This window comes from Cyrtonyx montezumae, unplaced genomic scaffold, assembly GCF_038088225.1.
Source record: "Cyrtonyx montezumae isolate F1298 unplaced genomic scaffold, pur_monq_1.0 scaffold_21, whole genome shotgun sequence".
Classification (NCBI taxonomy): domain Eukaryota; kingdom Metazoa; phylum Chordata; class Aves; order Galliformes; family Odontophoridae; genus Cyrtonyx; species Cyrtonyx montezumae.
In genome coordinates this window covers 3,524,875-4,039,903 of record NW_027071948.1, presented here as the reverse complement: position 1 = coordinate 4,039,903, position 515,029 = coordinate 3,524,875, and the positions used below count along the sequence as shown (strand labels likewise).

The following is a 515,029-nucleotide window of genomic DNA, read 5'->3' as shown; positions in this document are numbered from 1 at the left end:
GTACGGCAAAAAATGAGGCGCGAGCCAAAAACGGGAGCTACGACGGAAAGTAATAAATGCACGAGGTGGGTTGCGGGAAATGAGAAAGGGTGCATGCCAGAAATCGGGGCTGCAGAGCAGGGTGGCAGGCTGCGGGACTGCGAAATTAATAACAACAATAAGTGAGGCGCGCAGTACAAAGAAATAAAGGCAGAAAAATAAGGAGCTGTGATGTGGAACAGAGGGAGCAGATAAAGCAGGACAGGCTGTGAAATATGAAGGGCTGCTGTGCAAAAATGGGGTGCGGTGCAAAAGTGGTAATGCAAAAACAAAAACGGCTGTACTGAGTACTGAGATAAGCACAACTGGAAGATTGCATTCAAAATGAAAGGTGTCGTGCAAAAAAATAATAAAGAGTGGGGGAAGCTGAAAACGCCAGCAAAGGAAACATCGGGGGATGTGCAGCGTGAGGGAGGCAGCACAGGGCCCGGGCGGCTCCCGAGGATCCGTGGCCTCGAGGTCCTCCCCGCTCCTCACCATCCAAACCTGGGAGGAGGAAAAGCCCTCACTGCAATAATCAGCAAGAGAAGTAAAAAATTAATTCTGGTGCAGGCAGACGGGGGCCCCGTGTTGCAGAGCTTTTATTGGGCTGTGGAATGACTCCAAAGTTCAGTGCTGTGTGAGCCCCGTGGGCTGGCTGCAGGACGGGCTCGGGCTGGAAGGAGCTCCCCAGATCTCACTCCTCTCAGCTGTGGGCACCGTGCTGCCAAACCTTTCCCCTGACCAAAGTGTGGGATTGAGTGGGAAGGCTGCGTAAGGATCGAGTCCAGCAGTGGCTCTGAGCTGTTCCCCAGGTCACTCCCCCTGCAAATCTCTCGATTTAATCAGCTCTCTGACGCACGTCGGCCTGAGCCTCAGCAAACCTGAGCCTTATCCCCAGCCCTGCCTGTAATCCCAGAGCGGCCCCGTGCCTCAGTTTCCCCCGTGGTGGTGGGTGTGAAGCTGCACTGCCAAATGGAGATGGACCCATTACAAATAACCAAGAACCTCTTGCATGCAAGAGTCAACACATGACCAGGCCACGTGCACACAAAGCACTGCCAACGCACTCTACCACCCATTGCTCCAAGGAAATGGGCTCAGCTCTTCATTTCAACAGGTCAGAAGCCCAAAGTGCAGGAACTACTTGTCTATAGCTTCTCTATTTTGGAGAGGAAGGAACCCCTCCTTCCCCAAACCACACCAAGTTCTCCCCTAACCAGGTACACGTGCCTCCTGTGATGGCATTTCCCACCATTTTCCTCCCTCCCTGCCACGGAAGCACCTCTGAAGGACAAGAAAAAGCCACACAGTCTCCCAGGTCCTTCAAAGAAACCTCATGCAGGGTCACTGCTGTCACACTGCAGGCAGCCTGGCTGGAAGGACATCCACAGGCAAGGAGCTGTCGCAAACAAAGCCTGCGGGCAGAAGAAACAGTTGAAATCAGTACTTAAAATGCTCTGTTGATACAAAAGCCAGCTGGAAGAGGAGCACAAAGCCTGGCCCACAATGCAGAACGAAGCTCTGGACCATTCCAGCACACTCGGTGAGCTTTGGGGGGAAGCTGTTCCCAGTTGGAACACACAGCCAGGCTTGGGCAGTGCTGCTGTAACCAGATCCCTCCAACTGATTAGAAGATAACGAAGAATGCGGATCAGAGTGTGACCTGCATCTCAGAAGGCCAAAGGGATCTCGGTAAAGGAGGTGGCAGCAACTTGTGTCATCCTGGTCACTGCACGAGGACTTGCGTGCAGCCTGCTGTCCTGTCCTGCTGACAAGTTTAGGAGCAAGCATCAAAGGTCATCTCTTGGTCCTGCAGCCGTCCTATTCAAACAGCCAAGAGCAGGAGACTCCATCCAGCTGCTCTCCATCACCCGGCACCTCTGGGCCACCAGCACACATGAGGGCAGAGCCCAGGGCTCCTCAGGGCACTGTTCAATTGCTCATCCACACAGTGAACATAGTGAGAACCTGGCAACCTGCAGGCATTGCGGCCAAACACTCAGTTAAAACATCTGCATGTTTCTTCTCACCGCTTGGAGAGGATTAACGTGCCAGGCCAGATATTAATGAGGGAGCAGGTTATAAACCCATCTCAGCTTGAACACCGTGTTCACATCAAGAAAAGCAAAGCAGGAACAGGACAGATCAAAAGAGAGCCATTAAAGGCGTGAGAAAAACAGTGCTGCCATGTAAGGAGCTAATAAAGTTAGCAGCTCTCCAGTTTGGAGGAAAAAAGGGCAGGAGGATCAGAAAACATCCTTGGGGTTCATACCAGAAGCAAAGGGAAGTGCCAGAGACAGCCTCCCATCTAGGAGCAAATGCAGATAAATAGAAAGGCACTTTACAGAGCAAGCAGACAACACCGCTCATACATTTTTAACACGTCACGTAATGTTCCTAACATTTCTAACCCAGCATCTTACCCCAAGTGGTGGAGCTCACTAAAAAATAAAACATCAGATACAGAGCAGCAACAAGAGCTGTGTTTGCTAAAACCATAGCTCCCAACAATCGGTCCTGGCTCAGTGAGGGCTCTGCTTTGTGAGCTCACAGCATCGCAGCTGGAGAGTGGGGCAGGAGGCATTACACTGCTCCCCACAGCTGGGGACACCACATGGAGCAGACCTGCACGGATTACAGCACTCGCATTCACAGCACGCAGCGATTACCCTCAGTGTCCAGTAAGCATGCAGCCTTCTTTGCTTTGTGCAGAGAAATGGTGTGTGCTCAGACGAGCTCTCAGATACTCAGGGCTCTGCTTTGTTCAAGCTGGCCAGCTCCACCAACATCTTGCCATGAGGAATTTTACTGACATGCCTTTCCTGCTCATTGACTGTATTTATTAACACGACAGTATGGCAGCTGAATATCAAATTGCAAGCCAAGCTTTTATCTCATTTTTTAAGCCAGCCTGAATTGCTGCGCTAATTTTATTGCTTACCCATTACATTTTATGCAATGGATAATTTTCCCCAAAAAGGAATTGGTGCTTTTTGATATTTGGGCTCATGTGTTGCCAAGACAGAGGATACTGTGCTGATAACGCTTTGAACACGAAGCCTGATTCTGAATCCTAAGCAACAATGCAATGTATAGGATTTGAATTAATAAAGCTTGATTTCAGTCCCTGCCTCTTACAGGGTAGTGCTCCAAGTCCTCGTGATGTGTTAACTGTCCAGAACATCCCTCTGAGTCAGTGCATCAGCTGCACCGGGATTCTATGATTTCTTTTCAAGCCTGACTCCACCGTGTTCTCATCCACACAACGCAGGGGAAGAGAGCTGCTGCAAAACCGTGCCACTGTGGCCAATGGCTTAACATCAATTACCTTCTGCAGCACAGCAAACACAGCTCAGGAACCCCTGGAATTTGGTCTACACTGAACCCAGCTGTATACGTATATAAAAGCACACTTCCGTTTTCACAGAGCGTTGCTACCCAAAAATAGCTGTTTCTTCAACAGCAGAGCACAGAGCCATTGCTAAGCCATGCAAGCAAAACACCACGTGCAGTCAGAGGACTGCAAAGGAACTCACTCGCCTACTGCACGGTACATTTTTCTGGATTGAATACCTAGTTTTTCACCCACTGATAGGGAAATAATAGAAACATTACAGTGTGAGCTTCTGCCCTGGTTCCTTTTGCCCCCAAACATCTCTGCAACCACACACTGAAGAGCTGTACCTGCTAGCTCTTTTCCCAAACAACAGGCGTTTCATCCATTACGCAGAGGGCTTCAGTCTTCCAGGCTGCAAAACAGAACATTTCAGGTGAATAAAATGAAAGGAAAAAAAAAAAGCCACCCAGCCCCACATGATGTGACTAAAGGATATAAATCTCCCAGGACTGGAGAGATCACCGTACCCTGGATGCTGCCATTTTTTTATTTTTATTTTTTTTTTACACACAGCACCTCGGTAACCTCTCCACTGAAAGCACCACATGCAGTGCCCCGGAGGAACCACAGGAATCATGCTGCAGGTGCTCCAGGACAGGGGTTTAACAGTGCAACCCTGCCAGTTGAAGGCTGCTCTTCTTCACGTTCCCCATCTGATTGTTACGCCCAGGGCAAAATAAACAGCAGGGCAGCCATCACCGACGCTTTTGTTTCACCACGCCGGTGCTGAAGTCACATCACTGCCTTCTAAGCGAAGCACTCTGAGAGCACGCTTCTGCCTTTATCTCTGTCTCACTTCAGGGAAAGGCAGAGAAGAAAAGTACTTATGCACAGAGACGTATTGTATTTGGAAATCTCTCCAGCAGCACAGCACAGGAGAACCATTTCTTGGCTAGCTTTGGCTTTCATTTTACATCACTAATAGCTCTGCAGATCTCACAATGCAGGCTTATGCTTTTTTACCTCTTTGGCATAATAGGAAAGCTTAAAAGGCTGCAGTTTCCCCCATATGGAAGAGGAGCAGAGGTTTCTATCACTTACTCGGTTTTTGTACTAGAAATTCAGGTTTTGTTTAGCTTGGAAACCTTGCTGATGTCATTCTAGCAACTCTTCAATCCAAAGCATGTGGCAGTAGAAGTACAACACTCTTAAGGAAACTCTAAGTTGTCCCAAACTGACAAAGGAAAGTAGTACAATTCCCACAGGGCATAGTGACCTGAAAAACATGAAAACAGCTCAGTTTGTTGGTCCCCTGGACCTGCAGGCCGGCAGAGGCCTCCAATCAGCACCAGGCATATCTCCAATGCATCCCTAATGAGAGAATAAAATGAACGCCCTATCCACACTCAGTCAATTCAAATACAGATGAGTCACTTGAGGAACACAAGCAATAGGAAGTCTTCGCATGCACCACGCACCAGCTTCTCCCAGCTCTCCATCTCACTATGAAATCTGGCCTGGACATCTCCTGCATACCCTCAGCTCAATGTTTGCCAGAAAAGCATAAAGTCACAGCTGTGCTCCATATCACTGAGGCAACCAGGCAATGAAATCACTGCTCAGAAAGCGCTGCTCCAGCTTAGGGTAGGGCCCCTCACACAACACTGAAGCCAATATTCTCACTGACACAGGCTAATGAAGAAGTGCCAATACCTGCTCTCCCTGAGCACAAGTGACTGCTCGGCACACTGAAGTCATGTGTGACCCAGGAGAGACCAAACCAGCTGCTTTTGGTTACCTTCTGCCACACAACAAAAGAAATTACACCCAGAAAGGAAGCACTCTCCTTCCTCCTGGCAAGCAAGCACAACTTTGAGGAATTGAGTAATAAAGCTGTGGCATCTCGTGGGAGCAAGCACACAGAAAAAAATAGTTCAAGGGGACCCTGATCTTCAGCAACACCATTCAGCAACATCGCAGTGCTCCCTCTGACGCTGTGCATTATATTTGCCTGAGCAAAATAGGAGTAATAAACAAACTATTGCGTGTAGGTCTGTTCACTGGTAGGGAAAGGGGCCCCACAGTTTTACTCCCTGGAGGCACCCACTCTCCCCACCCCTTTTGTATTTTTTTTTAACATGCCACACATCGGCACAATGCTGACAACTGCATTGTATATTTTCTGCCTATGCAGCACTTCAAGAGCACACAACTCTGGAAGGTTTTTTTTTTTTGGAATGGGAAAGGGGGAGGGAGCTGTCCTTTCCATCCCATTTTAATTGCACAGCTCACTCCTCTACATGACCACAGGGAAGGGATAAAAATAACCGATTAAAACCAGCACTGTTTCTATCATCCAAAAGGGTCAGACTAAGTCTTCTCACAAGTCAGTTGGGCTAAGAATAAAAGCTGCCACAAGCAAAGATTAAAAAGCACAGGGTTTCTTCTCTGGCACTAGAACCTCACCTGCCTTCCTCACTGTTGTTTCAGTCTATTCCTTTCTGCACCTGCCAGTACACAGATAGTGAAAAGGGAAAAGGGATGGAAGGGGACCAACAGCCAGCCCATCAGCTTTTCCACCTGCCAGCAGCAGCCCGATGGAGCCTGGTGGCACTGCTCCAGGAGCAGCAGCCCGAGCACATTCCCAGCCCTCCCAAATAAACTCATTGTTAACATCTCACACTCACTTGTGCTGCCCAGATAGCACCAGCACACGCAGCCTCCTGTAACAATAAAGATGACTAATCCACAGCCTTTTAATTTTTTTTAATAAGGCCACAAGGCAGAGCTTCTTCCAGAAACGGCAGCCTTTTCTTCTGTGAAACAGTAAGGGGTGGGAAGGGGAACCCCTGGGACCCACTTTTGCCCTCCAGAAGTAACCACAGAAACATTGTGGCTTTCTGTGGCCATGTAAGGCACATTCACAAACAAGAGTGCTGAGTCTTACCCTGCTCAGCAAGGCTGGATCCCACTGCCCAACTTGCTGCATGTTTACAATACTCACAGAGAAGCTATCTGCTGTAAAGTGGGAGTTACACAAACAATCATGCATTTCCCGGGGAGGAAAAAAAAAATAATTAACAAAAAAATTAGGGCAGAAGACAGCTTTCACCCATAACATTGCAACATTCCCCTGCACTACGTGGGTCAGGGAAGGGATGCAGGGTTGTGTAATGGAACTGGAGCATCTGCATTAGCTCAGTGGGCCCTATCCCCCGAGCAAGGTCACGTGGGCTTGCATGGAGACACATTAGCGCTCTCAGCCTGCTTTAATGCAAAGCTGTGGTCAGACCACAGCACTAAAGGAGGTCACCTGGGGACTACAAAAGAGTAAAGAATTAAAAAATATATATATATAAGCAGATGTTTACTGACAAGCAGGCAAGTCCAAGTCCTCGCTCTGCAAACAGCAAGCGGGAGCACGGAGCAGGCTGAGAAACAGCAGCCTGGTTCCCAGGACACAGACAAATATCCACATCTACAGAGAACACCGAACAGATTTAGGTTACAGCTTGTACCCGCCTCCCTCCTCCCAGCTTCGCAGCCCTGGAGCCCACCGGATCATTCACCACCGACTCCAGCTCGCCGTGATTTCTGGTGGTGGCACCATGGAAATACTTACCCACCCCACAGGCAGGGCTGTGAAAGCTTACATTTGTGAGAGTTTGCAAATGGTTTTGAAAGCCTTCCAAGGAAGGTGCTGTAGGATCGTAAATCCTTCCCATTATTAATAAAATGGAGCTATTGTTCCAGCTCTAATCAAGACTTGTCTCCAGCTGGGCAATTTAAAATGCAATTCAAAGCGCGCACACACACACACACACACACACAAACCGATAGTGAGGAAGCTGCGACACGCAGGCTGAAAATAAAAAAATCAAATCAAATAAAAATCACTGACGCAGCAAGCTGTTCTTTGGAGGGGGGATAAAAAATAATAAGGCTGCTATGTAAGATGAATTCCAAGCAGCAGCATATCGGGGTGGGGGAAAAGCTCCCTCCCACTGCATGGGAAAGGTCACTTCTGCCCTCAGCAGCGGATCAGGGCTGTGGCACAGTGCACGCAAGTGAGCCCAGCCTCATCCATCTCCATCAGGAGACATCTCTGCTTTTAATTTATTTAGCAAAAGGGGAGGAAACAAACAGGGTGGAAGAAAAGAAGGAAAAAAAAAACAACAAACTTGCGAACACCTCCCAGCACCCTCTGCAAGGATGGCGAAATGCAGCGAGGGGGACGTCCTGAACCAAGGAGGAAGGGAGAGAGAGGGAGAGAGGTGGTGCATCCTCCACATCCTCCTCCTCCTCCTCCTCCTCCTCCTCCTCCACGCCTGCCCGGCTGCGGCAAAGCTCCGCAGTGGGTGCTCCCCTCCCCCGTGCATTTCCTCTAGCTGTAGAAACTTCTGGAATCAGCAGCTGGGGAGAGGAGAGCGGAGCAACCCTGCTGCCCGCGGGGGGGGGAGGAAAAAAAAGCGAGCGAGCCGTAGAGCAGGCAATAAAAGGGAGAGGAATGCAAAGCAGCAGAGCACGCATATCGCTGCGTGTAGCACGTAGGGCAGCCTGCGGGGCTGGAAACAAAGCACAAAAGCACACAAATGGTGGTGTGTGCAGCGCTGGAGAGCGGGACGAAGGAGCTGAGCCCTCCTCCCGGAGCTGCTCTAAGCGCTGCCACTCAGTTCAGCTCATCCGTCCTCATTTCGGTGCAATGAATTCAGTGACTGCCCGATTGCGTTAGCTGCTGCTTTTTCTTTTTTTTTTTTCTTCTTTTTTTAATTATTATTTTCCTTTTTGGTTCTGTTTCACTGTTTTTTTTAATTAATTTATTTTTATTTTTTAATTATAAGAAATCCGTCCCAAACATCCCAAGGGAAATCTACACCTCTGTGGAACAAATAAAGCATTCAGGCACCAATCTCCACCATGGATTGTTAAATCTGGTTGCTTTTTGCTTGTTTTTACCTTTTTCTGCTATTTTTTTTCTCGTTTTTTATCTCCTGGGTGTGTGCATGTAATTTTTTTTTTTTCCCTCTTGCTCTTAGGACAGTAGAAAGCCAATGGAGGAAAACAAAGGTAATAAATATATAAACTCCAAGATACGTACGGGCCGAAGTGAGATAACTGTGTAATTGGATCATAGCATTCTAGGTGTGTGGCTTTGTTCTGCAATCACTCTCTGGGATAAGATATATAGAGACGTGTGGGAATAAAGAGCACCTGTACGGCCCTAAGTCTGTATTTTAAAAGGAAAAAAAAAGTATTTTAGGTATGTGGCTTTTAACAAAGGAGGGACAATGCTGCACTGTGGCGTGGATAAAGAAAGCATTACAAACAATAAAAAAAGGAACAAAATACGCGTGGTATCGCAGCCACAGCCTCTACTGAGCACTGGGATGTGACAGGACTTGTTTTTTTTTTTCTTTTTTTTAATAGTATTACCACATCTTGATCGCACCACATATATGTTTTTAATTACCAGAATGGCGGCCGTGAGGAGGCAGCTCCTTCCCTTCAGTCCTTGGCTGTTTGGGGCTTTTTTTGGTGCTGTTTTGCTGCTGTTGTTTTTTTTCTTTTCTGTTTTTGTTTTTCAATTGGGCATTTTTCACGCGGTGAGAACGATGGCTGCAACCCCTGCGGAGGAGAAAAGCGGAGCGGAGGGGGAAGAAAGAATTAGACATCAAGCTACCGAAACACCCACCTGGAAAGCGTGCGTGTGGAGGGGGCGGAAAGAACAGCACCGACCCCAAAATCTTCACGCTACGAGGGGAAAAAAAACACTTAAAAGCGGGACGGTGAGGGGGGACGGGAGGTGAACGAGAGGGCCTGAGGGCGCCGCGGGCCCTTCCCGCGCTGTCCGCCCGCCGCCATTTTGTCGCCTCAGCCCCGCTCGGCGCGGTCCCGCCGGGCGCCATTTTGTGAAGCTGCAGTACCGCGGGCGGCGCTGTTCCGCCCGGCTCCCCCTCACCCCCCTTCTCTCCCCCCTGTGAGGAAAACATCTTTTTTTTCCCCCTTATTTTTTCCCTTTTTTTTTCTTTCTTTTTTTTCCCCTCATCCTTCGCTCCGGTGATAAATCGCTGAGGTCTGTGAGCTTCCCTGACAGACAACTCCTGCCTTTTTCTTTATAAATATTGTTAAGTAAATCCACACACACGCCTATGGGCTCCAGTCAGCACCCCGCGAAATAAAAAAAATAAGCTTCTGCAAGATAGATCAGGGCAAAAAATCCTCAATTCTGCTTGGAAAAGCAGGGCTGTGATCCCCAGCGATGTGCTGTCAGAGCTCCCTCACGTCTATTTTCAGACATAGGGTGGGTTGGGCGATGGATGGACTGATTTTTTTTTCCTTACATATTTATTTGAATAACTCAGCGTGTAATTTCCAGCCTGGTAACAACGGCTTACATAACAGGCTGCATCGATTTTAAGATTTTTTTTTTTTTTGCCTGGTGTATGGAAAACACTGTATTAAAAATAACCCTTCCCCCCCCCCAATGCTGTTTATTGAGGTGATGGTCCTGGTCCTGGTCCTGCTGCGGGATCCCCTGTAAGCGTATCTCTGGATAAAAGGACAATGGCACATTGTTATTTTCATTGTCGGTTTTTTGGGGTGTTTCTTTTTTTTTCCTCATCCCGGTTGTGCCCCAAATGACGAAGCTGGAGAATTTCAGGGCTCCACTTATTTTTAACCCAGAGCAATTCGGCTGCTGCTTTCCAGCCCTCTCCCTTAACCAGAGCACGTTTCGCGAGCTGCTGCCTTTTAGGTTGTATTGGGAGCTCAGAGAAGTGCTGGAAATGGGTCCAAATGCTCTGCCGGGAAGGACAGCAATGCAGCAAGCCAGCTGGGATGTGCTTAGTTTACTCAGCTCAGTCAAAGGGGGGGGGGGGGGTGGATGAGGTGGAAAGAAAGGTTTTGTTTTTCGGTTTCCTCCAGCTCTCCTTCCGTTTTAAAAGAAAAACAAAGCGCTGCCGCCATTGATCCTTTTCCCTTCTCGACTGCTCCAGCCTCAGTTTCCCCTTCTTGCCGCAGTGCTGGCTTCTGCTCGCCGCTCCCCAGCAGCTCGAGGCGGTGATGGCAGAGGGAAGGCACGCCAGGAATCCGGCCCAGCTCTCCCTCCTCTCCGCCTGCTTTTCACATTTCTCACGGCTGATGGGGCCGTTTCCAACCCGCTTCCCTTCGCAGCCTTGCTTACACTGCACCAAAATCTTCAGATTGAGAGTGAAACCTGCAAAAGGCCTTTTTTGTTATGAAGCAAAACCTGGATCGATGGTTTAAGAATAGTACGGTGGTGCCTGTCAGCTCCTTTTAACAACCCTATGGTTGCGAGAAAGATAACCTTCGTGAGTTTTCTGTCCTACATTCTCATGTTCCTGGGAGCAGGGCACGGTATCGGATGCCTTCTCTGGGAAAGACCGGGGAAATTTTATCCCCAGGCCGCACCCAGCCCGAAGTGAAGAAATATTTGCATTTGCTTCTCCTTGGAGAGCAGCCAGCCTATGTCAGAGGGCCCTCCCGCTCGCATTGTCCTGCCAAGAGGGATTGCAAGAGAGGATGGGCTGATTGCAGCAGCCCGGGGTGTTGCGCAGGCACTGCTCCTTGCCCTTTTGCACCTCCACTGCAAGATGATGCAAGGCCACAGCGGGTTTTGTACCTCCAAGTGATCTGGGGGGGGGCTCTACAGGGCGTTTGGAGGTAGAAGACAAGCTCTGCAGTGCTGTGGGTGTGCTTTGTGTTTTTGCTGGCAGACCTGGGCATGTTGGTGTTGAGTATGGAGACGGATTTTCTTTTTCCCCTTGCAACATGGCTTAGGATGGGGTGAGGAGCCCAAGGATGGGCTCCAGCAGAGTGGGACCCCCAGGACTTGATGGGGCCGGACATATGGCACAATCCCTTGATGTCACCCAGAGGAAAGCACAGGCTCGTGCTTTCCAGGCTCAGCTACACTCCCCAGGGCCTGACTCACAATGCTTCTCCCCTCACCCACCCAGAAGGCAGCTCAGATCAGGCTTTATCAGTTTACTTCCGTATCTGTGCACCCCTGTCATCCTCCACTGCTGGAAAAAACTGCCAAATCCAACCACTTCTGCAGCCCTCGTACTGTCCAGCTGCCCTTGGTCCCGCTCCTCTCCCTGCCAGGGTCACCTCCGAGGTTTCATGTTGATAAAAACCATTCCCTGCCCATCCCTGGCCAAAAACTTGGTGCAGCCCTGCTGGGCAGTGCCCAACCCCTTCCTGCTGTCCCTGTCCAGAGGGTTCAGCAACACAACGCATCTAAACCTCGGCATCACTGCCTCCATCCTGCCTGAAAATCTCATCTCATCTGCAAAATACCGACACTGCCCTCCCCGTCCTGCAATCCTTAGCCCACTTATTTGGCTTTTCCTTTTACACCTTTCCATGCCTGGATATCCTCATGGAGTGCGAGGCTTTGGGAATGACTTCAGGCACAGGACTTCCTGGTGCAGGACGTGTCCCCACATGCACCAAAGCCACCTCTGTGTGTGACACCGTCCTGGCTCCAGGAAACACCACCTTTACAAATGGCTTACAGCCCCACGGACGGCTGCAGGTGCACATTACCAACAGAGGCACTGTAGATGGGGAGAGACAGCAGGAAATGTTTGCGGGGTTGGTGTGATTAAGCCATACGTTACCCACACATTAACCTCTTCCACTCATAAATACATGCTGGGGAGACGGCGTGACCTGGAAACTCTCATCTGCTGCTTTGGTGGTGCCTCTTTTTAATCATCTTCCTCCTTTTTTTTTCCCCATCAGGGAAGCGTTACATACTGACTCAGACGCTTTTATTTTCTCCACTGGATTTGTGGCTGTATCGATGCTTTCTGTTAAAGGGAAACCCCTCTGTGTGGAAGTGATGCGTGCAGGTGGCACCGCTCGCACTGAGCTTTTCATGTCTGCCTGCTTCCCACACCGCGCACCAAAAGGAAGTCAGAGAGCTGCTGCAGGCGGGGCAGTGTCGGATCAGATGCAAAACCTACCCCTCAACCGGCGCTGCTGCGCACGGGATTCAGGCAGAGCTTTTGCACCCGATGGAGGAAGTTGTGCTCCTGCTGCCCTCTGCCGGCCCTGGGACTCGTGTGGCACAGCAGGGAGCGCCGCGCAGCCCCATCGACCCGGGCATGCTGCAGAGCCCCTGCTCGGCATCAGCCGCACCCCATCCCAGCCGTGTTAGCCCAAGCAGCTGTGCTCAGCCTCCTGAGCTCGGTGACCACGAGCTCCTGGTGTGCCTTCGACATTTTTTTTTTTTTTACACTTGCCTTCTGTGAGTTTGGGATGCAGGAAATGGGCGGATGAAAGAAATGGCATTTTTAGCTTGGGGTTTTATGTAATGATAAGGAGAGAAATCAGTGCTGCTCTCCACATCACCGCAGAGAGGAAAGTTTAAAGGAAACCCCAGGAAAGCTTGAGAAGAAAGAAAAACACTGAAGAAATAAACCAGCCTCAAAAAAAAAGGACTAAAAATAATAATAAAAAAAGCAAACGGACCCTCAGCTCATCCACCACCGCTGCTCTTCCATGGCTTTTTCTGCTTGTGATGGCAGCTGGAAGAGGCTGAGCTGCGTGGGATGCGGTCCGGGCACATTCTGGTCCCGCTGCTCTCCATGGGTACGTCTGTTGGCACGTCCATGTCGGAGCTGCTGCTTCAGCAGGACGACTCGCTCCGCCGGCAGATGTGGCAGGCTTTGCACAGGAGCTGCTGGCCCAGCGGGTAGCACCCGTCCTCTGTCGGCTCTGGAGACAGCGGCGTCCCACAGCTCTGCAAACAACGGAGCCATGTGTAGGGCTGTCCCGCAGCCATGCTGTGTGCAGCACACTGTGCTGCTGCACCCCTGCACCTCGCCGCCAAGCCCGGGTACTTTGCAAGGTGCTGGGATGGCTCTTGGAGATTCGGGGCCGTACCTCGCAGCGGTAGCAGCTCTCGTGGAAGCTACATCCCAGGCACTCGATCTTGTAGGTGTCCTCATCAGGGATGATGGGGCGCTTGCAGGCACCGCACACCGGAGCAAATTTCCTTGGTGAGATAAAACAAGGGGTGACATGAGACGCACGGGGTGGCAGGGATCAGCTGAACGCCCCTGCTGGTGCTGCCCCACCTGTAGAAGTCAGCCACGCAGTACACCTTGCCCTGCTCATCCACTGCAAAGCTCTCAGCACCGATGGCCCGGCCACACGCAGCGCAGGCGAAGCAGCCGGGGTGGAAGCCCTTACCCAGGGCACGCACGATGCGCTCGGTGATCAGCCCCTGGCACTTGGCACATTTCTCCAGCGTGGCCTGCAGGCGGAGAGGGGACACACGAGATGCCACTGCTCCCTGAATGTCACCGCTCCCCGCTGCCCCCAGCAGCCCCGTACCTGGTAGCAGGCATCGCAGCTGGGGCGGCCGTCCCTCTGGTAGTAGCGCTGGCTGGCCAGGCGTTGCTGGCAGGTCCGGCAGGTGAAGCAGTCGGCGTGATACTGCTTCCGCATCGCCTCCACCGTTGGCTCCCGTGGGCCCACGGCTTTGTGGCAGAAGGCGCAGATGTCTGTGGAAGGGACCAGGGCAGGGAGTTGCCTTGGTGGCCCCGTTAGAGGACTGCCGCAGCCAGGTCTCGTGTGCTTACCTCGGGAACCGTCCCTCTCCTGGTGCCCGTTTGCATCCTGCCACTGCGGCTTGTCTGCTCGCCCCTGGCAAACTTGGGGTGGCCTCAGTTCAGCAGGAAAGGCAGAAGGAGCCTGGCAAGCAGAAAATGCACATTATTTTCAAACCCTTGAGGATGGGGAGAGAGAGGCACGCCCGCGGTCCTGACCTGCAGCGTGGTGGGTGCCGCAAGGTCCAGCTGCTGCAGTGCTGGAGCCAGTGCCTCCACAGAGAGGGGCTGGGGCGCTTCGGAGAGGATGAGAGCCGGTGGGGATGCAGGCCCTGCTGGGGACCGAGGGCAGGTTTCTGCAGCAACAGCCAGGCACAGTGTGCTGGGAGGGCACTGCCAGCCCCATCCCGAGCCCTCCCCCTGCAACAATGTCCCAAGAGCTTTGCAGCAATGCTCACCACCGACCAGCCCCAAAAGTAAACGCTGATAAGCCCTGAGCAATGGAGAGCAAACATCACCATTTCCTGGCACCTGGATCCATCCCGTGTCAGGTGTGGGGATTTGGGGAATGACCCTCAGAAAACACTCCCCCCATCCTGACACCCACACCCCTCCACAAAGTGTCTCCTCAGCACCAGGACCGTACTCACAGCCACTCCTCACCTCCATTGGGCAGCACCGGGGTCACCATGGGGTGACGGGTGCCCTCGGGGACACCCAGTGACACCGCTGTGTGGGGCTGCTCCCTGGGGGCCGCCTCCCTCCGTGGGGACGCCAGGGTGATGAAGATGGACGAAGTCATCCTCTTCTCCGCTTTCCTGGGCAGCATTGCAGAAATGGCAGAGGGGCTGGACATGGGCTGGGGTTTTCGTGGAGAAAAAAATAAGGCAAACAAGAAGGAGAAAGAAGAAAAACGTGCCGGTGCCGCAGCAGTGCTGTGTGCCTGTGGCCGCTGTCCTTCGGCCTCAACCCAACTCCTCTTCCCCTTCCTGGATAGGCAATAAGGAACGGGCATCCCCGCCCCACGTCACGGCAATAAACGGCCACGTGCCTGCTGGGGCGAAGGCACCCGGAGCGTGCCGGGCTGCGGGCAGCACTGCAGCCCCTGACATCCCTTACCAACCCTGGCCTTTTGCAAGTGTTGTAACCCTCTTTTTTCCTCTCTTATTGACCCCACATGGGATCAAACAGCAGGAGGAGCCCACCTTGCCTATAGAAAATGGGGCTGTGAGAGCACAGCAGCCCCTGTGCAGGCAGGATGTACCCGACCCCAGCTGACCCCGCTCGGGAAGGAAAAGGGCTGTGCTGAGCAATGGGAAAGGCAGCTGGGATCTGCTTCCTCCCTGCGGACCCCTCCCAAACAGCGCCGGGGGACCCCCAGGCATCACACCCAGCACAGCGCTGCAGAACAGCACCTGTGTGATGAGTCCCACGGTCTCATGCAGTGCTCTGTATTCAGCGTGGGGCCTGAATCCTGCTCACGGGCATCCCTGCATCCTCGGCAGTGGGGAAATCGCCGTGGGATGGGCACGCTGCTGACTTCAGCCTCTGACTCAAAGAAAAGGGAGGAAAAAAGGAGAATCCGGAGTGCCTGCGCTCCCTCCCTCCCCGCCGGCAGAACCCGAACGGGTCCCGGCGCTGCCAGCCCTCGCCCAGCACGCAAACCTTCACCTGCTCCCCGCGGAAAAGAAAGGGGAAAAAAAATTCAATGTGCAGGGCTAATGTGAACCATGTGCTCGGTGCGTTCCTCTTTGTGCCGGGGAGCCCAGCCGCCAGCGGCCCCACTGCCGCCCCACTGCTGCGGGGAAAGCTGGAGGACGGCAGCACTGGGGTCCGCACTCCGCTTTTTGTGGGGTGCCCGCACCACAGAAGGACAGTCCTTCCTGGTTTGGGGTGGCAGCGGCTGTGCTGGATTGGGGCTGTGGTATCCTGTGGGAGTCACCCCAAAATCATGGGTGCCAGAGGAGGTGGGATCACTGGGGTGGGGGCTGCTTCTGGGCACCGCTCCCCCAAACCGGGGTGGGAGGAGGCTCTCCTATACCCACCTCTCCCTCAACTGCCCCCCCCACCCCAGCCCTCAAAGGGTACTGTGGGGGATACGGCGGTGGCCCCAATGTCCCCACCCCTCCTCGGGACCCCCGTTCCCCTCCCCGGGGTGGCTCTCGGTACCCCGCCTCATCCCAGGATAGTTCTCCGCCGCCCTGATTCCCTCTTCCGCAGAGTCCCGTGTCCCGCCCTGGGGCGTCCCAGTCCCAACGGGGGACGTCCCCAACCGCACACCTGGGAGTTCTCCTGTCCCCTACCTGGGAAAAGCGTGGGGACTCTGCTCCGAAGGGCGCCGCCAGCGCAGGGCCGGCCCCGCAGCCCCACAGCCCCGCAGTGCCCGCGTCCCTGGGCCGCCCCGTCCCTTACCTGGGCAGCGCTGCGGGTCCCTCCGTGCGCTCCGCGGGCGCGCCCTGCCCGGCGCGGCGGGGGCAGCGGGGGGGAAGGGGGGCAGAGCCGCGGCATCACCGCCCCTTCCTCCCTCCCCTCCCCTCCTCCTCCTCCTCCCCCCTTCCTGCCCCACGGCCCGCCTCCCCCCTCCCCCCGCAGGCGGCCCCGTGGCCCCACCGGCTGCCCTAAACGCCCTCAGGGTGCCGCCGTGTGCTTGGGGGTGTCCCACGCACCCTTAGGTTACCCCGTGACCCTACAGAGCTCTCACACCACCAGGATACCCCATGTGTCCCCATACACCCTCAGCATCCTCCTGCAGTCCCATACATCTCTAGGTGCCCCATGCACCCCATACACTGGGGTTTGGGGGCACCCATCTGTGCCTCCATTCTCCTTCGCAGGGAGGATCCGCAGCACAACCCCCCTCCAGAAAGCTCTGCCTTGGCTGTCCCTGATCCAGACCCCAATGCAACGGGACCCCAGCTCGCTGTGCCCATGCATTTGCTGGGAGTAACACACCTTTATTTTCCATGATTTATAGAGCTGCAGAGGTCCCTGCACCTCAGTGGTGCAGCCTGACAGCCCCTGAGCCCACAGCAGGACAGGATGGTGACCCCCAGCCCAATCACAACCTTGGGGGGTCCCTCAAAAGCCAGGGGCTGTGCAAGCACCCCCATATCCAATGGGACGGGAGCCAGCACCTTCCAGGAGCCCCTTCCCATATCCCCATAGTGTCCCTCCAGCACAGCGGGGAGGACTTAGGGAGCTGCTGAGTTCCTCATCCCTTCTTACATCTCAGGATGATCTTGACGTCGCTCGATGCTGCTGGGCGAAATCCTATGGGAAACAGAGGGCAGGGAAGTGGAAAGGTGGGCGCCAGATCCTCGCCGTGACATCGGGGCTGTGCTGGGGCACTCACCTGCAGCCGGCACACTTCCAGCAGGACACCTGTGTGCAGCAGGCACCACAGCTCGCCCAGCAGTGAAAGGAAGATGTGGAGTATGTCGGTCCAGCGGCCCACGGTCAGGAGGAGGATGAAGAGGCCTCCCATGCGCACCAGCACTGTCTGGTAGGCTGACTGCCTGCCCGTGCTCGACCGCTGCTCCTCTGCGGGGACACAGTGTCAGGGCAGGCCGCATGCAGACAGCTCTGCAACCAGGCAGAGCGTGGAACTCATCCAACCTGGGAACCTCCTGGCTGAGCCATCCTCAAAACCTGGGGGTCCTGACTGACATCGCAGCTGAGTCATCTCCAGAATCCAGGAGACCCAAACGAACTCCTGGTTGGGTCATCCTCAGAGTGTTCAGGTCCCTATTGCAAAGCCACTGTGTGGGGAATTGCCCTCCTGGTTTGGATCCCCTAAGTTTTGGGAATGGCCCAATGAGTCTGAGTCACCCCTAAAACCCCTGGGGACCCTTTTTGCAAAGCCAACACGTGGAGGAATGTCATCGTGGTTGCATCATCCTGAACATCTGGGGACACGCACACGCGACCTCTGGAACGCGTCACCCCCAAAACCTGAGGGCTCCAAACGATGTCCCATTCGCAGACCCAAACCATTGGCATGTCCTCCTGTTCGGGCCATCCCCTAAGCCCAGTTTCCCCAGACATGTCCTTCCAGTCCTTCGTGGCCCCCTCACCTTGCATGTAGACGACGAGCAGTGTGTAGCAGATAGTGAGCGGCGTCCAGAAGCGGACGGCTTCCGCCGTTGAGAGGAAATCACGATTGATGAGTGCAATGGCGGCCAGGTCAGCCACGACGAAGGCGACGAGCAGCGCCTTGCGCAGCAGCCGGGGCACGCCGTGCCCTGAGGTGAGCAGCAGCATGCAGACACCGCAGTACTGCGCACGGCTGTGCAGCTCATAGAGGGTGCAGGTGTGCAGAGCCAAGCGGAGGGCGTGCACGGCCAGCAGCCCCGCCAGCCCTGCTGCCAGCAGCAGGTTGCAGGTCCCGTGGGGAGCTCCCTCCAGCAGGAAGCTGAGGCCGCAGGACAGCCCGCAGCCCAGCGAGAACTGGCACAGCAGGAGCAGCTGGATGCTGTGGGTGCCCTGCAGGAGCGGGACGGAGCCGTCAGGACAGGGTGCAAAGCAGCAAGAGGAAGAACAGCCATGTGTGTGCCAACAGCCACAACGTGCCCCGTAAGTGTAAGCAGCAAGGAGATGCACGGCTGCACCGCACTGCATGGATCACTCCACGCCACATCCCGTCCCCACTGTGGGTGTAGCAAGCAGCAAGGGGATGCAAGGGTGCAAAACCCTGCATGGTATTACCCGTGCTTGATCCCTGCAACCACTGTGATTGTTGCAAAGCTGCAAGGGGATGCACAGTTGTAAAGTGATACGCTGTTTCCTCCACAGTGAGCCCCCGAACCCCTGCAGGTTTTGCCAGCAGCAAGGAGATGCACTATTAGAAAGCAATGCATGCATTCCTCCACACTGCAGCACCCACATCCCTAGTGACTGTTGAGAATCTGCCTGGGGATGCAGCACTGCAAAGCAGCAGAGCCCTCATCCTCCCAAAGGGGATGCAGCACTGCAGCACTGTGTACCACCGCACCGCCATGCACATTTCCTCCACGCTGCATCCCCTATCCTCAGGGATGCCATGCAAGCAGCAAGAGCCCGTGCAACTCGCCCAGCGCCGTGCCTCAGTTTCCTCATCCCTGCTCACCTTGCTGAGGGAGAGGAGGGTGGAGATGGCACGCAGGGAGAACTCCAGCACCACCAGCGCGGCCACACGGGAGCCCACCAGCGCCAGGACGGCCGTCAGCAGCAGCACGTGCAGTGGCTCCAGCGCCCACCACCGCGCCGCGAGGGCCGCCCGCAGGTCCTGCCGTGCTGGGTCACTGGGGACAGCGGGGTGATGGATGGAGACCAGACACAGACCCCAAAGGGGATCCCCCAAAAATGAATATCCAAAGGGGAAACCACAAAGTGGATAACCAAAGAGTGGATATCCAGAATAGGGGATTCCCGGAGGTGGATAGCCAAAAGCAGATCCCAAAAAGTGGATGGCCAAGAGTAGGCCCCCAAAGGGGATCTCAAAAGAGGATCCCCAAAAGCACAGTCCCCAAAAGGGGATTTCCAATGTGGGTCCTCCAGGAGGGGATCCCCAAAAGTCATTCCCCCATAAGAGCCTACCCAAAAAGTGGATTCCCAAGGTAGACAATACAAAACTGGATCTCCAAATGTAGATATCCCAAAAACAGATCCCAAAAAGTGGATCCCCCAAAAAGTGCATCACCCATAACTGGATCTGAAATGCGGATAGCCAATACAGCCAACCCCAAAGCAGAGCTCTCAGTGCGGACACTCCAAAGCAGATCCCCAGGAGCAGATCTCCTAAGCAGAGCCTTCCCAAAGCAGACCTCCGAACACAGTGGATCCCAAAAGTAGATCCCATAAGCGGATCCCCCAAAACCAGACACACAGAAAGTGGATCCCCAAATCAGATCCCATGGGGATGCGAGATGGGAGCTTACTTCAGGCACTGGATGTAGAGATAAACCCTCAGCAGGCTGCAGAGCACCGAGGTGGCACAGGCCCCCACCAGCCCTGCGGGGAGAACAGCTCTGCGTCACCGTGTCCCCGACGTCCCCGACATCCCCACGTCCCCGTGGCCTCACCTCGCAGCAGCGCGTCCAGCAGCGCCCAGCCCCACGCCAGCCCCGGCCACGCGGGCAGCCAGGACCCCAGGAACAGCATCGCCACGCGGAGCAGCGCCGGGCTGGGCTCAAAGGTCTGCGGGCGGGGGCACGGGCTGGTAAATCATTGCCTGTAGCTGCACCTCTGGCCCCATAGGAGGGCACACTCGGGCGCTGTGAGGCTCAGAACACTGCGGCATCCCCACGGCTCCGCCACCACCCCTCCCAGCCCCACTGCGCCCTGGACAACCCCAAAGCTCCACCAGAATTATAAAAAATACATCCCTTTATTTGCATCCGTGGGGACCTACGGCCCCGGGGGCGGCTGCGGCCGCACCATCCTCCTGAGCTCGTCCCAGAAGAAGAGGCTGAGCACGGTGTGGGGGCCCAGGCGCAGGTAGACGGCGCCGATGCCTTTGTAGAGCCCCAGCAGCCCCTCCTTGCTGGAGATCTGCGCGAAGCAGTCCAGGAACCCGCGGTACAGCTTCCCCTGTGGAGAGACGCCCGATGCGGCCCCGCCGAGCCGGAAACGAACCCGAACCCCAACGCCGCGCACTCACCGTGCCGTCCGCCTCCACGGGCTGGTTGTAGAGCCGCGTGCTCACCACGTCGAACGGCGTCATCGTCACCGCCACGGCCACGCCGCTCACCATGCCGCCCGCCAGCACCGCCGCCCAGCTGCCCTCCCCGAACCACTGCGGGGAGCCGCGGCCGTCAGCGGTGGCACGGCACCACGGGGCCGAGCCGGGGCGCGGGGGTCACCTGGTGCTGGCAGACCCAGTCCTTGGCGGAGGCGAAGGTGGCGAGCTGCACGGCCGAGCCCACCGCCACGCGTGGCACTGCGCCCGACACCCCCCGCCACAGCCCCGCCACGCCGTGCTGCCGGTAGATGCTCCCGAAGGCGTCCGAGATGCTCTGCGGGGAGAGACGTTGGGTGAGCACACCCGTACCCTGCTCGTCCCCTCCTCCTTTCCCTCCCCCCCGGTGTAACCTCGGCGCTGTCACCCCAATGTCACCGCATCCCTGAGTGCCGTGCACGTTGTTTCCGAGCGGCCGTGCTGATATTTATAGCCTCCGCCTGATGACAGCTTTAAATACTGCAGGACAAAATGGTGTCCCCTCTCCCGGCCCCACAACCACCGCCTGTAGGGCACTGTCCCCCTCACCTCGTGGTTGTGTTGGTGGCCCACGGCCACGGCTGACAGCGTCTGGGCCTGGAGGTGGGTCTTGACCTGCAGGGACAAGTGACACCAGGTGACAAAACCCCCTCTGCTCTGCGCCCAGGGCTCAGCATCCCTTCTCAGTACCAGAAAAGCGCCTTTTGGGGCCATCTGAGCCCCCCTGCAGTTATGGGGCACCCAACTACGTTCTCCCCCGGACTCTGAGCTCCATTTTCCCCTCCTGCCCTGAGGCAAAGGGCCGCAGTGGCACCGCAGAGCTCCGCCTCTGAGCGCCCCAAGAGATGGGGAGACCCCAAAAAGGGACGGATCCCCATTTCCTTGCCGTGGCATTGGGATGGGGCGAGCAGGAGCGCTGGGGCTCAGCACGCGCGACGCGGCCGCCGTGCTCCGGGGGGCAAAGCCGAGCGGGGCCGGGGACACGCGGCACACGGAGCCGGGGTTCCCCCCCCAGCCCCGACCCGCAGCACTCACCAGGTACGCGGGGCTGCCCACGAAGGCTCCCACCGCCCCGGCCACCGCCCCGGCCACCACGGTGCCCCCGGGCCACCCGGTCCAGCCGGCGTCCAGCGCGCAGGAGTAGCAGTAGAAGCGGACGCCGTTCATCAGCCCCTGGTAAAGCAGCCCCGCCGCCAGCCCCTTCTGCAGCCCCCGCAGCCCGTCGTTGCGGCACACGGCGCCCACCGCCCGCAGCACGCCGCGGTACGGCCGCGGGTAGGTGCCGGGGGCCCGCAGCTCGCCCTGCAGCTGCAGCCGCGTCTTGACCACCTCCAGCGGGTTGGTGAGCACACAGGCCATGCAGCCGGCAGCGGCCCCCAGCACCAAATCGGCGGCCGGAGGAACCCCCCCCGCCGGGGCACCGTGCGAGCCGGGGGCCGCGGGCTGGGGGGCATAGGGGAAATCGTGCAGCGCGGCGGCGGGGAAGGGCCCGAGGGCCCCGGTGCCCACCGCCATGCAACGCAGCACCTGCACGCGCTGCCGGCGGCCCCGGGCTCCGCCTCCGTCGTCCTGCGGGCACGGGGTGGGGGGGGACCGAGCACCGCCCAGCCCGATTCCGACCCCGACTTGGGGGCGGGGTACGGAGCATAGGTCACCGCCGCGTCCCTCCCCGCGTCCCATCCAACGGCGGAGGACGGGGAGAGGGACGGAGCGGGGAGCGGCCACAAACCTGAGACGGGGGGGGGGGGACCGCAGCGGGGCTGCGTCCTGCTGCCCGCTAACGCCCTGAGCTGCCGAGCGCTCGTGGCTGTGACCCAATGCTCGACTGCAGCGCAGGGGCTCAACTTCGTCTTACTCCTCTTCCTCCAACAAACCCCAGAACCAACGCTCACACACCGAAGGAACCCCAGCCCTGCGCACACCACAGGGCCAGAGCTGAGTTACCAATGAATATTTATTTGGGGAGGAGGGGAAAGGAAGATGTATATATATATACACATTCACTCACATACATTTCCTCCCAGAGAAAGGCCCCGCATACATATATATTACATGAGATCTCTGCAGTACTGTTTAAAAGCTCAAACTGTGCCCCGCAGGGTGTGTATGGGGGGGAGCAATGGGCCCAGCCCAGGGCTGCTGCCCCCGTCCTCTGGGCACAGCGATGGGGAGCACTGGGCACAGCGGGGCAGCCGCAGCCCTCGGGCCCCTGAACACCACAGGGACTCCATCTCTCACTGCTGGCGTTTGTCCCACCCCACGCGTCCAAGCCCGGACCTTCTGCCTTCTAAAACCGTACCACTCATGGCCAGGATGTTCAAGGCTGAATTTTGGCCACATTCCCTCTTCTTTCCCCACTGTTCCACTCAGCCCCGGCTCGCTGCGCGGTTGGGCCACGTCTGGATGCGTCGTTGGCCCCAGGGATTCTCCGTGCCCGGAGGGGGCCGGGAAGGAGCAGCGCTGTACGCGGTGATTGCATCAGCAAGGAGAAAACATGCACGATGTGATTCAGTGCCCGTCTCACCACGGCCGCCACCCGCTCTGCCGTGCTGTGCCCCGTGGGTGCCCAACCCCATCCCACCCCACACCGACACGAGTGGGGTAATCCTGGCCGGGAAAGGCGCTCTGCCCCCAGCAGCTGCACAACAGCCACACGGGGACCGAGTGATGGCGGGAGGGGTGGGGGTGCCGCTGACCACAGCTGTCCATGCCCACCCCGAGGGGATCCGGGGCGTCCCGTCAGCCGTCCTCCCCCCTCGGGGCTAACACCAGGGGTCTCGCTCTGCCCGCCCCCGGCACAGGCTGTCGCTGCGCTGCCAGGCGCTGTTGATGAGGCTCTGAGCATCCTCACATTTCTTCTTGACTGCTGCATCCAGGATGGCCTTGTGCAGGAGGTCCACCTGCAACGTGTGGAGCAGTCAGGCAGAGAGGCAGCACGGCTCCTTCTCCCACTCCATCCCACACCCCATGGGTATGCGGGCACGGCCGCTTTGTGGCCGCATGCCCTTTGCAGAAAGGCAGGCTTGCCCTGCCTGCAGCCAGGGAAACACACACAGCACGTGCTCACCTGGTATTTGTTCCTCCACGCGGCATTCAGTGCTGAGAGGAACCTCTCCAGTTCTGTAGTGCAACTGAAATAGAGCACCCAGGGAGGCAGGAACTGCTTGTGGTCCTGAGCAAACTCCTGAACATAGAGAGAAGGCGGGTGTTGCTACCACGGCCCCAGCCAGCCCCGGGCTGCCTCACAGCACCTTGCTCACCAGGATGCAGTACTCCTTGTTGGCCTCCGTGGAGACAGAGGTGATGTCTGTCAGCTCCACGGTGCCCAGCGAGCGGAAGAAGCTGGTCTGGCAGTCCTCATGACAGGTGAAAGCCTTCTCATCTGTCAGCACCAGGCAGCAAGGGACACATGGTGTAGGGGCTACGCCCTGGGGGATCACCTGCACAAAGCGGGGGGGGTAAGGGGAGACAGATCCTGCAATGAAGGAGCCCCATCTCCACGTGTGCCACACGCTTCTGGTGAAGGGAACTGCCCCAAAACATCACTTTCTATCCCTTTCTTTGGGGAACATGATGGGAAGGACCACGGAGGTTGAACCCAAAGGGGCTCAGGAGGGATTTGTTCACCCGTGCTTGCAGCTCACCCCTTTGGAGACAGCCTGGCAGAAGTACTGCATCCAGTCAGCCATGTCCTCCTCGTTGTCAGCACTCAGCTCCAGGGAGGGCCGGTCTGTCAGGATCACCTGGAAGGAGTGGGGCCGGTCCGTGGTGTTGGAGCGCCGGCATCCCCCGCACTGCTCACCGCTGGGAGAGAGGGAGATGAGGATGGAGCAGCAGCGCCGTCCCGATGACAACAGCCCCTGCCCCCATGCACCCTCCCTGTGCTGTTTGTCGCCCTGTCCCTTTTTCCCAGCTGGGACTACATCCCACAGCTGCTTACCCCATGTTGATGGAGAGCAGAGGTGTGACATCCGTGCGGTCGGGGTACTGGTACAAGATCCCATTGCTGCCGATTTGGAAAGATGAGAGGCGGTCAGTGGAGCCAGCTCAGCTCTGCCAACCGCACAAACATGCCCCGGTTTGGTCACACAGCCACTCCTGCACAGCCCTCTGTGCACGCAGCCCCACAGAGCCACAACAGCAGCTCCATCTCAGCCTCACAGCTGATGAGATGCGGCCTCCTCATCTCCCACACAGCTCCTGGGCATCAAAAGCAAGCTGGCAGCAGAAGAAAACTGACCCACCTGAGCACCACGAAGCAGGTCTTCCACTGCTCCTTGCCCAGGTACGAGGTGCCTGCCTTGTAGTGCAGAATGCCATCCTTCGTGACTGCGTTTTCAGCGGAGCTGTAGCTATTGGGAGAGGGTCCCAACGTCTCATCCATGGGGTCCTCCCAGTGCACGAGGCCATAGAAACGCACCACCACATCACAGGCCTGCGAGATGGGCAGGGACATGAACAGGACGCTGTGCAGCGTGATGCTCCGCCACGCGCAGCGTCTCAACTCACCTCACACTTGGACTCCTGAGCCACAAATTTTGCAAGCGCCAGTTTCTCCATGGTGGCATCTGTGAGGATACTGGGGTACGGGGGCTCCCGGCACCCCTTGATCATGGCTGACTTCAAGGAGACCAGGAAGAACCTGAGAGAGAGACGCAGCTATGGAGGCAGCCCCTCGTCAGCTTCACCTGCCCTGATGCCCAAGGGCCCCTCCGCTGTCTGGAGGACTTTTGATGACATGAGGGGGTCTCTCACTACCATGCTGGCAGTGCAAGGTGCCAGCCCAGAGGTCCCATGTCCCAGGAGGAAAGCCTCATGGTGCCCTCACTTACTCTGTGAGAGCCACGTCTGCAGTGTCGAGCAGGAACTGCTTCCTCCGATTGGTGCACACCAGCGTCACCGTCTGCTGATCCAGCCCAACCTGTGCCACACATGACTGGGTAAGGAAGCAAGACAGAGGACAAAGGGTGGTGGAGCAGGGCTGAACCCGGCATCCTGTCCCAGGGGAAAAAGTTGGCAGGTGCTCTGCTGCCTGTGCAGAGGCACAAGCAAGACAAGTGCCAACAGAGGTGGAAGCTGAGAGGGCAACGCTTCTAACTCCCTTCATCTCAAAGATTCACAGTCCAAAACGCTCCTCATGGACAGAGAGCCCCACAGAAACATCCCACACTGCTGCAGCTGCCATCCCTGCAGCCAAAGAGGTGAGGATAACCACCCACCTGCTCCCTGCTCCCTCCCCAGACAGCACTCACCGAAATGTAGTCGAGCTCGTTATAGGAAACGGCCTCCTCCACCATGTATGGCTTCTCTGCTGCCCCTGGCACAGAGATAAAGAGCTGCACGAAGGGGAGCAAAGGAACCTGGCACAGCCCAGCAAGAGAAGCCATGTCCCAGGAATGAGGAACCACAGGGCACAGGTCATAGGAGACTTATCAACATGATCTCTGTGCTGCTATTGCCACTGCTCTTGGGAGCATGAAGGAACTGGCAAATGCGGATGAGTTATGATGCCCTAATCACTGAGCAAGACATGGACCAAGCAACCAACACTTCCCCCAGCTCCCAGACCTCCAAGGGCTACGTCCTTGCTAAACTGAGAGTTGTAGCAGCCCAGATGAGTAGGGGCTGTTGAGATACCTTTCCGGATCAGGTACACATAGCAATCTGTCAGCAGGACATAGACCAGCTGCAGGTTCCCCTCCATGTGCCCGGTGCTCATTCGGATCATCTGTGTGGAAGGAGGAGAGCCCTCAGCCCACAGCCAATGCAGACAGGGGTGCCCCTCTGCAGTGATTTGTGTGCACACCCTATGTGACTATCTTACCCTGAACAGCTGTTCCTCATTCTCCCGGAAGACGTGGATCATCAGCAGGAGCAGATGGTTGTTGTCCACCCTGCGAAGAGAGACAGAAGAGGCTGAGGGATGGACAAAGATGTGGGGCTGAGTGGGTCCAGTCACCTTCCTGAGTGGATCTGTGCATCATGAGGGCGCCTGCTGGCCCTCAAAACCTTCTCCTTATGAATCCCTGAGCACCACCTTCATTCTGGAAAAGGATGGGCTTTGCCCCACAGATGGAGGGCAGATGGAAAAGTATCACCTGCAGCTCATTGTGTTTGGAAGACACGCTCTGTGCTCGCACGGGCTCTGTGTGCTAAGCTGAGCAGACCCATCCTCACCTGAACTCTGAGGGGTGGGTGAGCTCTGAAGGGCTGCCCTGGCCTTCCTCCACACCAGAGTCCTCAGCGCTGCTCAAGGAAGGGCTGGGCTGCTCCTTCTTTGGCTCAGTGACAGCCTCAGGATTGATGGTTTCCACCCGCGCAGTCTGAGGTTCACTGCTCACTCCTTCAGACTCTTCTACTGCCCCAACTGCTTCTCCCTGTCTGCTTTCTTCTTCTTCTTCAGCAGCCTCAGGGCCACCAGAAACATGTGGCGGTTGGCCAACCCCTGGAGCGTCATGGTGGCCACCACCTGGTGCAGCAGCATTTGGACTCTCGACGGTAAAGCGGTAGAAGTCCATGGGGGCTGAAATCCCCTCGCTGAAGTCGCCAGAGGACGATCCATCTGGGGTCCCCCCTGGCGTGCCGGTCCGAAAGGACTGCCCGGGCGGCTCCCGGGGCGCGCTCCAGCCGCCAGGGTCCAGCTGCCCGTTCAGCCTGTCCATCACCTTGCTCAGCGGCTGCCCCACGCTCTCCATGGACGTGTCCTTCATTTCGGGGATGCGCAAAGCCAGCTGGCTGAGGGCAGAGCGCTCGTGTCCCGCATCCTGCCTGCCCGAGCTCGGCTCCCCAGCTGGGGCAGTGGGAGCACTGTCCCTCTGCAGGTCCCCTCTGTCACTCAGCCCGTTCACGTCGCTTTCTCCGCTGCTCTGATGCGTGCCGGGCTCGGGCACCGTGGGTGCGTTTACTGACTCCTTTGCTTTCTTCTTCTTGCCTGTTTTCTTCCTCTTGGCTAACCTGCGGGGTGAGAGGCCATCATCAACATCACTTGTCCTCGTCTGCCTGCACTTCTGCAATGCAAAGGGAGGGGTTTGGGGTCCCACCCTTTCCCGACAACCTTCCCCTGCAATTTTCCCTATAATAGGAAGCTTCTTCCAGTGCTTCCCTATAATACTGCTTCTCTTCCCACACCTGCTGGAGAGCAGGGTGCAACGTGACCCATCTCAGAGTCACCTCCTCTGCACCTCCCAGGAAAAACAGTGAGAACAAAGCTCAGGCCTGCTGGTCTGGTTGTGGGGTGTCCCCGTCCCCAGGCATGAGCAGACAGCGTTGCGCTCTCTGTCTGGGTTTAAGGCCTCCGAGGGAACCCCAAGGCTCTCCCTCTGTAAGAAGTCAAACACAGGCCAACACGTCTGCGGACACATCTCCCTCAACAGGTTTAGCCACAGCTCATCGACAGACAAGAGGAAGGAAGGAAGATCTGAGACCGAGTTGCTGCAAACCTGCCACCAGCTGGAGAAAGCTTAAATCACAAGCTTACAGCTCTGGGCTCCCTGATACAGACTGCTGGGCAAAGGAATGTAAGCCAAGCAGTTCTGCAGACCCAAGGGAGCTCTGCCCCCACCTGATGACCTCCAGTTCCATGCAGCTCTCGGACTGATCCGTTCCTTCAGGGGTGGCTTCTGCCTTCTCCTGGGAAGCTGTGTGCACCGGGGTGGTCTCAGTGGATGACAGCACGTCGGCCTTCTCCTCGTTGAAGGGGTTGTAGCGCTGCGTTGGGCTTTTCACAGAGGCTTTGCTGCCATTTGCCTCCGAGGCGGTGGAGTGAGGGCAGCTGAGTGTGTCTGTGAGATCCCCATCTGCAAAGACAAGAAAGGAAAAGCGGGGTTAGCGTCAGGCTGGGCAGCCTGCAAGGGCTGGGGCAGGTCAGGTAAAGCAAAGCTGCGTGCTGGGGGCTCAGGGCACCAGGTCGTCACCCCACTGCTTGCAGAGTGCTGGCAGAGCACTGCTGGTCCAGCTTAGCACTGGCAGCAGGACAGAGAGCGTGCAGCCCAGCATTACTCTGTGCTTGGCGCTTGCTGCAATTTAGAAAATGCCTGGAAATAACAGCTCAGTCACCCAGGAGCCCGCACCCATGTCAGGAAATAAAGGCAGCATCCCCAGGAAAGAACCAGTGGGCCGTGGGGCTGTGGTGCTCATTACCAAGATGACAGTGGCTCATGAGGCTCAGAAATGCCCAGGGGAAGCTAGGTGGAAAGTGATGCACCTGTGTGGCATCAGGCTTGTGTGGCCGAGCTGCCAGGGCTCCTTAGCTCTGCTAAGAAGTGCTGGGGGCAGAGCTCCCATCCAATCCACCTTGAGGTCAATTTTACACCAAATGGCTGCACAGCACTGTCAGAAACCTCACAGCTGGGTCCTATGCTCAGCTAGGAGGGCAGACAGAGCCCACCGGTAAAGCAGTGCCCCTTACAGCAACCCGCAGGACACACACGTGGGACTGGGAGTTTGGGGAGGGGAACACAGCATTCAGTGGGGCTGGAGAAGAGCAGGCTGTGCAGAGAGCCCACAGCACAACCAGCCCGTGTTAGTCTGCAGAGGGAAAAGGAGCAGCAGAGAGGGGCTACAACAGTCATGCTCAGTGTTATCCATCCACAAAGACAGGGTTAGAGGAAGGTGACTGCACCCTTCTCCTCCCCAACACCATTAATTCCCAAAGCTAACTACAAACCTCGTGGTAGGCAGCAAAAAGCCTTTTGAGTGACAGCCCTGTGAGACTGATCGAGGGGTGGAGGGTTTGAAGAGGAAAATGAAACCTTTGGTGACGTACCCAGGTGCTCAGAAGCACTCAGGACCCTGCTTGAGCAGCGAGATGGATCTTGGGGAGCTCGCTGGCCCTTGCCATCACTGCAGGGAGGAGAAGCCAAAGGCTTCTGCTCCACTCCAACCATGCCCAGATTGACTGGGAGGGCTGTGATAGAGTACTCGTGTGTGTGGGGTAAGAAAGAAAATGAGAGGGAGTGTGTTAGAGCCCGAGAGCCATCCACATGGGATTCGAGCAGCTTTCCCAAATGGGCAGTGCTGTCCAACACAGTCCTGACCACAGCCTCCATCCAGTTTGTAATTAAAAAGGACAGAGTGTATTTCCCCCAGGGGTAAAGCAAAGAGACTTCCTGCTCCTGGGATGTGATAAGAATCCACACAGGGACTCTGCATGTGGAGGAAAGAGAGCAAATTCCTCTGTCTGGATGCACTAGGAGATGGGAAACACTCTGCACGTGGTCTCACAGGAGACAAGATCTCTCCCTTCTGCCTACACTGAACTCCATCAACACGTGGTGTTTGCATGTTAAAGAAGTGAACAGGAGAGCATGCAGCAAGCTTCAGGTGGCAGCAATGCAGAGAGAAAAACAAAATGTTAACACATGAGGATGTCCCACCTTCCCAGTCTCTGCTGGGCATGGACTGCATTGCTGGAAAGACATCTCCAAAATCATAATCTACAAAAATGAGGGATAAAACTCAGGATTAGAAAAAACAAGTAGTGGGGAGGGAGGGGAACGGGGGACAGTGTGAAGGGCATTTAGGGATCAGAAGGGAGAGAAACAAAAACAATCTTCCACTGAAATCTGAAATGCACAAGAAAATAGTTAGGGAACTTGGATGCAAACAGAAACCAGCTTCCCTGACAGCGGTTACTGATGGATATTGGAGCTGCAGGAGCAGAGGGATGAAGGCCTCAGTATGTGAGCAGCTGGAAAGCTAAATAAATAAATCAGTGCAATAATGGTGGGTGTTGTACCAGGCTTGTGTACTGAACCAGGAAACCCCTTTGGGAAATGACTTAAGTGCTCCGTGCCTCAGTTTCCCCACCTCACTCTATCTCCCACAGATACTGTGATGTTTGACTCAGGGTTTGCAAAGCCATGAGTCTGATTAAAGGACAGACCTCATCCCGTGATCCTGAACTCCCCAACTTCACCTACATTCCCATGGTACAGAGGTGCCCCTACTGGAACGTCTGGTAAGGGGATCTGGGGTCGCTCAGGAAGGGGAAGGACTATACATAGCTCTCATACAGAGGCTCAGTGTGATGCTTCAGGGAAGGGTTCTGCTTTGTATGCCCTGGCAAACTGAAGACACCTTGCTGCTTTCTCTCTGAAACAAACCTTCTGCACTTGGACACCACAGAGGAGCCCGAGGCAGTGCTGTGCTTCAAAGCCCTTTGCTAAAATGATGCTAACACCCATCCCTGCACCTTGCTTCCAGAGCTGTTCCTCCTCAGTGTCTTTAAGGACTGCAGTGCTTGCACATAAAAGGCAACTGGCAGACCCTTGTCGCAAGGGGAACCCATCTGCAGGTGGACCTGGTCTGAATTCACTGCATCCAGTTATGACACACACTGCACCGCAACTCTAAAATCCCCTGATCCCACTTTCCTCAAACTGGCAGGAAGCAGATCAGTGTATTTGGGATCAGGAACAGCAGCAGAAGAGATGTTCCTTCAGGTGAACACGCTTCCTGCAGCGTAGGAACTGCCTGTTCCAGCCTGGAGCAAGTTTAGGAGGCAGCACATCTCAGCTGCACAGGGACAACACCCCGCGTGGCCAAGCCCCTTCTGACACAGCCAAGAGTGTGAGTCTGAGGGTATGAGTATCACAAGTTATCAGGCTGCTCAAGGTAAGATGCACAAAGAGAAAAAACGGCACCTCTGAGACCACTGTGTGCTTTTCCCTAGGACAGCAGATATGGAAAAAGACTTAGGAAACTGCTCCCTGCTTCCTCCAGCATACTTGGGTCTCTCAACTGCAAAATAAGCAGTAAGAAAAGGTCTGCAGTGTTGTGTACCTGCTCTAAGCTGGAAGCTGTGTTCAGAAACAGGCACAGCTGCCATCCCTTGAGAGCTCTCAGCAGTTCTTGCAAAAACACACACCCCGTGATGGAGATGTGGACCGAGGTAACTGGCATGGAAAGTTCTCCTCTCCCAGAGGGAGGCAAAGCGGCTGTCTGCAGCTCAGATCCCAGTGCTGCACTGCCCTCTCATTTCCACCTCCCAAGGAACGACATGGACAGGCTCACAGCCTGACTTCTGCAGCTCTGTGCTCTCTTCCATCCCATCATCTGCTGCATCATTTGGTGCCTTGTCCAGCCTAGCAGCTCAGCTGATGGCACCACGGGAACACGCAGCCCTCGGTCTCACCTGCTTCAGAAACCAGGAGGCTGCTGCCTTTCCCCTGCCCTCCCTCAACACTTACCTTCACTGGATGGAGCAATGGCACTGTCGTCCCACTCCAGGTTGGTGGAGGTGACAGAGTTGAAGGAGTTGAGAGAGAGACTGTCCGAGCCGTGCACGGAGCTGGGCAGGCGGTCCTCGAAGTCCAGCAGGTACTGAGGTTTGTAGTAATCTGGCATATACGGGGCCAGATCCAGGTAAGGAGCGTCCTGCAGAGAAGAGGAGATGGAGGGAGTCAGGCTCTGAGTCACTGCACACAGTCAAAAGCAAAGGCAAAATGATAGGACTGCCCTGGAACCTCTCCTATGTCCATTCCTGCTCCTTTCACAGGAAAGCCAATGGCTCCCTCCTCTTTCACTGCAACACAGAGTGTTGCTTCCAGTGGCTTTGTGAGCACCTCCATTCCCCTGCAGGGATGCCAACACTTCATAGCAACGTTTGAAAGTGTAACTTCCCTTTGTCCCCATCCATCTGGGAAGCTGCACATTTTCAACTGAACAAGAGAACTGCCAACACAGTGCCCTGGGCCAAGCAGTGAGATCTGTGACAGCCAGGCCCCACTCCCACCCCGTGTACCCACTGCCCTCAGTTACAACAGGCACACAGCACGCTGTCCCCTCACCAGGTCCAAGTCAAAGCGGATGAACTCCAGCCCAGACACCAGCGTTAAGAACAAGGTCAGATGATCATGACTGCAAACCAGGGCATTCCTGCACCATGGATAAAACAAAAGAGCTTTAGAGCTGTGAAAAAGAAAAGGAAACAGCCACAAGCACCCTTTGGTTTTCTTAGTTTTGGTGGTGTGTCCCTGAGATGTGCTGTAACCAGCCCCAGAGCTGCACATCTGCTGTTTGCCTCCTGTCTGAGAGCAATGGCAGAGCTCTGAAAGCACAAGAATCTTCTACACGCTGCCCCCAAATTGTGCTACATCCAAATTTCCAGGCATCCACCAGAGCTGGACCAGAGCTTCTTGGAAGGCATGAGGAGAATTAAAAGTATGTCTGAGGAATAAAAGGAGGAACAAAAGGGAATAAAAGAAGTAAATAGAAGAGATGCTTTCAGGCCCTCTAATAGGACAGCACCTCCACATCTGGGATCCCTGCATCAAACAAGCAACACTTCTGCAAATGATCAGACCTTGGCCAACTTCTTGCTCTCTCGCTGGCACTTCTTGTTTCTGACAAGGAGGGATTGCAACAAGAGCCGAAAAACCAGAACCAGTTCAGATACTCACTTGACATAGTACTTGTGCAGCAGGCTTAGGTTCTCCTGGAACAACCTCAAATAGCTCTCCAAAGAGTTTTCATTGAGGGCTAGGTACAGCCACGCTCGGCCTGAAAGCAAAGCAGCAGAGAGAATTATCTGCAGGGAGACACCTGCAAAGCAAGTCTGGAAATAATCACAAATCAGTTAAAACACATCAGATTGTTCATTCACGTTCACACAGTTTGAAGGGGACAACTTGCACCAACTGTGGGAAATGAATGGGAGGACTCATGATCTGGAGAAGGAATAAAGACTGTGTGGGAGGCAGCTGAGGGACAGACACACAGCTGAGCCCCTGCCGTGTGGTGGGGCCCTACTGGCATTTCCAGTGGGATCAGCAGCCAGGAGAGACAGAGGGAGAATCACTCCAAATCAGCAAAGGTGCAATTTGAGGTATTACACAAAGGCTGGTGCAGAGAGGTGATGGTGGAATCTGTGCTCAGCTCCACTCTCACCGGTACAAGGCTCGGGAGATGAAGGACGTTGGGAGAATCAGACACAGAGAAGGTCTCTGGGCACCATCCTGTGGCCTTGATGGTCCCAAACATCTGCTACAGACATCTCACAGCCGAGGAGAAGCAGCATCAGGCAAACAACAGCTACAGCAAGACACTGTGGGACAAGAGAGGCGATGCCTCCTGTCTGCCACAAACCCTTCCTGAGAGCACAGTACAGCAGACTGCTTTGCTTTCACAGCAGCAGCAGCACGGCTAGAGACAGGCTGCAGTATTTCTAGGGCTGTAATGCAGTTCCAACAGGACTCCCACCTCCTGGGGTTGAACACAGCGAGCTGGACTCAGCCCTGCTGACTCCCCCAGTCCCCAGCCCTCGAGCACGTGGCCACTGCCATCTTCCCAAGCTTTCAGCCACGTGCCCCACCCTGAAGTCTGCCCTCAGAGCCAGGGCAGTGTCTGCCAACACTCACTGCGTCCCAGGTTGGTGGCCACGTGTTGGAGCACTTCTATCTGTTTGATGGCTTCCCGGCGGGTGAAGTGAACAACCAGCACCCAGTAACCCGACGAAAGATCTTGCAACCTGGAGAAGAGGGGTCCAGAGAAAATGCAAGCGAGGGCTTCGTTATCCCCGTCCAAATTACCAACTAGATGTTTTCTTCATGCTGAGGAAAGCCCTTGCACTACGCTGTGCACGCGTTCACATCCAAAGCGCAGTGAAAAGGAGAAGCCAGGGGTGGGTGCAGTGCTTACCCATAGAGCAGAGCGTGGTCCAGATGCTCACAGAGCCGCTGCAGGACCTTGTCGTGGTTTCTGATGGCTGGGGTCTCATCCTCACAGGCAGCAAAGTAGCTCTGCAACTGCAATGAGAAGAGACAGGTGGATGAAACACCCCACAGAGACAGCTGGAAACGCTGGCACACTCATAGACAGCATTAAGTAGCATCCCAGGAGGAGACAGAGATGAAGACAGAGGCATGTGAACACAGGATGAAGGTTCACCCCGAGCCATCTGTGGGTGAGGCCACATCACCACCAGGCACTGTCATCTGGCTGCCACTGTCTCAGGGACCAGGACACTCTGACTCAACTCAGTTAATGTGCTCACAGCTGCAAGGTGCTGGCAAGGTCAGCTCTGAGGCTCCAGAAGTCACAGCCACACATCTTTCCAGCTCACCCAACAGCCTTCTCCTGCCCCTCGAGCTCAGAGCTCTGCTCAGGTCCACATCTCACACACGCTTGGCATCCAGGCAGGCACATGATTCACACAGGATGCAACCTCAGCCACATTTATTTGCTCTGGTTGGCAACAGTTCAGCTGATCCATGGCAACACATCCCCCATCCACACCATATTTTGGCAACCTGATGCATCTTTGCCAAACCTCACCGGTTACTCAGGCTCCACGTAACTACAGCAATACATAAATGACCAGGTTTTATACGCTGTAAAACTGAGTGTTGTGCTCATCGAGTCTGACCTGACCCCAAAAGCCAGGAACTGGTTTGTCCTCCTGAATTACTGAGGATGCATCTAGCTTCAGCACGCTCCTTGCCCGGAGATCTTTGCATCTGTGTGGAGGAAGGCAGCTCTTAGGTAAGAGGGGAGAGCCAGGCGTGTACCTACACGGAGCTGTCCCAGCCCTTACGTGGGAAAGAACTGCTGAGCTGGAAGATTTGCAACCAAATTCCTTCCTCTGATTGCACAGTGCAATGCATCCCGTCCCTGTCCCAGTAAGGAGGTGAATCCCCTGGGAAGGCAACGCGCCGTGTTGGTTTGCTTACAGAGACTTTCACTGCACCTATGTGAGTGCCAACATGTTCTAGCCCAGCAGCTTGTACTTGTTTTAGGAGGAAGCAGTCTCCAAAGATTTCTGCTATTATTAGGCAGCCCAGGCCCAAGTAGGGACACCAGTGCCCTAAAATCCCACTACTGAAGAACTGTTTTGGGATCTACTCACAGCCAGTGTTTTAAGTGCACTCCTGCAGCAAAGGACGCTCGAGGAAGAAACAAAATTCATAGCTTACCCCCCAGGTGATGGAATTATGGGGGAGCACAGAGGGTTTCACACAATCCCCTTTGGTTTGGGGGCGTGGGATCCTCTGGGACAGCAAAGCCTTTGCCACATGGAACATGAGCTGGGAACCAAAGAAATCAGTGCCTTGTCCCACCCATGCTGCTGCCTACACAGAGCTGGGGAACCCTCTGCTGTGGGTCTGGGACATCTGTCCTGGGTTTTCCTGTAGGTTGTGTGCTTGCTTGAGGAAACACAGCCGTGGGGCCTTACTGCTGACCACAGCAGTGGCTGACAAGGAGCAGCTCAGGCACTCTGTGCACACTGCTCAGAGCAGTCAGCACACAGGGAAGTCTCCAGTCTGGCTTTGCAGAGGAACTCCCCATCAGAGACAGACCTCAAGCCTGGGCAGCAAAAGAGATGAGTAAATGGAAGCACTTCTTCTTTTTCTTCCCCAAAATAGCTCATATCTTTGTTACAGACCTTCCTGCAGCCAGCTCGTGGTTTCCAACCCTCTGCAGCTCCCAGACTGACAGACCAGCTCCCACCATCACAGCTGCACTGCAGGTCCCCCTGAAAACCACTAGCAAACCCAAAGGGCTATCTCCTCTCAACACATCTGAATGGCAATTAGTACCCAGGGATTTCTGGAAGGATAGATTTCCATTGCTTAGAAAAGCTAAATGTCAGTTTTTATGGCATCACTCTGTTATATTAAGGCTTTGTGTTACCTTCAGCCTCCCTCTTGTCCCAGGAGCCAACTCCACCACCAGCACCCTTACAACAACACTGGTCTTGCTGCATTTAGGTGAGGAAAAGACAGAGCAACGTCCACCCCAAGCAGCTCTCACCCACTCTCTGCCACGTTGGGAGGCAGAGGACGGCCTCGCGTGACTGCTGTGTGTGCAGTCATGGGGCTGTGCAGCCTGGCAGTTCCTCCTGAGCTGGATTTGGGCACTGAGTCACAGCTGTGGATGAGCTGTTCCACGCAGGAGCCACAGGGAAGCACACTGAGAGGTTGCTCCAACCTGTACATGATGCCTAATACACCTCTAAATTACCACGTGTTTATATGCAGTGTTCATTCTTCTGCAAATAGCTACAAGACACAAACAAACCATTTGGAAGCAGCCTCTTCCTGGGCACCGTGTGGCGGGTGGACCTGCTTGGGAAGTGAAGAGCTGAAGCTCTGCAACCACATGTGAAGCACCCACAAAGCAGCTCCCTGACACGAGCAGGGAAATCCAGGAAGGAGACAAGCAGCGAGGTTAAAAAGCATTAACCAAGCACAACTGCAGGAGCACACATCTCAAGGGATTTCGGAGAGATGTCCTTCCTCTCTGCCCCCAAACCAGGTGAGTGCCACAATGAATGGCTGAAGCCAGCCTGGGGTGAAGGACAGCACGCAGCGCCCTGCAAACACCTCTGAGTCTCAACCCAGGGCTATTTATAAACATTCCTGTGGCCAAAATAAGTGCTGTTGGCATCCAGAAGGCATCTCCACCATCCACTCAGAGTGTCTTTCTCAGCTCAGCAGTGTGTTGTGCCAGAACTGCACTGAGCACTGCGTTCCAACCAACCAGCAGAGTAAACCTGTTAGAAACCTCCTGAGCTTCAAGGCTGGCAAGTTAAACACACTCAAAGAGCAGAAGGGTGTTTGTCCAAAGGGAGCAGAGAGCTTATCTGAATGAAGGGGGATAAAGGGAGAGTTTGTGCTCCTAATAATCGCACCTCATGCTATTGAGAAGATGGTTTTAATTGCTGTTTATCAATGACAGCTGACTGCAGACAGATGAAGGGTTTTTTTGTAGTAATATACCACACCCCATGCTGGCACGCATAAGGATACTCCTCACAACTTTATAGCCCACTAATTGAATCAGTTCTCAATGAGCATGCTGCTCTTCAGGCCCATTTGCAGAGCTTGAGCTGCAAGAAGAGATGCCAAAAAACCAGCTGGCCAGGCTCTCACTGTTTTTGCCCTGATTACCCCAACAGAAGAAGGGATCTTCAGCATTTGTCATGCCGAGGAATAGCTGTGAGCTGTAGCAGCACACTGTGCAGTCCATTCTCCAAACAGAATCACTCTTGTGGTGCTTCTTGGAAGCACCCCCACAGCCTGATAGAAATGCAGTCTCCTGCCTCTATCCATGGCTGGCCACAACCCAGCCAAGTCTTCACCTCCTCTCTGTACATCTGGCCCACAGATATCCCACTAGTAGCTTTCCAGCATCGAGTTCACGTCCCCTGTTCTGCTTGGCATTTCCCTGGCAAGACAAAAGCACTGCAAGGAAAAGCCAGCAGTGCATTGGGCAACCCCCTGCACTCTGCCAGCTCAGCTCTGACCCCAAACACTGTGCTCACTGCATGGGACACTTCAAAACCCACTTTCTCACACACAGCACAGGGACTGGCAAAGAGTTTTCTGCCAGTTCCAAGAACGCAAAACAAAAGAATGCCACAAAGCAGCAAACAGACTGCAAAAACAGCAACTGGATTGGTGCAGCCCTTCTGCCTCGATCCCTGTCCTCTCATTGCCTTCCCAGTCAGTGGAAAGACAGTTTCTCTGACCTATCAAGAAGACATCTTTCCTTGAAAGCAGGATTTTGGAGATGTGAACCTCTACAAGACCCAACACACCTCTGAAACCCATTCCAGCAGCTGTCCTTCCATCCCACTGCTCAAGGCTGGAGCTCCAGGGAGCACCAAAACCACTGACAAGTGATGGCAGCTCAGCTCCAAGGAAAGAGGCAAAGGCAAGGGATAGGACAGACAGGTAAGAAGACTGATAAATGAATGGATGGGCAAAATTATACTCACTAAGGGGAGCACAAATTCAATGGCAGATGGAGAAAGAGGACACCAAACTCCTCAGCAACTTCACCACAAATAAAACTCTGCCGAGGGCTGAATTTCAGGGCAGACATGTTGCTCTGCTGCTGTCTTCCCCAGTCAAGAAAGACCTCTGTAGAACACAACTTAAAGCCCTGAAACGTCAGCTCTGTCTGGACGTTAGGGGGCTGCATACGTGACCTGACTCAACATCTGTTACAAAAAGCTTTCAGATCAGCACCAGCCTCAGTGCTTGGCTCCCCATTCTGGACACTGCACTCCTCACCTTGGTGCTGGGACCTTCCCAATGGAAAACACTGACACACAGCACACCAACACTGCCAATGGCATTGGAGCAGCCTTGATGTGCAGAGACCAGAGCCTGAAAGAAACAAAGCTGACACCCACAGCAATGATGCTTCATCTTTAGAAACACAGAACTCTGAAGTATTTGTCCAGCTGCGTGCAGTCTGCTAAAGCTGTCACCTCCTGGGACACGTACACTTGTCAGCTGTCATTCCCAAAAGGCTTTTTTCACCAGGGCTTTCCTCCATTTGAAGTTCATTACTTCTGCAGCATTGAGCACAGAACAGGCACGGAGCTGGCTGGCAAGGCTGGAGGGAAGCTGCCAGTGGTGCAGCCTGTCAGATGCAGCCAGCAGAGCCTCTGGGATGGTACACAGCTGCTGAGGAACAGGATCCCTGTGTCAGTTGCAGGCAGACGGAAAGGTCACATGCTCAGCACAACAGAAAAACTGATTTCATAGGAGTGAAAAACGAGTTCGGTTGGTAAGCACCCCACAACAAGTGAGCACAGAGGGTTTGTGCCCTGCAACAGTGCTGCTCTCCCACATAGCTGCTGCTTACTCACACTCCGAGCATTCGGTGCTTTGAATCTCTCCACACAGACCAAGTTTTCTGGCACCAAGTTATTTGGATTACTCCTCTTGGATGGGGACATCAGAAAGCTGAATCACTCAGCAGCCGTGTCACGCTCAGAGAACTTGTGAAATTAGAGACTGACTGCCTCGGAGACATTTCCTGTTGTTCCCTATACAAAACTCATCGTCACATCCACCTAGAGGTGAGCACATTCCTTTTGTCTTTTATAGGGAAGGATGCTCTGTTTCAGCATCTCTCCAGGATGGGAGGACCAAACTATCCCCAAATCTACCTTCAGGTGATGCTGCAAAGTGGAGCTGGGGGACTGATGGCATTTCTCTGGTACAGAGCTGAAAACTGGACTGGGAGACGGGCAGAAAGGCACAGTGTTAACTCACTGGTACTGCCTGGAAGGGGAAAGCAGAAATGTTCCCAAAGTCATGCTCAAACAGAGCAGAGCCAGAGCTCCTGGCAAGAACTCCTGCAACATCAGCAAAAAATGTGCTCCACTGGATTGGCATACACCAAGGATCAGCTGTTTGTAATAACGTGTCCTTCAAAGCCAGAAGGAAAGCCTGGAAAACAGAGGAAAGCCCCAAAACCTTGCATCAAAACCTTGCATTTTGAGCTCTTTGTAATTTGAAGTGTATCTCTTGGAATTGGCAGCAGTGAGCATTAAGAACTTCGCACTCTGGCCACCCAACCACAAACAAGACAGCAGTCAGTCCCTCCTTAACCCACTGCACTGTCCAGGACAGCACGGAAATCCACTAAGAGAACACTGAACACTTACACTACCCACTTCAGTACGGACCAGGCCACCTGTGATAACAGAGCTGCCAGGAGATGGATGGCCAAGGAGAGAGAACAGATATGAAGCTACTTCTAGTCTGCCTACCACAGCACTAATTCAACAGCCGCTCTCGTCCCACTGCTACTCTCAGTAATATCTGCTAGAATAAAACCAGCACTGGAGTGGACAAGGGTCTACACTCCTTCTGGGGAGGATGCCCTGCAAGGGATGAATGCACACCTAACCAAAACTGGACTATCTCCAGCTTTGGCCTCAATAAAAAACTAATTTGTTAAAGAAAATAAAGTTTAGGCATCAAGTTCCACAGTAACTCGTGGAGCACTGCAGAGAGCAGTGAGGGAGCACTGGGTGGGAAAGGGGAAAAGAAACAGTCAGAGGACAGAAGTAGTGAGTGCCACAGTGTGACATTGTCCCCTCAGTTCATCTGAGTCTCCCACAGAGGTCAGAGAGGACAAGCTACAGATGGGAAACATCATAGCTCTGCTATGTGTGCGCTCGAGCTGAAGGAGGGACACAACTCTGCAGAGCTCAGCTCTTCCAACCCCTCCTGAAGCCACCAAGAGGGAACGCCTCTGGAGAACGCCAGGTCTCTGCCCTCCCACGTCTGAGCATCAGAAGCACCCTGGAGAAACTGAGGGCACAGCCAGGCTTCTGCTGGAAGCTGAGGCTCCAGCTGGCCTTCCTCACAGCCACGTACAGTGACCAGGTAGCTCAGCACTGCTCTGGTTTGGTCTCAATCTCTACGTGGGTTGACAACTGAGAATCCACAAACTTTTCCTTGAGACTGAAGCTGAGAGAAGAAGGCCCATCTGGGTAAAAAGCATTAGAGGGCCACACACATCACCACAAACCCATCCGAGCCCTCTGCTCCACAAACCAAACCTGCAACAACAGGGAAAGCAAGGAGCAACCTGCCTACGCAGCCAGAAAGCCTGTGAAACAAGAGGTGATACCTGGAGGACTCCCCACGCCTCGTGACACAACGCCAGCAACCAGGAGCTGCTGGAGGAAGGGAGCAGAGAATGATCAAGATGAGATCTCACCGCGTGGGAAGGGCGTAGCTGCTCCTCTCACCTACTGACTTACTGTTCCCACTGACACAGGGAAAAGAGAAACGCCAGAGACTCAAGGGCTGAAGTCAGACAAGGAACTGCTGAGAAAAGCTGCGTTGCAGACTCCCTGAGGAAGCAGAATTGCATCCCAGTGGTAGAACACAGGGGTGTGCTGGTGCTGGACTTCTGCCACGTGGCTGAGCTTGCTTTCAGTATTAACAAATCTATCAGCCAGAAGTCTCCTACACTTGCCTGAGCTTTCCCACTCTGAACTGAGCAGAAAAGCAAAGCGGTAGGACTGCAAAATCCAAAAATCCCTCTGTTTCGATGGGCCAAGACAGGAAAGCTGGCAGAGATCAGTGCAGGTCAAACCGTGTCGAAGCTGTAGCTGAGGAGCCCTCTTCAAGTATGACAACATCAAAACAGCCACCACGCTGATTTTATAGCATCTCCAAACAGGGATCCCCAGGGATTTTCTGCATGTAAATGAACAGTGTCCAACGAGTCCTGTGCGAGAACTAACATATCCCTCTGTACCTGGGGAAACTGAGGCAGTGAGGTCAGAGACACAGAGCATTACAACAGAGCCAGGCAAACATCTACTCATTTCCAGGTAGATAAAAGATTACCTTTTGGCTTTAGAGGAAGAAAAATGAGACCAGAAGACAGGCTCAGCCTACGTCTAGGAGGTGCTGTCAAGCTATCCCCTCCCTAACAAGGCTGGAAATTCACCTGCGGCTCTTACAGCAAGTCGTCGTGGGTGAATCTGTGTCAGGACATTCACAGATCTAACCCAGGAACCGGGGAAACGCTGCCCAGCCCAGAACGCCCCCTTTGCCCCAAAGCACGGGGGATCACTGAACCGAGGTTGCCTTCACCCCCTTGCCAGCCTTCCCAAACACGAACTGCAGCTGCCAGCAGGGCCAGGCCGGACCACAAGCCCCGAATTCCCAGGCGCCCTTACAAGTCACTCTTCTGACTGCACGCAGACCATCCCTGGGAAAAAGAAAAGCTCAGCGTGGCAAGGGAGCCCCAGGTGAAGCCCGGCGGGGGTCCACACGGGGGGGGGGGGGCGGTGCGAGGAGCCGTCCCGTGCCGTGCCGTGCCGTGCCGTGCCGTGCCAGCCCCAGCCCGGCCGCCCACCTTCTTCACGGAGAGCGAGATGTTCTCCAGGATGCGGTCCTTCACCTCGGCCGGCTCCATGACGCCGGTCCCGGCCGCCCGCCGCCGCCTGGTCCGCCCGGCGGAGCCCGAGGGCCGCGCCGCCCTCCGGGCCCGCTCTCCGCCCCGCCGTCCCCCGCCGGCCGGCTCCGTGCTGCCGGCTGCCCGGCCCGGCCCCGGCCCGCAGGCTGCGGGGTGCCGGCCGCCGCCGCTCAGCGCTCCATGGCCGCGCCCGGGCTCTGGCGGCGGGCGGGAGCGAGCGGAGCCGGGCCGCGCTCGTGACAGCACCGCGCTCCGCCCGGAACTGAGCTCAGCAGGAAGGGGAAGGGCCGCGCGGCGCCGCGCACGGCCGCTGAGGGGCGCGGGGTACCCGGGAGCGGCCGGCGGGGGGGGAGGGGGAGGCGCGGGAAGTGAGGAGGGGATTCCGTGCCTGGGTGATCCCGGGCCGCGGAAGCACGCTTGCAGACGCACACGCTCCGTACAGAAGCAGTTCGCGGTTGATGGTTTGCCGAGGTGAGGCTCTGGGATGCAGCGACCCTGAAAACGGCGTTATCTGCGGTACGGAATTTAGGGCTGCAGCGCTGAAAGGACGGGCGGGGGAGCCCTGCGAGCTATGCGGGTCCCTCACTGCTTACAGACACCGCGTGGCTCCAGCTTGGTGAGCTAACGAGGGGGAGAAAAAGAGAAAATATCTATTAAATCTTCTGGGTTAAAGAAATAGGACACGTTTTCAGAATGGCGTGGTACAAATAATCCCAAATCACGGCTGAGGCGCTCTGGTCAGCGCTTCCTTTACAGGACCTGCAGAGCCGCAGTAATAACGGGGGAGCGATGCTGCCTCCTGCGGCCGGCAGCTCAGCCCCAGCTGGGCAGCGCCCGGAGCCGTGCTGCTTGGGAAGGGCTCACGTTCGTCCCACACGCACCCGGGATTTAGGCCGATTTATGCCACACAAAGGGAGGTATTATTCTGCCACAGACCTACGGAGCAAATGAAACCACGACAAGAAGAGAGCTCGGCACCGAAGGGCAAGCAGATCACCCGGGTGAGGATGACAAAGTCCATCTTTATTAAAAAGATTAAAAGTTCAGAAAGTTCAGCTGGAAGCTCCCCACGAATGCTGAGCAGTACGTGGCACCAAAAACTGCATCAAAGGAAATTCTGTTTATCGATGGAAACACTGAACACTACTCTGAAGTCAGCTATTAATGAAGCAACCTCTGCTACCGAACACCTTATGCAGCGAGATGGAAGGACACGATGTTCATAAGAAGACCCAGACACAAACAAAATAATAAGAAAAGGTATGAGCTTTCCTTGTCTTATACTGTAACCACTGCAGAGAAAGACCCCCATCCTTCCCAGAGAACTCTAATACACGTGCAAAAACAAGGAGTGATATAAAACAATTTAACACAGTACAGTTAAGAGAATGACATTCAGACGTTTTATTGAGTGAGAAGAAAGGCCAGGAGGAGACACGGGAGCAGGTGGGCCCCACGTCAGTTAACCTGCTGCTGTAGGCTGATCACATTGCAGCACAGCTCGAGACCTGTATGAAGCTTAAGGACTTATAGTCAGGGAAAGCTGCACGGGACAGGAAGGAGGAAAGACTCAGCATCCTCATCACAAAGCAATCCACAGCCAGAGCCTCTCACACTCACTGTCGGCTCGGAGGTTATTTTGGTCTGCTTACACTGGGTACATCACCTGTTAGGTTAGTTCAAAGCTAAAAAGTTTTCTAATAATAACAAAGTGCACAGAAAGAACTTTTTAATTTCAAAGCTGTGATAGTGACGTTGGCTCAGCATCCCTGTGAGGTAGGCAAAAATGAGCTGTTTCCTGATACACCAGGTAGGTAAATGACTTACTCAAAGCCATGGTGAAGAAAGTATGAGCTCTTATCAGTATCCCCAAAAGCCTGGAATTACATTCTTCCACAGACAGGGAATTGTATGCAACCAGCATCTGTTAGGAAGCAGAAGCATTTTATGATTTTTCCTCAAATTCTCACCACTAAACTGCTTTGAAACTCCTCTCCTTGAGCAGTTCCACAAATGTATACACCTACTAGCAAACTCTTCCTTCCTCTCTTGGAAGGAAAAGCAGTGATCCTTCCCAGCAGCAGCAGGCACACTGTAACAGGGAGCTTTCATGATTACAAGACAGCCTGAATACCAGCACAGCTGCAGGCACTGCCTCCCTACCAGTTATTCCCCAGCTCTTTCTCTCCACCACTACAATCACAGCTATCAGACACATGATCCATGTCTTAGTTAGAGGAACTCTATGGATAAGGAGTAGAAAAAGAGAACTATTAAACTGAGAGCTACGGAAAGATGAGCCATCATAAAATGAAGCACACAGCTGTGACAAAGGATAACAACAAAGCCACGCTGGGATCAGTAAACCCATCTATCTCTGAGTGCAAAGTTAACAGATTCAACAGCTCAATCCACATCTCTAGAAAAGCTTTTACTCTGCAGAGAAGTGATGTGCGTGGGATAAGAGCCAGGCTCTGCTTTATTCCGTAGGTCTACAAAGGAATAACTGTGTTGTGTATCTCTACATAAAGCAGGTTCCAAAACACTTCTGGCTATCTCCCTCCATCCACCCAAGCTGAAATTCTGCTTTTTCGCCTCATGTTCCTAAACCAACCAAGTATTTTGCTGTATAAAGCAGCAGACAGCTGTCCACGCCTTGTCTGGTGCCCAGTCAGATCAGATACTATCACTGAACTATCAATGCTCTGTAATTTTGTCTCACGCTCCACGAATACAACACTCAATACTTTTGATTGTATGACTTAATGATGACAGATGGAGGACAACACCATGCTAAGCTTATTGCTCATGTTCAGAAGTCCTTCATATAGCAGTTAACATGCTCCCCCTTGGTTCAGAAGCAAGGCTGTGCTCCAGGCACTGACGGTGCTCACGAACAGCAGTATGAATTTCTGTGAAGCTCTTTACAACTCCTGTAAACAAACAATGCACCAAACCCTAAGTGTAGGAAATAAATACTTTTTTTTCTTCAAAACAGAGGAGAATTCAACTGCCTCCGAGTAACACATTTTTGTACAGGACGTGGCTGGATTTCTCCCAGTTACGTTTGGCATGGTTTGTTTTTCAAACTGCTGCATATGTACTGAAACAGTTCTCCAAACAGTCAAAGTATCAACAAGTGAGGTCTGGAGAAGAAAATAAAACAACACTGTGAGGTGCAGCGGGAGGAGAAGAGGTGAGGGAACTCACTTCAGAGCTCTTAACATTTAAGTGGGATTCAGTCACATGAACACCCTGTGTCTTTCTCCTTCACTTCTTACTTGGGCTTCTTTTAGGTCTCCTAATAGGACACTTGACTGTAGCACTTCAAGCCTCTAAACACAGACAGAACGACCACAAAAAACCCACATTTTTTAAACTAAAAGCTTGTTCTCCCCCTCAAATATCAATCCAAGACCCAGAATTTTGCCATCCTGTCCATTACTTCTCCCTAACTAGATGTCTGTCCTTTCAGACAGTTAAATTTAAGCAAAAGTACAAGCCATGTGTTTCTCTATGCACGGAAGGCTATTCATTGTGTGATTTACATTTACAGGTTCAGCTTTCAAAGCAGAACACATTTACTGGTTTTGGCTTCAAGCCTGTGCAGTGGGCTGGTTGCTCTCCATTTTAGCACCAACATACCACACAAAGTTTTGTATTTTCTAGACTATAAAAATCAAGCAGAGACAACAGTGAAAGAATCAGTATCCTCACACCATTCAGGGGGCTTGGAAATTAAAGCTCAACGTTTGGCTAGGAAAATAAAACCAGCAGGAATTAAAAGATAGAACTGACGAATCACGTTCTCAAGGGAGTGAAGTAATAGCACCTATGTCACTGTGATGCTAAACATTGGCAGTGTTTTCTATTTGCCATGCAGGAGCCACTGAACTCCATGACCATGGTAAGGAGTTGTAAGAGCAATCAGACTACACGTGAAGGGAGAGTTTGCATGAGACGCCATCTTCCATTAACAGAGAAAGCCCCTCAGAATTCATCAGCAGAAGGGTGACATCCTTTTAACTCTTGTCCTCAGGTCACGTTGCTTTTCCTGAATCAAAGCTGCAAAGAACTCCAAAGCTTCCAAGGAACTGACAAATGCTGTCTCTAGAGCCTGTTGTGCAAGCTAACCAAGACCAGAAATCACAACACTCACATAAAATCAACAGCTCAGGACAGACTCTCCATGCTTCACACTGTCCATATCAGGTCAACTACCCACGTAATCCCCACGTAATGTTCGTTGGCATTAATACTGAACCGTGAGGTCTGGCTCTACAGCTCGTTAAGTTTGGGCAGAGCACCAGCTGGTGCCAGTGTAATACCAAAAACATAGAAGAGCCCCAAAAGGAGATTGAGTTTGGCTGTCCGCTGAGGAATTTTGTTGAAGTTTTGACTCCGAAATTGCCTCTCCAGTGAAAACGCCATCGGGATGGTGAGCAGTGGCAAGGCCATGCTGATGGTGTAGCGTGTGGCCAACACACAGAAAATCAAGTAGGGCAAGAAGAGCAGCACGGTGTAGAGGACATAGGAGAACGCAGGGCCGATGAGGATAGCCAAGGTGACAATGCCTGCCTGCTGGTCAGACTCCATGTCTCGCGTGTTGTTGCTGTGCAGGATGGCCTCAGTGCTGAGAGCCAGTGGGACAGCGTAGAGCAGCGGTGAGACAGACAGATAACCAACCTGCACAGCATGGGCAAACATGACTGCCAGGGGCCCAAAGGTGATCAGGATCACCACATCTCCAAGGGCAACATATTTAAATCCAATTCCTGTGGCAAAACACAAGAACACAAGGAGGCATCATCAAACAACTCAAACGACAACAGAGAATGGATTACAACAAATCAGCCCTTCCCACAGAAATACTGTAAAACAGCCAACACATACTTAGCTATGGCTGAGAGGCATATTTTCTCTTTTTTCCAAAGAGAATAAAGAAAATGCAGCTCGTTAATTTCTCCAGTCTCTCATGTTTGTACCAACCCACGACAGCACTAAGAACATCCTCTTCTCAGTAAAACAAGCACATACTGTTCTGCATTCTCAGTGGAATTCTATCAAAGGGAAAACAGCAACCCATAATAAGTTCCACCAATGGAAAAGGACATGTAGTGAGCTGTACAGTTGAAGACATAATACACCACAAAAAGCTTCTTAACAGTTGTAAGGAGCATCTACAGCCATACAGAGCTAACAGTGTTGATATAAGTTATAACGATGTTGTTACACTTGCTAGTGTTCACTGGTTAATGGACCTGCCCTGCAATTTTTGTTCAGATAACAAGAAGAGCTGTGTCTGAACCAAGGAGATAAGGAAGTTTTACTGAGTCTTTGTACCAAGGAAATAGGAGATCCTGCTTGGAATCAGATGCTGAATAATTTGGGGAAACTTGCACATATAACACAAATAATGTACATTAACTAAAGATCTTTTGAGTAAGCCATGCGTGATGGGATTACCCCCATGCATTCAGCACTGCTATTACAGAGTGCCTGCTTTCTAACACTCCAACTTCAGTTTCCTGGTTGACTGCCTTACAGTATCAACATCTTAGCACTACTTTCCAGCTCAACTTGATGCACCTCTCCTCGCACCTTCCCAAAGCAGTCAATGGCAAGGCCATGTACCAGAACTCCAGGGAATGCCACCAAATATTTTTAAGGCAACTTATTAGATCACCTGGATCTCCTCTGACAAGTCAGCTCACTCTGTCACGTTCAGACTGAAAGCAAACAGGCCCCGGTGCTTACCTCCAGTATAAAGGAAGGAGCTGGAAAGCCCCCCAAAGTAAATCAGGGCCAGGTGCTCCAGCTTCAACGTCGAGACAGCGTAGAGTCCCGCCGCACAGATGCAGCCCACAGTGTACAGGAACACCCCGAACCGGACCACGTCCTGAGGCTCCAAGATCTGGTCCACCAACGTCCTGTCATCGCTCTTCTTGTGATCGATGCCTTTGGAGAAGTCGTAGTAGGTGTTCACCAGGTTGCCGGCCCCGTGCACGGCCAGCACGGCCACGGCGCTGCCCACCAGCAGCCGCGGGTCCAACGCTCCCTCGGCGCGGTATGCCAGCGCGCTGCCCAGGGCCACGGGCGTGAGGGAAGCGCTGAAGCTCCAGGGCCGCAGCGCCAGCACATAGGCCGCGCACTTCTGCCTCCAACCGCCGGCGGGGCCGCGCTCAGCCCCCGCCCCGCACTCGTTCCTGTCCCCGCCGCGAGGGCTCTCGGCGTTAATGCTGATTTTCTGCACCAGCTCCGCCGGCCCCATGCTCTCGCAGTACCTGCGAGGAGAAAGGCCGCGCGTCAGAGCGCGGAGCGCCGGGCGGGCCGCCCCGCCGCCATGGCCGCCCCCGCGGAGAGCCCCGCCCGCCCCGCAGCCCCGCGCATAGTGTTCCGCTTCCGCGCGGCCCAGCGAAAATCCGCGACGCTCCGCGGGGTCTGATGAAAGAAATGAACGCCCCGCGGGTGCCAGGGGTCGCTCCGAGGCGCCTCTCGGCCCCGCGCTTCGCGCCATTGCGGTCGCTGAGGGCAGAGTCACCGCGCCCGCCCTTGGCCCCACACGGACACATTTCAGTAACGCACCGGGCGCGGCGCGACACTGCGCCTCAGCCTTCGCGCACGCGTACAACGCGTACGGGCTCCCGTAGAGGACGGAGGCGGGTCTAACCCAGGCTTGTCACCAGCAGAGAGAGTCTCGCTCTCTATTGGTCGAGCGCGCTGCCAATCACTTGCGGTTCACCTGCTGATTGGCAGCGCGGTGACGGTCACTCCGTGTGGTTCCTCAGGAGGAGAGGCGGGGCTCGGAGCGCCCTATCCCTTTTCCTCTATTCCTATTGGCCAACTGCAGTACCTATCAAACCTGTTCCGGGAGCCCATTGGTCAGTAGCTCTCGCCGGTCCGGTAGGCGCGGGGGCGGGCGCCGGGGCCCGGAGCGGGGGAGCCGGCGGCGGCGGCGGCGATTGGGGTGGAGGAGGTGGTGGTGAGTGAGCGTTGCTCGGGAGCCTCCCTTCAGCGTCCCTTAACTCCTCGCTCCTCGGCGCGGCCCTCCCGCCTCAGAGCCCTCCAGGCCGGCGCGTCGCGCCCTGTCAGCGCTCCGGCCGCCTCAGCCCCGCGGCGGAGGCCCCGTGCCCGCCCTCAGCCCTCCTCCGTTCCCGGCTTGTGGGGCTCGGGCCTGCCGCCTCCCTCAGCCGGGATGGGGCTCCCTCAGGGTGCTCCCCTCGTCCTGAGGAGCCCCGAGGTCGTCCTCGCGCTTTGTCGTCCGTGGGTTTTGTGGCTGCGTGGGGAATACCGGGGAGGGGTGGGGGGGAATGAAGTTCTGTTTGTGTGGTGGTGCAGTGGGCCCTTGTTGTCAAGTGGTCAGGTTGGGTGTACTTGACGTGATGTTTTTAAACCTTTAAAATATTCCTTACGAGAAAAAGCCCTCGTGAGGAAGTTCTGATGTGTGTTATGTTAACAAACATCCCACTGCAGTGACTGCTGTTGCTATAAGTGGACATCTCGTCTCTAAATATCTCCTGGGGAATGTGATGCTTGCCAGGCCCAGAGTGCCGTTAGGACACTGGGATTTCTGTGGAGAAACTTGGGTGAAAATGTCCACAGAGGATTCAGACGCCGTCGTGGCGCACCCATCGGAAGGACTGTGCCTTGTTATAGGGTGACTGAGAAACTTCATCTGACCATGGTGTCTTTTTGGCTGTTGAGTGTCTTGCAGTTGGAGCACCACGAGTGCACCTGACCTACCAGAGCTTGTTTTGGTGTCAGAGGAACCGGGGGGGGGAATGGGCAATGGGAAGTGGCACAGGGTGACGTAGTGATGTGGGTTTACCACGGGACCATGGTGTCTGAGGGAAGGTACTTGTTGGCTCTATTTTTTTTTATGCTTTCCAGCACAGCATCCTTGTGTACGATGGGATGTATACTGGAAAAAAGGTGATAGGAACAGAGTTAAGAAGCTCAGAGATTTCAGTAACTGAAAGTACTAAAAATCCTGTGTCTCTTGAAGATCTTTCAGGACTTGATGCCCCGAGCCCCACCATAACACCACCATGTCAGGCACTGTGTCTATTCTCCAACAATTTGCCAATGGCTTGAAGAGTCGCAGTGAGGAAACAAGGGCGAAAGCTGCCAAGGACCTGCAGCATTATGTCACCATGGAGCTCCGTGAAGTGAGTGCTACAAAATATATATCATCTGTTTATCAGATGAGCATAGGGCACTGGCTGGGTACTCTGGGGATGGATGCTTTTGGAACATGGAAACTGATATTAGTGAGGAGTTGGGGCATAGCATGGAGCTTACCTTTGCCACAGCATTTAGGAGAGGAGAGGTGAGAGATGGGTGGTCAAGAACCAAGGTAAATAAACTCAACAGGTCAAGGACATAAGGAAGAGAAACTGTTTATAATGTATGGTTGATTTAATTTCTTTCTATTAGTGTTACCTAAGGAGCATTGGCTTTGCAGGTTTTGGAAGTAGCAGAGATAGAATGCTGAAAGCCTAAGTGAATCTTTTCCTGTTGCAGATGAGCCAGGAGGAATCTACCAGGTTTTATGATCAGCTAAACCATCACATATTTGAACTGGTATCTAGCTCTGATGCAAATGAAAGGAAGGGTGGCATTTTGGCTATAGGTGAGTAAGAGTGCTTTGTGTCTTTGATAAGTTTTCTCTTCATGAACTTGTTCAACTGGGGCAGATTTTCCAAAGGAATTAACTTCTGCAGCCAGAGCAGTCCAACTGCTTGATACGTTGGCTGTGTGCTAGCTGCTGGGCTCAGAAAATCTGTAAGTGTCAGTGTGGGAGCTGCTGAGTGCTGAGAGCAGCTGAAAACCTGGTACTTAATGGGCAGTGAGCTCTTCTGGGAGTCAAACATCAAACATGAATGAGTGCTGAGCAAATGAAAATTCTGTTCCTGAGCTCAACTGAGAACAGTTTGTGCTCTGTTTAGTGCCTGATTTAGTGGTTGGCAGCCCTGCCTGAGGCAGGGGGTTGAAACTAGATGATCTTTGAGAGCCCTTCCAACTCAAGTTATTCTGTGATTCTATTTTATATGCATCGTGGTGGGCTGACTTCTGAACTCTGTTCTGTCTAGGAGACTGATTCTTATTATTTACATTTACCTGGCTTAGTAACAGCAGTTTCCATCCAAGGGAGAGGGTCACATAGCTTTTGCTTTGATTCTGATCAGGTGCTCCATCAGTTGCTCTGGTTCTGCTTTCTGCGATCTGGAAGAGCTACCTGTATTTTAATTCTTAAGAAAATCAACTTGCGTGCTTTGCTTTCTGAATGAGCAACTTTAGCTTGTATTGTAGCAGTTACTTCTTTAACAACCAAATAGGAGTTGCCTGTGGGTTAGCTTCACAGACATAGTCATCCAATCTCAACAAGTCTGAAGACAGTGGAAGCCTCATAGCTAGAGACATCACTGTTGACAACATCTGATTTTTAAGCTGACAGTTATCACTTTAAAATTGTTTCTGTGATTTTAGTGCTGTTAAAGGAGCTGGCTTGATAACCCTGGACACTGAAGGCCTCTTTATCTGCAAAGCACATGCTACCCAGGCACTGGCAGCACAAGTTTCCACCACGCTGCCCTGCCTCTCCCCTAGCTTGGAGAGCCCATCTCTAGGGCTGACAGAAGAGAGGATTTCCGTGGTCTGTTCAGTCTTTGACTTCCCTACTGAGGTGGACCAGCTGTAGTAGTTACATGTGGGTGGATGTCTTTCTATTAGGAATAGGCCTGTGACCCCAGGGTGGATTTTTTTTTTTCTCTTTTTAAACTAAAAATGGGGAAAAATCTATGAAGCTGTTTGATGCATTTTCCTGTCTGTTTAACAAGTTTAGGCTTGAAAGAATGGTGACCCTCTCCTATTGTTAGGTTTTTTTCTTAATATTTTTTTTCCTGTGGATTTGCAGTTTAGGTAAAGGTAATAGGATTCCTTAAGGAATGGATAGGGAATATTAACTCAGTCAGGGATTAGTTGCTCTCTCCTGCACTGGTCCTAAGGGAGAACCTACAGCACTGCTCCCTTTCTCTACAGCAAGCCTCATTGGTGTTGAAGGAGGTAACGCCACCCGTATCGGCAGGTTTGCAAACTATCTGAGGAACCTTTTACCATCCAATGACCCTGTTGTAATGGAAATGGCTTCCAAGGCTATCGGGCGACTTGCAATGGCTGGTGACACCTTCACTGCTGAGTATGTGGAGTTTGAGGTGAAACGTGCTCTGGAATGGCTGGGGGCTGACAGGAATGAAGGTCGAAGACATGCAGCTGTAAGTGGTCTTTTTTTCTGACTTGGAATGGGATGGTTAGCTTTAATAGTGGTAGGAGAGGTTCTCAGGAAGCTGAGAGAAAGCTCTGGTTGGGAAGCAGTGTCTGCAAACATAAGGATCTGTGGTGCTCTCATAGCAGATGCAGTGTTTTCTCACTTCTACCTTATGAATGACTAAACAAGATTGAGATGCTGTTGTGCTATAGTCTGTAGAAGTGGACAGAGCTGTTTATGGCTCAGGCTCATGGGCACTAAGAGTCTAAATGAATGGTACTGCATTCTAGAAATGGAGGTTTGTGTATGGGTGCTAATTTTTACAGGTTTACTGTTTCTTTCCCCACCTCCAGGTTCTTGTACTGCGTGAGCTGGCAATCAGTGTGCCTACCTTCTTCTTCCAACAAGTGCAGCCATTCTTTGACAATATTTTTGTGGCTGTGTGGGATCCCAAACAGGCCATTCGAGAGGGAGCTGTTTCAGCCTTAAGAGCCTGCCTTATCCTCACCACTCAGCGGGAACCAAAAGAAATGCAGAAACCTCAGTGGTACAGAGTAAGAAAATAACTTTGTTTTGAAACAGATGTGTTAGAAGAGTTAAACATTGTCTGAACTTCAGCTTTGCTACCACTGCCACATGGATTCAAGCTTCCGAGTGTCAAAATTTGGTCAGTGCAGCTAAATATTGTGAATTCTACTTCCTTGTGGTCAAAAATGTGCTGCAGATATTGGTGAAGTTTGTACCATGGCATGGCTGGCTGGCTGTTTGATTAGTGCTCTTGAAAGTACTCTGCAGCAGATTCTACAACTTGGGGATGATTTTTAGCTAGCAATATTAATTACTATATTTCTACAGGCTTTGACTCTATTATGATCATTGAGATTTTACTTTATTTTTTTCTTTTTCCCAAGCATACATATGAAGAGGCTGAGAAAGGTTTTGATGAGACTTTAGCCAAGGAGAAAGGAATGAACCGTGATGACCGAATCCATGGTGCCTTACTGATCCTCAATGAGCTCGTGAGGATCAGCAGTATGGAGGGAGAGGTGAGCAAATGAGCAAGATGAGGACTATGACTTTTGGCTGTCAATCTGTTGATTGACAGTGGGTAGTAGCTGAGCAACCTTTGAAAATAAACCACTGTGTTGGAAATTGATCTGAATGTGGAGCTTTAATTGTCTATTTTTTTCTCTGACACTACTGAAACAAGTTTGGGCTGAGTAGGTGTCAAGCTCTGATGGAAAATACTGAATTAATTACAATAGAAAAAAATACACAAGTGCAGTCTCTTATTTCAAATTAGATATCCAGATATTTTTTGCTGAATTTAGCTTAGTTGATGTCTTCCAGCCGTTAGGATATCAGTGATACAACATGCTGCTCAGGAGATTTAGGTCACACCTGACTGGGTATCTTTTAGTCACCTATGTTTTTCTGCTTTATCCAGCGCCTTAGAGAGGAGATGGAGGAGATCACTCAGCAGCAGCTTGTGCACGATAAGTACTGCAAAGACCTGATGGGTTTTAGTACCAAACCTCGTCACATCACTCCCTTCACTAGCTTCCAGTCTCTTCAGCCCTCTCAGTCAAATGCTTTGGCTGGTCTTCTGGGTTACAATGCTCACCAAGGAATCATGGGTTTTGCAACTTCACCTGTGCCAGCAAAGTCTACATTGGTAGAGAGTCGATGCTGCAGGGATCTAATGGAAGAGAAGTTTGATCAGGTAAGTGCTCAGTCTTGCCTTTCAAAATTCACAGCACCAGTTCTTGTAGTGTAATTGATATCTATAATGGGCAGACAGTACTTCCTAATACTGAACTGGGGCATCAAAACTCAGTTATTGCATGTATTCTGGCTGTATGACTCTCTCTGTTAGAGCAGTGGTTTAATTTCTTGATTATTTGTCTTCTTGATGGGTTCTGAAGCCAAATGTCAGTTAGAATGCCTTAAGGTACTCAGGTAATAAACAGTCTTGCCTCTCTACCAATAGCCATCCTTCAGAGCCCAATCCATATCCTTTCAGGTGTGCCAGTGGGTTCTTAAGTGCAGAACCAGCAAAAATTCTTTGATCCAGATGACAGTTCTCAATCTGCTACCACGGCTGGCAGCTTTCCGTCCTGCAGCATTCACAGGTGAGGAGACAGATGGCTAAATGTTACAAGTGAAATTATACCTGAAGTTACCAGGTTCTCTTCAGTCCAGATGAGTCTGTGCAGAAATGCAGGAGTAGAAACGTGGTGCTTGGGAGATGAGCTGATAAATTCCTCCATGGAAGTGGTGGGAGGACAGACTTTTTTTCTGTGTAAATACGGCTTGACATCTGATACCAGTATGTTGCTCTGATGAAGAAAATGGATTGAAAGCTGCTCTCTGAATGCTGTAATTGATGCCCTAACAAGCAGAACCTCTTTTTTTTTTATTATTTGCATCATATTTAGGGTTGAACTGTGTTCTATTGATCACAATTAGTGTAGCACTGATACTGTCAGCAGAGCTGTCTTTCTCCATTGCATCTGCCAAAAAATCTCAAGGTAAAGTGAGAAGTAGCTGCTGCTGCAGTTCGGCTCATTTGTCAAGCAAGCTTAGGAGAATATGTGAGTTGTAAGCATGTAATCAAACTGATCCAAGTGGTTGAAAAATCGTGATTAAGTTTCCAATCAGTCGTTATAAAAACAAGGTATTTGTTTCATGTTTGTGTATATAATCTCTGGGCAGTGCCCTGGATCTCCTGTTGCAGTGTTCTCTTGTAGTTCTTTCATTTTTGTGGAGCTTATTTTTCAAAAAGAAAAAAAAGCCTTTGAGTCTTTGGGAATTATCATGTGGTTGACAGGTTTGCTGCTGCTTATACCAGCAAATTTTATATTGCAGGGTGAATCCCCTGGTTTTGTGTTTGTAAATACACAGTTGCAATTTTTTTTTTGCAACTGTATAAACCTAAAGAACCTCCAATATTTGTCTTGTTCTCTCTTGTGGGCAGCTGATCAGTACCTTCCAGACACCATGAACCATGTTCTCAGCTGTGTGAAGAAGGAGAAGGAGCGAACAGCAGCCTTCCAGGCCTTGGGTTTGCTTTCTGTGGCTGTCAGATCTGAGTTTCAAGCTTACCTGCCAAAAGTCCTTGAAATAATTAAAGCAGCTCTTCCACCAAAGGACTTTGCTCACAAGTAAGTATGCCAAGGTTAGAGGAGGGAACTGAAGAACCCATTCTTTGTATAGTTTTTGTGATGTGGGATAAAATTGTCACGTTAAAATCAGTTATTTTTGTAAGACTGATAATGGATGCGAAATGAGAAGAAATGTTTGAAAAATAGCAGCTCCTGTTAATTAACTACTACGTGATCCCTTTTCAGGAGGCAGAAGTCTGTGCAGGTTGATGCTACAGTTTTCACCTGCATCAGTATGTTGGCACGAGCCATGGGACCGAGTATCCAGCAGGACATTAAGGAGCTTCTGGAGCCTATGCTGGCCGTGGGCCTGAGGTAAATATGAGGCGCAGGAGCACATTTTAGCCACTGGGTGGCATTGTTGACCATGCAGATGAAGCTTTTGAACATGTTCAGGTTGTGAAGGAAGTTTATTTCTTTAAATGATTTTTATGGAAGAAACTAGTGAATTCGAAAGCAATCTCCTTTACTTTTCACTGCTCAAATACATTTGGCAACAGCCTGAAAAAGTTTAGAAAGCCTCTGAGAGACAGCAGGTTTCTGCCATATCACATTGGCAGGGAAGCAGAACAGTTAATATTTATGCCTAGTTTCTTTCCTATTGGAAATTTCATAACTCATGGAGTTATTAATATGGGAAGGTACAGAGGAAGCATCCAGGCAGCGTGAAGCTGTTTCAATTAATGTTATCAATTGGAGCTGAATTCAGTTGCCTTTGTGTCTAAGAGGCAAAAGTAACAAGAATCACTTAAGTTTCTATTGATGTATGCTGTCGTAATGACTGTCTGCCTGCTTCTTCCCATCAGCCCTGCTCTAACGGCTGTGCTATATGACTTGAGTCGTCAGATCCCCCAGCTGAAGAAGGATATCCAGGATGGGCTGCTTAAAATGCTCTCCCTTGTTCTAATGCACAAACCTCTGCGACATCCAGGCATGCCAAAAGGCCTTGCCCACCAACTGGCCTCCCCTAGCCTCACCAACATCCCGGAGGCCAGTGATGTGGGTAGCATCACACTTGCCCTACGTACACTGGGCAGCTTTGAGTTTGAAGGTAAGATATGGAATAAAGATGCAAAAGGCTTCCTTAAACTCCTACTGCCCTGTAAGACCTGTATAACGAAGGCGTAAACTTGTGTTAAGTTCCCATTTTCTTCATTCTAGGGCATTCTCTGACTCAGTTCGTCCGGCACTGTGCAGACCACTTTCTGAACAGTGAACACAAGGAGATCCGGATGGAAGCAGCCCGCACTTGCTCTCGCTTGCTCACGCCTTCCATCCACTTGATCAGTGGCCATGCCCATGTGGTCAGTCAGACAGCAGTGCAAGTTGTGGCTGATGTTCTCAGCAAGCTGCTTGTGGTTGGAATAACTGACCCAGGTTAGTGTGGCATTCAGTGAAAAGGGGTTTCCTACTGTATGTGGATGTAAGGTCTGAACATGCTTGTTATCAACTTAAGATGTCAGTCTTTACAAACTAAATGCTGGTAACCTGAGACAAGTTGTTTTCTGCACACAGTCTTCAGATGTTCTGCTTATGTGCAAGAGGTTAACATTGTATTGATTGGGATATCGGTGCAGTACAGAGCAGCACTGAATCTCTTGGGCTGATCTAGCTTGTTTCTCATGGGTAAAACACTGAGGTAGTATTAAATACTGGGAAAGCTCTCAGTGTGGTAGTGTGGGTTTTTTTTTTTGGTTTTTTTTTTGAGGTTGTGAAGAATTTTGAGGCCAGTTTTGAGTGATGGTAATAATAAAAGCAGGAGCTTACTGTAGTTAAAGAAAAACAAATGTGTTCTTGCAGATCCTGATATACGTTTCTGTGTGCTGGCATCTCTGGATGAGCGATTTGATGCTCACCTTGCCCAGGCAGAAAACTTGCAAGCTCTTTTTGTGGCCTTGAATGATCAAGTATTTGAAATCCGAGAGCTGGCCATCTGTACCGTGGGTCGCCTGAGCAGCATGAACCCTGCCTTTGTCATGCCATTCCTGCGCAAGATGTTAATCCAGGTAACAAAGAGAAATACCTGCAAAGTGTTTGGTAATTGAGATAAAGATGGTGCTGAAGAACTGGGCTACCTGGCTGCAGTGAACATAAGGGAGGGTGAGCGAGTGTATTAATCACCCAGCTTAGTAGGTTTCAGCAGTTCTGTCTAACTGGTGGATGTTTGGAATGAAGCTTTAGGAGTGTATTTAGTAGGAGAGCGTAGCAGTCACTATTTTGCCCCGTGTTTATCTTGCTGGAGTGCTTTCCTGCTGTATTGATGAGCTTGTTCTGCACAGCTTTTATGCACTGCTCACACAAGTGTATTTGTTTTGAAGACATATATCCCAGTTAACTGGATGGATGGGGTGCAAATGTAGAATACCATTTAAAAGTGCTGAGGTGTTTGTTTTTTCTTTTGGTGTCATTGGGTAGGAGAGATATCTGAAGAGTATTTACCTGCGTTTTGTTTTCTCATTTCTCATACTTCCATTGGGTTTTCTACAGATTCTAACAGAACTAGAACACAGTGGTGTTGGTAGGATTAAAGAGCAAAGTGCCAGGATGTTGGGTCACTTGGTTTCTAATGCTCCACGCCTCATTCGTCCATATATGGAGCCTATCCTTAAGGTACAGTCAGTCTCTCTCCCTCTCTGTCTTTTTCCGTGCACATTTTCTGATGACTTTGGAGTGAAATGATACAGCAAGTGGGTGTACAACCCCTGCCTTGATCAGAAGCTGCTTTTATTTAGCTTCACCATAGCAGTAGAAAATCAGATTGGTGTGGATATTACCCAGATTAATGCATGTATATGACAGAGTAACCTCATTTCATTCTGGATTTGCATAAAATTTGTGACACCAGGTTTTAATTTACTGTTTGAATACTCACCATGATGCAAGTTTAGCCCCTGAGGAATTTTAGGTGGAAAGGAAAGAAGAGAACACTTTGAGCACTTCATGTACAGCAAGAAGTCTTCTCAACACATTCTAATCTGTTCCTCTGTCACCTCCCAGGCACTGATTGTGAAACTGAAAGATCCTGATCCAGATCCAAACCCGGGGGTGATTAACAACGTTCTAGCTACCATAGGGGAACTTGCACAGGTAGGGAAATTGCAGATGCCTCTTTTTCATGTTTGTCAGTTGTCAAGCTTCTGACAGTGCTAGATGAAGAACTTATGTAATTTTTCAATAGGTCAGTGGGCTGGAAATGAGGAAGTGGGTGGATGAACTCTTCATTATAATTATGGACATGCTGCAGGACTCCTCCCTCCTGGCTAAAAGACAAGTAAGTGTTTGACAGTTGCACTGAATTTGCTGTTCTCTGTGACAGAAACTGTAATGAAATACCTGTGTCTCATCACAGCTGCTAGAGCAAAACTTTAAATCACTCAAATCTCTCTTGTGGAGTCACATCTGTGACTTGTGTCACAGGCTGGGAATTGCAGTGTCTCTTTTGTGACAAAGCACAGAATTTAGTTCTGAAGGTACAGAAGGAAAGGGAGAAGAAAGTGAAATAGTTTTGTTTGGAGTACATAGACTCAGTCTTGTTGCCTATTTTAGTTGTATCTCTAAGTAAGTCAATCACCAATTCTGTTGAATGGCATAATACTTTCAGTGGTCGAAAGTAATCTCTTCTGGATTTGGCCATTCCAGGTGGCTCTTTGGACACTGGGTCAGCTTGTGGCTAGCACTGGTTATGTGGTGGAACCGTACAGGAAGTACCCAACTTTACTGGAGGTGCTTCTGAACTTCCTGAAGACTGAGCAGAATCAGGGCACCCGTAGAGAGGTATGAACACAAAGCTTTCTCACAACTGTTTCTAAAAGCTTTCTGAAGAGTACTTTGAAATAGATGTCTCTGAACAAAGGCTGAAACCAAAAAGAAAAAAAAACCTGGAAGATAATTGCTGTGGCTGACATAGGTACAATAAGCAGAATCAAGAGAGTGAAAACATGGGTCAATAAAATAGCCTTCAAGAGTTGGGTGGAAAGGACTACAGGCAGTCATTTTCGTTCCAGATCTTCTTTCTTTAATCCTCAGCACCTTTCCAAGCCTGGATTCATGTGCTGGCTTTTGCCTTAGTGCTGCACTTCTGATGAATTTTATTTGCTTCTCTTTTATCAGGCCATTCGTGTGCTAGGGCTGCTGGGTGCTTTGGACCCCTACAAGCACAAGGTGAATATTGGCATGATTGATCAGTCACGAGATGCTTCTGCTGTCAGCCTCTCAGAGTCCAAATCTAGCCAGGATTCTTGTAAGTGTCTGGAGAAACATCTGTTTTCATTTCTCTTCCAAGTGAATAACTTCAATGTATGAATATACAATCAAGTTGTGGGGTTGTTGGTTTTGCTTATTTATTTTTCTTACCAGTTTGTTTCTCTTCTGAGCAAATTATTATTATATAATTTTAAGGTTCTCTTGAACTGGTACTGAGAAACATTTAATATATAGCTGGTGACACTACCTTCTTTCTCCTAGCGGACTACAGTACCAGTGAGATGCTGGTGAACATGGGAAACCTCCCTCTGGATGAATTCTATCCAGCTGTCTCTATGGTGGCCCTGATGAGGATATTCCGAGACCAGTCCTTGTCCCAGCACCACACTATGGTGGTTCAGGCCATCACCTTTATTTTCAAATCCCTTGGACTGAAGTGTGTGCAGTTCCTGCCCCAGGTCATGCCAACGTTCCTTAATGTAATAAGGGTTTGTGATGGTGCCATCCGAGAGGTGTGTATGCTCCTTCCCTCTTATTCCACTGCCTTGAAATAGGAATGCGTTTTAAGAGAATGCAGCTGGCTTTGGGCATTGCTGTGCTGTGTGTTGCTGTCTAGCATGCTGCAGAAGTGAGGTGCACCTCTGCTTTTTCTCTCCTTTGAACACTTGATGGAATATCCAGTGGGAACAAATGTTCTGTTTCTTATTGAAACAGCTGCTTCTGAGCATAATCCTTATGTGGACAATATCTCATTCTGGGTTTTTTTGTTCTTTTTTTTCATCAAGCTGTTTGTCATTTTTTTTTTTCCAGGAAAACAGCTTGTGCATCTCCCAGAGCTTTCAGTGATCTCTGCATTAATGTACTGTTGCAGTTATTAAATAGTAGAGGTAGATTCTTTAAGTTTCCAATACAGCTGTGTACTTTGGCTCATCTGTGAGGAGGAAAATTCCATTTGCTACAGTCTGCTAACATCCAGAGCAGCATGGACAGTAATTCCACAGTAGCATTTTCTCTTCCTCCCCACTTAAGTTAACAGTTTTAGAAGGAAATCAGAATTGTGATAATGGGCCTAAGGTGGTGCATCTGACCAGAGATGGCTGCTGTTTGCCAAACCTTTTTCTCAGGCTGCTGAAAATATGTTGGGTGGAAGGGGGGGTTTGTATTAGTTATGGATACTGTGTTTTATAGGTGGGATGGATGCTTCCTTAGCAGACTCCCAACCCTGCTATAAAACTGTTGTTTTCTCCCATACTGAACTACTTCTCAGTTTGGAAGGAAAAGCTCTCATGTGCTGGGTTGGCTGAACTGGACATGATTGATCTAATTACTTGAAAGCTTTTTGTAGATGTGCACACCTATTAAAAATGTTTGGGTAAAAGGACATGAAGGTGTACTAGGGAGAAGAGCTGAGGAGAGTACATGTGACACTAAAGCCTAAAGGATGCAGGTCCTTGTCGTATGTGTCCTTCATGCTTTCTCAACAACAACAAAAAAAAAAGAAAGAAGAAAAGAAGGCACAGTATAGGAGCTCAGAGTTCATTTTTGGTAAATGTAGGTGTTGGTGTTATTTCTTACTCAGTTTTCATGCCTGTTGTCTTTCTCTGAGCTCTGCCTTCACTGTATTTTGTCACCGTAGTCTTCAAATACTGCATGAAGAAATTAAATTTAATACATAATAGCTTAGATATTCCTACTTTTCTCAGGGGGGAAAAAAAGGCTGTATACATTTCAACTGTATACATCCTATGGAAAAGGAGATTTTTAAAAATAAATTTGTTGCCACAAGTGAATGTAAGACTGCTTTAGGGAAAAAGGAATTGCAAACTTGTCGTAGTATGCGTGAATAAAATTGTTTCAGTCAAAATTCTCTTCTTATATCAACCATCATTCAAAAAATAGTTACACATTTGGCAATATATGAAGGAACAAACACTCTTCCCCAGTGAATTTTCACCAGTATATCTTAGTGGGGGTGGGAAAGAGTGCAGGAGTATTTAAAAATGTGTGCCAGTTTGGCTAACAGGAAGGGGGAAAGGTTAGTCTAACTTTTTGGAAGCATCCTTCAATCTGAATTACAAAGCTCTGTCGTAGTTGAAGTCTTGGCATTTGTGCTTGCAAATTTATTCTGACACATCCTAATAAATATTCATGTGCTTGACTATATGAGCTTGGAGCTCATAACATTTTTGCTGCAAGTTTAAAAAACTAAGAAACAAAAACCAAACAGCACTGCACTGAAGCCACTAAGAATTTAGCCCTGTTTCTTGAGCACGTGTGCTATTTGTTCAGTAAATGAGCTCGTGAATTGCTTTTGAAACACAGTTCACCCAGGGTCACTATGCTGTTCAAATAGCTACCTTGATCACTATCTGCTTCTTCCTTCTAGTTCCTGTTCCAGCAGCTGGGGATGTTAGTGTCCTTTGTGAGAAGTCATATTCGGCCCTATATGGATGAAATTGTCACCCTCATGAGAGTGAGTACAATCTTCAAGACAGTCTTGTACTGTCAGTGCATCCTATGTTCAACAGCAGCTTTAACAGGAGGTGTTTGGAGCTCATAAATAGATGGCATTTCACTTCATTTTCACGTACTTTGCAAACACCTAGAGAGTAGTAGAAATCAGTCCTGGAGGATATTTTTAACAGCAGTAAACATACTGGAGGCACTGAATGTTTTAAAAACAAAACTTCTCACTTATATAACTTCATAATGGAAGTGTAGGCTCTCCGTGCAATCTTTAATTTATGTAGATGCTGTCTCCTGCAGTCTGCTTTTCTTGTAATTGGTACAGCTTAGCTGAAAGAGAGACACTTAATTTTTTTGTTTTCTTTTTCTTCCATAGGATTTCTGGGTTATGAACAACTCCATACAGAGCACAATTATCCTACTTATTGAGCAGATTGTGGTGGCTCTAGGAGGCGAGTTCAAGCTCTATCTGCCTCAGCTCATTCCTCACATGTTACGGGTCTTCATGCATGACAATAGCCAGAGTCGAATTGTCTCTGTCAAGGTGGGTGGGAAGCTACAAGCTGCTGGTTTGGTTTGGGTACTGCCAAGGCAGGTGCAGGCTGTGTGCCTTGCTCTGGAAGGACTTCCACTGCTTGTGTTGTAAGCAGATGGGGTAGATGCAATGTCAGCAGTGGCTTGGGGTGAAATACACGCAGTAGTCTGTTGAAAGCATAAGATCAAAGCAGCTTTTCTCTGGAGAATGATCTGTTTAAAATGCAGCTTTCCTGACTTTGAGTCATATTGGGTCTTTTTTTTTTTTAATTTTTTCTCTCCAGCTATTGAATGCAATCCAGCTCTTTGGAGCTAACCTGGATGACTACCTTCATTTATTACTACCTCCCATTGTAAAGCTGTTTGATGCCCCAGATGCCCCAGTGGTGGCTCGAAAGTAAGTGTTAGTGGCTTTGCAGTCCCTTTTTTTGGCTGTGGTTTCCCTGGCCATGTGTAGAATGAAATAACTCTCAATCTTCAGTGTTAAATCATTATGGAAGACTGTTCTCAGTTGGACTTTGCAGCACTGTTATTTGTGTGTAGACTATTGCTTTCTGTTCTCACCTGTCAGGTCAGTGTTCTAGTCACTGCAACTTGAAGCTGTCCTGGAAGTGATAGCTGCATTAATGGTCTCAGTGATACTTTTCCCATTACTCCTCTTGCCTAGGAGGTCTGAACACAACTCACTTATGTATTTTTTACAATCCATTTCTCCTGTTGTGCCATGAGAAATTAAAAGTCTTCCCTTCTCTCTGCTCTGTCTTTAGAGCTGCTCTGGAAACAGTGGACCGCCTGACAGAGTCTCTGGATTTTACTGATTATGCTTCACGAATTATTCATCCCATTGTGCGAACACTTGATCAGAGCCCAGAGCTACGAACAACTGCAATGGACACTCTCTCCTCTCTGGTGTTCCAGCTGGGAAAGAAGGTAATGCTCTTCTAAGGCCTGTAAGCTTATAGATGAAGGAATGGTCCAAAAGACCAAGGCTTTGAAGTTGAATATTTGTGGCATAGTGTTTTGGGGTTTTTAAATAAAACAGGCTTTCCTTCTCTTAATTGATTCTGGAATTGGGTATTACTAAAATTGGACATTCACAAATGTTTTCTTATAAGATCAGTGAAACAAAGGTGGGATTTTACTGCTCTTGGTGAGACTGAGTAATTAGTTTTTGATGTATTCCCTTGTCCAGTACCAGATTTTTATCCCGATGGTAAACAAAGTCCTGGTGCGACACAGAATTAACCATCAGCGCTATGATGTTCTTATCTGCAGAATTGTAAAGGTTAGTTGAAATTTATGTAGTTGTTTGCATAAAAGTACTTGAGGAATGTTTTCATGTTGAAATTTGATGTAGCTGGGAGACTTCAAGTTACTTGTAAGGGGAAGAACAGTTGTTGCTGTATTTATGTGTTAAGTATAGGTCTGTAAGGAGTCAGATTGATTGGGAAAATTGTTGTTAAATGGTATCAGTTAATTCCCCTAGAAAATCACTGCAAGTCGTAGATAAGAACTTAAACTTGTAGCCATTATCATTACTTTTTCTTTTGGAGGTTCTTAAATGTGAATTTCCCCTACTGTTTCCACGGTGTCAAGACCTAATACTGAGATAACAAGGTTTCATTCCCTATGGAGTAGGGCCAACATTTCAAAAACTCAATAACTGCTTTTTAATTTAGTATAGGACAAGCAGTGCATTGCTGTCCCGCATCTAGAGGTGAGATGAATAGAAAGAAAGAGTTTATTTTTAAAGTGAAGTTATTCTGCATTTTGTCCTTTCGTACTAGGAGCTATCTTAGTACAAAGTTATCTTAAATCTGAAAGGACTATCATTTGAATTCACTGCTTTATAGGCTGTAATAATCATTACTATGGAACACTGTTTGCTTCACAAATTGAGTTGTGAGATTGGCTAATCTCTATCATCCATATGATTTATAGAAAATTGCTTTATGTGTGTGGGTGTGGTCCTCATTGTGAACCATTTATTGTAGGGCTATACTCTTGCTGATGAAGAGGAGGATCCCCTGATTTATCAGCATCGGATGTTGAGAAGCAACCAGGGAGAAACCTTGGCCAGTGGTCCTGTGGAAACAGGTCCTATGAAGAAATTACACGTTAGCACCATCAATCTGCAGAAGGTAAAACTGGAGCTCTGTGCAGCATGATGGAGGAGCTATTGTCTGAACAAAGCATTTTGTTCAGTGCATCTATTCATTTGTTTACTTCTCTTTTCTGTTGCTAGCTTTGTACAAGGTCACGGTCAAGGTAGTGTTGGAGATTCCCTTTAAAATCAGAAGGTGCTAAGGGACTTAAAAGATAGAAGCAGCTGCATTGTGTGGCTGTTAAAAACTGTTGAGTAATCCTGATGCTTTCTTTTTATAGGAAGTGTCAAGAAGGCTCCCTTGGTTAAAAAGAATCATCTGTAGATTCTAGAGACATCTACTTCAGAGCCTATTTTTTTTTCTAATCAACTACTGCCCTCATATCTTACTGTTTATTATATTCTCTTCAAGCTGCTGTAGAATTTAATGGCTACATTAAGTGAAACAGTAAATGTTTGCAGCATTCAGCACAGTATCAGGACGGATAGGCTTCAAATTTCTGGACGTAAAATGTAATTCTAAATGCAGTAAGTATTGTTAAACTGATGTTTCAGCAGTGGCTTCAGCTCTTTAACGTTAAATATTTGTTGTGACAGGAATGAGCTTCTTAGAAATAAGACTGATCTTCTGCGAATTACTTGGTAGCTGTAAACGGATTTCAGAGAATTGAAAAGGGAATCTCAGAAATTTCGTTTGGAGTTGTAAAGAAGTAATGCTTCCTGTTGATGGACTGTGCTCTGTTTAGGTTGGTTGTTAAATTGTTTTGCTTTGTAACACAGGCCTGGGGAGCAGCAAGAAGAGTCTCCAAGGATGACTGGTTGGAATGGTTAAGAAGACTCAGTTTGGAGCTGCTGAAAGATTCCTCCTCACCATCCCTGCGCTCGTGCTGGGCCCTGGCTCAGGCATATAATCCTATGGCTCGGTACAGTAATCATGTCTTTTTCAGATTACTTGAAAATGCAGATGCAAGCCAGAGGTTATAAGGAAAAAGAAAGTTTCTTAAAAGCTCTTAGGTTTCATAAATAGAGTTCCTGGGACAAATCAAATAGTTGGCAACTTGATTTCATTTCCAGCCTTTGCAATTGGCAGCTCCATGATGTGCACAAAATCTTTAGTGGAATTCTGCGTATTAGTCTAGAAATAACATAAGACACTTAAAAGTGGAACTGGAGTATGAAGCACTCTCATGGGTCTGTTGCGGGTGAATAAAAATTCCATAGAGTGGAGTAAGCTGCTGTGCTTTATTGCAACCAGTATGTCTGGAGAAATGTAGGGTTTCTGTAAGCAGTTGTGCAGTTATCTCTCCATTATGATATGCACTTGTCATCTCAGTACAAAGAATCTGGCTACTGCTGTTAGGAAAGTGTTTGCCCTTGTTTAATTTTATGTTAATGTGAGCTTTGTCACCTATGCAATTGAAGGAGTGTGGTAAAAGCTCAGCCCTTCCTAGGTAGACTGAGGTAATGCTCCTTTCCTTCATACATGTTTGCAAATGCATTGCAAATCCATTTCACAGTATTCAGAGTATGAGCAGTGACAAGGGCAGTCACTGTCTTACTCATCACCGTTCCTCCTCTCCCCAAGATTTGCCACTAATGCAGTCTCCAGCTGTTGCAGTCCTCTAGTGAGTTCAGAATGTGTCTGTGCACGAACAGCGAAATGCCCGATCATTTTCACTGCATCCATGTGTAACCAAAGTCAGATGAGACCTCATCCTTTGTCACTGTTATTGCTGCTCTGAAGATTCTTTTCTAGCCTGAAGTACTTGCTAACATATGATTGTACCATTTCTTACTGCCATATTATCTCAGCCTATTATGTATTCTTAAAATGTAGGTATCAGTATTTGGTACAGTAGTTAGCTTTTATAAAAGTTGACTGCTGTGTTTTGAAGATGGACACATCTATGCTGTCTCTAGCTATCTTTCTCTGTATAAAAATCAAGCTTGCTCTCAAGTAGACTTTTTTCATGAATAATCTCCACCTCTTTTTTTTTTTTTTCCCCTCTATTCAGAGATCTCTTCAATGCTGCTTTTGTTTCATGCTGGTCTGAACTGAATGAAGACCAGCAGGATGAGTTGATCCGAAGCATTGAATTGGCCCTGACTTCTCAGGACATTGCAGAGGTCACTCAGACACTGCTGAACTTGGCAGAATTCATGGAACACAGTGACAAGGTAGACTTGTCAGGCTTTCTAACACTGGCTAGTTGACCAGTGTCTAGTGCATGGGACAGATGTAAAGAGTTCATGCATACTTTCTCACTTTATTCTTTTTTAAATTAATTTTCTTTTGATATATGTGCTCTACCCAGGGTCCACTGCCTTTGAGAGATGATAATGGCATTGTCCTCCTGGGGGAGAGAGCAGCAAAATGTCGAGCGTATGCCAAGGCCCTTCACTACAAGGAGCTGGAATTTCAGAAGGGTCCCACTCCAGCCATTCTAGAGTCTCTCATCAGGTAGGACCACAACTGTTGAGATTTTTTTTGCTCCTACATCAATTCCCAATTTAGGAAACCATTGGAATGAATATGGACAGTTCATAGAATTTCAGTATCTACCACAGGTCTCTGTGTAGGCTTAGCTTCTCTAGCTTGTAGGCGTACACTCCTGCTTGCTGAATTCTGCTACAGGATGCTACAGGAAGTTGAAAAGATGGGGATTGTTCTGATTTCCTCTCTTACCCCCTTCAAGTTCAGTATGGAGCTATTTGCCTTTAACACAGATGAAAGACTTCTATACCTACAAAGAAGGCAGAATAGCCAAAGCTCTTGACTAAGTTTCCGGTCAAATTCTACTCTTATAGTTTAGGTAGATCTTATTCTTCATATATCAAATGTACTGTATTGAGTAGGGTAGTGTACTGTCTTGAGCTTTGTCAACAAAAATGTTATCCTGGAATACATGTGCAGTTAATAACAAAGCAGAGGAAGCTACTGTGTATGTTCTGTAGCAGAGGAGTGGTCGTGTGCCCTCTCAAGAGACTTGTTTCCATTTTCATCTTGCAGTTGCTTTGCTCTGTTGTCTCAGAGTTTCCCCTTCTCTGCTTACCAGCAACAATGTTCAGTAACACATCTGGCTTCAGAACTCTGAAGGGATTGGGTTTGGTACTAAACTACCCATTTTCAAACATGAATCTGTTTCTTACCCTGGGAACATTAGTGCTACAATCTGGTATTGACAAATTGATTTTGGTTAAACAAAAACTGGCTTTATCTGTATGAAGTAATTTTTCAGTCCTCAGAATTCCTTGGAGTTTGCCTTCTTTTTCCCTTCCCCCCCATTCCGGCTTCTGTTTTATTTTTATTTTAATCCTTTGTCTTTTTATTTTTCTGATGAGAAAAAAAAAATAGAATTCAGTTTGGTCTGTTGTGCAGCTGTTTCTTTGTGCATCATAAAGCAAGTTAAGGAGCAAAGAGTTGAAATAAATCAGGGTTAAAAATGAATGACAATTTATTAGGAATCTTAAAGTTTAGAAATCTTTCAAATGCTCTTTCAAGACCACAGATAAAAGGGTTCAAACTAGAGTTCCATGCAGTTGAAATTGATAGTATTACTTGTCAAACAATTAATAGTCAGACATACATAAAGCAATTACTGAGTCGCTTCTATCTCCCTTTTCACACAAGACTGAATGATTTAAATTAGATTCAAGTCCTCTTTAAGGTGAACAAAAATAGATATTTTAAATATAACTGTCTTTTCCAACATATTCAAACAACAGTATGGCTGTGGGAGGAGTCTTTTTTTTAACGTTATTTTCAACACTGCGTTATAAAAGGGAGTAACAACATACTGATTTTCAGCATAAAATTTCCTGTTAACTTTCAGTCGGAGGATCTTCAGAACAGGTGTAAATATTTCTCAGTGTGTTGTGCTAGAGCATGATTCAGTAACTTTTGGATTCTCTGGTGTGTAGTAGTGTTTTGCTTAAGGATACAGTGGTTTCAGATGTTGGAGTGGAGTTGGTTGGTTGGCTAGGTCTTTATTTTTGCCAACTTGTTGTTTTTTTTCTTACTGCCTTATAGAACACTTTCATATCTGAACGTGAACATAATTTGGTGGTGGCCTGAAATGTTGTGCTTTAGTTTTCTCGGGCTTTATGAATAAGTATTATACAGGATATGGGATAAATCCTTCCTCCAGGGTACTGTCTGCTGCATGCAGCTGTCTGTGGGGACAGAAGCAGGAGATGGCAGTAAAACTTCAGGAGAGAACCTGCACAATATTAGCTTTTGGAGAATTGTTGGGCTTTGTTCTTCCTTCTGTGGGGCTGTAACCTGAAGAAAGATGCATCGAGAACACTTTGAATTGGTGATTCTCCATTGTTTGAGACCAATGTGTCACCTCTGTGGTTTGAATCCCTCTTGAAAGGAGTTAACAGCAATGCTTGTTCTTGACAGATGGAATGGGAACAAGCAGGCTTTCTTTTTGCAGTCCCTGCCTAACTGGTTAATACAACCCATTAGTTGCAGTGCTAGTGAAAGCACACCAGGAAGTTTTCTGGAGGTGCTGTAAGCGCAGGAGGTGTTTTGCATTTTGTTCTAACCTATTCTAACACAGTATTTATCCCTTTAGAAAGAGGAGGAGATAAGTGAGCCCTGATAACACTAGTGGCTGTATCTGGTGTGTGGTGTGCCTTAGTGATTCTGTGTGTACATACTATGCACGTTTTGCACATCCTGGATGAAGTGGACAGTTAAATGGTGGGATTAGTGTTGTCAGTTGCCCACCTTCTCCGTAGTGGCATCACGTTAGCTGTGTGATCAGATACTGATTTCCTCTATGGTTTGAAGTCTTCTGGCCGGATCTTCATCTCAACCCTTTTTAGGGAATAGGTTGATCCGTGCCACCCGTACCAGGTGATACCATCCATGTTTTTGGTGTGTTCTCCTTTGCGGTAGTAAACCCCGTTCAGGTTGGAATCTGTGCAGCAGTTGTACCAATATCCACCTTTTCAGAAAACAAATCAATAGATTCCCAGTGAGCCACTTATTTAAAATCAGGCATGTGTTGTGCTTATATCACAAAGAATTATTGCTTTGTTCTGAGGAAATTGTCCAGAATACAGTATTTAATTCTTTGAGGCTGTGACCCTGGTAGATGGTGTTACAGGTAAATTTGAGACTTAGCATAGATACTGAATACATAAATGCTTTACAGTTAAACAGACAATTTAGTCTGTTAGCTTTTCATTTTGTTGCTCATTCCTCTTGGAATATTTCTTTGCCATCTTTCTGACTGGGAGTTAGTGTAGGCAATGAATTTGGGTTCCTAGTGTGGGCATCTAAAGACCTCTTGAAGGTTTCTGAGCTCAGTAGCTAAAAATGCATTATTTTATTCAGAAGGATATCGACAATTTTTATTTACCTGTTGCATGGTTTTGAGCAGGAAATGAAAAAATAAAGAGCAAGGAGCAGTGGAGACAGTTATCTTTGTGACAGAGTCTTGTGTGCTCATGAAATGACTCGGCTGCTCAGTGGGGACAGTGTGTGTCCCCAGGGCATTTGTGTGCATTTACCTTTACGGAACTGAGCGCAGTCATCCACGCACTTGTCATTATCTTTGTCTTTCGTGCTGAAGGCTGTGTTGTTGTGGTACCTCAGGGAGTCACGTCCTGTGTTGCCAGTGTAGTTCCCCACAAACAGTCGGTAGCTGTTCAGTTCATTGCTCAGGGTGAACTGCTTGTATTGTGCATAGCGTATGTTACCTTCCCAGTCCTGCCACAAACAGTGAAGAAGAAATGATTGCTGTTAGAATGGTTACAAAAAGACTCCATGGCCTCTATTTATGGACTGTGTGTGTTGTGTGTCTTTTCTCAGTCCTTTTTTATGAGTCTTTTCTATCTCAGGAACAGGCTGACAGAACTTCTCTACTAAGGCAAAGAAACTTTCCAGAGCAAGATACCATGTTCCCAAGTCTGTGCACTGGTGTCAGACAGTATGTATGCAAACCTGGTTTGTAGCTCTCGCATCCAAGGGACTCATTCAATTGTGTGCTGCCTCGAGTTGCTTTTTTTCCTCTGAAAGAGCAACTTCTAGACATAAAGCCTTTCTGCTCACTTCTGTTTTACATTTCCCATCCCTCAGTGCAATTATGCTGACCATAAACTAACCCAAACCAGAACCAAGCCCTAAGGAGACAGAAGAAATTGGTTTTTTGGGTAATACAGTGCAAACTCACTTGTGCACAAACCAGAAGGAATTGCTGCAAAGCAGAAGACTTGGCCTCAAAATCTTTATCAGATACCTGAGTGAATATTTAAATCTGAAGTGGTAGCAGTTTGATCTGTCTGCACTGGATCGTGCAGGATTCTCTAGAGCTCACATTTCTTAAGTCATGGTCTGTATGGAGATCGAAGGTTGTAACCTTGATTTTTGCTTGCTGGAGAACATGGTTCTACTTAGTCCTTGAATCTGACACTAGGACCATCCTGCTTCCTTCTCCTCTAATTAAAGCATGCAAATTCCTTTGGGCCTTCTATAGTCATAAGAGATGGCATCTGCTTTTGAAGAACCACTCAATAATAATAGTAAAAAAATAAGCCAACAGGCTTTGGTTGCTGAAATTACCTCCAACTCTACCCTCAGAACAGTGGGACGTCGTGAAAGTCGGTAGATGTTTTCATTGCCCAGCCAAAAATCTCCCCGAATATTGCCAAATCCTTCCCTGTATTGTTTCCAGTCCCTATTGAAAGATGTCAAACCAACTTTGCGCCTCTGGATGACAGTCCAGCCACCTCCATCTGTCTCCATGTCACAGAACACCTAGAAGAGGAAGAATGCAGTACTGATCAGCAGACTTAGGAAATTTGATTTCAGCTGGAACAAGACAAGAAACAGTACTGTTCCAGGTTTTTCAAGTTGAAGAGCTTCCTGTTTTGTTTCAAAATAATTAAAACAAAGCACTGTTACCTGAATTTCTTATGTTTTGCCCTTTTTAAATGTACTTTCCTCCCAGGTTTGCCTATGTAAAGATGCTGTCTCCTAACTCAGCATGTGCTCTCTTTTTCTTTGTAGTAGATTTCTGTATTATATTTCAGGAGACACTTAATGTTTGTTGTGTACATTACATCCTTACCTCCAGATCTGGACTCCCCAGGAATTCATCAGGAGGTAGCTTGTAAACACCAGAGATACGATAGTTCCTCTGATAAAGTGATGAGCAGTCATAGACAGCATCTACTTGAATCAAAACCACGAAGTAAGACTCTGAGCAGTAAGAATAATGCCCTCCTCCCCCCAGCTCTGATTTCTTTAAAGCTGTATTTGTAGTACAAGAAATAATTAGTGAAGAAGACTTTCTACAAGTCTGTTTATGGTCTGAAGAGAGGTCTTTACTTCTTTTCACACTGCAACTGTAAAGCTTCTTATCTTTCAGCACAAACATCTATTTCCTGTCCCCTTCCGATAATAAAGCCTTATCCAGTAGAATGGGTGGGCCTGCTGCCAGGTGCTGCTTTGACTTGTGTGCTTAAACAGGTTAGCTGAGTTTGTGGGAGAGGCATGTTAGTCCTTCTTGCACTGAAGCTGTGACAGATACAGGTAGTGGTTTTTAGCTGCAGTCAGTCTCTGTAAGCCTCCTTCCTCCCTTTGCAGGAGCTGACTTGGTGCTGGTGATATGTACTGCTTCTGACAGAGCTAAACTAGCTGAAGCAAGGCTTTATCTGTTCTGACAGTTTTCAATTTAGTACAGACTCAGCGTGTCTTACCTGGCGTAGTCAGACATGTTTGAATTAAATATCTTCTGGGCTAGTTTATTGTCTGTTGTTACTTTTAATTTTTCCTATACTTTTACTATGGCTCCAGTGAATTTCATTCATGGTAAAATCTTTTAATACCTACTGTGAACAGTGAGTGGTGTGTCAGAACTGATCAACTGGAACTTTCTGCAAGCAGAATATAGTAAATAGAAGTTTTTCCTTAGCATTAAAAAACAAAGTGTGTGTATGTGTTCTTTTTCCTGAAGATGCAATCATCTGAGGTAATGGTAGTCTAAAAGAAATCTTAAGCTTGATGAAATCAATTTCTTTTTAAGATAAAAGCCAACAAAAACTGAAAGACACTCTTCTAGAAATCACTTTACAAGTAGCTGAACTACAAAATGCACCTGCATTTCACATTATAAGCCTGTGTAATTGCTGTGTGCATTGAAATCTTCCCCTAGGAAAGAGAGAATTTTGAATGATTTAAATGTGTTTTAGCTAGGCTTATATCACCACTTATGTGTTGCATCATGTGCACCTTTTGAATTTTGGAGAATTATCATTCAAATAAGTCATCAAGTCTCTTACTCTTGCTTAGAAATCATCATAAAGTTGTGGTTACAAATCTCAGTAGTGCTGGGAGAGCATTTCTAATTGCTTTACTGAATTCTGCTCCCCTGTCAGCACTGTGAACTCAAAGGATGTCTCTGCCAGAGCCATTTCCTCCCAGACCCAACTCTCTTTTTGGATTGGTACTGAAGTGCTGAGAAAGTAAGGTGTAAGACTGTATTCATCCCTGCACTAATACATTATCTGTTCAGTTTTTCCACTCTCTGGTAACAAACGTGCAGGTACTAAAATACAACTGGATCTTTGGACTTTTGACATGATGTCAAATAGTTTTGTTTTTTTTTTTTCCCTGAGGATCACCTGCGTACAGAAGTATTTTAAGCAGAAGTATTCAGTATGCATACTTGATAAGCTCATTAGTGGCACATGCTAGCGTTAAGAACTAACCATTAGTTCATTTTGTGCATTAAGACGTGCAGCTGGGAGCTTGGAAGCTCCCTCCTTACCAGCTGAAGTTTGTGTGACTGTCTGAGCTGCCTGGAGTTGCATGATGTCTATCTGGTTGTTCATTTCGGAGTACTTGCTCTCAGCATCGATGAGGCGGGACTCCATCTGCTTGGTGCTTCCTTCCAGCTCCATCACCTGCATGACCACATTCACCCAGTCGCCTTCCTGCTTCTTGCTCAGCTCCTGCAGCATTCTGCTCAGGTTGGCTACTTGCAACTTGAGCTCTTTAATTTCATCGCAGCACCCTATCATCTTGGACTGTGTGTTCCCATTGATTGTCCTCCTTTTAGGAGGCTTCTGCAGCAGTGCTGGATAGACAGCAACAGACACAGTGATAATGCAGAGCCATGCCAGATGAACAGTAGATCTTGCTTGCATTTTTGCTCACAGCAGCAGAAAAATTCCAACCGACTGCGGGTCGTCTGAATGCAGCTGGGGTATGTATGAGACTTTCTGCAAGTGCTACAGCAGAATGGTACCTAGCTTTCTTCCAATGAAGTGAGTCTTTGAAGGTGGAGCCTGAAGAATCAGCCTTTTTTTAGACCCCTCCTGTCAGAGTATGAGCTTTCTAAGTCTCTCTCAAAGCATCTTAAATACGTTTTTTCTGTTTACTTCCACCCCCTGAAGCTATGTGGAGCTTTCTGGCCCCTCCCAGTTCATCTTTGTATCAGGTATTTACAGGGTGAAATTGGAACAGGTTTCAGCCAGGAAAGGTTGGGAAGTGCAGGAGAGACTTCATCTGCCTTCAGGACAGAGCTGAGTGGGAGAGGGCTAGGAAATGAGGAAAGTTTCCAGTAATTTTTGCCTATTGGATTGTAGCCCTCTTGGTGACTAACTCTGGTACTTTAATAAGATGAGAGCCTTGGAGGTGCAGGATGTGAAAAGTCTGTTCAAACAGGATGGTTTTTTTTTTTTGAAAGTTCAAGGAAGGTAACTCCCTAGCAGATGCCCGTGGCTGCAGAATGTCATCCTAACGTTCTGTCCAGGAGTTGTGTAACTCTATGCTGCAGTATTCCATAATTTAGGGAATATGTTAACTAATTAATTTGTTTAGCATCTAATCCTCATCCTTCTGGACATTATTGTGATGGGAGTGCTTGTTTGCAGACTTCAGTGCTGTTCTTTTTAGAGATGGGATATCTAAGGTTGGTGTGCACAGAACTCTGCAAAATAGGTAAATCAAACCCTGTACTTCCGCTTGTGCATGGTGGACAAGCAAGAGGACATCAGTGCTGAAAGATGATCTAACTAAAGTTGACAAGAGATGTGTCTTGTCCAGAAAACAATCAGTCTAATTCCAGTGCTGTGGAGGCCAGTTTGCTGATAAGGCTTTAAGAGAGAAAGATGATCTATAGGTAATTAAAACATCCAGAGTTATATAAAGTGTAGGTTGAAGAATAACTTCATCTTTAGATCTTCAGGGTATAGGTCAAGCATCAGCTGGCAGAGATCCTGAGACTTCCCTTCTCCTTCTGCATCCTTTAACAGTTAAAAAGATAATTATAATTGTCTGTATAAAAGTTTCATCAGTGGTGTAACCTTTTGCTAAAGGTCTGCAGTTTTTCTTCTGGATCCTTGTGCATCAGCTTTTACTGCACAGGCAAACTGCCCCGCAGATGCCATATGTGTGGGTTATTCTCTCTCTGCCAAGCTTCTGATTGTGAAAAATAACAAAGATAAGATACAAATGAAAGGGTAAATGACCCATGTGTCTGTCCCTGGGGTAAATGTCATGAAAGTTCTTGGTGTCCAGGAAAGCAAAATAAAGCTAATCTTGCTCTTTTTACAAAGAAAATAAGAATAAACACAGCAGAGACATATTATCCCATTTAAAATTCTTTTGCTGGTCCAAAGCAGCTGCAGGATTTTGCTTAATTAAGATTAGAAAAGCTTTGCTGATCTCCCATTCTCTTTTAGAGAAATGGGAAACAACATCTAGCTGGTGCAGTTTCTCCTCTTTCTTTATGCTTTTAGCTAGATGCTTCATTTCTGTCTCTGATTTGCAGCACAGCTGGCAAGTAGCTTTTCTGCAGAACAGAAATGAGAACCCTCATCCTTCACCAGGGTGCAGATTAGGCAGATGAAGGCTTCAAAGCACTGAAGGGGCAGAACGTGTTAAAGTGGAAGAAGAGGATTTTCTGGTGCTCAGAGTTAGAGATCTCCAAACAGGCAGCACGGGTGCCTTGAGCTGCATTGTGGGTGACTACCTGTGTACTTCAGGCTGAACCCCTGCCAGGACCAGCTGGTGAGGCTGCTGTGTGGTGTTGCTGACCTCAGGTATCACCAGAGATAGACATAAGTGCAATTTGGTTGAAGCACAGAGGACACCTCTGTTGACAGAAGACCATTGGCATCAGTCATGTTGTTGTCACGGGCATTCCAGAAACCTTCCATAGCGGAATTGCTTTTATACTTCAGACCAGAAAGTGCCACTACACACGGATGAAAGCCTGACCTTTTTGTTCTGCCACTAATCCTGTCTGAGCCCTCTTCCAGCTGGAGCTTCTGTCATTCCCAGGGGCAAATTCTTCTCAGGCTGCCTGCGATGAGAAACATGTTTTTGTGGAGGCTGGAACAAAGAGCACGACAGGCCTGACTCTGGCTTCCTTACCCCAAAAAGCCACCCTGCTAACGTCCCAATCATGTTATATAGGAATCTGATCCTCTCTGCTGCTTCTCTAGCTTACAGTAACTCTTTTCTTTGTCTTGTACAGTCCAAATTCCCCCACATGTGATCTTGTGTCATGTGGGGCAGATCTGGAACAGAGTAACTCTTGTCCTTGCATTCCCTCTTGATTTAAGTTTTAGAAGTACTAGGATACAGTCAAGCTCCATGTTGCATCCAGATGTTACAAAACAGTGCAGAAAGGCTTCTGAATCCCTTTCTAAACTATTTAATTGAAAATGAGACAGCCAGAGTTTTATTTCACATTCAGCCTGTGAACTGTATATTGTACTTCTGGACATCTTTCTGTTCTGTACTTTGGTTTTCCTGAGATGATGCTACTTTGTTCTGTCATTTTGTTCTCTGTAAGGTACAACAACAAGCATTATGCAGGATTGGAAAAGAACACAAATATTCACATCTGTCATTGCTTTTGAGGAAGCATTAAAGTGGATGTAGGTGGACATCTCTGTTGGCAGAGACCTTAGCACTAATGGAATTTGAGGTTTTTTTGGAAGTTGAGTCTCTCTATGTTGCATGGAAAGTAGTAGTCTATTATCCACATTGGTGTAAGTTGTTACCAGATAAGATCAACTGTAGAAGTTGACAGTCTATAGAAAATGATTCCATGAGTTTACTTAAAATAGGACTCTAAATTCAAGTTGAATTTGGGAAAGTGGCATAGCTATGGGTGTAACTAAAGAGAAACTGGTTCCCTGATAGCTGAGTACGTCCCAGTTTTATTTTTGACTTTCCCTTGGCATTGATAGAGAAATTCAGTCTGAAATTCATTGTCCTACCTTTCTTCCATTGTATTTTGTGTTTGGAGGTACTCTGCTACATGGTAGCTCAGAAGATGAGATCTTAAATTCAAGAACATGAGGCAAATTCTTTTAACTTTCTTAAGGATGTAGATTTGAAGTGGTTGGGACAGTTAAGTAAAAACATCATTACAGTTAGCATGTGCCTTAAGATGTTGGTTTGTGTTACGTAATTAGAGAAGTATATTAATATCTCTTAATTGGAACCAGGTATCTGACCCTGGAGGGCTGGATTAAATTAGAGATGGGTGTAAATGACTGCCTTCTCTGTAAAGTTTTTCTGGCAGGTGTTTGTGAAGCTGAGAGAAGAAAAGCTGTGCCCCGTGGCTATTTATTTGGTAGCCAGTCATTGCAAAACCCTTAACACATATCTGGCAAATGCTTCAATCTAGCATTCCTGGTGCCTGCTGAGATGGCAAAGATGCTCAGGTCTCTCCTGGCAGAGCCCCGATGTCCATGCTTTGCCAAAGCCTTCTGAAGATCGCTTTTCCCTTCTAGACAGCCAGGAAGCATGGAAAAGTGTGGAACTGTTCACCTCTCTAAATCCCTAGTAAAGACAAATGAAATTGTACTATTCTGCAACTAATTATTATAAATATGTCAGATAGGAACTGGTGAAACGAGTGAGAGAACTTGGTAAGAAACAGTGTGCTTCATGGAATTGTCACAGTTTTCACTGCTTTTTCTTCCAAAGCTTTTCAACGCTTTGGTTTGATTTCTCAAGTATTTATACTTGGGAATCTGACCAATTTTAATGCCTGTGAGCAATGAGTTGCATCCTTTTTTGGAAGGGTGAGGATTGGGAGCAGTTAGTCTGGTCTGTAAGCAGTCACTCATTGCAACTGTTTATTGAAAACGGCTCTTTGCTGGCGGTTTTTTTTCTGGAGTTTGTTGAATCAGGAATTCGGGGATGCCTGAACACAAACTGTAGAATTGAGGAAATTAGCCTATAAATCCAGTTCCTTGTGCCAGAGGATTATCTGTTCTCCAAAGTTGCAATAGCTTCCACTTCTACTCCCAGAAGCAAGCTCTTAGCACTTCTGAAGGGAAAACAAGCTTGAATTAGGTGAATAAAATCTGTGAGATGGAGGCTTGATTTTAAACAGAGTTGAGGAGATGACTTTGGCTACTTTTAGATGTTACACACGAGCTGCTTTATTGCAAAAATAAGTTTGTTATCTAATGAGCTTTGAGATGCTTTCTGGAGATAGAAAATGTGTATTCTCTCCCTGATAGACTTGGGATTTCTTGAAAAATCTCTAATATTAACAAAAATAAGTGGGGATGATGGGGAAGGTTCCAGGCTCTTACTCATTCTTGAAGATTTAATGTATTTCGAGTGATAGAATTTTGCTAGATATCCTCAAAGATACTGGACTGTATAAAAGGGAATATTTCTAGTGAGCATTAGAGATTATGCCTGGGGTTTATGGAGGAGGAAATCCATCAGTAGAGTGTTTTTCCTGCTGAAGACAGTAAAGTTGTTTTCCATTCACAGTTCATGTCTGGTTTCTGTTTAAACAGCCTTCAAAATATACAAGCAATAGGGGTGCCTTTCTCTTAGATAATGCTCTTCCTTTTGTGATTCTAGCTCAGAAACAGCCTTTGCACGTTGAAGACTTGTGTTTTCATTTGATATCTTGATAATCAATCAATAGGTTCACCTGATCTTTCACAACTAATAAAGTTCACAGATTGAAGGTTTTTGTCCAGGATTTTCTTATCAGAGAATCTGTCAGAAATAAGCACTTTTTCCCCATTACTGTACCATTCCATCCCTACAAACTGTTTTTCATTAGGCTTGTCACATCTTAACATTCTCAAGTGCTACGAACAGGTTAAGGTTGGGTTATTATATATATTATTATATAACAGGAGGGTTGGATATTCTTCTGGCTCAGCTCTCTCTTATACTGATTAACAAATGGGGAAAAAAAGGTAATCTTGGATTTATGCCTTCTCTTTACAAAGCTTTCTGTGCCCATCTCTTTTCCTTATCTGGCTGCCCCATATGTCTCTGCTGAAGACTGTATGCTTGAAATGTGGAAATTAATGTTTCTGATATTGTTATTGCCATCAAACTCAATTAGCCTGTACTGCTTTATATAAGTCCAGGTGGGCCAAACTCATTCAAACTGGTGGAAATCACTTTTGCAATTGATTAATGCTCATTTTGTAGGAAAGTATAAGGATCTTACGGTTTATTTTATTTTATTGGCCTTCTTTTTCACTTTATCCCATAAAATGCAAAATCAAATAATGGGTTTTAGGTAGTGAAATGATTGCAAAGTGTATTAGAGTCTGTGTCTTGAAACAGCTTGAGAAATCTTTTGCTGTCTCCGTTTTCTCCTTCTGTAGCTTTACTTTGTGTACCAATCTGATCCGTGTAAGCAGGCAAACAATACAGATGGCTTGTGCTTCAGTTAGAAGACTTAAAGTATGTACATATGGCATTTAAAAGATTGAATTTTTAAAGATTTTACTTGAGCATTTCTCTTAAGAGAAAACACTTCACAACTTAGTATGGAAATAAATGAAATGTAGTATAAAGGCACTGTTGGAGTGCACTGTAAATGTAAAAGGCATTTGGAGAGCATTAGGAGGAAGGCAGTCATGAAGACTGTGCACTGGATAACTAATATTGACTAGAAGCTGCTGTCTGTTTCTTATAGTAAATATATTTCAGCCTTTCCTCAAAGTTTGACACATGTACCCTGTGACCAGTGGCTGTGATCAGTGGCTTATCCCAGTCCAAGGAATTACTTAGCTTTACTCACGGTGTGGATCAGATCACTTATTAAAAGAGTGATCTATGGTTAATAGTAACAACACGGTGTCATATCTATTGCTATACATTCTTTTAAATCCAGGCCTTTCTCCTTCCCCTTCTTTTCTCTCCCTCTCCTTAAACCTAACAGGTACAACTTTGAGTACTGAAACATTTAATTGTACTGTGGACAGCCAAGAAAGTACAAAACAAAAAAAAGAATAATGGAGTGCACCAGGGAGCATCAGCAAAAGTGCAGTGCTAATTGTCAAAAAAAAAAAAAGATAATGGGACAATTTGTCAGGACACGTTGACAAGAAAGATAAGTTGGAAGTAATTAACTGCCTGACATACTAGAAGTGATGTTCCTGCCAGTGGCTCTTTAAATCATCAGGATATGAAATGTGACAACCATTTATCACTTTTATGGGGCGCTGCTGTCTAGCTTTCCCTTGGGAAGCGTGGAGTAGTATGCACTTTGACTATCTTACTTTAAGAAAGGCATGGATATATTCCCAAAGCTTCCCATTTTTGGGTGCCTGTCTTTAAGAGCTGGGACGTTTCTCTGGTACATTTTTAGTCTAATTTGACCTCAAGCCATTCCTAGTTCCTCTTTCCAAAGGTGTTTTACCTGACCTTGCCAGGTATCTGCAGTGTGTCAATGAGCTTGGTTCTTTAGTTGTTAAGAGAGGGAATTTTCAGTGACTATATATATATGTGTGTATATATATATGTGTGTGTGTGTGTGTGTATAGCACTTTCAAGTGTCCCTTCTCTTTACTGTCTGTTCAGATGACTCCCTTTAATACTGTAGATTGCATTGCTTCTTATGAATCAGTGCAACTCTTATGGGGAAAAGATATGTATATATGTGCTGTCATTCTGATAACAATGAACAAGGGGCATTTCTGCAAGCTACACCTATCTATAACAACATATTCAAAGATGGTTGGAAGTGTCTCTGCATTTCTGTCATTGACCATGTTTTGATAGGTTTTGCTGTTTCCACTCCCAGTGTTAACAAGTATTAATATTGGATTGTAATCTGTGTTGTAACATGCTCAGTTGTTGTGACATCACTGGGAATAGATTGCCCTTCTTGTTTTCCAGTGCCAATAGAGAAAGAGGAGAGCAATCAACCAGAATCTGAAAATAAATAAGTCTTGTAAAATAGTAGGAGCTCCATAAAAAGTTACTTTCCGTATTAAGGAGGTGCTGAGCAAAAACACTGATAGCCACCAACCATCGTGGAGATGGAGCCGTTTCCAACTGTAAAATAAAAAATAACCATGTGAAATAAAAATGATTTAGATCACATCATTTGAGCTGGTGAGACAGGCTCAGGAGTTGTCTATTTGCTTGTGTCTCACAAAATTCAGGTACTCTTGCAAAACAAGGTGAGTGTGTTTAACTCCATGGGATGCTGTGGTGGCAGGTGTCTCTGGATTGGTCTGGAAAACAGGCAAGAGAAGAGTACTGGTATGAATTTGCCCAAGTGCAGAGGTGTTATATGAAGCTGAGTGTGGAAGTGCATGCTTCTTGTGAAGTTGGCAGCTTTGTCTGCTGTTTTAGTGATGTGGCTCGTTTCCTGGAGTATTAAAATCTTGACTCACATTTTCAAATGAGTTGGTGGTCTATTTGAGGCAGATGGGGGGGGAATATCAGCACTGTAAAGCTCTTAGTAAGTGCAGCTGGTATTCGATGGCAGGAAGGTCTTGTATACATAGAAGTGGGTAAGATGGAAAAAAACACTAGGGAGGAAGTTCTAGCTTAAGAAAATGAGATTCTGAGGAAATTAAAATGAAGAAATGAAATATGAGAGCAGGCACAGAAGTTTTCCTCAAGTCCCCTTTTGATCACTGTTAAATCTTGTTTGTATCTCTAAATTTAATGATAGCAAGAGGGAAAAGTGATAGCTGGAGAACCAAAGCAAGCAAAACCTCAGAAGAATCCTTTCCAGTGTGGTTGCCAGTGATCTTTTTTTAAAGATAAAAGTCTTTCTCTGTATGTATACTTACATAACGCATTTGTACTGACTGGGCAAGATCTGCACCTTCAGTTCCTCCAATTCATGTGTCCTTCTGTGAAACTGGTTGTGCACAACTATGCATCTATTGGATGCATTTTTGCCTGTTGTGTAAAAAGAAAGCTGACATGGATTGTCATCTTACATGAGCACTTCCAAAAGGAAATCTCAGTGTGGGAGGAAAGACTTCATATAAATTTCCAAATGGAATTCTACTTAATCAGTAGTCAGAAAATGCCTTGCAGTCTGGTTTTATTTCCAGTATGTGGTGTATGTGGTCCAACCTTTCTTAACACTGTATCCAGTAAGCTGCTTACACTGGTAAAGTGAAGCTAGCAGACTGCTGTTCAGCATTAATAATCACATACAATCATTGTTCTGTGTAACAGATCTTGAGAATATATGCAGAGAATATACGTACCCCCTACTGTAGCCATTGTGTCTCTTTGTTAGTCTAATCATTCACTTAAAAGTCTTAAAGAAAAAGGAGCGTGATCCATTGGTACTGCTAACTGACAGAACTTGATACTATCAAGGAGAAGCTCATAGCAGCCTGAGTGCTGCCAGCTGTGTTAAATGATCTTTCTCTTCCCACTTATACAGCATTAACAACAAACTGCAACAGCCAGAAGCTGCTGCTGGGGTGCTGGAATACGCCATGAAGCACTTCGGGGAGCTGGTGAGTCTTGATTCCTTATGCCTAACATTATTTTATTTTGAACTCTTGTTTTTGCTATGCATTGGGAAGAAAGGGAATAAGTTCCTGTTCTGAGCCTTGAGTGCTTGAGAGTTTTTGGGAAACTGTTCTAGGTAACAGCCTCCAGGTAAGAATTTAATATAAGGTAAGCCTCTAGCTTCTCTCATTCAGGAAGCACGTGAATCTGTCAGAGAGTTTATGGATGCCTTTGTAGAGCTTAATGTGCCTTAGGGAGATTGTTTGGTTAAAGAAAGCAACCCTCGAAGCACAGTAGACTTGCCTTTTTAGTTAGGAGCTGCTAGAAAGTGGGAACAAGTTTAAGCTCATTCAGGTTGAATTCCTCTGGTGTTAGGATTATGTGAAGTTTTGACCTAGACTGTAAAATAGGTCCTTCTGGGAGAAGTAATGACTTCAGAACATCTTTGTACCTTCTTATGAATCTTTCTGAGGATAGAGCACAACTCCTTGTTACTTAATTCTGACCTCACTTTTGAGAAGGCATGTTTTTCAATATGCAGAGTTTCCAGTGCAAAGAAATTAGGATCTGTGAGCTCTGCTTTCAGGAACTTACTTGAAATGTTGTGACTAAGCTGTGAAGGTAAAGGGCTGGTATATAAGCATCCTAAGTGGAAGACCTGGCATGCAGATTGTGGGTTATATTGACCATACCCAGCGGACTGAGAAAAGATTACATGCTGCAGCATGTGTCAAAGCATGAGCTGCCAAGGGCTGAGCAGAACAAACACTGGTAGAGATCAGTACAGAAAGGAGATCCAAGGCATTTTATTTCTTGAAAATTAGAAACAAAATCTAGGAACAGACCAAAGAGAGGTTTGTGCAGCTGATAAGGATCAACATTTGGCTTTTAAGACCTCTGCTGCAAACCATAGCCTTCTTTTGTAAGGGTTTTGGTTAGACCTGCCTGATCTACTGGAAAATGGCCTACCAGTAGCCAGACACACTGTGCCCACTATAGTTTTTTCTTTTCTTCCCTGTTAGTCTCACCAATCCTCAGCCCAGGACTGCTGTTCTAAGCTAGTATTTCAGTAGCAGGGAATTGGTGATGCATCCCTCTGGGTAAACCTGATTCATCGATTCATTTCTGTGGAGTTCAGTCAATGCTTAGAATTTGTTTTTTCATGAGCTCAAAGCTTTTTTTCTGTATCACAGACATCCAAGTGAATTTACTTCAAATCAACACAGGGCCAACTGACCGCTATAGACATAGAGCTTTCCAAGAAGGGTTGCAGTAGGTAATGTGGAATGTTGAATGCTAATGCTGATATTTTTTCTATATATATATATTTTTTTTAATCCTCCAGGAAATTCAAGCTACCTGGTATGAAAAGCTTCATGAATGGGAAGATGCTCTGGTGGCCTATGACAAGAAGATGGACACAAACAAAGATGATCCTGAGCTGATGCTAGGACGAATGCGTTGCTTGGAAGCGCTTGGAGAATGGTAAGAGGAAGGCTTGAAGACTGAAAGAAGTCCAGTTAGTTATATCAAGAAGTCTGTCCCACATTAAAATAATCTACAGCCTCTCCTTCTCTTGTTCTTTTGTATATTCTTGCTGTTTCAGAAACACAAGGTGCTCTACTTTTGAAGTCAGTGCCTGACTTTTCTGTGGGTTCTGTCACTTATGTGAAATTTTTGTTGCCATAATTTCTTCTTACCTAATAGTTCGAGCATTTCCAGAAGAGTATTTTCGTGGTAGTTGTAATCAGAAGAATATTCAAAGTGTATTGAGATGAACCATCTGATAAATTGAGGTCTGTAAAGGGGGATTTGCAGCCTGATAATTGCCATTGTTAAGAGATAGATAACCTCTCAGGAAACATTGACTGGGCAGGAATTGTCACAAACAGTCATAAAATGAGTTAATTTTGTCCCTCCTTTGTAAACTTTATTACTAAAGTATTAGATTACTTGTTGTCAGAGCTACTGTGCCCATCCAGAATGCAGTCTTCTGAATAACTGGTAGTGAAGTTGTCTGCTGCTCAGTAGTCACCTTAGTGTAAGACTATGCCAAATAAATTGCTCTCACTTTAAAATCCTTTCACCAACCCTCATGAATTACTGAATTTTTTGTTATCACTCTATTTAACACCCGGTAAACATTGCCTCTGTGAAAGATTGGGTCTTCAAACTCTGTGTTAAATGTGTGTTGTCAACAAGTAACTGATTAGAGTTGGTTTTCTTGAGAGGATGAGCTCGTAGTCACTTATAGGGTTGTTAGTTAAGTAGAGGCTTCTTTTTTTTTTTCTTCTCCCTGCTCACCTCAATTCAGAGAAGATAATGGAAGAAGACATATCCTGTGCACTGTAGTGTGGAGTTCTACCCAGGGGCATAACTGGTGCAGTTCAGGTGCCGCCTTTCTACTGAACTTTTCATGTCACTAGAGCTCTCTGCTGATGGGTCCTGACGTGAACCCATGGGATGGCACACAGTAAGGAGATTCCTCTTCCCTAAAGTCATTTTACTGTTGGAGAAGCAGAGCTGTTTGAGAAACCCAATTCTAACAGCATTTTTCTACTCCTTCTGTTTCTAGATGAGGGTGCGGCATATTGGGTGTTGTTTTTCTCAGTAGGAAAAATGAAGCCTTTTACTGGGCAGTTTTGCAGTCATCAGTTTTAGGATGATGGCAGCTCCCAGCAGAAATTCCTTTCTTCTGAAGAATCAGTGTTTGTGCAAAATATCCTTTCAGAGCCTTCTCTTTCCTCACATGTTAATAACAATTGTATAATAAAAAGATTCTGCTCTTCTCTTGGAACTAGAAATTGTGCATCTCATGATAGTCTGTAGCCATGAAAGCAACTGCTGTGCTTTGTCTCAGTCTTTTTTTCTGATATAAGAGAGAATTGTCACATCCAGGTAACATGTTTTCTTACAGCAAAGTTCTGCTCTCTGTAGTGTCTTTTGGCCTATAATATATAGCTGTTGTCTGTTTCTGCCTTTTGATGGGGCTTTCTGAGGCATTCTCACCCTTTTTTCATGTTTCTGTTTTTCCAGAAGGATCTGAAAGGCAGGTAGATGTATCAAAGAAATTGAACCTAAAATCTGAAGAATTGAATGCAAAATCTGTGACGTAGCAGATGACTGAAAGTGTTTAGAAAGGATCTGACTTTTTTGTTGTTTTCCTTGTAATATCTGTTCAAAAGAAAGTCTGAAAAAAAGCAGGGACCACTTACATGCTATCTGTGACATTACCAGTAATTAAGTATAGCTGAGAGATCCTATATTTTGTCTAAAATTAAAAGTGTTTTGTTTGTTCTTTCTACAATTCAGAAGTCCTGTTGCAAAGGTGCTGTCTGCCCTCTTGTAACTGATGTATACAGACATCATCCCCACACTGAGGGTTCCCTGGTTTGGCTGCCAATACTCCTCAGTAGCATTCAACATGATTATTTTGTGTTGTTGAAGTCTTCTTGACGTAGTATGACAGTTAATCTAGGACTGATGCTACACAGCATCATTATTTCAGTACTCTGTGCAGTGACATTTTGAAAGAACAGCCAAAATATTCTTGGCCATTTGTCTCCTGATGTGGTTATGTCTGCAAGAATCATGCTACTTCATTAGCATCTACTAGGTCTTGATTTACTGCTGTTGCTATTTGGCTTGGTTTTTCGTTTGTTGTGTTTTATTTTCTCCTGGGCCATTAAGCTGTCAGAATGACTGTCTTGCCTGTGGCATGCCATTGGTTCTGTTTGACTAACTCATCTTTCTTTTTGGGAGAGGAGAGGATGACAGTAAAGAAGGAAAGTTGGCAGCTATTTCACTGCTACGGAGTATCCAGCCTAATAAATGCTGTAACTGCAGCACCCACAGTACTTGGTTTGATTAACAGAACATTCACAGTTGATTTAAAAGACACCATATAAAAAATGCTGATGTTTCCTCTCAGCTGGAGATGAAATATCTGGAGTCCCCACTGAGATCTTGCTACAACAAGTCTTTGTAATAGGTTACAACAACACTTTTTCTAATTTAAATCTTCAAACTTGATTATGTGTTTATCTGAAGTGTTTGACAGTAAGAGCCATTTGTAAGCTGTTCATATAATATATTCCTTGTACTGAGGCTTCAAAAAAAATTCCTGATAACTTCTGCTCTTGTTTTTTAGTACCTTCAGAGTATTTTTTCTCTTGGATTTATGGACTGTAGTTCATAGATCCATTCTTAGAATAGGCAATTCTAATTGCTGAGGAACAAATGCGAACTTCTGTCTGGACTTGTGTTTCCAAAGTGTTGTGTATTCTTAAATTATTTTTGGATGATAAGATGTTTGTCATTGGATGTCTTAGTTGGCCAGGTGAGAAGAGGTGAATCCTGCTCTGCACTCCATGTAAGAAGAATTGGGCCTGTTGCTTGGCAAGACAAAATTATTGGAAGAAACTTTTCACTGATTAGAAATTGTGATTTCTTTGTAGGGGCCAACTTCACCAGCAATGCTGTGAAAAGTGGACCCAAGTCAACGATGAAACTCAAGCTAAGATGGCAAGGATGGCTGCTGCTGCTGCCTGGGGTCTAGGTGATGTATCCTTCTAGCTGTGCTTCTTTGATAGTGTATAACAGCCAACGATGTTGAAGCACAAATAGATTTAACTTCAGGGCCATAAATTATAAGAAACAGATGTATCAACACAATTTGTTTACACTGAGATAGGAAGTCAGTGTAGTTCAACACAGAAGCCCTTTGGAAAACCTGTGTTTATCTATGGTCTCTCTGTGGTGTCAAGTAACAGAGACTGCCTCATGGGTCTGAGTAGATAAGCAGTTGCTTAACTGGTCTCTTAGTTTAACACTGAACATAGCTTGGACTTGAAATGAGGTGAATAGAATTTTTTTATTTCTATCAGATCCTTATTTAGAAATGTGAACCTTGTTCCCCTTGAGTTTTGGTAGGTTATCTTGATTGAGCAGGCAGTCGCAAGTGGAATAAATCTATAGATGGTCCAAAAAATTGCTAATGCTGACAGCTAGGTATTTACTGAATAAATTACTTGCTGTCTGCCAGTCTCTGAGAAAAGTTAATCTTTTGCTCTGTGGAACACTAGCTCATTTAATGTATTGGCAGTGACATTGTACAACGTAAGAAGGATGTTAAAAATCCTCATGATGAATGTTCCTAGTCATGTAATATTAACTGAAGATCTTCTGACATCTGTCTTGAAGTAGAACTTGATTAATTGTAAAAGGTCAAGGAGAATTGGCTCAAGTGGGTATCAGTCTTCTATTCAAATGCTATAGGTAGAGGGAAGTAATAAAAGTTCCTGGTACCATACTGAATTTAGGCCTAGTCAGTTATGCCTAAGCACTGTAGCATAATTCTGATCTTATCTCACAGAGGGGGCTGTACTGATGAGGATATTTGTGTCTCTGCAGGTCAGTGGGACAGCATGGAAGAATATACCTGCATGATCCCAAGGGACACCCACGATGGTGCCTTCTACAGGGCTGTACTGGCTCTTCATCAGGACCTTTTTTCACTGGCTCAGCAGGTAACTCCTTCCTAGGCTTCCCAAAAGCTAGTTTAGCATGGACTAGGGTTACATGGCTCCACGGGAAGGCGTGCTATTTCAAAGCAGTTAGCTATAACATGTGAATTGCTCAATAATCTTTTTTTTTTCCCATTGATGTGTTAGACCTTGCTGATTGAGCTTGTTTTTTGTTTCTAGAAACACAGTAGTGAATATATCTGTACAGATTTTAGAGGTCTGGAGCTGTAGGGTGCAGAGAGCCTTAGCCATTCTTAGACTTCTTTCTTTTGTCAGTTTTCTAGATGAAGTGCAAAAGGATTATCTCAGCAAGGATTACATTCTGCAAGATACTCCTTGATAAAAGACATTAATGACATAAGACATGCATAAGAATCTCCATGAACATTGTTTGCACTTCTGCATATTGCAGCGTTTTCAGTGTAGTGCTTGTGTATCACATACCAAAATTTCTGCTCTGATTTTTCTGGCAGCAGTGATAAATCTTAAACTGAGATAAAAAAAATGGCAAGGAATGAGTCCGTAAGTAGAGCTGTATTGCTGTGCACAAAGGAGATTTACAGAGGGACTTTTCCCTGCTGTAGATGTGAAGCTTGTTTACTTTCCAAGGAAACAAGTAGCATTTCTCAGAATTCTGTGCTGACTTGCCTGCTCAGATACAGGAGTAGTTCAGTCTGCTTTGTCAAAACCCATATGTAGATTTTGAATGATATGCACAGTAGAATTATCCAGGCATTCAAAGGGGTAGAGTTTGTGATTAACCTTTAACATTTTAAACAAAAAAAACTCTTGATAAGAGATTGTGTAATGACTGGAACCAGAGGATGACTTATTTTATGCTTGAAAAGCATGCCTTAGTTGCAGTGAGAGAATTGGAATTTGCAGATCCTGTAAAATTCATAAAAACCCATTGGGTTATGTAAAACAGTGAAAACCACTTTCTGTTGTTATGTTTCAAGACAGACATTTCTTGAGTCTTTCTGTAACTGACTTTCTTGCACTGAAGTGCTTCAAGTGTCTGATATCCTCCGTGAATGTTTTCAGTGATGATCTCTACAAAAGATTAGAGATACTGCAGACTTTGATTTTGTAGAAGGACAAACTTTGCAAGCTATCCAGGTGATAAATGAGCCTCTTCCTCCTATACCTTCCACTAGGTGCTGCTTTCCTGTTGATTGTTCCTACTTATAACATCCTTTCCTGATCCTTGCTGGAGAATTTGAACAGTGCCATCTCTGTTCAGGAGGTGGAACGGATAAATATCAGTTTGAGCAATTGACTCTGGATAAAACACCCCCATCTTCACTCCAAAATCTAATTTTATTTCAGTGCATTGACAAAGCCAGAGATCTGCTAGATGCTGAGCTGACTGCCATGGCAGGCGAGAGCTACAGTCGAGCCTATGGTGTAAGTGTCTTACTCTTATTCTTCATTCTCCTCATTGCTGCTTCATAGTATCCCTAGAAATCACATACAACTTTTAAGTAGCATTAGTATCAAACATAAGATCTTTTGAAGACCTAGAAAATTACTCTTGTCAGGTAAGAAGACTGCTTAGGGTCAAATTAAACAATGAAATGAACTCTACCCCTCAAAAGAAGTAAGAATTGGCATTTACAAAGTTTGAATTGGTGTATCATCTAAATGTCAGCATAGAGCAGTCTGTCCTGTACTTGTTGGGAAGCTCATGTACTTAAGATTTGAGTGCCAAAACACTGTTTGTTAATTATAGATTTGTTCTGTAGTGATTGGGATGGAATGTGATTGTTTCCTTTAGGCTATGGTATCCTGCCAGATGCTGTCGGAGCTGGAAGAGGTTATCCAGTATAAACTTGTACCAGAACGCCGTGAGATCATCCGCCAGATATGGTGGGAAAGACTGCAGGTACATCAGTGTAAAGACCAAGGATGGCAATGCCCATGCATTGAGCCTGAGCAATGTCAGTGTGATGGCTCAGCAGATCATTCTTGTTCCAGTCCAACATCACATGTTCTTACATGGCTGTATGCTTTCTATCTCCATTGTATTTGTCCTTATTGTTTTCTAAGTTAGTCTGCCTGAGGTGTCTACAGATGTGACATTTTAGAAGGGTTATTTATGCTTGAAATGAATGTGTACAGAGAAAAGATGCTAGTAGCACCTCCAAAGCTGCTTATCTCAGTATTGGGCCTCTCCTGAAGATACTGTTTCAAGTACAAGTGGTTTGAACTTTTTACCTGTCTGGCTGCATTTTAAGGAGAAGCAAATTCTTTTACAATACTGGAAAACTAGACAGAGAATTCACATAGACGTAGAAGTTTGTTCTTATAGTACTTTGATCCCTGCAAGGGATTAAAAAGAGGGGAAAAAAAAGCATAGGGCAAAATGTTCTAATTATAGCAAATTTTTATAGACTTTATGGAGAAGGCATTTATCCCCTTCCAGAGTTCTTCACTCCTCTATATGTCTTTTTTTGAAAGACTGTTACTGCTGCATGTTTTTTTAGCTCTTTGGGAAGCTGTGACAAAGGCTTTAGTCTCTCATCTGCATTCCAGTCTGTAAGAGCTCAGGAGCATTTCACTGGGGTGGAGAAACTGTGTGTGACAGGAAGTGTAATGTCTGAATACAGCTGTTTATGGTCCTGAAAGCAGTACATGCAGTTCTTACACATTTTACAGCTTCTTTTAAATAATTTTCAAATGCCAGTTGGATGAGTTATATACTTGAGTGTCAAGGAACAAGCTTTGTCTGGCTCAATTTTGGAGAAAGATAAAAAAGAAAAAGAAATAGATGTGTTGGTATGAAGGAGCTTGCTGCCATTGGGAATTTTCTTGTTTACCTCAAAACAAAATCTGAGTTGTCTCTGGGTTAATACTAACTTCAGAGCATCAGTTACTCTGAAGTACTTGGTCACTGCAGCAAGCACTCTGCAGTTGGTCATTTCCATCCCTTCTGAAATTCTACTTTGCTGTAGCATCCTTGAACAGCTGAAATGCAGACTCATCCTGATGTGACTGATAGTGTTCTGTGCTTTTCCCTTTAGGCAAGCACGAGCTAGGCAATGCTTTCACAAGCAGCATAACAGTTGGGACTGCAGTTTTTGGCAGGATATCTGTCCAGTCGTGTCAGCTTCTAAAAGCAACATGTGCAAGGAGAAGTAAAAGAATGATAAGAAAAATGTCTTTATAGCCATTTGATTTTTTTTTTAATCATCTGTGTATAGGGTTTGTCACTGTTTAAACCAAAAACAGACCTTAAAGCTGTGTTGAGAAGGATTATAAAACATTTGACATGCTTTGGAACTGCACAAATAACTTCCATGATTTTGGATGCATTCTTCTTTAGAAGCTTTTCTCCTAGAGGAGAAGTGGAGAAGCTCTTCTCTTAGAGAGCATCACTAGACTGCAAACACTGAGCTGGCTTATTTATTTATTTTTTCTATGTTGGCCTGCTGTGAAGTATTACTCCCATCTTGGGAGAAGTTCTTTCAGATTCTGAGTTAAGACTGAAGACTCTGTGGAGTAGGTTGAATATACAACTGTACCACCTTTTCTTCTAGGGCTGTCAGCGGATTGTGGAAGACTGGCAAAGAATATTGATGGTCCGATCTCTTGTTGTGAATCCTCATGAGGACATGAGAACTTGGCTTAAGTATGCCAGCTTGTGTGGCAAGAGTGGGAGACTGGTGAGCATTATCAACCCCTACAACAGGTTTTGAGACAACTGACTTTGTCATGCTGCTTCAGCCTTCCAAACAATTAAATGGGGTGGGTCCTCTTAAGGAAGAGACTGATCAGAAATTACTGAAATGCTAGAATTGTAACCAGCATGGTAGTTAATGCTTGTAGCCAGTTAGTTTTGTGAGATGAGTACTATACCTGAGAGCACCTTGAAGCCAATTTTTTATTGCCTGCTCTACCTGGATGGTCTTATGCATGATAGGTATTTAATAATAGCAGTGGTCTTTGATAAAGCACTCTTGGTCAAATCTAGATTGTGATGTTAATATCATGAAATGTTACAATCTACTTTCAATATTCACTGCTAGATTTATTACCAGAAATGCTTGAAACAGACTTTATACTCTGTACTGGCTTCTGAAGAGGTAATTAAATGTCAGATTCCATCAAAGAAATATGTGGTTTGCAATGTGGTATTCTTATGAGTCCAGGAAGTTGTAAAAAGCCTGCTGCACCTGTGCTCTATATGGATGTTCTAGCTTTTTTCATGGCAGGCAATTCTGTGGTGAATGTGAGATGGAGGTAAGAATGAGATTGTTTTTTAACCTTTTTTTTTAATTTTATTTTAATGCTTGTTATTTCCTCCAGGCTTTGGCCCATAAGACACTTGTCCTGCTCTTGGGAGTAGATCCATCCCGACAGCTGGATCACCCACTGCCAACAGTGCATCCCCAAGTGACCTATGCATACATGAAGCACATGTGGAAGAGCGCCCGTAAGGTACAGAAGAACATTACACCCTCTGCATTTTGTTGCTGAGGTTTCATGCAGTGCCATACACTTTGGCTCTTCGTAGTCCACCCAGAACAACGTTGAGGGTGAACGTTTTATTTATTTATTTATTTAAAGAGCGACTAGTCACTTTCCTTATCATTATTTTAAAGGCAAGCTTTTGAAATTTGATTTTAAATCTCAGTAGACAGAAAAAACCTGGCCCAATTTTATTAACTACCTGGAGAGATTTGATGTTCAACCAGTGTCAGGTATCCAGGCCGTGCAGCTAAGATTAATCAGTCGTAACTCTTCTTTCCTCACCAGAATTTTACTTTGTAGGCTCAGCACTTAGCTTTTCTTCCACTGTTCTGATTGCCAGGTCTCCGTATTGTACACATGGTCAGGGCTACATGATGGAAAAAGGAAGGAGTTCTTTCATTTCCAGTTTTAGAATATCTAGAACAATTTGTACTTAGTCGCTGAGCAGAACTTTTATTACAGGCACAATTGAAAATTTCTAACTGGAAGACAGCTGAAAAGTACATAGGGTTTTGTCAGGGGAACAATTTGGCTCTGAAGAGCCTGGAATGAATGTTTGTGACATTGCAACACAGAGAGAATTTACATACTCAAATCCAATAAGCCTCAGACTGGGTAACTTAGCTTTTTTTTAATATACATTAAAGCCTCTGTTTATTCTCATATTCTGCCACATCTTTTTTTAATTTTTTCTGTCTTTGGGGTTGCCAGCACTGGAACAGAGCCACTGCTATGGGATGATGGCCATGACCTAACTATTCTTTATTTGAATTTAAAAAACAGAAGGACCTGCTGACAAGGCCTTGTTCTGTTGGCTTTGTAAAGCAGGGTAATGGCCTCTTAATTTCTTCATTAAATAACTCCAGGAATATATGGGTCTTCTCTGTCTGCCTCTCTCAGTGAAAGTGACTTTTCTCTCTTTGACCTGTGATAAAGAAATAGGTAAAAAAGATGCAGGAAGAGAATGTATTTAAACTAAACTGTTACAAGGTTATGTGGCACCCATGAGGAAAAAAAAAAGAAAGCAAAGCAGCAAAGATGAGAAAGAGACAGATGTGGATGCAGTCAGAACTTCTTGCTTGCTGAATGATTTAATGCACGTAAGCTCTGTGCATAGAGACTTTCACAGTTCTGTTTTGGAAAATATCTGGTACAACAGCACTACTCTTTTTAAGATTGTTTTCCCCTCCTACTTCTAATGAAGTATCTGGGTTATTAGCTGTGGAATGATGCTCCCATGTTAATGATGTGATACTTTAATTTTGCCTTAGGCCAGTGCCCTTTTTCATGACAACTGATTTGTGCATGCTGACATTTGAACCGGGCAAATAAGGCATTCCAACTCAGGTGATTGCTGTCTTGCTTTAAAGCAGATCATTCCTGTAGATGGAACAGAAGTAAATTGGACTCTTAATAGCACCTTCCGCAGTTTCTGACCTGAAATGACCTTGCAGATTTCAGGAACTTTAATTATTTCCACTGAAGCATGCATGCTTTTTTTTCCTAAATTTTCAGAGTTTTTTACCCCGTAATTCACCCCAAGGAATTTTCGAGAGTATTCCCCCAAAATGTTGATAGGTGCTTTAGCACTGCTGCCTCTGTAGTCTGCTGGCAAAGGAGCAACTTACATTTCTACCACTTAAGCAGCTTGAGGAGAGATTCTAGATTTTCATTTGTTGAAATAAGTTGAAGTTTAGGTTCTGTGGTATGTACTGTAGGTCTAGCCAAAGCTTGGGCTTTAGAAGGGAAGATGTAAGTTTTCCTTTTGGCAGTATTTGCTCCAATTGTCTTTTCCAACCCATTGTTAACAGACAGGCTTCTTAGGATCTGTGATCTGGTCTGCTATGGTTGTGACCCATTCAGACACAGTATGTACATTATGAACATTTGATTGTCAGGATTGCTGGACTCTCTTTGATGTATTTGTTCAATTGCAAATGAGATATTACTATTTGATTTCTAGAATCTTACTACACTTGAGCAGTAACAGGACATTCTCTGCTACTGAAGGTTTATTCTCCTGTAGTTGACCTTGCCAGTTTGCCAGATCTGGTTTCTTGCACGTCAAAGCACAAATATTAACTTATATTATTGTCAGTCATTTCTTTTACTGTATGCATGATGTGGAAGTGAGCATCAGGATGCAGTTATTTGTTCCTCAGTGTAGCCATTCAATGGCCAGATTCATAAGCAGTTAAGAGCCCTGTTTATTTATCAGGAGCTACAGATCTGGCATAAATTGATTCTAGATACATGTAAATGTTTGAAAGGCTTTCAAAGTAAAAAAAAACCTGTATTTTTTGCTTTTGTTGAAAACTTATTTCCATGTTGTCTTCCTCATGTGAAATTTTATTTAACCCCCATGGCTCTTACCACAAACATCATCCAATTACAGATCGATGCATTCCAGCACATGCAGCACTTTGTACAGACGATGCAGCAGCAGGCACAGCATGCTATTGCCACTGAGGACCAGCAGCACAAGCAGGAGCTCCACAAGCTTATGGCACGGTCAGCACCCACTCCTTGGAGACCCTCTGTAGCTATGTGGTGTTGCAGGGTTCGCACATACGACACATTTTAGATGAAACCCACCCTTTGATTGAGAGAAATGAGATTTCTCATTTAAGTGATAGAATACCCATCAGTATACATCACTGATCATCTTGTAATTTCAAGAAGTGTTCTTGTGACACGTCGGTGTAAACAAGCTCATATTTGTCCCTGGCAGCTGTCTGTGTTATTCCAGCACTGTGGCTCACTGGCAGAAGGCATTGCTCTCATCTCTGCTTTTTCAGGAGATGCAGTCAGTAGGAAAGAAACACTTCCCACATGCCTGGCACATCTGTGCTTGGCAACGTGTGCCCTTAGTATAACAGCAGTGCTTTGGGCATTGGGTGCCAAGCATGTGATGGTCTCTTAAAATATGGTTGTATTGAAAATGCGTCTCATAAGCTCTCTTTTCCTCCGAAGATCTGTGGTTACCAGATCTGTTGTTTCCTGTTTAAAGAAGAAATTGTATAGTGCTCATTAATGAAGGGCTGGTTTTATGAGAATGGAAACCTGATAACAGCATTGTCTTAGTATTTTCAGGTTGACTATCATGGAAAATTAGTAATGAGTTATTTTTCTTGAATGAGGCTTTCAGGAAAACTCAAAATATTGAAAGGACAGCTATGTAACTGTGGTATTTAGAGTCTGCTGAGAGAGCAAAGTATTAAGCTTTGCACAGAACTTCACAGCCCCACCCTACTGCAGGAAAAAATGTTGTTTTTCTTTCCTCTGGGAGGAGATGGCTTAATGGGGTTTCTGGCTTTGGGGAAGAGCATTTGCTCTGCACTTCTGCTGACTGGCTGGTGCCTGTTCTCTCCACAAGGCTAGTTTGTGTGGTGATAAATACAGCTAGTCAGCACACGTGTTACTGAGTATGTCTTTTGATGCTTTTGTTTAGCTACTTCTGAAGTGCATTTTATAACTGATAAAAATGAGAAACAAAATTTGACTCTAGCTTTGCTCCATGAAGTTTAAACCATTAGCTGGTTAGCTCCATGCTTACAAGTGTGATGTAGTTGTTTTGAACCTTACCTGTCAAATGCATATACTACATTTGTAGAAGAAGCTTACTGAGTAGGTTTAGCACATGAAACCTTTTTTTTTTTTAGACTTTAGATAAGAATTCTGCCTCTTAAACCAGCAGGTTTTGTTTTCATTCCAGATTGTGTCTGAGTCAATAATCCCTTTGCTTAACCAGGTGTTTCCTGAAACTGGGTGAGTGGCAGCTGAACCTGCAAGGCATCAATGAGAGTACCATCCCCAAAGTCTTACAGTACTACAGTGCTGCAACAGAGCATGATCGCAACTGGTACAAGGTCGGTAAGGAAAGGTTCCAGATAGTGCAGGGAGATCAGTGAATCTGATCACATCTCCCCTATCTTGTTCCCATTACACCTTCCTTAGCTCTAGCATATTATTTTTCTTCTTAAGCTTTGAAGAATTAAGGAACATGGGAATGTAATGTGATTTATTTTTTGTTCCTTTGATGTTATAACATCCAATATGGAGCTCTTGACTGGGAACTCACCATTAAGATAAGGCAATAAGAACTACAAGTGATTAGAGAAAGCAAAGTATTGTGTTGTCTGCAGGGTATTACTTCTCATCTGTAGACTTGGAAAGGTTAAATTATTACCTAATACTCAGTACAAGTTGTAGAAAGGATTCATCTTCTTCACTGTTTTTGTTGAAGACCTTCTCTCCTGTTGGCAGGCCTGGCATGCCTGGGCAGTGATGAATTTTGAAGCAGTACTTCACTACAAACATCAGAACCAGGCAAGAGATGAGAAGAAGAAATTGCGTCATGCCAGTGGAGCCAGTATCACCAGTGCCAACACTGAGGGCAGCAACAGTGAGAGTGATGCAGAGAGCACTGAGAACAGTCCCATCCCATCTCCAGTGCAGAAAAAAGTCACTGAGGTATCAATCTTCCTTATTTACATTATTTACTCTTCAGACACAGGAAAACTCGTAGTGGGAAGCAAGCTACTACGTATGCTTGGCTTGCAGACAGTGCCTATATACAGACAACAAACTGAGGTATAAAAACACTTCACAGTCCTGCCAGCCTGAAAGATCTATGTAAATACAGGTGTATATACATGTCTTCTGTCAAGCAAAAAATAAAGTCCAGGGGTGATGTGGTCTGTGGGGAGCATGAATGGAAGCCAACTATAATGTGGATTAGGTCTGTTTCCACGTAGTTCTCTCTCTTTCCCCATGCTAAGTTTAGGATTCCTGTGGATTGGTACTCCTGTGTAGAACTAATACAGCAATTTCATTCCAAAAGGATTTGTCCAAGACCCTCTTGATGTACACTGTCCCTGCTGTCCAAGGTTTCTTCCGATCCATATCTCTGTCTCGAGGAAATAACCTACAAGACACTCTCAGGTATGTAATGAAGCCCACAGTAAATGAAATCTAGCTGATGAAGTCACAGAGTTTAAGATTAGGTAGAACTTCTTTTCCTGCTCTCATTATGGCTAAACTAAGAGGATGCTTCAGTTCAAACTAATGCGTGTTAGGTTATCCTGGTTTGGTTCTGGGAAGAAGAATTTTGTTGTAAATGTAACTGAAGATATTTGACTGGAATGTTTTGTTTTGTTTCATTCCTAACGGATGTTCCTTTTTTTTTCTAGAGTCCTTACTCTGTGGTTTGATTATGGTCACTGGCCTGATGTGAATGAGGCTTTGGTTGAAGGGGTCAAGGCAATCCAAATAGATACTTGGTTGCAGGTAAGGAACACAAAGGGCTAAGACCTTGGGGATCGTGGGGGCATCTTTTACAAGTTACCCAGGATGATCCTTTGCTAAACAATTTTGTAGGTGAGTGGCAAGAGCAGTGTGCATGCATACAATTTGTAACTGACTTAACAAGAATTTTGAGTAGATACTAGAGAAGCATTCTTGCATTAATTTCTGTGTTAATATGTAGACCAGTTTATATGAATGAGACAACAAAGATTTTTAAAATTGAAGATGGTGATCAAGTATAAAACAACACTGTGCTGCTCCAATGTAATCCTGACAGTGAGTCTATTTTGAGACTACTCTGTAGACAGTCTTAAAAATGGCTTAATTTCTTGAGTGTTACACTTCCAAGACATGTCTTATTCTGTCCATATGAAGATCCTGTAATAGTTTTGCACAGAACATTTGTCATCTCACTGAGTTGTTCTGCATTTTTGGCACTGTTTGAAATTTTGCCATTTTATCCTCTGACTATCTCAAAAACGAATGATGTGTGTCCTTTAGAGACTGTGAGGTCTCTGGCAGAGGGAAGAAAACAGCCCGTGATCTGCGTGTGTGAGCTGACAGGGATGTTTATTTTACTTATCCTTACTATTAGGTTATCCCTCAGCTTATTGCAAGAATTGACACCCCTCGACCATTAGTAGGACGTCTCATCCATCAGCTCCTCACAGATATTGGACGGTACCACCCCCAGGTAAGCTTTAGCTTAGAGAAGGAATTTCCATGAACTTGTAGCCTATTAAGATATTTCTTGTATGTTCCATCTCACTGCTCTGGATACGTGCTACAGAATTCACTGCAGGTGACAGTGGGGGCATTTCTCCTGCTGCAATTCTGAGGGACTATTTCACCTCAGTCCTATTCAGATGAAAACAAAACAAAAAAAGACATAAGAGGTGGGTGAGCCATGCTGCGGGGGAAGTCCTCTTCCTCTAATAGAAAATTGGGTAGTGCAGATCATCTTCTTAAATCTAATCTCATTGTGACTGCTATGAGCCTGCTCCTGAGACGTTTTCTCAGAATTGCTTCCCACTGTATGGAAAATCACAAAATGCTAAGTATGTTTTTCTGTTCTTTGAGTTTAATACAGGCTCTTAAAGTCATTCTGCTGTTCAGAGAATTAAAGTCTTGTAAGCTTTTTGGATTGGAAGACTTTGAATAGCAAATGCCTACCACCTCTCTAGAGAATCGAGATTACATTCTCTTGTCTGACCCTAAGACTGCTGTTAATGTTCTGCTGATCTTTCAATTTTTTGCAGCTCTTCTGTGTGGTTCTAAAACATTATTTGTTGATATCTTGATATTTTGTAGGCTTTGATCTATCCTCTGACTGTGGCATCTAAATCCACCACCACTGCTCGCCACAATGCTGCAAATAAAATCTTGAAAAACATGTGTGAGCACAGTAACACGCTGGTGCAGCAGGCAATGATGGTGAGTGCTTAGTGTACCATAAGGTGTGTGATGTTTCAGATATGACAACAAAAAAATGACTGTTCAATGTTAATTTTGTTCAAATATATATATATTAATATGGAAGAGCTTAGTGGCAGCATAATCTCAAGAGAATAATATAAAATGGGCCATAACATTCAGACAGAGTTCTCATGTGTCCTTATGAATAAAGATGGAATAAATGAAGAATCTCTTTTTCCACAGATATTTTTGCTTAATGAAAAGTAGAAACAAAACTTTTCATTTAATTCAGTTGCTATGTAATTTAATTCAATTGCTCAGGCTTTTTATGAATAAATGAAAACTAATGACTTTAGGCCAACCTGCACAAATATATACCAAATTTCAAAGGCAGCAAATGCAGTGAGAAAAGCCTGAGTATCATCTTACAGAAAAAGATATAACCAAGTTGTGGGAGTTTTTGTAGCCCCTCTAGCTGACAGCAACAAATACTTCATAACCATTGCAGAAGAAAGGAGTTTTACATTTTTAAGTCAGCATACATTCATAATGGTTAGGGATTTTCTTGATTATTTTATCTTTTGAAATAGGTAAGTGAAGAGCTAATCCGAGTGGCTATCCTATGGCACGAGATGTGGCATGAAGGGTTGGAAGAAGCATCTCGTCTATATTTTGGAGAAAGAAACGTGAAGGGAATGTTTGAAGTGCTGGAACCACTTCATGCAATGATGGAGCGTGGGCCTCAGACTTTAAAAGAGACATCCTTCAATCAGGTATCAGCAAATAAACTTCTGTTTGCCCTCAAAATTAGGCAGGATTGCCTCCTGCCCAAGATGAGTTCCAAAGACTGTTGCCATCTAAGAGAAAGATTCAGACTGTTGAGATTATGTTGTTAGATGCCATTACTTTTCGCTTATTTCTGGGTCTGTGTTGCTTTTGGTGGCTGTGGTATTCCATGGGTATAGCAGAATGCCTTAGATTCTTTATCAAGTGGGTGTCTGCTGAGATCTGGAAGACATACAACTGCTTTGCAATTAACTGTTCTAACTCCAGTCTGCTTTGCTTCATGGTAACCACCAACATGGATTGTAGATGCTCTCTCAAGTCACCAAAAGAAGTTCGTTTGAGCTTATTAGCCTATTGTTAAAGGGTCTATTAATATTCAACAGAATGAATGTTTATTTATTCTGTTGCCTCCTATTGTGAAGGCTATTTGGGAATAATGTTGCTGAAAACACTCAGTGCCTGTCTCAGATCCAGGAATTTCTGGTTCACTAGTTTTGGCATGCTACAAAAAAATGTGAGGTCAACGATTTGTAATGGAATTTGAACATAGACTGTGCTGGTATTATGTGCTCTCCACCTGTTCCACTGTAGTCTGTAGAAATGTTTCTCTTGTTTTTTCACTTCCACCATAGGCCTATGGCAGAGATCTAATGGAAGCTCAGGAGTGGTGCAGGAAGTACATGAAATCAGGAAATGTTAAGGACCTAACCCAGGCGTGGGATCTCTATTACCACGTTTTCAGGCGTATCTCAAAGCAGCTGCCTCAGGTAGGGGGAGAGATACAGTTCTGTTGTGGGGCTTACAGTACATACTGTCAATACTAATCTCTGTTTAATGTTTTCTGGTTATTCGAAGCATTCAAATTCAGTATTCTAGAATTAACTGCTTTTAATTTGCTCAGAAGCTGCACAAGCTTCAAGTTTTCTACTTATGCAGCCCTTTTGGCAAGAACTGAAGTACTGACAGCTGACTGTGAACTGTTCTAGGCTCCTTGCCAGCATGAACTCTTCCGATGTTTAAGCGAGATTGAACTGAAATGCTTGAGGGGTTGTGTTTCATTTTTCTGTAGCTCACTTCTTTGGAACTACAGTACGTGTCACCAAAACTCTTAATGTGCCGGGACCTGGAATTGGCAGTGCCAGGGACGTACGATCCCAACCAACCCATCATCCGCATTCAGTCCATTGCACCCTCACTGCAGGTCATCACCTCCAAGCAGAGGCCCAGGAAACTAACGTTAATGGGTAAGAGGCAGCAGTTGACTTTGTTATTCTAGTATTTAAACAGTTGTTTTTAGTATATATCTTGTAAAACTTCTACAGCATTTCCATTCCAGTGAGGTATTTCTTAGTCTGGTCAGTCTGACTGCCAAACGTCTTGGTTCTTCTGTGTCCTTGTGTTTACTCTTCAGTGTTTGCTCAGTGAGAGTAAACTTTTCCCTATTAATCCTTTTCCAGGAAGCAACGGGCATGAGTTTGTGTTCCTTCTGAAAGGTCATGAAGACCTTCGTCAAGATGAAAGAGTGATGCAGCTTTTTGGGTTGGTCAACACACTGCTAGCAAATGACCCAACTTCTCTTCGTAAAAACCTCAGGTATGTTTTGGGGATGGTTGCTGAGTGTGCTTATGCACAAGTGACATCCAACAAATGTACATGCTCCTTTGGCACAAGCAACTGGTTTGTAATGAAATGAAGAGTATTGGAGCTAAGCTGATTTGAGCATGTGAGAGAGCACCCATTCATAGACTGAAAGGAAAAGTTCTACATTAAACTAACAACTTCCCCAGTGTGCAAGTTCTTTCTTGTATATTATTATAGTATTTCAGATAAATGCTACATCTAGATGGGCTCCTAAGGCAGTGCTCAAGCTGAGAGCAGGCTTTTTATCGAGGATGTTTTTTTTTTTAAATTATATTTATTTTTATATTCACTAAACAGCTTGGTCAGCAGTCACTTACTGAAGTTCTGTGTGCTATCTTTCAAACGTCATCATATCAAATGTGATGTGACCCATGATCTATAATTTGCACATAATACATACATTCTAAAAGCATTATTCCTGTGAAAACCACATAAGCCATCCAAATGGATGTTCCATATCTGTTTGGAGGGAAAAATAAGAAAGTTAAAATGTAGTTAAGTCATGACATACAGCATTTTGAGCTCTGACTTTCCATTTTTTCCTGTAGCATCCAGAGATATGCTGTTATTCCACTGTCCACAAATTCAGGCTTGATAGGTTGGGTCCCCCACTGTGACACACTGCATGCCCTCATCCGAGACTACAGAGAGAAGAAAAAGATCCTGCTTAACATTGAACATCGCATCATGCTGAGGGTAAAGGGCAAAAGTAGCAAATTTTTTGGTACATTCTCTTAGGACTTCAGTGTCTTAGTGAAGCACAATGGTGCACACGTTTTTCTACTTTATCTTTTTTTCTGATTTGTTGTCGGTAATAAATGCAGGAATATCAGATGAGTGTTCTAAAATACTACAAAAAGGCAAAATTGGCCGTAAATTTATTTGTTTCTCCTTTCCTATTTTAGCAGTGACCATAAGTTGTCACCATCTGGTGACTAAAATGTGTTTTGCATGAATATGATGTGCCTTATAGAAGGTGCTATGCTGCTGGCATAATAACACTGTGACTAGGGAACATGGCCAAAGTTAGACAGAATGGAGAAACAGAAGTTGGAGTTGCCTGCCAAAAAGGAACTTGTGTGCCAGCCCAGGAAGTGTTTTTCAAAACATATTTACCTCAGCAGTGTTTTAATTAAATATGGCTATGGGCTATTTTTTGGATGCTGAATAGTTTCCTATCCCATTTCACCTGTACTTGTAGTTCTCATACTATGTTTGGGAACATGCTGGCCAGTCTGCAAATAATTTTGTGCCACGTTTATCTTGAAATTATTTGTGATTGCTGTGTTTCTCATTGCTCAGTTAGGGGTTGCTGACTGTTTTTAGTTGCTTAATATCACTTCTCAATTATAGATGGCTCCAGATTATGACCACCTGACCTTAATGCAGAAGGTAGAAGTGTTTGAACATGCTGTCAATAACACAGCTGGTGATGACCTTGCCAAACTGCTGTGGTTGAAAAGTCCAAGCTCAGAGGTAAGTTCAGCACATGAACCATCTTCTCTGCAGAACATGGGGATTGGAAATTATTGATTTTGAGTGTTTTTCACAGTCCAAAATAGAGTAGCTAACATACAAATTAAAGTGTAAACTGAAGCATACAACATACCTGCCTGACTTTTTCTATTTTGTCACTGCTTGTAGGTATGGTTTGACAGAAGAACAAACTACACTCGTTCACTGGCTGTGATGTCAATGGTTGGGTACATTTTGGGTCTTGGGGACAGGTGAGTACTATCACTAAGATTGTTTCATTTTTAAATGAAAGCATGCATAGACCTCTCTGTCTGTTCATTTAATCTGTTCTTATGATAACATCTTTCAGTATGGATATTACTGAGTTGTGATGGTATCATCCTTATGGACTTAATTGTGCTGCCATTATTTTCATCACTGCAGCACGTGATTGAGTTTGTACATCTTGAGAACAAGTAGAAGTTTCTTCTGTTCTCAGAACAGAAGAACCCAAGACTGTCAAGAGCCACAAGTTCTGGTTTTGGCCTTTCAGTCATAGGATGGAGAAATATTTTCTATTCTTTCTATACAATGGAGAAGATAATGCTTTTTCTGATCTGCATTGCAGACATGTTCTGGAGAAAAGTATAGACTTTAAATGAATTAGGCAAATGGAAAAAAAAAAAGATAAAACAAATATTGTATATAGTACATGATTCTTTGTTAAAAGGGAGCATCATAACTTCCAAAATATTTTTGAAGGCAGTATCATTTAGAATTAAGGTCTGTAATGCCAAAATAGCTAAATCCTCAAATGTTTTTATACAAGAAGCTTCTATTCTTGGACTTAAGGGCTTTTATAATGAAATTTTAAACCTTTGAAAATTGGATTAAAACAGAATTGGAACAAGTCAGCACAAATAACAGTATTTTGGTTTCTGTTAGTCAAAACTGATTCTCTTCTCTTCTGGTAGTAATCCAATTTGTTACTTCGCTTCACATTATTTCATATTCATACATTATATATATTTCAGTATTTATATACTGAAAAAAAAAGGATAATACAAATAGAAGAATTTTATCCTAACTCAAAAATAGATGTTCATATCCAAGAACTGTACTGATGGCTCTGATCCAATAGGTTGTTTGTCTTCTATGATGAGATGATATCTAATTCCTGATGGGTAATTACAAAAATAATGTGATAGATGCACTGTCAGGGAAGCTGTTCTGTTCATCCTGAGATTGAAGATCTCAGACAAGCAAGCTGTCACTGGCTGTTCTCATTCATGAAGATAAATAACATTTCAGACTAGAGCTGTGACTTACTTAATGACCTGTCAATCTGCTTTTTCTCCTACTCCTTCATCAAAGACACCCTTCCAATCTGATGTTAGACAGACTGAGTGGAAAAATCCTGCATATCGACTTCGGGGACTGTTTTGAGGTAAGTCTTTACTGAAGTTTTTATTCAAATATAATGTTTCACACTCTCTGATAGATCAGAAATCTATTTATAAGTCATGAAAAACAGACCTTGGAGAGTGGTTCTGAGCAACCTGGTTGGCTCTTTTTTGGGTTTCTCTTTTACCCATGGGTGAAAATAAAATTAGTTTTATCTCTGAGGTGTGTCTTGGTGGTTAGCTAACCACTCTGGAGCAACCAAAGATGTATTAGCTATTAATATCACTTTGTGTAAAATTTTCTGGAGCAGTTTAAGCTGCTAATTGGCAACTTCTGTTACTTAGCATTAGCAGTGTAAAACTTTCCCTGTTGCCAGCTACCTAGCTTCTCCCTCAAATCTGTGGAAGCTCGGGAATATAAAGCTGGGACTTACTTTGTGTTTGGAATATAACCCTTAAGGTTGTAACAAGAAAAACAGTACTTATTAAGAGTTAATAAGTTAGCCATTCATTTACTAATTCTCCATTATTTGTTTAGGTTGCAATGACAAGAGAGAAGTTCCCTGAGAAGATTCCCTTTCGGTTGACAAGAATGCTGACCAATGCTATGGAGGTAAGTATTCCCTCTCCAATATGAAGGGAATTGTTCCTAGGGAAAATAGCACCTATTTCTAAATTATTTTCCTGTACTTCTGTTATGGTTGAACTTCACCATTCCTGCAGAAGGAGAGAAGTTACCGTTTCAACTCCATTTTCAGGTCTTTACTACATTTTTGATCTTTACTACACATTACAGTGGAAAGCAACTTTTACCTGATGGAAAAAAAGAAATTTCTTCAATTTCTCAGGCCTTCCATAATTTCCTCACTTTGAATAGGTTTTGCATCAACCACACAGAGCCAATAGCATGGTACTTAATGGGATCAACTTGATGGCAGAAGGGAGCTTAGATTGTAGGGATCATCTGTCTTGTTCTTCAAATGAACAGAGAATAACAGAAGTGAATTTTAATTCAAATCAAGAGCCATTCCCTGCTCCCTGAGAATTAGGATTGGAGTTGTGTAATGAACAAAGCAGCATGGTTGATGGCTTCTTTCCCTTCTGAAGGTAACTGGCCTTGATGGCAATTACAGAATCACCTGTCACACAGTGATGGAAGTCCTGCGCGAGCATAAGGACAGTGTCATGGCTGTGCTAGAAGCCTTTGTGTATGATCCATTACTGAACTGGAGGCTGATGGACAGTAAGTTATTCTGATAAAACAGTGACACCGAGAGAGTTGTCAATCTCACTGGGGTTTTATTTGAGCAAGAAATCCGGGAGCATAAAGCCTAATGTCTGTGTGAAGGCAGTCTGATTACACTGTTGATTTGTAAGTGCTATTTATTGCATGTGGTTCTAAGAATTGTAGTGTAAACTTACCACAGTGAATAAAATCCTTTTGCCCTTAAACAGAGACACAGAACTAAGCTACAGGCAAAATGATTTGTGTTGTCCTCACATTAGTTGTCATCAGGAGATTAAAAGCTATTTCAGGTGACATTTGGAGAAGGAGAAAGGCAGTCAAGCATATACTGTATGTGGATGGGCAAATTTGCTGTAAAACACAGAAATTCGAGTTCATCTTTCTTGGTTCTTTTATTTTCTTGCAGCAAATACAAAGGGCAATAAACGCTCACGAACAAGAACAGACTCCTACTCAGCCAGTCAGTCAGTAGGTGAGTAAAAGCTGTATATCATAAATGTTTGGAGCTTTTTTTTTTAACAGTATACATGAGGGTATTTTCAGCCTTGTTCTCAAAAGTAGGCAAAGAGTTTATAGTCACTAGCTTTGGGACTGCAAGTGTTGAGTTCAGTACATGCCTCAGGCAGCAGATGCTCGTTTACAGTTGCATTAACACCACCCTGGGTGCAAAAACTGCTGTAAACCAAATAATAATTGGCATCTGATTGTTATTCAGTTAGCCACCAAATTTTAGTGTGCAAACTTTGGCAAGCGACAGTCTGAATATTGATTCATTGCATCAGGTCCTAGCAATTGTTTGCTTTTGGACTACAGCACAGGGACAGTGTTTCATACTGAGAGTTCTACAAATGTCTTTGTTGTAGTTTTAGGTTAATTGCACATCACTTCAAATCATTTCTTGTTTATAGTTCAATATTAAATGTTTCTAAAAGCTGGATCAAACCTTTCAGTATTTTAGCAAGAGAAAGATGTTTGCTCCTGTGCTACATTTCTGGTAGCGATACAGATGTGTAATATGATATGTCACAGTCAAGTATGCTTTTCAAAGCAGCTGATTAACAGTTTTATTAATGTATCCAGAAGAATGTTACTTTTCCTGCCTTTCAGCTTCACATTTCCATTTTTGTTTTCATGTTTTTATCAAAAGAAATGTTAGATGGTATGGAACTGGGGGAGACAGCACATAAGAAAACTGGGACCACAGTGCCTGAATCCATCCATTCTTTCAGTAAGTTTCTTAGTGGATCTTATACTGATGCAGAAATTGTTCTCAGATATGGAAATTTCATAGAATGAGACACACGTTCCTCATTTATGCTGGCAAGGAACTGCATAATTACCTGTGTTCTCAGTGCCAGAAAAAGGTGAAAATAGAATGGAATTTGGGTTTGTTAGCTATCAGAATGATACTTGGGAAGGACAGATGTAACAGCAGGACAAATGCTTTTATTGTACAGACAGTGTCCTAACTCTCTGGGTTTTTCCTACTTCTCTCTTGTAGTAGGAGATGGCCTAGTGAAGCCAGAAGCTCTAAATAAGAAAGCAATTCAAATTATCAACAGAGTTCGAGATAAACTCACTGGTAAGCATGTATTTATGTATACAAAATCTGATGGGATGGATCAGCGCTATTTTTAATATTTGTATTTTGTGTTAATGCTGTAATTTAGATACAGTAAGGGGAGGGTAGTACAAGTCCCATCAGTCCTGAACTTGCCATCTAGAAGATATGGTAATGTCATGTGACTTCCCTTAATATTTCTTCATCTCTTAATTTCAAAGGTCGAGATTTCTCTCATGACGAAACTCTTGATGTACCCACACAAGTAGAACTGCTCATTAAGCAAGCTACTTCTCATGAGAATCTGTGCCAGTGCTACATTGGATGGTGAGTCTGTCATTCTGCTAACAATGCAGAATTCTTCTCTGAGAGATCTGGAATGAATAATTTGAGCAGAGAGAAGCCAACAATAACACTACTTCTTGTGTATTTAGTTATGTATAGAAACCTTACCACATGATGCATCTGATCTTGTACCTTTTGCTGACTTATGGCAGAGATCCTTTAGGCAGTCCACTGTAAGAAAGTAAGTTGTTGTCATAAGGAGTGATGGGAATTACAGAGCATTTGAACTGCAGTCAACCTGAATACCTGGAGTGTTTGAAGTGAGGCATATGTTGGTCACTGATTTCAGTTACAGTGAAGAACTACATATTTGGAAGTAAACAGAAATGATTCAGTTGCACATCTGTCATCTGAGAGAGAGGACAGTGGACTGTGCTTAAGGAAATAGGCCTTTTTAGTTTTTAAGTATTAGCTGGAGGTCACCTGTCAACTTTTCCTGTCCTGTGTTTAAAACAGTGCCTTGGTAATCTCAGTCCTTTTCAGCACTGCCTTTGTGTGAAACTGCATGCCAGTTAGCACTACCACAGCGTTTTTCTTTTCTTCAGGTGTCCGTTCTGGTAACAGAAGATTCCAAAGTGTCCACAGCCTTTTATTCTGGAGGCTTTTTCACTCCAAACTTTCTCTTCTACAAACACAAACTGAACGTTGGACTGATATACAGCCTTTGTCAAATATTTTGAGATGTAAATGAAAAGAGTTATTGTATATTAAAAGTTGGTTTAAGCCAATTTATAGCTGCTATTGGAAAAACACAAGCTGTCTGAAACACAACAGTTGATTTGGGTTTCCAGCACAGCGAAGACTGATTGTACTGCAGGTATCTATGGTTCCACTTGGGCTTTGGGGGACTGGTGAATATAGCTATATACGGGTTTTGACTTACTTTGCAATGTAACTAAGACATTTTCAGATGGATTGTTGCCCTGATGAGAGCACTGAAGCAGATCTATGAATTTAAGACCTTGAGCTGAACATAACCAGGTGCCTCTGTGCAGGTTGATGAGTGCAAACTGGCTGCAGGCTGCCAATGAAATATAATCGGCAGCTCCCAGTGTCCAGATTAAAAAAAAAGCAGTGTTGGGGAATGAGTGGGGGAATTTGATAACTGGCATAGGAGGCAAAAAGGGGAGAGCTGGTCATGACTTGAAACAGAAAATAATGGTTATTAATCATGAGAGGAGGTGAAGTTGTGAATTAAGAATAAAACATTAAAAAAATGCACAAAATACAACAGAGTAGCCATGTTTAGATGCCATGTTGTATTTGAATATTTTTGTGCCAATAAATCACACCAAAACGTAGAAACGCGGGCTGCGTTCATGTGTACTCCTCAGGCTCCTTAGGGAGAGGCGGCCGCGGGCTCCCGGGCAGCGCGGTCCTCCACGCCGTAGGGGGGCGCAAGTCGGAACGCTTCGCGCCCTCTGCCCGCACGCGCGCGCTGCCCCTTTTCCGCTCGGCCCGGGCGGGCGGGAAGCTCTCGCGAGACTTCTTGGCGTCGCGTGGCTGAGGCGACAAGATGGCTGCTGCCGTCGGCGAGGGGAAAGGCGGCGCGGCGGCGGGGAGCCCCGCGGCACAGGGCGGGAAAGGGGGCTCGGGAGGGCTGCCCGCGGAGCCGGAACGAGAGGGGAACCCCGCGGCCGCGCCGGTGCTGCCCGGCTTCGACGACGTCGACGCCTTCGTTAAGGTGCGGGGCCGGGGGAATCGGGAAGGCCGCAGTGCACTACGGCTCCCGCCGCTCTTTGCGCGGTTGGGCTGAGGCGCTCTCGTTGCCGGAGCCGCGGGGAGTGCTGGGAGCTGTGGTCCTGCCGTGGGAGGGCTGCGGGATGCGAAGGGCTGGACGCCCCGCGGTTCTTTTTCGTTAAAATAAAGCCGATGTCTGCGGTTCTGCTGATTTAATGCGGTCTTTTTAGACGTACATCCTCGGCTGAGAGCTAGGCGTGCTGCTGTTGTTGTTATGCTGCCTTCGGTGTAAGGGATCCCGATGAGATGGTGTAAACGAAACGAACGCGATCTTAGCTTAAAAAACATCCAAACAGCGCAGCGCGTTGGGATGTGTTCGACCAGGCAGGGAAAAGGCGCTCGGCACTGGGATCGCAGAGCAGTCCGGCGGTGCAGTAACGCAGTGTTCCCGCACAGCATGCCCTCGGCACCGTGGTGGCCACCACGAAGGCGTCCGCTGGGCTCCCCCAGCCCGGCGACGAGTACGACTTCTACCGCAGCTTCCCTGGGTTCCGGGCGTACTGTGAAGCACAGGGCCAGCGGCTCCTGCACTGGTAAGAAGCTGGCACAGCATCTTCTGATCCGAAGCAGAGGGCTGCAGCATTCTGTGGAATCTACAGGCTGATTGGAGATAGAAGAATGCTTTATGTCACGTGCCTGATTTTAGCTAAGCTTCAGGCAGCTTGCAATTTAAACCACGTGTTTGCATAATGCCTTTATTAATGGTTTGGGTAAAGAACTGTGGAGCGAGCAGAGACTGATGTAAAACCCACTAAGGCTCTGGGAGAGACCTGAGAAGGGCCTTTCAGTATCTAAAGGGGTATATAAGAAAGAAGGAGACAGACTGTCGCAGGATCTGTTGTGGTAGAACTAGAGGAAATAGTTTCTAACTAAAAGAGGGGAGGTTTAGAGGGGATATAATGAGAAAGTTTTTTGCATTAACAACAGTGAGGCACAGGTTGCACAGAGAGGTGGTGGTGCCCCTTCCATCCCTGGAGACACTCGAGGTCACGCTGGACGGGGCTCTGAGCACCTGACTGAGCTGTAGATGTCCTTGTTCATTGTGAGGAAGTTGGTCTGCTTGGCCTCTAAAGGTCCCTTCCAAACAGGTCTGTGATTTAGAAAGCTGATTGATTAATGAAATTAATACTATCAGTACTAACATTGAGTACTGCCTAGGTGTTTCTCACATATACTGCTCACGTGTTATTATAGGTATTACTTTTGATCTGCTTTCAAACTTCTACGATGTAGGAAGTTGAGAGGAATTGCATGGTTCAGTGTGCCTGTGTTTGAACTAATAATCGCTGTGCTGTTCTCTTGCAAGCATGAGCAGGGTGATGCAGTACCATGGCTGCCGCAGCCACATGAGAGACCACAGCAAAGTCACGGAGCTGGAAGATAAATTCGATATGCTGGTTGACTCCAATGACATCATTCTTGAAAAAGTGGTGAGCAAATTATTCCTCCACAGTACTTGTATAAAGTATTCACATACTGCAAGGTTTTTTTTGTTTTTTTTTTTGAAATAATTTCAGTATGAGTGCTTTTGCAATGATGTTTAGCACGTGCTTAACCTGATACTTATTTAAGGAGCGTTTCAGTGCTGTAGACCAGCATTCACAGTAGATAAAGCAGATGAGTTACAGTGCAAAGTGGTGAAGATAACATGTGACCTGTGAGAAATCTAAACACAGTTCAGCACAACAACCTCATAACCTGAGAATGAGTCTGTAAATTCATAGAGCCACTTCTCTTGAGGAAGATCATCCTGAGTACATAACTGAGCAGGTGTTTGGTTTTTGTCTTTTTTTTTCCCTGGAATGTAGGGTATTTTACTGGATGAAGCAGCAGGAGTGAACAAAAACCAGCAGCCCATCCTTCCTGCTGGGTTGCAGATCCCACAGACGATCGTTTCCAGCTGGAACCGCAAGGTGAGGCTGCTGCACTGTTTGCTGTGTTAGAGCTTTTTTTCCCAGCACTGGTGCTACAGTTTTCCAGTAGCTTTCAGTAGTTAAATGTTCCCTCTTTTTTTTTTTCCATGTGTTCTCATCTCCTTTTTCTCACAGTGTTGGGTCAGTGAATGAAAGAGGCTCTGAACATCTGTTAAGTCACATTGTTTTGCCTTCTTTTTAATAGGCAGGAGAATACCACAAAAGTATGAAGTCTGAGACCTTCCGATTGCTTCATGCCAAGAACATCTCTCGACCACAGCTTAAGTTTCGAGAAAAGATTGACAATTCCAACACTCCCTTTGTTCCCAAACTTTTTATCAAGCCAAATGCTTTGAAACCACTGCCTGAAGGTAAGTATTTTTTGTTGTTGCTGATGGGAATATTCAGCACAAGTCTGTCCTGACAATCCAGAAGGGGAGTTAATGACTATAAAAACAAGTAGGAGCAGATGGTGACTATTTGGATGAGATGACTCTGTGACTCTGTTGTTTATGTATGTGCAGTGTAAGATTTGGTCAGCATAGACGTCTTTTTATAGGTATACAGTAACTAACCTGTTCCCAACAGATATTCTGCTGCTTCTCTTTGCGACCATTCAGTTTCCATGATGGGAATCCCCCTGGCAGAAGGAGTTTTTGTTGATTGCTCTGTAAATCTGCTTGACTTTATAGATAACTTTTTCTAGTTAGTTAGAAAAAGAGGTACATGGTTAGACCTGGCTTTATCAAAGCTGCCTGTGAAACACCTCATCTCAGCAAGGTGTCATTCTGCTGCTGATCACCTCGAGTCTGCACTGATGTGGTTGAGCTTTAGAACATGGGAATGAGTGAGATGTTTTCTGAAGATTTTTCAATCTCTTCCCAAGCTGTTGAGCAGAGCCACCTTGTGTGTTTCTTAACAGCATCCTGTTCAGACCCACTAACCTGGTTCTCATTGGAGTTGCAGGCCCAGATCTAGCTGGCAGCAAAAGCTGTAGGTCTAAATTATCAAGTTTTTTGATAGCTTGTGACTGTGAAAGGATCCTGTGGTGGGTGGAGGGGAGAGCTTAGCAGACTGACAGCATATTATGTGTGGGACCCGGTCCAGTTGTTCCATATTGGTTGTTCAGCCCTCACAAAAAGCGGACGGGAACGAAAGGAACGCCCTGAAGACTTGGATGTCCCAGCTGCTTTGGCAGACTTCATACACCAGCAGAGGACGCAGCAAACTGAGCAAGACATGTAAGACATTAAACCAGCAGCGAGGTGCTTGGAGTGCACTGCTGAATGTGCACTTGTACGGTCCCTTTGTGCTGATGACATTTATGTATAACAGCTCTGCATGTGTTTGTCTGCACACTGTGTTGTGTGTGATTTGCTGTAGTCATCTGGAGTTATTTTAAACCTAATCCCTAACAAGAGACAAAATTACTACTCAGTGGGGAGGCTGCCGTTAGCTCTCATGTGCGCTGGTTTCATGACTGAAATTTAGTCTGTGCCTGTTTTCCTGATTTCTGTAGGTTTGCTCATCCTTACCAGTACGAACTGGAGCGTTTCTCTCCACCAGATGGAGTTCTTAAGAAGCCAGAGCCTCAGGTTGGTGCCCATATTATTGTATGGGCAGGTGCAATAAGTTTACAGCTTGAACAAATTTCAGAATTGAGAGTGGGGGTCAGGAGCAGTTGACTGAGAACTTACTGATCCTAATAATTTGCCCTGCCAGATGTACAGACCCATCAAGGAAACGCCTTGTCATTTTATCACCACACTGGATGAACTGGTCGAACTAAATGAAAAGCTTATGAACTGTAAAGAGTTTGCCCTGGACTTAGAGGTAATCAGTTTGTGTTCTGTGTTTAAAAGTTACGTGTCTGCTGTTAGAACCTAGGAAACTGCTGTATTCTTCCAGTCTGTTTTGTAGTCTTGTCTTTATCCTGCTTTTAGTACTTCCTTACGTGTGTTTAGTTCCTGGCCCTGACGTGTCAGATTCTGCCTGGAGGCCTGAAACAAACAGTGGCAATATCTTGAGTGTTTCAGTGATAGTGGTGGCTGCACACTTCATACTGAATTTGATTTTTTTAAGTTTTGCCCATGCTGTATGCCGTGTTAGTGAGTGCAGAGATGAAGCCTGCTCAGATTATCTTGGCTTTGAGAAGTTCTCTGTTCGTTTTTCTTCCTTTATTTGGAGTGTGTTTGTTTTGTACTATTATTTGCAATCAGTCCTTGTTAATGTTTCTCTTATGTTTTTCAGCACCATTCCTACCGGAGCTTCCTGGGCTTGACATGTCTGATGCAGATTTCCACTCGAACAGAAGATTTCATCATTGACACTCTGGAGTTGCGCAGTGACATGAACATTCTCAATGAGACCTTCACAGACCCTGCAATTGTGAAGGTCAGCTGGCAGAGCGGCCAGAATTCCTTGGTGGTTTTTGGTTGACTGTTTGATTTTGGTGGTTCTTGTTCTGTTTGGTTTCTTTGTTGTTGTTGTTATTTCTTGGTTTGTTTTTTGATTTTTTGGTAGTCCTACACTTAATGGTGAAGGCCAGAGCAAAAAAGTCTGATCTCAGACACACGAGTACAAATAGACCACAGCACTGACAGCCTGTAGCAGATGTTCTTCACGTTAATTTCTTTTGCTTTACAAGGTCCTGCATGGTGCTGATTCAGATGTGGAGTGGCTGCAGAAAGACTTTGGCCTGTACTTGGTGAACATGTTTGATACTCACCAAGCTGCTCGTCTTCTCAATCTTGGCAAGCACTCTTTGGACCACTTGCTGAAGCTGTACTGCAGTGTGGATGCTGACAAGCAGTACCAGTTGGCTGACTGGAGGATACGGTAAAAACTGACCCCTTAGAGGGGCTGAGCTGCAAGGTAGCACTTATCCCTGTTTGTATTGTTAGGGTAGAAGCATATTTCTAGTTGCAAACCCCATAGCTGTAGGTTACTCTCAAAGCAAACAGGCACAGCATTTACCTGTAAGTGGTTTCAGTTTCCTTAAGTGTTACATTTTTCTGTGTTTCTTCAGAAATGGATTGATTTGGAGAAGGTCTGGGAATATTGTTTAATGAAAAGCTCTGGGAAGCTCATTTCTTGGTGACAGTGCTGAACCACTGCAGTACTGTGGAGAAAGTCAGTGTTTGGTTTCTGAGGAGTCCCCACAGAAGTGCTCTGTCACCCATGGTAGATAGAGCAGTGAGCCCAGCTACGGGGATCAGCTCTGCACGCCGCAGAGATTTAGTTTGTAGGCTCTGAAGAGAGAGAGGAGTCTTGACAAATACCACAGCAGGCACTTCCGCTGTCTGGTTAAATGCACAGCAGTTGTGCTATCCATCTGAACGTGATGTCATCTGAATAAGATGAGTGCACAGCATGTTATTGTGGTTGCCCAACAGATCCTTCAGGAAGGAAACAGAAGAATTTACTGTTAGAATGTTTTAGATGCAGTTTGCAAAGGAAAAATAACTGGTGGGGGGCACCTGAAATGTATTGATGTAATTTTGGCTCTTTTGCTAGCCCTTTGCCCGAGGAAATGATTCAGTATGCCCGTGATGACACTCACTACTTGCTCTACATCTATGATAAAATGAGAGAGGCACTGTGGGAGAGAGGAAATGAGCAGCCCACTCAGCTGAAGGTTGTGTGGCAGCGCAGCAGAGACATCTGCCTGAAGGTAAAGCTTCATCTGATTGGATTACATGGATCAGAGTATGGGCTTACCAGGACATAAAGTCCTTTACCCATTTCTTCATCTTCTGCACAGATGTTTTGTTTTCCATATTTGTATGTCTGAAATTGACTGTATGAATTCATACTCTGTTGTTTGCAGCCATTTGCTTCTCTGGGCAAAGGGCCTGCATTCAGATTCCCTCTTGCCATTTTTTGAATGCTCATGCACCTTGGCCTCATCAGGTGTGCCTTTCCCCAGGGAAATGTTAAATTTCCAGTTGTACTGGACATTTCCTAGCATTTCAAACCCTTGGTGGAGTTGCCATGAGACAGTTGTGTTCTGCCTGTGGAAAGTACTGACTCCAAGATGGGTTATATCTGAGTTTATTCCCTTGCATCTGTGTGAGATTTTGTCTCAGTGAAGCAAGTCATCCGAGAGAGCACCAATCTGATAACTGATCACAAGTGTTTCTTTTTTTTCCTGTCCAGAAATACATCAAGCCGCTCTTTTCAGATGAATCCTACCTTGAACTCTACAGGAGGCAGAAAAAGCATCTCAACACACAGCAGCTAGCAGCATTTAGGTTGCTGTTTTCATGGAGAGACAAGACAGCACGTCAGGAAGATGAGAGTATAGGGTAGGAAGGCGTTTGTTACAGATACTGTCTTCAGTGTTTGTGTTCACAGCCCCGAGGGGAAGCCACTCTGTTACGTGTAGAGATTGGTGTACCACTTCAGGCTGCTTTTTACACGTAGAACAGAAGTGTCACTATGTTTGAAGTAAATTCTTACGTGTATCTAGACCAGTTCTGCTTAATTTCTTCTTAATTGATTTGTGTCCTCAAACAGTGTAAACTGGGGCAGACTTGTGCACTCTGAAGGTATTGCTAAGAGTTTTTTGCACTGTTACTTTCACATTGCCTCTTTGTGTTGTAGATATGTGTTACCAAATCATATGTTACTGAAGATAGCAGAGGAGCTGCCCAAGTAAGTTTTGCTCACCCTTGAAGAGTCTCATTTGACTTTGATACCTAGAAAGGTGTTTCCTAATGTGTAATTTCTTCTGTAGTTAGTTCCTTCCTACCAGCTGTCAGTATTGCTTTTCCATATAGTTCTTCAGTTTGCAAGAGAAACAAATGGCAGTTTTCCTCCAGAAGCCTCCACATTTCTTCTCAGAAATACATCTCTGTGATTTTATTGCATTAACACATTCCTTTACATTGCTGTCTGTCACACATCTGCCCCTGATGTTCCTACAGTACAACAGAGTAAGAGAGGACTGAATTCCTCTATAACATTTGTTGTTTTGGTTCTCAATGGGAGTTGAAAGGGGACAGATCTCTTTCTAAATCCAATGTATCCAACTTTTTTTTCCTCAAACACTTGTCACTCTCATTGTGTAATGTTATGTACCTGAGAATGGTAAAAAGGCATCTTTCAGTGCAAGTCCACTGCTGGACTCAGCTTCAGTAGAATCACAGCATTGCTCAGGTTGGAAAAGACTTTCAAGATCATCAAGTCCAACCACGAATGATGAACACTGACAAAGGAAAAAAAGGAACAATGAGTACAGACAGACCACAGAAAAGGGAGTGAACTCAGAGCTGTGTTGGTGGTTTCTCCTTACCTGCACAAATCGAGCACAGCAGAAATTTTTGTCACTGAGAGCATACTCTGACAGATTAATCTGGCTTGCCTTGTTCTGCCACAGTCAGGCCTGTGGTTATATCTGCTTGCACATCCTTTGGATGGAAATGCTTAACATTTAAGCCATAAATACAGCACACTGAATTTCTCTCATCTCTCTTTAGAGAACCCCAGGGCATCATTGCTTGCTGCAATCCAGTCCCACCACTAGTTCGCCAGCAGATTAATGAATTGCATCTCCTCATTCAGCAGGCCCGAGAGATGCCTCTCCTCAAGGTAGGGGTAGCTCGTGTCACACGAGAGCCATCACTTGCTTTCCATAAGGCAGGAGCTGGAGCTGAGTGGTGACCTGTGAGGGTGAGCTGTTTGTTGGGCAGGGTGTTACTGAGCAGGATGTGGTTGCCCATGCAGCAGCATATCTTTGTATCACATTTTACATTGACTGAAGAGGAACAACTGCACCTTGTGGAATTTGTAGGCTGTGTAAATGGATACGTAAATCTTTTTCAGCTGTGGTGAAGAAAAAAACCCAGCAACCCTAGACTTAAATCCATTAGATGAAATGCACTTTCAGCATCCAGCATGTAGGTATTAGTACAGTCTTCTTTGGTGAAACAGTACCATTTGTGAGCATGCCCATTTGCTTTCTGTGTGAGTATCCATATGCAAACACTGCAGGAAAATAAGAAAGAATGTAGTTTTATTAACCCTCTAGTTTTTAATGCATATATTGAAAACGTTGGAAAAGAAGCCATCCTAGAAGAAATAGGGCAGATGCACTTAACTGACCTTCTTTCTCTCCCATTCTAGTCGGAGATTGCTTTGACAGTCAAGAAAAGGACAACTCTCTCCAACCCTGAGGTAGCGTTTGTATAATGTTTGTTTCCTAACGTCTTATGCCTTAAACACAGGAAAAAGAACAACATAGCAGTGTCATAGCTTCCATTAAATAGTTTATTCTAGTCTGTTTTATAGATCTCTCTACTTCGTGTTGGTAAATGTCTGGTGCAAGACTCAAAACGTTACCAGCTGCTAATTGGTGTTTTACAAATCATTATAACAGCACCAAAGGTTTCATCAGCAAGCAGTCTGGATGCCAGGCATTTGCATGTGTGTCAGTCTGTAATGGTAGATCTTTGTGAAGGGAAGTCTCAGATGAGCTTGTGAGGCTGACTGCTGTATCCTCCTCCTGCTTAAAAGTGCAGCATCTCCATTAGCCACTGGGTGTTTGCTTGAACACCCTTTTGGTGCCAGATGCATTGTGCTTGGCAGGTGAGTTACATTAAAATATCCAGTCTCTGATTTTCTGTAATGTCTCTCTGCAATATCTAGAAAATATAGATCCATAGAGTACTGCACTAATGGTGTTTGCCATCTGAACCTTTCTGCAGAGGCTGGAGAACACCTTGTTTGGACCACATGACAGTTCCCGGATTCCTACGGATGATTTTCAGAATAATTCTGCTTTGGGTAAATTGGATTTATGAGCCATGACATTATGTGGTTTTGATATGGGGAAATAAGCAGCACTGAAGAAATTGTCAGTGAAATCTTATTACATGAAAAAGAAAACAGTACAATATACATGGATCTAATAAAAAATTCATCTTCTTTTCAATTTTCTTGTAGAATCTACATCTGCACCAGTCTTGGAACACGATTCTCTCTTTTCAGACAGTGAGAGGACAGTGAATATTCAGGGTGTTCAGCCAGAATCAGCATGCCTTGTTGCTACTGCCACTGTCAGCATATTCAGTGTAAGCACTGGCTGTGGTACTGCCTGTATTCGAGTATTAGAAAACATACTTAATGTGGTATAAATGTGTAGTAGCAAGAAATAGTAGGGTGGGGTGTGCATGGAAGTGCTTCTGATACCCTGTCAAGCATATGACATAACCAAGACAGTGAGGTTAGCAGGCCAACAGGTTAATTCTTTCTAGAGGGTTACTGCCAGTGCTGGAGTTTCAGATAATGACGGATAGCATGCGTGTAATGGCAGTAGCCAGAAGTGAAGATGATTCACATTAACGTTTCTTCCATCTGTTTTTTTAGGAATATGATAAAGATGAAAGAAATGAGAAGGTTTTAACAACTGCACAGAAGAAAGCTCAGCGTATAATGGAGTCCTTTGAAAATCCATTTAGAATGGTAAAACTCAAAATGGAGTAAAATCCAATATATATTTGTAGCAATGCTGATAAACCACCCTGTGCAAAGACAAGCTTGATCTAGAAACTGTTCTGCTGGAATTGAGAGATGGTCTTTGCACAGCACACACGTGTGGATGTGTTCTCAAAACACATTGAGTTGTGTCTGTAGCAAACAGACCTCTGTACTATTTTTTGTTTGTTTATCAAGCTTGAGGTTTCTTTAATTTGCATCACATTTTCATTTCTGTGGCTGAAATTAGTGAGTTGCTTTTACTCTTCTGTTGAAAAAGTATTAGAACTTTGTAACAGATATGGAGCAGCAGATTACAGGGAAGTAGTATAAAAACAACTGTTTTCTGCTGTGTGGTTGGAAGTTTTGTTTTCTTTGGTTTGGTTTAATTGTTTCTTCTTTAATGTTGTTGTTGGCTATAGACATGGTAACTTAGATTTTTTCCTAAAGATTGTCTTTCTGTAGAATGTTTCTTACATATGATCTGGATTTGGAACATTTTAATAGCACTGTAGCTATGGGCTAACAAGCACCAATGGCATGTGCTGTGTTTAAAGACAATGCTTTTTTCCTCTCTCTGCAGTATTTGCCTTCAGAACAGAATCCTGCCTACGTCTCGCAATCTGCAAAGTTTGACCCATCATCAAAAATTTATGAAGTAAGACTGATGTTAAAATTTCCCCCTAGAAAAGACACAAAGAATTCAGTTCTTTTCCCTGGAGAGCCACAGCAGAATATGTCATTTTTTCTCTTGGATTCTCTTTAGAAAAAGTATACAAACTTTAAGAAACACAGTGTCTTTCTAAATCAGTATCTCCTTGTTTGAATAGCATTAATATCCTTCAGAGAGCCACAGATGGGAGACATTCACTTTGTAGTCTGGGTCTGTCAAAGCTACAGACTACTACTGAAGTCTGTATCTACCTTTGTTCTCACTGGGCTTGTTTGTAGCTGAGAACTTGTGAAGCCCATAGTTCTACTTTACTTGGTGCAGCAGATCTTAATCTCTTTTACAATCCAATTTGGTCTTTTCTGTTCTTAATAAGGACCAGCATGTGGTAGCAAGTTTATAAACTCCCTTTTGCCATAGAACTTCAAAGAAAATGATTCCAGGCAATTTTTTCTCATTGCAGATCAGCAATCGATGGAAGCTGATGAGTCAGTCACAGGTACAGAAGGAATCCAGGGATGAAGCAAAGAAGAAAGCAGCCCAGCAGTCAGGTACTGCCCTTTTTCTCCTCAGTGTGTTTGGCTAGCGTGCTTTTCCCATTGACTGCTTCTAATCAGGGGGCTGATTTAGCCCAGCTTCATACAGTAATGTTTGTTTGCCTCTAGCTGCTCGTGACCAGGCACAGAAAGCATACAAAGAGGCAACAGAAAACATTGTGTCTGTTCGCCAGCAGGCTGTGGTATGTCACTGAACTTTGTTCTTTCAGCATTTGCCTTTTTTGACCTTTTTAACATCAGTTCAGAATGAGACCCTGTGCCCCCACTACTCTGAACCATCACCCAAACTGTTGCCCATTGGCTTTTCATGCAAAGGGTCCCTGCACTGAGGGGGGGGTGGGGGAGGGGAAGGGAGGGGAGCTGTTCAGTCCCACAGAAGAGCACAGTGCTTTCCCCCCCACCCCAAACTGTTACTGCCACAGACAGCCCCTGGCTGTCACAGCCCCAGGTCCACCACCAGCTCATCTTCATGCTGGTTCTTAATGCCTGCATGCTCCTGAACTTGTTTCCATTCTGTGGGTGCTTTTCACAGCAGGAACAAGCTAATAGGAAGAGGGAGAGGGTCATGAGTGAAACAGGAACAGAACTGCCAAAACCAGAGAAGAAACGGCCAAAACCCTCCCAGCAACCAGAGGAGCTGGAAGCACCAAAGCAGTTTACCCCCTTTGATTACAGCAAGATCAACTTCAAAGTGTTTGCGGGTAAGATCTGGATCTCAGCTAGAGTGCTGCAGGCTGTGGAAAATGTTACCAGCTGAGCCCTGAGAAGGCTGTGTGAATCTGGGTGCCAGGGCAGTACAAATGGTTAAAATGCACTCTCCTTGCAGTGGGGAAATATTAAAAGAAATTCACCTAGGGAATGAGCAGTTCAGCATCCTTTTTCTGGCTTGGAAACAAAATCCTGAAACAGTTAAGGGATTGTGGATTGTTCGCTTCTTTTCTCGGTGGAGAAAAGAAATTGATTTAATTGGGCCCAAGAATCTAGGAGTTAAAGATGTAGCTCCTCATAACACACATCTGTTCAGAAGCTTATGCCCTTCAGAGGCTGTTGTGGTTTTTAGCTTGGGAGACTGCAGTGAAACCGTATCATCAGAGAAACACCACAAAGAGTACAGTTCTTTCTGGCAATGTTTAGTGACAAGCTTCTCTCCTCTTTCCCATAGGAAGCAGCAAATCGAAGCAGTCAGCACAGTTTGATCCTGCCAGACAAGTTCACACAGGCAAGGTACAGACATGTCATGAAAGAAGTAGCAGAACTGTTGGTGATGGTGTGTACCCAGCTGGGGAATTGTTGGGAAAGGTTTTTTTTTTTTGTTGGGAAAGCAAACTCTTCCAGGATCTGCAGAATACTTTCTTGCAGCACTTGGTACTGACATGCATCTTCCAATCACAAACTCGTGCTTTGTATTACAGCCTCATCTTGTTCAGGAAGAGCTTTCCTGGGGCCCCTGCACTCCCTTGTTGTTTCTCACCTTGTTCACAGCTGCACTCTCACACTTAGGCTAATGCAAATCCCAGTACTAAATTCAAGGCACCCTCCAAAATCTCAGTATCCCTCCAGTTGCAGCTGTGGCACTGTAATCCGGATGTTGCCTGCATTCTCCACTAAGGAAAGGAATTTTTTCCTAGTTTAATTTATTGCTAATTAACTTAAACTTCTCATCACTGATTGGGAGAATGAAGAGAACGGTGGTCAGACAGTGACCAGCACAGGAGAGCTTTGTTCCACTCGTGATCGGATCACTCTGGCAGACCTGGGCTGCTATATCCTGTGCAGTGCTCACATATGGAGCTTTTTGATACATGACATCAGTGGGCATTCAAGCATGAAGTAATAGGTGCTCATCTGTAATTGGGTGCCCAGGCATTCGTTAATTTCCAAAGCTCATTTCTTGCATTTCAGTCTCTTTCCTATGTGTGCTGCCTTGTGTATTTAACTGAAGGGCAGATGGTTCCAGGAAGCCTCTTAGGTACTCACTCTAAATCATATATTAGAGGCAGAACAGGTTTATGCCTGATGGCTTCTGAATAGTTTCCTGCACAATTTGCTGTGTCACTTGAAACTTTTTTCAGAAGAAAAAAAAGCCAACAAAACAATTTAACAGTGAACAGGAGAAGGGTTTAGACCTTTAGGAATCCTTCCTAACTAGGAATTCCTATTTAGGAATACCATGGTGGGTACATGGGGTACTGCGGCTCACGGGTTGTGGTTGGACCAGCAGAACTGCATGCATTCAAGTGGATTCAGTGCACATGCGTATCCAGAAGTCATAAAACAAAGCTCACAGTGTACACAGATGGTGTTCCTTGAGGTAGGAGGGTCCTGGCAGGATGTGTATCACGTGGAACAGTCTGTATTTCTCAGCTACTTCATGTATTGTATTTTCTCTTCCATGCAGAAATTTGCTGGCGCTAACAAACTTCAGCAGCCGGCTGGAAACCGGAGCATGTCCTACCTGGCAGGGAAAACTGAGAGGTGTGTTGTCAGCCTGCTCTCATCTCGTGGGGCACTGTTTCCATTCCTGTGCCCCAGAGCCGTGGGCAGAGCTCAGCTATTGTCCTCTGCTGCTCTGGGAGTTGAAGCACGTTTAATGGGAAACAGTTGCATAACACCTACTTAGGTTCATTTCGCAGCTGGATGTCAGTTTGAAGGGAAAAAAAAGGGGAAAAGAAAGAGCTTAGTCAGGATTAAAGCAAATAAAAGACAGTTCTGGGTGGAAAGTTTGAAATATTGAGGTAAAAGTTTGTGTTAATAGATGTGGGAGTCGCTTTCTTTGGCCACAAAGATGGGCAGAGGTGGGGAGAACATTTGCCTTGTTTGGAGGGAAGACAAATAACAGTACTGCCAAATATGGATATTCTTGTTCTGAATATACTTCATGTTCAGCTTCCTAGACTCGATTCTTGTGCATTCTTTAGTCATAAAAGAGCAACGCTAAGCAGGGGCTGCACTGGAAGCAGAAAGGTTCTGCATTGTGACCCTGGCTCAATAGAATCATTGCCAGCTACTGTAGGTTGTCACTCTTGGGTGAATTTAAAGCAAGATTTAAACTCTTTCTGTCTTTTGCAGGGGTTCCAAGCACCACTGGCCAAAGAGATAGTCCTTGTTACGGGAGCTGTGGGAGCTGCTGCTGGAGGACACGACAGTCAGAAGTACTGTAACCATGGAAAGGCAAATATTGGTCACTGAGCAGTTTTCGTACAGAAATGTTTTTAAGGCCATTAAAATACTTCTTTTTTTTTTTTTTTCCAAAAGGGAAAAACATCTTAATTGCTTTGGCTTTTATTACATTCACACTGTTCTTTGTAATGATACTCACAGTGTTTCTGATTTTGAAAGTTTGTCCTCAAATGCAGTCAGGCTGAGCTTAAGTGGATATGGAGGAAGCCCTTAGCATCTCTGCAGCCAGCACAAAAGTAATTGAGAGATTCAGTAGATGTGTCTTAAACCCCAGCAGTCTCGAGGAGGAACCAAGGCCAGGCTCTGACCTTAGCCCTTGCTTACACATTGAACTACAGAACTCATCTTTTTCAAGACAAGGTAATGTGAAAAATGGGAATTTTTGTGGCAGTGTTAGTATTTTTAAGTTAAGGTTATAAAGGAGGAGGTGTGTAAGTGTTCAGGTACTTTTTAGACAAAGTAGGTAGTTACTTTTTCTCCATGATGATACAGAGTGAAAGCAGTGCTTTAATGTAGAGAGTAGAGCACAACATTGATTTGAGGAAAGGCAGAGAGGTTCTGTGATGCAGCCACATCTCAGCACAGCTGCCTTCATGTTTCACAGCTGTAACTGGGGCGAGTCACCCTAATGCCTTTGTACAAAGAGTATCAGCCTGTGGTTTGATTCAGGGGTGGCTGAGCTCATTCTGAACACAAAAGTGCAAGTTGGGAGCCCTCCTGTGAAGGGGAGAAACAACTTCAGCATCCTGGGGTACAAGCCCACAGTCAGGGCTGGTGTGACTTCATTCCTGGGTCACTGAGCAGAGGAACTTGCCCACAGAGCCCTCATCTTTGTCCCATTATTTCTGTTTGTGCCTAATGGTGCTCTGTGCCACTCTCACCTGTCTGGGCAGTGACAGAATCCCTTCTCATGGGTGAGAGGCAAGGACTGGGTGAGTAGTGGTAAATCTTCCTTTGCATTCTCAAGCCCGGGGCTGCGCTTTGTCAAACACTGAGGAGGTTTGGTGAATTGTTTGTTTTCAATCTTTTCCTGTATCTCTGTGGAACAGCTGAAGGTTTTATTCCTTCCTTTGCTCACAGAGCCTGGCTGTGTGTGGCAGTGGGTTTGGGGAGGCACACATGCAGCAGCTTCCTTAACTGCTTTAGCAAGGGCTGCCCAGCTCCCTTCTTGCAGCTGTGCTGCTTCTGACTGACAGCTGAACTAATGGAATTGAGTACATCTTTCTCAAAGCCCCAGTGGCCGCAGTGCTACTAAAATCCGTGTGGTTTAAGCCCCCTACGTGGCTTTATGCAAGGTGCAGTGTCAGCGATGCTGTATTCTGTTTCTCGCAGTGAGGGGTTTTGCTGCCGTAGGTGAGCAGCCGGCTCTGAGCTGCCACGCAGCCCTACCGCGTTTTGTAACGTTGCTGCAGGAAGGGACTGCCTTCCCAACACACGCAGCCTTTAAGTCCCCGAATCAGACCTTTCCCAAGAGCCGGGGACTCGCTCCGTACTCCCAGGACGCTTTAATTTCTACGTAACGAGAAACTCTGGGCTCTGTTACAGGCACCCAGCTTGGAGCCGCGTGCGGAACCGCTCTGCCCCCGGCTGTGCGTTCCCCCCCGCAGGCAGCGAGGCGGCAGGCCGTGCTCCCGCGGCCCGGCCCCCAGGTACGCGGTTCCCCGCGGTTCCCCCGGCGCGGGGTTGGGACGCGGGCGCGCAGCTCCGCACGTGGCCCCGCGGCGCCGGCCGCACTACCCTGCTGGCGCTGACGTCACGCCGCTCCGAGCCAATGGGCGCGCAGCGTTGGGCGGTCAGCCAATGGGAGCGCAGCGGCGCGCGCGCTTGCGGCGGGGGCGGGGCGGGGCGCGGTGGCGCGTGGGCCCCTGTGCTCGGCTCCCGCGCCGGCGGGGTCAGGCGGTGCGCGGGGCAGGGCCGGGCCGGGGGTGGGGGTACGGCGGGGACGGGGTAGGGCCGGGCCCGGCGGGGCGGCGCGGGGCGGCGGGGCCGGAGCGGGATGGAGCGCGGCGCGGCGGCGCTGATCCGCGAGGGCTGGTTCCGCGAGACGTGCCGGCTGTGGCCGGGGCAGGCCATGTCGCTGCAGGTGGAGGAGCTCCTGCACCACCAGCGCTCCCGCTACCAGGAGATCCTCGTCTTCCGCAGGTGCGGCGCGGGGCGGCGGCCGAGGGCAGCGGGGGCCCCGCGGCGCCGGGGAGCGGGGGGAAGCGCGGCCGAGGGCCCTTTCCAACCCCGCTCCTCCGCTCTGCCCAGCACTACGTACGGTAACGTCCTGGTCCTGGACGGGGTGATCCAGTGCACGGAGCGGGACGAGTTCTCCTACCAGGAGATGATCGCCAACCTGCCGCTCTGCAGCCACCCCGACCCCCGCAAGGTAAGCCGGCCCCGCGTCCCCGCCGCTTCCCAACGCCGCCTCCCCGGGGCTGTCGGTTCCGGCGCTCCCTCTCTTCCCGGTGCTTTGCCGCGGCTCGCAGCCCCCCCCGACCCGCGTACACCTCCTTCCCTCCTCTCCTGCCCCAGGTGCTCATTATCGGCGGCGGCGACGGCGGAGTGCTGCGAGAGGTGGTGAAGCACCCCACCGTGGAGTCCGTGGTGCAGTGCGAGATCGATGAGGTGCGTGGGGCACGCGGCTGCGTTGCTCTGCAGCATCCCCGGGCCGCGCTTCACCTGCTGCCCCGTGACAGCCCCGAGCGCTGACGCCACTCCTCGCCTTGCGACGTGGCAGCTGGCCGCTGCCTCCTGCCTTTCCCGTGCACGCGTATGGCTGAGGCCCTTCCAGGCCGGCGCCGGCTCTCCCGGTTCCTGAAGGGGCTGCTTTCCCCGTCCCCTGATACATAACAGCACATCCTCTGCTGGGGGAATGCTGCTCTTTGTTAAGCGTGCTGCTTGCACTGGTGGCAGGAAATAAGGAAAGGGATTTGTTTCTGTGAGGGCTGGCTCTCCTCGGGCACTTTGCTCTGATGTTATACTTTGAGAAGACCGTGTAACTTTTTAATCAAGTGAGGCTGCAGTATAAACGCTGCTATGTGAGCCTCCGTGCCTGGCTGCCACACTGCAGGCACACGTGCTTCGTTGTGAACCAGCACAGCCCAACACCAGAGCAATTCTTGTCTCGGCCGTTTATGAGAGGCTGGGGGTGCCTGACATTACTGCCTGGGGTGGGACTGCCTTCTGTAGTACGTGGTTTGTAGCAGTCACAAAGAGAAAACATTTTACATCAGGATCGATTATAACTAGAGCAGAGATGGGGGTGTTTCTCACATCTGTAAAAATCTGCTGCCGTGCTCTTATTCTTTTATCTTCTTAAACATATCTGAAGTTGATACCACCTCTGCAAGTGATGTCCTCAGGGAAAAGGAGCACCGTGCAGTCGGTCTGCAGTCAGATTCTCTTAGCTCCTCAGGGAGCTTTTGAAGCTGCAAGTTCCTCTTGTTGTGTTTGGCACAGACACAGTGTCAGTGAACCCTGAGGCCATAGGAAAGGGCTGAGTGTAGCTCGTTGGCTGAGGATGCTGACAGCTCTTGAGGATCCAGCTAGAGAAATTTGTGCTGAAGGCATGGAAGGAAATGACTCACAGCACTGGTCTTTCAGCAGCAGCTGCACAGTGGCCTGGAAAGCAGCTCCTTGTAGTCCCCTCTGACCCACTCGTGCTCTTTGTATTGCAGGATGTGATCCAGGTATCTAAGAAGTACCTCCCTGGGATGGCAGTGGGGTATTCCAGCGCTAAGCTGACCCTGCACGTTGGAGATGGTTTTGAGTTCATGAAACAGAATCAAGAAGCCTTTGATGTGATTATCACGGACTCATCTGACCCCATGGGTAAGAATCCCATCCATAAAAGGGCACTGCTTTTTATGCTTCTGCTTTTCTCTCTGGCTGCCTTCTGGAAGTAACATTGGTCTGCCCAGTTTCTTTTTTCAAGTGGAAACTATCATTGTTGTGGTAGTTTTGATTGAGAAAGGGAAGGATGAGGACCAGAAAATTGTGTTAATGAGGCTTCAAGCCAGCTGTCGTATTTCTCTCCTCAAAATTCAATTCCAGACGCTATTGCTTCTGGCAGGGAGTTGATCCTTGATTCCAGTGATCCCATGGGAAATGCAGCACCAGGCTGGCAAAGACAGCTTTGCACACGAGCCCTCTATCGAAGCACTGGCTCATGTGCTGTTGGTGGATCTGCCTAGCCCAAAAACAGAGCTGCGTTTCTGAAGGTGTGAGAATCTGGGGCACAGAAGGGAAAACTTGCTAGAGTCAACACATAGAGGCATCTATGAGTTGGAGCAGAAGTTTGATTTGAACAAAACTGGAGCAAGAAGCAGCTGCCAGCACTCTCTGGTAAAGATGCTGGGGTTGCTATTGAGGGAAGCTAAAGTCCTGGTGGGTTTGTTGTGCTCGGTGTAGGCTGAGCCCCGTTAGATACTTCCCAGATCATCTCCAGCACGTGTCATCACTGGAAAGCTGCTTGAATTGTCTCTTCGCCAGTGCAGACCTCATACAGCCTGAGCATTCGGAACACTAGGAGTCTGCTTCCTGAGCCTCCCCCTAGACATCCCTCTTTTCTCACAGGTCCTGCAGAAAGCTTATTCAAAGAATCCTACTACCAGCTGATGAAGACAGCCCTGCGAGAAGATGGGATTCTCTGCTGCCAAGGTGAGGATGCTCTCTAGGTGGAGGCTGATGCCACATCGTTGCCTCCTGAGCATGAGTCTCAAAGGGGGCTCTTCCTGGGGAGACATGATGTGGGGAGATAAGTTGATTTCAGCTGCGACACAGGGCATTAAATCCATTTTAGCTCCCACGTATGGCAGTGGTTTTGATCCATATACGTCAACTTGTTAAGTGCTGGACTGCACGTAGTATAAAACTGGCGTAGTAATCTTATCTTACCTCTGAAACTACATGAGCTGTCAGGAGTAGAGCAGGTTTGGACTTGGAGCTGCTGTTAACTTGGCACAGGTCTGTGCAGAGAGAAGGGGCAGCTCTCACTTTGCATCCTGTCTCTGCTCTCTCCCTGTAGGTGAGTGCCAGTGGCTGCACCTGGATCTCATTAAGGAGATGCGTCAGTTCTGCAAGTCTCTGTTCCCTGTTGTGGAATACGCCTATTGCACCATCCCGACATATCCCAGCGGGCAGATTGGCTTCATGCTCTGCAGCAAGAACCCAGTGAGTTTCAGGCACCCAAAGTGCCCTTTTCTGCTCCCTGGGAGTACTGCAGAGCCTGGCTCAGCTGGGGGACCTCTGGGCTTCTTCTGGTCCCAGGTCAGCCAGCTCAGGGGACCAACAGTGCAATGCAGCTTGTTCAATGAAGTGCACAGTTGGCCAGTAACATAAGGAGTTGCTTTAGGAAAAAGTATTACAGTCTTGTCTCCAGTGCAGCTAACTTGTAAGGGGGGGCGCCAGCTTCTGAGCAGAGGTCTGCTCCTTTCCCAACCTGCTGCACTGCTGCTAACCTGTAATGTAATTGTTGCAGTGTTGTGTGGGGAACAGGCAGCACTTCTGCTGCTGTGTGTAGTTTACCCTGGGGCAGCGGCAGCTTGCACTGTGCCTGACTTAGCAGAATCAGCATCTGTGTTCTGAAGAGCAGAGGCCTTGATTCTGGGATGTTTGGGCACAATCTGACAGCTCCATCTGGCACGTGGCTCGCACGCGCTCTGACCTCATAGACAGACATCAGTGAATAAGGGCCAGTCAACAAGGTGGGGCGTGGATACTCCAGCCCTTGGGGCTGGAGCTGCACAGAACCTTTGGCATAATAGAACAGAAAATCATCAGTTTTCCTGTGAGTCCCTGTGGTTCTCTGCCGTGAATAGGGCTGCCCACTGTGCAGCGCTTTGTTTCCCAAGTGCTACAGAACTACCTGGCTTCTTTATTGCAGAACACAAATTTCCGAGAGCCTGTGCAGCAACTCTCACAGCAACAAGTAGAGGAGAGGAGTCTGAAGTACTACAACTCTGACATTCACCGGGCAGCTTTCATCCTGCCAGAGTTTGCACGGAAGGTAAGTAGGGCTGTGCTCTTCCTCCTCCATCAGGGGTGAGGTATGATTTTTCTTTGACAGGGCTGGGAATATACAGAACTGAGGATTTCCTGCAGCCCTGAAGGCTTCTCCGGGCAAGTTGGAGCAGGGTGGCATTTTGTATGACATGGCAGAGGGTGAGTCAGTCTGGTAAGACTGGAGTTCAGTTTGGAACTGTTGTTTGGGTTGATGTCCCAGGTCTCAGTGGCAGATCTCTCCTACTTACTCTGCTATAAATGCCTCCGAGAGGCTGCAGAACTGCTGTTTCCCATTGGAAAGCTCCAAAGGCCTTAGATATAGAACCTGGTTGTGGTTTCTAGTGCAAACCAGAGGAGATAGGAAGGATGGTGTGGTGTAGTTCAGTCTGCCTTCTTCGAGTCCTTCACCTCCTAACTTGCAGGTTCAAGCAGAGCGCATCCGCAGTGTCCTAGGACAAGGGCACGTGTTGTGGGTGTGTTTCAGAGCCGTGTGTCTGCTGAGGACTGCTAGATCTGCCCCAGGTCTGCCCTGACACTTATTTTTTTCTTGGCTGTCGCCAGGCCCTGAGTGATGTGTGAGACTGAGAAGCTACTTCCTCCCTTCAAGTTGGACCCTGAGATCATCAGTGATGTGGGGACCTTCCTAGCAGACTACAGATTTGCTCTCCACTGTGTGGGATTGTTTAACCCCTTGCCAGCCAACATTCCTTTTGGTGTGTCATATCCCAGATAAGACTGTTGAAAAGGTCCAGTGACTTATTGCGTGAGGTCAAAGCGTTGTTTGCAGTACTGGAAATGTAAGATGTCTTCTTCCTTCCTCTCCTCCCTTTACCCGTTCTAAATTCGCCTCCACCCAACTGACAACGATATATTTATAACTGACGTGTATTTCTGTCTGGTGATCTTCTGAAACTTGGGAAGAGTCCAGGAGGTTCACTGACTCGGCCTTAAGCACAGAGAGCGGGAGCTCTGTGCACAGTTAGCTGGCTCTCTCCTGATGGAGCTCCCCGCTGCTGGGACGTTCTGACTGGTGATGGGTCTGAGCCTTCACGTCCCACTGCCCTGCTGTGCCTGTGCTGTTCTGCAGCACAGTTGGAGAAGTCACAGTGCAAACTGTTGCCATTCACAATAAGTCTCCCTCCAGCCCTGACGGAGCAGCAGTATTAAAGGTCAGCGTGCCGGGCTGGCAGCAAAGTCTTGTGGCTTTTTATTTTTATTTTTATTTTATTTTTTTCAATTGGTTGGAAATAGAAATGCTGAGGGACTGACAGGCTGACTCCTGTTCTTACCCCTGCCATCAGAATGGTTCCAAAGAATGTTTATCAATCAGGTGATAGGCGCTTTATATAAAAAAAAATAAATATAAATATATATATTAAAAAAAAACAAACCTTAGATCCATTGCCTGCTGTTAAGTACTGATGCTGGGGAGGCAGTTGTGCTGACAAATCTCATCTCAGTCTTGCTGAGGTGCCTCAGGCCTGGGTGTTTGCTGGTTGTTAGGAGGCATCATCACTTCTAATGCTGCCCCCAGAATCCCCAGATGTGTAAGCTGTTTTTACTGTGCTGTGAGATGGATCTTCCTCCATGTCTTCTGGTTTAAAGTCTCCGTGCCACCGCTGTGCAACAGGGATCTTCTCAGCCACAACCACTGTGCAATTGTCACTCCCTTGCAATCAATTAAACACTCGGCTCTGGTTAAGGTGACGTCATTGTGGGTTGGTGTGCTTCTTTGGGGAGGTGTGGGAGTGGTAACGGAGTCTAAAAGTTTGCTGTGTTTGCCAGGAGACATCAGGGGCTCTCTCTGGTTGGTGTGACCTCCTTTGTCTCTAGAGCTGACAGATGTCATAAAAATAATCTGTTGAGATTGGTCCTGTTGCTCGCTTTGTATTGTAACCTGACTGCATAATACCTCCAGCTTCTGTCATCCACTGCACTGCAGAAGTCTGTACCTTCTATTCCAGCTATTCCCTAGTCAGAGTGCTGCCTATGCTGTACCTTCCCAAGCTGTTCTCTATCTGCCCATCTCCCTGGGAGCAGAGCTTAGTTCTGTCAATCACTGGCCCCACTCAGTTGCACTGTCTTTTCCTCTGTAAGATTTGCAGGAGCTGAGTGGCTCTGAGGGCCAAAACCGTGCACTGAAGTCAAGGTGCTGAACAGCCCGAGAACAGTCACTAGGTGGCATCAGCAGAATCAAAATAATCCAGTCCTGAGGGAGATCTGGGTTGGATGAGAGAAAACTAGGAGCAGTGTTTTGCAATGGTTGGAGTTGAGCTTTGCTGTAAATGTGACCTTGCAAACAGCACAGAGGGTGCAGCCACTGTCTGCCTCCAGCAAGGGGCCTGCTTCGGTGACATCAGCAAATACCTTCCTGCTTTCTCCTTTGTGACACTTCCTACTTCTTTCCTGATCTGCCCCTTCTGCTCCTGGTTATCCGTGTAGCTTCTTTGTGGCTGCAACGGCTTGCACAAAAGCATTGCTGAGCTGCAGAGCTAAGTGGGTAATGTTTTGGTTGTGTTGCATCTAGAACATTTCAGCTGTTCTGTCTCTTAAATTGTCTGGGTGACACTTTTTTTTCCCCTTTGATTTGTCCTTGCACAGAAGGCTGTGGAGGCATTGTCATTGCTCTGCTCTTGTATTTTTATTACAAAGTACAGATCAGTGTACCAGAGGCTGACTCTAGCTACTCCTCTTTACATTGCTATGGGACCTGAGCCCCATTCAGCCCTTCATCCTTGATAGAAAACCACCTCTAGCACTTTCTCCTGGAGCTGGAATCAAGACTAGGACTGTAATCCAGGAAGACCTTAGAGCAGCTGCCAACTAGTCACAGGTTCAAGCCTTTCACCCACCCTCGGTGAGTACAATGCCCCGGAGCAAAAGAGCTCCCTCCAGCCTGTTCCTGGCTTCCACACAGCTTCTCCCTGCTGTTTCTCTGAGCTCTCTAGAAAGTTTTAAGTTTGGTGAGTGGGCAGTGGTGAGAAAAGGAAGATGAGGCTGTTTGCTGTCCACGTTGCACGTGCTCTGCATAGATAAGGTCAGGTAAACAATTTGAGTAACTTTAAATCAATATGCTTTACAGGCAGTTACTTCAGTGCCTTGTGATAGCAGACACCTCAGTGCTTGAATGAAGCACGCCTTAACAGTGCAGTAAGAGAGGGAACGTGAATTTTTGCTTCTGCAGCTGGTTCTGTCTGAGCAGCTTTGAGCAATTTAGGACTCTTCAAATCCTTTGCTAATGTGTTAAGCACTGCCACGAGGTCTGCATGCCATGTCACTGCTCGAGCAGCATTTGTTGTGGCAGTCTCCTGTCAGGTAATGGTGTCTGCAGGTGATTATCCCTTCTGTGGGTGTAACAAGGTGTGAGCTGTTATGCTGCAGGATGCTGAGGCACAAGGATGCCAGGGATTAAAAAGAGACTGGCAAAGTGGGATATGCCTAACAGGAGAAAACTAATGGGATTTCCAACACAATTGAGCACGAATGCTTGAAAGCTGGCTTTGTAGTTTCTCCAGTTGGGCAACTGAAAAGCTTGAGGAACTTTTCTGGAGTTTTAGCTGGCTTTTGCCTGAGGCCAGTCAGGCATGGCTGTTCGTAAGCAAAGAGCCACGAAAATGCTGTTTGTCCAGGCATGCTGCAGTCCTGTTCCAGTACCTCCTTAAGCTGGGAGCTGTGTGAGCAGGGACAGGCTTTGTCCCATGAACCACATGTTGCAATATCACTCAGAGCAGGTGGAGTCAGATGAGGTAACAGCCTGATGGGCTTCAGCACATCAGTTGCTTAAGCCTCTTGGCGCCTTTTGAACCACCAGGCTCCCTGCTCTGTGCTTCACTTATGAAACTAACTCAATTTTTCAGAGTTTGGAAAAGAGCTTAAAAAACTAAGAGAAATCTCTTGCCTATATCTCTTGAGCCCTTTCAGACAGTTAATTGGTATGAGTGTCTTATTCATCCTGAGTTAATGTTATCAAGGCCTGGCTGAATTATTGATGGAGCTTGGCTGGAGCAAGAGATTGCTGAAGTAGGAATGACAATTCATCTTGCATCAGAGAACAGCAGTCTCAATGAGCAAACAGTCAAAGAAGAAAAAAGGTAATATATGCCACCAAGTTCAGGGCGAGGGCAGTTTCTCTGATAAAATGGTAGGGGGGGAAAGGGGAAAGCTTGGACAAAAGCATGAAAAAGCAGCTCCGGTCTAGACAAAGTCAGATAAAATGTCATTAGAAAGTAAGATGAGAAATGTAATTACATATGGAGAAGTCCAGGTGAAGCTCTTTCCTGGTTGTGTGTAGGATGGAGTTAAATGCTTTTAAATATGCAGAAGGTGGGGAATTAGGGCCAGGGGATCTCGATCATAGAACATGTGCAGCAGATGAAGGCAGGAGGTCACTATGAGCGTGAAGGATCTCAGTGACAGGCTGTTGCTGATGGGCAGCTCCGTGGCTTGCAGCCTGCACAGCCGCACTTGGAACATGGAGGGGGCTGCCCTCTCCTTGGTACTGAACACCGCTGACAGGGAATGTGCTTAAGCAAGCTGATCCTGCTTGCCAGCAACAAGGGCAAGGTGATGTATGTGATGACCTTAGTGTGTGTTTCCCCCTTCAGCTGCAGCAGGGGAGGAATTAACCAGACCCTCACCCCACGTGGAGTGCGGCAGTTCCGTGTCGGGCTCTCCCAGCTGCGGTCCCTCTGCGGTGCTGGCAGCTCTCAGCCCTGTGCTAACGTCAGTGCCCAGCTGTTTCTGCCTGAATTCCCACAAGGCACAGAGCATATGTGCAGTCCCTCAGGAATCCCTCGCCACCGATGGGGTGAGTGTGGTGTAACAGAGGTCAGTTTGTGTGAGGCTGTAGTTATCCCACGCATCCTTAGGCTGCTCTGCAGCCCGACGTGTCTCCTGCTTGGAGCTCAGCAAAGCACTTTCAGTGGAGAACTGAAGTATTTTGAAGTAGGTGTTTCATAGCAAGTAGTTGGTTTTTTTGAAGAGGATTTTGAGTGGCAAACCTGAAGTGTTTTAACTTTACGTTGCACACTGAAATAAAAGGTTTTGAGCATACCACTGAAGCAGTGTGCCTGCCCTCCTGCAGTCCTGGTGAGGTCGATGGACAGAAAAGGCAGCACAGCTCCTCTGGCTCTGCCTCCCCAGAGAGCTGTAACAGGCTTGTAGTCATGTGTGCTCTGACAGCAGCATCCCTGCGGTATTCCCCTCCTCCTCCCTGCACCTGCTCTGCAGCTCTTATCAGAGATGAGCGGGAGCTGTAGGCTCCAGCCCACGCTCTTGGGTTTGTTAGATTAGAGCCAATGAAAGCCATAGCTGACACAGCCACCCGAATGCTTTGTGGAGTCCTTTGGGGACTGCACTGCAAGGGAATACTGCGAGCCTGGCCTGATAAATGAGCTGTGATTTCAGGCCCATGGACAAATTGGTTTCCCCTTCCAGGAAGGCTCACAACTGTCAGATGAGCGCTGCTTTATTTATTGCGTTGTCCTTTGCAACTTGAGGGCAAGCAGAAAGGCTTCCAGTGACATGAAAGCAGAGCTATTGCAACCCTTCCTTCAGCTGCATTTGAGTATCCACCTTTGGGAACCTGAGTGCTCTGGAAACCTGATGCAATTCTGCAGCGTGCTTCAAAAAAGTCTGATGGTCCAAATTCAGACCAGGCAACACATGGGTAGAAGACAGCAAATATCCAAGCCACAAAGGAAAGCAATAAGAGATGATCTAATTCCTTAATGTGGCATTTGGTGCCAGACATTGTGTTCCCTTTTGTATTCCAGTAATGCCTTTGCTGCTGTACAGATGTACTGACAAGAGGGAACGAACTCCTTCGAAGACAAAACCTCCTCTGCACATTACTTGGTCACCATTTATCACAAAAAGGTGGTGGTTGTCATAACTGTGTAAGCATATTCTGTGAGCTTTGGTGCCTACCCAGGCCTTTTCAAGCCACCTTCTATGCTGAATTTCCATCTGGATCATCATGTACCAGGCTGTGGTGGGCATGTTCACAGGCATGCTGATTTCAGAGAGATCTGCCCTCGTTGCAGGGTGTTAGCAACCCACTCATATCATGCACACTTCCAAACAGAAGAGTATCAATGAGAATCAATGAAGGACTTATAAATGAGTGAGTCAGGTAACTGAGGGAGATAAGGTGTCAAGAGGATGTCAATGGAAGGCCTTAAACCTTAACCTTAAGCTTCTTGATTGTAGAGATGTGGTGCCAGCTGTGGACCTGCTTTGATGTGTGCCTGTCCAGGGTAGAAGTGCAGGTTTTGTCTGCACTCCAAAAGCCAACCCCACGAGGAGATGCTGATCATTTTATTATTGCCCCTTTATCCCAGGGCAGACTTGCTGGTCACTGTTTGCATCCCAGAAGACCTCAAGCTGATTTGCTCTGGGTCAGCACATCATCCCTTTTCAGAGGGAAAATACTGTCATACTCATGACCTAATTCGCTCAATGAGGCAATATAAAAAAACAACCCGTTCTGAAGGCAAAGCTGTATACAGAACCACATTTATTAGAACAAGCAGTTTGGTTAGACAGCCCCCAGCATGGAGACCTGGTTGCACTGCTTTTATTGTCTGTGTAGCTTTTGGGCTGCTTAGCCCATGAGGTTTAGTCCTGCCTTGTAAGCAGCAGTGTGGGATTCACCTTCTGCCTGCCTGTCAGCCCAGCCACGTCTCACACAGGTACATGCCCTTCGTTCCTCTTGAGCAACCAAGCGTGATTTCTCCATTTGCTGTTCTCCCATCTTTCCTCTCCCAGAGCACATTGGCTGCGGGTCATTTCGCAGGTCCCCGTGATTGGTTTTACCCACTGGAGCCTGCTCCTTTGCTGCTCTCTGTCTCGAGCCCCAGACAGGCTGAGAAGTGTTTGACAGAATCCATTACGAAGGGTAATACGAAGGTTGTGATAAACTAGTGAGATGAGTTTGAGAGGAAATGGGTAATGTTTCATCTGAAACTGGTGCATGGAAGCTCCTCGTGAGGAGGGATGAGAAGCAACAGAGTTACAGTTTTCTCAGGAAAATTCATTTCTAGAAATTGCTGGCTCATTAAATCCCCACGAGTCCCTATCATTTAGAAAAAAACTTTTTTCCTCTTTGTAACTTTCAGTGAGGGGATCCAGTACTCCTTTTCAAAAATGCGTGGATGAGATGGCATCTTCTCTATGAGGAGCACCCAGGTTGGTGGTGTTGGCATTAGGAGCTGCACTGTTTGCAGGCTGAGCTCCATCATGCTCTGTCCAAGAACCCTGACAGTGATGCGTGGGGCAAGCGGGGAACAGGTCTTTCTGCCTTATTTTGTTCAGTCACAGCAACCTTTTGGGTAAGTCACTTCACTGTGCTTTTGTATGTGCTAAACTAGGATAACAGTTCACCTTTTGACTGTTGGGGTTGGTTCTGAATGGAGCTCACCCCCAGGCAAGTCCTTCTGGGGATCCTTAGCTCTGTCATTACATCTCAATGGAACAAGACATTGGATGCCACCCTACATGACAGGGGCAAAGGAAAGCAGGCAGCAGTGCTGAAATAGCACCTTCTGCTGGCCCCCAGACCGGTCTCATTCTGGGATCTCATTCTGTGGAAACAGAGCATTCTTTGCTACCAACCATAGACAAAATAAGGTCAGGATGCATGCCAGGCAGCCTGCAGTCAGTGTCACCACATCACAGGCTTCTTCCTGAAGTCCCACTGCATAGAACAGCTCCAGTGATGATCAGTTGTTCAGTAATTTGTTTTCCCTTTAATAGGCTTAAACCCAGCATCTCCAAGTCAGGATTCACTGTGTTGATCCATACTTTTGGGATTGGTTCAAGATGCATTGAAACAATACTAAAAACAAAAACCCAGTAACCACCAACTGGCTTCATTGTAGCTGTAACTACATTTGTGAGGGGTGATGTTATTGCATAGCTACAACCTGTGTCCTCACTTTACCATAAAGGGAAAGCCAGGCATCCTGGCATTCCACAGTGAGATGTATCACAGCTTGCAGAGCTCCTTGAGTCCAGAGATGTTTAGATGCAATGGCTGAGGGTCTAAGCTGCTCGTATCTAGTACTGCTGGCCAAAAACGTTACCTTCTGAGTCACCCAGCATTGGCCAGAGGTTGGTGCAAGCACAGTGGCCTGTTCTAGCCAACCTTATGTTCCCAAGCAGAATTTAGCTAACTAGAAGAGGCACAGTCGTTTCCTACAATTACTGGGGGTGAAGAAACAGCACTCTATTGGAGAATCCCAAACCCTCACTTTCTCTGCAGGTCTGGCTCATGGAAAGCCCAGAGGCACTGAAGTATCCCACTCAAGCAGCCAAGTGTTAACAACCTCTCCAAAGTCTAATTTGCCTTTGATATAGACTTAATTGTTTGCGTCACCCACTGGGCTAGGGGGAGGGCTATAAAAGGGGCTGCAGCCATTGTCTGAGGCAGAAGAGAGCCCAGAAACAGCTCCCTCTCCCAGTCTTCCTAATTCAGCACAGTAGTCTCAGCCTGTGCATCATGCAGCTGGTGGCCAGCCTGGTGTCTGTTCTGCTGCTGGTGTGGAGCGTGAGAGCCACTGCGCTGCCTGGAGAAGAGAGACTCGCATTACAGAACAGTAGGGTGAGTATAATGCACCCTGTGCAGGAGCTGGGTGGGATGGGAGCATGCAGAAGCAGGCTGAAGTTGCCAGGGGAGGAATAAAAAGAGCACCTGGGTTTTACCTGATGCAAACACTTCTACCTCTGTGTGTTCCAATACAGTACAGCTTCATGCACTGCTGAAGCAGGGGCTATTACTACAGCTTATTAGCCCGTTTATTTCGGAAAGGTACCACAGCAGACTCCAGAGGACTGCAAAAGTGAAGTCTGAGCTAAGCAAAAACTGGCAAAGAAAACGGAGTGGACTGGAGGGGGGAGAGGGAGAAAATAAGATTGCTGAAGGAGTACAGCATGAGAGAATGAAGCAGAGTACAAGGGAGGGAGAGAAAAGATACATAATTGGTAAAATGATCAAGGGAGATGATATTTTAAATAGGACTCCTGGGAAGGACAAATGTTTAAAAGATGGGTTCAGTAAGAAAGTAACAGAGGAATAATAAATGAAGTAATTATATCAGAATAAAATTGCTTTTTCCTGAGTAGTATTCACAAGGGGAGTTATACCGACATAGTTCTGCTAGAATAATTACACTCTGAACCAGCACGGGCTCTATGCAGTGGCAGAACTTATTATAGCAATATAATTATCCTACCAACTGGCAAAACTCTAATGTTATAATAGCTACAGCACTATAATAACTTTTTTTTTTTTTTTTTTTTTTGCTGGACTATTTCCCTGAGAGGCCAAAGAGGTAGGAAGCAATAGCATAACATAATCACAGGCAAGTGCTCTGTGCTGCCTGCCCTTGCCCCGTGGTTTTCTCACCTGTTTGTTCCTCGCCATCCCCAGGGTTCCTCTGAGCTGAGTTCGGTCACACAGAGCTGTGCTGCTCCAGTTCACAGCTGTATCTGTAGTGCTGCTGTTATTTCAGTTCTGGACAGGAGCTACACAGACAAGTGAAGGATTCCAGTGTTGGTTCAAAGGCACTGACTTCTTTGTGCACACCCATATCATTCTTTCTGTCTCAGTGCTGGCTCCAGCTCATCCATCAGTGTCTTGCTGCTTTAAGTGTTCTCACATCCCATTAACAGCAGAACTGGCTGTGAGAAACACACTGTGAGGTGCTAGGAATGGCTTTCTGCTGGAGATCAGGGCTTCTGCAGCTGCCTGAGATTAACCCTTCTGGGGAGAGCTCTGAACTTTCAGCTGCACATTCTCACAGTGGCAAATCCAGCACTTAAAAAGTGAACTCTTATCTGGTGGAAATGTTAGCTGCTGGGGGAAAATGAAACAAGTTGCATAGAATAGATCATTAAGGCTCTGGTAAAAATGCCTTCAAGTATTATGAATTTTCTACACAGTTTCTTCCAAAATAATGATTCCAATATCTGTCAAAATAGAATTACTCTCCACAGAGTAGTCTACAAACTAAAAAAATTGTTAGATGCTGATGAAGTGATATCTACTCAGACAAATTGTTTATACATGGAATTTCTTCATATTTAGACTACCATGAAATGCAAAACAGAGCAAAAGAAAGATGTCCACGTACTGATGTGCTGTAGTGGAAGTAGTGCAGGGAGCTGAGCATCAACCCAAAGGGGTACCACGACCCACCAGTGCTCAAATCTGCTTCCAAAGAGTCTTTGTCTCAGGGAACTCAGGAACGGCTATAAACAGAAATGTTAGCAATGGATTAGTGAAGGGGAAGAGCTGCCTCATGTCACTGACAACCACAGCTGATCATGCATAAGGAACAATCCTCTGGCAGCAGGCTGAGCTCTGCCTTCCCACCTCTGAGTTTGGAGCAGTTCATCTCCTGAGATTTTAGTATAGCTATTTCATTTCTCTTCACTAAGGAGCTGAATCCTTAGCAGATGGCTCTTAACATCACAGGGCTGTGGCTCTGCTTGGAGCAGGCTAGCTTAAAACATAGCACTTACAGCAAGGAAAGCAGCTTAGGAGGAGGAGATGAGCCAGGAAATGCTCTTCACTGAGTTCCCAAGTCTGAGTCCACCTCCCTGAGGCTTGAGATACTTCTGTACCTTCCGTGCAGGACTAGGAGTCAGAGTGGACACAAACTGACTTTTATCTGTTCTTTTACTTCAAGCATAGCATCTAATTTCCCTTTGAGTGGAAAAATGTACAGTAATTGGAGCTAAGAAATTCTTCAGAAAAATCCATAAGCGTTCTGTCAAGGGAACTCAGTATAACTGCTTCTGCCTTCGTTTATCTATCATTTGAACTGTTCACCTTGGCGAATGTGGCTGCTGACAGCCAACGCCTAACTACAACATTCCAGCAATAAGGATGGCATTTGTGAGAAGCACTGTCCAAATCCACTTCCAAGATTCTCATCTGCATGGCAAGCAGCATCTGTTCCTGTCAGGCCATCTCTCCCACCTTACTCAGTGCATTCTGTTTCTGCTAAAGGGTCACAGGGGCCAGGAATGCTCAAGCAAGAGGGAATTCCTCAGGTTTCCTTGATGTGTAGCAGAGAAACAACATAGCTCACAGCTGTTTTTACACTAAGAGTGGTGTGGCACTGCACAGGCTGCCCAGGGAGGTGGTGGTGCCCCATCCCTGCAGACACTCGAGCTCAGGCTGGAGGGGCTCTGAGCACTGATGGAGCTGTGGGTGTCCCTGCTTAGTGCAGGAGAGTTGGACCATGTAGCCTTTACAGGTCCCTCCCAACTCAAAATTTTTCTGTGATTCTTGATCCTGATGGAAATCCCTTAAGCTCCAGACCACAGACTGCTCTCTTCCCTAGGCTTGTATGGCAAAGGGATGGAGCAGTACACCATCTTTTCTCCTGCTTTCCCCCAGGGTCAGGCCACTGCAATACAGAAATACAAACTGCCCATCTCTTCTGATTAAGTTTGTTTCACTTCTGATTAAGCTTTGTTTCAGTTGTTCAGAGCGCCTCTCCTCACTCTAACCGGACCCTCTCCTCTGTTACATTGAATTCCCAGCATTTTACGGTAGGCTGTGGCCCAGTGTGCTTAGTTTAATATTGCCCTGTACCTCATGCCTTTACTCCGGCCTTCCCAAGGTGGACATTGGGCAGCCAGGATGATGAAAACAGCTTGGCATTCACTGTGATTTAATTAGTGCAGGCAGCGAGGGACTTCACTAATTTGTTCTTGGCCCTTTCTGTTACAACAATGCAGTATGCTTCCCCTTGTTCTGTTGGCTGAGCTGGACGAAGCTGAGGATGATGGTGGGGAGGGGCTGCCTGGCGGCTGTCACCATCCCTGCTCTCTGCCCACAGGAGCAGACCAAGCTGCGCAGAGACGCCCTGCTGAAGATGCTGGCAGGGCTCCTGGAGAACGCAGACATGGCCTCCCCGGACCTGGAAGAGGAAGGCAAGCTGGAGGAGGAGCGGGCAGCACTGGGGCGGCTGGCCCAGCTCTCACAGCGGGACCGCAAGGCGCCCTGTAAAAACTTCTTCTGGAAAACCTTCACCTCCTGCTAGTGCCGCCCTGCCGGGCTGCTCGCCTGCCTGTCAACACACACCCTGTCCCCTCAGCTCCTTCCCTGTCCTCCTGCACACCTGAGAATAAAGCATGGTGCCTCGGGGACTCGTGTCTGCCTCTCTGCGTGGCCCGAGGCCTCGCCTCGTGGGTGGGTGGGCGGGGCTGTGGGGCGGCGGCCATCTTGTGCGGCGGCCATTTTGGAAGAGGGCTTTGTAGCTGTGAGGGAGCCCATGGGGGAGCAGAGGGTCTCTTTCCTCAATCCGTGGGGCCTCAGCAGCTCCTTCTGCAACCTGAGCGTCCAGGTGGGTGTGTGCAGCCCTGCTTGTGCAGCAGAGGGGTTTGGGCCTGGAGGGGAGAGCCCTCCTTCCGTTCCTTGCGCCTTTGCCCATGGAGCCTCTGGCTGCAGGGATGTGGAGGGGATGGCTGGGGGACCTGGCCCCGCCCCGCCCCGCCCTCGCTCTGGCACCGCGTTATTTCCAGAGCAGCTCTCTGGATGCTCGTTGTATGTCTGGAGGAAAGTGGCCCCAATTCAGGCTCAGCCCTGCTTCTCGGTATCCCAACCACTTGTTTTAAAAACCCCATGGAGCTCCTGATGTCTTCTGCTTCTCTCCTTGTGTGTCCTTTGCTGTCCACAGAGCAGTGAGTTCTGCTGCTTTGTTAACGTTGGCTTGCTGAGGATCGGTCTGAACCTCAGTTTTAGAATTGAAAGGCATGGTGAGATCTGGAGTGTCGACATGTTGAAGTCTAGCACAGGTATTTACTTACAGGAGGCAGCTGAGGCCTTGGTCTTGCTTGTGCGCTTAGGTCTGACTTGTGGGGACACCTCTGGAAAGCAGATTCACCGTTTGCTTTAATTTTGAGGTCACGCAAAGCAGCAGGCTCCAGCTGCAAGTTACAGAGCTTGTCTGCAGGGCCTGGGTGGCCACAGCTAGAAGAAGCTGTTAGCCCTGGCTTGGTTTTGAGCCATCACATCTTGTTTATGGATGGCAGTGAGCATGAGGCCTCTTGTCTGAGCAGCAGCATTATGGGTTAATCAGCAGCCAACCTGTCTTCTTGCAGTTGAAATAACACTTCCAGCTCCCCTGTTCCTCCTGAGTAATTAACAGTGCAGTGCTCTGCACCCAGGTAGGCTGGCTTGCCTCTGCCACTTTGTTCTGTGTCAGGCTGCATTTTCACTGCCTTGTTTGCCATCAAAATTTCTAGCTGTGTCTGGCTTACAGAAGAGGCTAGAGCCCCGTGGCTTTTTTTATTTTTCATTCCATAATGAAAAATAAGATCCTTGCTGGGGGAACTCAGTGACTCAGTGTATGGGTAATGGGATATGGAGCTTTCCAGCTGTGTTGCCTGGAGCACCCAGCTGGGATGCAGGAGACCTGATTTTATGCCTTGCTTTGCTGTTAGCCTTCGTGTTTTATTATTACCACCCTTAGAATACCTCAGTTTTTCCATCTTTAACGTGTTCATGGTGGCTCTTGTCTAAAGATACATGAAAGGCAAGTGCCATGGAAGAACTAGTTGCGGCCGTTATTGTTGTTAAGACCTGTGTTGCATCGTGAGACCAAGACATTGGCACCTTGGACATATTCTTGAAGGAACTGCCTTATTATCTACCATTGAATCTTGTATGTGATAATAATAACTAAGCCCATGTGTGGTGAGGAAGAGAAACCCTGGAGCACACGGATGCAGGAGTTAGCCCTGACAGGCTGCCTGTTCAGCAAGCTGCATGTGCTGTATTAGTTAGTAGTTCCTGAAGAAGAGAGTAGTCAGGCTACTCTAGAGCTTGGAAGTCAGGTTGGAAGTTGAACTCTTCTTTCATCCCTGCAGATGGTTCCTGCTAGTGCAAACAGAGGCATGCTGGCTGAGCACCAAGCAGGAAGCCTGCACCGCCGGTGCACGTGCTGTGGATAGGGGCCAACGCCATTGAGCCAGCAGCTTCTTTCATCAGTGCTGAAATCAGTGTTTGAGTTGGATGTGATTCTGCAGTTGCTGTGGTAAGTTGGAGTGCTGAGGCTGAAGCCTTGCTGTGTCCATCCGAGGGCAGTGCCAAGTGTCAGGGAGTGCAGGGGGATGAGTCAGGAGGAGTGGGAGGGGTGTGAAGAAGAGTCATAAATGGTGTGTCACACGTGGGTAGTTTTTATGTAGACGTTTCACCAAGTCATTGTGAGTCTCGCAGTGGTGTAAGTCAAGCAGAAGGGGCACTGTTTGTTTTTTATGCAGTAGCCAACACGTTTTAAAGAACCTCTCAGAATAATTGTGCACATGCACGTGAGCTATCTCCACATTTGAAACAAAGATTGTTGAAAAAGGCGCGCGTTGTTGTCTCAGCAGGACCAGAAGGCAAACTTTTAAAGTCAGCTGTCACGTAAGCTCCCTCACCTTATTCAGCACGTGGTGCAGTGGTATTCACTGCATGTTTGTGTTGAAGAGTTTATGCATAAAGCTGCAGATGAGTGGGACCATGCTCAGCTGTGAACCTGCAGCATGTTCAGTAGCAAGGGGAGCTCTGGGTGTGCGTATCCCACTCCGTGATGAATGTGAAGGAGTCTGAGGTAGCTTATTCCTTGTTGAATACAGAGTAAATCTCATTACTGTGAGATCAAATTGTGCAAGTGTGGATAGATACTACGCAGGAACTACCCAGATATTAATTTGAGATTTATGAGCTTCCCTGGTGACTTGTTTCTATGTCCTTTTAATAGTGAAGATCATGTTTTAATACATGCTGTCAGGGGATATAGCTAGTGGGGAATCAATACTTCACTGCGTTCATTTTCATCCTGGGGAAAAGGAGAGTTTCAATCTGATCAGGCTTCACAGTCTGTCTCTGGATAGCTGACAAGTGGAGTTAAGTTTAGTGGGAGGAGAAGAGTACCACATAGTGTGGTGGTTTGTGTCTGTTGTTCTCAGGCAATGCAGAGCCTCTGAGGAACCTTTAACGTGATCATAGTTGCTGAAAACTGAGGTTAAACTGAAGACTGCAGGGAGAATGAATTGTGTGGTTGGCCGAGGTATCTTCTGTCCTGCACTGTTATCTTCTTTGGCTCTGCTTAGAGGCACTCAGTGTTGATTTGAAAAGTTGTGAGTCTGATATTCAAACAAATGAACAAATCCATTTTGTGGTTGATGGAATACACAGATGCAATACTGAGTAAACCTGGGGGAAAGCAGCCAGGTTTGTTCTAGAAAATTGAAAATGGAACCTCCCTTGCTTGTCTCAGCTCCTGCGTTCACAGTGCCCGCAGCAGCAGGCTGTGCATGGTGTGCTCCATGGGCAGTCTCTATGGTGTCCTCGTGTGAGACATGCAGCACAGGAAGCCCTGAGTGCCAGTAGCTTTTTGGTGACTTGAGAGCGTATCTTACATGAGGGATGTGGGGTAAATAACTCCCAAGGATGGTACTCCGCAAAGAGATAGTATAGGGGATGGTATATTTTAAGTAGTTCTATATAAACAGTATACAAATAATACAAAAGAGAAGATGGCTCACCTTTAGGATGACAAGGCTCACAGGGGACTCCACGTGGGAGGGATCTCCAAGAAGAGATCCTTCCCTGGTGGTGGTCAGCCCTTAAATGGGGTTTGGGAGAGGTGGAACCAGGCTCCACCCCTTCCACTCACACAGGTATATCACCTCCACCTGTGCCCCCATGGCTGACTCGGTGCTCACCTCAGGTGGCCAATCAGTGGTTCAGGCCGTGATTCAGCAGTTCCCATACAAGGGATTTTTCCTGTCTTTGCTGAGTTGGGGAGGGGGACACGAGGGGGAGCATGCTGTGGTTCTGTGGTCTGAGAGTATTGGCATTATCCTGGGACCACAATCAGAAGCCATCAGCCTGTAACCTGTGCTGCTGAGGAGCTTACCTCACACCAAGGGAGATCAGTTTAACTGCCTGCACTGTGCCTGTGAGCCCTGTCGCAGGCACGTCTGAGCTGTGTGTTCTCTGCTGACTCCAGCACCTTTGGAGCTGACTGAGCCCTCATTCTTAGATTTGTATCTCGTTTTGCAGCCTTGAGAGGGAGGTCCCTAATGAAGTCAACATCATCCTTTCAGTCTCTTTGAGACAAGTGTTTAAGAGAGAGCTCTTTGAATATGGATTCAAACCTTCCAACATGCCTGCTTTCCACTTGTTAAATTACATAGGGCTTGTAAAAAGACTCAGAGGAAATATCTGGGAGGTGAAGGAAACCTGAACAGTTAAAATCTATGTCTTCTGCATCCCCAGAGAGCATCTTGTATTCAGTGATAGGCAGGGCTGGGTGAGGGTCTGTCTGTCAGTGCTCAGAGGAGTAATAAGCTGCCCCACGAGAGAGCACGTTGTCTCTTTGGCCAGTGGCATGCAGCTGAGAATGAGGTTGGTTCTAGCTGTATCTTGGGGGCCTGGAGGACTCTTGTTTTAAACTAATTAATGTTTAATGTAAAAGCTATAAATGGTGTATCTGAGAACTTGCCTGAGGTCAAGTCTGCTGTTAAAACAGGACACTTCACCAGGTTGTGCTTGGCTGGTCTGTGTAGTCTCTTCTTGACAGAGAGGAAGGAGCCAAGGAAGTCACTTCTGCATGGAACAAAACTAGTTTGCATCTAGTTGATTTAGCTGTGCATTATTTATGTATTTGTGAGAACAAGTTGTCTGGATAGCTCTGGGTTTGCTGTCTGCATTAGCTGGTGAGCCTAGCAAGGGCAGCAGCCCAATCAGTAGGGGAAAGGAGAGATTTCTGCAGTGGTGTTCTACACAGTGCTTTTAAGTCTTCTGGTTGGGACAAGACTGCAGGGTGAAGCCCTGAGGTCAGGACACGTCCGCACGCTGTGAGCTCGGCCTCCTTGGCCTTGTGCTGCAAATCCAGTTGGAGCGAAATCAGTCCCATGGTGAGAGGTCCTCTGCCAGAAGCTTAGGTGCAGGTGTACAGACAGGGAGCTGCAGGTGCCTAGGAAACATTAATATTCCCTCCTGGAGCCCAAGGCCATGGGGAGCTAGCAGCAGTCTTTTTGCTCTGAAATGCTGGCTTGCAGGCAGCACTCATCTTTGTGAAGTGATGAATTTACCCACTGCTGGGAGCCAGCAGGCCAGAAAGTGCTTTGTGATTGCTCTTCTGAAAAGGGTAACTGAACCCAGCTCCGTGCTCGGCAGCAGCTTGGTGTGCCGTGGAGCAGAGTGAGCTTGAAGCAGAATGACTGGGAAGAGATGCCACTGGTGGCCTCTCACTGCCTTCCAGAATAAAAATGAGAATGTATTGCAAAGCAGTCCCAACAGTATGTGACTCACTGCTGTGGGAGAGGATGCAAGGTGAGGGAAGGGAATGTCCTCCATCGCTTTAACCAGGCTTACATTTTGACAGTATCCCTCACACAATCCATGGGTTTCTCTACCTTTGAAGGATCACAGCCCCAAGGAGTGCTCTGGGTGGGAGCAGTGTGCCAAGAACACCCTGTCTCTGTCCACTCCTCATATCGGCTGTGGGATCTAGGCAGGCATGGGCAGGTTAATATGTTTCTGTAAGGCTGGTCTGACAGCTGGTCAGTTCAAGCTGCAGGCCTTCATTGCTTCCAAAAGACAGGCCATAAATCAGAGCTGGCACTTGAAAGAAGGATTGTAATGAAGGCTGAAAGATTCAGGGAGAATTGCTTTCCTGAGTCCCATCCCATTTTCACACATGCACATGCAGGCACTCACCCTGTCCCTCAGAAACCCGTAACTAGACTTCACCTCTCCGGGAAGGTAGGTGACTGGTAAATAAGATGTCAAAGGCAAATTGCCCTAGCATTAAGGTGATGATTTCCAAGTTATTTGAAAGGGCTTAGCACGAGGGCAGAAACCATAAATAAGGAACACTTTGGAACATCAAAGGCAGCCTGACAGGCTGCTGGGGACTTCCCTGTGCAAGGTGCAGAGCCAGGGTGCCAGGCTGTGAGTGAGTCCTGCCTGGTCTGCGTGCAGCACGCTTTGCAGTGGCCCAGGCTGGTCACTGAGTTAGCCCAGGAGGTGTGAGAGATGTGCTTTTAAAGAGACTGCCTCTTAGCTGTAGGCTCGCAGTGGCAGCTTGCAGCAAAGGACATTGGGCCAAAGACACCCCTGCTGCAGCAGTGCCTGCATGTTGCATACTTTTACTCTGTATATTTGTTTGTTGAGTAAGTGGTACTCTGTTGGTGTCATCAGAAAGATGGGCCTGGTTTTCCCACTAGTCACATGGAAGTGTTTGACACTTCTCCAGCATTTGGACTCTGCTTATGCCATTTTCTTCTTGGAATTCAAGTATTATTAGCAAGAATAACTTGAAGAATGAGGAGTCCTGCTGGGAGATGACCCTTGATTGGCATGCCCATTGCACAGCCCCTCAGGCACGTGTTCTCACAGGTACAGATTCAGGAGGCTCCATGAGAAAACCGTTTAATTATTCGCTGTCAGTCCTGCAGGAGGCAGAAGAGCTTGCAACATACGTAGAAGAGGTGAAGTAGAAGAGGAGAGTGAAGGAGCACACGTGCCTGGCAGGGCCATCAGTGGAGGAGCAGTGCTAGAGCAGGATGTGGGTCTGTCTGCACCTCAGAGATTCAGCTAAGCTCAGTGTTTGCAACTTCCAATTCCTGTTCTGCCTGAAGAATGCAGCGGATGAGGGGGAGCAAGTTACAGTGATACAAAAATGAAAACCTCATACTCCCGAGACTTTCTTAAATGAAAATATGTATCAAAACGAAAAACCATTCAGTCCATCTGTATCCCATTACTAAGTTGGGGTTGTCATCCATTTTCATTAGACAGGGCCTGAGTGTGTGGGTGGTGACTGAGGCTCAGGCAGCTGCCCCGGACACCCGGCTAAAAAGCAGCATATGGAAAAGCCTAATGTATGTTAACAGGCTTCAGAGACCAAAATTGAAAGAGTAATGGCCCGTCTTCATCCAGTAGCCTCAATGAGACATGCTCTCAGCACCAATCTGTCAGCTGCAATTTTGGGTCATTACCGTGCTGCTAAGCAGAGGCTAACAGACAAGTCAGAGAGTAATCTGACTTCAGCAGGAATAATTCTCCCAGCTAATGCTCTGGCTCAGTTTCCTCCTTGCTAACATGCCTCAAACAGAATATCTGCCTTTCCTTCCCCGTGACTTCCTCCTTCTAGGCTTCAGGGGATCCCAGCCAAACATTTAAATTGCATGAAATGATCTTTTAATTTGCTGGCTTCTTAGTGGCTGTATTGTTCTTGTCCCTTCAGATAATCTTATGTATAGCAAGAGCTAAATAAAGCAAGCCCCCAGTGTCTGGTGGCTAGCAAAGGTCTGGCAGATAATAGGACTGGAACTGTTTAAAATGTGCTTTCCCAGCCTGTGCCCACTGTTAAGTTAGAAGGCTGTAGGCTGCCTTTGCTTGCCAGCAGGCCTGATGCCTCCAGGGCACGTCAGCAATTTCTAGTGCTTGTTTTTGTGGTTTTTTTGGTGCATACAGCTTCACGACTCAACAAGTTGTGTGATAACAGGTGTCGATATGTCCAGCAGGTCTGAGAAATTCACACATGTCATCACACTCAGCAGTAACCTCATCATCCAGGGAATATTTGTGCCAACACCTGAAAAATGCCTTTTGTGCAGTTGGGTTATAGCTCCGAAATGCAGATTTTTCTGAGGGAGTACGTACTGCTGTGCTAGTGTGAGCTCACTGCTTTGCAGTGCTTCTGTTTAAGTTGTGCGTTGTTGAAAACTGTATTTGAATGCTTTTATTTCTGTTTGCTGATTTCCTCTGTCCCGGCTTTAATCATGACTTCTGCAGAAACATGAGTGCTGTGAATTTCACTGAAAAGCGAGGAGATGGGAACCAGGTAAATGTCCCACTCACCTGAAAGCAGAAGTTAAACTTCTCAGTTCAACAACTGCAATTGCACCTCAGTCTAAATGTTTGCTGTCACCCTAAACCAAAGTGCATAGGAACAAAGGATGCTTTGCTGGTCATTGCTTTTTTGGAGATTTCTGTAAGAGAAACGAAGAAGCTGAGGAATAAAGTGTCTGCAGGACAAAACTCTTGCACTGCCTTTTACGTTTATTTTATTTGTTCTTATAGCAAAATGCAAGAGTTTTAGGGTGGAACGTGGGCAAAACTGAACTTAGATCTTCTGAGCTGAAGGATGCTGCCCTGTTTGACTGCTTCCAGTTTTTCTGGGCAGAAACAAATCTGCCATTCTTACCTGAGAAGTGAGATAGGTAAGGCTGGCATTTGCAAAAGGCAATATATCTACAGTGAGCCACACTTAACCCCTAATTTATTCTCTAAAGAGAGGAGAGTAATAGGGAACCCAGACCCTGGAAAAGGGGTTGACTTAAAATAGTTGGGAAAAGCACATTGCTCCGTTGGGGGTGGTAAGGACAAGTTTATTGCAGCTGGTTGCTTAGCGGGTAGTGGAGTGCTGTAGGCGTTTTGGTACACGTGTTCTGACTGTTGGCTCTGACATGGACTTCAATCTGTTTTCTTCAAGGCAGGAATGAGGTTGTGTATATTCAGTGAAGGGTTTAGCCAGAGGGAAGATCTGTCCATTTCAGTGTATCACTGTGGCTCTTTAGTGTCTGAGCAATGGCTCTTATTTTGTGTGTGCTTTGGACTGGCTTTATAGATAGATCAGAGGGTAATAGCCTCTGTGTTAGAAGAAAAAAATGAGGTTCTGGGCAAGAAATTGTGAAAAATGTTTCTGAGTAGACCACTAGTGAGTAGAAAATGCATTAAAATGCATATATCGACAGGAACCCGTCGGATTTAATGGATTCACTGGTCCTAATGCTGTTGACACCTATTCCTTAGAACATTTCTCAGCTTCTCCCTCTTGCTTGAAGGGGGAAGGAGCCTCAGGAATTCATGTCTTTCAATCTCAGCTAGTTTCTTTGCAGTGTTAATTACTGCGTAGAGAAAGAACAGTCGTGAAAGAAGAAGGAAGAAATTCAAGTGAGCTGAAAACAGAGGAAAACAGCCAAAGGCAGACTTTGTCCTCTCAGGTGAGAGTGGCTTGTCTGCTTTGTTCTTGGTGTGGAAGATGAAGTCTGGATGCTCCTTCTTTGAAAACAGATTCCTGCCAAGGATTTAATCTGAAACATAGTGCCAAAGCTGTGGTAGCAGTCATCTGCAGAGTCTGTGTCTGCAGACAGGCAGGGGTTCTCCAAACGACTCCTTGAACAGTCAGTAATTCCTGGGCGCTGTTCTGGGAGCCAGAAAGTCTTTGCTTTTAAGACAAGTCTGTTCAGACCGTGGTGGGTTCAGGGAAGGCTGTTGTTGAGCCTCGCTCTGCAGTAGAGAGTTCCTGAAGGAATCATCATCTTTGGTTGATTGGTTTTTGTGTCGTCTAGTAAAAAGCCTTGTTCTATTTTTCATGCTTTTCTTTGTGTGAACCCTAAGCCTGCCTTCCTGCTTTAAGACTTTCTGCTACACAAGAGGTACATGTTAGATGTGTGTTATTCACCCATCCTCTCCTTCCTGTCAGTGGTTTGCAGGCAGGTTTGCCTGAGTGAAATGCGTTGGCTGTGCCTGTAACATGTGTAGCATCTCTGCTTGGGTAGGAGACATCAGTGTGTTTTATAGCTTTGGCTCTTGCTGTATCTGAATTGTAACCACATTCTCTTCCCAACACAAACAGATGCTCCACTGAAGTCACAGACCTGGAGCCAGCCCAGCAGACATTGCAGCTCCCATGGATGTGCGTGGTGGTGAGGTGGTAGCTTTGTGAGCTGGTTACATGTTTAGGAGCCAGGCCCATGGGACAGGCAACAGGGGAAGAGTTTGACCTATGCAGCTCATACGTTGTCTTCTTCGTGGCAGAGTGGGAGGTTTCTGTAGAAGGCAGTGATGTGAGCAGCATGTCTTACCTGTGTACTGTAAGATTTCCTCCCAAGGGAATCAGTGCACTGCCCTGGCATTTGTATAGTAATGTGTGTAGATATTCAGGCACTGGAATGGCCTGCCTAGGGAGGTGGTTGAGGCACCATCCCTAGCGCTGTTCAAGAAGCGTTTAGATGAGGTGCTTAAGGACTTAATTTAGTAGTTGGGTAGAGATAGTGATAGGAGGATGGTTGGACTAGATGATCTTATAGGTCCTTTCCAACCTTATGAACTTATGAACTTATGAACTTATGATATGTGCAGGAGATGGGAAGGAGGAAAGCATACCTGAGTTGAAGAGGGAAAATATCTTGCTCTAGTGCAGGAAATATTTTGCCTGATGTTTTTACCTTGGCAAGGTTTATTTTTTTTTCCTATTTTACATCAGCAGGGCTCTTTCCCTACCTCGCTCCATGCTCTGCTTGCTCCATCTGTGTACTTGTCTTTTGATGTCAGTCACGCTATCTGATTTGTAATGAGGAAACAACGCCTTTTCCTGTGTCACATCCTTCTCCCAGTCCTCTGAACACCTCAGTGCAGAAGGATTGAATTTAGCCACGGAACAGCAAGCAGCAAAGCAAGCTCTCTGGGACTCTGCAGAGCAGCTGGCATTTGAGAAATAAGAGGCAATGGGGAACAATGTCTTTGGGGATCACCACAGTCAGATATTACGCTCATTTGCTCTCTGGGTTTCTGACTCAAAGATAGCCACTGTTATGTTAGACAAATGCACTGTCATGTCTTACAAGATTGGAAGGTCTGTGTGGGCATTTCCTCCTTTCATTATCCAGGCTTTCTTGTTGTCAGTGTTCCTGTGCTTCAAATGTGGAGGCATGTTAGATGGTCACAGCTCGGTCTGCTTATTACACCTGCATCATCTGTGGTCAGCCATCGCAGTGCTTCTGGGGGGGCTGCTGTCAGAATTCAGGAGCTGCCTCTCAAAAGCCCAGATGTGATTTTCTCCCCAGACTCAAGATGTGCAAGACTTCTGGAGGCAGTGTCTTGTTCTGCTCAGTCTGTTTAACAGTGGAGCTGCCTGAGGCCTTTCTGATCTGGTGCTTTTGGGGCTCAGTTGGCTTTACTGCTAGGAGATCTCGGAGTTGGTCCCATGGTTGTCTACCATACGAACATAGCTATGGTGGAATTTCCTAGATTCAGTGTCAAATGAAATAGCTACACCAGGACTTAACCTGGATCTCACACATCTTTGATGGAGACCCCTCTGCTTTCCAGCTTTTCCCTCTGTTCAGCTGATTCCTGCTGCTTTTGGGTTTTGCAGGGAAAAGGGAGATTGGATCTATGAACCAAAGAGGAGTCAGCCTGAAGGACACTGTGTTGGCTGAACAGCTCTTCTCTTGCTGATTTATTCATGTGTCTGGCTCAGCTGTCTGTGCTTGCTGTTGCCACAGGAGGGATTTGAAACCGCTCATTTATAGACCTCAGAGGTAACAGTAGTAAAAGCATATTCTGAGAGGTGGTACAGGGGCTGAAGGAGAGTATGGGCACACATGGGGTCATGTCATTGTTGTTTCTCATTCTGCATTCCTCCAATCCACAGAAGAATTGTTCTTCAAGGAAAAGACTTTTTCTGAACCTCAGCTCTCACGCATGCTGGTGCTTCTCCTGGAAATGACTACTTGCATTTGCACTGCCTCAGTCTTTAAGCACGGAGGAGACAGCGCAGGAAAACAGCCGGGCAGAGGCATCTGTCAATTTGGATAACACCCAGGTGTCCTAAAGTGGGTCAGTAACTTTGCAAGTCACAGACATCTGGAAACTGCAATGACATGGATGAAATCCACGCAGCCTTCAGGCTGGCTTAGGCCTGTTCAGACAAAAAGGAAATGGTTGGCAGGAGGAGCACCTGCTGGGCATGAGGTTGGCCATCCCAGTGCTCGGGATCCTGCTGTACCTGGCTAGCTGAGGCGGCCTTTTGGAGCTGGAGGAGTTCCAGGCAAAGAAACAGGATGCACAGAAACAGTGTTTTTGTTGTTTGTGTCAGGTGCTGAGGACTAAAATCACAGCAGCCTTTTCTCTCCAAAGACCACACCGGAGGAAAGCCAATATATATCAGACATTCACAGTTCTTCAGTCAAATTTCTTGCTTCAGTGCTAGGTAGCCTCTGTCTTCAGAGGCCCTATCAAATTCTGGGACTGTGGAAAACATTTCCTACCTAAGATTAGAATTTACTTTCCATGCATCTGTTACTAAACTGAGCAGGAAGCCTGATAGGAAACCCTCCTGGTAGTATTTGTCGGATTCAGGTACCAGCTCAGTTAGGAATGTTCTGATTTTTGCAAAACCTTCTTTCTTTTTCCTCTTTTGCAGAAAGTGTGAACTAGTGGATCTTGGGAAAAGCTAATCCCCTCTGAGTTTTTGTCCATTAACCATGCTTGTGGCAACTGCTGTTACTCAGTTGATTACTGCTACTGGTTGCTCCTTCACTCTTATTAAATGGCATTTTCTGATTGCAGTCTGCTAGATGGTTTCTTGGCTTTAGTTTTGCTCGTGTAATAACTCTTGCTTTCCTGCCAGCTCCAAATTCACTGCCTGGGGTAATGCTTTTTGGCTGTTTGAAAATGGATATGAAAAGGTGTCCATTTAATTACACGATATCTCAGTATAAATTGCCTGCATGCATAGCGTGGGTGTCTGTTCCCTGCTGCAAATTAGCTTTCCTGCACTCTGTCCATTTTTGCTGGGGAGAAGTAGGGTCCACATTCCTCACTGATGGCAGTGCTGGTTTTTCACCCTTGTTTCTGCTTGCCCCCATTTCCATTGGCATAGAAGTTCTATAGGAATCCTGAGTGCTGATTTTTGGTGGAATGTGTCTGTGAGCAGTGGAATTAATAAAGCTTTGTGTCCTATACTGCTGGCCCTACCAGTTGAACTCCCTGGGGTCTGTTAGGGTTTATTTGGATGTTGTAGCAGTGTGAAATTTCTCTGTGGACTTTCAAATACCTGAAAGAAATTTGAGTTATTTTTGCAGTCTTCTCCTCTAAGACTCCTTGGTTACAGGAAATTATTTTTCTCCATCCACCTGTTTTCATTACATTAACTTCCCTGAAACTGTTTCTCTTCTGTCAGATTTAGTAGAAATTGTACTAGGTTACATAGCAGATGGGAGCACAGAATACATTTTCTGTAACCAAGTGAGGTTCAAAAGACTGTATTTATGAGGTGTACCTCTTTACCTTTCTAGGATGGATAGGATAAAAAGTCACCCACACACATAAACAAGGCATGGAGCAGAACTGCATCTGCCCATCTTTGCGTGGGGCCTCATATGCTGAACATAAGCCTAGTTTTCAGTAATTGTTGTTCCCAGAACTCAGCAGGCCGGAGGCGGGTGGAAGGAAGATAAACATCAGAGTTCAACATCCAGACAAACACAGCAGAGCACACAATAAATACATCCACCCCAAAATGCAAAAACATCAGAGGAGGTTCCTGCCCCAGGGCTCTGAGCAGAGCAGGCTCAGGCAGGAGAGCAGCAGGATGAGGTGAGTGCCATCACAGCGACCTGCCCTGCTCCTCTGGCCACCTGGCTCTGGATAGGCCTGAGAAGACATGAGCATTGGTCTCATCTTGTATAGCTGTTGCTGCACCGTGACTCCACTGGTACCTCCCAATTTCTTCCATTGCCAAGTGAGAAGGGTGTCCAGGCATAAGGATTTCAGCTAGTAGTGGGATGTCTGTGATCTGGTATTGAGATCAGCACCTTGGATGTGTGGTGGTTGGGGTTGACACTCAGTGTCTGTTCATCTCTTCCTTTGCGACAGGCTGCTTCTCTTGCTAGCTGTGCTTTGCAGTGGAGCAAGCAGCAGCATTGTGCTGCAGAAAATGTATGGGAGGATCACATCTCCTGATTTCCCCAATACCTACCCAAATCACAAGGAGAGGAGATGGAATGTTACCGTCCCCAAGGGATATGCCGTCCGCATCTACTTCACCCACTTCAACCTGGAGCTGTCCTACCAGTGTGAATATGATTACGTGAAGGTATGTGTAGGGTGGGTGGATGTGTGGCCTGCTGCATTCATTAAAAACTGTGTATGTGTGATCCTGGCCGTGTGCAGGACCAACAGAACTCCTGTAAGCAGTTGCTTCTAGTGTGCTAGTGAAGTTCAGGCTCAGTTGATTTATAAATGTGTTTATGGAGGCCTGGGAGACCATGAGTGTCAAGTTCAAACATTTAAAACTTGAGGGTTTTGTGCTCAGAAGTTTCTGAAACTCCCCTCTTGTGAAGCAAAAGAGTTTGTGATGTTACCCAGAACAACGTTTAAGCTTCATTTTTCTCAAGTTGCAGTGTATGCTTTAAATTAACATGTAGTGCTTTACATGGGAATAATGGGACGCTGCTAAAGCGTAAGCAGTAGTCTTAACAAGACACTGTCAGCTTGTCTGAATGGGCGTTTGCAACACTTGCTGTCTGCTTTTGGTAGCTACTGTGAGAAACAACGTCAGGAAAAAGAGATCCTGGCTTTGGGAAGTGCTTGCATGAAGGGCAGTATCCCCACAAGGTTTGTACTCCTCATGCTCTATCCTAGGTGACCCTGTTGCTCATTTCAGCCCATCCTACCACTGCCTCATTTTGTTGTTTGGATAGACCAGGTCATGTGAGGGAGGAAGCTGTATACACTGAAAGCTTGCAAAACTGATGTATTGACAGTGCTGTACCTCTGATGGAACCAAATCAAGCAGACTTGAAACCATTCAGGAAGATCTCATTTGCATAGTTTAATACAGCAAGTTGTTCCCGTGTTCTTGATGTGGTTTCCTTTGGGCAGGACAGAATACCCATTTCTGTAGTACACACAGTTTTATCATTAGCATGGACCACACAGCCCTGTGTATCAGAACATTTTTATTACAAACACAAGATAAATGAAGAGCTCAGACTGTAATAAGTGAATCATAGAGCACATGAGTCACTAATTTAAAGAGGCCTTTTGTTATATGTTTGAATCTCTCAGTGTATGAAACCTTTTTACCACAGTTATCTCCAGTTTTCTCCTCACTTAAGGCCCTTGTACACAAAGATTTCGCTGTCACTGAAAGTATGAAGTTAACAAGAACTTTCATACAACAAGCAGTGTGTGGTGCTGGTAGCCCAGGCTGGCTTCACAGCTTTGTGGGAGGCCTCTGAAAAGAAAAGTATAGGCTTAGTTCACAGAGAATAGGGAAAGTCCCTGTGTGTCACTGTATCTGGATGAATTTCCAGAAGCACCTTTGAGAATATCCAAGTTTAGAAATGTCCTGAACCTTCTTTCACATAACCATTAAACACATGCTCTTCAATCCGTGGCAGCAAAACTCTGTGATCATCTGCTAAGTTTGTTTTGCAGCTGAGCTCCAGTGGGAAGACTTTGGCCACTCTTTGTGGACAGGATAGTACTGACACTGAGGAGGCTCCAGGCAACAAGACGTACATCTCTATTGACAACACCCTCATGGTTGTATTTCGATCTGACTACTCCAATGAGAAGGCATTCACAGGCTTTGAGGCCTTCTATGCTGCTGAAGGTGAGAGACCAGCCCCTCTTGTAGATGGAAGAGAAACAGCTGTGCTGGGTTTGGAGCTTCCATGTGCTCACACACACTGTGGCTCCCGTGTTAGGCAAGATAAGGCTGTCTGGTTGTATGGAGGTGTTGCTCAGACTGAAACAAAGCATTGTTAAAGGGTGCTGATTGCCTTATTCTGTGCTTCACCCATTAGATATCGATGAGTGCAAACAGCTGTTTGATGGTGAACCCCTCTGCAATCATCACTGTCACAACTATGTGGGGGGCTACTATTGCAGCTGTCGGGTTGGCTACGTACTGCATGAAAACAAGAGGACGTGCACAGGTGAGTTCTTGCAGGTCGAGAGATACTCTTCTATCTACAACATCCACCTAAACCTAGTCACAACACTAGCATCAAAATCAAAGCAGCCTTTTTCTCTTGTTGCTTTTAATGTTTCCTCTGGGCCTGGTGCAGCTGGAAGGAGCTGTAGGGGCTTAGGGCTGTGAGCAGAGACCGTGGTTTGCTGTGGGCTAATGGCAGCCATTAGGGCCATCAATATTGTGTTGTAGTAAAATGGTGCACTGGCAGTTTGCAGGTCCGGAAGAGAAACCAGTGGCATTTAGAGTGTGAAGGTAGCATTTTTTTTGGCTCCTCTTTAGTCAGCATGCACCTGTTTTCAGCTATTGACAGGCTGAACAGAGGAGGAAGGAGCTCATTGTCTGCTGCCCACTACAGACACTTCCAAACTTTATGGCTGCCAGTGCAGCCAGCCTTGCAGCACTGAGTGTATAATGCTATCTGGGTACTGAGGGACTGAGTGTTCTGGACCTGAGTTAGTGGATGTGTTAGAAAAACTAACAATCAGATCACCAAGTCTAATGGAGAAAGGTTTTGCTTACTGTCTCTGGGGGGACCCAGGCTGAGGAGCAGCAGTCTGCCTATCACTGACACCAGATAACAATCATCCTCTCATTATATGAAAGACAAGGCCAGGTACAAGTCTCTTGTTTGAAAGGTTATGCAGCATGAGGTTTACCCAGCTGACTCCTGCCTGGTCCCCAGTGCACAGCTGGAGAAGGCTTATTATTTGGTGGGCAGGAAAGTCTGTCTGAATCAGTGCGGTGATCAGCTCCTCAGGATTCACTTTGTCTGCAGTGAAATGTGTGCCTACACATGCTATCAGATTAATCCTCTGTGAGTGCAACTTTGCCCACTTGGAGCTGAGTCCTGTCTGACAAGAACCAGCACACAGTTCTCACAGAAATTGTCATAATAGGGAATGCAGATAGTTTGTGCTTCCCAGTGCTGAAAGTCAGACCTGGATGTAACTTACAGTGCTTAACTGATGTTTAGCTTCCCACCTTTACCCCATTACAACCCCTCTCCAGCCATGACTGTCTGGTTCTGATGCAAAATTCAGACTCTTCATGTCTTCAGTGCATTAAACAGACCTAATTCATTGTTCCTTAAAGTGGTGGCTTGTAACAGAAGTGTATGGGTGATATGGAAGAGCTGGGCTACCATGCTGCTGAGAAGTGGAGCCATACCTGGTGGGAATTACTGTGGCACAGCTGGTGTGCTGGAACTTGTTCACATTTCTGAGACCTCCAGATGCAGGTGCTGGGCTGGGCTACAAAGCAAAGGTCTCCGTGGATTGTCTTTGTAAGATGAGGGCAAAAGCTGCCCCTTTGATTTGGTCCCTCCCTGAGTGCTCTGATATTTACAGGATATTTTTTTTCCTTTATTTTCCAGCGTGAAATAATTAAGCTTCTCCTCGCTTAGGCAGAGATGGATACAGATGTGCTGGGAAAAGCTGGTTTGCCCTGCCCTGTGGCCTTCCTGTTGCAGTCTGACCAAGGGGGCTGCAGGCTTTTCTTGTTTCCTTGCCTTTCAGATCTCCTTCCTCCAGCCAATAAAGAGGCCATTGCTCATTGAAAGCGCATGGCATCCTGTGGGCATTCATTTTCTTGCATTTTCTGTGTGTCACTAGTGAAAGAGGGACGAAGATAATGGAGGCTGGTAAGAGCCTCTGGCCATATCTCCCATTGTGAATGCAATCTTATTGCTGAAATTTATCTGGTGAACAAAACCTCGGAGTTACAGGAATGTGGTAAAATGATGTGAATGTCACCAAGGCAACTTAGGAGAGAACTTGTGAAGTCAACAGCTCCCTCTCCAAAACAGATGCAGCACAAAGGCATTGTGGCACTGGTAGCTGCTGTCTCATTCCCTTTAGTTTTCGGGCAGGGGCCGTTTTCCTGCAGCACATTGGAGGAGTGTCATGCTTGGTTCTTTGTCACATTACAGTTCCCCCAACTCTGTGGAGGGAACATGATGACAATCTCAAGTAAGAGGTAAACACAGCAGAGGTGAGCAGCTGGAAGATAGGTGCTGCAGGAGGCTGATTTGGGCTGAGAGTTGTGCACGTGATCAGCAAGACTTAGTTCTCTGTGCTTAATTTTGTTCGGAAGCTGCTTTATGAGCACAGTGAATTTGTGATCAAAGCAGCTTGAGTTTTTGTCATGGTTCAGTGATACAATTTATGACCCACATTTCTTGAGATACCTAGTAAGCCAGTGACAATGGACTTGCAAATTTTGAGGGGGTCATTTTTCAGAGTGAAGCCTCTGGCAAACAGCTCACTGCAGTTCTAATAAAATATGGCCTGAGCATAATTGAGCACTCTCTAGGCATAGAGACTGAGGCGTAGAGTTGAGAAGTCAAGGGACAGTATTTCTGCTGGGAGATGTTCAGAAATTATTTGATCCTTTTTGTGCTGGCTAGTTTATGACTTTCTTCCTTGCAGATTGATGGATAAAAAGATCCTGCCCTGACAAAGCTCCCAGCAGTCACATTGAGGAGGTAATGAGAAAAGTGAGGTCCAGTCTAGGTCTTCTTATCTTCAAGCTGCATGTTTTCTTTGACTAGCACAGAGTAGCTTCTGTTGGGTCAGCTAGTTCTGGCCATTCACAAACTCAGGAGAGCTTATTGGTGATGACTACATGTTTTCCAAACCATATGGTGAACATCTCCCATCAAAATTAGGAATTTCAGTTTGAAGAAGAAAGATACAGTAGAGCACGAAGAATTACCAGAATTTTATTATTATTTTTTGCCCTTAATTTCATTGTATGTCCCTTGCTTCTTTTATTACTAGAGAAGGTAAACCACCTTTGGAACCTGTTCTGAATAGTTATACATAGTGTTTTTCTATCTCTACAGACATGTATATATGTGTATGTGTTACCAAACAATGTCCTTTTCTTGTGTTTTTATGAGGAGCTTTTGCCCAATAATATTCCTTTAAATGTACTTTAGGGAAGGAAAATTATTGGTCATTCTTGCAAATGGAAGCCAGGTGATGCTGCCTTTTAGCCTGAGCTTCATGAAGGGGAATCTAACTTTACCAACCTATGTGGCCCTTCTTTGAACAGTAGATCCCATGCATGCACAAGGAAAAATGGCTTTGTAGCTAATAGGGAAGGATTCTGATGGAGGATTAGCATTAGATTTCAGGTTTTACCTTACTAATGATTTCCTTAGGGCATTAGGGGTGTAATGATAGTACTCATTATATTGTGGTATGTGTTTTTAGGACAAGATTTCACACTGAGTCTTTTTCCACACTGAAGGACTTGATTATTTTATTCCTTTCTCTTCTGTAATTGCCTCTAGACTCCTCCTCTTGAGGCTGTATAACAGGGACAGATCCTATCAACGTGAGGAAATGTCACTTTTTAAGAGGAGTGGATTTTTTTCCACTGAGATTTCTGTGAGCTGTCAACTGCTGAAGCGACATATCAGGTAGGTTTTGGGGGTGCTGCTTAGCCTGGCCTTGCAGCAGCTGGAAGGAAGCATTACAGCAAGACCTTCAGCCTGGGAAGAGGCACTGTGAGTCAGTGGCAGTCCTGTAAGCAACACCTGCAGCTGCTCAGCAGTGTGCTGGAAAACATGCTTTGTTCTTACATATCCATCAAATGCTTCTGTAGTTTGAGGCAGAAACAGTGAATTACAGAAATGTGCATGCAAGAATAAGGTAATAACAATTAAGGAAAAAAAAACACAACGAAGCTCGCTGGTAATTCTCTGTGAGTACAGCATGAAGGAAAGGATTTAATTCCCATTGTAGCTCAGCTGATACCTGCTGGTGCAGGGCAGCGTGCTGTTAGGCTGGGTTCAGAGGCAGCCAGAACCTCTGTGTGCATTAGTCAAGCTTCCTGTGTTTCTTTGGACCTTGAGGGGCATTTCAGACAGGATTTAATAATGAGAGTGCTCAGTTTATGCAGGGTAAGCCCATGTTTGTATTGATTAGTTTACTCTGTGCCTTGATAGGTTTGGTTTGAAAACATAAGACAGTGAATTCAAAGCAGAGCACTCACAAACGATCAGTCACTGTGGTGATGGATAGGTTTATGTCAGATAAAAGCAGCTGCACATAACTGCACATAACAGAGATGATGGACAAAGAAATATTGTTCTTTATGCCCCTAATGCCATACTGAAATCACTGAGAAAGTAAAATCTGAAAGCTGCTAGTTCTGCATCAGAGTTCTTTCCTATTACCTACAAAGGTGACTCAGGCTGGTAACGATTGATTATCTTGCAGGAAATTATAGCTTGTGCTGAAACAAACACACAGGGTACCCATATGATTATGTAGTTGTGCTAAGAGTCACACAGATCTAAAACAAAAAGAGAACCCTTTTACGTGTTCCCACTTTCCAAATACCCACCTACATTCAGATGCTTCCAGCAGCAGTAAGGAGTGCTGTTGCTCAGGTGCAGGAGGAAGCAGTTTCAATGTCCAAAGTAAAAAAGCTTAGAATCCTGGCTCATGACATCCACTGGCAGTTAAAGAACACTAATGCTCATTTTCTCGTTCAAAACATAGTCCTTTTCCATTAAAATTACAACCTATAATATGGTTTACTTTAGGTGATGATTTGTAGTTAGTGACTGGATTATGTTTGTGGGGTTTTTTTAATTATAATTGTTTTTTAGGGAGGCTTGCATAGTGTATCTGAGGATACAATTCAATCAGTTTTCCTCTTAGAATTAATTCAGCATCACAGTGTTGCAAAATATTCTGGTATTATCAGCCAGTGCAGCATTCCTCATCAGTGAAAGTATTGCTCATACAGCTCTTGCAGCACATCATAAAGGCTTTGTTCCCAGCTGATCAAAGCACCACTTCACAGTGTTCAGATGCTGTCAACAAGCAGAGTTCCTCCAGGCACTTGTGGCTGTTCCTCCTTGCTTCGGCAGGGAGCATTTGTGGCTCCAGTTGTGTCTGCAAGAGGCACAGCTGGTTTTGCTCAGAGAATACAATTACATTCTAAACGTCTGGCAGCAAAGGCATTAAAAAGAAGCTTCATTCAGAGGCCTCTGGAGCTGAGGTGCTGATAGCTGTCCTAGCGCTCTGCACGCTGTGATGCAGGAGACAAGCTGCAACTTTAACACCTCAGAATGTTTCTGAGCTTCCAGCTATCACACTCATTCCTGAGCACCAGCCCTGTACCAAGCAGTGCTTTTGTTGGTGTGCTTCCCCACGCTGCTGCTGAGGTGGGAGTGCTGGATGGTGCTTGTGCTGCAGCCGTACCCCAACACAGCTCTGTGAGCTGTGACCAATGTCACATTTGGAGCCACCTTAAATTGTGGCTCTGAAACTTTCTGCAAGTGGCAAGTGTAGAAGAAATGCACAGCAGTTACCCAGCGTGGCTGGAGTGAATTAACACAAACATGATCATTTTCCATTACTTTTTCTAGCCCAGTGTCAGAACCAGCTTTTTACTCAAAGAACTGGAGAAATTGCCAGCCCTGACTATCCAGCACCTTATCCCCCACTCAGCACCTGCAGCTACAGTGTCCAGGTAGAAGATGGCTTCCTGATCACACTGGAATTTGTGGAGACCTTTAATGTTGAGACTCACCCAGAGGTGCTGTGCCCCTATGATGTACTCAGGGTAAGGTGGCTCCCTCACAGCCCTTGGGATACACCTGGCTCTTTTTCTGCATCTTCCTCCTCCTGTGTCTTGCCATGTTTGTTTTGTCTCCGTGTCTCTCCCCGCTCATTTCTTCTTCCCACCCCTTCAGTTTTGTTCTGTCCTTTCAGCACCTTTCTCCTTTGGGAAATTCACCCAAAGCACAAATGCAAACGCATGTGTGATGACCTGAAGGATTTCGGATCATCACAACCTCTGCCCATATCCCTGCGATGTCAAGGGACTCAGATAAATCTTTTCCATTCTAACTCCCTGTCTCTCCTTTGTATGCTTTGCAGGGAAGGTCCATTTGAGTTCAAGAAGTCATTGGATTAAAATTAGTTTGTTCTTTTATAAGCCTCATGGGAGAAAGTGTGAATGTAGGGGTGGGGTTTTTTGTTTTGTTTTGGTATTCTTTTTCTGCCTTCTTTTCAGATTGAAACAGCTGAAAAGCAATTTGGCCCATTCTGTGGGATGACTTTGCCTGCAAAAATTGAGACTCAGACTAATGTCATAAATATTACTTTCCTAACTGACACGTCAGGAGCACACACTGGCTGGAAGGTGAAATACACAGCAGCAGGTGGGTAGACCTCTGTTCCATTCTCAAATCCAGACTGTTCAGTTTACTTCTGAATAGCATTCAGATGGCTGTGCTTTGAAACAGTAGTTTCACCTTTGGATCTCTACCTGTTGAATGTAGCTTCCAGTCGTTTACTTCTGAGCTTTAAGAGAATTCCAGAATTTGTGCTAGCTTTACAGTTCTGGTTTTGGTATCAGATGTTATTTTAGGGAGTGCGTTTCCCACCTGACAGGAGGTGGGGGTGTGTGTTCAGGCAGCAGAAGCGCTGGGTGAGTCCTGCCAGCATGGCCTGGCTCTGTGCTGCCTGCTGATGGCAGTGTGCTGATGGCAGCTCTGATGGCACTGTGTCAGTCTCCTATTCTCAGTAGCTGTTGATCTGTACGAGTGAAATCGTGTAGAGAAAGGGCAGAAAGGTGGGTTTATTTATTCGGTTATATATATATACGTTGTTATTGGTTTTTTTTCTTTTTCTTTTTCCTTAATAGCCTTCAGCAGTAAGTAGCAGTCACTTTAAGGGGAATTTCATGTCTCACCCGTTGCAGGTTTGCCGTGCCCCAGTCCTGAAGCACCACCCCATGGCCGCATCGCACCAGTGCAAGCTCAGTACTCCATGGGCGACCGCTACGCGCTCTCTTGTGACATCGGATATGTGCTACTTGAAGTAGGTGAACCATGGTGCTGTCAGCCCTACTGGGATCCATTTCTCAGGGGTTTAACACGTTGGGTGCCTTTTCTCATTTTCTGTTTCTCACATACAACAATTCTGAGATAGATTCAGTGCACTCCATTTGTTAGCAGTCGTCCTTTTCTTGATACCCTTCTCAAGGAATTGTTTCTTTGTGTGCCTGTGTACAGGCCCATGCTCTTTGAACACTGCTGCTTGGAGATCTGCTTGGAATTGTACTGGAAGAATAAATAGTTTTATAAAAGATTTCATGAGGTGAGTGCAGTGACTGCGCTGGCACTGCGTGTTGTCACTCCTGGAGACCAGGCAGCTGTGAATGGGACTGCTGCCTACAGGAAACGCAAATCAGTCTCACGTTTCCAGATAGGGTAAGCCATCCCTCATCAGTCATTCCCTACCACACGTCAAAGAGATTGAATGTGGCAGTATAGGGATTATTTTCTTTTTCCATTCAGAAGCAGTATTTCTAGTGAAGAGATTTTAAGGAAATAAAAATTACTGGGTTTTTTCCTTTCTGAATGAGCAAATAAATGAGTAACTGGTGCTGCTTTTCTGTAATTAACCCTCTTAATCTGACATGAAATTAATATGACCTTTTATTTCTATCCATGCTTCTTGGAGAATGAAAATGTTGTGATGTCTTTTGTAGCTGAATGTCAAAAGAATGCTTCTTGGAGCAAACCCACGGCAAAGTGCATCAGTAAGTCTGCACTGTTTGTCAGCTGCAAAATTTCTGTGTCAGTATTTGCTTATACAGGACAGGTTTTGTAAAGATAATGATAGGCATGGCAATGAGAGACAGTTTCTTATGTTTGCTCACTGCTCCCTCTCTTGTCAGAGTGCATTCAGTATTTGCAAGTTGGAAGATTTGTCAATTGCTGCCGTTCTTTAAATAATCTCTAAAAGGCAGTGGTGGTTATTTATTAAAAAAAAGTGTAGTTGGGTTGACACTTTTGATACGTAATATTTCCATACATGTTTTGTACTGCTTTAGTTGTTGACTGTGGCCAGCCCGAGGACATAGACAGCGCTGCCATTACGTACCTCACGGGACCTGAAAATACGACCTACGGTGCTGCAGTTCAGTACCAGTGTGAAGCCCCCTCCTACACCATGAGGGCTGACAACAGTGGTAGGTCATGAACACTGCAGAGGGGTCAAGGAACAGCTCTTCCCAAAGCATGGTAAAAAGGCTGTCATCTTTGGGAAATACTGTCTGTGTTTTTAAGGACTTCTGTCTAAGCATATTGAAACGTTCCAGGTGGACTAAATTCATCATCAGCCACAAGCTTAACCCATTCTGCAGTTAGCAGCTTTACATGCCTGTGTGGTAGCAGAGGCTGCAGTAGCATTTGATCCTGCAGACAGCCAGAGGGGAGGTGATACACTCACCTTAACTTGAAGGAGCCCTGCCCTGTGACGATGCTCTGCAGGTGTCAGACTCATGAGAACTGTGTGCATCTCTTCTGTTCACTCGTTCCCATTTTTATCATCCCTGTGCCATGCAGGTAAATACATATGCAGTGATGATGGATTCTGGAAGAACACCAAGGGAGAAATAACACTGCCCGTGTGCGAACCAGGTAACACATGGATTGCTCAACTCATTGCAATTAGTGGCTGTGGAGGGATCATTAACAAACTGCCAGCTAGTGCTTACTGCTGTTGGTGCAGACAGCAAGGTGGAGATGCAGTGAGGAGGTTTGGCTCTGTTGGGCACTGCTCATTCCCAAACTCCAGGCTGTGGTGACATACAGTGCTTGGCTGTAACAGAGTGACTCAGCTAAACTGTTCTCTTGTTCACGTGAATGATGTAACAGCACTAAATTCTTACATTTTCTTTTAGTACTTTTTAGTCGATCAGACAAAACCTCTTCATTTTAGAATACACATTTTAAAAATCACATTGCCACCTTCAGGTTATCTGTATTTCCCAAATGGCAAGTGCTAGAATGGCTTTTGAGCAGGGATGAAGTTGGAAACCAAAAAATGTTACAATGACCACAGCGTGGCTGGCACTGCTCGAGGTTATCCCTATCAAACTTATATTTATCTTTTAAATTCTTGACTATTTTTTAATTTGTGACTATTTTTTACAAGTCTTGGTCTTAGCTGAGGCTCTGTATTGCTGCTAGCATTGGAGATAGTGCCACCAACCCAGTAGTTCAGGCTCCTTGAAGGGAGTGAAACGCTGAACCTTCAGTTTACTCCAGCTCCCTGCTGGCGGATGCAGTTTTGTGACTAACTAAACTCTCATTGCCTTTAAATTGCTTGGAATCGCTTCTGACAGGAAGATTGAATCACTCTCCACCAGTATCTCAGAGAAAAGCCACTTTTTTTTTTTTCTGTAATGCTCAAACTGCTAAATTGCACTGTAAAATTACTCAAGATCAAAGAGTGACTTTTGGGAGAAACATTTTACGATCTAAAAGCCTAATTGTTGTTCTTATCTTTTAGATTAGAATGTCCATATATTCCAATTACCTTAATTTACGTTCAGCACAAATGCATTTAGTTCTCTGTGCCCAAATTCTTCAGCAGAACAGTATCTCTTGATTACAGAACTTTTCCAAAGGCTGTATGTTGTACCGACTAATGAAAATTGTATGTTAAATCAAATATTCATTTGGAAGCAGTTCTACCATCCGGAGTATCTCAGAATTACATTTAGAATCATTAACTTAATTTTACCCATACCAGAGCAATAATTCAGTGTCCAGACCTTAAAACATTGTTATTGCTGTTTGTTGTTTTACAGTCTGTGGGATGCAGAGAAGCAGAGCTGTAGAACGTATTTATGGGGGAAGGAGAGCCAGCCCTGGACAATTTCCATGGCAAGTGATGTTAATTACAGAGCGTGGAGAATTAGGAGGTGGTTCTCTTCTGTACGACCGCTGGGTTTTAACAGCTGCTCACGTTGTAGCTGAGCAAAGAAATCCCTCAACTTTGAGGATTAAACTGGGGATTTTGAACAAATACTCAGCTCACTATGAGGAAATCCAGGCAGAAAAAATTTTTATTCACGAAGGTTACAAAAACGATCTTGTCAATTTTGACAATGATATCGCATTGATTAAACTGGAACACAAAGTCCCACTGAGTACCACTATTGCACCCATTTGTTTGCCCGGAAAAGGATTTCAGATGAAGGCCAGCGACACAGTAACGGTATCGGGTTGGGGAAGAACTGAGTCCAGGAGCTCTTCTGTGGTACTGCTGTACACTGAACTGATGGTTATCAACCAGAAAGAGTGTACAGATGCATATGCAAGTAAATCACACAATGGCAACCCCCTTGTGGTAACAGAAAACATGCTGTGTGCTGGAGCTGAGGAGGGCGGCAGGGATGCGTGCCACGGGGACAGCGGAGGGCCACTCGTGGTCTTGGATGCTCAGACCAGAAAATGGTTTGTTGTTGGGATCGTGTCCTGGGCTTTAGACTGTGCTGTGGCAGGGCAGTATGGGGTCTACACGAGAGTGACCAACTACATACCTTGGATCGAAAGCACCATTACAAATAATTCCTAGTGTAGACTTTTATTTCTAACTCGTACCAGCTCTTCCCTGCTCCTTGGATTACACTACTGGTTAGACTTTATAGACTTAGACAACACAGCACACGGAGCATTCGTGATTAGACTTAACTGTTCTTCTCTTAAAAAAACTAAACAAAAAACCCACAAGCTTGAGCATCCAATTTTCAATTTTGTTTTGACCCAGAAATTGTTAAAAGTTCGTTAAGCATGTGACTATTCTGTAAATTTAAACAAGCTTGAGACTTTTAATTACTCTTCAAAATTAAACTGTTAATAAAATGTTTTTTTTTTAATAGCTGTGTGGATTCTTGTAGGACTGCAGCATCACCAGCTGGCATTTGAGTGAACACGTCCAGAGAAAGCAAGCAGAGCAGCATCAAGGTACCTTAAACCACTCATAGTGTGTGGGTAGTAGATGAGTCCCAGTAGCACCAGCAGCCCCATACACTGGGGAGCACATACAGAGAAACCTCTCAGGCTCCCCAGCTCACTGCTTTACTGAAGTGCAGGCACAGCTGCACAGCCCTTACCTTCACTGCCTTAGTGCTGTCAGCTGCAAAAAACAACTCTGAGTATAGCTTTATAACAGAGCAAGCTTTTCACATTCCAATGTATAAAATACAAAATTTCAGTACAGTTAAGAACTAACTGGAAGTAGTTCTAGGTGTTGTGTTAACTGGTTTTTACCAAGCATGCCCAAATGCTGTGTCCTCTTAGGATTCTGTAAAGCTCCAGTTTCTTTTAGCTCAAATTCCTTCCCTAATTCAGTTATTATAGAGTGTGAAATACTGAATGTGAAATCTTAAAACAAACAAGACTGAACACTTCAATATGTAATCAATAGTATTTTATTTACTCACTTATAAACACTGGAGTATGCAAAGCAGTGAGAATATTAATAAAACTCTTCAAAAACCTTCAAGAATTTTGTTTGAGGGTCAGGAAAGTCTGAAAGTATGAGGGGATGCTCAGTACTGCCAACCCACCTCTTAAAGCCTAACCTGGACTTACAACAATTAAATAATATATATATATATAAAGCCATGCTGATGACAAAAACTTACCATAAAGTTCCTTGCAGGGCTGTCACAGTTAGTCTTTGCAGGTCCAAGAATACCATTTTTAAGTGTTACTCAGCAGAAGTAGCTGGTAATAGTGCAAGTGCTAAAATGCAAAATTCACAATGGTACAGAGTTTGGATGTTATTCTGACTTAGGTGCAGAAAAAAGACTTAAGCAGCTTTTTGCACTGGGATACGAACAAGCACAGGATGTTTGTTTGCAGCCCCTCTTCAAACCCCTTAAGGTACACACTGAGACCCAGCTCATTCGGTACTGCAGTTCAAGTGGAACACTAACAGTAGTGCAGCTGTTCAGGTGGTCTTCTATTCACAGACTCAGCTACTGAGATCTAACTCAGCTCAATTACAAACTGAGTCTGTGTCCACAGTCCAAAGTTGCACAGCTATACAGTGTGTAAAAACAGAGCTTTAGCAGGCTGCAAGTGCAAATAGCTCCAGCAGTTCCTCAAGTTCCTACCAGCAGAGGAAACAATCTCCCAGCAGTTTGCACTGACCAGTCCTGCTCTGCATTAAGCTGTTTGGCCCTTCTGCACTCGTAAATGCATTTCTGTCAGGTAAGACTTCTGTCAAAGTCAGTGTACATTTACTAATGCCTGATTCAGCTGAACTAGTTTTAAGTATGATTTGTAGTCCTCTGAGCTGGAAGTGTTGCAGAGCCCTGCTTCCCACTGGTGCACAGCCCCACAGGGGGTGCTGGGGCCGTTCATTTCCTCTCCCTCACACTTCTGATAAGAGCCCCTACTGCAGCTCCTAAAAACATATATAACTTTCCTTGGTGCAGATGCAAGGTGGAGGGAACTGCTTACCATTCTAGGTGCGGACACCCAAACTTGTGGGAACTGGATTTTAAATATCTACGTATCACTGAACAGTGCAAAAATGCAGTGGGTTAAGTGGTGCCAGGCGGCGATACGCGATGGCTCCGTTTGGCTTGCCAACTTTTAGAGCACGCTTATCTGAAACGAACTCAATTGCTGCAAAAAACAAAAACTTTACAGAAGTTCATCTCAAAAGGGTAACATTAATTAACTGCTATGAATTCTTTGCATTCAGGGCTGCAAAACAAAGACACATATTACTTAAATCAGTTTTATTTAAGAATTTCCTACAGTGACAAATCTTATAAAAAGCATCCAAACACGGAACTGCAGCAAACAGCATTCTTATGGTATCGTACACAGCAGAGCTTCCACCCACCAGAGGCACACTGAGCTCGCCAGTGATGTGCTGCGAGAGCTACTGCCAAGCACATCACAGGCTCAATGTTCTCACCGCAGACCCCACCACCTTCAGTTCACGTTGCCACACTTACAGATCATTAACAGAAAAAAAAACAACACACACCATACAGCATTCACAGCAGTTGACATAAGGGAAAAAAAATACAAATATTCTTTTCACATAAACACATTCAGCTAATTGATTAACTAGGTATAAAACCCACTTAGAGTCTTCCACGTATGGATGTCCTTTGGATGCAATAAACACTCGTACTTTATTTGCTATCATTGCTCTCTGCACACTCTCTCACCAAAGCCACAGGATCGAGAGATATCTCGCCAAGTAAAATAAAATCCCATAATGCACCACCAGGTCTCTGCATGCGCTCTCCTTTTTCTCGCACATACCAGCCCTCTCATGCCTCGGCACCACCATCAATCCCACACAAGGTTTCAAAAGTTCAAACAGCCTTCTGGTTCCATCTCACAGCCTTGCGTTCACAGCGTTGATACGACTCCATGAAATAAAGAGTAGCGGATAAAAATGGAACACCCACCGTCTAAGACGCAGCATGTGCAGTGTGATGAAGTATTCTTGGATGAGAAAGCATGTAGACAGAAGTATTCCTAAGGCAGAATATTTACAGCACTGCTTTCAATGAAGTGCTTCTTCCATACACATTTGAAATGAGATGAACTGCGGAGATTAAATGAAGCCTTCATATCGTACTTTAGTATGGAGGAGAGACAGTGTTAAAAACAAAAACAACAACAAAAAAACAAAACAAAAACGACACTGCGTTCTCCAGTCGGGGCACCTGGAGGTTCTTATGGTGGGATCAAATTAAAAACAAGAGGGAGAGAATGCTGTTTCTGACCAATGGTTTCCATTTTGAACATGCAAAGAATTCAGGTAGCCAGGAAACGAGGGGTAAAGTACTACAGGAGAACCCTTTCCTATTGATTGTAGTGTTAGTTTACCTATCAGGCAAACAGCAGTCCACTTCCAAACACTCAGTATTCCAACAAGTTATGTAACAAAACTTTTATAAAACTCCTTTTACCTTTCTTCCTCTTCCTTTTTTTTTTTTTTTTTGTTTTGTTTGTTTGGTTTTTTTTACAAAAGAAAAATGTCAAAAATACTGCTGAGTATACCACACATTGAACAAACCGATTTGGAAAAATTTTGTATGTAATTTACAGTATACTTACCACGTGTTAGAAAAATTTGATTTCCCACCAAAGAGTTCAGTATCAGAGCCCACTGCGTCTACATCCCCCAGCCTGACGACTTGGAATCCATGCTTGAACCAAAGCCTCCGTTAAACCCACTGCTGGAACCCGCGTTGGAAGCTGAGCCCCAACCTATTGCTGCTCCCGAGTTGGAACCGCCGTAAGAGTTATTTCCTGAGCTGAAGCCCTGATTCTGCTCCCGCTGCATGTTGCCCTGGGGCTGGTTGTTTCCTGACGGCCCTGACTGGTTCTGCTGGCTAGCCAGCATGCCCATCATCCCCCAGCTGCTCTGCAGGGCTGCCTGCGCTGCTGCCATCATGGCAGGGTTGATGCTAAAGGCTCCGAAGTTCATGCCCCCGCCCATGTTGCTGCCCTGGTTGTTACCCAGTCCTCCCCCACCGCCTCTGCTGTTGCCAAACCCCCCCTGATTCCCAAAGCCTCCTGGATTACCACCAAATCTTCCACCTCTCTCTAACTGCCTATTGCTATTGTGCTTAGGTTCAGCATTGGATATATGTACGCTGATTCCTTTAATGATCAAGTCCTCTCCACAAAGAGACTGGGCAACCTACAAAAAATAAGGGATTTGTTAAATGTAGGCTATTGCATTTCTAAACAACATCAGTAGTACTAGACAAAATAAGCCCGTGCGATTCTGAGCAGGTATTTAGTTAACCTGCAACAGAAGCATATGCATCCTTAATCCTACGTGAGGTGTTCTATCTTCACATTTGCTACTGAACTAATTGCAACATAACTTATGAACAACAGCACGTGAGCAACCTAACCTCAGCCAAGCTAACACCACTGGGATCTGCAGGAGAGGGAACACACACTCCACGTGGTGTTCCAGAAACAACAATCACAGAATCAAAGTGTGGTTTGAGTTGGAAGGGACCCTTAAGGGTCACCTAGCTACTGAAACACAGGCTGCCTAAACATGAGGCTGAAATAGTTTAACACGTACCTGATCATCTGCAAATGTAACAAAAGCAAAAGCTCGGAAAGGTTTAGGAATGAAGACATCTACCACTTCTCCATACTGAGCAAAGAACTGCTGGAGTTCATCTGCTGTCATGTCCTCAGTGCAGCGCCCAACAAATACTTTTCTGCTCCGCAAAGGCTCGTCAGGACTTTGCTGAAGAGGATTGAAGACATGAGTGTTAATTAATGAATCAAAACTTTAACATAAAGACTGCTGCTGAGAAGACTGAAGACCAGGAAGGAAGGCTGAATTTGTAAGCTTCGCACTTCCAAATTTTGTTCAGAGAGCACATGTGCAACTTGGTACAGATGGGAACAGGGAAAGAAAGGCAGTGATAGATAAGGACAGTGCAGGACATGTCATGTGCTGTACGTGTAACTGCATGTACACGTGATCAGAAACTCTAGATTCAGTTCCCACTTCAACAGAAGACTCATTCTGATCTTGCCACTGTTCATTCTTCCTTCTCTGTTCACGCAGCAGACAAAACAAGCAATGTAATGCTGGATGTTAGTTACACATTCTTTCGAAGTTTATATTGGGAAATTGAGCTCTACCTATGTCCCCAGCTACAATTTCTCTTTCACTTCCCATTCACCCACCTGCTCTAGTTTCTTTCTCTGATCTCTCCTCTCCTGTCTATTCAGACCCAAAAGCCACAACGAAGGGCTTCATTAATCTGTTCATCTGCCTGCTTCATGCAATGGCTGAAGAAATGCAGTTGTGAATGTCAAAGGTAATCATAAATAGGGAAGTACCTTAGAATTGGGAAGCTTGCAGTCACACCATCTGCCGTCTATCATGTGTCGCTGGGACATGACTTTCACCTGGGTTTCATAATCCGTAAAACGAACGAAACCGAAACCCTTTGAGTGACCAGTCTTAATATCCTTCTTAACCTAGGGTAAAAAAGCAGGCTTTAAACTACAGCAGCACTGTGCTTGTCCTGGTGATGTTAACTGCATGCCATTTATCTATCATCTTCTATATAAATTTTTATATTACTATCACCAGAAAGGATGCGCTCACATCTCTGATTACCCCCCTTGTACACAGTTACCTGTGTCACAGCACAGGCTTGTGACACCTACAATGCACTGTCACTGCTCCGAGCCCCAGCATTAGTTACTAACACAGCACAACCAACATCAGGATATAATTATTCTGTAACACTGTAATGGCATGGCCAGACGTGCTGTATGAACAATGCAACCACACACAGCTGCACACGGGACACAGCCACGTAACATAAAGTAAAGGTGAAGAGTGTTTCCGTGGCAGTGAGATCTTCCACTCTTGGGAGGATAAAAATATCCTGCATGAGAAAGCAGAAGCATGCTTATCTTCCAGCTTCCCTCAGCACACAGCCCCAAGGCCTGGCTAGGTCCCAAGCAAGCAGCACCTAGCACAGGAGAGGCTGCACGGGCTTCCTGAGGTGGTGACACAGAGGTAACCAAGAGCAGGGAACGTGCTGTTCCTGAATTAATTTAGTAAAGCTGTTTCCAAGTCTGAAAAATAGATACGTACTCAACTGCAGCAATTAATAACAGTAACATAAATTGAAGAGGTCTTAATACATTGTACCCACTAGGCAGATGCACATGGATTACCACTCCTATCTGTACTACACCAGTCTGCAGCTCCAAAGCTCATGGAACAAACCACAGAGGCACACAGCTTCAGATCTGGTTCTTTCTACTGGCATCACCAGAACCTTGATTTGTACTTAACATCTCCCCTTAACTAAAAAAGGATTTTACCTGCACCATGAGAACTTCTCCAAACGTACTGAAGTACTCCTTTAAGTCTTGTTCTGTGGTTTTCCAGGGTAAGCCTAGGACTATCAAGTCCGAAGTCTTCTGTACTGCTCGTTTTACCTTCACGGCTGATGATGCATCTGTTTCATCCATTTTTCTCTTATTATCTGAATATAATGATGTACATTAGAAATCATCCTTGTAAGTTTGGAAATTGCTTCCACTACTTTTGAACAGCACAACATAAAACCAAACAAAGTGCAGAAGAACACATGACAGCTATTTCTGACCCACAGTCAACTGCAAGCGTGAGGAAAGAAAGGATCACCTGCACCAAGTCCCGCCTCAAAAATGCATACTGAGCTTGTTTTGCATTACTCGGGGACCATCCAGTAACACTCAGAGTATTCTGAGGATCAGAGCAATACGGGTTTTTAACAATATTTAATGAGAAGACAGCTTTGAATCATTCTGGGGAGTGTGCCTTCAGTTGCTCTTTTCCTCAGCACTTGTCTCCAAAGGTGACTGCGAGCAAAACCACGGCTTCGAGAGAAGCACCCGAGTACACACAGACCCAGCAACCTCCACAAGTTCTAAGAGGCAGTAACGCTCCCACGCATAACACAAAGCTTTGCCATTAAAGCACTTCTGCACCTGAAGATTTAAACCCTTACGCACACAGTGGGCTCAGCTCCACCTGCAGCACAGACACACGAGTGACATCACATCCTGCCACCTCGTGCGGGGACACAACGGCACAGCCACGCACCTTTGGGGTAGTTGACGACGTAAACCAGGTTTCCCCAGCCGGCCTCGGGGGCGTGCAGGATGCCCTCCACGAGCCGCACCCCCCGCATGCACTGTGACACCGGGTTGCGGTAGCGCAGCCCGCACGCCCCGGGGAACTGCGCCGTCACGGTGGACAGCAGCACAGTGCCGTCATCCTCCGAGGGGATCTCGATGGGTTCGTCATTCTCGTCCTCCGTGACCCGGATGTACTCCGACATCTTCGCTGGATGTCACTGGAGCGTGGGAGAGAAACACGCGTAAACACCAGCCCGAGCGCAGCGCGGCACCGAGCCTGCTTCCTTCCTTTTTTCCTTCCTTCCTCCGTTCCTTTTTCCTCCCTCCGTCCGCGCCTCGCGCCCATCCACCGCCAACAGCCGCCCGCTCCGCACCGCACGGCCGCGCAGCCCTCCCCCACCCCCAGGGCTCGGAGCAGCCCGTGGGAAGGGCTCAGGGCACGGCCCCGCCGCCCACCCCAACCCGCAGCCCCGGAGCGCCGCGCCCGATCCCGATCCGGTCCGATCCGGCTCACCGGGCGAGGAACGGAGCGCCGCGTCCTCAACTCCTCCGCCGCACCCCGCGCTGCGCCGCACAAAATGGCGGCCGCCACCCCCTGCGGAGGCCGGGCCGCGGGCCGGACCACTGCGGGAAGCGGGAGGGGGGGGGGAGATCGGCGGGGCCGCCGCCGGCCTCGGGGGAGAGCGTCAGGCCCGGGGTGCGCGCCCTTCGCTCCGCGGCGGAGCCGCAGCCCGAGGTCCCGGAACGGCACCGGCGGTGAAAAACGGGAACGCGGCAACAGAGCGCAGCGCGGCCGCCACCGGGGATGGTACAGGCCGAGCCGCGCATGCGCGAGCGCGCGGGGGCTGCTGGGAGGGGCGGTGCGGTGCGTTCCCGCCGCGTGCGCTTTCCTCACGCGGTGCCCGCGGGAATGGCGGCCGGTTTCCGATGTCCTCTGCCCGGCTTCGTGAAGCGGTTCTGTGCGATTAAAGTACTCAGCGCCGGGCCTGTGACACTGATTGCCTTTCTGAACCCGCTTTCTGTTTACGCGGTGGGAAACTCCGCGCACCGCTGCGTTTTCGCTGTCCTGGCTCCTGAAGTACCGCGGCCGTGCAACACTGCCCGTGCGCGTGCCCGCCTCGCTGGGCTTTCCGTGCGCTGCTGTCCTGAACGGAGAGCAAAAGGCAGCAGTTGCATTGGTAAGGACATGACTGCTGCTAGGAAAGGCTGAGGCAGTCCCAGCATCAGCGCAGGGAATTGCTGAGCGTTTGAGGTTTGCAGTTGGCTCCAGCACTGCTGGAACCCGGCCCATCCGCTTTGAACTCAGCCTAGGCTATCATTTCTCTACCATCTTCCAGCTCTGAGGAACCGGCAGGACACGGGCCACCAAGATAAGCTAGTGCTTCGTGTAGGTGTGCTCTTGAAGCTCCCACGTTTTCCAGCCCATCCCAAATCCAGTTACGGCATTGCCGAGTCAGCACAGAGGTGCTCCGTGTTGTTGGACCGAGCAGCAATTGCAGCGTGTCAGCACTGCCTACTGTGCCATTTCAAGTCAAAGCCATGGCTTAGCAGTGTTGCTATTTGAGGAGGTTGTCATGGTGTTCAGCCAAAGTGACCTCTATCTGACAGAGCATCTGGTGGTAATTTCATTAACAAGCAGCATAAACATCAACCCTGGGCTAGGTTTGTGCAGGTAAGAGTTTGGGGAGAGCAATGATCTCACTGCCTGTGCAAGGCAAGGGAGGAAGGGCACTTATTCACAGCACAGGCTCTGCCCTCCAGAGCTCACTGTTCAGATTTTGCAGTAACCAGCCTTAGAATTAATCGTGACTATCTGTTCTCTGTAAAAACTGGGATTCTTGCAGTGCTTTCCTGTTGGTACTTTGCATTATTATTAGATTTAAGTTAAGCACATAACAGTAGTATTGCTCTTGAAGTAACTACACCAGCAGGCAGGCAGCAAGTTAACTCACCAGTTCTCACTGGCACTTCACAGTGCCCGTGGGTGCCGACAATCACAGCACCGTGGTGCTTGCCATCACAGATAGCGAGTTAAGTGTGCCCACAGGAAGGAAGAAAATGCAGTACAATAACGATCTGCTGCTCTAGGTTAAGTGTGCTCATGGGTACAAATGAGCTCTGTAACAATCAGCTGTTTGTTCTCTCTCCCAAAAGCACTTGGGGTGAAAAACCAACATCAATGGGCATCTGAATATAACCTCATGATTAAAAAAAAACCAAAACACACAAACACAGATAAGCAGGGAGGACTCAGGACAATGTCTGACTTCAGTTAGATCAGTAAGAAAGGATTTAAATAACGATGGCCTGGTTTTGCCAGTAGTAAATAAGCTACATCTCTTGCCCTTACTCAGTGAGAGTGACGATCACAGTTTCCCCTTTCTTGATATGGAAGAGGTTCTCTGCGGAGAAATCTGAGCAGCTTAAAGGTGGCAGTCTCTATCAGTCCTCATTTTAATTACACACTGAGAAAAAACAATGTGTGTCCTTTCAGTCAGCCTTACCCTGCTCCTTCATAGCACAGCCCTCCCTACCACACGCACTGACTAAAGCCCACCTTGAACTTAGTTACCTGAAGGAGCAGCGCTTCAGTTATTTGTTTCTCTTTGTCATTTAAAGCCATTTGAGCCTTCAGTTAAGCAGGTTGTTTATCATAGACACTGTTCCTCCAACGGAACAAGATCAGTGACATTTCATTTTCCCAGCTACAGCTGAAAATCCATTCATCCACAGAAGAGCAGTGCTTTACCATCCTTATCTTTCTCCCTTCCTCTTTGAAGAAGCTTTCATCACAAGGATATCTGCAGTAATTACTTCCTCCTCTCCTCAGAGATGTCTACCATAAGCAGAACTTATCACACATAAGCAAAGGAAAACTCAGCTTTATACACACATACAAAACTTCTACTGAGAGTTTCCCCACATACACATTAAACATCTCACCAGACGTTTTCTTTTTTGTCACCCCAGCTGGAGAACAGTCACAGGCAAACGATCCCACCATAGCTAGGTGTGAGGCTGGTGGTGTTCTGCCTTCTTTCTGCTTCCAGGTGGGCAGTAACAGTGCTGCCATGAAACCCACTGCAGTGCACGTTCACAAACCCTCAGGGACAGGGAATGAACACGAGAGTCTTGTTCTTTATTTACTCTTCTTTAACCCTCGGTGCTGAGGATCACAAACATTGTATTAAACTCTGATAAATTGCAAATGGAATGCCTATGTAAAAAAATTACTGATACCTAGCAGCCTAGAAACAACTTCTTACAGAAGGGCTTCTCTTAAACAAAGCAAGCAGCTTCCACCCATGTAAAATACCTGGAAAGAACTCTCAGAACATTGTTCTCACAGCAGAACTCCTCCTAATCCCCTTTGTTGAAGCAAGTTCTAAGACTTCATTATAGCACGTGACATGCAAGCAACTTTCCCATGCTCCTAAAATGCCACGATTTCAGTTATTTCATTTTAAATCCACCTGAGATGGTTTAGTCCTTTAATGGGCAGAGTTTTCTCATTCCTTATTTCCTGTCCTTACTTAGCTCTTCCAAAACCGATTAGAACTGCTGATGTGTCTTTCAAGCTCACGGCAAGCACAGCTGAAGCCAAGTGATTTGCATGTGTGAGTGCTGCTGAGAGCCAGAAGGACGTGGTGCCTGTTAGCCTGGGACCTGCAGCCCTGGTTGCTGTTGGGAAAAAAAAAAGCTTTGGCTTTCTTTCTGTGCCACACCACAGAGTGAAACTGCTGCTGCTTGCTTTGCCACCAGACAGATGCTGTGTTAGAGAAAATGGAGTTGGCAATGGGTGTTCCTGGGAGTGGGACTGATTGCTTGTGTTCCTCTGAGACAGCTGGGGTCAGTTGTCCAGGTGTGGTGTCCCGGACCGCTCAGGTACAGAAGGGTGCACTTGGCTGGGAGAAAATGTGTGGTCATTGGAAAGGCAGCAGTGGTGACACAGGGCTGCTCTGAGCTCCGCAGCATCTGCTGGCGGTTTGGTGCTGACTGCTACCTTTGTTTCTGAGCTGGGAGCTACAGAAAGTGGGTGGAAGCCATGGAGGCAGTGCTTCTGTTGGCTACTGCCAGCACTAGCGACATGCTTGTTGCACTGAGCAAGCAGCAGTGCGGTAGTGGTACAGCTCCTGCTGACACAGTTGCTAATTGTTACTTGTCTGCTGAGACAGAGCAGTGCACTTGAGAAATGTTCTCTCTGGTTTTGTGCTCTGGGTTTGCAGATAAGTGTTGCGAGGCTAGCATGAAATATCACCCGTTTGTTTTAGCTTGTGGATAGACAATGTGGTTGGAGGATTTAAGTTAGTGGAGTTTGTGACTGGGATTATATACAGGAGGCTTGCCTTCAGAAGCTGAGAATCAGGGTTGAAAGTACAGCAGCGCGTAGCGTCTGACATCTTCACCATCTTGTTTGATTGGTACCTGTGGGAACTGCCCAACGTTTGCATCTTGTACGTGGAGAATGCAAAAATTAGCTTCATTCTGTTTTGCTTGGCGGAGTCACAGCAAACCATCTGCAAGTCACCTCCCTAGTTTTTCTGGCCCATCCGCAGCAGAGCCTGGGAAGAATGTCTGCCCGTGGTTCTCAGAGGTATCAAGGCAGTTCTCAGAGCTAAGTTCCCGATGAAGATGTGGCAGACATCTTCCAAAGGAATTTGCCTTTTGCAGTGCACTGGAGCTGGGATTCAGACTTGTTATTTTTAGTTTGTGTAGTAACTCTGAGCACAGGAGAGTGTGAACCTCAGATTGCCACAAACCAAAGGCCTGCATCCACGGCAGGGAGCGGGCTGGGGGCCGCCTGGGGTCCTCACACCTGCACTTGGTTTGCAGTGAATGCAGACATTCGTATTCACACTTGGAGTTGTAGACTCCTTCAACACTAAAACCATAGGTGTCAGGATCAGTTTAAAAGCTGTTTTGTTGGGTTTTCTTTGTGGTTGTTATTTTTTTCCCCCTTTTTTCCCCTTCTTTTCTCTCAAAGAATGGGCTTCGCTTCTTTTTTGCAACCATGCCCACTGAAGCTGTAGCTCAAGTATGAGACAAAGGCTGTTTTTAAAGTGCTTTGGTTGTACTGTCTGCTTGGTGAAATTTTTTTAAAGTACATTTACAAAAGATTTATGTAAAATCTATCTTTTGTCTACTTAAAATATGTCAAATGGATGTAGAGGGCAAAATTTAATGCATACAGGTTTTCATTATTTTAAATCATTTGCAATATAAATGATTTACTGTGACATCAGACATTCGTTCTTTGGCTGTCCACCATAAATTGAAGCCCACCCAAATTTCCACTTTGATATTTCTGCGTTCCCTCCCCCAGTATCTCTAACCTTAGCTCTGCGATTCTTCATGTAAATGACTTTCAGCAAGGAAAGGAAGAGAACACATAATTGGCCTTAATACAGGTAGTACTGAAAGAAAAGCAAGACCTTCATGTGAGAAATTGTTGACAGCCACAGAAAGGGGGGAACTAATGCATGTAGGAGAGGAAGTCGTTCCTGATGAGAGTGCTGAGAGCTCCTGATCCAGCAGGTGTGACCGAATGGACTTCTTGTGCTGTGGAAAATGCTGGAGGTGACAGACTCCTATCTTCTGCTTTCTGAATGTTGTCATGTCTTTTTAGTGTCCTCCTGTTTATAATTCAGTTAATCCAACACAGACCCCTTAATGTTACACGCAGCTGTTTGGAGAACTGAGGTAAGCCAGTTTCCCCAGAGCCATTCTTGATGTCCAGAGTGGAAAAAGTGGTGACACCTGACACCCAGAACAATGCTCTCATGACAAACCTTCTCCTAAAATGTGCACAAGTCTTGAATCGTGGGATACTCGGACTTTTTGGAAGACCCTGTGGGGAGCAGCATTCATTGCTGTATTTTCTGGCTGTGTCATGACAATTAATACGACCCAGCCCTTTGGACCCATTGTCAGCCTGTACCTGAATCCTCCCTGGCTCTGCAGTTACTGAAAACTGCTGCTACCTGAGAGCTCTTCAGTGGCCTGTACCACAGGGATTAAACAGCCCAGCCCAGTTTCTTGTCTGTGCCTGTCGTCTCAAAACCTCCTCGGTCAGCAGGCTCTGCTGAGATCCTTATTTCTACTTATTAAATTGAAAGACAGTTCTGTTTGAACCCCACGTATTTTTGCAGACTTCCCCCCACCCACACCACTTTGATATGGCTCCTCCTTTCTTGCTGTCAAAAGATTTCTCTAGTATTGCCCACACAGGTAGCTCTAACGAAGCCTTTCAAATGTGAATTTCCTAAAGATCTGCAACAATTCTGAGTGACATTACAAAGAGCAGAGGTAGATCCTGTGGTGGGCCTGCGTGTGCTTGCCTTCATTCTAGCCTCCAGTGGCTTTACTACTGCAAGATCCAATTGAGAAAAATGGAAGCGTAGTTCTGATTTATGGACAAAAGTGCAGAGGAGAGCAGAAGCTTTTAGTATCTTGGGAAGCAGTTAGAAGTTAAGGCCAAAGAAAGGACGCTCGTGTCCATTACATCCTTCAAAAAACAACAAATCTTCAGTGAAAGTCCTGGCTGCTGAACTGCTGCTGGGCTGGCAGATATTCACCTGGCAGATACATGGAAAGCTAATGGGCACATTTAGATACCGTCCCTAACCCAGCAGCACTCAGTTGTGCAGTTGTGAGGGAGGCCTGGTAGGGCAGGGTCCTTCCAGCTTTTTGTCCTGAAACGAAATCAGGGAATGCATTAAAGGTTTCAAGGGCTCTGATCATCTCTTGTCTCTGCTGAACCCAGGACTTCACTGGAGATGTGGACCGGGGAAGGAAATGAACGCGAAGTGCAAGGCTGACACCTGGAGGGCAGTGCTGAGCTGCAGCTAGGCAGGCTGCAGGAGCTGGGGATGCTGCGGTGCTGCCTGGGTTAGGAAAGCTCAGAGGAGGTGGTTTTGGAGCTGCTCTTTTCCAATGACTTTAGATATTCTTCCCTCTCCCTTCTTCTAACAATATATATATAAATTTCCATTTCACCTTTTCCATATCTATTTTTAGGAGTGGATAAGATCAAAGAAGTAAACTCTGGATTATCTAGTTTTTCACTTCTTCCATGTTCAGGAATACTTTAATGAAAGCTTTCTGGCTCAGTAAGCCACTACAAGCAATTCTGGGTCAGTTTCTTGGTTGTTTAGCGTAACTTATTGGATTGCTGCATGTCAGACTTCCTCCTGCTGCTTTGCCATTTGTGTAATGGTGCTGTGAGTTTCTGGGGTAGAGACTTGCAGGGCAGTTCCCACTGTCAAAGCTGCAGCTGGCGACTTGGCATCGTGTAGAGCCTGGTCTTTTCATGTCTGGCTCTGTCAGCACCCATGGTAAGGCTTTTCTTGAAGCTGATCCTAATCAAGGAATGCAAGGCAGCTTCTGGGACCAAGCCTTCATGCTTTTGGAGGTTTGCTTCCCAGCCTGGCAATCACCCATTTGCAGTGCTTACTCAAACCTTTTCAGTAATCTCTCTTCTCTGCCAGGAATTATCTTAGTATTTCTGAAAGCTGTTTTTGCTTGATCTAATTTTAGAACATGTTAATAAATGAGTTGTTTACTGTGCTGTCATGACTGTACCCTTCATCTCAGGAACCCAAAGATTCTATGTCCATTACCTCTCCTTAATTCCAGTGTGGTTCCAATCAGCATAAAATTTGCATAGCAGTAAATATTTTCTTTAAATTGAAATGGGCAAAAAAGAAGTTATTTTTCAGAACTCAGTTATACTAATTCAACTGGAGCACACCTTCCTCATCCTCCACGTGTCCTCTGTCCTAGTTGACAGCATGGCTTTCTTTCCTAGCCATCAAACTTACAAAATATCAGCAATATTACGTTCACCCTGCTGAGGATGCTGAACTACTCCATACCTCCCCACCCACACCAGCTCCATGGGTGAGCCATAAAAATACTTGCTCCAGGCACAGGGGAGTAGAAGAGTGGCACACTGCCAACTTGAGCAGCAGCATAAGACATTAAGTGTGCTGGAGGTGCTTTTTTTCAGCCCAGAGACCTGAAAATATACCACCAGCTCTGTGGCTCCTGTTCCTCCACATTTACTAGCTGATAAGATGCTGAAGAGGCAGTAACATCTTTCCTCCTCCCCCACTCCAGTAATGTTGCCCGTACTGGATTGGCAGTTGTGCTAAGTTATACTGGATCACTTGTGGTTATTTAGCAGTGTGGACAAATACCAGCTCAAGATCAAGGGGGAACCCTGGCCACCAAACCTGTCTCGCTTGAGATTCATTCTGGACTTTAAACCTGCCTCTTGCTGACATTTTATTAACCCAATTTGTCATCCTCCTAACCCCATTATCCAACTCAGGCAGATTACTTACTTTGAAAAGATCCGTAGATAGCTTTCATGTGAATCATAAGTAGATCCAGGTGCCATAGCCAGATTCCAGAGGGAGCTATGATCGCGAGGTACATGTGCTAGTCAAATCTTGCGCACTAGAAACTTGCAAACTCAGTGACATTCTCCCTGTTCAGATATTGCCTGGACTACCTCTCCTACAAAGCAGCAAGCAGGCTGGCACCGGGCTGATACAACAGTAACGTGTGTGTCTTCAGGCCTGTGTGGTCCTAGAGAGATCAGCAAAGGTAACTGTAACCTGAAGCATGTGCCAAAATACACTGCTGCAGTCAGCATCAGTGAATAGCCCCTCCTAAGGCACTGCCTTTGAATCTTCACTTTTGCCCCAAAATAAAGCATTCAAATCAAGAACAGCTTGCTGTTCAGGGAGTGCATCACCTGCAGTTTGCAAGCTTGAGGAGAGAAATCCAGGCAGTGTCATGAAGTCCACTTTGACAGCAGAGCAAAAAGCTGCAAAAAGAGTAACACGTCAGAGTGAGGTGGCTTAATTTCCCAGAGGAAGATTCTTTTTTAATAAGGAAAATACAAGTGCCAGCAAAGTCAAACAGCAGGAAGTTGCACTTGTTTGACTCTCAGGAAGATGAAAAATAGAAAGGCAAAGACAGTGATGTATTTTTTACATACAGCAAGTAACAACATATACTGAGAACCTGTGCACAGCTGCCTGAATATGACAAAGGTGTGTGTTCCCACATAAACATACATTTTATCAGCAAATCCTAAACAAAGTGGAAGTTAAATGCTAAGGAGCGTTAGGACTTGGTGGGATTCACTGGTCGGACATGAGGGGGCAGTCTTATCTTCAGTTTATTCGTGGCAAAACTGCTGCGTAATATCCAGGCAGGGTCACTGTGGGCAGCTTGTTTCAGCCTGAGTTGCAAAGCCAAGATCTGGAGGCTTGTCCCTTCCCAAAGAAGGCTTTTCACAGCTCTTTATTCGAAGGGAGAACACTGTCCCTTTAAATAAGCTCAGACATCTCAGTCCGAATGGGGAATGAAGCCCAGGCTACCTACGGTTATGAAACCTCTCTTTTTGAGCTTACAGGCTTAGGGGCCGCTACTACACTCTGAGGTTAATAATCAGGTTTAATATTCACTTAGGGGGCTGTAAAAAAAGAATGAAAATTTCCTAATTTGAAAATGGACTTGATTGGCAGCTTTATTATCTCTGTAAGGTGCATGGCATTCCACACAATCAAGTCGTTTTTTAAAATAATCTCACTGCTTAAGTCGTACACGCTGCTAATTGCATTTTAATAAGTCTCTTTAAAATCTTTCCATATTTTTTAATATCCTAATATTAGATAAGTGATTGCTGGGGACACTGGAGGGCACTGAAGTTTATAGAAAGAGGAGCACCATAATGAAGCTTTATTGGGATGGCATCACCAAACAATTGCTGTGATAGCAACACTCCCAAGCTTGGAAAAATGCCAAACATTCCCCCTGGAACTGACTCAGACACTAGCCTCTCTGGCTCAGGACTAACACAGAAAATGGATGCTTTCTGGTTCATAAAATGGCCTCTTTCCAGCTTGGAAATGACTGAGGAACTGTCCACTTGATTTGGAAAGCACTTGGGAGATGGTCTTTCTCCATCAACAACTTCAAAACTCATCTGTTCTGCTTTGGATTATGGCTTGGAACTGTGAGAGTTTTTTTTTTCCCCCATTTCTTTTTTTTTTTTCCTTCCTAATTTGACTAAGACAAGTCAGAAAAGTTTGTAGATTTTTTTTTCCTAAGAAAAACACAAAACAATGACAACAAAAAAAAAGCTCTGTCAAACAGCAGAGGTTATAGAAGACTTCTATAGGAATTAGGAAACCGCTGCTTTTAAGTGGAAAAGATTATTTTTCATCTCAAAGATCAAAGTTAAGGTGAGAGAGGATTTTGAAAATCGTTCCCCCCTCTTCTGCAGGATAGGAATGGTGTCCCACCCCCAGGTCTGCACACACGGCTGTTTTTTCCCCCTTTGACCCCCAGCAGATGAACCTGGGGGGGACAAATCTTTGGGTATCTCTAACTCTCACAGAAAAAATAGTGTCAAAGAATTCTAGTAACAATCCAGGCTTAATCACCTTCAAAGTAAAGAAAAAAAACCATCATAGGTGGACAGAACTGACAACTTGTAAACTCAGGCACCCCAACACTACAGTGAGCTTCAGACTCAGGCTCAAACTGCACCCTGCACGCACATCCACAGCATCAGCTACTGCATCAGTTTCGAGCCAGTGGTGCAGGAAGGTGCTCTGCAGCACCTCATGCAGATTCCCAACTTTTTTCTTTCCTGTTGTAATTCTGCCTTAGATTCAGTGCTGTGCTCCCTGCGTATGACAACCGTGTATCTCTCAGTTATGACCGTAGGACAATTAATGTCACTTTCAGGGTCACTTAACAGCATCATCCATGTGGGGAAGAATGCAATCCCAAATTAGTGCATAACTGCCTTCTAGATCTACATCACTAAAAAGGGACATCATTTTGCCAAAACGAGATGGAAATGCTTAATTTTTCACAATACTACCTTTTGTCCTCTGCAATTCCAGTTCATTGGGACCTCAGATTAGGAAATTATTTTGAGAACAAGTGATTAATGTGTTGTCTTTTTTTTTTTTCCTCTTTAAATCTTATCCTGTGAAATCATACTGTAATAAATCAGAAAGGCAGCTTTGGTTTTTTTTATAACAAAGTTTCTAACAGTTCCCTAGTGGAAAGAAAATGTGTAAAAATCTTAAAGATGCTAAACCTAAGAAACACATACAGAGAATCCTTAATTGACTTTGTTATGTTTCATAATATTTACCTTGTTTTGTCAAACCTGGCTCTGAGCTTTAGTGCTTAAATGGGCAATGCTGGTACAAACATCTTGCATTTGTTTGAAAGCGAGCCATTTTCCGCCTAACTGAAGATCTGCTTGTCTATCCATGTGTTTCTTCTGCACATCAGAGAATCCTTGGACTCAGTCCATAGTATCTTTAGGTCTGATCTTATTCCCACTGAAATCCAAGGGAGTTCTGCTGCTAACTCCCAGCTAAAATGGGACAACGAAGAAGAACAGGTTGCATATTACTAGCCCAATTGTTCTAGTTTTAGGGTGTATGAGATAGCACTGTGAAGAAAAGCGTCCCTGAAGTTAGCCATGAAATACTGAAGAGCTGTTTCACAAAGTTTCCTGTCCTCCTTTTTTTTTTCCTCTTTTTTTCTCCATCTCCTGCAACCAAGAGAAGGTCGCATCTCACACTGACAGGCTGGGAGGCACATGTTCAGCGAACTTCTGCACAGGAAGTGAATGTCCAGGTCATATTTATCCCTTTTCATGTGGTTCTTTTAATCCCCCAGATTGGGTTTCAGAAGAGTTTTACAGTTTCAGTTTTACAAAGCAAACCTTCCTTTAATGTTGGCATTTTAAAGAAAAAGCTTCAGTCAAAACACGTGTGTTTTACATCAGCCAGATGTGACATATGGAGGAGCAGGCCACAATGTGGCAGCCAGCTCTGCTCCAGCAGCCAGCTGGGCTGGTGCTGGACCTCAAGTGGGAGCTACTGGTCGCAGCCTGGGATCCTGCTTTTCTCACCCAGGAGAAACCATTAAATGAAGTCCCTTATGCTGAAGAGCTTAAGTTAAAGAGGAAAAGAACCCCAAACCTGAAGCTAAAGGGTGCAGAAGACAGTAGAGGAATACTATGGCCAGCACTGTGCTGGCAGGCAATGGCTGCTCCAGAAGCAAAACTCATATCTCTGTATTTTCCTCCCTCTGTACGTGACCACTCCCATCACCTGCTGCTTCCAGAATCCCATTTTTATCTTTTGACTTGAAAATAAGCAAAAATAGTCTGTAACCTTTCCACAGAGCTTAACATTCCCCTCCACCCCCCCCACAGGGCCAGGTGGGACAGATCCACTTTGGAGCTTTCCTTGAAATCAGGACCAGCTGTGACAGGGTGCAGGCTTTGCTCCAACCTCCCAACTCCCTTCCTGGCTGTGCTGGGCTGGACTTTGCACCTGAACAATGGTTTCTAACAGTCACGGCACTGCTGGAGCTGCCTCGGAGCACTGCCCACACGAGGGGGCTTCCCACCATTTTTAGCCAGCCCAGCATCGTGGGGCTGCAGCACACAGCAATGTTGCTGTGCTGCTCTGGGTGCCTGGCCTCGTTCCCCCGTTATTTGTGTAGGACCCTGGTGTAATTGCCTGTGCAGCACCACCTGGTCTCATCACCTGCACAGGTCTAACAGCTGTCCCAGTAATGAAGGAGAAGGCCCTTCCTTCCCCTGGGCGCCATTTTGTGACTGCACGAGCCCATTTAGGGCTGGCTGCAGCAGCTCTGTGTTGGGGCAGCTGTGGAAGACCTAGGGTGAAACTGAGAAATTGTGGACCTGAAAAACATCTCATGGGGTGTCCCCATGGGGCTGGTGGTGTGAGGGATGGCAGAGCTGTGGGCAGGCAGCCATGGTGCTCCATGCAGAAGCATTGCTGTGCTCCACTCCTGGCCCAGCAGCAGGTGTGTGCTCCACTTCCTAACATCTATCTGTACTTCAGCACGTTTACTTAATCAGCAAGCTGCTGGGAAGGCTTCTGAGTCCTCAGGATGTTACAGCCGTGGTCTCATGAGCTGATTCCATTAATTTTTTCCTTTAAGTTTTGTGTCAATCCAAGGTCGCTGGCCTCCAGGCCTGGGCTCTCCATTGATCTCCTTGAGTGATATAAATAGGTTTTCGAGAGAGTTGCCTGCTTTCCTGACTGCAGCTAGATATAGATTTTGTCTTTACAGTGGCTAAATGGTGTGGTCAGATGGCTTGTAGTAAATTTGGCAGGGGGTTAATTTAACGTCCTGGAGTCTGAGAGGCTGGAAGGAGCTGGGCTGGAATACGTTACCTCTCCGGGGTGAATTTGAAGTTGGGATAGTTTACAAGCTGTCTTGTGCGAGTAATCTTTTTATAGTATACTTGCAAGTAGCCCATAGTGTTGGCTTATTGCCTCAATGGAGGCTGTGTAGAAGATGTTACTGGGGTGCCTGGAGTTCTCTGGGAGCTGTGCTGGGACAGCTGCACGCAGGTGAAATCTCCCAGCAGTGAGGAGACTTAGGAGAATTGTATACGTTGGCTGGGTTAGCTCAGGCTTTTTGGGGCCATGCCAGGGCTGCATTGAGTCACGGTGGACTGAAGCGTATTTTAGAGGGCTTAGCAGGTACTTCATTTGGTAGAAACGTTTTGCTTTCAGAGTTGGTTGGATTTGTGTAGGCATGCATCAGCTTCTTATTCAAGCCGCGTGCTTCCATCTTTCTTTAGCTGAAAATGTCTTGATAGCTAGCATAAATAAATGCAAGCACGTGGTTGTTTCTTGGTTTTGTTTTGTTTTTTGTTTTCCTTTTGAAGCATGTGAGTATCAAGAACCTGACTTATTTATCCTTCTTGGCTGTTCCTCTCATCCTCACTCTGGATTTTTCTCTTATTAATTAATGCTTTTGCTATCAGGCTCTGCTTACTGCTTCTTACAATGCTCCCTGACAAAGAAGTCAAACTTGAGCCAGTATGAGTGGCCAGACTTTGCGAAGCTCTTTTCTGGAAGCACTGATTACTAGCAGTGGTGTTGTTCGTATGTATAGCTCTTTAGTGTCTTTGTAAATTGATCCTGAAAATAGGAAACAGCAAGGTAAACATTTTCCTTAGGTGTTGTGTCATTAAAGCTAGTGTCCGCTGAGGGTAACTGGATTAACATCTGACCAAGTTCCTGGGTAAAAAAATGATCAATCAAATGTGAGAAAAACAAACAAATGCTGTCATAGGAAACAAAGTAACACGGAACAAACAGTAACTCCCTTTTCAGACCACTTGCTCCTTAGGCAGTAGGAAGAGGGCCATAGCATGACTAACAAATGTAGGAGGAAGGGAAGGAAGCTTTTCTTCATGCCTCCAGACTGTGAGACTTGCTCAGCTCTGAGGAGCATCTAATGGGTGTGGCAGAAATTTAGGAAATAGAGGATTAGTCCCTGGCTTTGCCACAGATTCTCTCTGTGTGTCCCCATTTTATTCAGTTTGCCATTTGCCTTCTTTTCCTATGCAACAATCCTACAGTGTAGAGAGGTAACAGAATAAAATCCATCAGTAGCTGTGAGGCACTCAGCTGCTGTGGTCAGATAAGTACCACAGTGAAGGAAACTCCTCTAAGCATCTATTAAGGACAGCACTTCACAGGGCTATTGCCCCTTCTATCCAAGGTGCACGAAGCATTCCATCAATGGTACTTGTACTCCTTCAATACCCACGAGAGGGAACGCATTATAAATCCCATTTTACAGATGGGCGAACTGACTTTTCCCCGAGTCCCAGAGTGGTTCAGTGACAGAGCTGGGAATTGAACCATTAGACATTTTCCTCTTCGTGACAGCTCTGTACGATCCCAGGACTCATTTATTTTCCCTATTAAAAAAAGAAGTAAACAAGTATTTTCTTTCTGAGACCCGTAGAGGATGGGGGATTGGGGAAAAAAATGGAAGTAAAATTAAAAATAAAATGACATAAATCCCCCTTGGCCCCGAGTTGTCCAGTCTCCTTTACGTTCACGCTTCTCTTTGTTATGTTTCCTTGAAGTTGAACCTCCCTAGAGAAGGGAACCTCAGAGTTTCTAGTGCTGGGGAAGAAATGCTTCAAGAAAAAGAAAAATAATCGCAGCTGCAATGTTAAAAATAAGAAGCTAATCAAAGGCAGCCCATGTGGGCGCCACTTTCATCTCTCATCTTCAAAGAGGTGCAAACAAACATTGTCGGCGTGCCAAGCAGCAGCCTCGGCGGCTGACGATCCCATTACTCCTCCAGCGTCCACCCTCCCTTTGCATGCTGCTGAGCCTGTAGGCATGGGACTCCAGGATCACTGCCAAGGTGGGAACTTCTGGTCACCGGAGGGGAGGTCGCATATGGAATTCCTCTGTGGATCCAAATTATTGCATAACGAACGTGCATTTGCCCTATGGATCGTTGCTTGCACTGTTGCCTTTAGATCTTTTCTAGTGACAATAACAGCAGCGCCTTTCACTACTGAAGATGTAGAAAAGCCTCTAGATCAGAGGCTTTGTCCCGGATGGTTCAGGTGTTGTTTTTTATTTTTAAATAATATGAAGGTTCTGATAAAATCTGGATGCACTTAGTGCGGTAGAAGAGTGTGGATCAGTAGTGAAAGCAGCGTGGCTTGGGAAGTTTGCAGTTCTCCTTGCAACGTTCTTGAGAACTTGCCTGGAAGAAAGTACAGCTGATGCCTTTGTGCCTCAGCATACTCTGCGTTTACTTACCTTGATGTCGGTCATGGCTGTGCCTGCACACACTAATGCTACCATGTAATGATAAGCTAGCTAGCTGTAAACAAGCCAGTTAAGTTATCAAAGCCAACATATAATGTAATGCTCTGCCCGGACTCATGTAACTTCATTGTAGAGTCATCTTCAGCGTCTTAATACTGCAGTATTGCTCCTTCTTCCCTAATTAGAGCATTCAAAAGCATCTTGGGTGTCTGTGTGTATTGTATAGTGCAACACAGATTGCCCTATCTTAGATAATGTGCCAAAGGCTGAAGAAGGTAAGGGGACTGAACTCTCTTTCCATTGCAATTTTTCAGAGAGTGGGTGAAAGTGAAAAACAAGAATTTGTTCTGTTCTTGCTGCCCTACTTCGTTCAGGGTACAGAAGGAACTTCGCTCAGGGGCACTGCTCTGCTACAGGAAGGAAGTGTTGCTTCGTGGGCAGTGTGTTGGATGAAGATGGAAGGGACCTGTTAAACTCCTGGATTCTGCCCCTGGTCTTGTGAGAACTCTTGGGCTTCTTCATCAACTGCAAAACCCTGTTGTTTTAGTTAAGTGGCTTTAAAAGCCATACTTTCTAATAACTTGGTATTACTTCTTAGGACTGAAGTGCACCTTGACTTTAGCCAGAATCTTGGCAAAGAAGATGCCCTCACCACCTTGTACCTGTCTGAGGCTTTCCTGCTCTGTTAACCTCCTGAGCAGCATTACAGTAGCTGCAAGAACAGTTCACTGGTGCAGTCATCCGCTCACAGAAGCTCTGTGCTGTGTTCACAAGGAAAGATTGGGAGATGGAGGGGAGGAAGTAGATTGGATCCAGCTCATCGTAATGAGGAAAGCCTGTCCCAGCCAGGGATGGATTCAATTAGGAGGCCGGAGAAATATGGATGAGATGGGGAGGGCACCAGGACATCTGGGGCTGCCACAGCTAGCAAGAATAAAGGTGCTCTGCATAAGAACAGGATGCAATCATAAGGGAAGAGAAATCTGCTCCCAAGTAGCACTGATTCCCCCTCCCTTCTACAGTGCACAACAAGGTACAGATTAGACCATTACACCCAGGGGAAGCCACAGAGTCGCACTCTTTTTCATGGACAGTAGCAGGAAATCAGTGGATTGGAACCAAATGGGAGGCCTGACTCAAAACAGATGTGACCCCAGGGAGATCAGAAATGTGGAGATGTTTTTGCTCTGACATATCCGCCAACGTTGAGGGTGGGGGAAGGCAGAGGATGGCAGCAGTTGATGAGATGCTGCTGGATTACATCATGCTGGTAACGGGCTGGCTGGGTGTCAGAGCTGGGTTTTCAGCAGCAGGATAGGAGACCGTTCTGCTGTTTCATAGTCACAACCACTAACGTGTCCCGAGTTTAGCTGTCTCATCATCTGCTGAAGCTGCAAGACTTAGAGCTGGGACCTTGGTTGCACAGCCACACTCCTTGAAGTTAGCCATACACGTAGACTGTAGCCTTACTTGTGATTGAGCACTGCTGGCTAAAGGTGCACCCTATTTTCATTCTGAGTTCAGTTGTCTATGAAAATTGAAGCATAGTATGATGGGGACATGTGCTGTGAAGTTCATTTTAGGTATCAACACCTAAATCACAACTCACTGTGGCTGCATCTTAGCTCTTCTGTGCCTAATTCTGACCCCATACTTAATGGTAACTTGTCTTCAGACCTCAGGAGGCAGTGATGAGTGTGATTGATTCATGTTATATGAATCAAAGGCAAATTCTGACAGCAGTAGTCTACAAGAGAAGTTTGAAAACATATCACTGTAAAGGCTCTGAAGTCAGTACACAGTTATCCAATGTATTCATTCATTTCCAGATCTTGTGATCATAAAAGCCCGGTGCATGAGGTTTTTTGCTTATTTGATTCTGGTCATAATGAAACAATGGGGAATCAGTTTCTCCTTTGGCACTTTCTTCCTTCATACTCTCTAAATGAGGAATCCAGAATTAACTTCTGCTAGCACTGAGTTCTTTGAGGCTTTGAAGACAGTGATCAGTGTCCCCTTTATTTTCTGCCAGGCTGACAGATATTTGTAACAGGTAAAATCCCTTTCCCAACTGTTTGCCTCCAAACCACTGCCTCAGGTGGAACAGTTATTTGGCAAATTGTCCCAAGTGGGAAAGAGTATGCAGGAGATCAGTGTGCTTCAGAAAGAAGCCATGGAGCTTTCTCATGGTCTGATACCAACACAGGCTTAATTCTTAATGGACTGTCTCCCCTTGTCATGCAAATACTACTGCCAGCTTTCATCTGTTAATTTGTGGGTGAAACTGGTACTCTTCAGCTGTTTGTACAGAGGCTGCTCCTGGTCACTATCCCCTGAAATCCATCACTGTTTTTCTGCTGACCTTTGTTGTCTTTGGTGCAGACGAGGGCTCTGCTTAATCTAGAGAATAATTCTGTCTTTTTACATGTCCCCATCAGCTGTAGCAGCTAGCAAATCAATAAGGGCTTATCAGGAAGAGGTTCATTCTTGATTTGTGCCATCTAAACATAGAACGGATGAAGGACATGCTCCACTTTTTTGTCTGGTTGTTTTTATGCTGTCTTAGAATGGCACAGATGTGAAGTTTACAGGGAGGACAGGGCATGCTGTGAGTGTGTGAACTGGGAAGAAGCCTCTGACTGCATGCAGAATCTCTCTGGCATCAGAATGAACCCAGATAGCATCCAGGAGGAGCATGAGATGCAGTGAATATGGACCTAATGATACAACAGGAGTGTATTGCTGAAGCCCCTGTCAGCACTCTCATGGTTTACAACTGTATCTGACCCCTTCTGGGGATGGAGGGTGAGTTTCTGGTTTACATTAAACCAGATGAGATGCAGTGTTGACAGGACTCAGAAAGGTTTGCAGAAGAGTTTTGTTAGCTGGCCGCCCCAAGCAGTAACGGACCACGCACGGGCGAAGTGTAGTCAAATGGGAACCTTACAAAGCAGGCCAAGGGAGCAGCTTCTCATCTGACAGAGCAGATCTTCCTCCACCCTTTTTCCCAGGCTCTTCAAATGGATGTAGCCCACAAAACCAAAATAGCTGTGAAAGAAGAAGCTGGATTTCATTTTGCTGGTGGTGGTGTCTGCGTGGTGCTCAGCCCAGCAGAACGCTCTTTGCCTGGCATGAAGGAAAGGTTGGAAAGCTCCCAGCACGGTGTCTCAGTCACAAGTGGAAATGTGTTCACAGACGTGAGCATCGTAGGCATTTCTGTTTGCAAGAGGGAAAACTCTCCTGGTTTATCAGTGGAACAATAATGCTGCATGTTTGTGAAGATTGTTTCCTAGCTGGAAGACATAGTGGGAAGCAGAGGGTGGTCTTAGGAAACGTACATCCCATGTTCTTAGCTCACCTTGCTGTCACCCTGCAGAATCCTTAGTGAGGATTGACTGTGAAAGTGAGGGACTTTCTCCAGATTGGGTCTGACTGCTTCCTAAGAAACAGACGAAAAAAATCTGAGTGCTGGGACGTTGTCTTGCCCTTTGTTCCTAATATCCTGCAGAGTTTAAACTACACTGAGAATAGTGGAACTCTGTGAAAGGAAGAGTCCTTCAGGCCTGAGAAGGAGAAATGTCTGAAGCTGAGAGAAGACAAAATCTGCAAAACACTGCTTTAGCTATAGAGAAAATGTTTTATTTTCCTGAAGAAAATGAAAACTGGTTCCTTGGTGAGTCACTTTCCAACCAGCTCGCATAACCTTTGCTTGGAAACTAAACTGAATTGACCAATTTGTGATTTATGACAATTTCCTTTGGCACATTGTCTTCCAGTCTGTTTGCACCATTGCCATGGCAGCGAAGGAACTGTTTATTCATCCACTACCTCGACACATCCTGGACTGCCATTGGATACAAAGGTAGATCTGACTCAAAATGGCAAGGAGAGCTGCTCAGCACTCAGGAACTTGGAGGTCACGTTTCATCCTTTTTCCTATTCTTCTGTGTCTGGCTCATTGTCGTTTAAAACTAAGAAGGAGAAGCCTTGCAGAATCACAGTTTACATTTGTAAAGCTGCTTTTATCCAAGGGCCTTTAGGGCTTCATGAAACTCAGCCTTGCACTGTTCAACAACAGCAAATGTGCAGAAGTACAGAATCACAGACTTAACTCTGAAGATTTTACTGTTTAAAAAACAAGTTTTGGTGTCTGTTGATACTAGGTGTAAATCATCACAGGTGCATTTGGACTTCCACTCTCAGTGTTAGAGTACAAAATTGGCATGGCAGCCCACCATTCCTGCTTTGGACTGGCCATGCTGAACTGGACCCATTGTGCTCAACCTGGATTTGAGATTTTGGTGACGACTTTCTACACTGAAGTTGTGGTTCCACGTCTCTTTCATAGAGGTAAAGGAACTTTAAAGGTTTTCCAGGCTTTTTCATGCCTTTATTCTGCCCTTGTATCTGTGCCACTAGAATGCTTGTGTGACTCCTTGGTAGAGCAGTACAGTTGCATAAGCTGAAGTAAAAGCATTTTGGAGAGAAGGGTTATTTCTGATGTGCCTCTTGATGTTGTATACTTTGACACAACTGAGGTAGCAGCAGAAGGCATGTGATGAAGAGCTGCACGTGAACATTTTGCTGTGGCCAGAATATATTCAGTAAAGCTGCCTTCTGGAGGTCAGAGAGATGTAGGCAGTGAGTGCTCCTAGTGTGTGTAGCTCATGGTAACTCCAAGAGAACAGAGTGAGCAACTGAATAGTGAGGTAGGAATTTTGTACAGGAATCAGCAGTGCCAAGGCCAGATTTTCAAGAACAGCAACTCAATATATTCTGCTTATTGACTGCATTTACTTGCATGGTTCTTTAGTTAATGTTATGAGTGCACCGCCTTATGTTCCAGCCAATGGGAAAGGCTAGTGATCCTGTCTAGTGCTGTGCTGTCATGGGTTGAATAATGAAAGTCATCTCAGTAGATACAGTGAGATCCTGCTGTTCTTGAAGGTTAGAAAGATGCCTTCTAAGAGTTTTCTCTGAGGATGTAAGAAGTATGTGGGTGTAAAGTGATGGCTCAGTGTGGTGTACAACTGCTTCCTTAAAGACTGGCAGAACTTAAAGGATCCCTGATGACTTAAGTTAATCAGTGATCCCAGAAAGTCTGAAAAACAGACCAAGTACACCAACTAACAATCCATGTTTGTCCTTCTGAGTCAGTTTTGTCTCATTTTGCCTCTACATCTATAAATGCAGTAAGCTCCAATAGGAAATTGCACTTTACCTCCTAATGAACATAAGACTATCTAGGTAATGGCAGTGTATGTTCATTCAGATATGTTTTAATCCTCTGTAGACCTTTCCCCTTTCCAGCTTGGGCCCTTTCCTTTGTCTGCTGTCCCTGCAATAGATATTCATGGTGCTCTTAACAGGATTGTGGGTTCTGCTTTCTGGATCCATTAGCCAATCCTGCTCATCTTTTGCTTGGAGATGCACAGATCTTCATTCATCTCTATACAAAGTCATCGTGGAAGTTTCTGAGTTTCTTTGGCCCATATGGTCTGAGCATGATGTGTTTATGCACAGCCAGCCACCATTAAATGAGCAGCACGAACTCAAGAGAATGAAAAAAGGTATGAGAAATTGGAACTGCTTTGAAGGCAGTAGGTGGAGTGAGCTACAAAGCCAGGGAATGCTCATTCTCCAAAACAAGGGATCTCATCCTTTGCTGTAATGTGGGATTGAAGTAGGAGAGGGGTGTGAAATACTAAACACTAATAAGACTGAAATTCAAGACTTGCTCTTGAATTCCTGCATACAAGCATGTGTAAGCTAGTGTACGATAAAAGCAGGATTTGTGTATATCCAGGAGCTTCAGTTTTGAGACTTCATCTGTTTTTAAAAGACCTTGTTCATCTAAAACAACAGCTTCTATTCAGTGGCTCATGCTTGGACCTTTTCAGTCAGACACAAAACCTTTGGAGTTCACTGAATTCACATATGTGGTTCCCTGCGTATTATGGTTCCTGACTGTTGTCCTAACATGTTTGGGATCAAAATTAAGTTTTCCTTACTAGCTGCTGTCCAGGCTCCTACGAACCAGCAACTCCTGTTGCAGCAGTGATTAAATCCTTGAGTTTTCCCTTCCACAGTATATTAACACCATGAATGAATTACTGGGAGCAACGAGTTCAGAATAAATTGCTCAGTGGTTCCCAGAAGTTACAGCAGACGTGAATTTTAGAGTGGAATGGGTTAATGCAGAGTTTCTCAACTGGATTTGACTGATAGCCAGAGTACTGGGATAATGGTGTCAAAAAGCAAGTGGGGTTGAGACACTCCTTTGAACGGGGAGACCAGGCATCCTTGGGGAAGAGCTGATTATAGGGTCAGATAATTCACTCTTCATGTTAATCCTCCTCTTTGGAGCCAAGGAACAAGTCTGTAAAACTGTTTGCCCAATACTTTGGGGCCAGCAGTTATAATTACACATATTCTAATACATATCCATACCCTTGATGACTCACTGATGCAAATCTGACTCTTTCCAGAGAGGTTTTGCAGCAGAGGTGGCGGAGGAGGAGACAGAATCTAATCTCTGGGTTTGAACCCAAGGCTGAGATTTCTGCTCTTTTACTTATCCTTGCAACTGTGATGGACGTCAGCGGGAGCCTGGATTTTACTCATGGTTTAGCTGTAGCTCTTCAGTGAGCCCTGACCCAAGTTCTTTGCCAAGACAATGTAATTGGGACATAAGTGAATTCCAGTCAGTTCGGGAAACACGTCCTTTCAGTTCCTGAAAACATGCTATTATTAATTAAAGAGCGCAAATACTAAGGGGGCCGCACGCCTTTCGTTCGTTGGTCTCAGACTTGTGTCTCTCTATTCGTCTCTTCTTGCTAAATTTTTCAGTGTTTTTAACATCAGACTGATGTTACATATAATTACTAACTTTGCACCAAAATTATATTTGACATGGCTTGTGTGGGAAATTAGAGCATTTCAGAGACTACAAATTCACCTGGGAAGATGAGCCAGGCAAGACAAGGCAGCGCAGAGTGGAAGTAATTTGAATATTACATGTGCCCTCCTGAAAATGCCAAAATCATTTAAATTGCTAGAAAGGATATTTTCCCTAATTAACTGTGTGTGCTGGAGGGTTCATAATAATGCAGTGCATGTGGAAGAATGGACCAGCAGAACAGAGGCTGCCTGTGCACAGGGGGCAGTGAGGGACTGGCAGTGGGAAGGAAAAGTGCCCCTTTCCCTCTTTCAAGGCGTGGATATATTTCTCCCTGCGGCTGCTTAGATTTGAAAGGGGGGGTGTGCCCAGATTCCTGGTCATCTGTGGTGCAAGCTACTGAGGAAATGGAGCACGGGAGTGATGAGGCTGTGCCTCCAGCTGAGATCTCTGCTCTTTGCTTCAGGAGGATGTAAGTGCCTCAGCTCTGCTCCACCCTCAGGCATTGCTACGCTTCAATCTGGCACTTCTTCAGCTTCGCGGGGTCCCATAAATGCAGTCTCCATTCCCCTTACTTTGCTCTTTACTCCCCGGGGCCCTGCTGATACGTTCTCACTTCCTTCCACAATTACAGTGATAGTCCCAGTTAGGCCACGCCAAGTCTGTCGTCGTTTTTTTTCCCCTCATTTTTCCCCCCCCCCTCTCTAAATTACCCTGATGACTGTAGATGTTCTGGGGAGATGTATGCACAGAGAGCAAGAGGCGGACACTCTCTCACGGATCTTCTCTCTTCCTGACATCGATTGTTTAAGCACTAAACCATTCGCTGACTCTTGTGACTCTAAATGATGTGGGGCTTTTTCGAGGTTTTCCTCCCCACGGCTGCAGAAACCGCACTGCAGCGCTGGTCCCTCTAATGTGAGGGCTTCCACCTGCGACTGGAGTGAGGCTGCTGCCGCTTCCATCTCCTTTTCTGCCATCACCGTTCCTGTGGTTTCTGCTTAGTTACATATTCATTTTTATAATGCAATTATCATCTTGTGGGATAAAGGAGGGGAAGACACCCTAATTAGCTGCTTAAAGCACTTAAAGCTGCATGTGTCCGTGTCCTTAAAGGAGACAGGACTGCAGAATGGATGCTGTCACACTGTTCCGTGTGTAGCAGGATTGTACCTGCATTTGCTGATCTACTGCTGTGGCAGTCATTTCTTATTTAACTGTCACAAGATCTGGATCCCTATTGCTTCCTTGCACCACAAACTACATTTGCACCCTAGCAAAGTGAATGTAAATCGTCATCTTGTTGTGTAAATTGGGTTTTGGCACGGGAGCTTTACAGAACGGCTTTATATGGAGCGAATGGCAACATGGGTTTCAAGACAGGGTAGGATGGGCTTCAAACTCCCCCATGGTCACTTGTCTGGCAGGGATTCTGAAGCACTATAGTCCAGATCTACAGATAGACAGCCCTTAATCCCAGTGAAATTGGAATTAGGCACCTACGTTGCTCTGGGAGTCTGTCCCTTACCTTCATTGAACGACTGCTTTGTAACAGCAGAGAAGGTAAGTATTGGCCGAGGAAGCCAAAGCTAACACCTGCATTTTGGGAAACTGCCCTGGCATCTTTCATGTGCACAGAATAGCTGGGCCCTGTGGTTAAGATCTCAGCATGGTCCTTGGCTTGCTTCCCTTAGAAACGTGAAGAGTGGAGTTGATTTGAGAACATTACTCCTGGATAGTTCATTGATTCCTTCACTTGCTTTCTGAGGTCTGCAGGCAGGAGTGATGCTTGAAGTCTTCCAAAACACACATGCCCCAATTTGTCAACGTGACAAGCCACTGGCCTTTTCCAGGTGATAACTGTCTTTGAAGTTCCATACTAAGCTCAGTATCACTGCAGTTCCACGTGCTTGGTGTTGATGACTGTGTTCAGAAAGGATGAAAGATGATGTGCCTGAACAGGAAGCAGGGTGGCTCCAGGAAAGCTTGAAAAACAAGAAGCCTTGTTTAGTTTTAAATGCTGATTGTTTTGTATAACTCTGGCAGCTGTTTATTCTTCTTGCTGTACAGGAGAGAAGGGAAGCGGATGAGTAATGCACCCTGATGACTTTCCTTTGCTCATAAGTGATAGTTACAGTCTATGTCAGATCCATTTTTGTACAGTCTGTGGCCTTGATATCAACTTGTGTCATCTTCTCTATTCTTTTACTGCTTAGTGAGGCAGGAAGAGGACTCCAGGAAGACCAATTCATTTTTCAGCACAACCAATGGCACTTCTTCCGATTGGGCTTTAGACTCTGCACCCTTATGACTGCTGCTCATTTCAGATGTAAGGGATGGATGGGTGTACCATCTAGTAAAAACTTACCTGATTTTCTTGGCACCACATTGCACCTTCTAATTTATTGCAGTGTCTGGAAATCATTGCAGTTTGCACACTGATGGTCTGTGATGTTCCTAAAATCTACATCTCTGCCATTTGTGTTTGTGCACTGCAGTGTTACTGCACAAAAGGTCTGAGATCCTCCTTTTGCTGCTTGGACAGAGTATCTGTGTCAAGTCACTTTATGAGCTGCTCTTCTCATCCCTCTCTTTCATTGAACAGGAAGAATCCCCTGTAGCCAAAACACATCTGGAGATGATGAGCACTCTAGCCTTGTTGTACTGCCAGTCCCCTTTACCCAAGCAGAGTCTCCTAGCATACTGCAAGCCTCTCTCCTCTCTAGCATTATTTCCGTAGTGTCTTTTCTTGGCACTAGATGGTGCCAAGCACCCTCGTGCAGTTGCAGTCAGTGTAAGGCCTTTGCTTGCTTTGTACCTCAATGAGAAGATGCCTCTGGCTTGGTATGCAGGCTTTTCAGGAACTGTTTTTCACCTAGTCCCCCAGGGGCTGTTTCCCAGCTCTGCCTCTCAGTGACTGTGCTTGCAGGCCCTTGTGTTTGCAGCAATCAAGGAAGAGATCTATGAAGTGGAAAAATGTCACAGAGATGAGCTGGTATGAGAGGAGGGAGGGGAAGACAGTCTTCTGGGTTGTGGGCAGAGTTTTCAGATTGTGCAATCCGTGTCTTCTCTGGAATTTATTTTCCTTCTGGTTTTTAATTTAAAGAGTATAATTTTTAGTAAGAGGAAGGAGGCTGCCCAGGCACAGGTACACAGTGAGCTCATCCCTGTGCAGCTCTGCCCCTCAGGCCTGGCTTGAAGCAGCTGCTCAAGAAGTAGTTCTGTCCAGTGACGTGGCTGCATACCCACTTCCAGTGGTGTACCTTGGCTCTGGTTCACCACCTTCAGTTCTCTCCCAAGCAGAGGATTCGTGCGTGTGTACAATTATTTTCACTGTAGGAAAACCTGAAATCCATGAATTCAGTACACCCACGTTCATAGAAGAACTGACAACAATGCAGAGTCCCATTAATACTGATCAACTCCAGAGCATTCGTTTTGAGAGAGATATATCCTTAATTATTGCTGTTAAGCTGTGCAGCTAATTTAAGGAGATTTGAAGCAAGTGGTGCATCCAGGGCTGACACCTAACTTTGTGTGTCAATCTCTCTCCAGTTCTCATCAGCAACTCCTCCAGACCTGTAGAACATTCATCTGTTTCTGGTGCATGTGATTCTCCACACTGGTTGTCAATAATTCCTGGCTGCTGGAGCACACCCTTTTCCAGATCATTTGAAATCAGTAAGTACAGCAAGTTTGATTTTTATCCCTGCATTTGCTCTGTGACAGATCTAATTTGCCCTGCTTTTGTAGAGTAAATGTGCACAGCACTGGCATACGTATGTATCATGGTCTACTGTGGCAGTCATTTAAAAAGTAAGATCATTGCACTGCTACTTCAGGTAAATATTTTCCCTAGCCTCGCACTCTTGCTGTGCTTACTTTTTTTAATTGTTATTTATTTTCTGCTTATCACGTTTCTTTTCTTACTCCCTTCTCCCCAGCCAATCTGCTGCTCCTGTGCTCTTTCTTTGTCCCCCAGGTGACTGCCCATTCAGGCCACCAGCACTCACATCCTCTTGACATCCATCCCATCAGCAAACTGTGGCTGTGCCACATTAGCATGCATGATATCTTGTGACAAACTACAACTAGGTAGGGAAACAGGGGGATCAAGTACCCCCTGAGGCCTTCAGAGTGTTGCAGGGAATGAGAGGGAGAAGCTGTTTTTTCGGTGAGGATGTGCCCAGATCCAGCTGTTCTGGGCGATGTTAGATCCAGCTGTCAGCTGAAATATTTAAAGGGGATATTTTCCGTGCTTGCAATAAATATTGCTTCTTCATTGCATCTTGCTTCCACTGCTGTTATACTCACCTGGAGATCTTTGCAGTCCCAAATCTAGCAACTGCTCTCCGAGCAGGTGTGGCTCTGGAGATTTCTGAAGGGAAGGAATCTCCTCTCTGTTTGAACACAGTGTTGGAACCAGGAAGATGAACAAGGGGCCAGCTATGCAGTTCAAATCCTGTAGGTAGACAGTCCTGAAACAGAAAACTAATGGTTGAAAAGAGCTAGCTGAAAAGCATCAGTTACTGTATTTCTACATCTATCTTCTCCCTTTCTCCAGCCTTTTCTTCCTAGAATATGGGCCAATGTTTTGCTAAAAGTACAAGGCCATGTTTTTCGAATTATTAGTAAAGAAAATGGGAGCTATTTCCCTAAATATCTCATTTTTGGAGGCAGAATAAATACCAAACCAAACTAAAAACTGACCCCCAGGATTTCTCTGAATGAGCTTCCACAGCCACCTTGTAATGAGAACAGTGGTAAACTGCTGAGGAGTCCTTTGTGGTACCCTTCCATCAGCTGCTCTAATACCTTTTTGATTATCTCAGTGGACACAGATATAAATGCCGTGCCTTGGATCCTTCCCTTGCAAGCTATCTCCATATTTTTTTTGCATTTTCTTTTTAAAATAAAAATGACTGCTGATGTTTATGCCCCTGTAATACATTATGTATTATTTTGTTTTAAGCGCTGCCTTTTGCATCCTGACAGTAACAATAAAATGTGAGTATGGGATTCCTAATACAGACAGACTAATGTTTCCACTGCTAGCCTTCCCTATCTCTTCTTTTTTTCTTTCTGCTCTCTAAGCACTTTTCTAAAGGCTCCTTTTATATTCCTAATAAAATTAGAGCGAAATACATCGATTTACTGGAAAAGCAGGTATGTTTTTTTTTTTTTTCTCCCATGGTCATAGCACTTTCTTCACCCTCCACCTTAAAAATGCCGGTGAATATTCCATATCAAAGACCTCCAATTTCTTCTTGGGATTTTTTGATCAGTTCCCTAATGAATGGCTTTTTCCCCTAGCTCTTCTTGAGGATAGTTTGCTCACTCCCCCCACTGCAGACTGTTTTGTCTACACTTATCTGAGGTAATTATCTGTCATTAATGCATTTTAGTCATATCTCCAAACACCAGAGAATGGCTGGTCTGTGAATGCTGGGAGATGATCTGGATGGCACCTTTTTACTCCATCTATAGGTCTTGTAATCCATATCCTGATGTCTGACTTCTGTTTTAGTGTTATGGGTCCCCCCCCTCCCCCACTCCTTTGATCATCCCTTGCACCAAGGTGAGCCAGCTGAGAGGTCAGTCCTGTTGTGGTCGTAGGGCTGACTGTCATGGCTGTGAACTTGTGCATTGTGTTCTGTATCTCTTGTTGAGGTTCGGGCTGATCCCATTTCTTGGAGCTCTCTGATGGCAGCCTGGTGCAGTTACAATAAGGGGAGGTGACGATCGAAGCCCATCCAGTTTGTTCATACTCTGCACAACTAGAAAGCTTTCAGAACCCGTCACTGTGCTTTGGGGATTTTAAATTTCCGAGATATTCACTTAGTTATGGAATAGGCTGAAATCTGTCATGCTGATTTAATGAGAGAGTAGGAGAGGGAGGAGACAGACACACAAAAAAAGCAATTTTCCTTGTAACACTTGTGTTAAAATATTGATACAGATGCACAGTGGAAAAACTTAACGAGTTGTTAGTGTTAGAAATAATGCCAGCATTAGACATCTCTTGTGTGCGGAGTTTCCAAGATGGTGTTCAGCATTTCTGGGAAGAAGATCTCATGGGAAAAGTGGGTTTGCTGTACCTGGGTCAGACCAGTGACACCCCAGCCTGGTGTCCTCTCCCAGGGCCTGTCCTGCTCTTAACCACTGATGGAAGGCAGAGCATGGTTAAGAACTGGCTATTTTTACCAAAAGCATAACAGCGAGGTTAGCTGATAAAGTGCCCTTTATGCTGCATCTCTTACCAAGGTTATATTTTGAGTTCAGAATCAAGATCTTGTGGTTAAGGCAGTATGCTGGCACATGCACTTAGCCAGTCTTGGTTCCAAACTCTGCTGCAAGCCTTGTGTATCTTGGGCACATCACTGTGCATTACATTTACAGAATGCTTTTTTTTCTTCTGCAAGTAAAACCCTTAGATTCTGCAGGTAGAACACAACAGAATGGGAAATGTCTTCCTCATATGCTTGTATTGTGATCTCCCAGTCTAGATGATGACTTTGGCTTCTAACAACCAGCTACAATTGATGCTGGGTCCCTCATGGAGCAGAGAGCTCCCAGACCTCACAGGTAATGATGACTTTCCCTCAACGTTATGTGGTCACTGGAATTCCACATCTCTGCTTGGGATTTAGCAAGTGATGATATCATGTGGGTGCATGCAGTCATAAAAACCTCACTGACTTTTCATAGAGTCATTTCCAATGGTGTGTTCTCAGCTCTGGGTTCCTCCACTGGGTTCGTACTCCTGGAAAATTCACCGTATTAATCCATTCTGCAGAGAACAAACCAAGTCAAACTGGGTATGCTGGGCTCTGTTAATGCAGATCTCTATCCATCAGAGACTCAGCTGAGACCACTAAATCTGAGCATTCCTTTTAAGATGAAAATGAGAAAGGAATTAATTTTAATGAGTGATGTTTTTGCTGCCGCTTGCCCCGTTGTGTGCGGCCCCTGTGTGTGCAGTGTGATCTGCCATCATGTCAGTGCTCCGTGATCAAACCCCTTCTGAGAGGGGATACTTTACATGGATTTCTGTGTCAATTCCAGTCCCTGAAGAACGTGGCCAATCCATTAAGAGCCTGGCAGGCTGTACTGGGAAATGCTAGCATGAGCAAAGAAGAGAGACAAGCCTGAGAATGAGGAGGCAGGAAAGAGGAAGAAAAGATTAATCTGAGCAGAATTTCTACATCAGAAAAAGAATTCCAGGGCTTGCACTTCAGAGCACTGTTCACCTTTCTGAAGGGCTTAGCAAGAAGACTTCCTTGCTGAAGACATTTTCCTTGAGACTGTAGTACCATTCTGTGCTGCACAGTTTGCTCTGCATTTGTGATTCTTGCTTGCCAGCATTTGATGTTTTAGAGATCTGAGCAAATTATGTATATGTTGGGGCTGTGGTCATTTGACAGTCTGCTTCAAATGAAATGCTCGAGCACTCGCAGCTGTTAACCCTTGGAATAGCTGGCCTTTAGTCTTACTGAAGGCAGTATGACTTTGCATTGGATTCCCCAAGTATTGGTTCCTGTTCTTGGTTAGAAACAAAAGACAAAAGATGGTTCTTGTGGTCACTGTGTATCTGTAGGAAGCAGTGAGTCAGAAAAGCCTTCCACCATGGTATCTATTGCTGCCCCCTGTGGGCTTCTGACCAAGAACTGGACTGAGCTGTGAGATCGGTTTTGTCATGTAGCTTAAGTGGTCTGACACTCGTAAGGGATATGGCTCTTAAAAGGAAAGGACAGCCCTTTCCACTGGGAGTGATGCCAGGGCAGGAGTGCAAGTTGTGCTGAAGGAGGAAGTGGGGTGAGTGTCTCCTCCTGTGGGCTGCGTGGCATTTGGAATCGGAGGTGGATGGCACAGCACTGTGTGGAGGGCTCAGTCCAGGTTCCTGTCAATAGCAAATAAATTCCTCTCACATTTGAAATGAATTGGTGGAGGAGAAAGGGAAGCGGCTTCTAATATATATCACTTATCTGTAGACAGATGAACACTCAGCCCTCCTGTGTCCTTCCGTCAAGGCTTTAGCCTGAATTTTTCCTCGTCCCCTCCCCAGGCTCCTGTCCTCCACAGCACCTGACTAAGCTGAAGGGAGAGGGATCTCCATTGAAAACCCTACCCACCGTGGCAATAAATGATCAGAAGTAAATGAATGGCACCAAGTGCATAGCTTCAGGAGCTTTGTGGAGGGAGGAGGAAGAGTGCTGGTTTCCAGTTTCCCCACCTTTGCAGCGCTTAGAGTGAGTGCTGCTCAGGGTGCCTGCCGTACTGCTTACTGCTAAATCCCCCAGCTTGCTTCCATTTGCTTTGCTGCCACTACACTTATGAAAGGAGCTGGGGCACGCTTTCCTGCCAGGTTGCCCAGCTGCTATGAATGCTGCTTACCACCGGGCTCTTAATGAGAATACGTGAGTAATTCTGACCTGCATTGCCACCTGGGATGGCTGTGTGTGTGACCCAGCGCTGCGGAGTGGGAAAGGAGCCGTGTGCTCTTGGTGGAGGCTGACAGATGGGGTTCCTCCCTGGCGGGGACCCTGCCCGTGTCCCGTGCCTGCGGGCTGTTCTCTCTCTGCCAACTTCCCCTCGGAGCACCGAAGTGCACCCACAAACCGCACGCCCGGAGTGCTCCATTCAGATTTGCCTGTCTTCAAATCCCAGTTTGCTCGGTCCCCGAAGCAGGCTCTGAGAGCAATCAAAGCCACTGCAGTGCAATTTCCGATGGAGAATTTCCTTCCTATTTCTGAGTGAGTGTGTGTGTGTGTATTTACGTGTTTCAAAAAAAAAAAAAAAAAAAAAAGAAAAAACATTTTGGTTTTGTGCACTAAGCACTTTTGAGGGCGATATGGGGCCCTATAATACGGAGGTTTATAACCTCCTTAGCTAATGCTCCCTGACACTCTGTTTTGATATCATTACTACATTATACTCACAATTTTTGAGTGAAAAAATACAGTACTTAGAAAGTCGAAATTCATAAATAAATTCATGTCAAACCGCACTTAATATTGATTTTGTTAGTGTTCAGATTCAATAATAAGGTACTGCGTGCATGAATATTTAAATATAATCATCATTTCTGCATCTCCTAATGGCCTCTGCTCTTCTACACTCAATTTAAACACAATTTAAAAACTATAATGTATTGAAAAATACTAGGATTTAGCAATAAATCACCATTGGGATACTCCAAGCCTTTTATAGGATGGCTCAATATCTGCTTCTCAAGGGACAGCACAATTAGATTCATGTTTTTAAACTTCTCAATTATCCATATACCATAATTTTATGTGAAAGTTTGTTTCTCTTCCACCTCCCTCCACCCCTCCTCCCCCTCCTCAGCCCCACCAGATTCTCTCCCAGTAGGAAGCAGAGAAATCGCTAAGTGTTCTCTTAGCTGGGTTAGTATAGTAAAAAGGAGTCAAAGGTCACAGTCCTCAAACTGAATTAAATCCAGAGGCTGTCAGGGAAAGCAGAACGCTGACTCACTTAATCACATTATTTGGGGAAAAATCTAGGGGGAGGAAAGAGATAAAATGACTCAAAATGAACTCGCCAAGGAGGAAGCAGAGTTTTTATATTTATTTAAAAAGCAATATTCGTCTTTATCAAATAGACGCGGGGTGGTTCGATGAGGATGGAGCTGAGTGGACATTTGCGCAGTCGCAGGCGGAGAGCTCTGGCAAGCAGTTTTCTCCTTAGCAGGATCGGTGAGGGAATGAGGAGGGGAGGATGCGGTGCCCTCGGTTCCTCCAGTGCCAGGCTGGGTTGTGTGTTGGTGGGGGGTCTCTCTGTAGCGCTGGTTGCTAACCCATCTGAATCCCAACCCTCTGAGGTAGGTCGTTATCGTTGTCCTCATTTTGCAGATGGGGAAACTGAGGCACTGGTGGGTGAGAGGATTATGGCGCAGCCACAGTGGCAGAGCTGGGAGCTGGTCTTGGGGTTTCTAATGCCGGAGCCTCTGCCCAAACTATATGGCCATTTTCTCCCTCCCACTGGCATCGTGAGGGCCTCTGATGGGCAAGAGATCAGAATGTGCAGTAATAGCACTAACGTGTTGTGAGAGCTGTAGATCTTGATGCCATTGGTACAGTATTGGCTGTGCTGTCACAGTGCTGGGCCAAGAGTTTTGTAGTGTGTTTTGGTCAGATGTGAGGAGATGGCCAGAAGACCAGCAGAGGTCGGGCAGTCTGTTGTCTGAGCAGGATACAGCTGGGTGGTGCTGGCTGCGGAGAGCATCCTTGCAGTGCTGTGTAAAGCAGAGCTCCATAGGGGACTGGGAGCTGCAGCTGGCAATTGGTCAGAGTGCGGCATGAGCAACGGTGTGTGCCCTGGTGGTGGAAGGAGGGCAGAGGTTTGCTGAGGTGGGCAGAGACCACCTACCTTCTACCTTTGATCCCTATGTCCAGGACTCCTTCATGCAGTATTAACATGACTCCTTTAGTTTATGTTACATATCTCACCTTAATTAATTAGGATTGTTTTCTACAGAAGTTTCCAGTGTTGCATCAAAACTGTTTGTGTCCTCCTGGGGGGAAGTGTCAGCTCCTGCTGCATCAGGGCTGCAAGCAAAGCTGTGAAGTGCTATAAGCAGATAAAATGGAAGCAGTGAATGGTAGAAGAGGCACACTGGGATGTCGTGCAACTGTTCTGTGTGCCAGGCCACTGTAATCTGAAAAGTTTGCTCATTCATTTGAGGGAAGAAAGTAAGAAATTCCTTTCCTTGCCAGGCAGGATCCACTTTCACCTCTTCTCCAGCAGAGCTGGAGCTCCCTTTCTTGTCTCTTCCATTATTCTGCAGAGAGTATGTTAGTAATCCTGCTACTGGAGATTGTCCATCCTGTATCTGATAGTGAAGAAAGGAAAGGGTAGCAGCCTCTCCAAGGAACAGGAGGCACAGAATAACTCTGGTACCAATTATGTAGTGATTTCTGGAAATTTAATGTTGTGCTGTTTAGTGTACTATTATATCTCTGTAAACAATGTCTGTGAGCTTCTCCAAAGCGTCAAAGAGCAGATACGGAATCTGGTGTGTTCCCATCATGGTAAATGCTGTTCATCTCATGGATTGCACTGTTTGTTTCTGTGGGGTTTTTTTGGTCAAATGTAGGAACAGTGCTGGGTGTCCCTAGGCCTGAGCATTTATTTGGGTGCTGTACATTGGTGCTGCTGGGACACGATTGGCATGGGCACTGCTGCTTAGTGGAAGCTGGTGCTGAATGCACAGCTCGATGGGAGGCAGAGGCATAGCTGCAGATGGAGGTGTACGTTTGTGAAGAGGCCCCATTGCTCCAAGAGGTGTGAGCAGCAGCATGGGCAGGGAGGGAGGCAGTGAGGAAACAGGCAGCAAAAAAGCACTGAAGCTTTTGCGTGTCTTGCTTGGCCACGTGTGATACAGCAGCAGGAATTTCCTGCCCTGCCTAATGTGCTTCTTTCCTTTGTATTCTCTGTTTTTCTGTGTCAGCTAAATACTTTATGTCGCTCACATTTTAGGCCTATGGTTCTATTTTCGGGATCGCCCTCTTACTATGGTAGACGGAGGGGTAAGTTTAGCACTCACATCTTCCAAACCACCAGGCAGCTGGGCCACCATCCCTGCTGGCATGTTTGCCTGAAGGACAGTCACTATGGGAGCTGGAGGGCAGACTGCTGGAAAGCTTGGCGTTTGGAGGAGGGCTGGGAGAAACCCTCACCTGAGAACGGTGCAGGGTGAGGCATGCGGGGTGGCTGTGCCTTGAGGGGGCACGTGGCATTGTGGCCCTGCACTGTGGGATGGCCAAGCTGGGGCAGGAGGGGTGGAGAAGCTGCCTGCTGTCTCTGCTGTTAGGGCTGCGTGTGGGTGCAGGGGTCAGCTGAGTACTCTTGAGTACCAGCTGAACATTGCTTAAAACAAGTGTGCACAGTGAGAAGCCACTGGTATCTGTGGACTGTCCCAACAGATGTCACCAACAGATCTGTACTGATTGCTGGGGTTGGTGTTTTGGCAGTGACAGAGGCAGATGGCACGTTGCTAGTAAGCAATGAGCACTGCTGGCAGGGGGCACTGAGTGTTTGGTGGGACAGCAGAATCGCCCATGTTTGGCCATCTCTGTCCTTTCTACGTTCGTTCCTTCTTCTCTTGCTGAGTGAAGTCTAACATTCTTCATCTCCTCCCTGAATCTCTGGTGTCTTTCGAGCTTCTTGTGCTAGCCCCGTTCTCTTCAATCTCATTTCTGTCTACTGCTTTTGTTCTTATCTGATGCTCAGGCCTTTGCCTGGAATATTTTTGGCTGCCAGCTGCCAGTTACTGATGGCATCCCCTTCATGGGCATACCTCACTGGATCACGTTCAGGAGAGGGAGTGAGGACCAAGGCCGCTCATACAGGAGAACAGAGGCGATGCTACGCCTGAGGACGGGGCTGTGGATCACCTGGAGTATATGGCTAACCCAAGGAGACATTCTGGCATGGTTGCTTCGCTGATACTTCTTTGTTTGTGTTCAGGTACCAGATTATTACACTGTGCCTATATTTCTCTTAGGAAGCGAGATTCCTTTCCTGCAAAAAGTGACTCAAGCTCAGTACCTCCACCTTCATTTAGGGAAACCACAGGGCCTTGCAGCTGGTGTTGAGCAGTGCAGAACCTGCAGTGACATGCTTCAAGCGTGTGCCCAGCAGCCAGAGACCACTGTGACAGCCCGTGGTGCTACCTTCTGCCCTTTCCTTCTTAGATCCGTCCGAGCTGCAGCTCTCCCTGCTATTGGAATTTCTGGAGGAGGGAAACAGTCTGACTTTCTTTCAGGGCCTGACGATGATAGCCAAAAATCCAGACTGACATGCAGCTATGGAAAATCTGTTTGTGAAGGGAAGAAACCTCTTGGTCTCTGTAAAAGCCCACTCTTCGTTAGCCCTGAGAGTGTCTATTTTCCAAAAAAGGAAAGGGCAAAAAAGCCTTGAACACTGATTCTTTGAAAGCTGTGAAACTTAGAACAGGTGTGAGCACAGGCAGCTGCAGGGGTGCTGTGTGCAGATATTCCTGCTAATGCCTCCTTAGAACTTAATCTCTGAAACCATCTGCTTATAGTGAGCACATGTCCCCGAGGAGGGGGGAGCGTGAGCAAACCCATCAGCCCCTCAACTTCTTCCACTGCAGCCTGGGTAAGAAATGCGGATAGCAGAGTAAGCTTGGGTTGTGTGCCAGGAGGCCTTATTCCCAGCTTTTGTAGGGAGGAAAACATCGGTGTCAGCTCTGCTACTGCAGGGTGGTTACTGTTGAATCCCAGAGATCAGAATCTGGCTCGTGACTGATGGAACAAAACCAACACACAGGCAGGTTTTGGAACTGCTATCAGCAGAACCCTTTGTCCCTACAAATATGTGGGCCCAATGTTTCTCATCTGGGGTCTCACTCTAAATAAGATCAGCCAAAACCCCCAATGGAATGCCTGACTTGTGTTACTCTGATTTTTCCCGTCTGTACTCACTGGGAAATAAAGTCCTTCAGGATGTCATCGTTGTTGCAGCTCTCCTGATAAACTCCAGTGGAGCCTCCAATGCTTACTTCTGAGTAAATCTATTCTCTGTCTAATGTCTTTTTTTCCTCCTCAAGTTTCTTTGCTTTTTGGCAGTGGGGGATACAGCCCCTGCTCCAGGGTCTGTGTTTGTTATTCTGTGCAAGGATCATAGATGCTGCTGTGCCTGTAGGTGAATCAAACCTTCCTGCTGCCCCTTGCCATGCTGCTTGCTCTTTTACCTGCTGAAACCTGCTTGCAGAGACTAAAGTGTTCTCAGCCACTGACCTATTAATGAAAAGCTAGTTCATCAACGTAGACAGAAAGAAAAGGCAGCAATGTTAGCCACTGTTGCCCTGTGACTGCAGCGTGGTGACAGGAATGGGTCATACTTCAGCCCATGACTGAAGGGTCCCCAGCTTCAGAGAGACATTCAGGGACTTCCTCTGCATTTGGGGCTGGCCATAAAAAATTGATCATCCTTTGTTACAGCTTCACTTCTGTCACTTTCCATCCCAGAGTCTGTTTTTTACAGAAAACAAGCTACATTCATCAAAAATGACAGAACACAGACTTAATGTAATCATGTATGGGAACATGAATTGCAAATGCAGAACACAAGCACTAAAATGTATTTTCCATTACTGCCACAAAATGAAATAATCATGAACATTTTTCCCAAGAATAAGAACACATGTAGAGTACACTGACACCTTAAAATCTGCTTGCGTGTGCTGGCCTCAGGTGCAGGTAAACTTGGTGACCACTAGCAGTGAAGAGACCTGTGACTATGGGAAGAAGTGGCTATCTTATAGCCTTCACCACTTGTTTGGGTTATTAGTTACAGCAGCTTCTGCAATCTCATTTGGGGTGAGCATCTGGTCATTGCTGGTTATTGAGGGTACTCTTAAGCATAACTGAGAAGGAATGATGGTAAAAAAAGGCAGTGTTTTATAGCTTTTCAGTTCTAGCTTCTGCTCTGACCACTGTTGATTCACCTGCTGATAAGCTTGAATAAGTCTTCTTGCCCCTGCCTGGCTCTCAGACATCTGTTGCAAAAATGTGGAAATGACTATTTAAAAAAAAAAATTGTTGCTAGCCAATGTCATTGGTACAGGACATCACATTAATCAAATTCTTTTCCCTTGCAGATTCACTGGACCACAATTCTGTCGTGCTCTGAACTTCTGCTGTACTGTGCTTCAGATGTGGCTGCACTTCACAGGGCAGGTAAAGTTATGGCTGTATTTCTATATTACTTTTTCTAGTATAAGAATTGATATAGTATTTGAACTAATGTAAGGAACTCGATTGCTCCTGTTGATCAAGATCTCAGGAGAGAGAGGAGAGAAGGATGATATAATTGGGAATAACCAATCTGTAAACTAAATTAAATCCAGTACTTGTTCAGTTACTTAGATTATATTAAACACATGCAAGTTCTCATCTAGCCTGTACTTGCCACAATCCTGCAAATACAAAGCAGCTAATCAGGGGGGTTGGAGCCTGCCCTGCTGAAGGATAGTTGGATATGGATCATGATGATGTCTGGAAGGGAAACTAGTAGTTTGATCAAAGCTGTGTACTCAGCTCTGATGCTGATGGAATGATACAGAGAGAGTAAGGCAAGAAAGCAGTGGCTGGTTTACATCTCATCTAGTAGGAGATGTTATGAGGGACTTATCTGTGATTCAGCCATGGGCCATGGGTTAAATGATAGAATATATCTGAGAAAGACCAGTCTAACTGCACTCAACAGGAGGTGCTGAAGAGAGCAGCATACTCTACGGGGCCAAACTATTTTCCACCCACAGAGAGGATAGGATACTGTCGTTGAGAGAAGGGAGAGATTTTATTCTAAATGAGCTAAAATAATGTTTTTGCATGACAGCAGTTCGGATTATAAAATATACATAAAACAAATAGACTCAGCAGCTGTAGAATTCAAGAGAAAATCTGGGTTTGGAAAAGATTCTTAAGTTTTTCATAGACTATGACAGTAAGTAAAAACATTTGCTGTTATGCATCATTCCAGCTGTTTACACAGAGTCTGCATCTTCTCCAACAAGTTTGCTTAAGGACCTTTATAGCCATGTTCTTATGTTGATATGAATGCAGCCTCCTGGTGTGTATGCCCATCGTTCCACATCCTCGTACGTCTGACGTGCTTTGTGTGTGTACATCATCTCACAGAAATTAACTTCCTCTTTGAATTAATGTGCTTTTATGCATACACATCAGTATGTCCCAAGGTGTATATACGTATCTTTGTTCATATTCCCATATATGCATGAGGTGATCAACATAGTCAAATTGAAAAACAGAGTTATTCCAAATCTGTGTTATTTCTCATTTCATTCCCGAGGGATAAATGGAACCGTTCCAAATGAAAGGTAATCTTGGGACCTGAAGTTTTACATTTCAGCATATAGTGTGGTTTTAATGCTCTGTAGCTTAGACTTTAAGCTCTTCAGGGTAGTAAGTAGATTCCCTTCTTTGTTTATACAACAAAAGCAATGACAGATTGTTTAAGACTTCAGGTGCTAGGACAATGCAAATGAGTAATAACACTGGTCAGCTTTTATGGAAATATGAGATGAGTTGGGCAAGAAGGTTCCCCCAAAGGACCTTCAAAGCCTCCATGGAAGCATACATAAAATAGCTGTCGCTTTTTTTTTCCTTCTGTGTTGAAATAGCTCCAACTTTGAACGCATACACATGTCAGTGTTCTCTTTGAGTAGTATATAAAATGTAGCACACACGGACATGATGTACTTGTATATAGAGCTAATACACATATGTGGTTTAAAAAAAGACCAAGTATTTTGGAAAACAATGATAAACATTCACAGAAGTCAAACGTATCATCCTTGCAGGTAGGCATCTATGGGCAGCATACTTGTGGCACTGGAAGGATGTGCATCATGTATATAATTCTGTGTAAACAAATGTAGACTTTATGCTTTTGCTCTGTGTTGGGTGGAGTATACATGCGTGTATTCATGCAAACACTGAACTGGGGCATTGATAGATAGTATGTACACACCTTCCAGAAGAGGGCATCTGTCTCCCAGTGCAGGCAACCTTGCTTAACCAATGGCCCCCAGCCTCTTGCACCTGGGCACTTGCATTTCGCTTGCCAATTTGAGGTTAACAATGCCAGCATGGAGTGAAATATTAAGGCAGCCGCTTGAAATTCAAAGTGTTTCTTTTAATTAATGGGTGGATGCCACAAGCTGATCCAATCCAGCTCTTAAATTAATCTTAATTACATGGATTTTGTAACTTTGGCATTAGCCAGCCACACAAAATATGTATTTCATAATCCTAGAAACGGGTGAAAAAGGCTGCTGCTGAGCTGAGAAGTCAGCTGATGATTTTATCAGCCTCCGTGGCTGTGGGTGTAAGTGTCACTGGGGTGTGTCTGAGATCTTATCAGGAAGACCAAATTAACTCCTGCAAATATCAAAACAAGCTTTTTGCCAGCAAGTAGGGAATAGGCAAGAGATTTCTGAGCTGCTATATTTGGAGTTTCTTTGCCATTCAGTGCTGATACAATGAAGAAGAGAAACATCAGGGAAGGGAAGCTGGTGATCCATCTCGTTTGGTAATGAGTTGTGTGTGCTCAGAGAGTATACAGCTTGAGCCTTTAGTTGTTCCTGTTGTACTTGTTAATCATGTGGACTAAGGGTCAGGAATCCTGGCTGTGTGACTCTGCCATGGGCTTGCTGTGTGAGATAGGATAAGAGGAGGAAAGCTTTTCCTCCCTGTGCTTGCATCTTCCTTCTCTGCAGGCCCGTTTGCTTGGATTTTTTTTCCTTCCTTCTGGATAGGAGCTGCCTCTTATTATGTGCCTATTCAGTGTTGTGTGGCATGTAGGTGCTATTCTACTACAGATAATGATAATGGATAAATTGAATTATCTCGGGAGAATTGATACCAGAACTCTGTTAGAAATGAGCGTACAGCATCTCTCCAAGCATCCATCATGACGACTTTAAATAGAAAACAGAGCTGGGAATAGATTGTCAGGGATATTCATAGGAAATGCAGACACATGATTTGCCTTACCAGTCAGTGCGTGTTCTTTAAATGGGAAGCAGGGTCTGGACTATCCCCAGGGATTGGTATTGCATTGAGATTAACACTGCTTGCTGGATTACGCTTCTACTCTGAGGATGAGACTTGTAAAATGACAGATAAATCTGGGAGCAAGCACAACTGCAAGCTGTTCTTTAGTCTTCCTGCTCTAAATCTAAGTCAGAGGGCCAGTACAAGAACAGAGGCTGTACATGGCCTGGAATAATAGCTGTGAAGAGCAGCTGTGAACCTTTGTGTCATTGCTGCAAACCTGTGGGGTTGTGATGGGGAGTGGCCAAGGAGGAGGATCTGTATGTGTGTGTGGGGAGACATTCTGCTGTATACAAGTGTGTCCAAATGTGCACGTACATAGGTGCCTTTCATTCATGCTTCCACAAGCATCCTGTTTTCATTCACTCTATAGACAGGCATCAGAAATGCTTGTAGAAAGAATTTTTTCTCTAGAAAAAATGGGGTTGTGAATGCCCATTATGAATTTTTATGTGATTTCCCCTAATGCCTATCTGAGTGAAATACAGTGTTTGAAGATGGTGTGTCCATGGTGGGTTTTTTTTGCATTTGGCTGATCTGATGTACTTACATCTTTCTGGTTAACATTTTTACCTTCTAAAGCTTTTCCTGAAGTTGTTTTTACAGGGCAGGGTTCATTTGGATATCAATCTAGGGGTTTGTTTTCATAGTACTTGAGTAAGTGGGAAAATGTTAAACCTCATGCCAATTTGCCTAATTGATGTGAAACTTGATTGTGGCCAGGGAGGAATGGATTTCCCTACTTCAGTCTTATGAATAATTTGCTCATCTGAAAAGAGAGAAAATCCAGTAAATCCTGGCAGCCAACACAACCGTTCTCACAGGCTGAGATTCTCCCAAAATACAGAGGAAAAATGGAAATTGTGTGCCTGGCACCCTTGGGATGCCTAGTAATCCTGAACCTGTGTGTTTTATTCATTTTGCTTGGATTTTGTGAAGTCATCTTTGGAGCTGAATTACTTTGACTCCGATTTTGTGGGGTTTCTTATGCTTTTCTTTAAAGCACTTATTTCTCAAGTAATAGACTGCTTATGAGATCCTGTGCCATTTCTGTGTTCCTGGATTCTAGAACATGCTCATGTTTTGAACTTTATTTTTTTTATCTCCTGAGGCTTACTGCAGTTGGTGTGGCTTGACTAGGAATGACACAACTCCTTGGGTTTTCAGATTTGAAAACCTTTAAATATCTGAACTCATTCAGCAATGGGGAAGAAGCCAGCAGGCAAATGGAGAAACGTTTCCAGCTTTCAGTGTAGGTAGGAAGAGGAACGAGTTAATGTTGGCCCAAAGGGCCACAATAAATAATGAGAGCTCTTCCAAGTATATTGGGGGAAAGAAATATGAGAGAGAAGGTAAGCCCATTAATAAATTAGGAGAGAGCTGGAATCAATGGTGATTCTAAAATGGCTGGGCTACTTAACTTTTTTTTTTTTTTTAATTGGTCTTTAAGAAGAAAAATATAGAAATGGAATATGGACCATTAGGAAGTAATGAGCATCTTGGCACCCTGGCTGTTGATGTAAAGCAGATAAGGGAACACTTGAAAGAATGGATAGCAACAAATCAGCAAGTCCAGCTGATGAGCATCCTGGGATGTTTAGGGAATTGGCTGCTGATTTCACTGAACTGCTGGCAGGTATTTTTGAAAAGTTGTGGATTAAACAAGTAGGTCCTTCATGGTAAGACCATATTAGTGGTTCTGGAACAAAGACCAGCCTTACAAAGCTTTCAGGAGTGATCCCAGCAATTAGCAGTTAACACAGCTCATTCTGTTTTCAGTTTAAACAAGTGTTAGGAGAAGGATAGGTGAGTTTCAAGAAGTTTGAGTTTAGAAATTAGCCAGACTGACAGTCAAACCAGGTATCTATTTTGCTTCACATAATTTAAGTGACTACTTTTGTCTTCTCAGAGAATGTGCACAATTTGATCAGAGCTGATCCAGCTGTGCCAGTGGAAACCTGCTCAATAAACTTAGCTCATGGTTTATGGACTTCAGCTTAGTTTAATGTTTGAGGATGCTGCTCCTTCAAGCAATCTGCTAGCTGGATCTCAGTGAGCTTTCTGCTGGAAGACTTCAGGCTGCTTTTATTCTTCCTCCAAAGGAATTGTGTGGTTTTCAACCAACCTTGTGTTGCTCTTGTGACAGAGGTTGAACTTTTGTCTTCTGTACCTGTTGCCGAAGTCGCTCCTTTGAGTGTACAGTAGGCTGAGCAGGTCACGGCATGATCTAGGCTGTCAAGATGATCTAGAAAGGTAAAATCCATTCTTGGAGCATAGGGACAGTCAGTATGATACCACCTCTCTACTGTATCGGTAAGCAGCACGGTATCTTTCCTTGGAAAACCTGTGGCATTTCCAAGTGTGCAGATAAGATCTTGAGGTTTTTCTCCTGATTCTGTGAATCCACTGAGGGGGAAAATTGGTAAGCAGTAAGTGATATGTATGATTTTGAAGAGTCCTGAGGTAGCTCTAAAAGCCCACAATCAGACGACACCAGTCTAACAGCACTGCCACGATCTGGAGATTGTTAGGAGAGTCCTGGCTCTCCTGGATCAATGTTTGTCTGCTCAGGGTGGCTGGCTAACCGTGTGTCCAGCTCTGACGTGCACAGAAACCACACTGTGTCCTTCAGAGTGCAGAGCTGAGAGATGCAGCAGAGGATAACTGCCCCCAGATATTAGCTACCTTGGTTGTGTAGGTTTTTTCTTTTTTCATTTGCAAATAACATATGGAATATATTTGCGCAGAAGCTGAGATTCTCCAGCAGTTTTGTTTCAATTGTTTGTCTTTCTAATTTTTCCTCCTACCCCCCCCCCACCCAGTGATATAAAAAACTTATAAATGATTTCAGTGAGAGAAAAGCAGGAGGTGGGGAGGGAACTAATATGAAAATGACTTTAATTTAACAGTCTGTCACTCACAGTGGCCTAAAGGAGCTCTAAGGCCATTATCAGTGGCCCTACTTGCTACCCTTTCCTCAAGCATAAACTTGAGCTTTTCCTCACACTTCTGGATGAGAGCATGCTTTCTTCCCTCCCTGCCTGCTTGAGGTAGAATCGGGAAATATTTGCTGATGGAGGTTGAGGATGTTATGAACATGAAGTCAGAACTTATCCTTGCATACTAAGCACTCAGAGGCCTGCAGAGCATTGGTGAAGTCTAGGTTTAGATTCCCTTTAACACAGGCGACGCAGCAGAACGCATCATCCCTGTCTGTGGTCACCGAGGGAAGCAGTACTGGGCTATCATTATTTATTAAAATATTGCTTGTGATAACACACAGGCATTTGGGTCCCTGGATGTTAGACAGGGCTCTGTAGTGGAGGTTGAACAGGGACACTTGGCTGTCTCATCTCTTCAGTAATGGCACCCCGGCTCTCGGCAATGGCTTCTAGGTCCAAAGTAATGAATGTAATTAGTTCTAATAATGGGTGAGGTGATACCGTCAAGTGAGAGATGGGAGGGTTCAGCTGAGCTTTTTGGGCCCCGCTCTTGTTTATGCAAAGGTCATTTTGCACCAGTCTGGCAGTGCAAAGAGGCCTGAGAAGCTGGAGGCTAACCCTTGGGTGTCTGGCCATAACTTCCACTACGTGTCTGGCAGAGCTGGAGGGAGTCAGATATCTAGCAAAATACGGTGGACTGAAATCTCCACTGGTGCAAATAAGCATAACCCCTTTGATTGCAATGGAGCTGTGCTGATCAAAGCCAGTTAGGGACTTGATCGAGGGAATAAATTATTGTTGCCCTTAGTCTAAGTCCAAAGTCAAGTCCTTCAGATGTAGTGTCCCACTCAGCGTTAGAGAAGGTCATGTTTCACCTCCTCTCCACCTGGGCTGTACCCTCCCCTTCAGATAAACAGTATTTCCCCATTGCATTCCCAGTCCCTCACGCTTCACCAGAATTAAATTCATCATTCATTTTTTATGGTTTATACATAGCAGTAATTTATGTTTTCAAATATATTGAGGTCACACTTTAGCAGAAAAAGAGTGTTTCACATTTAAATTGAAGGCATGTTCGTTCCATTAAATGGAGATGTTTTGGATAATTTTAAAAGGCTAAAAGTAGTAGAAAGTAACATTAAAATAAAATTTGAGAGATGTAATTACACCTAATCGTACCATAAAATAATCAATACTGCATTACATTATTTCTGACTTCCCCAGTTATAGCTTTTTTTTGTTAAGCTTTTGAATATTGATGAGGTTAGTGGGGTCACAGTCGACTCTCTGAGGTCTAATGGAGGTGGAATTAAGGTGATGTCCTCCCCTATTACATCTGCACAGAGAGGTGAGCTCTATACTTTCTCAAACTGGGGAGATAACAAGGCATCAGAAGCCAATACCTAGGCAACGTTTCTGGAGCTGAGATTAGGCTGTCAGTGAGTGCTGGCTGGGGGGCAGAGCTGTCTCCCCATCACAGTCCCTCTCAATTACACATGCTGGGACTCCGAAAAATGATGCTCATGTCAACAGAGTTTGTGAACAGCTGGAAACCAGTGGGCATGAGGTGACAAGAACCAGTTTCTTCCAATTCAGTCAGGGCTTTTTGTGTTTTCTCTGTTCTCCGTGTGAGACCAAGAAGGTTTTGTTGTGGCTGCCTGTCCCCCTTTCCTCTGAATCCAGCTCCTCCACCTGTTAAAACAACAGCCCCCTCTGCCTGACCTGCAAAGCATTTGTCCTTACCAGCCTGTACACATGGACATGGAAGGCACCAGAGGAAGCTGTGCAGCTGCTGTGAGTCTGCACAGATGTTAGGGCTGGGACCTCATCTCCAGCTGTGTGTCCCAGGAGCTGTAGGCCTAAGTTGCATCTGACTGAATGGCTGTCACCACTGAGCCACTGAATGTCAGTATGTTATCCTTTAGTAGGGATCCTGGAGCCATCCAAGGGTTTACAGCTTAGAGTTCTTTCCTGCGGAAAGGGGAAAAGTCAGCTGCTGAGAGACAGCAAATTGTATTTTCCCTTGGTTCGGTGTACCTTTCTAATGCTTTCATGGTTTGTGTTAGGGCAGCTTTTAGCCTCTAAAGCAAGAGGTTGAAGCCCAAGTTCAGTGCCCAAATTTCTTCTACTGCTTCATGCCTTCATGCAGACAGTTTAGAGTTCAACGGAAGGAGGAGATGTGAAGAGACATCCAGCAATACTCTTAGGATTTGGATTTTACCTTCTGTGCCTGTCTTTCTCCCTCTGTCCAATTTGAGCATAGTGTTCTTTTACCCAAGTCTGCTTTGCACAATGGAGGCAGAAGGAAAAAAAATAGTTCTTAGCTTTTGTTAAACCACCTTAAAAAGGTAAAGAAATGTCTCTGTTATCCTGGCTTCTGATAATAAATACCAAGATGGATGGAATTTTAAAACAGAACCAAATCCAGCAGTACCCCTGCATTATCCATTTCACGCCACAGCATCCTCAGATTACAGTGCTCATAACAAAAGAAAGATAACGAGAAGGTCCATATCATTACCATTAATAATAAAAACGATATAATGTATTTTTAAAACTTTCCTTAATGCAACACCAGCACAGTCATCCCAACACTCAAATTATCACAACTGCCTCAGAATATATATATAAAAATACATAGATGAAGGCTTCAGGAAGGGAACATGCAGAATGCAGCTCCCGTGCTGGATGTCCTCTGCCACCCCTCTTTCTGCATGGGGGGGCAAGCTCCTCCAGAGGGGCTGATCTGCTCCCATCACCATGGTGTACAGGAGCAGCCCCAGGCTTGCAGGCTGCCTCTTAAATTATTGCTTCCTGCATAACCAGTGCAGTCTTGGGGGCCTGGCTGCGTGCTGCCCCCAGCTACTGTTGGTGCTGTTCTGTCAATTGCTTTCGTGGTACCAACTCCATTTCCCTTTTCTTCCTTCCCCATTTGCTCCATGCACCTTGTTTTATTGCTGCTTTGAAATCCAGTTGCTGCAAATGACGGTGGAAGGGAGAATGTTTGCCCAAAGCAAGGTAACTGTGGCCATCCCTCTATTGCAGACACGAGACACCCCCCTTCTACTGATTAGACTGAACTGCTTTCAATTGACTAACAAGCTGCTGCTGCTTTTTCTTTTTTTTTTAAATTAGAAAATGGAAGGGACACTATTAGGAAATTTACATTTGCGAATATGATATTTAATTAGCAATATTAATAAATTAATAGAAGTAAAGAACCTTGTCGAGACTCCAGATTAATAAAACATGCAGTAGCTGAGTAAATGAGGTGAGCCAGGGATGTGATGCCTGCAGAGGATACAGGGGAAATCTCACTCCCTTAAGAAAGGATGGAGGGCAACAGCAGGTTGGGACAAAAGTTCTTTTGTCTTCTAGGAGTCTTCACGTTTACGCACTAACCCTTTCTCTGTCCTGCCACAATGCTTACATGTGAAATTAAGTACCACTTTTCTGCCTGCATTCATCCTTGCCCTGCCAGGAAGCTGAATTTGTTAGTGGTGGGGAGTGGAGGAGAGCCAGCTTGTAGGTGTAAGGTAACAGAATGGACAGGGATGGGTAAATGCTTGGAAATGTTTGATCAGATCCATTAGGGAGTGATAAAGGAGGCATCTAATATTTTGTGATCTGATCCCATGCCCGACAGAGCATGGGCTTTCACTTAGCTAAGGTTTTGCAGCTTAGTCTTTCCAGGGCCCTCAGGGAGCTTTGCCCTGGAGGGGTGCAGCAGATCCCTGCAGGAGGTGACACCTCAGTGTAGAGCGAAGAAAGGAAGCAGCACAGTAATGTCAGCGTGGGCTCAGTTCAGAGAAGGATGACCGCATTAAGCAAAGGTCTGACGCAGCATGAGATAAACTGCTGCAAGGTTCACAGGGGTCAAGCTCAGCTAGGTGTCCCAGTCTTAACGTGCATCTGTCACTGCTTTGTGTCTTAGATGCTAAACCAAACCTGTTCTCTGCTGCTCACTGAGCCACCGGTCTGCAAGGCTTTGCAGCAGAAGCTTAAATTTCAGAGTACCCTAACTATTGATCTGATCTGCAGCCAGTGTTTCTGTAACCTCATCTGTCCTGGAAAAACCTCGTCTCTTTCCTTGGATGCAGCAGTGCAGACTGCAAAAGGCTGTGATACAGACCCCCTTTCCTTCCCCATCCTGCTCTGCTAGTGCAGGCAGTGCCTCAGAGGAGACTGGGGCAGCAGGACTCCAGGGATCCAGTCGGGCAGGAGGCTGCAGTGCCAGGTGACTTCATGCTTCCATCAGTCATTACGTCTGGGACAAAAAGGAGAGAATGTGACTGTATCCTGTGTGTCAAAACACCTTTGCAATGTGATGGCAGCAAAAAAGTGCACAGAGCTGGTGAAGTATTCCTCCGTCTGCAAGCAGTAACTGGTGCAGCCTCTTACCTCAGTCCCTGCTTCAGATGGGAGAGCAAAGGAGAAGCTGGCCCCTCGGGAACACAGCTAGCAGTCAAAGCACAGCTCTCCTAGGGCCGGCGTGACATTCACACACATCACTGTGAAGTCACGCTCTCCTGCAGAGCATGGGAGAGGTGATTATTTATTAATGTACCGAGCACCGTCCCCATGCATCACTCTGCCTTGCTGTGCTGCAGCAGTGAAGCACCACAGACCCGTGCTGCTTTGCACACCAGTGGAAGATAGCTCAGATTTCTCTAGGAGGAGCCCCACAGAACAGCAGCAGTGCTGGAGAAGCCAGCAGATGTGTAAACTGTGCGGTGTGATGCAGTTTTTTGTGATGTTTTCTGCATGCTCGGCTCCCACAGATCAGTCCTAGACTCCAAACAAGCCAGCTTGGTGCTCCAAACCTAGGAGCCCAGGGTCCAAACCACTATGTGGTTTGTCTTACACTCCTGCTGCCGACACTTCCACTAATTGTGGGAAAGCTAGCTGTTGGGGTGGCATGTACACAGGCCTCCTGGGAGAGGTGGAGTCCCAGGAGCAATTAGGAAATGGCAGAGGTACTTGGGGACTTTGGCTTGCAATGCCACTCTTGGTACAGCAACAGGTATAAAGTGGGTGTGGCAGAAATAGAAAAAGAAGAAAAGTTGGCTTGGGTGGGGTGTAGGGAGTAGAGCCGGGTGAGGAAGGCATGAGGAATGGAGCTCGGCAGCATGCAGATGTGAAATATGCATTGGGATCATCTTGGGATAAAGGAGAAGTCCTAGTGTAGGCAGTCATTAATCTCGGAGATGTGGGCCACGATGAGGCACTCTGAAGCTTAGCCTGAAGGTGGGGCTGCCTTTGATGGCAGCGAGCACATCCACAAGCTCTGGGGCCGTGCCTGGAGCAGAGGTGCAGCCGCCCGGGAAGCGCCCGACGCTGCCTGGGTGCTGGGTGCTGCTGGGGCTCTGTGGGCTGGCGGGCAGGGTCAGCAGGGGGAAAGGTGCTGCTCAGAACAGCTGCAAGGCCAACTGCTTCTGTTAATTGGAGCTCCCAGGTTGCAGGCTGGGTCATGAGCTATGGAGATGCGAGGATTTTGCTCTCAGTCTGCAATGGTCTTTCTTCCCTCCCTCTCAGCCACGCTTAGGAAGCAGTAGGAAAACCCCACAACTAATTCGATCTACCTGAACTGGGTCTTCACGCGCAGAACCCACTTCTGGGCCTGTCAAGAATCCTGAGAAAGAAATCCTGAGCCCTGCGCACCGCCCCAGGCACCGCTGCTTATCGCCCTCTGTGTGGGCCTGACGCATCCAGGAGCTGGCATGCAGGGTGCAGGCTCCCACAGACATGCTGCTCTGCCGCTGCGTCTCCCTCCTGACCTGCTCGTCCTGTCCTGGCTCTTCCCGCAGCTCAGGCTGCCAGACAGGTGCTGCCTTTCTGGGGAGTACAGGCTACTCCGAAACCGTGCTTTCTGTGCCCTGGGCCTGAGGTCGCTCATGTGAAGACTGGCCATAGCCTCCCTGCCACAGAGCTGTTTAATGCCCCGCTTTTAGGGACATGCTCAGTGGGAGCCCAGAGAAGCTCATGTGTTAGAGGAGCTTCATCCTGCCCCGGTATGTGTGCAAATGACACGAGAAGAAACTGCAGGCAGGCGAGAGATGGTGAGGGGGGACTTTTCTCATGCAGTAACTGAAGGACCAGGGGATGAGCTGCCACATCTGTGACTCCCAAGTGTCACCCGGTGTCCCAAGAGCTGTTTGGAGCACTGTGAGCAGCCAGCAGGGCTGCTGCAGCCCTGTGCTCTGTCACTGGTGCTGTGCTCCTGCTGTAGGTGTGCAGTGTGATGACCATCTCTGCTGGGTGCAGTCCCCAGATAGTTTGCTATAGTCTTGTGCAGGGAAAGTGTTAATCCTGGTCTTTTTCTGCCTGGAGGAAGCACCGCAGTTGCCTGCTCTGAGCGTGGGGATTTGCAGGGAGCAGGGGCAGGCCAGCTGCAGGGAATTAATTTCTCCTGCTCAGGCACAGTCCAAAAACCAAATCTGCCGATAAAAGTCACTGTGGGGACAGCGCATCTCCGGGGAGGGGTGGGCCTGATGTGTCTGGCTGGAGACTCTTTGTGTTTATCTTCAGGAAGGGGCTGTATTGTGTAGGTCTGGCCTTAAATGAGTGGTCAATGCTGTACTGAAGTGTTTTTGGCCTTTCATACCTGGAACTGGTCTGCGAGGGCTGAGGTACTACTCCCCCCAAAACCTCACAGCACTCTCTGCTCTGTACAAGGACTTCAGCTACTGGTGGGCTTAATTAAATCATCTCTTACCAACTGCTCCTTGAAAGCAGCGCTCCCTCCACCACTCAGCCGGGGTCGTGCAGCGCTGCGAGCCCATAGCCGAGCCCATAGCCGAGCCCATAGCCGAGCCCATAGCCGAGCCCATAGCCGAGCCCACAGCCGAGGGGCATCGCGCCCAGCTGCGCTCCGCGGCGGCTCCGGCACTGCCGGGCCCCGGGGGCGGGCAGCAGGGGGCGCCCGGGGCACGCTGAGCGGCGGCTCGGAGGCTCGGCTCGGCTCGGCTCGGCTCGGCTCGGCTCGGCTCGGCTCGGCTCGGCGCCGCTGCCCCGCAGCCTGGCAGGCTTCGCACCCGGAGCCGTCCTGATATTTTGGCACGGCGTCGGCACAACGCATCCGTCGCTGCCCCGCGGCCCGCAGGCAGGCTGCACGGGGCTGCGGGTACCGCGGCTCTGCTCCTGCCCACGAGGTTTCTACAAAGCCCGGTTATATAAAGTTTAATTATAATACTTGGCTCTCGTGTAATGCTTTCTATCTGAAGATCTCAAAGTGCTTTCTAAGCATTAAACAAGCCTCACAATGCCCTCTCCCGTCTTCATGTGGGAGGGTTTTGCTACACCCTTTTTTTTTTTTTTAATTTATTTTAAACACTGTCAGAGAAACCGAGGTGCAGAGATGGGAAACGACTTGTCTGAGATCAGGCAGCAGGTCAGTGGCAGAGCTGGACGCAGAACTGAGAAGTCTCCTTGATACGTTCCTGGCTTTGATTCCTGGGGAACGCTGCCTTCCTCTGGGAGCAGCTGTGCCTCGAGTGAGAGGGCTCTGAGAGCACGGACAGATCTCCGTTCTCCTTTCAGGAGGCATTCCTCCATCCCTGTTCTGAAAGTTCTGGCCCCAACCTGCCCGCTGCCCACGGTAGCTTTTCTTGATTTAATTTTATGAACTGCTGGCAGAGCCGTGGCTCAAGGTCTTGCTATCTGAGGCCGGGGAGCTAATTTGGCTGCAGTGTGTTTGTACCTCAGGAGGGACCATTCCCTGGCATCTCCTTCTCCATCCCCATCCCCCTGCAGGAAAGGTCAAGGAAATGAATGGGACAGCGAGATGTGCAAGCTTGTAAATATTTAGCAAGCCACTCGCTTTTACATTGCAGATTTTGCTCCGTGGGCATGGCCGTTAATATCAGTGAGACATTAGCTCCAAAAAGCGCCCGTCACACTGTTAACACTGAAAGTGCTCCGTCAAAGCGCCTTGCCATGAATTACGAGGCTCGAGCTTGCTTTATTAGCCCGGAGTTTGTACAGCAGAAACATCAGCCTGAGACTCACAGCAGCAGGAGAAGGGCCCTCGTGCAAATTAAAAGGAAAGAGCTTCACCTGCAAAAGGTGCCCTGCCAAAATGCCCTGCCAGGAGCTGGGGCAACTTCTGCCTTCCATGGGGGACCTTGCCTTGGTGCTAAAGCACCTTTATCAGAAAGCACGTTATGAGCAGAAAGATTTGGGGTGTGGGGGGGCACGAGGCAGTAGTTTCCTTTGGCTCCGTGGCTGTGGACACACAGAGCTTTCTGTTGCAGAGTGGGGGCGGTGAATTTTTGGTGCCAGGGACCCTCTCGTCCCCCACCCCTGAGTGCACCGATGTGCGGTTACGTGTTGGACTCAGGGTCACAATTTGACTCAGATTTCGTTTCATTTGCACAAAGACTCATTGACGCCCGGGCCTAATGAACATCAATATTCTTAATGACAGGGAAAAGATCTGTTTTATGGGACTCCAGACAGGCAGTGTCTCCGTGCTCCTTCTGCAGAATCACAGGAAAATAGCGCCGATCTCGCACACATTTGGGTTTCCACCGTCACAAAGTTTGAACTCCCAGCCCCAGAGGATGCTCTTCAGATAAGAGCATCTTTCTTGGAAACCTCTGTCAAAGTTGTGCAGAATTAACTGCTGCACTGCCTTCTCTGCCTGCCTTCTGTGTTTCCAATAAGCAACCCAGTTACACGCATTCTTCCTTTTGAGTTGTGACGATCCTGTCGGATTTCTTGCCAGAAAATTCAGAAAAACATGATGGGAATTTCTCTTCTTTTCTGATTTTTTGTTTCTATTTTCCCCAAACTAAAAATTAAAAGAGAAGTATTAAAAAAAAATAAAATAATGATAACAATTGCTGCAAGTGAAAGGTGAGATGCAGTGGGATGTGTTCGTCGGCTTCTCCTGCACTTCTGGTTTGTTTTGTGGGGTCAGGTTATTGTGGGTTGTTGGTTTTTTTTTGTTTTTTTTTTTCCCAATATAATTTTGCATTTCTACCCTCAGCCTTTTGCATCTTTGGCTACCAGATGTGTCCCACATTGAAGAATTATTTCTCCTCCCTAGAGTGAAATAAATGCAATCAATATGAGTATTGCTCTCAGGGCCTTGAAATATTACATTAATGTTCCATGTGGTGACATTTTAGCTGGAATTTTCAAATACATTATGATGGTTCAAATTAATATTTATCAGATCAGCTTTTATATTTTGCAAAAGAGAGAGAGGGAGAGAGAGAGAGTAAGCATTATTAAAATACAAAATGCAGATGAATTCCAAAATCGATGGTCCATTTTACCAGCACTTTCAAGGGGCTGTGTTTTGCTTTCTGGTTTTGTTTTTAAATTTATTAGTTTTACAGGCAAATCTATTTATCTTCCTTGGTTTCTTTTTTTGCACCCATTCAGGATTTTTCAGTTGTTTCTTTCTTTCACTCTTCTTTATTATCCCAAAATGTAAATTATGAGGTTAGCTGCGTTTTTTCTTTTTTTTCTTTTCAGTGATTAAATCTGCTACATGACATCTTTGTCCTTTCTATAAATTAAATCATCTTTGCTTTCCACCTTTAGCCACTGCCAGCAGCAATACTCTGATTGCCAGCAATAAAAGTCCTCACTTTACGGTCTTTATTTCCTACACAAAGCAAACCCCCCCTCCTCCTTTCCCTGTGCTTATGGTGCTTCCCCCCCCCCTTTTATTTGCTAAGGGGTTGGTGGGACTAACTCCTGTTTTCAGTGTTTCTCCATAAACAAGGAATTTGCAGAGAGAGATTGTAGAGGAGAAAAAAAAAAATGCTAAACCACATTCCACTTTATTTCAGTCATTCCTAAACAGATTGTTCTATGAGGTGGAAAATCCAGGCAGATTAATGGTGTCATTTGTTTTGCTTTTTTTATATTTCTGTCTCCCCCCCCCCCTCCGGTCCCCCTCCTACTGCTCTGCTTTGGTGAAAATGTTGGAAAAGTACCTTTTGGAGACCAAATGCAGCCTTAAATGTTTGTGGATAATCAGCTGAATTTATTTTGCTGGAACAATGCCGCTCGCAGAATAACCCTCCTTTCCCCCCACGTGGAAAATTGTAGGAACTGTCTGGGACCTGACAGCATTTCCTTAAAAGCTTTTGCAATTCCTAGAGGAGAATGTTGGGAAGGGTTAATATTCCGCTTTAGAACCGAGCAGCGCTCCCAAACTTTTCCCACTTCCCAGCTTTTCTCCCATCTCTGCAAGACTTGCCCTGTAAGAACACTGCATTGTTTGGTGGCACACAGACATCCGTGTGTGTGTGCACGTGTGTATGCATCTGTACCCATATAAAACGCTCCGTGTGCTCGCACAGACACACTCGCGTGCTTTCTGTCTCTGGCTGTATAGATGTGCATACTCCAGGCTGCCCTTCCTATTTTCCTTCAGTGCTGATCTGGGCAAAAGAACGACAGGAAACTTAAAAAAGAAAAGGAGGAGGAATCGATTGTTCGACCCGCACTTGAACTCTCCTGAAAGAGATAAAGCAGAATTTTCAATAGGTCCCCTGCCCTTTTCACCAGGAGGGAAAGAGGAGAAGAAAAACAAGAGATATTTATATGACAGCAGCTGCTGAAAATAGCATTTCAGAGCAATAAAAAAAAAGGGCAAAAGAGATTCAATGGTAAAAAAAAACCAACAAAAAACAAAAAACCAACGCAAAACCAACAAACCAGCAGCACAACAACACAGAAACTCTTTTTCTTGTGCTCCCCAACAGGCGCACGAGTGGCTCCTCCTGGAAATGCATGCATGCCTCCTATAGATCTGTTTGAAATTATAGTTGTCATTGAGAGTGAATTTATGCTTCTATTGATCTGCAAAAGGAAAATATTAAATGGTTTGTTTTTGATCTTTAGCTGACCTCGGGGTCAAGGGTAGCCTAAGATTAGTATTCATAGGATTCATCGCCAAATTGTGGTCTGCATCTACTTTATGCAAACATAGGGAAAACATAGATAAATACAAAGCAAAACGAGAAACAATTTTACCACTACCCACCCCATCAAAAAGCAACACTCAGATAATAAAATCCGGGAGGTACATACATGCACAAACCCAGGTAATGGCATGCAGCATAGACGGGGGAACAGCAACAAAACAGAGAGCAGTCAGAGCCGGTGAGTTAAATGGGCAGGAAAAGACACCTAGCTCAGAACAAATATCAAGGCACAACTGTGCTGCAAGGCGTCGGTGTGAGCACTCCAGCACAAGTACAAGGGAACATATGAAGAGCACAACGAACATCAAAAGGACACTTCTAATATTGATGTACTTACCCAGAAGAAAGGATGCACCTCTGTGGTGGAAAAGTGTGGAAAAGATGTCCACAGAATCTCCCGCAAAGCCAAAAAAAAAAAAAGGGCAAGCACAAATACAGTTAAACAGGTGCACATACTGATATATGCTGTCAAACATAGTGATATGCAGTTGTAAAAATGTGATGACACATACACAAATGCAGGCACTTCTTGTGTTAGGCATTGTGGACCTCCCTCGTTCTCAGTGAGTGTGGCACAGGGTTAGTGAAACCACGCAGCAGGATGTATGCTCAGGTGCCATGGAACAAGCTTGGGAAAGTCCTCCACTAACTCCTCGTTGTTCAGCAGTCCAGGGCAGAACGCTCAGAAGAACGTGGAGGTACTTCCACTTCCTGACAGACGTGTAAAGGCGTGGGAGATCTGTTTCCTCACAAGGAGAGTGAATTCTGCTCACTAACATCAGCAATCCAGGCTATGGCAGAAGCACCATATCAAAGAGCGTTTGTGCACAAAGGGAGTACCTACTGAGAAATGAAACTCAGAGGGGGGAAGGGCCCATTTGTGCCTATGTAGTCATCCCAGAGACAGAGGAAAGCATCTGTGACTTGTAGACAAAACCACAACCACACAGAAACTCAGTTGGGCACCACAGATGCTCATCAGCACCCTCAGAAGCTCGAGCAGAAGAAACTCAGTGCTCTCCAGAGAGACCCAACAAATACCCAAACAGGTGAGCATGGCAGAACACGATTTTCTAGCAGTCTTTCCAAGGCCATACCCCATGTTCTGCATCAGCTGATAGCTGTCTGTCCCCTCATCTACCAGTGAAGGCTGAGGAAGTGGTTTGTCCAGGCTGGCATGGAGGCCTGGCAGGGCTAGGAAATGAAGCTGCAGCTCCTGATGGCAGCTCATTGCTTTTAAAATGAGATCATCCTCCTTGCCTGATTTAAATACATCTTAGCATGGACTTCTAGTGGTTTAGAGTTGGTGTGATCCAGTTATGAGACCTAATGAGAGCTGTATTAAATGTGAATAGTTTCGGAGCTAAGCTTGTGGATAGCAAGGGCTGATTAGAGTATATCAGTGTAGCTGTGCCCTGAGAGCCTTCCTGCTCTGACCTCACTTATCAGGCCTGTGAACACATTAGCCAGTGCAGCTTATACCCCATCCTCCAAGGAAATAAAGTCTACCACCAGGAGTATCATTTCGTCGGGGTAACCATCTGTACGTACGCCTGTGCTCTTGCTGTACGGTTGCTCTGGAAGAATCTTTGTCTCAGTAAAGCTCAGTAGGCAGTACTTCCCAAAGCAGCATCTTGGTGCGGGCAGGGATGCAGCAAGCAGCAGCAGTGCTGCAGGAGTGATAAAGGGAAGAGAACAGTACAGAGATGTCAGTGGATTTCATCTGATACTGGCAATGCGCATTACTGCCGATGGTTCTGTAAGGCACTCAACTTCCAGTGCCTCAGTGCCTCAAAGTCAAGTCCTTACCCAAGGACAGATCTCCCTGCATTGAAGAACCAGCATTCATTTACCATGACTGTAGGATTTTCTTTGTTACACCTGTAGGATAGAGCTGGCTCCCAGCATGGTCTGCTCAGTGAGTCTCTGACTTCTCAAGATGATGAGGGAAATATACATTGTAATGACAGCATTTCCAAAAACCCTCCTCCTAGAGGAGAAGACTTCTGTACAGGTTAGGCGTACAAAAATACTGCTCCTTCCTGACACTACCTCACTAGCATTAAACTTGAATGAGATACTGGCTGGTTTTGTGCTGTGGATAGAGGAAATGCAGCTAGAGGAGTAGAAGTGGAACACATGTTCCCTGTTTGCTCAGTGCCCAGCAGTTTGAGGTTGTATTCTAATAGTAGTCTTTATTCAACTACCGTACTGAAATAAATTCATATACTGGGCAGCTGCTTCTCCCCAGGCTGTGCCACAGAGTATGGATTCAATCATGTTTTCATCCCTTTGGCAGACAGAGGGAGGAAAGGGTGTGAAAGAGTCAGGGAAGAAGCAGAGGTGGAGGCAGCAGGAGAAACTGCTGCTGCCGTTTCTGTTTCATTGTTTACTGTCTATGACTTTGTACAGCTTTTAACTCCACTGTTTGGCAAGAAAGCAGCTGGCACCAATTGCCTTGTTTGGAGTGCGTGTGCTGCCCAGAGAAAGAACCTAAGTTAGCTAATGTGGGGAGAGATGGGATCTCCACCCAGGGAGAACGTGGGCTGGAACTTCAGACAGCGGTGGAAACCTCCCAGGTGTGAACTATCCCTCTCCCTTGGGTCTCTCATCCATTTCCAATCCGTTCCTTCTCTTTCTGTGATGGTTTATTTCAAACAAACTCCTCAATCTTTGTTCCCATTTAACATACTGTAGAGCCATCTCCCTCCCTGGCTTCCCTTTTGCCACCCATGGAGGCAGTGGTAGTTCCCTCTCCTCTCTGCGTTAATGCCAAACCAGTTTCCCCAGCTCCTGCTGTTGTCTGTGCTCCTTTTCAAATGGCCTCGAAAACCAAATCCTTCCAATTTGTCATGGTTAGCTCTCCATACCACTTTCTCCCAGTGCGACAACTCAAACCTGGGAATATTGACTGAGTCCTAAATGGCTGATGGCCAAAAATTCTAGGTAATTTCAGCAGGACTTGATACTCTTCATTTCTGGCCATAACTTGATCATATAATTTGGCTGTGTACTCTTAAAGAGCTGCTGTGGCTGGTGAAGTCATTCTTATATCCATAACAGTTTGTAAAGCACTTAAGGGTACCTTTGGATGAAAAGCACTAAATAAATGTTCAGCAAGATGATGTTATTTATCCATGTAATCACCTGTCACTTCCACCCAATTTTTGTTCCTCTCTGTCCCATCCAATCGGCCGTATTATACGCTCATGCATATGGTCATGCAGTCATCAATCCACCTTTATCCATATGCACAGACGCTCAAGTGTTATGAGAGCTCCACAGAAAGACAGATGCATGCATCTAATCCTTCCCCGCTCATCTGTCCTCATCCAGCTCCTACAGACACGGAGCAACATTTTTTAAACACTTAAGTGACTTAGGATCCTAAGTTTCATTTCTGAGAGAGCCATAGGAGTTTAAATGTGCCTGAAAGTCAAAGAGATGTGTTCTCCAGATTACAATTCCTTGAGTCCATAAGTGTCAGATTTTCAAAGTGCTCTCTTTATCTGAAGATTCTGATAGGCACCTCGTAGATTATCAAAACTGTTTAAGATAGGCACGTAAATCCAACTGATTTTAATGTAGCCTGCCTTGAAAATTTTAAGACCCCTCTGGGCACTTATCTTTCAAAGGCATCTAAATCCTTTTGAAAAATTGGTACCAAGAGCCTCTAAGATCCTGTCAAAAACAGCTCTTAAGTTACTTGCTCATAGCCAAACATTAGGATAGTGACTTCTACCTTAGGTAAATCCATACTTTTAAGATGCAGGTTACAAAATAAAGCCATCTTGACTTTGGTATGTGAATTAATTAATGAAATACAGCATTTGGTGAGGCCCTGTCATGGCAAGAGGGCCTCTTGTCAGCTTGGGCAGTGGTGAGGGACCCTCACACACCCTGCCTGTGTTTGCAGGGCTTGTCCCGGGCAGGACCCTGCCTTTGGGACAGGCTGGTGGCACGGCCAGCCCAGCTCATTCCCACATGGCGCTGGGTCCCTGGGTCACAGCACTGGTGGTGCAGTGGGAATGGGATGCCTGTGTTTTGCATGAGCTCCCACGGAAAGCTGTGTACAACTCCATGAGAACAATTGAGGAACCTCATGATGAAGAGACAGGGGAGCAGCTGTGGGGTCAGCTGTCAGAATCCCCTGGTTGGCCACGTTTCTCAGTAGGACGCTGGCCAGCGGCGGCCAGGTAGAAGGTTTGTGGGGAGGGTTTGCTGGCTCTGGAATATGAACAAAATTCCCATATGCTGCAGACAGTCACCGGTGCTGGTTCTGGCGTCCCATCACCTAATACAGGACTCTGCAGAAAAATCTGATCCAACAAACAAGCTTTCCAGGAAAGAAAACAAAGCACAAAATCCTGACCTTCTTATAGACACCCAGGTAGGCTGAGCTGCCAAGCATGCCTAAAAGTGTCAAGTTCTTTCCATTTTAAAGCGAGGAGTTCCCAAGAGCCCATCTTCTTTCCTTTTACAGTGCTGTGTTTTTTTTTCCCCTTGAAGCCTTTTTCACCAGGGGTGGAGGGCAGATACTGTGCACATGGTTTGGCTGGAAGGGGCAAGAATCTGTCAACAGAAAAAGGGCCGTCAGCAAGAGAAAGTGAGCTGCAAATTGTCCATTTCTAAACTGCTTGTTCATCTGACACTTGCAAACTCAGAAGCCACCTGTTCAGCCATCAGTCACCAAGTGAAAATGAAGCTTTGGTTAAACCAAGATTCTGACATATACAGATAACTGAGAAGAAAGAGGAGAAAAGGAAATCTTTAAGTGTGCTTTACTCTGAAACGAGAATAGAAACTAAAGCTAGAGCCCAGGAGAAGCTTTTAATTCCCCTTCTCTCCCAGCTGTAGCATTTTAAGTGCTTTTTCGAACAGCAACATAAACAACCAAACAAATCCTACACCTTTCACGCAGCGTTTCTGCAGAAATCCAGGAGTGTTTCTGCAGACAGGAGTCGCCGCCCCCACCCCCTGAAATAGTGGCAGATTTTTGGGGTGTGACTGACTCCTCGCTAACAGATCGCTCCGCGTGCTAACAAGCGGTGTAGCGCTTTGAAGCTGCGAAACTAAAGAGTGGATTAGCTGTGATACCAAGTGCCGAGTAGGCTTTCTCCTTTCCATGCAAGGTCAAATTAAGACTGGACCGGCCAGGGACCCAAAAGTAGACTGCAGTAAGCAGCTGATTATTTTTTGCCCTCTTCGGGTGCAATGCATTCACCTCTCCGGAGGAGAATTTCGGGGTAGCAGCCAGCAGGATAGGCTCTTACGTGCGAGGCTTTTCTGGCTGACTACAGAGCACACAGCCGATGCGCCTGATCAAATAGCTTGTTAATTTCATCATTTCAGACTTTTATGGTTTTTCCAGTTGCTGCTGCTTTTATAAACAAGCATTTCGGTGACCTTCCCCTCCGGACATCAGCGCATTCAGCTCTGCAAGAATCCCAAGCTCTGAAAGTTTATAAATAAGCCTTCTATCAAGTTCCACAACAGGTGTGACCTCCCCCCCTGTCCTAAAACTGAACAGTTTCAACAAGCAAATAAAGGCTGCACAGTCGTGTCTTAAAGGGGAAGCACTCTGGAAAGTAGTATATAGGCCCTGATACACTCAACAGCGCCTGGCTTATCTGCAAGGAGGGATCATGTAGCCATCGTCTGAGGACTCCTGTCCCTTTTAGGTGGCCCGTGTAAGCTTGAGAGAGAGGCACAGAGTGGAATGGTTGTCACCGTGACCTCCATCAGCATGACATTCCTGGGCTGTCCCACGCACTGACCCCGGAACTGATTCTGGTAGGTGCTGGCTGCTGGGTCTGCCTGGCTGGCAGATTGATAGGAGGCTTTTGTCACAAGTGGGAGATGCCCAACCAGAATCTCTTCACTTCTGATGGAGTTCTTGCCAGTATGTCAATGGCATATTGATTATGCATAATGGCAATTGGCTGCACTGAGCAGAGGAGGGACAGGTATTGCTGTAAACTGTGGACAGTTTCATACTTGCCTGGAATTGCTTAAAATTTAGACTTTTCTCCTAATTCCTAGTATACTGCATGTATTACACCTACTGCTTTTCATCTTTCTTCAGAGCTTTAGGGTCTTGAGGAGGGGAAACTCATCTGAGATATTAATTTCTTTCTGTGAGCGAGCACCTCCAGAGCTGAGGTCAAGACACAGATGGGTCTTCCATCTTTGTAAGAGAGCCCTAATGGCACTGTTCCCTCCATTTAGCTGCAATATGATCTGAACAGAAATTCTGAATTAGGGTCAAGAGGCATTCACCTATGGGGACCATTATTTCTTTCTCTGTTTGTTCTTGCGACTGTATGGTGTTGTTTGTTTATTAAATGTGGAAGTTTGAAAGGAAACCAAATGCCTTGAAGTGCCTAAGTGAGTTTTGGTATAGACTGTTGTATTGTAAAGAATACCACGTGGCAGTATAGTGTGCTGTGAAAAGATGCTGTGAAGTCACTGAGACAGCAGGACATAGCGGGCACTTTGGTTCCAACGTAATCATTGATAACTTTATCTCAATATCCTTGTAAAAGTGATTGGCTATAACCACTGAGACAGGAAAATACCAATGTAATTGGTACAGCTGAGGAAGCCAATATAGCAAATGAGACAGGAAGGCCCAATATGCTCAGTGCAGCGAAAGGAATCGGTGCGATCGGTGGCACAGGGAATGTCTGATACAATCAATACATGCTGTAGTGTTTGGAAGATTGTGTGATGGTGTACTGTGGGATGAAGAAAATAACTCCACCACCAGGAGTCAATGGATATGAGGAACCCAATGTGATCAATTGGAAAATTGACTGAATATTATCACTGGGTGTGGAGGCAAAGATAATGACAAAATCAATGGTCATGAGGTGTTCTGGCTTTCAAGCCTCATGCTGTCCATCCTTGACACTGCAAATTGCTTTAAAGGATGCCCGTTGTTGTGTATATAACAAACAGCTCGCAGAAGAGTGAGCATGTTGCTGGGAAGGAGCAGTGCCAGGTTGCTCCACTGCGATGAATTGTGTGTGTCCATAAGGTCAGGTAAATGGATGTGTGGAGCACATGGAAGTGCTAGAATGGTCAGGTTTCATCGGGCGTGGGGAGTTGGTGCTGCTGCAGGTCTCATGCTGCAGTCCCTTTTCTGCAGCATGATGGAAGGACTGGGTTCTAGGAACATCCTGAGTGCCCTGCAGAGAACAATAAGAGCAGCCATTTGGCTCATGGTGAGCCCCGTCCCTTCTAATGCACTTGCCATCCCCTAGGGCCACGTCTAATTACTGCTCAAACACAATAGTTGCAAGGATGCATCATGCCAAAACCATCCAGAATAAGCCTCACGCAGTGGGATTTGTTGTCAGCTTTTTTTTTTTCTTTCCTTTTTTATTCTTTTAGTTGCGGTGCTGGTGAGGAAACTTTTTAAGCCCCATCCTTGCTCAGGGATTTGCAGCATGTGCATCTAGCTGGCATCCCTGAGAGATCCTAAAGTTTAATTCTGAGCTCCTCGAGGATCACTGGATATTTTCTACTGCAGTGAAGCTGCTCCCCAGGACGTCCCTGCAGTGTGGACGGGTTGTGCTCTCTGCTAGCATTCAAAGTCCAGTCCTCTCCTTCAGCTAAACGCAGCCTCTGGACCGAACTTCTGTCTCAGGGCCCTGAACCCTTCTCAGAAGGGACAAGCTCTCCCCAGCCATGGTGTCATGAGAGGGATGGATATAAGCTGCACATAATGAGCTGCCATTTGAAAGAAAACAAATGTTTCTATATGCTACTGAATGGGCCAAGCTTTGTCTTTGCTCTACTTGAACCGTTCCTCTGATGCTGTAAAGTTGTGCCCCCAGAGGAGTTTACATTCAAAAATTATCATCATTTCTCAGGGATTAAGGTGTGGACATCTGCAGCAAACCAGAATAATGTCAAGCTTGCATGTAGGCACATGACTGTAAGTACACACATGGATGCCTGCTGTATACACAGATAGATGCAGGACTGCACAGCCATATGTTATCTGTACATACAGAAGGTAAATCAGACTGTGGCAGTTGTTCTGTGCAGTGCGTGCTCACTGGGAGCATGCTGCTGGGTCAAGATGCTCTGTAACTGGTGTGGTTCTCTGGGCACTGCCTGCAGGAGCTCAAGTGCAAGATCTCCCAAATGTAGGGAGACTTAACATCTGGATCTCCATGTCATGGCTTAAACCATATACAATTGTTCTTGACACTGAAGTCAATTTGTAGTCAGTAATCCAAGCAAATTTGCTGACTTCTGTACAGTCAGTCATTGACCAGTGCCCTGCTGTAGCTTGAAGAAAGAGCATGTAACTTCAATTTCTAATGGAGATTGCTCACATTGGGGTTTCATGTCTTGCCTGGGGTGCTGCGGGGAGCATTGTGTTGCATTACAAATTAAGAGAGGTGAGTGCATACAAAACTAGGGAATTCAAGGTATCTGCTCCCTGTTCAGTACTTTGCCTGGCTCTCACTAGTATGAGTGGAAGGCAGGAGAGTGCAGTGTGAGAGAAATGCACTCATAAAGCAGGAGCTCTTCAACAGCTCTGTAATACGTCCAGCAAGCTGTGCGTGTCCAGGAGGTAAGCCTAGATCCAGAACCCAGCGCTCCCAAATCTCTGGTTACTACCAAAAGCATTTGAAAGCAAATATAGACACAAATTAAAATCATTCCATTTTTGACAAAGAGGACAGTAGTTGAAATATAATGAGGCACTGTAGAGAAATGCCCCTCCACCAAGTGAGCACTTGCTGGGTGGATTAGCCAGCATTCCTTCTCCTCCATTGAGTGGTGTCACAAGCTAATAAATGTTTCAGAATTGGCTGTATTCAATCCAGCCCTTGTCCCGGTTGACGTCTGTTCTCTCAGTTTTCAGAAGGAGACAGGTGCAGAAGGATGAAAAGGGATTTAATTACTAAACATCCCCTACTCCCAGAATCCAAACACATGCTGTACTGTACATATACACCACACCTACTGTACTCACAAGCACATATAATACTGCTGCAGATGCAGAGTTACACCTACTACACTGTGACACACACTTACCAAATGCACAAATGCACACAGATTGTGCTTTGGAAATAGAGGATTCACGTTACAGTGTTTTGGCCATTGGCTGTTGAAGGTACATGTGTGCCCTGCAGCTACAGCACGTATTCCTCCCCTAGCCCCACACACCCACGAGCAGAAATGCAGGGAAGATAGAGATGTTTGTCCCTTCCTGTGGCTAGTCCATAAAAGAACAAGCTGCCAGGCAGCAAATACTAGCAACATAGCTTTGGGCTTGGATTTTTTGTCCACTACTCAGCTGGGGCAGGATGCAGTTGTGCAGCACTGTGCTGTACCCACACTGCAGCAGTCACCACACATCCCCCCCCCCCACAGGGGGCACACAACACGCTTAAATCGATGTGAATTAGTGACTCATTCACAGCTCCTGTCACACAGGTTGCTCCTACACAGTGTGCACAAACGTACCCTGTTGCGCTTTGTCCTGACGGGGTTAGATATTCAGGTACTTAGCAGCCACAGCTGAGAGATGATTTTCAAGTGCTTCCATTGTGATGCCACAAGAAGCTATGGAAATGGAGCTGCTCATACAGTCGATATCAGGATCACAGAATCAGAGATTCATACACATTAAGGTGGGAAAAGACCTCCAAGATCCAGTCCAACCACCAACCCATCCCCTCCACACCCACTAACCACGTCCCTCAGTGCCACATCTCCACATTTCCTGGACACCTCCAGGGTCAATGACTCCACCACTTCTCCAATACCCAACCACTTATTCTGGGAAGCAATTTTTTCCTAATACCCAACCTGAGTCACTGCAATGGGGATTCTCTCTGCTCTTCCAAAGATTTTCCTACTGTTAGACAGTGAAGATCTGGGAGTGCTTTTCATAGTAACAACAGTCAAGGAGTGGTGGGCAAATTTCAGCATGAGAAGCTGGGTTTGACCTCTTTAAACTTTCCTGGCCCTCTCAGCTACAAAGAGGCTGCTCTCTATTCCAGGCTGTGCTGTCCTGGCTGTTCTGTGGGCTGGGCAGCAGCAGTTGTGCTTCACCGCAGGGACAGCTGCATGGCTCAAAGGGCAGTGGTGGGCAGCAGGGCCAAGCTGGTGGAGCCTGGAGGCCTGGGAGGTGACGAGCTTCCTCCCTTCTGCCCCTCGCCCATTGGCAGAAGTCAGGTTGTTTTATGCCAGTTGCCTCGGTTTCATCATCTGTAAAATGAGGCTAGTAATATGAACTTCTTTTGGAAAGCGATTTGAGATTTACTGAGCTAGCGAATACTTGTCTGGGTAGTTTGCTGGAGTGCTATAAGATCTTTGGGAATGCAGGCTCATGAGTGTATCGGTGCAATATGTTGTTGTTACTGCCTAGTTTAGCAAATATTTTTCATATTGAAAGGAACAGAGCTGGAAAAGGAAAGCAGAGTGCTCCTCAAGTCCTGGTGCTCCCCTGGAATTGTACTGTTGACTTCCAGCTAACAGGATCGGGGTCTGGGAGCTCAAGGGATAGATGGGGATAAACACCACAGAAAAGAAAAACAAAAGTGATGTATGGTGAAAGCAAATGGTTCTGTGTCTGAGCTAGAAAGGGTTTCCAGATAATGTATCACTTAGGTCAGATGCAGAACACCGTTGGTTTTAGAGCTGGCTAATTAGTGTATCAGAAAATTGGGGGGAATTGTGTATCTTTTTAAGATGGGCTATTAAAGAAAGCCATGAATTATTGAGAGGGGAAACTGCTTTCTTTGTTTTATTTAAGTTAACCTTGGAGAGCAGAGGAAGAACACCAGGATGGGTTTTTTTGGGACACGTGTTCTGTATAAGAGCACATATGGCTGCAATGCTGTTAGCCCCCCACTGCATCTCCTACACCACAAACACATGCTTACATGCACACATGTGCATACACACACTAGAGTCCAACAAATATTCTTGCAACATAGGCACCGTGCATATATGCACATTCAAGCTTGTAATCTTTCAAATACGAAGCTTTGTGCACACTCAGAATGAAAGCTGTTAGACCTGGACAGTCAGAATAGTGTACTTAAGTGTTGCACACAGAAAAACACATGATGGATAGAAGCTGTGCCTGCCCTGCTTACGCTGCTCCAAACAGTTTTGCAAATGCACAAGTGTTTTATTAAGACAATCTTAAGTTGCATATGCATGCCTAAATTGTAATGATAAATTCATTCATTTTTACACAAAGACTTCTGCAGATGGTAACAGTGAGCAGAAGCCCTGTGCTAGTTCCTGTTTGCCCCCATGCTGCCATCTTTGCTAACTTGCAGATCCACAGCTTACAAACGTTGTCTGTGTATCTAAAATGCTTGCACACGCTCTACATGTTTGTGTATCTTCAGTTGTTGGGCTGTGTCTGCTCAGTGCAGAATCCTGTCTTTCCTACAGCCGTCTGTAGAATGATTCAAAAGCTGAACTGCATTTGGACAAAGAGGTTTAGGAAAATTTCTGTGGAGCTCCATTTCCATTAAAGTCTACAGGGTTTTTCTGGAGGAGAAGGACTGCTCAGTTAAAAACAGGAGTGCTAATTAAGTTGATTCCACTGTAACTCTCATGGTTGGTTGGCTCCACTGCCTGCGTGACTGCAAGAGTGTTAATTTGATTTCATATATAAAGTGTGTTTGTTTCCCTACACTGCTCTCTGGGTCCCTGATTCTTCAAACACGTATGCACAGACTTCAGTTCTGGTGCCCCTCTGGCCTCAGCATGGCTCGAGTTTGCACAGCACTGCGTATTGCTGAGTGCCACTCAGACATTGTAGAATCTGTGCTTAAATCTGCCTGATATGTGCACCCAAAGGATCTGTTCATCTAAGTGAGCAGATTCTCACCATTTTGTGAGTGAAATCCAATTTCCTGCTAGGCTGGGGAACGTGAGTGGGACTGTGGGAGCCCAGCTGGGCTCTCTCATTGTTGGCACGCTGCTGCTTGGGTAGGTGGGGATGGAGCAAGACATCAAGCAGACCCTCATCATGTGTCGTGTTTGCTATTGACAGCCCTGGGATAGCCCAGTCCAACACTTGTATCCCTGCATCCTGAAGCATTCATGTCTTCAGCAGTTGGAAAAGTTCTGGAAAGAGCAAACCTTTCATTTAAGTTTTTTGTAGAAACATGATTTTAAAACGTTGTTTCTTGAATGGGATTCTTCTGTGGCACAGACGTCTTCTGTCCATGGAGTGATCTGTTTGGTTTCCTTTTTACCTCCTCTCTGCTGTTTCTACATGCTCCAGGTTGACATTCATCAGGATGAAATTTGGAAATGTTCAGCTGTGAAAACTTTGACACTTCTTCAGAAATGCTCATGTGGAAGGGATGAAGTCCAGGAAGTGGGAATTCAATTGCAAGGAATAATGGGATTAAATTGCAGCAGGAAAGATTCAAGTTAGCCATTACCAAAAACTTCCTTACGATAAGAGCAGTTACACATTAGAATAGGTTTTCTGGGTAGGTTGTGCAATCCCCATCCAAGGAGGAGCTTATGAGTGGGCTGGACAAACAAGGGTGATGTAGGTACAGCTTGTCCTGCACTGTGTGACCTCCAGAGCTCCCTTCTAATTCTATATTTCTAAGATTTAGCCTTGCTTGGGTTACAGCTAATGCAGCAATGTGTGCAGTGGGATGGATGGGTATTTGGATGCTGAGGACAGACGTATCTTTTCTGACTCCAGCAGTAGGCGTAGTTATGGTCCGTCTGAATTCCAGCGCGTTGCTTAGAAAGATGTGCCCTTTTATTTCCTAATAAAACAGCTGGGTAAATTCTTCTACTTGCTGCTAAAGGAAAAAAAAAAAAAGAACACTTCAGATGAATTTTTAATACAGATTTGAGTGGGATTGCAGCAGGAGTTTCTGATCTGATAATTGCATTGGATCAGCCGGAGTTGTCACCGTTTTTGCTCATCAGAAATTTTGTGTGAGTGTTTCATGCGAGGTCTGAGAATGGGAACTAGTGCCAGACCCCTCTGCCCTGAGCAGCGACTCACGTGGCTGAACCCAAAGGACCAAACCAGAAAAAGATGTCTGTATGTTGTTTTGAACACAGATACATCTTCCTTTGGGCCTCACTTTTATGGGTACCCTAGGAGCTGTGGTTCAGGGTGTCACTGACTTTATGACCGTGACTCTTCAGAAGACTCCTCTCTCCAGATGGAGTCTTCGTGGGATAATCTCACAAGGCTCTCTGCATCCTATTGAGGTCAATCTCCGTTTACTGTGCAGGCACGCTTGACCCAGCCATCACAGTGGCACTCTGGGCAGCTAGTTTCCCTCCTTCACTTGGAGAGGGTAAGGCTGAAGCTCACTGGGGAACGCCAGCCTTTTTGGGTACCTCCTCAAGTTGGTTCTATCTCACTTTCCCTCTTTAAAACTACCCAGCCTCATTACACCATCTTACTGGCTTTCCTAATTGACAGGACGTGTTGGCTGGTGTTGCTGTCAGTACATTGTACTAGAGAGACAGAGCTTGGATCTGCCAAAGAGTGCTTTTGTTGGCTTGGCATGACTTAAATTAGTTTCTTGAGGGAAATCAGCTATCTTGGTAAAAGCATTTTGATTCCTGTATCACTGCAGCTTCACTACAGCTCTTGGTAGCGTAGAAATGCAGTTAAAAAATCACGGCCCTAATTGACTTTACCATAAATAATTCCTAGCACAGACCTGGCTCTGAGTGAATGGGGAAGTACAGCAAGAAAAGCCTCCACGCCCTATAGCCAGCTGCCCTGAGCCACGTCTTGCCTTCAGAGCCTCCCAGCTTTGCTTCTGCGGCCTCCCAAGCCAGACCTTGGGGGACTGCTGCAGTCCCAGCAGTCAGGTATGTGGTGCTGAGCACAGAAGGGAAATTTAGGCTGAAAACCTTGGCAGACTCGTGTTGCCGTCCCTTCTCCATGCTTTCCTGAGCACTTGGTTTTCTCCCTCCTCCTGCCAACGCTTCCAATAAGACAGTTGTGCTACGAGATGAAAGGGCAAAGATTCTCTGTGCCTCGCTCCCTGGTTTTTTTCTTTTTTCTTTTTTTTTGTGCCATTCTGGAGAGCCATTGGCTGCTGCCTGAGATATCCTGAGAGATGCGGCAATTAATTTTCTTTTAATCAAGGTCGGATGAAGTAAATTGGTGCGGCTCTGCAGCCCCTCATTTTCTGTTTTTGCAGTGATGCAAAACAAATATGATCAAATTATGCTCCTTCTCACCTTATTGAATTAGGAAGCGTGACTGATCCGGGAGAGCTGAGATGTTATATACTGTACCAATCCTCACCATCCCCCCTCCTTGACAAAGCCATCGGGAATCTTTTTGCAGGTTTTTTATTTCGAGTTCGGAGGAGATGTGGGAGTGGGTGTGGGTGGTGGGGAGAGAGTCCTATTTATTTTCTTAGTCAGTGGGGTGAAGCTGTGTATTTCACCTCACAGTGATGTGTGAGTAATCGTGGTAATCATGTCCATCTGGGCTCGGGAATAAAATCAGACGGGAGGACAAAGAAGTTAAAGAGCAGGCGTGCAAAGAGAAAGGCCTTTGGTCTGAGCCTCCAGCAGGTCTCACCCACATCGCTGTGTTTCTGCCCGGCTCACAGGTTCTCACCTGGCTGTGGAGGGTGCAGCACACTCCTGCTCGCTTTGGGCACACGGCTGTGCCCCTCCGTGGCCCAGCTGGTGCTGCACTATGGGCAGTGAAGTTTACCAGGAGAGTCAGAAATGAAAAGCACTACATAAGAGCTAAGCATTGTTTGCACTTTGTTAGCTCTTAAGGACTGTTTTGTGTTAATTTCGTTGTAGCCTGCCAGAGGAAAGAGAAAGGAAGCGAGAGCCATCCTCACACACAGAGATGTCTCATGGAGGTTTGGCTTATGGTTAGTTCATTCATGTAATCTAAAATGAATGTTATTCTGACTGACAGCATCCGTTTGCTCTTTGTATACGGAGAAACATTACAAATGCTGTGATCAATACCACTACGGACGTACAAATTGCACAACGTATATAGTCTTGTAACCCACAGCTGAGAGGTCTCAGCTTCCAGCAGACTCAGGCTGCTACGCTGCCATTTATTTCAGAGGGTCTCTAATGTGTTGGTAAGGGCTGCAGGAGGAGGCTCCATGGTCAAAACTGTAATACCCTGAAGAGTAAAACATAGAGATGCAGCAGGAACAATGCTGAACAAGTGGGCTGGTGTGTACACTATTCTTCTCTGAAAGAAGCTCAAGGTGGATGTGAGCATGACCTAAAGGGATCCTTTCCAGCATGATATTCATAGAAATGAACAGAAAAATCTCCTGGGAGGAAGGAAGCTATGTAGTCCATCTTCTGCCCTGAGGCAAAATCAAGTGATGTCTGAAATATGAACTTTGCTTGAGCGTGCTAAAGGAGCTGGCCCAGGAAAGAACAGGTTGGCAACAAGAGGCCTCTAGGGCTGGACTGCACTGAACTGTGAGCTAGTACTCTGCACGTACCATGATGGTCTTTACACAGATAATATCCTTCAGGTGACTCAGTAGTCCCTCTTGGCTTCATAAATGATATTTCTGTTAGAAACAGAGTACTCAGTAGTTGTGGTGGCTGGGATTTAGAAAAAAGCAGGGCAGACTGAGAAGGGCAGTCTGGCTCTGACTTGGATGCAACAGGTTGTATTTGTATTTTGAAGAGAAGCCAGTGACACTAAGAACCTCTGCTACTCAGTGCTCATCCAAGCAATTCCTCTTTGTGAGCTTAGTAGCATGCTGAACCATTGGTCTGGAAGTGATTTGAGGCAAGTGGGGAAAAGCATCAATTGCTGTGTCATCAGAGCCTGCCAGCCTTGCAGAGATCCCCCATTTCCACTCATTTGTGTGGGAGAGCACTGCTCAGGTTGGCAGGTTGGCAAAGATGTGGGCACTTAGAGAGGAAATTCTCCTCTTCCCAGACTGAAAAATTGAGGTAAAATAGTTTCCTGGATCTGCTGAGTGACAACAAATTGAGGTTATTTAGTTTTTGCTTGTTTGGTTTAAGAGGAAGTGTGGTTAGGGTTGTACTGCTTAATCAGAGCTCAAAAACAGCCCCAGACCAGAGTGGTAGAAAGGGAAGTTTGCAACATCTCTTGTCTCTTCATTAGGTTTTCCATTTAAGCACAAGATATTATCTGCTCGTCCCTCCCTCTGAAATACAGCACACTGTTGCCCATTGGTGCATCTCAGATAGGCTGGCAGTTGTGAACGCTTGCGGGGTCTCGTGGAGGCCTTTCCTTGACACAGCATGGAAAACTGCTCCTGTGGGGTTGCACTGCATTGGGTGAGTGCAAGTCAGGGAAGAGGAGTGTGATGAAGGTCTCTGTTATGGGAGAACTGCTCAACATCACCTCCTTAATGGGGAAAAGGGAAAAAAGGAGAGAGGAAACAATTCCTACATGAAAACAATTGCAGAGAAGGTCTTCGTCCTGGCAGGCTTGACGTTACATGGGAGAGAGAAGACAGGACACCAGTAAAGTACTGGGGAGCATTTTCTTCATCATATTCCTCATTTTTATCCACCCTTCTCTCCTTTTCCATCAATCTTCAGTCTTTTCCTTTCTTTGAGACACTTTCTTTCTGAGGTGCATGGTTTGTGACTGCAGTCAGGGTTGCATGAACCCTTCCCAGCAGGAGGAGGGGAAAACTTGAAGCTCTACATGGTCTTTCTGAAAACTCTGTTCCTTCAAAGGCTGTGGGTACAAGAGGGCTTTTGAAGCACACACTGTACCAAATTACAGGCTAGGATAGGACCCTGACTGTAATTAATGACAGTACTGAGGGAAGGAAATACTTGCTAACATGGTCCAAGTTTGGGATATACCCAGAAGAACCTAAATAGAAAGAAGTCTCCTCTGCTATCAGAGATTGGAACAGTTCATTGGGGGATGGGACAGAAAGGGCTGAACAACTCTCTCCTTCCATCTCCAGCCCTCCTGTGTTGCCATATGCCCTGAGACTCAGTATCTCCTTTGTGCCTCTCGTACTTGCCAGCCTCCATCAGTGACGAGGTCAGCTCACGTTCTGGCTTAAGCCACTGCACTGCCTCCTGCTCTGCAGTGTTCAGTGAAGCTGAAACATCACCTCCATGTCCTCTCTCTTGTATAGTCTTGAATTTTTTTTTCTTTTCTCTTGCATGTTTCCCCCTGTTCCTTCATTTTTTTTCAGCTCCTCCCTGTAGAATATAGATCCAATTCCTTTAGGGAAAAGAAAAAAATCCAACAAAAAAAACCTTACAATGCACAAACCCACCAGCTCAGCAGATTTCACTTGGTGCTGTTTGGCATCTGATCCTGCCCATATTTCTGTGAATCATTGTGCCATTTGTGATCAGAGCTCCAAATGAAACTCACCAGGAATTTTTATTACTCCAAGAACAGTGAAGTAATAGTCTGAACCACCAATCACTGGGGCTGGCAGGATGGGCTCCCAGGGGACTGCAGGGCAGCATGGCTTTAATTGTCCTTTTTCCCCCATTCCTTATGGTAGGCAAGGAGCTCCAAGCCCCTGCAACTCTCTCATCCTATATTTTCTTCCAGAAACTCAGATCCTATAATTTTTGTTTCCTGTGAAAAACATCCTTAAGGTTTGGAATAATGCCACCTTGGAGGCTGAATATAGTTGCTGAATTGCTTGCTGAGAGTCCAATTGTTACAAATCATTAATGACATCCTCCACTTGGATTAGCTGGTAGTAACCTCGTTGTTATCCCTAGATCACAAAGCTTTGTGTGAAAGAGGTCATTTCACAATGATCATTACTTGCCCAGAGGCACTAAGAGGTGGGATGCCATGCCTGGGGACAGAGCCAAGTGCAGAGCCCAGTTCCAGAGCCTCAGTTCTTGGGACCACACTACCCATCCCAGAAGATAGCAAAGAGCCTTCCCAGCCCTTCTGGACCCAGACTTTGCTGGGAGGTGGAGACTGACATAGCAGAGGACATCAGCAAAGGCTTGGTACAAGGAACAACAGAGGAATGCTGGTTTAGGCAAGCCCACACTGGTGTAAATCCCACAAGGAGCTCTGGTGATGTGGAAAGCTGCTGCAGGCTGAGGCTCAGCCTCTGCAGGTGAGAGGAGCAATAAGGAGGGATGTAATGCTGGAGTAGGAAGCGAGGAGCTCACTGTGTGCCAGCTGAGTCTTGGTGGAGCACACGCTCACCTGAGCTCTGCTAGAGCCAGAGCAGTGGCTTGCAGGCTTGGACAGAGCTCTGCAGACAGAAGGTGAAAAACTCTGCCAGTAGGAGGGATTCTCAAAGAGAAAATGAAGGAGCTAATGAAACGTCTTAGCCCATGAGGCAGACCCTTCCTGGTGAATGCCAGTGCTTCACTTGACCTGCCCTGTTTTGTTGCCATCATTTACTGTCCGGGACAGGCTGCTTTCAGGGTAGTGGAGAGCTGGGAAGGAACAGGACCCCTCCACATTGTTGTGTATCAGACTGGCTGAGTTTGATGGGGATGGCAGGGAACCTCCATCTGTTCAGTGCTGCTGAGAAGCTACTTGGAGGAAAGAACGTGAGTTGGGATAGGATGTTCTTGGAGCAGCTGAGGGAGGGGTGTACGGAAGGGGGCTGCTTTTGGGTGACCTCCATGACAGCAGAGAGGTCCTCGCTGTTCTTCAGCCCCTTGGCCAGCCAGTGCCCTGGGCCAGCAGAGGCAGAGAGCAGTCAGCTGTGGCTGTCGTGCTGTGGGTTCAGCTTCCCCTCCAGAGAGGAATGCCCTTCACTCTGCACACAGGATTTTCTCTCGTCCCATTGAGAGTGGGCTCTGTGCCACTTTATACTTTGGAGGATCATTAGCAGAAATCATTAGCTATAATACAACCTCCCCCATAAATCTCCCCTGCACCTGGATCATTTGTCCATGCCTAATTTCCATCTCCCTAATTTTATGATTTGTCCCTCATTTGATGAGAGTTCCTTCCATTAATTGTGTAGTAAGTGCTTCCAGATAAAGGGCTGAGGAGCTGACCCCATCTTGGAAAGACACAGTTTGGGCTTTTTTCCTGAAGGATAGAGTCCCTCTGAAATATTCTCGCTTCCCTTTCAGAGGGCATCACTCCAAATCTTAAAGGCACCACAGCAGTTTCCCATAGGGAAATGCCTCTTCGAGATAAATCCTGTTCACTGGAGGAACTGCAAAGCAGATGAAAGCAGCAGAGCTCAAGTCCAAGGTGTCCTCTGCCAATTAGAAAGGTCTTGTGGGCATTTCAGACCAAGGAGTAAACCCCTGCTGTTTGCACACTGTGCCCCTCCTGATGATCAGACTGCTGCCCAAAAGCAATTTTGTACCCCCCTCCCCATACACACACGACATTTCTCCTCTGCTGAACTATTTCACGTTGCTTTGGGCTGCAAAAGAGATCTTCAGCCCTTGTGATGATGGGCAGGGAGGGAGTCAGTCTCACCAGGAGGAGGGGGCATTGCATCAGCTTTGCACAGAGCTTTTTCCAGCTTTTCTGCAGGTCCTCTGGCTGGTCCAGAGCAAGGCAGCTCCCCTTAGTGCCTCCATTGCCATCCAAATAAGATGGTGATGCGAGCAGTAAGGTGCCATGAGAGTTTAATTAATTAATTAAGAAAGATCCTCTGTGAGATCTGTTGAATCAGCACAGAGTTGTGTTTAAGCAATATTACACATGGAGATCCCAATAGTGGGAGCATCCCAAAAGCACAGGGAAATGGAAGCAAAAATAGGTGCAGCCAAACGTTCCCAACACCTCACAAAGAAGAGTTTCTTTCTGTCTCTGACAATCAGGAAGTTTTCCAAATCAAAGCACATGTCCTTGAACTTGCCTCGCACTACGCCAGGGCGTGATGCAGCTGAAGCAGCTCACACAGGGACACAACCACTGGAGCTCTCCGAGTTGAATTTCCTCCTCCCAGCCTGCTCTCCCCATCTTTTCCCACACCTGCCCGTGTTCGACAGGGCCGTTAGGAGAACAGCTGAGATCTGTGGGATTCTTGCCCCCGTGCTCTTTTCTCCAGAATTTGTGCCCACTGCAGGGGCTGCACAAATTCAGAAGAAGGGCGTAGGAGAGGAGGGAGGCACAGTGCTAGAAGCAGCTTGCACATTTTACAGGTAACATTATCTTTTATTGGCATCCTAAAAAGAATGTCAGGCACTAGAGTATTTTTTTTCTTCTTTTAATTTCTGCTTCACTACCATTCCACTGCAGGATTTTTATCACATGTGTGATGCCAGCAGAGGCAGGCAGTGCTCAGTGACACCGCTGGCCATTCACAAGATTTCTGGAGACCTTTTGTCACATCCTTTGGAGCAAACTGTGAAGGTCTTAATATCTTTTCTGCTCCAAAGCTGAAAATGCTCTGAGGCTGAACAAGGCACAGACCTTTCCTGCAGGCTACAGCTGTACAGATCAGCTCCATGTGATCATCCCGCTGGTTTACAAGTGGAAGCAACCTTAGCAGTAGAGCAACAAGACAAGCACTCCTAGCAGTCACCCAGACCATGGAGTGTTCTTGCTCCCTCTCACAGTCAGCAGACACTTCTCTTGAAGTCTTGGCAGGTAGGAACATTTTCTCAGGCCAGGCATTGCTTCCTGACCCACAAAGCTTCTCAGAGTCCAACAGCTCATCTCATGGACAATTTTCAGATGACAGTTGTCACTGCTTCTTGTTTCCACAGCAGCTCAGTTCCCTCCGGTCAAAGTTCACAGTAGGAGAGGGCCTTTCAGACCAGCAGCAGCAGCTCTGCTGTCTTCTCTTTCCATCCAACCTGCTGATTGTCCTGCTTCCCTTGCCTTAGGCAATAAAAATAGAGGTATGACTGCTTCCCTTGCCAAACCCACCGAAGAGCAAGCAAGCCAGTTCTCTAAGGATGCCACAGAAAGCAAGAGTGAGAAAAGTCTCTACCAGGTTTTGGATACTTGGTTTCAGTTGTGTAGAGAAGTGCATTGTGACTGCTGGAACACCGTCACCTCAGCTCTGCAGGACAGCAAGCGTGGTTTGTAGAGCCCCTGAGAGCCTGCAAAGTCCTGTGTGATAGAGCAGGGTACTTGGGAGGCTCTGGCCCCAGCCCCACGGCAGCCTGTGCTGGGAGCCTTCCAGAGGCAGCCTTGTGCTGTGTGCTGCTGCTCCGCCTGGGCAGCAGCTGCAGGGAGCCAGCAGCTGAGGCCTCTGGGTGCGGATGGAGGGGGTGGGACTGGGCTTTGGGTTGGTAGCCCGAGTTCTGCAGTTGCTGCCTGACCCTGCAAAGGCCTCTCTTCACAGAGCACAGTAACAAGCAGCTGAGCACCTGGTCCTGCCCTGTGTACTGTGTGCCTTGCAGCCTTCCCCTTCTGCACGGAGCTAAGCGAGCTCTGGGTGCCACGCAGCGGGACACCTGGGCTCGTAGTGGAAGCAAGTGCAAAGCTGCCATGGCCCCTCCTTCCACCCAACTCACCCTTTACGGAAAGGCTGAAATCATTGTTTTCCCAAGCAAGGAGGGACACTGTATTATCTAATGGTTATAGCAGGATCTAGGAAGCAGGATTTCTGAGTTCCTCACCCTGCTCTGCAGTGGCATGGTCCAAGGGAAAACGTAACCGCATTCTTTTTCTCAGTTCCCATACCTGTGAAATAATACTGTGCTTGATAGAAGATTTTATTTTCAAAACATACACTCTGTGACTTCTACCTGAGCAGAATATTTGCCTGATGTGGATCCAGCCATTTCTGGCAAAAGATGACAGAGTGGTATCCATACAGGCCAGCTTTGGAAATTTACCTGCGTGGTGAATCTCCTGTGGAGCCGCCTCCTTCCCTGCACTGCAGTAGCAAAGGTGGGCTCCTTGCTTTTGGTACTGTGCATGCTCACTGCATGGTCTAGCTGATGGAAGGTTGTACGTGTACCCCAGCACATGCAGAGGAGATGGAGGTGGTCAGCCACAAAATGTGGAGTGGTGGGAAACCAGCCCCATAGCTCTGCCCTGGTGTTAGCTGCAGGGCTCGCCTGCAGTGAGGTCCTGCACAGCCCTGCTCTCAGTGTGCATCTCCTCAGGCAGGACTGCACCCCTCAGAAGGTGTTAGGATCTTCTGCTGATCCAGGCTGCCTAGAAAGCTGGATTTGAAGGGACAGGAAACTGCAAAAGTAAGGGCTTTTACTTTTTAGGTAGTCTGATTTTTAACTATGTAAATTCACGGGATTGTATTTTGATGATTCAAACACTCTGGGTATGAAACAAACACTGGATTTCCTTTCCAAATTCCAGTACACTCAGTGCTGAGAGATCCGATTTTTCATTTGCAGTTACAGTACTGTGCTTGCATATTATGTTTTGTGTGTCATCAGGATGTGCGTGCACACGTGTGTGTGTGCATGTGCATTTGTATGTGTATCTGTGCACGTGTGTATCTGTGCATGAGAGCACTGCTGCAGTGCAGAAATATGTGTGGAAACGTGAATGTGTGGAAATATCTGTGTAAGAGAACATGTAGGAGGCTTTTTGTGTGTGAGAGGGGGCACGTGTGTGCCTACAAACGTGCATTCATGTGGGAGTACGTATGTGTGGGAGCATGTGCACGTATGTAATTTTGTGCTTGAGTGGGAGAGAGGAAGGGAAAGCACGGCAAAGTTATTTGAACCTGTTTGAAGGTCGGGTCTCCCCAAGGTTATCAACTTTTTTTCCCTTGAATCTGTAAAGTAATGGTATTCACACTCACTACTTGAGAAGTGTTTCTTTTTATAGCCCTTCCAGATGACAAATAATGCCTGTTTTTGAAGTCCTTTTTAAGTCATTGTTCCCTGGACGCAGATACCATGTTTGGGTGCAGGAGTGGAACACAGTGCAGAGCTATTTCCCCTTTCTGTCTGCGGGGAGCTTTACTGGGACTAGTGACATTCCAGCCAGGATCATCCAAGGGGCTGCAGGCTCACAGCACACGGGCTGATAGGACATCCTCTCCTTCAGGCCGCGTGACATGGGGAGCGAGGTGTGCTCACCCACCCCACTCCTCTGTGGGGTACTGGGACCACGGAGCTGTAAAACCCCTCTGAGATCAGGGCAGATTTCCTGCAGCGAGCCTCCCTGAGCCAGCCCGTTGAGAATAAGCCAAATTCAGACTTGCCGAAGGGACAGGTGTCTGGATCAGAGCCACCCCTTGTTGGGGGCTGGGGTTGTCTGCATTTTGCCCATCTTGGAATATTTTGGGCGCTGTTGCCCTATGGGGACAGTGCAGATGTGTGGGCAGCAGCAGATGAGTGCAGTGCCGCAAGTGCTCGGTGTTACTCTTAAAGCCATCCCCTTCCTTGCCTTGCCTTACCCCAAAGTGCAGCGGGATGGACAGTGGGTGCACAGCACAGCTCCTCGCCGTCATACAGAGGCTGTGTGTGTTTGTCCCCAGTGGGCACTGAGCTCATCCCCATCTCTGGAGGCTGCCACTGCCTGACCGTCCTGCCTGCAGACGGGTAACTGGGCAGTGCTGGCAGATGCTGAGGTGTGCTGGAAGATCAGCATTCCCAGGAGCTGTGGAAGGGGTTTTCTGGCATATCAACTGAACGGGGCTCTCATGGATTGGTCAAAGGGAATCGGAGATGCCCATAAAGGTGTTCAGTTTTGTGTTGGGGAAAAGCTCAGGGGAAGCGGTTTGATAATGATCACAGTGGAGAAGCAGAACAGAGAAGGGTAAGAAGGACTGAAGAATGAGCCAGAAGAAAGCTGGGTTGAACTGGGAAATGGTCTGCGAGCAGGAAACGATATCTGACTGAATGTATTAGTCAGACAGAAAAATTAGATGGTGTAAACTGATCGTTCCTGCAAGGGGTGCTGAGCTTTTTTGGTGACTTTAGAAGGCCATGTTTACAGTAACTGCAGCTCGTGACCAGGCTGTATGGCAGCTCCTTGGGACAGGGAGGAACGAGTGTGTCATTAACACACACACCTGCCTCCATGGGCGACCCGGCCTTGCAGTTAGCAGCCTTTATTATTATATGATTTTACTTCGTTTTTTTTTTTTTTTTAATGTAGAAATATAAAATATGTATGTATATCGCTTATCAAAAATGATAACATTCACAGGTAAGAGAACAGAAGTTCACTTTATAGCAATAAATTATCTTCCCCGCCCTTTTGGACTGATAAGCAGCTGCGTCTCACCTAGGCTTTCTGGAGTTTTCCTTTTAATTTTTCACCTGAATTGTTTTCCCTATTTTAGCTGCACTCATAGGAGGTGTTTTTAGAAAAGCGCCTACAGGGATTTCCGATCGCTGCTCCCACTGAGCCCCTGAAATTACACAGCCAGCTCTGAGATGCTTGCCCTAAGTGTTGATTATTGCAGGGTTTAATTTTATTAGCAAGAGGCAAAGGCTATTTTAATTCACAGTGCATTGCCATTTACCTGCGTGGAAGTTACCCCAGCGCGCTCTGCTTTGCGCGGCAGTGCTGGGCCGGGTTGGGATGAGCCAAGACAGAGCCCGGTTATCACTGCGAGCCGCTGGAACCGATACGCTGCTGAAATCCATGGGAAGGCAGCACGTCTGCAGAAGCAGCGAGCCCCATTTATTAATTCTAGGGAATGATTCAAGTCAAACCTCAGCTTAATAAGTTACTAGTAAAGTCGCTACGCTAATGAGCAGTGTAGTTCCAGAGTAAAATGTGCCTGCTTGGGCCATGTCGGCACTGACATTGGTTCAGCTGTGTCTTACTGAGCTGCTCAGGACTGTGGTTGGGCACTGCTGGAGGGGGATGGCTCACTGAACCTCACTAATACAGCGCCTGGGACACAACCAGGCGATCCCCAGACTTCTTCTGTCCCTTTTTGAGACTCAACCACAGAATCTACGTTCTCATGTCGCTTTGTAATGGTCTGGTAGAGAAACAGGTTAATAACAGAGGGAACCAGGACCCAGTGCTGGCCCTCCACTAGCTCATTTCCTGCTTTGTTCAGAGGTGTTTCTCACAAGGAAGTCGAACCCTTCATGCTAATAGGGTTGGCAGAGACGTGTGGCAAAGTCAGGAGATCGGGTCTGGGAACTGGGAGTGGGAGGGTGGGACGGGAGCTCTTCTGAAGGATGATTTTCTGAAGGGGAGGAAGCTCTGCTGGTTTTGGTATCGCACCAGAGGACAAATGTTCCTTCCCTTTGATCTGTCGCCTGTTTCACCCTGTAGGATTTTCACAAGAGGATTTATCAGCCTATACGTTTGTTAAGTTGAAGCTGGAAAGGGAAAATAGTCCCTTCAGTCTTTGCTAGTGGAAATTGCTCTGTATGGAAACCCGGTACACAATGAGAAATAAATAAATTGAAACCCAGAGCTGAGAAATAAACAATCCCTGTGGGAATAGTGTGATCACAGGAAAATAAGAAAAACAATAAATTGCCCTTCTGTGAGGTTTCAGGACAGCACATCGGTCGCACAGCTCCTTCAGAATGCGGTGCTCTTTCCCCCTGTTTTGCAGATGAGGATGTGGAGGAGCAGAGTGGAAACCAATGCACGCAGCAGCTGCAGGATTTGTCATGTGTGTGTCCTGCTCAGTGCAGTGCCTGTAGAGATACCTGAGCTAGCCTGATATCAGAAGAGCACGGCTGTATTAGTGCAGTGATCTGCCCAGGATAATTTTCCACTACTTCCCGTGCTTATTTAGCAGTAGCTGGGTATCTTTAACCAGCATTGTATGGCGTGGTGTTGTCACACCGTGTAATCTGATTCGCAGACTCCTCGGACCATTGCAATTTTCTGTCTCATGACCTCTTCCATACCACGGGCTGAGGAATGGCCCTGGCCTCTGCTCTGTGTGCTCAGGAGCATGCAGCAGAAAGCAGCCTCTTCCCTCTTTCACACAGGACCAGGCGGTGCCTCCTGCCTCTTGTCTTGTGGTGCTAGGTTCATTTTTCTGGAGAAAACATTCCAGGCTCGTTCTGTGATCTAGCTTCTGACTGCTGCTTTTCGATGAAACCATCGCGGCCTCTTGCTTCCTGAGAGCTAAGAATTTGGAATAAAATGCCTAAAGGAGAGAGAAGGGAGAGGCCATCGGGAGGTGGAGGCAGGAGGGGCTCCTGTGGTTCCCAGGGACTGGCTCTGGGGGTCACTGTGGCTGCGGGGACGTGGGTGCCCAGGGCACCAACCAGGCTGCCAGCCAGGTGACATCTCCTAAACTGGGCTCTTAAACCAACTCTTTAATTACACGAAGGTCACCGTCCTCGAGTGAGGTTATGGATGGAGCCTTTCTCTTTCTGAAGTGCAGCCTTTCGCTGCTGAAGCAAACAAGCACCTCCCGTGGTTGCAGAAGGAGGCTGTAAGCCTCTTAGAGGGCAGTGGTTTATAGGAAAAATAGCCATAAATACATCAGCCAATGGATTAGTAACTGGTGCGTGTGGGTGTAGTGCTTGTGCATACATATACATACAGGCATGCATATACATGCAGGGCTGTTTCTGCCAAGCTTACACTAAGTGGTATCATTGAAACAAACTGCCAGGAGAGTTAGGATCTTTTGGGTGAAAGTGTATATGTTTGAAAATACAGCAATAACAATATTTCCTTTGAACAGACCACTGTGTAAAGATAGAATTCCACTGCAGAGGCTCAGCAAAGAGTGGCCTGAGCCAGCCTGCACGCTGAACCTGGTGCAACAAGTCTGCGAGGCGGCCTGTGTTGGTGAACTGCTGGTAATTACACTGCAAGTGAAGGTTGTTTGCAGGCTCAAGGCTAACCTAAAAAATCTGAAGCGTATTAATTATCACTGCCTGCTGCAAAGCCCCTTTCACTGCAGGTTGGTTTCACAGTGCCCTGGGCGGGGGGAAGGAGGTAAATGTGCAGATGCACAGGGATAAAGTATTGGCTAAGAATCAGCATTTTAGGCTTCCTTGTTACTTGGGAGCGGTGGCTTCCATTTTTGCCCATGGATTACAAAGAAATGCTGTTCTCGTGGAAAAATTTCACAGATTTCAAAGGGAGAGGAAGATCTGTGTGTGCTAAAGGAGAGTGGCATGCAAAGATGGAACGCAGAGATACAATATGTAAAAAGAGTAATGAACAACCGTGTGCTTGATCCAAGCACCCATTGAAACTGATTAGACTCCTTTCCCAGACTTCAATGGGATCAGGTCCTTGATATTTTATAAAGACAGATATATATTTAAAATTATTTAAGAAAGTTAAGATGATAGAGAGATTGTCAACTTCCAGCAGTGGTGGTGAGATAGTGTAACACCATCCTCCTCCGAGATAGATGCCACATCAAGATGATCAGGGAATTATGTGCATAAAATAAATCCTCAGGCTTCAAGATAAGAACATGCTGCAGTTTCTTGCCATATGGTTCAGACTAAAATTTCTTGCTAGCCCAGCTCAAATTCTCTTCCTTCTCCTTCCTGATAGGCTCCAGCTGAGCTCAGCTATTCCAGGGCTGGTTCTAAGCACATTAAGAAAAATGTGTGTCAGTGCCCACTGCAGTTTGTTCTCTGTAATGCGAGCTGCCCGAGCAGAGCGGCCCTGCCAGCTTCGGGCTCTGTGGCCGTGCCTGCGGTGCTCCAGTACAGCACAGAGCAGCACAGGGACCGGACCTGGCACCACCGCCCTTGTGCGAGAGATGTGACAGCGATGTGAAAATGAGTCGTTTAGGCCAAGGTGAAGAGGAAGCTTCTCATTCAGAATGGATTTTGGGCAGTTGGTGCAGTGCTTGGTGCAACGTGGCTTTGTTTTGCATGAGCAGGAGAGAAAGAGAGGGATAAAAAGAGAAAGCGGTTAATTTGACTGAATAAAGAGAAAAGAATGCAAGCGCTACCGAGTTTGCTATTTATCTGGACACTGTGTAATGCTGTGGAATCAGATGTGGCATGCTGGTGTCTGCACAGAAATGCCCAGGGAGGGCTGCAGCACTGCTGAGAGCAGTACCGAGTGGGTTTGGAGGAGCCTTCCTCATCTCCTCTCCTCTCACAGGACATCCCCTTGGAAAGCAAATCGATGGTGCTCTACACTTCCTAAATCAGAGAAATTTGCCTTTGATCAGGGGTTGGATTTCTGCTTTCACCCCTCCTCGGGGGAAGGCCAGGGTGCTGGAGCACAGTGCCTGACGCATGGCTGCCCTGGCAGGGTGAGCACAGCCCCAAAAGGCCCCGTGGGCTCATCCCGAGCTGAGCTGATCCTTTCGGTTGGGCTGGAGACTCCGGGTGTTTGATTTAGAGACAAAAGAGAGAAGGGAGAGCTGTGGAGGTTGTGAGGCAGAGCAAAGCCCTTGGATTGCGGGTCTACGAGGTCCCGCCAGGTCTGGATTGATTAGTATTCTGTATTTATAATATCTCCATAATGGTAAAACAAAAGAAAACAAGCCCAGAGAATGCATTTTTAATCATCAATCATTGCTCTTTGTTTGTTGTGAATGAGTGGAGAGGGGAAATAGTCTCCCATAATCACCTCCCCTCACATCTCCTGCCACACGGGCCTCGCCGGGTGTGCTGACAGGGAAATAAATAAACCAGCAGCAGATCTCCAAATAAATCCCAGAGAGCCGGGAGCTACGTGGGTTAGCACACCGCACACGGGGGTCTTCTTGGGAGTACCAAGTGGGGGGTGGCCATGCAGAAGCAGGAGGCAGAGACAAGCCTGGATGGAGCATTAAAGGCAGGAAAAAGGGACTGGAGGTACAGCACCAAGTGAAGGAGGAGGAGAATGAGCAACGGGGACATAGTGAGCATGAAGCATGTCAGGACAAAGACTTCTCATGGGACACGGGACATTGGCATGGAAGGCTCGAGAAGCCAATTCATCCAGAAGGATTTCAGGCTTTTCAGTATGTGAGGATCACGTCATTCTAGGATTTCTGCATGAAAAAATGCTTTTTTCAAGGACAGTGTTCATGCTAGTGAAAAATATTTAAAAGGCCACAGTTTCTATTAAGAGCCCCCAAACCCATATCTTATCGGAAGTGGCACTGTGCTGAACTTCTCCAATGGGATCCCCACTTTGATCTTGCAGCAGTTCTCACAATGCCTTTATTGTAGTCCCAAATGCCTCTTGGGAAGAAGGGAAACATAATTCTCCCTTAATAAGGGAGATAACAGGCTGCTGGGAGGGTAAGGCCCAAATTGTGGAAGCAGGGCTGGTGACTCCACACCCACTCACCTGCATGTTCTCAGGGAGACGGGAGCCCCGAGCCATCAGGGCAGGCTGCAGGGGATCGACACGCTACATCTGAACCCTATTGAAAAATAATAAAAAGGTAATGACTTTGTCATTACTGGACATGGGTTTGTCTGTTGGCACGGGGGGAGGCAGGGAGGTTTTCTGCATTCAGGCCATAAATAACATTTCCCATTATCCTCTGCAGTTCCCGTGCATTCCTTAGCCCCTGCCTTGCCTCCGTTCCTCCCATTGAACCCCGCGCGACATCACGGCGAGTCGAGATGGGGAAAAGGAGAGGGCCAAGCAGGTCCTGTGCTCCAGTGCCAGTGGGTGCACAGCACCCAGAGCTCAGCAGAGGTAATGTGGTGACCTCTTCTTGCCCAGGAAGTGCGGGGTGACCGCAGGGGAGTAAGGTTCAGCCCAGGACACGTATTGGAAGGGATCGGATTTCAGGAAAGCCCATAGATAAATGGAAGCTGGTCACAAAGCCTGGCGTTGAAGCACAAACCGGTTATTAAGAGGCCCAAATAGATGGTGGGAACTCTGTCTTGAAGCAAAACCAGGGCGCACCGTGCTCAGTGGAAGGCACTCCAAATTGCACGCCTCACTAGGTGGAGTTTGCTGGTGCAGTGGGGATGGGAGGGCCGCAGAGAGCGGCTGGGACGTGGGGCCTGCCTGGAAATAGCAGCACTTAAACCAAAGGTGTGCTTTTAAGTCCGTGTCCTGAGATGTAAGATGCCTACAAGGGTATTTTTAAAACTGCATTTATATAACTAGCTTGATATAATTAAGGACTGATTTCAGCTCAAACAAAATAACTCCCTCTTGCACCCCAATTCAAGTCTCCACACTGAGAATTGCATCTGTTGAACTAAATTAGTCGGAAAATCAGGACAGCGTGGTGCTGTAAACAGACGTCGAGCTGCAGAGGATATTCCAGTTCTGTGTCCAGCTCTGCCACTGATTCACCGTGTCCCTAGGCAAACCTCTTAAGTTTTCCCATCTATAAAGTGTAATAAAACCTGTGTAGATGCCAGGTGATGTAGGGCTTAATTAATTAGTAAATTAATATAATGAACTCTAACTTGAAGGTCTGTATCAGCACAAATGAATTGTTAATATAAATTTTTATTATTTACTGCTATTTAGTTGATTATTTTCTAACACAGCCAGGCTATTACAAACATACAACTTCACACCTGAAGTTCAGTTTTATTATTGCTGGTGCTTATTTATTATTGTTTTCTTCTGCATTTATTTACTGCCTTCAGTGGCAGTGGGACTGAGCCCCAGAGCGGCATGTGTTACCCAGGCACGCAGAAGAGCCAACTCAATGGGAAATCTGGGGGCAGAACTGGCCCTAACTGCCAGACACAGAGCCTGCCAAGTGCCAGGACTTCTGCTTGAACCTCTGCACAGATTTAAGGCAAACAAAGCAGATAAGAACAGATTCTGAGCAAATTCTTATCTCCCCTAATTTATACCAGCCAAAAATCAGTATCAGTCTGTACACCTGCAGTGTGCCTCACGCACATTTACTGTGTGCTTGCATACTGATAGTCGTTATATATATTTCTAAACAAAAGTTGGACGTTTCAAAACCAGGGCCTGATCCCCTCTGGTGCAAACACGTTGCCCCACTGCTGCCAGTGAAGCAATGCGGGATGTGGTGCGGGCTGCCCCGCTCCTTCATCAGCTGCAGGCTGCTGTGAGAAAACAGCACTTGACAAACAATGGCCACATGACATTCTGTAACTGCTTGTGCCACTCTTACGATAAAAAAATGAAAGCAGATAATATTATGTTTGCAGTTGAAAAAATGCCTCCTCCTCCTTTGCAATTACTTTTCATTTTCCATTACGAAACGAACTAAATCCACAAGAGTTTTCTAGTGCGTGTCAGGGTGATTTCTTCATTCTTGCAGCAAGCTGTAAAGCAGGAGGAGAGGTTCTGGGGAGCACCTGGGGTTGCTGAGGGTCCCTTGTGGCTCCCAGTGGCCGTGGAGGTGCCTGCATGGAGCACAGACTGACCTGGGGCACTGTGGTAGGTGAGACCTCAGCATCCTCCTCACCTCCCAGAGATCAGGTGCCCCTTTGAGGAATTCGTGTGCAGCCCTTCGTCCCCCCCCGCAATTCCCCCATCACGGCAGGGTGAGCAGAGGACAGAATCAAAGCCTTCAGCATGAATTTCTGGTCTTTTATAATTTTAATCCCAGTCTTCTTGTGTTGTCTTAGCACTGTTTTTCTTGGGTGAGTAATTTTTTAAGGCTAAGTACAATTTTCTCAGGCTGCACATGCACAGCTGAACCAGACGGGTGTGTGCTCTGGGCCCTGTCCTGGGTGTGAATGCACAGCCTCACTCTGCAGTCTCTGCCCTATATGCTTAACCCGTAGCAGCTCTCCTGTACACTGCTCACCTCCATCCTGCATGGCTTGTGCCATCTCGTGCCCCTGTCTCACTGCTCCCCAGCACTGAGGTGCGTGGTAGCCCTTGCTGCGTGACCTCGCATGCCTACACAGGCTGCAGACCCCCAAACCCCCAGTGCTTCCCAGTGGGAGAACCATTCACAAAGATGGGCTTGAGGGGGAAGTTTCTGGATTTAGCCGAGAGTTTTGGACAGCACATAGAGGAGAATCTAATAATGAGTTTGGATGATACTCTTTCTAATTACTGAATGATAAATAGCATCAATGGTGTCCTATAATTTCAGTCTGTGGGAATTTTTATGAATTGTGTAGTACAATACCAATACCACCAATGTGCTATGGGAGTAAGCTTGCAGTGAGCAGGATGTCCTCTCCCCAAAGGGAGCAGCTGATGGTCGAGCTGCATGCTATGGGAACTAAGGGAACACAGCAAGTGCGTGGAACCTGCTTGGAGATGGAGGGGCACGGGGACTGGGAGCTGCCAGCGGTCTCGTGCAGCCAACACCATTTGGTAAATGTGCAAACAGAGTAATGAAGGTGGGACCTGTAGCTGCGTGAGGTCTCACTGGTTATAGGGAATGTGGTAAAGGAAAACACAGAAGGGAAATGGAACGACCGTGATGTCCATGATTCCTTCTGGAATTTTCCCGCTGTTGAGTTGTATACTGAAAAAAGAAAAGAGCAAACAATGAGAGATATGGTTAGAACAGAATAGGTCTTCAATCTCAATGGGACTGAAGTGGTCTGGTGCAGGTCAGACCCTGGGCAATGTGCTCCCAGGCACACCTCGCTCTGCTCATGCTCCCTGTTGGGTCTGATGGCACTTCTAAGCCATAGCGTGGCTTTGGTCAGAAAGAAAGTTGTATTTTAGTGGGCATCGAAGTGAAATCTGTGTGTCCAGAAGTGGAAAAAGGCTCTTGAGACTGCTCTTCCCATGGCCATCTGGCTCCTTCCTTACTCTTTCTGTATTTCAGACCCACTTTTATGATAGATGCAGATGCCAGCGCTTATGGTTTGGGGGCAGTATTGACACAAGAACACAAAAGACTTCTCAGGGTGGTGCCTTATTACAACACTAAATTAGCTGGAGAGAGATTACTGCACCACTTAAAAGGAACTCCTGCAATGGTTAAATCTATACAACATTTTCATCCTCTGTTCAACGCGGAAGTAAAATTGCTTTGGGTTGATGACAGGAAGATGCTGCATAAATAGTTAAGTATGCATCATTTGCAATTTGCTAAATTATTTTATTTCTATCTAGACCAGGCTGTGCAAGGTGTCATTACCTCATGCTCTATCTGATGGAGGAGCCTTTATTGGGAAGGAGTAGCATGGCAGGCACCAGCCTTGGGCTGAGCGGGGCTTTGTGTGGGCGAACTTCAGCAAGCAGGGACAGAAAGGTCAGAAGGCAGCAGCAAGCACTGCGAGCGGGCTGTGCGAGCAGCACAGGCTGAGCTGGGGGCTGCCTGGGGGGAGCAGGTGGTGCTGAGAGCTCTGTGCCCGCACACATCACCGTGCTGTGCCCCAAGGAGGGCAGTGCTGGTGCTCTGCAGCGAGGCAGCGTCCCGGCAGGAGGAAGGCCGCTGCACCTCAGATGAGAGAAATGCAAAAAAGCGAAGGAGAGAAAATAATAAGTAGTAAATGCAATTAAAAATAACGATTCAGACTTAATTAAAGGGCCCTCTTCTCCCAACCCTTCATTCTTCAGGGATGCCTCATAAGGAGAAGAATCCATAGCTTGGGACCTGCTCTTTCATAGTATTTCACCAGGAGCTGGATCGCTGACGCTGAGCAGCGCATGGCTTGTACCCCGGCAGTGTCTCTCCAGCACACAGATTCAACAAGTTTGGGCTTTGTAATTTCAGGATTTTGTACATATTTGCCACAGTTCCTGTAACTATCTCACGCAGTCCTATTTACTTCAATTATCCCCTTTACATCCCCATTTTCCTGCTTTCTCATTGTGAGCAGATACAAATAAGTAACTACGGAATGACAAATACCAAACAATATGCAGATAAACAAGAGCCCAGATTCTGCAGACGCAGACACGTGAAACGCTCCGAGTATTTCCACAGCAGTGCTGTCTGTCCCCATGTAGGCATCCAGGTGAGACACCCCGTCCTTTCAGGGACCTAAATACCGAGCTGGATGGATGCGTGCTGCTCAGCATCTCTGCTCAAAATTCACGAGTCGGCCCCACCCCGGCGGCCTGGTTGTAGGATTTTCTGGAAAGCTGTTAAAAACCCATTTCTTTGGAAGGTTCCTACTTGTCCCTCGGCTTTGGGGAGCACAAGGCCGCGCTGCCAAGCTCCTTGCGTAAACATGGGTGCTAGAAACATGTCATTCCAGAGCTGTGGATCAAAGCACAACTCCAAATATTGGAGGACTCACAATAAAAGCTCAGGAGCTGGCAGCCGTCCTGCAAACACTCACGTCGATGAGTCACTTTTACTCACATGAGTAGTCACACCGAAATCAGAGGAATTAGCCTATTATTATTAATTATTGTTATTATTTACGTGTGTGGCAATAGCACGTAGGAGCCACGATCGCAGAGCTGGGCCCCATTGGGCAAGGCGTTGGTAAATCCAGCTCAAAACCCAGGTTTCTGCCCCAAAGAGCTCCTGTGTGAGCGCCAGGCAGGTGACAACAGGTGGAGAGCTCCAGCGAGGGGCTGCGTGTGCTGCTGCTCAGCTCCCAGGCCACGGGGCTGCGGGTGGGGGCTGCGGGCACTGCACCCAGCAGAGGGGCCCATGGGTGGGAGCTTCGGCAGAGCTGCGGCTGCAGAATGTGCGCATGTAACTGCAGTGTATGTGGTTACGAGACAAGGCTGAGGAAGAGGGTAGGGCTGAAAAGTGGTGTTTCCTCAGCGCAGTGCTGGGAATCCAGGTGCGTGTTGGAGAGAGGCAGCCCCTCTGGTTCCCACCCCCAGCGCTGCCCGCCTGGCTGCAGCCCGGCCGTACACCCCCAGCCCCGAGCACAGAGCGAAAGGCGCAACGCGGCGCGGTTTGTTCTCAACTTGAGTAACGCCCAAACCGAGTTGTCAGCAAAAGCAAAAAATCCAAAGTTTGGAAGTTTGTAAGATAGAAACTGAACGTCGCGCATACTGCCATCAGCCGGGAATAAAGAAATGGACGCGCCCCAACGCTGCCGGTGGGGTTCAGCCGTAGGGAACCGCGGGGAGCGGAGGTCCCCGCGCGGACAGCGCGGTGCGGGACGGGGGGGAGCGCCGCGGAGCCGCGGCCGCGCTGTCCCCGCCGGGCAGGGCGATCCGCTCCGGGTTTTGCGGGCGCTCCGCCGTGCCCGGCCGCCCTCCGCCCGGGGAGCGAGTCCGCTCCGCGCCGCCTGGCCGCCCCCGTCCCTCCCCGCGCGGGCCGGGCCGGGCGGCGGCGGCTCCAGGCCGGGTTTTGCGCGCCGCCCGCCCTCCTGTTAGAAATAGGAAAATTCAATAATCAAAGCAAAGGGGAGCGCGAGGAGGAAAAATCCGGGATCAGGGCAAGTTTGATGGCGCATGCGCGCTGCAGCCTCCATCCCAAACACACACACATTTCCCCCGACTTGGAAAGTCACCCAAAGCAGCCCCAAGTGCAGGTAAGCCCGGCCGCGGCCGGCCCGCCGCCGCCAGCAGCCCCGGCTCGGCCCGCGGGCTCCGCAGGTGGGCACCGGGCAGCGCGGCCCGGGGGGGGGGGAGAGCACGGCAGCGGCAGCGCTCGTTTCGCTTTGCTTTTTCTTTTTCTTTTTAATCGTTGTATTTTACTCGCGGGCGCCGGGCAACACGTGTCCCCGCGCCGCAGGTAGCGGAGCCCCGGCGGTCCCGGAGCGGGGGGCGGCGCGGCGCGGGCGGCGGAGTTGGGCGAGCGGCGGCGGAGCGCCCGACAGCGGACGGCGGCGGCGGGGACGGCGCGGGGAAGTTTGCGGCGAGCGGCACCCGCAACGGGACCCGCAACGGGACCCGCAACGGGACCCTCAGCCCCAGCGGGGCGGGCGGGGGCCGCGGTGCTCGGGGCAGAGGGTGCCCGGCCCCCCTGGGCGCGCGGCAGCAGAGCAGCAGCAGGTTATTTTTACCCGGTGGCATTTGCAGAATGCGCAGCTGATTTGCCATCCGGAGCCAGGAAGTTTCCCCCCCCTCCAGCGCCTTTCCTTTCTCTCTCTCTCTCTCTCTCTCTCTTTCCCTCTCTCCCTCTCTCCCTCCCTCTCTCCCCTCTGTGTCCCCTTTCCCCCGTGCGCGGCGTGGGGCTGCGGGGCCGGGAGCTGCGGGGCCGGGGCTCCCGGGGGAGCCGCTGCCCATGTTTGGAGGCGCCGGGCCGGGAACAGGTGGCCGAGCCGTCACTCAGCGGCGGACGCGGGGCTGGGGGGTGGGGGGGCTGAGAAGGGGAGGGGGGGGGGCGGCCGAAAAAGGAGAGCGGCGGTGCCGGGACCGTCCCGGGCGAGCGGACACCGTGCGGCCGCCGCTCCGCTGCCCCGGGGCCGGAGCGCACCGCGCGGGGCGAACTCCGCCGGAGCGCCGCACCGCATCCGCGGCCCCGCAAAGTTCCCGGAGCCGCTCGGCCCCTCCGCGCCCGAAGTTGAGCGGTGCGGTTCTTTCCTCGATCGATGCGTTCGCTCTCAGCGCCGGAGGAGCGCTCGCGGAGGCTCCGGAGTTCCCTCGCAGTTGCGGGAGCGCTGCTCGGCGCCCACCGCCCCTTTATTGATGCGCCGCCGCCGCCCGAAAGGTGGTGGGGAAGAGTTTATGGGGGAATATTGTCCAACTTCGGTAATCAAGTTTCCAGATCTTGTGCCTCCTGTTTAATTTATTAGACTAGTTATTTATTCTGTTGATGATAATCTGTTGCTGGTTTCTATGGAGATGTTAAACTGATCTCTTTCAGAAATCAAACTCCATATGCACTAAAACGTTTAAAGGAGCAGCGTCCCCTTTTGTTTGCAGACTTTGTACCTTTCGAGAGCTTTTATTGGGCTCCCGTATATTTTATATATTAAAGTCTGAAGTTGAAGCTTTGTGCGAGACAGAGCTTATTATGGCCAACAGAAAGTCAAGGCTTTGATCCTTTTTTTTTTGCATCATCATTTAAAACAGATCATTTTTCCTCCCTCATCACACGAGATAGCAGAACCCTTTCAAGATCAAAGCGTCCGGCTAAAAACTATTGTTTAAAAAAAAACAGAAAGGGAGCCCGGTAAATTATGGGGATGTTTCCTTAATCTGCTTATTTTGTTCTGAAGGTTTTTTTAGCGGTGAAAACAACAACAACAACAGCAACAGAAACTTGTGGCGACTATATTGTTATTTTTGTACCTCCCAAGTCTTTGTAATGTTAAAATAAGTTCAAAGTCAAATATCTCTGAAGATAAAGCGCTGGTTAGGGTGTTTTTATTACTTGGTTGCTAAACGTGGAAGGTCAGAATCCAGAAAGCTATCGCATTAGGGGAGGTTTTAATAGTCTTTGTCTCATCTTAATGAGAGAGAAATCTAAAAAACATTTTCCCCCGTGCTGTAATTCTCGGGAGCTCTGCTCGCAGCTCAGTTCGGGTGCTACGGTAACTTACCCCTCACACTGCTACGTGGAATGGCACTTTGTAAAAAGTAATGGAGGTGAGAGAGGAGAAGGATCCCTGTCACGTCAGAGGTGGGCGAAGTGCTGCTCACCCGTGGGCTTTTTGCTCGTGGTTTGGAGCAAAGTTGGAGGGCTGGGAAGAGAAGCGCGACGCGATGCGCGCTGAGCACAGCCCCTGGCTGCACTTGGTGCTCCTGCACCTCAGCACTGCACCGCCTCGACCAGAGCTGCTGTTCCTCTCTGTGCCCTTCTGCACTCATCTTAAAAATAAAGGAATAATCCCAGGGGAGACGGTGCCGTAACCCTCACAACGCGCGTGTGTTTGTGTGTGTGCGCGTGCATACGTGTTCCATGTGCCCACGGACACGCAGAGCACCCAGGTGGGAGAAGAGCTGTCCATTCTGACTTTCTCTTTTTTTTTTCCCTTCTTCATTTTTCTCTCCCTCTCTCCCTCTCTCTTCTTCTTCTTTTTTTTCTCCTCGTGATCCTGAATGCGGTGGATCATTTAAATTTTATTTTTTTTTAAATCTTCTATTTGTTTGCTTGATTTGAATTGCAAACAGAATTGACTCTGAAAAGTGAAAAGAGGAGGGGGGGGAAAAAAAGGAAACGCTATGGCTTTAAACTCAGGAGTTTGCATATTCTCCTTGTATCTTTCCCCTTTGCTAATTATTGTGTTGTTTTCAGAGCAAATATGTCATATCCATGGCGACCAGGCAGGTTTATTGTCTTTCAGAAGCAATAGCTCACATAAGTAATTAATGACTTCTTTTTTTTTCCTCTGGCTTAGGTTAAACAGATCATTCAAGGAAAGTCATATCTCTCTCTCCCTCTCCCTCTTTTTTTTTTTTAGCCCAGTGACATAAGAACATGAGTTAGAACAAGAAAATACTTTAACCGAGCAGTCAACAGCTTATTTTTCCTCATTTCTTTTTAAAAGCTCCAAGTGTCAGCTTTCCCCACACATGACGTTGTCATTCTCGCAGTTTCGGAGCGCAGCCCTGAGCGGTGCAGAGCTCCGTGGCCGCGGTGGTGGCCGTGCGGGGCAGCGCGGGGCATTGCTCCTGGGGGGGGGTCTGTCGGCCCCTGGGAAAAAGCACACTGCCCTCACTCTTCCCCTTCCCCTCCCCCCCCCTTTCTATCGGCATGAAAATCAGTGTTAAAATAAAGGTGTGTTTTTGTATCTCGCAGATTGCAATTCAAACAGTTTCCAGGAAAGAATTAGTAATTCATTTTTATATACAGCATATATACACACATGCTTGAGCTCCACCCAAAACAATCAAGCTAGCTGGAAAAAAAAAAGAAAAGAAAAAAAAAACACACAAAAACTTATTTCCTTTTTCTTTTCAAGCCCAAGCAAACTTGCACGGTGACTTTGCAGAGCTCCCTGCGGATCGCCCCGTCCTGCAGCAGCCCCGTGCCCGCCCGCTCCCCGTGGCAGTGGCTCTGCTCTGCTGCCATGTGCTGAGCTGGGGGTTCTCCCCTCAACCCCTCAGCCCTCTTTGGTTTTGCTGATTTCATTTTCAGAAGGATTCCTACGTGGTCCAGCTGTACACATTCCTTGGGAGATAAGGGAGCAGTGCGCTTCCAATAACAAAAGCTTTGACTTGGATCTTGTGGATAAAAAACCCCATAGAAACCCCAGCCCATCTGAGTGAAGCAGGTACCATAAACGAGTGCTGTAATGATTCTGTGTTCCACAACGCCGCTACTTTAACTTTGAAAATCTGTTTCCTCTCTGGTTTGTAACGTTAATCAAAGAGCCGCTTCCTTCCCCTTTTTCCACAGGCTGGGGCTAATTAGAACCACGCGAATCCTATTTTGTGAATTCCATGTGGATGCTCCTTTGGGTTTCAGGAAGGTGGACGCCTCGCGCTCAGCCTGGCTGGGTGCTCATGCTCCCATCTCCCAGCCCCACGCACCCATCCACCCCACGCAGAGCTGTGGGTGCACGCGCGGATCATGCAGGGAGCAGGCGGTGCGAGGCAAGGGCGGGGAAGGCCGAGGGGGAGACGGGTTTAGTGATGTACTTTCCAAAGAGCAGCAGAGAAACCCGAAGTGACGCGAAGCTGAGGCTTCGCCGAGTTGGTAATTGAGCCCTTAACCTCCTGATGTCTATATCAGAAAAGCAGAGCCTAGCAGAGGGAGACAAAGCATAAAAGCAAATACTGGCTGGGGGAAGCCGGGGAGATGACAGAGATGCTGAAGGATAGTTGAGGATGCGGATAAATCTCTCCGCTGCGTTTCCTTTGGTTCGGTTTTTCCCCGTGGCGAAACGCAGCGGGTTTGAAGGCGGCTTTAGGAGAGCCCTGGTGTGCCCAGAGCCCAGGCCCAGAGTTCTGCTGCCGGGGTTCCCCGTTCTGTCTGCTTCGGGAGAGCAGAGCAGTGATTTTTAGGATGGTGCTGGGACGTGGGAGAGCCGCAGGTCGGGAGCCCCAGGTTGGGCCGTGCTGGAGGAACGCGGCTCTCACCACCGCCGGACCGCTGTGCCTGTGCCTAAATTGGGCATCCGGGGGCTCACGGGAGGGTCTGAAAGTTAACTTGTGGTGTGTAGGACTGCGGCTTCAAAGGAAAGCAAGAGAGCATCATAAATTTTGCTAAAATTAATCAACCGTTTAAGAGCTCCACGTTAACGAGGTTTTCCAGGCAAGCAGCTTGCTTCTCCTCTTCGTCGTTCTCATTTGACGTCCAAAAGGGTTGGAGTAGAGGGGGGAGAGCGTGAGCAAGAAGAGGAGGGGGTGGAATTTGAGTGGAAATAATAAAAACAAAAAAGAGTGGATTTGTGGAATATAAATCCTCATGTGTCCTTGATCCATATTGTCAAGTTTTTTTTTTTTTTTTTGGTCGGATTTGTCCTGTGTGCCTTTGACGGAAAAGGCACGTAGAGAGAGCGAGCAGCAGAGGGGGAGAGAGAGAGACGTGTCACTGCTTTGGAGCTCATTATCATTCTTAATAAGTCTTAAGGAATAAAGAGGAGCATTGAGTGTAAATGCTGGGTAATCCTAACACTCCTCAAGGTGAGAGGAGTCTCGAGGACACAGAGAAAGAGAGTGTGGAGGAGGGGGCTCCGCGGGAGCGGGGATGGGGGTGGCTGGAGGGGAAGGGGCTCTGGGCAGGGCTGCAGGGCCCGGGGTGGGAAAGTTGTCCGCAAGTTGGCGTCCGGAGGGGACCTCAGTGGGACACGGCCCGTGCGTCGCCTGCGCTTGGCTGGGGGCACGAGGTGCTCCTCACGCCGGGATCCTGCGTGGCAGTGCCCCGTGGGGCCGTGGGCTGTGCCCTGCACCCCCTGTCCTTGCCGTGCCCCCAGCAGCTCCGTTCTCGCACCCCCCAGGCTCGGGCCGCGCGTCCCGCGGGCTCGGGCGGACACTAGGTGGCTGCGTGCGAGGCTCAGCTCGCTCCGGCTGCTGGTGGGCTCCCGCTTCCAGCTGGCAGCAAAACGCGGAGATGCCTTCGGGCCGTGCGCTGGATTCAGCCGTCGAGCTGCGTGGCGGGCAGCTGCGCTCTGCCCTCTCCGGGTCCACCTCCAGCACGTGGAGCGTCCTCGTCCCGCAGCTCTCGGGCAGCTCTGAGCGTTGCGTTCCTTGCAGGTGCAGGTGGGAAGGAGCTGCGATCAGCTGGCGTGAGGGAGAAGCCGAATACAATGAATGGGAGCCTTGCTAAATGCTGATTTTCTGGGTCCAGGTGCTTGGCTTCAAGGTTAAGTGTTACATTGGTAATATTATTAGGTATTAAGTTATTACTAATAGAACTGCGGGGCTTGCCTGTACTTGGCAGTGAACCGCTGAGAAACTGCGTTAGGGCTGAGTTCATCCTGGTTCCTCGGCCCTGTGCTGGGAGTGCAGAGGGTTTTCTCTCCTATTTTCGTTCCACCACCCGTGACGCTGTTTGGAAATAAAATAGGTTGCTTCCAAATTGGGAGCCATAGGGCCTGTCATCTCGATGACAATGCAAGAAGTCACCTCGGAGTGGGTCTCTGAGGCTGCTCTGGATCCTTCTGCCTGCATGGGGCTGGGCCCAGGGCTGGGAGCAGCAGAGCACGGTGTGTGCCAGCACCCAGGCACAGAGGAAGGGGGGTGGTGGGCTCCATGGCTTTTAAAGGGGTTTTTGGTTTTGGGCTCCATCCTCAAAAGGCAGTGTGCAGAGCCCAGCGGTGTGGAAGGAGTATTTGGATCTTGGGAAGGGTCCTGGTTGGGGTGTGCACTGAACGCGTTGTGCGGTGCCACGCTGAGTGGAAATCGACACGGAACAAAAGCTGAGTGCTGCTGGGATGGGAGAGGGCAGCATTCCCCGATGGCACAGAGCAGCCCGCTTGTGTTCCCAGCTGTCTCTGGCCCAGCCGTGCCCTGTGTGCCCTGGCTGATGGGGCTGGCAGCTCTGCTCCCAATGCCACTGTTTGTAAAGCGCTCTCCCAAGGGGCTGCCGGTGCCGAGCCCTCCCTCTGCCAGCCCGGCCCCGCACGGGAGCAGTGTCCTTTCACACTGGTGAGCCAGCAGAATCTCTCCCAGGGGTTATTGCAACCTCTCAGCAGCGATTTGCAAACAGACGTTTGGAGATAAAGTGTTGGTGCCGAGCGAAGGGCCAGTGGGGCAGATATGAAACGCGGACGGTGTATGAAAGGAAGGTGTATGAAATGCAGCCTGCATCTCCCATTTCACTGCGCTATGCCAAAACACACAGTTTCTTATTTCAGTCACTGTGATCTTTCAAGGAGGTTAATTTCCATGACGAACTCCGGGCCACGTGCTCGGAGGATTTATCTAATTAGACTGACACTTTTCTTTTTTAAAAAAGAAAATTAAGCTGCACCTTGGAGGACTTAAGTATTTTAACCTGTGGGAGCGGCAGCAGGCAGTGTGATCCCTGCTTGCAGAGCAGGGAGAGGGGAAATTTCTCCTTTTCCAGGTTCCCATTTAAGACTTTACTACAGGTCCCTATTCATTTAGTTTTCTTACATGGTGGCCAGATGCATCTCTGGCACTGCGGGGCTGACCGTTTCTGGGATGTGCTCACGCAGAGTCCCAGGAGAGCCCCCGGCCCTTCATCCAGCCCTGGTGCTGTTGGCTTGCGTTTGGGATTCCTGCTGCAAAGGCCATTTGGGTGAGAACTGGGACTGTGTTATAATAAAAGCAGAGGATTTGGGGCTGCAGCACAGCGTGTGGTGCTGGGTTTGTTCCCATCACGGTCTTGCTGCATGTCCAGCTGCTTGTGGGTCCCGTGCGGTGTGCTCCAGCAGTGACACTGCTCCAGTTGCAGAGAGCCCAGGGAGGTCTGTGCAGGGTGCTGTGCTTTGTGCACCAACCACGATGCAGACCATGTGTGCTGGGAGCTCAGCAGCGTTACCGGGTGCGAGTGCAGGTAAGAATTGAGGAGAGCATCTGTGCAGGAGGTGCCAGCAGCGATAGCAGCCTGGTGGTATTTCAGCGAGTGCTTTGGAGCTGTTCACGCTGCAGCACTGCAGGGAGGGAGGAAAACGCAACAGCCCTGTCCCCGGAGCTGGTCACTGGTGTGCTGGGGTGGCCGTAATGGGCTGAGCCCGAGGTTCCGTTGCCATTGGTCTTTGATGAGGAAAGGAACAAAAATAGATGTTTCCTGTCCTGCCTTCCCCCCCCCCCCAGCCTCGTAATGCAAAAACAAAAGGGAAAGAAAAATAATAAAACCTGCCAGGCGCTCAGAGGTCTAACCAATAAGAGCCTTGTCGGCTGGGGAGCGATCGTTCTGGCTTGGTCAGCCATCCCTAACAAGTTACGGGTTGTATAAACTCCCAGCTTACAGCTGTGAATTTACTCAGTTTTGAATGCAGCCACAAGCTGGCTCAGCAGGATCTGAAGCCGTCTGCTCCAGTGGCCACGGTATGCTTGAAATTCCCAACTTCGGGGGGCCCAGCTATGGACGTGGAGCCACGCAGTGCCGGGTGCTGGGCTGCCCCGGGTGCACTCCAGCTGTCCCCTGCCTGGAAGGGCTCTTGCCTCCATGAGCTGCTGCGTTAATTTGTCCTCTCTGATTTTGCTGCCGTGCATTGGGCGGATGCCTCAGCTCTAGATGAGGAGCGTGGCAGGAGCCCATTGCTGCTGTTTGGAGCAGTGCAGAACTGGGTCCACGTGTGACCGGGGTGGAGGAGTGGGTGTTGGCGTGAGCAACTGTGAGCAGCCTGGCTCCAGTTTGGGGTTGTTGCTGCAGAAGGCTCCGAGCAGCTCTGGTGTTGCAATGTTGGATGCTCCTAGAGAGAGTTGAACTTCTGGCTTGTCGACATGGAATCCCTCTGCAAACAGAAGCCTGTTATTTGCTTCATAATTTGAAGGGGAATTTTGATAACCTCTTAAATGTTACGGAATCGGGCAATTCGCAGCAGCTGGGCAGAGGCAGTCTGGGGAGGAGCACTGTACGTGCACCATCCTCACCAAAGATGTGCTCTGTTGGGAAGCCTTTAGTCCAGGACAAATCCTTTTGTGTCAGAACAACACTTCGTACACCCAGATATGAGCTCAAGGGGATGCGAACGGAGGTGCGCAGAGGGTTCCTCTCCATCTTCCTCCTCTCCCCTGCGGAGCTGCACCGCTCTGGCTCCCGAAGGGTTAAGGTGACTCATGCCCCTCTGGAAGCTGTGCTGGCAGAGGCTCCATCCCAGCCTCTAATTGGCTGTGTTTGCTCTGCACTTTCTCGCTCTGGTTTTGATGAAAACATTTAACCGGGAGCTCAGTGTGCTCCCAGCTGACAGCCGCCGCGCTGCCCGCCCCGCGTTGTCCTTGCTGTGTAAATGCTTCGGGCTGGCAGGGAGGACCAGTGCACGCGGTGTTGCAGCCCCGTGGCTGTGCTCCTCTGCTGCCCAGGCTTTGGTCCTCAGCGAGCAGTAGAGGGGCAGCAGGGTGAGGCCATGCGGTGCTGGAGTGGTGGCCGCCATCCCCGGGGTTTCCTCCCTGGGCTCTGGGCCACGAAGCGGAGGTGAAGCGCTGCGCTCTGTTCCGTGGGGGTCACCTGCTCGCTCTTTTATTCAGCTGGGTCAAGTAATAAGCTGCTAATCTGGAGGCTCTTGTAACGAGCTCTGTCCTGCAACGTCTCGGCCAGTTTTGCCACACGGGTGGCAGAGAAATTACCACGTCTTCGTGGAGACCGTCCTGGGAGCGGGCATGTCCGAGCTGCTCCGCTCCTGCTCTGCAGAACCCGTGGGCAGAGCCATGCTGAAACAGCCCTGGGGGCGATGCCAGGTTATCAGCGTTGCTGCTGGAAAACGCATTCAAATTTCTGCCCAAACAGGAGATTGTGACATGCAAGAAATTCATCTGAGCCCGCTGGGGCTGCCACTGAACTGATATTTCTTTACGTTTCTTTTCTTATCTCTGGTGATCTACCCTATGAACAGCAAAACAAATCCAGATGGGAAAATGTATAAACCAGAAATTCTGGATTCTCTGTTCCTGGAAAAGCACGGTTCCTTGTTCCCAGCCGCCTCCGTGTGTCATGGGGTCTGCCATGAAATGATGCCAGAGCTGTTGAAAGAGGCCAGGGCTGCTCTAGAAGCGAAGCAGCAATGAAACGAGCGCGGTCCCAAGGGGAGATGGGGGGAGAGGGTTGGCCAACACCTGGACACTTGTCCTCTTGGGGCTCACCTGAGGAGCTTGCTCCACGTGGAGCTGATCTGGGGGAAGCTTTCTGCCTCTTCCCTGACCCTGAGCATTGATAGTCTGGAACCAAATGCACGTGTCTCATTAAAAACAAAAGGAGCCGGGCAGACTCCCGCTCCGCACAACGTGTGTCTGTTATCAGCCCGGAGAAAGGGGAGTGAACAGGTGTAGGATAACAGCGCAACTGAGAGAGACCAAAGTGCATCATAAAATAAACAAACAGCAGCTCTCCAGCTCCCCCAAATGTACCATTGAGTTGCAGGGTCTGCAGTGTGCTTTTGAACCGGCTCTGAGCAAGTGCCTGCTTGGGGCCCCGTGCCATCTGCGGGCAGTCAGTGCCGGCGGTGCCTGCAGCTGTGCCAGCTCCTGCCCCGGTGGGGCAGCACCGTGCTGGGGCACTCTGGCACTGCCTGGGGCATCGGGGCCTTCTCCTGTCCTAAGGAAGGATCGCAACTGTCTTTACGGTGACCTTTCCAACCTCTGCAGTCTGCAGGGAGGAGTGTGTCCGCCCTCCTCTATGTTACAGTCTTTCGTCAGGAGATTTCTGAGGTGATGAGATTTGTACCGGGGTTTTATATGATTTCCTGCTGTTGCCCCTCGTGCTGTGGGCTGGCGGGGCTGGCAGCGGTGCTGGCGTTTGCATTGCATTTAGAGAAACAGCAGCTTGGCTTCCTTCACCCCCTCGGCCGCCAGCGCTTCAGTATCTTAGCGTGACTCAGCTGCTGGAATTATGCTTACCCAACAATACCTTTTGTCCTTTGCCCAAAACTCCTGGCCAAGAAAAAGGGTAAAAGAAAAAAAAAAAAGGAGGGGGAGAAAAGAAAGAAAAGATAAAATTCTGCATTTAGTTGTCCTTTCATCACAGGTGGTGCCAGTTGGTTTTTGCTTTATTTGTACAGGGTGGGGAGAAAAAAAGAAAACAAGGTGGAACTCAGACAAGGCCCAGGAAATGTTTGAGCCTGACAACAAACTTCCTTTTGTTCAGGGGAGCAGGGGGAAGAGAGCAGAAAAAAGGAGCAGAAGAGCAGCTGAAACCGACCTCAGCCCTGTGCTCCTGGGCAGCTTTCTTCTTCCCACTCATTATTGTTTGAGGGTTTTGTTTTGATCAGGTGTCTCGTGATAATTTTGTTTGCACTGGAGCCTTTGTGTGCTGCCTTCTGCAAGGTGGATGGAAGAAAGGTTTCCTGGGGACACATTTGTCCTTTGCAGGGGGGCTCTTATCATTTGGTGTAGGGTTGTGCTGATGCTTTGCATGGTCCTTCCCCTCCAGTCATCCTGAAGGATGGAAAAGAGGATGAAGGACGTGTGCTCTGGAGGGCCAGATGAGCTGTTCAGAGCACAGACATGCAAGTGGAGGATTGAAAAGCGGAAACAGAAGGTTTTGTTGATGAGAAAAGGAAGATGACTTTGGAGGCAGCTGTCAGGGATACTGCCAAGAAGACTCCAGAGTACCACAAAGTGCTAGGAATTGGACCTCCCGGTCGCAGGAAGATTCAGAGCATCTTCTTGTTGGCCTGAAATCTCTGCTGTATTGCCTGCCGTGATGTTCTGTCAAAGGGAGAATTGGGAATTGTGGGGCAGCTGCCTAGGAGGCACTAGAAATTAACATGGCCTTGTGCTGTGTGGGTCCAGCAGGGAGGTTGCAGCCGGCCCACGGCTTGCTCCGAGTACTCTTGGGGCTGTTCACAAGGCACTGCCTGGTGCCTTCTCATTGCCCTTTGCTCCTCCTTAGCTGTTGGCTGTGTGCAGTGTTGCAGTGGTCCTGTAGCACTGGAACATCTGGGGTGAAAAGATGCTGAGTTTTCCCTTGGCCAGGCTAGAGAGATCACACGTGGTACTTGGGTTGGTGAGCATCTTTCAGCACTTAGAAAGGAGTGCAGAGAACTGCTGTCACTGCACACCGCTGGCCCTGTGCTGGTGACGCTGTGCTTCCCAGTTGTGCCTTACCAAGCCTTGCCTTTCTTTTGGCAATGGCCAACATCCCTGACGTGCTAGTGTGTTCGGTGAAAGAAAACCAGAAGTGCTTTCCCTTGGTGCTGGGGAAGTGGATTCCCTGTGTTGCATTTGCATCCTTAGCATCCTTCCTTCGTGCTGAGTTTGTGCAGCCAGCCCTGGGCTGCTGGGTTGGTGGGCCCGGTGGGCATAGTGGTCTTCTCCAACCTCAGCGATTCTATGATCCTGTGACTCTTCTCGAAGGTGGTGTAAGCACTTAGGTAACCAGCATCCCCGTTAAGTGACTCCAGCTGCATCTGCAAGTCCCAGGTGAGAGCTAGAGCACTTCCACACAAAATATGCTCTTCAGATTTACACTGAGAGCCTCCATGTTCAGGTCGTGGTCCTCCGTCTTTACCTTAGTTTTTGCATCTGTGCCATGGAGGCAATAAAACTTGTCAGCACCGCAGCTCGGAGCTGAGAATTAAGGATGAAAGGCAACTGTGGAACACGAGCAGTATTTTTGCTGTTAATCTGCCTGCCTGGAGTTGAGAAATGAAGGCTGGAGGCTGAAGGCGGGCGCTGCTGCGGGGAGCGGGGCCGGGGGTCCCGGGGGAGGAGGTGGCAGCGGGTGCTGGCAGCGGGAGCGGCGGTGGCGGGCGGGCAGCGTTCTGCTGCCGCTCCACGCGCAGGAACGACTGTGGGGAACGATTTCAAAGCCACCACTATGGAGATTAAGGGGATGAGAATGTAAATCTCAAGTAAAAAGGTAATTGAATGTAATAGCAAACACTGCTCGGTCTATGTTAATTTTAGCTCTTCCCCTGGATACAAGGCGCTGTATTAGTGTTTTATTACCATTTTGTTTGCACTAATAAAATAGTAAAATTTATTTCAAGGAAGTTGAAGGATGGTTTTACAATGCAAATTTGAAGAAATTGGACTTTTCATTTACGCCACTGCTATTTTAAACCCTGAAGGGTGTAAATTAGCCTCCTTTGCCTGGGTGAAATCCACCGCTTCCACGAGCAGGGGGAGGATTTGATGTGGGGGAGAAGAGGACAAAACCAAATCATCTGAATATTTCAGAGAGACAGAGATGTCTGATAGGAGAGAGAGGGAGCTGCTGCCTGGGACCACTGGGAGGGCGGCATGGGCAGGTGGGAGAGCTGCCAGGCAGAGCTTTCTGCTGATGAGCTGCTTTCGTTTTGCGTCCCAAGGGGCCAAGGATGGCCAGTGGGCACGGTGCAGCGTGCTCCTTGCCGGCTCTGTGCTTCCTGCTGATGGAGGGGTGACAGTAACCGGAGCCCAGCTGGTGCTGCCAGTGGCAGTGTTCCTAGAAGCATGGAGCTCTGGGCGGGTTTTGCTTCCCAGCCCAGGGGAACCCCGCTGCTCCCACTGCCTGCGCTCCTCTCTTCCTCCTGCTTCGCTGTCTCCATCTTCCTGCCACGGCCCAGCCCATCCGGCTCTAATTCACTGCTGAGTCACAGTGCTGCCAGCAGAGGTGCCTGCAGCGCAGAGGCTGGCTCCGTGACCTCTGCCTTCAGCCAAGGCTCCTCTCTGGGGTGACATGGGCAGAGGTGGCACGTTGTCTGCTCCCTTTCCCCACCAGGAAGTTGTCTATTGTGGTGCTGTTGTGATCGTACTGCTTTGCCACTGCTTGGCCTTGATGCATATGGTGATGTAAAGGGCAACACTGAGGCACGGAGAGTGGATCTGGGGAGCTGTGTTTGGTTCCAAAGGCCCTGCGCTGGCTTGGCTGCCTGCTGCTCACAGCCAGGCATCTCCAGGTGTAGAGGCATCCAAAGCTCAGCAGCTTTCTTGGACTCGGCCAAGTTTCTGCAGTGATGTGAAAATCTCATGAGTCAATTTGGAGAACTTTTGGTGCAGACGGGGATGTAGAACAGCCGCGGTAACAGCGCATTTCAAATGCCAGTGGTCCCGTTCTGGTCCTGGGGAAGGCTTTGAGTCATTTGTTCGATCATCTTCACCCAAGCACGTAGCTGAGCCTTCAAATAACACTAGCATCGAGGGAACTGTCCTTTTCCCATATAGGTGAAATTAAGCTGTACCTTCCACTCATTGTCCAGGTTGGCTCCACCTCACCGTGGTTGCCTTCTGGGGCAAGGTGTGTATTACGTGCCCGCTCACATCAGGCTAGTGTGTAGCCAAAGTATGGATTAGGTGGGAAGGCCTCCAAGAACCCTTCACTTTCTGGTACCAGACCAGTAGGTACCTGAAGCACTGCTTATTCCTGGGCAGGTTCTGTCCATAGGTATTGGTGATCCTGCTGCCAGCAGTCACACTGCTGTGGGCTGCTCCTGCTGTGAGCTCTAATTGCCAGGCGCTCATTTGTGGCTGGCCTGCTGGTCTGGCCAAGTGGTACAGAGGGAGCTGGAGAGGAAAAACCAGCTCCGTCTATCTGATCTTGCAGATGGGTAGATCTCCCAGCTCTCCTCTGGATTATGAATATCATCTGTTCGTTGTAGCCTCAAGAGGCCTTTCAGGACGGAAACCACTGTGTGTGAAAGCGGGATGGAGCTTCAGCTTGTTGGTATGCACAGGCTGGAGGGCAGCAAACCCGCTGGGAGCTTGGGCCAGGCTCCAGGTCCTGTCTTCTTGCCACTGTGCAACCTCTCCGAGTGCTTTAACAGAGCACAGGAGTTGGTGAAGCCTCGTGCAGGCTTGGCACACAGCACAGGGCTGCTGGCCCATTGGTGTCAGACTCCCTGCCTGTCTCCTTCCGTGGATGGGGCAGAGACTGAGCCAAGACCGAGGGTGTTACCAAAGACAGCAGAGACTTATTTTTGGCATTGAAATGGTTTCCTATTCCAAGCGAGTCTGGGGAGCAGCGTGGTTGTGTACCCAAGGATTTAAGCAGCACATTAAGCAGAGGGGTTACAGTCCGGGTGGATTTCAATCAAAAACGATAATTACATCAAATAGCAAGCGGAAATGGAAAAAGAGGATTACTAACCCGACCCTGAACGCTGTTGGCTGCTGAACCTGCTCCATTATTCACACCCCCTCCATTGCCTGAGGTGGGGTGTGTGTTTGTGTGTAGGCAGCAAGGCCCCCCTTCCTTTCCCCATTTCCTCCATCCATTCAGTGCAGCCCTGTGTTGGTATCAGCGCTCCGAGGGAGGCTGGGATTTGCATGACTTGGGGTTGGGACTTTGCAGGGCAGGTTTGGTCTCCCCGTGCAGCTCTTCCTGGCTGCATGCTGAGCATGGCGAGGCAGCGTGGGAATCCCCCCACCCGTGAGCATTCTCCTCCTCCTGCTTGGGCTCATGGCTGCCCATCCTCAGGAGGCTGGACAGCTCCGGAGTGGGAATGAGGGTGCATTTGGTGTAGAGTTAGGTTGGTCTTGAAGCCACCCAGTTCCCTGTGTCCTACTCCCCTGTCCCTCCTTCCCATCCCTGGTCCTCATTCCCTTGTAAGCTGTGGCCGAGTGCTGGGATGGCAGTGGCTGTTTGCCAGGCAGGAGGAGGTGTGCATTCAGCCTCTGCTTTCCCTGCCTGCTTTCTCTGGTGTCTTTCCAGGTGCCTAATCCCAGGTTTTGCAGCCTAGCCCAGCTCCCATTTGATGGGATCTCTTCTTGCCCGTTGATGCTCCATGGGTGGGGTGGTGTGCTGGAGCAAGGCCTTCCTCCAGATGATAGACACACAGCACCCTGACCAAGTCTGTTCCTCTCTGACAGATTCAGGTGGAGAAGCAGTGTGGTCTGAAAAACCTCCAGTTTGCACATAGCTTTTCAGGGACACTTTTCAGGGTGAAAAAGAAGGCAGGGTGACTGCCTTCTTACATAAACTGGCGTTGCTTGTAGTGCCTAATGAGTGGTGCTGGTGTTTCTGGTCCGTAGGGGAGGCCCTGGGTTTACCCCATGGAGTGCAGCAGTTCTATGGCACTGTCTGCTCCGTGCAGGTTGTCCCATGGGGTTGTTGGCCTTGTGGTGGTGGTGCAGTTCCTGAGTGTCCCAGGCTCCTGGTGGCAGAGACCTGATGCTGGGGGAGGTGTTCTGTGGGTGTGATACTCTGCTCTGAGGGGGAGATGTTGGCTCTCACGACACAACACAGTGAAGTGTAAAAAAATGCTTTTCAAATGTAGGTTTCACTGGAAATAACTTTATATGGTACAGAAACACCGTCTTAGTTGAAAGGTGAAATCTTTTTGAGCAGACAGAAGAAGGAATGGTGTTACTGATTGGGATAAGTCTCTTTTATTACATAAATAGGGAAAAATCCTTAAAGACAAAAATGTAACTTAAGACAGTTCTCCATTTTTTTTTCTTGTGCATTTTTCTGGCCTGCGTTTTAAAATCATTTTATACTCCCTGTACAGTGCAAATACAACATCTCAGGAGGTTAGTTCAAGGAAAGCAGAAATAGGAGAAAGAAATGATGAGAAATAAACTCCATCAGATACGTTACATTCGTTTTAATGTAAGGTTTGGTTCTATCACAGACTGTATGAAATAAAGAAATCCGAACATGAGGACAAACTCAGTGACAGACTCAGGGTTGTCCTGCTGTGTCCTGGCTCCCGATGCATCTCCTGCTGCTGGAGGGGCTGCCCTGCTCCCGAGCTGAGCTGTGCCAGCACTTCTGCTCCTGGGTCCTTCTTTCCATCCTCCTGCCCTTATATAAACTGCAGTTACCTTTCATCAGATGATGCAAACTCAGCGTACATGGAATAAAAGCTTTGATTTTAAAGGGATGTCATTTGTAGGTCTGGAAAAATAGAAGTGGAAGGTGGGGCTGAAAAAGAGGATCAGCTGCATCTGACCCTTCCAGCTCCAGCTGGAGCCTCCTGAAGCTGCAGGTGATGAGAAATGAGGCAGAGCTATGGCTGTACTTCTGTCTCCACGAGGAGTATGCGCACGCACAGATGTTTCTGGCTGCCACAGGACACGCTCTGCTCACCCATTGCAGCACCACAGCCCTGCAGGTTTGTGGGTGCCTGTGGGGGGACACTGCTTGGCCCTGGGGAGCAGCAGGCAGGAGGTGCTGTGCACGGGTTACCAGTTCTGTCAGCAGTACATCCCTTTGTACTGAGCCGAGAGGAGAGAAATTCCATCCGGCTCTGCTGATTCAGTGGAGTAAAGAGGTGGAATTCATTAGGAAAAAATGGTTTACGACGCAGCTTTAGTCAGAGGTTCTTCCATTTTACCGTTCTGCATTTCCGTGATGGATTGTCTGAAAGACAAAGCGAGCACTAGGGGCTTCGCAGGGTTTTTGTTTTTAGTTTTTTCATTAAAGTTTAATTGCGTGACTTGTTACGTGATGTAACTTCTGGAAGGGCCTGTTGTCGTTGCTTGCAAAATGATTTTTGATTTGTTGTGTTTGAGTCTTAGTGCAGGAGCGTTACACCTCAAAGAGGTATTCAGACATGCATATGGAGAGGAAACATAGATAAATATATATAGGATAGGTCGTGGTTAATGAGAGAAAAGAACTGAAACTGCTGCGAGAGAAGAATCTCCTTTATTCGAAAGCTCTTCTGCTACATCACCAGGACAGAGACTAAGGGCCCTGAAATTAGTGTAACTGTAATTTATATCCACCGTAAGGACACTCTGCCTCCTGATCAGTAATGGAGCCCTAAATATAAATGGATCCTCATCTCGCAAACACTCAATATTGTCTTCACTCACACGAGGAGTCAGAGGACAGGTTTGGATGGGGAGAGTGGGGCATTTGCATAAGTACTGCCGGCATCAAACAGCAGACTTTGCGCTGCGCAGACAGCAGCAATCACACTAAAATCACCCTGCTTGAGCAGTTCAGACAAAATATAACGAAAACATTGAAACTGTAAGAGATGTTGCTGTTTGTATTGGTATCGATTTCATAATTGGTGTTGTCTTAATCTTGGGTGGGTGCAGATTAAGAATCTCCATGTTGAGGTGTGTGCGCAATGTCCTAAGCAGCTTTCCTCTGCCCGGAGACGATGATTTGAGGGCAGAACGTTTCCTCCATAAACCCAACGTTTGGAAAACAAAAGAGGATCTTTATAAATAAAAATCTTGAAAGGAAAACATCCATTAAACAATGAGCTGGCAGAGAAAGCTGCTCGCTTTAAACAAGTTTTCCCTGCTTCGTTTCTGATGTAAACAAACAGCAGAGACCTCGCAGAGCTCAGCGGCACCGACAACTTTCCCTGCTGTCCAAGGGGAACCTGGGGCATGTGTGCTGGAACAGAGGGAGAAAGTCAGTGTGTTTGTATTATATAATCTACAGCCTTTTGCATATAAAACATTTATACAGTTTAACTTGAGATGGGGCTGTTCAACTGATAGCCTGTGGGATCCGCAATTATTTTGGTGCAGCTTGGTTTAATTAGTAACAAATTTCTGCAAAATCCAAATGAAAATGAGCACTTTGGAGGTCGCTGAGCTTTGAGTGCAAGTCGGCACGGAGCAGCTTCTCATCCACACCTTTCAGAACCCACACCTGTGAAATACTGTTAGCAAAGGAAAAAACGGAGGGGAATGTACTCTGTAGAGCACTTGGGAGTTAAGGTCAGCACGTTGGGGAAAGGGTGGTAAAAAATTAGCAGTGGTCACCTTCAGATGTGGTTTGTTTGCAAGACAGCTGAGCCTCATCAAAGGCCGTGCACTCAGCTGGGAGAAGCAGTTGGAGCTGATGAGGTCCCAGCAAGCAGTGGGGCTGAGCTGCTCCTACCGGGGAGGGAGCCCATGTGCTGGGGGTTCCTGCTGCTCTTGTTTGCGCTCAGCAGAGGGGCTGCATTGTGATGGGATGGATGTGTCCTGGGGTGTGCTTCTGTGCCCCGGGTATATCTTTGCTCCTTGGTGCAGGTAAGTACAGGTTCCTGAGCAGATGTGTACTTCTGTTGTGTGTGTGTGTGTAATTCTTTCTGACTTTGTTACTGTGCGTGAATTGTGCGTTAATGAGGTTTGTTTGGGACCGTGGGTTGTTGTGCAGTCAGTGTGCTGGGCTGTGTGCGTCCAGCTGCAGGCTTCCCTGGGAGGAGCAGCAGCAAGCAGACCAAAGGAATAGTCTGAGTGTGAGTAGCAGTGTGCCCTTAGACCGAGGGTTTTATTTAGCAAAGAAGGGGATAGCCTAGTGGTTAGAGCACAGGCAGAAATCTTATCTTCTGCTAGCTCTGGCTGAATTGCTCCGTGTTTGGTCAGGTTACGTTAACCCCTTGTTGTCCCCGCATCCCTGCGAAGTGAATTCCCCCTTGAAACAGAGATGTCCCCCGTTGGACAGCAGAGGTGTCTGCATCCGTGGTGATTCCTGCTCAGAGATCCGAGGCTGTCTCCGAGTTCCCACGCACTTACTCATTTCTTTTCAGTGAAATAACTCCGGCTTTTAAAACTAGCAAAAGCAATTAGTTCACTCCGGGGACCAATAGGTGGAAACGTGTCATTGGAAAAAAATGGGATTGGTGGTGGGGATCTCGGAGGCTCTCTGTCAGGTCAGAGTATTCCTGCTGCAGGCAGCGGGTTCGTGCTGTGCCCTGGGAGAGCTGAGCGGTGTGCGGGTGGGGCGGCCCCGTAGCGCAGAGCGAGTACCCAGAATACTGCGTATGCACTTCTAAAATTGGCCGGGTTAATAAAACGTGCTGATTGCTCCCCGAGGATATCAAGGGACTGCATGATATTAGTAAGGGTCACCAGTTCAGAGCTGGGGCACGGCAGAGACTGCGACAGCCGCCGTGCATCCCCGTGTGCTCTCCCTGGGTGCAGGGTTGTGCGGGGAGCGTTGCTGGGTGCAGCAGGAGGGGCGCGAGTGCTGACACTGCGGTGCTGCTCGCAGCCCTGCAGGGTTCAGCTCCCCTCCCGTGGAATTTTAGTTGCACATCCTGCAAATCAGTCGCCTTGCTTGTATGTTGGAAGCAAGATTTAATTGGAATATCGCTGTGCTTATTGCTATTTTTTTTTTAAGTTGGTTTCTTTCTAAGTTTCCAAGAGAAAGGAAAGGTGGAAATACACAGCGGCTGCTGAGCAGTGGCTGTGGGGGTTGAGGCCACTGATCTGTACCTTTCACTGGGACTGAGGGCATCGCTGGGATGCGGTGTCACAGCGGTACCACGCGGTGCCCCTGGGCTGAGTCAGTGTGAGGAGGGCATGGCCCAGAGACCACTGCCCGCACCGGGGGAGCAGAGCCTGCAGTGTGTGCCTGTTGTGCTGCTGGGGCACCTGGTGCCAGTGCTTTGCCTTCAGCGAGCAGGTATCCCCCATCCGTGCTCTGCAGCCTCCTGCCCTGTGCGCATGGGAGGGCGGCCTCTGGTCAGGTGCTTGTATTTTTGCTGCCTTAGCTACTGTTATAAATTCCTCACCCTGGCCTTTCGCTTTGGATAATTTTCCTTTGGTCAGTTTTGTTACCTCCGGGCTCCCTGCGGACGCGGCAGCTTCAGGCAATGAAATATGCCACAGCCTTCACAGGGACGGGGACCGCTGCTGGGAATCGGTGCTGCGGGGCTGCCGGGAACAGGACGGGGGCTTCGGCCGTGTGCAGGCACCGGGACAGTGGTGGCTGGGGGTGCTTGGGAGTGCCGTGGGATTTGCCTCGTGGGATCCACAGGGCACTGCGATGCAGTTGCTCCTCCCTGCTCAGGGTGTGGGGTCGGTGCGGGTGCCGGGCAGAGGGGCCCTGGCTGGTGAGCGGGTGTGGAGCGCTGCTGGGAGCCAAGGCTCGTCCTGCTGATGTGGCCCTTTCTCCTGCAGCGGATCATAAAATATGGCTCAAATTTTCATTACGGCCTCTATTGATTATCTTTTGGGACAGATGAATTATAGGGAACATTAAATTAGAAGGGGAAAAAAAAAAAAGGGAAATATTTGAATGAGTTGGGGAGGTTGATGCCAGAAAGGCTGACGCACCACTGAGCCTTACCGGCATTTGCCCCCAGCACAGCCCCCCTGGGTGCCCCCAGAGCTCTGCTGGGCCACGGGCAGTGCTTGGGTTTGGGGCTGGAGCCTGTCCCCTGCTGCACACCGTAACGCAGTGGTTGGCTGCTCAGAGCTGCCCTCTTTCCCTGCACCAGGAGACACCTCAGAGTCCTGTGCAGAGCTGGCAGTGCCTATTTACAGCACTGCTGGTACCTGCTGTGCAGGCAGGGGCTGATGTGCCAGCTGGGAAACGGGGCTGTGCTGTGAAACCATCGTGTGTCCAATAGGTATCAGTGCCTCTGGGCACAGGTGGCTGTGGGACGGCCTCGGAGCCTGCTGTGTGCTTGGTCAGGGACCACGTGCTGAGATGAGGTCTTCATGATTTTGAACCAGAGGAGGGGAGTTGTGGCTCGCTGCCTGACCTGGCCCGCTGATTTTCAAAGTGAGCCTGAGCTGCTCTGGGGTTCTCTGTGCTGGATGACTTTTTCTGGGTCACGCAGAGCCCTGTGCCCCTCTGCCAGAGGGGCCGGTGCCCTCTGCTTCTGTGCCTCCCAGCTGGGAGGGTGGAACCCCATCACCCACACTGCTTTAAGGTTGCTGCCATGCTCTGCTGTGCAGACAGTGGGATGATCTCCCATCCAAATTGCTCAGTGCCTTCTCTTTCCCTGCAGTGGGGGGGCTGGCAGTGGGAGCAGCTTTAGGGCTCTGTCCGCCCCGTGCTGCTCTCTGCAGCCGCTGCTTCTGAGGAATTCTGTTTTCTTTTTGAGGGCTGAGAAGAATGCAGGCAGGGCCCTCTTGGACACCCTCCCTCGTGGGGCGAACTGCCCCAACCATGTACCCGTACCCGGGGGCTCACGTTGCCTGACCCCTCCATACGTGTGCCTCACTGAGGCCCTTTGCTTGCACGCTTCCTCGCAGCTCTGCAGATTGCACAAAGCCCTTCACCTGGGCAAATGCAAAAAGGTGCTGGTGGTTTCCATGGCTGCCCGGCCCGGCTGCCGACACACCCTTTTTGTGTAAGCTGGCTCCCTGGAGTCGATTGTGTTTTGGCAAACAGCTTCATCAACTCCTCCAACAATTAAACTGAAAAGAAGTGGAGGAAAAAAAAACCCCAACAAAAAAAAATCCAACAAAACCCACACGTTTGAGAGCCGGGCAGCAAACAGCTCAGAGCAGCCCTGTCCCCACACTGGGGCTGCCCTGACCCCAGCACCAACGCTGCGTGGCATGGAGGTGCCCACACTGCCCCACTGAGTGCTGAGGAAAAGGTCACACCATTCACTTCTGTTTTCAGAGCTGCACACATCCCTCTCTCAGGGAGGGGAGGCTGCACAGATGCCAGTGCTGATTAATTTAAATATTTACCAATCCCATTTTTTTTAATTGTGTATGTTTGCGCTCTGTTTGTGTCCCATAAAATACCTGGTGTTTTGGGCGTACCCTGGTTGCAGGGTGCATGAGATCACACTGAAAAAATGCAGTGAAAAACATTTTCGTGCCACGACACATCGAATAGGATTTTGAATTAAGGTGAAGATTTACCCCCCCCCCCTTTTTTTTTTTTTTGTCTTTATCTCTGGGGTTTGGGTGAAAGGCTTTTTTTCTGTTGTTTTATTGAACTAAAGCGAGATGGCTGTGGGAATGCCTTTAAGAGTGTGCAGTGAGGAAGGTTGGCTGCAGGTGGGCACTGCTGTGGCAGTGAATGGAGCCCATACATCCGTGGCTCAGGGCCTCGTCCCATTGCCCTGTGAGCCCTTTGCACCCCGTGCCCTGGGCAGGTGGCAGTGCCCAGCAGTGTGAGGCTGTGCCCTGGGGCCGAGCTCAGGGCAGGACCAGTTTGGACACATCGGACCTTGCTGGTGTGGGGTTTTCTGTGTGCTTTTGGCCATAGAGCCCTGTGCTCCTGTGGGAGGGATGTTTTGTTTGTGGGTTCCAGCTGCTGACGTTCTCCCCACCTCTCAGTAATTGTCTCCATGCCCACTGGGTCAGAGTCTGAGCGCACACAGCCGCCTCTGGGAAGACGTGGAGCTGCTCCTGGTCCAGATGGAGCGTCTCCAGAGGGAGAGTGGCACTGCCAGGACCAGGAGTGTGCCGCTTGAGGTGGGCTCGTGCTGGTGGGTTTGGACCTCTGTTCCTGCTTGGCACTGGAGAGGGGAAAAGGAGAGGTTGGGATCAGTGCACAGGGGCTGGGGGGCAGCAGCTGTCCCACCTTGAGCCATGGCACGGGACCTGTTACTTTTGAGGAATGTGGGGCAGAGGAGGAGGGATGTGTGGATGTGCGTGGAGCTGTTGCTTCAGTATCCCAGGAAAATGCTAGCATGTAGGATGGCAAGGAGCAATAATTACCCCACGCTCTTTGATCACTTATTACTTTTCTATTCCTTCTGCTTCTTGCTGTAATTGTTACAAAATCTCCTGCTTTGGGAGGGGTCCAGGACTCCAGGGCCCAATTGCATCTGCCCTGATTCAGAAAGTGGGTCATGCTGCTTGGTCTGGGAAGAAGATACTCATCTTGCTTAGCATGATATTTATTAGGAGATAGGGAAGGGAATGCAGCAGCGCTGTTGCCTAGAAAATTGCTCTGGGGGGATAGAGAAGGACTTGTGAGGGCGGAGTGCAGAAAGTTCTTGTGCACGGTGTTCCTGTGCTCACAGCAGCTGTGGGGCAGGCAGTGGGGTGGGGGTACGTGGGGTTGTGGCTGGGGCACAGCCATGGGCACTCTTGCTCGGAACAGGCTGCCCAGGGTGCTGGTGGAGTCCCCCCCTCACTGAGGGACGTGGTCGGTGGGCATGGTGGGGATGGGTTGATGGCTGGACTTGATATCTTAATGGCCGTTTTGAACTGTGATTCTATGGTTGTATGATTTCTTGGAGTGGAGGTGGGAGAAAACTGACATCCAGAGACTGGAGGAGCTCACTCTGGGTTCTAGTAGGAGCGGTGGACAATCTGCCCACCTGCCCTGCTCGTGGCAGGGGAGCACAGCTGAGCCTGCCCAGCTGGCTGGGCCTGTGCTGCTGCTTGCTGTGAGATCACGCTGGGGATTATCCGAAGGAAGAACTGGCAGCTCCAGTAACTCGGTGGGACGGATCCTCAACTTGTGTAAGTTGGCATGACTTCACTGAAGCCGATGAAACTGCACTGACATTACAGTGGGTGAGGGCCTGCTCCAGAACCTTCCGAAAGGTGATGGCAGAAGGCACAGAGCAGGACCTTGATGGAGCCTGCTGATGAGCATGGCGGCCTCAACAGTGTCCTGGCGGAGGGCTGTTTCCTCTCGTGTTGAGTGGCTGTGGGCAAAACCAAGGCACAGTGTGGCAAGGAAGGGACCGGTGAGGCCGGGGGCACCACGCTGTTCTGTAGAGAGGGCTGTGCCACCAGCATCACCACGGAGGTTTAATTTCTCCCAGCTTGCTAGTGGCTGCTCACAGAATATCTGTTTCAGCCAGGTGATGTTCAGCCAGCAGCAGCAGCTCCCTGCTGTGCCGTGCCAGGGTTGTTTTACCAGCTCCACGGATCGTTCTTGGGAGCATTATGGGATGTGCGAGGAGGTTTGTCCCCATGTGTGCACAGAGGAGGTTGTTTGCTGCACAGCGGGCTCTGTGTGGGGATGTGCTGAATTCCCTCCGCGCACTCACATCCGGGGTGGATCTGTGCGGTGCTTTGGCAACTCCTGGTGCAGCCGTTTGGGGCCGGAAGTGAAGAAGGGATAAAATATCCAGCTGAAACTGCTGTGGGATGTAATTACCTGAGCTGGAGGTGGGCCAGGGCGGCAGGTATCGCGCATCAGCTGCTGGCAGTGTCAGAAGCAGGCAGCTCTGCAGGAGGAGCAGTGTGGGGTTGGTGCTGCCCTGGTGGCACTTGGTGTAACGGCTCCGGGCGCTGCGTCGGTGTCCGTGGTGGTTCTGCACGGACACTGCGGTACCTGCGGGGTGCTCACGGGGGCTGTGGTGCTGCGATGGACGGCACCGGCGCTCGTTCAAATACTCTGACTTTTCCATTTAAATTAAGAGGGGGGAAGAAAGCTTTTTTTTTTTTTTTTTAAAAAAAAAAAAAGGAAAGCAAAAAAAAAAACAAACCAAAGGAAATTGATTTCCCAAAAATTACACTAAGCTAGCATTTGAGGCCTGGCACCCATCCATCTCAGCCAGGAAACTCCAAATTAACCAGTGCGCTCCCAGGGCAGCAGGAGGGGCTGCAGCTCTGTGTGCTGGGCCTCGTGCTCCACCACAAGGTCAGCAGCTGGGCACAGATCTGACAGGTGATAGCAGCACCCGGCCAGGGCATGTCCCAGCAAGGCATTCCCTGTGGGCTCTGCTGCGGTGGAGCAAGCACAGGGTGATAGGGCAGGCATCCATCCTGCGAGCCGTGGCTCAGCACGCTGGAGGACTCACACCCAGCTCAAGCTGCAAGCGAGGACAAAGTTGACTTCTCCATTCCTGCTCGCACATGGTGCAGCGTGGCATAAATCACTGTGACTGCCAGCGTCAGGAGAGCTCGGAGCCTGGATCATGGGAGGAGCTGGGGCAGAGGTGGCCGCAGCTGGCACTGCTGCAGGGGCTCATGCACACCTGTGGCATGCTTCGGGCCCGTGCTGTCAGTGCTGTGTTGCCCTTGCTGCTTTGGAGAAGCTGGGGCAGGATCCTGGATCCTGGAGCTGCTGTGGTGAGCAGGGATGGGGCTCCGGCCCCGATGCTGCCAGCTTTATTCTGTTGAGAGCTTTCACAGCTCTGGGGGACTGCAGGCAGGAGGCTTCGTGTTGGCTCTGATAGTGTCTGCTTTCAGACACTGGGGGAGGTGGGGATCTGTTAAGGCTGAAAATATTTACAGGTTTTGAAGTTGAAACGCAAACAGGAAAAGCCCTTTAAAAAGTGAGTGTAGTGGATATTCAAAACAGGGATTGCCATGGAAACACCACAATATTTGCTTAAATTGACACAAAGGTTGCTGGTTACAGGGTGCTGACTCCTTTGGCTCCATTTTCTTTGGCCCGGCACCTATCACGGATTGATCTCACAACCCTCTTTTGTTTTGCCTCTTTTATTTTTGTCTGATGGAAACTAAAAAAAAAAACCAAAACATCACATAAACATCATCCAAACCCTCCCGTCCAACAATCCCACCTTCCAGAAGAGTCCGAAGCTCCTGAGCTGCTGTCTCATGTCGGAGCTCCGGCTTGGTTTGAGTTTGGGAGGAAGGTAAAAGTTCTCATTCTTTCAATCTGTGCGTTTATCCATTTCCTCCAATGCAGGAAACGAAAGGGAAGTATCTCAGCTGTGTAGGGAGAGTGGGGAGAGGGGTGAAACCTGTGGCAGAAGTGGAAATACATCCGAGGAGAGTAGGAAGAGGGACTTCTGCTGGCTGCCATTTGGACCGAAATCTGCGAGATTTTGTTTGGTTCCCAACTCAGCCTCGCGTTTGCCAAGTGACCTTTGACAAGTCACTTAATTAGCGTGTACCTTGCTAAACTGGAAATAATAATTCTTCCTTTGTCTGGTGTGGTTCTGTGTGTAACGTGCCAGGGGTTGGGGAGCTGAGCCCCGTGCTGCCCACGGCTGTAACGTGGGCACCGATGCCCCATGAGGAGCGATGCGTCGCGCTCTCACGTGTGCTGCGATGCTGGGCTGGCTGGGGGAAGCTTTCAGTAAGTGGCTTAGCCCTGCAGGCTGCTGCTGCCACTGCTTGACCTGGATTTTTCTCTGGGGAAAGTTGGAGCACATGGCCCGTTGGGTGGTCCCCTGATGGTCAGCCAGGGTGCCGAGCTGCTGGCCACGCGCTTGGGGTGGGCACTGGGATGTTGGGCAGGGTGTGCAATGCCTTGCTTTGCTGGGTGCTGTGAGCAGCTGAGGGCTGAGATCTGTGGGTGGCTGTGGCATTTGAGGGCAGCGTCATTGCTTGTGCTCGTGATTCACCTGAGCTCTGGTACTGCTCAGTAGGGAATATTCATTTCCTTTTTGAATCTCTCCTCAGGGCAAAGAGACTTCACCAAGTGAAGGGAAGCCATCAAATTCCTTGTCTTCACCTGGGTCTGCCTCCGAAACAAAGATCCTGACTTCTCTCCCCACTTTGTACACTGGAATGGACCTTGAAGCCTGTGACTTCTCAGTGCAAGGTACTGACTTCTGATTGTTTTCTCTTCTCTGAAGTAGGACTAGAGTGGCTTTTGCTGTCCAGAGCCTCCACTCGAGTTCCTGGGAAACCTCTGGCCTATGAAGTTTGGAAGAAATGCTGAAAGTCATTTTTTGGGTTGGAGGTGTATGATGGGTGGGGTTGGCTTGGCTTGAGCTGGCTTACAAGTGGCCTCGCTGCTCGTTTCTGCATGGACATAGGAACCCACCTGGCACAGCAACACGCTGTCTCAGTAACTGCCTCTCTTATCCAGCTCCTACCAATGAGCTGGTGGCACTGCTCACAATTAGCTGAGCGGGCTGCCATGGGAGTCCCCTGGGTAAGTATTGTGTGGGACAGTTTCTGATTGACTTGCACAGAAGAAGAGGAGTTTGAGGACGTCTGTGGTCACGGTGGGAAACTCAGAAGAGTTTTGTGGGGGTGGAACTTGGTTTCTAAAAGCTTTTCTGCTTTCTTTACCGCTTGGCTCCTGTTGCAGCTTCTCTACAAAGAAAGGTATGGCAAATCATGGCTTGGAAGAAAGCAGCTGTAGGATAACAATAGAGAATAATGTAACTTTTCCCAGTGCTTTGAGGGTCTGGGAGATACCTGGTGATACTGCCATGCTGCTGCAGTTGGAAGGGGCTGAGAGTCGTGGCAGTGCCTGGGCTGCATATGGTGTTGTGTATGGTCTAGGTGATCCTTTAAGATTGCTTATAACCCAAAGCATTCTGTGATCTCTGGGGTTGTGGTAATATTAGGGGCTGCCTCCGTGCTGTGTCCATTATTGATGGTGGTGTCTTCAACTCAAAGTGCCTGTGGAGAATGTGTATCATTGTGTTCCTCTGATTTTGCTGCTGTGCCATAAATGATAGCTGAGCAATGCAGTGTGTCCAGAGCTGCTGTGAGTCACAGATAAGGCTGAGACCTGGGTTGGAAGGAGGATCAGGATGGAGGAGCTGTATTGGCTGAGCAGGAAGGAAGAGGAGAAAAGTCACGGGGCTGAGATGTTGACCTGGGCCTTTGCTATCCCTGTCCATCCTGTACGCGACATGGGAATTTACTCATGTTCTGAGTGTCCTATCATAAAGAGCAACAGCCATGATCCTCTAAGGCTCAGCAGGGCTTAGTGCTTGCCATGTGCTCAGAGCCTACTGAACTGAGTGCTTTCAGCAAACCTGCCAGTAAATGAAGCGTGCCACAGGATAGGATATGGGTGAGCTGTGCCTTTCCACACCTTCCTTGTGCTGAAACTCCTCCAGGGTCTGGCATGCTTTATTTGGACAGCTTGATTTTGAACTATTACTGTAGAGCACTCTGGCTTTTGTCCCTTTGTAAGCCACTCTAGTGCTTGTCCCCTTTTAGAGCAGTGGCATGTGTCCTGCCAGGCCTCCAGCACGAGAAGAGCTTCCCAGATTGGAGCTCTGCCCAAGGGGATGGGGTGCTGGACTGTGAGGATCCTTGATATTTTAAGAAATAAGATACAAATTCTCAGATTTGAGTGCAGCAGGTCGGTTTTCTGTTGTACATACCTATGTGGCTCTTCAGAGAGACCCCATAGGCAGGAGAAAGAAGGGAAAAGCTGATGAGGAAGCTGGTGTGTGGACTTGGGTCCATTTTCCTGTCAGAGGAGCTTGTCCTGTGACCTTCCTTGCTGCTTTCTGCTGGTATAGCTCGTGGTATTGAGATCCCTGGGATGAGCAGCACCTCTGAGACAAGAGCCAGGGGCAGGACACAATACCAGAAATTCCTAAAGTGAACCTTAAGATTTGGGCTCTTGTAGATCAGTGATCCATGGTGATGTTTGCTTTCTCCTAACAGCTACTGGATGCTTTGTTTGTATGCAGTTTTGTCCTTCTGGGGCTGCTTTCTGGGAGAGAACAGCTCATTAAAGACAACAGAAATATTTCCCTGAACTCCAGCTGTTTCATGAGGTTCCCCTTGCTCTACGGGCATCACTCCATTGAAGAGAGATACTCCAAGCCTCTCAGGCATGTGGCTTTGTGATCGCTCATGCTCTGGACCAGAAATCCCTGTGTTCCTCTCTTCAGCCCTGGAGCAAGTTGTATGGCTTCTACTTTCAAAACAAGCTCAATTGACTTTGGGCAGTGGAGGCTGTGTGCATGTTCTCCAGAGCCTGTCCCTAGGCTGTGCTCGCTGTTTCACTTTCTTTTTATAAGCACACATTGGCTGCTCAGTGTTACAGCTGGAAGGGTTGGTAGGGATTTTTTCTTGCTCACTTGATGGAGTAGTCGTATATGCAGAATAAAAATGTAGATAGGTCCATGGAAAAAATGATTAGAAATACCAGTTTGAATTTGCAAAGTGTTTCCCCGTGCTTCACTCTGGTAGCAGATGTAAGTGTGGGGGTTAGCTTGGGCTGAGGGTGTTGCTGTACTGGGACCTGGGAGGTGAGAGCGCTGCCTTCCTCGGAGCTGGGCTGGGGAATACGAAACAGCCTTGCAAAATCGTTGTGGAAATTTACCTGCCTGTGTATGAAATCAGCTTGCCTGCCTTTGCCAGGAGGAGTTTAGCTTGCCCATTAAAATATACATCTATTTATGTATTACTTGTTCTGTGAGAGAGAATTTTCCCAGGCAGTTACAAAACTCAGTCTAGACTGCAACGTGTGGCATCTGGTGGTAACATGCCACATCCCCATATCTGAACGCACTATCTGCTGTAGTGCTCTGCCTGGGAGTTGGTCTCCCAGACCTGGACTGTGGAAAAGTGTGATCTGAGCAGCCTGACCCGGCTCTGTCCATGGCAGTGTGACCGCTGCTGTGCCCATCCTGCAGTGCCACGGACCGTGGGGGCTGTGGGCTGCGGTTCTTGGGCAGAGCACTTCAGTGAGGTGGAGAGGGAGGATGCTCGAAGCCTGTCTGGGCGAAGAGCAGGGTTGTCACATCCATCTGCTCAGGCCCTGACGAGCAGCTGATCCATATTGTTAACATATTGCCTGCCATATGGGCTAGCTCAGCTCTCCAGGAACGCTTGGGAGACCTGACCTCTAGTGTGACAAGATGTGAGCGTGAAGGACGGGTTGACAACAGCCCTTGGGTCTCAGAGTGTGAAACCGCGCTTCAGCCACTTCCGCCGCCTCTCCCTGCGCACGCTCTGCTCTGCCTCTCTCCCTCTGCTCTCTCTGAGGGTTTTCTCCTCCCTCCCTGTTTTCCGCATCCCTGGTCTGCACTAGATCAATGACCTTCACTTGTAACCAGACTGGACAGTTCTGACTCCCTCCCCCGGGCCTTCGATCAGATGTTTGGTTGGCGGCTGTGGGAAGCGGAACGGGGGAAGTGGAAGGAGGACAGTGTGCCCGTGGGGCTGTCCTGGCCACGGGACAGAGGCCTGATCCCGGTGCTCCTTAGCTCACTGCTCTGGGTGTTGATGAGCCTGGCACAGCCTCCAGATGGAGGGCTGGATCAAGCACACGCATCTACCTGAGTTGAAAAGGCCCAGAGGTTGAGGGCAGGGCCTGGGCTTGCACTTCCAGCAGCACACACGAAGGGCGATCACTGACTGTGCGGTGCGGGAGGTGAGGAGGTCCTGCAGCAAGGAGCGGGCTGGGCAGGGCCGGAGGAGCTCACGTGTGTGGGTGCATGCAGCAGCTTAGCCCTAAAGAAGCCCAGTGCTTAAGTGAGGGTGGGCAGCCTGTCACACAGCAGGCCGTGCTGCCCTGAGAACTCAGGTGGGAAGAAGATGGGGCTGAGCCAGGTCTTCCTGCATTCTGGCTTTGCTTGCGTTGCCACCTCTGGTTGTTCTCCAGCTCTGTGGCATTCTGGTGTCCTGTAGCCATTGCTGATGAAGATGGCCATCTCTTTCTCAAGGCTTCTTGCCTTCACACCCTGACTTTAGGGAGATTAAATAATGGTGCTGTGAAAGCAAGAGTGAGTTTTGATTCGCTGGAGTCAGGATTTCAGCTTTGGTTCCTCAGAAGAGGATCGTGGTGTTCTCAGTCCCGTACCCTTCGGCTCAGTCGTACCTGCGGGCGCGACTCGTTGCTTTGTCCTCCAGGAAGGAGTTGCCTTCTTACCCGCCTGTTCTGTGGAAGTTGGTATCTTCAAAAAGCTGTGACTTCACCCTGCTGCTCTTCATGCAGGTTTTAGATGTCTTAGGTGCTTTTATCACTCTCCTTCCTCATCTGCCTGCCGTCGCAGTGAGCGTTAATAGTGTTTATTTGTAGAGAGGAGCCCACTGAGGTATTGCAAAACAAAAACACAGTGATGAGTCTTGGTTTATTTACTCAAGCGTCAGTGATATAACAAACCTGATTTTATGCTAATAATGACTCAGAAGCAGAGCTGGGAGGAGAAGCCAGATCTCCTGATTCCTTTTAACCATCTGACAGCATTTCTTCCTATCCTTGCCAGATCCCACAGCATTTCTCAGCTGGGCTGCGGGCAGATGTTTTTGGGCACCTCTACGAGACAGGCAGATCAGAGATTGCTGGCTCTCAGGGCTCTGCTTTTAGGGCCATCTTTGCTCTGTAGGGATTCGGGGCCATCGCCTGCCCAGCGTGTGCCAAAGGGATGCTGACCCACCAGGATCCCTCAAGCTTGGAAAGCATTGGAGCAATCAGCGCAAAGGATGCACATGAGTGCATGGGGGAAGTGTGTGTTCAGGATGTCCTTCTTGGAAATCTGTTGATAAAATGGAAAAAAAAAGTGAAAAATGAGCAAATAGTGTAAAGCGAATGGGATCTGTTCTCTAAAGTCTTCCACCAGGGTTCATTCCAGAGCTGCTGCTCAGCCCATGGGGCAGGGCTGCAGGTGAGGCTTATCTCACTGCTTGAGTTGCATATGGAAAGGCTGTTTTAGCATATTGCCTCTGACAAATTATGTATTAATGCTGGGGCTTTTTTTGTTGTTGTTGTTGCTGCAGTTATATATTAACCAGTAAGAGCCACAGGTAAGCCATCTGCTGATGTAAAGCAGCAGAGCTGCGTTTCCAGCCAGCAGGAGGATCCTGATTTCTGCCAGGGTGGTTTATGATCTGTCCTAGCGTCTTTCTTGGGATTCTTGCTGAGTTTGTCTTAGCTGTACATTAATAGAAGGTACACGAAAAAAGAGGAGAGGACAAACTAAGGTGAGTTTGAAAGTAAAATGAGCAAACAGTATTGCTAGCCTTGTCCTTCCAGAAGTCAAAAGCTACTCCCCCCCCTCCTCCCCCAGTTAGAAGATTTAGTAATACCGAGACTTCTGTGTGTTTGGGATGTGCTGAGATCACATTTCAGGTTGCTGTGCCCTGCAAGTGGGACAGTGGGGCTGAGCACTGTGCATATATTGTATGAAACAAAAGTCTTACGGACCCTTCAAGATCTCAGGGTTTGAGAGAACCACTGAGCACTGCGAGGTTGGCAAGAGGTAGCCCCTGGAAGCAGTCCCTATGTCCTCTCCTCTCTGCCTGCTCCTTGCTCATTGCCCCTGTGCTGCTTTTTATGGGTTCACCAGAAAGGAGAGGAGATTTTTCTTTCCCTTGTTTGCTTCACTCCATTGCTCCCATCTGTTCCTCCAGGCCGTCAGTCCCTTTGTTTTTTTGGAGTCCTGCAGATCTGGGCTCTCTGGGATGCTGTTCTGGACAGGGCTGTGTGGGAAGGAGGTCTGATTCGCAGGGCTGGGGGCAACGTGCCTCTTCAAATTAATCAGAGTTTTCTCCTCCAGAAATGCTAATGGGGGAAAAGCAATTAAAGCAGCCTGTTTTTTATTAAGTAATCTGTGTTAAGAGCTTGTAATGAAGTTTAGTGCCGTTGTGACTCGATATTTCAGCTTCACCGGTTTGAGTCAAAACAATCCGAAGTGGGAAGGGAGTGAGGAGGTGAGCTCCGGTATCGCTTCTGCTCCTCACAGCCTTTCCCATGCGGGGGGGGGGGGGGATCCCCTCGCTCCTCTTCCCCCAGGAGAAGGGGACTTGCTTCCAGCCCCACACCTCCGAGCAGCTTCCTGGAGCACCTCTGGCAGCTGGAGAAGTTTCAGCAGCCACAGGGTGAGGGAGGGATGGAGCTTGCAGCCCTGTGAGCGGAGCGGTGAGCTGCTGGGGGCTGAGCAGCGTGGGGGAGCTCTGCTCTTCCTCCTCCTCCTCCTCCCACCCTAGGAGGCAGGAAGAAAAAGGGGTGATATCCCTTTAACGATGACACGCCAAGCCTCTGCCGTCCTGTTTTATCTGAAGTCCAACCGCATGTTGTTCCAGGGCCGATCCGCTTTAGCTAATTAATAATCTGACAGGAGCCACCCAAGGGATTAGCTGCTGAGACGAGCCAGGCCAAACCCCCAGCAAATGAGCCCCGTGCTCCCTGGGGACGCAGAGGTGACTTTGGGGGGCAGGGGGCTGCACTGTGCACGGTGGGGTGACGAGGCCCTGCAGGGGATTTATGGCAGCCGGGAGGGCGAAGGGGGAGGCGAAGGGTGACAATTTATGAGATGTAAACTAATAAATCAGTTGGTTGAGGAGGGGAGAGGGGGAGCACCAAATTGAAAGACGGAGCCTTAAAGGAGCAGTGTGAAGTGGTGGTGCTCCTCAGGAGGAGGAGGAGGTGGCCAGCTCTGTGATCAGAGAAGCCTGGGATCAGTACATGGTGAGGGCATGCTGTTGCTGCATGCTGACCCATCGTCACTCAGGACATCTGCTGGCATGGTCCTGCTGCACCCTTCAGTGATGTCCTCCACTGTTTGCTTCCCTGCTGCTGGAGGGGCAGGAGAAGAGGAGCTGCTGTTAGCAGAGCAGTCTGAAGGCAGGAAGCAATAGACTTTCTTCTCCAGATTTGCCTCTTTGGTGGATCTTCAGGCACCAACCTGGCTTGGAGTTGGCTCCTGATGTAAGAGCTTGTGTTTGCTCTGCAGGCTGGGGGAGGCCTGAGATGCACTGATGGTGGAGGTCCACTTGGGAGGTGCCTGCTGGGTAGAGCAGCAGCCTTGGGCATGGCTTTTCTCTGCCTCTGACCGGTCCTGAAGGCGTTGTCTGTTGCAGGTCCCTTATGTTGCCTTGCAGCCTCCTGGGCTGGGGCTGCTGAATGCACCTACCCAGTCCTCCACTCTCTCTATGGACTGCTTTAATGCAAATTGCAATGCATGGTGGGATTTCCAGAAGCCGCCTTAGGGAGATCAGTAATCCACTCCCCACAACGGTGCCAGACACGAGCTGATGGAGGGTGACCTGGATGAGGTCTCTGCAACCCTGGAGCAAGCCCCAAACCCTTGCCAAGGGCTGTGCTCCAAGGGGCTGTGGGGCCAGGAGCACAGTGGGGCTGCGGGGCAGCCCTGGGAGCTGGGTGTGCTCCTCCTGCCCCATCCCAGCCCTGCAGGCAGCCCAGTGCAGGCACTGGGAACGCCCCATTGCCAAAGGGACCTTGGGCTCTTGTGGGAGCTGCTCTGGGGGGAGCTGAGCCGGTGGGGCGACTGCATTAAGCAAACAGAACCCATCCGACTTCTTCTTTTACATATCTCCATCTCGAGTTATCTCACAGGGTCCCTAACTGCTTGCTGTGATCTTGGAAGGGTTGGTCCCCGTCCCACTGGGGCTGCTGCAGTGGGTCGCAGCCACTGGAAACCTCTCCCTGCCCTCCCACGAGTGCTGCCTGTCCCATCCTGGTCCTGGCCGTGCTGCGGGGCTGTGCGGGGGCCGGGCTGCCATTGCTAGTCACAGCTGCTCGCGCACACAGCCGCGGTTTGGCCTCTCTCCTGCAGAGCCGCCGGTGGCCCACGCTGCCTCCTGACCAACATCATTAGTGCGGGTATTTATATTTCATTAACAACATTAAGCCAAAATGGTATTAAAAGCAACACCAATGATAAATAGCTTATTAATAAACAGGGAACCGGCTGCACCGCGCGCAAGTTCAATCCCTTTCTGAACGTGGCTCCCACCACTAAAACCAGGCACTTAACTCCTGCTCTTCTGGGGGAAATTGGAGGGTGCTTTGGCGGGGGTGGGGAGCAGCTGCAGGTGGGGCTGGGGGCACAGCACTGTGCAGCTGGGCTCTTGCTGGGGAAAAGGGGCCCATCTCCCCAAGTGCTTTGCGCTGCTGGGTGCGTGTGGCTGCTGCTGTGTTTGTTGTGTGATACAGAGGGCAGGAGATGTAGGAGCAGAGAGATGTCCAAGTGAGTGTCTGCTGTGATTTGGCCGTGCTGTGCCCTGCGTCCCTGCCTTGGCACTGCCACAGTGTGTCCTGGTGATCTCCGAGGACCAACAGCCCTGTCCTCACCGTCCCCTGAGTGTTTATTTTAGGGATTAAGAATGTTAAAAATGTGGCTTTTCTTGTAAGCTTGTCAGTCGGTTTATTTTTATGTTTTTGTTTTTGTTTGCCCCCAACTCCTTACGCTCTGAAACGACTTCCCATGCTCCTGCCCCACCCTAAGTACAAAAGCTCTTTTATTGTTCTTCCTGCTCCTTCTTTCAGCAATAAATTAATTGCCTCAGAAACTTGGATGACTTTAGAGTCAGAGGCTCTCTCTCACCACCCTGGGTTTTTAGGAGAGGTTCCCTCCCCAGGTGCAATGCCTTCCCCTTCCCATTGGGAAGGATGTGGTGTAGGGCTTTGCTGTGCTGCTGCATCCTTGCACCTGGCACTGCCCTGCTCCCAACTTCAGGTGGCCGTGTTCACCTGCGCTGCTCTGCAGTGCACACCTTGCTGGCTCAGGTTGCCGTGTTGCAGGTGTAGCATGGTAACTACGCGGTCTCCCTCTGCTTGTTGCCTTGCTCACCTTTTCTGCTTGCGTTGTGCAAGCCCTTCAAATAAAGAGTGAGACCTCTGTCCCAGCCTGGCTGTGTGGGAGTGTTGTCTTGCTTGCAACCAGTGTGGCACTAGGCAGCACTGTGCCTGGCAGTGGTGAGCCTGAGCATAGGGTTGGAGGTGCAGCTGGCGCTCACCTTCCTCCTCCTCCTCATCTTGTCCCAAGGTCTCTTGCTACAGATCAGACTCAGATGAGGTGGGGAGGGAGCAGAAGACTGAAGAGCAGTTGGGACTCACCGCCATGACCTGTGTATTGCATGCACTCCTACAAGATGGAGAACAACTTAATTACAGAAGGTGCTCTGTGTTGTGTTTTTTTTATCGGCTGTTTGTGTGTCAGCGCATCATCGATTGCATGTGTCCTGCATTCCACCTTGCTTCTGGGGCTTGGATGGGGATAGCATGGGGCTGTTTTGGTGCCAGGGCTTCTTGGGATAGGCAGAGCCACAACAGGGGCAGCCGTGCTAGGGGCGTCTGGGTGACCCTGGGCCGTGCTGTGGGTGGGGGCTGCCTCCCCCAGCACAGTGCCCATCTCCAGCGTTGTGCCAACACCGTCAGCTGCCGCTGTGTCGTAGCTCTCCGTGGAGCGTCTTCCCTTGAAAGGAATTTTAATCAAACTTGACTGAGGAGTGCTGAAAAACACGAGGAAGTAATTAGAAATATGAATTTACAGCCTGCTGGAGTACCTCCCTCTCTTTCTGTTTGCGTTGTGCCTCTGTTTGCCCGCGTTCCCTACTGTTAGCAGTGCATTCTTCAGCCCTCCTCCACCTCTGTTGTGTCCGTCAGATTTGTGACCCTCGGATTGCGGCGTGGGCCGCTCTGCAGCCATCGCCCTCCCCTGCAAGGCAGCGTGGAGCCACAGGACAGTCCCAGGAGGAAGTTGCAGGTTCCCTGAAGGAAATTGGCTGGAACAGCCGCTCCGATTGTCTGTGATTTCCCAGCTAGATAGGCCCCAGGGGAAGGGGTAGGCAGGAGCGGGGTGGAATCAGCCTGGAAGCGAGGATGGGCCGGATGCTTCCTCCGTACAGTGCTGCTTTCTGATTCAGGCACTGTGGGGTTCTCACGCAGGAAACCTTTACTCTGGGAGGACTGTGAGCTCAGTAGGCTCACAACCATATCCCAACAAAGGTCGCAAACCCTTTGCCCCGGGCTTTTACTCGCTGCTTCCAGTTCTTGTGTCCTCTGGTTGTGTCATGGCTGTGCCTGGGCCTCTTCTGCTAAGCCCTCTGCAGAAGGCAGCGAGGAGAGCTGAGTGAGTGCCTCCAAATCCTGTCCGGTTGCCGCGGGCAGGGATTGAAGGGCAAGGTGTGAGCTGTGGGTGAGGGCAGAGGAGCTCAGCTCTCTAGCACTGCTCTTTTCCTCTGCATCTCCTTATGGAGAAACAGCTGGCAAGCTTCTGGGGACCTGGGAGTGTGGCTTTAGACAGTTACCAGCATGCACAGGGATTGGAGAGGGCTCTCAATTTGTGGGTGGAATTTAGCAAAAAAAATGGGTACCTTGGTTTCTTTGGATGACCATTCAGCAGGTCAAAGAACAAGCTCCTTCCAACCTGTCCATTCCTTCAGCTTTTCTTTTCTTTCCTGTTCTGAGGTTTGGGCTGTAGGGGCAGTTGTTTTCCTGCAGCCATGGTAGGAAGGCTGTTCCTGTGTGAGAGCTGGGGCTGGCGGGGCTGCAGCCCCCGTGTTCCCTGGCTGGGCTCTCATGGTTGGGCAGCAAGAAGCAAGCAGCCCCAAACACTGCTCCCAGATCTGCTGTCGGAGCAGCTGCCTTGGCCTTACCCCGGCTGTTCAGAGAGGAGGGGAGGTGGGGGATCACAAGCATACTCCTGGGATCACCTCTTAAACTCTCGTTTTCCTGTAACCTCTTTGGTGTTTTTTTTTTCTGACTAATTAAATTTAGACTCGGAACAGTTTGCAGCCTGTGGGGTTTCTTTTATTCGGTTCCTCAGCAATTAACTTTTTTACTGGGTAAAGTTTTGACAGAGCTGGGTCAGATCTGGGAGCCCACATCTTGGTTTAAACTTTCATCTCCGCTCTCCGCAGCCCTGTGAATCCATGCCCCTTCCATCCCTTCGGTGTCCCAGTGGCACCTCTTCTTCCTGCAAGGACAGTGCCATCCACCTTTGTGCTTTCTCCTTTGCTTTCCCTCTCCCTAAGCTCCATCTACAGAGGAGGGGACAGTGCACCCAGGAGCTGCTGTGTGCACAGGTGTGGATGGAGGTGTTGGCACTGCTGCCCTCAGCAGCACCACGCTGTCCATCCATCCTCTGTTGCCCATCACTGCCTGCCCACGTGCTGCACTGCACAATTATCAAGCAGGAATCGCTAACTTTATATATTTTTTTCAGATGAAAATGACAGCCATTTGCTTCTAAAAAAAATCCCCACCAAAATATGAATGAAGCCCCCAACTCACACCAAACTTCATCGCCTGCAGATAGCCAGCCTTGTCCCCAAACGCTGGAGGACTGAGACAGTCGGAGTGCAGGAGGGAGAAAAACCATGGTTTCCAAGGACTGATTAGATGGCATGCCAAGTGTATTAAATTTTGCAGACATTTTAACAGCAATATGCTAGATAGTTGGGTGTCCCCTGAGGCTACTGGATTTTTTATATCCTTCACAGAAGGTCAAAGCCCTCTTCTGCCTGCCCCCTCCCTCTCCCTGCTGTCTCTTGCTCTCCCTTTCTCTTTCATTCCATGTCCCTTTCTGTCACCATCCTTCTTTCCTCTTTTTTTCACGCACTTTCTCCTTGTGTTTTGCTCTGCATCTGTAAAATAAAATATCAGTCCTTTGCCAGTTCCCCAGCGAGTGGAAACTCTCACACTCCCTGTGGTCTCCCAGCACAGAGATGGGTAATGCTGGGGCTTTCCCCTCTCTTTTCTTCACTTTGTTTTGGGGAAAATATGTTTTCCTCCCTTCTCTCCCCAAACACCAGTGCTCTCCCCCAGCTTTTTATTTTTATAGCAAAAAAAAAAAAAAAAAGGGCAGGAAAAGAATCCATCTGGCATATGAATAATTGAAATGGCTCAACTCTGTTCCTGTTGCTGTTGTTTGCTCTCAGTTCTTCCTCCCCCGCCCCAGCCGTGGCATCCCCTCCGGGGTGTGGGAGCCGAGGTAAGGGCGCATGGATCCTCACGGGAGGAGCACAGGGCCAGCACGGAGCTCCTCGCTGCTCTCTGGAGCCTCGTGCGGCTGCTGGAGCTGTGGGCTGCGAGCCAGAGGTCCTGGTGCAGCTGTGGGTGCTGCTGTGCCCATCTGCCCTATGATGCGTCCTCCACGGGGCTGTGCGGGGCCTCTGTGCTCAGCCCCATCCCAACACCTCTCTCCCTGAGTGGTGGTGTGGGGTACCACTCATTATCAGCCTGGAAGAGTGCCTTCTGTCCATTCTTCCCTCCATCACCTTGGTGCAGCATCCCCAGGGCATGCCTGGGGAGCACCCAGTACAGCAATCCTTGTCTGCTGGAAACCATTCAGAGTATAACTAAAGAACTTGGATGCATTAGTTCTGGATAAAAAAGGATCTCCAGATGCCATCGTGGTCCACACCCCTCCCCACCTCCTCCTGCCTGCTCTCCTCCCCCCTCTGTCCCATTCTCCCCATTCTGGAAGGGAAGAGCCGGGGCGAGGCGTGGAGCCCTTCCATCGAGCTCCCTTCCTAGCACTTGCGGGCTGCCTCTTACGAGTTGTGTGTTTTGAAGAACGTGTTTGCTGAGTGCATTTGTGATGATACTTGGCAGGCATCCGCTGCGTGGTGTGTTTTTGGGGGATGTTTTGTGTATTGTTGGGGAGGAGTTTATATTTAGGCTGTGTTTCTTGTGGTTTGGATAGGTGATGTATGGATGGATGGCTGAGATGTGTGTTTATCAGGCTGTTTGTATGTGTTTATTGTTCTGTCTTGGTGTTTGTTGTGTGGGCATATGCCTATGGAGCGTGTGTGGGTGTAGATGAGTGTATGTTTTTTCTTGCGTGGGGTGATGTAGGAGCTGGGGCTTGAGTCATCGTGACTTTGTGATACGTATGCCATGCTCTACCTGTCAGCTCGGGGTGCGGGGTTGGGGATGTTTCCCGACTTTGTGAACTCTGCTTGGAAGGATTCGGTCCATCCTGAGCAGATCTGAAAGGTGTTTCTGTGGATGTTACATCTCGGAAGGTGCACGGAATTGTGAGCACCTCATTGATGGCACTGCTGGAGCATGGTGTGCTCGAAGGCAGAACTCAGCATGGGCAAAGTGCCTGCTTCGGACTGTTGTATAAACGTAGGAGAAAGGAGCAGTGTTTCAGATGGAATGAAATCAGCCATTTCAATATCGGTGATACGCCGGTCCTTTATGGAAAGACTCCTACACGTAATATAGGTGTTGAATTTAAAATGTTCGGTAACCCAGGACTTGGTGCAAATAATGAGATATTTATATCTAATCAAACTGGTTTGATGGGGAAACCACTCTCTCCTGTGTTCAGGTTTCCATTTGAAGACAAGTTTCGGTGCTCGGGTTTGTTTTTTCTGACAATAAAACGTAGGGTTTGGCAGCGGCCAAATATATTCCCTGTAAATATCTGAATACCAGTTCCACGCCATAAACACTCGGGGATGTGCCCGGTCATGTCCGCGCCGCCTGCTAGCGCCGTGCTTTCATGTTCCCTGCAGCACGCAGTGCAGCGAGCCGGCGCCGGGAGCTGCTGGGCCGTGGGCCGGGGGCAGCCAGCAGCTGCTGCGGGAGCGCCGGCAAGGTGAGGCCGGCTGCGTGCTTTGGGACCCGCATGGGATGGCAGTGGTTGGAAGGGACCTCACCGCCCGCTCCGCTGTGAGGGACCCATCCGATGTAGCACCCGGCGTTAGCTTGCCCCCGTCTCACCCAGGAGGAACTGTGTCACGTCGCCGGTTGCTCGCTCTGTCTATCGATTGCCATTAACGCGGTTTTTTCACTTGGAAATGCTGCGCTCGGGGCGGCTGCAAGGACGTGCAGCGAGGGGCAGGACCCGCCCGCGTGCCCCAGCCTGGTGCAGAGCGCGGGGACCGCGGTGACGGTGCGCGCGGATGAACTCACGTTGGCTTCAGCAATGGCAGCCGCTCCGATTCTGCACGGTTTCCAAGCTCAGATTTTCAAGTGAGACGAAATGGCAGCTGTGAGTGAGAAGTTGGTGCGTGCAGGAACCTCATTTAGCAAACGCCCAAGCGAAGCGCTTGAAGGAAAACGGGCTTTCTGTTTGTAAACAGAGGAACCTTGGATTTGTGGAAGGTTGGGCTGGTGCTTCATTTAGGTTTTTTGATCTCAACAAGTTTTAGTAAAAACATGATTCTGCTTGAGTGGAAAGATTTGTGTTTGGGGTATTTCAAAAAGGATGAGTCAGAGTTTGTGTTCTGTAGGCTCTGACAGCACAGCTAACGCAACGTAACGCTGCAGCTGGTGGTGTGGGGAGGTTTGGGTTCGTTTCACCGAGCAGAGCAAAGCCCAGTGCAGGGACAGGGGATGCTGGCAGCCCCTATGGGTCGGAGCCCCCCAGCCCTGGGCTGTCAGTCCCACGTGAGGGACACTCACATCACGTGTCCCTCTGCACAGTGTCACCCGGCACTGCAGTGGGTGCCACACTGCCTTCGTCCCATTGGAGTTGGGTGAGAGCTGCTCCACCGGCCCTGAGCGCGCCTTTAAACCCGGCCGAGACGAGCTCAGTCCTCCCAGGAGGGAACGAGATCCCGGTAATTGGCACCTGGAAATGTCACTCAGATTTCCCCTCCTCGTCAGCAGCGCCTTGATGGTGTGTTTGCTGCCGGATGCCACTTTAACAAAAAGTTAAAAAATAAAAGTAAGATGAAAAAATAAAAGAAATTTTAAAAGGCCCTTCCCTTCCTTCATGCATATGGAGGTTTTTTGGAGGAAAAAAAAAAAAAAAAAGAGGTATTTTAATGCTTTCTATTAAATTGGGACTAAAAGTGGTGTCTTAATTTGCATTCATTAGCATATTTGCATATAGATCACTGAAATGGTGGAAGAGGAGAAGAGCCTATAAATGAAAATTCTTTTAAAGGCGCAGGCATCATTTATTTACTTTCAGCCTCCGTCCCCTCTGCCCCCTCTGCCTGCTGGGCAGCGCTCACTGCCCCGGGGTTCCCACGGCTGCCGCAGCCTCCGCTCCCATCTCCTGCTTTGCTCTCACTGCTCACATGGCTCAGAGCTGCTGCAGGAGAGCTGGGTGCAGAGAAAGGAGCGGGTTGCAAGGAGGTTGTGTAGCTGGTGGATGGAGAAGGTGCTGTCATGATCCCATCCTCACAAAGGCTGCTGCTTGGGCTCTCGTTCCTGAGCTCTGCCCTCCTGTGCCTTCCCATGTAGCCTTGCCTGCAGAAAGATCTTTTTTACATCATAGAACAGGGGGGAAGGCGTTTGTTATTTTCCCCAGGCTTTGCACTGATTTGTTTGTGGTCAGTTATGATAATGATAGAACAGTTATTCTGCTTTAATCAATTGCCCGGTTGTATTTCACTGTGCTGCGAGGTGCCGTGCAAGCTGTGTGCTGTCACACTCCAGCTCTCGTCCTGTGTGCTGTGTGTGCTGTTACCTGCAGACACAGCCGCTCATTTCACACGAAGGTTGTGGTGAAGATGAACCAAGAATCAGCAGCACCTCTTCCTGCAGAGCTGCACACCGGGGTGGGAAGGGGCCCGGCAGCGCTCTGTGGGTGCGATGTGCCCAAGGTGGGGTAGGTTGGGAATGGAGCGTGGAGACAAAACAGTGCTAATCAGCCCCCCATGCAAACCCCAAAAAGTGAGGATACAGCATGATGAGGAAGTTGGGATATGGTGGGATCGGTAGGGAGGCGAAGGACTGAGGGCTTCAGCTCCCTCCTGCTGCCCGTGGGCAGGGATGCAGTGGGGTGGTGGCCCAGGTGGGCTCTGTCCCCCCCGTTCTTGTGGCCCCGTGCTGGCACCGTGGTGGGAAGCCCATTGACACGGCTGGGGAGAGACTTCCCTGGTCTGTGTGAATGGGCTGCGAGCGGGAGGGCTGGGGCCGGGGAACGCTGCACCGCTAATGAAAATCGGAAACCGATGGCAGAGAGCAAGGTGCCCAGGCAGCAGGTTGTGGAAATGAGGAAGGGAAAGGGGAGGGGGCGGGGGGCTAATGGAAGCTTCTGCGAAGCGGATGTCGTATTGATTGCTGTGTGTCTATATTTATATATTATCAAGTATATAAACTTCAGCAGATGTATGGCGCATAGATAAATAAAATGCATGCTGAAAAATTAATGAAATGTACATGCAAATCCACCGCCATCGATCATGCCGGCTGCCAGGACCAGAGGGCTTTTTACTTTTAGGCTTTTTCCTTCCTTTCTCTCATACGCTCTCCTTCTTTCCCTCTGAAAAAGAACAGTAGAAAAATCACCAGTTGGGAAATTCCTCATCCAGGTGAAACATGGCCGGGGCTCTTGGGTTGGGCATTGTGAGGGCACAGTGAGATAGGGCTTGGGTCTGGGAAGGCATGGATAAGTGAAAAATCATAAGTAGGAGAGAATGGTGATTTTTCAGAAGACCCCAGAGAGCCGTGCACCTCGAGCAGGGCCATTTGGGATGTGGGTCACAGGGCTGGGCTGGAGGACAGAGCTGCAGCATAAAGCTGGGCATGCACGCAGCCCACGGGGGTTCATCACTGAGCTCTGTGAGGGCAGTGTGCAGGGCAGAGCTGTGTGTGATGGCTGTGTTAGCTGCCCCTCATTGTGAGCAGCAACGCCACGCGCTCGCTGTGGGTCACCAGGAGTTTAATGGAGCAGCCCCACAGCTCCTTGGGGCCGGTGGCTGCTGCCGGCTCCAGCGCAGTCCTCCCACCACGGGGGCACGGCGCTGGACGTGTCTCAGGCAAGGAGCTGCTCTGAGACAGCCGGCTGTGCCCCCACTGCCCTGCCTGGGTGCTTCCAGGGGCTCCCACCGGAGCCCCCTCCGTGCCCACACTCCCTGTGCCCAGAAGGGATTTCCTCCCCTTGGCCGCCCTCGCTCCACGTGCGGCTGCAAACCGTGTGAGGAAGCGGAGGCTTCTCCTTCCAGCACCGCCCTGCGCAGAGGGGCTGCAGCCACCGCGGTGCCCGTGCCAACCCACAGCGGCTCAGTGGGACGTGAGCAGCAGCTCTGTGCGTGCGGGCGCTGCTCCGTCCCCTCTGCGCTGCGGAGCTGCCAGGCCGCGCCGCGCTGCTCTGACACTTCTGCGTTCCCCCCCTGCTCCGTCTTCTCCCGGTGTTTCCAGGAGACTCTCTCGTCGGCTCAGAAAGCTGCGTAGGCCCATGGCGGCTCAACCTTTCCCTCTCCCCGAGCCCCGGTCTAATCAACCCCTATAATTTATGCAGAAAATATGATTTATATTTAATTTCACCACACTTGCATTGTTAATTTGAGATGTAATTAACCCGTCGCTATGACAACTAATTTCGTGATGCCGTAAATTACCGCCGTCTTTTCATCAAAATTCAGTTACTTTGGCTCCTGTGTGCAATGTACTGATGCAATTAGGTTGCTAAGGGCAACCCAAAAGTGTTCAATTTCTTTTGTGTATCTGCAGTGGGGTAGAAGCTGTGGTGCGCTATCCCAAAGTCCCGTTGGCTTTGGTAGGGAGTGGGGCAGACGCGTCCGTGGAGGAATGCGCGAGGGAGACGGAGCAGAGGACGTCCTGCGTGGGGCTCAGGGCCGGGGCTGTGCTGCAAGAGCTGCGAGTGGTGCTGACCCCGCTCGGCCCGGCTCTGCCACCCCGCTGCTCCCTGCCGAGCTCTCCTTGGTGCCCTTTTGGGGCGGTGCGGGGCGGGCTCCATCCCAGCGCTGCGCTCCGGTCCTTCCCAAAGAGTTTGTGTCCCTCTGAATTGGTGTGCGCGCAGAGAGAACTTGTTTATATAGATCTTCCCCCCCCCTTCTTTATTTAAAACAAAAACCCTCTGTGTTGCTTTTGTCACGTTAATTCCCATTTTGCCAACACCAGGGGCCCAGGCAGACGAGTTACCAAGGAACACAAAATTTTAATTAGTGTATTTTAATCATTCAGGCTTTCCGAGCTAATCCACATACCCTAGAGAATTCCCGAGATGCAGCACTGCTCTGCTTTACCATTTATTGTTGAGTCTATTATAATTACTGTTAGCAGGTGGGGACTGGGAGATGTTTATTATGAGTTTTTCATCTTTAGTATAATTACCGAAAAAAAACAAAATAAAAAGATGTCGGTGCATTTTGTTTTCCTAAAGGTTGGTTGGTTGGTTTGGTGCTGGTGGTGTTTTGTTGGTTTTTTTTTGGTATTTTCCCACTCCTTGCAGGCAGGTGCTCACCAATTAGTGCCTTTTTCTCTGTATTTTGTTGATCTCTGACTCACCTTTACTTTCTTGGGGTGGAAGCTCTGCTCCTGGATGCACCGAGTTCACGTAATTTAAGGCAAGAGGCAAAGCCAGGGCAGAGCCAGACACGCTCGGATCCCACTGTGGGTGGTGCGCCGAGGAGGGACGGCTCCTCCGGGGCGATTTGTTTGTGCTCTGCCGCCTCGCTGCTGTTTCTCAAGCGGTTGGGTTGGTCAATGTGCAGCATCCATTGGGAGGTGACCGAGCACTGCCGTCTCCTCGCTTTGAATCAGAGAACCGTGGGACTGTTTGAGTTGGGAGGGACCTCGAAAGGCCGTGTGGTCCCACTGCCCGCAGTGGGCAGGGACAGCACAGCTCCATCAGTGCTCAGAGCCCCACCAGCCTGCCCGTGGCTGTCTGCGGGGATGTGGCACCGCCACCTCCCTGTGCAGCCTGTGCAGTGCCTCAGCACTTTGTAGTTCGAAGCCATTTCCTGGTGTCCTCTGCTCTCCCCGCTGCATTCCCGTCTCCAGTTGCACAGCCCCAGCTCTTAGCCTGCCCTCCATCCCTGGGATTGCTGTTGTGGCCCTCCTCTGGATGTACTCCACCAGGTCCGTGTCTCCCCTCTGCTGAGGGCTCCACATCTGGATGCAGTGCTCCTGGTGAGGTCTCACAGCACAGAGCAGAGGGGCAGTGGATCCCCATGGTGTGTTTGGGGGCTTCCTTTAGGAGGGGTCGGGCTTGTGGGACAGTGCTGCCTGAGGTGTCCCCACCCCTCACCGCAGGATCTTGGGGTTGAACCCTGCCCCACCCAACACCCTATGGGCTGAGGCCAAACATTTTCCTCTCCTCCGTGGCAGTTTTCAAGTTTTCCTGGAAAATTCCACATCTCCGCACGAGGCCAGGGCCCTGACTGGGGTGAGACCAAGCAGGATTAATTAATAAAGCTCAGCAGCCTACACAGGAACTCTATAACATAATTATAGCTTCTGTAAGAACCAGCCCTGCTCGGAGCAGTGTGAGCAGGGCTGGGGAGAGCCCCCATCACCCCATCGCTTCCAGCTGGAAGGGGGCCCAGGGTGGTGCCCCCACTGCTTCCACGTGGGAAGGTTTCCAGGGCGGTGCACTGAGCCAGCGTCACAGGAGCACAGCAGGGACAGATGGGTGTCCTGAGAGGCAGCCCATGGCCGGGCAGTGGGTGGTTTTTCTGCCGCTGCCTCCAAACTTTCCCAGCACGGCCGCGGCTCTACAAAGAGGCCCTGACCCCATGCGCGGGGCCTTCCTCACAGAGGGGTCTTGCCAACTCCTCTTTATTGAGTCTTCAAGCGCTGGCAGGACACTCCATTAAAAAGCCATTCGCCTTTGTGTCCCTGGGCCCCCAGCCGGCTCCCGCTCATGTGACACTGGCCACAGTTGTAAAACAGCAACGCAAATAGTTGGGTTTGTTCACATTGGGGTCGGCATAGCAACTGGCCCCAGTCAATCACCGGGCTGAGGGTGCGCTGGGCCCCGGCGCTGCGTTGGGTGCTGTTCCCCAGGCCCAGGAGCGTGGACCCCTACCCTGGCAGAGTGCCACAGGGAGAATCCCTCTGCAGCCGGCGCGGTGCCAGGGGACATCCAGCCCCGGGCTGGCACTGAGCCGAGGGGCATCTGCGTCCCTGTGCCCATGGCACTGTGCCCAGTGGATCAGAACGTGGCACTCGGCCACATCGCACCCAGCAGTGTAGAGCCCGCTGGGTCTGCGGGACGGCCCTCTGTCCTGCGGCAGTGCCCAGGCTGGGCAGGCCTTGGGCTTCACGTTTCTGCTTGAGGCTGTGCCTCGGATAACTCCTGGAGGGGAGGAATGCTAAAAATCTGCTCTTGTAGTAAGTTGGCACTGAGTCCAGCCACCGTCTGCTTGGTGCCAGAGCTTAGCGAAGCGCTGGCGAAGGCCGCTCAGCCCCCCCTTAGTCTTGGCTGCTTTGGCAATTGCACGGTGTGAGTGCAGCTCCGGGTGACACTGCCCACAGCTGGAGAGGGATCTCCGTGCAGAGTGAGGGAGTGGGACAGGAGGTGTGAGGGCTGCTCCGGGCACTGCCTGTCCCACGGCACGCAGCTGCTGTCCTGCAGCAGCAGGAGCAGTGCTGTCTCCTCTTTGCCTCTTTGTTACTCTCAGTCTCACTTCTCGCATTCACTTGTTCTTAATTATTTGTTAATTTCCTTCCCTTCTTCCTCAATTTGTTCTCTCCGTTGTTAGCTCTCTCGTTTGCTCGTTCTTCCTTTTCCTTCTGTTGTTTGCTGCTTGGTTTCCTTCCTTCATCCCTCTCCCGCTTGGTTCTCTCTCTCAGCTGTCCAGCTCTCCCTCAGGTGCCCACGCAGGATGGGTGGCCGTGTGGTGCTGGTGGCAGCTGGCTGCTGGGCCTGGCACGGAGGTGCCATGTGCTTTCCCATGCAGTAAATTACCTCCGCCTCCATCCCACCTCCCGCCCCCTCCCCAGTCCCACCAAAGTGCTGTAACATAGTAGCTGCGTGAACTCCCATTCAAAGGTTAATATCAAAATCTGGAATGGATTACCTAAAAATTACTTACAACACCATTAAAATTCTGAACTCTTTTTGTTGTGGCTGTAAATTAATTTAAAATGTCAGTTTTTTTGAGAAATCCAATAAGAAATTGAGCCAACGGAGCAATCTGTAAACTGTCTGGCACAGAGGAAAGTGTGTCTTTTCCATCGACAAGAAAAAATATGGGGCTTAACTGGAACCATATGGCAGCACACTTGAGAGAAATCTGCTGGCGAGGAGGGGGGGCCGGCGGCGGCAGCACTGTGGCTGCGGGGGGAGCGTGCGGCCCCAGGCAGGTGCTTGGGGGTGGCCCTGGTTTGGAGACAGTGCACCGTGGACCGGGGAGCAGCGGTGTCCTGCACGGCTCCCGGTGTCACCCGGTCCCCTCCCGGCACGGGGATGTGTGCTCAGCACCCCCAGGAGTGGTGGGGGTCACCCCACCCCTCCCGTTGGCTCGCGGCCCCGCAGCGTTCCTCGTGCTGGTGAGAACCCCTGCTTCCCCTCCGCGTCTCCTGCCTGCCGACATGTGTTACCCATTAGGCCTTAATTTCAGAAGATTTACAACACATTAAGTAATTTGTAGGTTATTTCAACTTTAATCTGCTGAAGTCGAGAAAATCAAAATTAAATTCAAAACACACGGATCTTCAAAGTGCTGGGACTGGGGACGGGAGGGAGCTGTTTACCAGCCCCCACTCCTATCCTCTCCGTGCCCCTCCTGCATCGCTGCACTTCTGCCCCTCTGCAGGCAGCGGGACCCAGAGGCGCACAGGGCTCTGCCCCCTGCTCTGTGGGGCTGGGCACGAGGCAGTGCCCCCAGAGGTCCTCAGGCAGCCACCTCCATGGCATGAGGCAGGGACGCGAGGGACAGGGAAGCCTCTGTGCTTCACATCCTTCCTGTTGCACTGGGAAGAGTACGGTGGGAATGTTGTATGGCATTCAGATGCTGTGGAGGGGAAGCTGTCACCCCAGAGGCACTACAGCAGGAGTGGGGACCTGAGAACTGCTGGCAGAGCCTCTTGCCAGAGTGCTTGTGCTGCTCCGTCTCCTGGGAGAGCTCCTCTTGCTGGAAAGCAGCTACTACCGTCCCCTTCTTCTCCTCCCACCTGCATGTAGGATTGCAGGTATCCCTGTAGGATTGCAGGAGTTCATGTAGGATCACGGGAGTGCTGCACAACACACGGTGTGGTCGTGCACCTGGAGTTGTCTCCATGGGGTTCGTCCAGCCCTGACATCAGAGTGCTGAGCACACCCCTGCTCATCATCAATGGCTTTTGGAACTGCTCCGCCACTCGTTGGAGCAGTCAGGAAAGCCAGAACAGATCAAACTCTTGGGGAGGGCTAATGAACGAGCTGAATCACAGAACTGGGAGCCTTTCCTGACAAACGGAGGCTGTTACGGCATTATCTTGGGGCTCAGGAGATCTGAGATTTGCCTCAGCAGCTCTCTGCTGTGCCAAGTTTTTGTTGATCTGAAGCAAATCGCTCGCCCTGTTCATGCCCCATGAGTGCAGCTGAGATAACGTGCCTGCAGTGGGGCTGGGGCTGCTGCTGGGGTCACTGCTGGGGACGGTCTCCAGGGTGAGCTCCCCAGGTGCTCTCTGTGCTCTGGTTCTCCATGTGTGCAGGGAAAATCATGGCTTTTTTTCTTCTCCCTCGACTTTGATGAATGGAAAGTGTATGTGTCACAGCTCTGCTATTTAGCACTGATCTCTCCACCCACATCCCAGACGGTTTCCGGGTTCCCAGCCCACCAAATCCCTCAGGCATCCCCTCGGGGCCCTTTCCTCTTCCAGCGTAGAGCCGCCTTACCCCAGAGCTGGGTGACGGGGTGCAGCAGACATCCCATCTGGGAGCAATCCAGGGCTGCTGGAAGGACGGGCGTGCTGACTGCTCTGTTTTGTGCGTCCCTGCCTCGCAAGGGTGCTCAGCCCAGCGCCGACTCCCTCGCCTCGTCTGTCTGCACGCCAGATCCCCTGGAAGTTGACTTTATCAGGAAATGTGTCACCGAATTGCACTGAGGGATACGAGCACTTTTGAGGGCGATGTCCCCAGTTGTGCTCCATCAAGGAATCTGGAGGTGCAGGAAGTCTTGGAGCACGTTGCGCTTCATCTGCATCTGTAGGTTTTCCTGCTTCAGGCCTGAATACCTGGCACTGTCCATCTCCTATTCTTGCCTGCGCTGGGAAATTTTTATCAGTACCATCGTAGATTTGTATTTTCTCTGAGATTCCTTTGCACGCCCCACGCAGCTGCTCTGACCTGTTGGAGGGGTGGGTGCGGAGGCAGGTGCTCTGTGCTCTGTGCGGTGCAGCCACCACTTGTAACTCTGGGTCCTTTTTGGCCCAGGTTGGTTTTAAACCAGATGTCAAAGCATTGTGGTTAAAAGGAGAAATTGTTTTTCTGCTCTCTGCAGAGTTCATCTCCTGGGTCTTCTCTTTGCAGTGAAGAAGAAAAGGATTTGCGTAGAGCAGTTGTTTGCTAACCTTTATGAAAAGACTTGTGTAAAAAAGGTAAAAATTAATTTTGATATGTATTAGTTGGTCAGGCCAAACCCGAGAGAGCACCACAGGTCTGCACTAATAAGCTAAAATGTGTCAGAGCTCCAACCTGCCCTATCAGCACAGGGTATGTCTCTGTTGGAGCGGATGGCAGCACTCCCCCTGGCTTCGTTAAGACACAGATTTCTCTGCAGAGCTGTAACGATGTCGGGGATCTGCCTTCCGTAGTGTGCAGAGTTCAGGGAGATCTGCAGGGTGCCCCGTCCCTGCAGGTGCTCAACGGGATGGGGCGATGTGATGTGGGTGGCATGCTGCCTGCAGCACGGGTTGGAACTTGGTGATCTTTGGGGTCCCTCCCAACCCAAACCATTCTACAACTCTGTGAAACCCAAGGCTGTTGAGGTGGAGGAAGGCGCGACGAAGACGAGCACTCTTCGGCAGTCATGGTGCCGTCCATTCTCATTCCTGTGATCCTCTTGTGAAGATCAGTGAAAGTTCAGACCTCATGTGAGGCGAGGAAACTTTATTGCCTTCTTCAAGCAAAGGGGAAATGGAGTCACAGGAAAAGTTAAATGAATAATTTACAGGTGTTCAGGAGCCTTTGGCAGGGCAGGGAGTGGTGCTGCAGCTCCCGCCTCGCAGTGCTGCGCTCCGACTCCTAGATCAAACGTTCCCAGACTTCTTTCAATGGATGGGAGGCAGCTGAGTAGAGACTTGGCCTGATTGATGCCCTTTCTGCTCATAATCACAGAATCTCCCCGTGGCAATTCCAGCAATTCCTTACGTGGGAGGTAATGGCAGGAAAATACTCCCAGTCAGATTTGTATGTGCTTTGTGTTTGCCTAAACCTGATCTCCCTGAAGTCCCAGCAGCGTGACTCGCCGTGGCGGAGCGGACCCAGCGCCGGCGTTGGGCGCATCGCTGTCTGCGGTGACTGTGAGTGAAGGTGGAGGGGTATGGGAGGCCAGCTCCCTGCTGGGTTCCCTGCAGCGGGTGTCAGACACCTGCTGGAACCTTGGTGCTTTGTGGTGGGTGGAGAGGAGGTGCCGTGGCACGCAGTGCTCAGTGCCTACACTTGTGGAGTTAGTAAGGTTGGAGACTTCTAAGCTCGGCCAGTCCAGCTGCCTGCCCATCACTGCTGTGCCCACTCGTAGAGTACAGAATCATTACAGTTGAAAAAGGCTTCTCAGGTCATCCATCATCGTGCCCCACCATGCCCTGTGAGCCATGTCCCTCGGTGCCACATCTCTGCGTGTCTTGAACGTCTCCAGGGGTGGTGACTCCACCATGTCCCTGGGCAGCTGCGTGCCAAGGTGTGTTGTCTGGGTACCTGGGAAAGTTTGGGTGTGCTCTTCCCCAGGTTGGTGGCATTCAGTTCAGTGTCTCTGCTCCGATCCCACTTCCCGGTTGAGCTGCTGACTTACGGGGAATTCTCAGAGTTGAGAATGTGTCCCAGAAGTGCTGAGCTGGGCAAGGTCCCGGCAGGGTACATCTCCTGGGGCACCTCTCCCAGACTCACACTGCTTCCTAACCCCACTGCAAGCCTGAAATGCTGTCCCACAAGTTGTGGCAGTGTGGAGGGACCAGAGCAGCCCAGCACCCGTGGCTCCTGGGGCTGAGGAGCTGCGGGGCGGCCGTGCCACGCGTGCTGGGCAGGTAGCATTGCCCTGTTTCTCCTTGGTTTCTGCTCGGCTCCAAGTCCTGGTTCACAGCTCCCTGCAAGCCAGGGATGGAGGAGACCCTATGAAAATGATGATATGTGACAATCAGTCACAGCAATTAGTGTTTTGGTTAACAGGCCTTTTTTGTTTTCTCTCACCCAGACAGAATGTCACAAATAAATCCTCGCCTGCATTTGCATATTAATTGGATCGGAGACGTCAAGCATCTTTCATTAAAGAAAATGATCTGCATATTTGGAGACATAAAATAGTTATTTTGATGGGTTTTTTTCATAAGATCAGGGGGTGGGGGAGGAAGGTGATGGGAGCAGTGGAAATTGAGGTAGAGAGAAGGCAGGGAAAGCAGTGCTGTGGTTAACCCCTTCCAGCCCGGAGCTGGCTGCAGCCCAGAGCCCCAGCACTGATATAAATAAATAAGTGGTGGGCATGGAGCAGCGTGCAGAGCGCGGCATCACCCCGTGCAGCTTTGTTCTCAGGCCCACGGCGGCGGTGGGCAGACATAGATGTGCTTTCGCACCGTCCTTCCCTCTCCAGCTCTCTCCAGCCGTCACTCAAAGGCTGAATTTGGAGCAGGGAAAAAACTTCCCCAGTGCCCCCAGCAGAGGTGGGCAGTGTTGCACCTGCTGGATGAAGTGCTCACTCCTCAGCTGCTGTGTTTCTACCCCTACCCCAGACCTGGAGTCATTTTTCCCTTTGTTTTGGCAGCAGTGCTGCCCAGCAGCCCAGGGCAGGATGGAGGGAACCCGACCCTCTGCGTCTGAAACCGTCTGGGGAATTTCTGTAGGCAGCATGCAGTGGCTTGAGATGGATTTTGGCCAGGACACTGAGGTTAACGCTGCAATGGGATCCAAGGGTACGTTCGCATGAATGTAAATGATCACGTTATGGCAGATTAGCAAGTTCCCGCTTGTTAGCTGCGCTGCGGTGCGGGACCGCAAGCAGCTCCGTGCCTGCTGCGAATTCCAGGTAAAACGTGTTATCCTGAACCCACCGCGAGCACGGTGTGAGCGTGGGCTGTCCATCTCACGTCACTGCGGGGTGGGTGAATGCCCTTAAAGTGGCACCGCTGCCCCCAGGACACTCCTGCCCTCATCCCCTGCTCCGGACCAAGCCCTTCCTGAGCCCAGCTGCCCCAGCGTCCCTGAGGACGAGCTGCTCCGCATCTGTGGCCATGGCTTTGTGACTTCTCCATGCCTTGGCTCAGGGCAGTTCCCTGCATGGCAACACGGCTCTGCTCGGAGCTGTGCGGGTGAAGCAGAGGCTCAGGTTAAACGGATCCTGGGCTGCTCTGGGGACCTGGCTTCTCTCCTTGCCTCCACCAACCCAGACAGACCATCCGGAGGTGAAACCCTCACTCTGAGCAGTGCTTTCCTCTCGATGGTTGGGTTTTGGCCCAGCCCACTGTGTGCCCGCAGGGTGCAGGAGCGGTCAGACCCCTTGGAGCAGCCCGGAGGGGGCACGGGGTGCTGGGTCCTGGCACCAAAGGCTTTGGCACGCAGTACATCTGCCCAAGGCTGCCTCAGCCCCTGCCCTGCCCTGGGCCGCAATTAACAGAGCTGCGTTAGGCAGAGCTCCTCTCTTCACCGCACACATCGAGGCATGTTGCTGGGTTGTTTTTTTTTTTTGTTTTTTTTACTATCAGAATCCTGATCCTAGGAAGCCATCAGTATCCAGGGAACTTTATCACACACACTCGAAATAACCCAGAAAGCTGCCAGCTCCATATTAGGGAATGAATCCCTGTTGGAAAGTAAAGCGAATGCAGAATTTATTGACAGGCGGCGGTGACCGTGGGCAGTGTGCGACCCAACCCCCTCTATTTCCTCCCCCCTCCCTGTGAACCCCCCCTGGTCCCCTGTCCTGCAGCCTTTATATTTTTCACCGGCGTGTCCCTGCCCAGCCCTGGTGTGTGCAGGACATGCAGGAGCCCTTGGAGGGAGTGAAACCAAACTGCAGGCAGAGGGCTCAGCTCTGCATGTCCCCCACTAAGAGAAATGCAGATGCTTAATGGGAAACAAACAAACACACACACATACACAAGCACACAACTTTCAGCCTAAAAATTCTTCACCTGAGCTCAGGTGGTGGCAGAATGTCACCCTCTGTCCTTGCTACGCAGCGTGCTGTGCCTGGTACAGGGGTGAGCAGCTCCCAGCTGCTCCCCAGCCCTGCTGAGGACAGGGCTCTCTCAGCCCATCACATTAATCTGCAGTGACTGCGTTTCCCTGTCTGTAGGTCTCTCCCATCTCTGCAGCTTCCCAAACCTTTCACGTTGGTTCCTAGAGAGGTTCGCAGCGCTTCTGCTTGGGTGCAGAACTCGGCTGGGGGCAGCACTTGGGTGCGTGGTTGTGACCTCAGGCTGAAGTGTTTCGTTTGTGAGTTTCTGCTTTTACATATGGGAGATGCAGGGTGCCTGTGGGATGGCACGGCGTGTTGCTGCAGGTGTGAAATGCTGCCTCGCATCGCACAGCAGCAGCGTGCAGGCTGCGTGCACACATGCAGAAGGTTCCCTGGTTCCTGGACGAGGAGCAGAGCTTCTGGGGCCATTCCTGCCCCAGGGGACAGCAGCTCCAGACCGTGGAGCTCCAGAGCTGTGCCAGTGCCCGGGCATTGGTGGCCCCAGCCCTGGAGAGCGGATCGGGAGAGGTGTGGGGCTCCGTGGTTGGTAGCATGGCCGGGAGCTGCGCATTGTCTCCCCTCAGCGCCTGCTGTCCTTTAGCAGTCGGCCGGCACCATCAATCACACCCAGACACCATCAGGAAATGATTCCCAATCAATTATAATTGCTCTTCACCTACTTCCTGTGTAAATCACCGATGTTTTACTGCAGATGCCAATGGAACAGGGGAGCGTGCGGCTCTTCCCTCAACTTTCTGCGTGTGTCAGGCCCACCCACCGAGTTCGGGGATGGCCCTGCCGGCCTGGGAAGCAGCAGGTGATGGGGATTTAAAGCGTCGGAAGGTTTTATTGCTCCTCAAAGCAGGGAACAGAGAGGAGGAGGTGGTGGTGGCTTTACGTGCTCCTGCGCTCAGCAGTGGCTTGGGCACAGCTCTCGTGCCAGGCATTGGGTACTGTCCTGAAGCAGTGGGATTCAGTGCCCTTTCCCTGTAGGGTGGGGTTGATCAGAGTGGTGCTCTCCCTTTTTTTAATCCCTTCTGTCCTTCGTCCCTCTTCCCTTGTTCCTCTTTGCCTCCTGTCGTTTGCTGGGATCCAACACAGGCACCACTCAGGCAGCAGAGCCCAAACTGCTGGTTATAGAACCAAATCCTTCTGAGCTCTCCCGCTGAAATCAAAGTAATGCCTACACAGAGTGGGACATCTTCTGGGGTTCAGAAGGTTGAAACTGGAATATCCACGTAGAGCAGGGCAGAAAGGCAAGGGGGGACAGAGAGCAGCTGGGGACCGTGGATGGAGTGGGGGCCGTGGGGGTCTGTGTTGGGCACAGGTGGGTGCTGTGGGTGCTGGGGAAGCCTGGTTGGGTGAGAGCACGGCAGGGCGGGTGCAGGCAGCAGCGACTTCCAGGCAGCTGATTATTTTATGGAGTCCTCAGAAGTCCAAAGTTATGTGTGTTTGTTAAGCACCGTAACACCGAGTTTATTTAATGTGGTTTTAACTGCCGCACGCTTTTATAAATCAAAATAATTAAAAATAATAAATTTGAAGGTTAAACAACAGCCTGCACCGTGGCAAAGAGGAGAGAGCATGACTGCGGGCTGTGTTTGCGGGGAGGGAGCGGGGGCTGCCAGAGCTGCTCGGCGTGTGGAGCCGGGCGGGTTTCGGTGCAGCAGGGGAAGGCAGTGCCAAAGTCCGACTGCAGCATGGCACCGTCCCTTCACAGGCAGGCAGGGCCAGCACGAGGCAGGGCGCATCCCAGGGGCCTTCAGCTGTGTCTTCTGACAGCCCAAGGTTTCGAGTTCTCTCCTGCTCTGACAGCACCTGCAGGTGCTTGGCTTCGCTGTAGGGTTTTCTGGCTATGGATACTCTTTTTGTTGCAGGGCATTTCTGTAGATGCCCCATCTCAGCCCGTGCTGTCCTGGGGTCCAGGACCGGACTGCTCGTGCTCTCCAGAGGTGCCAGGGAGTGTGGGGCTGGGGGCAGCCCCCGTACAAGGAAAGGTTCCCCTAGGTGCCTGGAGTGGGGACGCAGAAGGTGCTGGAGAGTGTGTGTGTCTCTTTAAATGCTCTTTGTGTCAGCGTGATAAGGAATTTGATGGCTTTATCAGAAATACCAAAGCTTTATTTAGCAGGGTGAGGCGAGCGCCACTCGGCTCCACACAATCTGCTGATAAATTGGAGGGGGGGGGGAAAGAGGGAATGGGGGGAGGAATGTCTGAACTTTCCCTGGTGGCCTGGCCCATGGAGCTGTGAGCTTCAGGCACAGTGTCCTCACTGAAGACCAGTGCTCTGCTTCAGGACTGGAGCACTCTTGTTCCCTGTGCTCATCCCATCCCATTCATCTCTTGAGTCCCCACTGTTCACCTCGGCTCTCTCAGGTTCTGCGTTCTCTCACCGTGTCCCCTTTTCATTGCACACCATCGTCTTCTAGCTCTTTCACCACTAGGTCCTCGAGCATTCTCATCCAGCAGCTAGCACATGACACACTCTTTCACATGCAGCGGCACTCCTGTTCCATCTCCGTCCAGCTCTGGATCTCAGCACAAGGGGCGGGTTTGGGGTCCCATCTTCTTTCCCCAAGGTCACATCCCACAAGCAGGAGGGACAGGCAGCGGCAGGTCGGGCACCACTCCCAGGAGCTGCCTGATCCCACGAGCACCACTGCAGACCGTGCCGTGGGGACACCCTGCAGCGAGGCCAAGGCAGAAAACTCTTCCCTTGGGTCCAGTGGCAGTGCCTTTCTGAAGGCAGTGCTGGGAAGGGAGCTGGGCTGAATTGCATCGTGTGATGCTTGTGCTGCTTTGCTTCTAGTTAGGCTCAGCGTTTCTTTGGAGATCACTCGGCAGCACTGGGTCTCCAGCCCCAGATCTGCCTCCATCCTGATGGTAGTGCCCTGCTGTGGTGAGCCAGGGCTGCCCTGTGCTTCCACAGCACTTTGAGAGGAGCAAGAGCCAGGCTCAGAGTTCCTCCTGGTCTGTGTTTATCATTAACACATGCCATCAATTATATATTGTTACCATGTTTTGTTGTTAATCGCGTGCCTGCAAGCAGGCCACACACATTGGAACAATTCTGGTCTCTTCCTGCTCTCGTGCCTCCACACCTTTTCTTTCCATCCTTCTGTTCATTCTTACTCCTCCTCTTTCCTTTCTCTCTTTCTTTTGATTCCTCCTCTCCTCTGCTTGCATGCACGCGCGCACACCAGCACACACACACAGCCCGTGCGCAGTTGGATCATCTGCTCTTGGCTCTCGCCCACATCCCTTTTTGATGTGGTTTCTGCAGGGTTTGGACCAAGTCCCCTATTTCTCTCTCTGTCATCAGGAAGCCTGCTGCAGCCTCTGCTTCCAGACGGATCTAGTTAGCTCTCTCTTAGGAAACCTTGCCACCTACCAGAGTAGGGCTGCACTGTAAGCATGGCTGGAGAGCAGAGGGCTCGAGCTGCTCCCAGCTCCAGCCTGGTGCAGGCAGCTCACTCTCCTTTGGAAGGCAGCACAGAGATGCTGCACCCGTGCCCGCACGAGGGTGAGCAGACAAATTTAGCAGAGGCTTAACAGCAATTAGGTCTCAATGACCCCTCTTCTCTGGAAGGTTTTGAAGATCCCAGGTCTCTCTGGCTGATCTCTGCACGGCTCTGGAGCGGCTGCGGTGCAGCTGGCTGCACTCCGAAGTGCGTTGGAGTCCCCTGGGGGCTGCCGGTAATAGCTGTGCTTTCAGCACGGAGCGAGCGGATGGGACAGCGGTGTGGAGGCAGGGACAGGCTGGGCACCCTGCTTGTCACCTGCCGCTCCGGCTGCTGCTGTGGCTTGACTCAAATCCTGTTAAAGTCGGCAGCAAAACTTTCACCAGGCTCAGTCCGGAGCAAACATTTTCAATCAGGTCACTTCCAGGGCCAGGGATGGGGTTTGGAAAGAAACACCCAGGAGCCAGTTAGCTGTGATAAAATGGGGAGGGAAGTGAGAGTAGATTGCTTTGGGCATGGGTAATGGGGCATGGAGACCTTGCTGACTCAGCCAGCGCTGCAAACTCTGTCCTGGTCACTCAAGCTGCAGCACTTGTCCTGTCTGAAACGAGCCCATCATCTCCAGCTGCCCCGCAGCAGGCTTGTGTCCCCTGCCACAAAGCATCTTCTGCACGGAGCTGAATGGCCCCGGCTGTGCTGTCCATCTGGGAGCGGGGCTGGAGGGACCAGGACCCCTGCGTCCCGTGGAGCAGTGAGCTGGTTGGGGTTTGTCCTCTGGCTGCCTGGTGCCGCTCTGCACACACAGCCCCTGGGCAAACGTTGTGTTCCCAGACTGAATCTGCTCCTTTCTGAAAGGAAAATTGAAGCAGAATGGGGAAAATGGCCTCGGGCTCCCTGGGCGCGGGGCTCGGGTGCTGGCATGGCACAGCTCCTCCTCGAAGCTGGCTAATAGAAATCAGTCCTGATTAGGATTAGTCCAGCCAGCACTGAGCCGGCAGGCTGATAATCTAATAAAAATTCCCAGGATTGGTTTACTCTGGGGAGGATTTGCGCTGGACGCGGGAGGAGCAGGATTAGCCCAGCTGTGTGGGGAGGGGAGGGCAGCCGGGTGGGCAGGAGGCTGCGGGAGGGTGGGGAGCCCGACAGGCAGCGGGAGTAAGTGGAAGTGACAGGGTCAGAGCAGGCCTTTGTCCTACAGCCTGATTAGAGAGTCTGCCCCCAGTTCCTTACACTTTGGGATGTTGTTGGACAAACCGGAGCTTAAATCTGTCAGAGCGCAGCAGAGATTGGAGTTGACGTCCCGGGAAAATATTCCTTGCTGTGCAGAAATCCAGGCCTGGCTGGGAAAGTGTGAAACGCCCATCCCAGCCCCCTCAGAGCTGCAGGAGGAAATGGGAGCACTGGTCCCAGCAGCCACCTTCTGCCTTCAGCTGGGAGGCTGAGGCTGGGCAGCAGAGACCTGTTCTCACGTGGGTACCTGCAGTGAGAGCTCTGTGTCCTGCACCAGCTTCATCTCCTGGTGGAGAGGAATCCTAGGAACCCAGCTTGTTCTCTGCCCCAGCCCCTGCTTGGCCTGGTGGCAGAGGCACACCATCTCCTGTACTCATCCTTTAGCTCTCCCTGTTGCTCCCTTCTCCTCCCTTTTGACTCATCTGCCTCCCCTATTGCTTGCCTGGTTCAGCAAAAAATGGCACCCTGTTTTGATGCATCTTATTCCCCTGATGGCATCACAGTTGGGTGAGAAGCCAGGTGTCCATGGGCACAGCCAGGAGTTGGGCAGCCTGCAGACCCCTCCTGGAGCCTGAACTCCACAGAGAAATGCCCTTGCAGTCTGGAGGTTACAGGCAGAGTTGTTTTTTCTTGCCTTTCACAGTTGCAGCTGATGTGGAGGGGTTGGAGCCTTTCCCAGCTGAGGGCATCTGTCCGTGGGCCAGCATCCTACCAGCTGTAACATCTGGAGGTTGGTTGGGAAATGCCCTCCAACCATCAGTGCTCGCCCCCAAAAGAAAGAAAGAGAAAGCCTCCAAGATGAAGCTGAGATAACTAAATAAGGAAAGCACTGTCCTCTCCAGGCTCGGGTAGCTGCATATATGATTGTCAACTTGATGAAATCCCCCCGGATGTAATGAGCTGATTTTCTGCTGTTAATATTGCATCTGCTGATGAAGGATTCGTTAGGATAATGGAACGAAGCTAAAATATAAATGACTCGCTGTCAAGAAGCAGCTTTTGCTTGTGTTCTCCTGACAGTTCCTCGGCCATGGCGAGGGAGTTGTGTGTGCTCTGCACATGTTGGCAAGGTGTGGGCGGTTCTTTGGTCCCACATGTGCAGGGACACACGTGTTCCCTGTGAGCCCATTGCCCGGGGAGCCCGAGGCCGGCAGCACGTGCCCGAGCTGCGAGGCACTGCAGGGTCCGTGTGAGGGGCAGTGTGAAGCAGCAAGCCCAGCACTCACTCCTGCTCTTTCCCTGCCTGCTCTGCTCCTCCTTGCGTTGTGTTGTCTTCCAGAGTGGCTGTACTTTCCTTCCAAGTGAGGAATCAGCGTAAAAGTGAAAGTGGCCTGCGCTCGTAAAGCTTTCAGAAGTAGAGTATTATTTCCATTGATAAATACCAAAGAGGTTTTGATAAAAGCAGTCTTCTTATTGCTGAGCAGTGGTAACCTTACACCTGTGTGTGAAGTCTTTGGGTCCCCCATCTGCTTCGGGACCTGGTGCAAAGAATAACCAGCTCCATCACCACAGGGCTGGCACGGCCTCAGCCGTCCTGGTGCAGGGCTGTGTGCTCCCAGTCCTCGTTATGGGTGTGCAGGGGGAGGACCTGGGGGAGTATTTACAAATCTCTTGGCTTTCCGTACATTTTGTGACGGCATTAAACAAATCACAGCATTGCCAGCCTTTCATTCTACCCCTAAGGACGGTTGGTGCTTTCCCTCAACGTCTCTGTTCCTGGACACAGGAGAACAAATGAGAATCTCAGCTTTCATTATTTGTTTGGTTTTGTTTTTTTAATTTTAATCGCATTTCTAGCTCTTCTGATTGCCAAGGAGAAAAAAAAAAAAGAATGAAAACACGAACCGCAGTGACTCAAAAATGAAATTAAAAAAGTCCCTGCTTGCTACGATTATTTTTCAAATCCCATTTTTTAGCCAATCACACCAGAGATCGGTGCAGTGGTTCTGGTGACACTCAGTGCTGTGCCCGAGGTGTGAGGCCGCCGAGCTGCCCCGTCCCGCATGGCTGCTGTGCTGTGCTGTGCTGTGCCATGCTGTGCCATACTGTGCTGTGCCGTGCTGTGCCGTGCTGTGCCATGCTGTGCCGTGCTGTGCCATGCTGTGCCGTGCTGTGCCATGGGGGCTCCTGGCTGTGCACCCCCAGCAGAACCTCGGTGCTTTAATGGCATCGTTCCCTACAAAAGGCTGTGAATAGGAATGATGGGGGAGGGGGGGAAGCGCGTGAATTCACGCTGGAAATTTTGTGAAATACATTTGAAGGGAAACGGTTTTCTGACAAAACGCGCGTGTGTTTTTAGAGAGATGCCTGCACCTGAAGTGGTGGGACCCCTCCGTGACCAGGGCTTTGCAGGGCACAAGCTCTGAAGCCTTGCATGGCAGAAGAGGAAGCTGGTGAATGCTGCAGTTTCTCCAGTGCCTCTTGGCAGTAGCAACAGCAGGTCCCAGAAAGTCACGAGCTGGCCTCCAAAAATGTGAGGTCATCCTGGAAGTGTTGAGATGCACTAGTAAATGCCCAAGGGTTTGGCATTCCTGGCTTTGCTCTCCAGATCCTCCAGCTCTGGCAGGGGAGCAGCAGTGGTAGGGAGCTGGGAGCAGCACCGTCCCGCTCAGGGCTGTGGGGGGCAAGCAGCCAGGCCCCAGGGCAGCGCCGTGCGGCCTCACGCCTGCTCGGGCTCCGCTCCCAGCATCAGGAAAACTCTTCAGAAGGATTTGGTTGCAAATTCAAGTGTTGCTCGGCCAGGACCGCGTGTCAGGGCTGCGAAAGGGAGCTGGCTTCCACCCGCCACGTCCATCCTAGGGCAGACCACAGCTCCCCACATTCTCCTATCCATTTTTGCCATTTTTGCCCTTGTCCATGTCCCCCCGAGCCCAGCAGCCCGGCTCCTCTTCCCACGGGCTGCTCTCCTGGGCTAGCTCTTGGAGCCTATCTGTGTGTTTCTGTTTGTCAGCCTGATTTTTTTTCTTTTCTGGGGTCCCCTGCTTCATCATTATCTTAATCACCGTTGTGTTAAGTTTCATGCTTCCTTTGACCTTTATTTTCGGCCTGGTTATGCTGTTTATCCGCCTCTGACACTTGTCCCCTGGTGCTATTGCCAGGGAAACCCAGTGCAGAGGCCTTTCCCTTTTCCCCCACCCCCTTGTCCCTTTTCTGTTTCATTTTTTTTCTTTCCTCCTTTTTCTTTTTCTTTTTTTTTTTCCCCTTTCTTTTTTTTTTTTTTTTTTTTGTCTTTTAACATGGTTTTCCTAAAAAGTTTTTTAATCAATCAAATTTGAGGCAGAAAATAGGCTTGGTCACGCCTGGTCCTTGGGTCGTGTGACACTCACTCAGGGTCCTGACAGCTCCTCAAAAGGGGCCGGGGGGCCGGCAGCGCGTTTCCCCAGGAAAGGCCCCGTTTCCATGGCGCTGCCCCCCCTCCCCGCCAGCCCTGCCCGGGCTCGAGCCCCCATACCCGCAGCCTTGGGAAGCGTGCGCGTGCTGGGCCGCGCTGACAGCTGCTGGGGTTCCCCGCCACCGCAGCTCGTGGGGAGCCAGCAGGAGCGGCGGCTGCGCGCCGTGCCCCGCCAAACCCGCATAATCGGGGGCTTTTCATGGCGGCCCCCTGCCCCATCCCCAGCTGGGGCCGTTGCTCCGCGAGGGTCCGACGCAGCCCGGGCCTGTGCCCGTCTGCTCCTCAGGGCCGCCTTTCCGCCATGCCCTCTCCGGTTCTCTGTGCCTGGTCTTTTTTTTTTTTTTTTTTTTTCCCCGTTCTCTTTCTCTCTTTTATTTATTTATTTATTTATTTTATAATTAATGATTAGTTTTAATTGATTTGCTTAGGCAGCCTGACAGCAAATTAGCAAGAGCCAGCCCAAGGCTGCATGTGCCAATTTGAGGAGGGCTGGCAGATGCCGGGCAGCAGGCGAGGTGGGCTCCTCAGGACGTCCGTGGGCCGTGGACGTGACACTCAGGGCTGCCATCTCCTGTCCCGTTGTCCTACATCAGGCTCCAGCAGCCGTTGAGCAGTAGCGTTGCCTCCACATGGGGCTGGTTGCCTGCAGGATGGCCACCATGCCATTCCACCATCTTACACCCGTTCTCCTCCTCTTTGCCTCATCTTCCTTGCGCTGAGCTCGGCTCTGCTGTCCACATGTGGGCATAGGGTTCCCCTGTGCTCTGGGGGCCTCGGGAGCCGTGCAGCAGGCAGCCCTACCTGGTGCTGAAGCCAGGTAATGGGGTGAGGTGGGGAGGAAAGAGAGGGCTTTGCTCTTTTCTTCCTTGTCCGTGATTTCCCTTTGCTTTGCTTTTCTTTTCTTTGCCTTTTTTATAGCTCCCATTTTTCTTTTTTATGAGAGAGAAACGGCAGGGTTCTCCCAGAGCTGGGAAGAGCACTCGGTCCCAGGCTGCTCCCAGACAGATGGAGGGGAAGAGGAGGGGGGCAGCAGGCCCGTAATCCTGGGGGAGAGTTGTGGTTAAAGAGGATTGGGATGGAGTCTAGGGCAGTTCGGTGTCTTGCTGGAGGAGGAAGGGACGGACACTCACTATCCTCATTTTCAGCACAAAACTTCGCTGATAGTGTTGGCTACTGCACGGCCCTCACAAGCGATGGATGGAGTTGGTTTGAATTACACTGCTGGCACTGCCTTGTCTTAATGGCAGCCAAGGCAGGAAAGCAAGGAATACACGAGTTTCCCTCTCTGTCAGTCCATGCGTTTTCCCCCAAGCAGCCAAGGTATATTGGCCCCTTCTGGACACTGGTCTGAACCTCCAGCATAGTATTATTGTCTACATATGCCTTTTAATGGTATCCAGAGCACGTGTAGGACTGAAATCAGAGGGATCTGATGTCTTCTTGGGATTTGTGTCAGGCAGGAACAGCCTTTTTGTCAGCCACAGAGGTCCCTGCTGCATTCCAGATTCATGAGAGATGGAAGGCAGTGCAAACACGTCTGTCTGCTTGCACAGCTCTGTGTATTGCTCAGCTGTGGATGTGCTGGCAAATGCCATGTTGTGATAGCCTGCTGCAGGCTGGCTCCTTTCCCAAGCACCTGTGTGTGTAAGGCTCACCCAGGTGGGTGTGCTGATGGTGCCTGTAAGGGTACTTATGCCCCTGAGGCTCAGGGAGCTCGTGCTGTCCAGACGTGGCTCGGGGTCACTCCCCAGCTGCAGTGTGACCCTCAGGTCCCACACGTGGCCTTGCCAAAGGTTTGGTGCTCAGCGGAGCTTTGGGCCCCTCCAGAGCAAGGCTAGGGACGAGTTTGCTGCTGCAGGAAGAGAGGCGAGGGAGAAGGGTGGAGAAACACCTGCTCGGGGAGGCACTGGGACCTCCCATCTCGTGTCACTTTTGTGTGATCTCAGCTTATTCCCACCACTGCTGTCCCTGCAGGAGTGGAGGATGCGTTTTGAACTGCTACAAGGCCTCCATGTCCTGAGTGTTTGAGAGGTCCTCTTTTCCTGCCCACCTTGCCTCGTATGGGGCAGTGTTAAGGCCCTTTTCACTTCCCCTTGGGCTGGCTGCACTCACTGCATTGCTGCGAGCCGAAGGGCTCGAGGTGTTAGCCACGTGCAGGGTGCGTGCCAGCAGGACTGGGGCGGGTGCAGCTGAGCCTGGTGACAACCCAGACCCCATACCATCTGTATGTCACCCACATGACATACCGGCCAGCACTCAGCCTCTTCCTTTGCAGTCGGGTGTACCCATTGCAGCTGCATAGTTTGTCCCGATTCAGTGGTGGCTGGGGGTCAGCCAGGGAGGGAAACTGAGGCAGGGAGCCTTAGCTCCCAGAGGCACAGGTGTGGGATCATCCCACCAGAGCCTCCACTGTGACAAGCCCAGCTGGGGGGAGCAGAAAGCAGCTCTGCCTCCTGCCCTGCCGCACTGAGCACTCGCCTTGGCTGCTGCCTTCCCCTCCTCTTCCTCGCCAGCCCTGCGTCGGCCGGCTCCTTTAAGGCGGGCGCGGGGGAATCGCGCGGTGCCAGCCTGCGCTGCGAGTGCCGCTCCCGCTTCCCCCTCGGAAAGTTTCCTGCCCAATTGTTATGTGCGATCCGATCTGAAAGTTGCTCTCTAAGCTTCTTGTCACATTTTGACTTAATGAAGTGCAACTGGAGTGGGAATTGGGGTTCATCACGCCAGTCTCACTGCGCTCCCTTGTTGTCAGAAAACAGGGGCGGTTGGGGACCGTAATGCAACGCTGCAAGTCGTTATCATTCCGGTCAGTCTGTTTAACACAAAATTAAACAAAGAACTAATTAGTGCCTCATGAATTAATAAATGCGCAGTTGCCGGGTAGGAAGGGGAGGAAGGAAAAAAGGTTGTTGAAGGAAAGATACTGAAAAAGTCGAATTAGGATGTTGCGTCAAGGGGAAAAAAAATCCGAGTCCACTTTGGTGAAGTTTGGCTCGGTTGGCTTCCCTGGCAGGAGCTCCCTCCTCCTCCTGCATCCTGCTCACCACTCCACAGCAGTGGAGTGTATGTGGGGCAGGTGTGGGGCACCTGGGTTTCTGTGGGGTGCTTTTGAGGAGCTGGAGCTGGGGTCCAGGTACAGATACGTACCCGCAGAGCTTGGTGCGGGAGCTGGGAGGTGCAGGCTGGTTTCCTCGGCAGCGGGGTGGCAAGTGGATCCTTGCTCTGAAATCTCTGGGGTTTGGGCCGTTGCGGAGGGGCTGCAGTGATGGTTGGGGGCTGAACCAAGAAGGTTCGCATCCCTCCAGCCCAGGAGCCAGCCAGATCTCGGGCTCAGGGCAGGGGAGGAAGGAGGAGTGCAGCTGCAGCACGTGGAGGCCGGGGCAGGGGGAGGTGGCACCTGCGGCTTCAGAGATGGCAGCACACTGCTGGTTTTTCTGGAGAATTTAAGATTGTCCCAGGAACAGCGTGTAATCTCAGATTAGCCATGTCCCGCAGTGCTCCCCCCACCCCTGCTCCTCGCCCTGGCTGTGCAGTGAGGATTGCTCCTGGGGAGCCGGTGCCTTGCACCCAAACTGGTGCCCACCCTGCCGGCCCAGTGGGTGCTGTGCCGTGCCATGCCATGCCGTGCCATGCTGTGAGCAGGAGGGCTCTGCTCCAGCGCATTGTCAGGCTGGGAAGCAGGCAGAGCTGGGGGAGGGAAGAGTCCATCCTTAAGAGGACATGTCAAGTACAATTAGCGTTATCTGTCTAAATATGTACTGGGAACACAGAATACAAGAGGAGGCCTGGCTGGCTTTAATGGAGACATATGCAAGGTCATATTGCCTCATACAATCCCCCAATCTGATTTGGGGATTACACATTCTAAGTAAATTGGCGTTATTCCTCTTGCATCATTGATAAGCTGCGACCGAAAGAAGGGGAGTAAAAAAAAACAATTAAAAACTCCATCTGAAGAATTGACCGTGCACAGGGTGAGGGTGTAAAGCTGGGAAGGCAAGGAGAGTTGTACAGAGAGCTTGGAAGGGGGGGGAACAAAGGGAGGGAGAAAAAAGGAGCATGACAGAATGGGAAGAGCAAGCAAGAAAGAACAAAAGGAAGAAAAAGGTGGGAGAGGGGATGAGAGAGCCAAAGGCAGAGGGACCCCACGCTGGGGAGCTGGTACTGCTGTGCTCAGCTGGGTCAGCCCCGAGGTGTGAGTGGGGAAGGAGGGAGTTGGGCTGGTTGTTGTGCATCTTCTATGCTCCAAGGGATCTCCAGCTCCATATCCATCACTCTGAGATATCTCACCCGCTCCTTCCCTGTCTGGGTCCCAGCCAGCACCCCCCACACCTATCTTTGGAGCAGTGTCCTGGCACTGGTGCAGTGCGAGTGGCAATGGTAGCATGGAGCACCAGGGTCCCCAGGGGCAAGCAGCAGTGGCAGCGTGCTCATCCCCAGAGCTGCATCCTTGTCACTTGTGCCCTCCGTGGGGCAAAGGGGGGACGCACCAGGGCTGAGCAGGTCACACAGTACTGCATCGTGGGGAGGGACGTGCAGCCAGCTGGTGCTCCTGGTGCAGCCCCAGGCTCCGTGTGCCTGACCTCAGGCCGGTTTTAATTTCACTGCCACATCGTGGGCAGCTGTGACAGTGGCTTTGGCAGCCCTGCACTACAGAGACTGCAGGATGGGCTGGACGCCGCTGCCACTGTGCCGAAGCCACCCTCTGCTCCGTGCCACCTCGCAGCCCTGGGAGAGGGAAGTCCCCAGCTGCTGCTGTGGCACCATCCTTCCCCGGGCGAGCTCTCCTCCCACCCTGCTGTGCAGGATAACCCCCTCCGGAAGTCTCACGGCACGGCTTTTATGCTCTGTCACATTTTTGGAACATATGGTTTTAAATAATTCAATTTACTTTTCATGTGTTTTGCTGTGACTTTTTTTTTCCCCTGTCCCTTTTTTCTTTCTTCCTTGCTCTGTGTTATCCAGGAAGGAAGAAGCGCAGATGAGGGCCAGGGGCTCACTGCTGCAGGACCCTGTCCCACACCCCTTCACTTTGTGTCCCATAGGGCTGCTGGACCTCTGGGGGACAGCAGGGGAAGTGAGAGGACTGCAAAGGGAATATTTGTAACGGAGCAGAGGGTGCAGTGTGTGCGGGCACTCTGTGGGCACACAGTCTGCCCTGGTGCCTGAGTGCAGGACCCATACCAGCAGGAACTGCTCTTCGTGCTGAGTGCAGGCACTCCAGGTGCCTGGTGGCATGCATGCCAGCAGCAGGAAAGCACTTTGTGAAGTCTGAGTGCCCCATGCTGGTCCTGCTCATAGCTGGGTGCTGGGGGGGGAGGGGTTTGTCAGCGTGCCGTGGTGCTTTGTGTGTTAACTGCATCCTTTTTCTTCCCTCTCCAGGATGAAGTTAATTTAGAGCTAAAAACCAGGCAAGAAACCAGACCTTGAAATCTCCGAAAGGTAGGAGAGACTTCAGACTGCAATGGGTATGTCACTACGCCCTCCTGGGTTCTCTTTTCCTCTGCTTGTCTCACCGTCATGGCCTGCTCTTTGTGGCTGTGTCTGCACTAGAACTTCTGGGACTGGACCATCATTAGCTGGAAAGACAGATGCGAAGAGAAGAAGGTCTAATGCAGACATGGCCCATGTGTCTCCTAATCCCATCTTTGTCTTTGTGTAGCAGTTGTTCTGGGCACCTGATTTTGTCACTTTGGGTTTTCCTCAATATCTTCTCTGCTGCCTCTGTCTTTACAGATGAAAGTGTGTAAGGGCTTTGGTGAGGAGCGCGCCGCTTTATGCTCAGCCACGTGGGCTGGTGGGAGATGGATAAGGGCTGTACAGTGAATCGGGTGCAATCTGTGCACCGTGAGGTTTTGCTGAGCTCAGTTCACATAGTTTCAGATGGCAGTGTGTGCCCTCCCCTCTCATCTGGCACGCTGGTATCTGCTCAGACTGCAGCACCGTGCTGGTAGGATGGAAGGAAGCACTCTGTGTCTCCAGCCTGACTTCTCTGGGTTTTCACTTGCTTACACACACCTTCATTTACCAAACAAAAAGCAATACAGCTACCAGAGCTGGGTAGTCACATAGTCTGTGCGTGATAAAGTCAGGGGCTGAAAGCCTGGGGACATGAAAGGGGATCCCTTCTCTGAACCACTCACCTCCAGGTGCTGAGTGAACCTGTGCGCCTCCAGACCTCTGTCCCTTTGTGCTGGCAGCTGAGGCAGCCCGGGACGGGGCTGCCGTGGCCGTGCTCCCTATGCCGTCTGCCCCCAGCACATCCCTGCAGCACAGGGACCCCGGGCAGGGAGCGTCTGAGTGGGACCGGAGGGGTGGCTGGGGGCCGGGGGGGCTCCGAACCAGGCTGGGCAGTGTCAGAGGTGACCGGTGGAAGGCTAGTGTTATGTAAATACCGCCGTAAGACAGCGGGCCTGAATGGCTCTGTGCGTCCATCCATCATTGCTGGGGAACAGAAGCCTCCCTGGGAGCGCGGGGGGGCTGCAGTGCGGGGCACGCAGACACAGGCAGCATGTGCCCTACTCATAAACTGTTTGTTTTCTTTTTGTCTCTCTCGTTTCGGGACACCCCACTGAGAGCAACTCTCGGTTTTGTCCTCGCAACCTCTCCCCCAGCCTTCCCCCGCCCCGCCAGCCCTTCCTTTCCCTCCCTCCTTACTCCTGCCCTTAAAAAAAAAAAAAGAGGAAAAAAAAAAAGAAAAAAAAAAGCCCCCTGTTCACATTGCGGCTTCTTTCTCTGACTTCAAAGGCTCCCCATCATTGTTTGGGATCGGCAGGCAGTGGCCCTGAAAACGTGATCACAGCCGGGCACAGTGTAGGTCAGCAGCGAGCGCCATGCTCTGAGCGCTGAAAGGAGCGGGCGGATTCTTCCCTTTTCATGCTTCACAACCCTGGTGACAGCGCCCGGCCTCGCCCGCGCGCTCCTCGCCGCATGGCTCTTCTTGCTCTTTTCTCTTCCAGCCTCCTCCTTTCTGCCTCGGGTCCCTTGTCTCTCCATTCGTGCTCATTCTGCTCTCCTCTGTGCCCAGCATCACACACACTCCGCACTTTCTCTTTTTTCCTTCTGTTGCGATTCTTCCTCACTCCCTCCTTCCAGGCGCAGCACTGTTTCCTTCCCCCTCTCCCTCTCTCTCCTTGCTGTTACCCTTTTCTCATAACTCACTGCTTCCCTTCCACCTTTCCCTTCTCCCACAGACCAGCCTGATTGCCTCATGCTCCCCATCCCTGCTCAGCAGCTGCCTTCCCCTGACATCTGCCCGTGTTTCTGTCTTGTGTGTGACATCTCACTCACTGTGCCCTGTAGTGCAGAAGTTCTGCAGTCTCTGGATCATCCCCCAGTCCTGCACGAGGTGCAGGTGGCACTGCACCCCCATTTGTGCAGGCAGGCACTGGCTCAGGTAGATTACAGGGAGCCAGAGGACGTGTTCATCTCCTGTAGGTCTCCAGATGGAGCATCACACTGCCACCGGTGCTGGGGGGGCAGAGGGATGCAGGGCTTCAGCAAAGCAAAGCTTGGCCAGCACTTCGTGTGTCCATCCCAGAGCACTTTCCCAGGAGATCTCTCACCTGGTTGCACTGACACTGGAGTGTGCAGGGACTGCGTGCCCGCAGAGCAGCCCCAGGGCTTCCTTCAGCCCTCTGAGTAAAGGCTGAGCCCCTCCGGCCCCCCTGGGGTACAGCTGCCCCGGCGGCTCCGATCGCAGTGCTTGTGCCTCTGGTGATTTGTGAGGTTGTTTTAGTGGCGAGGAGCCCACCAGGACTTGTCTCTTGCTAAATAGGCATATTAAGGGACATTGCGGCAGGGGTTATAGAGTAATAATTTGTCCTAATGAGCTGGTGTCACGTTCTCCCTGGCCGGGCTGCAGCGCGAGCAGAGCGGCAGTGGGAGGGGGCCGTGCTCACTGCCCTGACTGCCCAGGTTAATGAAGTTGGGTGCAGCCTGGGGTCAGAGAGCGGGAGCTGAGGCGGCCCCAGGGCGGCAGGGAGGGATGGGGCTGCCCTGGGCTGCGTGCCCTGGGCCGGGCTGGTGGCAGTCAGAGCAGGGCCGAGGCAGAGGGCAGCAGGAACCGGGATGTGGGGGTCTGATTCCTGGGTACCGCAGCACCCCGACCTTGCTGCCATCTGCAGCACGAGCCCTGCGTGCCCTCTTCCTCCTCCTCCCACCCATCTTCCTCCGCTCCTTTCACCCCCCGCTTCTCTTTGCTTTTCTCTGTCTCCATCTCTCTCCCTTTCATCTACTCGGAAGGCTTTACTCTACTTCCTTGTCACCCTAATTGATTGCATTAACCTTTCAGCGTATTGGATTTCCCCAGCACCGTGCAGAGAGCACTGTGCAATATGCTTATAATCTGGGCTGTAATGGACAGGGAGCAGTCAACGAGCCCTTGCTCCAGCAGCTTCTGCTGACAACTTCGGCTCAGGGAGGGGAGAGGGAGCATGCCAGTGGTCCCACACGGATCTCTCCATGGGGGAAGCACAGAGGGATCGGGCTCGGCCCCACAGCCGTGTTCTGCCCCGTGTCCCTGCTCGCTGCTCCTCTGCCCATGCTGTGCTGAGTTACTGCGGGCACTTGTTGCTGACTGCAGGGTGTGATGGCAGCATAGTTGAACCTGGGTATTTTCACATCACGTTTGCCTTTGCTTTTTTCTTGCCATTTTATCAGGAGTAGGAGACACTTTTCCTCGGGATTTAAAGGCAAAAACGTGTGTGGTTACGCTCCCAGCAGCGGCAGCAGGGTGGTTTGGGGTAACTTCAGAGGAGCTGCAGCATCCTGGGAGGGTGAGCGGAGCCCCGCTGCTCTGAGCGCTGTCAGAGCCGGTGGGCTGCCCGGCACTCCGGGCCCGGGGACTGATCGCCCACGGCGTGGTTTTCTGGGGAGGGAGGAGGAAGGACAGGAGAGAGAGAGAGAGAGAGAGGAAGAAACTTTATTCCAGGTGATGAGTGGGGAAAGTGGGAGGCTCTGTACGAGGCGGGAGGTGGCCGAGGGGAGGGGCTTTGTTTTAGGTTAAATAGAGAAAGAATAGGAGCAGGAAAAAAAGGATGAGAAATCTAAAACGAGCGAGAGAGAAAGCGAGCGAGAGCAGCACCTCCTAAATGGAAGAGTAAACAGGCACTCCGAGGCATTAACTTAATTGATTGTTCTGCAACAGGCTGAACGCTGTGTTATTCTGTCGCCGTGGCAACAACCCAAAAAAATTGTCAGCCTGTTTGGATGAAGTGAAGCGAAACATTCTCTAATTTGCGGTGATCCGGGTGTTTGTTTTCCTTCCAAAGAGGCGGGGGCTCTATTGATCTATTGTTCGCTCTCCTCGGCAGGGCCCGGCGCGGGGCAGGTATTGCAGCCCGGGCAGCGGAGCGAGAGCCGCGCGGAGCCCCGCAGCCACGGACCGCCCCAAAGCGGCCGGCGGTGTCCGCCGCGGCTCCGCGGGGCTCCCTCCGCTCCGTCCCGCGTGTCACTCCGGCCCCGCCGCCGTCCCGCGGCGTGGCTGTGGGGCAGGGCTTGGCGTGGCGGGCAGCGGTGTCCCTGGGCGCGGTGCCGTGCCCGGTGCAGCCGGTGGGTGTGCGTGGGGGGAGAGGAGCCGTGCCCGGCTGTGCTGCCGGCTGGCGAGCAGCGGCGGCAGCGGCTAAATAACCCTGTAACTGCTATGAAGGTGAATTCACGGTCTGGTGAGCACTGAAAATACGAGGGCTGCGAGACAGGCAGAGCGCGGAGAGGGGAAGAGAGCTCAGCCCCGGCTCAGGGCAGCGCTGCGGGGCCGTGCTGGGGATGCTGGGGTGCTCGGTACCGCAGAGATGGGCACACGCGGGCAGAGCACCGCTGCCTGGACGGCCGCACAGCACCCAGCAGCATGGGTGCGCGTGCGTGTGCCCGGGCTGCACACACTCGCGTGCACAAGCGAGCCGCATGCGGCGCAAACGTGGTCCTGAGCCGTCCGCAGCAGGCTCGCTGTCAAGGCAGATTGCTCTCTGCTTTAAGTACGCGCCAGTCAGGCAGCGCAGCACATTTATCCCGCATATCTCGAGTGTCTGCGCGGTTACCTGCTGCGTGCCGGAGTGGGCCCAGGGAAATCCGTTCCCCTCGGAGCTGTGCGCAGAGGGAGCCCCCTCCAGCTCTTACCTGGTGATCTCCCCGCGCCCAACCGTGCGGCGGGGGCACCGCGCCGGAAGCTCAGCCGGCGGTGATGGAGGGTTGGACGTTTGCAGAGGAGACTTTGATTAATTCGTAGTAAAAGCCAGCAGCGCCGGGGTGCCGGCCCCACATTCCTGGGTGAGCCGGCGGCCGAGGTGCGCGCTGGGCGGGCGCCAGGTCCTGAGCAATCCCCGCGGAGGTGGCAGAGCCATCCAGCCGCAGCCTCTCCCTGCTTGGGTTCCTTCATTATTAATTTATTTTTCTCCCTTCCTTGGCAAAAAAATAGTATTTGGTAACGACCTCAAATTGCAAAATGCTGATGATTTGGAGAATGTGTCACAGAAGCTCCAGGGTGATAAAGGGGAGACAAATCCCAGCCAACAATCCGGCTCAGCCAGTTTGCCTATTTATTAAAGAAAAAGCCCAGATCATTAACTTTTTTGTTGTTGTTCTGTTTGCGGGCAACTCCCTGCTGGCAACTTTCGGGCGCCCAGTAAATTAACCCGAGTATCGGCCTGGTTCGGGGCCGCCGGTGCCTGCTGGCGCTGCGCGCTTTGTGTTAGTGCACAACGAACCCTTGCGGGTACCCCCATGGAAGAGCTGGCCGAAAGCCCCAGCTGCCCCGGGGAGGGTCAGGCTGTAGCTGGAGAGCCGCCCTCCTCCCACCCCTCGGCACCGCAGTGCTGAGTGGGTCCCCGAGGGGCACAGTTCTGTGGGTTCCCCTCTGAGCCTCTGAGTGTGGGGAGCGTGATCCTGTCCCCCTGCTCCCAAACATCCCACGTGTTCACCGAAGCAGTGCTTCGAGCTAAATCAGTTTGCTGAGGGCTCCAGCTTCCCTGAATCCGGTGTCAGGACCAGGCTTGCATGGCTGTTATTCGAGGAGCTTTATCAGAAGCACAAAGCTCACATCTGCCCTGTGCTCCCCTCTGGGCACCCGCAGCTCTCTGCCCTGGCTTTGGCACAGGGAGGGACTGCCCCACGGAGCCCAGCAGTGTGCAGAACTCACTGTGGGTCCTCCAAGCCCACGGCCACGGCAGCACATCTCCCAGCCCTGGCTCGGCGCAGCTGAGCTGGGGTGGGGAATGGGGGCAAAGGCACTGCTGGGCCTGCCGGCCTCTCCCGCTGCTGCAGCCAGCGCTGGGTTTGGGCACTGTGCTCCGTCCCTCGCAGGATGCTGCCTGCTTCCCGGGCCCGGCTCGTGCCCTCGTGCACAGCCCACACTGAGGCCGCCCCAGCCCCGCGCTCACGTGGGCGCTGCTGGGAGGAGAAGGGTATTTTTCAAGGTTTCTGCGAGGTTTTTTTCTTACGAAACACAAGGATGTGCAATTTTTTTAGTTTCAATTTAGCATTGGAGAATTTTATAATTTAGTAATTAAAATCTCTGATAGGCTTTAGAAATTGCAGCTAATTGAATTTAATGGGAAGATGATTTTCAATTTTATTTGATTACCCGGACCCCTGGCATTGGTATTTATGGGAAAAAAATGGGAAATGTGCTGTGTGGGCTAAGATGGTATAATTGAATTAGGGCTAATCGGATTTCTTCGTCATGAATTTCACTATAATTTTCCTATAATTTTCCATTAGATATCTAGTTTACAAATATTCACAAAGAAATGAAGCTCTTTCGGAATGGAGATTGCTGGCTAACAGGATTACGGGGACGATAGCTCGGCACTGCCAGCCCGGGCTCCTGCAGTAATGCAATCGCTGCGTCTGCCTCACACTTCCCGCCCGCCGCTGCTCCTGCACCCGGCGGCCTCAGCGCAGCTCCCGCGGGGCCGCATGGTGCTGCGCTCTGCTCGGCCCTGCACGTGTCCTCGTGCCCTGGGTTTGTGTGTTGTCACCCGCGTGTTCAGCAGCGCGCTGCTCCGCGGCCTGGTGGCACCACGGGGTCAGTTCGTGTAGATCCAGCGCAGGTGGCAGCAGCCTGCTGTGCTTGTCACTGTGCCACACTCGGGGGACTCTGAGCGTGGCATCCCAGGGGAGAGGTCCCGCTGCCTGCAGCCCCGTGGCTCCGTTCTCTGCTCTTGGTGCTGCGGGTGCAGATCGCCTTTCTGTGCCGTGTGCCCTGTGGGAAGGGCTCTGCTCAGCCCGGGCTCTGCCCTCGGGTAGCGGTGCCGTGGGGCCGTCCCACTGCCCCTTGTGCCACCAAGGCTCTGCCGCGCAGCTCAGGGCTGGTTCTCTGTGCTGCCCGGGCTGTGCCATCCGCTTCCTGGGCTCCTCGGGCTGCGCTTTTAATCCCCGCAAGTAAATTGCAACTAATTGGTCAGGAGATGCAGTATTTGGCTCCCAGGTGCTGGGGGGCAGCCGGGGCATGGCAGCCCCACGCTGTGTGGTTAGGCCAAGGGACAGCACCTGGCACGTGGAGGCTGGACCCAGGCGTGTTGGCAGCTCTCAGGCACCGTGTGCCAGTAGTGGGACTGAAACTGAACCGAGAGGGAAGGAGGGAAGGAGGAGGAAAGGAAAAGAAAGCGTGGATTGTCTGCTCCTGCTGCCCAGGCCCCAAGGCCTCCGGGCACCTCCCTTGACAAAACAGAAATCAAACAAAATTACAGAAACAGGGAAAGAGCATTTGCCTAATAAACTCCCTGAGCAGGAGCAGGAGGCACACGGCGCTGCCAGATCTCCAACCTGCAATCTGCACGGCAGCGCCAGGAGCCCACACAGAGCCCGAGCGCGGCCCCGGGGTCATCCCCAGCGAGAAGCTGCCAACACGAAGGGCTCAGCATAAAGAAACAAAAGGGAGATGTGCAGAGGGGGATGCCCCACGTACTGGTGTGACTCACCCCCCGCTCAGCCCTTAGCGCACCGTCTGCGGGGAAAGCATTAAACTGTAATAATAATAATAAATTAATCATCCTTCCCCCTCCCATCGCACTTTTCATCTGAGGATCTCTGAGCACCTGGCAAACATTAATTACCGAGAGCTCCCGACACCCCTGGGAGGGTGGGAAGGGACGAGCGGCGTTCACCTGCCGCCAAAGGGCGGCCAAGGCCGGGTTGGGGTGCATGGGGGCTCTGTGCCATGGGGACGGGGGGCAGGGGAGCGTGAGTGCCACGACGTGGGGTCCTCAATGGGCACAGAGCCTGGCTGAGCTTGGGTAAGAGGCCAAGGAGGGAGGATGGGGAAATAAAGCCCAATCCTGTGACTAGAGATGGGGAGATAGGAAATCAGGCCTTGCCGTTGCGTCAGCTGCAGGGCGTGGACTTCACCTGAAAAAGCACTGTGGCAGAGGGGAGGGGCGGCGGGGGTGGCATGGGTGGCACGTGGGCATCCCGTCCTTGGCTCATACATGGAGCTGTGAGTCCATAGAAGTGACAATGGAGAGGGGCGAGTGATGGAGTGATGGGGCATCCAGTGTCCTAAACCTGGTGGGTGTCAAGCCCAAGTGCAGCCACCTGGGGCTGGTAGAGCGGGGGGGAGGCCGGTGGGGGCCCGGGGATGTGGGCCCTGGTGACACCTGTCCTGGTGACACTGGTCCTGGTGACACCGGCCCGAGCTCCCTCTCCCCAGGTGGTGGCTCTGTTTTGCTGGGCTGTGCTCAGGTGTTCTGGGAGAAGCCGGTGCGGGTGTGGTCCCGGTGATGGCAGCACTGTGCCTCGGTTTCCCCAGCTGCAGCGTGCCGTGCCGTGCCGTGCCGTGCCGGGCCGTGCCGGGCCGGGCCGGGCCCTCGCTGGTGGGAAGGGTTTGGGAGCACGCCCCAGAGCAGCCCGCTGGCAGTGCCGGCTCAGTCGGATAAATAAACCGCTCGTATGCCTGAGAGAAACAAGCAGGCTGCTCGCTGCGTTTACCTCTCTCGGAACCTCCCTAGCGTTTTTGGTTTTTTTTTGCTACTTAGAAAAATAAAGCAAAGGGAAAAACGAGGAAATTCAAGGCAAAAAAAAAAATCCCAAAAAGAATAAATGAAAAAGAGGGGGGGAGAACAAAAAGAAAGAAAACAGAAGAAAAAGTGCCCAGGCCGGGCGCTGCCGCCCCGCACTGCGCTCCGGCCCCGCACCCGCACCCGCACCCGCACCTGCCCCCGCCGCCGCCGCGGGGCGTGGCCTCCCGCACCAAGCCCCGCCCCCCGCCCCCCCCCCGCGCCCGGCGCCCGCCCCCGGCCCCGCTGCCCAAGTGACTCGGGCAGGACCGGCACGGCGATGACATCAGTGCTGTGACCAACTTGTTATTCGGCGGCAATCAGCTGCAATTAGGCGTTAATTAAGTATTATGAAAGTTGATTATTTAAGTGAATTCGGCTTTCGTCTCTCCGACTATGGTAAGTACGGCACAATTGTCCTTTTCCTGCCCCCTCCCTAGCCCACCTCCCCCTCCCCCGCCGCTCCGCGCGGGCCCTGCGCGGCACCGCGGGACCCCCGGACCGGGACCGGCAGCGGTCCCCGCGGTGCGGGCCGGGCCCCGCCGCGCTCCCGCCGGGCGCTGTCCCCGTGTGCCGGTGCCGGGCTCCGCCGCCGCGCCCCGAACTTGGCCGGGCCCGCCAGGTGCCGCCGCTCGCACCTCGCTCTTTCACTTTTCTTTCGCTCTCCCCGCGGAAGTCGCTCCGTGCGTCCCTCGCGCCCCGGGACCCCGCGCTGCTCCGCGCTTCCCGGCAGCCGGGCGGGACGCGGAGGGGAAGTTCGTGGGGGTTTTGTGACGATTCCGCGCTCTTCGCCGTGAGTTGTGTGGGCTGTTTTCTCTTTCATTTCTTTCCCCTGCTCAGCTCGGGCGTCTGGTCGGTGAAGGTTGCCTGTCAGGTTCCCGTGCTGTCTAAATGAAAAGGAATTTAATTTATTTGGGACAAGGCAGTGGCGGATGAGGAGGCTGCTTATTACATTTAATGAGTATTTTTTTCCAACCCGGGCATATCTGGGATGGGTTTGTTTTCGTCCCGTCCCGTGGGCTGTGTTGGAGCTCCCCACCCTCCGCGGTGCGCGCAGTGGGGTGGGTGGGGGTCTGGGTCCCGTTGGGGGCGGCTTTCTGTGGTCCCCGCTGTGCTGCTCGGCCGGGGCAGGCGGGCAGCGTGCTGCTGAGCACAGCCAGCAGGATGGGATGGACGTCTGCGGGGCCTGCGGGCACTGGGCACCCACAGTAGGCTTCGTATGGGCTTCACAAAGCAGCTGTGGCACGACCCCGGAGTGTCTCAGACCCGGCCGTGGCCGATGGCAGCCGTGGGCTGGGCAGGCCCGTGCCAGTGAGCAACTCGGTCAGGGCAGCGGGTGCCGGGCTCCTGTCTGCGTGTGCCTGGTTGTTTTCTTTTAATGAGGAGTAAGGTGGTAATAAACTGGTTGATGATTGACTGGGCCTGAACTATGTACTGAGATACTTTGATGGAGAGGATAATTTTGTCATCGTCCGTTTTATCTATCTCTCCGTTTATTTATTTGTTTATTTATTTACCTGCCTGTTTTGTGTCCCTGGCCCTCAGGACCCAGCTGCCACCTATGGGCACAGCGCTGGGCCCCCACTGCATCCAGGAGTGTGGGCAGTGCAAGGGCGGCAGCTTCAGAGAGTCACAGACAGCTCTCTGCCCCCAGCCAGCATCTTCTGCAGGTCTTGGGATGGCAATGGGACAAGCTGGTTTCAGGACAAGCAGTAGAGTGGCTCTTGCTGGCTGTGCTCTGTGCCCTGAAAGGGGCAGCGGAGCCACTGTGTGCCCCAGGGGACCTCTGTGGTCTCGGGGGCGATGCTCGCACAGCCTGCCCACCGCCGTGTGGGGAGAGTGGGTTTCAGTTCTGTGCTGTGGGAACGCGGGGCCGCAGCGAGCCATGGAAATGAGGATCTGGGAGATCTGTTTAAGTCAGCATTATGGTCTGTGTGTGGGTGAACCCGTCTTGTCATGATCTCAGGGCAAAGACCTGCCCCATAATCACCACCTCTAACCCTTATCTACTTGGGCAGCTTATTTCCCTCCTCGCCACCTCCTGAATTCTCTCCAAGCCCCGCGGCTGCAGCTCCCCAGAGGCAGTGCTCGAGGCTGCGTGCGCCAGCTGCTGCCTGGCACAGGCAGGGCTGGGGCTCAGTCCCAGCGGGAACAGGACCACGGGCTTCGACAGCCTTCTCCTCCCAGGGCTCCTCAGCTCCAGTGGTGCTGGGGTTGATGTGCTGGGGCCAGCAGCTTTCGTAGGGTCAGGAGTTGGAAAGAATTCATGGACTGAGTCCATGCGCCTGCGACCATGGCGAGATGTTCCCTACATGTGGTGTTCTGCAAGCCAGGTTGTAAATATCTTGAGTGACTGGGCACCTGTCACTTCCTTTGGGAAACTGTTCCCTGGCCTAATTACCCATGCTATGAGATTACAGGGTCTGATCTCAGAATGGACACCGAGGATCTTAGGGTGAACGGGTTGAGAAACACCTCATTCCCCACCCAGAGGGGCAGTTTGTGACTTTGTTTTGTTGCTGCTGTTTGTAACGCTCTCTGGATGGGAACATCTCTGGGCTGGTGCCAGGGTGTTGGGGTTTTTTTTTTGCTTTGTTTTGGCTGTACAGATTTTTGGAGAGCAGTCGGCTTGGCTGAGGTTGGTATTGCTGCTCTGCAGCCGGGTCCTGCAGTTGCTGTGGGAGTTCTGCTCATCACGGGACGCTTGTTGGGCACAGAGCATCCAGGTGCCTACACCCATCCACCAAGCCCCATCCACTGCAGAACTACTGACCCAGGCAGGGCTTAACCTGTGGTTCCTGAAGAGCAGAGCCAGCTGCAGTCCGTAGGTGTTCTCCTGCTGGTTTGGTGCTAGAGAGCACTAACTTGCAGAGAGACTAGAAGATCAGTCCTGGGTTAACAAGCTCCTGCCTGCACCCTGTCCTGCCCGTGACCTGCTCCTTGTGAGCCAGGTTCCTTGTAAGCAGAGGGGTCTGCTTTGGCCTAGTGCTGCAGAACAGTGCTGGGGGGACAGCGTATGCTGGAAGCAGCTGTCGTGTACAGCCATGAGTTTCCGTTTTCTAGGACTGCCCGGCCTGCTTCCAGCCCTCAGCCAATCCCCTAGGCTTTCCCTGTGAAAAGTTGGTAGGAGGTCTCAGGAAAGCAGTGTGTGGGGTGAACACACTGAGCTGGGTGCTGTGTGTCCCACGTCCCACGGGGCTGACCCACGCAGGGCTCAGTGAGCCCCGGTGCCACCCGGGCACAGCTCCTGGGGCTGCGGGGTGGCACTGCCCCATCAGCTGCGGCTCCGGAGGAGCCACCTCCGCATCCTCAGCCGCTCTCTGCAGAGCCGAGCGGGGCCGGGGAGGCTCTGCTGGCAGCAGGGAGGGGCAGGACCGGCAGCCCGAGTCCCACGCGGCCTCGTCTCCTCCCCTCCGGTTCAGCGCGGACTGGATCAATTTGGACGTCTTCAGCAATAAAAAATGCCGATGTCGTCCTAATTCACCAGGCCCCGAGATGACAGCAAATTTACATTTTTTAATTAAACTAGCAGCCAGTTTTTATGAGAGGGGGCTGGGTTATGCAAATCAAATGGTTGTGTACGAAAGATTAGGAGAGTTTGGGAATAAATTCCACAAATGCTAATAAAAAAAAAAAAAAGAGAGAGAAAATGAGAGGGGGGAGAGAGAGGGGCATTGTTCCATTAGCCCCTTTTAGACTGATTTCCCTGAGGACAAAGTGACGGGGGGTGAGAGATGGAGGCAGCTTTCAGAGACAGGTAAAATCCATTCAGAGGATTGAGAGCCCCTCGGACCAGGACCTTGTTGCTCTCTGTTTCCTCTCGCTGGGGAGATGAAGGCAGATGCCGATAGCAGAAGGAAAACTTTCAGCTTCTCATCCTGGTCCTGCATGAGTGGCTGTGGACCTGGCCCCAGCTCTTCTTTCTCAAGTTTTCCTCCTTGGCTCATGCAGTCACTACAGAAAGTAGAAGAGCCTGTCAAGCCATTCAGAGGATAAATAGTTCCAGCGAGGCAAAATCCCGCACTTTGGCCATGTAGCATATGTTTTTGCTTAAATTTCCCAAATAATTCCTCACTTGCAGGTTTGCTGTCCTCCTGTCCGGGCTATCTCAGGCAGCTCTCACTGCGTTGGGAGCTAGGGGTGGTGGCACATGTTTGCTTTGCCATCGAGATACACAACCAGCAAACTGCTGGAGGCTGAGGAACTGCTTCAAGCTTCCAGTCCTAAGGCAGTTTCATGCTCAGGAGAAAAGCTGGAACAACCTGTGTAGGTTGGCAAGGGAGAGCAAGGGGTGGAGAGGAGATGCCAGGAAAAAGGGTGCTAAGACTGAAGTCACCAGGTGCACTTCATGGCCGTCCCCCGAGGATTTGGTGTCTCACAAGGGAATTTTGCCACTCGTTCTTGGTTTTGGGGTGTGAAAGGATGATTCACCTACGTGCACATGATTTGCTCTTGGAGAGGTGGCATTTTAGCAGGGCCTCTTGTGAAATCGGTGGAAACGCCGGGCTCTGCTGGAGCACTTCTGTTGGTGCTCCCCACGCCCAACTCCTACGGCCCCGTCACCTGGTCCCGCTCGAGCACCTCGGCCCCGGACACTTCCACGCTCCTGAGTGCTCACGTGGACGCTCCCACGCGCCGGGTGGGTTGGGCTGAGCTTTGTGTTCTCTGGGCTCCTTCTCAAGGTATCGCCTTGCTCCGTGTTCTGCTTCTGTGTCTCACTGTGATGAGTGGGCAGCAGGAGGGGATGGGCATGGTCCCCCCCCCCGTGTCCCCTCAGTGCTGCTGCTGGCCCCGGAGGGGTTTTGCAGTGCAGGAATTTGAGCTGAATGAGTGCCAGGTTCAGCCCAAACCTAACCAGGGGAGCTCCAGAACAGGTCTGGGAGCTGTGGCAGAGGGTTCGGTGTGGGATGCGTAACTCTCATCTATAAAGTGGGTATAATCACTCTTCTGTGAGCAGCCCAGAGCCAGGGCTGGGCGCTGCAGCGATGGAGATAAGCGAGGAGCTGGCTGCCAGCCATGTGGGGTGCGGGGAGGAGCAGATGGGGCTGTGGCACCTCCGTGTCCCCGTGGCACTGGGGTGGGCAGGAGGACCCGTGAGGAAGCTCTGTGTCAGCAAGGTTGGTGGGGCCGGGGAGGGGATGAACCAGGAACTCAGCTTCTACACATGAGAAACTGTCAAAAGCCAGGTAGCAACACCAGCTTTTGTCTGGTATTTCCAGAAAAACCCGGTGAGACCTGGCATCCCAGGGCATAATTTATTATGGAAAAATAAAATAATAAAGTCCCAATCCCTTTGAGGACTGAGTCATAGAAGCATCTTCTCATTAAAGCAGCTCCACCTCTCCACATGGCGTTTGCCAGCACGATGCCTGGATGAATCCACTCCCGGAGCGGACCCACCCAGGCTGCCTTCCTCCTCCTCTTCTTCGTTTTCCTCCTTACCATCCCACACTCCTCTCCTGCAGCCCCCAACCAGGGGAAGCCCAAGCAGCACCATATATCAGCCAACGTGTTCCCAGGCCATTTTTCTTTGGGCCAGGTCAAACACTGCGATCATGTGTTAGGTCTTCCTTGTCCTCTCCTTGGTGTGTTTTGTAGCCAAATGCCTTCAGATCTTCACCCACCCCTTTGCTGTCAGACCCAGCCCTGGAGCTGTGTGGTGCAGTTCGTGGCTGGCAGTGCTCCTCCATGCGGCCCTCGGAGCAGGGGGAGCAGCTCCTGGAGCTGTCACCATCTGCGTGTCCAGAGGCAGGCAGCAGATGTTGGCAGAGGAGGACCGGGTCAGAAAAGGGTGGGGGAGCAGAGGCTGAGGAGGGGGCCTGGTGCTTCTTCGTGTGAATGTTATTGACTGGAGCTCAGCAGGGCAAGATCTCCGTTCTGCAAAGTTCTTCCACGTGCTAGGAAACTTTCAGAGGAGCTCCCTTCCTGTGGCTGTCTGTGGTTTTAGCCTTTCGCTCTTGCTTTTCGCAGCCCATTTCGGTGCCAGGCTATTTAACTCCTCTTGCTAAATAGCTTTCCTTTATGACCTCCTCCTTCTCCATGTTCACACAGTCCCATTGCTCTTTGTCACCCTCCTGCACTTCCCATTCTACCTCTGGGTCTGCCTTGCCTTTCCTTTACTTTCCTTTCCTTTTCTTCCCTCCCCGCCTCCCTTACATTATCTTGCTCTCTTTATTTCTCATTTCACCATTTGTCTGTGGGCTGATATTCAGATGAGTGAACTTCCACTTAAAGGAGGTCATGAATATTATGATTTTTCTATCAAACAATGAAATATGGCTCAAATTACTGTAAAGAATAAGGCCCTTTTCATAAACCACCTGCTGTTTTTTTGAAAGAAAGCACAACCACTCGCCGGCGTGCTTGGAGCAGTTGTCTCTCATCTCCACCTCGCCAGACTTCGCCGTTCCAACTTCTCCTGAATTCAGTGCTCGTGGTGCGGCGAGCTCAGCCCGCGCTTCCCAGACTGCCAGCACCCGGCTCGTCTGGCGTCAGGCAGGTCGGGGCAGGACGAGCTCCTGGCAGCAGCTTTGCTCCTTTGAATGAGGGTTTATGATCGGGCTTTTTGGATTGTGGTGTGTTTATTTTGGGGTTTTATTTTTGTTCTCGACACCATTTTGGTCTGCGCTGCGTTGCCACTCGGCTTGGCTGAGGGAGGGGCCTTGCGTTCAGGTGTCCCCCCCAAGGGCACGGAGTGTGGGGGCACCCTGCCTGGCCGACACTGGGGGGCTGGGGCCCTGTCCTGTCTCCTGACACCTCAACTACGTGCCAGGTTCGTGCCCTGCAGTGTCCTGCATCACCTGGGACACGTGGCTGGGCTTGGGACGGAGCCCTGCCCTCGCAGCACCAGTGAGCATGGCCTGGCCATCAACACCATTGGCAGGGTGCTGCAGCTGTCCCATGGAGAGCGGGGACAGCAAGGGCTCTCTGCCCCTCGTTGGGAGCTCTCATGCGGCAGGCATGGGCAGCGCCAGCCCCAGGAACAGCAGAGGACAGCAACATGTCTCAGACTTGTGTTTTGATTCCAGTCAAGCCTATTTATATTCATAATAGCTGCTATTTTTTCCCTGTTACATGGATGCGTCTTGTCCTCGTTCTCCTCCGTCTTCCCCGAGCAAACCGTGCTGTTCCTCCCGCGGCTGCCCTGGGGGTGTGGAGCACTGTCCCTTGGGGCTGCTCCCCAGCATGCAGTGGGTGGGTGGGTGCTGTGCTCCCACCACTGTGCAGCCCCATGCCCTCTGCCCCAGCCCTGGGCAGGAGCCGCGTCCGCAGCCCGGGCTGCACGAGCAGCGAGTTTGTTTTGCCAGGGTGACCTGTTTAATCATCTCATTTTCTGGTGGCCGTTTATTCCTCGTTTCCACGGTTACAGCCCCATTAAGAGGAGAAGCAATAAGGCAGCGAGTCAAACAGGTAATAAAAACATTAAAGCCATGTGCGCACTGGGAGAGAGGGAGGGTGAGCTGCACGCAGCAGGACGAGACCGGCCGTGCCAGGGAGGAGGCAGGGGCCCACGCAGCACGGTGACACCCAGTGGTCCCCAGCAGGGGCCTGGCTGCCAGCATCCTCTCCAGTGCCACTTCGGATGGTGTTAAGGCCATCCCCGTGCTTCACTCACCATCTCTGCACCGCCAGCAGCGAGTTGGCCGAAAGCGCTTGGAATCAGAGTGTTTTTGCACCTCTGTTATTTCAGGGCTGCGGTCCTCTGGAAGGATTTGTAACTTGCAGATTCTCTTTAGTTTACTTCAGTGATTCTGGAGGACCAAACATTTACTCCCGCATTCACTGTGTGTGCTGTTCCTGCTCTGACTGATGCCAGTGGTGCTGGTGTGTGGTGAGTGTGGCTCAGCGCAGCTTGCTCCTGCCCTGTAGAGCAGCGCTGTGCTCAGCACACTGCAGTCGTGGACACACAGCTAACAACCCCAGACATCACAGCCTGCGGTGTCCCGGGGCTGCCCTGTGTGAGGGAAGGGCTCGTTACCCTGCAAACAATTGTGGAAACGCAGGGAAGTGGCATAACCTCTTCCAAGTGGGTTTTACCTGCTGGCTTTCTCCACTGAGTTATCTTAGCCCCTTACAGCCCTGTGCTGCCCTGTTTGGATTTTTGAATGTATTTCTGACGTTGTTTGGGGTTTTCTAGTTTCTTTTCTGCAGGGTTTATCAGAAAGCATATTTGTGGTGAGCGGCTGTGAAAGGACCTGGCTCACTGAGTAAATATTCAGTGTGGAAATGAGCAGCGTGACCTTGAGGGCTGGAGAGGGAGGAAAACTGGGAGAAATTCATAAAAAGCTGCAAAAGAAAAGACCAAGGAGAAGGGAGAGGGATAAAAGATGAAAGGCCTAACCAGGCTGGAAGTGGTCACAAAGGAGACGAGCGTTCGTCCCCCTGCTTGGCGTGGTGGCTGGACATGGAGCATTCAGTGTCTCGGAGGGGCCGGGTCCCAGCTGTGCTGAGCAGTGACACTTGAAAAATCGGCCCATGTAAGGTGCCTCGAGTTGGGCAACGAAGTCAGTAGTCGCTTTAGATCATCTTGGCCTGCATTCAGAAGGGTGAATTCTATCCCTGGCGAGGGGCCAGCGGGAGGCCTGTGTGCTGTTCCCGTTCCCAGAATAGGATCAAGGTGGCTCCATGGGGCAGGGGCACACGTCCCTACCACCGCCGTGGGGTGTGCCTGCCACCAGCCCTGCTGCGGACCGGGCTGTAAGGCCGGGGCTGGGCATCCAGAGCCACCTGCACTGGGCTCTGGGGTTCTCATCCCACTTGTTCTGGGTAATGTAAACTGGATAAAGGCCGTACTGTATGGGTAGGAGAGGGAAGCACCGCCTTTCTGCACTTCTGCTTCTTTTCCTGTTTGGGATGTTCCTCCAGCGTGTCCTTAGTGTCGTGGGAAGCCCCCTGTCCTGCAGCTGCAGCCCGTAGTGCCGCTGCCCATTTCTGTCGGGGAGGACATGTCTTTGGGTCCCCTCGCAGCTCATCCTATTGTCATTTCTTCTGCTTCCCAAATATTCTTGGTTTCCAAGAGGGGAAGTCCACCTTCCCTGGCTCTTGGGAGCAGCTGGGATCATTCTGAAGCTGAGCCCACATTTGTCTTTAGACAATTCCTGGGTAAAAAAAAAGTTGCTTCACAAGTCACCTTTGCACACCCAGCTTTAGATTGTTCTTCTTTTGGATGGGGGAATGATTTATTCATTTTGGTGAGTGTGTAAAATGTACAGTTAAATTTCCACTGCTCGCATGAGAGAGCCCTGCTGTGCAGGGCAGAGCTCTTTGGGTTTCTTTCCGATCAGGGTTCTTGAAATACTAGGGAAAAGCCTTGCCTGGTGTTGACCCCGAGTCCAGCAGCTGGGTGGGAAGTGCCTGGCCTGGGGAAAACCAGTGTGAATATGGGATGGGGTCAGAGGCACGGGAAGGAAGCAGAGCAAAGTCACCAGCGCAGGTGCCAGGGCAAGGAACTGTAACTGCATGTTTAATAGCTTTGGATGTTTGCTTTCGTGTGACAGTTGCTGTTCAAGCAAACAGATAGGAGAATCCCAGACTTGAAGGGATACGTGTGTGTTACAGGGCCCTTCAGCACATCCCTGAGGGAAGACAGGCACCCGGTGCACTTCCACATGGCAGCTCACTGAGCTCAGCCTTCCCCTCTGCTCCCATCCCATTTCACTGCCCCAGAGCCCCCTGCCCACGAAGCAGCCCTGCTGCCCCCAGTGCTGTTTCCAGTGACAGGCCCATCCCATGGTGGTGGAGAGGGGCCAGGCTGGGGCTGGGGGCTGGCTGGGCTGCGGGGAGGCAGAGCTGTGTTTTCGCAGTTTCTCCTCCAAAAGAAACGCCTGCGAGGGGTGAGGGGCAGACTCCTTGCAGCGAAGGTGTTAACAAATAGCAGGTGATTAAACATGACAAGCAGTGACATTTCTGTGTGGGGTTCTCAGTACCAGCAATGCCAAGAATGAAGCTATAAACCCTGACATTTTGTGTTATGCACTGAGGTTTTTAATAGACATCTTTCCCTCCCTCCCCCCTGTTTATTTCTTTTATTCCCTTTTCCTCTTCTGTCCCTTTCTCCCTTCCCCTCCATGACCCTCACATCTTCCCTCTCCCGTCTCCCCCTTGCTCCCTGCCCTTTTTCCCTTGCTTTGCCCACTTTCTGCCCTCTCCCCATGCCCTGTTACCCTTCCCTGGTTCTTCACTCCCCATACACCCTTGCTGTCTGTGCTCCCACTGCCGTGTGCCCCACTGCTGCCCGCTCCTCTCCGCTGCCTCCCCTCTCCTCCTGCCTTTGTCTCTGTGCCTCCCGCTGCTGTCACCCTCCCTCTGTCTGTTCTTTTCCACTCTCTCCCCTTCTCCCTCCCGTCCCCTGCTCTTTTTGGGGCCTGATGTAATACGCCAACCACGGGCAGCCGGGCCAGTTGCTTGTCAGGGAGCAGGTGTCCCACCCCTGAGTGATGTTTTTGTTAACAACATTTTTGCCCTGACTCAGAAGCTGGCGTTTTGGAGGTCGCTTGTTGGGGATTTTTTTTTTTTTTTTTTTGAAAGGCCGGGAGCTGAGGAAGGCCACGCTTTTGGGAACAGTTGTTGGGTTTGTGCTAAAAGGACCGCAACAGTTGTTGTGCTGAGCGAGAAGCGTTGGAACAACTGCAGCTCCCCTCTCGCCGGGGCCTGCCATCTGAAGGGCGATTGGAGGTGAGGCCCGAGGCTCCGGCCCTGTGCTGGGCCATGGGAGCAGCCCTGTCCTGGGCCTCCCCTCGCTGTCCCCACGGGGCTGGGGGCACACAGTGAGCTGAGGGCGCGTTATGGGGTGTCCATGTCACCTAGTGTCAGTACTGAGGGCTCAGCCTGGACTTGTGAGCACCAGGCCCTGCCCCATAAGGCCTGGTGGTGTCCCCAGGGGCCCTTTGAGCTGCATGGAGACCCCTGGCCAGCTGCTGTCCCCTGGGGAGGGTCTGGGGGTGCCCACAGGGCCTGGGTGGCTTCGCTTCCAGCCCAGCCCCAGCCCGTCATGTCATGCGCAGGAGGTCCCGGGGCCAGCACAGAGGGCTCAGCATGTATTTGAAGCGAGTCCAAACCAAACTGTGGCCTCAGTCCTGGTGTTTTCTCTTCCTTGACTCTTCAAGCGTTTCAGAAAATCAAAACACTTCCCCCAGAAGTCTCTGCCTTCCCTTACGAGTGCCTCTCCCTCCCTGTCCACCCAGGTTGTATCGATCTGGCACCACAGACGGTGACTGCAGCTTGAGTTGCCAAGTAGGGCAGATCGATAGAGGCTTGCTGTGGGATTTTTGGCAGCTGGGGCATTGCATTTGTCCCTTCTCCCCTCACACCTTCCCTCCAGGAAGCTGCTGGCCTCATGCTGTCCCTCGCCTTGTCCTGCCGTGTCCTCTTGCTGTGGCCCTGAGGACTGGCAGCCATGGGGCAGGGGTGGTGGCAGCCCTGCTCTGCTGTTATGGCCCCATTCACTTCTTGTCCTGGGGCGATCCCTTGGTCACCTGGCACCCCCAAGGCAGGACCTGGCCTTTCCTATTTGCACAGTGCTTTTTATTTTACAAGAGCCCAGATCCAAGGTAATTCCCCTCTGCCCTTCTTCCCCTCGTGGCCATCAGTGCTGCTGTCATCTCTCTGCAGATGTGCAGTGCCATGCATGGTGACACAGTGCAACTTCCTGAGGGCTGGCCCAGGGGCTGGGGCTGTCTTTGTCAGTGCAGTCCTTTAGGATGGGGTGCTGGAATGGGATGGGGTTCAGCCACCTCCTTTGTCTTCCCCTGGGCCAGGAGGGCAGGAGCAAGCTGTGGCTCTGCCCCAGGATGTCCTTACCCCTTGCCAAGCTCCTGGCTGCTGTAGCTCTGACAGGTGCCGAGCGCCGCGTGCAGTGAAGTTAATGAAATGAGTATTTCGGGGCGAGGGGGGGAGGGAGGCTTGTACTGCACCCTGGGGCCCTGGGTTTATTAATGGTGACCTGCCATTAAAGACTAAAGTGCTAACCTGGTCATATTTAGCGGCTTTCAATGGTATCCCAGCGGCCTCCGCCTGCAATATGCAGCCCTGCCTTCCCCCCACAGCCCCAGGCCAGCAGGAGCTGACTCTGGAGTTTCTCTGCTGCGAGGGGTCTGGGGGCAGCAGCAGGAGAGCAGCAGTGAGTGGGGAGAGAGTTGAGCAAGGGGACGTGTTCCCCTGGGGACACGAGTACTTGGGCACTGCAGTGACAGTCACTTTAGAAGGATGCTGGAGGCTGCTGCTGGTCCAAGCAGGGATCAGATTCACAGAAATAAAAATGAGCCCCCGAACCTCCTTGAAGCTAATTCGCCTCTCGATGCCTCCCCAGAAGCCAGTCCCTGCTGTGCTCTGCTGCCTTCCCAGAGCACTTGTTCCTGGCCAGGAGCTCAGTGCACTGTTCTGCCGCGTGTTACTGCCTCGGATCCGCTGGGAGCTCTATGCAGCGCGGGGCTGGAAGAGGCTCAGGGAATCCCAGGGCATGGGCAGCTCAGGACAGGAGGTGGGGGATGCTCCTGCCCCTCACACCACCCCTTAACCCAGGGTGAGCCAGCCCGCAAGTCTCTCTCCAGAAAGCCCTTTAAGCCACATTTCCCTCGTCCCCACTGCCAGCCCCATCCTGTGGGCATGCTTGTCGGTGTGGGCTTTGGGCCATTCACTGGCAGAGCCAGCGAGGACAGGGGCCTTGTTCCAGCACGAGCTCAGCCCTCGCAGCCTCCTAACAGGACGAGTGCCGGCTTGGCAGCCAGGCTGGGGGCAATCCTCGCTCTCTCCATTGGCTCTGTGCCCCAGCTGATCCCGAGCCAGGTTCGCAGTAATCCCTACATCCTGTTGCAGGTCCTTAATGAGCTGGAGCCGGCCTGAAAAAAAAAAAGAAAGAAAGAAAAAAAAAACAACCAAAAACCCCAACCCCAAACTGCTGCATTTAAAGCTCCTCGTGGCAGTGGTAAGCTGCAGGGATGTGGCAGAGGAAGGGAGGAGTGAGCCGGGGTCTGCCCGGGGGTCTTGGTCTGGTCTGAGACCTTGGTTTCCCCTTCTCCCCCCAGCCCAGCTGGGGATGTGCCCCTTCTGCCATGCTGGGCAGGCTAGAAAACTCTCTGGGTTGTTGTTGGGTTGTGTTTTTTTTCCTGTTTAATGCATAGAATAACACTGATGGGTCTGAACAGCTCCAGCCAGGCGACGAGGGGAAAGAATAACAAGCTCCTGGATGTCAGGCGAAATTATGGGCCACTGCTATTTAGGGTGAGTCTGGTGGATTTAGGGCCTTTCTGTTCTATTGTCCCAGCTGCTCTGAGCATTGGAGCAGGCGAGACACAAGTCGGGAATTTCATTGCAGTGCGTGCATGGCAAGGCTGATTCTGAGCCTTTCTGGAGGTTGGTGATGGGGGACAGGAGATGGTGGGGGTCAGACGGTGATGAGATGTGGCACAGGAAGGAGCCCTTTGCTTCCTGCCCTGTGGCAGGATTCAGCTGCAGGTGCTCCTCATGCTCCCCAGGTCCTGTAGTGCTGATGTCTCCTTGCTGGATCCTTTTCCTCAGCCACCTGCTCTGCTCCACGTCTGCTGGCCCACCGTGCAGACTGCTCAGTGCACAAATGCGCCGCGTGGAGATTAGGGATCTTGGTACTTGGGCAGCTTTGGGCTGGCACCAGTGCTGCAGGGCTGGCACCAGTGCTTGCATGCTGCCAGGTATTAGGGGGAAGGGCCTTGACAGGATGAGGAAAACACTACGTGGTGTGAGTGGGTCGTCCATGGGAACGTGAAGAACAGGGTGGATCCTGGGCTTTCACGTTTTGGCAAACACACAGTGTCCCATGCCAGGGTGGGGAGGTGCTGCGGAGTGTTGGGAAGCCGTCCTGCCCCGCTGTCTTCTCAGCGTCAGGGTGAATTCTTTGCTTCTTTGGGGCTTTTTTTATTTGACCAGATTAAAAAGCCTATTTGAGTTTCTTAAACCATTTAATCTAAAATCCCCAGGTAGATGCGCCATTGGATTCAGTTTTAAGCTTATAAACAAAACAGGTCTGTGTTTGGCTCTCCTTGGTTTTGTTGCATGGAAGCGAGGTCTGACCCGTCCTCCCTGCAGCTTCCTGCTCCTGCGAGTCCCCCCAGCCCTGCGTGGTGGGTGGGTGCTGGGTGCTGGGACTGTGCTGCAGCTTCACGTGCTTCCCAGGGCACTGTGCTTTGTGATGGGATAGGATGAGGCCATAAGGAAGCAGAGAAGGGAGGGATGAGTGGCAGCCTGCAGCTGGGTGGTTCACAGTGCCTGCCGATGCCTGGGATGGAGCTGGTTCTCCTGCATGCCCAGCTCTGTGTTCCCTTTGGGTTTCTGCCACCCTTCCGGCCCTGTGTGGTTCATCACAGCCCCTCCCTGAGCTCCTGAGGAGGTTTTGTGGCCACGAGACCAGTTGGGGCTGCTCTACGTCAGCGTGAAATGGGACAGCTTGTGATTTGTGTTTGTGGGCGAGAGGTGCAAATGGTGCTCACAGGAGGCCGGGAATGTCGCGGCTCTGTGGACTGCAGGTCATGTTTCTGGCAGCCATTGGAGCCAGGCGCTCCCAAGGAAGGTATAGCAGGCCCTGCAGCGGGCAGATGGAAGGCGACCTGCCCATGGCATCCTTCCCTCCGCGTGGCTAGAGGAGGTGGGAGGGCAGAGCAGGGCAGCCCATGTCCCTCTGTGGGAGCGGGTGGTGGGGACAGGGCTGGCTCTGCTCCCCCATCCCTGCCCAGGAGCTGGAGGCAGATGGAGGGACGGACGGGTGTCTGTCCGACGGCGGCTCGAGCGGGAGGGAGCCCTCTTGGCTTTGCCGAGGGAGCCTCTTTCTATATGGAAATGAAGAATTTAGGCTAATGGAGCTCAACCATCTCTAATTTTGCGATGGCAGGAGGATTTTGATTGAAAGTAATTAAGCAAGCTAGCTGTAAAATTAATTAAAGCAAAAGAGGGGGATTTTTTTATTGGATTGGATAGCGATATAGCGGCTGTCAAATGGGGGACGGATGGGGGTGACCTGAATTCTCTGCCCTCCCTCCTCCCACTCGGGACGTTTATGTCACTTTAATCTCCTTACAGCGGCTGGTGTGCATTTGTTTGAAATAATCAAGGAAATATGGTCAGAAATTGTCAGCTTTCAGATCTAATTTACCTGACAGCCCTGCGCGGACCAGTAAGCCTCTGCGTGTGTGTGTGCGGCGCAGGCAGCGGGGTGGTCCTGGAGGGCTCCTCAGCTCCCTTCTCCCTCCTTTTCCTTCACCCCGTCTTCTCTTGATTCCCAGCAGAAACACTCATGGTGCTTCTTGGACCTCCTGGTGCCCCAGGGGAGCAAAATGAGTTTGGGAATTTTCCTGCACTCCCTTCTCTCCCCCCCCACCCCCCCCTTTCCTTCCCTACCTCCTCCCTGCTTGCCGCCTCATCCTTGCACCATAACCAGCTTTAGGGTTTAGGCAATATAGGATTAGGGGAGGTGGCTGTAATTCTTTATTCCAGATGGCTGGCAACTGCTAAACCCACTGTCACAAGCACCGAGCTATAAAAATACTTAAATTAGGCCCCGCTTTCAGCCCGGTCCCTGCCCACGGTGCTCCTGCTGCCCCATTGGGGACCTCGCACCAAAGCGGTGCCGGTGCTGCAGGGCACGGCTCTGGGCTCCCACCTTGCTGCATTTCCTCGCTCAGCTCCATCTGCTTCTTTTTGCCTTCAGCTCTCACAGAGAGATCCTGCAATAAAGCAGCGACTTGGTGTGTGCTGAGCAGGTGAGGGCACTGAGCTGGGTGGGCCAGGCTGTGGCTCTCGTGCATCTCACTGTGGGTTCCTGCTCTGCGGAGACCCCGGTGTCACCCTGTGACTCCAGCCTGGTACCCAGTGGCCTTGGCTCAGCGTGTCACAAGCCGGGGAGGGAAGGCAGCTGCTGTAGGGTCAGTGTTTCCACAGAGCTGCTCTGATGTCTCATATCTGTCTTGCTAGGTTGGCTGGTCGGGTTATTATTTATTGTTTATTATTGTTCATTAAGCGATGACAGAGTTGGGGCTTTTGTTTGTTTTGTTTGGGTCTCCATTTAGAGGCCCTTGCCACGGCAGGCTGCAGTGCCAAGACTTCAGGCACTTCTACAATTACAGCCATGATCCTATTGTATTGTTTATGTAATGACTCTCAATCCCGAGGGATTCTGCAGCCTTTCTTAGACCTGAGCACCCAGCACCTGGCAGGGAGAGGTCAGGGCAAACGCTGGCCCCGATGCCCAGGACAATCTCTGGGCTTTACATGCTTGGTTAATGCGCACACAGATCAGGCTGGGCCTCACAGCGAGGACCCACTCGCAGGAGTTGGTTAAGCTGCTTCGGGAGCAGCAGATGACTCATCCATGCCCATCTGTGGGGCTGCAGGGGCTCCTGGGGGCCCAGCCCTGCAGTGAAGCTGTCACCGTTAGGAGGGTGTGGGGGGGCTCCTTAACCTGCTGACCCGTGGCCAGCCCAGGTGGGTGACGAGCCTGTCACTGCCATCCCAAACTTTATTTCCAGCTCTGCCACCGATTCGCTTGGTATCTGTAGCCTTGCGAATGCGTAGCTTTGTGCCAGTGCATCCTCATCAGTGTAATGGGTATAATTAGGCTTCCCTGATTGAAGATAGCACTGAAGGCTGAGTGTGCCAGCAGGCTTGCTTCTTTTTGGTTTCAAGTCCAATCCAAAAAGAAGGAGGTAAGGCCCAGATTTTAGAGTGCTGGTTCCCACATGACATTTCAGATATATATGGATAAAAATATATGACATAACGAAGCCCTTGCTGGTGGGATGGGTCTCCATAGCCTTGCAGAAGCAGTTAGGTGAAGATGCAGCGCTCAGAACATGCCACCAGCTCTTTGTTCAGCTAAATGTGGGTTCTGTGGGGCACAGCACTGCTGATCTTCTGTGTTAATTGCAAATATCACAGAATGTAACAGCAAGAATAGTCTAAATAATCTCAGGGCCCGTTAATAGAAAGAGAGCTTGAGGTTTGGGACGTGGACCAGGCCAGCACTGATAATGGTATCTGATGCCATTGGTGTCTGGAAGCGGGACCATACTGTGCTGGCTGCTCCTGTTTCCCTTTGCAGATTGCACAGCCAGATGACTAAGAGTGCATTAGATAATTTTCTCACGTAACGTTCCCTACAGGAAGTTACTGGCCTTGCCATAGAGACGTCCTGAACGCTGTGTTGGACGTGCACAGGACTGTCTTCCCGCGTTGTGAAAATGCTTGTGGCCCTCGTGCAGAGCTGTGCTGGGTTCTGACTCAAAGGCTCCATAGACATGGCTGAGGAAAATGCATGTGAGTGTTGAGCTGGGGGTCCCTTCTCTTGTGCTGGCACTGACCTGGGCTGGCTCAGCACATCACCCTGCAGCTGGGACTGCAGAGCTGGGAATGGGGATGTCCTGTGTCTGGGTGGAGGGGATCAGAAGTTCTGATTTGGTGCCATGCCTTTTCTCTCACTACAGTGCGAGTGGGAGCAGAAGGCCCCTGTGTCCCTCACTCCCCTGGTACCTAGAAAACAGTTTATTAAAATCACCATTGGTAACTGCCTGGGAAGTCACACTTGCCTTTCCCAGACCATGGGGTAACCATGCTGTTGGATATTCGTGAGCGTTAATGTTGAGCTGTAAATCACTGTGCTTCAGGAAGTAGAATGAGACCTGTTGACTTGGAGGAGCTGGAAATGTGTCTTGCTTCTGAGCCCCTTTGCCCTGCAGCACCAACACAGCAGCTGCAGAGCCAGTTGCACAATGCATCGAGGCAGCAGGTGACAGAGTCCTTGTCACTAGCAGAGAAGGAACCAGCTTCATGAACTGCTCTAGAGCCAATTGGCATCCAGAGGACGTTTTCTGGGCCATCTTTGCATGCCCCATTGCAGCACATGGAGCTGGGAACTTGGCCTTCTCCAGCACCCCAGGAAGGGGCTTGGAGCAGGCTGCGTGCGAGTAGTGCTCCCTAAGTTCACGTTGCACACAAGATCCACCCATAAGGAGCTGTCTTTTTGTTTGCAAATCGAGCAGTTGCACTGGAAGAGATTTAGCAAACATGGGGCTGCACAATGCTGTGTGTACTGAGTCACCCGTCAGGGTTAGAGCCAACGAGCACTGTGAGCTACTAAGGCAAACATTTGAGAATAGTTACAATAGGCACCAAAAATATCTTCAAATGAGATCTTTCTGCATTGCTGCGTGTTGGGTAGCAGGGAGGGCTGACAGCCTAAGCTCCAACCCTGCCCACCTGCTCTTGGGCTCGTCCTGGGCAAGGCAGGTGACTGGAATGGGAACAGAGCAGGAGGAGAAGCAGCCTTGCTCCTGCAGGAGCACGGTGAGCCCATTTCCTGTGGGCTTGCTAGGCCCATGGTGCTGGGACACGCTGCTGCAGCCTTGGGTTGTTCACACACGGTCAGATCTGCAGCCGAGAGCCCCCTGCATGGAGCTGGCTTAGTCCCGTGTCTTCTCCTGCCTTCTCCCAAGCAAGGGGCAGCTCCTGGGGTCTGTCCTGGAGCATCACAGGCTCTCCTGCTCTTCTCAGGGTTTTGCTGTGGAGTTGCATTTCCTCCTCCCCACTCTCTTTTAAAACAGAGGAGTTGCTTCCCCCAGGTCCAGACCTGCTTTCAGAGGCGCAGTTCCCAAAACTCCGGTTTTGGGGGCTCATCCAGAGCAGAGCTGGAGCCCAGGGCTGGTGGTGAGCACGGGTACTGACCCAGCCTCCTGCCAGGGCTCTCTGCAGCACCCATCCCCATCCTTGCCCCCCCCATCCCACTCCCTGCCCCCCTGCACCTCACACCAGGGTGGGATCGTGCTGCAGCCCCATCCCCTTCCCAGCACCGCGCTCCTGAACTCTGCCCCTGGTTTTGCAGCCGTTTTTTTGCTGCCAGCGCAGGGCACTGAAAAGTGCTGGCACTGCCAAAAACCCTGTGTGCACTACGACTCCCCAAACATCCCTTTATTTTTATTGTTCTGTTAATTACTGTTTAAACTTTAATAAGTCACTTCGTCAGGAGGGGGGACCTGCAGTGAGGTTTCTGTGCAAACACTGGGCCCGGCAGTGACTCTGGTGTAACATAACCCTTTATACAATGTGGGAATGTTTAGACTGTAACAGAAACTTGTTATTTTAATGACAGTTAAAGGGAGAAAAAAAGAAAGGAGCGAATGGAAAAGGGAAGCAAGTTTGTTGGGGAAATGGCTCATCTCAATCTCTCTGTCTGGCCTCTTTTCTCCCAGCTTTAATGGCAGTGGGGCGAGGAGGCTTTATGGCTCCTGCAGAAGCCACCCTGTTCCCAGAGATGCATTTTGCTGGGCACAGGACGTCCCCTCACCCCGTGTCCCTCTGCCCCATGGGCCGTGCTGGCAGCCTGGGGGAGGCAGCATGGCTTGGTGTCACTTGGGCAGCAGCAGATGCCTAAAGCCAATTTGAGCTCAGCCTAATTATTCTGACCCACACCAGAGACTTTCCCCTTCTCTTCAGCACTTCCTCCACTGTTTAAGTTTTTAAGTCGCTGTGCTGGAACAGATGCTGTGCCGTCGATGTGAGGGCCTGTGTCCTGTTTTCAGGCTGGCAAAAACTGCCTTCTTGTCCCCGGTGCGCTGCCTGGGCTGTGCCTGGTGTGTCTGTGCCACCACGCTGAAGTCACCACCAGGTTTGGCAGGGCTGTATTACCTTTGCACGAGAGAGCAATAGACTTGATATGAAAACCTCTCAACTCCTACTGATCTCTTGGCTGTTGCAGTGAAATCCCCAAATCTGGGTGAGGAGTGACCCGAGAGCAGAAAGGAGAGCAGTATGTGGGCAGGTTCTGTGTCTGCTGATGGGGGGAAGGGGGCCCCAGGGCCGAGCAGGGGGAGCAGGATGCAGGGTTTAGGGTGCTGAGCCCTGGGGACAGAGGACCTTCCCCTGCAGCAGCTCCGTGCCAGGAGCTGTGACCGCAGCCGGGCCGGGGCTGGGGCCGTGTGTTCCCGGGCACGCAGGGAGCAGCCAAAACCATTCACGCTTCCCTCACTCGCTGCTGCGCTGTGATTGTTATTGATTGGCTTTGCTGTTCTCGGCACTTTGTGCTTTTTGAGCTGAGCGTGGCCTGCCCCCGATTTTGATTTTTTTTTAGTTATTTTTTTTTTCCTCATTCAGATGCCCCCAAGCATTCCCCGTGGGGCAGCTGCCTGTCCGTCCTGTGCAGGTCCCCGCAAAGTGCCGGCCCGCGGTCAGTGCCATTAAATCCATGGGCTCATGGTATCCTTGCACCCCAGCAAGGGGTGGTGTGCTCCTGATGGCCGGAGCTGGGCAGCTGAGCCTCCACCCGGGCCAAGCACAGGCCAGCCAGTGGCACCAGGTGGCCGTGGGGCAAAGGACCGCTGTCCCCACACAGCCCCAGCATCGTCCGTGTCCCCAGTGCCGCCGCCGGTGGGGTCACTTTGGTGGCGAGCGTGAGCCAAGCTCAAGGATAGAGCCCCCTGGACGGAGCCAAGGAGCGCTGTATAAAAACCGCTGAGGTTTTCCTTTTCTGTACAGCGCGTTTCCCTAAATTGCCTTTGACTGTGTGCATCGCTAATGAAAGTTTATGCCCTTGTTAGAAGGACAGGCAGGTCCGTTCCAGTTAGGGCTGGGTCTATCCTTCTGCCAACTGCCCTCCCCGGCGCACACGCTCGCTCGCTCTCCCTGGTGAATAAGTGGAGGCTGTTATAAAAAAAAAAAAAAGGAAAAAAAAAAAAAAGAGGAGGGGAAAAAAAAATTTCCATATTTGTGTAAGTTGCTTTAAAAGCATTTTATCATGTCATAAAAAAAAAAGGAAAGTACTCTCGGAAATTGATCCTGCACACGAGCCCATTGGACAGAAGGACATCGGGATGTTAATGGCTATTTTGCTCCAGGGTGGCTTATTAAAAAATTTATACATAAATGCTTAAAATTGCATAAATTATTTAAAAAAAAAACATAGTAAGCAATTTGCAATCCCGATCCACTTTTCCTCTCCTTCTTTCTCTCGTCGTGCTTTCCTTTCCTTCCCGTCTTTCTTACCTAAAATCACTGTAATTCCTGCCCCCGCTTCTCGCCCGGTCCCCTCCCGGTGTGGAGCTCTGAACGCGTTTGTGTCCGCGCGTGGAGCGAGCGGGCCGTGACGTGACAGCGTGCGCCGGCACGGGGGAGCCGGCAGAAAGAGGGGGGGAAGGCAGAAAGGCAAGGAAGAAGTTTGGATATGATGAGTGTTCCTCGCAGGCGTGGAATGTCACCCACATATCCTGGAGATTGTACTGGGGAGGTTTATGATGGTTTCCCATTGATTTGTTTCCCCGACGCAGCTGCCGACCTCTATTGAGGGACAAACATAATCAGCACTGACGCAAATTAGATGGTTATTCGTTTTGAAAATTGACAGAAAAACAATAAAAAAGATGAAATGCTCCCAAATCAATAGATATAATGAAATTCAAATAATCCGAGAGATGAGGTCTCCATGGCAACTGATAATGTGGAAAAGAAAACAATTTAATAAAGGACAGACACACTTTGAAAACAGATTGGGCAAAGGGAAGGCGGGGGGGCGCGGGAGCAGGGGGGCCGGGGCGGGGGGGCGGCGGGGAGCCGGCAGGCGCTGCCTCTGCGGTTGGCTGCCGGTGCGGCGGTGAAGGATCACTGTCCATCCCAAGGACGCTCGCCATAATTAAGAGAGGCTTTCGGTCCAGAAAGTGCAGATTCAGGTTTTAATACACAAAATTATTTCAGGAGCACTGAATCGGAAAGTCGTTTGTTATGACCTTCCTGAGAGGCCTGGAGCAGGGCATGTTGGAGGCGCGGCGGCTGAGCCAGCTGAGTTATGGCATATTTGTGTTTTTATAGTGCGGAGGGGAGGGGGGAAGGGGGGGAGAAGGTTAAACAGTATTTACAGCTCAGTTGTTTTCAGAAAGGAAAGAGAAATAGAGTTCATGAAAAGATGCGAACGGAAGGGAGAAAGCGAGGGAGAGGCGCGGAGGAGCCCGGAGGGGACACGGCCTGGGGCTGGGGGGGTGGGGGGGTACGAGGGGCCGAGCGATCCCAGCGCGGAGCGGAGCGCACCGGGCTCCCGGAGCCTCTGCCGAGCGCTGCGGGGCCGAGCAGCGCGTCACCGCGCCGTGCCGACCCGGCCGCCCGCAGGTGCAGGGGCAGCCCGTGCTCCGTGCCCGTGCTCCGTGCCCGTGCTCCGTGCCCGTGCTCCGTGCCCGTGTTCCGTGCCCGTGCTCCGTGCCGGCGCGGCCGCGTCGCTGTGCGCGCGTGTGCGTGGCCGCGCTGCTGGGCGCGGGGAGAGCGGCCGAGGGCAGGGCACGGCCCCGGGGAGCAGCAACTTCTGCAGCTCTGGTTGGCAGCGGGGCGGCATTCAGGGCTGAGCTTCGGGGTACTGAAGGCGCTCTTTCGCTGCCTCCTGGTGACCGTCGGGCCGGCCCTGAGGAGCTGGAGCTCACCCGTCGGGGCAGCCCCGTCCCCTGCGTGCCCATCAGCATCCCACTCGTCCCTCGGCTTCTTCCCCCCGTGTCCCCCACAACCTGTGGGCAGATTGATGGCGGGGCCGTGATGCCAGCGGGCCCGCGTGATTTATGGACTTACTTAGGCTGAGTGAGGCTACTTAGGATAGTAAGCCTTTTAACTGGGCTGAAAAAATTAATAATAAATAAATAGGGCCGGGACGAGGAGCTGGGCTCTGTGCCGCCTAAAGGGGCGGCCCCGAGGGCTGGGGCTGCGCACAGGGCTGCATGGCCCCGAGGGCAGCAAACTGAAAGGGGTCATCACCGGCCCTGCACTGAAAGTGGTGTCACTCCGGCAGGTGCCCGCTGCTGCTCCTGGGCTCGTGGCAGTCCCCAGGCTCAGTGGGACGAGGAGGGACAGCCGGGCCCAGCTCGCTCCTAGTGTGAGGTCTGCACTGCCTTCCTCTCCCTGGCCAGTGATATATGGCATAAATTAGGCCTCTGAAGGGGGATACTGCATCCTTAAGAAGAAATATGTCCTCATTTTTCTTAAACACCGTTTGCACTGAGTGAAATGTTTAGAAGGGACGCTGAGGGATAACTTTATTTCTTACTAGGGAGTTCAGAGCCGTTCAGTTAAACCCATAAAACACTGGGAGTAGGGAAGCTGACAGCCTGCCCGTGCATTAGAAAAGCCATTACTCATCTGGGGAAATTCACCCCATGCTGGAGCCTGGCGTTACCAGTGGGGTGCTATGGGGCAGAATGTGGGATCGCCTCCTGCAGCCGTCCCGGGGCTCAGTGGGGCACTGGGTGTGCAGGAGCCTCAGGGTGGGCCCAGAGCTACAGTTAGTCACAAAATCATATCATTGTTAAGCTTGGAACAGACCTCTAAGATCATGAAGTCTGACCCCAATCCATACCCACTGTGCCCTCTAACCATGTCCCCCAGTGGAAGGTGTGGGATTCAGCTGTATGGGGCCTTATCTTCACTCCTCCTCCTCTGCACGGATGGCTGGGGGCTGCCAGTGACACCATGCCAGGGCTCCTGGCCTTGAACCTCCTGCTTAGACCCCTGAAACTGAACTCCCTCGCAGAGCAAGGAGTGAAAGCTGGGAGCCCTGCAGCTCATCGGTGGCAGCAGTGGCAGTTTCTGCCCTCGACAAGGGCTGGCATTGAGCTGGGCTGGTGGCATGGATCCTCACCGCTGCCCGCAGCCACCCAAGGGGACAGAGCTGCAGGTGCCCGACATTCCGATCAGTGCTTTGTTTTGGAGGCCTGACACCAAAAGATTTAATATTTGTTTGAAATGAGGAACAGTCCTCAAATGAATTTGGAGAGCCTGGGAATTAATGTTGGCCCCCCCTCCCTCCATATACACACGCACACTCACACACACGCACACACACACACACACACACACACGTGTGTGTGTGTGCTCCCTTCCCCGTCATCTCGACCCCCCCCTTTCAATTTCTGAGGCCTGCTGATTTGAATATTTATAAATATCAGTAAATTATTTATTGTAGCAATCTGCTGTGCCATTTCACCAATCGCCGTTAACACTTTAGGGCTCACTCTTGAGGCGGACGCGGCTGCAGGGCTGGCAGCGTGCCGGGCTCACACCGGGTGAGGGCTGCACGGTGTGGGGGGGGTTCAGCTCTGCGTGGGGCACAAAGCAACCCGGGGCAGAACTGTGTGCTTGGGACACGGGGAGAGGATGCAGACAGAGTCCAGCTTGTGGCTGCAGCACCCTGCAGGCTATGGGGACTTCCCTTTGGCCCTTGCTGGGTGCAGTGGGGAGGGCAGGAGGACGGCTCACTGCACCGGGCTGCTCCTCCGCGTGCTCCCAGGGCTTCCCCTAGCTCCACGCCGACGTGCGGGCAGGACGCAGGGCTGGTAAAGAGCCTCGCTGAACTCCCCAAGGCCAGGCAGGAGAGGCAGCATCCACTAATCCAAGGTCATTTCCTGGGCTAAAAGCAATAAAATGTTTTATTGATAAACCGAAGAGGGGAAAGCACACACGCTGCATCCACTCTCACACCGTGGCTGGGCTGGGGCTGCCTGGGCTGGCGCAGGGCCCCCGTGCCAGGGGAGATGTCCCCACAGGGGCTGAGCCCGGCTGCCGTCCCCTGCTCTGGGCATGGCTGGGGCACGGCTGCAGCCTTCTACTACCATGCTGGACTCGCACCACAGCAGTTAAAAAAGAAAAGGCCCATGCAGCGTGTGGACCCTTCTTCCCTCCCCCTCCCCGCCCCAAATAATACCGTTAATAATTAATCGAATGAGAGCTTGCAGCTCCTGGAAAGCTGGCACTGGGGCCTCCCTCCTGAACGGAGCTGCTCAGCTGGGCTGAAAACTCTTCAATAAGAATATGAAAGCTCCATCTGTTCGACATGCCCGGCCCTCTGAAGTGCCGCCGTGCTGGCCCTCCCCATCCTGTGCCCCGTCCCATGGCATAACCCTCATCCCTCCTGCCCTGCCCCGTCCCAGGGGGGTCCCACCCCTGTGCTCAGCACCCCCTTCCAGCACACCGGGGTCCTTGGTCCCCAATCCAAAGCACTGCTGGGCCCCATGCTCATCCTTCAAGGGAGCGTTGTCCCGAGGATGGCACGGGGTGGACGGTGTGTGGTGATGGGATGTGGGGGGGGGTGGCGGGGCGTGGGGAGGGGGCAGCAGGCGTGCTGCTGCTGGCATTGTTTTCAGAGGAAGCGCTCAGTGTAAATAGAGCATGTGGGAGAGTTCGTCCTGGGCTGAGATGAAAAGTCCCCATGACAGGCTCAGGTTATAAATGGTTTCCTCGGATTGATGCAAAATCAAAACATTCCTATTTGGAAGAAGAAAATGAAGGGGGATGTTTACTTAGTTGGGAATCTTTTAAACAGCGCAGTGCAGACATGGGGTGACCCGGGGAGGAGGGGGAGTGGAGTGGGGAGGGGGCTGGTGGAGCTGGCACTCCTGGATCCAGAACCCTCCTGCTGCACCCTCACCTGCATGTGTGAGGATGCTCTGCTCCCCTCCAGCCCCAGTGCCATTCTCGGCTGTTCTCTGCCAGCCACGTTTCCCTTCTGTTGGAAGTTGTTGGCCTGAAGGAGAAAGGCAGATACTGTCAGTGTCCCTGCTGCCCTGGAGACACGGAAATAGGGATGGGGAGAAAAAGAGATGCGCCGGTTTGCTGAGAGCTGGAGGCAGAGTTGGCAGAGGAGGGGGGAGTTCTGATTCCCCGCAGTCACACAGGCACAGGTGGGATGAGAGACGGTCTCTGGGGGGGGTTGGCTTTGTACATGATGGGAGAAGAAAGTTTTCTGAACTTGCTTTGTTTTTGTCTCCATGGAAAGATGCTCAGATTGTTAAAGAAGAGCATCTCCATGCTGGAAACAAACAACCAGGAGCAGGAGAGGGGACAGGAGAGAGGCAGGAGGGAAGGGCAGGGGCTGGGGTGTGCGAGCCACGGGGCCAGGACCAGAAGACAAGTCGCAGGCTCCCTGGAGCTGCTGCGTACGCAGCAAGTGCAGCCTCGGGAACGTCTGCTCCCCTCTTCCTTTGGATAAATATTTATATATTCATTTGCCGTCTGGTGCACGCACTTGGCTGCTCACCTCCAGCCCAGCATAACGGGACCTGCCGTGGCTGCGGGGCGGGGGCAGCGGGTTGCTGCGTGCCTCCCTCCCCGTGCCCATCTCACCGCCTGTGCCGATTGCCGGCGTGGGGAAGCACCGGGGTCAGCAGCCGCCCTGGCCCCATCCACCTGCCCCACCGCGCTGCTGGCTCAGTGCCGGGAGCACCGAGTGAGCCGCGGGGTGCTGGCCGGGCTCCAGCTGCAGCTCGCGGCAGTGCGCGGCACCGCTGCGCACGGGAGCGGACGGCACTTTCTGCCCTAAATAGAGCGGGAATGTGATGGGAAGGGAAGGTGCCAACACACGGAGAACTTCGGCAGCGTTACGGGCGCCCATCTGTAGGCGCGAGGCTGTGTGTGTGTGTGGGGAGGGGGGGATGTGTGAAAGGGAGACGCGTGGGGAGGTGTGCGGGGGTGCTCGGGGGAGGTGGGATGCTGTGTCCCACACGTGCGTGGCTCTGCACCTGCTGCTGCTGCAGGCACATGGCTGGGAGCAGCTCTTGCTCCTGCAGGGATGGGGTTGGGGCAGACGGGTGTCAGAGGGGGGAATGAGTTTGGGATGGTAGGAGCGTGTTTTGCCTCACTTTGCGTGGGAGGCTGATAGATTTGTCAGGGGGTATCCCTGCAGCCCGTGACGGGGAAGCGTGTCTGAAGCTGTCAGGAGTTTACGCTAAGCAGCCACGCTCTGGCTCTCGGACAGCAGGTCTAAAGTTTCAGCCTGTTTGTATTGGGCTGTCATGTTACGGGATTAGGGGCTGTCACGATGGCTTCTGGGTGCGTCGTAGGGGGTCTGATTAATCTCAACGTGCTTCTGTGGAGCAGCACCTCCCTGTCACAGTGCGGGGACCTGCTAACCTCTGCTGACACGCGGCTGCGGGCAGGGCTCTGGCTTTGGGACCCGTCACCCTGCTCACTCTGAGTGCCTCTCACAGGGACCGTAAATAAAAAGAGAAATGAGACCACGCAGCTGCTTTAGGATCAGGTTTTTGCTTTGTTTTTTTTTTCTTTTTGTTTGCGATTGAATCTTGTTAATCGTTGGTGCAGTGCAATTATGTGAGTGACTCTGTGATAGGGACCGTTTAGTTCAAGCTTCTCCATGACCTTGAAGTTAAGACCTCACCTTCTTCCTTTCTCCCCCCACTTTCTCTCACCCCTCCTTTACTAGCTGTCACATATGAATAAACTACATTAAAATAACAAACCTCCACTAATTAGCTGATTGTGCTGGGAAGTGTGAGAGCAGAATTTCCTGTGTGTGTGTGAGCAGAGCAAGCAGTCACAGGGGCTGATCAGCTGATGCCACCCCAGGCGGTTTGCTCCCATTCAGCTGCCTCGCACCCAGCCGAGCTCAGCACAGTGCTTCCCACTGCTCCCATCACCCCTATGGGTTCTCCCTGCTCCATGCTGGTTCTGTGTTCTCTCTGCTGGTTCCCCATGCCCCATATCAGTTCTCCACTGAGCCTGTGGGTAAAGATCACAAAGTGAACTCCTCACCACCCCTAGGGTGGGAAGCTGTTACGTGTGCTTGGAGCTGTGTTGTTCTGGGGATAGAGCTGGGGACAGGTGGTGCTGCAGGATGGAGGAGGGAGCAGCAAGGCTTCCAGCACGCCAGTCTGTACCACGTTCACCAGCCTGAGGTGTTGGGGCCTCCTGAGCTGAGCCCGATCTCAGTGCCAGCTCCGGCCTCCATTGAGGCCCTCTGTTGGGAGCAGAGGTTGGGAGTGCCAACTCTGCAGCCCAAACATCAGCTCAGAGCTTAGGAAGAGGCCATCCCATCCTTTCTGGGACAGCTGCGGCCTGTGTGAAGGCCTGTGGGTTGGGAGCGTCCGTTTCTGATCCCTCTAATGCCCTTCCTCGCTTCTTTCCCCTCTCTCCTTCCAGCTGAAAGAACTATATGCACTGACGCAACCTCAGGAAAACCCACAATGGCTGCCAAGCGCAAAGGCGGCCTGAAGTTAAATGCAATCTGTGCCAAGCTGAGCCGCCAGGTTGTCTTCGACCACGGGGGAGCCGAGCCGGCGCGTGCAGACAAGGGACCGCAGCGGGAGAGCAGCAACAAGGACCTGCCTCAGCCCGGGACCAAGGAGGCAGGGACTGAGTTTTCAGACGGACTCAGCCGCGTGCAGAAGATCGAGGAGGACAAGAGGAGGGAGGTGATCGAGAAGTGGGTGAACGGGGAGTACGAAGAGCCTTTGCTGGGGCGGGCCGAGGGCAAGGAATGTCGGGGCGCCGAGGGTGCGGAGGTGCCGCCTGAAGGGGTCTACATGGTGCAGCCCAAGGGCTGCAGCGACGAGGAGGACAACGGGGATGAGGCAGACGCGCTGAGGGGCTCGCAGGATGGCACCTTCCTGGATGACAGGGATTCTGATGGGACGGCCTCCAAGGATGACGCCTACCGCGCCTCCAGCGAGGCGGCCTCCAAGCTGGGAACCACCTCAGGTAAGGCCACAGTGTTGGCTCCTCCACGAGGGCTGCCCTCGCAGTCCGGCCTCATTGGGGATAGCATTGGGCAGCTCCATCTGCCCAGCAGAGCTGCTCTTCCAAAACTGAGCAGCCCCCACTTCTTCACTGGGCTGTGTATGCATTCCCTACTTTCATATAGCTCACATCTTACTCCTTTACTTCATTCAAAATCTGTGCTCAGCCACAGCTACTGGGGAAAGCCCCAGCTGAGTTTCTTGCTCATTTTCTGATATGCAGGCCCCCAGATTGATTTTTCGGGGCCACATTAGTGCTAAGCCTCAGTAGAAGCTTTGGACAGATTGAATTCTCTCTATTAGGGCAGCAGCTCCCTCCCCCTGATTTGTCACTCGCCTGTGTTGGATCTGTAATTGAAAGATCTTCCCCTAATCTGCTCCACCTGTGTGCACCCCTCCCCTGGTCTCAGCACTTTGTGAATCCATCAAACTTTCTCCTTTTGTGTGTGCCTGTGTTTTCCTCCTCCTGTTAATAATGCAGCCTAAACTCATCTCCGTCTGTCCGTTCCCCTTCTGGAGAGGCACATTCTCTAGTCTTCACGAGTTCAGTGGCAGCGCACATAATTATGCATATAAGATATAAACAGAGCTGTTTAATTATCCTTCGCCACATCAGTGACAGAGTAATTAACAAACATTGCAAGATCAATGAGGAAAAGTGTGACCTTCAGTTTCCTTTGATAGGAAAGCCCTTGTCGTTCCCAGACACAAGGTGATTGTGCCTGGACTCAGTTTTCAGTTTGTTTTAATTCCCTTTAGCCCACATTTGCAGCTTTTATTTGCCATGAAAACTAAAAGGAGGGGAACCTAGCATGTAAAAATACATTGCCAACCTGTGGAAAATGAGGTTTCTTGTCAGGTAGGAGTTCTCGGTGATGTGCCTTTCTCAGGCTGTGCTGTCAGAGGATTGCACAGAGCTCTGGAAGGAGTCGATGGGGGCTGGAGACTCCTTGATGTTCAGGGCAGGTAATGGCACATGGGGTTCTCATACAGAGCCACTCAGGGTTTGATGTGCGAAGGACGTGCTGCCAGGTCCTGAGCGTGTGCTTCGGGAAGCACGGAGTAAATGCTGATGGCAGCGATTCCCTGGAAAGCACAGCGTGAAGGATCTCTTATGCCGGAGAGGTCAAAGTATTCCCTGCCACCCGCATCCCCTTCCAGGGTCACGCAGCGGGGCCTGCTGGGCATCACGCAGGAGTTTGCAGAGGTTTGCTCTGTGCTCTTTGGTCCTCGTGCTTTGAAACAAGACAGCTTGGGGGAACTCGCACGGACCGAGGCGTCGGTGCTGAGCCTCACATGGCATGCCTCCCCCCAGGAGCCACAGAGCTGGCGGCCATCGGGAGATGTGTGTCAGCTCCCACCTGCCCACGCTGAGTGCTTCCTCATCCATTCACGCACCCTCTCCTGCACCCACACTGCCCCACACACCTCCACACACAGCATTTAGACTGCTGGTGCACGCTGTGACAGGGATCCCTTTCCTCAGTGTACTGGGGATTTTGCAGTCCCGTGTTCTTCCCTCTGCCCATTACTTAACACACTGATCTAGAGCAGTCGCCAGGAGCTTTTCCTCTGTGCAAGTTTTCAAGTGTTGCCTTTCTTTTCTTAGCCTGGTGGCTATGTCTCTCAGAAAGGGAATATTAGCCTTCAGAATATTCCTTTCAAAGGGAAGATTTCTCTTCCAAATTACCCCACTTGGAAGAGCGTGCGTGACAAGTGCCCGTTTCTCTCGCGTTACCCTGTCACCCCAAAATTTCCACGTCCCCCTCCCAAGCAGGATAAAGGACAGAGCCGGGGCTGGGATGCCCCATCCCCCAGGATCCAGACCTTGTGCTCCATTTGGGCTGTTTTGCTTTTCCTTCCATATATAGTGTGCTGCTGCAGGCTATTTTTAGCCCCTTTTTTGCTAGCTCCGGATCCTTTGTGATACGATAGCTGCTCTGAGACCCGCAGATCTCTGCTCTTTGGCAATGCCCACAAATGGAGAGCGGCGGCGAGGGGAGAGGGAGCCCTTTTGTTATCACACAGAAGGGGAGAGAAAAATGTGATGCAGGGGGAGGGCTGTGCACTTTTCACAGGGATTTGTTTCTCAGCCGCTGCCCTTCTGCTTCACTTCTGTCTGCACACGGGTACGGGAGAGCTGTCTGTCAGCTCGGTAACGGGAGTGGGTTGGAAGGGTCTCAGCCCGTCTGCCTTCAGCAGAAGAGCCCCCAGCCTTCTGCCTAGCTACCCGTGCAAATGTATGGACATTTGCAGGGCTTTGGGGGGGTGCTGGTGGGTGAGTGAAGGTGTGCTCGTGGGGCAGCGGGAGCTGGCCAAGGTTCCATCTCAGATGTGGATGAGAAACGACAGCAACGCTGGCGAAGCTTTTCATCAGGGCAGGGATTGCAGTCATCCAGAACCAAACCTGAGCAAGGGAGATAGATGATCAGGATGTTCTGGGGTCTGAGGGGATTAGATCCGGGGTGCTGAAACCTGAGCTCGTGCTCAGACTTCGCAAAACTCCTAAAAAGACCTGGAAGCTTGCCCTTCTCCACGGTCTTGGGTTACACATCTGAATGTTTGCACCAGTGCAGGTCTGGCCACGTGGGTACGAGGTTTGTTATTGGGCACTGTGGGGATGATTCTGTTTTTAACACCCCATTCTGTTAATAGTGACCCACGAGTGTGTGCAAGGACAGAAAGCTACAGCCAGAGCCCCCACCTGCAGGGACACTGCTGCCCATTCTGTACCAGTCAGGCTGCCTGTTCTGAAACTGAGCATCCCAAAATCCCACTGGTTCTAAGTGCCCAGAACTGAAAAGTGATTTGGGGCTGAAGCAACCCCCAGCACTGGGCAGGGTGCCTGCATCGTGCTGCTTGCAGGCTGCAGCCATATTCTGCGTGCGGCCTTTCTCACGTACCCAGGGAACTGGTGCAGCAGCAGTTCTGCTCTGTGAACTCAGCTGTGTCGAGCAATATTGACACAGGAATGTGACCCTCACGGACGTGCACAGTTTAGTGCCTGTTTGAGGCAGTCTCTTCCTCCACATAGTCCTGTGGAAGCAGATTTGTGCAAGCTGATGGCTGTTGAATTGCGAGGTTGCTCATTGACTGGCACTTGTCCACGCAGAAGTGCTCGTGTAAATGCACGCTCAGGTGCATGGCACCACAGGCTGTCAGCTCCCCAACTCATAGGTCTGTTTTTGTGCTTTGGATCTGTTAACAAGTTTTGTGTCTTGATGCCTTCCTTTCCAAGGCAGTGTTTGTTTGGTCTGAGCTTTGCACCCAGTGCCCAGGCCCTCCACCTGCTGCCAGTGCTCCTCTGGTGCTCCTGTGGGAGCCTGCCCACCCCAGAGCTCACGTGAGTGAGTGGAAAGGATGATGGGGGAGGTCTGAAGGACTGCTGCACACAGTAAATCTTTACTCTGCAGGAAAAAGCGAGAGAGAGAGGAGGAGGAGGAGGAGAAGAAACGCTGTGTCAGACCAAAGCCCAAATGAGTCCAAGCTGCCGCATCAGAACAATCTGTATTTCCTCTTTATAGCAATATTGGGTGACCTCCAGATGTGTGTTCTCCCCTGCCTGGTGGCCCAGGAAGGGGAGTAGGGGAGGGAGGGACCCAAGGAAGAGCTTTTGCCCATTCTCCCAGTGCCCCCAGACAGAGCAGCCCCGCTCACTGCAGGGAGCAGACCTCCTCTCTCTGCATCCATTGGGCACCTGCACAGGCTTTTCCCTTTCCCTGTACTGGGAGCTGATCTGGCTGCTCAGAATGCAGCCAGTAGGTTTCCACTGCTCTCACTGAACTGCAGTCCCTGGGCGTGTGGTGAGGAGGAACTCCCCAGTGATGGGGAGAAGGCTGGCTGAAGAGATGCCTTCCAGAACTGCCAGGGCAGGGAAGGACTGCAGCGACCACGGGAGCCATCCTGTCTTTGTCTTCCCTTCCCTCGAGCTGCTCATGCATGCAGCCCTGCCTTCCTTCATCCCACCTCTGCTGCCTCCCTTCCCCGCTCAGCACCGCCCGCTCTGCCCTCTCCCGCTGCACCCACGCGGTCGCAGCACTGCAGCCCGTCCTCTGTGGGTCCGTCCGTGCACACACACTCACACAAGGACAGAGCCGCATAAACCTCAGCATATTGGCATTGGTCTCACTTCCAGTAAAATTACTTTTTCTTCATATTAGGCCAAGGCGAGAGTGCAGAGACATTTATGAAACTTTGTTTAATGTACTGAAAAGCCATCGGCTAGAACATTTAGGAAATTGATTTTCCTGGCATTGATGAACTCTTTTTATTTTACCCCAGTATTAATTACTTTTTTTTTTTTTAAACAAATTAATTTAAGAGTCGTAAAACCTAACAAGTGAGCCAAACGTCAGTAGATCATGCTCCCCTCTCCTCTTGCCTCCCCTCCCCACTACCCGTGCTGGTATGGGAGGAGAAGAAAAATCAGCCCCTTGCATGACTCTCTCCCTCTGGTTCTCTGCAGGGGAAGCTTCGTCGCTGCGAGATTACGCCGCCACCACCATGAATGAATTCCTGGGCATGTTTGGCTACGATGACCAGAACATGCGGGATGAGCTGGCCCGCAAGATCAGCTTCGATAAGCTGAACGCTGCTACCTCAGAGGCCACCGTGGCTGCAGCCTCTCTCCCTGGCGAGGATGCCATGAGCAAGCGAGCTCGATTCTCCAAGTACGAGGAGTACATCCGCAAGCTCAAGGCTGGAGAGCAGCTCTCCTGGCCCATGCACCTGGCCAAGTCTGAGGAGCTGGGCTCCAAGATGGGCAAGGAATCTTCCTCGGTGCTGGCACAGCCCATCCGGCTGCCAGGCCCAGATGCCTCCATGCTGACGGAGACCAAAGCCACCATCCTGCCGCTGCCCTCTCCCAGCAGTTCCCAGATGCAGGGCCTGATGTCACGAGCCTCCAAATATGACTTCTTCATTCAGAAGCTGAAGACGGGTGAGAGCATCAGGCCACAGAACGGCAACACTTACAAGAAGGCCTCCAAGTATGACCTAGAGAACGTCAAGTACTTGCACCTTTTCAAGCCTGGAGAAGGCAGCCCAGACATGGGAGGAGCCATCGCCTTCAAGACAGGCAAGGTGGGCCGGCCTTCCAAGTACGATGTGAGGAACATTCAGAAACTCACTCCAGTGAAAGCTCCAACACCCAGCCTGGCCCCTGCCCCTCTCGGCAGCACCCCCAGCAGCGCTCCCATGGGCGGGCCCGAGCAGGCCGTCTCCTTGCCATTCAACACTCCCGAGTACCTGAAGTCAACTTTCTCCAAGACAGACTCCATCACAACTGGAACAGTTTCTACAGTGAAGTAAGTGTTCTCCCACTGTTCTTAGCTTTTTGTTAGTGAGCAGTGTGGCTCAGTGGCAAATCACAGTCTGTGTGCTGATGAATACTGCACTGTTCAGGGGATGTTTCTCTTTGCTCTGTGTCTGTTCCTCTGCCATGCTCTCCGTCTCTCTTTGTCTTATTTGCACTAAGGATGTGGCCTGCCCTCAGCAGTCACAGCCATGAATCCAGAGCCTGCTAGCTCCTGGGCTCGAATGCTGAAAGGAGAGATAAGAGGACGTGGTGCTGTCAGCGCTCTGAGTTCAGGATCGTAACTACTTCCTTCCCTCTTCCTCCAGTGCCCCAGGCAGCCAGCCATACTGTGAGGAACTGACTCTTGCTTCCATTGAACTCAGTGGCTGAACTCTGCTGACTGATAAAAAGAGAGCCTTTGTATGTCCTAGAACATCCCAAACATTTTTGTGCCTAATTCCCATTAATTTTATAGGAATTAGGCATATGTGTGCTTTTATGGGACTAGGCCTGTGTCTTCTCAGTGTGCTTGTTCCTTACACTAATAGAAGTGATTCAGTTACCCCGCAGACTGGGCAAACTCATTAGCCCAAATACCACTAATGACCTCTTACACATTGCTGGCAATCTCTGCAGTGATGCCATTGACTGAACGGAGATAGCCAGCGGCCCTGCCAGACTTCGGATTACTCTGTAGTTTGGTTTCCAAGGTGGTGACTGTAGAAAAGCTCCACATATACCCAGAGGGCATAGACACAATCCACGGTGCGTGGACCAGGGCTGACTGTGATTAAACACCATGGGGCAGTGAGAGTGCCAGGGCCAAATGGGGTCTTTCTGTCACGAAAATCTTTTCAAAAAGAGTCAAACTGTCTTAAAAATCTCCTGATTTTACATGCCACTGATTTATCAGTGCCATGTTTCCCCAACTGGAGGGCAGAGCTGGTGATCCTGCCTTTGTGTGAGGCAGCCTTGCCCCAGCTGCTTGCAGACAGATGTGGCAGCTTTGTGGTTAGGGTCGAGAAAGGCTAAAAGATTATTATCTTACCCTTCCACCCCCTCCAACTTGGGAAGAACCTGGTACGTGCTCCAGATGGCAAGCAGGGACTGCTGTGACTAAAAAACACAGCTGTAAATATTCCTGTAGGCACCGTGCCTTGTTGTGATGGGTGACATGGCCAGGGGCTCTGTGCCTGAAGACTCCTGAGCACTCAGCTGCATGGGGGGGGCTGTGAGCCTCCATCTGCCGGGGGATCCATGTTTGATTTCCTTTCTCATGCTCACTTCCTGCAGCGTGCAGATGGGTGTGCAGCACTGTGGTGATCATGGTGACCCTCCTCCTGCCACGGGACTTCCTTGGCTGGCTCATGGTGATTGGGTTGCAGGAGTGGAGGGCACCTGAGTCTTCAGCTTGGCTGTCCTCGGTCTCCTCATCTCACATGGAGCTCTGGTCCTTCTCCCCCAGGCTGCTTGATAGAGACAGGCTTCTGTGGTTAAAGAAGGCAACCCGCTGGTTGCACTAACTGTTCTTGGGACCTGGCTTCCCATTCAGTCCCCACTGGGACCCAGAAACCTGACAGAAATTACTCATGCACATCCACATAAACCACAGCTTGGAACTCTCTGCCATGCAACACTAGAAACTCATCTTCCTGCTCCGAGTGAACCCCGAGCAAAAGTGTCCTCATTGAAACCAAGATTGTGCTGATGTGCCACTGCGTCTCAGGTGGGCTTAGCCTGGCCTTGGAGCTCTTTTTTCTGAGTTCTCTTAGGGAACTCAGCGAGGATATAATTTTTATCTGCTACCTACTGGTGCCAAGTAACCCAAGCTCACGTGACATGGGTGTTCAGTTAGTTTTTAGCGATTAAAGTAAATGCCTCTGCTGCCCCATCTGTGTAAATACGGGCAGAGTTGCAAGGTGCTTTGGAGGAGGCCTTTGTCTTCACGTGGCCACCTCTGGTTTGTGAACACTGTGTGGTTGTCTCCCTCCTGGTGCGTGGTGCTGTGCAGGAGAAGCGAGGAGCTGTGCCTGTCCCTGCTGCTGACCAGCTCTGTCCTCTGTGTTCCTCTCTAGGAATGGATTACCCACTGACAAACCCACCGTCAGCGAAGATGTAAATATTTACCAGAAGTATATTGCCAGGTAGGCAAACCTGTCTTCTTTCTTAGGGAGAGGGCTGGGAAGAAGAGGGTGGAGTGGGGCTGGGAGAGATGAGGTTTGTCCATCTGGTTCAAGTGTTTAAAACCAACTGTTGGCACTTCCATTTCTCTCTGGCATCTGTGCTCGCTCTGCTCCCCTGCTCGGGATAGCAGTAGCTGTGAGAGGTGCACAGGCATGCCAAGAGCGCGCTCAGCTCCCCAGAGCTGCTAGACTTCGTGACAAATAGTGGAAAAATGTTTCAGTGCAAGAAGCCTGTGATGTAAATGGGAGCACCATCTCTCAGCTGTCACTCCGTGCCCGGTGCTGTGCCAGCTCCAGCCTTTTCCCCAGCTCTGTCCTACCTACTGGGGCAGGTGAAGGACATCTCCCCCTGAGAGCCCAGGCTCCGAGGAGCCCACAAGTGGATCGAGTTTAGGCAGGTCTTAGCACCAGTGGGGGATATTCTGCAGCTCTTACTTGAGCAGCCTGGCAGGCTGTGTGCAGGCTGGGGCACCTCGGCTGAGCTCTGGCCAAGCAGGAACGAGCAATGCTGAGATCCCTCAGCACTGAGAGCCCAGGCTGCAGCAGTGGCACAGAGTGATGCCATCAGAGCCAGAGGGACAGAGCAGATTATTGCAGAACACCTGCCTGCATTGGAGCTCATCAGGCTCTGCTCCCTGCCCCTGGATTCTCCCTAGGTCCTAGGGCAGGAGGGTAGGAGCAAGCAGCACACTTCAGCTCTTTTCCCACGTGCAGAGGGCCACTCGGGAAGAGCAGTGGAGCTCCTCCTGTGCCCACAGCAGCTCAGCTCCTCCTGGGAGGGCACAGGAAGGAGCACGGGCTTCGTGCCCGTGGCTGCACGGTGCAGGAGGAGCACCTCAGCTCCGCTCGGAGGCGATGCCGCTCTGTGTCCCCGGATCCCCTCTCGAACCCCACACTGCATCCACACCTGGGAGTGCTCAGAGAGCCCCTTCCCCTGGGCAGGTAACCGAGCGTGCTGCTGAGACAGCTCGGGGACACCACATCCTGCTCGGAGTGCTCCGCAAGCCGCCCGCTGGCGGCCCAGCCACATCCCTTCCATTGACACACAGCTTTAAAAACAGTTTAAAGCCTTAAAATGAGGGGGTAGGGGGAGAGAGACACGACACTGTATGTCTGCGCTGCGTAATTAGCTTAATGAGTTTGCCAAAGCCATTGCCAAGAGCTGCCCAGGGATAATCCATTCTCTCACACAACAAAACAAAACCTCTTACTTAGCTACTTTGGAGTGGGTTGTTTTTTTTATATATATTTTTTGTTTTTCTCTATATTTATAATTAAAAAAAAAAAAGACCACAGAAAAAATTATTATTATTATTATTAGCGCCTCAGCAGATGGTGCTTCTGGCAGCACTTGCTTAAATATTTATTTCTGTGTGGGTTTCCTCCCCCCTTGTAATTGGGGTGGGTTTTTTTCTTCCTTCTTTCACATCATCGTTACGGGGTAATGAGTCTGTAAACACTCACTCGGCGTGCTGACTCCTTCCTTTATTATTTTTATTATTATTTATTTATCCTGGTGGTTCTTTCTAACTCTTGCCAGATCAGGACTCGTTCTTTGGTCAGGAATAAAAAAAGGGCAGAGATTAAAGGAAGGGAAAGGGGGGAGGGGAGGTGTGCTTGTGAAATGAATCCGTGCCGTACGCACAGCTCAGGAGTTTGGGTTTACATATCAGTGTGATGAGCCAGCCTGAGTTTGCAGTCAGGGGTGTGTGTGTGTGTGTGTGTGTGTGTGTGTGTGTGTGTGTGTGTGTGTGCTCGTGCATGGAAATCGTGTGGGATGGCCATGTAAATCCGTCGGGGTGTTGGTGCACCTCGGAGCGTGTGCATGGAAATGTGCGCGCGTGTATGCGTGTAAGTGAGTGTGTGCTGTGGGAGCTTTCCTGTTATGAAAAAGCTAAACAGCTGCTGTGCTTTAAAAATTAATAGCTTTGAACTGTTTCAAGTGTCAGAAGAAACGCAGGATAAAGCTAACCCTTTAGGAGCCTGCTGGTGCGGGCTGGAGGAGCAGACCGTGCCCCCTGAGCTGTGTGTGCTGCTGCCATCCTTCCCCCAGCACCGAGTCCTGTGGGGTCTGGCCCTTCAACTACAGCTGGTGTCTGCACTGCTTTTGCATCCTCACCCTCAGACAGCTTTGCCTGGGGTCTGCATTTGCCAGGCGTCCCTCTGGCTGGCACGCCGTGCCTCCCCAGCCCTGCACAGCCCTTTGCTCCTTGGCCTTTCCACAAGCCCCAGACCAGCAGGACCTGTTCCCTCAGTGCTGCCTGGTGCCCCGTGTTTGTGCAGCCAGCGTTGCTGTTTGCCTCGTGGGTTGTTCCTTCTCCACTGCTGGGGTTTGTTCCAGTTTCTCAATCACCTGTTCTGACGTGATCCCGATTTCCTGCGGTATTTCTTCTCCTTCCCCAGGGAAGGGCATGTCTGCTCCTGGCATCTGTCCCTGTCTCCCTTTGTGAACACTGAGGAAAAAAAGTAATTTAATTTTTTAGCAACGTCTACCTTTTCTGTCAATTAAATCCCTTCTCCGTCTCCACGAGGCCCTGCTGTCTCCGCAGTTGAACTCCTCTTCCTCACTGCACTCCAGAAATGCCTTATTTAGCACTGCTCTCCACCCTGGCTCCTTTTGCTGTCCCGCAGCGTAACGTCACCTCGCGTTTTGGTGCTCCACTATCTCTCCTGCTCTGCCCCTTCCTCCGCCGCCCCAGGACACCCTCACTCCTCCTTTTTTCCTCTTTCCCCATTGCCCTTCCTTGTTTCATTCTCATGCCCTTTATCATCTGCGCTCCTGGTGCGTTCAGCATGAAGTGACGGGAGGAACCTTTGAGCAGATGGCACTTTATCTCTGAATGTTTCCCCTCTGAGTCCCCTTCCCTCCCCGCTTCTCCCTTCCAAGCTCTTCAGCTCCTCCGGGTTCCCCAGGAACGTGCACTGGGGATCTCATTGCAGCGCAGCCCGGCACCGCCGCCTCCCCTCGCCCGACCACTGGTCTGTCAGTCAGTACTCTCAGAGCACTGTCCGTTTGTCTGCCGCTACCACATGGCCCTCTCACCTTTTTTTCTCATGCTGTACATCAGGAATTTTACAGATCTGCTGCATGCACAGAGTGGGCACGCTGCCCCTACCTGCTCTTACAGGCAGGCTGAAGATCCTGTGGCTTTGATTTGCACTGTTTTGTTGTGAAGAGATACTGCATCCACGTGGAAAATGACCATCAGCAGTGCTGTCGTGCATGGGAACAGCGTGCACTCAGGGTGGGGGTGGCTGCCTGCAGGCTGTCCTGCCGACCCACCTCTCCTTGTCTTCCATTACTCCCTCCATCATACTGAAAGGTCCCATATAATCTCGCCACGATGCTGCCCTCCCTTCGTGGCTTCCCCTGCACTATGCTGCTTGCAGCCTCTGTAGTGTGACACCAAACTGCAGCCAGAGACAGAACTTGCACAAATGAATTTCTGCTGTGCTTTCTGGTAGATGTGTGTGACCGGTGTTCATTTGTTTCCTCGTGGTGTGGGAGGTTTCTGAAATTCACTGCTGAGGTATCCAAATTCACTAATGAGAATTCCAGAATTGTGTGATGTTTAATTCCTTTCTTACTTTTCCACAAGTAAGCAACTTTGAGGTAATAGAGGTGAATTTCAAAGAAAAACGTATGCAGATTTGGGAGGTAAAAGCCCAGAAGGATCTTTCTCAGGAAACACCTGTTTAAATAGAGACAAATAAAAAAAAGGAAAGAGGGAGGGGTCACCATCCTCAGAGGTGATAAAGCAGGTGGGGTTGGATGCAGTGGGTGAAGGCAGGAGTGGGAGTCACTCTGTGCCTCGCTGACAGGCACTGCTCTCAGGTCACCATGTCATTCCCTGTTCCTTTCTCCTCTCATGCTCACAGGTTTTCTGGCAGCCAGCACTGTGGACACATACACTGTGCATACCAGTACCGAGAACATTACCACTGCCTTGACCCAGAGTGCAACTACCAGGTAAAGGAAGGGGTGAAGTGGCACAGCCAGGTGGGAAGGGTCCTGCCTAGGAAAGGTGCACACACATGCCTCATCATTCTTCTGCTCTAGAAAGAGGGAAAGATACGTTTTGAGTTTGCTGGAGTATCAGTCAGCTCAAGCCAGTGGGTACTACTCCAGATTTACACCAGCGAAAGCAGGAGGATAAATTCTGCCTTGTTACAAATTGTGCCTGGATGCAGGGCACGCTGTTCTGCTAGCCTGGCTCTTCCCCTCCCGCTGCCCACGTGAGGCTGCAGTGGCAGTAGCTGCAACAAAACACCCAATAAGACCAGCAGCAGGCCGGCATCTGTGGGGAGAGCTGGGGGCAGGAGCGTGTACGATGCCGTAATTGCTGGGAGAAGTGCCAGGGCAGCGACGTCAGGCCTGCCGCATCACGTGCCAAGTGTTTACCCTCTTCCCAGGTCTGTGAGCTCGACTGCCATTTCTGTGGTCAGGCTGTGAGTGTGTAAGAGGGAATCCCAGAGTTTGCCTGAGCTGTGCATGAGACACTACTGCTGCCCTACCCCAGGAGGCCTTCTGCTCTCACAGGAGTGAGCCTGACCACAGTGTGGGAAGCTGATCTGGCTCTGCTGAGCTTGCCTGTGGGTTTCTATTGATCAAAGGAGGGTTTTTTCTGGGATGCACACAGTGGCCCTCCTAGCCCAGCACTCAGTAATTGAGATGAGCCTGTCCCAGCTGTGACACAGATATCTGTGCACCAGGAAGAGAGAATCATAAAGAATGGAAAGACAGAAAAACCTATTATTGTGATTGGTCTCATGATTATTTCCTAAAGAGTCTGGGAGCTGCTTGCAAAGGAGCTGTCTGGTCTCGCAGGGAATAAGGATTTAGGCTGCTTTTTAAAATGCAAATTATTTTATGGCTGAGATATATTTTATAATAAGTAACGCTCTGTAATAAGTGGGCACAAATTAACGATGATTGGCAATAGCAATCCTGTATGTACACCCTGGGAAATCATACCTCCGGCCTCCAAGGGGTTCCTGTTGAAATCTGTATCCATCTATTCCCATGCCAATACCAACGAGATTGATCAGGATTGATATTATAGAAGGAAAGAGTGGAAGCGATAATCATTTGTTTCCTGTGAGGGAGACTAGAAAAGTTGTTAAACATCAGAATGCAGGGCTTTTCAATTACTCCTCAAAATAAATGGATATTGATTTCTTTAAAAAAATCAGATTTACTTTCCCACCTTCTCTGTTAAATATTGATGTCTGTGGGAAATAGAAATGAAAAGGTTCGTTCTAAAGGCACTTCTCCTGCTCTGAGAGTGGGGTATCCCCTCATTACTTCAGGCAGGTAGAGGATGGAAGGCATCTTCTGGTCATCCAGATCTAGCTCTGAGCTCTGCTACCAGCATTTCTGTGCCTGGAAGAACATTCTGTGCTGCCCTCGTTTTCCTAGAACAGCCATCCCACCTTGTAGGGGTGACAGACGAGAATGTGGCAGCCAGTGTCTCACTGACCACTGCAGTGAGGGATCTGGGAGCTTGGAGTGCTCTCTTGCTGGCTGTGTAGTTCACTGGCTTGCTTTCTAACTATAGCAGTCCTTGAGATAGTAACAGCTAAAATTATGTTGGAAGAATTGCGGTCTTAAAGCTGCAGGGAGCATATTCTGAACATCACCCCAGTGTCATGTTTATGCTACTTAAAGGTTTTCATGTGCATGCACTTCACAAAGAAAATGTGGACGCACAGTTGGTCTCTGATTTGACTCCCTTGGGATGACTGCTGCTGAGCTTTAGACTCCTGCTACCAGAAGTTGATTAACAACAAACCCTGCCCCCAGGATTACTCACCCAGTCCCTTCACGTGTGTCTCACTCTGTCTGTCTCTGTATCTCTCCAGAGATTCACCAGTAAACAGGATGTGATTCGGCATTACAACATGCACAAGAAGCGTGATAACTCCCTCCAGCACGGCTTCATGCGCTTCAGCCCCTTGGATGACTGCAGTGTGTACTATCACGGCTGCCACCTGAATGGGAAAAGCACACACTACCACTGCATGCAGGTAACGGCCGCACCGGGCACTGAGCGGCAGCGTAGGAGACGGGCGGAGCCGTGTCCTTGCTGGGGTGGACTGTGGGGCATCTTCACATCCGAGCATCCCAGCCTGCCCTTGCCAGAGAGCAGAGGGGCCCTAACTTAACTGCTGTGAGCTTCTGCTCGCTTCTGGTCCAGACTCTTGTCCAAAGAGACTGTTCCTCAGCCTCGCTGCAGTCATCCTGCCGAGTGCTAGGCAGGGCAGAGGAAGTCTTGTGCATGCAGAAGCATCCTTCTCAGAGGAAGTCTTCTCTGGGTGAGGAAGCCTTGTGCATGCAGTGAGGCAGAGCAGGGCTCAAGGTTGTCTTGGACTTGACTGGTTCAAGACAGTCCCTTCTTGAGGTTCGGGGACCTCTCTGTGGCACCGTTGTGCTGCTGCTACCGAATGGATCTGGCACTCCCCTGAAATCAGGCTTTTCTATGGGACATCTGCCCTTTAACACTGGGTTCATTTCCTCCATAATCAATTTCTAAAGTAATTAAATTTTTATGTCACATATCTAGACTTAACACTCCTGGTCCTCCATCTCCTCTGCCAATGGAAATGGAGTTAACATGTCTGTACTGTGAGCTGTGAGCTTTGATTCAGGAGCCAACAGCAGCAATCCCAGAGCTGGCCCAGGTGTGACTGCGACTCCTCTGCTGTTTTTTAGACATGGATACACCAAACTATTTAGGTCTTCCCTCAGTTGTGCCTCAGATCAGAGGGTTTGATACCTGCTTGTTTCATTGAAATCGTGGCCTCAACCGTTGCCACGAGAATGTGCTGTAGTTCCAAACAGAATAATCAAGCAGCCCTTGAGGAAGCTTCTGTGACCCACGTCCCTTCCTTCCCAGTCCTAGCAGTTTAAGACCACAGTTAAAGTCACAAGGCCTTAATCACATGCTTAAATGCTTTGCTGGGATAGACTTAAGCATATGTTTGACTTGAAGTCAGGTAAGCTCTCTGAAGTCAATGGGGCTTAAGCACATACTTAAATGTTAGGCATGCACTCAAGTACTGTCCTGAACAGGGGCTGGTCGAGCACGTGCTTACAGCCTTTTGATAAATGGGGAACTTGGTGTGACTTTCTCTTGAGGACATTTTCTGTTATTCCTCTGTAATATTCATTGCTCACTTTCTTCAATTGACCAGGATGAGACTTGTTTAACTTTCTAGAGTACAAGGAACGTTTCACAGCTTTAAGTCACTCTGAGTTTGCATAGAGACCCTCTTTCACACAACTATATATGGGTAATTCCACGCCGTGCCCACTGTCTTCCAGTGAAACAATGCCCATGTAAGCAGTGTTACAGGAAAGGTGTCTGAACATAAACTCTCAATTAAAGAAAATACTGCTTAAATGGCAGGATTTGTGCCATCCATCTCGTGGGGATTTTTTTTTCTTTATGTCCATAATTGGTGTGGATAAAATTCAGTTAGTTGTTTATATAAACTGACATTTTTTTAGGCTTTAGCACCAAGAGCTGCATTGCAAATTATTCCTAAGGAGGTTTTTGTTTAATTCTTTTTTTTAATGCCGTGCAGGGTCTGTCTTTTTTCAAGGTGTCAGTGTAGAGAGAGAGAGGCTCTTTTATATTGGAAATAGCTGGAGATCCTTTTTTTCCTGGGTATTTGTCATGGGTTTTGTTATTGCCTGTTTGAATCAACCTGGGCTGAACTGAGAGGTGGTGTTTTCGTTCTCTTCACTTCTGAGATGGTGCAGGCATTGGCACACGTTGTGCTGGAGGAGAAAAGGGAAAAAAAAAAGTCCTCCCTCCGCAGGGCTGAGGACGTTTTCAGATTCCAGTGTTTTTTTACTCAATATGGCAAAGTTGCCCGCTTTACCCAGCGGAAGGCAGGTTTTCAGCATTCCGTCCTCGTCACACCATTCCCATTTGCTGCCTGAGTTTCAAACTGTAGAAGCAAAGCAGTAGTCTTGAGCAGGCAGCAGGGAAAAGCAGCCACCGGTTTGCTAAGATAGCTGAATGTAGGGTTTGAGCCTTGCTCAGATGAAACCCTGGTGTTGCGAGCTCCAAAGATTGGCCTCGTGTTGCAGCCACTCTGCCTTTTTCCCAGAAAGAAAGGAGGAAAATAACTCATTCCCAGGCGATTTCAAATTCTTCTGATAGATGCAAGTCCTACACCATTCCATGCTGCTTCAAGATGACAAAAAGTGGTGGTATCTGTCAGTCTAAGTCTTCTTAAGAGTGGGAACCCTGCTTACCTTCCCCCCGGGCAGGCACAGTTATCTGTAGCTGGGCTTCTATCCCTTTGCATCCTCCCCCCCACCCCCCCTTTTTTTTTTTCTCTTTCATACACAGAGTTCTGTTTTTGTTCATGACAATGTTTCAGTCTCTAGATTGGGAATTAAAGTGATGACTTAATGCTCCTAGGAGAAATGCCCAAATGGAACTGTTAAATGTACGTGTGCCGCTCATATGTTTATCATTGCTGATGTTAATAAGATCATGGTGGGACGTTAAAACACTGTGCTGACAACTGCCTGTTTTGCCCGGGGTAGGTGGGCTGTAACAAGGTCTATACGAGCACCTCTGACGTGATGACCCACGAGAATTTTCACAAGAAGAACACCCAGCTCATCAACGATGGGTTTCAGCGGTTCCGCGCCACGGAGGACTGTGGCACTGTGGAGTGCCAGTTCTACGGGCAGAAAACCACTCATTTTCACTGCAGGTGAGATGGCAGGGAAGGGCAGGGATATCCTGCCTCTGAGATGGAGGCAGACGGATGTTTGCCTCCTTCCAAGTCATAAATTCAGAAGTGTAAGCACGGACTTGATCTTCCCTGGTGTGGCCCTCTCAGCACTGCTCTTGAGAGAGCTCATGCTCCAGGGCAGATGTGGATGCCGGGATCTTAGCACAGAACACAGGTGGCTTGTCTGTGGTGATCTGAGGAAAGAAAGAAAACACATCCAGGAGTCATTTGGGAAGGAGATCACAGTGCTCAGTTCATGACAGAGTTCAACTCAGGGGGACACTAATACACTGCTAATGGCACTTTCATGCTAGAGTTCTCTCCAGCCAGCTCATCCCTTTCAGAGCCAGACTCTGCCTTCTGTACACAAATGCTCTTCTATTGATTTCTCATGTTCTTGGGAAGAGTGGAAAAACACAGTTGGTACCTTAGTTCTCTTTAGCTGCTGTTTGGTTGGCACTTGCAGTGGTGGGTACATCCCCACGTTATCCTGGCTGTTCCTCAGAGTGGGGATGGCTGCCAGGCTGTCTCACACAGCAGTTTTTTCGCTTGACTTGGTGCTGCAGGTTAACTTGCATAACACTCTTCAGCCCCTTTGTAGCCAGGGCCACTGCTTCATACTGGCCACAGTCCTTGTCACAGAGGGTGGCATGTGGCAGCAGTTGCACTGTGCTCCTGGCCCACACGGCCAACCACTCTCTCCTCCTCAATGCCCCTGCAGGCGACCTGGGTGCACCTTCACCTTCAAGAACAAGTGTGACATTGAGAAGCACAAGAGCTACCACATCAAAGATGATGCCTATGCCAAGGATGGCTTCAAGAAGTTCTACAAGTATGAGGAATGCAAGTATGAGGGCTGTGTCTACAGCAAAGCCACCAACCACTTTCACTGCATAAGGGCAGGCTGTGGCTTCACCTTTACCTCCACCAGCCAGATGACCTCCCACAAACGCAAGCACGAGCGCCGGCACATCCGCAGCTCAGGAGTGCTGGGCCTGCCCGCCTCTCTCCTGGGACCCAAGGATAATGAGCAAGAGGAGTCCAGTAATGACGACCTTATTGACTTCTCTGCAATGAGCTCAAAGAACTCCAGCCTGAGTGCCTCCCCCACCAGTCAGCAGTCTTCCGTTTCTCTCATAGTCCCAGCTGCACCCTCCTCTGCTGCTGAGCTTGCTTCCTCACAGGTCAGCAAGCCTGCCAACAGCATGACACCAGCCACCAAGATCTCCGGCCTGCTCTCCCAGGCTCTTCCCAGCAATATACCTTTGGCTCTGGCACTCTCCAACTCAGCGCTTCCTGGAGCGGCTGGATCCTTCTTCCCCATCATCCCCAGCCGGGTCTCTACACCACTTCCTGCCAGCTCCGCTAACCTGATGACTGCTGGTTCTTCTGGAGCCAATCCAACATCATCTGCTCCCACAGATTCCTCATCCCAAGCCATCTCAGGATCTGGTGAGCCTTCGGCTACTTCTTCTCCAGCTCCAGTGGCATCCATAATGGAAAGGATCTCTGCTAGCAAGGGGTTAATCTCTCCAATGATGGCCAGGCTGGCGGCAGCTGCACTCAAGCCCTCTGTGGCACTCGAAGCAGGTGAGTTGTCATCATCAGTTGTCCTAGTGGAGGGAGGAACGAGAGTGCGTGATGATCCGGAGAGGAGTGAATGAGAGGCCCCCTGGGAGTGGGAAGGGAGTAATAAAGGAGCAGCTCTGGGAGAAGAAATTTTGTCGTGTCCAGATAACCCTTGATTGGCAGCTAGCCCTTGGAGCGAGGGAACCATTGAAGGCAACCTTGGCATGGTTTCCCATGCAGCCTGGCTCTCCGTGTGGCCAAGCAAACAAGACGTGCTGCCCTCTAGGCCTGGGAAACTGGGGGGCTCCCAGCAGAGCACCAGTTACCCCCACAGCCTCCTGCTGACCACAGACATCAGTCTGGAGGGATCTGCCTGGCAGCACCCCAGCACAGAGCTGCCCCTGGGCCCAAGCTGATCATGGCTGTCAGCACCACCCCAGAGCACGGGACGAGGTGCTCTGCTGGAAGGGAGGGGATCTGTGCCACGCTTTTGAAATTATTATTTGAAAAATTGTTTCCTAAAGCAGAGAAAGGTCATTGAGGGAACTATTTTCCTTTATTTTTTAATAAAATGCCACTTGCTGGCTGAGAAGCAGCTCGCCGTCAGCTGTACTGCCGGAGGGCAAATTAATATTTTAGTCACTTGGGGATTGTGGAAGAAAGCTCCGCAGACATGTTCCTGTCAGCAACTTTTTTTCCCTCCTTTTTTCTTTCGTTCTTCTCCTTAGGTTTTTTTTTTTTCCCCTTAATTTGTTCTCCAGTTCTTCCTCCTTTCTTTTAATCTGGATTTCCACACCACAGGCGCGGCACGGAGCCCCCCAGGTCCCCCTGAGCTGTGGGTCTGTGGGTGCCCAGTGGCTGTCCCCCCGTTCCCCCCCCACCCCCCACCAAAGATGCTCCTGCTGGGAGGTGATGGCACCCGGCCGTCGCTACGGCAACGCTGGGACTGGGGCCGGGGCCGGGGCCTGGCCAGCAGTCGAAAGCTGCCACATTGCTTCAGCATTAACGGAGTCTTTAATAAACGCTTAAGAGGCAGCCCCGCAAATTAGTTATGACAGTTTGTGCAGGGAATCAGGTCTCCCCCACGCTCCTTCCGCCCTTCTCCTTTAAAGGGCCCATAGCCTGGACAACTTTGACATAATTTTGCAATAATTATCACTTGAAGAATTTCCACACTGGAGTGGACGTCAGAACCTATCATGTCAGCTCGGCAAAAAACGCTGACCAGCAATCCCGGCACTTCCCTCCCCCCACTCTTTTTCTGTGCTTTTTCCATTTGTGCAGTTCTGATAGTGATCTAAGTTCTTTATTTGCTGCCATGACCCCGTCTCAGGCCTGCCTCTCCCATGTTATTTTTCCCTTCAATCTCTGTGTCCCTCTCGAGCAGGGAATGGACAAGCAGCAGCTCCCGGGAGGTTCAACCCGGTCCAGGTGAAGCAGGAGCCAGCAGAGGCCATGGGATCATCCTCTGCTGCAGGGCAGGAGTCCTTGCAGGAGCACAGCTTGGACCTGAGCGTCAAGGACCACGGGTGAGTGACATGCAGAGGCCGTGCACTTAGTTCTGTCCAGCAGCAAGCCCTGAGAATTGGCTTGTACCTGTAACCCAAGAGGACACAACACTTTGCAGTGGTCAGGCTGTGCAGCAGCTGAGTTAGACACCCAGCCTCAGCTGTCTGTTCCCCACCTGGTTCTTGGGGCTCACCCACTGACTCTGTGACAACAGCTTCGTCTCCTGTGCTCCTCAGAGAAAAATGGAGCACTGACAAAGCCCTTCTTTTAGATCTTGTAGATCTGCATGCCAGTGGGCTGAAGGCTGCGCAGTGCCACGCTGCACCACACGTTGCAGGAACTTCTGCCCTCATGCAGCAGGGCAGTGAATCAGGCTCACAAGGAGGACCACCCAAAACAGTTGAATATGCAGAACAGTTGGTGAGCTGTGGCCTTTGCTAACCACAGCTGTGGGTTTTGCCTTTCAGAGCCTCAGTCCCACTTGTTCAAAACCTCTACTCAGAATAGGAGGGCTTGGGGATTGTCCTGCCTTGGTACAGGGTGCTCAGGGAAGTGGCAGTCAGCATCCCTGGAGGTGTTCAGGAGCAGTGGAAGTGTGGCACTGAGGGTTAGTGGGCATAGGGGGCACGGCTTCACACTTGGACTTGGTGATCCCAGTGGTCTTTTCTAACCTTAATGATCCTGTGATTTTAAAACCGCAGAGGAATCGATACTGGGGATAACCAGACCTGCTCCACTTTGATCCCTGTGTACGTTCCTTCCCCTGCTCTATTTAAGCAAGCCTCAGTTAAGGACCCCAGCACTTGCAGTCAGCTGCAAACACTTTGAGCATGTACAGCGGTGGCTGGAAGGTCTGGGGCCTTACCTGCTCTGCTGCTGCAGAGAGGCTGTGCCCCTGGCAGTGTGAGTCCTCAGCCCCCTGGTTTTGCAGCACATCTGTGAAAGTTCTAACAGGACAAAGGAATGAAAACCCAGGGTGGGTTGTGAGTCAGCTGATAAAAGAGGGGATGGTGCGGGCTCTGGGGGAAGAGGTCTGGGTTGTTTAATAGGTGAAAGAACAATTCAGCAAACTTGGAATCCTCTACCTCTCCAGCTTGGCTATCATGAGGGAGAGTTTGGCCTGCCCAAGGGAGGGTGGGCATCATTCTCTTCCTCCTGATGCAGCAGGTGAGGAGTGAGGCAGCTTGAAGGGGGAAGGATTGATCTCAGTGCTCGCAGTCTCTGTGCACATCTTAACTAAACCCTGTTGGTTTGTGTGTTCCAGTAATGAATCAAATGGCCACACAGTCTCGGCAAATTCATCTCTTTTATCCTCGCTTATGAATAAGGTAAGAGCCATCCATCAAACGCCTTTCATTCCCCCCACCAAGAGAAATTAAAGCTGCGATGGCGGGGAGGGAGGGGGGGAAGAGATGCGTTTGTTTTTTAATGTTTTGCCTCTAATAAGATGAGTTTGTACCATTTAAATTTTGAGACCATTTTTCATCGGGTATAATTTCAGAGCCACTGCTTACGAATTAATTTAATGAACTGGCTGAAGAAATATATTGCAGCCTCTGACACCTTTTTTTTCATCCTTTCGAGATGGAGGAGGGCTCTGAAAGATTTTTTTTTCCCATTTTTATTCCCAGAACCTGGCAACTTCACTCACTCATTTTATAGTTACTCATTTTTTTAATTTTTTTTTTAAACTTGAAAACATTTTCTTTCATTGGGGGAGGGGAGAATCATTTGTTTTTATGAAAGAGAATTTTTAAAAAATTAGAAGTTTTGAGCTGAAATCATCAGTTTCTGCCTTTCTGGAGTGAGTAATGGAGTCCAACAGAGCCCACTTTACCATGTTCCTGAATATTTATTTTAAATAATGCACAGTTTCTTTTTCCTTACTTTTTCCTCAAATTATACATCGTCTCAAATATCTATTTCCCTTTCACATGATAAATTCTACCGTACAAAGATGAATTTTCCTGTTGCACACAACTGTTTGGCTGGGTTTGAGCCATGCCTTTGAGCCATGCCTTAATACTGCACTGTGATAGCTTTTACAGGCATAGCTATTGCATCCCCTCAGCTCTGCCACTGCATGCATCGAGGCCATGTAACCCTCAGGAGAGGGCACAGTGACTTTGTCTGTTGTTTTTTTTCTTGTTGGCTCCTTTCTTTCTTATTTCATCACACATTTTCCCGTGTTGTTTCATTTCTACTTTTATCCTTTCACCCCTTTCCTTCGCCACTAGTTCTGCTATGTTGGATTTCTGGTGTTCCCTTTTAAACTTAATTTCCTTCCTGTGTGCTGTCCCTTTAGTGATTCCAGATACGCAGTTCTTTCTCTAGTGAATAAATGCACTTAGTACGTCTGCTGCTGGGGATCCTGAGCAAAGGAAAATAGTCTTTCTGAAGATAGTTCACTTAAAATTCCGTGTTTAGAAATAAGCATTTGTTTGTGTTGTAATCCTGTACCTGTCCTGTACAGCACAGAGATATGCAGTGCAACGTAAGGATTGCTGATGTTGAGCAGAGTAAGTGCAGCACAGGTGTAAAGCAGTTCTTCAGATTTGTTCCTTTTTAAGGTGGGAATGGAATTTAAAGATGACATAAAGCAGCCTCTGGTCAGAAGGAGCCTGTTCCAAGGCTGAGGACTGCAGACCAAAACTCTGTGTGCTCAGGAACGCACCCTGCTTCCTTCTTACAGCACACAGTTTGGTAGAGGAAACCTTCCTTAATTGTCCAGGAAAAAAAAACAAAAACAAAACAAAAAAAAAACCTTTATAGAAATGGAATGGCCAATGCCAAGGAAAAAAAGATGAGCAGAGTACCTGCCTTCAGCCATAAAGAGCTGCAGTCTGCACAGAGCAGCAGGGGCTTTGCCTTCAGGGGGCATTCAGGAGCCTCCAGCAGCCAGGGTTCCTGTAGCGTGCTGCAGGTTATTCAGGGGGGCTGTCAGGCTTAATTAACTGATATTTATAAAGGGCTTTGAGATCCTCAAGTGGGTGGAGTTCACAGTGCAAGTATTGGGCCTAATCCTGTATTTTATTCATGCTGCAAATTTCAGTGTTGTTACTGGAGGTAATTGAGAGAGCAGCAAAGCAGGACCCGGCCTGGGGAGCTGTGCATTCATTAGGAAAGAACATTTCCCTCCAGCACTCTTGAGTAAACGTCCTCCTTCCATCCCACACCTCCAAGGCTCCTCAGTGCAGAATCTGTTTGGAGCCTTCTGCACGAGGCAATGGGTCCGTGTCCTGTGCTGTGAATAAGGCATCCATCAGCACAGGAAGTGAAACAAGTTCTTCAGTGAAATCAGTAGGAATTTGCTGAGGACTCTTATGGCCCAGGAATTTTTCCTCAATTGAATGAGATTTTTTTTTTAACCTTTTATTTTCCCCGACATAAATTCCTGGTGGTCTCTTTCAATAAGGAGACATCCTTGCAGCTACAGTGAGACGACTCTAAATGAGTGAGAGCCTTTTGTTTCTCCCAGTGGCTCTGCACCCAGAGCCCAGCGTTCTGTCGGAGCCGTGTTGGGTTATTACTGATTCAGACTGCACCAACATCTGTGCACCTTTTCCATACTCAAACAGGGCCTGTCTCCCTTCACCTCAGTTCCGCAGTGTGTGGCGCAGATGCTGCATTGCTTCACACAGGAGACATGAATACCAGATGGGCACCACGCACTTTGTGACAGTTGGGTGGAGGATGCCCAAGAGTGAAGTGTTATTAAGCTGTGCTGATAGTTGGGGCAGCCTGCACAGGCTTCTTGTCTTCTCTTTTTGAAGACAGCCTTCCATGGGACAGTCCCAAGGCCGTCCAGACCAGCAGTGTCTGCAGCTGCGTGCTGGGTTTGATGCAGTGTGTATGTTCTTGTTCCAGATGTCCAAGACCAGTGCCAGCCTTGGCAACCTGCTGAACATTAAGACAGAAGGAGATGGCAGCCAGGCTGGGGCAGGGGAACCAACGCAGTACCTGGGCAAGGCAGTGAAGGCACTTGTCCAGGAGAAGCTCTCTGAGCCGTGGAAGATGTACCTGCGCCGGTAAGGAGGGCACGGGGCTGGGAACAGAGGAAAGGGAAATTATCTCCTTTGAAAGGTGTCTGGCTCGTTAGACCACATTTGAATGCTGAGTTCTCAGACCTTCACTTAGTGCTGTTTGCCAAGGCATCACCTCAGCTCCTCTTCACCTTCCAGTCTGCAAGACCTGGACACCAACTCTAGTTGGCTCATACCTCTGAACCACTGTTAGACCCTGTTTAGTTGTTAGGCACAGAGGATATGAGCCTTAAAATGCTGTGGAATTTCATCTGATCATGGGAGTAGGGCAAAACTGGGAGTCCAAGGAGGTATGGGAACTGCATGGTTTCTGCTGTTTTTCTTGTAGACAACAAGGCTTGAAAGGAAAATGGAACAGATACAAAACTCACCCACACACGGACACAGGCACATACATGCCCAGACAGACACATGCTTTGAGCATACACAGATACACCCGGGCAGACACATATCGGTTTGTGCTCTGACACAGATAGTTGCCTACAAATGCCTGTGGACACTTTGAAAACCACAGACTTTGATGGAAAAGAGGTCCTCTAGTCCATCTGCCCCTGGCAAATGTGGGATCTTTCCCTGCAGTCCGCTTGCAGACATTTTGTCCAGCCTAGTTTTAATTATGCCAAGCTGTTCTCTTGTTTCTGGGAGCGTTATTCTATCATGTAATACATTTCTCTGTCAGGATCTTTTTTTCATGGTGTGCTGCCTGAATTTCCATGATCTTGTTGCAGTTCTGGTTACATCCCCTTGAACTACAGCAGATATTTTTTTTTCCACAATTGGAGTTCACCCCTTTCAGATAGTTGCAGACTTTTAGCATATCATTTAATGAAGCTTATTTACTTCCTTTAATCTGACTTTGTAAATTAGTCCCTTCAGCCTGCTGATCATGTTGTTGCTGTTGTCATCATTCTTGCTGTTCTCTCAGTGGGTGCAGAACTGGGCTGCCATTCCTGTATCACCACACTAGACATGTAACAAGCTTCCTGCCCCATATATGCAGCTCAAAATTGTGCTACCTTGTTTGCATCTATATTACATTATGTATATGTATCGTGCTTACCATCGACTGCTGAACAGGATTGCTGGTAAGGTTGTTCTTATGAGTCCTCTATGCATAAAAACACTCTCCTCACCCCCCAGGTGTATTGGCCGTTTCCTCCAAATACAACTGTCAGATTCAGAACCTTCCCCCATGTCTTGCAAGGCCTCCTCGTGTTATTTCTCTCCTCTAGCTCTGGTATTGCCAACTCCTCCCAGTTTAGTATCTTCTGTGAATTTCATTAGCACGCTGTTTACTCCTTCTCTTAGATTGCTAATGAAGATGTTAAATAAGCTCAGTCCTAGCCAAAGTCATCCTTGCAGCATTCACAAGATGCCTCCTCCCAGCTCGATGCAGTGCTGCTTGTCATTAGCCTTTGTTTACGGTCCTTCAGCCAGTTTTCAATCCATGTGGTAGCTTTCCCATCCAAGCCAACTTGAATTAATTCTAAGCATATGCAAGACTGTATCAAAACGCTTTACTAAAATCTAAATATATTGCATCCCTTCATCCACTAATTTTGTAATTCTATCAAAAAAAGCAATTAAATTTGTCTAGTAAGATTTATTCTTTATAATCCCGATGCTGTTTATTGCTCGTGGTTCCTTTATCCTCTAGATGTTTAATGATTTTCTCCTCCCTCTTAATATTTGTTCCATTACTTTACTGGAAGGAGAAGTTAAGACTAGAGGTATGATAATTGCCAAAGATCACTTGTCTTTTTCTCTTTTGAAAGAGTCAGTGCCTAGATTTTAATTTTTTTTCCAGTTTTTTAGTATCTCCCTCTTCTCTGTGGCTTAAAAAAATAACAAACAGTAATGCAATCAGTTTGTGAGTTAATTTCCATTACACTTCAGGACATGCATCATCCAGACTGGCTGATTTGTACATACTTATATTTTCCAACCAGTCTCTTTATCTGCACTTCTAGGAGGTCTTCATTTCAGCCCTAATTGTCTGCCTTGTCTTCGGTTTCCTTGTCCAAAGCATATTTTATAAGGTGGCTGTTCTCGACTCCTCACCTCCCTGGCATATTTATCAGGCTTTTTTCCTAAGTACAAAACCTCTCAACCCTGATAAAACAAACCCTGTAGCTTGCAGTAACTTGGTTTCTTATCTCTTATCACACCTTTACTTTCCTCCATCTTCTCCTTGCAAGCCTTAACCGACCGCATGTGTTCTACATCCACTGTCCTTTTCATCTCCAGTACATATTTTTTTTCCTTCTTTCTCTACCTTCAGATTGTTAGGAGGTTCCCCCAGGGACCACGCAGGCTGCTGTTTGTTTCTTGCTTTCCTGCTCATCAGAGCAATTGTAGTCTGTTGTACCTTAATTATGCAAGATTCCCCTGTTAGGTTTCAGATCCTTCCTGCCAGCATTTTTTACTTGATTTCTCCATTCTGAAGTTTCCTGAAATCACGTGTATTGTGCTGCTGTCGTTCAGTTTGGAGATTCTCAGCAGTGGATGAGCAGTGAAACCATGCTTGCTTGTTTTTCTGCTCTTGACCTGTTCCTCTGAGATGGCTTTAGATGATGTAGTTTAGATGTGTACTGAGGGACTATACGATTCTCTCTGCATATTAGGCTGTAATTGCTGTATAGGTGATGCTTTGTCTCTCCCATCCATGTGATAGCCTGTTGTTGGCAGTGTGCATGCTGGGTGGGAATGTTCTGGATCTAGATTCCCTTGAACCGGGGCTGTTCCTTCCCATTTGCTACTTGCAGTAAATTCAGGCAGATTTACCAACCTTTGATCTTCCCTCAGAGCTCTTTTGTACACGGATGCTCAAGAACGCTGATGGTTTTGCATCTTTTTATCAGATTTGTTTGGTGTTTTGCTCCTAATAAAAGTGAATGGGAGTTCCTTGGTCAGATGCAATTGAGGAGAAGTTCTCCACGTTCAGATCTATGTAACCAGCCACGATCAAGCAGCAGTGCCAGTCTGTGCAGCAGGGACAATGGCATGAGAAAACAGGATGCTATTAGAGTTGAGAAACAAAAAGAAATGTTTCTTCCTTGCCTGTTCCAACACTTCTTTTCTCCTGGGGCCTTCTGTAAGATGCCTGCTTGTCTGCTTTGGCCAGGTTTGGTACCAAGGATTTCTGCGATGCGCAGTGCGACTTTCTGCATAAGGTGCATTTCCATTGTGTCGTGGAGGAGTGCGGTGCCCTCTTCAGCACCTTGGATGGAGCCATCAAGCACGCCAAGTGAGTAGGAGAGCACTGGCCTTGGGAAACCACACACTGCAGGAGGAGAGGCCTCACTGAGGAGCTCTCCTGTGAGCACTCCTGCAGCAGGCATTTGGGCATCCACTCATTTCCTGCGTAAATGTGTTCAGCCGATGTTTTTGCAGAACACTCTGCCCTCTTTAATTTTGTTTCACAATGAATGCACTCTGTGTAGCAGAAATGCTCAGTCACAGCTTGCACCAGTGGTAGAGCACCTGGTGGGAAGGCAGAGCCAACCCAGGGAAGCTCAGGTGCATGCAGTGTACCTGAGTGACTGCGAGGGGTGGAGCCAGGATCCACCCCTTCCCAGCCCTCACGTAAGAGTTGGCAGTGGAGGTAATGGGATCTCACTGGAGATCCCTGCCTACCTGAGACCTTCCAAAAGTAAGCAAATTTTCTTCATTTGTGTATGCATCTGTGGCTGTTACATTTGGGCTTGTCTTCGTCTGCTGCAGCCTGAGACTTTTCCACCTTGCTATTATTGCTGTACTTTCCATTACGTTATAGCATTGCAATTTGAGACAGGCATCTCATGCAACTCTGGCAAGGTAGAGAATTGGGCATTTGTGTTTTTTCCTTGCCTACTTCACAGAGAATGTGCTCAAGGAGAGCCATGTTTGTCAGAGCATGCAAGTACACCAGATAAAAGGAAAGTACAGAATGTGAGAGGGAGAGGAGCCTGTAAACCCCGACCATTGAGGCTGGATGCAGACATTTTGTAGAGCAGACAGCTTCCCATCACTGCAGTGTGGAAAGCATTCTATTTGTCTTGTTGTGACAAATGGTTTTTACCAAGCCTTCCTTCACCCCTCATTTACATGTTTTTAAGATGTTCACATTACGTAGATAAGGCTCTTGAAAGGAAGGAAAGTGTCCAGCTTGATGGCAACCTCCTGCTCACCTCACAGTGTTCTGTACTGTAAACTCTTACATCATTTTGGAAAGCAGAAGGCAGCCCAGGCATTGGGAGCCAGAACTAGGTATCACAACCTGTATGTTAACAGCAGTTGTGCAGCATGCTCAGCTCTGGATGACTCTTGTGTGAAGAATGAAGTTCAGATGTGTTCCCACCCCCTCAGTGAGGGACCTAACAGAGGAAGGCTAGGATGCTGGAAGTTTTCTCTATAATTAATTTGTACAGGACGTAATCTGTAGTTTAATCCCAAGGCACGTTCCTTTTCTAGGCAAAGGAAGATTAGCCTAGGCAAAGAATGAGTGTGGCCTTCAGCAGCTGGCCACGTGACTGAGTCTGAAGGGTTTAAAGGAAGGGAACGTGGTGAGGTTTAAGGCAAAAAGATCTGTTAGCACTGTTGGTCTGTAGAGTTGGATGTTTCCCTGTGGTTCTCTGCTAGAATGACTGGCTGCTCACAAGAGCCATGGGAAGCTGCCCTCAGTCATGCTGACCTTGCTGACTGCAGTCATTCTTGCCCCGCTTTGATTTTAATACAGTATTGTACCTTTCTGGCTCTACCCCACCTAATGAATTCCCTTCTTCTCACAGATCCACTTGGAGGGCCCTACAGCTTTCCACAAAGTGGACAGATTCCCTTTTAGGATCTCACTTAGCTAGTTTGTTTGTAGACTGCTGCCACGTTTCTGTTGATATTTAGTCATTATATGCAGTGCTTGATGTTATGCCCAAATTATACCATTTCTTTACAGTTTTCACTTCCGAACTGAGGGAGGGGCTGTGAAAAGTAACTCTGAGCCTCCCTTCTCAACTGCTGCTGACAGTAAGGCTTCGCTGGGCCCTTCGTCGCCGTCTGCTACGTCTGCCACCATGGCGAGCGCTCCGGCCCTCGATGTGCCCACCCCAAGCCCAGCAACTGTGCCCTCTGCCCCCACACTGCTAGCTTGGAAGCAGCTGGCTTCAACCATACCCCAAATGCCTCAGATCCCAGCATCAGTGCCTAACCTGGCAACCTCACCCTTGGCTACGACTTCCCTGGAGAACGCCAAGCCTCAGGTCAAACCCGGGTTTCTCCAGTTCCAGGAGAAGTAAGTTGTTGGAGATGCTGCTTGCCTCCCTGTGTCCCCTCCAACCTTGCTATCCCTTCTTTACTGCTCCTTGGAGTTGTATTCTACATCTGTATTCACCCACTGAGATGCCTTCAGACAGTCTTTATCTTGAAGAAAACTTGCTTCTATAAACTCTAGAACATACCCTCAGCTATGCTGGGGGGGAGAGGGAGGAGGGGGAAAGGGATTTTCCAGTACATCTGGGAGCACTTTTAGATAAGAGTTCAGAGAAATACACTTGCTGGCATATCACTGGAACCTTTTTTTTTTTGAATACCTCATGGGAGGTAAACAGAAATAAATGCTCTTTGCCATATTTCTGATGCTAAAGGCAACAGAGGGAGCGTAGCATCTTTGCAGCCGTAAGGTAACTAAGAGCACAGTGCTGTGACGCTGGTTCTGTTTCTGGTGTCCAGATGGCAGAAGTAGTGTACAGGAGGACCCAGGAGTCCGTGGTCGGGTTGGGCGTTACAGCTTGGCTGTTGATGCTGATGGCCTTGCCCTCCAGGCCATTCACTGACACTCATTTGTCTGCTTTCAAAGAAGGGTGTTAATTATTTTTTGTCTCTCTGAGCGACATTGGATACAGTGATTGGGATCTGAGAGATCAGTGTTCAGCTTCCTCCAATCTGACCTCTGTGTGTGCAGCTCAAAAGCCAAGGAGTGGGCTGGGGGAGTGAGGTGCCAAAATCACTTTGGCGTTGTTTAACAAGACTGCTGCAGGTTTTTGCCTAATTGGGGGAAGCCCTGGCATTTTCCAGTGTGATTGCAAAGTATCTGAATTACCACTGAGGTTCAGATATTGAGAAAGCTTTAAAATTGAAGTGTGGCCTTGAAAAACTACAGATCCCACCATGCATTGCTGTATTTTAAATAATCTTAATTAAGAAAGGGCACAGACTTGCTGGAGTTGCAGTAGTGTTGCCAGCATCAATTTTATTAAAGAGAAAGGAGGCTATGGGAAATCTGTAGGCCACGTTTGGAACAGAGACTTCAGCTGGGCTCCCCTTGAATTAAATGTTGGCAGAGAAACAAATGTGTGAAATGAGTGAAGGTGATGATTGGGTTTTGGATGTATTCCAGCGATCCCTGCCTGGCAACAGACTGCAAGTATGCCAATAAATTCCACTTCCACTGTCTCTTTGGGAACTGCAAGTATGTGTGCAAAACCTCTGGCAAAGCAGAATCCCACTGCCTGGACCACATCAACCCCAACAATAATTTGGTGAATGTGCGAGACCAGTTCGCTTACTATTCGCTGCAGTGTCTCTGTCCAAACCAGGTAAGAGTAATTCAAAGTGTCCCTTCCTGAGGATGGTGTGGGAGGAGGAGTGTGAGCAAGAACAAGTAGGCTGTGCAGTGGGAACTGAGGCCAAGGGTTTAATTCCTGGTCTGATGACAGGTCCATGGAAGAAAGATCTTAATTATTTGATCTGGTGTTGAACGAATGAGAAATCCTACTGAGAGATGCAGGGTGAAGTAAAAGTCTCTGATGACTACTGGGGAAACCCACAGGTTAAGGGAAGTGATGGAATCCTGGCTATGGTTTAGGATATTTCAGGGTAGAGCAGTGCAATGCAGAGTACATGACAGCAAACAAGTTTGCATTGTGGCTCACAGAAGATAAAGTGGATCTAATCCAGAGTATCAGCTCACACCTCTCTTCTCTCAGAGGGACGGTGTTAGTAGCAGGAAAATGAGAGTGCATTTCTTTCAGATTTGCTTAAAGCAACCCATCTATTTGCTCCCCTCCAGCACTGTGAATTCAGGATGCGAGGGCATTACCACTGCCTTCGTCCTGGCTGCTACTTCGTGACTAACATCACCACCAAGCTGCCCTGGCACGTGAAAAAACATGAGAAGGCAGAGAGAAGGGCAGCCAATGGCTTCAAGTATTTCACCAAGCGAGAAGAGTGTGGCAGATTAGGTGAGTGGTCTTCTTTCCCCCTCACCCTTTGCATGTCTTTCCTACATCCAGGCTATGAATGGAATGAGTTAAAGCATGTGAGTTAGACTGAAGATGTATTTGGTAATTAAATTACTAAATGAGAAACAGAATAAACCAGAAATCAGTTCCTGATCTCCCTGTGTTGAAGCATGAGGATTCCTATTTTCTCAAACAGATCAAAGGTCTTAAATGACTAGGAGCTGTAGTGTAGAGGATTTATATACACACACGCTTGTTTGGAGATGCAGGTTCCCCTTTGTTCTTCCTTCTGATTGTAAGGGCCGTTTTAAAAATATTTATCTATCTTGTTTTTCGGGGGAGGGGTTTTGCAGTCTTTGGATCTCCTGCTTGTCTTGGACAGAGTTGAAGGGTGCTTTTAGGACTAAAAGCAGCATATGGGAAATGTCTGTTCTGATGATGCTCTTGTGCAGAGGTCCTGCTGTACCGACCTCAGGTTGTGGCTGTGCCTGACTCCACGCAGCTTCAGATGACTGCTGTTTTTTTTGTAGCTGTTGCCAGGGCTGTGTACTGAAAGCCACAGGGTAAATAACCTGAGACTGAAGTATGGAGGAGGGTGTGCAGTAAACTGCTTTCTCTCCTGACCCCGTTCTGCACAGCCACATGTGAGCAGCAGAGTGTGAGCACTGTGCCTTCCTCGCAGCCCTGCACCAGCACACACCCTGCTGTGTGCACGGCCTCACAGTGCAGCTTGCCCATTTGCCAGAACTGTTAGCAGCACTACAGCACTTATTAAATCCAAGGGCTTCTAGTGTAAGGCTGGTAAAACGAGCGTGCAACTACAGAAAGCAGAGCACGTTCCCAGGGAGGTATCCTTGAGCTGAAGCCCAGTGCTCTGCTCTGGAGGCAGTCCCTAGGGGAAGCTGCAGCAGAGCTCCATCCTCACCTTGCAGGGACTCTGTCCATTGCCTTCTGCCTCACTGTTACCACAGAGCCAGTCCTCCTACTGGTCCTGGATTAAGGCTGAGTCAAAATGAGCTTCTTGTCCATACCTTCTGCCCCATGCTGTTCCTTCTTGAGCATTGCAGAGTAACAGCTACAGTAAGCAGAACCAAACAGCAAGAGTTTATACCCAAATGGCAACTTGTCTGTGGTAACCGGGGTAATGAGTGTCAACACTCCAGAGCTGGTGCTCACCTAGGTCTCATTTACACATGTCACTGGATTCAGCAGTTGCTGTTATTTACTCAACTTGAGGCGTTTCAGGTGATAGAAGGGGCTAGACAAAGCAGGACAGTGATACATGACACCCAGCCTACACTGCTGCCTTGGCAACGGGCGAGCCTTCACCTGCCCTCTGCTGATACCGTTTCAATCCCACCAGCCCTGTTTGTTCTTCATCCTGAAGAACAGCGACGTGATGGGGAGGACAAACGAGGTGGGGCCTGTGGGGGAGTGGAATACCTAAACAAACACCAACTTGGCTTGCACATAAAACGCTGTCTGTGAGCTAAAGATGGGCTGGGTGATCTGGGAGCTGCTTGGCAGCGAGATGGCTATGGGCTGTGCTTGTGTCAGCAGTGTTTATTTTGGGAGTGAAGGGGTACATGCATCCACTGGGATGTACACATGCCTATAGCTTGGGCTTGCCGTGCATTAAATGTATGTTTAGCCAGCACGCTCCTTTGGCCTATATAGAGAGAGGCAATGTGCTAGGATGGGGTAGGTAGGTGGCTGTGTTTGTGTGGGTGTTGGAGTGTACCAGCATGTAAATGCATGTCTGTTTTGCTGTACAGCTCTCTGTTGTAGGTTAAGTATGCACACAGCAGGTGCAGAAGCACTGACCTGCTTGAGGGGCCGTCCGAGTTTGTGAACGCACACACATTAGATCAATAGATGAATATTGTGGTTTTGTGTAGGTAAGCATGGGTGTATTTGTGTGTATATAGGGAGTGAAAAATATGTATATGTATGTAAGTATTAAGGCAGGTGGGCGTAGATAGGCACAGAGCTACAGACAGCCCCAGCTGTATTCACTTGTGTGAGGTGATGTACAGGGGATGATGGTCAGATACAACCTGACTGTTGGTATTGCTGTTTTTACTGCAACAAGCCATGGTGTGTCTGCTACAGAATGCAGCTATTCAGGATAGTCAGTTCATGAGCTACACAGACTCCCAGAGTGCACAGCAGTTCCTGCAAGGAGCAGAATGTGTTATGGGTCCCTTCCAACTCGGGATGTTCTGTGATTCTGTGAAGTGTGGTATACCACACGCTATTACAGATTGTTGTTTAGTGACTGCTGCTGTTACTGATTTGGGGTAGCAGAAAGCACTTTCTCTGACCAGAGAGCATACACTGTCCCAGAGATGATGCTTTTAAGAGTCTGCTCATTTGTAGCAGAGTTAAAGGGAATAAAAGAACTTTTCCTTTCACATCTACTTGTGAGCATGTATTTTCAATTGTAAATGCTACGATACAGTTAAATATCTTGATTTTGTTCCCTTTGGAAAAGACACTGGCTAAGACTGGGGAGTGCTGGGCACTACTAAACATGGTGGTTGCTTTCCCTGTAAAGAAGGATGGGACTAGTCTGCTACTTTGGTCCCATTCTTAAATGTAATCCTCTTTTTTCAGTTGCTGAGCAGGGAAAAAAAAAGAAAACTGTTGTTTTCATTCATGACTGCTCCTAAAGAGCCCGTGACCATTGGCAGTCTCCAGTCCAACAGAAGTCCACGTAGCAGCAGACCCGTCCTGTCCCCAGACAGTCTCCCTTATGATCTGTCTTCCTCTTGGTATCTTTCATGTACTACATATGTGGGCTCTGTGTCTGCAGGTTGCAAATACAACCAGGTGAACAGCCACTTCCACTGTATTCGAGAAGGCTGCCAGTTCTCCTTCCTGCTGAAGCACCAAATGACATCCCATGCCAGAAAGCACATGAGGAGGATGCTGGGGAAGAACTTTGATCGTGTTCCTACTCAGGTGACTCACTGGCTTTTTACACTGTAGATCTGAATGTAGTGATAGAGCCATTGGTTGCTTGCTGCAGAACTGTGTTAATGCCAAGACACTCATGCCCAAAGTCTTACGGATTCGTGTCTGCACTGAGGAACACACCTGGCATGTGTGTGTTCACCTAAGCTAACTTTATCTGCTTTGACTTCTGTAATATGAGGAGAGACGATAAAGCGTAGACATCAAAGCATTACTTAACCTAAACAGCCTTTCCTTGTGAGTAGTGCAGAAACATTTCAGAAGGATAACACTGAAATATTCATATTTACAACTTGCACTCCTTCCCTGCTCTCTTCAGTGTACACCAATTGGCTTATTAAAATTGAAGTGCTTAGGATGTGGAAGAATTGAACACGCTGGTTAAAGCAAACATTTCCTGTTGCACATGAAGAATTACTTGCTGCCTCTACCTCAGCTGGGAGAAATGCTGGTCTCTGTCTGACTGGGAGTTATGCAGGGCAGTGCAGCCACGTTTTTTTAACACAACTGACAGCAACTGCTTTGGCCATTGCACGAATATATTCATATTTCAACTGCAGCTCTGACCTTCTGCTCAGAATGGCAGCAGTCCTTCAACATCCTCTTTGATTGTCTTATCCGTGCTTTAACTTCCCAACAGTTAGGAGACAAAACAAGCAAGCTTTATTTAAATCCCTGTAACTTATCTACCCCTTAGGACATCATCTGGTGTATGTAAAGCAAAAGGTGCCATCTGTAAAAGAAAGATGGGAACCCCTTTGACTCCACAACATGGGAATGAGAGGTCCTTTGTACTTGTCAATAAGTTAACTGGTCAAGTCTGCTATTGGAATTGCACGTAGCAAAGCCACGTGCTGTATTGCTACTGCCACTCTGCATTTTTACATCCTAACTCCAGTTTTCTCCATTCCTTAGTGCTCTGTAGGCACTTATTGGTGTGCTTGATTAAATCTTGCTTCTGGGTACTTGTCCAGGTGCAACTATCCAGAGGTGGCCAGGCTGCAGCAGCTGTGTATGAGCAGAGCACAGCAGCATACACATGGGTCACTGGTTTCTGTCTGATCCCATTGCCATGTCTCAGCAGGCAGGCAATAAGACAGGGGTACCAGTAGTCATACTCCTGGTCTCTAAATGCAGCAGGGCCTACACGGTGAGGTAGCAATGCTGAGATTAACACCTCCTGTTTTTGAATGCATCAGAATCCACGCACCAGGATATCAGTGCCAAGATTAACACTCCCAGCCTCTGAGCACATCACAATTCACATACCAGGATACATGTGCCAAGTTCAATGCTCTGAGCTCCCAGTGAAGGAAGATGCATGCTGCTAGCCACAGTGCCATGGGTTTCACTCATGAGCATGTTCCATTTATTCCTCATGAGCAGTGGCAGAGAGAAATAAGCGTGCTGACAGATGGTTTTGGTCTTGGCATCTTGCTTTTGGTGTGAAAGTCCCCGTCCTGCTTTCTTGCTGCAGGTTATTGGCCACACTCCAAGAAATGAAAATCTCCCCCAGGTTGGCAGCATGGCACCCAGCCCAGCCTCATCAGGAACCCCAGCTTCCTTTCAGGGACCCCCAAGCATGATGGACACTGAAACAGATGAGTACATGGATTACACTGGCTGTAGCCCTGGGGGGATCTCCTCTGAATCTTCCAATATGGACCGCAGCTGCTCCAGCACTCCAGTGGGCAATGAAAGTACATCAGCAGGTAAGAGAGAAAGGGGATGAAATGGACAGTCAGTTGCCTACTCTCTTGGGAGATAAACTCATGAAGAGAGGCCGAGGGATAAATGCACCTTAAAATATAAACTGCATTTGTTTCACAGTAGTGTCTCATACTAACTTTGCTCCCTCCATCACTGTGAGAAGAGATCCATCAGAACGTGCACCTCAGGGGACTATGAACTAACAGCATATCTTTCTTCTCCCCTGTATAGAGGTTTTTATCCTGTATCTTGGAGTGGATCTAGTTCATTAACTGCTTAAAAAAAAAAAAAAAGTTGTGGGGCTTTTCTGTCCCTGGCATTTCCCCAGTTATCTTTTTGTTTTCCTTTGTGCAGCACCTGAAGTCGGGCAGTTTTTCAATAGTACTGAGGTACAGAGAGGCTGTGCAGTAGCAGCTATTAGATATGGAAGGGGAAAGAAAACTACCCCATCTTTGAAAAGCAGCTCAGTGAGCTCCCTTCCTCATGCAAAAACTCTTGTACCACTTTGTGTAGTGTTGCACAGAGGAGACCTCCATCATTCTCCTCTTTTTGGAAGGAAGTTTCTGCCATTGCTTCCTGCTTGCAAGGGTAACAAGCAGCCATCTCCTGCTGCACTGTGTTACGTGGTTACCTCTTCTGGAGTTGGGTTTCTCTTAAGAATTCTGTTGTCATCTAGTACTGATTCAGGGATCTCTCAGCTGTCCTTCCTGGGGTGAGGTGTTCTAGATAGTCTGCCTCCCTGAGTTTGCTCTGATCTCACATGCATTCTCCTGCTTTGTGTTCCCATACCACATATATGAGGGTAATGATATAGCACACCTAACCAGACACTACCATCATATGAGCACTGCTGCACTGTGACAGTGGGTGCCCCATGGCATTAAAGCTCCTCCAAAGCGTTTTAGTGGGACAGTGATTCCTGGCACTCCCTCCAGCACCATCCCAGCAAGTCACACTTCTTAGAAAACAGCCCCTCACTGCTGTCCAGGCAGTGAGCAACTGGCCCTGCCTGAAGCTGAGACAAGGCTCGTGGTTGTTAGTTGGTATGAGCTGGCACCACAGAAATGTGCAAGGACCAGACAAGCAGGAATTTCTGCTTGAAAGCCTGTGGCTGCTCCTCCACGCCATTAAAGCCACCTCACCTTCTGCAGAGACAGCCTTCCTCTTCCTGATGCTGTCGGTTCCTCACCTTCCATTTCTTCTCTGTTACAGTTCTGTTTCAGACATTTGTTAATGTATTTTCCATTTTCATCATACTGCTTCCGCTCTTAGGTTCTCATTTTCTTTTTTCTTTTTCTTTTTGTTTGTTTCTTGTTCTTTTTTTGTTTTCCTTTTTTTCTACTTTTTTTTTTTCTCTCCACATTCTCCAGGCTGCCTGGTTCCTTCTACTGCCACTGCTGCTGCTGATGATGCTACCCACAATGCACCACAACCTCAACCTCCACCTCTGCCTCCATCTTTCTCACAAGCTCTGCTTAGGTCTCCCATTCCCACCCTCCCCTATCTTTTCTCTCCATCTTGTCTCTCATACTCTCTGCTCAGTGCCACTCTTGGATCCAGCAGAGGCATTGTCATGCCTGCCGCCAGCACCGCTGGGTTTTCGCCCATCATTGCCACTCCAACTCCAGTAAAAAGTGACGTTCCCTTAGTTCAGGATGCAGCAGGTAACACTTTGCTTTGTCTCTTAGTGTCCTTTGCCCATCTCCTTCCCCACTCACCTTGCCCACGTTTTACTCTGCACTTTTTGAGTCAGTAAAGAGAAAAAAAGCCTGTGTCACTCTGTGTCTCACTTAACATTATCCAAGGGCCCTTCTGTGGCTGCTCCATTTGTCTGCTGACACAGTAACCCCAGCTAAGAAGGGCAGACAAAAAGCAGGGCAAATCACTGTGGAAAAATTCAGATAGCTGAGAGCATTTTCAAGCCGTCTCCAAACTGTGAGAAAAATCTAACAGTAACCCATAGTTAAAATTCACTTTTCACCTCTTGGTAAGAGCACGGTGGCCACGAAACAAACTTTTGCTCTTGTAGTGTTAAATGAACTTGGACTTTCTGGATTACCTCTTCTAGGCCACCCAGCCCAGTGCCCATTACAGTGTGCTGCACACATCTTGGCAGGTAGATGGTACAGGGTACAAGGTACCCAGCCCCAGTATTTTTATAGCTCCTTTCAGCCTCGCTGCTTCCTATTCACATATAAAGCCCTAAAATTCTAGGCTGCTTTCCCCAGCACAAGTAACAGAGGGAAGTACAGTCAGTGTCACTTTGATGACATCATCAGACATGTCAGGCTATTTCTCACACTCGTTGTTTGCATCTGCTCTTACAGCTGCAGAAAATACACTTAGAGCTTTAGTTTCAAGCTGCCATGTTTCCCATGTGTGACTAAGATCAGAGATGGCTCAGTCTGGGGATTCTCATTCCAGCTGGGAATGATTTTTAGGGTGTGTCTCAGCTTTGGCTTCTTTTCCAAACTCCCAGCTCTTTTCTAGTTAATCAAGAGCATATTTGTTTCACACTAAAGAGGATTCTGGCAGCCTATAAATGTCCCAGTCATTCTTTCTGCCAGCTTTAGTGTGTGCATGTGTAGTAATGTGCAAATCTGGGGCGAGTGGTTGGGAGCATGGCTGGAGGACCAGCTCTGCTTGCAAGTTCAGAGGTTTCTGTCATGGGATTTGGCAGGAGAAGCATCCACCCCCCTGTCCAGAGCAGTGCTTTCCAATGACCGAAATACCCACTCAACTTTGCTTCTAACTGATTTGCATGTAACTTACAATACCTTAACTTTGTGCTGTGCTTTTCTCTAATTACATATTAAGTTTCTTTTGTTTTACCTGCTGATCTTCATGCAAGATTTTTTAATGTTTACATTGTTGTTAGTTCAGACAAGCTTACAGCATCATGCACTTACCATTGAGATTTGATTGGGATTAATTCTGTTGAGGTTTATAATCTTCAGCTGAGCATTAGGGACTGAATGCTGTCTAACGGCTGATGAGTGTACTAGGTTATCTTCTTTCCTTTTCATGCCCTTGCTCTGAAACTTTGCTCTGTGAGAAAACAAAGTTGGTTCAACTGAAGTTTTAAATGCATCTGTTTGAGCTGTTGTAAAAGCTGAGCAGATGCACTGAGTTTTAAACAGGTCGATCTAACTAAATTCTGTTTATTTCCCGGATATTCTGTCTTCCATTTACAATGCTGTATGCTGTAGTACTGTCTGAATGCAAATAAGATTAGCATCCATACTTGGTGGGTTGGCTGTAGTTTCTTGTAAGTGAAGGAGGAAGGAGTTGATGTGGATGGCAGGGATTTGTCTGAGTAACGGTGTGCCTGGGAGCAGAGATTTTACACTACATTTGCAAGGGGGGGGATGCAGGGTGGTCTGGTCACTGACTTTACTGCTAATAGAAAATATGCAGTGATGGAAAGCTGCTCCTTCACTGGTAGCTGGTTAAATTAGCCTTCATGTGCAGCTTCCGCCAGGCACTACAGTGATCTCACCATGGATGCCCCAAGCTGGTGCTCTTATTTGCAGTTTGAGCACAAGTGCACGTAACAAATGCATGTGAAAGATCTTTTGCTCTCTGCTCACACCTCTATCGCCCAGGCACACCAGCAGTCCACTGTATGGGGAGAACAAGTTGCTGCTACCCTGCCTGTAGACTTGCACCTTTCAGCATGGTGTAAGTTTAACATTTGGAGGCTTCCTTGGATAATCGTGACCTTAATCTAAAGGGCTGTAAGCTGACAGGCCATGTACAGCAAAAATAGCATCCACAGCTTTTATACCTGCTTGTCAGCTAGAAAAAAGTAATCCTACAGCATTCAAACAAATGACTGTTTCTTCAGCCTCCTAGGCGAGGACGCAGGCTGCTCTGGATTCTCAGGTCCTGTGCAGTGCATGTCTCAAATCATGTCTCTCTTTAAAAGGATGAAGGTGGAGGGCAAAGAAGATGAAAGTGTGTTTTAGTTGCCAGCTATCATTTCCAATTACACTCACTGATTTGTACCTGGTGAGAAATTCTTCTTGCCTCCAACCTTGTCTGTGCCGTGTGTTGGTCGTGGAGATCATGGTTTGATTCTGGAAAGAGTAAGCAGAGAAGAAAAAAAAAGTTAATAGATATAATGAGGTCGAGTCCTCGATGTCAGCTTGATCCTAGGGGACGTGAGCACTAGCCAGTTATGCTGGCCCTGTGAATGAAACTGGAAGATAGATGAGGGCTCTTTATTTACTAGGGGCACCATGTGATTTTTGAGACCCATGGGAAAGCTGTAGAACTGGTATTTTCTCTCGGAGTCCGCTGGCTAGTGATGATGAGAATTGGCCCCACTGAACATCTGTCCATCTGTCTTTCTAAGTGCACTCATCGTAATATGTAGGCTCATTACAGTGAGGGATGTTGCAGTCTCCTGGCCAAAGTCCATCCTATTTCTATAAATTCCCCCCCCTTGCACTTTCAGTCATACATGGGATCTTCCTCCACTTGCTCCTGCCCGTCCTTGGCAGTTGTAGTGTGTTATGGTGTCCTGCTCACAAAGAGCCTGGATAGGGGAAAACAGCATCCACCTGCTGGTTTTAAAGCGCTTAAACTCATTTACTACTTGAACCACAATGAACTGCTGTAAAACACGTCAGTCCTTGGATTGAAACGAGCCAACTCCTCTGCATGGAAGTTTGCTTTAAGAGGAGAGCAAGAGTAGAGATAACTGAGCAGCCGGAGAAACTCTGAGAGCTGTAAAACAGAGAAGGAGCAACAGTATTTGGATAATATTAAGTTATACAAGAGTGGCAATTAGAGGCAAGGTGGGATGTGCTGAAAATCAAAGGAGGTGATGTGCAGCAGCAGCCAGCCAGTGGCCCCGAGCTGAGGCTTACTGAGAGCCTGGGGATGAGCTGCTGGGGGGAAGCGGTGTGGTGTTGCCTGTGCAAGTGGAGAGCTTGCCAGGACGGTTAGGGCATGAGGAGAGACCTGTCAGCAACAGCACTCTTCACTTTTTTTCTCCTCAGGGAATACCATCACTATGCCAACTGCCTCGGGGGCCAAAAAGCGTTTCTGGATTATTGAGGACATGTCCCCGTTTGGCAAGCGCCGCAAGACTGCGTCCTCGCGCAAGATGCTGGATGAAGGGATGATGCTGGAGGGATTTCGGCGCTACGACCTCTATGAGGACTGCAAGGACTCCAGCTGCCAATTCTCTCTCAAGGTTACCCACTACCACTGCACGCGGGAGAATTGCGGCTACAAGTTCTGCGGCCGTACCCACATGTATAAGCACGCCCAGCACCACGACCGCGTTGACAACCTGGTACTGGATGACTTCAAGCGCTTCAAGTCTTCACTGAGTTGCAACTTCCCAGACTGTCAGTTCTCTGGCAATAGCACACACTTCCACTGTCTGCGCTGTGGCTTCCGCTGCACTGACAGCACCAAGGTGACAGCCCACCGTAAGCACCACGGCAAGCAGGATGTCATCAGCGCCGCCGGCTTCTGCCAGTTCAGCTCGAGCGTGGACTGTGAGGTGCCCGACTGCAAGTACAAACTCAAGTGCTCCCACTTCCACTGCACCTACCCTGGCTGCAAACACACAGTGGTGGGCATGTCGCAGATGGACTCGCACAAGCGCAAACACGAGAAGCAGGAGCGAGGGGAGCTGCCTGCCATCTCTCCTGGCCCTGAGGGCCTCGCCCACTCCACTCTCGAGTACGACATCCAGAACTCTTCCATCAACCTGGACAGTTCCCTCAACCTCAGCACTGACAACAACAGCTCCCTCTTCTTCCTGCAGAACGCGGCTGGCGTGGGCCTCAATGACTCCCTGGACCTCAGCAAGAAGCAGTCAGAAGTCGCTGAAGGGCCCTCCCCGAGCAGAGCCGGGACCGCCCCCCAGGAGCTGGGGGCTGTGGCATCTGGCTCTGGTGAGGTGGAGGACGAAGATGACTCTTCCCAAGAGGATGAAGAGGATGATGAGGAGGAGATGAATGAAGAAGAAGAGGATGATGAAGAGGAGGATGATGATGATGATGACGAGGAGGACGATGAAGAGGAAGACCTGAACACAGATTCTGAAGAATCGCTGCCTGACCCGGAGGGCCTGGCCACGAAAGATGATGGGGAACCAGAGGAGGGTGCTTCTTCCACAGACCATGGTGATGCTTCCAGGCCTCAGGGTGAGGCAGACCCTGCCCTTCCTCCCACCTCAGCTCCTGCTCCGGCTCCTGCTGCTGCCCTACCCTCTACGGTCGCTCCAGCAGCTTCTCCTTAATCCTAGAGACAACAGCAGCAGTGGTTTGGTTTTGCTCTTACACAGAATTACTTAGGGGACCCCACGTGAGGCAAGAACAAAGATTGGGACGACAAATGAAATACAAACTCCGTGCCACACACACGAGAGAGAGGAAGGAAGGAAACCTATAATCCACAGGCCCCATAAGAGAGACAGCGGGACTGGTGCTGCATCACTTCATGCTGCAGATCACAGAACACGGGGACAGGATGCAGCAAAAGAGTACCCTTTTCTACAGACATGAACCTCGAGGGTACCAGCTGCCTCGTCTCCTGAACGGTGCATGGGGCCTGTGCCCATCTGGGGACCCTTTGTCATGGGTGGGGTTCTGTCCCCCCCATTTTTCTTTCTGGGTTTTATTTTTCCATGTTTTCAGTTGTACGATATTAATAATAATCTCCACTTCTTGGAGGGGGGTGGGTGGGAACAACAGGTAATGAATTGTAGAAATATATATTTGTGTGTGTGTCTCTTCTATATATATATAATGTACACACACACACACATATATAACATGCAAGGAATTGGTGTCACAAAGACAACTAGCTCAGCTTTTGCCAGTGGGAAGGAGGGGGCGAGGGGTGCTCTCTCTCCCCCACCTTTCTCCCTCTCTCTCTCTCTCTCTTCTTTCTCCAGCATTAAATGGATGGCATCAGACATCGAGGGTGGGAGTGGGTATTTATTGTCACGCAAATGAGGACGCATTAATGAATGAGCAGGGGTGGGAATGGGACACTCCTCTGTTCTTCCAGATCCTTTTTACTATTAATGATAATAATTTTGAATGCTATTTATATTGTAAAACTTTCTCTGTCTACAGCTGTAAGGCACCTCTCCCCATCCCTGCTGTTCTGCTGTAGGGATGTAGCTGAAGTAACGCGGGAAGGGCGCAGTGGGCAGTTAAAGGGTTTGTCACACTGGAGGACTGGGGTTAAACTCCCATCCAGTTCCATCTCATCCCAACCCCAGGTGCTTTCCCTCTGTTGAGGGTGAGGCTTTTTTGTGGTGCTTCAGTATCCCCATCTCAGGAGGACTCGGTAGAGTCAGGAGGTTGTGAGCTGACACTCAGTGCCACGGTGCAGCACAAGGAGCACCGTGCTCGCAGGAGAGCGTCCCAGTTAACGCAGCCTTGAAAATACTTCTTGCTCTCTGACCCACGCAGTCGCACGATGACAGGTATGTCCCCACCCAGAGCCCTCCCCTCACTTCACTGGAGATGGGCACGGCTTTCTGCACGGACTGAAATGTAGCTCTGGTGACCTTCAGGAGAGGAGGAAGGCACTGCTGAAGAGGGAGAAGGCAGGCAGGCATTCGGGATCCTGCATGGGATGTCCCCGCTCAGACTGGGGCTTCTTTGCTCAGCACTGAGGGGATGGCTCCACAGCACCTGCAGAGCTTTGCCTGGCCTTAGTTCTTGCAGCCATGAAACAGGAGGCTGTTGCAACCTACACAGCACAGAAAGATGTGGGATGATGCCAGCAGAGGCCAGGACGCAGCCCAGCTAAAAAATGATGCATTTCTGTGTCCATACTGATGAATTTTGCAAGTAGGGCTGATAGATAGCTCAGGCCCTACACGAGCAAATGGAATTTATTAAGCTGGGACCTGTCGCCTCCAGAAGCTTGAGCTTCCCCTGGTCACAAGCTCATCCCCTCCCTGCTCTCTTTTCCTGGCCCAGGCTGGGAGCATACACTACAGGAGACTGTCCAGGACTCAGGCAGGTGGGGTAGTAGCTGTCTGACCCCCATATCCTCACCAGAGTCTGAGTAAGAGGGCTTGTCTGCATCCACATGGGCTCCAGAAGGACCAGCTGCACAGACTCATTCTGATCTCGGCTCTTTCAGTGCCAGTCTGTAAGTACAGCAGCCTAGCAAAAGGTTCCTTGGGTCTGAGCTGTGTCCCTTCTTCTCTTTAAGCCTGGTTGAGTTTTTTTTCCCTAATACGTAGCCCCTCTGTAAGCACTTCAGCTCCAAGGGATCCCCACAATTTGTTTCTACGCTGAACAGATTAAGGCTTCAAGGAGTTTAGGCTGTTTTTTTTGTGTTGTTTTTTTTAATTATTTCCCTTAGGAACTGGTGTAGATCAGGTCTGATTTCTAAACACGCAGCACAGCTGTGTACATGTGGGGACAGAACGTTCAGATAATGTTTCAAAAGGAAAGGCAAAAAAAAAATTAAGAAGTTGTACAGTATTTTTTCTGTAAAGGTTATTACTATATATAGAACAAAAGAGAAACAACCAATGCCAGGGGGAGGAGGGGGGGTCGCCTGCCTTCTGTAAAGCCCTTAGATATTAATTGTGTGCAATTTTTTATTCTTTTTTTTTTTTTTTAATTTAGTGTTTGTTTGTAGGGGGTGGCAGGGGAGGGGGGCCTTAACTCTGTGGTTTGAGGCTGACTTCACACTCCTAGCACTGACCGGAGCTGCACGATTCCGAATTTTAACTTGAATTTTGTAGAGATGAAACAAATGAAAACAAATGAAATATTGTTATGACTAGTTTGTAGTTTATTTAATACTTTGGAGTTCTTTTCCGCTATCAGTTATTTTGTGTGGCTTTTATTTTTATAGGGTTTCATTCTTTTGTTTGTTTTTGTTTTGTTTGGTATATCCCCTGCCCTCCGCTGTGTATTTTCTAGCACCTACCAACTCTTGAACATAACGAAGCTCCTGTTCCTGGCGCTGAGTGAGGGAGTGAGGACCTGGAATTTTAGAACTGGGATGGGGCAAAAACCTCTGCTTTTAATGGCATTTGCTGCAGGTTCTGCCCTTGTTTGTTTTTCCCATGCTCGGCCACGCTGTGGTGATGGGCTCCAGGAGGAGGACCCCCAGCTGTAACACAGGCCCCACCTTGCAGACCACGTTTTCACTTGGCACCCGGCGGACATCACTGACTTCTGCAGGGTCAGGATGGAGCCCCCCAACCTCACACCCCATCCCATGAGCACAGCTAGTGGGGGCCTGCTGGCAGCAGTGAGGAGGGCACTCCCAGGGGCCCCTCTGTACCATTGAGGATGGAGGGGCCCTGCACTACGAGCTGGGAACCCACACATGGTATCTGCCCCATCTCACCAAGCTGCACTCACTGAAGCACTGCAGGGCAGCAGGAGAAGGCCGAGGCACAGAGGAGAGGGGAAGAGATCCCATGGCAGCAGCGCTGGGCCCAGGCCGGCGCCGTTCCACGCGTCCCTCCGTGCAGCTCAGCGCCCGGAGGGGCCGTGTTTATCTATGCACACCACCTTCCCCCTAAGGCACCTGACTTCTCCCTGGTGTCTCAGCCTTTCTCCCAATCCTTTATCACCTCTTCTCCAGGAGCTGGCACAGGGAACGCGGTTCCTTTCCCAGGAGGCTCCTGCTGACCTCTGCCCCGCGGCCCTGCCTTCCCCAGGCCCAGTATCTGCAAAGCTCTCACTCTGTCCATCTTTGCAACAACAACAAGTCTAGAAAGTTAAGCCCGTCTTGTTTTTTCTGCCATGCTAAGAAGGCTTTAATTCAGCAAAACTCTTAGGCACACGCTTCGTGATCTGGAGCAGACCGAAGCCCATGCTTAAGTGCTTTTCTGAACAAAGGCCCCAACAGCACAAAGGTGCCCATAACTGTGAGGTGGATCTTCGCTTCAAGCGATCATATCAACAGCACCACTAACACGATGCTACTGGAGTAAGAGCTCAGAAGAGTGACCAGAGAGAAGTGTGTGAGGAGGGGGAAAGAGGAGAGAGGAAACAGAACTATCCTGTCCAAAACAAAACGAGAAGCAAACAAAACAGTCCTTGGGATGGACCCTCCTGATTCTGCTACCATTCACTGCTGAAGAGCAAAAAACAAAATCAAAGCTATTGACTAGATGGTTCTTTGTAGCCACAAACTCAACTGGATTAAAGTCTGCGTGGAAGGAATTTTGTAAAGAAAAAAAAAAACAACAAACCTTTTTTTTCCAATGTAGCAAAAAAAAATAAAAACAAAAAAAACTTTAAAAAACTTAAAAAAATTAAAAGACAAAAAAAAAAAAAGACAAAGAGGGAGAATTCTAGCCTTTTGTAATATCCATATTGCACACTAGGACTATAAGCCATTGCTAGCTCATTTTGAATTTTAAATGTGTAATTTCTTTTTTTTTGTTTTGTTGTTGTTTTATTTTTTTCTTTCTGTGGGGGAGGGGGGAAATAAATGCTTGAACCACCAATGCTCTTTTTAATGTTTTATAAATATGTATGTGTATATATATAAATATAAAAATAATATGTATGCACATATATATGTGTGTGTGTATATATCTATATGTATATACATATATATAGATATATAGATATATATATAGGTTTTGAGACAAAAATGCAGAAAGTGAAAAAAAAAAAAAAAAACCACCCTAACCAGGACGGTGTGCTCTGATTTACTTGAATCTGGTCTCTTCAGCACCTGCGTTATTAAGAACTGAATATTTTTCCACTTGAATTTAGTGCTATTAGAAATTTAATATATGTGTTTTATTTATTTGATTTTTTTTTTTTTGCATGACTGATGCAAGGTTTGACATTTTCACTCAATAAAAACTGGAAAAAAAAAACCAACAAAGTTTCAAGTGATGAAGTTGTCTTCTTGATTGAGGAGGTGTTTTATTTTCTGGACAGCTAACACATCTCAGAGCAGTTGGGGTCTTTTAAAGCACTGCAGCCCTGGAAATGCCCCCACACCCCTTCTGACAGCACTTTTAGCACCAGCACGGCGGTGATAAGTGCAAAAAGAACAGAGCTCTCTTTCTATGACTCTGGCCTCGAACTTTTTAGGCTGTCTTGCTGTAGTTTCATTCGAAGCATCCATCAGGGTGATGATGGAGGCAATGCCTGTGCCTCCACCACTTGCTGATGGGGGATGCAGATTCGAGGTGCAGCTGCTTGCATTTTGACTTCTCCCTTCTCACCTGCCTGCAAACTCAGGGTAGCAGTCTGGGACCTGCAGGTGTATCATGCTTGCTGTAACCCACTGGAAACCTTACAATGATGTCCAAAGCTCTCTAAATTTAGAGCTGTGTGATTATCACCCTAACAGAAGAGAAACGAGCACGAATGGGCCGCTCTGTCTGCACAGAAGGGTTGGGAACCAGTCATCCCACTAACAAGAACTAAAATGCAGTGCTGGAGCCATACACACACAAGGCTACACAAAACTGTATGCTACATATCAAGATATAAAAGGAAGCATGCCTTACCTGGCCTCTCCATAGCTTCCTGCTGCTGCTGTCATTTGCACATGCCATGTGTTGGCAGAGAAAAGTGACTGCTGTTAGGGGATGAGAACGTCCTGTTCAGGGAAGATCTTGTCTTTCCATCCACACCACTACACAGCACTGCTGTGGAGCAGCCGACCCAGCAGTTGTGACTGCCAACTGCAAAGGAACAACAGATGAGATAGATAAAACTCTGGGTACCCAATGCAGCTTGTCCCCACCATTGCACCTGAACAAATGCCAGGCCTGGGCCCTTCCTCACCAGGCAGCTCTGGAAACAGGCTTTCCCCACTTGCTCTGAGCGAAGCAGACAGGCTCAGGCAGCAGGTGCCATTTTACAAGGACCTGAACAAGCTGCTTTAAAGAAAGCACACGTGTTCACAGCACATCAGGTGCTCTAAAGCAATTACCCTCCCGGTATCCACCAGGTCATGGCATGCCCCAGTGCTCACCCCTCAGTGGAAGACCACTGCAAGCACACATCCCAGCTGTCCTGAGGGGATCTGCCTGCACACCGTGATAACTGTGCACAAGAGCTGTCTGTTCCCCCAGGTTCAGGCACCTGCCCCAGTGCTGTGGGGCACAGGCAAGGAGCAATGGCAAAGTTCTTATACCAAAACAAAGCAAAGCAAACTTCTCCTGCTCTGTTCTTCCCCCCCACCCCCTTCCACGTACACACACGCAAAAGCAGCTGGGTGCCTGTGCCTACTGCACTCTGCCACCAGTCAGGAGCCCAGGAGCAGCAAAGCAGAGCTTGCTGAGCCCCATGCACTGGCAGCAGCCGCCTCCTTATTAGCAGAGAGGATTAGACTCCTCTCTCTTTCAAAGTCCCCTGGTTGCTCTGTTGCAGCTCCCATCCATCCTGCTTTCAGATGTCATTATCTGAACACACTCCTAATCCGACCTCAGAGCACAGAGGTTTGCTCATGCTGGAGCTCTGCCCGCAGCACAAGGGGTATTCACATCACGGTGCTTCCAGGGGGGCACGGCCCCACTCACGGCTTGGCAGCTCCTGCTGGAAGTTGCCTGCCCTCCGTGGAACTCTCCGAGCACTTCATAACAGAATGACTAAGTCAAGGGAGAAGGAGCAAGTGGAGCAAATCAAAGCCTCACTACTGCATTCCTTCCAAGCCCTCGCAATGGGTGACACTGCAACTCCGCATCCACTGCACTCAGAGCACTGGGGACAGAAGGGAGAGCAGCAGACACACAGCAAGGCAGCTTGCTTTAAGGGCTGGACAACAATCGGGAACTGCTACTGTACACTGATTACATTGAGTCTATCCCTGTAACAGCATTTTTGGAGCACAGAACCCCACAGTTAACATGTATCCACAAAACCACACTGCCAGTATACAGGGGGCACAGGACATTGGCTTTTCAGGGCACGACAAGCCACATGCAGCAGCCTCCAGCAGAGGCACACTCAGCAGGAATATCCCTCAGCACCAGCACAGCCCAAATAGAGCCCTGCTTTCCCTTTCCATATGATTTGTAAGACTTAAAAACCAAAACAGGCAGCAAAAGTTCAGCTACCTCAAACGAAGAAGCATCCAAAGTATTCTAGGCCACGGAATGGGAGACCAGATGGTCCTGCTGCTGCTTCCCATCATCCTGTTTTTCAGATGTCACTAAACGAATGTGCCTCTTCCAGCCTTAGCACAGAGACCTGTCCTTGCTGAGCCACACAGGCCAAAACAGATGGAAATGAAGGCAACAGACTACCACTGTTGGCCTAGAATAAGGTAACGGCCATCCTAGTGGCCCATCACAAATTGTTTGACTAATTCTTACACAGCCTAGCATGGATATTTATGTGGGTTACTAGGAAAACAGTACCTCGGGTTACACCTCTCCTTACATCCAAACTGACAAGGAATGGTTTCCACACTGCAGCAGGCACGCACTCAATCTGCAACCATCTTTCTTACAAACTCATCAGCTCCAAACTCCTCTCCCCTTCAGCAGACAGCCATCCTGCAGGAGCTGTGAGCAAGGATGCCCAGCAGAAACCAGGGGTGTGCAGAGCCACCTCTCAGCTTGCTCAGCTGAGCACCAAGCACAGGAAAGCACGCCTGGCTGGGAGGGTATTTATTCCAGTGGCACAACACCTCCTGCACCAGGGCAGAAGGAAATTCAGAATTGTGATGCTTACTGGTAGAGAGGAAAGGCAGCTGTTATGACGCACAACGCATACTGGGCATAACTCAGAGCTTGCAAGGACTGAGGCTCAGCAGTGGCTTTCTGCAGCATGCTGACTTTAAGAAAGGACAGGAGACTTGCTGGGGAAATAGGTAGATTAAATAGGCCCATCTCCATACCCCTAGAAAATGAAATTCAGAACGCAGTGGGACTTCTAGCATAGAGGAGCAGCAGTGAGGGTCCCTGGCCACAAGTCTGCATTGGACACGACAATACAAACCACAAAGCCTTCCATAAAATAAGCTTTGGCACCAACAACCCCGCTGCATAGTGCACACAAGACCACATCAACAGCTCAGGGCCCAGCTGAGTTTCACACACGCACTTCTGGGCTGGTGCAGTCAGGCACAATGCTTCACAAACCTACAGGTGCCATTCTGCACTGGAAGTCCTTTCACAGAGGAAAGGGGAAGGAGAGGAGCTAAGCAGATCTCCCTCTTCCTTTCACCCAACTTGCACTCCACTGAAGACTGAAGCTACAACTTGACAATAAAAATCTCACATCATCTTCAATTAAAACACAAAATTACGACCTCTCTGAGAGTCAGTGAGCAGCTCACATCCATTCCAAACAAAAAAGCATGTAGATAGCCAAGAGCTTCAGAGAGTTTCACATATACACACATAAGCAAATAAAAAGCTTCTGACTTTCTCTACAAATCAATAGTAAACTTAGTTTAATTAGAACAAATGGGGGAAAAGGTGAGAGCATACATGGCTGTGTGTACACAAGACTCATACTGCCTATTTTCTGCAGGGTGCACAGGTTTGCATAGTACTCAAATGGGGATGAGGGAGCATCCAGACTGGGTGGCAGCAGGACCTGCAGGGGTGCTGTTCATTATGCCCAGTACAGCCATAAGCCAGCTACTCTGTGGGTATGCAGTGCACTTCCACGGTTTTTCATGACCTTGCAAGACTTCTATTGTTTTCTCTCAGTGAGACAAAAGAGAAAGTAAACAGAAGGGAGGGCAAGCTCTCGGTGGCAGAAAGGGCTTGCTGGGTTCCTCACCTGGGTGCTCCTGCCTGGGGCTAGCAGCAGCTCTGCAGATGGGAACAGGACCACATCCCTGGGCTGCAGGGTGCTCTGCCACCTCTGCTCCTCCTGTCCCCAAAGTGCCCCAGCCCCATCCTGGCTGAAGGGGGTGGCCAATGGAGGCAGCTTCCCTCCTTCCTTTTGCTCTTTTTTGGCAGGGAAACTTTTAAACAAACAAATGAAGAAACACTGAGGATTTAAGTAAACAGACGAAGATTTATCTGACAGGCAGACTAAGGAGCCTGGCCTGCCCCCTTCCCTTCCCATAGGGCAGGGTGCTGCCTCGTGCTCCTGGTACCAAGAGCCCTAAGCCCCTCTGTCACCCGCACCCTGCGCCCACTGCCTGCTTCTATCTCACCCTGAACCTGTGTCTGTTGCTGGGAAGGGCTGCTACCACCCTACAGCAAGGAATGGAACAAAGCCATGAAGCAAACAGGCAGGCAGGCAAGCAGAGATGAAACCTGCTGCTCACACTGCACGAGGGCAGGAAGCACCCAACCATGCATCTGCATTGGAGGGTGGCAGCAGTTTAGCACAGTCTTTTGTGCAGGGACACATCAGTTTAAACTGCTTTAAATAAAGCAAACTTGTTCAAAGAGCTGGAGGAACATCCACCCAAGAATCGTCTCTGCTTTAATTAAATCAGTGACAGAAATTGATTTTAAAGAGGTATTGCTCTGGCTCCACGCAGAAAAAACCTCGATGCTAGCTTATCAAAGCGGAGGGATAAAGTTGGAAGCAGCCTGTGTCTGAAGTGTAGAGAGCAAAAGGGAAAAGCGTGGGGCAATAGGAGACAGGCAGGCACAGCAACAGGCTGAAAGCAGCAGCAGGGGGCTGTGCAAACCAGACACACCAGGCAGATAAAGTGATGGAGAGCTGGACAAGCAGGCTGGCAAAGGGACAGGCACCAAAAAAGAAAGGCAACAAGGAAGCCACTCATACTCCTGCATGCTCTGAATCAATCCCAGGCAGCCAATCACCTTCACACTCGGGAGGAACAGTCCTAGAGAAATGCAAGTATTTAATCTGAAACAGGAGAAGAAATGCAACATCAACGGCCCCTCCACTCCTTGGGCACATTCTTGCAGCTCACATAATAGAAGATCTCTTATAAACAAAAAACAGAAGAAAAAAACCTGAAGGGTTAAATCCTTCAGCAGATGCAGAAGAGAGGGGCACGGGGGGAAAGGGGGCCTTCCGAGATGCTCCGTAGTGCAAGTAACCCCTGAGCAGTCCTTGCAAAGCATCTGGGGAGATTTTTAGTCTGAAAGACACTTTACAAAAATAAATTATAATTGAGTTTAATAATCTTCCCCTTTCCAGAAAGGGCCTGACAGATGCTGCCTAGTGCTCACTTCTGCCCCATTTCAAATATTTTTACCTTATTAGGATGAAATATATTATTTTTCTAATGAAAGGATTTTTTTTTTTTCCAAAGAGCCGGTTTTCCTTTCGTCCAGCTGGTGCCTTTATTAGGTTAGTGCTTGCTCCCTTTTGAGGATGGGATTGTTTTTTTCCCTGAGCTGGGAGAGACCATGCCAGCCCCTCAATCTACAAGTGCGCAGCTCAGAGCCTCTAGTGCTCAGCAAGCGGAGGACTTGGATCCTCCCTGCATCCCTCCTCCTCCCTGCTACCCCCTAATTCACTTTAGGTACACTTCCACTATTTTATTTTATGTTTTTTGACAGCACAGGTGTTGGTAAGGGCCGGCCTTTCATCGGCATAAGAGGCAGATGCAGCTCCACAGATGCCTTCAAAGGCTGACTCCTGAGGAAGCACAATGGCCTGGGAGATGTGAGGATGAATGGGAAAATTAAGAAAGCTGGATGCTCTCTCCCATGCCCTCAGGTAAATAATTTCCTCCGCTTCACCTCCCAGCATTGCTTTATTTATGTTTTCAGTTCCTGGAGGCCAGGTCCCTCCCTCAGTTTGCACTCGCAGTGGGACAGAGCTCAAAGCCCAGGCTGGAAGGCACTCAGTTCAAGCTTGGTATGCTGGGTCACCACCACCAATTTGTGCTGTACACGAGGCTCCACCACACAGAAGGGATCTTCCAAACCCTGACTTCAATACAGCAGGCCTGCAACGAAAAGCTACCTGGCCTTGCTACCCAGCCTAGGCTTCTCCAGGCTATCACACAGCCCCACCAAAGAGAAGGCAAAGGCAGCCTCTACTTCCATAGCAGGCATTGCAAACAACCAGTAAAGCAGACACAGACCATTTTTTTTTCCCTCAGTCCTGCTCCAGGCAGCAACACAGCATTCCTGCTGCCAAACCTGCAGCAAACCCCACACTTAAGAGTGAGGCAGCCCTGGAAATGCAGCCCACTCCGCTGAGGACAAACATAAGAAAGAAAGCATTTAAAAAACCACTCACCTGCTAGGAGCAGCTCCACTGCACCATACGAAGACCACATCTAAAATGTCTGCCTCTGAGCATGGAGGGTGGCTCAGCCCATCACCCACAGCTGTGCAGCCCAGGCCACAGCAGCCAGGCAACCAGAGCAGCTGGGCAGGGGCTGCAATCACTGCTCCACGGGGCACAGCCAATAACGGGAGCTGGGGGTTTGTGTCAGCTGCAGGACCTAGCATGAGATCTCCTTCCTAAAGCTGCTTTCTCTGCAGATTGTATTTGTCACATCCCAGTATTCACCAGATGTTATTTTTGCCATCGTGTAGGAAAACTGAGGCACAATACAAGTAAAATGTTCTGCAAAATGTCAGGCAGCAAACAGCAGGATCACAGGGGACCCTGCAGTCCACCCCTTTCCTTCTGACCTCAAACACTGTTAGGTCACACCCTGGGCAATAAAAGATCTCCTCCTGATTCTGACAAAGGTGCACGTAGGGCTAATTTGTCACACCTGGGGGTGAGGGGGGTTGGACAAAGAGGATCAGGAGCCATGTCTCACTTAATCCTTTCCCACTTTGTCACATTTTTTGAGTTTCCTACGTTTCTCTTGCAGCTATTGAAAGGGGAGTTTTTATATCCTCAAATTATTGGAAAGTACCAGCCTGACATTATCTCCCCTAGGGGAGAGCATGGGCTCTAAGGAGTTTCACTGCCTTGTGCTCAAATGGCACGGTCTGGAGGAATCTAGTTCCCTTCACTATCTTCACAGTACCAAAAACCTACGGAAACCACGCAGTAATCCCACTGCACCCTCCTACCCCAGGGTTGTTACTCTTGGTTCTGTGTCAAAACCAAGGCTGGTTACACTAAAATACAGTCCTTGAGTAAGCCTGGGGTGAGTGCTTGTGCTGTCACGACGACTATCTGACCATGTTTCAGCTGATGGCATTCTCAGCGCCTTCTGTCCGGTGGGCTGAACACTTCACACAGCAGCTCATCTAAACAACTTGTTTCTAGGAAAAAAAAAAGTAACTCACAAGTTAGCAGTCAGTCAATGTGGTTCATCAAGACCAAAATACTTGCCCTAAAACTCCTGCTATGCAGCTAAGACGAGAAAGGAAGAGACTGAGGAGTGACACTCATGACTCCCAAAAATACCAGCTGCTTTTTCCCAACTCTCTGCTGGAGGGTTAGGTCTCTTCCATGAAGTAGACAAGACCCCATCAGGAAGCCCACAGATGGATTTTTTTTCAGCTATGGGCTATGAGGGAATTTGCTGGGACTTGCATCAGGGTTGGAGAAAGGAAAAAAACGTGGTCTATCCAGCTGGTAAAGGCTGCAAGAAGCAGAAGCTAAGGGAGTGGAAAAGGGCAGTTGAGGAAAATTACCTTTTACTCTCTGTAAATTTAATGGTAAATGAATTGAGCACGGGTAACATGGAGGAAAAGGGGGGAAAAAAGAACCCACAGAGATGGTTGTACTGTAAACCTCATAAGTCACTTTGCAAGGCACATACCTCAGCAACATATTTTCCACATTTCACCAACTGCTGTTGTCCAGGCACTTTCTATTTTCAAAACCTTCTATGTATATAAAATGTACACAGGCAGGACAATACTTTTTCATTACATCCTCGTGTTCAGTTGTGTTTTCTTTTCACAAGGATTCCTGGCTTGGAGAAATGAAAAGTGCCCTCTCCTAATACAAGTCTGTCCTTTTAAACACTCTCAAATTTGCCCTGTTTTAGCTAAATGTGACGTTCTTTGTGAACGTTAAACAGTGGAGAGAGAGACACACGCACACACACACACTCACTCACTCCTGGGGAAGATATTCGTCCATTTAAGGAATGAGAAATCATCACATTCAGCAGCAGGTCTAAATACAGTAATATGAAGGTTCCTTTCGCTCCCCCTGAGCAGGAAAATGTCACTGTGTACCAGACACCCAAATACTCAGGAATCAAGTAAATCCCTCTTTTTTAGGAGGGAGCCAAATACTTCTGCTGAACAAAGATGGGACTGCAGTAGCTGCAAGTGCTGGACACCACTTCTTTCAATGGCTTCTGTACTGACATGGCAGGGGCTAGAGCAGTCACAGGACACGGCGCTGCATTCCCTGCCTGCAGATAAGGCTCAGGGCCATGGGATATCTCACACGCTGCCTTCAGCACCTCCTGCTGCTGGGGTGGAATGCAGTACAGCGCTGCATTTTGTACCCTGCAGAGCCTCCTGCTGGGAGGAAGGGAACCAGAGGAGCTGCATTTTACTCACCAATGATCCATCATCTCACCCTCTGCAACAACAGAGGCACAGCTATCTGCACTGCACTGTACATTGCACTTCCACCATTCTCTGCGCTGCCTCCTGCTGACATAACCTAGGACTGGAGGAGCTAGAAAATAAACCAACCATCAAAAAAAAAAAGCATTTTATAAGGACGGAATTTCCATAATGCCCCCATTTCCCTCCCTTTACCACCCTGTGTATTTCTCCCCCCAAAAAAGAGTCACAGTAATCCAGTAACAGCCTGGTGTTAAATAGTGGTAACTCATATTTATTACAATTATATACAATCATATTTTATATTTGAAATCTATACATGATCACACGGACGAGCACGCTTGCTTAGTGAGGACAGTGAGACTCAGTTGTTACAAGAATTGCTCCACTAAGAGGCTCTGATGCAGTGAATAATACAATTGGACACCACCATTTTAACAGCTGAGAACACAATGCTGCAAATTAGAGGTTTCAAAATTCACCATTTTGATTTGTATATAGCCCCAAAAGGGCAAAAAAAAAGGCTGGACTGGGCAAGAGGGCCAGTGGTGTACCTCAGAGCTGGAATTGTTGTCTCTCTTGTAAAGACTGCCTTGCTGAAGCAGGTGCCTGTCACTGGGTAGGTGCAGGTCTCAGCTGATCATTTAATATGGCTTTTCTCCTCACTTAGGGAGAAAAACAAGCTAAGAACCATTGCAAAGCTTCAAAATTAACTGATTATTTCGGCATCTGATATAATCTCATTCAGGACAGCTATAAAAGATGTCAAAAACTGATGCTAGCTCCTTGTCTTTGGAGGAAGAAGGGGAGTAATTGCCATGAGTGGGGTCATTTTTTAAGACCACCTTTTACGGGGGAGCAATCAGTAACAATGCCACCTGTTCTCATGCACTTTACTGTGGCCATGAAACCTGGACTTGGTCCCTAGCAGGAAGCCACTTCGATGAATGGAAGAGAGCACATGGGGTGGAAATAGTGTTCTTTGGACCCCACTGGAAATTTAGTGTTTTTAAATGCTAGGTAGTTTCAGGAATTGGAGGCTTGGCATAAGGCTTGGAAGAAGGTGGCTGAGACTGAGATCGGGTGAGGAATTTAAAATTAAAATTTTGGTGTTTTTTTTGGCGATAGAATACCAATTAATTTGAGAAATAAACTAAAGGGGTATTTCGGGAAACTGCAAGAACTGTTTGGGGGATTATGTGGGGATTAAAGGCTTGTGAAATCAAAGACTTCAGGGCAGACAGGTTTCTGAAATGGGACAGAAGGACTCTAGGATGCTGCAAAGAAGCTGACCACTTCAGGAGATGCTGGATGTTTTTGTAAGGGGACTTATTCTGTTGCTGTGGTGCATGGTAAGGCGATTGGTCTTCCAGCCTAGGCAGTGACCCCAGCTCACAGGGGGGAGGTGGGCCTGGGAGGGGAGAAGAAGCCACTGCAACGCTGTACAGCCATGTGGTGAAACAGGGCCCACCTTGTTCACCAGGCAATCACGACCCTGCTCAAGGTCAATCATGGAAGAATCACTGGAAGGGATGGTGGCACTCCACAAAATGGGAGAGGCACCAGGGGCAGTGCAGGAGGCTAGGGAAGATGTACAGCAGCATCAGCAGAAGCCAGGGTGCCTTAGTCAATCTCATTCTCGTTGCTGGCCCCCTCAGGTCTTCGTAGCTTTTCCACTTGCTCATTAATTTGCCCATCCCCTCCTCTCCGGTCCTCAGTCTGGACACCCATACATTCCTCCTCATCAACATGGCTCACGTCATCATCCTCATCGTCCTCTTCTTCCTCTTCATTCCTTTTGTTTTCCCTTTTCTCCTCCTCACCCTGCACCTCCATCCGCACTTGGCTCTTGACATCAATCACTGTCTTGCTGCCTTCCTCAGTGCTCAGCAGATGGCAGCTGACCTTTGAACCCTCGGGGCTGTGGTTCTCCTTGACTGGTGAGGAGTTGGTAGACTCATTGCTGACAGGTGAGATGTCACTGCTGCTGTTATGGTTGGCAACGACAGGGTTGGAGGGTGAGCTTGGCTTCACTGGGATCTGCCATGATGGGATCTTAGGAGCTGAAGGGGAGGGAGGAAACTGCCTCCTTAGGGGAGAGAAGGGAGGGAAGAAAAGGAGAGAAAGGGGCTTTTATTAAAAACAGAGAGGTTATCATCAGAGAGAATAGTATTTGTACTTGGGGAAGCCACGTAAAACAGGACTGAAACTTCAAGGAACAAGAACAAGGCCACTTCATTTCTTCAGCCAGAATCTCAAAGTGCTTTACAAGCAACCGGTAATTGTGTCTGAACTGATCTTGTTTGGCCAATTTCACAGAGTAAGTTAGCAGTCAGGAATGCTGCCTCTGGAAAGACATGGGTGTCCCTTATAAAACAATCACTAATTAATTGGAAAGGAAAATTCCCACTGGAGTAAGAAGTCATAGAAATCTGCTTTGTGCCTAAGCCAAGAAATTTCACCACCTGGCTCTTGCCTCCACTGTGATACACAGCTATTGCACGCTGCCTTGTTACAGTCCAAACTCTCCTAGTCCCAGCATGCACTTTACGTGTTTGGGCCATATCCTGGCTGCTGCAAACTGGCTTAGCTTTTCCGATTTGAATGGAGACATAACTGACATGCACCAGCTGAGAATTTGGCTGCTCTGTCCTCAGTGAGTCCTCACCAGGTGGGCTTTAAGGATTTGACAGTGCCAAGCTAAAGTCCATCTCTAAAGGGAGAATGTAAATTCCAAAAAGGACACATGTAAGTCCGGTACGGAGTGCTGGTGCCCTCAGAAAGTGATCCATCATGAAGAGTACAGCATGTCTGGTCTGGCAGTCCCCACGCATCCTTGCTTTCGTATGAGCAAAGTGGGATTATGAAGATATCAGATTCATGTCTGGAATGCTGTGTGGAGGGGGTTCTCAGGACCCCCAGGTGAACTGGCTGTGCTACGGGTCAAAGCAGAGCAGACCACAGCAGGTTACACTCCTACAGTGAGTGCCTGTGCACAACGGAGTTCATTTTCATAGACCAAACCAGGAACAGTAGTTGCTCTCATCTCCTTCTTCTCATTGCCATCACTAGCCATGGAAGAACTCCACTGATCTAACCTCCATCTCCTGAGAGTGCAATATGCATTCAATCAGTAAATGCAATCAACAGTTTCGTTCTGGAGACTTTCTGGGCTCCGAAGTTGCTGCTGCCTCCTCACTGCAATCACTTGCCTTTTTGCTAAAAAATGAACTACTAAAGCAACTTTTCTCCCTAAAGCACTTATCCCCCAGCTGCATAAGAGAGTGAGTTTTCCCTAATGACAGCTCTCTCCGGAGAGCTGCTGCTCCTCTGTTGCTGGCCATCAGCAGAAAGACTTTGTGCCAAGGATGCCTTGAGAAGACTTATCTGTATGAAGAAGGAAGTTAGGGTGCCATAAAGGATCAACAGCTCTTAACTAGTGTTTTTAGAAAGAACTTCTTCAAACTAAGATCTGATCCCTCCTCTTATTACTCATCCCATAGATGGGGATTTGTATTGCCTCATTTCAGACACGAACAGTGTAAAATGTCTATGCCTGAGCAAGTCAGTGGAGAAGAACAGGTTCTGCTGAAGAGTCATTTGACCTGGTTATCCCTAACCATGAACAGGTCTCATGAACTGCATCCACCAGTGGTTCTGCCTGTAACAGAACAGAGGTGGCCAGCTCAGATGCAGCCAACCCCTCAAACCAGGCGGGAGGCATCCTTCCCTGTTGTGAATGGCAGAGAATTTCTCTATGAGAAACAAAAAGGAAAAATCTTAGTAATTATTAATTACCCAAAATGCTCTGTGATTTAAGAGAGCAAATCTGAAAACCATTTTGAGACCTGCAAATAGAAAGTGATAGTGGAGTGGTATTATTAAAACAGCAATAACAGGATATAGAAATAGTTCCAGCTGGAAATGTTCTTCCTCATTATGACTGAGAGAATCCCAGAAAGAGACCCTTCCCCACACAACCATCTTCTATCAATATATTCCATCCATACCGGTTCAGGAGGAGTCCTTTTAATGAGTAGATCTCAGATTTCAATTCATTAATATTCTGTGACTCCAGAATCCAGTTGGTGGAAGTTGTGGCCTATAGCATGGAAAAAAGATGCAAAGATCAAAGTACGAACTGCGACATAGCTCAAAAATGTCACCTTTTTTTCTACCTCATCTCCCCTCTCCTCCCATCTGGGAATCTCAAGTGCTGAGGATAAACTCTATCCTTTAAAATCTCCGATCAGAGCAAAACAACTTCCACAATGAAGAAGGACCTGAATAGATCCCCACAACCTCCAGAAATAATAACTGTTTCAACGCGCTCCAACAATTCAAATATTTGCTTTTAGTTTTGGGGACTAATTAATCTTGTTTCTAGCAACCATTGCTGAAGCATCTCAAGGGGACCTTTTTTTTTTCCCCGTTGAAGGCAGCCAGCACTTTTGAGAATTCAGATGAAGCAGGCTCAGTACAGCAGGCTTCTCACCAATATGTCACACAGAGAAGAGTACACAAAGACATAGACCAAATTATTTCAAACTGACCTACAGAGTTGCACTGAATCGTGCCCTTTCCCCTTTCCTCTTACTGCACTTAGCTGAGGCAATAGATTAAAATATTACATATTAACAACTGGTTTAAAACTACTCCCTCACTTCTCCTAGATCATGAAATAAAGAGTCAATTATGTGCATTCTGTGGTGTTTAGACTGATAAATTACGCCTGAAAGTCCAAAAACTTTCTGCACTGGATCTGAACAATTAGAGCTACGCTTGAGTTACCAGATTGTATCTCCAGGAAGCAGCTGGACTAGGCACTGTCTCTTGGATATTTCAAAGCAATGAATGCAATTTGGTGGGGAAAGATGATAAGTAACTTGTGGAAGCTGCTGTCAGCACTGCATCAGAATTGCTATGGGATATCAGGCAGAAATTAGAGTAAGGTAACAACCGAAGAGAACATGCTGCAGATAATACTTTTGGATTTTTTTTTAACCCTTTTGGGAACTTGAAAAATGGAGACATCATTCTGAAAGAGGGATCACAGTACAACTACCCCATTCAAACACTGTAGCAACTCCTGCAGTGATGAGCTGAGTACAGGACCAAAGAACACTCACTTCTGATGCTTCCCAAAGCAATTGCTGCTAAAAGCCAGTAGGAATGAATGCATTTATGAGTGTTTCTCCAGAGGTAATTCTAGTAAATTCTCTGATGAAGGAAGCCAGGACTGGAATAACAAAAACCTCCTTCTTCCAGCTCCTACGAGCTGTAGCCAGAACTGGTTTCTCCTTGCTATCCAGACTCACTACAACTAGAGTTCACCTAGTGCTGGGCAGCCCTGAACACATCCACAGCCAGCACCCTGCACAGGGACCTCTGGGCTGTGAACCCAGGGAGCTGGGAGAGGCTCAGCCTGTAGTAACTGTGATATACACAGATGTGTTCCCTCGGGATTCACACTCCCAGCCCTCAGACAGCAAGAATCCAGGAGCCACTGTTCTGGCTCTCCAAGACCTTGAAAGCTACAGCAGCACGTTAACAAGGGAGTGATTTCCACTCACTGGCCTGCAAAGGGCTCAAATTTCCAAAACACATATGGTGCCAGATGCCTAGGATTTAGAAATAAAATCTGACATCTGGGGCTTTTTAGCCAGTCTCTTTAAAAACAGTTGTAGAAAACTCAGGCCTTGAATTTTTATGTACGTTTTTTAATTACTTAAAGTCCCTCTTTTTAATTTTTTACAGCATGCCAGTAGGAGTTTGAAAAGCAGATATAAAAACTTACATTACAGCTGAGAAAACACAGCTTTTATTCTTTGGTTTGTGGGGTTGCCCAAGTTTGTCTTTGTACACATGAGGTTTAGATATCATAACAATGTGTGCTACCATTTCAGTGCGGGGGGTGAAGGGGGGGCAGGAAAAACTTCTTTAAGACTTTCTAAACCACCAAGACTCTTATGCCCTTTTCCCTTCTTAAAGCTCAACATGTGGACTTAATCTTAACACTTACGACCTGAAAACAGTTTTCCAATTTCCGGACTGGCTCCAGGCCACTGACAGGCCACAGTTCCCAAGGAAAATTGAAGTAGAGTGTTGTGACCATAAACTGACTTTCATGGTTGGGCTTACAGCTGTGCCACTGAGGGACTCCTACTGTACAGTGTGCACACCACATAGTCAGCTGTCGTCCAACAGTGACACACCATCAAAGGGTTTGTGTGAGATTAAAGGATAGGTACAGGGAGAAGACAAGCTCTCATGCTACGGAGAAAGGACTATGAGGCATTGTGGAAGGGATTTAATAGTGGAAAGAATGGTCTCTCCCTGTACTAATACTGAAAGATGACCAGAACCTCAGTAATCCCAAATTCGTGAGTGAAAGGAAGGTGCCATCTCTGACAGACTGGTTTAAATCCATCCCAACTCACATCTAACCAACACGTACTGGCTGACAGAATGCCAATACCTGCAAAATAGTTCTGGGACAAAATGTATTGTCTCATTGCCAGAAAGAATCAATTCTAGTTAATATTGGTTACCTAAAAACACAGGTAAAGATACAAACCAGCTAGAGCCAGTGCCCTTATTGCCAAATTCAAGACAGGAGTCAAGGAGAATGTGTAACATGGTTGTGATGGGGCCACCACACAACACTGAGATGACCAAAATCAAACAGGTAATCAAAACAGGCAACCAAACAGTAAGCATGTTCAGCTATCACCTGGCCTGGATCTGAACAACTGGCTTGGATAAATACTTCAACCATTTGCTCACCTAAACAGGAGTATATCATTGTTTTGAATCAAAATATAAAGGTATGGGTGAAATGGGAAAAAGAAACTGGTGGGATACGTTACAGATCAAAGCTGGATTGTGAACCTAATGAGTTGCTTTTCATGTGGACACAAAAGAAGCCACACATCTTCTAGCAATGGTGACATTCTAAAGGTGAGGAAGTGAAGATGGATACCTTAGAAGCAGCCAGTTCTTGGGTGAGCTCCTGGATTTTCTGTTGTTGCTGGATTAGCATTTCTTGGACAGCTGCTAAAGTTGTCTGTAACTGAGTCACTGTGAGGGAAAAAGCAGGAGAGTGTTAAACAGAGATACATACACACACGTCCTCCCTGCTGTCTAACTACAAAGATGCCTCTATTCCTACTATATCTAATTTATCTATGCCCGCCTGCTCACTTTAATCCATATGATTTATCTGCACTATGGGTAATCTACCTGCACTGCATCTAACCTCCAGTATTTCTAGTTTATCTTTCCATTGTATAGATGTCTATAGACCACAGTATATCCGTCCAAAACCTCTCCCTTCTAATTATATTGGTTTATGATTTGTACATCTCCCTGAACTTACACAATGTTTGTATCATTTATCTATCTCGGGCCTCACACAGGCAAACTCTGTGGCTAGCTCCAACCTGGAAAGAGGCTGCTCTCAGGACTGACCTCAGCGTATCAGGAGAAATGAAAGATGCTTACCATCACACCCTGCACTCAAAAGTGTAATTTGCATCCTCTCGCTTTCAGCCCACCAGCTTTTTCACCCCAATACTTTTAGCAAACACTACTGAAAATCACACTTATTTCCCATCCCATCAACTGCATATACTTTGTCCATTTTTCCTTTTAATTCAAGAAAACACCCAGTATTTCCCTCCTACACCATAGCAAATACTGATGAACAACTACTAGAGGCAAACTCCAGTTGCAAAATAACTTTTTCTACTTTGGCACTTTATTCAAAGTTTCCAGGCAGTAAACAAGCTGATAAAATAAAATAAAATTAAAAATCCTATTGGTGTGACAGGAACAGCTAATCCAGACCATCATTAGGGCATCAGGTAATGAACAGGCACCCTATAGAGTCAATAACAGAGAAGGTGGCCAAGGTCAGAGAGGCACAGTAATTACAGACTCTCCTGACCCTGTGTTGGATTTTCAGATGGAAAGTGGGGGGAAAACACCAAGAAAAAAAAGCCCCTGAAAACATCAGAGAAGCAGAAATTAAAAATGAACTTTACAGCCCTCCGAAAGGCTGTCATTTTATTCCCCTTATTAATATTCTGAGGTTGGGAGCCTTTCCGTAAAAACATAATTAATTGAGGCCGCGCCGACAGTAAACAAGCAATTTCAAATTAAACCGAAATGACGGCGGCTTCATTTGCAAATGTGAACAGATTCTCAGAGCAGATAAATGAAGTCACCACATAAAGTGGAGATGTAGGGAAAGAAGAGGGTGGGGGTCTTGGCAGAATGGAGGCTACAGGGAGAAAGGCTTTGAGGGGTGAATTGATGGAGTCATTAATCTTTACCTGTCTGTGTCACGCTGCCACTCATCTCAGCAATGTTTGACTCAATCCTCTGAAGTTGTTTCCTATCTTCTTTGCCTCCCATGATGAGAGGGAGTAGGTATTTCTGCATGGAGCACATAAATTTTTTTAGGAAACAGGGATATGCAAAACAAATTTCTCATCTTTCTGAAACAACCTCAAAGCTCACTATCCAAACCTCAGTCTTTATCACAGAGCCAGGGATCATTTATCCACACACCTGGATGAAAGAAGAAATTCCTTCTAAAGGTGGTATTAAGAGAAATTGCAGAAGAGAAGATGTGAGTTTTGTGGTTATACTCTGGGGGTGCTGAAAAACAGCTCGTAACTCTGTTTAATGTCTCCTGGGACAACTACATCTAGAGAAAAAACAATGACACGTTATGCTCACAAATGTAAGGATGCTAGCAATATTTGAGCTACATCAACAAGGTAAGAAATGCAGAAGTTGGACAAAGAGGGGAAAGGACCCGGAAAGGCCAGAGGGAGCACAAGAAAGGGAACAAAAGCTGTAATGAAACACTGGGAACCCTGGCTTGGGAGGGTTAGAGCTGTGGAGGGAAACAGAGATCTAGAGAAACAGAGATCTGAAGAGAAAGGAAATGGAGCAAAGTTAAGAACAGTAAGAGAGGACTAAGGAATCCGACTAAAGGGAGTGAGAACCTAGTGCCACAGGAGGGGGGCAGCTCACTGAGCCTGTGCACAGCCACAAAATCTACATCGTTCTGCCCTTGCAGAAGATGGTCTTTGCCTAACAGGTCACAGCTCTCCCATAACTACCACGGATTCTTCTGCCAGCACTACTCTTAAGGACTTGAATACACACCCTACAATGAGCATGGCCAAGTACAACAAACAGCAGGTGAAGAATGAGAGAAGAATGCTCCAGGATGTGGAAACAACCCTGCTGGCATCTATCAATTCTTCTTCATCCTGGCTTTTGATGCACACACACACGCTGTAGGGGCAGCATTCAGAACTCTTTCTGAGACAGAGCTCATTATCCAAACTGACACGTGTGGGACAGCACTCTTTTACACTTAATAGAGCTGGTTTAAGATTTCAGTGTGGCTGTACGCAGCTCTTCCCCTCACAAAGCATATGTGTGCACATATGTTTGCACTCAGACATTCTGAAAACTAAATAGCTTTTGATGACTTTCATAAGCAGTTCTCTTTTAGTTCTTACAGAACACACATGGACAACTATGTCTTATCCTAGCATCCTATCTTTTATATAGAAATCACTATTTGCAAACTCCCTCAAAATGCCATGAAGGGCAGAGGGAATTTATCAACTGTCTCCAGAGATTTCTTACTCCTATAAAACAATATGGGTCTCTGTTAGGCACACAATATGTCTTATGAGGTTTGGATAGACAGCAAAGCAAAATCTGTAAACAAAGCAAACAGCAGTAAGATGTATTAACAGCATTAGTGACATTATGCCAAAAATTTTATGTAAATCATCAATATGTGTTAGATACATGTCACTTAGTAACAGCAATATGTTGAGGTCTGCAAGGCCCAGCAGCTGTTCTCTGAACATCTCTCTGGACACTGATCAGCCCCATCACTCTTCAGCAGAATGAAAAGCTCAGCAAGGTTGGCATCACTTCTTTAACATACAGAACAAGGGGATATCAGTGGCAGAAAGAGCTGTGATGCTTCACCAGCTTAGAACCAACATGAGCATTTGGACACCAGCAACATGACATCATCCTCTCAGAGTACACAGTAAACTGTTGGGAGCAGTGTGAGAGATATTACCTTGTAAAGTTGGTGGAAGCCAAATGCAATCCCTGCCATGATGATAGCCAAAGCCCCATAATCTCGCCATCTGGAGCCAGGTGGACCTAAAAGCCAAAAATCAAGAAATAATCACAGGAAGAAGTGCAGGTCACAGATTTTCAACCGTTCTCCCAATATGCCCATTTTATCAGTGCAAACAGCACTGAGCAATGCCAGTTCTGTTCCTTAGCAGGCACAGACTTAATGGACAGTGCATCAGGATGCTGGTATCCTTCAGGTACAGCACGTAGGCTTCCATCCCTACAACACTGATATGTCTGTCCAGACCTCTTCACTTCTTGGCCTTGCTCAAGGAATCAAAGGGGGACAAATCACAACAGCTGTTTCTCCCTACTCTTTCTCTGCAGAAGGCACTCTGAACCTTGCTGTATGCACCCCAGCAACTGTGGTGTCAGTGCTAGCTAAGGGTAACTCATCACTTGAATACCACTTCCTCTCAGTACTGCAGTTTTTGAAAATGAGGACAAAGCCAGAGCCTCAGTGCAGAAAAAAGGAAGTGTTAAGTGGAAGAAGAGAAAACTGTTAGGGCAATAAATGGGTTTATAAATACTGTATCAGCAGTTACAGACCCTTTCAGCAAGGAAGGATACAGTGTCTTTCAAGCCTGTTATTATGAATAGGATTAAAGCACATACAAATAGCAAAGACAAAACACATGAATATCTAAAGAGAGAGGGGTAAAGGAGCAGAGGAAAGCTTGAGATATTTAACACACAATTCTGCACAGAAGTGTAAAGACTCAACAGAGCAAAGCATAGACTGGCATACTCTGCTCCTCCAAGCAGAATCAGAAGACACCTGTAGTTTTCCACCAGCTTTATCCTTTCACTTCCCTCACAGTTCCCTTAATGAATCTTGTACTGCCCCCGGTTTTCTTTAATAAAGAGAATGGAGAGTGATCTTTCCTGAAGTTCAGTGGCAGGATGTGGGCAGAACTGATGAGGAGGAGGAGGCTGGTGTGCAGTCTCTAACCAGACAGATCCAACTCTATATGTGACCTACATTGTCTAGGAAATGCATTTTCTTCTCCAAAGTTTCAATTTGTGCTTAGCTGGCTGACGTGGCTGGAAGTTCACCTCCTTTCTGCTTTGTTCACTTACTGTCAGTTTTCCTGTTGCAATGAAATTCCTGAAGAAGATCTCTGCGACAGCTATTCCTAATCCCAGCCCTGATGCTGGACAGACCTGTACTGAGCCAAGCACTGGCAGCTCCAGCTTCCTGCTAATTTAGGATACAGTTTCTCAGATTATCTGGCCAGAAATCTGAACAAATTAAAGCAGCTCTGCCAGAACCCATGAATAGTAGCACCAGCAGTATTTGGGGCTGATTTGGCTGCAGTATTGGAACTTAGGCACACGATCAAATTATCATAACTTTTTAACATAATGAATTAACACACATCAGCTAAGCAGCAGTAACTGGCTGCGTACATGTCAGGATTTAAAATGATCCTTGGCTAGTCTTGCTGCAAATCCCAGCCCTCTCTGCTCAGTCCTTACCCTGCTCCCATGGCCATTTCGGGTACCTGAACTCTGAATTCCCCCCCAGATGTCCAATTTCTGCCTTGAACTCTTCACTAAAAGCATCTTTTTGTGCCAGTGCTGAGCTGCCTACTGCAAACGGTTAATGAAGCCCAGAGGTCGGTGTGCCCAGCTGCAGCCTGTCCCCTGCAGCAGTGACCCCAGGGCAGGATGGGGACACCTGTAGCACCCATCCACTCTGCCCTTTCACCTCCCTCATCTCTCGCTCTGTTCTTGCAGTGCTGGAGCTAAGAACATTTTATTGCCCCCTGGTTTTCATTATTAATGAAAAGGGACCAGATTGATCTTTCCTAAAGTTCAGAGAGTCTATAAAGACAAGAAGCTGAAATGCCATTTTACTCGTTTTAGAGATGTGTGAAATAATTCTGTCTTGTGGCAAAAAAAAGTGAGGGGGGTGGAGTGGAAAACTCAGCACGTGAGGGACACAGTAAAGACTCTGCATTGACCACATCAATATTACGATGCTACGAAGAATGTCACAGCTCTGCCTGAAATCCACATTCCATCTTCCTTCTGTCTGCAGTGGAGGGAGGGCTCGAAGTGTCTCCACTCACACTGACTTCAAATTCCCCACTTGTGCAGTTGAGAAAAAAATTCAGAGGAAGTAAAAAAAGCACTAATAGCACAGTGACCCCATGGGCACTGAAACCCTTCCCAAGAGGCTCAGGTACCAGGGAGCACTGAACCTTTCTGCCTGAGACCCTGGAAAGGATGCTGACATTTCTCCAGCCCTATGTCTGTTTCATTTGCAATGGCAACTGTAAATTGCACTTCCTGAGCAAACACTATTTTGAAGATCCCCACTCACCTCAGAATTAGTTTTCTTGACATCAATTAATTAGGCTTTGTGCATCCAAGTAAGGTCAGCCCCTCACTAACAACCACACATAAAACCACAGAAACCGAGGCCAGAAAAGGTGATTTCTGGAAAGCAAAGAGTGAACCCATGGAAAGGAATTGGGGAAAGAGTGACAGGGGTCTGCTTTCCAGTCACCATTTCTAAACGCAGGAAAAAACAGCCTGTGTTTTACAGCCTCCCTCCTATTGAAGACACAGCAGCAGGAGGAGACCCAAAAGGCAAGGGAACCCATCACAGCTTACTTTAAAGGCAGTGTAAAATCTCTGCAAAATAGCAAGCACAGGGACCACAGACACCACGGGGAAGAGCACAGGCGAAACCCGAGCGAGCAGCACACAGCTCTGCACACCTCGCTCAGGAACTCCCCTGAGTTTGTATGTAATTAGAAAGGTTAGAAAGGTAAAAAAAATATACAAACCCAATTAATCATTTACATATTTAAAGTCAGATTTTTGTCCTCACTGCTGGATTAGTGTATTTCATAACGCCAACAGCAGACAACCCTGGTTTTTTGTGTGTTTTTTTTTTATTATTTTTTTTTTACTGGAGGTTCATTTTAGAGCATGTTTAAACTAGTCAGATTGAGTGATGCTTCCAGCAACTAATCGCATGTCAAATAAAAGATATTTTATGTAATAAATTACCGCTACAAGTAATTCAAATGTCATTTATCAGTTTTATTATCAGTCAGGCAAAGTCTTGTTTCTCTACATTAATCAAATTCAAGCTTTTTTTAAGCTTTTTTTTTTTTTTAAGCAGTTTTGACACCTCTTGGCAAAAGTACAAACCAGAGGGAAGGAGCTACTGCTCCAGAACAGGGAGGGGAAATAGTAGTGATCTTATTAAGCCAAAATACAGAGTCTAGAAACTTTCAAAAATCACTCTTTTCTCTTTCCACCTAAAGTTTCTTAAACCAAACCCAGGAGTTCAGCATACAAGAACTGTGCTACTGTGAATGTGTACAAATACACCTCTTGAACTCTTAAAGAAAAAGAGAGCACTGACATGAGTAACAAGTATTTCCAACGAAAGATTTGAACGTTGAGTAATACACACCAACAGCAGAATTTGTGCAAAAGGAAGTATTTATGTGGTATATATTATTTCCTGCAACTTCAAAAACAAGCATAGCCTGAGTTGACTACAGCAGGAGAAGATCAAACAAATAAAATTTTAAAATGTGCACAGGATTTATTGCTCCCACTCACAAAAGAGTGGACATCTTACGCTGGGGTTGCTGGCAATATCACCAACTCAGCCATACACTCAGCATGAACTCTCGAGATGGTTCTGAAGCCACTCTGAACTTCTGCACCTGTAACCCATAGTTCACTAATTTTTAAACACCAACACCTTGGTGGTAGGGGAGCAGACAGAAATTAGGTTTCTCAAGGCACTAGCTACTGCTTTGCAGCACAGTACCTCAATTCCTTCTGTTCTTCTATTTGCTCTGTAGGTGTAATTTCATCTCTCCAGTGTCATGAGTTGGTCTACAGGTGTCAAAATTACTCAGAAAAATGTAAAAAGTCAAACACAGAGTGTTTCCCACCCTCTGAAACCTAACCTCCAGCACATCAGCATCAGCTTCACAAGAAACTCAGATGTCTTCTATAGAAAAAGCACATGCAACCAATAATCTTGTCACCACTTCCAGTATTAAGATGTTCCCACTCACAAATCAACCTTTGGATTCAGCAGTCTACCTATTTCATTAGTCCTCTGGATACTGACATGCACTGGCACTCAATGAATGTTTATGTAGACCAAATGGTGGAGGTGAGTGCAGTGAGGTGACACTGACAGATTTTTAGGAGTGTGGCATGCATGCTCCTGTTCATTCCTGGTGAAAATGCACAGCTAATGGTGGTTGAAAAATACTGTTTTGTAGCTGAGAACCTGCTGTATCAAATAGTATTATTGTGCCCTTCCTACCTGTTGTAATTTACATGCAAATAAATGGGAGGCATTACTTTTGGAGCAACCTACATATTCAGCTATTTCTTCTTTTCATACATCCATTTAAAGATGAAACAGAAAGTCTACAAAGAATGGCTAGAGAGGGGAGGAACAGTAACCAATCAGTCTATTGCCACTGCTTCCCAGATGCTGCGGGCTGCTAAGCAAGCCTGGCTCACAGGCAGAAGCTTTTGGTTCAAATTACTTAAAAAGCACTAATCAGATCACAAAGCTAGAGCATAAGTTTACAATCAAAACTCCTAAAAAAAGCTCAGCTCTGGTGGTATTTTTATTCACCTTCAGTTTCTAAGCATTACAGAATAATATTTGCAGACCTCTCTCTGGAGCAGCTACCGAGAACTTTCTGATTTTTAAGATTCTTACTAACAAGAAACAGGGAACTGGTACTCTGAGGAAAACCAGAATAGTAAAAGGGAAAAAAAAAACTGAAAAAGCATTTTCTATGAACTTCAGGTATTACTAGCTTAGCAGGCAGAGTTCAGTCCTGGAGCTCACCAGCACACCCCAGTACAACTCCAAGAAATATTCCAGTTCTTAACCTAACTCCATCACAAATGTTTTTCTTCCCAGATAGTGTGAAACCAGAATATTTCAAAACTCAGAGAACGAGTCCAGTATTGCCTTTAACAATAGCAAAATTATGTCGTGAACTAAACACAGCTCTAAGCAGACTGCTAGAGTGGTCAGTGTCTGAACTAAAACTGCTGAGGAACAACATCAGACTCCAATTCCTAATACTCGGCAGGTAAGTGAAGTGCTTTGCAAACTGCCAGCCACACATGTGAGCTGAACAGCTTCTTTTGATGGATTTTTAATGGTGTGTACTTTGGTTTTTATTGTTTGGAGCTTAGCTACTTTTTTGCGAGGTTTATTTTAAAATGCAAATGTATATGTAAATTTTAAGCCTACAGAGATTACGTTGGGACTTTAAAAATTCTCTGAGAGTGCATTTTGTACACAAAATCAGACAATCCTATCTATTCCATCTATGCAGAATTTCTGCTGTCACCTCTTACATTAAGACTGAAGACAGAAATCTAATAAATGATGTTGATAAAAATAAGCATCACTCGTAACTGTTTATTACCATTTGTAACTTGAAAGCACTCTCACAGCTCAGTCACACTGGCAGTCCATTGTGCCAGACCTTAAACTCATACATGGGAAGTCGCAGAGTCCTGAAGACATTACATTCTGGTCTACTACTCCTGCTGAAAATAAACTTCTTTCAAGGAACTGTTCTAGGCATTAACTGTTCAGTTGCTGGCTGCTTAAGAAAATACGTTCTCGAGCACAGATGAAGTAACGGCACTTTGATGTCACCTTCCATCCAAGAATTTATCAGCTCTATCACATATTAGTGATGTATGTTAGGAAACCTTGCTGATGAAGGGAAGCATGACCCTTAGTTTTAGAAGGGAAAATTTCATCCTACACTGGCAACATGTTTTTTCAAGTCCTTAGAGCAAGTCAGAAGCTAATTTCCATTGACTATAACTCTTCATGACAAGAGGTGTCACAGGCTGGTCTTTGTTGGGTTCTATTTTTGTAGACTGTGATCCTCTGTATCACATTTTTCTTGAGTAACATGGTCTCGTGGCTCCATCTTGCCACAGACATCAATAGCTATGGAGAGCATTCAAAGTAACACTCAGTATCTGATTATGACTAAAATTACAACATTATTTGAACTGAAATCTAGGATCTGAGCCAGAAATGGGTAAAATTTCTGTAGAAATCACTGCAGAAAGCAACAGGACCAGATGTTTTTGAAGGGGTTACTTACTATATGCCACAGGGTGAGCAGGCTGAGCTGGCACCAGCTGAGAAGAAGGACCTGGGGACTGCGGCTCATCCGTGCTGGTGCCCGACTGCTGAAAAGCCAGGTCAATTTCTTCATCTGTCAGGCCTGGGGGAGCAGAGGAAATGAGATCACTTTAGCACCTTTACCCACTTGATGCACGCGTAATTAAATTCCAAAGCAGGGTAGAACCCTTTCAAGCTGCAAAGAATTTTGTCACCAACTTGAGCAGTACTGCCTCCCCAATTTTGGATTCACTGGAATCTCTCCCTCTCTCTCTGCTGCAATTTAACCTTAAGCGACAGAATATTAGCCTCAACGCTGCTTCCAAATGTGGCTCATTCAATTTCCTTAATTTATCCTTGAGTTTATTGCTGCTTTTGAAGTAGCTTTCTATTGCAATTCTCCATTCTTCCTCCGAAAAAAAGATACCATCAACTGCAAATGTGGCTCATTTTAATCTGTAATGGTGTAAAAAAAAAAAAGAGGGGAAAAAACTAACAATAATGCATGAAAACAGACAGGGAAACAAAAAACTAATTATTGGGTTAGACGACTAATTAGTCTAGATCGTTTCCGAAGACGGGAATAATTTGCTTTATTTTATGACAAATGCAGAAATAAAAAGAAAAAATCAGGACTGACTGTGATTAGTGTGAATGGGACACAGAATGCAAGGAGGAAATAAAACTATAACAAAACAGATCAAAACAAGGCCAAGCCCAAACTTTCAGCTCAGCATCGCCCCAGCCTACTGCTGCCTGATTAGACTGCCCTAGGGCAGCCTGGCTTTTATTTCACGCAGAGCTGTAGTCACACTGCACACATGGAACACGTTGGTGCAGCCACTCCTGCCATCAGGAAACGCCAGGATGACCATCCGTAATTGGCCACAACATGTGGAAAGGATTTGGCCAACAAGGGGGAAAAGAAAAGCAGCTAAGGGATTCACGATGACCAGCATCTGTGAAGAAAGAAGCACAGCTGGATTATTTTTTCTAACAGGAGAAAACATCCTCTAGAAAAAATTCAGTGCTCAGATGGCAACCATGATGCGGGGCAGGACAGCTGGGTGTTATTTGTATGTTATTTTCCTGCACAGAAGCAGAAATAATGCCAGTGGCCCTGATATAAGAAACATCTGAAGCAACTCGAGACTTTCTACTGCACATGCAGCGTGCATGAAAAAATAGCCAGAGGTTGGAAGTGTGGCTACAGATTCAAGGGAATAGATTTAGAAAACAAGGGGCAGATTCTCACAGCGGTGTTGTGGGGATTAAGCGTGAATATGACAGCAGTGGGAGGAAATGGGCGAATTCTTTCTGTTCACCTCCATTCCAGGTCCACCAAGAGAGAAGTTAGGTGGTTTCTCTAACATCAGAGTACTGCCAGTGTCAGAAACAGTATCAGGAACCTGAAGCTCCCAACCCCTGGTCCTGCAGTCCGACCAAATCCCCCCTTTATTTTTACTTGATGCATGCCTCAAATAGTAAGGAACCAAAACCACACAAGGCAGAAGGAAACAAGACTCGCAGTGAGAGTAATAAAAGGCACATGGACACATCAGCTCAGCCTACTGTTCTGGTCACAAAAGCAGCGTCTAATCCATGTTACAAAGATGAGTCCTAATAAGAAAGAAACTGTTTTAACCAGTTCCTAATTATTCAATACAGGAGAAAGCACAAACAGATGCCAGCGCTGCAGATCACCACCAACTATGGAATCTCATCAAGATAGAGACAGACACACAAGATAATATAAGCTGCTGGCTGCAAACGTAGCTCCTGGCTACTGGAGTGGGGGCACTTTGTTCTACTTTCATGCAAGGATAACAAATCTGAAAATATTTAACACTTAGGAACATTTGGGAGTTACAGAGGATCCTTTCCTCATTCTACCAATGAGCAGAAAACAACGCTCACTGCCTCCCAATCATGCTGCCCCTTTGACTTTCATCTTGCTTGATAAAAAAACTAAAATCTTTTGCAGATAAAATGCCCTCCTAGAATTATCCTGAGCTTGCCAGCTAGTGACACTCGAGTATCTCTGCTGCCATTAAAACCCTGCCACATGGTGAAGAAAAAGCCAATGTGAATAACAGAACGAAGGGAAACCTTTCGAGTTCAATGTAGAGCAAATTAAAATTGTCATTACCTCCCTGGACTATTCTGCCTTATGAAGGTCTCGTTCGTGGTACGAGAGGTATCATACAAAAGAACATCACAGCTACCTCCCTGCTTCATTACCAGGGAAGGCGAGGAGCACCGTCACCCTGGAACACCTCCTTTTTATTCACCTGAACAAGATGTTTCCGAGGCCCTGTCATCCAGGCCTCCAAGAGTCAAGGGAATAATCACCCAGAGCTGACTCCTTAAGCACGCATACGGAGTGAATCTGCACTGCACCCAGGCTGCTGCGCATATGCTTGTCTTTGTGGCTCTCACTTCTCGCACACACTTAACAAATACGTAACAGATATTCTAAGGCTGTCCCTGGGCATTTATAAGTAACTCAACAAAACTCCCTTTGGATTGATTTTTTTTCTGGTTCACCACCTACACGCATGTACGCATACGGTACGAGTGAGTTTTCTGTGCCCCAAATTATTCAACCCCCATGTATTAACTGCATAGAAAAGCGAGTTTCTAAATCAGCTCAACATGTCACCCGCTCCAACATCTCACCAAGCTGAATTTTATTATAGTTCTTCTACCACTGCATTGCATGAAAAAATAACCCAGACTCTCACAATGCCTGAATCTAGCAAGAAGTTGGTAACTCCAAAATAATATCACCTCCCTTGGATGCAAAAGCTGTGCCATGAAAACCAGAGCTTTGTGTTTAATATAACCCTCTCTCAGATAGGTATGTCGAGAAAATAAGCTCACTTTAACAGAAGAATCGCTCTACATTCATTTTCTCAACGCTTTGGAGAACAAACATTTTAGTTGTCCTAAAGTTTCAGCAAGATCAAGACCATGCAGAATGCAAAAGGTTAAAAGGAACAATAAAGGAAACTGCCAATTGTAAGTGAATTATATTTGGCTTTGAAAGCTGAGCCACAGCTATATTATAAAAGGCATCTCTTTGCGTTGTTTACCATCACCCTGACTAATGCAGACCTTTTTTTTTGTTTTAAATAATCTCATGCAAATTAGACACACACTTCCTTCCAGTTGATTGCTATCTGCAAGGAATAATCTAACCGCAGAGGGTACTGAGCAAGGACTGAGCTGAGGAGAAGGATGCAAGGAAGCTGTCTTCATAGCCCTACAGAATGCAAACCTATTCCCTTCCCCCAGCCATCCATCTCATTCCTCTTCTGCACCACAGCCTTAGCAAAGAATTAGTCATAATTTTCACAAAGCCTTAAAATTTCCTTTCCAGGCTTCAGAGTGTTGATTTGAATTATCCAGCGCCCACGACTGTTTTGCATTCCAAGGTCCTCGCTGACCCTCTTTTGTGACTGTCACTGCTGCTGCTCAGTTTTCAGGGATCACTCAGCCTCTGTAAATTGTAGTCAAACACAGAATTAGAGAATAAAATGGGTTGTCAAAACATCCTTTGGTGCCTGCACCTTTGGCATCGTACAAAAAGCCCCTCTGCCCAAGAACTTATGTCCTTTTATAATATCCACTGCTAGTTAATTTAAGGACCTTGTGTACAGTAAAATATTTTTCCTCTTATAACCACTCTCAAGTGGAGAAGTACTGTTAGGCATACTCTGCAGATGAAGAAGTGAGACATGCAGATATGAGAGGTGCTTCAAGGGCAGAACCAGATCTCTGGCACAGTCAGAAACTAAAATTCAAGAGATGCGAGCCAATAAATCCATCCTTCTCCATTTTCTGGACGAAATACAGCAGCATTTAACTGCAATGCAAAACCCTTGCATGAGCTTAACTAGATGAACTGTTAAGGTTTTTTCATCTTCTCTGACAAAGGCTCTGACACACCAGTGACAACCCCTTTCTTCCTTTCCCATCCACGGAGCCTCCATCTCTTGTCTCCTATTCTTCCTTGCTTTGCTCAATCTAGTAATTCATGCACAAGCTAAAGGCAGCATTAGTCGTAGGGATAAAACTTCTGGTTAGGAAGACAGAAAATATTCTGGTGGAAAGAATTAAGTGCCTTTCATGCTTTTCCAGCTTTATTACCTCTCTGGCCGACCACCCCAGAGCCATCATCACATCTACCCTTTGCTTTTGAGACAAGCAAAGTGGGTTTCCTGTTGTTGTTTGCTCTGCATGTGCACACACTTTCTAGTCGGAAGAAAACAAAATAGATCTGGGCAACTTGTTTAGTGACAACAAGCTGTACAACCACACCAAGCTTGTGCACGGAAGCACGTGACTAAAAGGAAGACCTACTGCAGACATCTCGAGAAAGCATTACGCTCCTGTTCCTGGAAGCCACTATGTCAACTCTGCTCAGAAAGAACATGGACACATTTTAAAAGAATCATCATAAAAACCTTCTGGGATCTGATCCAGACTAATGATTCCACCTGTTCAGTCGGCTGCATGCCGTGCTGTGTGACTCTTCGGCTCAAATATTTGTGCTATGGTCCATTCTGTGCTTAGTTCAACACATTTCTACAAGTCCGAAGGCACGCTCTCCCAGTCCATTTTCTTTCTTGAGGCCAAAGCCAACCTAACATTCTAACATAACCTAAGATCTCAGAAACATCACTGTGTTTTTCTTTCCCTGCATTGACACTAAGACACGCTATTTGAATGTAAACATCCTTCTGCTGCACTTCCAACTCAAATATTTTGCAAAGGAACCCAAACATCAAAGTGAAAATCAATGTGGTCTCAATTGTTCGGCAGAAAAACGCAAAAAATAAAAGCCATTTCAGAAGTTACTGAAGGGGCTTTGAATTCCTACTGCTTAATTCATCCGTCAGACTGCTAATTACGCAGTTCCAATCTTTAAGAAACATGATATACTGACTATTTAGAGCTGATAAAGGTGCTCAGAGCTCAGTAACACAGCACTACCGTTAGGAAGGAAAGCCTGCCTGACAACGCAGCACTAAGAATTACAGCAAGCCAAGCAGGGAGGGAGAGGTTAAAACCAAAAAGTACGTTGGCATTACAAATATAAATAAATAAATAAACCTGGCAGCAGTTTCTCTTCCTGACCAGGCTTTTTGGAGTCTATAATAAAATGAAGTGTAATGGAGGAGAGGAGGGCAATGTCAGAGGGTGAGGGTTTGGGAGAGAGGTTGTTAAGTATCTCCCTCTCCTCAGCTGTGTTTACTCCATTTACAGGACCCCAGGTGATTGATAGAGGAAAGAAAAGCAAGCAGATAGTAACCCCCCTCTGGGAGCATCGGTAAAGAGGATAACTCCCGACACCAGCCAGAGCCCCAAACTCTCCTTAGGCCACTTGTAATTAAAAGGACAGAGCAAGATATGCAAACCAGAGAAAGAGAAAAAGAGGAATTTTTTTATTTATTATTAACATTTTGTTGGAACAGTGGAGTGCAATAAGGACTCTCAGAGCAGTTAAAAGTCGTCGGGTGACCTGCAGACCCCTATTTCCCAGAGCCTTGTATAAAATTGAATTTTTTAAACATAAATTACACGTAATGACGACACTGTAAAAACTAACAGTAATGGAAAGCTGTGCTGTATTTCATTAGCCTGTATTATTCCGTGCCACCTGATCCAGCCGGGCCTTGTTTATGAGTTAGTGTGTTAGCAGATGCCGATGGAAGCATTTGCTTCGACCTTGCTCTTCTCATTGGGGCATGAAATTACGACGGCAGCACCTTGATATTACAGCCATAAATACAGTAAACTGCAAATTTAAGCCAACGGCTCCTATTGTCTCCGAACATAAAGCTGATCGGTATTTATTTAAAAGGAGAACGAAAAAAAATATTATATATCACCTTGTTTATGGGTTCAGTCCCCCCCCCCTCCCCTAATCTGCCTTATTCACTTGGTTAAATACTAAACAAACAAACTAAATCCTCCCTATTTTCTACTGATTAAATATTCTCATGAAATGAGTATTGTCTTCAGAAAACTGGATCAAAGTATTTTCGCTCTGAATAAGAAAGGGCAACCTACTTGCGTGGCATGTTTTGGAATGGAAAAAACTCAAACAAGTACTACAACTTTTTCTCTTCTTTTTCTATATAAGGGAAGTTCAAAATACACAATGAGAAAGTTGCTTCTGATCACTCATCCATGCTTGCGTGTAACACAGACGTGCATGACACAAGAGACACACTTCCTTCCAGTCGTTTCCTATTTAAAGATATCTCCCTTGTTAATACTATTTCAAATGGAGGAGGAAAGGTGTAGAAAAAAAAAACTGCAGTAAGACGAATAGGAGGATGAAAAGAACGGCCAGGTCTCCTCCGAGGCAGCACACAGCAGGGAAAATGCCTCAGTGCCCTATGGGCATCTGGGGTAAATACCCCTGTTCCCTGCCAAGACACCCACTAACATTTATTAAGAGGGGAAAAAAAATCAAACACAAAGGCAAAAGGACACTGCGATATCACAAAGCATATCACAGCATAAATCACAGCATTATAAGTCAGTGCAAAATGTATTTCCCTGGTAGTTTCAAGGCAGGGAAGATACCATTTCACTTGCAGTAAGAGAGGTCAGGACTTCCTCTTCTAAGTAAAGAAAGCTCCTTGCTCATATGAAGTATGGTATCTCTGCTCCACACAGGAGAAATAAAAAGAGGAAGGGATACCTCAAGTAAAAGTTCCCAATGCTATGCTATGTATTTCAGGGACCAAAGCACCAGGAGGAGAGTATGAGGAACAACACCCAGGACTCTGAAATGCAGAAGTCCTAATAGATGCAGAATTATCACAGCCTTAACAGGACTTGGGCGCCTCATTTCTGCATTAATCTACAGCAGGTCCTCAGCTAGCAGCCTGCATCATTCAGGAGGCACAATTTTTGCTTCACGCAAAGTTCAAACTAAAAAAAGGGTAGCCAGCAACTCGACTCTAACTCAAACAGGACACACCTCAGAAACCTGAAGCGCAGTACCAGAAGCTCTGTTACAAAGCCCAGCTACCTTCCTGTGCAACTAGGATATGCAAGAACACAGTGAAACTTCAGTCTTGGGGAGCTCTTCCTGAAGCACTGTCTGTATCACACCATGATCAGCAGAAAATCTCTCCGTCTAAAAACGGGGAAATTTCCTTTTGTCATCACCCTCAGGTCTCTTGCCCGCAGCCTTTCTGCTATCACACACAAGAAGGATATCTGATAGAAAATCTCTTCCAAGTGGACATTGGTGGAATATATCACCTGTCTGTGACACGCTGTGATGGAGCGACAACACGTGGCTGAGCTGAAAGCCAATGCTGAAATACGGGAATGCAGGACGCCGCATCCCGCCAGCACCTGACGTAACGGGGCTACCTGGGGGAAAAAAACCTGCATATTTTAAACTGTTTCAAATGAATACGTTCCTTGGGTTTGAAGGCTTTGAAGATTCCATGCCAAGATGCCAATTCCCAGGTAATCTGTCAGGAATGGAATATCACCACAGCCATATCATTAGTTTAAAAGAAGTCTTCAGAGGGCAAGAATATCCAGATAATGAAAGAGATGCTGCTCTAGTAACCGTAGTGCTGCTATGATTTGCTACCACTGCTGACAGCCTCCCTAGAAATAAAGCTATGCATACAGAGAAAACAAACACCAGATACACCAAACACCCAAGTATCCAAGCATCCCCCAACCTGTGATGTGCAAATGCTTGCTGTTATTCCTACGGAGAAACAAGTCTCATGGTGTCGGTTCTGATCCTCATTACCAGTATCACAATACTCCTTGGGGGCCCCAGAAGGCACTCACTGTGCCAGGTAGTGTGCAGCAACAGAGCAGAAGGCAGCCAGGCCCCAAACACTCAACAATCTACGTGAACTGAAATGAAATAAAGCAGGGCACACGTAAAGGAAGCAACTTACCCACAGTACCCAGCGGGTCTTTGAAATTTTGTTTTTATTACAGTGAAAACTACGACAAAAAAAAAAAAAAACATTCTGTGAATGTGAAAAGATAATTCTTCTACAGGCTCATTTCCAAAAGTAGAGCAGTTTGGAACTGTGTATAACTTCAGAAACCGAATAACTTGACTTCATTACCACAGATTTTAAAAATAGCTATCTAACAGAACATTTCTGTTTCATATACTTTCACTTTATGTGTAAGAAAAATATTTTGTTAAACAGCTTGTTGAGCAATAGCAACAAAACAATTGGCCTTTGGCTACTCTTTGATCTGTGACAATATCTTTAGGATCTTTTAAAGAAAAAGACAAAGGTTGTCCTAAATACAGGTAAGGTAAAGCTGGCAATATAAGAGGTTTGGTTTTGATACGTGCCTTCAGAACTCCAATTTTACACTGCATTTCCACCTCAACAACTGAAACTAGCACGTCACGAGCATCCTGGATCTGAAGTAGAAGGAGCCATTGTGGAGGATCTGCAGCCGGGCAGACAGCTGCAACCCCAACACATCTGTTGTTACCGCAGCAAAAAAGATCCAGGCCAGGCAGGAGTACGAGCCAAAGACAGCCCATGACTGATCTGACCGAGCAAACTGGCTCAAATGTGGAATAACTCCTGACTGGAAGCCACTGCTGATTTGTTATTACTGGAACATGCTGGTGTGAAATTCTAGAACCAGACGCCTTTTTTTTCCCCAAACTCGGAGTTCAAAGGAAAGGAACTGTGAAGAAGGAAAGCAATTTCGAGCCATTCTAAGGAATTCTTGAACCACATTTGTCAGGATATCCGAAGGATGACTTAATTTTATATACAAGAATGAGAAAGTCATTCTGATGCACCATCCCCAGTTCTTTATTTGCTGGAATTACACAGTAGGAAGAGCATCTGTGTATGAGACAATACCCATCTGAGCACCCTCTGCAGACTAAAACTACCTGCAAAGTAAAGAGCAACTCGCCTTGATGTTGTTTACTTCCTCTTTTAATTTCAAAACTTTAAACTTCAGAAAGGAAAAGAACAAGCCCGTTTGTCTAGGCTGATCACATGAGAAATGATACAGAGCGTATGCTTAGTGAACTTCTAGCTTCTGATGAATGCACAGGACAGAAACGTGGAGTGCGCAGCACAGCAGTGCTACCCTGCCCTCCCAAAGCACTGCGACAGGGAGCACTGAGAACAGCTGGATGCTTCCAAGAAAACTGAAAAATATATGGGAGCAGGAATGGGAAAATACACAGAAATGTAAAGTAACACAGAGTAAGCAGCCACGAACACAGGAACCTGAGCGCTTTTTCTGACATACTTTCTCACAACCTCACAAAGTGACTTTGTTCCTCCAATCCAGTTCCTATGAAGCAGAATCAATGTCAGACACCTAGGAGTCAAACACGGCAGCACAGAGAAGATAAGCTCTATTAAGAAAAATACATCTAAGCACTATATATTTGATTATTATGGCACAAATGGTTCAGGTAAATCCGGTTTACATTTCCTCAAGAAAGAGACACCCATACAACTATTTAAAAAGGCATGTCAGCAAGTATTCATTACAGATTATAAATCACCCATGTTCTTTCTTTTGTTTTAGAGAAATTTTTTACATGCCATTAAAATACTGTTTGCTGAATACTACTACAAAGCTAGCCACCTGTAAAATTAAAGGCCGATGCTGCCAATAAGCGTTGAAATACCTTCTGTTTAAAAGGCAAACCTACTTTGTAATTTTTAACACAACTGTATAAATATTTCTCCACCCACCCTGCGCAGTTTTGTTGGTTACACTGCATCCATTTGGACAACAACCATCTATGTCACCACACAGGATGTTAACCTTGGGTGGAGAAGAAAGAAACAATAGCAAATGAACTTTCAAGAAACCAAGATTACACACTGAAGCAGGGACGAGCAAAGACAACATTAGGGGACAAGTCAACAAAACAGCAGAATGGTTTCAGAAGATCATTTTTCATCTTTTGGATTGTTTATCGTTATTTTTTCCTCCCTGTGTGCCTTCAGCAGCTCGTCAGAGCTCCGGAGAAAATTAAAGGAGTCTGGATAAAACGCCCAGAGGACAACTAATGCTAACAATACTAAAAATAACGAGGGTAAGTGGTGGAAAAACTATGGTGACCACACACGGAGAACTGGAGTGGTAAGGTACAAAAGGAGTTTCATCACTGCTCCCTCAGGACATGCAGAGAACACACTAACTGCTTCTAGTTCTCCAGGGTTCTGATTACCATGCCAAACACACCTCCAGAGTTTCCTTATTAGTATAATAAAAAGCCTCTACACATTCGGGTTCTATTCCCAGCCTTGCTATTGACCTTGCATAGGTCACTTAACCTCCATCTGCCTCAGTTTCTACATCTGTAAAACAGGACTGACATTACACAATATCCTCCGTAGAACATCTGAGACTGATGTGACAATTATCATGTATAAAGCACAACTGATGGCCCTGGGAATCTGTACACACAGTATATGCATTTGAGCTAACATAAAGCATTCACAACAACAGACTTACTCTAGCAAGAAGTTTAGCCTTTTTTGTGTGTGTGCCTGTGGATCGTCTTTGGTAACACTTTTGGATCTCTAACTCACGGCAAACCACACAAGTACCCAAATTTGTGCTTTGCTTTGTCTAGGTACTAAAATACAAGATGCTTCTCTGGTCTCCCTTTGAGCAAGCACTGCCCTCAAAATACAGTTCTGGGTGCTGAATGTTCAAAATGGGAATCCCAAATTGCATTCCTTGAAGACTGCTGTCTTCCAGTGTCTCACCAAGTTCCAGCCTAGGAGTTAAAACAGGAGTGGCTACACAGAACTCACCGAGAACATGGAGGGAAGACTGAGAAACAAGTACGGGCACGTTACTACAATGTAAAGCAAACCAGATCAGTAGGTGAGGCAGCTGGAGCAGTGAGAAGCTTGCAAATCCTATCAGTTGTGTGAGGGGAAGATGCTGGGAGTTCCAGGCTCAGGAAATTGCCCCTAAGCAAAGGAATCACCTCACAGATAGAAAAGGATGAGGGGCACCCTGCCCTGAGGCAGAATGAGGGACAGGGCTCAGAGCAACCTGAAGTGGGTTCCCCAGAGCCAGGCCCACCAGACAGAGCTGCTCATCGCCCGCTGCAGCCGCCCCATAGATGAAGTTCATCAAAAAGACTCAGATTTCCTCCCTGGTTTTCTTTTACTGTTAATCTCATCTGTCTCAGGTGGCTTCTCATGGAATGAGCTCTGCTTTTCTGATGCAATACTTTGGAGCGGGGCGGCCCTGACGGGGCAAGAGCGGGTTGCAGCCCGAGCAGCTGAATTCCACCTTGGGGGTACTGCAGTGCACATGCAGGCAGCCCCAGCTCGTGGGATGCACACACACACACACACACACACACACACTCACTTGCTTTACCCGACACCGAGCTCACACTTCACAAACAAATTATTTAACTACTCTATCCCCCAAGGATGACGGTGATCATTTCAGATGCAGCTCCCTGCTCGTCTCTCACATACACGCAACGACCTGATAGGTTAAATGCTGTCATTTAATTACAGTAATGGAAGCTGCTATTTTTTGGTTCCCTTGAATTCTCTCTCGCTCTCTTTTTTAAACACACACAGAATCATCTTTTAAACATGCATTTTACATTTCTGACTTTAACAGCTGCATTCTCCTGCTTCCTTGAAGTGTGGGAGCAATGATATTCTGATACTCTTCTCTGAGCATCTCACCTTTTAAACTCTCCATGCAAAGGAAGATAGGCTGGGAGTTGCTGTAGGAAGGGATGTATGCAAGCACCACAGAGGCCAGGCTCCCTCCATTTACTTGGGTGGTTTTGGTTGGCTATGCTCAACCCAGCTATCCCAACCCACACACCCAAAGGAGCCGAGGCCTGGAGAGGATAAATACAACAGTGCTCTGAATGACTTCACTGAAAATGCCATAAGCACCAGCACAACGCAGAGTGACACAGTATGGGAGTCAGGATTACCCCACACCTAACTGTACCCAACACTTCTGACTCAGTTTCCCCACCCAGCACGGCGATGGTACTTCCCTTGCTTCCCACTGAAGTTTGGAGTTTGCAAATTGTATAGGTCTAACCAAGAAGAGCAAATGCAAACAGAAGAACATGAAATGCATCTTATCATCTCGCCATTCCACAAAAGGTGGACAGCTCAGCCAGTTAATATCTGTAAAGCGCTGTGAATTTGCACAGCAGTATACAAATATGAAATACATATTTGTTAAATTCTTGAGTGTGCTAAAAAAATACTTGTTTTGTTTTCTCTCCGGTGATTTCAGGGTGGGGGCTGCAGGCAGCCACAGAGACTATAGACAGCTTTATGGTGAAGAACACATCACATACATTACATGGGCAGTACAACTATCTGGGGATTTTAATTTCATATTGCATGGCTGTTAGAAAAATAATCGAGAATTATTAAGTAATTCCAAATAAAAATAAATTCTTATCTACACTAAGGCCACAACGCTCCTAGAAAAATACCCATACTACACCTGTCCTCAACTTTATTTGTCCTCTAAATGTGAAAAGCTTATTTATTTGTTCCATGGCAGCTGGCTCACGATCAGCCAGCCACCCATGCAGGGATATTGCCCATCTTCATTCCCTGGTACAGATATCCACCGGTGTCTCTTAAGGATGGAATCTTAAAAGGTGAGGCAAGGCAGAGACAAAGACAAATTTAATTTTATCACCATAAAAAGAGGACATTTCCACATGGGCAGCAAGGACATGAATATCATGTGTATGCGGGGGCAGGGAGGGGATTATAAACGCATTTTTGGCGAAATTCAATAAAGCTGATTCCACTGCATAAGGTCAGCAATTTACTTTTAAAAAATGATATGATTGCAACTTTTAATATAACCCATGTATTTGCTGCAAGATGCTCCAGAAGATTGTGTAATGTAACCACCCGACCTCTCCACAGGAGCAGAGATCACCCCATTTACCCTTTATTGTCCTGCTAAAAGCAATGCACATTTGCACAGAATGACAAAGTCAACAGCTTTTACTTAAGAGAGCCTCAGATTTCATTGGGAATGAATTCTCTGCTCTCCTCCTGTGGGAGCGTAGTCCTGCCTGGTCTCATCAGAAAGGATGGGAAAGAATGAACCAAAGACTAAATTCTCCTTTTAGTTAAGGAAAGAATGATCACTTTCCAAATGAGCCTTAAGAGGGAACAGTGTGTAGAAGAAAAGTAAATATTAGGATTTCATGTTTGTGAGCATCCAAGACCTAGTGTTTAAAACACTGCAGAAACGTTGTCTAAGAGATCCCAGAGAATTATCTCATGCACAAACTTCTTTTATCTTTCCTAACAGGAAAGTATCATTAGGTCTGAGATGGATTTCAGCAGAAGAGCAACACAGATTAACCTAATTACACTCCACTCCTTGTTTTAGCCTCAAGAGAGAAAGCTGTCTCTTCAGACTTACAGTACCAGGTTCATTCACAGAGCAGATCAGAAACTGAATTCCTTTACTTGCTCCAGGAAGACTGTGGGGAAACCCTGGGCTGGATGACCATGAAGAGCAAACTCCCTCTGTAACAAAAATATTTTCATACAAACAAAAACTAGATTTCTTCATCTGTCTCAAGGTGAAGCTTGCTTCAAAGGTCAAAGCTGCAGGGCTGGATTAGGATTGCACGCAATGTGCCCAAGCCTTGACATCCTGACATTCTCAAGTTTACAGCTCTCCCCTCCCATACAAAACTGATAGAAATAAATTCTCTGTAAAGTGTGGCTCTTACTGCAGCAAGCAACTTCAACAATCACACGTGCTACAGCATCAACAATTCCAAAACAAGCATATAAAAGCAGTTTATAAACACATTTAAAACATATCTAACTGCTACTGATGCAAAAGTGGTAATTAACTCCATTTTAAAGGTGGGCAAGCTGAGAACAAGCACCTTGCCCAAAGCCAAGCATGCCATCTTCCCTCAGATCTTCCATGTCTGCTTTTAGATTCCAACTACAAAGGTGATTTTCTCTTGGCACTCTACATTTATTTTCACTTAAAAACACATTGAAGAATGTATTAATTTACAAACTGGACGTAGGAACTGGATCCTTTTTGCCCACTAAGGCTAACTATTCAGGATTCAGAATATAGCTGACTACTTTAGCATCATCTTCCAGAATAGACCTCAATCCACTCTGCTGTAATCATATTGGTTTTTCAATGCTACCAGGAATGGAAATATTAGTTTGACAGTAAACAAGACAAATATGACTCAAAACACACTCATGGAGCAATAGAAGTTAATTTTGCAAAGCCATTTTTAACAGCTCTTTTACATTACGTAGTTACTGTCAGATCGCCAAGTGGAGAGACACTATTAAACCCATGACATTCTAATTATTTTTTAAAATTAAGCCTACAACTGATATTTTGGAGCATATGCAATTTCCCATGAACCAAATCAGTCTGTTCCAATTCATCAATAATTTTCAGGCTACAAAAACACATCAAAGGTGATTCTGGACTCTTCACTGGAATCATGGGGAATTTCTGCGGCCCAGGAGAAACAGGAGATGTAGCACACTGTTCATCTAATGTAATCTAAATGAATCACCTCTCTTCTTCTGCGGAGTATATATCTAAATGGTTCAAGATCACCTTAGGTTGAGCCTGAAGTGGAAGAGAGAGGATGTAACCACTAATGTGACTTCTACCCTTTGTTACAGAGCACACAAACGTGCACTTACAGGACATGGAATTTGAGAGCCTCTCCCTGAATGGCTTCTTCACAACACCATTAACATCAAAGAAGTACCTCTTGTAATGCACCTCCTCAATCCTCCACGTAGAAACCAAGGAAGAAGTCACAAATATTTCCACATTTCCAGTATTAAATAGCAGGGCTTGAATCAAAGCCCTTTGGAATAGTCTTGTTAAAAGCAATACACTGTGCAGATTGGAAGGCCTTGAGTTTTCCCTGACTTTGCTTTGCCCACTAACCAGGCCTAAGCCAGATTTCTTCCCCTCCTGTTCAACAGCACAGTCACAGAGGTCAGAGCCAGCATGTTCACACTGAACTTACACGTACAATGCAGTGCAAGATGACAAGCTTGCTGGAGCTGTGCTTCAACAACACTGATGTCTTCTGCTAGTGAAAACCACTTCTATGAAAGAATTTCTTAGCTCCAAGTAGACCTAACTAACCAATGTCCAGCACAACATATTTCATACAGCAAACTTTCCTTCAAAAAACCCCAAACTGTTCCAGAGAAAAGTAACCGTTTTATTACAATTCAAATCAACATTTTTCAGAATATTTTAATTACAATATTATGATTCATTTATATCAATCTGTTATTATCAGCTACAATATAAAAGGCTCGAGCCTGTTCGATACAGACTGATCTGATGGATCAATAATATTTCATTAGATAAAAGTCTGATATTTTAAATGCTAACACCATTTTAATATTAAAACAGATTTCAAAACTCAGAACTCACAGTAGAATGGAAATGTATTGTTCAACCTTCTTTCTAGATACTGCGGAGCCATGAAAAAACAATTGCTATAAAACAATGAAACGTACACTGAGTACAATGTTCTTCTAAAATAACAAACTCATTTGTAAGCAAGTAAGAGTTTCTATCAACACACAGATGCACACATTTTTCTTAATCATCTGGCTATCCTAAACACTACCAGGCTGTAAACAGAAAGGACTGACTTTCTTTGTACATACTGCCACACCGCTAGTTATGCCTGAACTTGAGGTGGGTGTTTATCTACCCTCTCTTGAATCACTACTGAGTGAGACAAGCCAAAGCTGAGATCTGAACTAATTTCTCCATGTGGATATGTACTAAATACCTTCCTCCTTCCAAACTTGCTTCCAAATCTTGAGGAAGTATAGTAATGGCATTCTATCCACTACGAAGATTTTCTTCCTAAAACCTGACAACTTCAGAGGATCACTGTACCTGATTCTCCAGGACGTCTTAAGGTGGATCACTTGATCCCATTTTGTTACCATTCTCACTGCAGCTCTCTTCTTGGCACACCAGCCAAAGAAATCTGTAGAGTTCATGACAAGTTTGGATAACAGAAGCATTAGTAAAATTGCCATGGGGAAGGAGGCAGCGAGATGAATAGGCTGGTGCTGAACAGCAGCTGACAGATACGCACGCGGAAGACTGGCAGGACATCTCCTGATGGATTGAGACTCTCAATCACTTCTCAGGAAGGAAAAAGAAGGCAACTGATAGGAAATTCACCACTGTGGCACTAGTTTTTGGATCATGAGCACATCTATTCTTCCGGACTGTGAGACCCCAGCAGTGGAAAACACATGCTGAACATTACCAGCACTGGACAAGCACAGTCAAGTACCAGAAAACAGAAGTGACAACCAGTAACGCTTATTTAGATAGGAACTGTTGTGAGTTTGTTATCATTGAAATCAATCATTCTTTCACTCTTCATTCTCTGGGTTTCTAACGAGATCCTTCAGGGTACAACCAATTATGCAGGGCTGTATTAATCCAAAGTTCGCATGGGTGGCACCTAAAGAACAAGCTGGTAGCAAGAACAGGTATAGGACACGTTTTTCTTTAACTGAGCATAATGATATAGCTGTCTTGCAAAGTCATAAACAGAGGCCTAAACCCTTTTAGTAATAATATATCCCATAGGTTTTCAAGAATCTTTGTAAATTCAAAATGACTTAGACAAAGAATTCTTCATTTCCTCTCCTAAAAACAGTGTGGTGATGCTCAGCAGCTGCTGTCCTCTACCTCAGAGGTGGATGTTTTTCAGCAGAAAGCACACACTGAGATGTAGATAACACTATTCACATCATCAAATGTGCTTGATGCAAATAGCTGCAAAGTTTCAGTGGTTAATGGGTACAACGTGCTCCAGGATCCTTAAATGAAAAGCATTATGAAAATGCAGAATGCTCTTTGACTTCCCTTTAACCTGTACAATCATTTTTGTACATCTAACACAAGCTGTTAGACTTACTCTATGCTACTTGAACACCTGTTCCAAACTCCTTTAATAATCAGAAAGCATACACTCCCTGGTTCTAGCCGTGAAGTAGACTTTCTCTCACTCTGTGCCAAAGTACATTGTTCTAGGTGCTTAAATATACTAAGTACATTCTTGCAATTTTTTTAAAACTTCCAGGTCTCATTTGCAGCTTTGCATGTGCAAGTGATGAGGTCTGCCCAGGCACTGGCACAGAACACTCATCAGACCATCAGAGGACAAGCTACCCCTCCTGCACATACGAAACAGGACAAGTGCTCACTCACACAGCTGTGCAGTTAAGTCAGGCCTTCACCCCTTTTCTTCACAGTCTATATCCTAATCTATATCCTGCCAGCATGTCTGAAGGGAAGGACAAGTCATCTAGCATTCCTTTAATACTTTACACTTATGGCCTAATTACACATTCTTGTATTAAAACTGGTCACTTCTAGGGAAGCATAAGCTTTGGAGGGCCATAGCTAGTTGGTCCAAATAGGTGTCTTGACAACACAGGTTACTAACTACCGTTTTTTACATGAATTGCCACTGGACTATATCAGCTTGCATTGCAGAAAAAGCTTTATAAAAACTCTTTGAGCTTCACTAAGACATGTTAAAGAATTAATTACAAAGTAAAGCCGAAGGAGAAAATTAATTTTGGAAACACAAGAGGTTACTTTTCTTTTCCTCCCTTTTCTGGAAGTGGGGGAGGAAAGGCAGTTATTTTCATCTTCATACTGGGGGCAGAAGCTGGGAGCTGTCCAGTCGATAACCTGGCCATCAGAACAAGGTTTGTAATTAAAAGGTCAGTGACCTGGAAAGCTAGGGCCTCACTCTCAGGGCTTCTCAGTAATGACGGTGCTATTAAATTAAGACTGTTATGAAATCAATGCTAAAAAAGCTTTCATGGTAACGAGATTCCATTCAAGGACATGCAAACTGCCTCATGAAATGGACTTAAATTATAAAAAAGAAAAGTAATAAAAGAGGGTTAAATTGAAATCCGCTGAAGAATTTACTTCCTTTAAAGCCCTCCAGCAGCAGGCTGTGCCCCCTTCTCTCAGGTCCTCAAGGTGATCCACTCTGGTTTCTTTGGCAAAGGGAAGACAGGGTTCAACTTTCAAGAACGCAGACTACAGAATGAAGAAAATTCACCTGGTTTTCTACTAGATTCTGGAGCTGACAGCATTTGTTTCCAGGGAGTCAGAATCATTGAGCTCTAACTGTGAAGGGGCACATAAAATGAAATTATTTATTCATCTCTTCAGAAATCACCACCACCTGACCCTGATGCACTGCAAAAACCTGTGCAAGACTCATGAAAATGTTGTAGCAATTCTTTTCCCATCTGCCCAAGTAACAAAACAGATCAGCAGACAACACAACAGTAAAAGGGCAACACAACCAGAAGCCGCCAGCACATCCCACCAAGCAAGAGTTTGACAAGCAAAGCTTTTGCATATACATATACATGAAAAAGAGTAGAGCAGAAAGCATGTCTCCTCAAAAGTGCTCAGCCTTCCAAGTGGACTCTTTCCCAACCAATTTGGCTCAACAATGATACACATACCTCCCCTTGCTGCAATTCTACTCTCCTGTAACTGACTTGGGATCTCTGTGTGCTTTCTGCCACAACCCCACACTAGGAAGGTATTGCTGCACTCGTTTTACAAATTAAGAGAGGAATCAAGCAGGGAAAAATTGCTTCACCCAAGGCTACACAAGAAGTTATAACCTAGCAGTTACTCCCTTCCCTGCTCCACAAGACCAGCACCGTGAATAAAGGACCTCCAAATGCATTGTGCACTTCCACCCTGACTATCTTGCCAGAAGTTACAGATTTGGAGTGCACAAAATTAACAAGCCACATGAGTTAGTGGATGGGTAGCTGAGCAATACAGGACATCTGAGGCACAACGGCTAGATGACAGACACATTTCCACAAGGGTTTAAGCCCCACATGCTGTCTAATTATTCCCAAGGCGCCGCTGATTCTGTGGCATGTCATCAGCAGAATCAGCGAGTTGGACAAAAAACAAACAGCATCTTTTTTTTTTTTCTTTTCTTTCAGATACTCTGAAGGGAAACAGCTGTTTTTCCCTTCATCTGAAGAAGTTCATGATAAAAAGGAGGAAATGTCATAAATTACACAAAATGCCAGTGTAAGCTTCAAAGAAAATGATAAATGATTCTAATAACTTCATGTTTCTCATTAATGTCTCTGTATTTGGGAGTTTAAAAGTGCTCAAGACAACACAGAAATCTCATCTGACTTTTGAAAGACCTTTTTACAAATCGAGGTCACCCTCACTCTCCCAACTGTCATCAGCAGAGTCAGACCACACCCCTGAGAGCAGTACAGCAAACCCCTGACCTGTGATGGGTAACCAGGAAAGGCTACTTTCAGCTGCTGCTACTACTGTTACTCATGGAACCAGACCCAGTGCAGCTGGTCAAACGTAGTTAAGAACTTCAGTTCCTATATTAAATAACATTAAAAGAAAGTAAGATTTGATTGGAATTTTTAGGTAAGAGATAGGTATTAAAAAAAAAAACAACACAGGAGAAGAAGAAATCATAATTCAAAGCAGAACCATCTCTGCAAGTCTCAGAAGGGAAACTTCTTAGGCAAAAAGATGGCAGGACCTGAAAGCTCACCCACAGCTCACGCACAGGGCGCAGTTTTTAACTAGAACCGGTGCCATAAAAAGGCCAAAGCTCTCTCTCAAATGGCACGTTCTGCAGGAAGAAGCCTGGACCAGAGCAGAGGGATACCTCTGCATGACTTCCTTCATTTTAAAACGCTTTTTGGACTGGCAGTGAAGACTTCTCTAGCAGATGGTCCAACTTTCTGTGACTGGGGATAACCACAGCCACTGGGATTACAATGACTGCAGGAACAGCCAAGTCATCTTTCATTTACCCAGCACTGGATTTAGCCACAACACAAAGCTTTTAGGAATAACTGCCCCCTCTACTAAAGCACATAGATACAAGGACAGCAGGAACCCTTTGCTCTCGATCACGTTGTAAGCTCAGTGCTCAGAATCCACATGGCCATATTTCCAATGATTGCTGGGTACAAGCACAACTGGACCCTGCTCCTTCCCACCTCCTACTGTTAAGTTTTCAAACAAATAATTAGCACAAAGGGAAGGAGAGCTAATTAACAAACAGGAGCATACAAACAGCTATACCAAACCATTTCTGCTGTTTAGTAATTATTAGACAAGTAATTCATAAGAAGTATTAGTCGGGCCACAGTTTCTCTCTGCCTCCATCTCCCCACCCTTCTTCTTCTCCCAGTCAGGGATTTATTAAAATTAAACAGATTAGATGGAGCTCCTGATACTAAAAACTGTTCAGCGAAGCCTGCGGTGGGGAAGTGCAGAGCAAACACCAGAGACATTTGTCTCTAAATTGCTCTAAATACCTTCTGCAAATGAAATTCTAACCCAGCTGTGTTGAGAGAGAAAATGAGGAATAACTGGTCATTGTCAGCACAGGAGAAGATCAGGCAGTTATAATATTGCACGATATACTGGGGGCTAAGGATCTCTCGGCAACAATAGATTTTGTATCAGGTTACCCCGGGTAATCAGCACAGCTTTTAGGCTCAGCTTTCCCTTGCTTCATTGCTTCGATGATAGAGTTGAAATCCCCAAGCTTTTATGATTAATTACTCCCTGTAGGTCCACATATTTCAAGGAAAAACTCATGGAGCACAGCGGCCAACAGGCTCCAAATTTTAATGCCATCCTGATGGCAGGGCAGGGCAGGGCAAGCAACATAGCTAACCATGTGGCTGGAACACTCTCTAACTGGCACTAGGACAAGCAGTGAGATGACCACATTAGAACTGATGTACCCATTAACTACTTGTCATGACAACACTGCTAAAACACAGAACTGCCCTGGCTGCCTACATCCTTTGGTATTCAAGATGAGCTGAGCAATACATACTCTTAAACTCTCCATTTCATGATATCAGGTCTCAAATGGTTCATATTCTCAAACAGGTTAATATATGCTCCATAGGCATATTCTCTACTTTTTAAAACCCAAGATCTTTGGCTATACAATTTGATGTGCTCAGAAGCACTCATATCTTCAGTGTTTACGTGGGTCACAGCCCTCTGAAGTCTGGAGTTTGTATGTCGTATTCTTCCAACTGCTTTACGTGCTCCACAATGAATGTAATTAACTCCAAGGTAAGACTGCCCTAATTATTTACATTAAAGACTTAAGCAATATGGCCCTAGAAATGTAGCGTAACATGGAAGGGAACACAACAGAGTGAGCTTCACCTGACATTCACTGAAAGCTCTAGACAAAAAACTTTAATAAAAAAAGAAACAAAACGTAGTCTCTTTGAGAGTCAGAAAGTAAAATAAATTCCCAAGTAGGTGAAGGAAAAAGTGTGTCCCACCTGTCTAAGACAAAACAGAATTTATCAGGATGTGTCCTGTCTCTACTTCAGAAAGCAAGTACACTCAGCCAGCAGTTTACCATTTCAGCCTGAAAGCAGGGCTGACCCCACGCCCGACCCTACCCTGACCTTGTTTGCTTTCACAAAGTCCTCTGCCCTCTCCCTTCGGAAACATTTGACCTTTTCACCTAGAAGTTGGTCATTCTAAAGCCAATGCCACCGAGGCTAGAACTGATCAACCAGTCCACAGCTCAAACCGTCCTCATCTCAGAAATCATGCAATAATAGCTAACGTGAGAACTTCCAAAGTGTCTTCTGTATTTAACAATTCCACATCTGGCACCAATATTGCTCTAGTCAGTCTGGAAGAAAAGAGAGTGGTATTTCTTATAAACTTCACATCTTTTTCTCAGACAGACTACCCACTTTGTCCTCAGCATCCAATATTCCACAGCAATACTCTTTAGCTTTATCCCTAAGCCAAACTCCCCCATTATCAGGAGACAACAGACTTAAAGAGTCCATACCTTTCTTCTTCAGAAATGCTCTTCTGGTTGCAATTGGACTTTGGCGGACTCGGGGATTCTGTAAAAATTTCACTGCTGTCACAATCTGATGAGGGCAGGAGGATTGGAGAAAGAGAAGAGAGAAAAAGACTGAAGTTAGGAATGGTCAGATTCACACTTCTCATTACGCATTCTGTACTGCAAAGTAAGGCATCGCATCTAACACATGGAGAGAGTCTGGAGCTGACACCAATCCAACTTGCAGAAATAGTTCACTGAACATCACAGTTTGTGGCTCCACTCTCACCAGAGCAATTAATGTTATTTCAACCTGGAAGTTTCCTCTTGAACTGCTCTTTCACCAGCTCAACCTGTTCAAAAGTCTCCATTAAGATTCCTGGAGGTTTCTGTCATTTATAGCAACCTCCTTACCTCGGCTGGCTCCTAGAGCTGATGGCAGCCTCGAAACATTACACGTGATCTGCCACAGCATACTGTTCCTAGGAAGAATACCTCTTTATCTGACTACTCCCTGCAGATTCTAAGAGATTCAGGCCTTTTCTGCCATCATTCCAACTTAACTGCTAGCAATAAATAAACCTTAGCTCATCAAGAAGCAGCTTCCCGTGTTTTGGATCACACAGCAACAGCAGAAAAAAAAAAGTCACTTTTCATGACATAAATGGTCTGGTGAATGGTTACTTCATGTTCCACCCTGGTAGAAATCACAGATTATTTTTGTCTAATGACTGACTTCCTCTACGTGCTTCTGCAAGGTGTCATAGCACTTAAAACAAACCACTTATCCAAACAAAGGATGAAGTCTGGGATAATACTGAATGGCATCAACAACAATAGCATCAGTTTTTTGCATTAGGATTGAGTGCCAGTGGAAGGTACTTCCTTTTTTTGTTCGTGTGGCAGAGGTCAGCTTTCCACACACCCTCCTGTATGATTACACACGTTATTACATGTTGCTGCAGTGGTGGAGAACAGCTGATTCAATTTACTTCTGTACAAAGGCATCTGTTCTGGCTGTGGCATCGAGGAGAATCATTTGCCTGAACAGCACTCAGGCGATGGACCCTTCCACGTGAACTAGTGCAAGAGATGAATTCCTTCCACTCTAGCTAAAAATAACTGCACATTTCCAAAGAAGAGTTTTTTTTCCCCCCGAACAGTGCCCTACACCTCCTGCTAAAATGGTGCCATACGTTAGAGCTACGTTAGGTTAAGTCTTGAAGAATTTCACTTCAGTTTCAAGAATTCCGTTCCAAAAAGGTTCCCAAAATTTTTCATGGCAGGAGAACAACAAACAGCATCACTACTGAAATCACTGAGTTTCATTCTGTGTTTGAATCAAACCCTTCAAATATGCATTTCTGGTCAGAGAGCAAAGTTCTGATGGGTTTAATGGCACTTTCAATGTACTCCTCAGTGCATTCCATCAATGTTTCTTTTTTTTTTTTTATTTTAAATTGCATCTCTTATTTCTTTAAATACATTAATCAGGCTAGTGTAGGCAAAACGGATCCATTGGACAATGCAATAAACATGAATTATCATCTATCCAACACACATAATGGCTTAAAAATACATAATAGCAGGTGTAGTTTAAATGATTAGTTATTACACCTGTGGTGGGTCTGATTCAATTGGGGAAAATCATCTTTAATAGGTTAAAAGGTTTAGATCACCAGGCTTCCCTTAAAGTGGCTGTAGAGAGGGTATGATGGAGTACGCTGTCATTACTAATTCATTTAAGAAAAACATGGGGGATACAGCAAAGAACAGCATAAACGAGAGAATCCAATTTAAACATCAGGTAAAGCAGAAAACACCTTTTAAAAAAGCATGATAAATGAATTTGGAAGAGAGATGAAATTGACATATTTATTTTAACGGGAATTTGACAAAGTCCCGGCGCACTTTGAAGTTGGGAGGATAAAATGAAGGAGATATTTTTCATTCCTTTCCTTTTCTTATTTTCCTTCGTTATTATTACTATTATTTTAAGTTTACATTCGGTGATTTCGAATCATAAAATACTACAGCAGAGCACCACATAAAGCACATTTTGGTCTCATTTACGTGTGCTGGATCTCTGTGTGGCTGCAGTGCAGGTGACAGGCAAATCACGTCTTTAAACAGCGCTGACATTGCTGCGCCGGATGCAGGAAGACGAAGCACACCATCTAATAACCTTCAGGTAATATGCTGAATAAGAAAGATGCCCAAATGAGAGAACCAACAGATAGGAGGACATATCAAACCCACTTTCCTCCTAACAGTAATTACTTGTTTGTTTCTTCAGGAACTCCTCAGCACTCCCTCCCACGTTCGGCGAGCAGGAGATGCGGGTACAAAAGGCCTGCAGACCTGCAATCCTGCGAGCTCTCAGCTTTAATTATCAGGTTTTAAGCACAAAAAAAAAAAAAAAGAAAAAGCCTGTAAGAAATGAACAGTATTTTTCATTGTGCTATTTTAATCACAGCCCTTTTAACGTTTTATTGATTCTAACTCTTTCTTAAAACTTATTTTTGCCCAGTAAAAAATGTAAACATTTCTGTAGTAAAATTTGCTCCAAAATAAACTTCTGGTTTATCTCCTCCCTGCATCATTTCCTGCATCATTCACAAAGTGTTTAATCTTAAACAAAATAAAATTGCAGGCAATAACAAACTTTATAGAAAAGGATCCCGAACTCCTCCTTCCGATAAAGCTCGTATTTGTGTGTGCATTTCCTCCTGCAGGCTGAGCTGAAACTTCTGCATTTCCCTAATTCATCTCGTATATGTGAGCAACTCAAGAACCAATTCTGGCCATGTCAAAGTGCCAATATTTTCACCCGGCGTACCCAGGAACCTTCCAGCCTTCCATGGATCATTTTCTTTGCATAAACAAGGGCAACCGCAGCCCATCATTTAAAAAAAAATCTGGAAAAGGAGGGAGAAGATGAGGACTTTGCAGCCCTGCGTACAGCTGGAAAAATCATGCAGCAAACAGCACTCTGACTCAGCTACTAACATCACTCTGTACTATTTCTGTAGCGTTTGTAACGCTCCTCTGAATTTTTCTGGTATTAGGACACTGCCAAATAATGTGCACTGTATCACTGCTGCGATTCTCAGCCTGCCAGCACACACTGGCCAGCAAACCAGTTTCATCTAGAGGATCGGTTACTTATTGAACTGAATAGCATAGCTGGTGCTCAAAAGGCAGTTAATTCCAGAGATGTGTGCTGCTCCTGCGGTGACACGGTACTCACAGACGGATTTCTGACCGGTGCCGGTGGGCATCAGACCTGCTGCAGGTCTGATCCTACAGTTTGATTTTCTAATTAGAAGATGAATGCGACTATTCATGGATTATATTTGCGCCCGGCCAAATTACATAAATTCAGGCCAAATATTCTGCTTCAATGTCAAAGATATAAAACGGAGACAGGAACTTTATTGCAGATGTTGTGGGAGTGCAGCAAGCCGGTGAAATTCTGGGCCAAAGCACAGCACTTTGCTGTTACAGCCCAAGGTCCCTCGGTCCTAATTCCCCTCCCTTTTGTGTTAATGGGGAAATCAACCTTATTTCTTAGTATGCTCCACGCTGCAGGAAAGCAATCTAAGCTACTTTATCAGTTACTTGCATTAGAAAAATAAACCGTGAAATTTCAGATGTAGTGGCAGATGCCTACTTGGTACCATCTCAAAAACAAAACAGAAAAAAAGCCCACAACAGACAACAGACAAAAATGGAAAACAAAATACCCTCCTCACTAAAAACTCCACAGGATTTGGTAACAGAGGTCCACACGGGAAAGAGAATCGAAAGCCACTGGGAGTGCAGCCAGCACGAGCTGAGAGCTCCGACACATTTCCCAACACTGGGAACCCTCTGCAGGTTATTACTGAGCAGCGTTTGTTGATAGACTGAGACTTTGAGATGACCTGTGATGTAAAGGTTGGGGCTGAATTATACGTTGCAGAGGATGGTATTTTGTCTTTCTGAGTGGATCTGTATCTGTTTAAATGCAACACTTCTTTTCATTAAGCAGAGGCGGCACAGGCCATGAACTATGCACAGACAGTTTACATTACATGTGCGGAAGCAATCAACACTGGCAATATACATGACGTATGTAAAAGAAGTTGGAATTAATTTTTTTCCCAGTATATTAAAAAACAGTAATATGGCAGCATCAACAAACACTCAGCCTATTTCAGCCAGAGCAGAAGGCCACAGCTATAGGGCAAATGGAACTGATCAATATATTAGCCTACAGCAACACCCCCTCAGCGTACGGCTGAACGTTTGCAAGGCTCAGAAGATTAAATTGTCTGTGAAAGGTTTCTGCACTCCTACTCTAAAGGAGATACCCAGAATCCTGTTAACAAGCGTCAGGCTAAAGCCAACTTACGTTTTAACAAGGGCTGACTTAAAAGCCTGGCGCTGCGACGAGCAAGAAAACCTCTTCCAACAGAAATGCTGCATTTTAGCAAGAAATCAGTGCTCTGTCAGGACCAACTTGACAAACATCGTTATCGGCGGCACACGGATATAGTTGCAAAGCAGCTGTTAATCAGAGAAACACATCACAGAACGCTGATGCTAGCACTCGGGAAAAAATGCAAGGGGCTAATTATGAAGCCATATATCTCACTAAAGAGGCACTGCGCTCGCAGTTCCAGGCACAGCTCGCAGGGCCGGGTCCTGGGACACCACCACGCTCCTGGCAGGATGAGCCCTGCCCCACGCTGCCCTGGGGAGCCCCGTGGGTGCCCCGTGGGGACCACGCTCTGCTCAAAGCCATCACCTGGGGAGAAGAACTGCCCACAGCTCCTATCGTCCCACTGAAATTTTCAGGGCCCTGGGCAGAATCGGGAATGCATTTCTACTGCGAGACAAGCTAGAAAACGCCAAAGTTGGGCAGATCTCGAGGTTGTGCAGGGAAAAGTTTGGAAATAACAAAAAGCCCTCACGTAAAACAGAGCAAAAAGAAAAACGAATACAATTCGAAGCGAGATTCGCAGGAGTCGGAACCAGAGAGGACAAACGCAAAGAAAACCCAAAGCCAAGCCGAGCTGAAAGACGAGGTGATGCAAGAGGTCGCAAGAACCACGGAGGGCAAAGGCCAGGGCTGGAGGCTCGGCCGGCGGAGGGCTCCGTCCGTGAGATCCGAGGGGAGGACGGCGGTGCCCGCGGTCCCTGGGCCCCCCCCGGCACCCCGAGGCGCTGCGGAGCGCGGAGCCACGACTCCCCCTAGCCGAGGAGCGCCGCAGCTCCGGCAGCCGGGCCCAAATGAAGTGTTTTCACTCGGTGGAAATGAAATGTTTTGCAAGATGAAACAGAAAGAAAATTGAGGTTTTAGGTAATTACTAGTTGGCATTTACATATCACAGGCTGGTTCAACACCTATTCATTTTCCTCTTTTATTTTCAATTTTTTAAAATTGCTCATTAAAATGAACACATGACAGGGACGGGGGGGAGAAAAAAAAATTACTCTTCCTCTTTTTTTTTTTTTTTTTCTCCCGAGGACTACAAAATCCACATCTACTTTAAATACATTTATCTATAATTATCACATACACAAAAAAACCTTGCTTCATTTACATTCGCAGGGTGACCAAAAACGGCCACTCCGAGTGCGGGCGGCAGCAGCCGGAGCCCGAGCCCGAGCCGGGCTGTCCGAGCCGGGCTGTCCGAGCCGGGCTGCCCGCCCTCCCACCGGCGCTCCCCTCTCCTCCCCTGCTGCTCTCTCTCTGGGTCTCTGCTCAGCCCTCTGCTCTCGGTTTCTTTGTTCCAGGAGCACACGCGTTTCCTCCCCCCAGCTGCTCGCGACCTCCCCGCCTCTCTCCTCGCACCCCCTCGCCCTCCCCGGACCCGGCGGGCAGCGTGCACCAGAGCCGAGGTGTCCCCCAGCACCGTGGCCTCTCCCTCCAGATTCCCACTGTTCACTTGAATAAATATCTCCCATGCAAACCCCTTAATTTCCCCGCAGCCTCTAGCTTCTTTAATTTTAACCTTGTGAGAGTCTTATTTAACCCCACGATGCATTTCAGGATACAATTTGTATGAAAAACGCTACATAAAATAAAGTTTTATTGTATCATATGTTAAGGACATAAAACATCTCTGATAGAAGTGTACAGGGGCTGACATGATAGACTAATATATTTTAAGGTCTATTGTGTAAATATGTATTTAGGGAATTCTAAAGCATGGTATTATTGACCCAAGTCTCTCTTAAAACACGATGATATATGGAATGAAAGCCCTTATGAAAAGGAGCAACTTCGTCTGTGTAGTAGTCACCTTTCAAAGTGAAATATCTCTGCCATCTTCAGTTTCTTCTGATTCAATTTAGAACGGAGTGGACAACTCCACAAAATCCCTCTCTTTTTATCAGAAATAACACTCGTTTGGGTAATACATTCACAAAGCTATGGAGAACAAGAAACCTTTGCCATGTTCGAGAGGAAGCGCACGATAACTGCACGTACAGGCAGAGAGAGAACGTGCCATGTATGCCTGTAATTCTGAAAGGAGCGTCTCCAAGTGAGACACTGCAGCACCAGGCTTAACCCCACACACACTGCTGCAGGCAGCAATACGCGACGGGAAAACACCTTGTGAGGAGCACGAGCACGGCAGCAAACTCCGCGCCCTGAACTGATAACGCGGCCGTAACAAATGTTAACCAATAAGGAGCACTAACATTTTTTTTTTCCTAGAGTTAATTTTTAATTGAGATGGAAAGATACCATCTCACTTTCAGAGGAAATGTAAACGTTAAAAAAAAAATCCCCTTTTTGTGCTCCTGCCTAAACTGTAAAGTTGCAAGCTCTCTACAACCACCAGTACCACCAAAGAAGGTATTGCAGCAAGATGAGCGAGATGGGGGGGAGGGAAGATAATGCCTGCAATCCAGCAGGCAGCAAATTATTTGAAATTCTGTTTACACAAAAATGGCAATAACCTCAGTGCTGGGTGTATGGGATCACTGCACATAACACACGGACACGGAGCAGTGTCTCGTGCGGGAAGGCATCCAACTTCCAACGTGGGTGAAGCCAGCACACCATGGCCAGGTCAGCAAAGCAACTCAACAGGGCCGAAGGAAGATGCTGGAGGGATGGTGAAAGCTTAGAACTCACTGAAGAGAACGTGATCTCATGACTTTTCAGGACAGCCCCCAACTTATACACCTTACTTCTCCCTTATTTCAGAAGGAAGCTCAGGGATCCGTGCCGTAAAATTAATGCGAGTGTCAAGTTGTTGAGTTGAATCACTCCGAAGGAATGTAATGACTCAGTGTCCAAGATGCTCACTACAGCAGAACTGTGAGATCATCCCATGGCTCTACAACTAAATAAAATGCATGACACAGTCTTCAGGGGAACAGACAGCAACACCTCCAGCTCTCGCCTTCCCTTCTCTCCCCTTTCCTTCTCTCCCCTTATGGCCAGTCCTAGGGAGCTCACTTAGCACCACTGCTGAATGAAACCTCTTTCACCCTGCTATCCTCACACACATACACGGATTAAAAATGATGAAGCAGTAATTTACCACATCTTCATTCTTTTAACTGCAGGGCAGCCAAGGACTGCTGGAGCTTCATTCACATGCTAGGGAGCTGGAAGATGACTTAAGTATAGGAAGCCAGTGTCACATCTAACAACTGCGCCGAGTACTAAAACAGCTATTGAAGGCTCCAGAAGGCCACATCAATCAAAGAGAAGCAGCAGAACAGGATCATTGTTCAGACTTACTTAGATCCTTCTAATTCCATAGTCAAGAGATTGGCAAATGCTAGTAATACAATGGTTGAAATTTAATGCAAGAGAATTGAAAGGATATGCCATCTGCGGAAGAAGCTAGTAAAGACACTTCAGACTGGAATAAATCAAATGTACATGAAAAAACAGCAAGCTATCCTTCCTTCAAGTTCTCTTTTCAAGAATCCCATTTCAGAGAGCCCTGGGAATCTCACTTCATACGAAATACAGCTCAGAAGTAAGTGTTTTCCCTCCTGCAAACTCTTAGAGGTGAAGTCAGTGCTGGCAACACTGCATGGAAGGTCTAAAAGTGAGAATACAAAAGGAGATACAGGAGGAATCTGCTTGGATCACCAGAACCTAGCAAGCAGAAGGTTTCATCGCGCAAACACGAAGCTGGAAACTGTGACAGGTGCCCGATAAATCATGCAAACCACAGCAGTTGGGAAGTAATATCGAAAGGAGAAGGGCTTAGAATACTGGAGGACCTTAATGTAAATTTAATATTTTGCTTAGAGCTCTTTGGGACAGGAATTGTCTTTTTACCCTGTGCTTGCAGAGTGCCTGGTGCTGGTTTGCAACTGGCCTCCGAGTCACTTATTGCAACACAAATAATAAAGGCTGAGCAGTCCACACACTTTGTTCCTGCTGTTAATTGCCCCATTAAGGGAAAAAGTAAGTAAGGGGCAAGAAATCTGATTGGCCAGAGGTGCCTACCTATGGGGACTACAAATGTAATAATTTTATAGATTCGAAGCAGCTGTGTCCCTTGTCTTCATCCACTTCTCAACAGAAAAAAAGCACACATCACAAAATTCCTCCTTCATAAGCAGGCTCTTGCATGAGCAGTTTCAAAAGCAACTGAGCTTCCCTGACACCTCTGGAGGATGCTTCCTCCAGAACAGGAGCAAAACACAAAATAAGGGCTAACATGGGGAACATTTCCGCCGGAGCTGCCCAAGCCATTAATATTCTACAAAGAACGAGTTCACTTTCCCATGGGGTCAATTTGGCATTTTGCACGGATATGTAACATTCACTGTTTAAAGAAACAAAGCATATAGGTGGCAGGAAAAAATCAGGATGCTGCTCCAGTGCAGCAGTCTGCACGCACCAAAAAAATCACGCACACTCATCACCAACTTCTCCCTCTTGAAACGCTTGAATAAGACTCCTCCTTTCCTAAACTAAATTAAAATGTCCAAGAGAATTAGTTCTAATTACACTTAAGCCAGGGTGCTCCTGCCTACTTTTGACATGGAAATTTGGGTTCAAACCAGGAAGATCTACAAAACCAGAGAAGGTTCAAAATTGCAGTTCTACTGGTTTTTGTTTTCCTTAAACCTTGGCACAGGCAGCACATGTCAGGGACTATCATAATTATACGCCTTATGTGCTGAAAAATTAATAAACAATTACTCACTTCAGGAAAAAAGAAAGCAGCCTTTTCCTTGACGAATGCTGCAGAGAACATCAGCAGTCTCTCTGAAATCTGGGTCCACACCACAGCAAGGGATCAGCACCAAGGTAAGGACGGCTGCTGCTGCTCCAGGGAGAGCTGGACCCTGCAGCAGTGCTGGCACTGAGCTCAGGACCGCGCTCATCCACAGCAGCACTCTGGCTTTGCAACAGGAGAAAGAAGATTTGGTCTTCACAGCTGCTTTGGCTCAAGTACAGGCTGTTCAATCAATTGCTGTGGGAGCCTACAAGCTCCAAAAGTGGGAGGAAATGTGTATTTCAAACTATTTTAACCCTGCAAGGCCAACGAGGGCTTGCATACTGCTGGAAGCCGAGGGTTATGCTGCTGCAGCTTCCCTGCCATAGCAATTCATGCTCATCTTCCAGGAAGTTATGAGGATGGTAAAACAATACATGACTTGTTGGACAAATAAGTGAGAGTGTCTGGTACTCAAGTAAAGTTTAACTGAAATTTATCTGCAGTCCAAATCTTGACTAAAACCTTCACTCAGTTAGTTTAGGAATTCCATACGAACCTCCTTTAGAATCCAGAGGGAACTCAGGTGCACTTGCACTGTAAAGCTTCCTATTTTCTATAAAATATTAAATAAAATCAAATAATTTCCACATCTCCCTTTCCAAAGCAGACCCATGCTACTGAGTTCTTCACCCCACCCTAAATCAATGGTAACCCAATTCAAATGCCTTACAGCTGTCTGAGGACTAGTGGAGAGATCAACGCTTTTTATCTTAAGGCTTATGGAGCTCCCCTTGGCTGAGGAGCACAGCCAGCAGCCCGTCAGACATGCCACAGAGGGCTCACTGCTTCTCCTTCCACCCCTCAGATCTGAAAAAGCGGCATATAAACTTCAACCCTCCACAGTGCAGTTCTTAGCCTGCCTGCCTTGTTTCATACTCTGAACGTACCGAGATTTATTAACCTTTACAGTAAAAACAAATAAAATAATGCTGAAGTAAAAACGCAGTGATGTAAGGGCTGAAGCTAGCACCGTTTATCTGTGGAAATCCAATTAGTGCTCAAGTGGTAGAGATACCTGGAAAAGTGCTCACAATCAAATCAAAAAATGATACAAAAACATTAACCTGATGGCTAAAAACTCCACATTTAAACATTTAAAGTAATAAAGGCGCTTTTATTGAGTATTTTCTATATTTCATTAGGTTCCAAATTGACGAGGAGCCCGAGAGATGCATTTCCTGAGCTTTTGGATCCTTAGACCAAATGCTTGACTTTGTTGTTGTTGTTGTAAAACAAAAAAAAGAACATGTGCTTCTTGCTAGAATGGCAAGCTTCCTTCTGCTGCAGCAGCCACAGCAACTACTGCAGGGCAGGAAATGCCGGGGAGCCCATGAAGATATTCTTAGATCTCACACATTAATTCTGTGCTCACCGTGATGTGAGCAGAAATACTGTTCGAATTACTCTTCCACTAAAGGATATCGGGATTCACCTCTATTGCTGTGTCCTACCAAAAATTCCTCTCTCAAAGCCATTATGTCGCAGCCCTTCGCTGGAAAACTGACTGCCCCGACAAGGTGGTTGGTGGACACACACACAGCTCCTGCCCACCTCAGTGGTCACAAAAGACAACAGAGGGATGAGCACATCTTGGCGAGGTATGCCAAGTCCCCTGCAGTAGTGCCTTCAACCTTGGCCTCCTTTACCAAACTCCACAAAAAGCATGCAGAGCAATGCCCATGCTCCAACCAAGGCTTTGTCTTTCTGGATACTGTGACCCCGATGCTTTTTGTCAGCATTAAATCCACTTAACTTTTTTAAAAGAGAAATTAGGAGAGAGTAACAGTCGATGAGCAAGAGACTATCCTTCTGAGTAACAGCTTTCTTCAACTCTCTAAAACCACAGAGCATGAGATAACACTTGATAAGTTTGGGAGCATCACACGGAGCCTCATTGCTGGTTTGCTTACAGCAAAATGCCAAACTTGCTTCCGGTATCAATCCATGTATGCTGCTCTTAAGCTTTACACGGAGGAGCTGAGTGTATGCATTCAGAGTAGACTGCATTAAATGCAAAATATAATGCACTGAAATTCCATTCCGATGTGATTTAATTGAGTTACAAGAGGCAAATTTCCTCAAACTACACAGAAAGTACAGAAAAATTAAAAGGCCTCATTTCCTGTCTTTCAGCTATTGCAGGACTGTTCTCTCCTATTTACTTTTCCACATTTTGTCCATTTCTTTATAAAAGTCCTGAAGTCCTTACAACCTTTTAGGGGAGATTTCCCGACAGATCATTGACAGGATTTTTATCTGAAGCTAAACCTTAAGATCTTTTTTCTTAATACAAACCCATTACTTAGAAACAAATTTAAGTATTTAAGTCTTAAGGGCATGACAGGAAGAGCTCTCAGACTGCAGGTACCAGAAAAAAAAGCTCTTTTCTTACTTCATTGTTTCACTGGGCTGCTAGTCACACTCACATGCTCAGGATCAACTGGCCCTATGTGTGGTATTCTCTTTCTGCAGCTCATATTCATGAATCAGCTTTCAGATGCCCCAGAGTACTGCCTGTCTTCAGGGAGCAATTTCGAAGTCTCTAACTTTCATATTTGGTATGTAGCAAATAATGAAGAGGAAGGTGATACCTGGGATCTGCACGCTGAAATGTAGAATACTTAAAAAACAAAACAAAAAAGGGAAAAAAACACTATACCAAACAGGTTCAACACAGCAACACTTAGATTCCCCTCCGCTCCTTCCCTCGTGATCAGCAGGGATGAGTGCTGGGTAAGAATCTGTGGTGAGAGATATTCAGCTCCTGTTTGGAGTATAAAGAGTCCTGTTTTATTATTCTGCATTTGCATGTGGCAGCAAATGTGTAAATGTTTTAATAATACAAAAAATCCCAACAGAGTGGAGGAGGAGGATATGAAATAAAGGAATACAAGGACATTTACTTCCTTGAGAGTGAGACAGAAAGGAAAAGAGAGAAAGAAGATGACACGATAAGGGACAAAGCAAGCTTTCTGGGGTATATCTGGAAAAAAATAGAACAGAAATCATTAGGAAGTCCATAGTGCATCTACAGTGATACAGTGCGGATCAATTCATTTAACACTGCCCTGTACATTTACAGAAAAGTACTTTTGATATAATAAAGGCTCATAAACACACAGAAATTGGGTTAGACCTGTTTCGAATTCCTGCCAAACAATGGTTCAGAAAAATGAAGCTCTATTTTAATTAGCTCGACTCAAGAGTGATTTGATAACAGCAGATGCTGTCTGGATGCTTTCAGCTTGATGGGCTCCACATACATGAACTTAAGAGTGGCTTTGATGCAATTAGATCTCACTCTCTCCTTTAACATGTGTTAGGCTCTGGAACCAATGGCTTGGCTGTATTTAACATCTTGAACTCAAAGGATATTGACAGCCTTCAGATGTATGGAGCTAAAGCAAAGACAACTTACTTGGGGCTTGACGTTTCAACAACTTGAAGACAGAAACGAAAGGGCACCGAGACATTACCCACAGCATAACATTGAGGTCTTAGCATTAGATATGTTTCTACTACAAACACATTTCTTGGCTTGTAACTGTTATAGTCTTGGTTAGTCCAATAAAGCAAAAACACAAACCACCCACCTCCCCTATCAATTGCTGTTTCAATTGATCTCATTTTCTGTAAAAATCAGAGGAACTCAATCATTCCACATGTCTTTCACTCCTTTATTCCTAGAGGACACCCCACCTCACCACAGTGTGCAGTTATGGTAGGTCCCATCCAGTCACAGCACAGTTCTCCCATCCACTGTCTGCCATTTTCTTGCAGAGACAGCTTCTTCCATCCCTGGAAACATCTGCACACTGACACGTCAGAGAACCCTTTGCCTTTCTGAAGCAAACTCACTACCTCACTCTGTAGTCACGAAGTACAGACATTTGCTAAAGGACACATGCAACATAGGAGCTGCTTCAGTGCGTCGGGGACAAGGCTAATAGGAGGTCTTGATTTGTTAATTATCTGACAGTTTGTCACAGCTGGGCTATAAGGAGTGGGTGGGGGGAAACCTTTCTGCTTGGCTCTGTCTTCCTCTAAATGCTGAATTAGGCTGTCAAAGCCTTCATCCCACCACCAGAAGCTGTGAAAGGAAGAGCCAGGCTATCCTTCCTCCTCTTCTCAGCAGGATATGTTGTTTCAGATGTCCTACACCCCCACCACGTCTCCAGAAACAAATATGGCACACGTAAGTGACCTTCACACCACCACACCGTGCCCAGTTATGTCAAGGGGCGTTAGCAGACCTGAGCATGGTAGATTGGAGAGGAAATCCCAGTGCCATGGGAGCAAGCAAGAGGCATTTATCCTGCAAGGAGTCCTAATGTTGCTACCTGCTTGAATCAGCAATTTCACAGCAAGGTTTTGGAAAGCAGAAGGCTTGGCCCCTGTGAGAACTGACAGCGAGATAGATACGGAGTTACAGAGATAACGGGGTGGGGTAGTGGCAAGATTCCTTTTCTTCTTACACTTCTGCCCCACGTAATCCCCTAAGTAGGGGCAAAAGTTCAGGCTGTGAAATGGGATAATGCATGGAATACCCCCATGGAGACAAAGCTGGAAAAGCAGAAAGCAGGTTGTGATACAGCAGTACTTACTAGAAATGCTTACGCCTCTTAAATCCAGTTAAATGTGGCCGTTAAGCCGTGAGAGCCTAGGGAGATCCCCACCCACTCCTCCATTTTCCCCGCAGGCCACGTCCAGAGCATCCCATCACTCAAGTCCTCTCCTCAACAGGCCCTGGATTATGAAAAATCCCCTGCAGGAGCTTCCCACGTGCACGGGACACACCCTGTTCCTACCACCATCGATGCGTCTCCCTCCGAGACGTGGGAGGCTCAAAACGTATTCCAGGCACACAGGGGTGCTGCCTGCTCACAATGGGAAAATCAAAGGCACTCAACTCCAGCTTTGTGCAGATGATCAGAAGCTATGAGGTCACGTGAGCCGACCATAAGCATTCCCCTATTCTACTGCAACATACAGAAAAGGAAAAAAGGTGTCTCAAGTAGATATTTGTTTCACGCTTATAACCCCCAAGGAGCACACACACAAGTCAGCTCGCAAGTCAAACGCTTTTCTGCTGTGGACCATCTTCATACCATGACAAAACCCGTGCTTTTCTTGTTCAGAGCTGGCATTCCACTTTCTAGTGCGATCCATCCCCCAGCATACAGCAAGTCAGCTGTAAGGGTACAGCAAGAGCTATAGTCCCCTAGACCCATTATTTACTCCTGAGCAGTAAAACAAATGGTACTTCTCTGCACAGACAGTCCTACCTTCCCCAGATGGGGACTGCTGAGAACTCCACTGGGGACAAAACAACTCTCTTTATCTTTCATCAGGTAAAGTTAATAGACCCATTCCAGGGAACATTTGCAGATCTTGTCCCTTGAAAATAACGTCTGCTAAAGCACTGCTTCTCAAACTTCACGCAGTCATCTATCCTGGTGGCTCATCCCACATTCCTCAGGCTGAAATGGCAGCAAGCTTTTTCAGGAAAATGAGAGTTACTGGAACAAATGCTAACTCTTCAAACCAGGAGAAACAGAACTCCTGATAGCAATTAAGAGTTAAAAGCTGTTTACTGGCTAGTAACTTGGTGACTTCCTTTGAAGCCTTTTGCATCCTTGTGGGGGTCATAACCTAACTTTGAGAAACACTACTTTAAGAAACTTAACTATAAAGAGGAGCAGGTGATGACATAGCATTGTTCCCCACCCAACATCTACATAAGAGTTTAGAAGCAATTTCCCAGCTGGTCCTGGTGGTTTCAGCCCCTTTGCCTTTAAAAGCTCTGCCCTACAGTGATACAGACTCATGATGCTCAAGAATAAAGACCCAGCAGCATCATCGATAATACAACCAATGTAGCAGTCAGCATTAATTATTCTAAACCACTACAGGCAAGGCCTGTGTCTTTTAAAACATCTGTCTCTCACTCTTCTGGTCTTTAATAAAATCACCCTCCTAGCCATAGGGCGTAACTGGAATTGTATGTACGCATGTGCATGCAAAAACATAAATGCATAAGGAGAGATTCAGGTCCTCATTAAAAAATGGCATAAATAAGAATTCACCAAGGAATTCTGCCAGAGTCTGATTTCCAGATCTGGTTTTGCTGCATTCTTGCCCACCGCCTGCAGAGTTCTGGGTGCCTCCCTATCCTTCTCCAGCTGTACTGTTCTCTTCAAATTCAGACTTCTTGCACCTATAATTACCAGGTACCCTGTGCCAGGCTCCTTTAATTAACCAACACAACTCTTCTCCCTTTGGGATGAGACTAAGCTCTTTTTTATTAGTTCCATCATTTCAGTATCTAGGCCTAAGCAGGATAACTTGCATCACTTTGTGAGTGGGACTGTGGGGTACCAATGACCTCCAAAGCACCTGTCCTCTTCCCAGCAGAAAAGGCAAAGAAAGGCCATGAGCCACGGGATGTGGCACAAGGCATTGATGCAACACCTTCCAAACTTAATTACACCAGCAAAAATCACACAGCTCTAAAATATCAGGAAAATGCCTGGCACAAGGGGGCTCTGGCAAGCCAGTTAGGTAGCACTACAGTCCTGAAGGTGCTTCAGTCCAAAGGAGAGCAGAGGCAAGAACAGAAAAAAACCCTTAGCTGCTTTTACGCTGGAGCCAACCTTATTGTTTTCAGCACTCCAAGAAGGAGAGAGTATTCCTGGAGAGCACTACTTCCCCAGGCCTCCCTCCACCCAGCTGACACTGCTGCACCAGCAGCTGGGATGCAGTCTGAAATACAGGTCCATGCAAAGCCCTAGAAGACAAGGATCCCCATCTTGCTCTTCGTACTTGCACTCCACGTTCCCATCTCCCAAGAGAACAGGTAGATCAGAGTCCAGATAACGTCCAAACAGTTCTTCCTGCCTGCCCTGAATCAGACAGCCTTGCAATCTCCTGCAGGCAGTTTCTGTAGCGTTTGTTGGGATTTTACCTCTAGCTGAGATAAGCTTTGAAGCTGTTTCACCCCTTCTGTAGTCAAACTGCAGCACACATGCAAAGGAGAAATGGCAAAACGCACACTTGGCCTTTTCTGGACCATGGGATATTCTGTGTGTGTGTGTTCCTGCACACAGAAGTAAGAGAATGGGAGGTAAAAAGCAGAAGAGCTGCTGAATGTCCTGGATTTCTTAGGCCAGGCGGTCACTCCAGTTGCACAGCTTGACTTCCCCAGAGAGTATCTCAAGGAGAAACCAGCCATCGATCTTGGGACACACAACTTCCAGGACTGTTCCTTATCTCAGAACAGCTTCTGCCACGAATTCCTGCATGCGCTTTAATGTTTAAATTATTAAATGCATTAATGTATTTACATTATTCAAGTCTTATGTGCATTTTTCTAAGATAATTTATGTATAAGAGTTTGAATGTCCATGACTGTTAATGTCTACAACCCTTCCTGTTCATTATTGATTCTGGAAGGAAAAAAAAAGAAAGGCAGTGTTTTAATGCCTTATTTTTAATGTATTAAGAGTCTGAATAAGTGCATTCTCTTTTTTCTTTTGTAATTTCATAATTTAAGTAGTGCATTTATTAAACTGACACAGTATGAATTGTGGTGAAGTCTGGCACAGGTCCATGCTGCCAACACAGCCCAACCGACCATCACGCTGCTCTGCAGATCAAGCACGAGCTCAGCTCGTACGCCAGCTTCTCCTCCCTACCTGAAATCAGAAGGGACAGAGGGCACCAAGAAGTCTTCACAAAATACATCTGCTTGGCTATTTACGTGGGTTTTCCCTCTAATTTCCATTTTTCAATCAGTGAAAGTTTTCGTATGGTACTGAAGAACTCTTTTCATGCAGAGCTGTTTTGTCAATGTGCTCTTACATACCAGCTTAAAAATGTATTTCTGCAGTACCTTTTAAGCCCAACAGCACTAGAGGGCTTCCAAAATCTACAGCAACTGTAATGTTGTCATTTCTACACCACAACAGCGCACACTGTAATTTTTTGTCCCCTAAAATTAAAAATTTGCCTTTATTTTATGTTCACAGGCAGATTTCACACAGGAATCAGGTCACCTCAGCCGATGAACAGCAGAAGTCTCTGAAGCAGAATGTAACAGCTATTCAGCAGCAGCTGGCCACCTTGCATGCCAGTTTGGGACAAAAATGCTCTAACAGGCAAGAGAAACTGAGAAGAAAAAAAAAGTCAGCTACCACACAATGGAACTGCCTCTACTCACTCCACCCACACACAAGCAGAGCTGCATGGACATGCACTTTACATATAAATTATGTGTGAATGCCTTAGATGTTTATAGCCAAAAATACTACTTCCAAAGTCCAGCTTTTACTGCCAGACAATCCCACCACCAGCACAGCCTGCACGGAGCAACAGTGACACCCTTCGGCTCTCAGCCGACCCCGGCACCCTCCAGCACAGCAGCCCCCACACCAGCACCTATCAGAGCAACCCATCAAGAAGCTGAGCTGCAGAGAGATAAAACTTGCCGTACGTAGGCACTGTATGTAATTAGGAGTGTGTGCATAAGTTTCGCAGTACATTCTGCATAATTACAGCCCTGCCTGGCACAGCTGCCAGCGCGAGCATGAACACACACGCACACACGTAATGTATGCACAATACTGTGCATATGGACTTGGGAAAAGGCAGAGAACAGCGAAAGTTGCTGGCTGTTGTTTTAAGAGCTGACTCTGCCATTTCTAAGGTTAAGTTTGTGTTTTTTTGCTACTCATTACCATTCTTTAACTGTTACAATTTATATCAGCATATAATGTTAAATAATTACAGGGAGCGGAGCTCACTCTAGCGAGGATATAAACGCGCTGTGGGATTCTACAGATTTAAACAAATAACACTCACAGCAGGGGGTGAGCAGATGAATTAGCATTAATATCCTGCCTGGGAGATCCCAGTGCAGTGCTATGGCTTAAATACAGATCTTTTCTGTAACAGTCAATATGACAGCTACTAGCAGTACGGCCCGGCACACTCACTAGTCAATACAGCAGCTGCAGCTGAAGGAATGCCCTTGCAATAATCCATACGGCAGCCAGTTAAAATAAATAACTTCCCTTTAACAGTCTATATAGCAGCCAACTGCATTAAAACCTTCCCTTTTAAGGTCTATACAACAGTCAACTAAATGGAAAAACTGGCATCCGTCTTGGCAGCTTCAGAGGGAAGTGAGGCATCCAAGCGGGCAGGACTGAGCTCTCCTCATCTCCTCGTGCCACGCCGGGCGTCCCATGTAGCTGCCTTTCACAAACATTACATTCAGTTTGAAAAACAAAGACCAAAACCTGTTCCTTTCCAGATGAGAATAACAAACGAGGGAGACCGCAGCTGGCATGGAGCGGTCAGCACATCGATCCGAATTTCCTCATGGCAGTAAGGCTTCACCTAGCATTGCCACCATGACAGAAATGCTCCATCTCCCACTGCAAGCAGAACCCAAACTTGAACTCTCTGCCTTCAATCAGCCACTGGCAGTGGCTTTCATTCTCTAACCAGAAGCAACAGGCTGCGGTGGGCTAGGAGCCGTGCACTGTGCCGCAGCACTCCATGCTGCAATAACAATGGCAAAGGACTGTCATATAAATCATGGTAATGAAGGGCTCCAAAGCATTCAAATCTGACAACTGAACTTGAGGAAAATCCACGACCACAGTGAATTCCACCATGAGGCAGAATACAGCTTTTATATCTGTATAAAAGCATGCCGGTTTTGTAAGCAGGGTCGTTCTCTGCTCTCGTGTACACAGACTTAATACTGGTACCACTCCATCCTTCTGTGCCCATACATTTTCACTGTGAGTTAACAGACTTCCAGAACAAATCTGCACAACTCCAACAAAGTACCACAGCACTTGTGGGGTTAAATTATAGAGTACACCACCAAGCAAACATACAGCACTTAATATTGGGCTTATAATTTACAAATTGTTGTAAAAGCAGTGATAAATCACTAGAAAAATAAAATATGTACATATTTTCACATTTTCCATACTGCCAAGGGATTTTATTGATAGGGAGCTGTGCTGCTAAAACACATTTCTGGTTCCCTACAAGAGAAAGATTTTGTTGGAAATCGGAACGATAAACAGAAATGGCATTTATTTTTAAAACCCCACAGATTAAAAACATCTGTCCGCTTTCCCTTTGAGGAACCTGTCCCTTTGGGTATATATTAAAAACCAGAAAACAACACCGAGGGACCTGCAGTCCCTCTAGATGTTTAGCACCTGGACTCCTCTCAAGGAATCGATCCAAGAAAATGAACACTTTTTCAGGTAACAGGAAAACAAAAGAAGCTCTCTAAAATCTTTCCCATTGTCAATGCCTGATGTTATTTTATCTCAGACTTTAAGGGGAGAGAGGAGCTACAAACGCATTCCAGCTTATAGCCTCCCAAATTAAAAATAAATACATGCCACCCCTACTCAAGAAGTCGTGGTTTGAAGCTTTGAACCTATTTTGCAAAACGACAGTTATTAAAAACAACAAACATGCACAACTGTGAGTCATCTGGTTTCCAACTTCTGAGTCAAAAGGGGCTGATTCCACACGAAGTGAAACCTGGCTCTCCGACTACTCGCATGTTTAACGATTTGTATCTCTGCACCACAGCTTCAGAACAGGATGTGGAAGAAAAGAATGAAAAGGAGATGGGAGAAAGGGGAGGGGAGGGGAAGAGAAAGAACACTTCTTTACTGGTCCCAGTGTCACTGCAAATAAAGACCATGTCAAGATTTAAACCATAATAATGGAAAGGCTATAAAGGTCTCTGCGATAATGTTTCCTCTGATATTCCCTTTCATAAATGCTCTCTTTATGTTGCGTGCTTTGCAATAATACATGTAATGTTTGTGAACTAGCCCCACTGGGGAAGCTGCATCATATGAAGCTTCACAGAGCACTACATTAGAAGCAAGATAATTAATTTCCCCAACCTTTGTCAGCTGCACCTATCTTCTTGAACAGAATGCAGCCAACATGAGGAGACAAGTCATCTAAAGCAGCCTCCTCATCTGTTTAGCTGGAAACAGATCTGGATGTACCAGCACATGGACATGCAGTACACAGTTACCTCTTCCTGTGCAATACCTTTCAGGGTTGGGCTAAAAGTCTCTTCCCAGATCTGACATGTATAAACAAGAGTCCTGAACCTATTCCCAGCTATGCCAATCAGATCAATAGCATCCCGAGCTTCCTCTTGGCAGTAGTGGAGAGGAACATGAGTGCCAAGAGCATGTGAATAACAGATCCCTGCCAACACAGCACTGTGAGCCTCCCCGTGGCAGTGCATAAATACACACACACAGTAGTGCTGCAACACCACTCGTTTTCCACACGCAGACCAAGCTCCATACACTTTGGGCAGCACGCAGCCCTGCATGGGGCTCTGACTTGCATGAAGGAAGGACCACCAGCAGCCTGAGGCCTCTGCAAGTCTGGCAGAAGTAGAGAGAAGAAGCTTCCTCTGTAAGAACTTGGGATCAGAATGGAATCCCATGTGGCCTCAGCAGGGAACATCCCAAACGATGTGATACCCCGATGTCTGGGTAGCTGACCATTGGAGTGAGAACTAAATCCATCTTTACAAGACTGTGGCAACCTGATGTTGAGAAAAGGGTTGTCAAAAATACAGTGTCAAGGGGGAGAAGGGGGGCTCATCTCAGTCTCGACTATAATTCTCAATCATCGCACAGAAAGTATTTATATCCTGTTGGCAGCATGTGTAACCAATGCGACTCTTCGTGTCAGAGCTGTCAATTACAGCTCTGACTTATGAGGAAAGATTAAATGAGCTAAATATGTAGAGCTTGGCTAAGAGATCAGGATGGGGGTGGGGAAAGGAGAAATGATGTGATAACTGTCTGCAAACATCTGAAGGGTGCAGATGCTTAAGGAGGAAAGGAATCACTTGGGGTGGCACACACAACAAACAGGAGAAGCAAGCTGGAGGGAAGACAAAATTTTCAGGACAATCCTGCTCTGACCAAAAGATGTAAAACAATGTGAAAAAGCAGGGCATCCTGTGAGTGTGGCTGATGATATGAAGTTACCCCTCTTGCATCTCCCCAGCTGGAAGATCCTTCTGTAAGAGCTATGCATATTTGCACTGCTACTTTTCCAGAAATGCACAGTTGTCAGAACAGCCGTGGTGCGTTACGGGATCGCAATCGGAAAGAAGATGTGGTCGGAGCAGGGAGAAGTACACACAACAAACAGAAGTATTCAGATGTTTGGAAGATCTTTAATTGAAGTGCCCTACAGACAAATATAGGAAAAGCCTCTTCTCTAACAAGTTGCTTGGGAGCTCCCAGTCTAAGAATTGTACCGACTCTCTAGCTTTGTAAATCTTGCTTCTGAAGGAGTTGGCATCAGAAGTATCTGAGGGATGTATTCCTGCGCATCAAAGCTGGGGAAAGTTCTTTCAAGTTCTTGAATAATTCATTCTGCCTTTTGTGCCTCAGCTACCATGCTCTAACACTAGCGATGAAGATGCAGTGTATCCTGTGCTCTGAGGCAATACACAGACGCTGTAGATATTGCAGATTTTCTTACAGCATGATCTCTTAGGTAAAAGTAGAAGGAAGCCAAGAAATTAAGAAAGTTATCACGTGTAAGCAGTTATAATCTCACGAGTCACTAGCTGTCACAAGACTAACTCTTTTTGATTGCAGTAACAATGACATAGCATCTGGATAAGGGCAAAAGGAGTCCAACTGCTCAGTGGTATTAGAGGAGAGGAATTAAGAATCTTTGGCAACACTCTCCAGGTTAGGAATTTAATAACACGGAGTCAAGAGGCACTCTCAAGAACAAGTCTCCTACATCAAGTTATTCCAAGAAGCTAAAAAGGCAGACACTCCCGGGAAGTTCTTAAGCTGGTCTCTCCCTAAGCAGAGAAAACTGCAGGCAATTGCTGCCCTCTACAAGTTGTTCTGCACATAGCATGTTTTCCACACACATGGAGCTGAGATGATAGCATTATCTCACCTTGATCCCACAACACATCATCACCAAAGCACACACAGTGCGAGCACCTCCTTCCTGTGTGCCACCTCCTCTGTGAAATTAGCAGGTCCCCTTTCCAGCTGGGGCACAAAGCACTCCCAGCACGAGCAGGCAGAGCTGTGATGCCAACCAGCACGGAGCCACCAGCTGGCAGCGAAGCAGAGCACGACCTATGAAACGTTGCTCGTAGGTGTAGCACGTTTCTATCTCCAAAACATCAGCTGAATGTAAACAGAGGAACGAAATCCATTTTTCTCAAGGGTAAACATCAAGCAATGTTAAATATTTCCTAAGTGGGTGCCAGCATTTTTAGAGCATTACAACTATTTTAAAAACATCTTCAAAGTCTTCTGAGCAGTAACATTGGTTTGTCTGAAAAGTAAATGAGAACTGCTTTCAGAACTGTTCTACACCAGGGCAAAGACCATAAGCTGCTAACTCACCACTAGTAAAGGAAGTAAGCATGCCTGCCTGGCTGTGCTCCTCACCCACTGGCTCTAATTGCTCTTTGAACCACTGAGCTCTCAGGGACAGACAAAGCCATCACTCCATTTTGTACTGTCTGATAACACCATACCCCGCTTTGGCCTGTCAAACAGCAAGTACCCAGTTTTCACATGTTAGCATTATAATTAATGCTACAGTAGGAATTATATCCCAGATTATTACATTTCATCCTCGTTAAAAATTGGGATTCAAAAGACTTCCATGGAACCTTCCCCACTGACCAGTTTAACTGGATGCAGCAGCCTTCCCTTATGCTCTGGACGTAAATTTGCATCCGCATGTTTTGCTCATACAATGTATTTGTCTAAATCAACAGAGCAAAAGGAATTGACAGATTATGGGAGTACATTCTGCACGAACAACAGAAGAAGGTAACGAAGTCTTGGCTGTAAATTACAAAAAAGGCAAAAGCAACCTCAAACTCATCAGAAGGTCAAACACACGAGGGGTGCACTTAGTGCAAGAGTTGTCTGCAGCAAACCAAAGGACACCACGTAAGGAAGTCGCACACCTCCAGCTCGCAGCTCCTGGCCCTGTAAAGCTGCCATCTGCACAGCCTGATGGAATTACTGTCCAACACCGGGAATCCACAGCAAGGCATTCAGGAGCTCCCCAAACAAACGGAAGCATTAGCACACCGTTAGGGTTACTGCCAGTACAGGAGGTCACCGAGCTGATAGTCTCTCTCTCCCTCCTGCTGACGGTGCTAAATTACCCTGACTAATGTTTCGCTGGGGGCTATAAGTTAGTTGCCTACTGACTCTGGCTGTCTGGAAATCCCCTCCGGACAGATTTACTTTTAGAGAATTATTCAGTGTAGGCCACCACTCTGAACAAACCATTGTGGCAAACAAAATTTGTACAGCAAACAGGTATAAATCTCGTGTTAAACAATAAAAGGAGGGAAAATGGAAAGCAGAAGTATGCTAAGTACTGTCCCTCCAGAACACTGCTGTACTTCAGATCATCCCTAAAAACAAAAATCCTTCTGAAAGAAATCTACAAATCTAGACTAGGATCTTTAAGCTTGAAAATAAAGCATAAGGACCACACAGAATCCCCACAGCAAGAGTGTGCTCCAGAAAACCCCAGCAGAAGTTTTTCTCTGAAAAAACCTTTTTTTGCCTTTATTTAAAATAAATAAATCACCACAATTTCAAGCAGAAGAGAATCTTTAAAAAGAAACCCCTCATTTTCTCACAGAGTCTGATAGAGCAGAAAGACAGCATCTATTACTTTACAAGGGGAGGTTATAGATTTGTAACGTGTCCAATGATTTGCTCATCAAAAATGGATTGTGTGTTCTCGTTAGCACCAGTGAGCACTTTCACATCTTACAGCACCATTCTGTCACCATTCCTCATCCCCCATTGGGTTAAAGGCAACAAATTCTACACTAATTGCCATAGGAGCAGCAGTACTTCTTATTACCTTGTACTTTGACAGCCTGTAAAAAAGGGAGTAAGATGTCCACATTTCAGTGCTAACTACTAGCATCTGCAGTAAGAAGCAGAAAGAAACAGCACATGCTAACAGTAAAGGAACAAAATTTAAACAATTCTGCAGAAGAGAATAAAACTAAAATTAAAATGCACGTGGGAAGACCTCACTTATAAGCCCCATTCCCTTTGGATTTCCTCCAACCCAGGCTCCTGTAGGGGCTCTCAAGCATTGCCTTCATAGCTGTCATTTAGACTGAAGTAGATTGGGCAAAAAGCAAATGCCAACAAGCAAACATATTCAGCTTCTGAAAGCATCTCAAAAGCAGCACAGAATGTTTTACCAGCTGCAAGACTGCTGGGGAGAGTCAAAACAAGCTCAAAAGAAGCAGAAAAGATTAAGTCATTACACTAAAGAGAGAAAAGAGATCAAGGGAACAAAGATGCAAAAAGAAAGGGCAATTTCCTATCGTTCTAACATCATAGGAAGTGGTTTTGTCCTATATAGATACGTATTTCACACATCCCAGGACCTTGCTTTGAGCAGCTGCAACAAGACAACCTTATTCCAATTCCACAAGTGCCCTGAGGATTATCAGAGGTGGCTGCATGTGCAAAAGGTGGGGGAAGCAGAAGGGATGCAGCAATGCTCACTGAGAAGCTGGACTCAAGGAGAAGCTGATCCCGCACTGACGATGACAAACGTGGCTGTAAACAGCAGCGGAGCGAGATGCTGACACTCTGCTAACACAAGGTTACACTTCCCACTATGGAGCTACACGGCAGATTTTAATGGGCCAAGACCGACAGCTAGGGAAATGAGTGCCCGCTCTCTACTGCGAAAATTATAGCTATTCCCATCCCCCTCCAACTCATTCTCCACTGTCAGTACTGTAACACAATGACCTCTCATTAGGGGGCATTTTTCAGTTGGGACAGTTTATTGTAAGGACACTGGATAACTCAGGGGATTAATGGCACGGATGCAGAGCCCCTTATCTCCAGTTTGGTAGTTCAGAACAGCACATGCCACGAGTGAGGTGCAAGAAGTCTTACAGTAGCAGTTAGGAGCGTGACATGAGAGCAGGGCTCCATTCTGAAGGCCTCAGAAATGTGGTAAACCGTAAGTGTCAGGCAGCAGCTGGTTGCATGATCTTGGAGAACATGGACATGTTGTTGGAAATAACTAGAAATCACTGCTTTTCCTGAGTTCCTCTCGAAAGCTGTGGGATAACACGGTGCACAGGAGACAGAGCCACCAGGCACACAGCAGAAGGTATTTAGTACTGTTCAGGATGCAGTACTCATTAAAAAAAATCACAAATGCAATGCAAAACCAGCTTGAGCCTATCATGACATCTGCTGACACAGCACAAGATGCTCCAACTCCATCGCACACCGCTAATACGCCCAACACAGACCTCTACACTCAGAAATGCCAGCACTTTCAGCCACCAGTTAAGTCAAAAAAAACACAACACGGGGACAGAAGAGAATTCGGTCATGAGATCCTCTTCCAGACTCTGCAAGAACCTTACAACATATTCTCCCTCAGCTGTCTCACGCCAGCTCTGAAGTCAGCAACAATCTCCCCAAGCGCGCGGCTTTCCCCACACGGAGCCATTCGTTGGACTCGTGCCATGGTTTGCTCTGTTGTTTCTGTAAACCCTTTTATGACACGGTGCCATGTGCCCACGAGGCTGCTGCACGGACCCAGAGCTGCTGCACACGTTGGAAGGCAGCGTGCACGATCCCGGCTCATCTGGCTGACAGAACGGCACCACTCCTTCAGTGCAGCTTCCACAGATGGAAACAATAATGACTCCTCAGCAAACGTGACAGAGGCCGTGAGAGCTTAATATAAAAGACAAATCATGAAATATAAGGAGAAAGACTCCACTTTTCAAAGGCCCCTAATTAGCTCACATGCAAGGCTCACCACGATGAGGAGATAGTTTACTTTGGAGTTCTTTACATTCATAAATATTTGTACACGTGTACAAATACAGACTCGCACAGAAAGATACACAGCTGCTGTGTGCTTCCTCTGAGCAATTCTTCAGGTGCATATACAGTAAGAAATCAATTAAATCAAAGGTAACTTTAGTATCTGCCTTGAGAAGAGAATGCACCGCTGACCAGCACAAGCTGTGGTGATGTGCTGCCAGCTCTAGGCCTCACATGGGAGGGAAGAAGGACAAAACAGCAAATCCATCACAAAGCTGGTGTGCTGTCTTTGTCAGTAATGACTCTGGGTAATCTCACATACAATGCAATCAAGAGATCACACAGTATAACTAGGGTAGGGAGATTTTCAATGCAGAGCTCAACAGAATTCTTTAACAGCACTCTCATTAGATGTATTTTCTTGACCCTTCTCACTTGAGTCTCTACTCACATCTCCCTCCTACAAAAGTTTTCTCCTGGGATCTCCACGTAGGAGTTACGAAGTAAAACCTTTTTGCAACAACCTGTGCCACGTTGTTACAGAAAGCACTTGAGCCATCTCACCGCAGACAGCTTGTATCCACCACAAGCACAAAGGAAAGCCAAACAGCTCGGTGAGACAGATTGTTTAGGACCAGAAGGGCTAAGATTTGACTGAGTTACAGAGGGCTGAAGAGGAAAAAAAAAGAAAAAGGATGTAAAAGGAATGGCTGCAGCTTGGTGGTTGGTACCTCACTTCCCAGGCTCCAACGCCATAAAAACAAAACAGGGTTCTCTTAGTTCTCCTCATGTAAGAAATAAATCCCAGAGCTCTTTTCCAGACAGGTCTAGAGTCAAAGCTCTGGATCACATGCACTGCCAGCTGCCAAACACTTCCAAGCTAAATGAGTGTATCTGAAAGTAAAGACAGCTCGAGTGAGGTCCTGAGCAGAAGTTACTTTATCAGACAATCACCCTAAGAGCAGTTTCTTCTACAGACTCCATATTAAATAAGCACTACTCAAGAGCACACAGTGCACACACACAGTGCAGACAGCCCCTGCTCAGTGCTGACTTTGTACTCAGATAAACTCAGAGGCCTAGGTGAGCCATGCCTAACCCACGGGAAAGACAGGAGGTGATGGCCACACATCAGAATTCAGAGGTCAACAGCACAGCAACCTTAGGCAGTTTACACCTATTTCACAAAGCAACAACTCCCTTAAAAAAAAAATGCATGCAAAATGATGTAGCAAAGAGAACAACGCATATATTATCAGCAAGAAATTGTGTGCTGCTGCTAGAAGAGCTTACCAGAGGCTCCCGAGATGCTGCATTCTCAGTAGCAGGGCAGGAGCCAGTCTGTAAAGCAAAAAGAAGAGCGAGGTTACATTGCCACCCGATGGACACAATTAGAAACGCTAGTCTGTTAGGACTGCCCATTACACACAGGCGGGACCTGGGCAGACACGTGTTTCTGCTGTTAGAAGTGCAGTGATGAACTGAAGACCAAAAGGGCTGGGTGGGACAGAAAATGAGTTCCAGCAATCGTCATTTAAACAGAACCCTGCAAATCAGCAGAACTTGCTCTAGGGAGGGAGACCTCTGAGAGATTGGTTTCCAAGGGACCTGGTAAGTGCTCAACATCTGCAAAGGTTTTTGGAATGATAAAAGGAAGATTCTGGACAAAGCAGCTGTAAGTGTTGCTACAGAAGTGGATGCAAAGGTACTTGGCTCTAAATCCGTGGTTCTTTTTCTCCTCTGTAAGCCTAAATTTGACACTGAGCATTTCCCACTTTCATCACCAGGTACACGCCTTTTGTTTTCTGCACAATTCTTCTACAGATTTCAAAGCAATGATTATTCAGGTATAGCCCACAGCAGCTGAGCCATAGCAGTGCCATCCTTCAACAGAACTCAGGTAGGCTTAGGGCAGATGCTGAACACCTCACCTTGCACACTGGGGAAGGGTGGTATACAGCAGGAAAAGGGAATTTAGGCAGGACAGTAAGTCTAAGGCTGGATTACACCAAAAATTCAGGATTCTGCAGGCATAACAAATGCAAACTTTGATCACTGTATAACCACCATCTATCTGCTCTCCACATTACAGCATAACAAACTTCTCTCTGTCAACCATCTACTTTCTAATGGGATTCACATGCATTCAGATGGCCTAAACTGTATTTCCTTTGCTCTGGTTTTTCCTTAGAAAAACTGTCATGAACTGGTTGACTCAATGGTTAAAAAGAACAACAAAAAAAGCTATTTTAAATGGTAAAGAAGACATTTTGAGGCTCAGTTAGAGAACGGAGATCCTATTCAGTGAGCACAGTGAAAGCTAAAGCTTTCTAGTGATACCATAAAGTCCTTAAGTGATGTCTTGACCTCCAACTGCATGCACTTTTATGCAATACATCACACCTTCAAAGCAGCTCAAGTTTCCTTTCTCCCCATCTACCAAGCACTCAAAAATATACAGAAATAAGTACTTGCCACCAGAGGGTGCCAGCAACCCAAACACATCCAACTCGGCTGCTTCCAGACCTGTGCACATCCTCTGCAGGATCTCACAGCTAGGCAGTCATCTCTGGAGGCTCCTGGTCTTTCCATGTGCAGCCATCTCCAGTTTTGCTTGTCCACTGCATACCTCATCAAACGTCAGCCACATTTCAAATAACCACTGCAAATACCAGCATCCATACCATCCCCAAGTCCTGTGGTGGAGGCAATGCAAGAATGGACTGCAAGAAAAGGGCACTTCTTCCTTCAAGTTTGTCACTGACCTCCTACTTCCACACACACACAGCATACCTGCTTTCAGGGTCAGAAGCTTTGAGACACGGCACACAATTCAGAAAGGGACCTACAGCTACTTCCACTGGACTATTCCATCAAGACACCTGCGTTAAGTGTTGAGTTTTCTAGGAATACGCAGGAAAATCCAAATGACATGAACCACTTAAGCTGACTCTGAAAAGAGGCACAAGGAGCAAAGTCACCCAGAAAGAAGCCATTCCCCTGCACTAACCTCCACATCATTCAGAGCCTCAGAAAAGTCCCAAAGCCTCCCATGCACAGAGCATGTCTGCTCTGCCTTCGGGAGCTGCGCTGCACACGATATTTAGCTAAGCTGGGAAACTGCCCAAAGAGCCCCTGGAGTGAAGCCCAGGTTAATGTGGGAAAATACAAATTATGTGGGTAGGTCAGAGTTCTGAAAGCACACACTCAAAAATTCTGATGTGTTTGTACGCAGCCTGACAACATATTTGATTAGTTGGATAACTCGCAGTACTCTGACCGTATCATCTGAGGCTACAAACAGTTCAAACAGGATCTGCATTTTCCTTCCAGCAACACTGCTGAGCACAAGGCACAGTGACAGTGAAGGAACAGGTCTCCTAAGGCACAGCACAGCAACCCTCTGGAACATGGGAGTGCTGAGATAAGGCAGGGAAGAATCCATCCTTTCCATGTGATGGTTGCTCAATAGCCTCTGTTTAACAAAACAACAGCCATCACTGTGCAGAGAACAAACACCCCATACCATAAACCGATCTTTAAGACGCACTCAGCAGAAAATCCTGAGGCTAAAGCAATCCAGAGCTTGAGGCAAGAGGGGAGGAAAATTCACCTACACGTTGGCTGGTGACGCAACCAGAGAAGTAAGACACTGGAGCAAGAAATCAGGCATCTTTCAACATCTCTGAAATGTAATTATTCCCCTACACGGAGGCGAAACACAGCTAGATGGCACACTGGGCCCAAAGCGGGTTTAGTGAAGCTTTAGAAAGAAAACAAGATTTGGGCCTGCACTGCTGCTGGCTGAGCCAACCACACTCTCCAGTATTGTCCAAGTACTCAGCATCAGAGAAATCCCAATAGCCCACAGAGGGCAGAAATCAGTTACTCTGTCCACAGCCCGCATCATCTTCCTGCTCACCCCTCACTTTTAAGGGGCTCTTTTCTTCTGTGTTTTTTCTGTTCATTTTATTGTTTCATTTAGCAGATACACTGCTAAAAAGCCCAAGGAATACGATTTCTAAATAAAGTGAATTATTTTCAAATCTGCAGTAGAAACGTTCATTGCATTCAGAGCACAAACCTATCTGTGTCAGTGATTTCATCTGAGCTGCAACACCACACTCTGCAATGCTTGAGGCAGTATATTAACTCATGAGACAAGCTAGACAAAACAGGCAGTAAGGCAAAAGATATCTGACGCTCCCTTTGCAGCATCTAAACTAACAAGATTTGTAATAGCAGATGATAGGATCCAAACACAAACACATTAAGCAAGACGGTTCTACCACTCACAGCCTTGTGCTGAATGTCTGACTATAAATAAACATCACTCCTACCAGAAAATAAGTATTTTTTTTCTTTTCTTCACATGTTTAGTGTGTTATAAGAATTATTTCTTACATGCATTGGTACCACTGTCAAAACTGCAGCATATCAGGAGTGCTATTTACATTCTGATATGCTAATAAAAAGATAAAAAGTTTTATTGCAAAATTGTCTCCTTAAGAAATCATCTACTTTGCTAAACATCCTTTAACTGCAGATTACACCCCTTGTTTCTGGCCAAACCTGCTAGTTTCTCTCAAATCCCACCCAAGCCAACCAGATTTAAGGGCACTGAACACTCCCCAGCTGCAGTTCTGGATGAACATGTGCAACCAATGTCAAAGCAGCGGGGGAGGAGAGCAGGAACTGACAGCCTCAGACAGAACCCCTCTGTCCCATGTGAGCATAGGGAAGGAGGAACTCTGATACACACACAGGGGCTGCTCCTGCTGCATGAAGTATGGCTATCCTGCAGCTGAACTCACAGGTACCTCCCATATCCAAAGCAGGCACAACACCAAAGGAGCCCTACAAACTGGATCTGCCATAAGGAGGTCGTAAGGCCATACCCCACATAGGGCACAAACAGTGTGCCATTGCTTTTGCATACAACGTTACAGAACCCAGCAAGGGAGCAGAAAATTGACCATTATCCCCTGCAGCAGCTTCAACCCCTCCTCTCCTCACAGGAGCCAGACACAGTGGTTTCCCTGTGGCAAAAAGTTACTTCCCAGCAGCCTGCACCAAAAATGCAAACATCAAGCCTGCTTTTGAGGCAAAGCAACACTAAAGAAGCATAAAACAGAGATTTAAAGGGTGCAGTGGGAGTACGTGATATCAAAGGAACCCAAATGTTTCTGAGACGACTGCATTTACCAATTAAGCAGACTTCTTCACCAGAAACCCGCAGACAGCTCTCTCAGAGACTGCTTACAGATCAGTCTGAGGCTGTTTCAGATTTCCTCCCGCAGACAGCAATCAGCACAAGGAACAGACTGCTGTGCCCGCACCTCAAGCTGCTACTGATGAAAGCACATGGCCAGTGCAGAACCACTCAGCAAGCTGACTGGCAGCCTGGTTACATCTGGTAACAGGGCCTGGGGGCTCGCACAGTCAGTCAGAGCAGAAGCTTTATGGAATTTAGCTCTGTTTAGAGATGCTTATCATCTCTGCTCCCTAGAAACTTGCTTCTTCAGTCCAAAATAAGAGTACTGACAGGAAGGTGTGTGGTGATTCAGTCAGATGGGAACGGATGTGAATGACTGCACAGAAAAGCGAAGCAGACTTTGCTGCTTTCTTCCCCATTCCTCTTACAGACAGAGCCTTCACCTGCAAGAAAAGATCCTCCTGCAACTGCCTCGAGGATGGCACCGCACAGCACTCCGTGGGAGGCAGCGGGGAGACGAGGGCTGCCAGGTCACTGCACCTGGGCTGGGATGGCGGTACGGTGACACAGGAGTCACGCTGCTCTCTCAGCCCCTGCCCGTGGCACTGGGGGTTCCCGCCAACCCAAACGCAGCCGGCTGGAAACCCAGACTGCACGCAGCTCCACCGCGCTGCCATTTCCCCCTCTGCCTTCCCCATTCTCTTCAGGCCTCGATTTATGAAACCGCGATGATTTCGGCACGTGCCCTGAGCACACGCTCACTCCATCCTGCCCAACCCCTCCCCCACACTCACTCGCGGGCAGCGTTTGCATCGCGCCTGTCATTGCTGCGCCCTTTGGTGCCACCGCTTCAAGGATCCCTCTCCCTGAGTGCTGCCAGGCGGAATCGCTTCCCCAAGCTGGCGCGCAAACTCCCCTGGCACACGCACCGCTCCGCCTCTCTCCGCGTTGGGGCCTTTCGACTTTTTTCCCCGTCTGACCGCTTTACCCCACGCACAGACCCAGAGCCGCCGCTCCCCGGCGCGATCCTCCTCCCGCACTCCGCCCCTCGCGGCCGCGCGCCCCGGCTCACGAGGAGGCGGCAGGGGGGAGGGAGGAGGAAGGGGAGCCGAGCCCCGCAGCCCTCCCCTCAACCGCTCCCCCCGCGGAGGTGGCTGCTCCCCGGCCCGGCCCGCTGCCCCGAGCCGGGCGGGCAGAGCGCCGGCCCCGTGTACCTGGCTGGGCTGCTCCGCTTGCTCCGAGGAGGCCATCTTCCCAGGCCCGGCTAATCCATGCCCGCCCAGGCGATGGGACACACGGCCCGGCCCCGCAGGCAGCACGAGCCGAGCGCCGCGCTGCCGATGCGACACCAACGCCCTCCACCGCGGCCTCGGGTGCCTGTCCCTTTAAGGCGGCGGCGGCGGCGGAACTGCGCGTGTCAGCGCGCCCCGCCCCCGTGCGGCCATGGCGGCGCGGCTGAAGCCGTGCGTGGTGCGGAGGCGCGACGGGCGCGAGCGGCGCGGGCTGGCCGCCTCCTGCCTGCGGGAGCTGCGCGACAAGGGTGAGCGGCCGCGGGGCTTCCCGGGCGCGGCCCCGCTCATGGAGCCTGTGGCCCGCCGTTACGGCACTAAACGTTTCTCTGCGCGCAGCTGGCCGCGCTCTGGCTATCGGCGATGACGCGCAGCCCGTGGCCTTGGTGCTGGCGGAGGATGGCACCATCGTGGACGACGAGGACTACTTCCTGTGCCTGCCCCCCAACACCGAGTTCGTGGCGTTGGCCAAGGACGAGAGGTGGTCCGGGAGGAGCGCGGGTACGGATCGCGGGGCTCCGTGCTGCGGGAGAGAGCGAGAAAAGCTCAGGGCCGGGGGAAGGACGCGAAGTGCCCCGATCCGCTCAGCTGGGAGGCCGAGCCCAAGCGGCTCACTATGGGAAGCGGCTGCTTTGTAAGGAATGCCACTGTCCGGTTTTGGCAGTGGTTAAAAAGCAGCGTTGAAATGCTTTAAACGAGAGGTAACGGCTCTCGATCCGATCTCGATAGCTTTGTGCTTTTGTCTTTTGGCTGATGGCGTTTGTGTCAGATGGCAGATCGAGCTGGCTCTCTGAGCCTGAGGATGAAGTGGACAGCGGCACCGAGAGGTGGAGGCAGCTGGCCCGGCAGCTGAGGGGTGACCTGTCTAACATCATCCTGATGTCTGAAGGAGACCTGCAGGTACAGAGGGGAAGAGCGAGGTGGGACCAGGCTTGTCCATACACTGCAAATGTATGGCACAAAACAGAATGAGCAAATAAGATCCCAAAGCTTAATTCAGCTGTTGTTTCTTTAGCTGTGGTGCTACACTGAAATTTCTCCTTGAGGGGGAATGCTTGTTCTGCTGACAGTGCAAGTGTGAGGAGGATGCTCTTAATCACAGGCTGTACCTCACTGCATGTCTGTGTGATTGTGCCCCTTCTTGCCTTCCTGCAGCATGCAGGCTTTCTTTTGTGTGTCCACATACTCACGTAAGAATTGGTACTTTGATTACCTGGAATCATCAGGCCAAGAATCATCACGTTAAAAACACACAATTCTACACCTTCCTGAATGTCTCTGGGCTACAGCTTTTCAGAACCAGGCTGCCAGCTGAGAAAACCTTGTGAAATATACAAGGGTTGGCAAAGGAGGAGGCTCTGTTATTCAGGCTTGTTGTTTGCACTGTGGTCAGTGTGATGGATATTGCTCACTCAGTCCATACAACAGGAATGCTCCTTTTGTTTTAAGGTGCTTATTGATGTACCACGTTCAGATCTGGCAGAGGAACTTGCCCAAAGTCAAACCAAAATCCAGGTATTGCAGGACACCCTGCAGCAGGTGCTGGACAGACGAGAAGAGGAACGGCAGTCAAAGCAGCTCCTGGAACTCTACTTAGAGGCCTTGAGAAATGAAGACAGCATCTTAAGCAAAGTAACAGGTAGGGAACGTCAGGATGCCAAAGAAGAGCTTTTCAGAGAAGCCTGAATGAGTTGAGTGGAACACATAAGGGGGAGAGGAGGACTGGGGTGAGCCACTTGCTTAGCAGCTGTTAACATGGGTGATCAGATAGCTGGTGTAGTGGAAGAATCACTGCTGTCCATTGCTTAACAGTTCCTGAAAGTAAAATATCAGGGAAAAAGTCCTCAATATTGTGGATTTCCTAAAAACAACAGTGCAGTGTGGGCCACTTCTCCTTGTCCTGTGCACATGGCTGTAATGATCCTTCTACTTTTCAGAGTCTGAGAGTGTACCAAGAAAGGAGATGGATGTGGTTGACATGGGTACCAGTGGTGCAGGTACTGCAGCCAGAACAGCCCTCAGTGATCAGATCCTTGCTATTTTGAAAGAGAAACCCGCCCCAGAGCTCTGCTTGGACAGTCAAACTCTAGAGGTGGGTGAGGGTCATAATACCACATTCTGGCAGATCTTCCCTGTCTGGAGAAGGGGTTGACAAGGGGAAGCCTCTGGGGCACAAAAGGGAAGGTCTGGGTAAACTATCAGAAATGATATTAAATTATTAATCTCGCTTTTCTCTGCTGAAGAAAATAAGTAACTGCTTTCTGCTAATTTGAACATACAGCTTCAAGCTCTAAGTACTGGTAGAACATTCAAGAAAAATACATTAGCCTGAGAGATAAAAGATGTGAGCTGGAAACATCTTCAACACCAAATTGGCGTGAAACAAATGTCTTGTTACTCCTGTTCTTATTGTGTGGGCAGGGGGTTGTGGTGTTAGAGCATCAGTGGGCAGCTCTGTTACAGGCCTGTCTCTTACAGCTGGTGGTGAAAGAAGACACGCAAGCCCTGGCTGCAGCTTTAAGCTGGGACAAGCAGAAAGCCAAAGCTGTACAGCAAGCTTGTGATCAGGAGCTCTCCAAGCGTCTACAACAAGTGCAGACTTTGCACTCCCTGAGGAGTGCATCAAGGGGCAAGAAAGCATGGCCTTGTGGAGATGGGCTTAGTCCAAAACGCAAGAAATAAGACTGTAGTTCTGCCTCAAGTGTCAGGGAAACACAAGAAGTTGTGGGCTGCATTCTTTTTTGTTTTTAATTAGAACCAACAGAAATGAGGTGTGTCCTGGGAGCCATAGTTTGCTGGTCATACTGTGGTCTGGCTGCAGAAAACTGAAATTTGGACCTTGTCCTGAGGCATAAACACTTGTGATTCCAGTTATTTGTGTAACCAAAGGGATTTGGGCTTTTTGCAGAATACTAAAACAATGGCATTGCTAAACACAGCATGTAAGAGTTCAGCTTTGAATAGCTCGTTGGGGTGGGAGCCAGAAAATTCCATCTGACAATGCTGATCCAACCTCAGGCAGTTCGCTCACCTTCCCACCACTTCCAGTGTAAAGGATGAAAATTACCCACATCATTAATGAACAGAAAGTGGGCATTTTGATGATTGCTCACTGAACACAGCGTGTTCGGGTTGGTTTTTTTTGCAGGGGTTTGTTGTGATATTATCATTGTGCAGTTTCTCTAGCTGCTGACTTTAGTCTCCAGCCTGGCATCTAGGCACTTGGAATTCTCATGCTAATCTTACTACTCAAAGTAAAATCAAAACCTTTTCTGTTTTTGTTGTGGTTGTTTTTGGTTTGTTTGCTTTTAATGTAAAAAAAAAGTCCTGCATCTTTCAGTGTAGTGCAAGCACTAATTTGCAGAACAACTGAAGTGGAAAATGCTTGTTTTGAATGGCTGTGGGGCATAAGACTTGTATTTGGCCTGTGTTCTAATCATTGGTATATCATCATGACACCTCTCTATTAACCTGCTTCTTTTTAAATGGATTAAATTATCATGTGTTTAAAAGTCCTTTACTGTAATGTTGGACTAGTTTTGATATGTGCCAGTAGGTATAGTATTATGTTAAGGACTGAGGAAGGACTTAAAATAGGAAATATTACTATATTTACTCACCCAAAAGGGTTGTGTAAGTATAGGGTGCATTCACACCAGTGTGAACGTTGCACCAGAACTCTCAGTCTTCTCTTGTGAGATGAACATGGAGTAATATGAAAGGTAAGAGAGAACCCAAAGCTTTTGTGGCTATCAATGTTTTCTATTACTGTGCAAAAGCTTCTGATTGAACATAACTTAAAATGGCACAGGATGCCTTCTAAGTACTGCTTTCAGCTGAACAGGTGTGTTTGAGTTGAATGATGGTGCATACAACGTTAGACTGCCTGTGTAACTTGTAAGTATCCTTGCCAGTTCACTGCCTCTGGGCAGGTACCCACTGAGATTTGACTAGAATTAGAGGGAAGCTTGCAGTCACCTTTTTGAAGCCTGTTCTGCCAGGGCATGTAATTGCTTCTTACAAATATGCTTCTGGCTTGTAACATCTTAGGCCACGGCAGGTAAAAAGGGTTTCCTGCTGGTTTTAATAGCTACTTATTACAGTCTTTTAATGTTCAAGCCTTTATGAAAAAGCATACATGGCTGTCTATAAACAGTTTTTGAAGCACGCTCTATTGCACTCAGAGCTCATTATGCTGGCTACCAATTGAAAGAAAGTGCACTGGGCTTGCTAGCTGCCAGCAGGCTTTTCTTGTGAGCTCACATCTCTGCTTGTGATTAACATCCTTCCTGTTATCAACTATTTTATCAATCTTGCTCAAGGCTGCAATACTTTGCTTTTCTTTAGCTCAGCCTAGCAATGGAAATCCTACTGCTTATGCTGTACAAGAGGAAAAAAGGATTTTACCTGTAGGCATTTCACATACACCTAAAATAACAGCATAATTATTGACATCCTGCACATATTAGGAATATTTAACTCACCTACTTCGGGCAAACACTGAGATGGAGGACACAGAGACCATGCTGGTACTTCTTGTGGAAGGCAGTGATGGTCCTTCCAAATTAGCTTCAAGAAAACAAATAGAGGGCTTTCACTGCTGCTCTCTCCTCTTTTGTTAGCACTGTTACAGCTTAGATGCCTGCAAATTATTCAATAATGCAGTTCTTAAACTTCAGAATGAAATTATCAACTAGACCTAGCATAGTATGATTTAAATAGTTACTGATTTTTCTTAATTGTTCTGTCACATTAACAAAATAATCAGACTTTTATAAGCTGATGGGAGCTGCAGTTAAGCTGAAAGCTGAGCTCTCAGGAGTACTTTGGGTTATCTGCAAAGAGCACATATGTAGTACTTAACTCTCTTTAAAGCTCTCTTATAGTCAACATCCTTCAAATGTCTCAGTGAAAAATGAGAAGCAATTAGCTAATAGGCTAACGGACTTCAGTGCTGTATCTCATCCCCTAATTTCTATGAAAAATCATTTTTTAGTGGTCACGTTTATGTACTGCTTCTTGGATCTATTTCAGCAGTGCAATCAATCAAACAAAGCTGAAAAGCCCTAAAATTCTTAATTAATGGCATTTTTAAATGTAACAGTTCAATTATCCTTATAAATTGGGTGTTTTTTTTTTAAGGGTAGGCATTATTATAGATCTTTTGATCATCTTCTTTTCATATCATAACATCATATTCTGAATGTCAGCTCAGAGCTACAGTTTCCTGTCAGTGAAAACAAAATGCTGCTGCCAGATCTAATCTCTCTACATCAAATAACCATAAAACTTCTCAGAACATCACCTCCAGCTTTCAGCCAGCACCTTCCACATACACCAGTAGTGATACATGCACGTGTGTCTGGTCAGAAGTGACAGACTTCAGCCAAGGACAACAGACAACTGAAAAACTGTCTCCTTTAGAGACAGAACTGTAGATCAGAGCAAAAAATTGTATTTGGTCATTCTTTGCTTATCTTGCATGTGCAAATCAGGAGAAAATAACCATGCTCTGTAATTTAATTTAACACTAAATTAGATCTATGATTTGTAGATGAAAAGCTCATTTAAGCTGCAAATTCCCTAACTATGCAAAAATTAGCATTTCCTTGATTTTATTCCTTTAAGAAGTTTTAACATAGGAACTGTGCTGCACACAGAAAGTATGAACAGCTTATAGGTGTTCAGGTGGGAGGGCTGCAGCACAGGTCTAGAACACTGCCAGAAGACGAAAGCTAAGGTGGCTGCTGCTTCACTCTGTTAATGGCAAAGCATTCAGAATATCAAAGCCCCGACTTAGTCTCCATTATTTACACATCCAAGTAGACAAACCTACCTTGTAACAGATTCCTTTCTCAGAAATACATGTGCCATGAATGAGTAGCTTCAATTAATGGTCTTCAACACTGCATTAATGATTTCTTCCTTAAACACTGCCAACAACTTCTTATATCTCCTGTATGGAGCGGGCCGATGACCAGTATATGTGAAGATACACAAAGCCTTATGAATTTCAAGAAATTTCCCATACAGATCTAGAGGTGGGAATTCATGCTTAGCATTTGGTAAGCCTGTACCGGACCAGCAGAGGGCAACAGTGATCCCTGACCACCGCGAGGGCGGCCCTATTCCACACAACTGCTTGAAAGCAATTACTGTACATCAACAAAATAACAGGAGAAAAATAACACAGAATATGCTTTAATTGACAAGACAACAAGAGATACGGCTACTAAAAAGGAAAGTGGTTATAATACCGAAACAAATATATCAGAAAAGGAACTGAGAAAGAGGTCAAACAATTATTGGAGAAATTGTGCTTTGCAGGGATCTGCACATACCGAGGTGCAAATATGCTTGGTGGATATGCTTTGCTGTAAACTCTGTCAATAAAGGATTTTCCTCTTAATAAAAGCAAGATATTGTTCAGTGAACAATTAAGGCATTTTGGCTGTAAACTTCACTGAAGTCCTTTCACACTGACAGTCCTTTCATTTTTTGGAACAAGAAATTGTAACTAATCATTTTTACATTAAAAAAAAAAAACAAACCTAGAGATTCATTACACTAGCTAACCTGCAAGAGCTGGCAGGCTAACCTTGGATAGTAAATGACTGGACAAGTTACTGAAAGGTAAATCATGCCACGTTGGAATCTTCACTTTCAGTCACAGGTGCTTCATTTTCCTCAGTTCTCCTTCCCTTAGTTGCGCTGGATTTCTTCTTCTTCTCCTTTTGTTCCATGTTACTTGATGCAAGCTCTTCACTCTTCTGTGTGATATACTTTAACTGAAAAAAATAAACTAATCAGTGGTTTCATTTGCTTACATATCTTAAGAGACATCGACTGGACAAACTCTTCTAACAAAAATGAATTAAGTTACTCCAAAAAAAGCTGACAACCAGTTTGAATTCTTGCACAAACTCCTCAGTCTAAGCTGGATATGCTCAGATACTGAAATGCTTAGCAAAACTAGGAATTACAAATCTCTCTCACATCCATCTCTATAACCAAGGCATCAGAAATTACTCAAGAGTTGTTGATTGTATTTCAGCAAGCTGACTACTGAAGCACTGCAAGATGTTTCAATAAGCACAATGACTAAGAACAAAAAATCAGATCCAGCCTTTACTGTGCCCTCTCACACTGAGTTCTTGTTGCATAGTTCAAATCACACAGATGGAAAGGGAAAAAAACCAATAAAAATGAGCATTTGAAGTAAACTTCAAAAGGGGTGTATTCATTTGCACAGACATAGATGCACTGTAGCATCTGTGTATATGGCAAAGTCCTCAAAAAGCAAAGATAAGCCTCCTTCTATAGGCCAGCACGTAAGAGAATATAAAGAAGTGAATCATCCCTCTATTAATGATGCTAGGAGATCTAGCACCTTCACGTGGATGCAAACTGTATAATAAAAGAATGCAACGTCAGGAAAAAAACAGTGCTTGTTTATCATATTTTTGTATTTGGAACCTCAGAAGCTCTGCTGCTATCAGAGCACTGTTGCTTAAATTGCAATCAGATGCCCACAGCGAGGCATAGTATCATATAGAAATATTAGAACAAATCACGGGATCGTGTCCATCCACCATCTATAAACCAGTTAAATTGCTTAAACAAGTTACTTCAACACTTATAGCCTTCAGCCAGATGCTCTTAGGAATTAACCAACAGGTATATAAGAAAGTTCTAAGACAAGAACTACAGTGATTCTCACCAAAGAATTGCTCCTTCTGGCCAAGAGCTTCACATCTTCTGAAGTGACTGTGCTTCGCTTCGCATGCCTGCACATAATTTAAAAACACTTCTCGATGTGTTTGCCAGCTCTGGTTGTAAAAAGTCATGCAGAACATTTAACAGCATAATAGGGACCTAGTAAACCAATGATAGCCATCCTTTGTGAATAGGATTTTGCGTTGTATCACGTGTGTGTTCATCTAAATACACATATGTAGAAACAGTAGCATTCAGTAACGAGAACATCAGACACTGCTGCTCACTCTGACTTCCCAGTGGGTTACTAAGTTGGTTTTGACTCAGATACAGACTCCTTAAACATTCCCTTACCTCCATGGAGCAACCAGATGAACCACAGGTATGCTAGCAAGCATCTGTCACTCCTAAACCACGCAGCACCGCTACACATCAGCACAACCAACAATTACATGCACTTCTTAATCTAAACAATCATTTATACCACACACATGGACTTCCAAGATGAGGAACAACCTTTAGCAGCATACCTATTCCTTAACTACACAGAAACCATTTAATCAGCCAAGAGAACTCTTTAAAACCCTAAAAAAAATTTAAAGATTATGCAATTAAAATCAGACACATTGCTCGATGTTCGGGTGCTCTGATGGAGACAGGAATTGGAGCCAATGACCCTTATGGTCCCTTCCACTGCAGGAGGTTCTATGACTGAGGATAAAAGCAAGAAAAATGCCTTCACAGCAACATACCTGGCGAACATTTCAAGGTCTCTTGCAAAGTTTTCTGGAGGAAATAAAAAGGGAGACACGTTGAATTTTAGAATGCTGCCCCTGATTCGGAAGAGATACATAACACAGTAATACAAAGGTGCAGTGGCAAACTGTCAGATGAAGTTACAGAAGTGACCAGGGCTTGCTCGTGCACATCACTGCAGCACAGGCCACAGTGAGTACTTTGCATATATTTAAGCGCTTTTTCGAGGTAGGAAAAACGGAATGACTCTTGCAGTTGCAAAGGCGCGATACGAGAAGCTACGCGACGCCGGCAGCGCACCCCATCCCCAGCAGCTGCCGTCGGGCCGCGGGGTACCACGCGGACATACCGCACTGCCTGAAGGTGATCTCGGATATGGCGGCGACGGTTTGCTTGCTGAACTGCACGCCCTTGTCCTCAGCGACGCCCTGGCACAGGCAGCCCGCCGTGTAGTGCACCGCGGCCCGCAGCCTCTGCAAGACGGCCCCACACAGCTCGGCCCCGCTCACACCGCTCCATCTTGGCCCAACCAACCCCCCCCCCGGGCTCAGAGCGGAGGAGCAATGGGGACCAGAAGGACGAGGGCCGCCCGCCGCACCTGGATGAGCAGCTCCCGTCGCTCGCCGTCCGCCGCCTCCATCTCCCGCCCGCCCGCGGTTTCCCGCCCAGCGCTGAGGCGGGGCCGCGCCGCCGCCATGTTGGGCCCCGCCCGCCGCTCCGTCAGCCCCGAGCGGCGCTGGGATGCTCGAACTTCCACAGCGCTTTGGGAGCGCGCTGCTGTAGCAGAGAACCCCTACATCCTTACAGTACTATCTGCAATATGTTGCTTTAAACCACAATCTCCTGTTAATCATGCTGATACTCAGCTGCTAAGCTGCTCTCTTGCTAAAGGTTCAAAGCACAAAATGCCTGACAGCTTCTACAGAACAAAGGTGCAAGCATCCAGGTGAATTTTCATCAGTGCTTAAAATGATTGGATTAGAGGAAAATCAGCCAATCTCACATGCTACTACAGGTTGTTTTAATTGCCCCGGGGCAGGAGGAGGCACAGCACACACCGTGCTGACAGCAGACCTGTCCTGACACCTCTAATCCTCATCAAAGCTTCCCGTGCCCCATCCCACCCTTCACCCTTTCCCAGGAAGCAGCTCTGCAATGTGCAGGACCTTGTGAAGGTGAACATCCAGAAATGAGTCCTCAAAAACCCAGCTGGTACCTGCTACGAACCGACAAGGAAAGCCTCTACCTCCCTGGAACCTCCTGCAGTGTTACTGTGCTCACTGTCTGCCACTCTCCACTTTAGCAGTTATTGAAATGCAGGCTTCTCTATCTTGATTCCTACGTGTTTATGCACTACAATACAATAAAAATATTAGCACGTTAAAATACTGCTCAAAGACATATTAGGCACTTTTGGCCAGCAGCAAAGGAAAGAAAACATCTCAATGTACTCACAAGCAGGTTTATTTAGCTTTCTTATATATGTGAAATAGACCCACAAGTTATTACAAAAGTGTGCAAATGCAAGATCTAACACAGTACAGTAAAAAGGGATTTCAGGGAGGAATATCTGAGATCTACAGTATCTCAGCTTCGAGAGGGAGTATTTCCATTAGACATTGTAGGCAGAAGAGGACACATTTCCTCCATGGCCTGTCCAGTTAGTATGGATAAACACACCTGGCTTCGATAATAGCTCATATGTATGTGCACCAAAGTAATCACGCTGAGCCTAGAATAAGAACACACAATAAAAAGACACACAAATATGACACTCAAACAAGTACTGCAAATAACACACACTGAGACATGAGCATATGAATTCAAGAAATAAAATCCAACTCCGGTATAATATTCAAAACGATTGCATCGTTATTAGGAAAGACTCCAGTAAAGCATTTATTAAAATCTGGTAATCTGCAGTTTCAGAGTATTCCCTATATACAGTTGCAACTGTATTCTTTCTGATCTGTACAAACCTAAAAGACTTGCATACATCCAGAACACTGAAGATACGTGCTCTTTTTTTTAAAGCTAAGTATTTTGATTCAAAAGCACCATTACCCCCTGCTTCAGAGGCAGAACACTAACACATGCTGGGCACTGTCACACCACTGCCTCTTGTGCTCTCTGACCTCACATCTCATAGTATCTTAATGGTCTAGAAGATCTACCACACTATTTCAGGCACCTACCTGAATCAGGTTAGCTGGCAGCACTTCATGTCTGTATCCATCATAAAAAGAAAGTGCTGTGGTGAAGCAGGGCATAGGAATACCATATTGGACTCCAGTACTGATGACATGTCGCCAGGAATCCTGGGGCAGGAGGGGGGAAGGGGAATAAATAAATGAGAAACTTATGTGTGAGCACGTACATAATTCCAGTGTAACAGTGTGTGCAATTTCACACTGTATAAAATCTAAGTCTGAGCAAACTTAGTGGCATATTCCTGATTTACCACAAAAAGTTCGATTCAAAATAATAGCAAGTGAGCCAGAGTCAGCAATCAAGCAAATGAAAGTGCAGGAATATATTTCACATGCAACCAAATGACAGCTGTGACAAGGATGCTGTTCCTTCACAAATCATCAGTGGGAAGGACAGGTCACCAATCTTGGGGTCTTGAAAAATATCTGAATCTCTGTAATCTTCTTGTGTGACTTCTACCACCTTCAACTATATGACTTATTTCATATCCAAACCTTCTAAGACTGGTACGTTCTATTAAAGGACACCTCAAAGGCATAAATGATTAATTCCTGCTCACAAATGTGTGTATGTAAATTACACAAATAGCTTGAAGATTGGTTAGAGATCTTTGAGATTAAGGATGCTACATAAATAGGATTCAAAGTTGTTCTTCCCATCTCTTCATTTTTCTTTTTAAATAAAAATGTGAAGGAAACAAAGTGCAGAAGTTCAGACTGTATGCTGCTGTTTTCATGTTCTTCCTTTCTTGGAAACTCACCTGGCATTTTTCAACAGCTGTCTTAAAGAAATCATCCAATAGCAAATTCTGAAGTTCGGGGTTTCGATCAAAAGCATCTTTGATTTTTCCCAGGAACACACTAGGCAGAACATATACAAGCCAGAAATCAAATTATGCACCTTCCTACAATGGCCTATCAAAAAACTCAAAAATCAAAAAACTACAGTGCCAAGACTGGACTGAGCTAAGCCACCAGAAAATTGGTGTCATCTATAATCTCAAAAGCCAACTACTGAAAGACTCCCAGAACCTCCCCAACAGGTTCACTCCTTGGATTTTCTTATCTCTAGGCTTCTCAGTCTAACACTGCATGAAGTAAATTGCCTCCTCTTCACCCCTCACAGCAACTAAATCACCTGTTCATCTCAATTACCTTCTGATGATGCAGCCTCCCCTCCACATCAGTGCAATGCCACCATAATTCAGTGTCCAGCCAAATTCTTTGGCTGCTTGTCTCAGCAGCATGAAGCCTTGAGCATAGGAGATAATCTTGGAAGCATACAGGGCCTAGAACAAAAAAACCAAAGTGAAGTCCCACAGAGTTGAATGAGAAGTAGATACAAGAGCCCCACATCACAGCTTACAGCATCCAGAACTTGTTCTGATCAGCAGCTTTAACAGAGTACTCTGGCAAGCACAATGACTCACCTTGCGTATGTCCTCCAGAAATGCCTTCTTGTTCCCACTAAACTGAGTCAATTTAGGCCCATTCAGCAGCTTACTGGCCTGCACTCTCTCATCCTTGAGGGACGACAGGCACCGTGCAAACACAGCCTCACCTTTGGGTAGGGAAGAACAGAGAATTAGTAAGATCAGTATCACCATGAATGTCTGAGACATTTGTTCTATTACACAGTGACTGCCCATGAATGATGAGCCACTGCTCAGAGCGAAACATAGAAAGAAGTGTACAGATCAGTTATTTCAGCTGTGTTACTGAGGGACCAGTCCACCAGCCAGCACAGCCTCTGGGTAAATACTGGCTGACACAGCTTTGAAACGATTACAAAAAAAGAAAGCACATGTAAAATCAAATCAGCAGATGCAAACAAAGAAGTCAACTTACACAAGGAAACAAAATCATTGTATCTGGTAGGCTCACAACATTCATTTTCAGAAGCCCACTAGGTGGTTTTATAACACCACTAAGCAGATTACTAAACATCATCCTCCAGGGCTAAGGACGTAGACAAGTCATGTCAGCTCCTAAAGAGTATGTCTGAACGCCGACCTGATCGGACTCAGACAATTTCTAATCATGCTGTTTTAAGCTGTACTTATTTGCAATTGAAAATAGTATGGTGAAATGAGAATAAAAATAAAAATAGTTTTCTTTCCAGCGTCTGATGAGAGAAAAGCAATTAAAAAGAAAATTAAAAATCGATTAAAAAGAAAAAGAAAGCTTCCATATTGAACTCTTCTTCCTCCTTAAAAGCCACTGTGAATTACAAAAAAACAAAACAAAACAAAAAAACAACACGCAATAAAAAAACAGAATAATGAGTCACATTGGTGCAGGAGTCCGGATCCTCCCTGCTGCAGGATTAACAGACTGCACCAAAGTCAGAACACACTCCACCTCTGCAAAAACTTCCTTCTACAGCTTAGGAGGAAAAGGAGGGAGGAAGGGATTGGGAAAAAGCAGAGGTAGCATGACTCTGCCTTCACAGGACTGCATGTCATGCTGATGCAATAAGTCGCACGCAGAAGCTGCCCTGACAATGGCCGTGGTTGCATGAGGACTGTTGCGTGTACTTCCTTATCCACTGAGGGTTACCTAACAGTGCACCCGCGCTGGGGAGGACGGATCAGGGTGTGCCTTCTCCACCCTCAGTCTTTGCACAAACACTGAACTAAGGATTATCAACAGCTCCAGTGAGAAACTATTTTTCAAACCTACAAGTGACAGACTGTAACTGTAGCAAACACAAAAACCATTCACAAAGCTTGCTATGTAAAAATACACTGTTGCAGTGCAGCCTCATTTCTCTCCAAGCTATCACTCCAGTTTCTCTTTCCAGCACACTGAGAACAGTTTTATCTTCCAACAAGACACAACTTGAACATTCAGTCAACAGAAAAAGAAAGTACGAAAAGTAAAGCCAACCTGCAAGCAAAGAAACAGTACTGAGTCATCTTATTTACTCAAAGGGAAAGCCTACATCAGCCCAGTGGTTAAAAGAGCATTCTAAAGGTGTCCCAAATGTGTTACGACTCCTGAGCCAGGCTAGATAGAAGTGTAGATACCGCAGTGTTAGGGCTGTTGGACAGCAGGCATGTCCTCGTATCCTTTAGGGATGTAATCTAAAGGAATTAAAAATACATTCCCATCATCTTTCTTTGGGTTTTAATGAGCAGCCTTATTAGCCACAGAACCAACACAGTCCAACCCCCATGTTCTTGTCTACTTGCAGCAAATCGTAAAAATAGGAGAAGGAAATGTTCAAGGAGACATCTGAAACACAAGAACTTACCAAGTAGTGGTAAAGCAACAAAGTTCTGGACTTCCCCATTGCTTTTTCTTTTTTAATTTTACCACAATGCTCCTTAGTGTGATACACCGTGTACAGGTAGGAAAGACAAGGCTGCTCAAAGAGCTGTTTACCTATGAGAGTGACAGGGACTCCATATTCCAGGGCAGAAATTGCCGTCCACTTCCCTGTGCCTTTCTGTCCTGCACTGTCCCTGATCTTTGGGAGGAGGTATTTGCCATCGTTATCTTTGAATTTGAGAATATTGGCTGTGATTTCAATCAGGAAAGAGTCCAGTTCAGTCTTATTCCACTCCTGAAACACCTGCAAGAGGAGAAAAAGTACATGCAGACAGGTATATACACACCTATTAGTTTGCTACGTCCTCTAACACTTTTCTACTGCTTTACTGATGTACATATAATCATAGATGCATACATATGCATGCAGGAGGGGTTCAGATTATCTCAGTTACTGGTTTTGCCAGCTTTTGCCAGGCTTTTGCTGCTTCCTAAGGAGAAATCAGCCATAGAATGGGAGAATTCAGACAACATCAATAAACATTCACGTCTAAGTGCTTGCTGCTCCGTACCTCCCAGCTATTTGAAGTGTATTTGCATATTGTGCATCTGGCCTTGGCCAAAGGTGCACACATCAGAAAACTTAACTTTGAGTACATGCAGCAGCTTTAACCGAGCCCAGCTGCCTCTATCGAGAGCAGAGAGTCAGCACGTCTCAGGAAGGGAAGACACTAAAAAGCTACAAATCACCTGTGACATCTCATCATGATCCATGCCCACGACATCTTTCATCAGGTGGTAGGCCTCACAAATCAACTGCATGTCTCCATATTCAATCCCATTGTGCACCATCTTCACATAGTGCCCAGCACCCTCCTCTCCTACCTGTCAAGAGCGCAAAAAGAAAAAAAATATGCCGTCAGTAACACTGCTGTCACCATTTTCAGTATTAAATACCTACCTATGGATTCCTCTGTCCAATGAAGCCTCACAAGCCCAGCACCAACAGAAAACACTGTCAGTGTAATCACAGACATGCTCTGCTTTCCCACCACATGACCCAGCCATAAACCATTTTTCTCCTATTGTACTGGATAACACATCAGAGTTGGACAATCTGAATTGAAGGCAGGCAGCCAGAAAACCCACATAGCAATGTGACAAGCTTTAATGGCATTTTATGCATGAGCTACCTACACAGGCTAAGGTCAGTACCAAATTAATACTTACCCAGTCACAACAAGGTTCCCCAGATCCCACTTTAGCAGCAATGCTTTGAAATATGGTCTTGATATGCGGCCTGTGGACAGAAATAACATGGCTCAGCAGGTAAGGAGAGGACACAACCACCACAGGAGAAAAATCCATCTGCATGATGCATCCTTCTGTAGGAATACGATGAGGGCACGCTGGCAGGCTGACCACACATCACACAGCAGTGACACAAAAAAAGGGTATGTTTTTCCCAGAACTAGATAGTGCTTGCAAGAAAAGGGGACAGAAAATGTCGTACACTTAAAAGTACTGTGCAGTCAAGCTTAATGAACCTGAAGGCCTTCAAATATTACTTTCTCCGTTTTACAGATGGAGAAACTAAGGTGTGTTATGATACAAGCTCATACTGTGAGAGCATCATTGGTAGAGCTGAAGCAAAGCCACATTCTGTTCAATAGTTACAAGAAAAATCCAGGGTGATCCAGGGGTTCATGATCAACACACAGGAATTTTGCTTAAATTCAAAAAGAAGTACTTTCTCTCTCCCACACAATTCTCCCTCTGGATTTCTTTTTTCTATGAATTCCTGAAAGAAAAATCTGACTTAGTTCTTCTTGCTATAAAAAATTAGGCACTGGTGGGCAACTTCAGCTGTGTTGAGAAATCCCGAACCTTGAGGAAGTAAGATGGCAACATATCTTGTTCTCCCCACACCCACACCCCTCCTCCCTCCTTCCCTCAGCTCTCACCATGAACTGAATGATTGTTGCAGACCAGCCCGAACAATCTACCAGCTCACACTTACCAGGCTTCCTTGGATCCTCCTGGCATGAGTGAAGGCCCATACCTGGCCCCCTCCTCTCCACCACTAACACCACTTCCAACAAATAAGAGGCCTTTTTTCAGCAGCTCCTTACAGCGTCTCTGGAACAACAACAAAAAGTCACTTAAATTTCTTTTAATACCAGTGCCTTACAAACAAAGGTTTGAATAAATTCAACATAACCACCAGGCAGAAAAGTGCAGTAATGAGACTGGAAAAACTTCAAGATTAACTGCCAGGTGACACATGGCTGTGTGCTGAGATAGGAGGGAGGCAGAATAGGACCAGGTTGCTGATTTCATTATGGAGCAAAGGTGCAACCACATAACTGTATGGGAAATTAATCCCCTTTGAGTGGGAAAGAAACACAGCCTGGGATTCATAAGCAGAGCTGCAAGCTCTCCAAGTATTAAACCTCATTTCAGACCTGTTTCTCACTCTGATTGCCCAAGTCACTTATACAAGTTAAGAATGCAAAAGCAGAAAGCCTGATAGCAATACCCCCTCTAACGTGCAGAAATGCTCAATTGCATGCAGCGTTTTTAACGTAGTCGTCCCAGACACACTAAGGAACTGCCTGCTCATACATAGGCCTTAAGAAAAAGAAGAAAAAAAAGAATGAAGAACCAGATCACTGCTGTCTGGTTTTTGTTACCAACGCTGCCAAAGCAGTGATTCTGTCTTATTGGATTTTCCAGCAGTCACACAGGACAGAGACAAAAAACAAGTGCAATACTGTCCGTACACTTCAGAACCTGCATCCCAGGACCTTGGCTGTTCCTAACCAGTTCAATTAAACAACCTCAGATATTCTAATCTCCCTGAAAACTCCTTAAGACTGTAACAAGATATTTTCTAAGAGTCTTCAACACCTTAAAATACATCCAAAAAAATATCCTTTGGTGATTTGGGAAATTTCCATAATATATACTTACAGAACAGTCCTTCACTATTGCAAAAACTGCTTTATAATAGAATGTATAATCTACTTCTGCAATGAGGACTCAGTCTGGCCTCCCCGAAGGAAGACACCATCCTATCGGCTAAATGTCCTCATGATCAGAGGAGAAAGAACCATGGGAAATGTATTTAACCCATTTGTTTTGTGTAGAAACAGGCTTACCGTGGTGTCTCTATACTCAGAATTCCCACCATCGATTATTATATCTCCAGTCTCCAACAATGGCACCTGCCAAGAATAAATCAGCGTTTCGTCTTTTCACTGGGCTCAAAGATTTAGTACAGACAAACAATTGAGATCTTCCAGATTAAACTTCTCCAAGAGACAGAGAAGTCACAATTAGAAAGAATATCTGCCTCACTAATTTATTGATGAAGTCATCCACTGCACTTCCAGCCTTCACCAGCAAGATGATGCGACGAGGCTTTTTTAGCTTGGAGACCATCTCCTCCAGGCTGTGAGCACCGATCACTTTGGTTCCTTTGGCCTCGTTGGCCAGAAAGTCATCCACTTTGGAAACCGTCCTGTTAAAAGCACAGACCTGGAGGAGCAAGAAAACAAGTTAATAAACCCGGCAGCTGAAAGGCTACTTGAGCTGGGGTTACATAATCAAGGTTTATGTGCATGTCCTCCCGCTTCCACCCAAAGATGCTGAGTAGGGATGAGCCCCTAGCATGTCATTGCAAACGCCTTGGGAGCATTGTGTTGTTAGAGGCCAAGCCCAAAGCTAACTTCAGAGAAAAAACACACTTATAGGCAGCCAACACGTGAAGAAACCTGACCAAGTACAGGCACGCCAGGCGGCTTTTCTTTGGGAACAGGACAAAGGGCAGCTGGGCTTACGATGACAAGGAGGAAACGCCACTCATTAGGACATCCCAAGAAAAACGAAACACAAAGCTCCAGCCCTGGGAGCACTGAATCAGCCCTTCTGCACGACGTTCCCTTTCGCTTACCACAAAGCCGTGATCGTTCATGTTCAGAATCAGGTTCTGACCCATCACCGCCAGTCCGATCAACGCAATATCGGCTCTGGAAAGGGGAGAACCACACGCGTCAGCAGCGGCCGGCGGGGCACAGCACGGCCTCGGGAGCCCGCAGCCATTGCGGTTCTGCTCCGGGACCCGGCTCAGGGCAGAGGCCGTCTCCGACCCGGTTCCCAGCTCCCGGCTGCCCGCCCCGGCAGAGCCCTTCTCGCCCCCGCCCCCCCCAAGCCCAGAGCCGCCTCAAATCCTCAGCGGACCGCCGGCCCGGCTCGGTGAGGCCGTTCCCTGAAGCGGGCGGCTCGTCTCGGCTTCACGGCTTGCCCCGGGGCCCGCTCCCGGCCCATGAAAGCCCTCCGCCCGCACTCACTCGCCCATGGCGGCAGTTCTCACGGACGGACCGCTCCCACGGACGCGCCGCTCGCTCCCTCAGCTGCACAGGGCGGGGGGGGCGGGGCGTAGCGCCCATTGGCTGTTCCCACCCAGCACCACCTTCCCGCCCATGGGGCGATGGCTCAGGCCTGAGGAGCGCAGCACCGAGCGCCTCGCCCCCTTAAAGGCGCCGCGACGGGAAGAGCGAGGGAGGGGGGGCGGGAGAGGGGCGGCGCGGCCGATGGGTGCTGGCACTGGAGAGGTTTTCCTCAGCAGCCAAAGCCGCAGATTTGCGCTTCGGGCACCCGCCCGTGTCCAAAGCCACAGCTGTTGGCAGCAAACGCTTACCCCGAGGCCTCGCGGCTGCTGTTTGTTTCCTCTCTCCTTTAATTAAACAGCATTCATCGCCGAAACACCAGCGCTGGGAAATTGCGCCCCGCTGCCGCCAGTGCCTCAAGCACCACAGCGAGACACGGCGCGAGAGACGAGGGCAGCAGGGCAGCACAACGACAGCAGGAATTAAAGCACACTGAAAGGAGCACACGGTACACCTGCTGATGCACTGGTTGTACCTTTATTGTTTCACCTCGTTCACTAACAACTCAGTGGTGCAAGGTTACCATACACAGTTAGATAATAGCTGAATTGCACACCTAAGGCTATACAGCAAAATGGATCAGAATTAGTACAAATACATGAACTATATTTACATTTTGTATACTCAAGCTCCAAACATCAGATATTTACAAAATAAAACATGAAAATGAAAATCTGAAATTAATGTACAGTGTTGCTGATGCACTCCTTCGCTGGGATGAAATCAGTTTGCAAAGAGATTTGTTCAAGAAGGCCACTTATACAGCGTATACTTCGTATACCTTGTGTACAGAGAGGTTGAACAGAAATGAGAACCGCAATTAAAAGAAGAAAAATGTCTTTCAGTGCAACAGCATGTCTAATGTCCAAAGTCAAGAACGTTAATCAACTGCACATGAAGTATGAACAAGCAGAGTGGGAAATTAAGAGCTGATCCTGGGAAGCGCTGATCATCCAAGGCTCCCTCTGTGTTCTAGTCCAGGTGTCAATGCGAGCAAGAGGAAGCTCAGTACTGCTCAGGATCACACCATTACTGTGGCAACAGTACAAACTGGAGAGTGAGGACCCCCACGCCCTCCATTTTCTGAACACGTGTCTGCTCCTGTTAATTTAAAAACTCTTCCGATTGACATTGGACACAACCATCTGGTTTGAGTTGGACTAGTTTTGATTTCAAATACTTAGAACGCATAAATGGCCTTCTGAACAAAAAAATCTCAGTCCTGTTCTTCAACACCTGATGTTTTTAAACAAAGAAGCACAAAATTAATACATTCCTGCTACATACAGTACAGTTCAGACCACACATTGGTGTTATTAACCACAATGGAGAGATGCAACGCACACGTTAAGAGATCCATTTTCAAGTACATTCAGCAAACCGTTCCAGAGCAGCATTAGTATCCTTCCTTCGAGCAGCAGGTGAACAACTGCATGTTCAACAAAAACATCACCACAGGTTAAACTAACACAAACTAAGGCTGTGTAAGAGTACCGGAAAGATGCAAATGCATAGGCAGTATTAGTCATTGGAGAGTACCAACAGGTGTTATTCTAAAGCTAATCCTCTTATCTAATGTGCAATTAATTACAGATGTATAAATATACAATACATTACATAAAATTAAATCCCTGTAAATTAGATAACAAGCAGCAAAAGGTAAAGTCTTTGCTTTGAAATATCTTGCTGATCAGTAATAAGAACTATTACACACTAGCAAAAGAAAAACAAAACAGTTCTCAGTGGATTGGAAATAATATGACCTTCCCTTCTGCATCCGAAAATATAGGAATCTTCTTTCAAAAGGTCCTTAAAGTGCATTTCCAAAATACAGTACAGAAGGTTTCGTTTAAAAATATCCAGGAAGCTCTATTACAAATGACATGGTTTTCATTGGGCCCTTTCTTCTCCCATTTACTCAGGAACATAAAAAAAAACCCAAACAAACTGTGGCACCGCTTTGCTCCCAATTCTGCTGAAGGAACACCTGCCAGGTTGCAGTGGTGTTTCTGCTCAGTGGGCTGGCAGACCCAGAGGGTGGGTCCTGAGAGCTGTCTGACTCCAGGACTCCACAAGCAAGCAGCAGGTAACCAGCAGTGGGTTTTTAAACATCAAGAGAAAGCAGCTTGGCACATTTTCCCATTCTTGCTCTGTTTCTAAACAGAATTTTTTTAATTGTTGGGTTAGATTAAAAAAAAAAAAGAATAGAAATTTACCTTTTTTTTTCCTTTCTATTCCTTTTAAAGAACATTTTAATTTATTTCAGTCTTCCAGTTTTAAGTAGGGAAACCATTGTCTTCGTCACTGGTGAAAATCTGTATTTAGGTCAGACCCAGCAACAGTAATGCCCACTTGAACTCTACATGAGAATTGATGCTGTCAAGATTATGCAGCTCTAAGAGATACTGATAACTCAAAATAGAATTCTGCTCTTCTGATGACCTGTTATCCACACAGACAACAAGTCATACAAAGCTGCTCGGAGTCTTCAGTTATAGAAGACAACACAACTTCTGCTGCAACACAACTGTAACATCTCCAGCTCTGTATAAAATAAGCAACTGCCTCTTCCTGTTTTCAAAGCAATGTTTCTAAGCAATGTATATTTAACAAAGGTTCATTTTCTGGTTTCTCCAAAGCAAAGACTTAGAAAACTAGTTTTCTTCTAGATTAAAAAAAAAAAGATAAAAACAAAAATTTTTATCTCTCAGTGCGTCACATAATACCACCACTTAAACCGCTAGTCCTCCTCAGACCGGTTCCACTTTCATGGCAAACAGTGGTGACGGTGGCAGTAACAATTTAGTGCTTAAAATTCATCTACTTCATTCTCAACACATCTTGAGATCAGCTCAGCTCCAGCTCGGGGAGCCCAATTCAGCACTAGCAGCCTCACTATCCACACACTGCAAGTGCACATCGTCCCTCGCAAAACAAAGAGCTGTCACCACTGTATTAAGAGTTGCATGCACTCAACAAGACAAAACCAGGAAAAAAAAACCAACCTCTCTACTGTGTTCCTGGGTCCCCAGGACACACACTCATTCTGGTTCCAGTTCTGAAATAAATCTGAGGGCCATAAGACATGGGATGAGCACATTATTTAATCTGAATACTATATTGATAAATAAGGATATGCC

The 515,029-nt window shown here is 48.1% G+C and overlaps 17 protein-coding genes and 1 long non-coding RNA gene across 35 annotated transcripts; 7 read left to right on the top strand and 11 right to left on the bottom strand.

Annotated features, from left to right (window-relative positions):
- Nucleotides 1–3,469: 3,469 nt before the first annotated feature.
- On the bottom strand, nucleotides 3,470–9,271 carry LOC136049673 (uncharacterized). Of its 3 annotated transcripts, XR_010622322.1 has the most exons (4): nucleotides 9,095–9,271; nucleotides 8,829–8,983; nucleotides 4,382–4,634; nucleotides 3,470–3,770 (listed from the first exon to the last, which is right to left on the bottom strand). It is a non-coding gene; the product is annotated as an uncharacterized LOC136049673 (long non-coding RNA). The 3 variants fall into 3 exon arrangements; XR_010622321.1 differs by having other exon boundaries at nucleotides 8,829–9,265; XR_010622320.1 differs by lacking the exons at nucleotides 8,829–8,983; nucleotides 9,095–9,271 and adding an exon at nucleotides 6,363–6,523.
- A 3,671-nt stretch (nucleotides 9,272–12,942) lies between these two features.
- Nucleotides 12,943–16,324, bottom strand: FBLIM1 (filamin binding LIM protein 1). The gene is given in 10 exon segments (XM_065738110.1): nucleotides 12,943–13,130; nucleotides 13,274–13,385; nucleotides 13,468–13,646; nucleotides 13,727–13,896; nucleotides 13,975–14,086; nucleotides 14,161–14,297; nucleotides 14,605–14,842; nucleotides 14,845–14,992; nucleotides 15,357–15,493; nucleotides 16,245–16,324. Coding segments are annotated over 9 exon segments (1,236 nt in total). The 5' UTR covers nucleotides 15,383–15,493; nucleotides 16,245–16,324; the 3' UTR covers nucleotides 12,943–13,016.
- A 522-nt stretch (nucleotides 16,325–16,846) lies between these two features.
- On the bottom strand, nucleotides 16,847–20,213 carry TMEM82 (transmembrane protein 82). 3 transcript variants are annotated; one of them, XM_065738056.1, is made up of 7 exons: nucleotides 20,001–20,213; nucleotides 19,857–19,929; nucleotides 19,046–19,220; nucleotides 18,015–18,423; nucleotides 17,557–17,598; nucleotides 17,294–17,481; nucleotides 16,847–17,211 (listed from the first exon to the last, which is right to left on the bottom strand). In XM_065738056.1, exons 1-7 carry the CDS (start codon nucleotides 20,077–20,079, stop codon nucleotides 17,170–17,172), a joined length of 1,008 nt encoding a protein of 335 aa, XP_065594128.1. In that variant the 5' UTR covers nucleotides 20,080–20,213; the 3' UTR covers nucleotides 16,847–17,169. The 3 variants fall into 3 exon arrangements, with proteins under 3 accessions (XP_065594128.1, XP_065594129.1, XP_065594127.1); XM_065738057.1 differs by lacking the exon at nucleotides 17,557–17,598 and having other exon boundaries at nucleotides 20,001–20,212; XM_065738055.1 differs by lacking the exons at nucleotides 17,557–17,598; nucleotides 19,857–19,929; nucleotides 20,001–20,213 and having other exon boundaries at nucleotides 19,046–19,784.
- A 73-nt stretch (nucleotides 20,214–20,286) lies between these two features.
- Nucleotides 20,287–22,187, bottom strand: SLC25A34 (solute carrier family 25 member 34). The gene is made up of 5 exons (XM_065738060.1): nucleotides 21,671–22,187; nucleotides 21,185–21,250; nucleotides 20,781–20,933; nucleotides 20,579–20,713; nucleotides 20,287–20,508 (listed from the first exon to the last, which is right to left on the bottom strand). Exons 1-5 carry the CDS (start codon nucleotides 22,148–22,150, stop codon nucleotides 20,326–20,328), a joined length of 1,017 nt encoding a protein of 338 aa, XP_065594132.1. The 5' UTR covers nucleotides 22,151–22,187; the 3' UTR covers nucleotides 20,287–20,325.
- Nucleotides 22,188–23,292: 1,105 nt separating this feature from the next.
- PLEKHM2 (pleckstrin homology and RUN domain containing M2) lies at nucleotides 23,293–42,498 on the bottom strand. 6 transcript variants are annotated; one of them, XM_065738103.1, is made up of 20 exons: nucleotides 42,257–42,498; nucleotides 34,274–34,380; nucleotides 33,994–34,103; nucleotides 33,037–33,136; nucleotides 32,425–32,512; nucleotides 31,825–32,011; nucleotides 30,010–30,069; nucleotides 28,197–28,431; nucleotides 26,813–27,589; nucleotides 26,460–26,529; nucleotides 26,273–26,363; nucleotides 25,888–25,952; nucleotides 25,468–25,571; nucleotides 25,145–25,277; nucleotides 24,880–25,070; nucleotides 24,576–24,641; nucleotides 24,280–24,439; nucleotides 23,896–24,075; nucleotides 23,703–23,819; nucleotides 23,293–23,535 (listed from the first exon to the last, which is right to left on the bottom strand). In XM_065738103.1, the coding sequence occupies exons 1-20, from the start codon at nucleotides 42,314–42,316 to the stop codon at nucleotides 23,398–23,400; spliced, it is 3,039 nt and encodes a 1,012-aa protein (XP_065594175.1). In that variant the 5' UTR covers nucleotides 42,317–42,498; the 3' UTR covers nucleotides 23,293–23,397. The 6 variants fall into 6 exon arrangements, with proteins under 6 accessions (XP_065594175.1, XP_065594176.1, XP_065594172.1 ...); XM_065738104.1 differs by having other exon boundaries at nucleotides 25,468–25,556; nucleotides 42,257–42,497; XM_065738100.1 differs by lacking the exon at nucleotides 42,257–42,498 and adding an exon at nucleotides 39,237–39,354.
- Nucleotides 42,499–46,405: 3,907 nt separating this feature from the next.
- On the bottom strand, nucleotides 46,406–48,678 carry UBIAD1 (UbiA prenyltransferase domain containing 1). The gene is made up of 2 exons (XM_065738054.1): nucleotides 48,074–48,678; nucleotides 46,406–47,091 (listed from the first exon to the last, which is right to left on the bottom strand). Exons 1-2 carry the CDS (start codon nucleotides 48,585–48,587, stop codon nucleotides 46,595–46,597), a joined length of 1,011 nt encoding a protein of 336 aa, XP_065594126.1. The 5' UTR covers nucleotides 48,588–48,678; the 3' UTR covers nucleotides 46,406–46,594.
- Nucleotides 48,679–50,243: 1,565 nt separating this feature from the next.
- Nucleotides 50,244–109,254, top strand: MTOR (mechanistic target of rapamycin kinase). Of its 2 annotated transcripts, XM_065738082.1 has the most exons (57): nucleotides 50,244–50,484; nucleotides 50,840–50,948; nucleotides 52,358–52,590; nucleotides 52,937–53,137; nucleotides 53,495–53,629; nucleotides 54,031–54,306; nucleotides 54,607–54,715; nucleotides 55,561–55,747; nucleotides 55,934–56,062; nucleotides 56,554–56,798; nucleotides 56,909–57,124; nucleotides 57,548–57,753; nucleotides 58,235–58,357; nucleotides 58,745–58,834; nucleotides 58,926–59,018; nucleotides 59,387–59,521; nucleotides 59,858–59,987; nucleotides 60,212–60,462; nucleotides 62,337–62,423; nucleotides 62,793–62,960; nucleotides 63,235–63,347; nucleotides 63,718–63,880; nucleotides 64,143–64,235; nucleotides 64,945–65,091; nucleotides 65,835–65,977; nucleotides 67,070–67,232; nucleotides 67,370–67,515; nucleotides 82,721–82,796; nucleotides 84,137–84,276; nucleotides 87,249–87,349; nucleotides 88,204–88,319; nucleotides 89,646–89,723; nucleotides 90,094–90,201; nucleotides 91,856–91,981; nucleotides 92,625–92,756; nucleotides 95,185–95,300; nucleotides 96,541–96,658; nucleotides 97,056–97,262; nucleotides 97,633–97,733; nucleotides 97,982–98,078; nucleotides 98,692–98,790; nucleotides 99,408–99,530; nucleotides 100,103–100,285; nucleotides 100,931–101,065; nucleotides 101,368–101,542; nucleotides 101,756–101,891; nucleotides 102,488–102,635; nucleotides 103,293–103,415; nucleotides 103,584–103,666; nucleotides 104,769–104,841; nucleotides 105,336–105,410; nucleotides 105,905–106,040; nucleotides 106,450–106,515; nucleotides 107,191–107,271; nucleotides 107,545–107,625; nucleotides 107,826–107,931; nucleotides 108,495–109,254. In XM_065738082.1, exons 1-57 carry the CDS (start codon nucleotides 50,365–50,367, stop codon nucleotides 108,508–108,510), a joined length of 7,566 nt encoding a protein of 2,521 aa, XP_065594154.1. In that variant the 5' UTR covers nucleotides 50,244–50,364; the 3' UTR covers nucleotides 108,511–109,254. The 2 variants fall into 2 exon arrangements, with proteins under 2 accessions (XP_065594154.1, XP_065594155.1); XM_065738083.1 differs by lacking the exon at nucleotides 50,244–50,484 and having other exon boundaries at nucleotides 50,877–50,948; nucleotides 52,404–52,590.
- On the bottom strand, nucleotides 68,493–74,259 carry ANGPTL7 (angiopoietin like 7). 2 transcript variants are annotated; one of them, XR_010622319.1, is made up of 6 exons: nucleotides 73,838–74,259; nucleotides 72,137–72,237; nucleotides 71,629–71,823; nucleotides 70,578–70,776; nucleotides 69,790–70,009; nucleotides 68,493–69,336 (listed from the first exon to the last, which is right to left on the bottom strand). XR_010622319.1 is itself a non-coding variant. In XM_065738112.1 (5 exons), exons 1-5 carry the CDS (start codon nucleotides 74,214–74,216, stop codon nucleotides 69,840–69,842), a joined length of 1,044 nt encoding a protein of 347 aa, XP_065594184.1. In that variant the 5' UTR covers nucleotides 74,217–74,259; the 3' UTR covers nucleotides 68,493–69,839. The 2 variants fall into 2 exon arrangements, 1 of the variants encoding a protein (XP_065594184.1); XM_065738112.1 differs by having other exon boundaries at nucleotides 68,493–70,009.
- A 199-nt stretch (nucleotides 109,255–109,453) lies between the features above and the next one.
- EXOSC10 (exosome component 10) lies at nucleotides 109,454–123,586 on the top strand. 2 transcript variants are annotated; one of them, XM_065738053.1, is made up of 25 exons: nucleotides 109,454–109,633; nucleotides 110,086–110,222; nucleotides 110,996–111,119; nucleotides 111,498–111,602; nucleotides 111,808–111,973; nucleotides 112,732–112,843; nucleotides 113,122–113,197; nucleotides 113,325–113,435; nucleotides 113,853–113,996; nucleotides 114,250–114,440; nucleotides 115,119–115,275; nucleotides 115,761–115,909; nucleotides 116,208–116,258; nucleotides 117,083–117,194; nucleotides 117,729–117,779; nucleotides 118,310–118,388; nucleotides 118,593–118,675; nucleotides 118,971–119,066; nucleotides 119,662–119,736; nucleotides 120,212–120,299; nucleotides 120,414–120,487; nucleotides 120,838–121,006; nucleotides 121,468–121,529; nucleotides 122,704–122,780; nucleotides 123,375–123,586. In XM_065738053.1, the coding sequence occupies exons 1-25, from the start codon at nucleotides 109,466–109,468 to the stop codon at nucleotides 123,403–123,405; spliced, it is 2,688 nt and encodes an 895-aa protein (XP_065594125.1). In that variant the 5' UTR covers nucleotides 109,454–109,465; the 3' UTR covers nucleotides 123,406–123,586. The 2 variants fall into 2 exon arrangements, with proteins under 2 accessions (XP_065594125.1, XP_065594124.1); XM_065738052.1 differs by having other exon boundaries at nucleotides 118,548–118,675; nucleotides 123,375–123,585.
- Nucleotides 123,587–125,472: 1,886 nt separating this feature from the next.
- On the top strand, nucleotides 125,473–131,180 carry SRM (spermidine synthase). Its single transcript, XM_065738051.1, has 8 exons — nucleotides 125,473–125,627; nucleotides 125,736–125,856; nucleotides 126,003–126,095; nucleotides 127,148–127,301; nucleotides 128,046–128,129; nucleotides 128,497–128,642; nucleotides 129,355–129,477; nucleotides 130,035–131,180. The coding sequence occupies exons 1-8, from the start codon at nucleotides 125,482–125,484 to the stop codon at nucleotides 130,050–130,052; spliced, it is 885 nt and encodes a 294-aa protein (XP_065594123.1). The 5' UTR covers nucleotides 125,473–125,481; the 3' UTR covers nucleotides 130,053–131,180.
- Nucleotides 131,181–132,594: 1,414 nt separating this feature from the next.
- CORT (cortistatin) lies at nucleotides 132,595–141,633 on the top strand. Of its 2 annotated transcripts, XM_065738048.1 has the most exons (3): nucleotides 132,595–134,280; nucleotides 137,737–138,075; nucleotides 141,326–141,633. In XM_065738048.1, exons 2-3 carry the CDS (start codon nucleotides 137,974–137,976, stop codon nucleotides 141,527–141,529), a joined length of 306 nt encoding a protein of 101 aa, XP_065594120.1. In that variant the 5' UTR covers nucleotides 132,595–134,280; nucleotides 137,737–137,973; the 3' UTR covers nucleotides 141,530–141,633. The 2 variants fall into 2 exon arrangements, with proteins under 2 accessions (XP_065594120.1, XP_065594121.1); XM_065738049.1 differs by lacking the exon at nucleotides 132,595–134,280 and having other exon boundaries at nucleotides 137,459–138,075.
- A 13,181-nt stretch (nucleotides 141,634–154,814) lies between these two features.
- On the top strand, nucleotides 154,815–168,050 carry MASP2 (MBL associated serine protease 2). Of its 2 annotated transcripts, XM_065738046.1 has the most exons (11): nucleotides 154,815–154,875; nucleotides 155,155–155,374; nucleotides 156,721–156,898; nucleotides 157,092–157,223; nucleotides 162,648–162,844; nucleotides 163,298–163,445; nucleotides 163,988–164,106; nucleotides 164,752–164,830; nucleotides 165,125–165,262; nucleotides 165,639–165,713; nucleotides 166,889–168,050. In XM_065738046.1, exons 1-11 carry the CDS (start codon nucleotides 154,871–154,873, stop codon nucleotides 167,656–167,658), a joined length of 2,061 nt encoding a protein of 686 aa, XP_065594118.1. In that variant the 5' UTR covers nucleotides 154,815–154,870; the 3' UTR covers nucleotides 167,659–168,050. The 2 variants fall into 2 exon arrangements, with proteins under 2 accessions (XP_065594118.1, XP_065594119.1); XM_065738047.1 differs by lacking the exons at nucleotides 162,648–162,844; nucleotides 163,298–163,445; nucleotides 163,988–164,106; ... (2 more) ...; nucleotides 165,639–165,713; nucleotides 166,889–168,050 and adding an exon at nucleotides 158,634–158,797.
- Nucleotides 168,051–169,822: 1,772 nt separating this feature from the next.
- TARDBP (TAR DNA binding protein) lies at nucleotides 169,823–175,300 on the bottom strand. The gene is made up of 6 exons (XM_065738045.1): nucleotides 175,261–175,300; nucleotides 174,712–174,964; nucleotides 173,946–174,109; nucleotides 172,944–173,084; nucleotides 172,168–172,338; nucleotides 169,823–171,768 (listed from the first exon to the last, which is right to left on the bottom strand). The coding sequence occupies exons 2-6, from the start codon at nucleotides 174,947–174,949 to the stop codon at nucleotides 171,238–171,240; spliced, it is 1,245 nt and encodes a 414-aa protein (XP_065594117.1). The 5' UTR covers nucleotides 174,950–174,964; nucleotides 175,261–175,300; the 3' UTR covers nucleotides 169,823–171,237.
- Nucleotides 175,301–263,788: 88,488 nt separating this feature from the next.
- CASZ1 (castor zinc finger 1) lies at nucleotides 263,789–411,745 on the top strand. 4 transcript variants are annotated; one of them, XM_065738086.1, is made up of 21 exons: nucleotides 263,789–263,927; nucleotides 290,269–290,410; nucleotides 330,740–330,799; nucleotides 367,258–367,815; nucleotides 372,319–373,159; nucleotides 375,225–375,293; nucleotides 379,212–379,302; nucleotides 381,195–381,359; nucleotides 383,896–384,068; nucleotides 384,811–385,679; nucleotides 387,046–387,187; nucleotides 388,432–388,495; nucleotides 391,035–391,195; nucleotides 394,335–394,457; nucleotides 396,141–396,476; nucleotides 397,581–397,779; nucleotides 398,253–398,424; nucleotides 401,240–401,388; nucleotides 402,878–403,112; nucleotides 404,481–404,774; nucleotides 408,117–411,745. In XM_065738086.1, exons 4-21 carry the CDS (start codon nucleotides 367,302–367,304, stop codon nucleotides 409,370–409,372), a joined length of 5,853 nt encoding a protein of 1,950 aa, XP_065594158.1. In that variant the 5' UTR covers nucleotides 263,789–263,927; nucleotides 290,269–290,410; nucleotides 330,740–330,799; nucleotides 367,258–367,301; the 3' UTR covers nucleotides 409,373–411,745. The 4 variants fall into 4 exon arrangements, with proteins under 4 accessions (XP_065594158.1, XP_065594157.1, XP_065594156.1 ...); XM_065738085.1 differs by having other exon boundaries at nucleotides 330,740–330,825; XM_065738084.1 differs by lacking the exons at nucleotides 263,789–263,927; nucleotides 290,269–290,410; nucleotides 330,740–330,799 and adding an exon at nucleotides 339,568–339,747.
- Nucleotides 411,746–422,746: 11,001 nt separating this feature from the next.
- On the bottom strand, nucleotides 422,747–493,459 carry PEX14 (peroxisomal biogenesis factor 14). The gene is made up of 9 exons (XM_065738111.1): nucleotides 493,409–493,459; nucleotides 488,273–488,320; nucleotides 460,816–460,900; nucleotides 438,817–438,939; nucleotides 432,612–432,697; nucleotides 430,825–430,927; nucleotides 429,471–429,568; nucleotides 426,499–426,590; nucleotides 422,747–424,577 (listed from the first exon to the last, which is right to left on the bottom strand). The coding sequence occupies exons 1-9, from the start codon at nucleotides 493,442–493,444 to the stop codon at nucleotides 424,112–424,114; spliced, it is 1,137 nt and encodes a 378-aa protein (XP_065594183.1). The 5' UTR covers nucleotides 493,445–493,459; the 3' UTR covers nucleotides 422,747–424,111.
- A 163-nt stretch (nucleotides 493,460–493,622) lies between these two features.
- DFFA (DNA fragmentation factor subunit alpha) lies at nucleotides 493,623–497,048 on the top strand. Its single transcript, XM_065738044.1, has 6 exons — nucleotides 493,623–493,734; nucleotides 493,823–493,984; nucleotides 494,253–494,383; nucleotides 494,933–495,122; nucleotides 495,421–495,575; nucleotides 495,962–497,048. Exons 1-6 carry the CDS (start codon nucleotides 493,638–493,640, stop codon nucleotides 496,163–496,165), a joined length of 939 nt encoding a protein of 312 aa, XP_065594116.1. The 5' UTR covers nucleotides 493,623–493,637; the 3' UTR covers nucleotides 496,166–497,048.
- Nucleotides 497,049–499,980: 2,932 nt separating this feature from the next.
- On the bottom strand, nucleotides 499,981–502,652 carry CENPS (centromere protein S). The gene is made up of 5 exons (XM_065738113.1): nucleotides 502,554–502,652; nucleotides 502,305–502,428; nucleotides 501,952–501,985; nucleotides 501,204–501,270; nucleotides 499,981–500,271 (listed from the first exon to the last, which is right to left on the bottom strand). Exons 1-5 carry the CDS (start codon nucleotides 502,650–502,652, stop codon nucleotides 500,122–500,124), a joined length of 474 nt encoding a protein of 157 aa, XP_065594185.1. The 3' UTR covers nucleotides 499,981–500,121.
- A 751-nt stretch (nucleotides 502,653–503,403) lies between these two features.
- Nucleotides 503,404–511,868, bottom strand: PGD (phosphogluconate dehydrogenase). The gene is made up of 13 exons (XM_065738109.1): nucleotides 511,791–511,868; nucleotides 511,394–511,469; nucleotides 510,799–510,978; nucleotides 510,600–510,665; nucleotides 509,459–509,577; nucleotides 508,669–508,738; nucleotides 508,189–508,323; nucleotides 507,553–507,742; nucleotides 505,596–505,726; nucleotides 505,321–505,454; nucleotides 504,927–505,026; nucleotides 504,151–504,273; nucleotides 503,404–503,687 (listed from the first exon to the last, which is right to left on the bottom strand). Exons 1-13 carry the CDS (start codon nucleotides 511,796–511,798, stop codon nucleotides 503,568–503,570), a joined length of 1,452 nt encoding a protein of 483 aa, XP_065594181.1. The 5' UTR covers nucleotides 511,799–511,868; the 3' UTR covers nucleotides 503,404–503,567.
- Nucleotides 511,869–515,029: the final 3,161 nt, after the last annotated feature.

Excerpts from the sequence above, each read along its gene's own strand:
- DFFA (XM_065738044.1), top strand. The coding sequence starts at position 493,638 with ATGGCGGCGCGGCTGAAGCCGTGCGTGGTGCGGAGGCGCGACGGGCGC. Across the intron at positions 493,985-494,252 it reads GTGGTCCGGGAGGAGCGCGG|ATGGCAGATCGAGCTGGCTC; the intron begins GTACGGATCGCG and ends CGTTTGTGTCAG. Across the intron at positions 494,384-494,932 it reads TGTCTGAAGGAGACCTGCAG|GTGCTTATTGATGTACCACG; the intron begins GTACAGAGGGGA and ends TTTTGTTTTAAG.
- ANGPTL7 (XM_065738112.1), bottom strand. The coding sequence starts at position 74,216 with ATGCAAGCAAGATCTACTGTTCATCTGGCATGGCTCTGCATTATCACT. Across the intron at positions 72,238-73,837 it reads AGTCACACAAACTTCAGCTG|ATGCTGTCTATGACTGCTCA; the intron begins GTAAGGAGGGAG and ends TGATTCAAGTAG. Across the intron at positions 70,010-70,577 it reads CTGCGCTCAGTTCCGTAAAG|GTGGATATTGGTACAACTGC; the intron begins GTAAATGCACAC and ends TTTTCTGAAAAG.
- CORT (XM_065738048.1), top strand. The coding sequence starts at position 137,974 with ATGCAGCTGGTGGCCAGCCTGGTGTCTGTTCTGCTGCTGGTGTGGAGC. Across the intron at positions 138,076-141,325 it reads TCGCATTACAGAACAGTAGG|GAGCAGACCAAGCTGCGCAG; the intron begins GTGAGTATAATG and ends CTCTGCCCACAG.
- PLEKHM2 (XM_065738100.1), bottom strand. The coding sequence starts at position 39,326 with ATGTCCCCATCCAAGAGGAGTAATCCAAATAACTTGGTGCCAGAAAAC. Across the intron at positions 27,590-28,196 it reads ATGGAACTGGAGGTCATCAG|GTTAGCCAAGAGGAAGAAAA; the intron begins GTGGGGGCAGAG and ends CTCACCCCGCAG. Across the intron at positions 25,953-26,272 it reads TGTGTACCTGATCCGGAAAG|GGGCAGCAGAGAAGCCATAC; the intron begins GTATCTCAACAG and ends TCTCTGTGCCAG.
- PGD (XM_065738109.1), bottom strand. Across the intron at positions 508,324-508,668 it reads GGGAACCTTGTTGTGACTGG|GTAGGAGAGGAGGGTGCTGG; the intron begins GTAAGTATTAAT and ends CGCTCTTGACAG. Across the intron at positions 505,455-505,595 it reads TTCTGGAGGACATACGCAAG|GCCCTGTATGCTTCCAAGAT; the intron begins GTGAGTCATTGT and ends TTTTTGTTCTAG.
- PEX14 (XM_065738111.1), bottom strand. The coding sequence starts at position 493,444 with ATGGCCTCCTCGGAGCAAGCGGAGCAGCCCAGCCAG. Across the intron at positions 460,901-488,272 it reads CAGCATCTCGGGAGCCTCTG|ATTGTGACAGCAGTGAAATT; the intron begins GTAAGCTCTTCT and ends TGCCCTCATCAG. Across the intron at positions 424,578-426,498 it reads AAAGGACTCCTCCTGAACCG|GAGGCAGTTTCCTCCCTCCC; the intron begins GTATGGATGGAA and ends CTCTCCCCTAAG.
- SLC25A34 (XM_065738060.1), bottom strand. The coding sequence starts at position 22,150 with ATGGCGGTGGGCACCGGGGCCCTCGGGCCCTTCCCCGCCGCCGCGCTG. Across the intron at positions 21,251-21,670 it reads TGGGCAGCCCCGCGTACCTG|GTCAAGACCCACCTCCAGGC; the intron begins GTGAGTGCTGCG and ends TTGTCCCTGCAG. Across the intron at positions 20,509-20,578 it reads CCGTGGAGGCGGACGGCACG|GGGAAGCTGTACCGCGGGTT; the intron begins GTGAGTGCGCGG and ends GTCTCTCCACAG.
- TARDBP (XM_065738045.1), bottom strand. The coding sequence starts at position 174,949 with ATGTCGGAGTACATCCGGGTCACGGAGGACGAGAATGACGAACCCATC. Across the intron at positions 174,110-174,711 it reads CGTCGTCAACTACCCCAAAG|ATAATAAGAGAAAAATGGAT; the intron begins GTGCGTGGCTGT and ends CATTATATTCAG. Across the intron at positions 171,769-172,167 it reads TTACATTTGCAGATGATCAG|GTTGCCCAGTCTCTTTGTGG; the intron begins GTACGTGTTAAA and ends TATTTTTTGTAG.
- EXOSC10 (XM_065738052.1), top strand. The coding sequence starts at position 109,466 with ATGGCTGCTGCCGTCGGCGAGGGGAAAGGCGGCGCGGCGGCGGGGAGC. Across the intron at positions 111,974-112,731 it reads TTTGAAACCACTGCCTGAAG|CCCTCACAAAAAGCGGACGG; the intron begins GTAAGTATTTTT and ends TTGGTTGTTCAG. Across the intron at positions 122,781-123,374 it reads CTGGCAGGGAAAACTGAGAG|GGGTTCCAAGCACCACTGGC; the intron begins GTGTGTTGTCAG and ends TGTCTTTTGCAG.
- CASZ1 (XM_065738084.1), top strand. The coding sequence starts at position 339,699 with ATGAAAGTTGATTATTTAAGTGAATTCGGCTTTCGTCTCTCCGACTAT. Across the intron at positions 373,160-375,224 it reads GGAACAGTTTCTACAGTGAA|GAATGGATTACCCACTGACA; the intron begins GTAAGTGTTCTC and ends GTTCCTCTCTAG. Across the intron at positions 375,294-379,211 it reads TACCAGAAGTATATTGCCAG|GTTTTCTGGCAGCCAGCACT; the intron begins GTAGGCAAACCT and ends TCATGCTCACAG.
- UBIAD1 (XM_065738054.1), bottom strand. The coding sequence starts at position 48,587 with ATGGGGCCGGCGGAGCTGGTGCAGAAAATCAGCATTAACGCCGAGAGC. Across the intron at positions 47,092-48,073 it reads CTCCTTCCTTTATACTGGAG|GAATTGGATTTAAATATGTT; the intron begins GTAAGCACCGGG and ends GTTTTGCCACAG.
- CENPS (XM_065738113.1), bottom strand. The coding sequence starts at position 502,652 with ATGGCGGCGGCGCGGCCCCGCCTCAGCGCTGGGCGGGAAACCGCGGGC. Across the intron at positions 501,271-501,951 it reads GACCTTGAAATGTTCGCCAG|GCATGCGAAGCGAAGCACAG; the intron begins GTATGTTGCTGT and ends AATTATGTGCAG. Across the intron at positions 500,272-501,203 it reads CCAGAAGGAGCAATTCTTTG|TTAAAGTATATCACACAGAA; the intron begins GTGAGAATCACT and ends TATTTTTTTCAG.
- SRM (XM_065738051.1), top strand. The coding sequence starts at position 125,482 with ATGGAGCGCGGCGCGGCGGCGCTGATCCGCGAGGGCTGGTTCCGCGAG. Across the intron at positions 128,130-128,496 it reads TGGGATTCTCTGCTGCCAAG|GTGAGTGCCAGTGGCTGCAC; the intron begins GTGAGGATGCTC and ends CTCTCCCTGTAG. Across the intron at positions 128,643-129,354 it reads TGCTCTGCAGCAAGAACCCA|AACACAAATTTCCGAGAGCC; the intron begins GTGAGTTTCAGG and ends TCTTTATTGCAG.
- TMEM82 (XM_065738055.1), bottom strand. The coding sequence starts at position 19,777 with ATGGGATCTACTTTTGGGATCCACTGTGTTCGGAGGTCTGCTTTGGGA. Across the intron at positions 17,482-18,014 it reads GCTCGTCGTCTACATGCAAG|AGGAGCAGCGGTCGAGCACG; the intron begins GTGAGGGGGCCA and ends GTGTCCCCGCAG. Across the intron at positions 17,212-17,293 it reads TGGAAGTGTGCCGGCTGCAG|GATTTCGCCCAGCAGCATCG; the intron begins GTGAGTGCCCCA and ends TGTTTCCCATAG.
- MTOR (XM_065738082.1), top strand. The coding sequence starts at position 50,365 with ATGTCAGGCACTGTGTCTATTCTCCAACAATTTGCCAATGGCTTGAAG. Across the intron at positions 57,754-58,234 it reads TGCGCAAGATGTTAATCCAG|ATTCTAACAGAACTAGAACA; the intron begins GTAACAAAGAGA and ends GGTTTTCTACAG. Across the intron at positions 103,667-104,768 it reads ATTTTGGGTCTTGGGGACAG|ACACCCTTCCAATCTGATGT; the intron begins GTGAGTACTATC and ends CCTTCATCAAAG.
- MASP2 (XM_065738046.1), top strand. Across the intron at positions 156,899-157,091 it reads GGCCTTCTATGCTGCTGAAG|ATATCGATGAGTGCAAACAG; the intron begins GTGAGAGACCAG and ends TTCACCCATTAG. Across the intron at positions 165,714-166,888 it reads ACTGCCCGTGTGCGAACCAG|TCTGTGGGATGCAGAGAAGC; the intron begins GTAACACATGGA and ends GTTGTTTTACAG.